Source organism: Aquarana catesbeiana, linkage group LG06, assembly GCF_042186555.1.
Source record: "Aquarana catesbeiana isolate 2022-GZ linkage group LG06, ASM4218655v1, whole genome shotgun sequence".
Classification (NCBI taxonomy): Eukaryota; Metazoa; Chordata; class Amphibia; order Anura; family Ranidae; genus Aquarana; species Aquarana catesbeiana.
The window spans coordinates 132619176-133105389 of record NC_133329.1 but is presented as its reverse complement, the minus strand read 5'-3'; the positions used below and the strand labels follow the sequence as shown (position 1 = coordinate 133105389).

At 42.6% G+C, this 486214-nt stretch overlaps 2 protein-coding genes across 2 annotated transcripts; one reads left to right on the top strand and one right to left on the bottom strand.

The window, feature by feature from the left end:
• The first annotated feature begins 24549 nt into the window (after nt 1-24549).
• On the top strand, nt 24550-55662 carry GET4 (guided entry of tail-anchored proteins factor 4). The gene is made up of 9 exons (XM_073636837.1): nt 24550-24779; nt 35213-35291; nt 35478-35559; nt 40208-40357; nt 41002-41140; nt 43629-43769; nt 49843-49918; nt 51073-51145; nt 54803-55662. The coding sequence occupies exons 1-9, from the start codon at nt 24628-24630 to the stop codon at nt 54892-54894; spliced, it is 984 nt and encodes a 327-aa protein (XP_073492938.1). The 5' UTR covers nt 24550-24627; the 3' UTR covers nt 54895-55662.
• A 20074-nt stretch (nt 55663-75736) lies between these two features.
• On the bottom strand, nt 75737-463471 carry ADAP1 (ArfGAP with dual PH domains 1). Its single transcript, XM_073636836.1, has 11 exons — nt 463144-463471; nt 310876-311006; nt 289325-289416; nt 276049-276131; nt 123075-123187; nt 111055-111201; nt 97362-97445; nt 95180-95242; nt 90145-90216; nt 88068-88296; nt 75737-75819 (listed from the first exon to the last, which is right to left on the bottom strand). The coding sequence occupies exons 1-11, from the start codon at nt 463226-463228 to the stop codon at nt 75791-75793; spliced, it is 1128 nt and encodes a 375-aa protein (XP_073492937.1). The 5' UTR covers nt 463229-463471; the 3' UTR covers nt 75737-75790.
• Between the last annotated feature and the right edge of the window lie 22743 nt (nt 463472-486214).

Genomic DNA, 486214 nt, shown 5'->3' with positions numbered 1-486214 from the left:
GTAAATAATTACCACTCCCGCTGCCGCTCTAATGAAGCGGGATGCTTTACTAAATTATCTGAAACGTTTGCAGTAGTGTTGATCTCCAGGTGCGATCAGTTGTCTCTCCCGCTGACCCCCTACATTACTTCTTGATACAGCGGGGAAGACACAGGAGATCAGCACAACTTTTGCTACTTACTATTATCTTTACAGGTAATGTGCATTTCCACTTATATTTATCTCAACCCTGTTGTTAAAATTACGTACTGGAGTAAGGACCATTTCACACAGGCGTTCAATCTAGATCTGCTTGCCAGTTAGATTGGATAGATCCAGACTGAACCACAATGTACTTTTAGACAAATATATTGATCTTAATCATTTACACGACACGGGCATAGTATTCAAAGATCCTGGGTTAAATGCAAATACCTTCAAAAAATGATTGGACACACCTCCCATGGGGCTCCTCCCTTATAACCTTGCCTCACTCCAGGAATCCTCAGTTTTGTGTTTTGTTTTTTTTTTTTTTTTTTTTTTTTTTGCTAATGTCCTAAGGCGATGGAACTCTTCTCTCTTGCATGGAAATTGCTCTTAGCTTTATTATTTTATTTTCCATCAACTCCTCACTGTCTTCTATATATTACAAAAGAAACAGTCCCAAAAGATCAAAGCAACCTCAGTAAATCCTTGGGAAACATATCCATACCCCAGCCTGTAATTGTGCTTCTGGCACTGGATCCTGTACTCACCTTGGCACTTAGTGCAACATGTTTTAGTCAGCCGCAGGTTGGTAATACAGGTTCAGGACCAGGGTCCATCTCTATGGAACCCAGACCCTAAGACCCCTTTGATGATATGCCCACCATAATGGACGAAGCCTGGACCCTTTACAGGGACTAGTGGCATGGACAGGTCAGACAGGGTTGCCCTATATTTCTGACCATTACTTCCAAAACTGCTTGCAAAATATGCCTTATATACTTACCCTTTAAATAAGGTTGTCTGTTTAGTGACACTCTGGACAATCTTATGAAAGATGTCTCTGGAAAAAGCGTTATTCTTATGAGGATGCTTTCAGGTTTTCCTCTTCAGAAACCTCTACCCCCTCAAAGTGTAAAACTTTTTTCTTTAATCTAGATTACTCAAAACTTAAGGTTCACATGTGTACTTCCACACCCTCTCCTCCCAGAGTCCATATCTGAATTCCCTCTCCCTTCTCTCCTGGTCTACAACCTGCCATTGCAACCATATCCATATGCTGGACCTTGACTGTCTGGTCCAAGGTCATGTCCCAGTATCCCGGATCTATCCTGATCCTTCTGTTCTCCAGAAACTGGAGCTTATGCCTGTGGCCTTATTCTCGTGTTGACGAGCTAGCTTTTAAAACAAGAGGGGTACATTGTAAATTATAGAACAAGCTGGGTGCAATCTATTTATAGCGCATGCAGGTGCAAACTATTTTTCCACTTTAGCTCTGGAAGATTTTAACCCCTTCATGACCAGGCCATTTTTTGCTTTTCTGCACTGTGCTACTTTAACTGGTAATTAAAGCAATGCTGTACCCAAATGAAATGTTATAATTTTTTTTTCATGCAAAAATAGAGCTTTCTTTTGGTGGTATTTGATCACCACTGGAGGGACTGAACTAACTGCCACTGACATCACCAGTGACATGATTCCAGTGAACCGTGATAACTATACACAGTCACTGTACTAATGACACTGGTTGGGAAGGGATTAACGTTTAGGCCAATCAAGGGGGTTAAATTTATGCCAAACTGTGTAAAGTGTGCTGCATTTACTACTAGATCTGTTCCTCTTCCCTGCTTTGCAGGGATGAAAAACTGACAGATCGCTCCCTCTGTACAGAGCTCTGTGTTTTACCAATACAAAGCCCTTAGCTGTGAGTGCATACAGCCAATCATGCACAATCACAGCGGGTGCCCTAAACCCAGAAGTAGGCAGTGACATACGGGTACCTTGCTTTACCTACCGTGGCCACACCTGCTTGTTCTATAGACTGCATCTGTGTTCTACAAATAGATTTCACCCATTTTGTTCTATATCTATTTGGCCAAGTGGATATAGAACAAACTGGGTGAAATCCATTTGTAGAACACACAGGTGCAGTCTGTTCAAAGAACAAGCTGCTGCTATTTATAGAACTGCGCAGGTGTAAACTATTATGGAAACAAGCCGGGTGCAACCTATAGACTATGCAGGTGCAGTCCTGTTATAGAACAAGTTGGGTGCTATCTATTAGACCCCTTTCACACTGGGGTGCTTTGCAGGCGTTACAGCGCTAAAAATAGCGCCTGCAAAGCGCCCTGAAAGAGCCGCTCCTGTCCCTTCAGTGTGAAAGCCCAAGGGCTTTCACACTGGAGCGGAGCGCTGGCAGGATGGTAAAAAAAAGTCCTTCTAGCAGCATCTTTGGAGCGGTGTGTATACCGCTCCTGCCCATTAAAATCAATGGGGCAGCGCGGCTATACTGCCGGCTAAGCCGCTTTGTGAGTGGTTTTAAGCCTTTTTCGGCCGCTAGCAGGGGTTAAAAGCACCCCGCTAGCGGCCGAATACCCCCGCAAATACGATGGTAAAGTGCCGCTAAAAATAGCGGCGCTTTACCGCTGACGCCCAAGTGTGAAAGGGGCCTTATAGAACAAGTTGGGTGCTATCTCTTATAGAACAAACTTTTAATATCTTTGTAAATGACATGGGGTCTGGGATTAAAAGTAACATTTCTGTCTTTGCAGTTGACGTTAAGCTATGCAGTGGAATAACGTTCTTACAGGATGTCTCCAATTTACAAGCCGACCTCAATGCACTGTCTAATTGGGCAACTAAGTGGCAAATGAGGTTTAATGTTGGGGGCTAAGAATATGCATGCATCTTACGTACTAGGGGAAGTACAACTAGCGGAGTCCATAATGGAGAAGGATCTGGGGGTTTTGGTAGATCATGAGCTCAATAATAGCATGCAATGCCAAGCTGCGGTTTCCAAAGTGAGCAAAGTTCTTTCTTGTATTGAGAGGTATGGACTCCAAATCGATATCATTTTGCCCCTGTACAAATCATTAGTAAGACCTCATCTGGAATATGCAGTTCAGTTTTAGGCACCAGTTCTCAAAAAGGATATCGGGGGACTGGAGAAAGTGCAGACAAGGGCAACCAAACTGATAAGAGGCATGGAGGAGCGCCGTACGAGGAAAGATTAGAGGAACTGAATCTGATCCCTCTTGAGAAGGAGATTGGGGGGGGGAGGAGGAGATGTGATCAGCATGAACAAATACATAAGTGGTCCATATATTGGACAACTAGAAATAAATGTGGCCTGTCGCAACCATAATAAAACACGGACGTGCCTCCATCCCTAAATGTTGCATAAAGGTAAAGAAATGAAGTGGGACTTTGCATGAGGTATGTCAATGTGTATAATACTGTGTATAATATACATCTATCTGTATTTATTTAACATCTCAATCCCATAAGGTAATCCATGATTGCAGAAAAGCTAATGTACCAATCATATTCAAAAACAGTACAATATAATCATAAAAGATTTACATACCAAAAATATGATAACATCTTTAATACAACTAATCAATGGACATAATTGATGCAATCAATAGAAGATAAAAATTCATACAAAATACAGAGCATATAAGTAAAATTCACATGATACATGTACAGATAAGACTGATATGCTTGCCCAAATTGTGAATTTTTAACACGGCACTCTTATTTTGAAACAATGCATTTCATGGCGTTACATTGAACATAATCCTATTCATTCAAATACATTTAAATATATATAATATATTTTTTATATTATACACACGGTTGTGCTCAAGTCTGCATAACCTGACAAATTGTGGCATTGATGTTGAAACTATGACTAATCGTGCCAAAAAATGATCTCTTCTTTAAGGATAGGAATGTTTGGCCTTGGTACAGCTACACCCAGGTTAAAACGGCAATTAAAGGTTAATTTTCCATACATGTGGCTTTTTACATTGCAACTAGTGTCTGTGTATAAATAGTCAATGAGTTTGTTAGTATCAGTATCTAGCCTGGTCAGTAGATGCATTGACCAGGTTAGATACTAAGCCATGGGGAGCAGAAAAAAAAGTCCTGCGTGACAAGGTAATGGACCTATATAAAGATGGAAAAGGATATAAAAACCCTTGAATATGCCAGTCAGTACTGTTCAATCATTTATTAGGAAGTGAAAAATTCAGGAAACTCTTGAAAGCTATGGCCAGGTAGACCAAGAAAGATTAGCCACAACTGCCAGAGGAATTGTTCAGGATACAAACAAACTCATTGGTAACCTCAGGAGAAATTCAGAAAAAGCAAAAACAGAAAAGCGCCTCTGAGTAAAGTGTTTTAATCGGTAATTCAAAAAAAGTAATAGACACTTACATTTCAGTAAGTACAAGAATACTCTTGACGAGTTGGCAATATCATGGGGATGTGGCCGGTGTCAGAGGCATGTTTCCAGGAGATTACAAATCCAGGCTACGTGAGCCATCAGGAGCCAGGGAGGAAGCCGGCTGTGTCCTATAGAGGAGAAGTATTGAGCGGCTCGTGGAAACAGCTGTCAAATTTGGCTGTAGTGGGAGGATGTTTGTTTGCTGACGGGCTAAAGAGTGGTACACAATGAGTGTCTGCAGGCAACAATGAAGCATGGTGGAGGTTCCCTACAAGTTTGGGTATGCATTTCTGCAAACTGAGTTGGAGATTTGTCCAGGCTCAATGGTGTCCTCAATGCTAACCCTATGTACCTACATTACTCATCCTGTGTCCCTAATGTACTCCAAGTAAAGGATTATATGGTAGGTGGTGGTAACTTGGAGTATTGACAATTTCACAAAAATAGTTTTCCTCAATGGGCATATACAGGGGTATGTATATTTTATAAGACTTCAAGTGTCACTAAACACACATTAAAAACTATCAATAAATGCTGCATTACATTCTGTTCATACACATTCAGTCATTGAATTTGTATCCTGCAAAAAAACTGGTTGATCCTGCTGTTGTCTATCTCCCCCTTCTGTCTATGACCCATCCTTGGTCTGGTGTGGATTTTGGGGGGAATCCCCATGCCAAAATTAAGAAAAAAAAAATTGATGCCAGATCCGATCATCATGCAGCCCGGCAGGTTAGGACTGAACTATACCAGGCCACATGCCCTGAGCATGGTACCCCTACTCATTCACAAAAAAAAAGCATAGTGTCAAAAAACACAGGAGACATATTTTTTGGCAAGTCCTTTATTATAAAAATAATGTCCACTGTGTAGATCCATCCTCAATCATGATGCCTGCCAACCCGGAAAAAAAAAAGCTCCACTTCCAATGAAGGCTCCCACCGTCTGACAGCTCTGCTGCCTCCTGCCGCTAAGTAAATGGGTGATGCCATCTGATAACGTCACTGGGCGGCCATGCCCCTGTTCAGTAATGTCAGCGTGATGTAATCAGGTAGCAACGCCCCTTCAGTTTTTTTTTTTTTTTTTGTAGCAGTGGAGCTGTCAGATGGGAAGATCTTCATCAGGAGAAGAGCTTTTTTTTTTTTTTTTTTTTTTTTTTTTTTTTTTTTTTTTTTCGGGTCAGTGGTGGTTGCTATCGCGATTGAGGATGTATCTACACCAGGGGGATTTTTTGTTTTTGTTGTTTACCTCAAACCTATTCACATGGAGTGACTGGGATCTGGGGCCCCCTTGTTAAAGGGGACTTCCAGATTTCGATAAGCCCCCTTGCCCACAGACCCCCCACAATCACTGGCTGGGGTTGCGGGAAAGAGGCCCTTGTCCCTATCTACATGCCCCCCCCCCCCCCATGTTGAGGGCACAGGGCCTGGTATGGTATGCACTCGCACCCCCCCACCTTTTTTGACATGCCGGGCTGCATGCTTGGATAAGGGTATGGATTGGGGGGGAACCCACACAGGTTTTTTCTTTATTTTGTATTGCCAGCAATTCTTTTATTTACATTCAGCTGTCAGCAGGGAACCCTGCTGACAGCTGATGATTCATCAGTTGTGAAGGACATGACAGCTGCCCGCTCCTTAAATTTTCGCATGCCAGGACCACTACATATTACCATATACATTTTTTTTTTTTTTTAATTGACTTTAAAGAGGAGTTCCACCCAGGGGGTCCATTAAAAAAAAAAAAAAATTAAAAGTCAGCAGCTTCAAATACTGCAGCTGCTGACTTTTAATTGGACACTTACCTGTCCCAGGGTCCAGCGATCACCATGTTTCACTGTAGGCACCATGCATTTTTCTTTGTACTCCTCACCTTTGCGATGCCATACAGTTTAGAAGCCATCAGTTCCAAAAACATTTATCTTGGTCTCATCACTCCCTGGTACAGAGTACTTTCATGGCGATTTTCCTCAACCCTTCTCATCAGAAGCCGCTCCTGTCGAGGCGTTAACTTCCGTGGACGTCTCTGTGAGATATTGCAGATCCATCTTTGTATCACTTTTTCTACAGTATTCTGACTCATAAGTAAAGCTTTGCTGATCTTCTTGTAGCCTTCACCTTTCTTGTGTAAATAAATTATTTTCTTTCTCGGGCCTTGTGACATTTCCCTTTCATGTGGTGCCATTGCTGACAGCATAAAATGGGAAGGGGTTTTCTTTGTCAAGTAACGCTCTTTTATAATCAACTGTCTGCTGGACACCTGTTTAACCACTTCCCACCCGGCCACTACACATAAACGGCTGGGTGGGCGCTCTCTCCCTCTGAGTGGACGTTTTTTTCCCAATCACAGCCGTCATGTGATGTAAATACAGAGCCGGTTGCTAGGCAATCGGCTCTCCTCTCCTCAAACAGAAGTTGTCAGTGAGGAGAGGAGAGCGGATCGCTGCAGCAGTCTAGTGTCCCCACAATGTAAAAAACACAAAGTAAACACACATGTCCCCAAAACACGTCCCCACATGTGGTTAATGAATAATTAGTTGAATTCTTGTTAATTAGGATTTTGTTGTCTAAGGCCGGGTTCACACTAGTGCGGCAAACGCTCCAACATTGGGAGCTCATGTCGCATGACATGTGAAAATCAATGTTTTCCTATGGGAGCCGTTTTAACTGGTCCGACTTTGAAAATGCTCCCTGTACTACTTTGGTCTGACTTTGATCCTACTTCAGACCATTGACTATCATCGAAGTCAGATCAAAGTCAGATCGCCGTCTTGCATGATCCGACTTTGGAATGCGACTTGTGCTCTGATGATCTTGAGGGAGAACTCTGCGCCAAATTTTAAATTAAAAAACGGCATGGGTTCCCCCTCCAAGAGCATACCAGGCCCTTCGGTCTGATATGGATTTTAAGGGGAACCCCCTACGCCGAAAAAAACGGTGTGGGGGTCCCACCAAAAATCCATACCAGACCCTTATCCGAGCATGCAGCCCGGCCGGTCAGGAAAAGGGGTGGGAAGGGCGCCCCCCCTCCTGAACCATACCAGGCCGCATGCCCTCAACATGGGGAGGGTAGGTGCTTTGGGGCAGGGGGGCGCCCTGTGGCCCCCACCCCAAAGCACCTTGTCCCCATGTTGATGAGGACAAGGGCCTCTTCCCGACAACCCTGGCTGTTGGTTGTCAGGGTCTGCGGGCGGGGTTCTTATCGAAATCCGGGGGCCCCCAGATCCCGGCCCCCCACCCTATGTGAATGAGTATGGGGTACAACGTACCCCTACCCATTCACCTAGGGAAAAAAGTGTCAATAAAAAAAAAACACTAGACAGGATTTTAAAGTAATTTATGCCCCGGGGCATGATGGGGTGGTGACATCATAAGGGGTGGGGTCAGTGGATAATATTACCCGGTGACCACGCCCCATGCCTTTATAAGTCGTTGCACACCGCCCACACGGCATTACAGCGGGAGAGAGCGTCGTGTCAACATTGGAAGAAGATGACACAGAAGACCGGGCCAACGCTAGCAGAAGGAGCCCGGCAGAAGGACACCGGGAGAAGAGGCCGGAGAGCACGGAGAAGTCGGAAGAGACCCCCGAAGTCAGAAGAAGACTCCCGGAGTTGCCTAATAAATTATTTTAAAAACCTGTCTAGTGTGTTTTTTTTTTATTGACGCTTTTTTCCCCAGGTGAATGGGTAGGGGTACGATGTACCCCATACTAATTCACATAGGGTGGGGGGCTGGGATCTGGGGGCCCCTTTATTAAAGGGGGCTCCCGGATTCTGATAAGCCCCCCGCCCGCAGACCCCGAAACCAATGGCCAGGGTTGTCTGGAAGAGGCCCTTGTCCTCATCAACATGGGGACAAGGTGCTTTGGGGTGGGGGGGCCGCAGGGCGCCCCCCCGCCCCAAAGAACCCACCCCCCCATGTTGAGGGCATGCGGCCTGGTACGGTTCAGAAGTGGGGGTGCTCTCTCGTCCCCACCCCTTTTCTTGACCGGCCGGGCTGCGTGCTCGGATAAGGGTCTAGTATGGATTTTGGGGGGACCCCCACGGCATTTTTTTGGCCGGTTTTTCCCCTTAAAAGCCATACCAGACCAAAGGGCATGGTATGCTCTTGGAGGGGGAACCCATGCCGGTTTTTTATTTAAAATTTGGCGTGGAGTTCCCCCTGAAGATTCATACCAAACACAGTACCTGATATTGGCGGGGATCCAAGTCGGATCCCTGTTCATTGAAAGTCAGACGTATGTCGGCTCCAAGTCGCAGGGCAAAGTCTGATCCAAAGTAGGATTGCTGTCGTATTGCACCAGTGTGAACCCGGCCTAAAATGTAGCTCTGCTCCTAAGACTTTCATTGGGGTGTATTCATTTTTGCAAAATGGTCTTGAATGAATTTTTTTAGGAAAAATACTTTTTTGTGTGTGCAAATTAACAAATCTTGGTTGCAATCAATTGCCCGCATTTGTGGGAGCATTTTGTAGTATAGAGTCCTATAGAAAATGTTGATTCTGAAAGGAAAGTAAAGGTTTTCTGACAAATCTGTTGGGGTTTACTTATTTATGCTGAGCACTGTACATGCTTTTAGCTGCAGCCTCCAGAATGCTAATGGGTGTGGCATTACATTTATTTATTTATTTGCTAGACAATGCCTTTTTAATAGGTTGTTGTAAAATATTACAGCTATTACCCATTGTCATCACAAAAGGGAAGTAAAGAGTCTAATGGATGACACACCTTAACCACGTCATTACAAACATCCAGGGAGTGTAAATGTCAAATTAGATAAACTATTTGGTATGATCAGCTTTATCATTGTGGAACTGACCTGCTAAAGACTTTTCCTGATCATCCAGTAAAATTGTTCGGGGAAATTACAGAAAATTAGCAGTTTAGCTAAGCTCTGTGTGCAGACACCACTCAATGCCTGTACATACTGCTAGCATCTCAAAATAATGCTGCATTGTAAGCAAATACTGATATCACAAAAGGCATTCAGGGGCTCCCAGAGTGCCAAAGAGCAGTATTTCAAGATGTTAGAGTTCCAAACAGCTAAATACATAAACGTTTTTTTTCTGCCATAGTTTATATAATTTTTTTAAAGCCACTCTTGTAATTTACACACATCTGGTACAGCAAGGCAGGTGAAATTCAGCAATATCACCTTTCTGACTACACCATGTTCCGTGGACAATGAGTTGGCATCACCACTGTCCAAATAACAGGGAGGTGGTTCAGGTGTGTGATTTTCAAGACTGGCTGAACAAGTTTCTTTGGCATGTAAAGCAAAAAGGGCCCAAACGCACATCTGTGCATATTAACATGCATTAAAACCTGCCTTTAGTTCATGTTGATGTAACACATGGTGTACATGCACCATTTATTTTTAATGGCACTCCAAAGTAGATATACAGTAAAAAAAAAAAAAAAGATACACCCACACTATAGTGCGCAACTCATGGAAGGTTATACCTTGTTCATTGAGTTAAGTTACCATTTTTCTGATTGTTACCTAAAAATTATACAAACCCTTTACAAGAATGAACTAAGCCCAGTTAATTAGGAAGGTTTAGAGAAGTTCAGGCATAATTATTATTAAATATTAATAAGTGTATTTAATGGCTTGTCTTGTATTAGGCCTTAGCATAAAATTGCTCCTATAAATCATTCCTGTATATATTTGCCATTGGAATACAATTTCTGATTGACCTCTCTCAATGGTCAACCTGTCCTTCACTCAACTGGCTTTACCAAGCATTTTCATGATTTTTACTGTGGTCTTTATTGCCTATCCACCGATAAATTGGCATGTTCCTCTTTGGAGCACAGGCCCAGGATTAAGAATTACCTAGCAGAGATAAAATACTCAAAATTATCTCTGGAATCAATTGCTCTCTTAGAAAAACCAATCACCCAGGATGAATTGGAGGGCATTATCAAGAACCTTCCTAAAGGTAAGAAGCCCATATAGCCTATATAAAAGTCATCCCTAAGGAAGGTCAAGATCCCACCGCATGTGTGAGTTATCGACCAACATCACTTTTAAATCTTGACGTAAAGATCCTGGCAAAGTTACTAGCTTCTAGGTTACGGCATCTCTTACCATCTGTAATCCACCCTGACCAGATAGGGTTAATTATGGGTAGGGAAGTCAGAGACAATTCAATAAGCACTCTTCATCTGGCAGACTGGGTCATTGATCAACCATAATGTCCTTCCAGTCTACTTCTGTCTATAGCCAATGAAAAAGCATTTGACAGGATAGACTGGGTATTTCAAGAAGAGCCTTTGATTGCCTTAGGCCTGGGCCCTAAAATTTTAGGTTGGATTATGACCTTACACGGGAAGCCCATGGCTAAGGTCAAGGTAAATGGCACCCTTCTTCCCCTTACATGAAAAAGAACGGCACTCGGCAGGGATGCCCTCTGCTGTTTGACTTGGTCATAGAAGTGCTGTTGTGCAAGGTTGAAGGCAATGTAAATATTCTCGGGTTCACTGTGGGTTCACTAGAGCATAAGTTATCCATGTACGCGGATGACATCTTATTCTATATCCTTGAATCAGTGATATCCTTCCTTCTTTCCCAACCAAATGGCAGATTTAAAGGAGTTTGGTGCCTTTATTTCAAAATACTTTTTATTAAATCCGAAATCTTTACGCTATATTTACCCCGAGGTTATGGACGATTCTCTTAACCAATTGTTTTCCTTTTTTATGGAATAAAAAATCTATTAAAAACCTGGGCATTTACTTGACATCAGATCTTTCTAGGCTATATGAGAAAAATGGTGCCCCACTGCTTATAATAATAAAGGGTGATTTATAAAATTGGGACAAAGCTACCTTTACCTGGGTAGAATTAATACTATTAAAATTAGTGTATTGTCTTATTTGTACTGCAGATTGTACCTATTCCACTCCCTAAGATATTTTTTACCAACGTTTTTTTGATTTTTTACAAATTTTGTCTAGCGAAAGGCAAAACCTTGCCTGGCCCTTAATATCCTGACGAGGACAAAATCTTAACACGGGAGGTAGGCCACAGGATGGATCACAGTCATGGATCACAGGAGTGCAGTTCATTCTGCAGTCCTGTGATCAGTTTTCAGCCAATAGCAGACTGAAGCCCACTGTTGGCTGATCTCACAGAGCCTAGAAGCATAGACTGACAGGTGGCTTGGCCTCTCAGCGATCTGCTGAAAGCTTGAGCTGGCCCCTCCCACCTCCTCCACAGGCCAGCACTCCAGTGAGCATCGGGGAGGCAGAGAAGTGAACTGGAGATCACCGGCTCTCTGCTAACAGAAAGCTGAGAACTCAGCAGTCAGTTCTCAGTGCAGGACTGGTGGGGGATAAATGCGGCATCGGATTGATGCTGAATCCACCCAGATCAGTATAAATGTTTTTTTTTCTAAATCCCATACTTCTCTTTTAATTTGAGACATCAGGCCTCGGAAAAAGTTTGGATGTCGTTGGGTGGAACTTTGATGGGCCATAATTTGGTTTATGCCCCTTGGGTTCTGTGACCATACAGAGGTCTGTCTGACTCTACCTCCTTTCTTGTCATCCATACTCTGAAATTTTGGGATTTTGTCAGGAAGCAAGCCCTATCTCCATCCCCTCTACTCCCATTAGGTGGTTTCTGTTGGTTACCCCCAGGTGAATCCCTGTCATTTTTTAGGTCTTGGACAATGGATGGAGATACTAGCTGCCTTAATTTTTTTTCGAGACAGGAGAATGCACTATTTTTGGGGAACATAGAGAAGCATATGGTAGGTTCCCATTGGATGCCTGGAGATACCAGCAATTACTTCACTTTAGTACTACCCACCTGAGAGATATTAAAGCAGGGGACTCTCTTACCAGCTTTGAATCCTTATGTCTTAAACAGTTCACAGACAGAGGATTGCTATCTATTTCTTATAAACTTTTGAATCAACATGACACTTTCACAGGTCTTAGATATTTTAGGGAATGGAAGACAGAGCTGAAGTGGTTTTGTTCTTTGTATTTCTACCCCACCCCCCTTTTTTTAAATTTTCTTTTCAGGGAAAAGCTGACAGGTTTTAACTCTTCCCTACTCTAAAGTAATATTAAAGGCAAATTTTTTGTTTTTTTTTAAATAACAAACATGTCATATTTACCTACTTTGTGTATTGGTTTTTCACAGCGCAGCTCCGATTCTCCTCTTCTTGGGTCCTCAACAGGCACTCCTAGCCCCTCCCTCATGCCGAGTGATCCCAGGCAAACAGCTTGCATGTCCATTCACACACAGAGCCACGTTTTGGCCCCGTCCCCTCTCTCACTTCATTGCTCACTGGCTATGATTGACAGCAGTGGGAACCAATGATTCCCACTGCTGTCTCAGCCAATGAGGAGGGAGAGTCCCCAGACAGACGAGGCTCTCATGCACATGGCTGGATCGAGATGGAGCTCTGGTAAGTTTTAAGGCAGGCTGCTTTACACACAGAAGGTTTTTTACCTTCATGAATAGAATACATGGAGGTAAAAAGCCTTGAGCTCTTAGTAACGATACAAATGCTTTCATATCACTCTAAGATCTTGTTCTTTTTTTACTAGTCACAGTATTCTTCCTGACAATGCCTTCATGTTTTTTTTTTCTGTCCAAAATACTTGTGCAATCTGTGTTCAGGCATCATTCATGTCATCATTTACTATGTAGATTAAAATCTTTCCTCTATACCATATAGTTAGTGTACATCCTAGTGTCTTTATGTTCTAGGCGAGCTATTCTCAACTAGGGTTCCTGCAGTGGTGGCTAGGGGTTCTGTGAGCTGTGACCTCCTATAGCTCCAGGTCCAACACCACTTGGCAGAGCCAAGACTGCATGGTGTCATTTTGGCACCCTGTAAAGGAACATTCTTACAAATTACCCCAAATGGACTAAACTTACCAAGGGTTCCTTGAGGCCTGAACATTATTTCTGGGGTTCCTCAGGGGTAAAAAGTTTGAGAAAGGCTGTTCTAGACTGTGGGACATATATGCCACACAGATCAGCTCCTTGCTGCTGCCTCTCACTTGCTACAAAGTTGCAACATACAGTAAGAGGAGGAATATTAATAATAGGAGGAGAGATAGAGGAGGGACATTTTCTGCCTTATAACAAGTTGATGACCCTTCTCCCAAACTGCACCCCTCACTTGCCTAGAGCTTGAATCCTGAATTTTAATGCTAAATGGTAGAGCTTATTTTCAAAAAAATACATACTACTGCTGTAATTTGTCCAATGTCATGAAATGCTTGTGTGCAGTTAGGCTGCTTTCACACTGGGGCGGGCGTTGACGGTAAAACGCTGCTAGTTTTAGCGGCACTTTACCGTTATGTTAGAGGCGCTTTTAACCCCCGCTAGTGGCCGAATAAAGGGTTAAATTGCCCATGTAGCGCAGCTGCCGAAGCGCTTTGCAGGCACTTCGGCAGCGGTGCCCTGTCAAGTTCTTATTGCTGTCTGTTTGCCGATGTTGCCAACTGTTCCTTAATTTATGGACAGTATGTAAAAATCATTGACTTTTGCTCCCATCCGTGAGTAGGAGCAAGCGCCAGCAAAAATGTGGCAGCTCAGTCATTATGTGGATTGTGCAGTGACATCATGACGTTTATATATATTCCAAGCCACCACCTGCTTCACTGGCAAGAAGAAGGAGATGGGTGACCTGTGCTGCTGCTCTACCTGTTCCTGCCACCTTTCATGCTGATTTAGTGATGGCATGAGTCGAGTCTACCTTCTGTTATCTGGGCCAAGTCAGAGGGAGGTGAGCCTCACATGTTTAAAGTGAAATTAAAGTCAGTTTTAAATTAAAATAAAAAAGAGGTTTATACTTTGGTATTGCACAGAGCAGCCCCAACAGACTTGCTGGCTGGATCATCAGATGACAATAGAAGTAGGGAAGGCTAAAAAAGAAAACTAATGCAGCCATCACATCTAAGAATTGGTAAGCTGCAATATAATAAATGTTTGCTTTTGGGTTTAACTACAGGGAGGGAAAAAAGTATTTGATCCCCTGCTGATTTTGTACGTTTGGTATCTCCAAACCTTAATGACTTTAAGAGGATCTGCAAAGAGGAGTGGGATAAAATCTCTCCTGAGATGTGTGCAAAACTGGTGGCCAACAACTATAAACATCTGACCTCTGTAAGTTGCCAACAAGGGTTTTGCCATAAAGTACTAAGTCATGTTTTGCGAAGGGGTCAAATACTTTTTCACTCATTAAAATGCAAATCAACTTATACAGTGCCTACAAGTATTTATACCCCTTGAAATTTTCCACATTTTGTCATGTTACAACCAAAACCATAAATGTATTTTATTGGGATTTTATGTGATAGACCAACACAAAGTGGCACATGATTGTAAAGTGGAAGGAAAATGATAAATGCTTTTCAAAGTTTTTTACAAATAAAAATGTGAAAAGTGTGGCGTGGATTTGTATTCAGCCCCCCAGGTCAATACTTAGAACCACCTTTCACTGCAATTACAGCTGCAAGTCTTTTTGGATATGTCTCTTCCAGCTTTGCCATACTTGCCCACTGTCCCGAATTTCCCGGGACATTCCCAGGATTTAGACCCTTTTCCCGATTTAATCGTTTCCCGGGAAATGTCCCGGGAAATTAGTTTTTTCCCGATTTTCGCCGCCGAGGTTCGCACTGCCGGCTGCTAGAGGTCCGCGGCTTGTGGAGACGATATCTCCGCCGGACGTCATTTTCAAGAAGACCGTAGAAGTAGGCTGGCCAGATGGCTACAATAGAAATTAAGCTGCGGCGCCGCCCATCCCCTGGCCCGCCCGCCCCGCTGCCAGTTTCTGTGACCTGTTATGGAAAGGGGCGGGGGATGGGCGGCGCTGCAGCTCAATCTCTATTGTAACCACGCAGCTCCAGTTGACCAACTTTGGGGCCGTATAGTCTGGATGTCACAGGGGGGGCCGTATAGTCTGGATGTCACAGGGGAGGGACCAGTCTGGATGTCAGGGGGGGGCCAGTCTGGATGTCACGGGGGGGCCGTATAGTATGGATGTCACAGGGGGGGCCAGTCTGGATGTTACAACCAAACCATAAATGTATTTTATTGGGTTTTTTGTGATAGACCAACACAAAGTGGCACATAATTGTAAAGTGGAAGGAAAATGATAAATGATTTTCAAAGTTTTTTACAAATACAAATGTGAAAAGTGTGGTGTGGATTTGTATTCAGCCCCCCTGAGTCAATACATAGAATCACCTTTCACTGCAATTACAGCTGCAAGTCTTTTTGGGTATGTCTCTTCCAGCTTTGCCATACTTGCCAACTGTCCTGAATTTCCTGGGACATTCCCAGGATTTAGACCCTTGTCCCGATTTAATCGTTTCGCAGGAAATTTGTTTTTTCCCGGTTTTCACCACAGAGGTTTGCACCGCCAGCTGCTAGAGGTCGGCCGGCAGAGACGAGATTTTCAAGAAGACCGTAGAAGTAGGCTGGCCAGATGGCTACAATAGAAATTGAGCTGCGGTGCCGCCCACCCCCTGGCCCGCCCTGCCCCGCTGCCAGTCTCTGTGACCTGTTATTGAAAGGGGCGGGGGATGGGCGGCGCCGCAGCTCAATCTCTATTGTAACCACGCAGCTCCTGTTGACCAACTTTGGGGCCGTATAGTCTGGATGTCACGGGGGGGCCGTGTAGTCTGGATATCACAGGTGGGGGGGGCGTATAGTCTGGATGTCACAAGGGGCCCAGTCTAGATGTCTCGGGGGGGCTGTATAGTATGGATGTCACGAGGGGGCCAGTCTGGATGTTACAACTAAACCATAAATGTATTTTATTGGGATTTTATGTGATAGACCAACACAAAGTGGCACACAATTGTAAAGTGGAAGGAAAATGATAAATGCTTTTCAAAGTTTTTTACAAAAAAATTTGTGAAAAGTGTGGCGTGGATTTGTATTCAGCCCCCCTGAGTCAATACTTAGAACCACCTTTCACTGCAATTAAAGCTGCAAATCTTTTTGGGTATGTCTCTTCCAGCTTTGCCATACTTGCCAACTGTTCCGAATTTCCCGGGACATTCCCGGGATTTAGACCCTTTTCCCAATGTAATCGTTACTCGGGAAATTCGGTTATCCCGATTTTCGCCGCTGAGGTTCGCACCGGCTGCTAGAGGTCCGTGGCCGGCGGAAGCGATATCTCCGCCGGCCGTCATTTTTAAGACCGTAGAAGTAGGCTGGCCAGATGGCTACAATAGAAATTGAGCTGCGGCGCCGCCCACCCCTTGGCCTGCTCCGCCCCGCTGCCAGTCTCTGTGACCTGTTATGGAAAGGGGCGGGGGATGGGCGGCGCCGCAGCTCAATCTCTATTGTAACCACGCAGCTCCAGTTGACCAACTTTGGGGCCGTATAGTCTGGATGTCACAGGAGGGCCGTATAGTCTGGATGACATGGGGGGGGCCAGCCTGGATATCACAGGGGGTAGGGGCGTATAGTCTGGATGTCACAGGGGGGGGCCAGTCTGGATGTCACGGGGGGGCCGTATAGTCTGGATGTCACGGGGGGGCAGTATAGTCTGGATGTCACGGGGGGGCGTATAGTCTGGATGTCACGGGGGGAGGGCAGTCTGAATGTCATAGGGGCGCATATAGTTTGGATGTCACGGGGGGCCGTATAGTCTGGATGTCACGGGGGGGGCCGTATAGTCTGGATGTCACGGGGGGGCCACTGTGGATGTCATAGGGAGGCCGTATAGTCTGGATGTCACGGGGGGGCCAGTTTGGATATCACGGGGGGGCCATATAGTCTGAATGTAACGGGGGGGCAGTCTGGATGTCAGGGGGGGCCGTATAGTCTGGATGTCACAGGGGGGCCAGTCTGGATGTCACGGGGGGGCCGTATAGTCTGGCTGTCACGGGGGGGCAGTCTGGATGTCACAGGGGGGCCATATAGTCTGGATGTCACTGGGGGGGCCAGTCTGGATGTCACAGGGGGGGCCGTATAGTCTGGATGTCATGGGGGGGCCAGTCTGGATGTCACAGGGGGGCCGTATAGTCTGGATGTCACGGGGGGCCGTATAGTCTGGATGTCACAGGGTGGGGCCGTATAGTCTGGATGTCACAGGGGGGCTTATAGTCTGGATGTCACGGGGGGGCACTCTGGATGTCACAGGGAGGCCGTATAGCCTGGATGTCACGGGGAGGCCAGTCTGTATATCACAGGGGGGGGCCGTATAGTCTGGATGTCACGGGGGGCCGTATAGTCTGGATGTCACGGGGGGCCAGTCTGGATGTCACAGGGGGGGCCGTATAGTCTGGATGTCACGGGGGGCAGTCTGGATGTCACAAGGCGGGGCCGTATAGTCTGAATGTCACGGGGGAGGGCAGTCTGAATGTCACAGGGGGCGTATAGTTTGGATGTCACGGGGGGGCCGTATAGTCTGGATGTCACGGGGGGCCACTCTGGATGTCACAGGGGGGCTGTATAGTCTGGATGTCACGGGGGGGCAGTCTGGATGACACGGGGGGGCCACGGGGGGCCGTATAGTCTGGATGTCACAGGGGGGCCGTATAGTCTGGATGTCACAGGGGGGCTGTATAGTCTGGATGTCACGGGGGGGCAGTCTGGATGACATGGGGGGGCCACGGGGGGCCGTATAGTCTGGCTGTCATGGGGGGCCATATAGTCTGGATGTCACGGGGGGCCGTATAGTCTGGATGTCATGGGGGGGGCGTATAGTCTGGATGTCACGGGGGGGCCAGTCTGGATGTCACAGGGGGGGCAGTCTGGATGTCACGGGGGGGCGTATAGTCTGGATGTCATGGGGGGGCCAGTCTGGATTTCACAGAGGGGGCCGTATAGTCTGGATGTCACGGGGGGGCATATAGTCAGGATGTCACGGGGGGGCATATAGTCAGGATGTCACGGGGGGGGCCAGTCTGGATGTCACAGGGGGGCCAGTCTGAATGTCACAGTGGGGGCCGTATAGTCTGGATGTCACAGGGGGGACGTATAGTCTGGATGTCATGGGGGGCGTATAGTCTGGATGTCACAGGGGGGGTATAGTCTGGATGTTACAGGGGGGCCGTATAGTCTGGATGTTACGGGGGGCAGCTTGAATGTCACAGGGGGGGCCCTATAATCTGGATGTTACGGGGGGGCGTATAGTCTGGATGTCACAGGGGGGCCGTATAGTCTGGATTTCACAGGGGGGGCCGTATAGTCTGGATGTCACAGGGGGGCCAGTCTGGATGTCACGGGGGGGGCCAGTCTGGATGTCACAGGGGGGGCCGTATAGTCTGGATGTCACAGGGGGGCCAGTCTGGATGTCACAGGGGGGGGCCAGTCTAAATGTCACAGGGGGGGCCTTATAGTCTGGATGTCACGGGGGGGCAGTCTGGATGTCACAGGGCGAGGCTGTATAGTCTGGATGTGACAAGGGGAGGGCAGTCTGAATGTCCCAGGGGGCGTATAGTTTGGATGTCACAGGGGGGAGCCCGTATAGTCTGGATGTCACAGGGGGGACACTCTGGATGTCACAGGGAGGCTGTATAGTCTGGATGTCACGGGGGGGGCCAGTCTGGATATCACAGGGGGGGCCGTATAGACTGGATGTCACGGGGGGGGCCAGTCTGGATGTCACAGGGGGGGGGCACCAGATGTAAGAAGGACTGATGGAGACACCACGACATGTAAGGAGGACTAATGGGGGCACAGATGTAAGGAGGACTGATAGGGACACAGATGTAAGGAGTACTGATGGGGACACAGATGTAAGGAGGACTGATGGGGACACAGATGTAAGGAGGACTGATGGGGACACAGATGTAAGGAGGACTGATGGGGACACAGATGTAAGGAGGACTGATGGGGACACAGATGTAAGGAGGATTAATGGGGACACAGATGTAAGGAGGACTGATGGGGACACAGATGTAAGGAGGACTGATGGGGACACAGATGTAAGGAGGACTGATGGGGACACAGATGTAAGGAGGATTAATGGGGACACAGATGTAAGGAGGACTAATGGGGACACAGATGTAAGGAGGACTGATGGGGCACCTGATGTAAGGACGGACTCTGCTGGGGGCACCTGATGGCATCTGGTGGCAGGCAACGTGGCAAGTGACACACTCAGAGCTTCCACTGATTCTGCATTATGGTGAGTTGAATTATTTCATTTTATATTACAATGTAATAATAGAAATAATGCACTTCAATTATCCTGACACCATAACAACCATGGCGCCGGGATAATTGAAGCGCTAACGCCAGGTGTTTGGAGTATCTTTATCTGCTGATTGTTAAACTCTAGAATACACATATTGCTATTGTGGTGTAGGATCTGGGGCTGCTGCCCCTCTATCCCTCTCCCCCCCTTTCCCCCTTTTCCACTCCATCCCTCATTCATCTCAGACTCTAACCACACCCCCTTTGAGCCACGCCCATTTAAACCATGCCCACTTTTACACATAAACCACGCCCATTTTTTGGCACTGTGCGCTTTACGTGCCGTATTTTTTATTACAACTATGTCACGTCTACAATTGCATGCCCCGCCCCCTTATTATAATGCAACTCCACCTACAGCCAAAAAAGTGTCCCTAAAAATATTTTTACAATGTTGGCAACTATGCTTTGCACATCTAGAGAGTGACATTATTGCCCATTCTTCTTTGCAAAATAGCTCAAGCTCTGTCAGATTGGATGGAGAGCGTCTGTGAACAGCAATTTTCAAGTCTTGACACAGATTCTCAATTTGATTTAGGTCTGGACTTTGACTGGGCCATTTTAACACATGAATATACTTTGATCTAAAATATTCCATTGTATCTCTGGCTGTATGTTTAGGTCCGTTGTCCTGCTGGAAGGTGAACCTCCACCCCAGTCTCAAGTCTTTTGCAGACTAACAGGTTTTCTTCAAAGATTGCCCTGTATTTGGCTCCATCCATCTTCTTATCATCTCTTTCCTGTCCCTGCTGAAGAAAAGCATCCCCACAACATGATGCTGCCACCACCATGTTTCATGGTGGGGATAGTGTGTTCAGGGTGATGTGCAGTGTTAGTTTTCCTCTACACATAGTTTTTCTTTTAGGCCAAAAAGGTCAATTTTGGTCTCATCTGACCAGAGCACCTTCTTCCACATGTTTGCTGTGTCCCCCACATGGCTTCTCGCAAACTTCAGGCTTGTTATGGCTTTCTTTCAACAATGGCTTTCTTCTTGCCACTCTTTTATAAAGGTCAGATTTGTGAAGTGCACGACTAATAGTTGTCCTGTGGACAGATTCTTCCACCTGAGATGTAGATCTCTGCAGCTCCTCCAGAGTTACCATGGACCTCTTGGGTGCTTCTCTGATTAATACTCTCCTTGCCCGGCCTGTCAGTTTAGGTGGACGGCCATGTCTTGGTAGGTTTGCAGTTGTGCCATACTCTTTTCGGATGATGGATTGAACAGCGCTTTGTGAAATGTTCAAAGCTTAGGATATTGTTTTATAACCTAACCCTGCTTTAAACCTCTCCACAACTTTATCCCTGACCTGTCTGGTGTGTTCCTTGGCCTTCGTGATGCTGTTTGTTCACTAAGGTCCTCTAACAAACCTCTGAAGGCTTCACAGCTTAACAGCTGTATTTTTACTGGGATTAAAATACACACAGATGGACTCTATTTACTAATTAGGTGACTTCTGAAGGCAGCTGGTTCCACTAGATTTTAATTAGGGGTATCAGAGTAAAGGGGGCTTAATACAAATGCACGCCACACTTTTCACATATTTATTTGTTAAAAAATTTGAAAACCATTTATCATTTTCCTTCCACTTCACAATTATGTGCCACTTTGTGTTGGTCTAGCACATAAAATACCAATCAAATACAGTCGTATTTTTGGTTGTAACATGACAAAATGTGGAAAATGTCAAGGGGTGTGAATACTTTTTCAAGGCACTGTACCTTTTTTGAAATGCACTTATCTGGATATTTTTTGTTATTCTGTCTCTCACTGTTAAAATAAACCAACCATTAAAATTATAGACTGATCATTTCCTTGTCAGTGGGTAAATGTACAAAATCAGCAGGAGATCAAATACCTTTTCCCCTCACTGTACTTGCGGACCGCCCGTCCAGCCACCCACAATCTCCTGTGGACAGGCGGTCCGTATAGGCAAAGTGACGTACTGGTATGCCATTGCCTGTTTCTGGGGTTTAGGCCGCGCACATGCGATTAGTTGTGGCGTAAAACACTAGGTTGATCAATGGTGTTTTTTTCTTCATGCACCTTGTATGGCCACCATCAGATATCCTCTTACTTCCTGCTGTGTCTCTGGGACAGGAAGTGAAGGGAAATTTCCCAGATGGGACACAGACAGAAGAACAATGACCTTTTCCTACTTTATCCAAGGCTATGTTTGACTTTACGCACACTTTAAGGGCTTGCTCGCACCAGGTGCAGTGCAGGAACGTGCGCTAAAACGTGCTGACTTCTGCAGATGCACACAGTTACATTTATTCCTAATGGCACCCCCACGTATCTGGAAAACGCATAAAGAAGCCCTAAAGTGTAACTAAAGACAACTTTTGTTTTGTATAGAGTGGAGAAGAATGAGGACACCTGTCAGGTTATTAACCACTTCAGCCCCAGAAGAATTTGCTCCCTTCCCGACCAGGCCATTTTTTGCAATACAGCACTGCATCGCTTTAACTGACAATTGCGCGGTCATGTGAAATTTATGTCCTTTTTTCCCCACAAATAGAGCTTTCTTTTGGTGGTATTTGATAACCTCTGCGTTTTTTTTTTTTTGCGCTATAAACAAAAAAAGAGCGACGATTTTGAAAAAAAACACTATTTTTTTACTTTTTGCTATAGTATATATTCAATTTTTTTTTTTTTTTTTCCTCAGTTTAGGGCGATATATATTGTTCTACATATTTTTGTTAAAAAAAAAATCACAATAAGTGTATATATATTGGTTTGTGCAAAAGTTATAGCGTCTACAAAATAGGGGATAGATTTATGTCATTTTTATTATTTCTTTTTTTTTTTTTTTACTAGTAATGGCGGCGATCTGCGATTTTTATCAGGACTGCGATATTGCGGCGGACAGATCGGACACTTTTTTGGGACCATTGACATATATACATCGATCCGAGTAATAGCCACTAATTACTGTATAAATGTCACTGGCAGGGAAGGGGTTAACACTAGGGGGCGATCAAGGGGTTAACTGTGTTCCCTAGATGTGTTCTAACTGTGGGGGAGATGGGAGTGACTAGGGGAGGAGACCGATCGGTGTTCATACTTAGTAGAAGCACACAATCTGTCTCCTTTCCCCTGAGAGAACCGGAATCACGTCCCAGTTCTCGCTCTGTCACGAGTGATTGCGGGTGCCGGAGGTCATCGCGCCCACTGGCACACGCATCGGCTCCGGGTACACGCGGCGGGCGCGTGCGCCTGCTGTGACGTCTTAAAAAAGCAACCTACACCTACGCCGATTTGCGGAGCCGTGCCAACCTGCCGCAGTATAACTACGGCGGCTGGTCGGCAAGCAGTTAAAGTTGTTGTAAACCCTTACACACCACTTTTACCTACAGGTGAGCCTATAACAAGGTTTACCTGTAGGTACTGGAAATACTTCCTGTTGTAAATACCTCCTAAACCTGCGCGGTTTAAATATCTCCTCCAATCACGGTTGTAAATACCTCCTAAACCTTTAGAAGATACTGGTTGTCACCAGAACAGGAATGTGGGGGAAATCTTGAAATGGGGACACTAGTTCTGGTGACAACTAGAGGTTCCCTCACTTTGGAGGGATTTCCTCTCACTTCCTGTCTTGCTATGGGACAGGAAGCGAAGGGAAATCTTCCCAAGGAAACAAGGTTTTTTTATTTCTTTAACCACTTCCCTACCCGCGTATATACATATGACGTCCACAGATGGGATCTCCCATCCTGGGTGGACGTCATATGACAGCCTCGGGTTCCCGGCCGTCTAGGGGGCGCGCGCATTGCCCGTTAACCGGGCCGGACCATGGATCTGTATGTGTAAACACACAGATCCACGTCCTGTCAGGTGAGAGGAGAGCGATCTGTGTTCCCAGTACAGCAGAACACTGATCGGTCTCCTCCCCTTGTACGTCCCCGCCCCCTACAGTTAGCGCCGGTTCACATTAGAAGCGGCACGACTTGCAGGTCGCCTCACCGAGGCGACCTGCACACGACTGCCGCGGCGACTTGCAAGACGACTTCTGTATAGAAGTCTATGCAAGTCACCCCCAAAGTAGTACAGGAACCTTTCTTCTAAGTCGGTTCCATTGTACAGAACGGGAGGCGACTTGTCAGGCGGCTAGGTCGCCCCCGTGTGAACCGGCACTTAGCAGCATTCCCTAGGAAACACATTTAACCCCTTGTGTCCCCCTAGTGGTTAACCCCTTCACTGCCTGTCACATTTACACAGTAATCAATGCAATTTTATAGCATTGATCGCTGTATAAATGTGAATGGTCCCAAAAATGTGTCAAAAGTGTCCGATGTGTCCGCCATTATGTCGCAGTCACGAAAAAAAATCGCGACCGCCGCTATTACTAGTAAAAAAAATAAATACATAATTTTTTTGAAAAAATGCTATAAATCTATCCCGTATTTTGTAGACGCTATAACTTTTGCGCAAACCAATCAATATACGCTTATTGCGATTTTTTTTACCAAAAATATGTAGAAGAATAGGTATCGGCCGAAACTGAGGAAAAAATTTGTTTTTTTTTTTTTAAATTAGGATATTTATTATAGCAAAAAGTAAAAAATATTGTGTTTTTTTCAAAATTGTCGCTCTTCTTTTGTTTATAGCGCAAAAAAAAAAAAAAACGCAGAGGTGATCAAATACCACCTAAAGAAAGCTCTATTTGTGGGGAAAAAAGGACATCAATTTTGTTTGGGTACAACGTCGCACGACCGCGCAATTATCGTTTAAAGTGCGATAGCGCTGAAAACTAAAAATTGGTCTGGGAAGGAAGGGGGTGAAAATGCCCGGTATTGAACCGGTTAATTGCCAAACTCCATAGCCACGTCTAGCTGTACACAAAATGATCCTCTCCAAGGGACTTCACAGCACAGACTATAACAGCAGCAGCCAATCAGCTGCCGGAACTCCCGGTCACGTGGCCATGTCAGTGCGCGGCCGCTCATGTGACCGCGCTCGGCTTCCGTACGCAGAAGTGGGAGGGGGGGAGCGTGTGTTGATCTGCCCGGGTGACGTCTCCCCATGATGGCTGCTGCAATGGCGGAGCAGGAGGGCTCCAAAGGCAGCGCCCGGAACCGGGGAGGAGTGCAGCGTGTGGAGGGGAAGCTGCGGGCCAGTGTGGAGAAGGGAGACTACTACGAGGCCCACCAGATGTACCGAACACTCTTCTTCAGGTATGGATCGGAATATCCAAAAACCTTCCAGAGCTTTCTAGGGCCCTTGCCTCCAGCGAACCGCTGATTGGCCGCCGGCGTTCTGGTTGCTAGGGGAAGGCGGGGCTTCATTCAGCGTTGTCATTTGACTGGCTGGGATTCGTGTCACTCTGCGAAAAGTCCTCCGTTAACTCTTCAGCTGCCACAACCTGGTGGCTCTTCCTGCTCGCTGATTGGCTTGTGTCTTCTAGTTGCTATGGGGGGGGGCTGCACCTGGGCCTTGGGAGGATTCCTGGGCAGGTTAAGGGGGCTTTTCATTGCCAGACTGTCAGTGTGTGACTGGTGACAGCAGGTCCATGGCAGGCCATATGTGAGTGACATCTGCTGTGTAATGTGGATGGAACCATCACATTCACACATATGGCTTCCCATAGGAGTCTCTGGTGTCATCACTTCCATATCCAACACAGGCCACACACTTCTCATGATGATCATCATCTGACCATAGGGATGGCTGGACTGATACATGTACAGCCTCAGTTCTGTGCCTGGCTCTCTAATAAGGGAGGCTGGGGTGTCACCTCCGTAATGCACAGCCTGACCACACAGGTTACAGATTGATCCGTGTACATAATTTGGCCCATGTAATAGAAGTAAATGCGCCTCATAGTGCAGTAAGCTTTATAAAAAGACGCTATATTGCACTCACATGCTCTAGATGAAAAACAGGCACTGAATAGTGTCTTAAACCGCCAGCAAGATTGCTGCCGTGTCCCGGCATACACTCTGGTCACGTTGTGTCACAAGCTCCCCCTACGCGTTTCGTCATACCGTTAATGTCGTCAGGGGCGTGGCTTAGTGTTCATAGAGATGTATTATATAAGCGGGACGTCAAGATCAGGGCGGAAATTGAATGCGATCCACAAATCGGAGGCGGCCAGCAGAAGCGAAACCCCTCAGACCAACCCCCGACTGGAACATCACTTCAGCCTCAATACTCAAATTGCCCGAGTGAGCAAACTTAAGTTAGATTACCAACCTATTATCAATCATCCTTTGGGCATCTTGATGGCAACCAGTTTGGGAACAATGGTGATTAAAACTGAATTAGAGACAATATGCAGACAGCGCCATCTTGTGGACCAAAGCCGAATTACAAGTAAAGAACAATAAATGACTTTACAATTAGTTCATGTATGACAAATACACAAATTCTATAAGTGTCATTCAAGAGTACACTAACTTAGAAATAATTCTAGGGGAAAAAACAGCAAGAAAAATACCACCACCAAAAATTAATGTAAACTCTACTCTACCTTCAACTCTCGACTTCGTCCTCCACCCACTAACTCACTCATTGCCCAGGAGATCGCTAATCCCTTCAAAAACAAGATTGATATAATCCCTGATGAAATCTCCACTCAACAGGTATCTCCCCCAGTTAAGACCCCGTGTCAACAAGTACAATTGACACTCCTCTTATTCAAATCTGCTACTACAGACTAAGACGCTAAACTCCTTTCTAACGCCCACCTAACCACCTGTCCCCTGGACCCTATTCCCTCTCAAATACTACAGTTGCCCTCTGACTATATCCTACACTCTCCAACCCACATCTTCAATCTCTCCCTCACCTCTGGCATCTTCCCCAATGCTCTAAAACATGCACTGGTCACCCCCATACTTAAAAAGCCGTCCTTGGACCCTACCAATCTTAACAACCTACGCCCTATCTCCTTGCTCCCCTTTTCCTCTAAACTCCTTGAACGCCTGGTTTACAACCGAGTGACCACCTCATTAAAAACAACCTTCTTGATCCCCTTCAATCTGGTTTTCGCCCTCGACACTCCACAGAAACTGCTCTTTTAACACTCACAAATGACCTACTAACTGCAAAAACCAGCGGACACTATTCTGTACTCCTACTTCTGGACCTTTCAGCTGCCTTTGACACGGTTGACCACCTCCTCCTCAAAAAAAACCTTTACTCCCTCGGTCTCCGTGACTGTGCTCTTCAGTGGCTCTCATCCTACCTATCCCAACGCACCTTCAGTGTCACTTACAATTCTACTTCCTCCATTCCTCTTCCCTTCTCTGTCGGGGTCCCCCAAGGTTCTGTTCTTGGACCTCTTTTATTTTCAGTCTACACCTCTTCCCTGGGTCAGCTGATGGCCTCTCACGGCTTTCAATATCATTTCTAGGCTGACGAGACACAAATCTATCTCTCCACCCTTCATCTAACTCCATCAGTCTGCTCACGCATCACTAACTTACTAACCGACATATCTGTATGGATGTCACACCACTTCCTCAAACTCAACTTGTCCAAAACCGAGCTTATAATAATTCCTCCCCCACGTGCCTCTTCCCCTGACTTCTCTGTCAAGAGCAATGGCACAACCATCCACCCATCCCCACATGTCAGGGTGCTAGGTGTTATCCTGAATTCTGAACTCTCCTTTTGGCCCCACATCCAATCACTTTCCAAAGCTTGCCGCCTCAACTTCTGCAACATCTCTAAACTACGTCCCTTTCTCACCAATGAAACCACAAAGCTCCTGATTCACTCCCTGGTTATCTCTCACCTCGGCTACTGCAACTCCCTCCTCATTGGCTTACCTTTTTAAATGGCCTATCCCCCCTTCAGTCCATCATGAATGCTGCTGCCAAACTCATCCACCTTACAAACCACTCAGTGTTTGCTACCCCTCTCTGCCAATCCCTCCATTGGCTGCCACTTGCCCAACAAATTAAATTCAAAATACTAACAAGTTACAAAGCCATCCACAACTCTGCCCCCAGCTACATCACTAGCCTAGTCTCAAAATACCAACCTAATCGCCCTCTTCGTTCCTCCCAAGACCTCCTGCTCTCTAGCTCCCTCATCACCTCCTCCCATATCCACCTACAGGACTTCTCCCAAGCCTCACCTATCCTCTGGAATTCCCTACCACAATCTGTCAGACTGTCTCCAAATTTATCCACTTTTAGGCGATCCCTGAAAACGTTCCTCTTCAGAGAAGACTCCGCCTCCATCTAACAACTGCACTATTTTCTCCATTAGCTCATCCCCCACAGCTATTAACCTTTTGTATAACTTGACCCTCCCTCCTAGATTGTAAGCTCTAACAAGCAGGGCTCTCTGATTCCTCCTGTATTGTAATTGTACTGTCTCCCCTTATGTTGTAAAGCGCTGCGTAAACTGTCGGCGCTATATAAATCCAGTATAATAATAATAAACAAAGTTTAAAATTTTTGAAAACATGATGAGGAAACCCTATGCATTACTAATGCATTCCCATCCCACTCAACACTCAAACCAAATGGACTATAGGTTTCAAGCCTGGATAATTTTTTATCATAGGTGTATTTTAAATGAGAGAGACAGAATATCAACCAAAAATCTGGGAAAAAAACGCAAACAAATTTGTATAAATTGAGTTGCAGTTCAGTGAGTAAAATACATATTTGATCCCCAAGCAAAACATGAGTTTGTACTTGGTGGAGAAACCCTTGTTGGCAAGCGCAGAGGTAAGATGTTTTCTTGTAGCTGGTGACCAGGTTGTCGCACATCTCAGGAGGTATTTTGGTCCACTCTTCTTTACAGATCTCTAAATCCTTAAGGTTTCTTGGCTGTCTCTTGGCAACTCAAACTTTCAGCTCCCTTCATACATTTTCTATAGGATTAAGGTCTGGAGACTGGCTAGGCCACTCCATGACCTTAATGTGCTTCTTCTTGAGCCACTCCTTTGTTGCCTTGGCGGTATGCTTTGGGTCATTGTCATGCTGGAAGACCCATTCACAACCCATCTTTAGTGTTCTGGCTGAGGGAAGAAGGTTCTCATCCAAGATTTTACAATATTTGCCCTGTCTAGCGGCCCCTCAATATGGCAGTCGGCCTGTACCTTTAGCAGAGAAACAGACCCAAAGCATCATGTTTCCGCTCGCTTGAATAGATAAGAGTCTGGTATGGATTTGGGGGGCCCCCTTGTGCCGATGTTTCTTTTTTTTTGTAAATTTGGCATGGAAATCTATACCAGACCCAAGTCGCACTCATCTCAAGACTGATCCTGTTCATTAAAGTGTGATTTATGTCAGACCGAAGTCGCAGGGCAAAGCCGTTTTGAAGGTCACGCGACTTTTGTGTCGGATCTGTGTGAGTGTGGCCTAAATCATAAATATACTGTATGTAAAGGGTGGGGGCCACCTTCAGGTCCCACACTAAATTATTAAAGCATTTTATAAACTGATGGATTCAAATCCTGAATATGTGGTGAGGAATTGCCCATAATGATTGTTTTGGGCAGGTTGGCATTTCTTCCAGTCATGGTTTCCCCAAACAAATGTTGGCTAAGAAAAGTTGCCCAGATGTGGAAGATTAAAAAAATTAAACGTACTAATTGTGTAATAGGGAGCACATGTTTAAAACGACCTGTCCCATCCCTAAGAGGTTACACAAATCTGTAGGTCATCTCTTCTGTCTTAAAGCAGTATCAAACCCAAAACCAAAAAATGGAATATATTGCAGCATTGGATGTGGTGGCTGCGCCCCCCCCCCCGTTTTCATCTGGTGATCTGGCCAGTAACGCACCACCTGTATTAGTGTCTACACTCTGAATCTGGTAAGGGAGCGTTAGCAGATTTAAATACAACAACAAACTGAAACCAAGCTCCAACTTGTACTGCAGTTACAGCAATGTTTATCCTTTTTGAGAATAAAAGCTGATTACTGTAAGCACCCCTGCCAGTGGTAAATGGTTTTTTCTCAACCATCTGTTACATCTGCAGGACAGCTTTTTCTGTTGAAAAACGGACTCCATGTCTGGATCACCAGGTGAAAATGAAAGAGTGCCTAAACAAGAATACAAATGCAGCCATCACATGTAAGAACTGATAAGCTTAAACAAAATACATGTTTGCTTTTGGCGTGCTTACAAGCCCAATCCACTCTTCAATACTTTCCAAATGATGTCATTTATTTGGTTCTCAAAGTTAAAATTTCAATACGACTCATGTAATTGGGCATGTAATTGCCATCATCCCTTAGAACTTGAAAAAGTATGAAAAAGCTTCTATTTGTGTGATTTTTTTTTTTTTTTTTTTAAGGCAATAAACAAAATTTGTGAAAAAATTGATTTATTTTGTAAATGGAAAAAATTCCCATAAAAATCCTCAAACATATTACAAATATTTTAAAGCATTGTATATTGAAGAGAGATACAGTGATGCTTTAATCCAACGCTTTTCAATGGGTCAGGATAATTAGAATCTTCATCAGGGATATTGTATCACTATCTACAGGAGATCAAAAATACAATATTTTAGAATAACATGTAGGGATCACATTCAATACATTACATATAATCCATAGGCAAGGCTTTTTTTTCAGGGGGAACTTGGTGGAACTCAGTTCCACCACCTCTGGCTCAGACCCTTTGGTGCCGGCTCACCACAATCACTTGTAAACACAGAAGTCTGGTTTCTGTGTTTACAAGTGAAATCCCTGCACTCTGTATGTAATGCAATCCTGGTATTTAATGCTCCTTTAAGACCCTCCTACTGTTTTCATGAAATTTGACTGAACACACCCACTATTTGATGTGATTTGGAGGGTGTGTGCAGAGGGAGGGGTTTTGTGGGGCCGTGGTTAAGTTCCAGCACCTATTTGTTTGAGAAAAAAAACCCTGTCCATAGGTATACAAAAAATAACAACTTACTTTAAAAAGACATGATAGATCAAATAGCAGATGCATTCCCCATGATATCAGCCACAGGAGGAGGTCCCCAGATCACATCATGAACCCCAGTTCTCTACAGGACGACCGGATATAATATCTAAAAATTGTTTGGCGCTTAAAAAGCACTACAGGTGCTGTGCAAATACAAAGAAAAAAAATCAGGGCAAAGCAGAAGTTGTCCTTAATGACCATGGGCAAAAAACTGTAGAGGGACCTATCAGAATGGCTGACTGAGTCACTTGTCCAGCCCTGGAGGCCAGCTTCATGCTCCAGGACAGAGCACATCTCTGCAGTATCCCATACACCCGGACACCAACTATCCAGTCCACTGATCACTGCTTTTTACAACCAAACAGGAGATAATGGATTATATTTAGCATGAAGTCAATATTACACTTGGCTTTCTGTGATCAGCTGATCCAACACTTTGGTCTTAGAAGGATTTCTGCTTTCAGAGAATACAGTGAGGGAGAAAGTATTTGGTCCCCTTCTGATTTTGTACATTTGCCCATTGACAAAGTAATGATGAGTCTATAATTTTAATGATAGGTTTATTTTAACAGTGAGAGACAGAATAACAAAAATATCCAGAAAAACGCATTTTAATGAGTGAAATAAGTATTTGATCCCCTATCAATCAGCAAGATTTGTGTGTCTATACAGGTAATGAGCTGGAATTAGGAGCACTTATAAAGGGAGCTTGTTACCTGTATAAGACACCTGTCCACAGAAGCGATCGGATTCCAATCTCTCTACCATGAAGAGCTGTCCAAGAATGTCAGGGACAAGATTGTAGACCTACACAAGACTGGAATGGGCTACAAGACAATCGTCAAGCAGCTTGGTGAGAGTGTGACAACAGTTGGTGTGATTATTCGCAAATGGAAGAAACACAAAATAACTGTCAATCTCCCTCGGTCTCGGTCTCCGTGCATGATCTCACCTCCTGGAGTTTAAATGATCATGGGAACGGTGAGGAATCAGCACAGAACTACACAGGAGAATCTTGTCAATGATCTCAAGGCAGCTGGGACCATAGTCACTAAGAAAACAATTGGTACCACACAACGCCTTGAAGGACTGAAATCTTGCAGCACCCGCAAGGCCCCCCTGCTCAAGAAAGCACATAGAGAGGCCCGTCTGAAGTTTGCTAATGAACATCTGAATGATTCAGAGGAGAACTGGGTGAAAGTGTTGTGGTCAGATGAGACCAAAATCAAGCTCTTTGCCATCAACTCCCATGTTTGGAGGAGGAGGAACGCTGCCTATGACCCCCCAAGAACACCATCCCCACTGTCAAACATGGAGGTGGAAACATTATGCTTTGAGGGTGTTTTTCTGCTAAGGGTACAGGACAACTTCCCCGCATCAAAGCGACGATGGATGGGGCCATGTACTGTCAAATCTTGGGTGAGAACATCCTTCCCTCAGCAAGGGCATTGAAAATGGGCAAATGGATGGGTATTCCAGCATGACGACCCAAAACACACGGCCAAGGCAACAAAGGAGGGGCTCAAGAAGAGGCATATTAAGGTCCTGCAGTGGCCTAGCCATTCTTGAGACCTTTAACCCATAGAAAATATGTGGAGGGAGCTGAAAGTTTGCGTTGCCAAATGTCAGCCTCAAAACCTTAATAACTTGGAGAGGATCTGCAAAGAGGAGTGGGTCAAAATCTCTCCTGAGATGTGTGCAAACCTGGTGGCCATTTACAAGAAATGTCTGACCTTTGTGATTGCCAACAAGGGATTTGCCACCAAGTACTAAGTCATGTTTTGCAAAGGGGTTAAATACTTATTTCACTCATTTTAAAATGCAAATCAATTTATAACTTTCGAGAAACTTTATTTATTTATTTTTTGTTCTGTCTCTCATCGTTTAAAATAAACCTACCATTAAAATTATAGACTGATTTTTTTTTTTTTTTTTTTTTTTCAGTGGGCAAACGTTCAAAATCAGCAGGGGATCAAATACTTTTTTCCCTCACTGTATATTGCTGCAGTTTGTTGGCTCATTTTGTTTGTGTTTTTATATCTGTATTAAAGGAGAAGTACAGCCAAACAAGCTATGACTGTACTTCTCCTGTGGATCTCAGGAGTACAGTTGGTTTTGCACTCCTGTGATCCATTTTCAGCAGACAGTTGGGCTGAAGTCACGGAGTTGATCCAGGCTCGGGCAAGAGCGCGACAATGAAGTCTGGATACACCCACATGCCTGGACCAGCACCCGACTCAGCGAGCCGCCCCTCCACTGCCCGGGGGGGGCGCAGAGCAGACAGTGGTGACTGACGATCGCCAGCTCTCTGAGAACTGAGTGATCAGCAGTGTTTGGTCACTCTGTTCTCAGTGTTAGAGCCAGGAGGGGACAGATGCAGAATCAGACCGATGCTACATCCATCTAGGTAAGTATTAATCTGCGGGAAAAAAAAAAAAATCCCCATACATCTTTTAATGTAAACTTCTGCTTGTCTCTAAAGCAACATTGTTCACCTAACTGCTTTCCACACACCAACTCACCTTCCCTTTTACTGCACCTTCATGATGGTCATGGAATTATTGTCATCATAAACTACATGAATAGAGGAACTATTGTCATTATCAATACATGTTAATGTTTTAAAAAAAAAAAAAAAAAAAAAGCTTTTAAATGTATAGTTTTGTCATTTTATTATATTTGTACACCTGGAGAGATGTATCTGTGCATTACATATGCCGTTCTGTGGTATACCTGCCACAAAGGATATGTCTGATTTAAAAGCAACAGATTCTCTGTAATCTCTAATAACATGAAACCCCCACAATGCTCCGTTAGCCAGGCTAAGGGAGTGTAGGAGCAGCTATTTTATTAAGAGAGGCTTCTTATGGTGACAATATTTTGATAATGCTAGAGTGTGGCTTATATTTATATAAGGTATGACATTTTAATTGTTTCTGCTTAAAGTGGAGGTTCACACAAAAATTGAACCTCTGCTTTTTGGAACCCTCTCCCCCTCCGGTGTCACATTTGGCACCTTTTCAGGGTAGGGGGGGGGGGTGCAGATACCTGTCTAATACAGGTATTTGCACCCACTCACTTCCTGTCCCCCCGCGCTGTCTGCTGGGACACACACGGGTCCCAAAGACAGCAGGGACTGTTCTGATTGCGCTGCGCGACTTGCGCGGAAGGGAACCGGGAAGTGAAGCCACAAGGCTTCATTTCCTGATACCCTTACAGAAGATGGCGGCTGCAGCACCCAAGAGCCGAGCGACTGTTCGGCCTCGGGTGCCGACATCGCTAAACCCTGAGACAGGTAAGTGTCCTTATTTTAAAAGTCAGCAGCTGCAGTATTTGTAGCTGCTGACATTTTAACTTTTTTTTTTTTACGCGGGACTCCCTCTTTAACCCCTTCCCGCCGACCATACGCAGATATGCGTACTCGGCTTTCTGGGGTTATACCGGGATGATGCCCGCAGCTGCAGGCATCATCCCGGTACCATTGTTTACAGCGGGCGATCGGCTACCCGAGTATACCCGCCGCTGTTACCGGGCCTCCCGTGCGATCAGGAGGCCCAGTGTCTGATCCTGTGCCTTCGGCGGCTGGGGGCGGGCTGGAACGAAGCTGTGGGCGGCTTCGTTCCAGCCTTCTCGTTGTAAACGCGGAAGCGACGTCATGACGTCACTTCCCGTTTACTCGGCTGCCAATGGCGCCGGATTTAAAAAAAAGTACACACTATTCAGAATCGCAGTTTTCGGCGATCTGAATACTTTGAAGTGTAAAGTGTCCCCGCGAGCTCGCGCAGCGAAGAAAACGCATACTGAAGTCGCGCCCGCATATGTAAACGGTGTTCAAATCACACGTGAGGTATCGCCGCGATCGTCAGAGCGAGATCAATAATTCTAGCCCTAGACCTCCTCTGTAACTCAAACCTGGTAACCGTAAAAAAATTTTAAAGCGTCGCCTATGGAAATTCATAGGTACCGTAGTTTGTCGCCATTCCACGAGTGCGTACAATTATAAAGGGTGACATGTTTGGTATCTATTTACTCGGCGTAACATCTTTCACATTATACAAAAAAATTGGGGTAACTTTACTGTTTGGATTTTTTAAAGTTCATGAAAAATTTCCAAAAATTTGCGTTTAAAACACCGCTGCACAAATACCATGTGATAAAAAATATTGCAACAATCGCCATTTTATTCTCTAGATTCTCTGCTAAAAAAATATATAATGTTTGGGAACTCTAATTTTCTAGCAAAAAATACGGATTTTAACTTGTAAACACCAAATTTCAAAAATAGGCTTAGTCATGAAAGGGTTAAAGGAGTAGTAAACGCGTTTTTAAAAAAAACAATGGCCAGGATGATGTCTCTCATAGTGGGATCCTGGGAAGTGGAGTAATGTGCATCTGCACTGTGCTGGAAAGCATTATTACAAAAGGCATCACCCTCATCTGGGTACTAAACCCTCTTATCCTTTTCAGCCATAGAAGCTGACATCTTAGCTTCTGTTTGATCTGCAACTGCCATGATGCTGCACATGTGATCAGTTATGACTCCAACCATTTGATGAATAAATACCTGACAGTTTCCAACACTGTGCTCATAAGTTTTTGGCTTTTTGGGTTTACCCGGATGTTGGTAAAATCTGATTTTGGTTACAGTGTCATTTGATTTGCATGAGTTATCTTTTTTTATAAATGTAACTTCTCTGCTAAAGTTACCCTTGTTTGTTTTTCCAGGTATATGCCACAGAACAAACACACGGAAGCCAGAGAATTAATGTATTCTGGAGCTCTGCTGTTTTTCAGCCATGGTCAAGTAAGAACATATTCACGCTCTATCAATGTCACATTGGCTGCAGCTATTAAAGTGTAACTTTGTTGCCTTATTTGGCAGTAACATGTTTAATCAGCGTTTTCTCCCTGTAAGCACTAAAGTCGTGTTTGTTTACTTTTCATGAACATTTGTAAACCTTCATTTTGAATACTTTTGTTTGCCTTGCAGCAAAACAGTGCTGCTGATTTGTCCATGCTTGTTCTGGAGTCACTAGAAAAATCTGAAGCTAAAGTGACAGAAGACTTATTAGGTGAGTTTGGGCTAATATATAAAACTTCTGCTTCCTTCCATTAAAGCTAATCTCCACACAAACTACTAAATACATCACTGCATTGCATATATATGGGATGTGCTTTACCTGCTAAAGCATTTGTATTTTTGCCCATCCAGTCCACAAATTCAGACAGCCCTGCTAGGCAGCACAACCAGGCTGTTGACTTGACTTTATTTAACCTCAGAAAAGCAACCCAACTGGGTCACTTTCTTGCCCCCAGCCTGTGACTAGACAGTGAAGGATCAGAAGCTGAACAATGAGGTTATCTCTCTGCCCTCTTTTTGTCAGCACAGCACACCTGATAGCCCCCCAACTGCCTCCTCTTGCTCTCCCAGAGGATACATAATATTGTATTCATGAATGTGTTTTTTTTTTTTTTTTTTTTTTTTTTATATCTATATATATCTCTATCTCTGTCTGTCTGGAGTTCAACGTTATAATCCCTACCTGCTTTACTAGGGGGTGGATGGACGTACCTGTACAACCTTTCCCTTTGTAAAGTAGTTTAGTACTGTTTACAATGAAGCACCCATCCCTTCCCCCTACAGTAGAGGAAAGCTAACCAAGTCATGGGTGGGGGGCGGGGGATAATGGGCCACCAATGCCTATGTTGACTCAGTGTAAGTATACAATTTAAGTTCATACCTGGAGTTTGGCTTTAACCTCTTGCTGACACTTGTACACATATATGCCCCCTCACTGAAATGGGTCGTCTTCTTTGACGCTGCATATATGCATTGCATGTCTTTGTGCTGGAAGTGTGCTACACAGCGCTTTGCCAGCACAGGGATTGGGCTAACACGACCACTAACAATCTGGAACCAGAATCCCTGATTACCTAATCGCTGTGATAGCCTCTGTTTAGCTATCTCAGTGATCAATCACTGTAAAGCCTAACCCTGTGTATGCTTTCTCCTCTGAATGAGGAGAAAGGTGATGTATCCTTCTCTCTTTGCTAGGGGAGAAAAATGTTAAAAGTGTGTGTACTTAAAAAAAAAAAAAAAAAAAAAAAATCTAGATTAAGGTTTGATCTAGGCCATTGTTGGGGTCGGGGTCAAAATTCAGTCAATATATTTTGGGTAGAATTGAAAAAAAAAAAAAAAAAAAAAAACAGAAGCATTTTAAATCGTCAGGAGTAGGAGAATTTTTATTTTTTTTTTTTTTTTTTTTTGTGGTAGGTCAATAAGGCTGCTGACAGTTACTTTAAACAACTTGCCAGTAGACTTTCACCACACCTCAAATGGTTGTGAAGCCTTCTTAAAGTGACAGTCCGCATTCCTTATAAGAAATGTGTTTAAAATTTCACAAACTGTATTGTTCCTTAAAAGATTTAGTTCACCTTTGCAAAAAAAATAATAAATGCACCTTTTTTGCAGGTAATAAAGGAATGTGGGTGTTTTTTTTTTTTTTTTTTTTTTTTTTTTAGTTTTTTTTGTTTTTGGGAGTCTGTAAAACCTTGCACCCATGATCAGCAGATCACGGGTGTAATGCCAGCTTCTGCATACTGTCTGTGTAGCTGTTTACCTGATATGGGGAGGCAGTTACACTGACAGGAAGCTATATGAATGATCTAGAGTGCTCACTGGTGCCTTGGTAGTCCATTGAGGATTACAAGTCGTCGGCCACAAAGGCTGTCAGTACTTGTAGTTCATTGATTCACAGGGATCTGTGAATCAACGACGCAACCATGTGGGCAAAGCCCTGCATGGCCACACTCTGAATTGTTGCAGTGAGTTTGGAGAGGAGATCCCTGGATCGCTGCCACAATAAGTTTGGGGGGGTCATGGATATGGGTCAGATGCTAAACATGTTACACCCTAAATATGGGTGTAACATGTTTAGAAAGGTGGACTTCTCCTTTAAATGCTTTAGCAAAAGTGTTGGGGGGGGGGGGGGGGTGCGAGAAAGTAGACAAGTAGCTACTGTTTCACAGCATTGTATGTACTGCAAAAAGATGTATGTTATAACAGACAGTGGAGTTAAAAATAGACTGTGCAAGTACAGTTTCCCCAGAACCTAGTGAATGGGGTGCAGCTCTGCTTATTTCCACCATCCAATCATGTGCAAGCAAAAATACTGGTTTATTTTCATTGCGCCTGATTGGGTATTCTTTACAATGTGAAGCTTCGCCACATTCACTAAGCTCTGGGGGGAAATGAGTGCAACTGCATTTGCAAAGTGCACAGTCTGCCTTTTTAATAGATAAACCCCAGTGGCATGTCTGCCCTACAAACAATGCTTTGAGGACTTTGGTCATGTCAACTTCCTGTCTAGATGGGGGGCCTCAGCTATGGTAGGTAGCCACTATAGTGCCAGGTTTCAGTCTGTACAGTTTCCCATTTAAAAAAACAATAAAAAATAAAAATCTATTCCAGTGTGTCACTTGTATTGACACAGCATTGGAATTTATAATAATTACCAACAAAACTTATTTAACAAGGAAGGCATAGCATGCTTTACATATCCTATTACTGTGCTTGATCCAACAGCGCCTATTTTTGAAATCATCCCAATTATTTAAATAAGACTCGCATTTAACCTCTCCTCATTTTACTTTGGTAAATATGACCTACAGAAAAGCTGCTTTCTTTTGCCTTTGCTTTAGGATCTTGGAGCTTTTTATTGCTTGACCTGTGTGCAAGTGGTTATAACTTCTGCCTAGCAGCATTAGGGTCGTCTGTTCGAATCCCAACCTCGACACTACCTGCCTGGAGTTTGCATGTTCTCCACGTGCCTGTGTGGGTTTCCTCCCACACTCCAAAGACATGCTGGTAGGTTAATTGGCTCCTCTCTGAATTGGCCCTAGTGTATGTATGAATGTGAGTTGGGGACCTTAGATTGTAAGAAGCTTGAGGGCATGGACTTGTATGAATATACAATATAAAAATGAAGTAAAGCACTGTGTAACTTGATGGCACTATAGAAGTATCTGTAATAAAATAATATAAACAAATTGGTTGAGATATGAAAGGCTTTGTTCATTTTACTTAATAACTTTAGACATGCTACACACACCCAAATAAGGGTTGTATACAGGGCATGTGTAGCACTGAGATGGAGGTGGAGGGAAGTAAAAATAACTACAATAATATGGTTACCTAAGTGTGCACATCCTTAAACTAATACTTTGTTGTAGCACCTTTTTGATTTTATTATAGCACTCAGTCTTTTTGGGTATAAGACTATCAGCATAGCACATCTTGACTTGGCAATATTTGCCCACTCTTCTTTGCAAAAACACTTCAAATCTGTCAGTTTGCGAGGGCATCTCCTGTGCACAGCCCTCTTCAGAACACCCCACAGATTTTCAATCTGATTCAGGTCTGGACTCTGGCTGGGCCATTCCAAAACTTTAATCTTCTTCTGGTAAAGCCATTCCTTTGTTGATTTGGATGTATGCTTTGGGTCGTTATGCTGAAAGATGATGTTCCTCTTCATGCTCAGTTTTCTAGCAGAAGCCTTAAGGTTTTGTACCAGTATTGACTGCTATTTGGAACTGTTCTTAATTCCCTCTACCTTGACTAAGGCCCCTTTTCCAGCTCAAAAAAACCCCGCCCCAAAGCATGATGCTGCCACCACCATGCTTCACTGTGGGTATGGTGTTCTTTTGGTGATGTGCAGTGTTTTTGCGCCAAACATATCTTTTGGAATTATGGTCTGATGAAACCAAGGTTGAACTTTTTGGCCATAACAGATTTTCCCACATGCTTTTGGGAGACTTCCGATGTGTTTTTGCAAAATTTAGCCAGGCTTGGATGTTTTTCTTCGTAAGAGAAAAGGCTTCCATCTTGCCACTTTACCCCATAGACCAGATATATGAAGAATACGGGAGATTGTTGTCACATGTACCACACAGCCAGTACTTGCCCGATTTTCCTGCAGCTCCTTTGATGTTGCTGTAGGCCTCTTGGCAGCCCTGACCAGTTTTCTTCTAGTCTTTTCAACATTTGGAGGGAAGTCACTGTTCGTTCTTTCTCCACTTGATGACTGTCTTCACTGTGTTCCATTGTATACCTAATGCCTTGGAAATTCTTTTGTACCCTTCTCTTGACTGATAACTTTTAACAATGAGATTCCTCTGATGCTTTGGAAGCTCTCTGCGGACCATGGCTTTTGCTGTAGGCTGTGACTAAGAAAATGTCAGGAAAGACCTACTAGAACAGCTGAACTGTATTTGGGGTTAATCAGAGACACTTTTGCAGGTGTGTACTGACTCCTATTTAACATGAGTTTGGATGTGATTGCCTAATTCTGAACACAGCTACATCCCCAGTTATAAGAGGGTGTACACACTTATGCAACCACATTATTTTAGTTTTTTTATTTTTAGGTAGCATGACAATTCGTTCCCCATGATTTTCAATGACAATCATTCATATTAGTACGACTTAGTCGTTCCGACTTCAAAGTAGCCCCTGCACTACTTTGGTCCAACTTTGATGCCACTTACACAGGGATTCCCTGAAATCGCAGCCCCAAAATCACGGTAAAATCGTGCGACTTTGAAGTCGCAGTAGTGTGAAAGGGGCCTAAAGGAATTAACCATCACCTGTTTTGTTTAGGATGTTATTTTGTTATTATTAAAATGTATATGTTGTATTAAAATTTTGTGAAATTTCTTTAGAAAACTTGGCCAAATTGTTTAGTTTGATGGATCAAAACTCTCCAGAGCGAGTGGCATTTGTATCCCGGGCTCTCAAGTGGTCGTCTGGAGGGTCTGGAAAACTAGGTCACCCAAAGCTGCACCAATTGCTAGCTATTACGTTATGGAAAGGTAGGATATATTGCCACCTGAAATGGTACAATTCTTGTCTCAGGCGATCCCATTTGATTGATCATAATAAGTAGATGTACTTTTATAGACCATTTATTACCAACATTATTATAAGGGCATATTCCTTACTAGACATAGGTTCTGCCTATGATGTGTTTCATAGGAACCTCTGCGACAAAGCCCTCCTCTAGGGTGAAACACATCAGGAGTGGAGCCTTTAGCTGGCAGAATATGTTCTCCTTTATTTTATTTGTTTTTAATTTTTTTTCCAAATGTAGCAGTGGTGCTTCTTGCCTTATGTCTGACACATAGTTATGTTTGGGAGATCATCGTTCTGTGTGACATTTGATTTAACTTTGTCTTCTGGAAATTGAAAGCTAACATCTGGTTACTGTGGTGCAAGTCATGTTTAAATGTATTTTATTTTTGTAAATGGGCTCCATGAAGTTGCCTTGCATTAAGGCTGAACTGTAGCCAAACTGCTAAATTCACAGTTGAAATACATGTACTGTATAAGACCTGTTTAACCTGCCAAAAATGTGCATTTCTGTTGATCTAGTCCTTAGATTTATATAGTCTACCAGACAACAAAGTAGTTTAGTGATCTGTTACTATTTTTCATTAATGATCTTTTCTTTTTTCAGAGCAAAATTATTATGAGTCCCGATATCACTTCCTGCACTCCTCAGATGGAGAGGGGTGCGCCAATATGTTAGTAGAATACTCATCCACCCGTGGCTACCGTAGTGAGGTGGACATGTTCGTGGCACAAGCCGTCCTGCAGTAAGTACAGCAAATATTTTGCCTGTTTTCAGGGTCGGAATGGCTGATTTGTTCATATCCCACCACTGTAAACGAGTGGTACAGTTGTGCTCATAAGTTTACATACCCTGGCAGAATTTGCTTTCTTGGCCATTTTTCAGAGAATATGAATGATAACACAAACATTTCTTTCATTCATGGTTCGTGTTTGGCTGAAGCCATTTTATTATCAACCTTGTTTACTTGTTGTTTTTTTTTTTTTTATAAATCATAATGGCATCAAACTACCCAAATGACCCTCATCAAAAGTTTACATACCCTGGTGATTTTGGCCTGATAACATGCACACAAGTTGACACAAAGGGGTTTGAATAGCTATTAAAGGTAACCGTCCTCACCTGTGATCTGTTTGCTCGTAATTAGTGTGTGTGTATATAAAAGGTCAATGAGTTTCTGGACTCCTGACAGACCCTTGCATCTTTCATCCAGTGCTGCACTGCTGTTTCTGGATTCTGAGTCATGGGGAAAGCAAAAGAATTGTCAAAGGATCTGCGGCAAAAGGTAGTTGAACTGTATGAAACAGGAAAGAGATATAAAAAGATATCCAAGGAATTGAGAATGCCAATCAGCAGTGTTCAAACTCTAATCAAGAAGTGGAAAATGGGGTATGTAAACCTTTGATCAGGGTCATTTGGCTAGTTTCTGTTTTTCATTATGATTTTAAAAAGAGTTAACACAGTTGATAGTAAATGGCTTCAGCCAAACACTAACCATGAGTGAAAAGTTTTTGTGTTATCATTCATATTCTCTGAAAAATGGCTAAGAAATCCTAAATTCTGCCAGGGTATGTAAACTTATGAGCACAACTGTATGCATTTTATTCTAAACTTCAGGTGAAGACCCCATAGCTCCTTGCCCTCTTGAGGTCACTAGGTTTTTTTTTTTTCTTTAAGATTTCACCTTGATGGCCCCTTGGTAGGGTATGTAGCAGTGCACTATTTTTTGTCCCATGCACAAGTCTTTAGCCATGTTTTGACAGGAAAAAGGCACAGGAAGATGTAAACTAGTCAGGAACTGAGTTGCTTTAACTTGGCGGTTTTGCTATGGACTTGCTGTACAAAGCTCTCCTTCACTGAGCTTTTTCTTTGCTGCCTTGCTAAATCTTAAATGGATGACAGCATGTATTGCAATGTGCCGTCATGCATTAATTATGCACGTCTGACTCTTCACTGACAGTCTGCAGGCTGAAAAATGAATAAATGCACATCCAAAGTGTTCCACTTGTGATCAGTGGATATGAGTGCAATGTCTGCTTCCTGCAAACTCTTCCTCCAGCTCTCTGCCCATTTCTCTCTACAGGCTTTCAGTTGGAAGAGCTGGAGGAGAAGTCAATGGACTTCAAGTACCATCTGCCATTTCGTTCACAGGCATGTAACATGTTACAAAGAAGCCCCTCTCCCACACCAGCCATGCCAATTTTAAAAGTAACAAAGGTTGCTGGGGATGCTGCCATGGCTGAGGTGTGGGTATGCCTACCTACATGTTACACCCTGATACATGTTGCTAAAGGTGGAGTTAGCCTTTAATCAAACCAGCCAGTTTTCAGTAGGGCAAGATGAACTTTATAGACGCATCTAAATAATCCTAGCATCCTTGTCGCTGCTGCCAAATTTTGTTGGCAACAGGATTGCTAAGAGATCTTTCCCTGCTTATGTGGTGTCTCTTCTTTGATTGCAGAAACATGGCAGGTAGCAACAACAAAGTACCTTGCTGGTTGTCCTTAACCACATGAGGATTTTAAAGTGCTTGTAAACCCTCACATGTACCCAGTGAGGGCAGCAGAGAGAAATGACGCTCAGAGCTTTGGACACAGACAAGTACACAGTATAGAAGGATGTGCTTTTTATTTCATTATTTTCTATCTGAGATTTACAACCACTGTAAATGTATGGGCTCTCCCTTGAGTTGTCGTAAATTGTCCAAACATCTATGGAATTGGTTCTGTTCTCCTTTTCATGATATGTAATGGCTTTCTACAATGACGGGATACTTCAGTACTGTATTTACTGACTTCTTGTATGACTTTATTTTTTTTCCTTGTTTTGTTCAATAAAACCTCTCTGATTTAAAAAAAATAAAATAAATAAAAAAAACATGCCTTTTTTTTTTTGTCCAGCCCTGCCACTTCCGCTTCAATTATCAGATGACATAGTCTGCAAGTGACCTTGAATAAATACAATGTAGCAGCATATTGTTTAATTGTATTTACTAGGTAAATCATATGTACATTAGATCATAGGTGTGAGCTTTTGATCTGCATATAACCTTACAAGTGAAAAAAAATTCTTTAAAAAAAAAAATGTTTTCCTATTTAACTTCGTCCCTATCGGCCCCAATTAACTTGCTTATCTTCTCCTTTTTTTAGCTTTTTGTATGTGGTAAACTAAAAGTTTAATTTAGTTTTTTTGTTTCTGTATAATTACATTTGATTTTTTTGTTTTCCTTTCAGATTCCTCTGTTTAAAAAACAAAACGGGCGCATCGGTGGTTTTCACAACGTATACAGAGAAGCATCCTTCAATAGAGAGGGGGCCTCCTTTTGTACAGCCCCTTTTAAACTTTATTTGGTTTCTACTACTGGCTGTGGACGGGTATGTTGATTTTTTTTTTTTTTTTTTTTTTTTTATGTATTGGGTATATGTTAGAACTAGGAAAACATTTGAGTGGAATTCAGGCCTAACACTATTGTTAAAAATGTTTCCCCCTCTTTCTCCTGCCTACCCTGTGTGTGTAAAAAAAAAAAAAAAAAAAAAAAAAAAAAAAGGGGGGGGGGGGTTGGATTTTTTTTTTTTTTTTTTTATTCCAATTTTAGAAAGTGTAATGGCTTATTACAGACTGCTCTGCATATCTCATATAGCATGATGGTGTATTGACTGTTACCTAGATTATTATTATTTTTTTTTTTTTTTTTTTTGTGCATTGATGGGCTGAATTCTACTGATGGCACTGGTCACTAGTGCACCACAGCATACGTTTTCTCAAAACTCGGTGAACTTGCTTTTAGGCTGCATTCCCATCTGAGCGTTTTTCAGCTCGAAAAACGCCCAACAAGCAAAATCCCATTCGTTTCAATGGCACCTGTTCACATCTGAGCGTTTTGTCACCTAAAGCTCAAAGTACAGGTGCTTCTTTTTAGGCAGATTACAGGCGTTTTCTGCTTTTTACATTGACCTTTTGACCTGTTCAAAAACGTGCGACTTTCTGCCTGAAAGCGAAACAACATCTTAGACTGTTGGCTCTTAATAGAGATACTTTACCATTCAAACATGCTTTTGTATTGTCCTCCTGACTTTTTAATTGGAAAAAAGTTGTATGTGAATTTTTTATTAGTGGTGTGGTCCTTCAACTTCCATTTCTGAAACATTTAAGCCAGTAACGCATGTTGTGGGTTTGTCAGTTATTCATATGCTGTAGGAAGCTTTGATCATGCTCACCAATCAATGTAGCACTCTATGAATGGTACATTTTCTTAAGCCTTAAGGAATCTGTGCCTGTCATAAAAGTCTAGTTGGTTGTGAGAAATCTTCAACAGAACTTCATGAACTATAATTTTATTGTTTAAAGTGGTTCTAAGGGTCGGTTCACACATGGGCAACACGACTTTAGCGCGACTTTGCACGGCGGCTTCGACGCGACCTCGACGCGACTTCGACGCAACTCCGACGCGACTTCGGCAAATTACGAGGCGACTTGAAGTCGCCTCCATGACAGGCGACTTCGCCTGTGGCCAATCAGCTCTCTGGGAGGGAGGGGGGGAGGGAGGGGTTTTCCCTGCAAAGTCGCTTGACTTTACAGAGAGATCCGACTTGGAGGCGACTTCCATTGATTTCTATGGTACAGGTCGCCTACCAAGTCGGATCAAAGTAATACAGGGAGTACGCTCTGAAGTCGGAGCGACTTCAGTAGTGTCTATTAAGACACTAGCGTTAACTCCCATCAAAACTATTTCTGGGGCGACTTGGGGCGACTTGAGGGCGTACAAGTCGGATCCCAAGTCGCCCCAGTGTGAACCGAGCCTAAAGGTGAAAGGATTGTGTGTGTGTGTGTGTGTGTGTGTGTGTGTGTGTGTGTGTGTGTGTGTGTGTGTGTGGTGGGTTTTTTTTTTTTTTTTATATCTTAAAGCGGTGTTCCGCCGAAAAATGTTTTTTTTAAGTCAGCAGCTACAAATACTGCAGCTGCTGACTTTTTTAAAATATGGACACTTACCTGTCCAGGGTGTCCGCAATGTCCTCAACCGAAGCTGATCTGGCTCTCGGTGGAGGCGCCGCCATCTTCGGTAAGGGAATCGGGAAGTGAAGCCTTGCTACACAGTCTGGTTCCCTACTGCGTATGCAGAAACGGAGGAGGGACCGGACATGGCGTAGACCACCGCAGAGCCTGCGATGATCTATGCCCGGAAGTGGGAGTAAATACCTGTATTACACAGGTAAATGCTCCCCTCCCCCCGAAAGGTGCCAAATGTGACACCAGAGGGGGGGGAGGAATCCAAAAAGCATGAGTTCCATTTTTGGGTGGAACTCTGCCTTAATGCATTCTGAATGGACACACACAGCCCGGCTGCTTGCTTTGGGGGCAGGAGGGAGGGGTCAGGAGTGCCAGCGAGGGACTAAGAAGAGGAGAATCAGGGCTGCTCTGTGCAAAACCAATACACAGAGCAGGTAAGTATACGTGTGTGTTTTGTTTGTTATTTAAAAAAAAAAAAAGACTTTAATATCACTTTAATGTGAGGTTGTATTAATCGCATCAGAAGAAACTACATCTTGGGGCACAAGGGACCCTTCGGTCAGAATGACTGTGTACAAAGAATACCAATTTGAATATGTACATAAATCCAACTTGTAACTTGGCCAATACTAAAAAAAAGTATATCACGCCTGTGATCCAGAACCACATACTCAAGCTATCTGGAGCTTTTTAGATATGCATGTGTAGTCAGATGAACAAAAGCTTCAAACAAGTCCAAGAGCTGCGGTGTGGCGGGTCCCACACAGCAAGGTTTTCCTCAATGGACACCCAGCAGTAGCTCAAACCATAGAAATGCAAAGAGCCAATCCAAAACAAAGAGGAAGAGTCCAAGATCATTTTAATTATCAGTTAAGCCAACCACAAAAAACGTTCTATAAAAACAGCCATTTCATTTGGGGGGGCTTTTTTATTAGCACAGGATAAAACTTGAATGGCATCTGAGAAAAGTGACTTCACAGATCTATATTGGAACCAGTATTGAACTCTCCCCATCGAGTAACAACTTGACAGCAGTTGCTGGGCAGCAATACAGTAAACCTGTGCCTTGCTTAATCTTTTCAAAGCAGCATGTCCGCTTTAACTCTTTACTGCCCACATCTCTATTTAAATATTCCAACATAATGCCCTGTGCAGTGGATACATTTTATAATCATTCTCCCCCTTTTTAGGCCCAATTCACACCAGTGGACAGATCGGGTCCGCCTGTCCCTTTTTAAGGCGGACGCGCCATTGTTCTCTATCACCTGCTGATGCCCACCGGCATCCCATCCAATCCTGTCCACTACAAACAGACAGATGGGAGATCCGTTCTCTATCTGTGCAGCGGATTGGATAACAGTTGGATGAAAACTGACAAGCAGTCAGTATCCATCCGACCACTCCATAGATGAGAGCGGGCTGTGTCCGGGCTCTGTCTGAAAGGCGCCTTAGTGCCACCACTTAATGTACCTTTCAGCTCTCAGTCCTAGCTGTTACAGGTCAGCACTAATGTTTGAAATCAACCAAAAGAGTTCTTATTCATATAATTACTGTTGGCCATGACATAGTGATCACATGAAAGCTGGAGGCTTCGCTGAAAAAGTCCTTAGCTTGCAGAGGAACACTGCCACCTTCAGGCTGCAGTTCTACACAGTAAAAAAATGAAAGATAAATTATTTAAAACCGCGGTCAAAACCGCCCAATCTTTTTGGCACCGGGGACCAGCTGCCTTTTGCAAAGGCCCGGGGGTGGCAGCGATGTGGTTTTTGGGGGGCAGTTTGTCGGGGCAGTGGCTGGTGTTGGCGCTTCACTCATCATGGCACCATGGCTGATATGGTGTCAGGATGATTGAAGTGCATTATTTCTATTACATTGTAATATAAAATGAAATCGAAAATGAAATTGACTCGCCATAATGCAGAATTAGTGGGAGCACTGAGTCACTTGCCACCGTTGTCTGCCACCTGATTCAGCTTGTCTGCCACACGCCACCAGGCAACATTGACAGCAGAAAAAGAGGCTTCTCTTCCCAGCTTTTTAGCACCTTTATGTGCATTGGTTGTGTCACAGAGCAAGGCAGGCAGTGAGAGATGATGCACTCTCTCTCTGCTGCCCGCTGATGGCGGTGAGCGATGTCATCTCTCTGCTCTCTCGCCCACCTGGCTCTCACCTGCCCGCCTAACTCTTCTCCCATGCCATGCCGCTTACCCGCGGCCCGGCTGCAGAGAGGCCCGGCAGTTGGGGACCCCTGATTTAAAACATTAGAGTGTGTGTGTGTGTGTGTGTGTGTGTGTGTGTGTGTAAAAGGTCAATGTGTTTCTGGACTCCCGACAGACCCTCGCATCTTTCATCCAGTGCTGCACTGATGTTTCTGGATTCTGAGTCGTGGGGAAAGCAAAAGAATTGTCAAAGGATCTGTGGGAAAAGGTAGTTGAACTGTATAAAACAGGAAAGAAATATAAACGGATATCCAAGGAATTGAGAATGCCAATCAGCAGTGTTCAAACTCTAATCAAGAAGTGGAAAATGAGGGGTTCTGTTTAAACCAAACCACGGTCAGGAAAAATTTCAGCCACAACTGCCAGGAAAATTGTTTGGGATGCAAAGAAAACCTCACAAATAACTTCAGGTGTAATACAGGACTCTCTGAAAACATGTGGTGTGGCTGTTTCAAGATGCACAATAAGGAGGTCCTTGAAGAAAGATGGGCTGCATGGTCGAGTCGCCAGAAGAAAGCCATTACTAAGCAAATGCCACAAAGTATGCCTCTTACAATGCGCCAAACAGCACAGAGACAAACCTCAAACCTTGTGGCACAAAGTAATTTGGAGTGATGAGACCAAAATTGAGCTTTTTGGCCACAACCATAAACGCTACATTTGGAGAGGCGTCATCAAGACCTATGATGAAAGATACAGAGGTGGATCACTGATGTTTTGGGATGTGTGAGCTGCAAAGGCACAGGAAATTTGTTCAAAACTGATGACAAGATGAATGCAGTATGTTATCAAAAAATACTGGACGAAAATTTGCATTCATCAGCCAGGAAGCTGTGCATGGGATGTACTTGGACATTCCAACATGACAATGATTCAAAACACAAGGCCGAGTCGACCTGTCACTGGCTACAGCAGAATAAAGTGAAGGTTCTGGAGTGGCCATCCCTGACCTCAATATCATTGAGCCACTCTGGGGAGATCTCAAACGTGCAGTCCATGCAAGACAGCCCAAGAATTTACAGGAACTGGAGGCTTTTTTTGCCAAGAGGAATGGGCAGCTTTACCACCTGAGAAGATAAAGAACCTCATCCACAAATACTACAAAAGACTTCAAGCTGTCATTGATGTTAAAGGGGTCAATACACGATATTTAAGAACTGGGGTATGTAAACTTTTGATCGGGAACATTTGGGTAGTTTCTGTTGTGATTTATGGTTTTAAAAAGGAGTAAACCTTTCATAATAAATGGCTTCAGCCAAACACTAACCATGAGTGGAAGAAAAGTTTGTGTTTATCAGTCATAGTCTTTGAAAAATGAAAAGAAACCATAAATTCTACCAGGGTATGTAAACTTATGAGCAGAACTATGTATGTTTTGTATGTTTGTTTGGTTTTTTTTTTTTTTTTGTTTTTTTTTTGCATTTGTCATGAAAAAGTATAAACAAAAAATGTATTTTGAATCAACCCATACATGCTAATAAATTTCACCTTTTGGGTACAAAAGGACAATTCTCCCCAGTCTTATATACTTGCATTTGCTTTGACCCCCCCCCCCCCTCCTCGTTTTGTTCAGCTGTCTGGAGAAAAGAGACCGGTCTGTTGGCTCTGAATTGCTCCAGTCGAAGCTTACACTCCTCGTCTCCATCCTTTACCAAGCCAAGTTCCTTATGTACTGCCTGAATGGGGGGGACATTGGAGTATCCTTAAACTTAATAAAAAGCGTGTACTAAATTTGACTTTTATTAAATAAAATCGATCATTTTTTTTCTAAAAATACCTGTTGATCCTTCCAGTGACCTCCTCATGGCTGTTAGTAGTGGAAACGGACTGCAAGGTCATCTATCTTATGCTTTAAAAGCCAAGGACAGCCTGGGTGGGTGGGACCAGGAAATCCATCCTTTCATAGCCTGCCCACCGCCTGGCCTGTTTGGCTGAAAATACCCCCCCCCCCCCCCCCCCCCAAACAATTAAAAGGTATTGTGGAGGTAACTTTTAATACTTTTTATTACTTGATTTGGGAGTCCATTGCTAACCTCCTGTGTGTAAAATGGATGGTTTAGGTTTAGAATCGCTTTTAAAGTGAACCTGTTTTCCTCTGCATGCACAAAGTACAGGTTTGTTTTAAAGTGTTCTGCTGGTTACGTGATTGATGTAGAGATCTGTGTTAAATGTGCATTACTGAAAACCTGTGGTAATTCAGATTTACATTTATTTTTTGCAGTGGGAAATTAACAGTATTTACAATATTGTGTGAACAGTATCAGCCGTCTTTAAAAAGAGATCCTATGTATAATGAGGTAGGTTGCGACAGTTAAGTTTTAGTAATGGTGTGCTGTAGTAATGGGTTCATACACTATAAAGCCAAACGTATGTGGCCAACCCTCTAAATTATTAGTTTTTTAGGTGTTTGCAGTAAATTATCCTGTTAATGCCGCAGCATACAAAGACATTTTAGACAATTGTGCGTTTCCATTCCTTGTGGAAACTGTTTGGGGCAGGTCCTTCTCTGTTCCACCATGACTGTACTTTTGTGTACAAAGCCAAGTCAATGAAAACCTGAATGCATTAAGTTTGGTGTGGAGGATTTGGAGTGGCCTTCAGAGCCCTGATCCTAACCATACTGAACACCTCGATGATACATTTAGAATGCTGATTGCAAGACACGTCATATTGTCTTATATTTTCTGACCTCACAAATGCGCTTTTGGCTGAATGGACATGAATTCCCACAGACACTCTAAAATCTTGTGCGTAGGCTGTTATAGCTACAAGAGGGGATCCAACTCCATGGTTTTGGAATAGTATGTCCAACAACCTCAAACAAATTTCCCCTTGGAATTGGACTTTAAAGGTACTTGGACTCATATATAACAATTGTAAAGTAAGATAGAAAAATAATTTATTAATACCACATAATTAAAAATGGTAACATGTAATGTACATGGCAATAAGCAACTGAAAATGCATTGACTGTAACATGATTGAAAATACAGAAGAGATCCTTCACCCGACGCGTTTCAGAGTCCGTTTTATCTCCTTCCTCAGGGGTAGGGAAGATATCAGTTCTCTCTAATGCAAATGCAGAAATCATTAATAGTTCATATAAATACATACTGTTCATATATACTTAATTCTGCATCTGCAACTTAGTCACTTCAGTCGTGAAATGATTTTATTATCTTACTTTATGATTCTTATGAGTCTCGGTGCCTTTAAAGTTCAATTCCAAGGGGAAATGTTTGTTTCAAGACTAGCACTATATGAACAACCTCAATGAGTGTGATGATCAGGTGTCAACTACATTTTGCCCCTAAAGTTTTTGTTGTGGTGGGGTTATTTGGTAATAGCTGTGACATAGTTCAGGAATACAATGTAATTTGCTTTTGGTTAATAAAGGACAAATGCTTGTACATTCTAGACTGATATATGGATCTGTCTTTCTCCTTTGCAGTATCTGGACAGGATAGGACAGCTTTTCTTTGGAGTACCTCCTAAACAGTCATCTTCATATGGGGGATTATTGGGTGAGTAAAATATTTCGGCATGCAGAGTTGGTCAAGACTCGAAGACTCAGCCTGAATTTTCTGCCGAGTCTTTGACATAGCCAATCAAAAGTCTGAACTTTTTTGTGGCTATTCCAGGGCAGTAGTTGACTAGGTACCAAAGCCAGAACTGTAATGAAAACTTTAAAAACTGTACTTTTTTTGGATCAAGTGTCCAGGGAATTATACTTTTTGTTTAAACTAGACAAAGGTTACTACTCTTGTCAGCTCTTTTTTTTTTTTTTTTTTTTTTTTTTGCTGCTAATTGAGGAGATTTCTCTTCACTTCCTGTCCCTGAAACCCAATAGGAAACGAGAAGAAATTTATACAAAGTGAAGGGAATTCCTTGGTTTGTATAGCTGTAACTGGAACAGGTGTCTCCTTCTGGAAGATCTACCCTGTGCACTTGTTCTGGTGTCTACTGTAACATTTTGGATTTTCCATTGCTTTCTGTTTCAGTGGCAGTGGTCACCGGGACAAATAGCAATAAAAGCTGCTGGAGATTTTAACCCTTCCTTTATAAAAGAAAAAAAAAAAAAATTGGCTATTATATACACTTTAGTCTGCAAAGGATGCTGCAGACCAATGTTTCTCAACTCCAGTCTTCAAGGCTCCAAAAGGGCGTGGTTTTTAGGATTACCCTCAGATGAATCAGCTGTGGTAATTACTAAGGCAGTGAAACTGATCAAATCACCTGTGCAAAGTAATGGAGAGTCTGAAAACCTGACCTGTTGGGGTGCCTTGAGGACTGGAGATGGAAAAACACTGCAGTAGAGTATTCCAGAAACGGACATATGGTTAGCTACCCTTGTAAACATTCATAGCGCACAGTTGATTCAGGGTTCTTCTGATCACCAGTGGAAGTCATGGTTGAATTTCCTCCCTGTGAGCAGAATGGACCATGTCCTATAAGGGCTCTTTATCCTGGATTAACCACTTGCTGACCGCCCTATAGCAGTTTTACCGCTACAGGGAGGCTGCGCAGGATCACGTGTGTGTGTGATCCTGCACTTCTGGGTAGCGGGTGTGAAAGTGCACCATCAGCATCTCACTCCCTCTGTGATTCTACACAGAGGGTTCCGTGGACTCAATGTTCGCTGGCACCTGTTGATCATTCGGTACACAGGCAGGACCAGCAGTCTGCGTATGTAAACAAGGCAGATTGCCGTTCTGTTAGTAAGGAAGGCATGCATCCTGTGTTCTTGCAAAGCAGGGACATGGATCCATGCCTTCCCCTAGGCACACAGTTAACCCTTTGATTACCCTTGATAACCCTTTCCCAGTGTCAGTACAGTGACAGTGCATATTTTTAGCACTGATCACTACATTAGTATCATTGGTTCCCAAAAGTGTAAGTTGGTGTCCAATTTTGTACCAATTAATATACGCTTATTTTGGATTTTTTTTTTACCAAAAATATGTAGCAGAATACATATTTGCCTAGATTGATGAAGAAATTGTGTTTGGTATTTATTTATTTAAAAAAAAAAAAAAAAATGTATTGGTGGGAGAAAGGACAAAATGTATTTGGGTACAATATCGCACGACTGCGCAATTGTCAGTAACAGTGCTGTATCGCAAAAAATGGCCTGGTCATGAAGGGGGGGGGGGGGTCAATCTTCCGGATCTGAAGTAGTTACCAGTGTTAAGGTGTTCTGAGAAGTGTGTGTGTGTGTGGCAGTGTGTAGGTGAACATGAGTGATGAAATCTCAGTTTCTCATCTGCAATGGGGAAATAAAAGAAGGAAGCAGACTGTTGTGGCTAACATGTCGCGTTTTCATAACTCAGCCCTAACATGACATTGCATCATGATGGCTTGATACCAGAAGTAGATTACAATATCTTCCCAGCACTCCACAAAAGGGAATCTAGTACATTTTACAGGTTTAATAGCTATGTGGCTATGAATCGGCTTTAAGTGATTTTTATTCATTTTTTATTTTTTTTTATTTTAAATGTGAATATTTTAATCATGTCTTTCCTGTGAATGCATTCTATTGAAGGCAAGCGCATGTGCGAATTGCTTATGCAGGTTCTGCCTCTTGCCTAGAAGAGCTGCACCTTTTGGGTGAGGTATGGTTTGAAAGCGGCAGACGCTCTCCAGTGATATCTGATCTTATCGCTGCTATTCTTTAACCACTTTAGCCCTGGAAGATTTGGCTGCTCAATGACCAGGCCATTTTTTTGCGCTTTTGGCACTGCGTCGCTTTAACTGACAATTGCGCAGTCATGCAATGTTGTACCCAAACAAAATTGACATCCATTTTTTTTTTTTCCCCCCACAAGTAAAGCTTTCTTTTGGTGGTATTTGATCATCTCTGCGTTTTTTTTTTTTTTTTTTTTTTTTTTTTTTTTTTGTGCTATAAACAAAAAAGAGTGACAATTTTGAAAAAACCCTATTTTGTACTTTTGCTATAATAAATATCCCCAATTTAAAAAAAAATAAATAAAAATTTTCCTCAATTTAGGCCGATATGTATTCTACATATTTTTGGTAATAAAAATCGCAATAGACGTATTGATTGGTTTGCGCAAAATTTTAGTTTGGGTACAGTGTTGTATGACCGCGCAGTTGTCATTCAAAGTGCGACAGCGCTGAAAGCTGAAAATTGTCCTGGGCAGGAAGGGGGGAAAAGTGCCTGGTATGGAAGTGGATAAAGGGGTTGTAAACCTCTGAAAAAAAATTCTCCCCCCCCAAAAAAAAACTGCAAGACAAAGGCATAATGAGCTAGTATGCATCGCATACTAGCTTATTATGAAACACTTACCTTAGATTGAAGTTGTTGCAGCCGTACACCGCTGTCATGGCCTAACTCTTTCCCAGAGCTTCTTCTGGGTTTCTGGGCTTCAGCGTTGTGATTGACTGGAGCTGCTATGACATCACTCCCATGCATTCATGCCTGTGGGATCCGTTCACGGCATGGGCTTGGAAGGAACAGTACACGTGGGCCAGTCCTTCAGAGCGTATGTGCCAGTGATGTCACTGGCTTCATGCACTGGAAATATCTCCTAAACTGTACAGGTTTAGGAGAGATTTTTAATACCTAATAGGTAAGCCTTTATTATAGGCTTACCTATAGGTGAAAGTTTGCAGAGGAAGTTTACTTCCTCTTTAACTGCATGAAAGAATACATAGGCTACCCTGACTTCCTCCTAAAATGATGGCTCTGTATAATGTGGATCTGGATTTAGCACATTGAGTTGCTTGTTTGGCATTAGTATACTTGCTTAGTTTTATGTGCTGCAAATTCACTTTAAGCAATAATTCGAGACATTAAAGCCAAAGAACTGGCATGGCATGGAGAGAAGCCGTGGCTGTACAAGTATTTTAAAGCTTTCCTTTAGTTCTGAATGTTTATCATGTTCCCCAATATGTAGATGATGACTACTAGAAAGGGCATTTAGAAATTGAAATATATTACACAAAATATAGAGCAGTCAAAGTGTAATGATGGGAAAGCATACTCAAAAAGTACATTTCTGTTAACTTGGGGGAGGGGGGTCTTTAAAGGGGGAAAACATGTGCCTGTATTGCAGAGATGTACTTATTAACTATAAATGGGGTTGGTTTTTAATTGCTGAAACTTTTGGGATCTAAACTGTTGTTTTTTTTTTTTTTTTTTTTCTCTCTCTACAAAGGTAACCTGTTGAACAGTCTAATGGGGGCTGGTGAAGATGAGGACGAAGTGGAGGATGGCCAGGATGACAGCAGCCCTATCGAATTAGATTGAGAATCTGACTGGGAGCTGCATGAAGAGAACAAAATATAAACTGGAGCTCAAAACAGACGACTTTCCATGATGAGTCTTTGAAGGGACATTAGTGAGCAGCTGCACTGGGCTGCCCTCTTATCCCAATGATGGAAGAGTTTAAGTGTTTTGCTCTAAATAAATTGTCATGGGGGTAGCTGATAAAGAATAGCTAGAGTGAATGTTGGCAATCTTACCCAGCCTGCTCTATATATTTTTTATTCTTTCTATGAATGCCAAGCAAGCACATGGTTTTCTTACAGCGTGACAGCCAAGCAGATCAACCTATCATACTCCCTGCACCTATATGTCTCTTTTCAACCTGTCACTCCCCTATATAGCGTAATGGCAAAGCCAAAAAATGTTACCATGGCAACAAGAACTCTGTTCATGTCACAGATCAACATGAGGATTTGGGGCTTTTTCTTCCCGCTACGAACCTCTTGAGTTTTTCCTTTTACCCCTTTGTATGTGATTTTCTTCTGGTTTGCTAAAGGCACAGCCAATATAAACACCTCTTTTGAATTATTTAAATACAGTGGACTTTCTTTTAATATGCAATATTTATTACAGATAGGATGATTTTGTACATTTCCTCCCGTCAGATCCACTACAATGATCAAGATGTCATATTGCCACTGAAATTATTTTATGTAATAATAAAAAAATTAAAAATAAAGGGGAGTAGTGCTGATACCAGTGGAAGATACAAAACACAGTGCTACAAAATAAATAATACATTGTATCTTATGAATTACTGATGTGGGCTCTTCCTCTGCTTTAAGGTGATTGGGTCGTCAGATCTCTCTTGTGGGTTAGAAAGCATTGTGGGAAAATGTCACATGTGCAGTGGTTTTTCTAATTTCTGTATGAGTTATTCACCTTTATTCATAAACTTCAAAACTGAACCATCTAAATGGGAAAATCTGTCAATCTGATATATTCTCTGTTCACAACATATCGTGTATTTTTTTTTTTCTGTGCAGGAAAAAAACTTGCATGATACCAACATTGTGGTGTAAACAGGGAACATAGAAAACATTGCTGTTCTTTGTGTCCTTGCGGAGACCTACATTGGAAAAATGTGTCTGCACATGTTGTGAACAAGCCCAAAATATTCCATGCAGATTAAATCTGTGTGTGTTTTGTCCCCGCGCCCCCCCCCCCCCCCCCCAGCAGTTTTTTCTGCATGTATGGTGTTAAGGCCTGAATGGCATCACATCCAAAAAATGCAGCTTGGATCCATTTGGACGCCCTTTTTAAAAAAAAAAAAAAAAAAAAAAAAAGGGGTTGGGGGCTTTTTCCTGTTTCACAGGTACAGCAGCCCATTCAATTAATGAGCTGCTGTGCCTGTGCAAATGCAAGCCGCACCACCTGCACAAGTGTGGATCTAGCCTTAGAGCCAAGACTTGGTGCAAAAAATGTTTCCTCTGAACCTTGTAAGGCAACAGGGCTGTAATAATCATAACAATTGTGGGCTGGGGTAGCGGTGGAAGGGGAGCAGCACCAAGCCTAAACATCTTAAAACTGATTTTATTCATTTTGTCTTGTCTGGACTCTTCAGCATAGGAGAGACAGACTGAACATGTTACACCCTAAATATGGGTGTAACATGTTCAGAAAGGTAACTTATCCTTTTAAAGCCTACGTATATTTAGTTCTAGTTTTATTCAACAGATGTGTCCTTAGTGCCAGCATCTGTTCTCTTCGTTGAAACCTTCAGTTCTCTGCCCCCCATACCCCTTCATTGGTAGTCTGAAGGTAATATGAACTGCTGAATCTATCATAGGCACTTGTCAAGAGTGCTGATAATACCTGCCCTTTCTGTCCCCCTCCTCCATTCATAAAAGCTGTACTATTTCCAGCAAAGTACTGTATGAATGGAAGAGAGAGATGGAAAGGGTGGGCATTGTTGGCACATTTAACAAGTGCCTATGACAGGTCCAGTGGCTCAAATTAGCAACTGCGGTGGACCATAGGACATTGTGATTCATATGCCTAGGCCTGCATACAGTAAAGTCTGGAAAGCAAGATGGATGACAAAAGGACCCATTTCTATTCTCTACTGCACAATTTCTGTAGAGTGTTTGTTTTTGTTTTGCAGCTTACATTCCTCTGGGGTTTCTATCAGACATCTCTAGTTCATTTTTCAGTTACATCCAGCCAGCTCACTGCTATATTTTTCTGGTAGTATAAGTATGTAAAAGTTCTCATGTCTGTACTCCAAATAAAAATCCACAAAAAAAAGATGTAATTTTGCTTTACAACCCATGGGTATAGTTATTTACAGGTATTTAACTTTACCTATTTTGTGTCCAGCTCTTGAAGCTTGAGTCAGAAGTTAGACTGTCACTGAGGTCAGCTGCTTTACTATGCTTATGACATGCTGTCTCCCAGCTCCTGATTGTGCATTTCAGTAGCAATTAAGATGACGGACTACCTCACAAGCGCTCCATCTAGTGGTGGCTGGGACCAACTGCAGCAAAGCCAGATACAAACAAAAAGAAAAATTCCCAGAACAGTGAAGGACACCTTGGAAGTTGTGTTTTGAAGCCTCTTTCAGTCCATATAGCCTAGCACTGTGTACTGTCACAAAGCAATACATTTGCTGACAGAAAAACAAAGTTCCTGTGTGGTGTATTACATTGATGAACTTGTGTGAAGAACACAATCTGTCCGAAGAACTTTATTTCACTGCAATGAAGTCCTAGCAGGAACGTTACCAGTCAGATCAGTAGTTAAACGTAATAATTTATTGATCAGAATTACATTTAGTATCACTAGTGGCGACAAACCAAAATATTCACAGCATAATGAATCAAAATTTACATACACCGAGCCCAAAACATATTTCATATGCAGGAGTGTTCTTTGTAGGGGTATCAAGATAAAAACATGCTATGTACAAGACAAGTATATCAGACAATAGGCTGTAAAACCCCTATGGAAAGCATAGATATGAACACCCCACCACCACAATGCTAGGAAATACCAAGGTCACAGACCCCCATGGCATAAGATCAGAGGGGACCTGTGGAAAGGAGGATTTACCTTTTTTGAGTCTTTCTTGAAACTTTTCAAGTCAGCATACCTTGGGTTAGCTCCACCCCCGCGTTTCCACAAAACAACCCCCACAGGTAGCATATAAACAACCAATCAGACTTGCCTTACATGCTGCATTAGAAACATGAACATTAATCTGATTGGTGCAGGGTTTTTTTTTTAATAACAAAGCTCAATCACATAATATGTGTGACTGTTATGAGTCTAAAATAGAATTATTGTGTTATTGTTTTCATGTTATTTTGAGCTTCTGATCTTTAATAAAAAAACATTTACGGAGAACTATGGGCTAAAGTCAGAACTGTCTTACCTATTGATCAATAGGAAAATGTTTCCCTTAAAATGTCAGGGGCTGAGTCAGAAAGTCATTGACCCCCTTCCCCAAACATATTCAGATAAAACGCCATTGTGATCTACATACCCTGTTTCCCTGAAAATAAGACCTAGCGTGATTGTCGGTGATGGTTGCAATATAAGCCCTACCCCCCAAATAAGCCCTAGTTAAAGTCCTTGTAGGTCTTATTTGCTGGGTAAGGCTTATATTGCAGCCATCACTGACAATCACGCTAGGTCTTATTTTTGGGGAAACGGGGTATGTGCCATGTCAGTAGCTTTGAAAACATTTAATGGGCCATTATAATAACCAGGATTTTCAGAAGGAGGTGTGCAGTGGAAGTCCTATCTTCCTTGTTATAGGTTTACTTTAATGTAATGTAGGATTTTGTAATGAGATTTATACAGCCAATCTGGTGACCGGACTATTTTCTACTGCAGTTAAGCAATACAGTTACTTTTGAGGCATACCAAATGCTCTTCATATATTATTATTATTCCCCATAGCTAACTAAAGCCGCAGCGTTGTATCATAAAGATATTGGACAATATATATCTTAAAGACAACGCTGTTGAGACATTATTGCGTTATGAGCATTGATGATCTGTTTACACTTTTTAGGAATTTCTTGAAGTTTATTTATTAAGAACAGCACTGTTTATATATGTGAGTGATTCGTGTACCAGCCTGAGACAGAACAGCGAGGAAGCGACAGGCGGCTTGTCACTGTGCTCTCTCCTCCCATGAGCATTTTCTAAGCAAGTACTGTACCTGCAGATGTATTGCATCTGATTAGGTCTTTATGCTGCTCTCTACTGAACATGGGAATCCAAGAGGCTGAGACCAAGTCAAAATCATGTACTTAGACTATGCCTTCGGAGGTTGGATTTAGGGAGGTGCTGGGACGGCTGCGTGCCCCCCCATCCTGGCTGTTTGGCACACAGTGGACGGGCAGCTTAAATGGTCCTCCTCCTGACCATTGTGCTGTGGGACTTCTGCACTGCACATAGAGGTTGGGGAAGCAGAACAGTCAGGAGGAGGTTGGCTTTACCCCACGCTCTACAGCAGGGGTAGGCAACCAGTAGCCCTCCAGCTGTTGTGGAACTACATTTCCCATGAGGCATTGCAAGGCTACCAGTTACAATTATTTCTAGAGGCATGATGGGACTTGAGCTGGAGGGCACCAGGTTGCCTATCCCTGTTCTACATGATGCAGCACCACCGATAAATCCCCCCTTCCCGCATCAGGACTTAACTCTGCAAATAGATTCCCCCCCAGCTGCTCTGAGATCCTTGTACTGCTCCTCCCCCTTCTCCCCCACACTGGCTATAGCTGCTGGTGGGGTGGAAGATAAGTGTCAGAATGGAGCGCGGTACCAATTGCTACTGTGTTTGTTCATCGCTGAAGCATAGTAAACTCAGTTAACTCTGCTTCAGTTCGTGAATGAATAGGAGCCTTCTTATAGAGCAGGGGTTTCAAACTGGTGGCCCTCCAGCTGTTGTGAAACTACAAGACCCATGAAGCATTGCAAGGCTGACAGTTACAAGCGTGATTCCCACAAGCAGAGGCATGATGGGACTTGTAGTTTCGCAACAGCTGGAGGGAGGGTTGCCAGTTTGGGACCCCTGTTATATTCATTCATCTGCAGAGAAAGGGATTGAGAACGCTCTCCTTGTCCCTCTCTCTGTTTTAAAAAAGAGACATCAGGAGTCTGTTTACACTCCTGATGTCTCACCAAAGCCTCCCCCTCCCCATAAAATAAAACATATTAGAAATAACTGTAAAAAAATATTAAATAAAACATAGTAAGATATTCTTTACATGGGGCATACTACAGTATACACCTGTGCAAGGCTGTGTTTACCTGCATGGGGATGCACAGGTGGTCTGTGCATCCCCATGCAGATAGTCCCATTAATGTCAATTGGGAAGCAGCTTCTGCACGGACACTACTAGCCCATCTGCTGCGGTCACAGGCAGTACTTGTAGTTTATTCATTCACAGGAATCTATGAATGAATGATGTGGCTGTGTGGGTGGAGCCCCGCACAGCCACGCTGTTTTTAAAAAGTGAGCGGTTTGGTGAAAGGAAACCCTTACCCTTTGTCACAGGGAGGGGAGCTTTAGGGGGAGAGGAGGCAGGAGCTGGAACATGTTACATGTTCCAAAGGTGAACTTATCCTTTAGGTGAGAACAGCTTCTGCTGTTGTGTCTAGACTAGGGACTTGGCTGAAGGCTGTTTCTGTAGTGCTGAATCCAGCCCTAATGTGCAGTATGCAACCCCACCCGCAACCTGACCTGAGTTTGTATGTGCAATCTTTTTTAAAACCTACTTTCTGGTACACCAAAAGTATTTTTCTGTGACATTTCTCTCACACGGGTAAAAATCTGCAGTATTTATTTATTTTTGCTAGAAGTGGATGTTGTTGAAATTGTTTATGTTGCAATATTTGCACAGCAATTTATCAAATGCACAACTTCAGGAAGAAATACACTTTTATTAATTTTAGTGCATGCAAACACAATATAATACCTAATTTTTTGGTAAACTATAAAGGATGATGTTATGCAGAGTAAACAGATACCATACATGTCACAATTGTGCACACCTGTAGAATGGTGATGAACTACGGTACATTAAAGTATGCATAGGCAACACTTTAAAAGCCTTTACCAGTTTAGAGTTAAACAGGAGGCCTAGTGCTAGAATTATTAATCGCACTGGCATTCGGGGCGATTCACTCACATGTGAGTGTTGGACCTACATGCGCGTTTGCATGGGGGGGGGGGGCTTTTAATCTATCTTGTGCATATGATGCAACAGGTAAAAGTGTTTGGGCGGCTGTATAGCAACTCAAATTGCTTACACTTTGTACAGAATCGCTGGCTGTGGAAGCTGATATCAGGATTATGGCTACAGCCAGGATCTTGATATCACTGCTCCCTCAGAGATGTATGAAATATATGAATGAAAATATATAATTTTGCCTTGACTTACGCTTACATTATAAGTGAGTGGTATTGCTTCCAAGTTACAGGATACTGTAGGGCAAACCATGTTTGTAAAGCACACTTTACATATAAGATGCCATGCCCCAGTGCTAAACCATTCTATAGCTGTACCAAGTCTTCCCATTTTTCCTGTCTGATACCTGCATTGGATTATTACACATTGTAGAAAAAAATTGTCTCGTATGACCTGCTGCAAGTTTAGGACAACATTTTTAGGCCTCTTGCACACGATATTGATGTTTGAGCATCTGCTTTTTTGGATGTAAAGTCAGGCATTTGTTTTGCACGTATTTGCGCAAAGTTATGCACGTATGAGTCTGTTTTTGCGCATTTGCATGCACAATATATTCCTAGGGAAGATTCATTAACATTTATGCTCATGTGCGTGCATTTGCACGTACTGGCACAAAATACTGACCGGGAACGCAGGTTTTTCACCAGAAGAATATGCAGCGCTTGTTTACGCACCTGTGTGTACAACAGGCACATTCTAAAAAATGTATTGCATCTTAGATCAGTAAAAAAAAAAAAAAAAAAAAACGCTGTACTGAGTTTTTTCAAGCTGCAGTGTGCAAGAGGCCGAAAATAAATCTTATAAATATTTCCTGAAACTTGCATACAGGAAAAAAAAAAAACACTTACAAAAATATATATATATATGCATTTCATGTTCTCTCCCCTATCACAGCACTTAGGCCTGTTTATAAAAACGTGAAAGAAGAAAAACAGTTATCCTTAGTGACCAATTAATTTTTATATACTTCAAATCAGACTAATCACTATAGGCAACAGCTCCAATTTCCTTTCCTCCTGTTTTTATAATTAGACTCTTTTGATACTATATTTTGGTACATTCAATTTCTGACACTAGTGCTGAAGTAATGAATAAGCAGACAAAATGTTAATAAATTAAACTGACTAAATCATCCTTCATATAAAAGCAACCTGGATAATAAGTCTTGATTTAGTCTACATTTTTTAAGGTTATATTATACTGTATGTATTTCTTGAATAATATATTCCAATTGCCTTACACATTTACTTTTAGCAATTTATAACCTGTCTTGATATTTAGCATTATTATAGCTTTATGTCTGGACTAGGCTCTGAATCTAGTTGATTTACAGTAATTAGCACTGTTATAGCCTAGTATAATATAGTTATATGGAGTGACTGAATTAACAATGTAGTCTTCTTAAATATTTTACAATAAGATCTTAACATTTGGAGATTCTTTTGACATTTTGTACACTGTATGTGTTTGTTTCAGTATAGATCCATAAAAATGTTTCCACAATAATTTCTTATATTCATCATCTGTGCAGTACTTTTACTTTGACATTTTCTCTGTTGTCCTTTGAGGAACATAGCTTGATGGTAATTAAGCAAAATAGGATTATACTGCTGCCTATAGGAGAAATGGAGACTAGACACCCTGGGGTTGATTTACTAAAACTGGAGAATGCAAGATCTGGTGCAACTCTGCATAGAAGCCAATCAGCTTCCGGGTTTCTTTGTGAAAGCTTAGTTGAACAAGCTGAAGACAAAAGCTGATTGGCTACCATGCACAGCTGCAAAAGAGTTTGCACTCTCTGGTTTTAGTAAATCCACCCCACGGAAACTGAAGGACAACCCCCTAGAGGCCATACCCTCTCACACCTTGCTAGTTATGGTGGATGTCTTGTTCCTCTTTGCTGTATTTTTTCACGCCCGATACTGAAATCCTGGAAGCCTCTCTGGTTAGTCATCGATTGTAGAATTTCCCAGTCAGTGAATTGCTGTTTTCGCTGCGACAGTCATGCAATCCCTGCTGTGTTCCTGTGGCACAGGACTCAGGTCAGGCCATTATATTTGGGGATTTCTTGTACAGTATCGGGACCAGAGCTTGCAGGACTTCACCTGACCCCATCTCTACAGACTTGCTTGTTGTGAATGACTAGCAGGGTTATGACTACTGTATGTGACAAAAACTTGCAAAAATTGCTGTATACCCAGCAGTAGGACTGGAGAGGTTAAACTCTTTCCTATTTATTCTAATATGATTACATGCCAATATTATACTTTGCAATTTCATACATTGCATCCCTTCTTTTCATTAAGATTTAGGGCTGTTTGCCGATTAGGTGACTGAACACTGTGTAAGTTCAACCGCCATTGTGAATCTTCTGCCGTTTCTCTGCCTTACAGGTTTCCGGTGTAGTACCATTTACTGGTATCTCTGTGCTAAGAATTGCTGAGGTGGCCAAGCTCTGTTTTGGCTCAACCACCATTTGAATTTCCTACTTGTTCCTCTGACAGTGGGTGTGTAGAAGAGAAATGCCAGAACATGTGAGACCCTGCTACTTCCCTTAATGAAGCTTCCTCTGTGTGGAGAGTTGGCTATGTTAGCTTTTGCCTTGTGCCTCTTGTATTTTTCATCAGCAAAGCGGTGTTTGGCACATCTCTGGTATTTTCAAAAATGCCTGCAGTGACCAGTGGTAAGTTAGCTGCTATTCTAACCACTGGTATACCTGGCACCAAGCAGAAAGCCACTGGGCCTGTGGCTGCGGTGAATATTCTAATCAGTCCTAATTTGCACTATGTGCAAGTGTGATTTAGGTACAGAAAATGTATGTATTTTTGTGCTTTCTCAACTCCCTGTGGGAACTGTCAGTAGCTATTTCTGACACCCCTCTTTTTTCACAGGTACTCATTACTCTGCCTGCTTCACTTTAGATGTATTTTGCTCTGGTATATGAGGATTTACGCTTCAGTTAGTGCAATTTGTTGCTCCCTCTAATGACAAGGACTTTCAATCTCCCTTCTCCACTTTCCCCAGCAGAATGTGATGCAGAGATGTCTACTATTTGTGTTGTCTGACTGGTATCCATTTGTTATTGGACTCTCTTTCTTTACAAGGAGGAGACCCCCACAAGCTGAATTTCAGTCAGCAGCTGTTTAATCTAATGAATAGAAAACGGTTTCTTTTTTAATAGAGACTGTGAATTCCATTTTAAGTTAGAGGATTCAATTGTTCTTTCCACTTCTCAGTGCCGATGCTTGGTTCTCACAGACCTAAGCTTTCCACCAAAATCATCTCTCTAAGACTGGACCCACCCAAATAGCCAATTCCTTTCCTTCTGGCACTCTATCCCTCTGTAGGATTTGTCTCGAAATGGTCTACTCCTCTTTTTATTCCTATAGAAGACACTCCAGCCTTTAAGGACTCTTCTGACATGAGGTTTGAAGCATTTTCTCAATGTATCTACTCCTTGTGGCAGTGGATTTTCCCTTCAAACCATACTTGCCTCTGCACTCATCTTCCAGGCTTTGTTTAACTTGGCCTAAAACCCTATGCAGGAACCTGGTGCCTAATGGGCACTCAACTTTGTGTTGACCTGAAGACCGTTGCGTTGATTCTTATGTGCAATGCTGCTCTGGATGCTAGCTGGGTGTTGTATCTCGGTAAACTTTCTTTTGTCTAGAGCTGTAGGGCAGTTTGGCCTACCTGCTTGTTGGGAGAGCAATATTGTATTACGGTCTTGGTATGAATACCTTACATGGAAGAATATCTTTTTTTGCTCTTTCTGGATGAAATAACTAACACCAGGCAACGATGCATAAATGTGGGAATTACTTTCTGTTTCTCAACATTGAACATACGTTCTTCAATCATTCAAGTATTGTTGAAACAGGGGGTTATCCTTCCCATTCTGGTTTGCAGTTCTGAAATCCTTAGAAAATGTTTGTCCTTTCTGGACTTCGTGGCTCCCTATCCCTTTTTTTGTCCTTAAGGCCCCTTTCACACACAGGTGCTTCTAAACTGCCAGTAAAACACTGAGCGCTTTTGAATAGCTTTTCATGCGCTTTTGAAAAGCTTTCCATTCATTTCAATGGAGAGGGGTGTTTTTTCACCGCCCTGCCAGCGCACTGCCCCAGTGTTAAAGCATTCATTGATTTTAATGGAAATAGGTTTTTGTGAGCTTTTCAGGTGCTTTTTTTAGCGTGAAAGCGCCTGAAACGCGCCTCAGTGTGAAAGGGGTCTTAAAGAGAATTCTACTTTCGTTTAAAAAAAAAAAAAAGGCGTACAAAATAACCACATTTTCTAATGCCTTTCCACTTCAAGCTGAAGCTGCTGTAATTTTTTAAAACTCTAAAAACGCAATGTAATATGGTAACCTAGAAGTGTTCTGTGTTCTTTACCCATTTATGTACAGAATGCCCAAGATATGAAAATCACCTGCTTTTGTGATTGCCACTGATTTTCCCAGCTGTCTGCCATAAAATACAAGTAAAATTTTATACATCTTCTACAATAGTAATTTTTATTTTTGGTGACATACTCCCTAAGGATTAATTACTTCTATAGGGATGCAACTTTTCTCATTAGAACACTGGGAGTGCACCAGGTGGTTAGATTCAGTACAGACCCTCCCAAACATCAGTCTTGCAAATACATAGTGGAACAAACAGCTTTTTCTTCAGAAATGAAAAAGGTAGGAAGGACTCTGCTACAAAGTTTAAAATATTTGAAATGCACCCAGAATTGATTGTATTTTCTCAACAAAAGTGGAGTCACACTTTCAATGTTTTGTATGGAAATTTTGCACTTAGTTATTGTCTTTTGTTTGCAGAAACCTCTTGGCATCCTTCAATATGTAACAATCATATTTTCATATTACCATCTTTCCAGGTTATATGAGTTTTTGTTTTGCCATTGGGCCAACCCTTTGGCTTTACCTTGGCTCAGACAGTATTGGAAAAGATTTTCATTCTAGTTCTGGATCGTCTTCTAGGTGATTTTCTATTCATCAATTTACTGAAGATCCACTGCCACCAGAGCCCTATGACTTTGGTCTCCAATGTGGACTTCAGATGGATTCTGAACCTCTAAGACAGTGGTTCTCATCCTGGGGGTCAAATGATGATTTGCCAGGGGTCACCAAATCCTTGGCTGTTCCTGAAGCCTGCACTGCTTTCCCTGCCTTTTTGCGGCCGCCCAGCAGGGCTATCCCTGGAGCCCGCAGCTGCCCACTCAGTCTCTTCGCAGCCGCCCATTGAGTTCACGGCATGACTGGGGGGCAGAGACTAGAGGGCAGCTGACTGGTGAGGAATGTGAAGTGGGAGGGGCTGGGGGAGACCCTATCTCCTGATTTCGGCATTGGTGTCACCGCTACGAGACACCACAAAGTCGGAGACACATTGAGTAACACTACCTGGAATTATAGTTGCCATTAAAGGTCCCCACTACAGTTCTCAGATCAGCAGATGACCTTGATCAAGAGCACCTAAGTTGGCTGATCAGAACTCCCCGCCAACACTGCCACTTATCCCATTCCACCCACCCCCCCACCATGGAGAAGAGAAGGAATAAAAATAGCGAATACATGGGAGGGAGAGGAAAAGAGGGGAAGGAACAAAGAAAAAGGGAGAGAAAGAATAAGAGAAAGAACAAGAAAGAGGGATGGGGGGGGGGACAAGAAATTAGGATAGTGAGAAATAAAAGGGAAAGAAAGGAGAACAAAGAGAAGGAGTGGTACATCCTAAAATGTACCATAAGGGGTTTTAATATTGTACGAGTGTAAGGGACTCAGGGAGTGCTAAATGTCCATGGGTTAGGGGCGCAAATTACTTGTCTTGCCTTGGGTGCTGACAACCCACGCTATGAAAATAATTTTATGGTTGGGGGTCTCCACAACTTGGGAAATTTTATCAAGGGGTCACGGCACTAGAGAGCTTGAGAACCACTGCTCTAAGAAGTCATCTCTGATTCAGCCGCATCAGTTAGAAGGCTTGGGTCTTCCCATGGAAACCTTTAAAGTCAATGTTTTCCTACCATAAGAGAGGTTGAAAAAATTGCAGTCAGGTTCAGCCCTATTGAGCTGTATGTGATAACTGGGATTGATGGTATCCACCTTCAAAACAGTTCCATTTCCTCAATTCCTTTCCTGTTTTCTTTTAGGTAGATGGATTTGATTTCCTCTGTTATTCCAGAAGGCCCTAAGAGGTTCACTGCCATCTTCTCTCACTATTTCTAGGTAGATTTGACAGGTAATGCAGAGCTGTGAGATAAAGCTTCTCCTTTCCCCTGTGAGATAAAGCCCACTCTATGAAGGCAGTGAGTATTATTGGGATTTTCATCATCAGGCTCACACCTGTAAGACTGCAACCTGGTCTTCTGTTTACATGTTCTTTAAGTTTTTTGAAGGAAATGTATCTGCCTCCCCTTTTTTCCCCTTTTGGTTTTTTTGTTTGGCTAGTTCACCTGTGTTATTTTGGTTTGTCCGCCTGTCTGTTTGGACTGCTTTTGGACATCCCTATGCTGCTTAATGACCATAAAGCTGTGTCCCTCAATGGACAATAGAGAACATAGGATTTCTGTACTCACTGTAAAATTATTTTCTCCAATTCCATTGATGGACATAGCTCCCTCCACTCATATACTACCGGTTCCTGCTTGCGAAAACTGGGAAGGTGTAAGGTAGGAAAGGTTATAGTGTCTAGGGGCTTGTTATTTATTTATTTTTAATTTGCGAAGTGTCCTTTTCTACTTTAGGTGGCAGTATAACTTTAGCTTGCTTATTTACCATCAAGTTGTGCCCGTCAATGGAGATTTAATTTGTTATTATTATTTATTATTCATTTTGTTGCTCTATAATGCACAATTTTAGACTCTGCTGTACCCTCCCAATGCCTGCTTTGCATGTGTATAACTAACAGGCACCTAAACCAGAAACCACCGAATTCAGCCCTTGGCAGTCTGAGGCAATCTAGTAGTATGGTGAGGAGCTGGCCCTGAACACCACTGGACATTGCATTGTTTTTACATCTTCAACTGCTGATAAAGGGAAGTAAACATGAAGAATTTATCTATAAACAAGGAATGTACATGGAGGAGTTAACCACATTCAAATCTGCAATACAAACAGTTGCACATTTTATTCTTATAGGTTGTTAAGGGTAAATCTTCCAAGTTCTTTATCCAAAGCCCTGCTAATGAACAAGGTCAATATGACTAATGGCATAAATACAAAGACTGATGCCGCGTACACACGGTCGGACTTTTCGTCTACAAAAGTCCGACAGCCTGTCCGACAGACTTCCTGCGGACGTTCGGCGGACTTGCAGCAGACTTTCTAACGAACGGACTTGCCTACACACGACCACACAAAAGTCCGACGGATTCGTACGTGATGACGTACACCGGACTAAAATAAGGAAGTTCATAGCCAGTAGCCAATAGCTGCCCTAGCATGGGTTTTTGTCCCTCGGACTAGCACACAGACGAGCGGATTTCGGGGTCCGTCGTAGTTACGACGTAAAGATTTGAAGCATGTTTCAAATCTAAAGTCCGTCGGATTTGAGGCTGAAAAAGTCTGCTGAAAGTCCGGAGAAGCCCACACACGATCGGATTACCAGCCAGCTTTAGTCCGTCGGCGTCCGTTGGACTTTTGTAGACGAAAAGTCCGACCGTGTGTACGCGGCATTAGTCTGGTAGGCGGTTGTAAGGGAGACAATTCCAAATGTTTAGGGCTGATTGGTGGCTGATGAGAAGTGCCTCCTGTCCTTTGAGAGAAAACATTTATACATAAGGCCCTGGAGGTCATGAACTTCCATCAGAGCATGAAAATACGACTTTGTAGCACCACAGAAATAAATGATAAGTCCATTCAGTTGAGTGGTAAAATCTATGTGAATGTAGTGACTCTATATTTCTCACTTTGAATCAGTGCAAGAATCACATAACACAGGGTATTATATGACTCACCCAAACCAACAAGGCATAAAGTCTTTACACATTAATGAGTGCTAATAAATATATAGTAAATAACCATCATATTATGTTTTCTCAAGAGACTGATACATTGTTTACAATTACAAATACTCTAAAGAGTATAATATATATATATATATATATATATATATATATATATATATATATACACACACACACACACACACACACACACACACACACACACACACACACACACACACATACATACATATACAATATCTCACAAAAGTGAGTACACCCCTCACAATTTTGTAAATATTTTATTATATCTTTTCATGTGAAAACGCTGAAGAAATGACACTTTGCTACAATGTAAAGCAGTGAGTGTACAGCTTGTATAACAGTGTAAATTTGCTATCCCCTCAAAATACCTCAACACACAGCTATTAATGTCTAAACCGCTGCCAACAAAAGTGAGTACACCCCTAAGTGTCCAAATTGGGCACACGGGCGTTGCCCCCTCTATCATGACGCCACCCCTATACGAGTAATGGATAGATTCATGCGTAGCATGAATCTATCCATGGCCACCGCGGCCTCCTCCTATTCATGCATCTGGCCCCTTTCAGGATGCCTGGCACATGAATTACAGCAGCGGGGGTGTTTTTTTGAAGCACCTGGTTGGAGCTATAGGCTCTAATAGGTTTTAAAATAGGGTGGACTCTGAGCACAGAGCATTGCACTCGGAGTCCACCCAGGTTTGTTAGAAAAGCAAATGAATATTTGCTTTTCTAACACTTAACTGCCTCTATGCCAATCAGGAAGCGCTGGTCTGGTACCTGTCACCTGATTGGCTGAAAGGACAGGCGATCCTATTGGAGCCGCCGCTTGACCCACAGCTCGCCGCTGCCGGACCCACTGCCCACCCTACAGCTCGCCGCCAATACCTGCTGCCTGACCCACCACCAAGATGGGGTAAGTGCCAGTCAGACAACACGTGGGGGGTGGGGTGCTGGTTAAATGCCACCAGGGGGTCACAGTGGCTGCATCTCATGGCACAGTGGCTGCAATTGATGGCACAGTGGCTGCATTTGATGTGTACAGTGGCTGCAATTGATGGGCACAGTGGCTGCAATTGATGGGCATAGTGGCTGCAATTGATAGGCACAATGGCTGCAAATGATGGCCACAGTGGCTGCATTTGATGGGCACAGTGGCTGCAATTGATGGGTTTTTCGGTTTGTTTGTGCCTCCCCCCCAAAAAAACTAATTTGAGCACCAGCTGCCACTGGTGGCCACCATTATTTTCCAGCACTGCCTTAACCCTCTTGGGCATGGAGTTCACCAGAGCTTCACAGGTTGCCACTGGAGTCCTCATCCACTCCTCCATTACGGCATCATGGAGCTGGTGGATGTTAGAGACCTTGCGCTCCTCCACCTTGCATTTGAGGATGCCCCACAGATGCTCAAGACGGTTTAGGTCTGGAGACATGCTTTCATGTCCATCACTTTTACCCTCAGCTTCTTTAGCAAGGCAGTTGTTGTCTTGGAGGTGTGTTTGGGGTCATTTTCATGTTGGAATACTGCCCTTCGGCCCAGTCTCCGAAAAGAGGGGACCATGCTCTGCTTCAGTATGTCACAGTACATGTTGACATTCATGGTTCCCTTAATGAACTGCAGCTCCCCAGTGCTGCACCACTCATGCAGCCCCAGACCATGACACTCCCACCACCATGCTTGACTGAGACACACTTGTCTTTGTACTCCTCACCTGGTTTCCACCACACACGCTTGACACCATCTGAACCAAATAGGTTTATCTTGGTCTCATGAGACCACAGGACATGGTTCCAGTAATCTATGTCCTTAGTCTGCTTGTCTTCAGCAAACTGTTTGCGGGCTTTCTTGTGCATCATCTTTAGAAGAGGCTTCCTTCTGGGGCGACAGTCATGCAGACCAATTTGATGCAGTGTGTGGCATATGGTCTGAGCACTGACATGCTGACCCCCCACACCTTCAACCGAGGGCAGCAATGCTGGCAGCACTCATATGTCTATTTCCCAAAGACAACCTCTGGATATGATGCTGAGCACATGTACTCTACTTCTTTGGTCAACCATGGGGAGGTCTGTTCTGAGTGCAACCTGTCCTGTTAAACTTCTGTATGTTCTTGGCCATCATGCTGCAGCTCAGTTTCAGGGTCTTGGCAATCTTGTTATAGCCTAGGCCATCTTAATGTAGAGCAACATTTCTTTTTTCAGATCCTCAGAGTTCTTTGCCATGAGGTGCCATATTGAACTTCCAGTGACCAGTATGAGAGAGTGAGAGCGATAACACCAAATTTAACACACCTGCTTGCCATTCACACCTGAGAGCTTGTAACACTAACAAGTCACAGGACACCAGGGAGGGAGAATGGCTAATTGGGCCCAATTACACTGTTATACAAGCTGTACACTCACTACTTAACATTGTAGCAAAGTTTCATTTCTTCAGTGTTGTCACATGAAAAGATATAATAAAATATTTACAAAAATGTGAGGGGTGTACTCACTTTTGTGAGATACTGTATATATGCAGTATATTGTCAAAAGTATTGGGATGCCTGGCTTTACATGCATATGAACTTCAATGGCATCCCACTCTAATGCCCCGTACACACGGTCGGACATTGATCGGACATTCCGACAACAAAATCCTAGGATTTTTTCAGACGGATGTTGGCTCAAACTTGTCTTGCATACACACGGTCGCACAAAGTTGTCGGAAAATCCGATCGTTCTAAACGCGGTGACGTAAAACACGTACGTCGGGACTATAAACAAGGCAGTGGCCAATAGCTTTCATCTCTTTATTTATTCTGAGCATGCGTGGCACTTTGTCCGTCGGATTTGTGTACACACGATCGGAATTTCCGACAACGGATTTTGTTGTCGGAAAATTTTATATCCTGCTCTCAAACTTTGTGTGTCGGAAAATCCGATGGAAAATGTGTGATGGAGCCTACACACGGTCGGAATTTCCGACAACAAGGTCCTATCACACATTTTCCGTCGAAAATCCGACCGTGTGTATGGGGCATTAGTCCGTAAGGTTCGATATTGAGTTGGCCCACCCTGTACAGCTATAACAGCTTCAACTCTCCTGGGAAGGCTGTCTAAAAGGTTTAGAAGTGCGTCTATGGGAATGTTTGACCATTCTTCCAGAAGCGCATTTGTGAGGTCAGGCACTGATGTGGACGAGAAGGCCTGGCTCGCAGTCTCTGGAATAATTCACCCCAAAGGTGTTCTATCGGGTTGAGGTCAGGACTCTGTACAGGCCAGTCAAATTCCTACAACCCAAACTCGCTCATCCATGTCTTTATGGACCTTGTTTGTGCACAATCATGTTGGAACAGGAAGGGGCCATCCCCAAACTGTTCCCACAAAGTTGGGAGCATGAAATTGCCCAAAATGTCTTGGTATACTGACGCCTTAAGAGTTCCCTTCACCGGAGCTAAGGGGCCAAGCCCAACCCCTGAAAAACAACCCCACACCATAATCCCCCTTCACCAAATGATTTGGACCAGTGCACAAATCAAGGTTAATAAACACATGGATAAGCGAGTTTGGGGTGGAGGAACTTGACTGGCCTGCACAGTCCTGACCTCAACCCGATAGAACACCTTTGGGATGAATTAGTGCAGAAACTGTGAAGCAAGGCATTCTTGTCCACATCAGTGCCTGATCTTACAAATGTGCTTCTGGAAGAATGGTCAAACATTCCCACAGACACACTCCTAAACCTTGTTGACAGCCTTCCTAGAAGAGTTGAAGCTGTTATAGCTGCAAAGGGTGGACCAACTCAACATTGAACCCTATGGACTAAGACTGGGATGTCATTATAGTTCAGTGCGTGTAAAGGCAGGCGTCCCAATACGTTTGGTAATATAGTGTGTGTGTGTGTGTATATATATATATAACATTTTATAAAGCCTTAGTTCTCTCTGATAATGAAATAAACTTCAGTGCAACCAGATTTCTTTATTATGTTCTGTTGAGTGGCCAAGGGCCAATATACTTTAAAGCGGATGTCCGCTGACGGTTTGTATTTATTTTTTTTTCAAACACTTAAAACATCACATAATGACAATGGCACACTCACGTTTTGCGTTAATTTCCTCCCCAGATGTCCGGTTTTGTTGCAAAAAATACGTTTTTAAAAATGTGGATGGCCGTTTTCATCATGCTTGTGGGCATTTAAAGCCCACAAGCATTCACTTCCTAGTTCCAGTGATTCTGACCTACCAGCATTCCTTGCTGGTTCCCGCGCATGCTCAGTTGTAACGGCGCGGGGCGTCGTAAACATCCTGGTTGCCTTCACAACGGGCAACATCTTAGGAAGTTCCCGCCCCGTTGCGATGTCTAAAAATAGTATACACAGCATGTAAAACACCCTACAAACGTGACTGACATAATCGCATCACTTCTTTTCAAATCCCGCGATATTTCGCGGCGGGCCTCCGCACTGATTCCTGGGAACAATGACACTAGCTCCCAGGAGACAGTGCGGCGTGGTGGAAATTACGACAATACCCGCAAAATACCCGCCCATAGCCGCAGGGAGAAAAAAGACCGAAGCACATATACACAGGTACACCCGGAAAAAAAAAGTTCCTTTTTGCATTCTATGCTGTTGTCTAATATGAATGAGCTAAACTTTGAAAATTGTGTGAACATCCGCTTTAAATCTTTAGCCAGGTCTGCCCTCCACCAATGACATACCAGGGTGTGCATGGCTCACCAATATATCAAGTCATAGATTCTCATCCTGCTATCAAATAATATTTTACATAAAACAGACATTTTACAGCATAAATACAATTAGCTTCCAACGAAAATCTTCACCCACAATGTTTTAAAGCCTAGTTGAAGCCTCTAAGCAAATGCTAACAATAAACTTGAATGCTGCAAAGTAGTGTTATATGTCTATATCACCCCTTAGCTCCTACAAAAAAAGTCCTTGCCTCACACTTTGTTATAGTGAAGGACCACAGACCTCTGTGTGAGACCAGTGGTCTCTCTGCAATTGTCTGCAACATCCTCCACTGAGTCACTGCTACAGACCTCCAGTGCTTGTTTGCATGCTATAGAAAAGTGTGAGACAAGGATCTTTCTGCTGAGGCAGAGGGATGATTTAACAAGACAAAAAGGGGAGACATATAACTATTTTATTGCACCCTGATAATTTGTCCCTAGACAATTTGGGCTTTAAAATCCATACTGTACCTTGCTTGCAATGCAAACAATGCAATAAGGTTTTTGTACAGTTGACTCTGGAGTTGAGTTATATGCAATGTAGGTGAAGGTGGTAAATGGTAATGTAAAACTTCTCAAATTTTTTTTTAACAGGCTAGCTGTGTGTGATAAACAATGCGTGAGAGCCAAAATAATAGTTATTTTTTTTCACCATAGTTTTTTTCTGAATGACATCGCCAGCATTCTTTTAGACTTCTTATGAATTGCACAATTTCAGTATATGGACCTTGTTCTGTTGCTGTCAACATACAGTATGCACCACAAGTGAACTTGTTCATGTCTATTGCAATGACAGACTTTCCTACCTTAAGGTGAACCTATGCCCATGTACACTAAAATATTTGCATATTCCGAATTAACAGTAAAGCATTTTAAAACAAAATACTCATTCTCCTCTACACCTATAGGGACTGTGAAGAAATGAATCTTCAAAATTCACAACAGAAGCAATGAAACATTTTTTTTCTCCTATTACTTTCTATTGCAATAGAATCTTTACAGCCTGCCAACCCCCTGATATAAACACACAGCAGGTGTATCTAAGCTGTTAGAAATGGGATCAAACCAGACTTAGAGTCTTTGTTTTGATCTTTGAGAATTAACTACTTCACAGTGCAAGCAGCTAGAGAGGTGAGTGATGACTTATTTTGACTGCTTGTTAAGAATGTGTAAATACCTTGATGTTCATTGGGCACAGAAGCACTTTAAATATTTGAGAGTACTCTAAATTCCATGTGTGCATGTGTAACAAGTGATACTGGTGATGCAAAAATCCCAAAACTCAGCTCTCTTCTGTGCTTGGCCAAAGTTGCCTATCTTCTTGACAAACGGACAGAATGGCACACACACATAATGTTAGGAGCCATCAGAGTCAGGAAAGTAAAAACAAGTGATTATATTTAGAGATCCCTTTTTCCAGTCTACAACTGAATTATCATTTAGAACACATCTTCTTAAATAGCCAGAGACCTTACGGTTTAGTGGTTTAATCAGAATTACAATTATGCCCATACTATGGAAGATGGGGCAATTTTTGAAGTGAAATATTCATTCACACGAGAAAAGGAAAAGTCACTCAGGGAATGTTGATTATAGACAAGTTTCTATACTTCATTAAAAAAGATTCAATCGAAATTTATCATGATCCTTGGTTAATGCACCACCTGGATGCTATGTAATAATGAATTTCCCCTCAGTAACTGGATAAACTTCATAAATCTCTTCCATTTAGGCCACTGCTGAGGATGGGTATGGCACGAAACACATAGACAGACATTACGCTGGCATGCTCAGTCCTTGGATGAACTGTAGTGGAAAGCAGAACTTGTTGGGCAGAGCTGCTCCCAGTATATCACAGTGGGGTTCCCATTCTTCCCTTTTAATAGTCTCTTCACCTTGTAGATATATTTTTGCTCTGCCATAAATCTTGTGCAACAGTTGTAGGAACCCTCTGTGCTATGGTTTATGCTTGAAGTGGGCTTCCACTGTAATGAAAGATTTGTAGTTAAAGGGAGACCAAAAATCACATCCCCTAAGTATACACAACTGCCTACAGCAGCAGAATCACTTTGCTTTCTGCTATCCCATTATAGGAAAAAAGCTCCCTAAAATGTCTGCTTTTGTATTTACCCTCTGTTCATACTTGCTGCTGTTCTGCTTAGCTCCTGAGAGAGAAGTTAAATCGATTAGATTTTGAGTATGAGGAAGCATGTCACTTACTCCCATTTCTCCTATGTGACAGTGCTTGTACTTAACAATTGGCCACTCATTCATTCAGCACTGTCACATGGGGTAGGAGACTACTTAGAGCTTAGAAAAGTCTTCTTCCCCTTTTCCCCTTGCTTCAGCTGCTGAGTGGAGTGGTCTAAGCTACTCCAGGGGCTGAAATTAAACATGTTGCTTTGCCTGCAAAAACAAAGCACAGATTCGATTTAAAATAGATCTGTAGCCAAACAAACAACTCACCCCCCACCCTACCAATTCTGACACTCCAACCACCACCTTGCTTTAAAAATGGTAGTTTTCTAGTTTAGTGTTATTAAAATGACCTTTTGATTTCATTCTGTAGACTGTAGAGAATGTGCCTCCACTATAACCATACCCCACTCTGTGAGTCCTCAGTTTTGTAGCAAGCAATGCAGAGCAAATAAAAGAAAATAAGGGAAGATGGCCCGTGTCCTATACTGTACCAAAGATATGGTATTTAAAAGTAAGTCAAAATTCCTCTTACCATAATTGTATAATATGGACACAGGCAGACTATTCATACACCATGGGACATCCCCAAGCAATGAATAGGAAGGGTAGACAATAATGAGCCAAACAGATCAGTGCCAGCAGGCCCAAAAAAACAAGGGCCAGAAGACCCAACTCAGAGTGTCTATGTAGCATGTTCTTCTGGGTCAGTTTGGTATAATTAGTATCACCATTTTCCTCTCTTGCCCTATTTTCTTCAGCACATAAGGTATGATATGCACTGGAGGGAAGGTGTAAATTGGCCTGAATTGAGACCAGAAGATTATCAAGGCATCTGAGGCTAAAGATAGAGGATCCTCGGTTCTGGTAACAAAAGGAGATAATTTGTTGTTTGAAACTGGAGGCTAGGATGTTCACGTCTTGAGCCTCCCATTTTATGGCATATCAGGTTGAAGGGCCCATTCCCCTTGATCCAGGAAGGGCCCATTCCCCTTGATCCAGGTGATGGCGGCTGAGAGAATTCTCTTTCCAATAGTCCACTTCTGTTACGTGGACCAGAGAGATCACTAGACAGTAGCTTCTGTCCATGATATTATCTGGTTTGCTTCATTCCAGACATCCAGACTCCTGGTGCCCCCTAATGGCTGATGTAGGCCACAGTCATGAAATTGTCTGACTACATCCTGATTGGGTGTCCCTTTAGAAGGGGGGTCCACTGCTACAGAGTCAGCTGAACTGCTCTGAGTTGCAAGTTGATGATGGGGAGCTTGATTTCCCTTAGTGACCATGCTCCTTGGACTGTCAGGAATTGGAATACTCCTCCCCAGCTTAAAAGACTTGCATCTGTTGTGATAAAAGTACAATTATAGGAAAAGAAGGACTTTTTCACTGTTAGGATTAGAGTGGGGATCCACCAAGACTGTGAATTCCTTGCTTGGCTGGACAGGAGAATGGGCAAATCAAGAAAAGGAGCATGCTTTTTCCAGGTCAACAAGTTGTTTAGCCAAAGAGTTCTTGAATGAAATTGGGCAAATAGTACTGCCTTGAAGGAAGCCACCATTAAACTCTCAGTGTGGGATGTCTATTCGATCTCAATTTTTGATCTTTTATGGGAGAAATAATTTTGCTTGGGATGTGTCCAAAACCAGATCCAAGTATTTCAGACAAAACAATTCCTGGAAAGCAGATTTGGTGAAACTGATAATCTGCCCAACGAACTTCAGAGAATCAGAATTGTCTATCTGAATCTAGATAGCCTGTGACTTGGATACCCTGAGTTCTTAAAAGAGCAAGGAGAGATGCTAAGACCTGTGAGCACTTTGGAAATGAAAGTGGTCAAAGGGCAATGTGACAAGCTGAAAGTGATTGTCTGCCAGTGCAAGGTGCAGAAAGCGTTGATGAGGTAGGTAAATGGAAACATGCAAGACAAAAAAAAAGGAAAATGCTGTTACTGACCACTGGGGGCATATGGAAACATTCCATGAAAACCATAAATTGCAGAAAAAAGTAACAATGTTGTACATGAATGAAATTTGTGTTTTGGCAGAAGTAATAATAAAAGACTCAATATTATATAAATGAGAGTAACCCTATATCATATTTAGAGCATAAAAGTAGTGAAAACAAAAATAAAAACAAGCCCTGGAGATGTAGCTAGTTGTTAAATACTGAATACAGTATTACCTCTAGCTAATGGCTCTGCTATCTCCTTGTGCTAGGCTTAGGAAATCTGCAAATAACAAAGGGAGAAAACAGCCTCATAGAATAGTATAACTATTCAGTGGAGCAAAATCAAAACAGTAACTGTTGCACTCACAAGTCTAGTAAAGAAACAGGCATGTCACAATGTGTAGAAAGTCCCTTCACTAATAGATCAAGCCAACCGGCTACAGCTGATTACCCAGCTGCGGCTGTAGTCGGTTCTGAGTGATTTTAAGTCCAGAATAAGACAAATACCCCTATTGGGCATTGGTACCCGTAAACAAGTTTGAGTAGAGTCCTTTGAACCTGTCTTATTGTGGTATTGGCACAACGACTCTCTGGGACAAAAGATGGTTCAGAGCATTCTGCAAATTCTAACTGTCCTTGAAGAAAACAGTGATGGTGTTTTGAACTCTATTTTGTACCCCTTTCAAACCACCAATTGATTGACATGCAAACTTTAACAGACGTCCCCCAGTCTTAGGAGTATGGGTGCTCTTTTATTTGTGAGGAATGCTTAAGGAAGGCTTGGTGGCCTTTGTGGACCAAAACCCGAGCTGAAAGGAAGGGCTAAACATAGATTTTGAATTTGAAGCCTGGTTAGAGCAAACAGGTGCTCTGTGTTTGGAGGAGATAGGGGCTCCCGAGGAGGGGGATTTCGGATTCTTCCACTGTAAAAGTAGAATCTTCCCAACAGTGATCCCTTTGATTGAATTGCCTCATGAAATAGATGGTTTCATTGGTAGGGAATATGTGTAGAACAACTTTTTCAGGCGGCTTCAGCTGTCCAATTTTTAAGCCATAAGATTCTGTACAAGTGAATAGAAATTAGAGCCATTATGGAGATTTGTCTCATGAAATGTACTAGGACATTCACAAAAAAGATGAAGGCAATTGCTGTAATTGCTCTTGCTTGGCAAGATCCTTAAATACAGGGTCATGTTGGTGGTTCATTGTCCTAGTCCAGTTAACTGGAGTTTGACAAACTGAAATTGCAGCAAGGTCTAGTTGCAAAGCTGGGCCTGCAAAAGAAACAAGATCTTTTAAAAGCATTTTCTTAATTATTTTAGGAAGAGTGAAAATACTTTATGGGTTTGTCTTCTACCGCAGATTCTATCTGTGCATGAACAGGGAATGTTTTGCAGGTCTGTTTGTACCCATAGGGGCATGGAGAGTCAGGATACACATTGCCAAGGCGTTTGTGCATAGAGGCAATGCGCTTTTTAACATTAGGAAGCATGTTGAGTGAAGCTTCATCTTCAATACAGTGACATTCTGAGGAAGAAAAAATGTCCGCAGCTTCCTCCAGTACTGCCTCAATAACCTTTTCATTCCCATCTATATCTGCACCCTTTAGGACCAGTATATCAGGATCCAACTCAAGTTCAGAAACAGTAGTAGGGGAAGAGGCATGATGTTTTTTTAAGTCCCTGGACGAAGATGGCTGTATTAAGGCCATAATCTGTCTGAGGAAATGTGACATAGATGCAGCGAATTCTGCTTTAGTCGGATAGGCCATTTTTTTCCTTTTTCAGATCATTTTGCCTGAAATAGAGCTAGAATCAGATGCTGAGGCTGGTGATAGAGCCGGCTCTTGCTCCAATGCACAGGATACATTGTCACTCTGGAGGTTGAGTGTTGTGTTGGCCTCAGCAGAGCAAATATTGGCCTGCAATAATGAATGGGAACGGTTTCCAAGGTTTTACCAAGGTTGTACAAATCCAGATACACTGCTTCTATATCGGTATGAGAAGACAGTTGTTTGAGGAAATTGAAAATACAATTATAAAGAAAAAATAATAAACTGCTTAAGGTAAGAGTAATATTCTCTGTGAAGGAGAAAAGGTCCACCATCTTGAGACACTACCACAAAACTGAGGACTCATGAAGTGTGATAGGGTTATAGGGAGACACCCTAGGGGTGTATCCTCAAAAGCTTTACCAGTGTCCAATCACCTGAAGGTAGACACGCATAATCCATGATGTATTAATAATCTGCCTGTGTCCTGTACTGTACAAGCAAGATATATAACGTATTGCTTGTGTGATTAGTTAACTGTTTTTGTTAAAAATTTGCAGTTAAATTGTAGGCATCTTCTAATGAAACCAAAGACAAGGCTTCCTCTACGACAGAAGTCTATTCAGAAATCAGTTTGACATCATGAAACAAACATTTCTTCAGAATAATGGTATACATTTGCAACAGTTTACTAAAATACTAACAATGCATAAACAGTACCTTAAAAAGTATTCATACACCTTGAAATTTTTCACATTTTGTCATGTTACAACCAAAAACGTAAATGTATTTTATTGGGTTTTTATGTGATAGACCAACACAAAGTGGCAATAATTGTGAAATGGAAGGAAAATGATAAATGGTTTTCACATTTTTTTTACAAATAAATATCTGAAAATTGTGGTGTGCATTTGTATTCAGCCCCCTTTACTCTGATACCCCTAACTAAAATCTAGTGGAACCAATTGCCTTCAGAAGTCACCTAATTAGTAAACAGAGTCCACCTGTGTGTTATTTAATCTCAGTATTGATGCAGCTGTTCTGTGAAGCCCTCAGAGGTTTGTTAGAGAAACTTGGTGAACAGCATTATGAAGACCAAGGAACACACCAGACAGGTCAGGGATAAAGTTGTGGAGATAGAGCAGGGTTAGGTAAAAAAAAAAAAAGGAATCCAAGCTTTGAACATCTCAAGGATCACTGTTCAATCCAACATCTGAAAATGGAAAGAGTATGGCACAACTGCAAACCTACCAAGACATGCCCGTCCACCTAAAGTAAACTGACAGGCCGGGCAAGGAGAGCATTAATCAGAGAAGCAGCCACGAGGACCATGGTAACTCTGGAGGAGCTGCAGAGATTCACAGCTCAGGTGGGAGAATCTGTCCACAGGACAACTATTAGTCATGCACTCCACAAATCTGCCCTTTATGGAAGATTGGCAAGAAGAAAGCCATTGTTGAAAGAAAGCCATAAGAAGTCCCGTTGCATTTTGTGAGAAGCCATGTGGGGGACACAGCAAACATGTGGAAGAAGGTGCTCTGGTCAGATGAGACCAAAATTGAACTATTTAGCCTTAAAGCAAAACGCTATGTGTGGTGGAAAACTAACACAGCACCGGTGTTAATTTTGACATCAAATTTCTTTAGAATTTCCAAACTCATTATATACTCCTGGAGTAGAAATTTAATAAGATGTTATTATTTATTGTATTAAGTAGGGTTGCACCGATACCAGTTTTTTAAGACCGAGTACAAGTACCGATACTTTTCCTCAAGTACTCGCTGTACACCAATTACTGATTTTTACTTTTTTTTTATTTACATTTTTATAACTTTAACTTTTTTGGTGGAGAGGTGGGGAGGGGTTATTTTTTAGGGTGAAGAGGTGGTTATTGTTTAGGGTGGAGAGGTGGGGGGCGGTGTTATTGTTTAGGGTGGGGAGGGGGTTATTGTTTAGGGTGGAGAGGTGGGGGGCGGTGTTATTGTTTAGGGTGGGGAGGGGGTTATTGTTTAGGGTGGAGAGGTGGGGGGGGTGTTATTGTTTAGGGTGGAGAGGTGGGGAGGGGTGTTATTGTTTAGGGTGGAGAGGTGGGGAGGGGTGTTATTGTTTAGGGTGGAGAGGGGGTTATTGTTTAGGGTGGAGAGGTGGGAGGGGTGTTATTGTTTAGGGTGGAGAGGTGGGGAGGGGGTTATTGTTATGGTTTGTATATGCAGGAAGGGAGGGGGGAGGGGAAGAGGGGTATTTAGGAACCCATACACTGCCATTCACTGCACTACAACACTCAGCAGACCTGCCCTCCCCCTACAAGAAGTTCTGCAGCAGCTAAGACACTTAGGGAAAGTCATCAGAGGTGGGGGGGGGAGCAAAGCCTGGCTCAGTGCAGGACACACTACTCACTAGGCAGATCTGTCACCCGGCAGCAACCCGCAGAGGAGCCCGTGGAGAAGCACATCGCCCAGAGACAGCTGAAACGCCATTGGTTGTTAAGGACGCGGCGGCCCCGCTGTATACATTTCCTCTGTCAGCAGGGGAATGCCGCTGACAGATGAAAGAGCCGAACCTGAAGGTATCGGTTTCAGGTATTGGTGCATTTGCACGAGTATCGATACTTGTGCAAATGCTTGGTATCGGTGCAACCCTAGTATTAAGGTTTGAGCATGCACTGCAGACACAGATTTAGCCATTATGATATATACCGTCTTTATAAATAAAACCAAGTTTCATAAACAAACAAAAATATTGCTTTTTGACAAGCAGAAGTACCGGTACAACTTGAAAATATAAAAAACCCCCAAAAAACTGTAAACTCTATTGACTGTAATGACATTGCACAAATTAGTTGAATATATTACCAACATTAAATATCAAGCAAAAAAAAAATAAGAAAAGCCTTTTTCTTATTTTTTTTTCTTTTAGCAGCTTAGTAGATGCCCCTACTCATAGTCTTTTGACTAAAATGCCATTTTAACCACTAAGCCACCGCCCACCGTCATATGACGGCTGGACGAGGCTTCTGTTATTCTGGGAGGACGTCATATGACGTCCTCGCCTTCCCGAGCCACTAGGGGGCGCGCGCGCGCCGCCGTGTCACTCGGGACTCGGTGCGCGTGCCCGGCGGCCGCAATGTCCGCCGGGCACCCGCGATTGCCGGGTAACACAGCAGGAGCGTGGATCTGTGCATGTAAACACAGATCCACGTCCTGTCAGAGAGGAGAGGAGACCGATGGTGTGTCCCTTGTACATAGGGACAGCGATCGGTCACCTCCCCCAGTCAGTCCCCTCCCCCCACAGTTAGAATCACCTCCTTAGGTAATACATTAACCCCTCGAGCGCCCCCTAGTGTTAACCCCTTCCCTGCCAGTCACATTTACACAGTAATCAATGCAATTTTATAGCATTGATCGCTGTATAAATGTGAATGGTCCCAAAAATGTGTCAAAAGTGTCCGATGTGTCCGCCGCAATATCGTAGTCACAATAAAAATTGCAGATCGCCGCCATTACTAGTAAAAAATAAATAAATAATAAAAATGCTATAAATCTATCCCGTATTTTGTAGACGCTATAACTTTTGCGCAAACCAATCAATATACGCTTATCGCAATTTTTTTTTACCAAAAATATGTAGAAGAATACGTATCGGCCTAAACTGAGGAAAAAATTTGTTAAAAAAAAAAAAAAAATTGGATATTTATTATAGCAAAAAGTAAAAAATATTGTGTTTTTTCAAAATTGTCCCTCTTCTTTTGTTTATAGCGCAAGAAATAAAAACCGCAGAGGTGATCAAATACCACCAAAAGAAATCTCTATTTGTGGGAAAAAAATGATAAAAATTTAATTAAGGTGCAGTGTAACACGACCGCGCAATTGTCATTCAAAGTGCGACAGCGCTGAAAACTGAAAAATGGCTTGGGCAGGAAGGGGGTGTACGTGCCCTGTATTGAGGTGGTTAACTTTAGTCCTATTTTAGTCTTTTGATTAAAATGCCATTTTAGTTCTAGTCCTATTTTAGTCATTTCATTTGTTTTTGTTTTTGTCGTATTTTAGTTGTAGTCAGAGTCTTCAGTTGGAAATGCGATAACCCTAACCACCAAGACCTGAGGTGTGCTTTGGCCTAGCTGGTCAGTACGCCTATAAGAGGGCATACCCTGAATGTATAAATATGAAAAATGTACAGTGTGTATATGTATATATGAAGGTTTGGGGGAACCGGGTGGGTGGGAACCACAAAAATGAGCCGACGCAGCCCTAGACAGAGGAGGAGGGATATATACCCCTCAGACTCCTCCTACAAATGCAGGCTAGCCTCCGGCCAGCCTTCTAGCTTGTAGTCAGAGTCTTCACTTGGAAATGCGATAACCCTAACCACCAAGACCTGAGATGTGCCTTGGCCTAGCTGGTCAGTACGCCTAAAAGAGGGCAAAAAAGACATGAAAGTAGGTGTGATATGAAAGCTTTGATGAAAGGGCACGTAACAGCAATCAGTCTAGTGAAGTGACAAATACCTGGATGACTTCAGTATAGGGTTCAGGTATGTATCAACTATAACAGGAGGAACTCCAGCACCCCATGTACTTGATGATATGAAAAGGGGCCCCCTGTTGGAACCAGTGAAAGCTGCCCCGATCCTAAACAAATGTGCAGAAAATAGTTTTGGATTAAGCCAAATTTTTGGCGAGTAAACTTGAACATGAGAACAAACTGCTTGTAGTGAGAAGATGCGTGGGAAAAGGGAGCAAGAGCTGTCCAGAGGAACTACTGCAAAATGATTGCAGTAATGCCCTGTACACACAATAGGATTTTCCGATGGAAAATGTGTAATAGGACCTTGTTGTCGGAAATTCCGACTGTGTGTAGGCTCCATCACACATTTTCCATAGGAATTTCCGACACACAAAGTTTGAGAGCTTGCTATAAAATTTCCCGACAACAAAATCCGTTGTCGGAAATTCCAATCGTGTGTACACAAATCCAACACACAAAGTGCCACGCATGCTCAGAATAAATTAAGAAACGAAAGCTATTGGCTACTGCCCCGTTTATAGTCCCGACGTATGTGTTTTACGTCACCGCATTCAGAACGATCGGATTTTCCGACAACTTTGTGTGACCGTGTGTATGCAAGACAAGTTTGAGCCAACATGCGTCGGAAAAAATCCATGGATTTTGTTGTCGGAATGTCCGATCAATGTCCAACCGTGTGTACAGGGCATTACTGTCGTTCTTGTAAATTATACCACTAACCCCTGGCCTGTCTGTCTATTCTTGTTCATGGGAAGTTGAGAGGGTGAGCCGCAAAAATGGACGGACTATCAGGAGTTTGCAGGGGCCTGAAGTGCTGGACCCAGATAGATACATTTGCTATTATTACATATTATTAAATATTGCTGTGGCAATATACATTGAAAGCCATGGTCATGAACCTGACAAAAATCTTCCCACCCTTGGTACAAGGGGAGATAAAGTTGAGATAATGCAATGGCACGCCATTGTGATTCGCATTGATAAACACTCCCAGGAAGTGAAACATGTACGTCAGGCCTAGCCATGTCAAACCTACGCATGAAGGACATGATGAGAAGGGATCCCAAACTACCTTAATAATGGCTGTGACAAAACCATCCGTAAGAAAAAACATTAAGCTCCCTGACCAACCAGTCCCCATGCAACTGTTACTGCCAGCATTGGGCAAATCACAGATCATGCCGAAGTATGCACAAACCAGGGCAAGTGGAAAAACTCCCGGGGGGCCAACTACACACATCCAAAGATAGCCGAAAACCAGTTAAGTCAGCGGCGTCTGAAACACTCGAAAGACTTGCTCGTTGTTTGTGGAATGAACATGGAGATGCCATTCCAGTCACACAGGAACTGGTTCCAAGTGATGACTTTGGCCCAGACCTTCCACTTTGTGGGCAGCCAAGGGGATGGTAGCTCAGAGCTGAGAGAGACTGCAGATCCCTGGGTACTGACCAGGGTCTTCTAATAGCAGAAAATCAACTAGAAAAAAAATGATCCCCTGACCCCATGCCCTTACCCAAGATCCAATGGAGTGGGCAAAGGTGTCAAATAAGCAAGGACTGCTTTGGACCCGAAGGCAACTTACACTGATAGCCCTGCTGACCTGCTGAACTCCCCCCACATGACTACCCCTGCATGCCCCCCCACCCGGCCGACTGCATGATAACCAAACACGACCATTGCCTGCAATGAACATGCACAGGCAGCCCAGAGAATTTGAAAACATTATGTCACGATGGGGGCACAAGCTGACAGCACTAGAAATGCTGGGACATGTGGTCCCAAGGAAGGTAATCAGGACACAAATGTTTACATTCAGAAATGACCAGAAATTTGGGGAAGGCGCATGGAGGAAGCTGAAGACTGCACCAGTAAAATGAATAAAACGTTAAAAGAGAAAGACAGCGATGAAACCGGAAGTGAACAATATTGCCCCTGCGACCACGGCCCAACTGACCGCTGCACCCCCCCGTTACCTGCCCCGAATAAACACCGGAATGGTGGCATGCTGGCTTCCGATGCGAGTGCCCCCCCCGCCCACATTAGAACCATGAGGAGGTAAATGCACACGCATCCCCAGCAGCCGACCGTGCTGCCACTCTGCTGAACGTGAAACCGGAAGTGACGCGGACGCACTGTAACCCAGAGATGACGCATGTTGGCTGTAACCCAGCAACCACGAAAACGAGGCGACACATCCCTAGACAGAGGAGGAGGGATATATACCCCTCAGACTCCTACAAATGCAGGCTAGCCTCCGTCCAACCTTCTAGCTTGTCTAAAATAGTATTAATTTAGTCTACACAAATATTTTAGTCTACGACATTAACACTGCACTCACTGTACATCACCCTGAACACAGCATCCCCACTGTGAAACATGGTGACGGCAGCATCAAGTTGTGGGGATGATTTTTTTCAGCAGGGACAGAGGACCTGGTCAGAGTTGATGGGAAGATGGATGGAGCCAAATTCAGGGCAATCCTAGAAGAAAACCTGTTAGAGTCTGCAAAAGACTTGAGACTGGGGCGGAGGTTCACCTTTCAGCAGGACAACAACCCTAAACATACAGCCAGAACTACAGTGTAATGGTTTAGATCAAAGGATATGTATGTGTTAGAATGGCCCAGTCAAAGTCCAGACCTAAATCCAATTGAGAATCTGTGGCAAGACCTGAAAATGGCTGTTCACAGACGCTCTCCATCCAATCTAACAGAGCTTGAGCTATTTTGCAAAGAAGAATGGGCAAAAAAATGTCACTCTCTAGATGTGGAAAGCTGTTAGAGACATCCCCAAAAAGACTTGCAGCTGTAATTGCAGTGAAAGGTGGTTCTACAAAATATTGACTCAGGGGGGCTGAATACAAATGCACCCCACGCTTTTCACATATTTATTTACAAAAAAAATTGAAAACCATTTATAATTTTCTTTCCACTTCACAATTATGTGCCACTTTGTGTTGGTCTATCACATACAATCCCAATAAAATAGATTTAAATTTTTGGTTGTAACATGACAACATGTGGAAATTTTCAAGGGGTATGAATACTTTTTCAAGGCACTGTAGTTCACTTAGAGGAGATTGTATTGTTTGGGTTTTCTTTCTCAACAAATATGGAGTTGCACTTCAAATGAACTGGTTCCACGTCATCAGTATTTTCCAGATGCTAGAAACACAATTAATTTAATATAAAATTCTCATGATAGAATGTTGGGGAAAAGCCATAAATACTTGTATGTATTTTATTCTAAGTCTCTGTCTAAAAACATAAGCCAAGAAGCTCAGTATGGCAACCAGGTTACTAGAATTTTTGAAAAGGAGAGGTAAGCAATTGCAGTGTATTTGTTTTATGACAGGTTTCCTATAAGCACATAGCTAGAACAGCCCTTGCTAAGGACTTGCGGCTATTGAGTCATTCAGCCAAATATAACCTGTGAGATCCAAAGTCACTCTTACTACACCACTTGGAGGAACGAGGAACCATTCAGATATAGCCATGGCACAGTTTCATGCCTTATGTGCTGAACTACCTTGTTCTCAAAATAAATGGCTAAACTTGGCACACTAGATGAATGAATCTTGGGCTGCAGCCTGGTTCAGCAATGTAGACAATATGGGAATTGGATTCTTCCAGTAACCTCCCAATGCAAGAATGGTTCATAAAATGTGTCCCCAAAAATAATTGTGAGGATCAGGATTATGACAATTTAATCATGATTACATAATCTCAACATCTGGGACCCACAGAGTTCATATGGCATTTCAATAAATTACTTCTGTAAGTGTTTATTCTTACCTGCATATTCCTGTGGAAGCATTGGCTTACTGAGAACTTTCTGAAAGGCTGCAATCCACTCAGAACGGTCAGTATCTGTTTCACAAGCAAAAAGGAACTTTCTGTCTGGAGTTGTTATTGTGATTCCGTACTGCCAGTGATTTCCTTGTATGGCGGCTGGTAGTCCCTCTTCTACTTTATAGCGGTTTTCTGTGCTCCCTATAAAAACTTCTCCTCTAGGGAAGGCATCCTACAACAGGAAGGTGGTAAGTTACTGCTTGCACTATTTGGGGGGGGGGGACCAGTAACACAAATATTATATCTAAACCTAATTATTATTAGGTCAGCAGAAGTACTATGGATATGAGATGGCAAGTTGCTATGTTGGCTTGTTGTACTAACTCCCCCCTCACCCATTACACCAGTGGTTCTCAACTCCTGTCCTCAGGACCTACTAACAGGCCAGGTTTGCAAGATAACTGAAATACATCACAGGTGATATCAGTGATTGCAGTCTTCTAGTCTGCATCTCCCCAAAGTAATACTTAAAATCTGGCCTGTCTGGCCCGCTCCATTAGGGGCGTCGCCCCCCCAATCCATGCCCCCTGCCCCTAATCTACATGCAGGGTGCCGGACGCATGGATTTCAATGGGGTTTTTTTTTTTTAGGCAAATGATTAGAGCCTGGGGCTCTAATTGGCTTAAAAAAAGTGTGGGTTTGGGGTGCAGAGCACTGCGCCCTGAGCCCACCAAGTTGTCTGACAATAGCAAATTCATATTCACTATGGTCTTCCTGCTTCTCCTTCCGGCCAATCAGGAAGCGGGTCTCAATTGGCCAAGAGGAGATGCGATCGTATTTGCTGCCAAGGAGAAGGAGATGCAGGAAGAAGCCGAAGCTGTCCGCGACCTAGATTGGGTAAGTGCGGGGCTGATGGGTGGACGAGCAAGTGACAAGGGGGTTTTGCCTGATCAACCGACTGAATGGGGGTGGGTGGGTGTTGGTTTGTTTACCCCCCAAAAATGAAGAACCAGCCACCACTGCCTATGCCAAAGGATTCTAAGAGCATTATAGGTTTAAGAGGCATTACCATAGATGCAGTTTGCCTCCATGCCCTCTGTCTCTAACTGAAATTCCTATGGAGCTCTCTGAATACAGAAGAGACGGAAGACAGGGATAATATGTAAATTGGGTTTTCATTTCAACTATTGTGGTTGCAAACCTGCATTTTTTCAGCAAAGCAGCTAAGACTAACCTGAAAAACATATAAAAAGGTGCGCAAACTTGCTGCAAATACAAAATGCCTTCTAAAAAAAAAAAAACTGAGATTGAGGATAATCTAGAGAATACAAAATATCTTTATTCATTCTCATTTATTTAAAAAAAAAAATAACATGTTTAATTTTTAGTCCTGATCACTTGCACTGCCAAAAACATAAGGCTTATGGTTGGCAGCAGTGGAAGGTTATATACACACTCATGGTGTCTTTCCAATGGAAGTAATCTGGCAGCTGCTGGATTGTTTCCACAGACGACCGGAATGTGCTCTCCCCCATTCCCCCATCATGTATCCCGGGCTCCACTATCCTACTCATGGGCCCAGGACCGGTTAGTTGCTTGGTAGAAGGGAGGGAGACCAATGAACATTTTGACTAATTGGCTTCAAAAAAGGGTGGGCTCACACCCAGTTGTGTGACAATAGCAAATTAATATTCGCTATTGTCATCCTGGTCCTCCTCCCGGCCAATCAGGAAGCAGTTCCGGTGACCCGATTGGCCAGGGATTAGGACTTCCTGGCCAATCGGGTCTCAGGACACATTTCTTCATTCCCCCTGACACCAAAGGTAATGATAGTTTACCTACCCCCCCCCCCCCATATATATTAAGCACAAGTCGCCACTGCCTGGAGGTAAAAATATACAAGAGTTTACTACCACTTTAAACAAAATGTCCAATCTTTAGAGTGGTTTTATTTTAGATCAGCATGAATTCAACTTTTGTAACAAGAACTTTCTGTACAAATCACAACAGGCAGTGCGAATGCAGCCCTCATCATCCCACTGTGCCAGATGCATTAAACACTAATAAAACACTCTCTTACCAAAGGATCTTTAAAGTACATTAATCTTCTGTCATCCAAGGTGAACCATCTCTTCTTAAAGCCCTCTGTATGCTAAACACAGAGAGAACACATCAGAAACAAGCAGCGAGTGATAGATTCTAATTAGCAGATAAGTATAAGGTGTACAGTGCTGAGTAGAAAGAGGCACCAAAGGGTGTTTGCTTGGCACAGATCACAGACAGAGAATTGCAAGCTGTGTCATATCTGGCAATCTGTCAATGTATTCCCCAGACACTGCTGTGACATTAAAATAAACCTGTCATTACAGAAATACAGGAACTGCCATTGCTGAGCTCCTCTAGGAAATGCTAGTTGCCTGGCTGTTGTGCTGACTCCAGAGATTTGGCTCACTGACCTGGAACAAGTTTTCACTTGATAAGGAAATTCAGAAGTCCGTTTGTGTGCTTGTTACAGGTCACCAACGCAAAGCAGCGAAGTCAAAGGTTTGGCCTATCTGTCAGGCATTTTCAGAAGGGAAGGACAATGGCAGCCTTCATGTTTCTAACATGGTGAAATTTGCTAAGCATTGTTATCACAATTGGTCACATAATGTAGTACCAGTTCAGTTTCAGCTGCAGAAAAGAAAACACATGCCCATGGCTCTGACAGGCGTATGTGTAGGAGACCATGTTCCTGATCAGCATGTCAGGTGTGAACGGTGATATTAAAATCTCAGTTCATATGATGTAATAGGAGCTCCTTCTATTCTTATTATTATTTCAGGTACTTATATAGCGCTGTCAATGTACGCAGCATATTACATATACATTGTACATTCACATCAGTCCCTACCCTCAAGGAGCTTACAATCAAAGGTCTCTAACTCACATTCATACATACACATACAAGACAGAAGCCAATTAACCAGCATGTCTTTGAAGTGTTGGAGGAAACCGGAGTACCCGGAGGAAACCCACGCAGGCACAGGGAGAACATGCAAACTCCAGGCAGGTAGTGTTGTGGTTGGGATTCGAACCAGTGACCCTTTTTACTGCTAGGCGAAAGTGCTATCCACTACACCACTGTGCTGCCCGACTTCTCTAAACATCAGCCAGTGTGCTGCAATTCAATCTCTTCAGGGAAGCCTATCCCGTCCTCAACTAACAACTGAACATTTAAAGCAGGCCATTGACAGATGGAAATTTGGCCAGTTCAGCAGGAAACATGTAAGTTTTGAGTTATGTATGGGCAGGCTGGTTGTACTGAAGTTGATGCATCAATTGACTTCAGTACAACCAGCCTGTCTGTTATTTTTTATGTGATTACTGCCGGTGGCTATACCATTGTATTCCGACAGCTGGGAAACCTTCGGATGTCAGAATACAATATCTCCACGGAAGGCATTCCTCCATCAGCGGTAAAGTACCTAAAGTGCCTACCTAACTCTTCAATCAGCTCATCCCCCACAGTTATTACCCTTTGTACCACTTGCCCAGCCCTATTAGATTGTAAGCTCTTATGAGCAGGGCCCTCTTAACTCTATAACCCTGTAAATTGCTGCACAAACTGTTGGGACTATATAAATCTTGAATAATAATAATAATAATAATAATAATAATAATAATAATAATAATAGTAATGTAGTAGAGGGGCGGTGGGAGCAGACACAAGATTGATCAGAGAGTTACATTTTGTACTGCTTGGTAACCAATCTATCATTGAAAAGAAAGGAGGTAAAACAACAGTTCCCAGCATGCATTTCTCTGTGCACCAGGCCATCAACTAAGTGGTGTCTTTATAAAAAAAAATGTGCATAGCTGCCCGTCAATTCATTCTGTGTAAATAGGGGAAAAATCAAATGTTCTCAGGCTACATTCTCTGCAAATTAAATGTTATTTGTTGAAAAAAACAAACAGGGCAAATCGGGAAAGTACCACATTATGGCTATTGGATGGAGCTGAGGAGCATATTTATTTCTTATGATACTGATCGCCATTTTGTAGCCATAATGCCAAATTTTCCCCATTCACCCTTTTTAATGAATAACACTTGATCTACAGAGAATATAGCCTGAGAACACTTGATTTTGACCCATTTGCACAGTATGAATTTACGTGCAGCTATCAACATGTTTTTTTTTATATAAATACACCCATAAGTGTTCCAGAGTGACTGAGTATACAGCATGAAGGAGGTATTTGTATTCATATGGCAAAATAGATTAGATTAGTAGTATAGTTAAAATCTTTAAGACCATCTAATTGACCACATCATAAAAGAAGTACTCATTTTTGGCAGCATTGCTGAATATGTGGTATGCTGCTTGGATGTGTTTAGTGATTTACACATTTTATTTTAAAACTTTCTTCTTCTTTCTTATTAGCCTAAAGCTATACTAAACACTGGACTGGAGGATCGAAGGGCATCTCTATATTCACAGAAATATAAAGGAACAAGGGGAGGTGGGCTCCAGATTGGCCAGTGTGGAAGTACAGTCTACTTCCAGAACCTGAAACCAGTTTATCCTCACTTACCCCTCTACCCCAATCTTCTCTTGAAGAGGAATTGTTTTGTCCTTTTACCTGGAAACCAGACTTAACATGACCATAGCACATCCGCAGTGCAGGGGCAGTGGGTGAGGCTGGGGATTTTGTACCAAGCATTAGCTGTCGTGTGGCCCCTTGGAAATCAACAACAGCATACTTTGATCATATGGCAATGGCCAAGTTATTCAGGCTGACAAAACTAACATGCCCACATATTTCTATACATCTTTTTATGTCATCATTGTGAAAAACGGTTTGTGATCAAGATTTCATTGCTTCCTGAATGCGATAAGAGGGGAGCAGATATCACATGCTTTCTTTGAAAAGAGCATATACCTCTAAAAACAGATATACAATGCTGTGAAAAAGTATTTGCCCCCTTTCTGATTTTTTTTTTGCATATTTGCCACACTTAAATGACTCAGATCATCAAACAAATTTTATTATTACACAAAGATAACCCAAGTAAATACAAAATGCAGTTTTTAAATTAAGGTTTCATTTATTAGGGCAAAAAAGCTGTCCAAACCTGCCTGGCTTTATGTGAAAAAGTAATTTCCCCCTAAACCTAATAACTGGCTGTGCCACCCTTGGCGGCAACAACTGCAATCAAGCATTTGCGATAACTGGCAATGAGTCTTTCACATTGCTGTGGAGCAAATTTGGCCCACTCTTCTTTGCAGAATTGTTTTAATTCAGCCTCATTGGAGGGTTTTCCAGCATGAATGGCCTGTGTAAGGTTGCGATACAGCATCCCAATTGGATTTAAGTCCGGGCTTTGACTAGGCCACTCCAAAACCTACATTTTGCTTTGTTTGAACTATTTGGAGATGGACTTGCTGTTGTATTTCGGATCATTGTCTTGCTGCATAACCCAAGTGCACTTGAGCTTGAGGTCACGAACTGATGGCCGGACATTCTCGTTTAGGATCTTCTGGCAGAGCTCAGAATTCATGGTTCCATCAATTATGATAAGTCATCCAGGCCCTGAAGCTGCAAAGCAGCCCCAGACCATCACGCTAACACCACCATGTCTGACTGTTGGTATGATGTTCTTGTTATGAAATGCTGTATTAGTTTTATGCCAGATGTAATGGGACGTACACCTTCCAAAAAGTTTAATTTTTATCTCATCAGTCCACAGAATATTTGCCTAAAAGTCTTGGGGATAATCAAGATGTTTTTTGGTAGAAGTGAGATGAGCCTTTGTGTTCTTTTTGGTCAGCAGTGGCCTTGGAACTCATCCATGGATGCCATTTTTGCCCAGTCTCTTTCTTATTGTTGAATCATGAACACTGATCTTACCTGAGGCAAGTGAGGCCTGCAGTTCTTTAGATATTGTTCTGGGTTCTTTTATGACCTCCTGGATGAGTCGTCGTCATGCTCTTGGAGTCATTTTTGCAAGCTGGCCACTCCTGGGAAGGTTCACCACTGTTCCAAGTTATCTCCATTTGTGGATGATGGCTCTCCCCGTGGTTCACTGGAGTTCCAAAGCCTTATAAATGGCTTTGAAACCCTTCCTAGACCAATACATGTTTATTTCTAATCTGTTCTTGATTTTTTTTAGAATGTGACAGGATGTGTGGCTTTTTGTAATCTGTTAGCATGCTTCACTTTGTCAGACAGCTTATATTTATGTGATTTGATTCAACAGGTCTGGCAGTAATCAGGCCTGGGTGTGGCAAGTGAAATTTAACTCAGCTTTCCAAAAAATTGTGGTTAATCACAGTACATTGATGATTCAGCATGGGAGGGGGCAATTACTTTTTTACATAGAGCCAGACAGGTTTGAACAGCTTTTTTCCCTGAATAAATCAAATAATAATTTAAAAACTGCATCTTGGATTTACTCCAGCTATCTTTGTGTATTATAAAAATTTGTTTGATGATCTGAATCATTTAAGTGTGAGAAATATGCAAAAAAAAAAAAAAAATCAGGAAGGGGGCAAATACTTTTTCACAGCACTGTACGTGGCCCAGCGTCTGACCGCTTGCAGGTGCAGATTGTGGGAAAATGGGAGCGTGGTCATAACCCAACCTTTTGAGAAAACCTTTATACAGGTACGCTTGATATATTGTGAAATGTGCACTTAATATTTAAAAGGTGAACTACTATTTAAAGCCAGCACAAATGATGCTAGCAGTAATGTTGAGCAGCCTGTTTGTAATCAAAAAGTTCTTGAGGTTAGTACACAGTCTGTAAATGCTTTACTAAACATTGATCCAATTTGGTCTGCTTCATTAATATATTGGATTGTCTTCCGCTGCCACTAAATATAATCAAACAGTAATTATTTTAGGACTTGTTCAGATATTTCAGGGCTGATAACAACCTTCATTGCATGCATTAAAAAATGGTAAGCTAAGTACGGAAGCCCATTTTCATGACTTTGATTCCAGTAAAATGAAATCCTATGATGTCTATGAGTCAATGGTCTTTACATCGCTTTATGGAATAGGTCCACACATACTGCAGTCTTGTTTCTTCTTATACCTGCACATAATTGTTTTTTTTCCCTATTTCTCACCTTTGGTCCTGTTTTTTCCATATAACCTTCTTTGATAAAGTTCCTTGTCAGCTTTGGCACCAACTGAATAAAGAAGAAAAATCATAAACGTGAATTACAGGCATACTGATAAGATGAATAAATGCTCCAAATATCAATGTTAGCTCACTGTCTGCAGTCTTATCTTAAATGGTTCAATATCTGCAAGTCATGTGATTGGTTCAATTGTTGTTCACCTACAACAATCGAAATGGTTCAATATCTGCAAGTCATGTGATTGGTTCAATTGTTGTTCACCTACAACAATCGAAATGGTTCAATATCTGCAAGTCATGTGATTGGTTCAATTGTTGTTCACCTACAACAATCTGGGCCTGTAGCAGTAAGCTCTTCAATAATAAACTTTTGTGTATGCCACAAATCCTTGGTAATAAACAGATATTTTTTGGACAGTCTCTGTTACTGTTTATGTATTATCCTTCTTCTCTGTTTTTGGAAGTGCATTTTTGTCTTTTAGTGTAGGTGATTAGACATAAAATATAAATATGTGCCCTATCCTATCTTTTCAGACTAAGAAAACTGAGACAACCTCAGGAAGTGTGGCCATATTTCTCTTCTAAGTCACAGGAATGCACTTGTGTTCACCAGTGACCCAGAATCAGCTTATAGTAGGCTAAAGCCTGCTGTTGGCTGATGTCACAGAGCCATTCCAGGCTCTGGAAGGATACCAATCATACTGTCGGGATCCACCCAGCTGTCTGACTGACAGCTGGCTCTGACTCTAAGTACTTGGCTGAAAGCTGAAGACAGCTGTGCCCACCCCTCTCTCCAGTTCGGCACTCCAAATGGGGGCAGAGCAGCAAGCAGTGACTGACAGTCACCGCTCTCTGCTCATAACTGATCGAGAACTGAGTGATCAGCGGTCATGTGATTGCACAGTTTTTTAAACATTCCCAAACTTCTCCTTTAAGCCTGGGGCATACACCCTAAAGCCCCATAGGTTGCAAACTGATGTCAACTATATCTTTTATAGCCTATAGTGCTTAAGAAAACAAGGTCCATAAAGACATATAGAGTCCTGACCTCAACCCGATAGAACACCTTTAGGATGAATTAGAGCGGAGACTGCGAGCCAGGCCTTCTTGTCCAACATCAGTACATGTCCTCACAAATGTGCTTCTGGAAGAATTGTCAAACATTCCCATAGACACACTGCTAAACCTTGTGGACAGCCTTCCTGAAGAGTTGAAGCGGTTATAGCTGCAATATTGAACCCTACGGACTTATGCCCCGTACACGGTCGGATTTTCCAACGGAAAATGTGTGATAGGACCTTGTTGTCGGAAATTTCGAACGTGTGTGGGCTCCATCACACATTTTCCATCGGATTTTCCGACACAAAGTTTGAGAGCAGGATATAAAACTTTCCGACATCAAAATCCGTTGTCGGAAATTCCGATCGTGCGTACACAAATCTGACGGACAAAGTGCCACGCATGCTCAGAATAAATAAAGAGATGAAAGCTATTGGCCACTGCCCTGTTTATAGTCCCTGAGTACGTGTTTTACGTCACCGCGTTCAGAACGATCGGATTTTCCGACAACTTTGTGTGACCGTGTGTATGCAAGACAAGTTTGAGCCAACATCCGTCGGAAAAAATCCTAGGATTTTGTTGTCGGAATGTCCGAACAAAGTCCGACCGTGTGTACGGGGCATAAGACTGGGATGCCATTAAAGTTCATGTGCGTGTAAAGGCAAGCGTCCCAATACTTTTGATAATATAGTGTATATTGAGGAGGATGTCTGACCATTCATTTTTCAATATAAACCCAATTTTTTAAAAGGAAAAATGAAGGAGCCAGGCTGAACACGATGCCAGATTGTACGATTTTCGTTTAATCAGTACAGTTTTCGTCTGAAAATACAATACAAATACATTACAGCACTTCCAAATTTTTTTTCTGTCGTATGAGAATTTTTGTACTTTAGTAACCTATTCGCATTCACTATATAGACCAGCACGCAAAAAAAATGGATGATCATTCTTCCGATAATCTCATCATGTGTACTAGGCTTGAGTATAAGCAAATGTAGTTTTCACAACACACGTACTGAGTAAATCACTGATGAAGCATAGCTGAGATAATCTGAGCACGGCAAGAAGGAAGATGAAATGGTTTTGGATTATAGAGGCACACTTACATCTAGGTCTCCAGCCCCTGGATAAGCCACCTGTAAGTAGTGAAACCGCGCTGCACGTATTGCGTTAAACCAATCTGCAATCTCCTGTTTAAAAGCAAATGAAACAATTATTGATCTTCTTAATATAACATCATTTTATTAAATTCTGCATTTAACTGGGAGATGCTGTGTACCCTACAGACTAGAAGCAATAGTAAGATTCACCCTTCATTAAACATAAAAACAAAAGGAAAATGGCACTCCTGGTTCTCCCTGCCAGAGGGTCACCCTCTCTGCTCAAACAGAGGATGGAATGACTGCACAGAAAGAGCCACTGATTTGCTTGTTCTGCCTAAATATCAGTCCCCCAAGACCCTTTAGCAGAGGCTTGTGACCAGTGCCAACTTCAGGGTTGCCAACCGGCATTTTTTACTGACAAAACATGGACAATTTACTGGCGGAAAACATTTTTTTACTGGCAACCTGAGAAATTACAGAACTCCTATTGAAAACGAACACAGTGAATATTTGAACAGTATAAACGTGATATGGAAACACTGACAATACCTATAACAAAGTAATTTGCTTGATTTACACTTAAAAAGTCAACACAACATGAAATTATCAGGCCCTGATATTTACTAGCATTTCCAAAAAAAAATCACTGATTTTTACAAACTGTCGGTAAATCTACTGGCGGTTGGCAACCCTCATGCCAAGGCATGCTTATGTGCATTCCTTATGGCTTTAAACACCATTTTTCATATAGCTTTTGTATTCTGCAAAATATAGGTCTGCTTCAATTAAATGTGTACAACAACAAATAAAAAAAAACAAAACACTAAAACGGTTGAATAAACACAAAACAAGAGTTGATGTTTATAGCAGTATATATATATATATATATATATATATATATATATATATATATATATATATATATATATATATATATATATATATATATATAAAACAAAACAGCTGTAGTATACATGGGGAGACGTACAATTATTCAGAGAAACCACACGGTGGCACTAGTGTGCCAGGCACCAGAGTCTTTATCCTTATTTGGGGAGTTGGTATAGCAACAAGCCAACTCCCGGTGGCTACACCCTAAACAGGTGCTTGGTGGATGCTGTCTTTGATTTGTGATGCCGATTAGAACTGATATGAAAGGGCAAAAAGCATCCAGATTCATTACTAATTTCTTGTGATTTCTCCTTTCTCTGACAGCTGCACAAACATGTCTGACATGGCAGCAGGAAATTAAAAGGCAGATTGTTGCAGAATATTAAGTCACAGCAGCATTCCTATATTGGTTTTATAAATAAATGATGTAGCACAACTCGGGCCTGGCTTACGTCACTGTAAAGGACTCCGCCCCAAACCTATTGGAAGATTTTACACATGAAATGCAGAAATTGTTTATTGGTTGTATAATATAGAATGATCTGGAAAGAAAGCAAGGATGTATCTAATAGGGAGGAAAAACTGTTGAAGAGTAATGGCACGTACACACAATCAGACTTTCCGACGGGAAATGTTGGATGTGACCTTGTTGTTGGAAAGTCTGACCGTGTGTATGCTCCATCGGACATTTGTTGTTGGAATTTACGACCACAAATGTTTGAGAGCAGGTTCTCAAATTTTCCGCCAACTTCACTTTGTTGTCGGAAAGTTTGATCGTGTGTACACAAGTCCTCGCATGCTCGGAATCGAGTATCGGTCTTGTAAAACTAGCTCGTAATGGAGATAGCACATTCGTCATGTGGCAAATTTTGAAATCTTTCAATGCAGCACATTCTCTTCTTCTTTATAATGCTAGAATAATGAAGTTGCTTTGCTGCTGATATTCACACAGAGTTATGACAATCCGATTTCTTTATTATTTCTCGTGATCTCATGAATAATCTTTGTTTTTGTTGTTTTTTTTTAATCAAGATCTCCAGAATAATCTTTTTTTTTTTTTTTTTTTGTAGTGATCTCTTTTTTTTTTCTCCAGATCTCCAGAATAATCCTTTTTTTATTTTTTTTCTAGTGATCTCCATATTTTGTGTGTCAGGTTACCACAACACCATTATTATCTTGTATTTTTTTACCTCAAAGAGGAAAAGCGCGAATGGTCTCTCACCAAACTTCTACTAACACGAGATAAACACGAGATTAGCAGAAGGAGCCCAAAGGGTGGCACACTGGCATTGAACTTCCTTTTTATAGTTCCGTCGTATGTGTTGTATGTCACCGCGTTCTCACGTTCAGAATTTTGGGCCAACATTTGTGTGACCAACATCCTTCGGAAAAAATCCATGGTTTTGTTGTTGGAAAATCCGATCGTGTGTACGCGGCATAAGAGTACTCATAAAAAACACCTTCAGGCAGAACTGCAGGAATCAACTTTTCTGCAAATTTACATTGGTCCAGCTTGACTCCATCCATATCTGATATCCTGGGGGGGGGGGGGGGAGCATTTCCTCAGCCTCCTCTCCCGAAGTAATCAGACTGTACATTGTAACTTTGTAGCAATAGCAAGTAGGGATGAGATGGTGTCATCAGTCTGCTCAGTGGCGGCTGGTGCTCAATATTTGGGGGGGTGGGGTGGAGGTAGCAAACCAACGCCAACCCCCCCCCTCGGGAGACAGTAGGGAATGCAGCGATTTCCCCACCCCCTCCTGGAGGCGGACGGTAGACATGTGCAGAATGAAAAAATTTGTTTCGATTCATTATTTACATAAATTAGTTTTGTTAAATTTGTTTCATTTGGTTTTGAAATTAGTTTTGTTTATTTGTTTTCAAATCAATTTCAAATAGTTTTCCAATTTACAAATAGAATAGAAAATAAAGGAATAGAATAGAAAGAAAAATATTGTTTTTACTATTCTTTTCCTTTATTTTCTATTCTATTTGGAAATTGGAAATCTATTTCAATTCAAAAAGTATTCAAAAACAATTTGAAAACAATTTGAAAACAATTTGAATTCGAATTTCAACCGATTTTTTTTTAGTTATTTCGGATTCGTTTAAATTCGGTACTATTCTAATCCAAAAATTTGTCCGAATTTTATTTCGGAATGAAAGGAACCACACATGTCTAGCGGACGGGAATGCGGCGGTGATCAGAGGCCTCCTTACCTTAGGAAGGAGGCAGATCAGGCAGAAATGGATCCGGGCTGCAGCTCCTCGCTCTGGGGCCATCGCTTCTCCTCCAGGCTGAACAGGAAGTGGGTCCTGGCTGAGACCTGATTGGTCAGGAGTCCCAAGACTCCCTGGCCAATTGGGTCTCAGGAACTGCTTCCTGATTGGCCGGGAGGAGAATCAGGAAGACAATAGTGAATACCCTTTTTTGAAGCCAATTAGAGCCTCAGGCTCTAATCTTGCACTTCAAAAAAAAAAAAAAAAACCTCATTGGAATCCATGCGTCCAGTGCCCCGGATTTAGATTAGGGGCCAGATGCATGGATGGGGGGGAGCATCACCGGAGATGCTGTTAATCACTGTAATGGTTTGAGCTACATCTTCTGGGTGCTACTCCAATGGTTCCCCTCTGCACATTGACCACAGTGATTTTCCTCACTCTGTACCACCATTCAGAGAGCACCTTGTATTTTCTTCAAATACAAGGTGTCCTAGTATTGGACAAGCATAAATTGTGATGTCATCTGCCCGTTCTCTTCTCCCCGTAAAATCAAAGAATATAGCACAGAATTTAGCAGTTTACCTGGATTTCGCTTTTAACCTATAACCTTTAGGCCCCATAAACATTTGAGAATGGGCCTGTGTGTGATCAGATGCAAGAGACCCCACTGGGGTTCCCTGTGATTAGCTGTGGGCAGAAGCCCAGTTGAAAACAATAGGAAGCAGACAGCCCCCACAGCTTTTTCGGCTGCTCACATGTAATCGCTCATGGAGCGATTACCTACAAATGATCGGCCCTGGATGCAGACTGCCACTCGGTCTTCCGCATCTAATCGCAAACCGCCCCATTCGCAAGTGTGAATGGGGCTTTACCCTATCACTTCATATTTAAAATCTTTATTACATTCCCCAGGTGACCAAGTGCATATGACACTTGATCCTCTTCTTTAGCCTCTTTGTTCATTAAAAGCACACCTTTACTTTTTACTGTTTTTGCTGTGCTGTGGCTTCAACCTGAGCTGAAACCCAATCTATGGCCGCTCCTGTGAAGAATCTACAGCCAGCCAGTAGTCACTGTAGCCCTGTAGTCACCCCTGTAGTCTCCTACTGTTAATAGGCTCACCAGCACTGACTGCTTATTCATAAATTCAACAGTAAACAATCAGTTAATGCTGTGATAGATCTGTGCCTGCAAGTAAACGTACACTGATCTTTAGCCTGTATTGTGAATGGAGCCGACTCCTCCCCATGCGGCGCTGAATAATGCTCGTGTCCAGCGTGCTCCTGTTGCCAGAGACCAGCACTGTCAATCAGCCCTCATTGTGTATCTGTCTCCTTGCAAGCAGAGTAATTGGACAGCAGCGGAGGGAGTGGGCTGAGCTGGTCAGCAACTGCAGGACAGACTGGAACAGGACCAAGTGTGATATGCACTTGGTCCCTTGGGAGGGTTTATTAAAGATTGAAAAAATCAAGGGGATACTCTTAACCTAATTGCTAAAATTAGTTCTTAACACTTGATGTAAAACTATGGCCTCCTGTAAAAAAATATGTACTGCAGCATTTAATAATAAGTGCATTTTCACTTACAGTTTTCTCTTTCTGAAAGGTTTGACAAATACTTGTTGATCCTGCCAGTGATGTCTACTTAATGCAGCTTCCAATGATGGTGTGACAACTATGCTGCAAAGCTCCTGAATTCAGAGCAGAGTTGCCACTCATGTAAACTGTGTCTCCATATACTACAGTGGGATGAGAAAATGTTAAAGAGGACGTGGCTAACAGTATTGTCACAGCTGATTCACAAACCTGTAGCTTGAATCAGCTTATAGCTACACCCAGTGCTGCCCACTGCTTTCTGAATTAACAGCACTGCCTCTGTTGCAGAAACCCTCCTACTGTGAGTATGTGAGACATAAATAAAGGTGGATTTGGTTCAGAGAAGGTAAAATGTTGTTGTTTTGTTTTATTTAAAGTGAAACTACACTGTATATGAGAACCATAAACCAAAAATGCTATATAATACATTTTTAATATTCAAAGCAAACTTCCCCATCTATCCATATCTCCATGCTTTATTTTGCTGAGAAATTGCTTAAAAAAACACCCCTAGCATTTCTGGCTGTGGCCATCTTGAGCAGGGCTGCCGATGGGAGGGTTGAGTTGAGTTGCATCTTGATATAGTGTGGTCCTTTACCCCGTAGGGTCCCGACACGCTTGCAAACACATACACGTATACATACTAGGGCCAATTTAGAGACAGGATCTGATTAACCTACCAGCATGTCTTTGGAGTGTGGGAGGAAACCAGAGTACCCGGAGGAAACCCACGGAGGCACAGGGAGAACATGCAAACTCCAGGCAGATGGTGTCGTGGTCGGGAATTGAACCAGCGACCACTATTGCTGCTAGGTGAGAGTGCTAGTAAATAAATAAATGTAGCGCTATGTGTAAAATTATAAATATAAATGCAAATCTCTAAAATAAATAAATTCTACATATGAATGAATAGTCCATAAAATGAAAAAATGAAGAAATAAAACATGAAAAACTCTTCTTGTGATCAGTGTATCCACACAATTCCACCAGAGTGATTGTTCGTCCTCAAAAGGAGTGCACACCACCAGCAGTAAAAATGCGCGATCACCTCCCAGATGAGTCAAAACTCATATGCGGATCTCCCCATGAGCTCTTTGCTCTCACTTCCTCTTCCCAATCAATGGTGGGTAATCCAGATGGCTCTTTTCTTAATGGTAACTAGGCTCATTAATATCCAAAGAAACAGGTCATCTCCCAGCTTGGCTCAAGATTACATGAGTTCAGGACATGTAAATAATAAGTATAGAGACCATAGTGTTCTCTGTATACAAATGTATTCAACGCCCCCAAACAGACAAGTTGCACTTACAAGATAAAAACTTTTAAAATCACATAAAAACAGTAGATCTACTGAGGAAGACCTGTGATTGGCCGATACGCGTCTAGAAGGGAGGAGCTGATAGTCACGTTCATTTTAAAAGTTTTTATCTTGTAAGTGCAACTTGTCTGTTTGGGGGCTTTGAATACATTTGTATACGGAGAACACTATGGTCTCTATACTTGTTATTTACATGTCCTGAACTCATGGAATCTTGAGCCAAGCTGGGAGATGATCCGTTTCTTTGGATATAAATGAGCTGAGTTACCAGCTCATTAACCAAACATAAAAAGAGCCATCTGGATTACCCACCATTGATTGTAAAGAGGAAGTGAGAACAAAGAGCTCGTGGGGAGATCCGTATATGAGTTTTGACTCATCTGGGAGGTAAGCGCGCATTTTTACTGGTGGTGGTGTGCACTCCTTTTGAGGACGAACAATCACTCTGGTGGAGTTGTGTGGATACACTGATCACAAGAAGAGTTTTTCATGTTTTATTTCTTCATGTTTTCATTTTATGGACTATTCATTTTTATGTAGGATTTAATTATTTTAGAGATTTGCACTTTATATTTATAATTTTACACATAGCGCTGCATTTATTTATTTACTATCCATTTTGAAATTAGTGTGGTGTACCACTTGGAATGTTTAGCAGCTGTGTACGTTTTATTATTAGGTTATCTTTATTTAAACATCACAATTTTTTACCTGTGGCGCTGATTGTTTCATCTTATAAGGTGAGAGTGCTAACCACCACACCACTGTGCTGCCCACAGTGGTGTACAAATGTGCTGATACAACCACCCCTCCTTTAGGGGGCCCAGGCCCTTCTCTTTGACAGGGGGGCCCAGCCAGCCACCAGCTTCAAGTTTAATACACTACGGGCTTTCTTTTTCAGCCGGGACCTTCGGCGCTGGCTCCTTGCATCGCCACTCACTAGTCAACTACAAACATAAAAGCCCAGCTTCTGGGTTTTATAAGTGACAGCGATCCTGGCAGCACACTCAAAGCCCTCCCTGCTCTACCTGTATATACACAACAGAGGAAGGGGTGGGACGAGGAGGGGGCGGGGCACACAGCTAGCCCGCAGCATAACAAGAAGCCTGCGCCGGCAGCCTGACCTCCTGTAAGTTTCAGTCCATTCTTTTCTTTGGGGCAGAGGAGGGCTGTGTACTAGACAGGGAGGAGATGTCTGTACTGGTAAAGGAGGAGAAAGAAGCTCTGCACTAGGCATACAGGAGAGAAGAGCTCTGTACAGGGGGAGGGGTGTAAACTGGCCTATGAGATATGCACACCTACACTCTATACATAGCACAATCCTCAACCCTGCACTCTGAGTCTAATGCACTCCTCCTGAATGCTGCACCCTGAACCCTGCCCTCTTTATGCAGTGCATCCACTCCTCAACCCCGCAATCTGTACATAGCACACCGCTGCATTCTGCACTTTGTACTTAGCACACTCCTCAACTTTGCACTCTGTTTGCAGTGCACTGCTCAAACCTGGCACTTCATGTGTAATGCATTGCTCAACTCTGCACTCTCTACATAGCGCCCCCCCCTGAACTCTGCAATAAACTGCTGAACCCTGTACTCTGTAGGTAGCACACTGAAGGGGGGGGGGGTGTTGTCTATGTTGATGGCTAGTGGTGGAGTCTATTTTCTGAGTAAAAAAAGCCCTGTAGCCTTAGGCCTCATTTACACTTGTATTTGTAACTGCTAAACCTTCTAATGCATGCACATGAAGACAAAGCTGCATTTTGTTTTAAAGCAGGGTTAGGGGTGGGGCCCCATGATATCTAACAGTGGCCATGATCTTGAGAAAGAGCAGATGATTCATGTAGCATTTACTTCCTGGAATCTATCTGCCCTTAGCTCAAGCATGTAGGCAGGTGGGTGTGCTTAGCTGAGAAGACCCCTCCTGAATAATCCTGGGATGTATGACATAATTTACCTAGGCATGGAAAGCAGGAAATAGTTGAAGAAATGTAAAAAAAAGTTTAAAACAAGTAAATTTGATATACCATCCTATCTATTTACTAATGCTAGCAGCACAAGGATTAAAAATAGACAATGTTTATTGCGAGAGTAAAGTTCCGCTATAATGTATGAGGTTCAGGCATCATATAGTGACTGGTCCTGGAACTTGTTTAGACTTCATAAAGGAGCTTTTAGTTTTATTTTAATATCCCAGCAATCCTCAACTTTTTTTTTTTCTTTATAAATTTGGGTACACATGTGGTAGAATACTTGTCTTGCCCTGTGCTTGAAGCAGGCTATCATTTCTGTGCTTTAAAGTGCTGCCCTAGTAAATGAATGGCCTGATCCCCTACATCCCTTCAGTGAATGCTTGCTGGGCTAGCTTATGATTACTTGGCAGGCTCAACCAGTAAGAATATACATAGGAGACGTATCCTGCTTTTCTCTGTTCCCCTACCATCAGCAAATGTTCTTCTGTAAATGTTTCCAGATGTGATATATTACAATTATTTTTGCATTACTGGTACTGAAATATCCAGGTATGACGTACAGCAAAAAGTTTTGATTTAATTACAAAGGTGCACTTATTGTTGAAACTCACCTACCCAGCAACTTTTCTGTGACTATGATTTTAGAAAAGGGCTCACATACACTTTGCTTTCCTACGAACTGTAAAGTTGAACTGTTGCTCATTACAGACAGTCTAGGTGGAAAGTGTTAAACTCTTCCCGGGAAAAACGGGTATATTAAGAAAACTGATATTGCTAGCTGCTTGGCTGTCTTGCTCACCTACTTTAATACTTTGAGTGTCTGACCCAGAGCAAGTATACAGATCAGGAGTTCTGAGGTCACTCTGAAGAATTTAATTCCTTATTTCAGGTCAATGACTTAGAGAGTACTGACGTCAGACACTGCCAGGCAGCTAGCATTCTTTGAAGAGGGAAGCCCATCTGTGTTCCTTTAAACCTAAAATGATGGCAGGAAGCAGGCAAATGCCCAAACCGGTGTGGCCTTCTATGACCAAGTATATTTAGTTCTGTTATTAAAAATGGGAATTCTGTATCTACATACTCATATGTACAGTATGTGCATGCATATTCCCCAGTATGTGCATGCATATTCCTGTGCATTTTTATCAGGCTATTTCAAACAGCCAAGGTCAAAATAAAAGGGTTTGAAATGAAACACGTTAGCATCCTACTGGTGGTGATCACTGTCATGTTGCAATGACCTGACATCTCAAATTTTGCCTAGGCAAGGCTGTGTAGTAAAAATCTCTCCTCTGCCCCTTATTCATCATTTCCTGACTGCTCACAGTACTAATTATCTATATCATAAAAAAACCTACATCTCTTACAGAACATCGACCAATGTGGCTGTTTTTTGGATGTAGTTTTCCAGATGTGCATGAAGGTTTGTGATCTGATGAAGTCAGTGTACAGCTATCCTACACTAATGGTAAAGAGACCATGTACTATCTGGTCATGTGATCACTGACAACGCTGTAGAGCAGCACACTTTTTTCCATACCCAGACCTACTTCCCCTCCTCTCAGATCAGATTAATCTGTGAAAAAAATGCTTGCTTTCATTTGGTTATCTAGAAACAAAAATAAGCAGCGGGGCACTTGTTATGTAATATACATAACCAATGAAGAAAAACTATTTTGCGCTTAATGCAGCAATATGTGTACAGAGCTGCACCTATAAAACATCGAAACACTGGATGTTAGATCTAAATACATACACATATAACATCAACCCAAATAAAGTCCAAAGAAACATTATGTAAAAAGACATGTATATGTCTTTTTTTAATAATAAATTATTTGGCGGTTTTACTCTATGTGCGGCCTCTGTTTCACTCTGGGTATGGAAGCTGTCTGGTCCAATCTTGGAGTCTGAGGCTGGCAAGGTCCTTTCACCATTGATGGATGCCTGGATGGTCATTGATGAACATGCATGTTTGATCTCTGTTATTGGGATCCAGTTCATTTGGTAAGAGGCCATTGTTGCCTGTGGCGGACGGCATGATATGTTTGGTCGGCTTTTCAAGATACCTATACTGGATTGGTGGATAGCTGATTGTTTCACTGACTCCTTGAATGTTATTTTTTTAACTCTTTGCTGTCCCATGAACTGTGCTGAAGAGTAGTATCACATCACAGAAATCAAAAAAAATTTCACATAATCTGTTTCTTTGGATTTTATTTGGGTTGATGCGCACCTGTTATATGTGTATGAATATACATAACCAAAATGTAATGTTTTAACATTTTGCTCATACTTTTCTAATACAAGGTTGCTATAGACATTCCTATAGACATTTTCTGATTCAGGTGTTTTTGCCCAAAATGGATAACAAATCTAACATCTGTGGGGCACCCGTAGACAATGCCGGCAGAGGTTCAGCAGGGGAACAGCAGTTGGACAGGACAGAAAACATTGCCAAATTATTGCTGTTTTCCCCCTAATAAGCTGGTGTTGAAGGTGAAACATGCCTTCCTGGACTATTTTTATTAGGCCCAAATACAAAACAACCAATTGAATTCCAGTTTTTTTTTTTCTTTTTCCACAGATTCATTGGTATAGCTTGGACCTATGTAAGTATGCATATGCTTAACCTGTGGAGACTGTGAATCACTTTAGTAGTCACCGTTATTATAGTGATCCTTGCTGTCTTCTGGATCCTGTACCGAACACCTGCCTTGCTGCATAGTAAACACAGGGGGTCACTTGCTCAGCACTGGTGCCATTTAGAGAGCACTTTGCATTTTCTCAATGAGTTCAAAGCATTCTTGGATTGGATAAGGTGGAAGTCATGCTGTCACCACCCCGTCTCTCCACCTTGTCCAATCAGAGAAAGGCTTATATTTCTGAGCAAAATATAAGGCATTCTCCTGAATGGTGCTCTTGCCCTGTGGGTACTGTGCAGCAGGGCAGTTGATCAGCCCAGAAAAGTACACACCTCACATTTTTGTAAATATTTTATTATATCTTTTCATGTAACAACACTGAAGAAATTACACTTTGCTACAATGTAAAGTAGTGAGTGTACAGCTTGTATACCAGTGTAAATTTGCTGTCCCCTCAAAATAACTCAACAGCCATAAATGTCTAAACCGCTGGCAACAAAAGTGAGTACACCCCTACGTGAAAATGTCCAAATTGGCCTAATTAGCCATTTTTCTTCCCTGGTGTCATGTGACTTGTTATTGTTACAAGCATAGGCGTGCGCACAGGTGTGCCAGGTGTGTCCAGGCACACCCTAATCACACTGTGCAGCACAGATCCCCCCTACTGCCCTGGCTCCCCCCCTTCTTCCCTTCGCAGTGCTGCCAGCTTCCCAACTCTCCTCTCCCTCCGGCTGTTGCTGTGGAGATGTTTTAGGATGAGTAGGGGAAGGGGCCGGTAAATATGACACTTACCGGCCCCTTCCCTTTCATCGTGAGTGATCGGTATTACGTGTTTGAGCTTTGGGGTGCACACCCTAATGCGATAGGCTGCGCACACCTATGGTTACAAGGTCTCAGGTGTGAATGGAGAGCAGGTGTGTTAAATTTGGCATTATCCCTCCCACTCTCTCAGACTGGTCACTGGAAGTTCAACATGGCACCTCATGGCAAAGAACTCTCTCAGGGTCTGAAAAAAAGAATTGTTGCTCTACATAAAGATGGCCTAGGCTATAAGAAGATTGCCAAGACCTTGAAACTGAGCTGCACCACAGTTGCTAAGCCCATACAGTGGTTTAACAGGACAGGTTCCACTCAGAACAGGCCTCGCCATGGTCGACCAAACAAGTTAATGCACGTGCTCAGCATCAAATCCAAAGGTTGTCTTTGGGAAATAGATGTATCAATGCTGCCAGCATTGCTGCAGAGGTTGAAGGGGTGGGGGGTCAGCTTGTCAGTGCTCAGGTCATACGTCGCACACTGCATCAAATTGGTTTGCATGCCTGTCATCCCAGAAGGAAGCCTCTTCTAAAGATGATGCACAAGAAAGCCCGCAAACAGTTTGCTGAAGACAAGCAGACTAAGGACATGGATTACTGGAACCATGTCCTGTGGTCTGATGTGACCAAGATAAACTTATTGTGTTTAGATGTTGTCAAGCGTGTGTGGCAGCAACCAGGTGAGGAGTACAAAGACAAGTGTGTCTTGCCTACAGTCAAGCATGGTGGTGGGAGTGTCATGGTCTGGGGCTGCATTAGTGCTGCTGGCACTGGGGAGCTACAGTTGATTGAGGGAACCATGAATGCCAACATGTACTGTGACATACTGAAGCAGAGCATGATCCCCTCCCTTCGGAGAATGGGCCGCAGAGCAGAATTCCAACATGATAACGACCCCAAACACACCTCTAAGAAGCTGAGGGTAAAGGTGATGGACTGGCCAAGCATGTCTCCAGACCTAAACCCTATTGAGCATCTGTGGGGCATCCTCAAATGGAAGGTGGAGGAGCGCAACATCTCTAACATCCACCAGCTCCGTGATGTCGTCATGGAGGAGTGGAAGAGGACTCCAGTGGCAACCTGGGAAGCTCTGGTGAACTCCATGCCAAAGAGGGTTAAGGCAGTGCTGGAAAATAATGGTGGCCACAAAAATATTGACACTTTGGGCCAAATTTGGACATTTTCACTTAGGGGCATACTCACTTTTGTTGCCAGCAGTTTAGACATTATTGGCTGTGTGTTGAGTTATTTTGAGCGGACAGCAAATTTACACTATTATACAAGCTGTACACTCACTACTTTACATTGTAGCATGAAAAGATATAATAAAATATTTACAAAAATGTGAGGGGCATAATCACTTTTGTGAGATACTGTAGCAATTAGTCACATTGAATTGGTCTTGTTCTGTAATGCTGAATATGTTTCACCACTCACCCAAGTGGCAGCTTCAGTTCCTACACAGGAAGGATGAGTGATGAAACATCTTCAACTTTACATAACTAGTCCATAGACATAAGACAACTGACAACTAATGAGTTGCTTTTCAGACAGGCTGGGTGAAATTCTCATTTCTATAGCAGAAACAGGCACATCCTAACTGACCACATTCAGGAGAAAAGATTATTCAGACAAGCTTGAAAACATCTGACCACTTTTCTGCTGAGATAAGGCAGCCTTTGCTGTGTCTCCTTCCCGCTCCCTCCTGCACTATTCACATAAGCATGTCTACTCCAGCAAGCAGAATGTATATGTTTATGTTACAGACATAACTCTGGCCAGCCTCGCTGTGCCCAACCTCCTCCAATATTAGAAAAACTGTCAGAAACATGAATCCTGCTCTGGTCATGAAGAGTGGTAAACTTGATGAACAGGAAGCGGTTAAAAAAGAGAGAGCAATGGACTGCAACCTTGTACCTAAGCACTCTACAGCTAAAAATAGCTATGAGTCCTCTTCCGAGAATGACATTCATAAAGGCATAAAACCTCCTGGTCATCAATTCTACTAGATGAAGGTTAATAAATATCTAAAGGAACATACAAAATATTATCATTATTACTAAGCCACTTTGCTAAGATTTTTTAGCTATAGCACGGTGAAGTTCTATGATCAACTGGATGTTCTGCTGAAGCTGCAGTCTCCTGCATCGGGAGTATGAGGGAAACATTGACGTCAGGTCATTATAAAGTGATTTGCACAGTTAGAATTTAGCAGCAGTTCAAAGATGACCTCTTACCTTGCCATCCTCATGATATACAAAAATATTTCTTGTGCTGTTATCCCTTAAGTAAGTGATTTGCAGTCCATTCGGGTTTCCTATTTTGGCTGGCTGGAAAGTGGCGTTTAAATGCTCAATCCTTATAATTGCTTTGGGCTCTCTTGCCTGGAAGCATATTCAGATAAACAATTCAGAGAGAAATAGTAATGCAGCAATCAAACTCTCATTTAAAGACGTGAAGACATAATATGACATGTTCTTGTAATAAGAGTACAAAATGCCTGGGAGTGCCAGTAATTCATAACTAGGATATTTTTATTCAGTGGTGTGAATATCGCAAGGTCCACATTGCTAATATCAGGTCCAGAAGCAAGGTAAGCTTAGTACAGAATATGCCTCTCATCCGAGAGGGAAATCCTGACCCCGAGCTGCACATAGGGATTGCTGATATGCACAAGCAAAGTGCAACAGCACAGCTTCTGCAATGTCCTGCTCCTATCCCTAAATTCTAAAGTTTAAAGACTAACAATGGCAAAAAATATTATATTTTGGTATATGCAAAGGGGACAATTACAGGGGTTAAGATAAACCATAAAACACTGCTGGGAGAGTGAGGGCACTTACAGTGCTTCCAGAAAGTATTCACAGCACTTCACTTTTTCCACATTTTGTTACAGTGCCTTGCAAAAGTATTCACCCCCTTGGCATTTTTTGCATTTTGTTGCCTCACAATCTGGAATTAACATGGATTGTTTGAGGATTTGCATCATTTAATTTACAGAAAATGCCCACAACTTTGAATATGTTTTTTTTTTTTATTATTGTGAAGCAAACAACAAATAAGACAAAATAACAGAAAAAGTCAATGTGCAACTATTGTGCAACTATTCACCCTCCTAAAGTCAATTATTTGTAGAGCCACCTATTTCGGCTATCACAGTTCCAAACCGCTTTGGATAAGTCCCTATGAGCTTGCCACATCTTACCGCTGGGATTTTTGCCCATTCCTCCGCAAAACTGCTCCAGCTCCTTCATGTTGGATGGTTTGCGCTTGTGCACAGCAATCTTAAAGTCTGACCACAGATTTTCTATTGGATTGAGGTCTAGGCTTTGATTAGGCCATTCCAACACATTTACATGTTTCCCCTTAACCACTTAAGGACCAGCCTCGTTTTGGATTTTAGGTGTTTACATGTTTAAAACAGGTTTTTCTGCTAGAAAATTACTTAGAACCCCCAAACATTATATATGTTTTTTCTTCTAACACCCTAGACAATACTTTTTTTTGCACCGTATTTGCGCAGCGGTCTTATAAGCGCACTTTTTTTGGAAAAAATTCACTTTTTTGAATAAAAAAATAAAACAACAGTAAAGTTATCCCAATTTTTTTTTATATTGTGAAATATAATGTTACGCCAAGTAAATTGATACCCAACATGTCATGCTTGAAAATTGCGCCCGCTCGTGGAATGGCGTCAAACTTTTACCCTCAAAAATCTCCATAGGCGACGTTTAAAAAATTCTACAGGTTGCTAGAATTATTGCTCTCGCTCTACCGGTCGCGGCGATACCTCACATGTGTGGTTTGACCACCGTTTTCATATGCGGGCGCTACTCGCGTATGCGTTCGCTTCTGCTCGCGAGCTCGTCGGGACAGGGGGGTTTAAAAAATTTTTTTTTTAATTTTTATTATTTATTTTACAATATTTTATTTATTTTTACACTGTTTAAAAAAAAAATAAAAAATTGTGTCACTTTTATTCCTATTACAAGGAATGTAAACATCCCTTGTAATAGAAAAAAGCATGGCAGGACCTCTTAAATATGAGATCTGGGGTCAAAAAGACCTCAGATCTCATATTTACACTAAAATGCAATAAAAAAAAAAAAAAAAAGTCATTTAGAAAAATTACATTTGAAAAAATATGCCTTTAAGAGGCGTGGACGGAAGTGACGTTTTGACGTCGCTTCCGCCCAGCAGTGTCATGGAGACGAGTGAGCGTCATGGAGACGAGCGCCATCTTGGCCTCACTCGTCTCCAGACACACCACGGCACAGGACGCGATCGCCTCCGCCGCTACCGACGGCTCCGGTAAGCGGCGGAGGGCACCGGATTGCGGCGGGAGGGGGGGGCCCTCTCCCGCCACCGATAAAAATGATCTCGCGGCGAATCCGCCACAGGGACCACTTTAATCTGAAAGCCGGCCGCCGCACGAAAACGGGGATACCGGGGTTATGGCAGCTAGCTGCTGCCATAACAACGATATCCCCGTTCAAACTTAGGACGTACATCGTCGTGCGGCAGTCGGGAAGTGGTTAAACCACTCAAGTGTTGCTTTAGCAGTGTGTTTGGGGTCATTGTCCTGCTGGAAGGTGAACCTCCATCCTAGCCTCAAATCACACACAGAGTGGTACAGGTTTTGCTCAAGAATATCCCTGTATTTAGCACCATCCATCTTTCCCTTAACTCTGACCAGTTTCCCAGTCCCGACTGCTGAAAAACTTCCCCACAGCATGATGCTGCCACCACCATGTTTCACTGTGGGGATGGTGTTCTTTGGGTGATGTGATGTGTTGGGTTTGCGCCAGACATAGCGTTTTCTTTGATGACCAAAAAGTTAAATTTTAGTCTCATCAGACCAGAGCACCTTCCTCCATACATTTTGGGAGTCTCCCACATGCCTTTTCGCAAACTCAAAATGTGCCATTTTGTTTTTTGCTGAAAGTAATGGCTTTCTTCTGGCCACTCTGCCATTAAGCCCAACTCTATGGAGCGTACAGCTTATTGTCGTCCTATGTACAGATACTCCAGTCTCTGTTGTGGAACTCTGCAGCTCTTCCAGGGTTACCTTAGGTCTCTGTGCTGCCTCTCTGATTAATGCCCTCCTTGCCAGGTCTGAGTTTTGGTGTGCAGCTGTCTTTTGGCAGGTTTGCTGTTGTGCCATTGTTCTTTCAATTTGATGATAGATTTGATGGTGCTCCTAGGAATCATCAAAGATTTGGATTTTTTTTTTATAACCTAACCCGGACTTGTACTTTTCAACAACATTGTCCCTTACTTGTTTGGAGAGTTCCTTGGTCTTCATGGCAGTGTTTGGTTAGTGGTGCGTCTTGTTTAGGTGCTGCAGCCTCTGGGGCCTTTCAAAAAGGTATGTATATGTAATGACGGATTATTTGACACTTAGATTGCACACAGGTGGACATCATTTCACTAATTATGTGACTTCTGAAGGTAATTGGTTGCACCAGAACTGTTTATAGGCTTCATAACAAAGGGGTGAATACATACGTGCATGCCAATTATCAGTTTTTTATTCCTGACAAAATAGTTTTATGCATATATTTTTCTAATTTTACTTCACCAACTTAGACTATTGTGTTCTGATCCATCACATATAATTCAGATTAAAAAAACATTGAACTAAAGGCTGTAATGTAACAAAATAGGAAAAAAGTCAAGGGGAGGGGGGGGGGGGTGGATACTTTTGCAAGGCACTGTATGTTACAGCCCTATTCCAAAATGGATTATATTAATTATTTTCCTCAAAGTTCTACAAACAATACCCCATAATGACAGCATGAAAGAAGTTTGCCATTTGTTTTAAAAATAAAAATCGAAAAAAAATACTTTGTTAAAGAACCTTTTGGCACCAATTACAGCCTCAAGGCTTTTTGAGTATGACGTTACAAGCTTGGCACACTTATTTTTGGGCAGTTTCTCCCATTCTTCTTTGCAGGAACTCTCAAGCTCCATCAGGTTGAATGGGGAGCATTGGTGCACAGCCATTTTCAGATCTCTCCAGAGATGTTCAATCGGGTTCAAGTCTGGGCCCCTCAAGGACATTCACAGAGTTGTCCACTCATTGGTTATGTTGGCTGTGTGCTTAGGGTCATTGTCCTATTGGAAGACGAGCCTTTGCCCCAGTCTGGGGTCCAGAGCATTCTGAAGCAGGTTGTCATCAAGGATGTACATTGCTGCTTTCCCTCGATCCTGACTAGTCTCCCAGTTTCTGCTGTTGAAAAACATCCCCTCAGCATGATGCTGCCACCACCATGCTTCACCGTAGGGATGGTATTGTTCAGGTGATGAGCAGTGCCTGGTTTCCTCCAAACATGACACGTGCCATTCAGGCCAAAGAGTTCAGTCTTTGTTTAATCAAACCAGAGAATTTTGTATCTCATGATCTGAGAGTACTTCAGGTACCTTTTGGCAAACTCCAGGAGGGCTGTCATGTGCCTTTTACTGAGGAGTGGCTTCCGTCTGGCCACTTTACCATACAGGCCCGATTGGTAGAGTGCTGCGGAGATAGATGTTCTTCTGGAAGGTTCTCCTATCTCCACAGGAAAACGCTGGAGCTCTGTCAAAGTGACTATAGGGTTCTTGGTCACCTCCCTGACTAAGTCTCTTCTCCCCTAATCGCTCAGTTTGGCCAGGCGGCCCGCTCTAGGAAGAGTCCTGGTTGTTCCAAATTTCTTCCACTTACAGATGGAGGCCACTGTGGCCACTCATTGGGACCTTCAATGCTGCAGAAATGTTTCTGTATCCTTCCCCAGATCTGTGCCTCGAGTCTCGGAGGTCTACAAACAATTCCTTGGACTTCATGGGTTAGTTTGTGCTCTGACATGCACTGTTAAATGTGAGGCCTTATATAGACAGGTGGTGTGTGCCTTTCTAAATCATGTCCAAACAACTGAATTTACCACAAGTGGAATCCAATCAAGTTGTAGAAACATCTCAAGGATTATCAGTGGAAACAGGATGCAACTGAGCTCAATTTTGAGTGTCATGGCAAAGGCTGTGAATACTTATGTACATGTGATTTTCTTTTTTTATTTTTAATAACTTTGCAAAGATTTCGAACAAACTTTGTTCATGTTGTCATTATGGGGTATTGTTTGTAGCATTTTAAGGAAAATAATGAATTTAATCAATTTTGGGATAAGGCTGTAACATAACAAAATGTGGAAAAAGTGAAGCGCTGTGAATACTTTCCAGAAGCACTGTACAACAGTCTGCTTATTTTTCATATGGTTCAAATAATTTACCAAAAAGCAACTGTTGGTGTAATTGCTTAAAAACATGTTAACTGGGGTTTAATTTGTTTGTTCCTTAAAGCTCATCTAAAATTACTATGTCCACAGAATGGGAATGCAGCAAAGATTTCACTACAGAACAAACAGCATTGTCTCCTGGTTATAGAATTGATTATAGAATCTACAGTACTGACTGGATCAATAGGACGTTGTGTTATAAAATGACAGACTACACTACAGCATATACAATATCTCACAAAAGTGAGTACACCCCTCACATTTTTGTAAATATTTTATTATATCTTTTCATGTGATAACACTAAAGAAATGACACTTTGCTACAATGTAAAGTAGTGAGTGTACAGCTTGTATAACAGTGTAAATTTGCTGTTCCCTCAAAATAACTCAACACACAGCAATTAAAGTGGAGGTCCGCTGAAAAAAAAATATTAAAAGCCAGTAGCTACAAATACTGCAGCTGCTGACTTTTAATAAATGGACACTTACCTGTCCAGGGAGCCCGCGATGTCGGCAGCCGAAGCCGATCCGCCCTTTGGCTCTCGGCTGCTGCCGCCGCCATCCTCGATAAGGGAATAAGGAAGTGAAGCCGTGCGGCTTCACTTCCTGGTTCCCTACTGTGCATGCGCGAGTCGCGCTGCGCATCCTCTCAGGTCCCTGCTGTGTTCTGTGTCTCACAGAATACAGCGGGGGAGGACGGGGTAGGCGCCGGAAGTGGCATAGGTCACCGCAAGAGCCACGGTGAGCTATGCCAGGAAGTGGGAGCAAATACCTGTATTAGACAGGTATCTGCTCCCTCCTCCCCCCCTGAAAGGTGCCAAATGTGACATCGGAGGTGGGGAGAAATCCAAAAAGTGGAAGTTCCATTTTTGGGTGGAACTCCACTTTAATGTCTAAACCGCTGGCAACAAAAGTGAGTACACCCCTAGGTGAAAATGTCCAAATTGGGCCCAATTAGCCATTTTCCCTCCCCGGTGTCGTGTGACTCGTTAGGGTTACAAGGTCTCAGGTGTGAATGGGGAGCAGGTGTGTTAAATTTGATACTGATCACTGGAAGTTCAACATGGCACCTCATGCTAAAGAACTCTGAGGATCTGAAAAAAAAGAATTGTTGCTCTACATAAAGATGGCCTAGGCTATAAGAAGATTGCCAAGACCCTGAAACAGAGGTGCAGCACGGTGGCTGACTGCAATTCATTGAGGAAATCATGAATGCCAACATGTACTGTGACATACTAAGGCAGAGCATGATCTCCTCCCTTCGGATACTGGGCAGCAGGGCAGTATTCCAACATGATAACGACCCTAAACACACCTCTAAGACGACCACTGTCTTGCTAAAGAAGCTGAGGGTAAAGGTGATGGACTGGCCAAGCATGTCTCCAGACCTAAACCCTATTGAACATCTGTGGGGCATCCTCAAACGAAAGGTGGAGGAGCGCAAGGTCTCTAACATCCACCAGCTCCGTGATGTCATCATGGAGGAGTGGAAGAGGACTCCAGTGGCAACCTGTGAAGCTCTGGTGAACTCCATTCCCAAGAGGGTTAAGACAGTGCTGGAAAATAATGGTGGCAACACAAAATATTGACACTTTGGACATTTTCACTCAGGGGTGTACTCACTTTTGTTGCCAGCGGTTTGAACATTAATGGCTGTATGCTGAGTTATTTTGATGGGACAGCAAATTTACACTGTTATACAAGCTGTACACTCACTACTTTACATTGTAGCAAAGTGTCATTTCTTCAGTGTTGGTGTAGCGCTGTGTAAATGCTGATATGTTAAAGATATGTGCAGTAGAGAACAATGTAAGTGTTATAGTATTAAGTGAGAAATGCCGCAAATAAACAGTGGCATGGCTAGTGTGGCAGGACTTTTCATGGCCCAATGGGAGGAAGAAAGTATTTTCATTGACCCACGTGAAGAACTCATTTTTTACAGATGATATATTGATGCCGTTTTTGTTATATGGAAAGGGGATTGTGAATATCTTCAGAATTTCTTCAACCTGCTTAATAGTAACGATAGGAATATTAAACTATCATGGTAAATTGAAGAGGATACCATTCCTTTCCTAGATTTGGAAATATCTTGAGTAAATGACAAATTTGTCACCAAAAACCCATTTCAAGAATGTTGATCGTAACAGCTATTTACCAATCAAAAGTTGCCATCATAAAAACTGGCTGTTCAATATTCCAAATAGACAGATTATGTAACTTAGACGTAATTGCACCAATGTAGCGGATTTTCTCACACAGGCTAATATGATTGGTGATAGATTTGTACACAAAGGGTATGGCAAGGAATTTATTAAAGGGAAAATCCTGGAAGTAATACACATGAACAGGGGAGATTTAATTAAAGACAAGAAACCAGATTGCCAACAAGATCTAGTACCCATAGTTTTGGATTATAATATCCAACACAAAAAAATTGAAAAAATAATACAGCTTAATTGGCATATTTTAAAATCGGATAGACTTCTCCAAGATTTATTACCTAAGAAACCTAGGATTATATAAAGGAGAGCACCCACTGTTTGTGACCAATTAGTGGAAAGTGTGATAGATCCTCCAAAAAAGTGTTCCACATTCTTTACCGGTAAAGGCTTTTATCCATGCAAAAGGTGTTTTGCATGCACTCGAATGACACGTCCTAATTAAAAGAAACTCCATTTTAAATCTACCAGTAATGACACCATCTATGATATAAAGTTATTTATTGGGTGCAATACTAAAGGAGCAGTCTATGCCTTATGCCCCGTACACACGGTCGGATTTTCCGACGGAAAATGTGTGATAGGACCTTGTTGTCGGAAATTCCGATCGTGTGTAGGCTCCATCACACATTTTCCATCAGATTTTCCGACACACAAAGTTTGAGAGCTTGCTATAAAATTTTCCGACAACAAAATCCGTTGTCAGAATTTCCGATCGTGTGTACACAAATCCGACGCACAAAGTGCCACGCATGCTCAGAATAAATAAAGAGATGAAAGCTATTGGCTACTGCCCCGTTTATAGTCCCGACGTACATGTTTTACGTCACTGCGTTCAGAACGATCTGAGTTTCCGACAACTTTGTGTGACCGTGTGTATGCAAGACAAGTTTGAGCCAACATCCGTCGGAAAAAATCCATGGAATTTGTTGTCGGAATGTCCGATCAATGTCCGACCGTGTGTACGGGGCATGAGAATGTAGCTGTGGTTTACAGTATATTGGCCGTACTAAAAGACTGTTAAGAATCCGTTCAAAAGAACATGTACAGAATATACTAAACAGTTATGACAAACACAGTGTGTCTAGACACTTTGCTAAATGTTACAATAAAAATCCCACGCATTTAAAATTTTGGGGGATTGTACCCTATACACGACCTTGGCGAGGGGGTCACAAGATGAGAACCCTTAGCCAAGTAGAATCTAAATGGATCTTTTGTAATGGATACTTTCTCACCCAATGGACTTAATATTGAATTTGATTTAAACTGTTTATTAATGATTTGTAGCCATTTTATATATTTTTTACATCTCAAAGCAATATCCTTCTCCTACTACTTTACATATCCCTGCATTACCTACTTATAGATTTTTTACAATTTTTACTATTTGTCTCTCTTGTCTTTTGCGATAGTAATGTCACATTGTATTTATTCTTTTTTGCTATTGGCATTCATGTATGCTATCTCAATATTGTCCCTTGCGTCATTCCTGGTATTCCTGGGGCTGCTATCTTCTTATGCCCCGCTTTAGGTTAAGTGCGTTTTTGTTCCATGTCCATCCTAGATATCTATATGCACATTTTTTCCCAGTCTTGGGGTGTTTTTTGATTGATTTTTTAACTATTACCTACGTGCCCAGACCACTTTTAGCCTCCATATCGCCTTGCCATTGTTTGTTTGGTGTTAGTTTACATGGAGACCAGCTGAGCACGGCCCCCACAATGCTAATATATGCAGAAACCAACAGAAAATGGCCACCTAATGTTATCCTACGGGAGACTAAGGTAAAATGTCTGACACCATACATTTCAATGGCGGACCACATGAAAATGGCCGCCGTCAATTTAATTTAACACACTATTTAAGGACAGTAATTACAGCCTATTGTCATCCCCTGATGAAGTCACGTGATGTGATGATACGCGTCGGGATTGGAGCAATAGGTATTACCAGGATTGGACAGAAGTAAATGAGCTTGGCGCTCATGGATTGCTGCCGGTTTTTTATACTTTAAAAATGAGTGTATCTCTTTTTTGTTTGCTGCAATAAATACATTTTTAACTGGATTACGCTATGGGCACATTGCTTTCCTATTTTTAACTCCTGCATATCGAGCATATTAGTGAAGGAAGCCTCATTCATAACCAAGAGGGATCCTCTGAAGACCGCTGCCGATGATTTATTCATGTTGTAACCTTACGGAAGTAAAGTGAGGGGCTTGCCCACACATATGTGCTATCACAGAGGATTAGCCAGGCACCACCTTTTGTTGTTTCACGGTGGAGGGATCTGCTTTGCATTTTGAAAGAATCTCTAGACTGTCACAATATTTTTTTTGAATCACATCTTCTAACAGTTGGATTGTTTCAAATTTGTTTGGATTGCACTTACATATCCTATACTTAGTTGTGCACGTTGGACTTTTGATACTTTGTTTCACTTGTTTACCATTTAACTGTTTGATGTTCATTATATGTTTTGGATTCAGCCTCCACTTTCAATTACCACTCTTTATTTGTGGCATTTCTCACTTAATAATATAACACTTACGTTGTTCTCTACTGCACATATCTTTAGCATATCAGCATTTACACAGCGCTACACCATCATATATTCATTTCACCCCATTTTTTCTGTTTAGGATCAGTTTATCAGGTGCTTGCTGCAGTGTACCCCTAGTTCAAAATTTGACAGCGCGGGAGTCACTCCCCTATTTTATTTCTTCAGTGTTGTCACATGAAAACATATAATAAACTATTTACAAAAATGTGAGAGGTGTACTCACTTTTGTGAGATACTGTTAGTATGATTTACTTTTATCCATAGTTCTAATTTAACTGATAGTCTGGTCAGGTAGTTCCTGTAATAATTTACGTTGATGGTACTGGCAGTCACCACTATAACCTGTTGCAAATGCTTATTTCCTAACTTTACCTTAAGGCCCCTTTCACTTGGGGAGGACTCCGTTCAAATGAGCAGGGGATCTGCCCATAGATCCCCTGCTGATCAGAAGGGGCAGGTGACAGGTCCATGTACACTCAGTTTATGTGGAATGGACATGGACAGAGCCCCTTCTACTCTATGTGCAGCCAGATGTCAACAAACCTCTGTCCGTTTATACCCGACTACCTCCAATTCACCTACATGGAAGAGAACGTATTCCCTTCTGTTTGTTTACTAAAGGATTGGATCAGGGGCATATGGGTGTAAACGGACAGAAGTCCATATGGATGAATAGACTGTCTGATCAGGTCTGCCTAAAAAACTGACAGGCAGACCTGATCTGAACAGTCATGTGAAAGGGGCCTAAAAATTACCAAATCCCTAAATAAACTCTAAACCATAGCTGGACCCTAACTTTGAACACTTATTTTAACTATTAAAACTGACCTTTAATATAAACCCTAACACGTATCCATTTACTCTAAAGAAATAACCTAAACACTAATTATAATCCCCTAGCCAGCCCTTAACCCTAACCCAACCATAGCCCCAGCCCTAAAGCTGGCCATACATGGCTCAAAATTTGTTCGGTTCAGCAGGGACTAACTGAGTTTCGATCCATGCATGGGCACTAAGGTTGAACAGAAGTTGATCTACCAATCGACTTTGGTACAACCACACTGTCTGATTTTAGCAGCTCAATAAGCGCTGCAGGCTATAGTCTGCCGTGCTGATTGGTTTATTCTCATAGCGGGGAAGTCTCAGTTTCAACAGATCATCAGGGAGAGCCCACTGGTTGAATGAAAAACGCTGACTAATGTATGGCAGCTTTATACCAATAACAGACCATAACTATTCTATCAGACAGCAAAAATATTGGCACATTTGTATACAGACCTATGCCAAAATGTAACAGGGCTGTAAGGAGCAATTCGCCTGCCACTGATCTATCTATACTGTATATATATGTGCTGGCCCTGTACATGGCTGTTACAATTTCCTTTGATACAGTACTTGCATTTCTTTTATGCAGGGGACTCAAAAAAGTACTCTCTGGTAGGAAACCAGGGGCTTAACCGACAGTCTCATTACACAGCTTCATTGCATCCTGGGCAGATCTGTCTGTGCCCATGAGGCTAGGGGCTTAAAAAGAGCTCATCCCCTTTACTTACTTTTTGTCAGTTTACATTACACATGGGAAAACAACTGTTCTTCCTCGGTATTGCTGGAGCCCTTGTAGCAGTAAATTTATGACCAGTCTCTAAATAGTACAAGCCTTTCCTGAGCACTGCTCATGTATTGGGCCCATTTATGGGTGCTCGTATTTCTCTGGTTTTTCATATCCCTTCTAAAGTGAAGAACCCAAGAACATGAAGTTATGGCTGAATACTATTTTTAAGGCCCAGTGGTGCACAGCCTTTCCATAGAAAGGAATGGAGGGACTTATTGGGAGAAACCTGTGTATTTCCTAATGGGCTGCACGGTAAAGGTCTACAAAGGAGCAAGGACAGGTAAGTATAGGATAACGATGTGTTGGGGGGGGGGGTTATGTAACTGCACTGAGAATAAAAACAACAAAATAACTGGAATCCCGTGGATTGTTGGGGTTCAGGAAAGGGAGTCAATCCAAAAGTATATATATATATATATATATATATATATATATATATATATATATATATATATATATATATATATATATATATATATATGAAGACACCATAAGCATTTAACAAATATAACTTGATTTTTATCTTTATTTTCTGCACACACATTATTGGACATACAGTATTTAGCATGCATAATGAATATACTCACATCATTTTTGTTAAAGTATTTTAAGGCTCCTTCCCGTTCTGACAGCACAAATTTCCTGCAGAGGAACTGTCCATTGTCACGTCCCCTCTTCCAGAGCAATCCTTCTCTGTAACCTACATGGGAAAAGTGAGACGTCAGCTCCTCCATTATGTAATCAATCATTGCTTTTAGTATGCCACACATCGCAATGCATCTGCCAAAGATGCCTTTACCGAGGAAAGCACCATTACTGTATTTGTGTACTCTAAAGAGAACTTGTCAAGTAAGACATATAGGATCTCTCAGGTTGCTTTGAAAAAGTAGGTATAGAAGTATATTTTAGATCGATAAAAAAAAAAAAAAAAAGCACACTAAAAAGGTGCAAGCACTGTGTGATATAGTTTGTACATTTGTGTGTGTTTTGTTCACATGCACATGTATGCTACTATTTCTAGGGGAAGCAGAGGTTGCAGTAGCTTGTGGGCTCCTAAGGACAGGGGGCCCCCAATAGCATAGTTACTTTTTATTTTTCACTGTGCGCTCACATTACTTTCTGTGCAGAATAAAGCCCATTAAGATAAAAGAAAAAACTATCACCCGTTTAAAGCCCAACTCTAGGAAAAAAGTAGACAGGCCAGCACTATATAAAATAAAAATTGAGCTCCTGCTGCAATATTCACCTTCTTCCCACTGCTGTTGCCTGCAGACTCACCTCTTTTTTCAGGCCAAAAGAAACCCAGCATCATTCAACATATTTCTTGTGATCCCAGTGTATCATGACCTCATCCCCTGGGAATGCATCATCAAAACACAATGCACCATCACAGTATAATGCTGTAAATAAAGGCACTGATGTCATTATGTAACAGAGCAGTTTTAAAGCCTTTACGTCATTGATGCTCTGTATCATTGACATTACATGTCTATTCTGCAATAATATTTTAGATAAAGTGATTGTAAAGTCTCGTTTTTTCAATAAAAATAACAAACATGTTATACTTACCTTCACCGTGCAGTTGTTTTTGCACAGAGCAGCCCCGCTCCTCCTCTTCTTGGGTCCCTCTTCTATGCTCCTGGCGCCTCCCTCCTCTCGAGTGCCCCCACAGCAAGCAGGTTGCTATGGGGGAACCCGAGCCGAGGCACAGCTCCCTGTGTCCGTTCAGACATGGCGCTGTGGCCCGGCCCTGCCCCTGACAACAGTGGGAGCCAATGGCGCCACTGTTGTGTCTCAGCATCTGCATTTTTTAAGTTGGTGACAGGGTCTCTTTAATATGTGCAAAGAGGAATGTACCATGAACAATTAGAAATTGAAGGTTTCACTAGTCTGAATGAGCGCTTATTGCATACTTTAAAAAAAAGAATCTGTATAAGAAATCAAATATTAGGCACTTCAGAGGACCACTATTAAAGACGCAAAAAACATTTGCAGATAACAGTATGTATTTAAAGTGATATTAAATCCCAAAACAGGAATAAATTATATTGCAGCTTACTAATTCTTAGATGTGGAAAAAAGCGGGGTTGGAAGAATTTCCCAAAGCCATTCTTCAGAAAGGAACAGGCAAATTTATCAAAAAATATAAAGTATTTATTACAAAAATTCACGTAACACTAATCACTTTTAAATGGTACGACATACCTCCACCAAAATATAATAAAATAAACAACATTGCCTTAAAGTGGTTGTAAACCCTTTACAACTACTTTATACTACAGGCAAGCCTATAATTAGGCTTACCTGTAGCTACACTGGATATCTCCTAAACCTGTATGGTTTAGGAGATATCCCTGTATTTGCATGTGCCGACGTCATCGGCACATGCGCACTTAAGCAAACTGAAGCACGTTACTGTGCGTACTGTGCCATTACCGGCGGCTCCCACGCACATGCGCGGGAGTGACGTCATTGCGGCTCCGGCCAATCACAGCGTCGGAGCCACGATAACCCGGAAGTAACCCCCTTCGATCTCAGGTAAGTAACTCATAATGAGCTAGTATGCTATTCATACTAGCTCATTATGCCTTTGTCTTGCAGGTTTTTTTTTTTTAGGATTTTTTTTACAACCACTTTAAGACACAGATGGCCATCTGTGTCTTAAGGCAACGTTGTCTAATTTTATTATATTTTGGTGGAGGTATGTCATACCATTTAAAAGTGATTAGTGTTAAGTGAATTTTTGTAATAAATACTTTATATTTTTAATACATTTGCCTGTTCCTTTCTCCCTTTTTATATGCTTACCCTAATTTAGAGGAACACACCTCAGACTTCTTAGGAAGACACTTAATGAGGTGACGGCATGTGATGGCTTATATGAGGAATTATCATCACGATTTTTCCTCCTGAGTCCAATTATTATATATAGGTGTAGCCGTTGTGTCATTTTTACCCTCCACTCAGTTTTTACTTAGATGTGATGGCTGAATTAGTTTTCTTTATTTAGATGTTTATTACTTTATCTTCATCTGTTAATTCAGGCCAGTAAGTGTTATTTTTCAACTTCCTTTAACCACTTCAGCCCCGGAACGATTTACCCCCTTAATGACCAGGCCATTTTTTGCGATATGGCACTGCGTCGTTTTAACTGAAAATTGTGCGGGTGTGCGATGTTGTAACAAAACAACATTGATGTCCTTTTTTTCCCATAAATTGAGCTTTCTTTTGGTGGTATTTGATCACCTCTGCAGTTTTTATTTTTTGCGCTATGAACAAAAAAGACAATTTTGAAAAAAAAAAAAAAAAACAATTTTTTTTACTTTTTGCTATAATACATATCCAAAAAAATATAAGGAAAACAAATTCATTCATCCGTTTAGGCCAATACGTATTCTGCTACATATTTTAGGTTAAAAAAAAAAAAAAAATCGCAATAAGTGTATATGGATTGGTTTGCGCAAAAGTCAAAAGACAAGCTTTATTGTCATTCTACTACACATGAGGACATACGGTAGAACAAAATGTCATATCTCACAGGACCATGGTGCTACATACTAATGAAACATAATTATAAATATACAAAGAATAAAACACAGCGAAGAACTTAAAATAAAAAATTATAAAGCTATACAAATCTGGGAATTACGTAGCTGTACATATACTGTGTATTTTTAAGAGTCTTTGTAGCAGCCAGTGTTTATAAAAGTGTCTAGTGCATATTCAAGAGAAAAAGGGAGGAGAAGTGAATCCAAAAGTTATAGCATCTACAAAATAGGGAAAAGATTTAGGGACTTTTTATTTATTTTTTATTGTTTTTACTAGTAATGGTGGGGATCAGCGATTTTTAGCGGGACTGCGATATTGCGGCAGACAAATTTGACCCTAAGTGACACTTTTTAGTGACCAGTGACAACAATACAGTGATCAGTGCTATAAAAATGCACTGATCACTGTATAAATGGCACTGGCAGGGAAAGGGTTAACACTAGGGGGCGATCAAAGGGTTAAAGCGGAGTTCCACCCAAAAATGGAACTTCCGCTTTAAGGGAAGGTGACCCCCTGACATGCCACATTTAGCATGTAATTTTTTTTTGGGGGGGGGGGGAACGGATAGCGGGTTTCAGCTCCCACTTCCTCCTGGCGCTCCGCGGCGCCAGAAGGGAGTTCACCTCTCCCCCCTCCCACTTGGCAATCATCTGGGACACGTCACAGGTCCCAGATGATTGCCCGACCAGTCACAGCGCACACGCAGTGTGTGCCCAGCTGTGAAGCCACAGCCGGGCGCCCACAGTGACAATGCTGGCGCCGCAGAGAGGAGGGGGAGACAAGCGGGGTTTCGTCCCCCCGCATTGCTGGACAGGTGAGTGTCCGATTATTAAAAATCAGCAGCTGCAGTATTTGTAGCTGCTGACTTTTAATTTTTTTTTATTGGAACTCCGCTTTAAGTGTTCCCTAGGGATGTGTTTCTAACTGTCAGGGGGATGGGCTCACTGGGAGTAGAGAGAGATCGCTGTTTCTGATCACTGGGAACAGCTGATCTCTCTCTCCTCCCCTGTCAGAACAGGGATCCGCCTTGTTTAGATAGGCAGATCCCCATTCTGTCTCTCTTCACCGTGATCGTGGGTGGCCGGCAGGACACATGCACAGACCGACGCACGGGTATGTCGGTTTGCACAGCCGAGCCATCTTGCCGCAGTATATATGCGAAAGGCAGTCGGCAAGTGGTTAAAGAAGAAGTAAACATCCATCTTTAAGTTTTACCTATAGGTAAGCCTATAATAAGGCTTACCTATAGGTAGTGTAAATATCTCCTAAACGTGCTCTGTTTAGGAGATATTTACTGTATATGGAGTCAGTGAATTTACTGGTGCATGCGCTCTGATGGAACGATTGCGCTTGCCGTTTCTTCAGAGCCATGTGCCGTGACCAGTGACGTCATCGCGGCACAGGTAAGAAAAAAGTGCAGTGGTCTACAACAGCTTTAACAGAGCAAGCTGTCAAGCAAAAGTGGCAGTTAGAGGGTTGAGACATTTAACACTTGCAGGGGTGCTTACAAAGATCCGCTTTTATTCATTTATGTAAAACCTTTATCCCAAAGGAAAAAAAAACTGTTGTTGTAACTGCTGAAGTTTTGGGCACCAGTTATCAAAAAGGATATTAGGGAATAGGAGAAAGTGCAGAGAAGGGCAACCAAACTGATAAGAGGCATGGCGGAACTCGGCTATGAGGAAAGATTAGAGGAACTGAATGTATTCACTCTTGCGAAGAGGAGATTAAGGGGGGATATGATCAACATGTACAAATATATAAGGGGTCCATATAGTGAACTTGGTGTTGAGTTATTCACTTTAACGACTTCAGCCCCTTCATGACCAGGCCATATGGCACTGTGTTACTTTAACTGACAATTGCACGGTCGTGCAACGCTGTACCCAAACAGAATTGATGTCCTTTTTTTCCCACGAATAGAGCTTTCTTTTGGTGGCATTTGATCACCTCTGTGGTATTTATTTTTTGCGCTATAAACAAAAAAAGCCCAACAATTTTGAAAAAAAAAAAACACAATATATTTAACTTTCTGTTATAAAACATACCCAATAAAATATGTAAAAAAATCGAATTTCTTCATCAATTTAGGTCAATATGTATTCTGCTACGTATTTTTGGTAAAAAAATTCCAATTAGCATATATAGATTGGTTTGCGCAAAAGTTATCGCGTCTACAAACTATGGGATATTTTTATGGCATTTTTATTTTTACTACTGTAGTAATGGCAGGGATCAGCGATTTTTAGTGGGACTGCGACATTACGGCGGAGAAACTGGACACTTTTTGTTGACCAGTGACACTAATACAGTGATCGGTGCTAAAAAAAAAGTACTGTCACTGTATAAAGGACACTGGCTGAAAAGGGGTTAACATCAAGGGCAATCAGAGGGTTAAGTGTGCTCCTAAGGAGTGCTTTCTAACAATGTGGGGGATCGACTGATTCCAGGAAGAAAGACATCTTTGTTTCTGATTAGCAGGAACACAAGATTTCTCTCTTCCTGTCTGACAGAACAACGGTCTGCCTTGTTTACCGCCATTCTGTCTCTCCAGCGAATGATTGGCGGGTCCTGGTGGCCATCGCGGTTGCCGGACCTGCTGATTGGCTCCTGCTGTGTCCATTCACAGTGGGAGTGGACCTCCGGCAGTGCACGACCCACGCACAGAGAAGGAAACAACATACAGGTACGTTGTTTCGCGCAGCCAGGCCGCCCTGTCGCAGTATGTGTGCGGTGGACGGTCCGGAAGCGGTTAAGGTCATCACAGAGGACAAGGGGGCACTCTTTACATCTAGAGGAAAAGAGGTTTCATCTCCAAATACGGAAAGGTGTCTTCACAGTAAGAGCTGTGAAAATGAATAGACTCCCTCCAGAGGTAGTACTGGCCAGCTCAGTAGATTGCTTCTTTAAAAAAGGCCTGGATTCTTTCCTAAATGTACATAATTTAAATGGGTACTAACATTTGAAGGTTAAAAGGTTTAAAGTTGATCCAGGGAAAATCTAATTGCCTCTTGGGGGGATCAGGAAGCATTTTTTTCCCCCTACTATAGCAAATTCAGTCATGCTTTGCTGGGGTTTTTCGCCTTCTTTTGGATCAACTGTGGGTATAGGACTATGTTTATGAGATTGTAGGTTTTTTTTGTTTTTTTTATATTGGTTGAACTAGATGGACTTGTTTCTTTTTTCAGCACTGACCATGGCTACTGTCAAAAGAAGTTTCCTCCACCTAGAGTGGAAACACCCTAAGTTTGGAACTTTGTTGCCAGCAAAACTAAGGCAAGGTTCACATTTATGCAGGTTGTGGTTAATTTTTTCTTCCAGGACATTTTGCGTTTTTGAACACTCCTTTTTGAGGCGTTTTTGATGCGTTTTGCTTTTTTTTTTTTTTTGGGCTAATAGGAAAGTATGACAACTCTGTTCATGTAGCGCGACTTTGATGTAACTTTGATGCAACTTTATACTCTCTGGCACTCAAGTAGCATCAAAGTAGTGCAGGAAGCTTTATGTGTCCAAAGTCTCATGTTAGGGTTAGGATTAAGGGCTACGGTTAAAGGCCAGGGTTACGGTTAAACGTTAGGGTTAGTGTTAAGAGCTAGGGTAAAATGTTAAGGTTGGGGGTTAGAGTTAAGTGGGGTACACACTATACGAAAATCGGACGAACAATTGTCCGAATTTTCTCATTGATTCACAGTATATCGGAACCGATAAACAACAATTCGTACGAAAATTCTCGTACGACAAAGGCTTTTTTTTGTTGTTTATTGTTTCTGATCATGCGCAGTCTTTCTTTTCTGATTTTTCTTGTACGAAAATCGTATGAAAACGGTACACATTAAACAAAAATTGTTTGTTCCGTTTCCATATAAGAAAAATTTTGGAATTTGTCCCTTCGGAAATTTTCGCACAAAAATTCGGAATCAGCCGTCCAAAGTTGTATATACACAATATACGAAAATCGTTCGAAAATTCTTTGGACGAAAATGTTTGCCCCAAATTTCTTATAGTGTGTACAAGCCTTTATGCTAAGGGTTAGAGATAGGGATAGAATTAGGGTTAGCGTTGTAACCCTAACAATTACTGCTAAACCTACCTAATTCTAACTCTGATCTCTAACCCTGGAGCTAACATTTAATCCTTACCCTAACATTTAACTCTAACCCTAGCCCTTAACCCTAACATCTAACCCTAACCCTTACGCTAACATCTAACCCTAGCCCTTAACCCTAACATTTAGCTTTAGCCCTTAACCCTAATCCAAACATTTAGCTTTAGCCCTTAACCCTAACATGCAACTTTGGACACAATCCTTCCTGCACTACTTTGATGCAACTTTGATGCTACTTGAGTGCCAGAGTGTAAAGTCGCACAAAAGTCGCGATACATGAACATGACTGTTATACTTTCCCATTAGCAAAAAAAACCCAAAAAACGCAACACTTGCATTTTTGGTGCGGATCCATTGAAGTCTATTAAACGCAATCTGCTGCAGGAAAAAAGTCCCTGACCCTTTCCAAAAAAACGCACTGGCTCAAAACGCACAAATGTGAACTAGATCCATAGAAAATCATGTTAAATGGACTGTAGTGTGTTTCTACCAAAAGCAAAATGCATTAAAAAAATGCATTGGTGAAAACCAAGGAAAATGCAGTCACTACATTTAAGTATTGATAAACTGCAACATATTAAATGTTAGTTTTTAACTTTAATACTGCTTTAAATTGTTTTATTTGAAGGTAAAGTGTCGTAATTCATAGACATCAATTCTATAAAAGATGATATGTGAAAGGCGGCATTGGGTTATTGCCCATTGTCATGGCTCTGTCTCCATTGCTGTACTGAACTAACCTGACAGTGAAAATGCTAACACAGAAATCCTAGGCAGCCCCTGAGCCCTGGCACTGAGCACAGCAGGCAATCTGCACAAGTCTGTGATTTATTGCTGCAGGTTGGCGACAGTGCCAAGACAAGCGGCACATCTATTTCTCGCTTTCTGTTTGGAATATGGAGCCTCTTCTTCACCTGAATGCATACGAGTCAGTAACATGGATGGTAGCAGTATAAAGTGGATGTGGGATTATAGCGACTTGCTGAATTCACATAAAATAATTGCTTACAAAACTGTAATATTCAACTGTATTCATGTGGGATTTATCTTCTGAATGAAAACCAACTGAAACTGTCTGTATATCCTCAGGAAATTGTTCAGAAATGTATCAAATAATTATAAGGCTGCTGGTCAATCACTTTTTTAAAGTGTACCTGTCAACCTTAAAAGATCAGTAAATCCAAAACTATTTTTTAGTGATCTTTGGTAACTTGAGAATCACCCAACATCTTCTTGTAAGGCTCAAGGACTCTGATGGTATGATCAGAGGTCATAGGTTTGCCCCATCATATGCAAGACTTTAACTCTGCATGCTGCAAAAGCGGAAACTCGGTTTGTGATGTTTTTGTTGAACCTCAAAAATGTGAACTCTGGATCCTAGCTTTACTAATAGATAAATCCCTGCACTGGAACACATACAGGAGTATAGATTACATAGAGTAGTTGTTTTTAGAGTCAGTGATTCACTAGGCGGTAAAGGAAAGCAAAAAGGATGACAACCAGGAGCTGGAAATACATTATACAATTTTCCTTTTAGATTTACCAAAACCATATAATATGAGGTCAAACCTAAACAAATTCAATTTGTATGCAATCAGTCAGGCCCTTGCACTACATAGTTGAAGATAAATCTAAAGGAAATTGAATAGGAAAATTGTATAATGTATGGCCAGCCTTATACCTTTCAAAAGCTAACAATGGCAGCTATCATATTTTTATCTTCACAGGTTTTTTTTAGGGCTTCTAACATACAAAAGAAGGTGGTCAGTGATCAAAGGAAATACAGGGCAGAATTGGATTATTCACAAAGCAGTGTAGGTAGGAACCTAGGGCTCAGTAGATGTCCAAGGGACCCAGCTACAACCCATGTTCTTGCAGTAAACTAGCAATGAAATGGTGAAGGCTGTGCACTTGTAGGCAATTGGTGTCTGAGGGGTGGGCCATGCCAATACAGACAATGCTTATCAATGTCAATCGTAAGGCTTGAAAGGGCTAAAGCTGCTACGTTGCCTAGGGGGCCATTCTATCTTAAGTCAGTAATGGCAGCCAACGTAGTTTTTCAGTATAGGTTATTTATTACATTTATTTCATTTAACCAAAGTATGGATGTTCTGGGTAGACCTACACTTAACAGAACCACAATTTTTTTTTAACAAGAAGTACAGAACCACAATTTAATGTTTTATATAGAGGTGTTGGGGGGCATTAGTTAGTGAAATGTTTTACTACCTGTTCACCTGAGTGGTGTGTGCATTCCTTTCGTGGTGCATACACCTGCAGTCACTACACTGTGTCAATAAATGAGCCAACTATTCCATTGTCTTGTTTGGAAGGCAGAACAGTCCATTTAATGCAGAGATTAAAGTCAAATATTCCTTCAATGTACGTGCTGTCATACTGTCCTGACCTTTATTCTGCTGGTATACCCTCTGGGTCTTGGATACATTCAGGACATAGCTCAAAAACCTTCAAGCAGCACTGGAAATAGAACTTCACACACATTGGCTGCCTTGCCTTATAAACATTGGGCAACCAAATTGTTTGCGCATATGGACGGCAGTTTCCATTCAGCTATGATGCTGAGAACCTAGCCTCTCTAATCTGCAAATACCTCTGGTGGCCAAAAAAACAACCTACTGGGACTTTTAGTTCCCAAGCCTGTACTCCAGTGCCCCCAAATTCTCATGTGCTAAAATTTTAAGGAAAGCATATATTTTTATTGCATTGTCCTACAAATTATATTGGCCATCCTAATCATATATGCAGCCCAATCTAATTATGTTTTCCTCTGAAATTTAGAATAAAAATATTTTACCTTCTCTGGTCTCATCACTATTTCTAATAAGATGAGTATGGAGTGTATAGCATGGTGAGTACATTGGAGTAGAGGGGTGCTCAAAACATACAGCATGTAGATAGGAGCAGTGGGGGTAGAGAACATACAGCACAGTGTTCAGATATGAGCAAAGGAGAGTACAGGGCATGTTAGTGTTGTGTGGATATTGGAGCAGTTGGGACTATAGAACGCGCAGCACAGTGTGAAGATTGAAACAGTTGAAAGTATTAACGTACAGCGCAGTGTGAAGACAAGGGCAGCGGGGAGTATAGAACATACAGAAAAGTATGGAAATGAGGGTAGTAGGGAGTAGAGATTTACAGCATATTATGCATACTGGAGCAATAGGGAGTATAAAAAGTGCAGCACAATGTGGAGACTGGTGCAGAGGGAAGTTTAGAACAATGGTCTCCAAACTGCAGCCCGGGGCCAGATGCGGCCCTTTGCTTGCTTTTATCCAGTTCTTGGGGCACTATTTCATCCACTGATACCAATGAAAGAGGGACAATTCCTCCCAATAACGCCAACACTGGGGCACAATATATCCCAATGACACCAGTGATAAAGCACAATTCCTTCCAATGACACCAACATTGGGGCACAAATCCTCCCACTGACACCAAAGATTAGGCATTGGTTTTTTCAACTGACTTCTGGACCTTTTCTTCTGCTGGTCACAGTCCGGCCCCCCTAAAGTCTGAAGGACAGTAAACTGGCCCTTTGTTTAGTAAGTTTGGAGACCCCTGATTTAGAACATACAACACATTGTGCATATAGAATGAATAGTGCATGGTATAGATCAGATAAGTGGTAAGTATAAAATGTATTGCACAGTGTGCAGGCTGCCATTATCCATATCTCTGTGGTCCTGTGTTGCAGCCTACATGACCTTCCAAAGCTATGTGCACAGATGGTGCTGCACAGAGGAGTCACACTACATTTCATTGTTCTGTAACCTGTCCAAAGCCTGTCATTTGCACAAGTAGATAAAGCTGCCTGACCTTTAAATGCAGCTGGAGATAAGATGTAATAGTTAGCATCTGACCAATCGCTACTATTTTATAAAATATAGCTCTCATTTTTACCTATATGAACCTCTGAACTATTAAAAATGCCATCACTCAGAAGACAGGACAGAGGAAATCACAACATCAAAATCACTCACCATGATACAGGTTTGAAGGGAACACAATTAAAATAATTAATGTTAATTAAAGCATGAAGTACAAGATGTATACTGCAACGTGAACAGCACAAGGAGGCACTAGACTAGGAAAGCTTTAAAATCCCTGTGGATCAGAGCAAACAACAGGAGTATATGTAGTAGAGTATGTGCACTGAAGCAGTGTAATTAGAACTGGGGGAACAATCTGATTGCTGTAACATAATAAGATGCAAATTAGTATTGAATATGTGAAGAGAAGAGAAGATGGGTAACCAGGAGTGGACCCCCTATCATGTTTAAAGTGCTTTATTAAAAAGATAAATAGCAATTTAAAAATGCTTTACCCAACAGAGACCAACCAGCAATCACCTTTCCTTGCTCTAATTGCACTAAATGTATTAAAGTCAAAAGCGGATTGGTTGACATGGCTTCCACTGCCCCAGAAAATAAAAAAATAACAGTCACTTGTTTGGTCTTCTCTATGGCTGGGAATTATGGAATAAGTAGTGGTGAAATAGTGCTCAAACAATAGTGATGCCTTGCTTTCACAATACCTAAAATATTTTGGAGTCCCTGCCACACTAGCATGCTATGGGAGCCAAAGATTGCTTGGTTCTGTCACTTTGATCTGCATAACAATGGCAGTTTCTAAATTAGATATGATAATGGAGTCATTTAGAGCAGTGGCTTCAAATTTAGTCTTCATGAGCCATAAGCATCCCAAAGATTAAAGCCTCTTGGTATAAACTGGCATTGGTCCATTAAGAAAAATTAATGTGTCATTCGTGATCAAATACTCTCTGCAGACATTAGGAACTGGAGTAGGGCAGCCATAATTTGGGCCAACGGGTTTAGAATGCAACATGAAACCAGCAGCAAGCACGCCAGAGACCCTACACGTTACATCACATCACGTGTTTTCCCCTGATGAAGTGACATGATGTAATGCGTAGGGCGTGGACGGAGTATACCGCGGACCGGAAGTGACGTGCGAGGTGGCGTGAAACGCCGAATGTTTGTCTCTGTTTGGCGCGCTTGCTGCTGCTTTCATGTAAGCAGGTATTTTATTTAATAAATTATTTTTATTATGGTAATACACTATTGGAGGCTTATTTACCTTACATGTGGATCGTAATATTGGTTACGAGGGGTGGAACCTTTTCATCTAAAATATCTTGCTGTTGTTCCTGGATCCTGGAAGTGAGACTCACTGTTCCCAATGGATTTATAAAGGCATTTAACCTATGCTCATGAGGTGAGAGTTCTGTGAGCACATTGGTGTGGTGTCAGCGGTTTCACTCACTGGATAAATTGTCAAGTTTTTTGAAATTTCATCTACACTATCTTGAACCACTGGATTACTTCTACTTATGGACTTTTTTGCACTTATTTAATTATATTGTGTCACTATTTTTATGAACATTTATTGAACGTTATTTCACATTATTGCAATAATTCAACAATTCTTGATTGATGATGGATTGCTAGGTTATGCGCAAGATCACTGTAATTTTAATAGATGGTATTTTAGGCTTAATTTGTGGTAAGTTGAGCTGAGTTTTTAATAGCACTCCCCCTCCTCCCCCAAAACTGCAAAGGCAGCCATATGGCGGTATACATATGACGCATCCATGAAGCTTTGCATCGTGGTGTGGAAAAAATGATCCCTTCGGTCAAGTGAATGTGGCTGCGCCACAACTTCCCCGCAACCATGTGCAAGGTTTCCTCACTACTGTCAAATGCGATCTGATAAGAGATCCAGCACAGACTTTTTTTTAAAGGGCAACCCTTGTGTAAACGAGCCCTTAAATATAATAGTTGAATGAAGTGGCCCTGTGGTGCAATAAACACTGCAATGCAAGTTTGCTAGTGTCTTACATGCATTCCAATAAAGTTTTATAGATGAAGATGGCAGGAAGCTGAATTATGTTCCTGCTCTGGGTCAGTGATCACCATGGATAAGGATGACATTGCCTTCAAAAAGCAGCGTTAGCTCCTATATTTTGTCCTGCCAGGTCATTTTTATTTGATTAGTAGCATGAGATTGCCTTGTGTTGAAAATAGTTTCATTACAACACATTGATTTCAAGATGTTTATAATGAGACATTTGTCAACAGGTTAATCTCGTGTTACCAATGCAATTAAAAATCTCAAGTGTGGCTTAGCCCTCGGTGTGACTCAGAATCACCTGTTTTACATAACAAAGACTGTGAATTTTATCTTTCATGCTAAAACAATCCTTATCGTAAATTCAAAAATAGATTGTAAACGCTAAGATCCAGTCACACTGTATTGATTAAAGCTGATATAGAATTGGTTTATATGGACATTCTCCTCTGAGCAGGCAACAATGATATTGACACAGTGAATTCCATTACATTTTCTAGTGTTCTATGGGCCTGTGTACAGACGGATAGGGCCTCTTACATCAAACGCCTCATTTACCTGAGCCTCTGACTGTGAATCAATGTGAAACGAGCAGTTTACTTTCTGACACAGCATGGCGTAACGGCAAACAAAGTGCTATGATTAACAAGACCATTAATTTTATTGCCAGTGCTCTCATTTTATGGGTCTTCGCATCTGCGGCAGGAGTGCCTATGCAGGGAAGTGACTACATTTAGGGAGGACAGATACACTCACAGCATAATGTGCACTTCTTATGCCATTCGGTGACTCCAGCAGTGAAATCACTACACCAGAGTTCCCTTATGGATTTTTTTGCTGTAGAATGATCAAGACCCTGGTAAATGGAGGACCAGCTAGAAATGCCAGAAAATCTTATGTGATATGTGTAGTTAGTGATTTAGCTTAGCAGTCTACACCAATAAAAGATTACTAAGACCCTAGCCAGCATTGCAGCTCCAGTGCTCAAAGCCTGCATACAAGATGATTTTGTTTTTGTTGTAATAGTACTTTTACTTAAAAGCCTTACTTATACAAAATTTTCTATTAAATACAGAAATCTCATGCATTACACTTTTAGAGACTGAGTCGGCACAGCAGATTAAGGCTACATTCGCACGGACAATTTGCCACAGTGCGAATGGCAGCAGCAGGAAGTTATGTTTGATAGGTGTGAGCAGCTAGCTGTGGCCTCCAAGCCCATACACTTCAATGACAGGTTGTCAGTAGCCAAAGCTATTCACACAGTGAACAGCCAGGAAAAGTTGTGCCTACAGACAACCTGTCATTGATGTTGTACAGTCTCGGTGGCTGCAGCTAGCCACTCATACCTGTCAAAAACAGCAGTAGGAATCATTAGACTCCCAATACAAGTGCTCCGGTAAAGGCTGATTATTTCTGTACAGGGGGTTCCCGGGTTACGAACAAGATAGGGACTGTAGGTTTGTTCTTAAGTCGAATTTGTTTGTAAGTCGGGACAGTACCTTTTTTAAGTGCAAATCCAGAGACAGGAAGTGAACCCAAATCAACAGAGAATGGCAACCGGATGGCAGGGGCGGCACGGTTAGTTCAAATATTTTTTGTTTCTTTTATTTTTTTACTTTACCACTTTTTTTTAATTTTTATTTATTTGTAGCTTGCCGTTTACTTTTTTATTTTTGTATAATTTTCTTATTTTTAATATTATTTTTCTTATTCTTTATTTTTTTTAATTAATTTTTTATTTTATTATTTTAATTATTACTGTATGTCTTCTTATCAATTTTTTTCACTTAACTTTATTGCTATCACACAGGAGAAAACAATTCCCTGTGTGATAGCAATTGGAGGTGACAGGTTCTCTTGACCCTGTCACCTCCAAAACAGGAGTCCTAGCACTGTGCTAGATTTCCTGTCACAACTGAGAGGGGAGGAGCACAGCTCTCCCCTCTCACTGTTTACATGGCGGGGAAAGGAGACAGCAGAGAGAGGTACACTGTATGGCACAGCAGGGAGATGGATGGATGGTGAAAGCAGCAGTCCGAGTCCAGGCAGGCCGGCCACGGTGCACCTCCGCAGGGCAGCGGCGCAGGAAAGACCGGGGATCCTGGAGGCTTCACTAGGCCGCACTAACCCGGACAAGGCTGTGGCCACGACAGGCAGTTTTAGCAGCCTGGCAGGCCACTGGACCGTACCAGGCCTGTGGATGGGCAGGCAGGATGACAAGGGGGGCCTGCAGCCAGGCCAGGAAAGGAGGAACGGCTCACTCCAGCAAGGAGCAGAAGATTCAGCCGGTAGTGACGTCATTCGGGCCCCGTTCGTAAGTAGGAGTCATTCGCAACTCGGATGTTCGTAAGTCAGGGACCCCATGTTTAGGCATATACCCACACATACAGCGTCTCTCCCGAAACCCAAAGGTGGCCGAGTGCTTGTTTGTGAAATGCTGTGGCCACACATCTACGTCTGTCCAATCTGCCACCCAGGAAAGAAGGAAAAGAAGGGGGACACAGTAGAAACAGCTTCAAGATCAAAGGATCTTATCCCCGCACTTGCTATCACTTTTTAAAAACAGGGCGGCAGTGTGGGGCTCCATCCACACAGCCTTATCATTTATTCACAGATTCCTGTGAATGAATCAACTACAATTACTGTCTCCCACAGCACCAGATGGACTTGTAGTTTTAATGGGCTGCAAGGGCGCTGATGATCGCTCTCATAGTTTACCATAGAATGTGTAAAAAACAAAATGCACACTAACTATCTAAGCAACTTAAGTGGATGAAAATCAATATGTGCTGATAGTTAAAGCGGGGTTCCACTCAAATTTTTAACTTAATCTTACCCCCTTCAGTTAATTGCATAGATGTTCAAATGCCGCACGAAAAAATGTTTTATCGTTGTAATTACCTTTATATTGTACTTTTATTGTGGCACTTCCTGTCTCTCCACCCATGGGAGTAGGCGTGTTTATTGCCTTTCCCTAGCGCCGCACTGTCTCCTGGGAGCTTAGTATCAGGCTTCCCAAGATTCAGTGCGGGAACAATGATCATGCTTGTGAACAAGCTGTGAATGAACAGCATTCACCGCATCCAGGAAATCAATGCTTGTGGGCTTCACATGCCCACAAGCAAGATGGAAACAGCCAGCATCACATTTTTAAAGTTATTCTTCAGTACGAAAACAGACAGAGGCGGAAATATTACACCCAAACTGTGAGTATTATTTTGGGATTAGCAAAGGGTCTCAATGACCTAAAAAAAAAAAAAAAAAAGATTGGTCGCCGTACTCCCACTTTAAAGTAGAAGTTTACCCAACACCTAACTCTATTCCTCCTCGCAGCCACATTCTAAAACAAATCTATCTAGCCCCGTAAATAAGCCGATCCGGCCTGTTCTCCAGCGGCGGATGCTATCTGCAGGAGATAACTGACAACGGCTGGGAAATGACGTCACCCAGAGAATTACTATGGGGCTTCCGTTGTCGGCTGCCTCTCCTGCACACGCCTTACTCACTGAAGCGGCAGCAGGTAAGTACAGAGATTTTTTCTTTACAGGACTAGATATATTAGTTTTAGAATGTGGCTGTGAGTAGGTTTAGAGTAAGGCCCCTTTCACACGGGACGGATCCGTGTTGATCCGCCCCGTGAACATCCGCTGCTCAGCGGGGATTGCTCCGTTTTCCCCAGCTGAGCCGGCGGATGACAGGGCGGGATCCGCACACTGTGCAGGGACCGCCCCGTCAGATCTCCGCTCTCCCCTATGGGGGATCGGAGGAACACGGACCGTCTGTCCGTGTTCCTCCGATCTGCTCTGCAGACGGATAGAAAAATAGGATTTTCTTCCGTCCGCAGAATCGGACGAGAGTGGAGCCGGATGACATTGGGTGTTTGCGGATGTTCACCCGCTGACACCCGCTATCCCATAGGGATGCCTGTATGTCCGTATTTCATCCGAAAACGGATGGATGAAACACGGAGATACGGTCCGCATGTGTGAAAGGGACCTTAGTTAGGTGTTGGCTGAACTTTAATATACATACATTTAAATGATATAAAGGTCAGTGATGAGCTCAGGTGTATTCAGACCGGGATCTGAACCCATATGAGCTCAGCCCTCCAGGAAACTATCCCCTGTATAGGTCAATCATCTGCAGCCAAGGCTTTCCCAAGCTCATCATTAATGAAGATGCATGTACTTATACATGCAAAGTGCTGTGTGCTAATTGATTATTAGCACACTAACAATATTAAAACCCAACAACACATACATATATATACATATACAGTGGGGCAAAAAAGTATTTAGCCAGCCACCAATTGTGCAAGTTCTCCCACTTAAAAAGATGAGAGAGGCCTGTAATTGTCATCATAGGTATACCTCAACTATGAGAGACAAAATGTGGAAACAAATCCAGACAATCACATTGTCTGATTTTTGAAAGAATTTCTTTGCAAATTATGGTAGAAAATAAGTATTTGGACACCTACAAACAAGCAAGATTAGTGACTCACAGACCTGTACCTTCTTCTTTAAGAGGCTCCTCTGTCCTCCACTCATTACCTGTATTAATGGCTCCTGTTTGAACGTGTTATCAGCATAAAAGACACCTGTCCACAACCTCAAACAGTCACACTCCAAACTCCACTATGGTGAAGACCAAAGAGCTGTCAAAGGACACCAGAAACAAAATTGTAGACCTGCACCAGGCTGGGAAGACTGAATCTGCAATAAGCAAGCAGCTTGGTGTGAAGAAATCAACTGTGGGAGCAATAATTAGAAAATGGAGGACATACAAGACCACTGATAATCTCCCTCGATCTGCGGCTCCACCCAAGATCTCACCCCGTGGGGTCAAAATGATCACAAGAATGGTGAGCAAAAATCCCAGAACCACACGGGGGAACCTAGTGAATGACCTGCAGAGAGCTGGGACCAACGTAACAAAGGCTACCATCAGTAACACACTACGCCGCCAGGGACTCAGATCCTGCAGTGCCAGACGTGTTCCCCTGCTTAACCACTTAAGGATTTGCCTCGTTTTGGATTTTAGGTGTTTACATGTTTAAAACAGGGTTTTTTTGCTAGAAAATAACTTAGAACCCCCAAACATTATATATTGTTTTTTTCTAACACCCTAGAGAATAAAATGGCGGTCATTGCAATACTTTTTTTCGCACCGTATTTGCGCAGCCGTCTTCTAATCGCACTTTTTTTGGAAAAAAATCACTTTTTTGAATAGAAAAATAAGACAACAGTAAAGTTAGCCCAATTTTTTTTTATATTGTGAAATATAATGTTACGCCAAGTAAATTGATACCCAACATGTCACGCTTCAAAATTGCGCCCGCTCATGGAATGGCGTCAAACTTTTACCCTTAAAAATGTCCATAGGCGATGTTTAAAAAATTCTACAGGTTGCATGTTTTGCGTTACAGAGGAGGTCTAGGGCTAGATATATTGCTCTCGCTCTACCGGTCGTGGCGATACCTCACATGTGTGGTTTGACCACCGTTTTCCTATGCGGGCGCTACTCACGTATGCGTTCGCTTCTGCACGCGAGCTCGTCGGGACAGGGCACTTTAAAAATGTTTTTTTTTTCTTATTTATTTTATTTTATTTTCATTATTTTTTCACAGTTTTTTTTTTTTTTTTTTTTAAATTTGGATCACTTTTTTTCCTATTCCTAGAAAAAAGTATTACAGGTCCTCTTAAATATGAGATCTGGGGTCAAAAAGTCCTCAGATCTCATATTTACACTAAAATGCAAAAGAAAAAAAAAAAAAAAAAAAAAAAAAAAAAGTCGTTTAAAAAAATGACAATATGCCTTTAAGACATGTGGGCGGAGCTGACATAATGACGTTGCTTCCGCCGTCCTATAGTATGGAGACGGGTGGGCGCCATCTTAGCCTCACTCGTCTCCATACCGAAGAACTGACAGGTCCCGATCGCCTCCGCCGCTACCGGCGGCTCCGGTAAGCAGGGGAGGGCGCGGGAGAGTGGCGGGAGGGGAGTGGCACCTCTCCCGCCGCCAATAACGGTGATCTCGCAGCAAACCCGCCGCGGAGACCACCATTATCGCTAACACGACCGGCTCCTGTAAAGATGGATACCTCGGTTGTGGCAGCTGCTGCTGCCGTTACCGAGATATTCCTCTTCAAAGTGCCGACGTATATGTACAGGAGCCGGTCAGTAAGTGGTTAAGCCAGTACATGTCCGGGCCCGTCTGAGGTTTGCTGGAGAGCATTTGGATGATCCAGAAGAGGATTGGGAGAATGTCATATGGTCAGATGAAACCAAAGTAGAACTGTTTGGTAGAAACACAACTCGTCGTGTTTGGAGGAGAGAGAATGCAGAGCTGCAACCAAAGAACACCATACCTACTGTGAAGCATGGGGGTGGCAACATGCTTTGGGGCTGTTTCTCTGCAAAGGGAACAGGATGACTGATCCGTGTACATGAAAGAATCAATGGGGCCATGTATCGTGAGATTTTAAGTGCAAAACCTCCTCCCATCAGCAAGGGCATTGAAGATGACATGTGGCTGGGTCTTTTAGCATGACAATGATCCCAAACACACCGCCGGGCAACAAAGGAGTGGCTTCGTAAGAAGCATTTCAAGGTCCTGGAGTGGCCGAGCCAGTCTCCAGATCCCAACCCCATAGAAGACCTTTGGAGGGAGTTGAAAGTCCGTGTTGCCCAGCGACAGCCCCAACACATCATTGCTCTAGAGGAGATCTGCATGGAGGAATGGGCCAACATACCAGCAACATTGTGTGAAGACTTACAGAAAACGTGCCGGCACTGGGAAGCTACAGTTCATTGAGGGAACCATGAATTTACTGTGACATACTAAAGCAGAGCATGATCCCATCCCTTCGGAGACTGGGCCACAGGGCAGTATTCCAACATGATAATGACCACTAACACAATTCCAAGAGGACCACTGACTTGCTTAAGAAGCTGAGGGTAAAGGTAATGGACTGGACAAGCATATCTCCAGACCTAAACCCTATTGAGCATCTGTGGGGCATCCTCAAACAAAAGGTGGAGGCGCGCAATGTCTCTAACATCCATCAGCTCCGTGATGTCATCATGGAGGATTGGAGGACGACTCCAGTGGCAACCTGTGAAGCTCTGGTGAACTCCATGCCCAAGAGGGTTAAGGCAGTGCTGAAAAATAATGGAGGCCACACAAAATATTGAGACTTTGGGCCAAATTTGGACACTTTCACTTTTGTTGCCAGCGGTTTAGACATTAATGGCTGTGTGTTGAGTTATTTTGATGGGGCAGCAAATTTACACCGGTATATCAAACTGTACCCTCACTACTTTACATTGTAGCAAAGTGTAATTTCTTCAGTGTTGTCACATGAAAAGATATAATAAAATATTTACAAAAATGTGAGGGGTGTACTCACTTTTGTGAGATACTGTATACATATATTATAAAATTATATATATATATATATATATATATATATATATATATATATATATATATATATATATATATATATATATATATAAACACACAGATCAGCCATAACTTTATGACCACTGACAAGTTAAGTGAATAAGAATGGCATCTGAAAGTCGGTGGAATATATTAGACAGCAAATAAACATGTTGCCCCTGAAGTTGACGCGTTGAAAGCAGAAAAAATGGACATCACAGTTTGTTGTGTATGGGGCTACGTAACCGCGCTGACCCGTGTCCACAGCCAAAAGCACCTACAATGGGCATGTGATTGTCAGAACTGAACCATGGAGTAATAGAAAAAGGTGGCCTGATCTGATGAATCACATTTTCTTTGACATCATGTGGATAGCTGGGTGCGTGTGCATTGCTTACCTGGGAAAGAGATGTCACCAGGATGCACTATGGGAAGAAGGGAAGCCAGTAGAGGCAGTGTGATGCTTTGGGCAATGTTCTGTTGGGAAATCTTGGGTCCTGCCATTCATGTGGATGTTACTTGACATGTACCACCTACCTAAACATTGTTGCTGACCAAGTACCCCCCTTCATGGAAACGGTATTCTCTGATGATAGTGGCCATGTTCAGCAGGATAATGAACCGTGCCACAGTGCAATAATAGTTCAAGAATGGTTTGAGAAACACAAGGGGGGAGATGGAGGGCCGGATAAAACCACAGAAGTGACATACCTTGCCGCGGTGACATGGGACAGAAGTCCTGAAGAACACATGCCAAAAGGTACCAAAAAGAAGAAAAAAAAAAAAAAAAATATATATATATATATATATATATATATATATATATATATATATATATATATATATATATATATATATATATATATGGGGGGGCATGGTTTTTAATTACTTGAGACTGAGTTCTCATTTTGCCTGGAACTCCGCTTTAAGTTTGGCAGCTCTTGCTCCTCTGTCCAATGCTGTGATCCGCTGTAAGTCTTTCTGCATCCTAAATCAGTGAAAGTGTCATTCATTGGTTTTAAATTTTTTTGAATGCTATATTTAATATAGCATTTAAATATTTGCTAACAAGGCAGTAATTATGTGTACAGTGCCTATAGTATCCAATCATATTTCATCCGTATTATATTTACCACAGTCAGATCAAAGAAATATGCTTTATGTTAATATTGTTAAAGTTGTTCACAGTCAAAAATCTCTCAGACTGTGATTCCATAACATATTTTAATAGCCTGGGAAAAAATGGATCCACATAGTGTAATTCAGATTTATTACCAAAAAAACGTAAAACCAGCTTACATTAAAAAGTGTGCTACAATCCTTACACATTGAAAGGCAGCTTAATATAAGACTACCTCTGGCCGCTCGGACCGCTTTACTTGCATCACAATAGGATCTGCCCTACATGTTCCAGCCTCTGGACTTCATCTGGAACATAGAGCTAGTGGCAAGCATGCAGTTCTGTATAACAAACATACATTATCACCATTATGGAGACACTTGAACTTCCCTATTTTAACCAACAGATAAGCTAGTGGTTAGAACATGCATATACAAACGAATCCTAAACAGAGTCTAGGTCAGTGTTGCCAACCTACCAGATTGAAATTTACTGGCACGACACCCAAAATTTCCTGGCAATTCACAAAAGTTCCACAATTAAATTTTTTCAGTATTTAGGCTAAAAACAAGTACTCTAGGCAAATAGCAATGTGATTTAAGGTAGATATTAAGGTAGAAAAACATATTTTTGTTATTTTCGACATATTAAGGGCAAATTATCTAGTCCAATCACCTCCTGTCTCCATCACCTGTCACCATCGCTCCCTTCCTCCAACACCCCCTGCCACCAACGTCCCCTGCCTCCAATCGTCCCCTGCCTCCAATCGCCCCCTGCCACCAACACCCCCTGCCACCATCGCCCCCTGCCTCCAATCGCCCCCTGCCACCAACACCCCCTGCCACCCTCGCCCCCTGCCTCCAACACCCCCTACCACCATCCCCCTCTGCCACCATCACACCCTGCCTCCACCCCCCTCTGCCACCATCACACCCTGCTTCCATCCCCCTCTGCCACAAACACCACCTGCCTCCATCCCCCTCTGCCACCAACACCACCTGCCTCCATCCATCCCCCTCTGCCACCAACACCACCTGCCACCATCCCCCTCTGCCACCAACACCACCTGCCTCCACATCCCCCTCTGCCACCAACACCACCTGCCTCCACATCCCCCTCTGCCACCATCCCACTATGCCACCAACACCACCTGCCACCATCCCCCTCTGCCACCAACACCACCGGCCTCCACATCCCCCTCTGCCACCAACACCACCTGCCACCATCCCCCTCTGCCACCAACACCACCCCCCTCTGTCACCATCCCCCTCTGCCACAACACCACCTGCCTCCACATCCCCCTCTGCCACCAACACCACCTGCCACCATCCCCCTCTGCCACAAACACCACCTGCCACCATCCCCCTCTGCCACCAACACCACCTGCCTCCATCCCCCTCTGCCACCAACACCACCTGCCTCCATCCATCCCCCTCTGCCACCAACACCACCTGCCACCATCCCCCTCTGCCACCAACACCACCTGCCTCCACATCCCCCTCTGCCACCAACACCACCTGCCTCCACATCCCCCTCTGCCACCATCCCCCTATGCCACCAACACCACCTGCCACCATCCCCCTCTGCCACCAACACCACCGGCCTCCACATCCCCCTCTGCCACCAACACCACCTGCCACCATCCCCCTCTGCCACCAACACCACCCCCCTCTGGCACCATCCCCCTCTGCCACAACACCACCTGCCTCCACATCCCCCTCTGCCACCAACACCACCTGCCACCATCCCCCTCTGCCACCAACACCACATGCCTCCACATCCCCCTCTGCCACCAACACCACCTGCCACCATCCCCCTCTGCCACCAACACCACCTGCCACCATCCCCCTCTGCCACCAACACCACCTGCCACCATCCCCCTCTGCCACCAACACCACCTGCCTCAATCCCCCTCTACCACCATCCCCCTCTGCTAGACTGCCTCCATCACACCCTGCCTCCATCCCCCTCTGCCACCATCACCTGCTGTCACCGTTGGCTGGGCTGTCAGTAACTCCATGCCCGACTCCCCCCAGTCCCCATGGACTCTCCAATATGGATTGCCTGGCTCTGGATTCAGGGCTCCTCCATTCCACTGCCGCCTGCCGCGTGCTGCTCAGCCTCCGAGTCCTGCTGCTCCACTGCTCCTAGTACCTAGTTAGTGTTACAAATATTAAATGCTGGCGCGCCTGGCTGCATGTGCTAATACATCACTCGCCTCGCCAGTAAAGAACACCAGCGCTGCACAGCCTCTGTCACTCTGAGATCTGCCCCCCCACCAGTCAAATACAGGATCTGCTCGGCAAGCTCTGGAACTGCGCATGCACAGTTCCAAGCCAGACCGGTCATGGCTATTTTTTACTGGCACATTCCGGGCATTTACGGGCGGGGTAAAAATTGCACATTTTTACGGGCTGCCCGTAAAAAAAACGGGTGGTTGGCAACACTGGTCCAGGTTCTAGACAAAGTACAAACTGACGTCAGCAGGGGTTACAGCCCCATGATCAGGATGAGCACAGACAAGCTCAGTAAAAATGCAATCCAAACAATCAGGAATAAACTATGGAAAGAACAGACAGAAATAAGGCCTCATGCACACTGGGCTTTTTTACAGCTGCTGTATTTTGGCTTCAGGTGCTTTTTTTTGCAGCCTGTAAACTCCCCAGCATGTTATATTATGTGTCCATGCACACATAGGCTTTTATCAGCGTTTTTGGAAGGGGTGTTTTTTGTCTGGAAAACAAACCCAGAACTAGTGGGCTTTAAGAGGAGTTTTTCAGCTGTAAAAAATAGGATTTTTATAACAGCTTACCTGTAAAATCCTTTTCTTGGAGCACATCATGGGACACAGAGCCTAAGTAATAACTTAATGGGTATATAGGCACTTTCAGGTGATGGACAGTGGTATACCCAATACAGGAAGTTCACTCCCCTATACAACCCCTCCTCCTTCCAGAAATACCTCAGTTTGTGTAGCAAAGCAATATACTTAAACCCCAAAAAGAGGGGAGAGACCTCTGTGTCCCATGATGTACTCCAAGAAAAGGATTTTACAGGTAAGCTATTATAAAAATCCTATTTTCTTTATCGTACATCATGGGACACAGAGTAATAACTTTATGGGACGTCCCATAGCAATGCTATTTGAGGGGAGGGAGAGACAACCCGTAGGGCACCCTCAGACTTGAGGACTTATACTGCTGCCTGCAGCACACTGCGCCCGAAGGGTATATCCTCATACTTCCTTACATCCACCTGATAAAACTTTGTGAATGTATGTACTGAAGACCAAGTTGTGGCCTTGCACATCTGAGCCATGGAGGCCTGGTGACGCACTGCCCAAGAAGCACTAACCGACCTGGTAAAGTGCGCTTTGACTTGAAAAGGAGGAATCTTTCCCCTTAAATCATAAGTCTGAATTATAACTTGCTGAATGCAGTTAGTGACAGTGGATTTCAACGCTGCCTGTCCTTTCTTAGGACCCTCTGGCAGAATAAATAAGACATCAGTCTTTCTAATCTGAGCAGTTGTCTTTAAATAGATTTTCACTGCTCTCACCACATCAAGACAATGTAGTGACTGCTCTTCCCTAGAACATGGTTTTGGAAAAAATGATGGCAGGACAATATCTTGGTTCAGGTGAAAACCTGAGACCACTTTTGGCAAAAAGTCTGGACGAGGGCGTAACACCACCCTGTCCTCAGGAATAATCAAGTATGGCTCTTTACATGAAAGAGTAGCCAATTCTGAAACGCTCCTTGCTGAGGATATAACAACCAAGAACACCAGCTTCCTTGTCAGGACTAAGGGAATATGCTGTATTGGTTCAAATGGCTGTTTTTGTGACACTAACAAAACTAAGTTCAAGTCCAAAGGGCTCAAAGGTGATTTAACTGGCAGATTAATCCGCATCACCCCTTGCATAAAACCCCGAACTAACGAATGCGTAGCAAGTGGTCTTTGAAATAAGATCGATAAGGCTGAGACTTTGCCCTTAAAGGCTGGAGTCCGACGACCAATCTTTTTTTTTTTTTTTTTTTTTTTAGGTCATTGAGACATTTTGCTAATCCCAAAATAATACTCACAGTTTGGGTGTAATATTTCCGCCTCTGTCTGTTTTTGTACTGAAGAATAACTTAAAAAATGTGATGCTGGCTGATTCCATCTTGCTTTTGGGCATGTGAAGCCCACAAGCATTGATTTCAGGGATGCGGTGAATGCTGTTCATTCACAGCTTGTCCACGTGTATGATCATTGTTTCCGCACTGAATCTTGGGAAGCCTGACACTAAGCTCCCAGGAGACAGTGCGGCGCCGGGGAAAGGCAATAAACACACCTACTCCCATGGGAGGAGAGACAGGAAGTGCCACAATAAAGTACAATATAAAGGTAATTTCGTGCGACATTTGAACATCTGTGCAATTAACTGAAGGGGGTAAGATTAAGTTAAAAATTTGAGTGGAACCGGGCTTTAATAGTACACAAGGCCAACTTCATCTCTACCCCTAATTGTAGAAAGGCAAGAATACTGCCTATGATATATTTCCGAGGGTGCAAACCCTTGGATTCACACCAGGAAACATAAGCCCTCCAGACTCTGTAATATATAGTTCTGGAAGCTGGCTTCCTTGCATTAAGGTGGAGATAACTGATCCAGAAAGCCCACGTTTCTTTAGAATGTGGGTTTCAATAGCCAAGCCGTTAAATTTAGCATTCATAAAGTAGGATGGAATATCGGTCCCTGTGAGAGCAGGTCTGGCCTTAGTGGAAGGGACCATGGATCCTCCACTGCCATCTTTACGATTTCATTTCTGCATACCATGACCTTCTGGGCCATGCTGGTGCTACCAGAATTACTGGCTTTCTTTCCAGCTTGATCCTGCAAAGAAGTCGTTTCAGCAACTGAATAGGGGGGAATGCATAGATCAGGGAGAACTGATTCCACGGGGTCACCAACGCATCTGTTCCGCATGCGAGTGGATCCCTTGTCCTTGACACAAAGTTGACTAACTTCATTTTGAATCTGGACGCTAGAAGATCTATGTCCGGAGTCCCCCATTTTTGGCAAACAGCCCAAAAAATGACGGGGTGAAGAGACCAGTCCCCCGGGAATAACTGCTGGCGACTCAAGTAGTCCGCCTGCCAATTCTCTACTCCCGGAATGAAGACTACCGATAGGCACGGAACATTCCTTTCTGCCCAAGTTAGAATATGGTTGACCTCTCTCTGCACTGAGAGACTCTTGGTGCCCCCTTGGTGATTGATATAGGTCACAGCTGTGGCATCGTCAGACTGGATCCTGACAGGACAATCCCTTAACCTGAAAGTCCAGGCCTTCAGAGCCACACGCACTGCCCGAACTCTAGGATGTTGATGGGCAAGGCTCTTTCGGTTTTTCCTTTCAGCAGATTCTGCCAACTGAGGCTTTGGGACACCCTTGGGGACACCCGCATTGGTAAGTCCAAAGCTTGGATCGTTTTGTTCCAAGCAGACAGGATACTGTTTTGCAACAGTCTCGAATGGAACTGGGCATAGGGAACTGCTTCGAACGAAGCCCCCATCTTTCCTAACAACCTCATGCAAAGGCGAATGGAGGGATCTCCTTTCGATCTGACCATCCGCACTAGCTTTCGGATGGATTTGATTTTTGCCGGAGGCAAGAACACCTTTTTCTGGGCTGTATCTATGATCAGGCCCAAATACTCCAGCTTTTTTAGCGGTTTTAAGGAAGACTTCTCTAGGTTGAGAATCCAACCCAGACTTTCCAGGTAACTGGTTGTAATGCGTACACTTTGCTCCAAGCGAGCCACCAACTGGTCTTTTAGCAATAGATTGTCTAGGTATGCCAAGACTGTTATGCCCTGTGCCCTTAACCTGGCTAGAGGTGGGGCCAGCACTTTTGTGAACACCTGGGGTGCTGTAGCTAACCCAAAGGGCAAGGCTACAAACTGAAAGTGCTGCTGTTCTACTTTGAATCGCAGAAACCTTTGGTGAGCGGGAAATATAGGGACATGCAGATATGCATCCCTGATGTCGATGGATGCCAGAAGTTCTCTTCCTTGTAGGATAGAAACTACTGACCTGACCGACTCAATGCGAAAGGATCGGATTTTCAGGAACAGATTTAGATTCTTTAGATCTAGAATGGGTCTGACATCACCATTTGGTTTTGTTACCGTAAAAAGGTTTGAATAAAACCCCAAACCTTGCTCTTCTGTGGGGATCTGTATGATCACCCCCTGAGCCAGTAATCGGTCTAATGCTTGAAACAAAGATTGCCTTTTCCCTGGATCTTTGGGAACGTTTGATCTCAGAAAACGAGACGGTGGATGCTCCCGAAATTCTAGTTTGTATCCTAGAGACACCGTGGAGATGACCCATCTGTCCTGAATTTCCTCTAGCCAGACTCCTGAGTATTGCAGAAGTCTTCCCCCCACTCTGGCAAGGGGGGGTGCCTCTTCATCCCAATGTAAATCGTTTGGATGTATTTATCCAAATCATCCCCAAATAGTTGATCGCCATGAAAAGGGAAACTAGTTAGAAGCTTTATGCAAGGTACTTCAGCTGACCAATTTTTTAACCAAAGGATCCTACACATGTGTACTAGCACAAGCGCAAGGCGGGACCACCTGTTGAATAGAGTCTTTCATAGCGTCTATGGCAAAACATAATGCCTTTGGTAGTTCGGCCAACTCACAGGCCTGTTGTGCAGGGACCTCCTTAAGGGCCTCTCTGAACTGGTCCTTTAGGGACTGACAGATGCCTATTGCAGCGACTGCAGGCTGAGTAATGGCCCCTGCCAAGGAAAAAGAGGATTTTAACAGAAATTCCAACTTTTTATCTGTTGGATCCTTAAGCATTTGCGCGTTGTCTACTGGACAAGTTAAACTTTTATTCACACTGGAAATCACAGCACCAACTGCTGGTACATTCCATCTTTTAGTGAATTTCTCCTCCATGGGATAGAGCAATGAGAATCTCTTTGGAGGGAGAAAATGCTTATCCGGGTGATCCCATTCAGCATAAATAAGCTTTTTTAGTAATGCATGGACCGGAAACGCATGAAAAGTCTGTAAAGGTTTTGAAGAACCCAAGGAAGAAACCGAACTTTCAGCTGACTCTGTTCGGGGTAGCATGAAAGTTGAACGAACCATCTCCATAAGAGTTTGTACCAGCAATCTCTCAGATTGCGAGGCTGAAAAAGGTTCATCAACTGTTGTTTCCTCCGCAGAGGAAGAATTGGCTTGTTTTTCCTCGTGATCGCCTGAGGGTAATACCTCATCCTGTACCCACTGTTCCCTTGGTAAAGGGTTTGAGGTGGGGGAGGGGGATCTAGCATGCTTCCTATCCATTTGGATGGAGGATGCGATTAAAGCCGCTAATCTTCCTTCTAGGCCCTGCAGGGCAGAGGAAAATGCATCTTCAGGTACGTATACAGGGGCTGAAGTGTGAGAAGCAGTTGCACCACCAATTGGTTCCAATGACTCACCCTGGCTTGCCATATCTGGTATCTGCGGAGAGGATGACAGTGTGGAGGCATGACTGGAGTTCCCAGTGCCTGGGGGTGGAATTTTTGGTACCTTTGTGGTAACTCTGGAAGTCATAGTGCTAAGCACAAAAGCAGAGGCACTTTAAGAAAATGTACTACTTGCTGAGCAATAGTTTAGCAAAAATAATGCCACCATAAAAATCAGCTTGGTGCTGAGTAACAATGTATTTCATGTACTGGAAATGCCTGTATACATCCCTTACGTGCCCCAGCGCTCCTGTGTCCTGTGTGTCAGACTTCCTCTCTTCAGTTGCTCTGATAGAGATCTTCTGATAATGAGAGCGTCTGTTTTTAAAAGCCTCAGGTGTGAGCCTGATTGGCATCGATAGCATCTTCCGCCCCTCAGCGTGTGCGCCATGTGCTCCATGTGGACGCAACGTCCCGCACACGGCACCGCCTGCTTTAAGCCATGCCCCTTTCCAACAACCCGCCCCCCTCCTTGTTTCAAAAAAATGAACACTAGTCTGCGCGCGGACAGCATTCGGGTCTGCAAAGGCAGACCCGATGAAGAGGAGGCTGCGATCGCCGGCTGGCACTCTTGCCAGACTTCTATAAGGTCTGGGGCGCAACATGACTTATATAAAAAGGCAGGTTTGACATGGCTAATGTAACACCCATAGGGAAACCGCCACCGCACCTCGGGGAGGGAGTGGGGGAGGGGGGTGTTTTATCAGCAGTAGTAAGTTCAGCTGAGTTTGCAAGACAATGTAGTTTTTTTTGCAGGAGCCGTTATACATGCCCATATGTTGTTTACAAACTGCTGCTATACCCCCAACCCCTTAGTTCGCTCAGGGGGGAGAGGAACACGCCATTTGTTCAATAAAGAACCCCCCCGGCTGCTGGAACACACACACTGTTTATAGCTGGACACAGAGCTGCTGAGAAGCAATGTACTAAGGTATGTGTATTTTACTCCCTCTAGTGGAGACTTTAAGGCATACAATGTTTTTCATATGGAAAAAAAGCATAGGTGGACTTTTTACAGTTCCTAGGCTTCTTCCCTTATCTTTTCCTCGCTGCAGGATACTGCTGTAACAGACAAATCCAAACTTCACCCATCACGGCGGGTTGTGTTAGTAAACATTCAAAGACCGGGTCCCTATTATAGGGGTTCCAATCCTTAGAACCTGTATAGCACCCCTCAGGAGCAACTTTAGGTAATGTAACAAGACCAAAAAGAGTCCTGGGTCCTGGGGTCCAGCCCTCAAAGAGAGGCGTTAGAGGCAAAACCTTGTTCTTCTTTGCAAGGCCCGGGTACCATCCTGTTGCCTCAGTGGCTTGGATGGATCCAGTCTGTGGAGGTTATTTAAATCCAGCATGGATCCCTCCAGTGGAGCTCCTCAGAGCGCATCTTCACTTCATTCATCAAATTCAGCATTTATCAGCCTTTATGGGAGTATAGTTTTGCTAAAAAAAAAAAAAAGCTAAAAAACGCAACAGCTAACAAACGCTTAAAAATGCTGCAAAAACGGTGGGAAAAACTAATTTTACAGCTTTCTACAGTTAATGCTACTGGCGTTTTTATAACGTCCATTGTGCATGAGGCCCAAGAGTTAGACAAAACCAAACAACCTGTTGATCAGGCACAGGTTGAACGTCCAGCAGTCTACTTAAGCTTTTCTGATTAAAGAAGGTGTGTGGTGCAGAGAACTGAAATTGTAAGTTTTGTAAAAACTGACCTTTTCTGTTTCTATATATTTTTATTGAGGTTTGTTAATACATGCAAGTATTGCAATGTTATCATGCTGTAAGGTGGGTATCATTAAATGTAGAATGTTTTAAAAATTAAAGAAGGGGAAAATAGAACCAATCAAAGAAGGTTGATGACTTTTTAGTTTTTTCACACCTGGGCACACCAACACTAAATTTTTAAATAAAGGTTTTCAAGTTCAACAATGAACTTAATAGCACTGCAGTGTCTAACTGGCCTTTTAGTTCACACGTGAAATTATTTCACAGTCTGTTACAGGCCAAAAACTGGGAGGAACAGAGTTTCTTTGGCCAAGCAGTAATTGGTGTTTTTTTTTTATATCATTCGACCTTTAAATGGCACACAACATGCTTGTAATGTATGATTAAAGGCATGTTGGTGACTGTGCCTGTGTACTTTCTAAAAATGATTTACAATAGCAAGGGAATAAACAATGAATAATTCAAAATAGGTGATCTCACCAATCAATATTCTCAGACAGGATATTAATCAAATGATCAATTCCTTTCCCTGACAGGAACTTATTCCGCTTCCTACCTTGCTACACACAGTGCAGTCACAGCAGATTGGACTCTGGTCCTGCAAAACCACTAACAAAATGCTGACAACTCTCTTTTTCAAAAAACTTCAGCAACAAAATTGATTGATGCTATCAAAATCCATTTTGATTACCATTTGATTAAGTGAAGAACAACAGCTTTCCCCTTTCCCGTGGGAATTGTGTCATATTCATTTCCATCATGACTATTTTTTGCAGGACACTCCTTAATTTTGGAGACAGATAAGGCAGGCTTATTGAGAAATGGTTTGTTTCCATTAAATTATAGGTGTGGTTGGGCAGGTGAAGCTTAAACATGTCCCAATTTAAAATGTTTTTAGGTTGTAAAATAAAGTGCATGCTATTACTTAACACACTTCAATACTGAAAACAGAGCTCAATGTGGAAATAAAGGGAATAAAAAGCTCAGTTATAGAAGTTTTCTCATAAATTTTTACTTTAGATATTTACAGTGGAGAAACATAAATTTTGAAGATCTGACCACTATGGACCCGCTTTTAGAAATGTTTAACTATTTTTAAACCTACTTCATTATCTGTATTATCCCCGAATAAAATAAATATTGACAATCTCTGGTTACTCTTTTCACACTCCAGGGCTGTCTCTGACTTCCTCCTCAGTCCAGCGCCATCAGATCTATTCGGGCGGCCATTCAACCCATTTCCTCTGAGGCTCACAGTACTCATTATCACCCGAAATATGGGTGAAACATGTTACTGAAGGTGAACCTGGCCTTTAAAAAGAAAATAACTAGTGTCACATTGGATATTTCTCTTAGAAAGATAATTTATAAAAAATCAGAAGAAAAAAATATAAAAAAAGAAAATGGATGGAACACGCAGAAAAAGATAGCATGAAAAAAGTCATTCAAAGCAGAAGTAAAGCTCAAAAACAAACATTTGGCAGCAGATACAGTCTTTTGATAGAAGAGAATATTTAAGTCTCTTCTGCCACAAAAACTCAATTTATTTGACTGTGGCAAGTGCGCAGTAAAGATGCTGGTAGTTGAGTCGGGTGCTTTTAACTCTTGCTCAAAGTAAGAAGACAGCAAAAACCAGAAGAGAAAGAAAATGGCATTTTCAATGACAATGTCCTACTGACACCATCCACTGCTCTACTGACACCGTCAGTATATATACACATGCACACACAAGCATATGTGTTTAAGCTTTGGGTTTCATACCCTAATGAAATAGGCTATGCACACCTATGCATAATGTACAAGTATGCTGTGCATACTTGTACATTATGGTGACTGCTGCATGCCCCCACCACAATTTTTTTCTACTAAAATCCAGTGTAAAGGGTATTTTTTTTCCACTGGCTTAAGTAAGCACTTCAGTAAGGACAAGGCTACTGTCTGCAGGGGCCCTGTGGGCCATACAATAAGCTCCAAGTGGCTGCATGTGTCCCCTTGGTGGCACGTTGGGCACCAGTGGGGTTAGAAACTCTTAATTGGCGTTCTGTTCCTGTAACCCCTCCTCCCACGCCTTTACTGTATGTGTTTCATAGGGCCAGGAAGTGAGGGATTAAAGTGGCTGTCCAGTCACAGTCATCTGTTCAAAAATGAAAACTCAGCATCTACAAAAACTGTAGCTACTGACTATTTATTAATAGGACACTAACCTGTGTGATGTCCTCACCCAGACGGTTTCTTCCCCAGGCTTTGGTCCTCAATGCCAGCATACTAAATGTGGGCAGCCGGCTGTGACTGCTTGTGGCTTCACAGCCAGCTGCCTACTGCACATGCGCAAGCCATGTTGCACCATTTGATTGGCCCCACAGCTTTCTTGGCCATGTGACATGGAAGGAAGGAAGGAAGGGGAAGGAGGAGGCCGAACTGTCAAAACCAGGTACCCGCTACCCCCCTCCCCAAACAATGGTGTCTCAAATGTACCTGCTACCCCCCTCCCCAAACAATGGTGTCTCAAATGGTTTCGCTTTAAGGGAAGTTTCTCCAATGGAGAGAAACAAACACCTCACAGAAATCTTAACCCTTCCCTACTCTATCCAAAACAAAACAATTAGCTGGTGTTAGGCCTCATCATGCGGGCATTCTGTGCATCCACGTGCAGGTAGTCCCATTGTCTTTTGGGATGCAGAGGCTGTATGGACACAGCCCCTGATCCCAAGTTAACAGCTATGTGGGTGTGCAGCCCCCAACACAGACTGACAGTGTGCTTTTTAGGGCCATGCACCCACACGGCTATCAAATTGGGACCAATACAGCCACTGCATCCCAATAGACATTATTGGGACTGTCTGCATGCGGATCACAGAACACCTGTGCATATCATGCGGTAAAAACGGCTCTTTGCATGGGTGTACAGATTGGTATGCCCATGTGAATGAGGCCTTAGGCTTTAATTAACAGATTTCATTAAATGAGGCTAATCATTTTAACACTAATTTCAGCTGCTCATGCTTAAAATCTTTCCTCTTTATTCATTGACACATTTCAATTTGATTAGGTTTTTAAAACTAATACAGAACTAAATTGCGGGAAAGGAGAAACATTAGAAGTAAGGGAGGCAGGTTCAATATGATAAAAATACAATTGGTAATATGAGCAACAAAGAAACAACACATTTTGACTCCTAAGAAAGCTGTGATATTTCCTCCCAAGCAAATTTAAAATGATAGATATTCTTGCAGGATGTAACTTGTCTGAAATGTAAAGAGGTATCCAATGCCTGCCGGAATGATCTGCTGCTGTGGTCCTCTCATGTATTTAAATGGTACTAGTTACATACTCCTGGAGTACAGCCATGATGATGATTACCCTATAAGCATCGTGAGAAGATTAAATCTACGTTCCACACTGGATGACAAACACCACAATGGCAATACCTGCTGAGCAGCTCCCTTTCCTGTTGAGTTTATTTACAGACGAAAATAGTGTGATTCATAAATCACTGTGTCAGGATGCTGGAATGGATAATTATCATGCTCAGTATTTGCTGGAGAATGTCCACTGCCATTACTTACTTTACACCAGGCCTATTCATTAATCTTGTTTTATGCTGACCAGCCCATAATGAATTTTTGAACATTTTCATTACACATTTTTAAACTGCTGTCAAAGTCCTCATACACATCATGAATGTATTCCTCTGATTAGATCTTTGATGAGATTACATGCAAAATTGTATCTTTTCATTACTGTCCTTCGAAAGATTATCTGATATTTTATTAAACTAAACATGGAAGTGCATAAGCAATTCTGATGAAAATAAAGATCCAACACATAAAAAAATCCATTCACTCACATAGAGAATATTCTATGCCACAGATGGCCTTCCCTCACAAAGTCAAATTTCTGTTTTATAATTGTGTACTGAACAGGTGCTACTAACTATTAGACATGCTTTCTTTTTTTTTAGCTGGTTTAGTGATGACCACATGACAGAAGATATGTAACCAAACTGTGCTTTTTTTGAAGTAGGCATCATCATCAAGACCTGTCCCAATTTTTTCCCTGACTACAACAGGGTGTGAATGTGTATCATTACCTTTCCCAGGAAGAACTTTCACAGCTTTTCCTTGTGAGAGGACTGGACGGAGGCTCAGAGTCAGTTTTAAGGCCAGACTTTGAGTGTTCCAGCACTCTTCATTTTTTCTGCAGACCTTGCCTGTAAGGACTCGAGGTGTCACCAGTAACGAGCACCTGGACCATTAAAATATAACAAAAGGCAAAACTTTTTCTTTTAGTTTTGGAAAGACTGGAGAGGTATTAGAACACCTGACAAATTTTGTATTGATGTCAGTTTCCCCGTTAGGGGGATTCACTCTCTCTATTTGTCCTGATAACCGTTATCACGAATAGCGAAAGAAAATCCTAAATTTTGAGTTGTCCCCACAGTTATTGAGGGGAATGCTGAGGGCATTAGTTCTGGTGACCCTGTTTACAAGGGATTTCCTTTCACTTGCTGTTTTGGCTATATGAAAGGAAGTGAAAGGAAATCTCCAAAACTGACAGGGTTATAACCCTCCCTTATGAAAAAAAAAAAAAAAAAAGGTTTTGCCTTTAGTTCTACTTGAAGAAAATCAACCAGTTTTATTTTTTATTCATCTTTCTAGAACTAAAAACCACCATAATTGATGAGGAAAGAAGGGTCTAAGTTCATGTTTTATAAAAATAAACACATCTCCATCAAACATACTGTATATCTTTTGTGTCAATTACCAGCCCAGAATAGTGAATGAATAGTTAATAAAATTGCCACCCTCAAAGTCTGACAATTTTGCAGATGTGTAGAATAATTTAATTCTTTTTTAAGACCAGCTTTTTAGATTTAACATGCTTTTCAATTATAATTCAATTATAGCACCCCCTTTCTCCTAAAGCTGGTAGATAAAAAAACATTAATCCAGTAATATATCTAATAAAAACATATTTCATATACAATTAGCACAAGTACCCTGCGTGGTAGGACTGAAGTTAGGTAAAGAAAGGTCAACACTAGAAGACCTTTTTTCAGTTACTTCAGACTAACACAGTGAACATGATTACAAGACAGGAGAGCATTGGAATGACACAATTTTTATGCTACTACTACTATGCTGCATCTTCATTGTCCAGTGACATGCTGGTATGGGTCCTGGACCAAATTGCATTGTTTGGCTTCAGTGTAGACTGCATGAAGGTCAAGGACCTGGCTATACTGAACAGAATTACAAAACCGTTGGCAGATAAAAGAGTTTGCATATATTGTATGAAGTATTCATTTCAGCTTTATTTAAGTTATAAAGCCTCCAGTTCACAGTTTCTCCCCAGAATAACATACCTAGCTATGATTTTCTTTCACATGAATTGCGTATGCCCTAATAATGAACGGTCAATCTTTTAACAGTGGGATTAGGTTTATTTTTTATTTTTGGAAGAGTCCATTTAAGCAACCCCCCTAATATAAGAAATCGAGACTCAACAATTGTTGGTATGCTGGATGTTTAGGTCTTACTAGCCACATGAGTGTGACCTAGCCCCTGTCAAGGGAGAGGTGGGGTTGTCTTTGTTAAAATGCTTATTCATTCTAATACCTTCCCCTCTGACGCCACACTAAATGATGCAGCCGATGGATAGAGGAAACGTATGTATTTTTAATACATGTTATTCTGGAGGTCATAAAAATTAAAATAGAAAAGATATACCAAGTGTACATTACCTTTTTTCCTTTTATTGGTGATTTTTGTCCTAAGCAGAGGACAAATGATTTGGGTACCTTTGTATTTATATGCAAGTTAAGTTTCCAGATATTTACAGGATTTTAAATATAAAAAATAAACTTTCAGCACATATGTAATATTAATCTAATACACCACAGTTATTAATACTGTACCATACAGGATATTGTGAACTTTGGACACAGCGGTCTCTTTGTTGGCAAATGAGCAATACAGAGGTTTGACTGATGGATAAATGAAATGGGGCAGGCATGGAGACTATGAGAAAAGTGAAAGGGATAAATGACAGCTTCATAGCTTTCTCCAGAAACAGAATCTCAATCATTTCTTTCAGACCTACAGAAAAGAGGAAGCATATTGCCTGGACGTGTAATCTATGGACCATTCGAATCAACAGTCCCACCTCACTCTTTCCATGGTCTTTGCATTCTCTCCTTCTCTTTTGGTGTTGTCCAATATTTATCTTTGCTCTCTTCCATAAATGTATTTATTTAACTTTTTATTTTACGGTTTGAAGAAATTTATACTTATCATAGAGCTGTTGTCAATTAAAACACACTTGCACCACTGATTTTTAGCTGAACGTAGTTGTGACTTACATAAGTCTGGTGTGACTCTCGCTGAGCATGCTGTATGTGCAAAAACCTATGCAACTATATTTGTAATTTTTTTAAGCCAGGAATTGACTTTTTACAAATATTCATACAGTAAATATACCCTCCAATCATTCTAATGAACGATGGGAATCCTGATTACTGCAGTGGCTACTAGGTGAAGGGATAATAAATATGTGATGGGAAAGCTGGCCCTAGACTTTGAAAAACAGTCATAGTGTAGTCATTAATCGAACATCCTCGAGTCTTCAGAGCTCTGCAGAGAGCTCAGTTAACCTGCATGTGTTGATGGCACCTGAGAGAGGAAAGGGGAGGAACACAGAGGAGAGACTATGCTCTAAGCCAGCCTTGGTCAACAAGGGTGCATTGAGGTTACTTCAGGGGTGCCCTGGCAAAATGCCTAAAAATTTCCCCAAAATTGTATACAAGGCAGTAGTTGATAAAACCTGCCTTTTAGTTAAACAAAGCCACAGGTTTGTATTGTACACCATTACAACCTTCTAGCTTCATCAGTTACATAGTTACATTACAGTAGGTGAGGTTGAAAAAAGACACAAGTCCAACCTATGTGTGTGATTATATGTCAGTATTACATTGTATATCCCTGTATGTTGCGGCAGTTCAGGTGCTTATCTAATAGTATCTTGAAACTATCAATGCCCACCACTGAGACCACCGCCTGTGGAAGGTTATTCCACATCCTTGTAGCTCTTACATTAAAGAACCCTCTACGTAGTTTAAGGTTAAACCTCTTTTCTTCTAATTTTAATGAGTGGCCACGGGTCTTATTCAACTCCCTTCTGCGAAAAAGTTTTATCCCTATTGTGGGGTCACCAGTTTGGTATTTGTACAATGAAATCTTATCCCCTCTCAAGCGTCTCTTCTCCAGAGCGAATGAGTTCAGTGCTCGCAACCCTTCTTCATAACTAATATCCTCCAGACCCTTTATTAGCTTTGTTGCCCTTCTTTGTACTCGCTCCATTTCCAGTACATCCTTCCTGAGGACTGGTGCCCAGAACTGGACAGCATACTCTAGGTGCGTAGGGCGTGGCCTTTGACTGAACGCCTTGCTGACATCTCCCTGCAAAGCTGACGCTTAGGAACATCTTTGTAAGCATTGTACACCGCTCATTTTTTCCACTACAATGTGAGTACCCTTTTTATCTGACCTAATAAACAGTGGTTTTAAACGGTTTCACACTATGGAATCCTTTCTTCTTATGTCCTTATGATATCATCCTGGTCCTGGTCTTGCCAAGTACTGCTGCACAGTGGCACATACTGTGACTACTCGTTACCCCCTGCAGGGGATATACAGCTGGTGAGTCTCTGCACAATCACAACGCGAGACACCAGCACTGGATTAACACCTGTTGTGTGCTTTGAGGAATCCCACAACGAACGCCTTTTTTCACTTATAGTGCACCGGGCACATACCCATATGAACTGTTTATTATCATAGAACTATTTGCATGGCACGCGTGTTTAGTACTTTTCAGAGTGACCTCTTTATAGGGCACTTGTCATTTTGTTATTTGCAACGTTTGTAGAGTAATATTTTAATATTTATTTATTTAGCACCAGACACTTTGGAATTTTTTGCATGTCACGTGTGATGTATTTATTGCAACTTTTTATTGCAACTTTGTGTTTTCTAGTGTTTAGACATAGACCACTTCATGCCCTTAGCAGTGGTTAATACTGTTTTTTCCCTTTGAGGGAATATAGCACTAAGCACCTTGGATGCGATCTATTGCACTCATTATGCTTCTTATGTTTAAATCCCCAGTCACTTTAACCCACAGGAGTGGTAATAACTGCCATACATATTTCACTTAAGGGAATACACACGTGACACTTTGGATAAAATTGTATATATGCAGACATTTCTTTTATAACTTTGGGACACCGCCACACTCACACACTTTTCTTTTTTCACTTTTTCCGCTCATTCCACCCCCTGTGGAGTCAGCGTATGTGAGGGCAGCAGTCTATCAATTTAGGAATATACTTCCCACCTAGGCTTCTAATTACACCCATTAGCGCGGACTCCCTATTTCTTCTGTTATACTCTAGGTGCGGCCGGACCAGAGTCATGTAGAGCAGGAGAATTATCGTTTTATCTCTGGAGTTGATCCCCTTTTTAATGCATGCTAATACTCTGTTTGCTTTGTTAGCAGCAGCTTGGCATTGCATGCCATTGCTGAGCCTATCATCTACTAGGACTCCCAGGTCCTTTTCCATCCTAGATTCCCCCAGAGGTTCTCCCACCAGTGTATAGATTGCATTCATATTTTTGCCACCCAAATGGATTATTTTAAGTTTTTCTACATTGAACCTCATTTGCCATGTAGTTGCCCACACCATTAATTTGTTCAGATCTTTTTGCAAGGTTTCCACATCCTGTGGAGAAGTTATTGCCCTGCTTAGCATCGTCTGCAAATACAGAGATTAAACGGTTTACCCCATCCTCCAGGTCGTTTATGAACAAATTAAATAGGATTGGCACCAACACAGAACCCTGGGGGCCCCCACTACCCACCCCTGACCATTCTGAGTACTCCCCATTTATCACCACCCTCTGAACTCGCCCTTGTAGCCAGTTTTCAATCCATGTACTCACCCTATGGTCCATGCCAACAGACCTTATTTTGGTTTGACAAGAACGATTCTTCATGAATCCATGCTGATTATTGCTAATGATACTGTTCTCATTACTAAAATCTTGTATATAGTCCCTTATCATCCCCTCCAAGAGTTTACACACTATTGGTGTTAGGCTAACTGGTCTGTAATTCCCAGGGATGTGTTTTGGACCCTTTTTAAATATTGGGGCTACACTGGCTTTTCTCCAATCAGCTGGTACCATTCCAGTCAGTAGACTGTCAGTAAAAATTGGGAACAATGGTCTGGCAAATACTTGACCGAGTTCCCTAAGTACCCTCGGGTGCAAGCCATCTGGTCCCGGTGATTTACTAATGTTAAGTTTCTCAAGTCTAATTTTGTCCTCTGTTAACCACGGAGGTGCTTCCTGTGATGTGTCATGAGGATAAACACTGCAGTTTTGGTTACTGAAGACCCCCGATTCCCTCGTGAAGACTGAGGAGAATAATAAATTCAATACCTTCGCCATCTCCCCATCCTTTGTAACCAGATGTTGATAAGGAGGATGTCGGTTGCCTGCATATCATCCTTGTTTGACCCTCCTTTGCCTCTCTCCATCAGCTTTGGAGTCTCATTAGCTAAGTGATGGAGAAAAATTGAGGGAGAAGAGAAACATTGGTCTAGTCAGTACCATTTTGCAAAAGTGTATTTGCTTTGGAAGAATAAATCACCTCTAACGTATTGATGTTGCTGCATTATGTAAAACTATTAGAATAGTTTTTACATTTTAGAATGGGGCGCCTCAAGACTGTCCATAATTTTGGAGGTTGCCTCAAGATTGTCGATAATTTTAAAGGGTGCCTTGACTGAAAAAAGGTTGAGAAACAATGCTCTAAACACCTGCTTATTAGTGAGGAATTATATCAATAGAAGCTCCCAGTACCTTTCTAAGCTTTTGCTTGTTTTTCATCCCAAGCTCACAACTGTGCAGAACCTACTAAAGCCATCACATACATTCTGTAGCATCATCCTAAGCCACCAGGCAAAGCTGAATAAAGAGGATAAAAAATAATTGAATTGTATTACAAACGATCTGTATAATAATCTACAAAATGGCTCATGCTGCAATACATTTATTGTCTCTATCCAAGTTGCCATAAAAAAAATCAGTTTTCTATTTCGCTAATCACTTATACTTCTAACCGAATCTGACAGTATATGGACAGATTGTTGCTCAATCCAGCTGTTTTCTGGCCATCTCATGTCTAATGAGGCGTACACACGAGCGGAATTTCAGTCAGAAAAAACTTGGATGGTTTTTCCGACGGAATTCCGCTCAAGCTTGCCTTGCATACACACGGTCACACAAAAGTTCTCTGAACTTTCGACTGTCAAGAACGCGGTGACGTACAACACTACGACAAGCCAAGAAAATGAAGTTCAATGCTTCCGAGCATGCGTAAAATTGTTTCCGAGCATGTGTGATTTTTTGCGAACTGAACTGCATACAGACGAACGCATTTTCGGATAGGAACTTTTTCCAACCGAAAAACAGAACCCGCTCTAAATCTTTTGCTGGCTGGAATTCTGCCAGAAAAAGTCAGAGGGAGCATACACACGGTCGGAATTTCTGACCAAAAGCTCACATCTGACTTTTGCTGGCGGAATTTCTGATCGTATGTAGGGGGCATAAGGTTATCCTAAACAATCAGGTGTTTCAAATATAAACTGCGTGTATTTGCTCCTTAACCAATTGCTCCATTTGATTTCCTAATGTGATCAAGGAACATGGTTATGTGTTATAACAATGTTTTATACATGAAACCCAAAGTGTGACACTTAGGCATCATGCACACTGGACACTTTAACAGCTGTTTCTAGGGGCACCTTGGGTTTTTTTTTCCTGCCTCAAAACACTTTTAGAGGCAAGAAAAAACCCACTGCCAGTGCATCCAGGAGCAGCAAAGTTTGGGCAGAAAAAACGTTTGACGCTGCTAGAAGCTGCTAAAAGCTACTAAATGCGCCTAAATGCTGGTGCTTAAGCATTAATTCATTTCAATGGCCAATAAATTATTTACTCTGGCCAATGAAATGCATTATTGCCCAAGAGCTCGGCTCGATGCCTGTAAAAGCTCCTAAAAGCTTGTAAAAGCTTTAGACACTTTTACAAGCGCCAGGCGTTTTTTCTGCAAAAACGCTGATGGCTTCTAGGAGAGTTAAAAAAACAATCTGTGTGCATGAGGCCTCACAGCGGAAGCTTAGGAACCAGGTACAGAGAAAGAGAATAAAGAGACTAAAGGGAGACATATCTGTCTTTTTAAAGGCTTAGATCCTTTCACACCGGAGGCATTTTTTAGGTGCTTTAGCGCTAAAAAATAGCACCTGAAAAATGCCTCATCTGCAGTCCCAGTGTGAAAGCCCGAGTGCTTGCACACTGGGGCGCTGTGCTGGCAGGACATTAAGACCTCTTTCACACTGGCAGCGCGGGCGCGTTAGCGGTAAAGCGCCTCTAGTTTTAGCAGCGCTTTACCGTTGTTTTAGAGGTGCTTTTTGTCTGCTAGCAGGGCACTTTTAACCCCTGCTAGCGGCCGAATAAAGGGTTAAAAGCGCCCGCAAAACTCCACTGCGGAGGAGCTTCGCAGGCACTTCAGCGGCTCTGCCCAATGATTTCAATTGGCAGGGACTTTAGCTAAAGCGCCCTAAAGATGCTTGCGGGATTTTTTTTTAAAAAGCATTGAGAGACATTTTTCAGGCGCTTTACAGGCGCTATTTTTATCCCTTTAGCGCCTGAAAAATGCCCCAGTGTGAAAGGGGTCTAAAAAAAGTCCTCCAAGCAGCATCTTTTGGGGTGCTTTAGCAGCGGTGTATACACCGCTCTTAACCAGTTGCCGACCGCCGCACGACGATGTACGTCGGCAGAATGGCACGGGCAGGCAAAAGGACTTACAGGTACGTCCTTGCCTACCCACGGGTGGGGGGGTCCGATCGGACCCCCCACCCGGTGCCTGCGGCGGTCGGCAAATCTTCCCCGGCAATCGGAGGTGAGGGGGAGGCCATCCATTCGTGGCCCCCCCCTCGCGATCGCTCCCAGCCAATGGGATCATTTCCCTGCCTCTGTATTGTACACAGAGGCAAAGGAAATTATGTCATCTCTCCTCGGCTTGGCATTTTCCGTTCCGGCACCGAGGAGAGAAGACTGTAATGTGAGTGCACCAACACACACACACTCAGTAGAACATGCCAGGCACACATTACACCCCCGATCCCCCCCCCGATTACCCCCCAATCACCCCTCCCCCCCCCCCTGTCACACTGACACCAAGCAGTTTTTTTTTTTTTCTGATTACTGCATGGTGTCAGTTTGTGACAGTTAGTGTGGTAGGGCAGTTAGGGTTAGCCCCCTTTAGGTCTAGGGTACCCCCCTAACCCCCCCAATAAAGTTTTAACCCCTTGATCACCCCCCGTCACCAGTGTCGCTAAGCGATCATTTTTCTGATCGCTGTATTAGTGTCACTGGTGACGCTAGTTAGGGAGGTAAATATTTAGGTTCACCGTCAGTGTTTTATAGCGACAGGGACCCCCATATACTACCTAATAAATGTTTTAACCCCTTGATTGCCCCCTAGTTAACCCTTTCACCACTAATCACCGTATAACAGTTATGGGTGACGCTGGTTAGTTCGTTTATTTTTTTATAGTGTCAGGGCACCCGCCGTTTATTACCGAATAAAGGTTTAGCCCCCTGATCGCCCGGCAGTGATATGCGTCGCCCCAGGCAGCGTCAGATTAGCGCCAGTACCTCTAACACCCACGCACACAGCATACACCTCCCTTAGTGGTATAGTATCTGATCGGATCAATATCTGATCCGATCAGATCTATACTAGCGTCCCCAGCAGTTTAGGGTTCCCAAAAACGCAGTGTTAGCGGGATCAGCCCAGATACCTGCTAGCACCTGCGTTTTGCCCCTCCGCCCGGCCCAGCCCAGCCCACCCAAGTGCAGTATCGATCGATCACTGTCACTTACAAAACACTAAATGCATAACTACAGCGTTCGCAGAGTCAGGCCTGATCCCTGCGATCGCTACCAGTTTTTTTGGTAGCGTTTTGGTGAACTGGCAAGCACCAGCCCCAGGCAGCGTCAGGTTAGTGCCAGTACCGCTAAGACCCACGCACGCACCGTACACCTCCCTTAGTGGTGTAGTATCTGAACGGATCAATATCTGATCCGATCAGATCTATACTAGCATCCCCAGCAGTATAGGGTTCCCAAAAACGCAGTGTTAGCGGGATCAGCCCAGATACCTGCTAGCACATGCGTTTTGCCCCTCCGCCTGGCCCAGCCCAGCCCACCCAAGTGCAGTATCGATCGATCACTGTCACTTACAAAACACTAAACGCATAACTGCAGCGTTCACAGAGTCAGGCCTGATCCCTGTGATCGCTAACAGTTTTTTTTGTAGCGTTTTGGTGAACTGGCAAGCACCAGCAGCATAGTACACCCCGGTCGTAGTCAAACCAGCACTGCCGTAACACTTGGTGACGTGGCGAGTCCCATAAGTGCAGTTCAAGCTGGTGAGGTGGCAAGCACAAGTAGTGTCCCGCTGCCACCAAGAAGAAGACAAACAGGCCCGTCTTGCCCATAATGCCCTTCCTGCTGCATTCGCCAATCCTAATTGGGAACCTACCACTTCTGCAGCACCCGTACTTCCCCCATTCACATCCCCAACCAAATGCAGTCGGCTGCATGAGAGGCATTTTCTTTATGTCCTCCCGAGTACCCTTACCCAACTAACCCCCCCAAAAAAGATGTCGTGTCTGCAGCAAGCACGGATATAGGCGTGACACCCGCTATTATTGTCCCTCCTGTCCTGACAATCCTGGTTTTTGCATTGGTGAATGTTTTGAACACTACCATTCACTAGTTGAGTATTAGCGTAGGGTACAGCATTGCACAGACTAGGCACACTTTCACAGGGTCTCCCAAGATGCCATCGCATTTTGAGAGACCCGAACCTGGAACCGGTTACAGTTATAAAAGTTACAGTTACACAACAAAGTGTAAAAAAAAAAAAAACACAAAAAAAAATATAAAAAAAAAAAAAAATAGTTGTCGTTTTATTGTTCTCTCTCTCTCTATTCTCTCTCTATTGTTCTGCTCTTTTTTACTGTATTCTATTCTGCAATGTTTTATTGTTATTATGTTTTATCATGTTTGCTTTTCAGGTATGCAATTTTTTATACTTTACCGTTTACTGTGTTTTATTGTTAACCATTTTTTTGTCTTCAGGTACGCCATTCACGACTTTGAGTGGTTATACCAGAATGATGCCTGCAGGTTTAGGTATAATCTTGGTATCATTCTTTTCAGCCAGCGGTCGGCTTTCATGTTAAAGCAATCCTAGTGGCTAATTAACCTCTAGACTGCTTTTACAAGCAGTGGGAGGGAATGCCCCCCCACCGTCTTCCGTGTTTTTCTCTGGCTCTCCTGTCTCAACAGGGAACCTGAGAATGCAGCCGGTGATTCAGCCAGCTGACCATAGAGCTGATCAGAGACCAGAGTGGCTCCAAACATCTCTATGGCCTAAGAAACCAGAAGCTACCAGCATTTCATGACTTAGATTTCGCCGGATGTAAACAGAGCCATTGGGAAATTGGGAAAGCATTTTATCACACCGATCTTGGTGTGGTCAGATGCTTTGAGGGCAGAGGAGAGATCTAAGGTCTAATAGACCCCAATTTTTTCAAAAAAGAGTACCTGTCACTACCTATTGCTATCATAGGGGATATTTACATTCCCTGAGATAACAATAAAAATAATTTAAAAAAAAAATGAAAGGAACAGTTTAAAAATAAGATAAAAAAGCAAAAAAATAATAAGGAAAAAAAAAAAGCACCCCTGTCCCCCCCTGCTCTCGCGCTAAGGCGAACGCAAGCATGGGTTTGGCGGCAAATGTAAACAGTAATTGCACCATGCATGTGAGGTATCACCACGAAGGTCAGATCGAGGGCAGTAATTTTAGCAGTAGACCTCCTCTGTAAATCTAAAGTGGTAACCTGTAAAGGCTTTTAAAGGCTTTTAAAAATGTATTTATTTTGTTGCCACTGCACGTTTGTGCGCAATTTTAAAGCATGTCATGTTTGGTATCCATGTACTCGGCCTAAGATCATCTTTTTTATTTCATCAAACATTTGGGCAATATAGTGTGTTTTAGTGCATTAAAATTTAAAAAAGTGTGTTTTTTCCCCAAAAAATGCGTTTGAAAAATCGCTGCGCAAATACTGTGTGAAAAAAAAAAATGAAACATCCACCATTTTAATCTGTAGGGCATTTGCTTTAAAAAATATATAATGTTTGGGGTTCAAAGTAATTTTCTTGCAAAAAAAAATAATTTTTTCATGTAAACAAAAAATGTCAGAAAGGGCTTTGTCTTCAAGTGGTTAGAAGAGTGGGTGATGTGTGACATAAGCTTCTAAATGTTGTGCATAAAATGCCAGGACAGTTCAAACCCCCCCCCCCCAAATGACGCCATTTTGGAAAGTAGACACCCCAAGTTATTTGCTGAGAGGCATGTCGATTCCATGGAATATTTTATATTGTGACACAAGTTGCGGGAAAGAGACACATTTTTTTTTTTTTTTTTTGCACAAAGTTGTCACTAAATAATATATTGCTCAAACATGTCATGGGAATATGTGAAATTACACCCCAAAATAAATTCTGTTGCTTCTCCTGAGTACGGGGATACCACATGTGTGAGACTTTTTGGGAGCCTAGCCGTGTACGGGACCCCGAAAACCAAGCACCGCCTTCAGGCTTTCTAAGGGCGTAAATTTTTGATTTCACTCTTCACTGCCTATCAAAGTTTCGGAGGCAATGGAATGCCCAGGTGGCACAACCCCCCCCAAATGACCCTATTTTGGAAAGTAGACACCCCAAGCTATTTGCTGAGAGGTATAGTGAGTATTTTGCAAACCTCACTTTTTGTCACAAAGTTTTGAAAATTGAAAAAAGAAAAAAAAAAAGTTTTTTCTTGTCTTTCTTCATTTTCAAAAACAAATGAGAGCTGCAAAATACTCACCATGCCTCTCAGCAAATAGCTTGGGGTGTCTACTTTCCAAAATGGGGTCATTTGGGGGGGTTTGTGCCACCTGGGCATTCCATGGCCTCCGAAACTGTGATAGGCAGTGAAGAGTGAAATCAAAAATTTACACCCTTAGAATGAAGGCGGTGATTGGTTTTCGGGGCCCCGTACGCGGCTAGGCTCCCAAAAAGTCCCACACATGTGGTATCCCCGTACTCAGGAGAAGCAGCTAAATGTATTTTGGCATGCAATTCCACATATGCCCATGGCCTGTGTGAGCAATATATCATTTAGTGACAACTTTGTGCAAAAAAAAAAAAAAATTGTCACTTTCCCGCAACTTGTCAAAATATAAAATATTCCATGGACTCAACATGCCTCTCAGCAAATAGCTTGGGGTGTCTACTTTCCAAAATGGGGTCATGGGGGGGGGGGGAGGGTTGTTCCACCTGGGCATTTTATGGCCTTCAAAACTGTGATAGATAGTGAGGAGTGAAATCAAAAATTTACGCCCTTAGAAATCCTGAAGGCGGTGATTGGTTTTCGGGGCCCCGTACGCGGCTAGGCTCCAAAAAAGTCCCACATATGTGGTATCCCCGTACTCAGGAGAAGCAGCTGAATGTATTTTGGGGTGCAATTCCACATATGCCCATGGCCTGTGTGAGCAATATATCATTTAGTGACAACTTTTTGTAATTTTTTTTTTTTTTTGTCATTATTCAATCACTTGGGACAAAAAAAATTAATATTCAATGAGCTGAACATGCCTCTGAGCAATTTCCTTGGGGTGTCTAATTTCCAAAATGGGGTCATTTGGGGGGTTTTGTACTGCCCTGCCATTTTAGCACCTCAAGAAATGACATAGGCAGTCATAAACTAAAAGCTGTGTAAATTCCAGAAAATGTACCCTAGCTTGTAGACGCTATAACTTTTGCACAAACCAATAAATATACTCTTATTGGCATTCTTTTTACCAAAGACATGTGGCCGAATACATTTTGGCCTAAATGTATGACTAAAATTGAGTTTATTGGATTTTTTTTATAACAAAAAGTAGAAAATATCATTTTTTTTCAAAATTTTCGGTCTTTTTCCATTTATAGCGCAAAAAATAAAAACGGCAGAGGTGATCAAATACCATCAAAAGAAAGCTCTATTTGTGGGAAGAAAAGGACACAAATTTCGTTTGGGTACAGCATTGCATGACCGCGCAATTAGCAGTTAAAGCGACGCAGTGCCAAATTGTAAAAAGTGCTCTGGTCAGGAAGGGGGTAAATCCTTCCGGGGCTGAAGTGGTTAAAGTGCCTCTGCCCAGTGAAATCAATGGGCAGCGGCGCTGAAGTGCCTGCAAAGCGCCTTGGCAGCGGTGCTTTGCGGGTGCTTTTAACCCTGTATTCAGCTGCTAGCGGCCGAAAAGTGCCTCTGAAACGACGGTGAGGCACAGCTAAAACTAGAGGCACGTTACCCCCGACGCCCCCGCACTGTCAGTGTGAAAGTGCCCTTAGTCCACCTTTCCAGCCATGTGTCATGTTACACTCTTATTTAGTGTGTAACATGAAATATTTCCCAACTCCCCACCCTCAAACTGCCCCCACATTTACCTAAATCCTAGAGTGCTACTCCCTGCAGGATCCTGTTGTCTTTCTGAGGTAGCATGACTGAGCACTTCCTCCAGCAGTCACATAATTTGTTCACAATTGTTCTGTAATTGGGAAGACTACAAGTTCCATCTTTTACAATCCCAAAGGGATTCACAGACCATGCTATCACAAGTGTAATGATGTTACCATGCTTGTAGTCCATTGTTTACTTCTTCCAGCCCCGTAACAGAAGGTCTGTACCTTCTTACAGACCTGGGGCTGGGGTAGACAATACAGAAGCCTATTCATTACACTAATGACTCTCTTGGGGTTGCAGAGCTCTGCAGGCTTCAGTGGAAAAATGTAACACGTGCACATTTATTTATGAATGTGGTTCAATTTATTACATTTGTTTTAAAAGGTGAATTATACTTTTAAAATGTATGTCAAAGCAAAAATTTAAAAAATACACATGCAGTATATCTGCAATATTAAATATTTATTTTGTTAATGCTCATACAAGTACAGAAAATGCCATAAATAAACTCATCTTTTAGTTTCCCATTTGTGGACTGAGTGGTAACAGCCTTGCCCAGTTTTGTATTTATATTTGGGGGGGGGGGCTAATTTACTCATTCCGTCCCACTGTCATCTCAAAAGCCTAGGCACTAATTGACTTGCAGTCCCAACATAAGGACTCGGAGACCAAAACAGATTCTTGAGATAACACAGGAAGTATACAGAGGACATAGGACAGCTCTGAATTTTGAACAAGATCAACAGGTATTTTTTGAATTTATAAAATACCTCAATTGTATACTTAAGAGACCAAAATTAATAAGATAGGAACATTTTATTAGTGTAAACATATACTTAAATCTGGACCATACACTGTATAACTGACTTTACAACTATTTTTAAATATACTATACACAACGTAGTACAAGGGCCTGCTTGAAAGAATACACATTTAATTGACTCTTTAGGAAGATCCTACATTTTTGCTAAATTGAAATAAGACTGGAGAGAGATTGTACAATCAGATTGTAACATGTAAGGTCAACTAATGCCGTGTACACACGAGCGGACTAAAGTCCGTTCGAAAGTCCATTGGACTGAACATGATAACATACGAAGGGACTAGAATAAGGAAGTTCTTAGCCAGTAGCCAATAGCTGCCCTTGCGTCCTTTTTTGTCCGTCAGACTAGCATACAGACGAACTGATTTTTCGACCGGACTCGAGTCCTTTGGAAAGATTTGAAACATGTTCCAAATCTAAAGTCCGTCTGATTTTCGACAGAAAAAGTCCGCTGAAGGTCCGATGAAGCCCACACACGGTCGGATTGTCCGACGGATTCGTTCCGTTGGACCAGTCCGGTCGAAAAGTCTGCCCGTGTGTACGCGGCTTAAGCTGTCTTGTCTTGAAATCTAGGCTGTTGATATGAGCATCGGTATATTACACACCTCCATTTGTCCTCCTTCTGCCTTACTGAATAAGTCCTAAATTTCCTGATACTATGTTTTAAAGAACGTTAGTTACACAAGGGATAAAACATCATTAATAGGGCACTGCATCTTTTAGGGTACTATGAGGTTCTCTAGGTGAAGGTTGGTAACCACGCAATAATCAGCATTTACAGAACAGAATTTCTAGCTGAGCCCCATTCATACTTTTCATATTTACAAAGAACAGTGTATTATTTCATTTTGAACATACAGCACATAGCATAGGTTCAAGTTGTATCATATGATAAGGTGGTTTTGTCTGCATACACAAAATCAAATCAACAAAATATGAATCTAATTAAGAAAGAAATATGATATCATGTGCAACATTTTGTGGCACCAATATTTCAAGGCATGCTGTTGCTGAAATAAAAATAACTCACATCTTAAAACATAGTTTGCTCTTTCACAAAATACCCAAATAAAGAAAAAAAAAAAGAAGTGCAAATCTCAATATACATAAATGAACTACATTAAATTAATTTCATGTTTGATTACAAGTAAAGCTACACAAAGGTATTGTTCCCTTCCTCTTTATAAATCACATATTACAAACCACTTTTACAGTATGTTTCAGAAGAGTCATTTAACGCTACAGGATTATAATATCACTATTCACAACTTCGTACCTAATTGAATTTGTCCGGCTGATGCCAAAATGTAAAGGATTATCTTTACATACATTTGACAGAGAGAGGAAAACACACGCTGTTTGTTGAGTTATAAACCTACCTGTGGTTTCCAGAAGGTAAAACTAGACCGCTTTCCCCAATGAGTGGACCTCTTTTGTCTCTGAATCTCCTGGAGGAGTGAGACCTTCGAAGCTTGTTCTGTTCAGCTCATGTGCTATCAGTGCTGTTTCAGCAACTCTGATTGGAAATGTCTTCTCTACTTGCAAAGCACTGTGCCCAAGACTATATACATCCCTCATAAAACTAAGCTGCAAAAATGGATGGAGTGTCTGTTTGAGCTGGTCCTCACCTTTAGGTTATAGGAAGACAATAACCTAATGTGGCATATTCACTTTTTTTACCAGGCAACAAAAAAGCTGATAAGAGTAATTAGGATTTCTTACTGTTGAATTGTTTATTTCCCCTCTAAATAAATTAGGTAATTTAAACTGGCCTGGGTTGCGCAAGGATAGGCTCAGATCCAAGTGAGCCCTGGAGCATGCCGTGTTTCCCATAGCTGTTAACATTCTTTGTCTCTACTCTGTGTACCCTAAGCAGAGCAGTAGAGTTTTGTTACTTGTGTATCTGTCAGATTAAAAAATAGATCAGAGGTGATTTTGTGTGCCGCAAACTGCAAACATTGTGGTGTTGCAAGGTTCAGGTTTCCCCCAATACTGAGCTCATCCTTGCCTATAGCAGAGCCAGGATGACAAAAGGGTGACATAAGGAACATTTGGGCAGAGTGTTCCTTTAAATTTTGCTCTGCTACCTTCTGACGCTCATATTAAAGGATACTTTTCATGGCATTAGCAAGCTGATACTGCTGACCTCTATATGAAAACACTAGCTATCTGGCTGTCAAGTTAATCACTGACCTACATCAGGAGTTAGGACTTTGCTTTCAGCTTAAGCCCCGTACACACGGGCCGAATGTCGGGTGACATCAGCTGGTTCAATAGAAACTGGCTGACATTCGGCCTGCGTGTAAGGCAGCCGGTCCGACAGAAGCTGGCCGTTTGGCCGGCTTTGGTCAGAGGAGCATGCTGGAAAACCAGAAGCCAACCTGCTCCCGATCAGCGCTCTTAGCCATCGTTCTGGCGGGGGGTGGGGGGGTCTTCCTGTCAGAACACAAAAGAACAGCAGGGGAGATCGCTGTACTAACGTTGGATCGTTAGTACAGTGGCTCCGACAGGAACTGTCAGTTAAAACTAGTGGTGTGTAGCAGGCTTTACTCGTTTGGGTTCAGAGACTCAGTAAGTATTGCTGCGATAACATGACAAACTGGAAGCCGGCATTTTCTGGATGCTGGAAAATGTCAAATTCCATTAAAGCCCTCCACACTGAAAAAGTTAAAAAGACCTCAGATACAGACCTGACCCATATTACCGTGATCTGGCCTACACAGCAGCCGGCAGTGTTTAAAGCAAATGGTAACTATGAGCAGGATTACAGACCCTTCAATCCCTGAGCAATTTTGTATCAGCCATTTGTAGATGGTAGATTCTCCTTAGAGTTTTATTTGCTAGAAAAAAAATGAATTGCTGTCAACGAAAGGTCTGTGTACTGAAATTCCAAGTGATTTGTAGCTCAGTCGCTGAGCAGTTAACTTTTTGCAGTGTTTGAACAGAATCACAACTGCTAAAATACAGCAATTTGTTGCTACATAGACCAGGATTATAGTTAACACCACACATCATGGCTATAAAGTTGCTAGTTTGACATGGTCCTCTCTAAAAGCAGGTAACAGCGCATGCACACAGCCCAGAACACTCCGTTCTGATTAAACACTACCTGTTATTGCTGACCAAGTCAGGCAGTGCAACACTGATCAGTATGACTTATGGATTTAGGGGAATACGTAACATATGCTGTATCTACAGTATACACATGCTCTGAACATCTCTTTTTCTATCTGGGGTTACCCTGATTATTAAAGTGGAATTCTAGGCTTTTCCTAACTAAGCTTAAACCTATTCCCACCCCCTTCTAACTCCAACTCTAACTACCCTGTGAAAGGAAGATGCTCATACACCTAGTCTGAGGGTGTTCTGGCCTGGTCATGTGATCAGCAGCTTCAGGGAAAAGAAGGGACCGCCGTCAATGGATGCCCTATAGCAAGCCTATGGGTCACGTCACAGCACAGGCATTTTAGCTCTTGTCAGCAATCTCTCCTCTTTCCTGAAGCCCACTGCTGGATATATGATGTGACTGGACCAGAGAGCCCTCAGGATAGGTAAGTATAAGCATCTTCCTTTCACAGGGTACTTAGAATAGGAGTTAGAAGGGGGGTGGGAGCAGGTTTAAGCATAGTTAGGAAAAGCCTGGAATTCCATTTTAAACTGTATGTGTAACATAAACTTTTTGTTTATACTTGGCTAGAGTAAGGAAGGGTTAAAACCCCTGCCAGGCTGTCTTTTTACAATATGTGTGCCATTGTGGGAATTTCCCTTCACTTACTGTCTCAGAGACTCAACAGGAAGTTAGAAGAAATGTCCCAAAGTGAGGGGAATTCCCATTGCATTATTTCCCTGTACCTCTTGCTTTGTGGAGTAATTTTGGATTAGGATTTTCCCTTACTTTTTTTCTTGCTGACAAAGGTCACTAGTACAAACAAAGGAATAAAACCACCCAATGGGAACACTAATAGCAATACAAATTGTCAGAGGGTCTATGCTATCCAAAACTTAAAAAAGGTTTTACCTAGACATATACTTTTTGATGTATGTCAGAGCAAAATAATAAAAAATATGCAGCACATCTCTGCAATTAATGCACATTTTCCCATGTTCTAGCACTTTAGCATCCATGCAAGTGCAACAAATATCTGTTGATCTTCCAGAAATGCACTTGATTTGGTATTGTAGGTTGACAACACACATACATTTTTATGGACTGAGTGGTGTCGATCCAAATGTCTTTTACTAAACTACTCAAATCTTCACCCCATCCTATTTCCCCAAAAATACAGACACCAACTATTCTGTAGTTCAAGATGACAACCAGCAGGCTAACTATGATAGTGCATTTTTTGCACTTAATAAACAGCTATAACAAAGTACTTTCAATGGTTTATTAATTTAACAGCACAAAATGTAGATATTAGGAGTTTATTGTTGGGATAGATAGATATATATATATATATATATATATATATATATATATATATATACACATTATGTTGGTGTTATATTACACATATAGTAAGTACTAGATGAATGACATTAAAGTGGTTCCAAAGGCAGAAGTTTTTTTTTTTTAATCTTAATGCATTAAGGTAAAAAACCTTATATGTGCAGCCCCTCCACTCACCCGATTCTTACCTGAGCTCTATCCTGATCCAGTGCTGTGCCTGAGAGCAGCATCGCAGTTCTTTCTCCTCACTGGCTCAGGGGCTGTCAATCACAGCTAGTGAGAAGGGAGTGGGGGGTGTGGCCGAGTGTCAATAGGCACACACACAGCATGGCTTGGAACTGAGCCCTCACAAGCACCCCAATAGCAAGTGGATTGCTCTGGGGGCACTTAGCTGGGAGGAGGAGCCAGGAGCACTGGCAGGGGACCGAAGAGGAGGATTGGGGCTGCTCTGTGCAAAACCACTGCACAGAGCAGGTAAGCATGACATGTTTATTTTAAAGCACATTTTGTCCCCCCTTACAATCACTTTAATTCTGGTTATGCTTTGCAGCTTTTACCATTGAATGATAGAACTGTGCTGATTGCCAGATTCCTGTATATACAGCGGCTTCAATTCCCTGGAGTATGACAGAGGAGTGGAGGCAGGGGGTGATGTACCATTTTTTCAGGTGTCATGGCTTTAGTTGCCATTTTAGGAATCTCTGTTACATAGCAACAGTATAATATTTTGGCAGGTTTACGTTTCAAGTCGACCACAGTGAATGCAAGAAACTTGTTCAGCTATAATTTTAATATTAAAAGATGGATATTACAGTATAAGCCAGTGAAGAAGTCATTGTATATGCTGACAAAGGTAACCTGATGTATGGAAAGAAAATACAGGAAAATGTTTCTGTTCAACATATCTGAAATATCACTGGCTTCTCCTTTCTTACTGCTTACTACTTAATTTTCAAGGATTTCCTTGAAAACTAAATCTCCCCAATGGGAAACAGATGGCGAAAAAAAATCTGACAGGGGTTATAACCCTTCCTTGCTTTAACCAAAATGAAAAAAAAAAGTTTTGAACATAGTTCTACTTTAAGGACTGAAGGGCCAAATGGATCTCGGAAACTTCTGTTTACACACCAAATAGGTTTACGTTTCTATTAGTTATGTTTCATTATGAAGAGTGCTTCTTTGGGTTATTCTTTAATGCTTAACTCCTGGTAAATAGCTAAATACACAGATAAAACACATATGAAGGACATAACCGCCTTTAGCGCAGGGCAAATAGGGCAGCTGCCCAGGGCCCAATCACTGTTGGGGGCCCAAAGCAGCTGCCAATTGAGCCCACGCTGCTGCCCGCAGGAGTTCCGCCGCTTGTTAGCTGCTCACTAGTCACTACTGTCAGTTGTAGATACAGCTTCTGTATTTACAAGTGACAGCGCTCCTCTGTCTGTCGGCGGCCGCTCCGATCCCTCTCCGCTCTACACATTTCTATATGAGAGCAGAGGAGGGAGAGCGAGGAGAGCGAGGAGGGAGAGGAGTGAGGGGGCAGGGAATGTACACAGGCAGATGCTCCTCATGAAGCAGCCAGCAGCCTGCACGGACGGACGTCCTGTAAGTTTAGTTGATCTTCTGTAGCTAGCTGGGGGGACGGTGGGGGGGGGGGACAGGGGAGTGAGCTCTGAACTGGAATCTGGGGAGAGAGCTTTGTACTTAGGGGGATGGAGAACTTGGATGTACACAGCCCTCAGCCCTGCACTCCATACAAAGTTTACCCCTCAAACCCGCATTCCATACGTAGTGCACCCCTTAACCCCGCATTCCATATGTAGCGCACCCCTCAAGCACGCATTCCATACGTAGCGCACCCCTCAACTGCGCATTCCATATGTAGCGCACCCCTCAACCTCGCATTCCATATGTAGCGCACCCCTTAACCCCGCATTCCATATGTAGCGCACCCCTCAACCTCGCATTCCATACGATACATAGCACACCCCTCAAACCCGCATTCCATACGTAGCGCACCCCTTAACCCTGCATTCCATACGTAGCACACCCCCTCAAACCCCCATTCCTTACGTAGCGCACCCCTCAAACCCGCATTCCATACATAGCGCACCCCTCAAACCTGCATTCCATACGTAGCGCACCCCTCAACCCCGCATTCTATATGTAGAGCACCCCTCAACCTCGCATTCCATATGTATCGCACTCCTTAACCTGGCATTCCATACGTAGCGCACCCCTTAAGCCCGCATTCCATACGTAGCGCACCCCTCAACTGCGCATTCCATATGTAGCGCACCCCTCAACCTCGCACTCCATATGTAGCGCACCCCTTAACCCCGCATTCCATATGTAGCGCACCCCTCAACCTCGCATTCCATGCGATACATAGCACACCCCTCAAACCCGCATTCCATACGTAGCGCACCCCTTAACCCTGCATTCCATACGTAGCACACCCCCTCAAACCTGCATTCCATACGTAGCGCACCCCTCAAACCCGCATTCCATACGTAGCGCACCCCTCAAACCTGCATTCCATACGTAGTGCACCCCTCAACCCCGCATTTTATATGTAGAGCACCCCTCAACCTCGCATTCCATATGTATCGCACTCCTTAACCTGGCATTCCATACGTAGCGCACCCCTTAACCCCGCATTCCATATGTAGCACACCCCTCAACCCCGCATTCCATACGTAGCGCACCCCTCAACCCTGCATTCCATACGTAGCGCACCCCTCAAACCTGCATTGCATATGTAGTGCACCCCTCAAACCCGCATTCCATATGTAGCACACCCCTTAACCCTGCATTCCATGCATAGCACACCCCTCAACCCCACATTCCATACATAGCGCACCCCTCAAACCCGCATTCCATATGTAGCGCACCCCTCAAACCCGCATTCCATATGTAGCGCACCCCTCAACCCTGCATTCCATACGTAGCGCACCCCTCAACCCTGCATTCCATATGTAGCACACCCCTTAACCACTTCCCGACCGCCGCATGACTATATACGTCCTAAGTTTGAACGGGGATATCATTGTTATGGCAGCAGCTAGCTGCCATAACCCCGGTATCCCCGTTTTCGTGCGGCGGCCGGCTTTCAGATAAAAGTGGTCCCTGCGGCGGATTCGCCGCGAGATCACTTTTATCGGTGGCGGGAGAGGGCCCCCCCCCCTCCCGCCGCGATCCGGTGCCCTCCGCCGCTTACCGGAGCCGTCGGTAGCGGCGGAGGCGATCGCGTCCTCTTCCGTTGTGTGTCAGGAGACAAGTGAGGCCAAGATGGCGCTCACTCGTCTCCAAGATACTGCTGGGCGGAAGCAACGTCAAAACGTCACTTCCGTCCACGCCTCTTAAAGGCATATTTTTTCAAATGTCATTTTTCTAAATGACTTTTTTTTTTTTTTTTTATTGCATTTTAGTGTAAATATGAGATCTGAGGTCTTTTTGACCCCAGATCTCATATTTAAGAGGTCCTGCCATGCTTTTTTCTATTACAAGGGATGTTTACATTCCTTGTAATAGGAATAAAAGTGAAACAATTTTTTTTTTTTTTTAAACAGTGTAAAAATAAATAAAATATTTTAAAATAAATAATAAAAATAAAAAAAAAATTTTTAAAACCCCCCTGTCCCGACGAGCTCGCGCGCAGAAGCGAACGCATACGCGAGTAGCGCCCACATATGAAAACGGTGGTCAAACCACACATGTGAGGTATCACAGCGACCGGTAGAGCGAGAGCAATAATTCTAGCCCTAGACCTCCTCTGTAGCGTAAAATATGCAACCTGTAGAATTTTTTAAACGTCGCCTATGGAGATTTTTGAGGGTAAAAGTTTGACGCCATTCCACGAGCGGGCGCAATTTTCAAGCATGACATGTTGGGTATCAATTTACTTGGCGTAACATTATATTTCACAATATTAAAAAAAATTGGGCTAACTTTACTGTTGTTTTATTTTTTTATTCAAAAAAGTGAATTTTTTCCAAAAAAAGTGCGCTTATAAGACCGCTGCGCAAATACGGTGCAAAAAAAAGTATTGCAATGACCGCCATTGTATTCTCTAGGGTGTTAGAAGAAAAACCATATATAATGTTTGGGGGTTCTAAGTAATTTTCTAGCAGAAAAACCTGTTTTAAACATGTAAACACCTAAAATCCAAAACGAGGCTGGTCCTTAAGTGGTTAACCCCGCATCACATACGTAGCGCACCCCTCAAACCCGCATTCCATATGTAGCGCACCCCTTAATCCCGCATTCCATATGTAGCGCACCCCTCAACCCCGCTTTCTATACGTAGCGCACCCATCAACCCCGCATTCAAAATGTAGCGCACCCATCTACCCTGCACTCTATATAAAGTTTACCCCTCAACCGTGCACCCTGTACGTAGCTCAACCCGGAACTCTGTATGTAGCTCACTCCTCAACCATGCACTCTGTACATAGCGCAATCTTCAACCCTGTACTCTATGGAGTGCACTCCAGAACCCTGTAGTCTGTATATGGTGCACTCCTGAAATCCTGGTTTATAACAATGCTTCACTGTTAGTGCAGTTTAGCCACACTCACAATTTGATGCAGAGGTAATGATGTGCAGTAACCTCTAGCAACCAGTTAGCAGTAATGATGTGCAGTAACCTATAGCAGTCAATCAGTGAGTGGTAAGGATTTCCAGTAACCTCTAGCAACCAATCAGCAAGCAGAAATAAGGTGTTTTAGCTTCTAGCAACCAGTCAGTGAGTGGCAAATATATGCTACAAGCTCTGGCAAGCAATCGCATTTGCTGCCTGATCTGCTGCAGAAAATTGATTTTGAGTCTAGCTGCTATTTAATGAATATCTCAGAATTAGGGGGGGGGTAGGCCGAAGAAAATGTTTGCCCAGGGTCCAATCAATATTAAAGATGGCTCTGATGAAGGAAATGTTTTACCTGCCAAATGATTTCTGTCCATCTACTTTTGAGATTTACACAGCTCTGCCATACAGCACAGCCTTGCCTGGCAGGGCAAGAGACCTGATTTTTCTCTGCTGCGTTTTAATAACAACCACAGGTCTTGTCCTTCCTCTTCCCTATGACTGGGCAGTGAGAACAGAAGTAGCAGAATGTTTATCTTATCAATCTGACTCTGCATTCTACTCCTATCAGTATGCTCACACTGCAATAAAACTGGTTGGCTCCTTTTGCTCTACCCCAGTCTGAGCTCTGTGGTACAGGGATTGCTGGTACCCAGTCAAATTCATGTACTTACACTGCTTGCATAAATACATATGTTTATGGATGTATTCATGACACAGAAATGCAATAATTTTAGTTTTTTTTTATATATTACACTCAGTCTAATCAGAGCTTGTGGCAATCATCATGCTACACTGAATAAGTAATATCCTGATCGGCAGTGCAACCAGCATTACTATACCTAAATGATACCATGTATAGTGGAGCATTTTATTCTGTAATTATAATTTAAACGCCTTCTTAAAGCACCCTTTCTAGCTTTTACCCTTCCTTTATGTAAACTTTGAAGAAATGGGGAAAAAGAGGCCTGTCTAATCCCTTTGATGTGTTGTAAGCATTTGTTCTTGTTTCAGTCACTGGGATGATCGATAAAGTTGTCCAGTGCTCAAATGTATAATAATACTTAACGCAGCTGTTTCTTTGAATCCCTATCTGCCTCCATTTGCTGACCTGGGATTATGTAGGAGAAAGAGAACAGTGTTTAATAAGTTACTGAACATTTCCAAATGCATCTGTTCAGTCGTATCTCAGATTTATGTTGATTTGATTGCTGGCGCACTTTAAAAAAACTTAAAGCTCAAGTTACAGCACCAAGCACATTCGTTAAATGTAATGGTGTGTATTCTATGTTCTGCAGGCTGCTGCTTCTTGTAAAAATACTACCCTTTATGCCACCTTCATAGCCACAAGATATTACTGTGGGAGGCTGTCTACTGTTGATGTATGGGTTAAAGAGTGAAGAGTTGTGCCAGGTGTGCTCTCACCTCAGCTGTTTGACCTCACATGCTTTTTGTCCCTTATTCTGGAAAGTGGGAGATGCTTGGATGTGCCCTCTTAAACTTCCATATACTGGTCTTCTCTTTATGCTCCACTCAGCACCATGCAGGCAAAGAAACTACATATAGTGCTTATCCTTTTTAAATTTGTTATTGCGATGCCACAAAACAACAATTCAACACTCACATGTAATGGTGCTAAATCACACTAGATAAATCCAGCATTGTGTATTAGGTTCGGAGACCCTGTTCAATATCGTGTATCGGTTTCCCCCTGAGGAAGTCATGTGGTGTGTGACGAAACGCATAGAGGGGTGGGACTTGGATGATGTCACGATGCTCAAGTGGAACGAGAAAGTGCGGTAACCAATACACGGAGACATGCACCAGTATATAGCAGATTAAAAAAGAGGGTACATTCAAGCATCAGCCACAGTCCAGAATAAGGGAGAAAAAGTGTATTTTGAACGAACATAGCATGTGAAGAAGAACTATAAAAGGACTTTTATTTTATTTAACTTTGAATGTTGGGGCACATAGTGGATTGACTGGATTTTGTTTTAGCATTGCACAGGATATTCATGCCAGCAGTCGGATTTTGATTTAAATAACACTGCATAGATTGCATTTTTATATATATATATATATATATATATATACACACACACATACATACAAGTGCTGCTCAGTGTATTCTGACAGTGGTGTCCCCGCTGTGAAAATACAATAGCACAGTGGAGAGGGTGCCTCTATCCACCTTGATTCTGTGGATGGGGAATCGCTTCGCTTTTCTAAAAAGAAACATGTATACCTAGCTTTAGACTCCAGGTGACTTCTGAAACGGATCACATCAGCCATGACATCTGCCTTTTTAATCCTGGAAACTGCACCAGTGTCCCATAGTCATACATTTTATTTAGATGTAAATCTTATTTTTACTTTACCTATAACCTTTATCATTTTAATTCTTTATATAACTCTGTGTCTGTGAGTTTCTTCAGTTCTGCAGATAGAGCTTAATAGATACTGCTGAGATTATCACACAGTACAATCTAAACTCTAAGAAATCTACTAAAAGTGGTTTCCATAGTTTACCTATGCAAATCCTTTAATGAAAAAGATGAAATGACTCCCTAGTGAGTATTGAGTCGTTTGTTAATATACATTTTTATTTCGGAATCTGCAATGCAACGGCAGGTCAGATCTGATTGTGCTGCCACCAACACATGACTATAGCATTCTCAGTATCCTAATTATATCCATATTTCCAGATTTTACATTCAGGCAAATACCTTATCACACAGGATTAATTCCCAAGTTCATAAGAGAATAATCATTAGGTCTCTCTTATGTGTAGATACCTCAAAAACAGTAATGTGTCCAACCTGCCTCTTGCACCTCATAACATATGCATGTTTAATTGTAAGATGATTGTTACCTTCTCATACAGCCACCTGTACGTGTTTTATAAAGAGAACTCAATTATATACAGAGTTATGAAAATGGTATGAAGCTTACCTGAAAATCTCGACTGCAGACCTGGATGTAGGGGCATCCTGTTAATTCAATTTATGGCCCCCAATTAGTCATTACGATTACACCCCTTGATAGGTTTCAGGTTATCATGGTCCTCCTTATGATGGCCATCGACAGTTTACAATGGTCAATTAATGTTTATTCCACTTGAGCTGTTTAATACCTTGCTTACTAGGGCTCTAGCTTAAAAATAACATCAGTTTATTAACCCCTTAACAGCTGTAGAAATGCATTTATGGGGTTATATGTTTTGGAAAGGGGTCACTGGCTGGCTATGTAGATGTAAAAGCCATCAAAAAGCCATCCACAACTCTGCCCCCAGCTACATCACTAGCCTAGTCTCAAAATACCAACCTAATCGCCCTCTTCGTTCCTCCCAAGACCTCCTGCTCTCTAGCTCCCTCATCACTTCCTTCCATAACCTCTTCCCATATCCGCCTCCAGGACTTCTCCCGAGCCTCGCCCATCCTCTGGAATTCATTACTTCAATCTGTCAGACTGTCTCCAAATTTATCCACTTTTAGGTGATCCCTGAAAACTTTCCTCTTCAGAGAAGCCTATCCTGCCTCCATCTAACAACTGCACTATTTTCTCCATTGGCTCATCCCCCATAGCTATTACCCTTTTGTATAACGACCCTCCCTCCTAGATTGTAAGCTCTAACAAGCAGGGTTCTCTGATTCCCCCTGTATTGAATTGTATTGTACTTGTATTGTCTGCCCTAATGTTGTAAAGTGCTGCATAAACTGTCGCCACTATATACATCCTGTATAATAATAATAATAATAATAATAATAATAATAATGTAAGCCTGTTCTGTGTCTTTTTTCTAAAAACTGCCACTGCTTGCTTGTGAATTTTAAATCAACAAGGCTGCCCTATGTTTGGCACTCAGACCTCATTATCATCACAGTGTCTCAATAAAAAGGAGAGATTATATTCCTTCTATGGTATATTTTGTGCATTGTCTTCAAGTAACACCGAAAATGCATCAATCCCATTAAATACTATCTGTTATTTTAAAAAGGACAATCCTACTTTCAAGGAGCACATATTTTAGGTTATTGTTGCACTATTTACTGCACATATACTCAGTAAAGGGACTATCATCAGGTGATGCACAGAGATGAAACAAATCTTTCTACATAAGTTGTACCTGTCTATCTGCTGTCTTCTCTTCTCTACTTCCATTCAAACTCCAGAATTTATAAACTTGCCTGAGGTTTCCCAAAAAAGGAAGCAGGAAGCTGAAGTTACACTCTGCAGAGCTCAGTGAGGACAGGTATGAGAGTTGATTGGAGGGAAGAAATTACCCCCCCCCCACACACACACACACACACACACACACACACTTTACACAGCACACAGGAACAGAGCTGAGGCCATCAATCAGCTGGCGATCCCTGCCCTTTTACCTTTTTTCTCTTGGTGCCAGGAAAATTTGTCAGAAGTGATGCATGCTGATAGCAGAGGAACAAAGCAACAGACAGAAATAACATAGTGCTCTGGATTGAGACCAGTACACTCTATAGAGGGATATGCTTTGTTCATATTTCATGTCTGAGGTTTACAACCACTTTAGATGTATTTTGTTACTTTTTAAAGCGTTACTAAACTTGCATTCACTATATCTGGTTTCCCACAGTACACAGAACACGGAAATGCAATTATTTTAGTAAATATAAACTACTAAATACCTTTTCTCATCAGCAGTATATAGCAGTCATATGACTTCTATCAATGCCTGGCTAAAGCTTGTAGGAGGAGTTTTCATTCTACTCTTACTGTCCTATGAGGCTGCAGGGCCCCTGATCTTCTTTCTGGACAGTGCTGATTGGGCCTGTGCTGAGCACATGCATCCTCCCAGGAAAAAAAACAAACTCACTAGCCATACACACAACTGAGCATGTGCAGAGTGCCCCCAAGGCTCTGTACTATCAGGTGATAGATTGGCGACAGGGGAAGAAGGGGAGGATCAGAGAAGACAGGATCAAACAGCCTTTTAATACAGTACATAAGATTAATCCCTTAGTTTCCACAGGAGGAGGAGGAGGAGGAGGAGGAGGAGGAAGGAGGAGGAAGGAGGGAGAAGGAGGAAGGAGGGAGAAGGAGGAAGGAAGGAGGAAGAAGAGGAAGGAGGGAGAAGGAGGAAGGAGGAAGGAAGGAGAAGGAGGAAGCGGGAGAAGGAGGAAGAAGAAGAAGAAGAAGGAGGAAGAAGGAGAAAGAAGGAAGAAGAAAGAAGAAGATGTATTTGTTTTGATGTATTTCTTTATTAAGCCCCTCTATCAGATCTGCTGTATACATAAATAAATAAATAAATTAATAAATACATTTGCTACCTAGATAATATTAAGCATATTCAGTTTTGTGTAGGAGCTCTTACCACACAGGGAATTATTGGAAGGATCTTACACCTGGAACTACTAACATGAGGTAGGTTTTTAAATCAATGTGCCATGAATAAGCTTTTACTCAGGCTCTAAGGGTAATGAAAGATTTTTGCATAATAATTATTACACAAAAATAGGGGCAAGTGGTGTGTTTTAGAGATCAGTATTTGTGGTGAAGGGGTTAAATTGTACATGTAAACATTTACTCTTTGGTTGTCTGGTGTAGGTTTAGATGTCCCCCTAAGCTGCACTCATTACCACCAGCATCGCTAAGACAGCAGCTGCTTCATCCTGCCAGCATGTGCATAGAACAAGCCATCAATATTTAAAGTTCTGAAGCTGAGCTCTCCTCCTCATCTCCTACAGCCTACATCATTTCTATTTAGCAATGTCGGGCTGACCTACTTTGTGTAAAGTTCTATTAACCCATCAAAGTGGTCTAGAGTTCACTTAGCTAAACAGTACAGAAACACTTATGCCCTGTACACGCGGTCGGACTTTGTTCGGACATTCCGACAACAAAATCCTAGGATTTTTTCTGACGGATGTTGGCTCAAACTTGTCTTGCATACACACGGTCATACAAAGTTATTGGAAAATCCGATCGTTCTAAACGCGGTGACGTAAAACACGTACGTCGGGACTATAAACGGGGCAGTGGCCAATAGCTTTCATCTCTTTATTTATTCTGAGCATGCGTGGCACTTTGTCCGTCGGATTTGTGTACACACGGTCGGAATTTCCAAAAACAAGGTCCTATCACACATTTTCCATTGGAAAATCCGACCGTGTGTACGGGGCATTAGTCTTATCGCCTAGACCAGGGATATGCAATTAGCGGACCTCCAGCTGTTGCAGAACTACAAGTCCCATCAGGCATAGCAAAATTCTAACAGCCACAAGCATGACACCCAGAGGCAGAGGCATGATGGGAATTGTAGTTTTGCAACAGCTGGAGGTCCGCTAATTGCATATCCCTGGCCTAGACTTTCTAAGATTGGAAATAGATCACTAGTCTGGATCTTAGCACTATACGATCTTGGTACAAGAGTGGGATTTTACAAAAGTAAGATAAAAGTAAAAAATAAGATAAGTATGGTTATTTAGAAGTTAGGTTGTTAATATGGATTGTGTGGCAAACTTTTTCTTTTCTGTAATTTAAGGAACTGCAAAAAAATACATGTTTCTGTATTAGATATTGGTATCATAATCAAAACTGTTATAGAGATACATCCAAGAATAAAGACATAGGTTTAAAGTAAAGTGTAAAACATTTGAGTTCAATGCCTGATCAGTTGCATGAGTGACAAGAGGACCATACTTTTTCTGGGTCAAGGCATACCCCCCTTTACGTACCCCTAACTTTACATACACTCGCGAATATGGACACATTGGAGTCTACGGGAAATTTTGGTCAGCTTGACATGGCACTGCTCTTGGTTTTTAACAATGCCGTCTAAGGGAAATTTTGGTCAGCTTGACATGGCACTGCTCCTGAACAATAAATGACAGGGACACCAAACTTGGGGAGCACCGAGAGGGGACCCAGGACTACAACATATCCGATTTTGAGGTAGGCCAGCTTGCCTCGGTAATCTACCATGTCGTAAACCTGGGTCACCTTAACATGCTCCCCAAGTTTGATGTCCCTGTCACTTATGGTTCGGGAGCAGTGCCATGTCAAGCTGACCAAGTTTTGCCATAGACACCAATGTTAAATGTTAAAATCTGGGAGCAGTGTCTTATCAAGCTGACCAAGATTTCCCATAGAGCTAGTGTATTTACATGCATTGAGAAGTGAAAAAGGGTATTGTTTCACTTTAAGTAAATTTTTTGTTTTACATACATGCTCTGGTCCCATTGTGTACTTTAAAGTGGTGTATGTCTGTACTTCAGAACTCTGTAATGGGGTGTGCAGCGAACATTTTGATGTTAAAGTACACTAGTTTTGGCAGAAATAAAGGGGCGTTATATATCCAAAGTGGGTGAGTAGGCTGGTGCAGAAGTCAATCAGTGGGCTGCTTTCCCATGTATACAGGCCAAATTTTGGGTGAGAAATTGAAAAACTAAAATTTAAAAGCCAACGCATTTCAAGGGTTCTCAGTCCCCCCTTTATTGGTGATTGGTCTTAAGCAACCCAGAGGTGAAGAAAATCTGGACAAATAAAATGAAGTCATTTCTGAGAGATTTTCTTATATTGACAGATTGGAGCAGTCCTTCCGCCTGTATGGCGCCATTGTATATAGTTGATAACAAAATCCCTCAGGAATCTCTGATTTTTATCTGTCCAGATTTTCCTCTCTTCACCATTACTCAAGCCCTGATAAAGGAGATCAAACAATGCCCAAAGTGATGGTGTCGCTAAAGCTTAGGACACAGTAGTGATCTAGAGGTTGTCGGTAGGGAAACACTGATCCCTGAGGGGGACACAGAAGATCAACACTCCTGGAAGGGTTGATTTCTGCGCAGCTCAAACAATGATTTCTCTTTTGGTTCACTTGTTGGTGCAGGTAGCAGGATAGGTAGATATTTCAATTCTTCTTCTAAGTAGAGCCTTAATCCGAAAAATCAGTCTTTAACCCATTAATGCCTCTCGTTCCAATATTGGAACAGTAGTGATGTGGGAGTTATTTATATCCTATTTGTCTATGTAACATATGAATTTTATGCGCCAATTTTTTTTTTAACCTTAGGCATAAATAGGTTAAATTGCATAAGATGACAAACAACAATGAAATGAACCTGACCTAACAAATGAACTGGCTTTGGCTAATAATCCCAGACACACTAAAAAAATCCAATGGAAAGCCTTTTAAGAAGAGTGAAGGCTGTTATTGCCACAAGGGAGAAAGGGGTGTCAAGTCTACATTAAATGCCAAGTTCGTCTTTAATGAAAAAATGTGGATTTATTATTTTTTCCTAGAGGAGCCTGCAAAACACTGCACCCGTATCATCAGTGGTGGCAGATGAGACTTGTAGTTTATTCATTTACAGCCACTGAATTCAAATGAGACAGTGGCTGCAAGGGAGAGAAACCCTGGGAGGGAGGGGGACAAAGGGGGTGAGAGTGGATGTGCTGAAACATGTTACATGTTATACCCCTGTCTGGACCGAAGCTTCCATACTATTCAACTGCCTGTGTGTCCTCTCCCAGATGCACCCCCCTTTCCCTCCCCCTGCTGCTGCCATGTTCACTGCAGGGCAGAGGGCAGGAGGTTCAACAGGTCTGGATGGAGGGTGGAAGTTGCCCAAGGTTTCAAGTTAACAAGCGGGTGATTGATTGCTATGATGTGGGTTGGTCCTAGCAACTAATCACCCACTTGTCGCACCTCCTACCCTCTGGTCTTCTATGTAAGGTAGGACTGAGATGGGGGGGTGTGATGGGGGGGGGGCTGAGGACACTGATTTAAAGGGGGGCTGTAATGTAAATGTATGCTGCAATGTAAAAGGGGGCTGTGATGTAAAGAGGGGTACTGTGATGTAAAGGAAGGACTGCAATGAAAAGGGGGAGTTGTGATGTTAAGGGGGAGATTTTGATATAAAGACGGGAATGTGATGTAAAGGGGTGCTGTGAAATAAAGAGGAGGACTGCAATGTAAAAGGGGCACTGTGATGTGAAGAGGGGACTCCAATGTAAAATGACGGATGTGATGTAAAAGGGGCGCTGTGATGTAAAGGAGGGGGCTGTGGTGTAAATAGGGGGAGGAAGCTGTGATGTAAATTAGGGAATGTGATGTGATTGGGGGAAGTGAGGACACTCTTGTTATAAGGGGGGGCTGTTATGTGAAAGGAAGGAACAGTGATGTGGAGGGGGGAAATTGAGGACACTAAAGTAATGGGGGGATGTGATGTCAAAGTGGGTACTGTGGTCTGACGGATCTGAGTCATAATACAAACATGAACTTCGGACTTCTGCTGGAACAAGAGTTTAATAACCTGACCTCCATGAATTTTATTCAATATCCTTTTCTATATTGACTACCTACATTCCTCATTTTCATAACAGGTACAATTTCCAGCAGACAGAGGCTTAAAGCTGGTTCAAACAGTATACCCCTGACAATAGCAAAAAAGTACCGCCCTATGGACTGAAGAAATTGTGAATAAATGCGTTTATGGCAAAATCAAAGTAACTGGGTTCTAACCCTGTTCAGAAGATCCTGAAACATATGTTTGTCTATGTTTAGCTCATGACAGGCAGTCATTTACATTTATTAGGTTATTACAGTTGTAGGAGCCATCAATTTAGCCTCAGGATGCAATAGGATGACTGGCAAATAAATACCAACACAACTCCACAGCACTAAAGCATACAAGAGCACACCAGAGGATGACTTCTAGAGATTACAAAGTGTAGGTAAACTGTATCAGATATTGTAGTGTTCCAGCTGGTTACTGCATTTGAAACTTGAGAGCAAAATGTAGACAAAAAAGGTCTTATAAAGTCTTTTTAAAATGAGAACTAAAATAAATGGGCCTTACACCAACTCATATTGAGTCATGGATTCTGTAGTAGGTAGGGATCTATGTTTACACCCTTCTTTTTACCTTAGGGCCCATGTTTTGTTAGGCCTTTCTTGACAAGGTTATTTTATTAGGAACCAAAATATATAATAACCAAGCTAGTTGTGCAACGGAAACAGCAATAAAACTGCATGTTGTTCAGATAACCACATACTTACCAAAGACACTTGTAACATGTCCCTGTGTTAACTATCATGTGTGGCTTGTGTAGTGGTCTAGTAGCGTCCTGTCTCAAATGTCTTACATTATTATTTGTTGATTTCATTGTTATACTCACGTTATTCAATATTGGCATTAAAAGCAAAGCTAAACAAATAATACACACATACATAAGTATTTCTTGAAGCCTAATACTACCAAAAACAAAAAAAAATCAGTTCAAGTGACATCACTTGCTTTTGGTGAGATGTGTCCCTTGTGCTGCTGGATCCTCCTTTAGCTGAAATCTGACTTTCCCCTGACCCCAATGGTGTAATCTTCTGGTGCAGAGGGAGTTAGGGGAACTTTGTGACAGGCACACTCAATAATGCTGAATGTCCGCCCGATATCAGCGAAAGTAGGACACAGCAGCACAAGGGACATCTCACTGAAGGTAATTAATTCCTTTAGGACAATATTTTTTAAAGAGGTTGTAAATCTCGAAAAAAAAAAAAAAACCTGTAAGACCTGTATCACATACTAGATCATTATGAAATACTTACCTTAGAACGAAGCCCTCGCACACCGCTGACATCTTCCCTGGTGTTTCTTCTGGGTCCACGGGCTCTGGCGCTGTGAGTGGCCAGAGCCGTGATGACGTCTACAGGATGTGCTTTGAAGGTCTGGTACGGTAAGCCGGACCTTCAGAGCGAATGCGCCGATGACTTCATCGGCTACATGCACTCTGAATACCTCCTAAACTGCGGGAGTTTAAGAGATATTCACAGTACCCATAGGTAAGCCTTATTAGTTATTTTATTTATTTCAGTTACTTATATAGCGCCGTCAATTTACACAGCGCTTTACATATATATTGTACATTCACATTAGTCCCTAGCCTCAAGGAGCTTACAATCTAAGGTCCCTAACTCACATTTATACATACTAAGGACAATTTAGACAGGATCCAATTAACCTACCAGCATGTCTTTGGAGTGTGGGAGGAAACCGGAGTACCCGGAGGAAACCCAAGCAGGCACAGGGAGAACATGCAAACTCCAGGCAGGTAGTGTTGTGGTTGGGATTCGAACCAGCGACTCTTCTTACTGCTAGGTGAAAGTGCTATCCACTACACCACTGTGCCACCCATGATAGGCCTATCTGTAGGTGCAAGTAAAAAAAAGGACTTTACTTCCTCTTTAACCGCTTGCCGACCGCCGGCCGTCAATTGACGGCCAGGCGGCGCGGCTCTCGTTGCGGGAGGGCGTCAAATGACGTCCTCCCATTTAAACAGGGAATGCGCGCGATCGTGCGCGCGCATCCCTGTTCCTTCGGTGGCGGCGTGTCACGGAGATACCGCTCGCCACCGAGGGGGGTGAACAGCCATTGGACATGGCTGTTTATCACGTGATCGGCCGTGATGAGGTCCACCCCATTGTGCACGGCGCATGCGCGAGATCGCGCTGCGCGTGCACGTCGGTGACGGAGTGTTCCCGGGAAAACTACTCGTCACCGACGCCGGTAAACAGCCATTGGCTGGCTGTTTACCCACGTGATCGGCTGTGATCCATTCACAGCCGATCATAAATGTAAACACAGAGCGGTAACTAGCTGTTACCAGCTCTTCTCTCCTCACACACCGTTTCCAGTGTGAGGAGAGAAGAGCCAGAAGTAGTGAGTTACCGATCTGTGTTCTGTAGTGTCTGCACCAACACCACACCTGTCCCATCGCCCCCCCCAATTGTCATCTGTCACCCAACAGTCACCAGTGTCACCCAATAAAGTGCACCTGTCACATAAGGGACTGCCATCAGTGACCGTCAGCGGTGCACCTGTCACCCGTCACAAATCAGTGACCATCAGCGGTGCACCTGTCACCCGTCACAAATCAGTGACCATCAGCGGTGCACCTGTCACCCCTCAGCCATCACCCATCAGTGACCGCCAGCCGTCACCCGTCACCCATCAGTGACCGCCAGCTGTCACCTGTCACCCATCAGTGACCGCCAGCCGTCACCCGTCACCCATCAGTGACTGCCAGCCGTCACCCGTCACCCATCAGTGACTGCCAGCCGTCACCCATCAGTGACCGCCAGCCATCACCCGTCACCCATCAGTGACCGCCAGCGGTGCTCCTGTCACCCGTCACAAATCAGTGACCATCAGCGGTGCACCTGTCACCCGTCACAAATCAGTGACCATCAGCGGTGCACCTGTCACCTGTCAGCCATCACCCGTCACCCATCAGTGACCGCCAGCCATCACCCATCAGTGACCGCCAGCCGTCACCCGTCACCCATCAGTGACCGCCAGCCGTCACCCGTCACCCATCAGTGACCGCCAGCCGTCACCCGTCACCCATCAGTGACCGCCAGCCGTCACCCATCAGTGACCGCCAGCCGTCACCCATCAGTGACTGCCAGCCGTCACCCATCAGTGACCGCCAGCCATCACCCGTCACCCATCAGTGACCGCCAGTGGTGCTCCTGTCACCCGTCACAAATCAGTGACCATCAGTGGTGCACCTGTGACCCGTCACAAATCAGTGACCATCAGCGGTGCACCTGTCACCCGTCAGCCATCACCCATCAGTGACCGCCAGCCATCACCCGTCACACATCAGTGACCGCCACCCGTCACCCATCAGTGACCGCCAGCCATCACCCGTCACCCATCAGTGACCGCCAGCCATCACCCGTTACCCATCACCTGTCACCCATCAGTGACCGTCAGCCATCACCGATCACCTGTCACCTTTTAGTGACCGTCACCCATCACCAGTAACTGTCCGTGGCCTGTCACCCATCAGTGACCATCGCCTGTCACACCGTCATCACCGATCAGTGAACGTCAGCTGCCACCTATCGCACAGCTCATCAGTGACCGTCACCTGCCACCTGTCACACCGCGTCATGTCCAAAAGAGTATTCAGCAGTGAGGAGGCGTTCCAGATCCTCTCCATGACCGATGAGAGCAACGGGGAGTTCTCATCAGATTCCAATTTGGATTCTGATTCAAGTTCGGCATTTGAACCAAATAGTGAATCGACAAATGATTCGGAGGAAGAATGGGTCCCTCCCAAAAGGGCACGGCACTCTGGAAACCAGGATTATATTCCCAGGCCCAGTACCAGCGCTGCCACCACCAATAGGCCCCAGGAACAAATTCCCAGGCCCAGTACCAGCGCTGCCGCCAGCGTTAGGCCCCGGGAACAAATGCCCAGTACCAGCGCTGCCACCACCAATAGGCCCCAGGAACAAATTCCCAGGCCCAGTACCAGCGCTGGCGCCAGCGTTAGGCCCCGGGAACAATTGCCCAGTACCAGCGCTGCCGCTGGCGATAGGCCCCAGGAACAAATGCCCAGACCCAGTACCAGTCCTGCCACATCACGCCTGAGTATCAGCACAGGAAATTCCAATCCAACTACTGGAGTGTCACACCCCCCAAGAGCCAGGGCCTCTACATACATGCCAGATGGTCTTGCCAACCCAATATGGCTGCCTTCCAACTCGGCATCGCCAATTATTCACAGCACTGCCAGGTGTGCAGACCAACACCCAAAATTTCTCAGAGATTGATTTCTTTCATATGTTTTTGCCCGACACTATGCTGCAATTTATTGTGGACCAGACAAATTTGTTTGCCCAGCAATATATTGCCAACAACCCCCAATCATCCTATGCCCGTCCTTTTGAGTGGAGAGATCTGAATTTGGAGGAGTTCAAAATGTTTATGGGCCTCACCCTAAACATGGGGATTACAAAAAAAAATGAAGGACATGCCTATTGGTCCACCCACCCCATCCACAATATGCCCATTTATTCTGCCCTAATGTCCAGGTCCCGATACAAGATGATAATGCGCTTTCTTCACTTCAGCGACAACACCCAGTGCCCTCCCCACAATCATCCAAATTACGACAAGTTATACAAGATTCGCCCACTGATAAATTTCTTTTCTCAACAATTTGCAGAACTCTATGTCCCCGATCAGAAAATTTGCATCGATGAGTCCCTGGTACCCTTTTCAGGCCGGCTAGGAATAAAGCAGTATATTCCTAGCAAAAGGGCCAGATACGGAGTAAAGTTATACAAGCTATGTGAGAGAGCCACGGGATATTTGTATGCATTCCGCATATATGAAGGAAAAGATTCCCAGCTCCAGCCCCCTGAGTGCCCGGCCTACATGGGCACAACTGGAAAGATTGTATGGGACCTGGCATACCCACTTCTAAACAAAGGATATCACATTTACGTTGACAACTTTTACACCAGCCTGCCCCTTTTCAAACACTTATACATCGCAAAAACCCTGGCCTGTGGAGCCTCCAGAAAAAATAGAAAGGGCTTCCCACAATCTTTAGTGAACAAAAAGCTGCGAAGGGGGGAAAGAGCATCACTGAGATGCAACGAAGTGCTGGCCTTGAGGTGGAAGGATAAGAGGGACGTACACATGATGTTCACCATCCATGAAGACACTGCAATTGTGGTACAAAGAAGACAAGGTCCCATTGAAAAGCCAACATATGTCCAAGATTATAATCTCTACATGGGGGGGGGGGGGGGTAGATTTTAACGATCAAATGATTCAGCCCTATTTGTCAATAAGGAGGTCCCGATTCTGGTATAAGAAGGTAGCAATTTATCTCATCCATTTGGCCATTTACAATTCCTATGCAGTCTACACCAAATCCATTGAAAGCCCCGCCCCCTTCCTAAAATTCATAGAAGAAGTTGTCACGTCCCTCATCTATCACCAAAGACCCCCCAAGAAGACCTTCGCTCTGAGGCTGTTTGCCGACTCCATGAGCGCCACTTCCTCTTCAGCATTCCACCATCTGAAGCAGGCCGAAGACGGCAAAAAAAATGTCGCGTGTGCACCAAAAGAGGATTTAGAAGAGATACCAGCTACCATTGTCCCCAGTGTCCCTCCCAACCTGGCCTTTGCATTGGTGAATGCTTCCAAATTTATCACACATCCATAAAATATTAGCCCATATTTTTAACCATTTCCCCATTTTCATCATCTGTGCTGACCATTTTCCATTCTTTCCCAAATAACCATGCCACTGCCTTCCATGTGAACTGACCCTGGCCTGTTTTTTGACTATGCCTCTGCCTACCGTTTGGACTGCTTTCATGTGAACTGACCCTGGCCTGTTTTGTGACTATGCCTCTGCCTACCGTTTGGACTGCCTCCACGTGAACTGACCCTGGCCTGTTTTATCAAATACTCTACTGCCTACCGCTTGGACTGCTTACATGTGAACCGACCCTGGCCTGTTTTATGGACTATGCTTTTGCCTACCGCTTGGACTGATCTGTTGCCCTGCTACTGTAGTACACAAGGGTCTCACATATGTGAGGGGCTCCAGAATTGTTTTTCCGGTTGGAGAAAACAATTATTTTTGTTTTCTCCGGGTTTCGGAATTAGGGTCTGGAGTCCGGAGGCTTCATAGAGATTTGGGTGGGTCAAAGCCTCTACCCCTGTGCACAGGTCTTACCTGATTGTGGCCCTCAGCCTGCTGCTGACTTACTGCCACCATGCCCATGCCTGTCGCGGTACAATAATGAGTGTCTGCAGTTAACAGTGTACCAGGACCAATATTATGGCTGTGCTGGCTGTCTCTGCCTGGATAATTTCTATGGACTGTGCTGTGCTGACTATAGACAATATTCCTGCCTGCTGCCTGGATAGTTAATATTGCTGTCGCTAAGCACCTCCCTGCCTGCTGCCTGGACCAGTGCTCTCCTCTGTGGATACTACTAAAAGCACAGGTAATGCTTTTTTTTTACCCTTTCTGCAATAGAATTTATTTTGGATTGTAATTCTTGGTATGTGCATGCTATGTGTTAGAAATATGAAGGGTTTTCAAAAATGATAGGTTGCCAGGAAATTATATATGTCATTTATGCTCCTAGAACGCCTGATGGTGCTACTTTGATGTTGGGCCTCTGTATGTGGCCAGGCTGTGTAAAAGTCTCACACATGTGGTATCGCCATACTCAGGAGGAGTAGCAGAATGTATTTTGGGGTGTCATCTTTGCTACGTACATGCTATGTGTTGGAAATATCTGATAAATAGACAACTTTGTGTAATAAAAAATGCGTTTTCATTTTTTTCCACATTTTCCAAAAACTTTTGGAAAAAAATGAACCGTTCAAAAGACTCATTATGCCTCATAGATTATACGTTGGGGTGTTTGCTTTCCAAAATGGGGTCATTTTGGGGGCAATTCCATTGTCCTGGTGCTCCAGGGCCTTCAAAAATGCAATAGGTGGTTGAGAAATGAGATGTCATTTATGCTCGTAGATCACCTGATGGTGCTACTTCAATGTTGGGCCTTTGTATGTGGCCACGCTGTGTAAAAGTCTCACATATGTGGTATCGCTATACTCAGGAGGAGTAGCAGAATGTATTTTGGGGTGTTATCTTTGCTACGTACATGCTATGTGTTGGAAATATCTGATAAATAGACAACTTTGTGTAAAAAAAAATGTGTTTTCATTTTTTTCCATTTTCCAAAAACTTCTGGAAAAAAAAGAACCGTTCAAAAGACTCATTATGCCTCATAGATTATACGTTGGGGTGTTTGCTTTCCAAAATGGGGTCATTTTGGGGGCAATTCCATTGTCCTGGTGCTCCAGGGCCTTCAAAAGTGTAATAGGTGGTTGAGAACTGAGATGTGTCATTTATGCTCGTAGAACGCATGGAGATGCTACTTCAATGTTGGGCCTTTGTATGTGGCCAGGCTGTGTAAAAGTCTCACACATGTGGTATCGCCATACTCAGGAGGAGTAGCAGAATGTATTTTGGGGTGTCATCTTTGCTACGTACATGCTATGTGTTGGAAACATATGATAAATGGACAACTTTGTGTAAAAAAAAATGCGTTTTAATTTTTTTCCACATTTTCCAAAAACTTCTGGAAAAAAATGAACCGTTCAAAAGACTCATTATGCCTCATAAATTATACGTTGGGGTGTTTGCTTTCCAAAATGGGGTCAGTTTGGTGGCAATTCTATTGTCCTGGTGCTCCAGGGCCTTCAAAAGTGTAAATGGTGGTTGAGAAATGAGATGTGTCATTTAGGCTCGTAGAACGCATGAAGATGCTACTTCAATGTTCGGCCTTTGTATGTGGCCAGGCTGTGTAAAAGTCTCACACATGTGGTATCGCCATACTCAGGAAGAGTAGAAGAATGTATTTTGGGGTGTAATTTGTTGTATGCATATGCTCTGCGAGAGAAATAACCTTTTAATATGACAATTTTGTAAAAAAAAAAAAAAAATATCTTCATTTTGCAAAGAATTGTGGGAAAAAATTACAACTTAAAAAAATTCACCATGCTACTTACTTAATACCTTGGAATGTCTACTTTCTAAAAAGGGGTCATTTAGGGGGTATTTGTACTTTTCTGACTTGTTAGTGTACCAAGAAATGAGATAGACCATCAGTACATCTGTGTGATCAGATGTGATCAATTTTCAGTGATTGGCACCATAGTTTGTAGACTCTATAACTTTCACAAAGATCAAATAATTTACACTAATTTGGGTTATTTTTACCAAAGATATGTAGCAGTATAAATTTTGGCCAAAATTTATGAAGAAAAATTACTAATTTGCAAAATTTTATGACAGAAACAAAGAAAAAGGCATTTTTTTCACAAAATTTACGGTCTTTTTTATTTATAGCACAAAAAATAAAAAACCCACTAGTGATTAAATACCACCAAAAGAAAGCTCTATTTGTGTGAAAAAAAGGACGCAAATTTCATATGGGTACAGTGTTGCACGACTGAGTAATTGTCATTCAAAGTGTGAGAGCGCTGAAAGCTGAAAATTGGTCTGGGCAGGAAGGGGGGGCAAGTGCACTGTATTGAGGTGGTTAAGGTAAACTTAGGCTTTAACTGAGGTATGTGATTTTTTTTTTTTTTATATTCATGCAATTATGCCACTTAAGCAGATGGTATAGTTGAATATAAATAACAAGAATAAATGCAGCTCTGTATTCATTAATTAATCATTAAATACGTTTGTTTAATTATTTAAAGTGACTCTGTCGCTATTATCCAAGTGCCAATAAATATTTCCACGTGCCGGAAATGAAACTTTTTTATGGATGGGTTTACTTTAAGTATCTTTAGAAAGTGGGGATTAAGCATAAAGGTGGGCAGCAGGGGAAGTAAGTATTCATTGTCATCTTTGCAGGAAACAGGTTTAATTGTACTTTGATTTTAGTAACAATGCTGCTTTTATGCAAGCTGGATTTGACCCGGCATCAACTTGTTGCAATCCCCTATGCATCAACACACAGACTGGGGGAAGGAAGGGCCACTGGTAATATACTGTATGCTGCATGCAAATGTGCTGATAGGTAACATGCTAACAGTAGAAGGGAGCAGAGTGAGCAGAAAGATGATCTTTTTAGGCTGTTACCCTATTCAACATATACCAGCCTTTCTCAACTTTTTTAAACAGTGAAGACCCCTCAAAATAGAACCCGTGCTAATAATTATTATATCTACAGCTCATGGGACATTAGTATGAACATTGGGTTGAGGATGCCCTATAATACCAAAAGCATTGAGTCGCCTGCCTTTACATGCACATGAATTTTAATGGCATCCCAGTCTTAGTCTGTAGGATTCAATATTGAGTTGGCCCACACTTTGCAGCTATAAAAGCTTCAACTATTCTGGGAAGGCTGTCCACAAGGTTTAGGAGTGTGTCTATGGGAGCAACTCACAATTCTTTCAGAAGCGCATTTGTGAGGTCAGGCACTGATGTGTATAAGAAAGCCTGGCTTGCAGTCTCCGCTCTAATTCATCCCAAAGGTGTTCTGTCATGTTGAGGTCAGGACTCTGTGCAGGCCAGTCAAATTTCTCCACCTTAAACTCGCTCATCCATGTCTTTATGGACCTTGATTTGTGCACTGGTCCAAATCATTTGGTGGAGGGCGGATTATGGTGTGGGGTTGTTTTTCAGAGGTTGGGCTTGGTCCCTTAGTTCCAGTGAAGGGAACTCTTAAGGCGTCAGCATACCAAGACATTTTGGACAATTTCATGCTCCCAACTTTGTGGGAACAGTTTGGAGATGGCCCCTTCATGTTCCAACATGACTGCAAACCAGTGCACAAAGCAAGGTCCATAAAGACATGGATGAGTGAGTTTGGGGTGGAGGAACTTGACTGGCCTGCACAGAGTCCTGACCTCAACCCAATAGAACATCTTTGGGATGAATTAGAGCGGAGACTGCGAGCCAGGTCTTTTCATCCACATCAGTGCCTGACCTCACAAATGCACTTCTGGAAGAATGGCCAAACATTCCCATAGACACACTCCTAAACCTTGTGGACAGCCTTCTTAGAAAAGTTAAAGCTGTTATAGCTGCAAAGGGTGGACCAACTCAAAATTGAACCCTACGGACGAAAACTGGTATGCCATTAAAGATACCATGCGTGTAAAGGCAGGTGTCCCAATACTTTTGTAATATATTGTAGCTTAAAAAATAATTGGTTTGAATATGTTACTTATCTGAAAGGCATACATTGCTCATTGTTCATGGTCCCTAGCAACCTCTGGAGGAACCTCAGGATTCCAAAAACCCTAACCCTGGTTTTTCTCTATAAAAGTGTGGAATTTCTCTTTAAAGTGGTTGCAAACCCTTACATATACCCAGTGAAGTGACTGGCCTCAGGTGATACACAGAGATGAAACAAATCCCCTGACATTAATTGTACCAGTTTATCTACAGTCGTCTTTCCCCTACATCCATTCAAAGTGCAGAATTTATATAGGACCTCTCAGTTCTGGAAAGCAGGGGGTGGAGAGCTGAAGTTACATCAGTGAGGAGAGCTCAGAGAGCTGATTGGAGGGAATTGACACCCCCCCCTTCATGGAGCACACATAAACAGAGTTCAGGCTGTCAATCAGCTGGAGGTCCCTCCCCTGTCACCATTTTTCTCTTGGTGTCAGGAAAACTTGTCAGAAGTGTCTCGTGCTTATAGTAGAGGAACAAAGCCATGGACAGAAATGACAGTGCTCTGGATAGAGACAAGTACACACAATAGAGGGATATGCTTTGTTCATATTTCATGTCTGAAATTTACAACCACTGTAAACCCTGAAAGTGGTTCTAAAGGCAGAAGCTTTTTTATCTTAATGCATTCTATGCATTAAGTTAAAAAAACCTTTGGTGTACAAATTTTCTTCAGATACGGGTATATAACTTCTCTCACTTCCTTTTATACTCCCTGTAGAATCCATTCTGTTGGTTAGTCACTCTACCACAGGCCGGTGAGACCAAGTTCACATAAGCTCTTCTAACTGCAATATCATTTTTGATGACTTAAATGGGCGGATAACACACATGGTGTAGACTCACACCTTATGGAAAGGATCAGTTTTTGATATATATTTAAATTCTCCTTTTTGTGAATGTAATTTGAACCAAGTACAGTATATAATTTTGTTTTCAGAGATGATTCCTTGCTAATGTAGGAGATAGGAGGTCCTGAGGAAGCGGTAATCCCGCGAAACGCATCAACCCCAACTTTTTCCTATCTTAACTTAACCACATTGGTCTCTATCCATGTGGTAGATTTTAATTGAGGGTATCAATGTACAAATGCATATAGGAAACACATGTTTTTATTGGACAAAATAAAGTTTTGTATATTTTTTACATGAACTATGTGATATGTGCTTACTGGAGAAATATCTAAATTCCTATGACACAATTGTACCACTTCTGTGTGCAGCAGCCCCCCCCCCCCATACTTACCTGAGCCCCATCTCGATCCAGCGATGTCACACGAGAGCCTGGGCTGTCCGGGACTCTCCCTCCTGATTGGCTGAGACACAGTATTAGACGCCATTGGGTCATGCTGCTGTCAAAGTCAGTGAGCCACTGAGAAGACAGAGGGGGCGGGGCCGAGTCACACTTCTGGGTCTCAATGGACACACAGAGCAGCGATTCAGCTTGGGTGCCCCTATAGGAAGCTGCTTGCTGTGGGGGAACTCGGCAGGAGGGAGGGGCCAGGAGCGCCAGCGAGGGACCCGAGAAGAGGAGGATCGGGGGTGCTCTGTGCAAAACCACTGCACAGGGCAGGTAAGTATAACATGTTTGTTATTTTTAAACAAAAAAAAAAAAAAGACTTTAATATCACTTGAATGTCTTTGCATATTTAAAACATTTATGTTACCATTTACTTCAAACTTTAAATATTACTTTCCTGGTTTTCTTCATCAAAGAAGCAACGGATGAAATGTAGCTGATGGAGATAGGTGGCAATTCTACTAGACATGTCAGCTGGCTGAAATGTTCTACGGATCTTGGCAAACAAATAAAGACCAACAATCCATGGAGGCTGGTATGTCGGGAACAAGAATATCAGAGATAGTCTGAATGCTTAATTGCTTCAGCTAGGTCCATTCATTATCTCCCTCATATACACTTCACTTTGATTCATGATTGACAGACTAACTTTTAATAGTCTGTTTTCCAACTTCCATTGGCGGTAATTAGCGCTGACTCAAGAGGGTCAGATGTCTATTAAGTAAGTAGGGACATCTGTCCACTGTGGACGTGCAGTACAAAAAATGGCACATCACAACTGCAAGATACATTTTTATATAAACAGGTGTCAGAGAGGGAGAGAGATCAGAAGAGGACTTATTAGCATTACTATTCATCTGCTGTTAGAAAGAGTCAAGGTCTATTAAGACTACATCAGTGATAATCTATAAGCATGAACTGAATATACAATCCCATGCTTTCTGTCTTCTGCCATGATATTGTAATACATAGACATTGTTATTGCCTGTCAACATCATTAGAATCAATAAAAACTATTTTTCTATCCAAGTGTTTCTCATTTTATCTAGTATGCATTACAAAGAAGAGCAAAAAGCATTTGCAGTCTTCTTTTTTGTTTTCTAGCTGATATTCTCCTTAAGGTACGGTGGTCATACGCTCTCACCTTTAGAAATACTGTATGGTCAAGCCATGTCTCCATTACGTAATACTTACTACCAAATATCTCATAGCCTGGCTGAACAGGACATTTTAAATGCAAAATTCTACTAAATACACCACCATGTACTCACCGCCAGGATGGTCTCAATTTACATGGTTTATTGATTATTGCTTGACTGCCATACTGTACAGCTTTTTAATTTTTTTGCAGAAATTTGGTTATCTGTACTTTGCGCTCTAACAGGAGTTTGAAAAGCTATAATGAAATATTTTTAATGAAGGTTCTGTAGTCCTGAAAATTATAGCTACTACACAAAATGATTTAAAGCAGGTGTGTCCAACCTTTTGACCTTCCTGGGTCACATTGGAAGCAGAGGAATTGTCTTGGGCCACACATAAAAGACACTAACAAAAAGGATAGCTGATGAGCATTAAAAGTCAGGCAGATAACATGTTAACGATCACTGATATAGATAATGTACCTAACTGAGTAATAAAACTTCATTTTTTTGTAATATTTCTTTATTATAAAATTAAAAGTGGGCAACATAAAACTAGTGTGATATTTGACACTGTTTTTTATAAACTAACGCATCAATAATCGCGTTCGGTGGATGGATGAGCAATTCTCAATGAATATTTTGGTTCTAATTTTGCCCTTTGTGAGCATCCTTGAAAATAGTTGCTCACAAATATAGGTTGTGCCAAAACCGATGACATAAGGTGTGATTGTGAAGAGTGGGATATTGTTCTTTGGGAAGATAAAATTTATAAAATTCCAGGAAAGAGACAGCAAAGAGACATTTTTAAGTACCGGTACGTTTCTGATTTAGTGTTGGGCCGCATTCATACCCATCTTGGTCTGCATGAGGCCCGAGGGCCCCCTGATTTAAAGCATTTTATTCAGTAAAGTTTCCCTTGACTTTTCCCATGTAAATATGCTGTCTTGTAGACAGAAACTCAATACTTACTTTTAGATTATTAGTTAACAGAGCATATTGGTGGAAAGAACACTTCAGAACACCTGCTGATGGCGATTGCAGGGAAATATTCTGGTAGCTAATTATTAATAATAATAATAAAAAAAAAAAATATTATATATATATATATATATATATATATATATATATATATATATATATATATATATATATATATGTGTGAATAGGGAATAAGTAGCAAAAGTAGATATTGGGGAATTAATTGTCCAAATAAAGTAAGGTTGGGAAATACGGCTATATGGTGAATATGACATAGATATAAAATAAATAAGTAGGGGGTTATCTAGCCAAGTAGATAGTGCCAAGGACTTAGTCTCATCACTTAAATATAAAGAAAAATAGAGCGGAGAAGATGATTGAAAATGAATCCAAACAGCTTTACTTTTGAAAGTTAAAAAAACAATTTCTTAAGAGATAGAGGGGAATGGCTGAGAGTAGTAAAACTAGGGGAGTAGTGCAGTGTGTGGTAAAGCTTACCAGCCACGGACACTGCAGACGTTGAGTTCCACCCTCTGGCTCTGGCAGCTATACTGACAGATAAACCAGCTTTTAACTGTCCCCCATCGTGTTGGCGTGTGACGTCGCCAACACAATGTGGACGTGAGGACGCCTGAGCGCATGCCCAGAGAGGCAAGGACCCGATCGACTACAAGCCCCAGGGTGCAGTGCGGCCACAGCGAAAATGTGGCCGACATGCAGACTGGGGCTGGGTGAGCAGGAACGCCCACACAGTCCGCAGTGGAGGCCAGGGCTGTAGGGGATGATAGAGGAACGCTAATGGCGTAACCACGATCGGACACCGGTCCCCTTGGTGGCGAGGCGTAAATAGGGCACATCATTGAGATGTGCCCTGGGCGTCCATGTGACTGCCATGGACCTAGCCAGGGGACGTGAAAGAGGGGAGAAGCAGGGATACACCTGGACGGGGGAGAAACTGACGGGGCAGACGATGGGATTGGTGAAGGACCACCCACGATCCGATCCCATCGATATGTTGAAAGGACACTGCGCTTATGACATTTTAAACAGAGTACAGGCAACTTGCTGCAGTATAGCTGCCAGAGCCGGAGGGTGGAACTCAACGTCTGCAGTGTCCGTGGCTGGTAAGCTTTACCACACATCTTCTCCGCTCTATTTTTCTTTATACTTAATTGATGAGACTAAGTCCTTGGCACTATCTACTTAGCTAGATAACCCCCTACTTATTTATTTTATATCTATGTCATATTCACCATACAGCCGTATTTCCCAACCTTACTTTATTTGGACAATTAATTCCCCTATATCTTCTTTTGCTACTTATTCCCTATTTTATATATATATATATATATATATATATATATATATATATATATATATATATTTTTTTTTTTTTATTCATTAGCTACCAGAATATTTCCCTGCAATCACCATCAGCAGGTGTTCTGAAGTGTTCTTTCCACCAATATGCTCTGTTAACTAATAATCTAAAAGTAAGTATTAATTGAGTCCCTGGGCTACTGTTTCTTTTTTAATGGAGTCAGTATCTAATCCTTTGCAGTTTCCTCGTAGAAACAGCTACACATATAAATTTCACATATAGGTGTAGTCCCTGATATACATATACATATATATATATTCAGGGCTGGACTGGGATAAAAATTTGGCCCTGGACTTCATCCAGACCGGCCCACTTTATTTGTACAAACAAGCACAAAAACAGTATATAAACTATACGCAATTGTGCAAAAAAAACATAAGTAGCATAACATAAGGAGTCCTCACTAACCTCTTTTACTATTTCACTTATTCTCCTCTGTATTTTTCTCATCTTTCTCACATCACTGTGTGAAGTTGAGGGTGAACCAAGAAAGCCATTACTTTGACAGGCTGTCACTGAAACCAGCCCACTGATCCATCGGCCCACCGGGAAACTCCCTGTAGTCCCAATGGCCAGTACAGGCCTGTATATATTCTGTTTTATCTACAGTTTTACCTTTCTGTCCCCTGTGACTGCACCGATATGGCCAAGTCAGGTTACCAGTGCTAGTTGCTGGTTGGGCGGTGACTGACCTGGTCTGGGGTCACTTCCGGGTAAGCACGTTTTGTGCTATGTCCAGTGGACACTGTGCTTATTCTGTATAATTTTGTTCCTTTGTTCATTGGAAAATATGATTATCACATATCTCTAGCTTTGTCGCTTATATTTCCCCTTTTCGTATTTTAGAATTGTAAAGTGTTGGATGATATTTATCTTCAGCCTGCATATCCCTTGAGAAAGCAATTCAGCGAAACATGTCGGGCTAGTATGCGGCCATATCATCTCAAAACACATTTGTGTCCAGTTTGAGCACCGTAACTGTACAAGCACCGCAATACATGTAAAATATGTACTATCTATATTTTTTTTAACTTTGAATGTAATTAAAAATTATATTTTTTATTTATTTTTCTTCTCTGTTTATTACCTTGCACCGTTAAAATCCCTTACTCCCCCCTATTGTTACTTTTTTTTAAATGTTTTCCTGGGATGTGGTGCCAACCTAGTAGGGTGTTTCACCATAAATCGGAACCAAATCTTTGTTACGTCGATGCTGTCTTGTACTATTTGCTTCTAAAAAATTTGACATAAAAAAGTCACTTTTGAAAAATGTCAATACAACCATCACCACACCAAATGATACAACGTGTGCCTAGGAAAGCCTACCAAATTATCAGCACATTCATAGGAATACAGTAGTTTAATTATTGGGGGCAGATCATAGAGCAGTGTCTGACAGTCACCACCTCTCTGCTAACAGAGCTCCGAGATCCGAGCGATAAGCGGTGTTTGATCAGTCGCTTCTCAGTCTTAGGGCACTTTCACACTGGGGCCAGGGGGGAGTCAGCGGTAAAGTGCCGCTATTTTTAGCGCTTTTCGTCCGCTGGGGGGGGTGCAAAGCGCTTCAGCAGTGCTGCCCATGATTTCAATGGGCAGGGACGCTTTAGGTGTGGTGTATACACCACTCCTAAAGCGCCCCGAAGATGCTGCTTGCAGGACTTTTTTTTAACTACTCGCAAGCACAGCGTTCCAGTGTGAAATCGCTGTTTTCTACACAGGAGTGACAGGAGATGCGCTTTACAGGCGCTATTTTTAGCGCTAAAACGCCTGTAAAGCACCTCAGTGTGAAAGTAGCCTTAGAGCTGGCAGGGGATAGATGCAGCATCAGGCCAATGCTGCATCCACCTAGGTAAGTATGATTCTTAAAAAAAAAAACAAAAAAAAAAAAACCTATACTTCTTATTTAATTGGAACACTTACTGTGATTTAGATCTTCCCATCTAGTACCTGAGCTAAAAAATGCTCTTTTGGATGAATGGGCAGAAATTTCCACAGACATGCTCCCAAATCTTCCCAGAAGAATAGAGGCTGTTCTAGCTACTGTACAAAAAAATTCTATATAAGACCCCTTTTACACTGGGGCAGTTTTCAGGCGCTTTAGTGCTGGAAATAGCCTGTGCTAAGCGCCTGAAAACCGCCTCCCATTCATTCAAGTGTGACTTTTCACACTGGGGCAGTGCGCTTGCAGGACGTTCTGAAAAGTCCCGCAAGTAGCATCTTTGGGCGGTTTGGGAGCGCTGTATTTAGCGCTCCCAAAACGCCCTGCCCATTGGGATGAATCGAAGTGCCAGAAAAGCGATTTGAAAAGCAAGAGTTTTTAACCCCTTCTTTGGGGTTAAAACGGCACCGCTAGAGGCCAAAAAGCACCGCTTAAACAAAGCTAAAGGGCTTAAGCGCTAATGCAGCTGCAGTGTAAAAGGGGTCTTAAAGTGGGAAATTATATACAAATAGTTATGAAACAGAATGTCCAACAAGTTCATACACTGTAGGTTCAATGGTCAGCTGTCAACAAACTCTACAGTGTATATGACCTGTGCAAAATTCTAATAAAAAATTATTTAATATAATAATTGAAATATATTTGTGGCATTACTGTATTTTTATTTTGTTATTTCACAAATGTATACAATTAAACAATTCAACAACAAAATATTACAACCAACAAAGCAGTGAAAACAGAAGGGAAAGGAAACCAATAATTGCAAATTTTAAAAAAACTAAAATTACTAGTGATCACATACACGTTAAATCACTTACAGTGCCTTGAAAAGGTATTCATACTCCTTGAAATTTTTCAAACTACAAACTACAACCAAATGCTTAAATGTATTTTATTGGGATTTTATGTGATAGACCAACACAACGTGGCACATAATTGTGAAGTGGAAGGAAAATGAGAAATGTTTTTCAACATTTATTACAAATAAATATGTGAAAAGAGCGGCGTGCATTTGTATTCAGCCCCCCTGAGTCAATACTTTGTAGAACCACCTTTCGCTGCAATTACAGCTGCAAGTCTTTTTGGGGATGTCTCTACCAGCTTTGTACATCTAGAGAGTGACATTTTTGCCCATTCTTCTTTGCAAAATAGCTCAAGCTCTGTCAGATTGTATAGAGAGTGGCTGAACAGCAATTTTCAAGTCTTGCCACATATTCTCAATTGGATTTAGGTCTGGACTTTGACTGGGCCATTCTAACACATGAATATGCTTTGATCTAAACCATCCCATTGTAGCTCTGGCTGTATGTTTAGGGTTGTTGTCCTGCTGGAAGGTGAACCTCCACCCCAGTCTTAAGTCTATTGCAGACTCTAAAAGGCTTTCATCTAAGATTGCCCTGTATTTGGCTCCATCCATCTTCCCATCACCTCTGACCAGCTTCCCTGTCCCTGCTGAAGAAAAGCATCCCCACAACATGATGTTGCCACCACCATGTTTCCCGGTGGGGATGGTGTGTTCAGGGCGGTGTGCAGTTAGTTTTCCACCACACATAGCGTTTTGCTTTTAAGCCAAAAATTAAAATTTTGGTCTCATCTGATCAGAGCACCTTCTTCCACATGTTTGCTGTGTCCCCTGTATGGCTTCTCGCAAACTGCAAACGGGACTTCTTATGGCTTTCTTTCAACAATGGTTTTCTTCTTGCCACTCTCTCATAAAGGCCAGATTTGTGAAGTGCACGACTAATAGTTGTCCTGTGGACAGATTCTCCCACCTGAGCTGTGGATCTCTGCAGCTCCTCCAGAGTTACCATGGACCTCTTGGCTGCTTCTCTGATTAATGCTCTCCTTGTCCGGCCTGTCAGTTTAGGTGGATGGCCATGTCTTGGTAGGTTTGCAGTTGTGCCATACTCTTTCCATTTTCAGATGATGGATTGAACAGTGCTCCGTGAGATGTTCAAAGCTTGGGATATTTTTTATAACCTAACCCTGCTTTAAACTTCTCCACAACTTTATCCCAGACCTGTCTGGTGTGTTCCTTGGTCTTCATGATGCTGTTTGTTCACTAAAGCCCCATACACACAATCAGATTTTCTGCTGATTTCTGTCTTCAGATTTACCAAAACCATATAATATGAGATCAAACCTTAGGAGTTTCAATTTGTATGCAATCAGGCAGGCCCTTGCACTACATGGTTTTGGTAAATCTGAAGACAAAAATCAGTAGAAAATCTGATAGTGTGTATGGGGCTTTAGGTTCTCTAACACACCTCTGAGGGCTTCACATTTATACTCATTATACTGTATTTATACTGAGATTAAATTACACACATGTGGACTCTATTTATTAATTAGGTGACTTCTGAAGGCAATTGGTTCCACTAGATTTTAGTTAGGGGTATCAGATTAAAGGGGGCTGAATACAAATGAACGCTGCACTTTTCAGATATTTATTTGTAAAAAACAAACAAACATTGAAAACCATTTATAATTTTCCTTCCACTTTACAATTATGTACCACTTTGTGTTGGTCTATCACATAACGTCCCAATAAAATACATTTACGTTTTGGTTGTAACATGACTAAAATTTCAAGAGGTGTGAATACTTTTTTAAGGCACTGTATCGGATAATACAGCACAAAGGGCAAGTTAGTTTTTGGATGCTGCCGATTACTACACTTTGTTCCCGCCTTCTGCTCTTATTATTGTTATTATATAAAGTTATATTTTTACTCCGGTATGACCATAGCTTTGAACCTAATAGTAGAAGAAATAAACATAAGCATATTAAAATTTAGCTTTTCAATACATATCTTTTTTTATGCCTTCTGTATAACGTTGTTAAAAAATCAGAAAAACTAAAATGTGATTACATTCTGGAGCAGATTGCGGTATCAGCAGACAAACTGGGAATGGATACTACCATCCTCATTCATATGCACTCACATGGGGATTTGGAATGAAAGAGCCGTATGAAATATGAAGAGACCATTACGGTTAATGCTTTCCATAAATATCTCTTTTTGAGACTATTTTATTCCAGTTAATTTTCCTATCCTGTGTGTCTGGATCTCCTGGGGATACTGGATCTTCCTTCAAATATGACACTTAATAGTTATGGCTTGCTATATAGAAATGTAACAATAAAAAAATCTGCACCCAGCAAATTAATGTTTATTTATTTTTTGGAATGGCTGTCATATCTATCTATAGTACAGGAGTTTTGTTGCAAGGTACTATCGGTTTCACAAAATGCCTTAGTAGTTTAAAGAGATCATGTCACCAACTTAAAAACTGCAGGTTAAAGAGGAGTTCCGCCTGAAAAAAAAAAAATAAAGTCAGCAGCTACAAATATTGTAGCTGCTGACTTTTAATATAAGGGCACTTACATGTCCAGGGACCCTGCAAAGTCGGCTCCCCAGCCGATTTTCGGATCGACTCCTGGGTGCTGCCGCCTCCATTCCTAGTAAGGGAAACCTGTAGTGAAGGCAGTCAGTAACAATACTTGGCACTTCCAGGTATGGGATGCATGGGAACTGCTCTTCTATGACAGTACTCAGGTTAAGCAGCTAATTGCTAGGCCCGAGCACTGCCAAAAGACTAAGAGAGTGATCCCACTAAACCTGGGTTGTTGCTGCTGATTTTAGTACCAGCTGCAATGGTAGAAGGAGCAATTGCAGAGCATTGGCAAGTGAGTGTAAAGGGCTGGGGCAACCCTTCTGCTGAAACACTGTAAATTTGCCCTATATGTCTCTTTAAGGCACTAAGAAATAAGAAAAATGGCCTATCCATTACAGCTATTTGGCAATCGAGCAGTCAATCAACAATCATCCTTCACTAAATATAATTATTCTTTGTACTCCCTTTTAATATGGTTGTAAACTTCTGGAATGAAAAACGAACAAAGCATATCCTTCTATAGTGTGTAGTTGCCTCAATTCAAAGCACCACATGTGATTTCTAGCTTTTCTCCCTTCCTGTGCTATCTGCATGAGTCACTTCTGATCATTTATTCCGACACCAAGCAAATAGCCCCACCCCCCAACACACAGCAGGTGATTGACAGCCTCAGATGTGCAGGTTTCTCTGTGTAGGGTGGGGGGGTGTCCATTCCCTCCATTTAGGTCTCAGATTACACTCAGCTCTCTTCTCTGTGCATGAGCATGTGATGTCAGATCCCTGCCCCTGCCTCTTGAAGCTCAGAATTACTATGTATACTGTGCACTTTGAACAGATGTAGCGGAGAAAGAGCTGCAGATAAACAGGTACAACTTATGTAGGAGGTTTTGCTTCATCTCTGTGTATCACTTGAGGCCAGTCGCTTGAGTAGGTATATGAAAGGGGTTACAACCACTTTAAAATAAGCTGGTAAGAATTATGTGACTCCCGGACCATGGGAAGATGGGTGTCCATAAGGGAACTCACAAACCCTGCGTACCTTTTCCGCTTAGATTTTCTGAGAGCGTTCCAGCTAGGCCATTTCTTAAAATCCTTTCCACACCCTAGAGACCATAGCCAACCGCTCACGAACTTTGAGGATCGCTGCTCAGAGACAGGACCTCTACCACATAAACTCTCACTCGCCTACAAGCTGTTGATCACACCCCCAGATGATTTCCAACCCCTAAGCCCGACCGGGTGGGAACGGGAGTTAGATCGCCACTTTAACCCAAACCAGTGTCTCCACATCCTCCGCTTCGTACACAAATCTTCCATCTGCACAAAAGCACAGGAGACCAACTTTAAAATTTTGTTGCGACGGTACAGAACCCCGGCACAGCTACATAAATACTTCCCCTTGACTTCCGACCTCTGCTGGCGATGCCAGAGTGAGCGAGGAACTCTCATACACAACTTCTGGTCATGCCCCAAACTGGCAGACTTCTGGAGGAAAATAAGTCAAATTACGCAAAAGTTTACAGAACGCCCTATCCCAGATGACCCGGCTTTCTTCCTCCTACGTGCTTCAGAGACCCCAGCGAAAGTCTATAAAAAAATCCGTGATTCGGCACCTCCTTGATGCTGCCAAGGCATGCATCCCCCTCCTCTGGAAATCACCCCAACCACCGAACATTGACATATGGCTTAGAAAAGTCATAGACATAAACAAAATGGAAGATCTTATCCTCACTGCCAGACATCAGAGAGACCAATACTCCAAAACCTGGACCCTATGGAACCTGTTCATGTTCTCGGACGAGGGCCAATACCCCCTGGGAAATGATACAGAAGCCTGATTTTCAAGGCTTTTCTCCTTATGAATCTCTGCAGTGCGCTGACCGCACCGAGCCAGGCTATAGCCGGGACACTCTGTGGGCTCATGTTCAAGTCCCCCCCTTCTATCCCTGACTCTTATCCTCTCTAATTCCTCTTACCTATGCCTTTATTCTTCTATTATCACTCTCTCCCCATTTAGACCACTGTAAATAAGGAAAATCGTAGGAGCGAGACCGATGGGACAACTCACTGTTCTATATTTTATGTTTCAGAATTGCTCCGATGGGGTAGTGGAATGTACGCCGTACCGGGTCTGGTGAATTTAGAAGCCAGGACAGTACGGGGAGATATGATCTCAGGTGATACACCTGTTCGGTGTTATTTTTAAACCCCACCCCTCCCATGGAGATATGTATACTGTTATGACATGTTATACCGTTTATATTCATACATTATGTTGATGTATTACTCTTTCTTACACTGGCCCTGAGGGTTTTGTCATTTATTTTAGACCAAATAAAAAATTTGTAAAAAAGAATTATGTGACTCTGTAGGCTTTCTAAGGTTGATGACATAAGATACATTTTTGTAAATATTTTATTCTATCTTTTCATGTGACAACACTGAAGAAATGACACTTTGATCGATTGAGCGATTGCGGGCACGAGAGGCAGAACAGGGATGTACGCGTGTGTGTAAACACACAAATCCCTGTTCTATTCTGTGAGGAGTGACAGATCGTGAGTTTCTAATAGCTAGGAACCACGATCTGTCATTTCCTCTAGGTCAGTCCCCTCCTCTACAGTTAGAAACACACAAAGGGAACCCCCTTGGTCGCTCCCTAGTGTTTTTTTTCCTTTTTTTGTAACAACACACCCCTTCCCTGCTAGTGACATTTTTTTACAATGTAAAGTAGTGAGTGTACAGCTTGTATAACAGTGTAAATTTGTTGTCCCCTCAAAATAACTCAACACACATCCATTAATATCTAAAACGCTGGCAACAAAAGTGAGTACACCCCTAAGTGAAAATGTCCAAATGTGAGGGGGTGTACTCACTTTTGTGAGATACTGCATATAGTAGGTGAACAGAGGTGATCAGAGAGTTCCCACACACACCCCTCCTCATGTGACAGCATTCAGCGCCTAAGCAACCTATTGCTAACCGCAAGAGGCTTATATGTAAACCCTAATAATGAACTTCAGTACTTTGCTTGCTTGCAATCTGCAATATATTGTATTTCTGCTTTTGGATTTGGATGCACTTTAAATCACATCTGCCACGTTATTGTGTCTATTATCTGGAAGGTTTAGCGGTTGTAGACAGACCACAGGGCCACTTTAAAGCCCAACTCCTGGCTGCTTTTAAATGTAGCCATGCAGTGGGGTAATCCTACACAACATGGGTTAAATGTTTGTTTGGCTGGGGGGGTGGAATACGTACAAGCACTTACCTTACTCCTCACTGTTCATATGACTGGCCTTCACTTCACTCATTCAAAGTTCTCTCACGCCATCACATACAATGCAGGACCAGCAATCCTGCACTATATTGGAGGATGACGAGAATTAGAGCCCATTCACACAGGGGCAACACGACTTCCAGCGCGACTTTGAGAGGCAACTTAGACACGACTTGAGTATGAATCACAGCACGACTTGGGGCAACTTACAACACGAACTTGAAGTCGCCTCCAGGACAGGGAACTTTACAAGTAGCCAATCAGAGTTTATCAGCTGTGTGTGGGAAGGAGGGGGCTGGCTGTTTAGTGCAGTAAATTACTTTCTGTTTCCTTTCTGCTTCCTGTAAAGTTGCCTCAGTATGAACAGTGATCCGACTTGGAGGCAACTTCCATTGAAATCAATGGGTACAAGTAACCTTCTAGTCGGATTTAAGTAGTACAGGAACCTTTTCTAAAGTCGGAGCGACTGCAGTAGTGTGCATGAAGATGGATCCATTCACTTACATTGATTTTTTCATGTAGCGCGACTTGGGGCGACTTGGGGCGACTTGGGGCGACTTGAAGTCGGATCCAAAGTTGCCCCTGTGTGAATGGGCTCTTATGCCGCGTACACACGGTCGGACTTTTCATCTACAAAAGTCCAACGGACGCCGACGGACTAAAGCTGGCTGGTAATCCGATCGTGTGTGGGCTTCTCCGGACTTTCAGCAGACTTTTTCAGCCTCAAATCCGACGGACTTTAGATTTGAAACATGCTTCAAATCTTTACGTCGTAACTACGACGGACCCCGAAATCCGCTCGTCTGTGTGCTAGTCCGACGGACAAAAACCCATGCTAGGGCAGCTATTGGCTACTGGCTATGAACTTCCTTATTTTAGTCCGGTGTACGTCATCACGTACGAATCCGTCGGACTTTTGTGTGGTCGTGTGTAGGCAAGTCCGTTCGTTAGAAAGTCTGCTGCAAGTCCGCCGGAAGTCCGCCGGAAGTCTGTCGGACAGGCTGTCGGACTTTTGTAGACGAAAAGTCCGACCGTGTGTACGCGGCATTAGATTAGTTTTTTGTACTTAGCCCCCCTCCCCAGTCAAGCCACCATTTAACGACTACATAGGTCATATTAAACGTGGTCCACAACAGGGCTTTTATGCTAAGCTCAGCGTGTGCCATTTTTTAGATGTAAAATAAATTTTAAATGATTGTGAACCATCAAAAGTTGTACTCAGCTAATAAAAGGTAAATACCAAGATAACCTCCAGTTTTACCATGCATACTATTGACATTCTTTAACACATTTTCAGTCCTAATGAGCTACCAAACTTTTATTAATAGGTATGAATAAATGTTAACTGCTCTTTTATTTTTATGACCGAGCAATTCAAATTTACTGTCTCTTCCCATTAATATTTCTGAATGCATGCACTTAAGAGTTTCTTATATATAGACTTTCATGCATGCAGCAGTTTAAAAAGATCTTTGTGATCTGTGTATCTGGAGGTCATCGTGTACGGAATCAAATGTCTGCTCTAATAGAGAGTAGCTGATCTAATTCAAGGCCTGGATACTGTATTGCAGTCATTAACCTCATCTAGTGAGCTCTCATGTCCAGGACCTGCTTGATATTGCGGTAATCCTATAACTGGAAACACAGATGGATGTGGCTTGTAAATTGCTCTTCAGAGATGTCTCAGAAAACAATGCAAAAATAAACAATATAAAAAAAAAAAAAAAGAAAAGAAATACTGTGGAATGAGTCATCCCCTCTGCTGATCACAAGATGATATCATCTGCTGAACGGCACATGCTAGTTGTCCAGCCACAGCTTGGGGTCTATTAACCTCATCTACAATTACTCTGAGATCATTCTTCATATAAATTACACGGCTCCTGCACACAGGACTGTGAGGTTGGATCTCTGATGCAGGGTAAATTCTTAAAGGGAAAGTGTAGTATTACTCTAGCATATTTTGGGTTATTTCATTTTTAAAGGTGACATTCATATATTTACAGTACATGTTTTTTTTTTTAACCTAATTTTTTTTTTTTTTTTGTAAACATAAGATTCAAAGATTAGCCACTTACAGACCTGCAATGTTAGTGGAACAGTAACGCACAACCACTGTGCAGAAAACAGAACCCGTGATTGTAATGAGCAAATATGGCTGCCACCATGTGTATATACACTATGTTTGCCAATTAAACATAAAATAACAATTTGTAAATTGTTACAGTAAAGGAAAACTCTGGGCAATTTTTTTTTTTATACATGTGCAGTGAGGCTGTAAAGAACAGCAGAGATATACTTACCTGACCCGCTTATCCTCCCTGCACAAGTCCCTGCAGCTCCTGCTCCCCCCACATGCTCCAACGGTCTTGAAAATGGACTGTTCCTGATGTCAGCATGCTCCATAGACAGGAATAGTCCACCACTGGACTGTGGGGGAGCACGGTTCTCCAGGGGATCAGCACATCAAGCGAGTATAACAACCTGCTCACCCCTAGAGAAAAAGAGCAGTTGCCCGCACTACATGGGAAAAGAAAATTGCCTTGAGTTGGGCTTTAAAATGAATTCCAGGTATGGATATTTTATACATAGTTACATAGGTCCAGCTTGGGCCAATGTAAATATCATAAATAAATAGTGATCAATCGGCGCAAACAAATATCCTAACCTAAAAAGCTGCTATAACACTCAAGGTCAAAATACAAATCCTCAGTAAACTTTTAAAAACATAAATAGTGCAGCGCTAAGTAAAACTAAACTAAAACATTAAGGATTAATAAATGTATGAATTTAAAAACTTCAGAGAGAGAGAGTCCATGCAAAAAATAAGGAGTAAGGCAGACAGAGTCCTCAGCTGTGAACACTTGTGCTGGTAAAGAAGCTTTTCAATCTGGTGCAGATTCGTGTAAATACCACCACCGACAGAAATACAGGCCGCTTACCTTGCACAGTGGACCTACTGAACTAACAGATCTACAAAGGGGAAGGCTTATGAAGACCTATCTGTTAATTAGCGCTGCACTATTTATGTTCTTAAATGTAAATATCATATCTGGCTGAAGCCCTTGGAAGCTGGAATTCCAGTTCCCAGGGGTAGTTTCATCACAACTCACTTCCAGTTTTGTCACCATTCTGCCTCCCCACCTCACATTCTGGCACCCATTCCAAGTGGCCAACCTCCTGTGTTCACAATGCATCAGGCCAGCTGCTCATCACAGGACTTAGAAGCAAGTGGAGATCATTGGAGTAGCGGTGTCTACTTCAGTGATTGACATTTACAGGGGGATTGGCCAGGTATGGTATATACTTTATATAGTTACATTGGTCCAAACTGGACCAATGTTACCATGTATAAAATATCCATACCTCATATTCTTCTTTAACATATATTGATGAATACATAAATCAAGAAGATCTATTTTACATATAACGGCATATGAGACATATATGACATGCACTCAGGGTAAACCCCTATAAAGGGCTGTGTAGGAACAAGTCCAAGTACTTATCACAAAGTTCTGTATAAGGTGATGTGATATCCAACAAGGTCCATAAGGAGTTCAATAAAAGGTGATGCAGGACCAATGGAAAAGGACTGAGCCACAGATGGAAGTCTGTAACACTTGTATACTCAGGGCTAAGGCTTTTCTCAGGAGCCAACTCTGTAGTAGATGCATAAAAAGACAGAACAAAAAACGCCTCTAAGTGTAGAATTTATTGGACATGGCAAAGTTAATAATAAAAAATGTGCATGCTCTGAAACGCGTTGTGTTTCCAAGCCTCCCGGTGACGTCATACGCCATCTTCAATGCTGCGCTTCACGCTGCTATCCACGCTGCTATCCACGCTGCTATCCACGTGATCATACCCGGAACCACACAGACTTTGCCGGCTTCCTTCCCTTTGACCCCGTGGTCTTGGCTCCCCTGGAGCAGCGCACAGAACCCCTGTCATCGGGACGCTTTCATCATACAGATGAGCCGATACCACATCTTCCTCCTGTGAGTTTTTATTATTATCTTTGCCATGTCCAATAAATGCTACACTTAACGGCGCTTTTCATTCTGTCTTTTTATTTTACATATAACAGCACAGGTAGAAAAAATGGATAAGACTAAACATTACCGTTAAAGGGAACCAAACTTCAAATTTTTAGCTTTTAAAATACAGCTGTACTATTAGTAAAGATATCCTTTGAGAGAACCCCACCCAGCATATTTTTTCTAATGGTGCTGCAGGAGATTTAAAAAAAAAAAAAAAAGCTCTGGCTGCAATGCCTGCTTCTATTAGGCAGCAAGTGAACATGTTGTCCCTGAAGTTGATGATTTGAAAGCAGCAAAAATGGGCATCGCAGTTTGTTGTGTATGGGGCCAGGATAGTTGCAGAAGGGTCAAGGTGCCCATGCTGACCTGTGTCCACAGCCAAAAGTGCTTACAATGGGCACATAAGCATCAGAACTGGACAATGGACCAGTGGAAGACGGTGGCCTTGTCTGATGAATCACTTTTTCTTTTACATCATGTGGATGGCCGGGAGCATATGCATCGCTTAATTGTGGAAGATATGGTACCAGGATGCACAATGGGAAAAAGCCAAGATGGCAGAGGCAGTCTGATGCTTTGGGCAATGTTCTGCTTGGAAACCTGGTGTCCAGCCATGGATGTTACTTTGACATGTACCATCTACCTAAACATTCTTGCTGACCAAGTACACCTTTTCATGGAAACAATATTCTGATGGCAGTGGTCTCTTCCATCAGGATAATGCGCCCTACCACACTGCAAAAATTGTTAAAAAATGGTTTGAGGAATACAATGAGTTCAAGATGCTGACTTTGCCTCCAAGTTCTGCAAATCTTGATCTAACTGAGCATCTGTGGGATGTGCTCAAAAAACAAGTCCGATCCATGAAAACCCCACCTTGCAACTTACAGGTCGTAAACGATCTGCTACTGACGGCTTAGTGCCAGATAACACACCATATTTCAGAGGTCTAGTGCCATCCAAGCTTTGATGGGACAGGGCTGTAGACTAGAGGTGCTGTTTTGGTGGGAAAAGAGGACCTAATCAATATTAGGTGGGTGGTCATAAAGCTATGGCTGGTCAGTGTAGGGGTGAATCTAGAGACCATAAATATGAGTTCAAGCACAGTAAATATTCCTTGAAAATTTACTAAATATTACATTATGTCTGCTTAGAAATTTTCTTTTCCGTTCTGAATTTCAGTAGGTTATCTATCAGTTTCCAGCAGATAAATGTGTTTGACATTAGGGCACTGAGGACGTGGCCTATGATATTGTAAACAATAAGTAATCTTTTGGCAAAGAACCCTTCTACAACTAGACAAATGCAAGAATCTGGATATCTAGTATTAAAGCTGATATAAAAAAATACATATAATGCAGCTCTGCATTCATTAATACAACCTTAAATATATTTTTTAAAGGACAATGTCATCTTGTGTTTGGGCAATAAAAGGAGAAGCAACAGACTGAGAGGGTCCTCTCTCTGTCATTCTGCTCTCTTCTCTAAGCATTTTCTCTGCACTGTAGCTCAACTGATTGGCTCCCTGTGCTGCTTTCTCCGCCCCCAGTCTGAGTTCTGCTCTATAAGGACTGCAAAAAAGCTGATACCAATTCAAATTTTGGTACTTACACTGCTTGCTTTTAAACAACTACTTTACCTTTTGTGAAGTTGTCATTTTACAAATCCCCCAATCTGAGTGTAGCCTACCTGAGATAATATTTACTTTCCTCACTGATATAGTGATCTTTCCTTGGATACATGCCTATGCACACTGCAGCCCTATTTATTCCCATGAGTAGCTGTACTCAGGTGGCCTCCAGCATTTGCTTGAAGTATGGCTAATGCCGTGTACACACGGGTGGACTTTTCGGCATCAAAGGTCTGACGGTCTTTCCGACGGACTTTTGACGGACTTCCAACAAACTTTCGAACGAACGGACTTGGCTACACACAATCACACCAAAGTCCGACGGATTCATACGTGATGACGTACGACCGGACTAAAATAAGGAAGTTCATAGCCAGTAGCCGCCCTAGCGTCGGTTTTCGTCCGTCGGACTCATATACAGACGAGCGGATTTCTCGATAGGAACTGGGTCCGGCAGAGTTCCGGTGGAAAGATTTCAAACATGTTCCAAATCTAAAGTCTGTCTGATTTTTGACTGAAAAAAGTCCGCTGCAGGTCCGATGAAGCCCACACACGGTCGGATTGTCCGACGGATTTGTTCCGTCGGACCAGTCTGGTCGAAAAGTCCGCCCGTGTGTACACAGCATTAGGTTTCATGTACACAGGGCGTTTGAAAACCTCTTCTGAATGCTGGAACTTGACAACTAGTAACTGATGGTTAAAACCGTTTTGCCACCTTTACAAGCCGCGTTTAGAGGCGTTCATGAGAGTTTGCGTTTAGAGCGTTTTTGACAGATAACAGATTTTACAGATCAGTAGACCCTTCCAAATATCTCTCCCTCTCTCCAGGTTCTGGAAGTCTGTTTTTTAACATTGCCAATGGTCAGAAATGATTCCCCGTTGAAACGCCTATAAACGCGAGTTACCGCATTTAGAGGCGTTTACACACTGTTACAAGCATTTGGCGTTTCAAATGCGTCCTGAAATCAAATTTTTGCTTTAAAAAATGTGCTTCTAACCTCAACTGTTTCTAAACTACTATAAACGCCTGCGTGTACATGTACCCATAAGATAACAGAGCAGGGCTCAAAATTTCAAGTCTTGAGCTACTAGCCAGGCCTTAAGGGTTACTCGCCACCAGTTGCCCCACCCAGCCCCTACCATGTCCCACCCCTAATCCTGCCCCTAAACATGCCCTCATAAATTATCTCACAAAATGACACTTAAAGGGGTTGTAAAGGTAAATTTTTTTTTTCTTAAAAATAACAAACATGTTATACTTACCTTCACTGTGCAGTTCGTTCTGCACAGAGTGGCCCCGAACCTGGTCTTCTGGGGTCCCTCGGCGGCTGTTTCAGCTCCTCCCCGCAAGCATTAACCACCTTAATGCGAGCTCCCTCGCATGGTGGTCAGTGCTTGCGGGCGCGCTCCCGTGATACAGCCGGCGGCTATAGCCGCTCACTGTATCACTCGGCCCCGCCCCCCAGCGCGCCGCGTCATTGGATGTGATTGACAGCAGCGCGAGCCAATGGCTGCGCTGCTTCCAATCCATCCACTGTAGCCAATCAGCGGCCAGGGTGAGCGGAGGAATAGATGTCGGGAACGCGAAGCTGACTTTCGAGGCGTCAGGTAAGTAAAACGGGGGGGCTGGGGGCGGCGGTATTGTCAGAAGTTTTTTCACCTTAATGCATAGAAATTTTTACCTTTACAACCCTTTTAAGTGTTTTACGCAGATTAAGTTACAAAAATGAATACAAAAAATAATAAATAAACAACAACTTTATCAGTGCCCATCAATGTAGTCTCACCTGTGCCCATCAATGCAGCCTATCCGTACCCATCAGTGCAGCCCATCAATGCAGCCTATCAGTGCCCATCAGTGTAGCCTCACCAGTGCCCATCAATGCAGCCTGACCTGTGTCCATCTGTGCCCATCAATGCAGCCTGACCTGTGCCCTTCAGCGCAGCATAATCAATACCCATCAGTGCAGCGTAATCAGTGCCCATCAATGCAGCATAACCAGTGCCCATCAATGCAGCGTGACCTGTGCCCATCAATGCAGCATAACCAGTGCCCATCAATGCAGCGTGACCTGTGCCAATCAATGCAGCATGACCTGTGCCAATCAATGCAGCCTCTCATCTGTGCAGAGGAAGAGGCGAGCCAGCAGGATCATCAGAGAGCGGGGATGGCCCGCTGTCATTTGAACTGCATGGTGTTCCTGGAGCTCACCGTCACACAGTCCCGCCTCCTGGCCCAGCGCCTTTGATGACATCACGCATCCTGGCATTGGACCGGTGTTCTGTCTATCAAAGGCACCGGACCAGAAGGCAGGACAGTGCGACGGTGAGCTCCAGGAACACCAGGCAATTCAAATGAAAGCGGTTACAGCGGGCAATTCCCCCCTCTCTGATGATTCGGCTGGCTCGCCTTTTCCTCTCCTCCCTCTTCCCCTGGCTGGGAGAATGGCTCAGGACAAGGAGAGTTCAGGGACTGCTGAAAAAAACGCCCAAATGTTCCTAAACGTCCGTTTACCAGCTGAAGTGTACATGAGGCCTTCCCTAAAGGAATTATTTCTTTCAACTTCACCCTGTATTTTTAGGATCGAAAGTGTGGTCAAAGCTACTAAACAGGACACAGATAGCAACAAAACAGAAGTTCTAACCATTTCTCACTTTATCTCCTTTTTAAATTATAGAAAATTTCTGTTTAGTCTGAAGTTCTTCTTTCAGTACTCTTTGCTGAAACAATTGCTCATAACAAAAATCTTTTTACAAAGCTAAACATTGACAGCTGAGATTGGCAAACAATGTATTTTACAATGATTATATCTCTAGTCTGGAACTAAAACCGTTTATAGAAGGTATCCAAATTGCTTTATAGTATTGGAACATTTACCACAAAGCATTTGTCAATCAAAATCTTGTTCCCAGGGCTTGTAAATTTCTTTTTAAGTGATAAAAGGCAATTCAGTTTCAGACAGGAAGCCATAAGGGCAGATAGATGGGAAGATACAAAACATAAACTAACAGAGGCTTTTATAACCAATCTGTCTGATATCAATGGCACCAGTTCATTTTTGGCTTGATAAAATCTGTGTGATTGTGCTGGTCACTTCAGTTTTGGTGCTAAATATTTTATCATATTTAAAAAAAGTATAATTTCCCAAAAAAATCACATAGAAGTTATTCTAAGTGGTCAACCTAATCCCTAAACTCTTTGGCTGGTCACATGAAGAGTATATTGCAGTGATGGCGAACCTTGGCACCCCAGTTTTGGAACTACATTTCCCATGATGCTCAACTACACTGCAGATTGCATGAGAATCATGGGAAATGTAGTTCCAAAACATCTGGGGTGCCAAGGTTCACCATCACTGGTATAGTGCTTCCTCCTTTCAAGCATTGGTGGTGAGCAATCCTTAAAGTAGAAGTCCACCCTAACACTAAAATCCCTGCATCTAAAGGCATCCACGATCTAACACTAACCTATCTAGCCCTGTAAAGAAGATATCAGTACACATACCTTTTTTGAAGCCGATCCGACCCGATCCCAAGCTGAGCTGTCAGCCATGGCTTCATTGTGTAGGTGGGTGCAGAGGACACAGCCGACAACGGAAGCCCCATAGTAATTCTCTGGGTGACGTCACTTCCTATTCATTTCACAGCCGTTGACAGCTGTGTCCTCTGCAAAGCTTCTGCTGCTGGAGACAAGATCAGATTGGCTTCAAAAATATATGTATACTGACTTCTTCTTTACAGGGCTAGATAGGTTACTGTTAGGCTACTTTCATACTGAGGTGCTTTACAGGCGCTATAGCGTTAAAAATAGCGCCTGTAAAACGCCTCTCCTGTCACTTTAGTGTGAAAGCCGAGTGCCTTCACACTGGAGAGGAGCGCTGGCAGGACGCTTAAAAAAGTCCTGCAAGCAGCATCTTTGAGGCTCTTTAGGAGCGGTGCATACACCGCTCCTAAAGCGCCCCTGCCCCACCGAAGCGCTTTTAACCTTTTTTTCGGCTACTAGCGGGGGTTAGAAGCGCCCCGCTAGCGGCCGAAAAGCGCAGCTAAAACAACAGTAAAGTACCGCTAAAAATAGCGGCGCTTTACCGCCGACAGCCCCAGCGCCTCAGTGTGAAAGTGCCCTTAGATAGTGGATGTCTGTAGATGTAGGGATTTTAGTGTTAGGGTGGACTTCCACTGCTGCAGAAAACAGTACACCTGTTGTGACATACGAGTGCAGTTCTATGCCACATTACCCCATGAGTTCAGACTGCATGATGACAACCCCTGGTGGGTGTGTCTATGACAGCCTAGGTTTATGGGACATGGATTAAATGATACTAGGCCTTATTAAACCCCGAAAAGCACCACTGGCAAGCAGTATTTTAATTTTTTTTTAAGCTTAAAGAACACTTTTAAGCAGAAATGGATTTGTTGCACGATGGACCCCAGGCTGTTTATGCCCTCCCCCCAACCAGCCTAATTTGGTCATACTTAAGGGCTCATTCACATCATTAGAGTACATACATACGTTATCCTGCCCAGTAGCGTGAATGTTGTGAGCTCCCTAATGTGCCAAAAAGGTGCATGTAGCATCTCTGGCTTAGCATTGGCAGTATGAGGAGGGGTCATTCTTTCTGGCACTGCAGATGCCAGAATAAACGGCACCGCGTCGCACCAATTCACATAATAAAGCAGTGTAATCGTGTGAATGGTTTCTAAAGCCTCGTACATACGCTTAGATTTTCGGATGACCGAACGTCTGTTTTTGTGGCATGCTAGTCTTATGTCAAAAGTGAAGAGGTTACTTACAATGAGAAAATTTTCGTACGACAGAATACAACGTCAGGAGTGACGTAATGTGTTGAATAGTTTTGTATGTATTCTTTGGTTTCTGAGCATGCGTAGTCTTGCTCTTATGATTTTTTTCGTACGAAAACAGTATTAATGAAACGAAAATCGGACGTTGAGTTCACTTACGACAAAAAATTTATAGTCTGCACATCCAGCTTTTGTCAGACAAAAAAGCGAAATCGGCTGTCGAAAGCACCATACTAACGATCCGAAAATTGGCAGACAGCTCGTCGTACAAATTTTTCCATCCAATTTTCATATCATGTGTATGGGCCTTAAAGCCTCGTACACACGATGCGAAATTCTGAAGGTGATTGTCGTTTGACAGGCTGTTGTCCGAAATTCTTACCGTTAGTACACTCCTTTCGACAACTGTTTTCCAATTTTCGGACAACAAATGTTGGATGACAGGCTAATAAATTGTTGGTGAACGACGGCTCCACATCTGATTTTCGGATGGTCAGCACACAAATCAGTCACACAAAAGTCGAAAGTACAAACACGCATGCTTGGAATCAAGGAACGACTGGGAAGAGTTCGGTCTTGTAAACTACCGCTCGTAATCTAGAATTAACATTCGTGACGCAGTAAATGATGAAACGTCAAAATTCTCATCTTCTTTAATGGCATAATAATGAAGCTGCTTTGCATATAGTTATGACAAACTTATTTTAAAAGGCATTTGTTTTGTACAATCTGAAAATCGCGAATCAACACTCACCAAACTTCTACGAACACGAAATTAGCAGAAGGGGCCCAAAGGATGGCGCTTGATAAATGAACTTCCTCTTTTTACTCTCAAAAAATAAAAAAAATCAGACGCTCGGTCGTCCAACAATCAGACCGTGTGTACGAGGCTTTAGGGTCAGGATACACAGATATTTGTATTTTTCTTTTGACATGGGTTTGTGTACCATTTCTGAAGGACTTGGAGGGCAGTGTTTGAGTTAGACCTTATGCAGTGACATATTCTATAAATTACTCATATGATGTTGACAGATAATATGGAAATACTGCAAGTACATGGAGCATGCATAAGTATTGTGTGTGATTGTTTATCACAAAGGAAATCTTTACTATGCAGAATTCAAAGGCCGCGACTAATGACCTCCTTCTAGAAAAAGACTAAAGACTAAAATTTACCAACTATAGACAGCACTGAAAATGTAGAACCTTTTTTACCATCACTATGGGACTAAGAGACAGCTGCTGATTATAATCCACCACTGAAAACCTTACTTACCCTAAAGCATATCTAAACCCCAAAACAAAAAATGTATGTATTGCAGCTTACCAGTCCCAAGTTACTGCTTTGTACCTATAGAGAAGCAGCATTTTAACCCTAGGCTCCTCTCCTAATTTGGGCTACAAACACCTCACCCTGTTCTCATCTTCATTACACAGAGGGCTTTTGCTTTATAGTTCAGGGAAGATAACGAGGAAGCTGATAACACTTTAAGATATCAGGTCAGTGCACAGGAAGTTACAAGGGCTTTGGATTTCTAGTAAACGAAGTTCAGAAACAACTCAAAGCAGTCTTTCTAACAATTGTTTTCTGAAAACTCCAGAAAGAAAGTGGTGGGTTTGTAGGTACAATTTTTTCAGGTTCCATGTACACTGGATTTGTGATAGGATCAACAGTTATTTCACTTGTAAATGGCCCTGTAATCTTGTTTTAATTAAATTGTTTCCAATTGTCTTTTCCTGCCCCCTTGTAACGTCCTCTGTAAGCTCCAAAACTTTACCTTTTCTCTCCTCACTTCTGTGTGTTTGAAATGAGCAGTACATGTTGTCATGTGCACTGCTCAATGCACACTACATATCCATAGTCCATCTAGGGCAGGGGTAGGCAATCTTAAAGAGCTGGAGATCTACCTGAACAACATGGGAGAAGTCAAAGATCACTGGGCACAGTGTCGCCTTCTTACACCATGTCGCAACCACGTGCATTGCATGGCAATCATTGGTTTAAATCAGGTGATGAGAAGGCAACATATCGCCTCCTCATTACCTGTCAAACAAACTAAGATCACTTTTCAGAGGAGAAGCAGTGCCTGCTGCACTTGTTAATGAGCCCTTAGTTACTTTTGGCAGCGGCACCCTTAGGGCTTGTTCACACGTAAACTTCGGAGGGTTGAGTTGCGGTTTTACTGCCTCCAATCCCTACCCCCTTTAGCTGCTGAGGCAGCAGCTAAAGGTGTACACATGTCGCAGCAGGAATTAAAACCCTTATTGCTTTTGGTGGATGTTGCCGCCTGCCAATCGCAACCCATTCAAGTAAATGGGGCCACTCTGCAAGTGCCCCGCAACTGCATGCTTCTGCAGGGTCCAAGGGGTTAAAGCAGGTGGTGAGAAATAAATGGCTTTACCCCTTGTTTGATGTGTTGCACAAGGTTACATGGCACTTGCAGAGCGGCCTCATTCTCTTGAACGGGTCATGCTTGACTGCTGCTACACCCACCAACTATTACTCCTGCTGCGGCATGTGTACACCCCTGGCCACTACAGCTAAAAAGGGGTGCGGTTGGGGCAGGGGTGATAAAAACATGTCCTAACTATGGGGTTTTACAACCCCCCCAAACTGCAAATGTAAATGAATCCTTACTGTTCTGAGCCCCCTATAAGGCTGCTTTCATACTGATGTGCAGCGGTTTACTTGCACGGCATGTGCAGCGCAGTGCATCTGCAACTTTCCTGGGTTAGCTGTGCTTTGCCTTAAACTTCTATTATATCATGTAGGTGTGGTGCACTTTCTGAAAGCACACCAAATCTCCTGCATTTAGAAATTGCACCACACAATATAATAGAAGTCTATGGCTAAGCGCAGCAAACCCACAGGAAAGCTGCAGGTACACTGCACTGCACTTGCAGTGTGGGTAAACCGCAGCGTGTCAAGTGTGAAAGCAGCCCTATATTATTATGCCCAGTGTATTGCTTTACGCTGACCTGAAGATCTCTTCTTTCATGCTGCTGGCACCACTTTGGAGACTGCTAGCCAGGATAAGAGATGGAGTGCAGTTGGTATCACTCCGCATGGAACAGGAGCTGGCACTACAGAGGAGGCATCGGCCTATGCGGTTCTTGCTCCCTACTACAGCTCCAACTTTACATGTAGTCCCTCTGCATTGCACTCTGTATGATGCTCTGAGATGGTGGGTCAGCAAGCCCAGACCAAGATTTACTGGTTTCTGACCCCAGATCTAGGGAGTGAGCAAGAGTCGATGGCTACGTTTTACATAGAGTGGGACCATGGAGAATGAACGCGTAGCCATCGTCTAACAGGAAGCCAAATTACGGCAGCAAAAAAAAAAAAGGAATTTTGAGATTTGGAGGAGGCTGCGAGCAATAAAATGTTAAAGGGTGACTCCACTTTCGTGGGGGGAAAAATTGCAAATGACGAAAAAATAATATAGCGTATACATTTGTGTCACAAATCATATTGTAATTGAATGTTATTAAAAATGTTCTTTTCAATCTGAAGCTGCTGTAATTTTCTAAAAATGTAATGCAATATGGCTACCTGGAGTTGTTCTGTACACAGAGTGTGTACAGAACGGCCCCCAGAAACATCATTTCCTGTTTGTGTGATTGGCTCTGATTTTTCCAGAAGTTTACACTAAGATGCAAGTCAGATTTCAGGCATCCCCTGGAACAAAAATTTAATTTTTGGTGAGATACTACCAATAGGAACACATCTAAAGGGATGCAGACCCAGCAGCTTTCCTCATTAGAGCCATGCAGGTGCGCAGCTGATTGATGATTATGGAACCACTCGGCGGACCTGAACAGGCGCTCCATGTTAACCTATGGAGCGACGGATGTCAGTGGAGACATGTCCGCTGACATCCGACCCCGTCCGATCCGCTAAAAGCAGACGGATGGCCCTACGTCCAGGTCCGTCGCTGGCGGATCGGATCGAGTGAGATCTGATGAAAACGGACATGCTGTCCGTTTTCATCCGATCCCTCCATAGGCGGCAGCGGCGCCTGACAAGCCCCTCCCCGCTCAGTGAGCAGAGAGGGACCTGTCATCCGCCGGCTCAGCGGAGATCAACAGAGAGATCTCCCGCTGAGCCGGCAGACCGAGGCGGAATCCGAGTCCGCCTCGTGTGAAAGGGGCCTTAGACTCACTTTCCCACATGGGCACAGAGGAACAAACAGGGATTTCTTCAGAAAAACAAAGGGTAGGAATCTGCAACAAAAAAACCCTTGCAATGTACATAGATCACTGAGAGGGGAATGTTTTTTTCTCAACAAAAGTGAAGTTACGCTTTAAGAATACATATCTGAATATATACATTTTTAAATCAGAGTGTAATGTCACTTTAAAACGAATGCAGCCACCACATCTAACTATAAGAGCCCTTTCACACTGGGGCGGCGTCGGCGGTAAAACACCGCTATTATTAGCGACGTTTTACCGTCGGTATGCGGCCGCTAGCGGGGCGGTTTTACCCCCCGCTAGCGGCCGAGAAAGGGTTAAATACCACCGTAAAGCGCCTCTGCAGAGGTGCTTTGCCGGAGGTATAGCCGCGCCGTCCCACTGATTTCAATGGGCAGGAGCGGTAAAGGAGCGGTATACACACCGCTCCTTCACCGCTCCGAAGATGCTGCTGGCAGGACTTTTTTTACCGTCCTGCCAGCGCATCGCTCCAGTGTGAAAGCCCTCGGGGCTTTCACACTGAAATGCAAGCAGCGGCACTTTCGGGTAGGTTTGCAGGCGCTATTATTAGCGCAATAGCGCCTGCAAACCGCCCCAGTGTTAAAGGGCTCTAAGTAAGCTGCAATCTATTACATTTTTGTTCCTGGCCACAGATATAGTTTAATAATACCTTCCAAAAAAGCCTCAAACAATTTAACAATGTCATGAGCACTAATATCTTTTTTCTGCACCCAAAACACACTGTGATGGCAATATCATAGATCTTAGATCATAAAAAGCCAACAATACCCCACTGTACATTGTTCCTATTTATGACAGTTGTTTTATTAAAGATGATCTCAATGCAAACAATTGATTATACAGATAAACCCATATGGACCCTGTGTTAACTGACAAAGGATTTTTATTTCTGCCCACTCAGTACTATAATTTACACAGCCCTTCCACACATCAAAGCAGATGACACCATTGTTACAGACCTAGACTGGAGAAGGAATATAGCAGTATGTTCTCTGCATCCCCGGCCTGCTGATAAAACAGTGCAAGGACACCAGGAGATGAATAAAGTCTTCTCTCTGCTCACTCTTCCTATCCTAACACCTGATTGCCTACCAGTCCTGCCTTTCCCTTTTCCAGTCTGTATTTATGTGATTTTTGCTAAATATTCAATAAAAGGTCATACACACAGAGGTTCTTGTGATCTTTTCTCAACAGGATTCAGCACATGTATTAAGAATCTAAATGTATGTGTTGGAGTGAAAGGAAAGACCATCAGATATATCTGGATTCTGGAAGGCTGGGCCTGAGCCTTAAAGTGGTTGTAAATCCCATTCATGAAATTTGAACTAAGCACATATATCTGTAGTGTTTACTTGTCTCTCTCCAAAGCTCTAAGTGTCATTTCTCTCTGGTGCTTCATTCTATCTATATCAACATGAGTCACTTCTGACAGGTTCTCAGACACATGAGATAACATGAGCTTAAAATTTGTTTCGGGGAGGGTGCTTAGAGGGAGATGAGCACAAAGCTTGTCTACTCAGAATACAGCTCTGCATGTTCCTTTGTTCCTCTGCCTGGGTGGAGGTGGGATGTCCCTTTCTTCCAATCAGCTCTCACATGTACTGATGAAAGATGAAGAAAGATTTTCAACACATTCTGATCTTTTCAATGGGTGTAGAAAGGGGAAGGCAGCATATATACAAGCAAAACTATGTAGGAGGATTTGTTTTATCTCTGTGTTATCATCTGAGGCTATTCATGTCACTGGGTATATGAGGGTTTACAACCACTTTAAGCAAACATGCAAGTTATAAGTGAAGAATAATCAAATTTAAATGAATAAACTCAAATTAAATGAATACATTCAATTTTCCAGAACTTGCTGTAGTAATAGTAGTGGTGGCAATGTAGACTCAGAGTACATTATGCAGCCCATAGATCATTTTATTTTTTTTCCTTAACCAACAGGTTGAAAGAAAAAAAATGACTCAATTCCCCCATCCACACATTTGAGGTGGATAGGGGGTTCCTACCGCTGGGCCTTTGTATTCTGACAGTGGGAAGACTTCCCTGCCATCAGAATAAACTGGCAGCTATTAAACCATGTATGGCTGGATTTAAACACAAGATTTAGATCCTAGGTTAAACCTTTATAAAATATGGGAAGGATCATCAGCTTCCAAGGTGACAGTAAGGAAGAAATGAGGAAAAGAGATGATGATAGAAAGAAAGAGAAAGTGCACTTCTGCTCCTGGACCCAGTGCTGCCTGTTAAACTCTGCAGCCCAAGTTAGGGCTCCATGCACACTAGCTAAAAAAATTTTGGGAGCGATTTGCTGGCAGAAAAAAAAATACTGACAGCTCCTACAAGCTCCTAAATGCTGCTAACCACTGCTAAGCACCAGTTTCCATTTTTTTTTTTCAGGACCTGGGAGACCCCTTGTTAAAGGGGGCTTTCATAGTCTGATAATCCCCCTGCGTGCAGTCCCCCACAATCACCAGCCAGGGTTGTGGGGTAGAGGCCCTTGTCCACATTGACATGGGGACAAGGTGCTTTGGAGGAGGGGGGAGTGCTCATTCATCCCCCCTTTCCTGGCCCGCCAGGCTGCATGCTTGGAGAAGGGTCTGGTATGGATTTGGGGGGTCCCTATGTTGTTTTTTTTTAATTTTGCCATGGGGTTCCCCTTAAATCCATACCAAACCTGAAGGGCCTGGTATAGATGGGGGGGGGACGCCCCACTCAGTTTAAAAAAAAAAAAATTGTTAATGCCGACATTCTTTTGTGTACATTCAGCTGTCAGCCTGGAATCCCACTTACACCTGATGAATCATCGGATGTTGAGGACGCGGTGGCCGCCCATTCCTTAACAACCTGCTAGTCACTGCTAAACACCAGCACAAAAAGTGCTAAACGCCAAAACAAAAATGCTAAATATGAGCATTTTTGATCCGTTTATAAAAGCTCCTAGTGTGTATGAAGCCTCAAAATGCCATGGCTTCAGCAGCATGTGTACAGCCCTGTCAGACTGTAATATTAGTATTCCGGTGGAAAGCGGTAAAACCACAGCTCAGCTGCCCTTGTGAAAGAGCCTGTAGAATAAATTTGTAACAAATGTGTAATTTGGGCTGCCCTGAAGTATTTCAGGAGGTTAGAGACCCCCAGTACTCCTTGTGGTTTGGGGGCACATAGGGGTTGATTTACTAAAGGGAAAAAGACTGTGCACTTTGCAAAGTGCAGTTGCCCTCTGCAAGAGCAGTTGCTCCAGAGCTTAGTAAGTGAGCAGAAACTATGCTGACTTCCATCATCCAATCATGTGCAAGCAAATATGCTGTTTTTTTAAATTTCCTTGCACAGGATTGGGTACTCTTTGCAAAGTCAAGCCTTACCTCATTTACTAAGCTGTGGAGCAATTGCACTTGCAGAGGGCAACTGCACTTTGCAAAGTGCACAGTCTAATTGCCTTTAGTAAATCAATCCCATAGTGTCTTTTGGGAGAACCTACATCTCCTAGAGCCCCATGTAAATTTTAATTTGCAAGATAAAAAGGTATTCAGATCAGAGGCGGAGACACTGATAGGTAGAGTTCTAAAATAGTATACGATTTCTGGCAATATAGTCATTGAATGAAGCAATTTTTGCCATCCATGAAAAGGAAAAGACCGACTATAAATCTATGTTCAATAAGTTTAGGGAAGAGAGGAGTGTAGCTTGAGTTATAAAGTGTAGCTATATTTGAGGTATGACAGGGCACAAGGTTTAAAAAAAAAAAAGGTGAACCGTGAACTTCAGTCAAAAAAATTAGATCATGCTAGATCACTACAGGCTGGCCACTTTTGCAGGTATAGCTATGTAAAACATTAAAAATAAGTGCCTATACTACTCCTTTAAAATCCAGTAATACACGGTCTCACCATGCTCTGCACATGCTCAGTTGCTCTCTTTTTTGGCATTGTGCTGAAAATCAGAGCCAATAGAGGCCGATCTGCTGACAGCCTAAAGATTTACTGCTGCTCAGGGTCTCTGGGCTTCAGCAAAATGAGTTTCCAGCAAAAAAAAATTGGAACAATGCTGGTGGCAATTTACAGCACACACTAATATTTTGGTAGCATAATTATAAACGTGGAATGTATGTTCCTTGCTAAAGAACATTATTTTTTATTATGGGTAATGTTCCGCTTTAAGTTAAAATTTAACGCTTCCGATTTGATAGGATTAAGTCCTGATATAACACCAAATTCTCTTAAGGTTTTTAATCATATTGGGCAACGTTCTGACTGAAGAGGTAATTAAGAGTAGTAAATTATCTGCGAAAAGAGCGTGCTTGTGGTGTCTCTCCATTAATGATGTCCTGTACATTAGGATCTGCCCAATTAGCCACAGCTAAAGTTTTGATAGCTATGATAAATATGAGGGGAGATAAAGGGCATCCCTGTCTAGTGTAACTATGAATATGAATAGGATTGGATTTATAGCTTTATAGTCGGGATGGAGTATAGTAATACATTTGGGTCCGAAATCCCATTTGGTCAGTGAATGGAATAGATATGGCCATGATAAACTAGTGATAGCAGCATACCCTTCCTAGATCTTTCGCAATCCCAGTATGATTTCAGTAAAGCAAATTAGATAAATCGGCCTTATATCCTTTTCCCAGTCTGAGTGCTTCTACAGGGGGGATTGTAGGACGCTAATAAAGGTCAAATACAGGTCCTTATAGTAGTGGAATTAAAAAAAATACATGTAATGATATATCATTTATACCTAGCTGTATTAATTTGTATATTTATATCTGCCTTGAGTTCAGCTTCAAATTTCAAACTAGGAAACACCCAGAAGCATATCAGGGTAGCGGTGGTTACATTTGGTGTAGTTTAAATTGCAGATCAAAGTATGAATTTATTCATGATTTCCATCAGCCACATAGAAATGAAAGTTAAAGTCCTGATGGCTGACTCAGAGCTGTCTTATTTTCATCCTTGCCTAACATTTAGCTCCTCTGCCTTGTTTAACTTGTCTCTGTATATTTTTCCACTTGACTTCACTTATTTCTCCCTCCCCTGCTATCAAGTCAGCTATTATTTTTTCATGCTGTGTGGTAATGCTGTAATTTTACTGCCTCTTATGGAGAAACCCTTGTTGTATTCAAAGTCGGGTAAAATCAGTGTTTTGATAGGCAAGCCGAGTAACATGATCTACTACAACCAAATTAGAGATATTCGACCAGGTATAACAAATCTTATAGATTATTTCAGGGCTGTGATCTCCACTGTAAAAGAAAAACTCCAGCCAAAAATCTGATAAATAGTGAATAGCCCATTATAAGGAAAAATAACGAACTGTATTCGCACTACAGCAGCGCATGAAAGTGCAATTTCGTGCATGCCTTGCAAACCCCACAAAAACATGGCTTCAGACACGCTTTGTTAAAGCTCTCTGGACGCCAGTCAAAGCTCCTGTCACTAAATAAAATGGTTAGCTTAAGTCCTGTTTACACCTTGCTTTTGCTTGGTGCTTCGATGAGGCTTCGGTGGGGCTCCGATGAGGCTTCAAGCAAGCCTTGCCATAGACTTCTATGGAGGTTTTGAGGAAGCTTTGAAGCACCACTAAAGCTACATAGGGTATCATTTTTTAAGCCAAGCTGAAGTAAAGCAAAGCAAAGCAAAGCAAAAGCAAGGTGTAAACAGGACTGTAAGCTAACCATTTTATTTAGTGACAGGAGCTTTGACTAGTATTCAGAGAGCTTTAGGAAAGCCTGTAAAAAGCCTTGTTTTGAAGCAAGTGTAAACTAGTGTTCAATGTGTGTTGAAGCCGAAGCAAGTGTAAATGAGCCCTTACTGCTTCTTCCTCTTATGCCCCGTACACACGGTCGGACTTTGTTCGGACATTCCGACAACAAAATCCTAGGATTTTTTCCGACGGATGTTGGCTCAAACTTGTATTGCATACACACGGTCACACAAAGTTGTCGGAAAATCCGATCAAATCTGAACGCGGTGACGTAAAACACGTACGTCAGGACTATAAACGGGGCAGTAGCCAATAGCTTTCATCTCTTTATTTATTCTGAGCATGCGTGGCACTTTGTGCGTCGGATTTGTGTACACACGATCAGAATTTCCGACAACGGATTTTGTTGTCGGAAAATTTTATAGCCTGCTCTCAAACTTTGTGTGTCGGAAAATCCGATGGAAAATGTGTGATGGAGCCTACACACGGTCGGAATTTCCGACAACAAGGTCCTATCACACATTTTCCGTTGGAAAATCCGACCGTGTGTACGGGGCATAACACTTAAGCTCTGCTATACAGAAACTGCAAAAAGGGGAAACCTGGTCTTATTCAGGTTTAGATTGCTTGTATTTAAAAATACATTTAATGAGGTTTTAGTGATTACAGACCTGCAATAATTTGACTTTTATATATACCTAGAGTTTTGCTTTAAGGGGATGCAGCAGGGTGGTGAACTCTTTAATGCAGCTACTGCACCTTATAGTTCTCCAGATAACACTACAGGGGTGGATACAAAAATAGGATTTTTTCATCATACTTACCTATAAAATCCTTTTCTTTGAGTACATCACGGGACACGGAGTTAGGCTAATATTCATTACCTACTGGGTTATACTTCGTCTCCAGGTGAATGTACACTGGTAGATCAAAGGTCTTTGGACAGGAAGTGATCCCCTATATAACCCCTCCCATACAGGAAGTACTTCAGTTTTGGAGCAAGCACTGAATTCTCAAAAAAGAGGGGAGAGACCTCTGTGTCCCATGATGTACTCAAAGAAAAGGATTTTACAGGTAAGTATGATGAAAAAATCCTATTTTCTTTTTCATACATCATGAGACACAGAGCTGGGCTAAAATTCATTACCTACTGGGACATCCCAGAGCAATAGCCTTGAGGGGAGGGAGACACCCTGCCAAACAATCAGACCTTATACGGCAGTACACTGCGGCCGAAAGCGGAATCCTCGGCTCCTCGAACATCCACTTGATAACATTTTGTGAACGTATGCACTGAAGACCAGGTAGCAGCCTTACAAATCTGAGCCACAGATACCTGATGGCGAAAAGCCCAGGTGGTTCCTACACCCCTGGTAGAATGAGCTCTCACCTAAAGGGAGAAGCTTTACGTTTCAGACCATAGGACTGAATGACCAATTGACAGACCCAATTGGCAATGGAAGCTTTGGTCAATCCCTTGATTCATTTAAGAACCGTCTGTGGGACTAGAGACCTGGAGCTTAGAGAGCTCAAACAACCGTGTCATCCATCTTGCAGACACTGGTAAAAAAACGGAAGTACTTCCTGCATGGGAGGGGTTATATAGGGGATCACTTCCTGTCTAAAGACCTTTGGTCTACCAATGTCCATTCACCTGGAGATGAAGTATAACCCAGAAGGTAATGAATATTAGCCTAACTCTGTGTCCCATGATGTAGGAAAAAGAAATCAACCACCCAGCACAGAGAGGGAGCAGCAGTGACTGGTCCTTATTACAGGAAGCTCCTGCATAGAGGCAAATTACAGCTGGATTACCGCAGAGCTAGAAGAAATACATAAAGGACACTAAGATTTAGGTAAAAATACACATGGCACACTGTAAGTATTCGGGCCACTTACCCCACATGACTGTTAAAATTGCGGCTGTGTCCCCATACACTTACATGGGTTGCTTGCACACAGCACCTGGCAGCTGAAGCCACATAAACAAATGGCACATTCACTATGTATGGAGCTAAGTACCTTTGTGAATAAGGCCATTGAAAGTGTGAAAGACATGGGGGTTGATTTACTAAAGGCAAACAGGCTGTTGACTTTGCAAGTGCAGTCGTACTCTGCAAGGAAATTTGCTTCAGAGCTTAGTAAATGAAGTGAAGCTTCACTTTGCAATGAATACCATATCACATTAAGGAAAATATTTTAAAAAAATGCATTTTTGCTTGCACATAATTAGATAATGGAAGTCAGCAGAGCTTCCCTCATTTAATAAGCTTCAGAGCAAAATCCCTTGCAGAGAGCAACTGCACTTACAAAATGAACAGTCCTTTTGCCCTTAGTATATAAAACCCATGGCTTCCAACCTTGTAAAAAAATGTTTAACTGTTGTCTCTATGCTTCCAAACATGAAGGATTTGTAGAAATGCAAGCTATAGCTGAGAATGGAAGCTTTAGCTTAAAACGTAAACGTAAACGTAAGCTATAGCTGAAAAACTATCTCGGCTGAAAGAGTTTTCTCACTAGGGACCTTTTAAGTACTATGAAGGACATAATCAAGACCATAGGGGGTTCCAGAGGTAAATAAGTATACATACTCAATGCCTAGATGTCGTTGAGTTCAACCTGACGCTTTGGTCAATCACTCTTGAAGGGAAAACATTTGACTAAAATCAGTCCTGGAATCCATTTCTGATCTTTCTGACTGGTATAAAGTTGGCATTTTTTTGTGGAAACTGGCAAACATAGACCCATAAGAATTAGACTTACTTGCCTATGAAAATATGCACAATCCTTCAACCCCTAGAAAATATGTTTTTCTTAAACTGCTCCAATTATGACAATTATGGGAATCTTATAAAGCCACAACCATGTGCTGAAACCCTCACAGCTTTTAAAAGTAACAAACTGCAGAAAAGTAACAGCCAGCTAAAGAAGACTCCCGGAATTCACTCTAGGTCATTAGTCTTTCCAACATCATCTAAGGGGCTTTTTGATTTGCAGCCGAACGATACTTTTTAACACACATAAAGATTTTACAGATAAGTGGATAAATATTGTTATTCAATTGAGTATCACAGTATTTTCTCAGGTTTCACTAATTAGTCATGCAATATGTAAAGACACTCAATATTTTACCAATGGGTTTTACTCTATTTCAGAGATACTGGATGTGGCATACACTAAAGCCTCGTACACACGTTCGGATTTTCCGCAGACAAAACCTCAGAATCTTGTCCGAAGGTGTGTGCCTGGATTTTGTCTTGCATACAAACGACAAGGAATTTTCGGCCAACAAACACGAACGTACTGACGTACTACGTAGCTTTTCAGATCTTTAGCGCTACCCTTTGGGCTCCTTCTGCTAATTTCGTGTTAGTAGAAGTTTGGTGAGTGTTGATTCACGCTTTTCAGCTCGTTTCTGAATGGCCATTCGTCAACCAGACATGTTGCGGAATCGGAGGCGATAACGTGTTATTTATTATTGGCCTTGGAGTCATTGCTTTGACCCAAGTCCAGTCCAGGAACAGGAGGAGGAGGAGTTCTTGGACCAAAAAGTGGTTGCTTTATTAATCGTGACCAATTAAGTCATATATGCCTCAGGAGCTCCAGGAGAATAATCCAGATGTTTTTCAGAATTTTCTCTGGATGACGGACTCCTGCTTTCAACAACTCTTGGCATTGTTGACCCCCTATATTAAGAAGCAGGACACATTCATGAGGCTTTTATTTTATTTTTTGGTTGAATAATAATGATTTGATTTGTTATATTTTCTATATTTTTGGATGCATAGAATGCACTTTTTGGTTAAGTTCTATTGGCAGATAGCATGTCTAACCTTATTTGTTTTCTTTTTTTAATGCACAATAAAAAAAATTGTGGAGAATAATACTTGGCTATGTGTTTTACTTCAAATGACAGTTTGGGAGTAGGCAGTTACATTTAAAAAAATACAATGTAAAATTGACAAGGGACACCAACATAGTTGTATCTTTGATCTTTAAAACTACAGGATAATGGTGTTGTGGTAACTTGCCCAAAAAAAAAAAAAAAAAAGCATAAATAATATTATTCTTGATATCACTAGAAAAAAAAGCCTTTAAAATTCATTTGCAAAAACTCCATCAGTATCACCAGCAAAGCATCTTCATTATTATCCCATTAAACGAGAAGAGAAATGTGCGCTGCATTTCGAGATTTCATAATTTGCCACGCCATGAATGTTAATTCTCCATTACGAACGCTAGTTTACAAGACCAACCTGGCTCGTCCTTGCTTCCGTTCATGCGAGTTTGTACTTTGGACTTTTGTCCGACGGACTTGTGTACACACGCTTGGAAAATCCAACAACAGACATTTGTCCACGGAAAATTTTAAAACCTGCCATCCAACGTTTGTCTGTGGAAAATCTGACAACAACTGTCCGATGGAACGTACAAACGGTCGGATTTTCCGCCAATGGTTTGTCATCACACATTTCCCGTCGGAAAATCCGATCGTGTGTACGCGGCTTTAGAGTTCATCAACTGACACATTGAGGTTGGTTTAATTCCCGTCGGAAAATCCGATCGTGTGTACGCGGCTTTAGAGTTCATCAACTGACACATTGAGGTTGGTTTACTAAAGACAAATATGCTGTTTGCTTTACAATGTGGTGCAATTTAACTTTGCAAAGGATACCCAATCACGTTCAAAGAAAATAAAAAAACACCTTTTTTTTCTTGGACATGTATGGATGATGGAAGCCAGAAGGCTCATACACTATGCTCTGGTCTCTTGCAAAGTTTAAACTCCCTTGTAAAGTGAACAGTTTGTAGTAAATCAACCCCATTGAGACATATATGGTTGGGTTGGGGAGAAAGGGATGATGCGTATGCTGGCCATACACTATGCAAAATTCTAAGGAACTGTCAGACATTCGCTATGTGGGTAGCCCTGTTGTCCTTCTCCCACCCAACATGATGAGATTGAAAGATTGAAATGGGCAGATGGAAAATTTTCGGCCAAACAGTTTACTACAGGCAGCTGTCGGAACACCCAAATATTTTTGGCCAAAAATTTACACAGTATCTGTTTGATTTTTTTTTATTTTTTATTCAGGTTGTGTATGGCCAACCTTAGTATTAGCTTCAGATAAACAGAGAATGGTGGTCGTGGGACAGTAAATACTACTACGCAGCAATACGTACTACCTTACATTGGGGCTCATGTAAGTGTATTACGATTACTTAATCTACTGTAGCAGTTATGGGTTCTTTTGGAAAATGACTTACTGTATATACTCGCGTATAAGTCGACCCGAATATAAGCCGAGGCACCTAATTTCACCACAAAAAACTGGGGAAACTTATTGACTTGAGTATAAGCCTAGGGTGAGAAATGCGCAGCTACAGTAAGGGAAAAGAGGGTCAGCAATGCCCATTTGCAGCCCCACTGTGCCCATTTGCAGCCATAGGTCCCCCGAACTTCAAACTTGGTAGTTAAGGGTTCCTAGATGCCCCCTAGCTGCAGCCAAAATTTGGGGTCTCTGGACCCAAAGGGTCCCGAAATGACATTGCTGCAGATGGACACAGTTGACCGACTTTGGGGCCCCATATCTTGGGGCCACTTAGTGCTAGGAACCCCAAATTTGGTATGCAAACCCAGTGGAACTGGCCACTACACAACTAGCACCACAATATATCCAAAGCTGGGGTTCCTAGCACCAAGTGGCCCCGAGATACGGGGCCCCAAAGATGGTTCAGAAAATGTCAAGCACTTTTCTGCAGCAGAATGACATTTTCCGAACCAAATTTGGGGCCCCGAGATGTGCTAGGAACCCCAGCTTTGAATATATTGTGGTGCTAGTTGTGTAGTGGCCAGTTCCACTGGGTTTGCATACCAAATTTGGGGTTCCTAGCACTAAGTGGCCCCAAGATATGGGGCCCCAAAGTCGGTCAACTGTGTCCATCTGCAGCAATGTCATTTCGGGACCCTTTGGGTCCAGAGACCCCAAATTTTGGCTGCAGCTAGGGGGCATCTAGGAACCCTTAACTACCGAGTTTGAAGTACGGGGGATATGTTATAGTGCTAGTTTCACTGGGTCTGCACACCAAATTTGGGGTTCCTAGCACCAAGTGACCCCGAGATATGGGGCCCCAAAGTCGGTTGAGAAAATGACATTTTTTGCTGCAGAAAAGTGCTTGACTCGAGTATAAGCCGAGGGGGGGCACTTTCAGCACAAGAAAATGTGCTGAAAAACTCGGCTTATACTCGAGTATATGCGGTAAATTATTATTGGCATATAGCAGGGATAACTTTAAGAATGTACAGTATCTCACAAAAGTGAGTATACCCCTCACATTTTTTGTAAATATTTTATGATATCTTTTCATGTGACAACACTGAAGAAATTACACTTTGCTACAATGTAAAGTAGTGTACAGCTTGTATAACAGTGTAAATTTGCTGTCCCCTCAAAATAACTCAACACACAGCCATTAATGTCTAAACCGCTGGCAACAAAAGAGAGTACACCCCTAAGTGAAAATGTCCAAATTGGGCCCAATTAGCCATCTTCCCTCCCCGGTGTCGTGTGACTCGTTAGTGTTACATGGTTTCAGGTGTGAATGAGGAGCAGGCATGTTAAATTTTGTGTTATCACTCTCACTCACTCATACTGGTCACTGGAAGTTCAACATGGCACCTCATGGCAAAGACCTCTGAGGATCTGAAAAAAAGAATTGTTACTCTACATAAAGATGGCCTAGGCTATAAGAAGATTGCCAAGATCCGGAAACTGAGTTGCAGCACGGTGGCCAAAACCATACAGTGGTTTAACAGGACAGGTTCCACTCAGAACAGGCCTCGCCATGGTCGACCAAAGAAGTTGACTGCACGTGCTCAGCGTCATATCCAGAGGTTGTCTTTGGGAAATAGACATATGAGTGCTGCCAGCATTGCTGCAGAGGTTGAAGGGGTGGGGGTCAGCCTGTCAGTGCACAGACCATACGCCGCACACTGCATCAAATTGGTCTGCATGGCTGTGGTCCCAGAAGGAAGCGTCTTCTAAAGATGATGCACAAGAAAGCCCGCAAACAGTTTGCTGAAGACAAGCAGACTAAGGACATGGACTACTGGAATCATGTCCTGTGGTCTGATGAGACCAAGATAAACTTAATTGGTTCAGATGGTGTCAAGCGTGTGTGGCGGCAACCAGGTGAGGAGTACAAAGACAAGTGTGTCTTGCCTACAGTCAAGTATGGTGGTGGTAGTGTCATGGTCTGGGGCTGCATGAGTGCTGCCGCCACTGGGAAGCTACAGTTCATTGAGGGAACCATGAATGCCAACATGTACTGTGACATACTGAAGCAGAGCATGATCCCTTTCCCTCGGAGACACACCTCTAAGACGAACACTGCCTTGCTAAAGAAGCTGAGGGTAAAAGTGATGGACTGGCCAAGCATGCCTCCAGACCTAAACCCTATTGAGCATCTGTGGGGCATCCTCAAACTAAAGGTGGAGGAGCACAAGGTCTCTAACATCAACCAGCTCCGTGATGTCGCCATGAATGAGTGGAAGAGGACTCCAGTGGCAACCTGTGAAGCTCTGGTGAACTCCATACCCAAGAGGGTCTAGGCAGTGCTGGAAAAAAATGGTGAGGGGTGTACTCACTTTTGTGAGATACTGTATATCCCAAAAACTGACATTTCTTACCTGTTTCCTTTAGGTCTGTTACATATATCACTAACAGTGCTTTTTTTTATAACTGTCCAACAGGTGCAAAAAAATACTGTTCATCCTGCCAGAAATACAGTGAGCTTCCTGTAATCCCTGCTTGTTGTGCACTTATCCCCATCAGTTTTCAGTTCATTCCTGTGAACTTCAGACCCCCCCCCACCTTCATGTTATAAACATAAGGGCGGGGGGGTGTACTGTAGTGCTAACACCTTTCTACTCCCCCATAGATACAATTCAAAAATTAAGCATTGTTACCCTAATGCCGCGTACACACGAGCAGACTTTACAGCAGACTTTGTCCTGCGGACTTATCAACGGACTTTACGATGGACTGAATGAACGGACTTGCCTACACACGATCAACCAAAGTCCGACGGATTCGTACGTGATGACGTACGACCGGACTAAAACAAGGAAGTTCATAGCCAACAGCTGCCCTATGGTCGGTTTTTGTCCGTCGGACTAGCATACAGACGAGCGGACTTTTTGACCGGACTCGAGTCCGTCTGAAAGATTTGAAACATGTTTCATTTCTAGGTCCGTCAAACTTTTGAGAAAAAAAAAAAAAAGCTGGAGCCCACACACGATCAAATTGTCCGACGGACTCAGGTTCGCCAGACCAAGTATGCCGTAAAGTCTGGTCGTGTGTACGCGGCATAAGACAGAAACTGTGCTCCACAGTCAAGGAAAGGAAATACGCAATATGCTACATATTTTCCTAGGGTTTAGATATACTTCAAACGTTAGATCATACTTCTGAATAAAACTTCTAGACAATTAAAGTAGAATAATATTGTATTTTCCATGTTAGAATTCTGTAATTGTTTACAATAAAAATAATTAAATGACTGCTGTATAGATTTAACTTCATTGGTCTTTTGCAAATACTATGAACCAAACACCGACTGAAACAGACTGGTCATGGTTATATAACAATAACAAGTGCCTTGCCCAAACACTGGGCCTATTCTTGCCTCATCTATCGATAGCCCTTATTCTGTGTCTGCACAGCATTGCCTTTGTTACTTAGGGCCTTATGTTCATCTATGGAACAACGTGCTACTGTGTTACGAGACAATGCACTGTTCTTTTTTTTTTTTGTTTTTTTTTTTTACGCAAAGAGACAAGAAAAATCCACTTTATCCATAATGGTAGTTTGTACCTTGTAACTAAACTGTTCACTTTGCAAGGGAATTTTTCCTTAATTTAATTAATGAAGTTAAAGTGGTTGTTAACCCACTTCTTTCAAATCCTCCCATCCCCTCTGTACCATAATAATAAGTATCCCTGTGTAATGTAAAAAATCTACGACTAAGACTATTGCTGAAACGCGTCAGCTTTATTGTTTTAAAGTGAATTTGCACCACATTCACTGAACTAAGGGAAAATGCCCTTGCACAGTAAACAACCAGTGAAACTCATGTATTATTCCATTGCAATTGGTTACATAAGAAAAATTCCATGTAAAGGAAAATGGAGAGCATACTGTATATCACTATTTGCTGGACACTGCAGAGTTTACACCAAAATGCGCCTGCATTTTACCGGTAATTTATTAAGTACAGGCTGTGGTGTGCAGTCTACGGTATCCTACAGTGTGTGCATAACACTGCAGAAAACACTCTGTGAAGTCTAAGTCTACACTTTTTTTTTTCTCTTCTGGTCATGAAAATACATTTATTACTAAGGAGCCATTCACACTTTTGTGTTTTGCTGCTCATGTTTACATATGTGCAGATGTTTGACATTTTGTTCTGTTGCTAGTTCACATTAAGGCCTCTTGTACACTGCTGCTGGTAAACGGACGTAGGAGCAGTTGGGCATTTATTTCAGCTGGCCCTGAACTCTCCTCTATGTTATTTTATCAGTACATGTACACAGGGTTGTTTATAGTAGTTTCTAGGCAGCTGAGTTTAGAAGCTTTTTTTGGAACGCAAAAAAAATGGGTTCAGACAGATGTTCAGAGGCATTTGAAACGCCAAATGCCTGTAACAGCCTGTAAACGCTGCTAAACGCGTTTCGTTTACAGACGTTTTTCATTTTAACAAAAAAAAATTTTTTTTTTCTACAAATGCTTCTAGACGCAAACGTGGTTAAACGCGGCTAAACCAACGATTTTAGACCCGGGTTCTAGCTGTCAAGTTAAATCGTTCAGGAGAGGATAAACAACGTCCCGTGTACACGAAGCCTTACAGTATGCAATACGTTGACAGACACTGGTAAAAAATAAAGGCCATGTCTGTTTTTTCATTTGTTGATGTGCCTTGTAAGAGCTTTGGATAGAAATGTCAACACATTAAGAAGTGCATCCAAACGGCACCTTAAAAACATGCTGCAGTGAAAGTGCATAAGTGTAAATCCAGCCAGAGAATGTACTTAAAGTGGAACTTCAGTCATTTTTTCATCTTTCCCTCTATTAAATCCTCTGCTCTAGTTTTATCTCTGGATAGTAAAACATTGTAAATACCTTATACAGCCCACTTCCTGTTTCTCATCTGGTCATTGGCCTAGGCTCATGACATCATGCACAGCTATCTCTCTCTCACTCTCCTGAGAGTTTGCCAGGAAGGGAGGGGGGGATGAGTCATAAGAGGGCCAATGAGAGCTGCAGAGCTGGAGGTGTGCTTCTATGTGTCTGTGAAAATCCAGGAAGTGAACAGGCAGCAGCTTCAGCTGTCCACAGTTAAAATGGATGTAGCCAGACACAATGGAGGGAGATTTCTACAGCATATTTGGCAAGTACAGAATCACAGTATATATAAAATAATATGGAAAGTGGTTGGAGGGAAACTTCAGAATGGCAAAGATGTCTTTATTACAAATTATGTGAGCAGACTGGTCCTCTTTATAGTTACACGGCTTCATGCCAAAAACAAGGAAGTTGCAGTGAATGAACTTCTAGAGCAGTGATGGAGAACCTTGGCACCCCAGGTGTTTTGGAACTACATTTCCCATGATGCTCAAATACACTGCAGAGTGCAGGAGCATCATAGGAAATGTAGTTCTAAAACATCTGGGGTGCCAAGGTTCGCCATCACTGTTCCAGAGTCCTAAAGATATTATCACTTCTCCTGTTCTCTTTTTAAAGTGTACCTCCTTTCATCCATACTGATTGCAGGTAGCCACATTATAAGCGGATTGTAAACGATCACCTTGTAAAACAACCCATTCCATTTAAAATAGAAAATGAAAGGCAAAACATTTTCATATAGATATAAAAAAAAAAATTAAATACATTTTTTCCTTTTTTTTTTATAAGTGATCACATTCCCTCTGTTCTCAGCTGCATAAGAGCTGGGGGAAGGAGAAGCAGCAGCACACTGAGCCTCCCAGTGAATGGCTGTGCAGTGGGGGGGTGTCAGGACAAGTCTGATTATTGGAGGAGAGTACATTGAGTTCCCAGCATAGCTAGAGAGCTGACCACAGTGTGCTCCCCTGCTAAGTGGTCAGTTTTTAATAGGAAAGCAGAGAGACTGGCAGGAACACCGGGGATTTCAAACAAAGGAAGCAATACAAAGAGAACAGGATACTTTCTCATACAAGTACATGGTACAGCAGCTATATATCAGGAATATGAAGTGCTGGGGTAACAAACGCTTTAGGTGTTTCACAAAATACGGACAAAAGGCTCCTAAAAATGACCTGAAGTACAGTGAGGGAAAAAAGTATTTGATCCCCCGCTGATTTTGTACGTTTGCCCACTGACAAAGAAATGATCAGTTCTATGATTTTAATGATTGGTTTATTTTAACAGTGAGAGACAGAATAATAACAAAAATATCCAGAAAAACACATTTTAAAAAAAGTTATAAATTGATTTTCATTTTAACGAGTGCAATAAGTATTTGACCCCTTCGCAAAACATCACTTAGTACTTAGTGCCAAAACTCTTGTTGGCAATCACAGAGGTCAGATGTTTCTTGTAGTTGGCGACCAGGTTTGCACACATCTCAGGAGGGATCTTGTCCCACTCCTCTTTGCAGATCCTCTCCAGGTCATTAAGGTTTCGAGGCTGATGTTTGGTAACTTGAACCTTCAGCTCCCTCCACATATTTTCTATGGGATTAAGATCTGGAGACTGGCTAGGCCACTCCAGGACCTTAACGTGCTTCTTCTTGAACCACTCCTTTGTTGCCTTGCCAGTGTGTTATAGGTCATTGTCATGCTGGAATACCCATCCATAACCCATTTTCAATGCCCTGGCTGAGGGATGGAGGTTCTGACCCAAGATTTGATGGTACATGGCCCAATCCATCGTCCCTTTGATGCAGTGAAGTTTTCCTGTCCCCTTAGCAGAAAAACATTCTCAAAGCATAATGTTTCCACCTTCGTGTTTGACGTGGGGATGGTGTTCTTGGGGTCATGGGTAGCATTCCTCCTCCTCCAAACAGTTGAGTTGATACCAAAAAGCTAAATTGTGGTGTCATCTGACCACAACACTTTCACCAGTTCTCCTCTGAATCATTCAGATGTTCATTAGCAAACTTCAGACGGGCCTCTATATGTGCTTTCTTGAGCAGGGGGACCTTGCGGGCACTGCAAGATTTCAGTCTGTGTGTTACCAATTGTTTTCTTGGTGACTATGGTCCCTGCTGCCTTGAGATCATTGACCAGAGTCTCCCGTGTAGTTCTGGGCTGATTCCTCACCATTCTCATGATCATTGAAACTCCACGAGGTGAGATCTTGCATGGAGCCCGAGACAGAGGGAGATTGACAGTTATTTTGTATTTTTTCCCATTTGCGAATAATCGCACCAACTGTTGTCACCCTCTCACCAAGCTGATTGGCGATGGTGTTGTAGCCCATTCTAGCTTTGAGTAGGTCTATAATCTTGTCCCTGACATCCTTAGACAGCTCTTTAGTCTGGGCCATGGTGGATAGATTGGAATCTGATTGAATGCTTCTGTGGACGGGTGTCTTTTATACAGGTAACAAGCTGAGATTAGGAGCACTCTCTTTGAGAGTGCTCCTAATCTCAACTCCTTAACTGTATAGAAGACACCTGGGGGCCAGAAATCTTGCTGATTGATAGAGGATCAAATACTTATTTCACTCATTAAAATGCAAATCAATTTATAACTTTTTTGAAATGCATTTTTCTGGATATTTTTTACTGTTATTTTGTCTCTCACTGTAAAAATAAACCTACCATTACAATTATAGACTATTCCCAATATCATGTCGCGCTATAACAGTTATAGACTGGTCATTTCTTTGTCAGTGGGCAAACGTACAAAATCAGCAGGGGATCAAATACTTTTTTCCCCTCACTGTACATGTAACATATAGATACTGATGGGCTAAATTACCTTTTTTATATCTGTTGTGGATTGCAGAGATGACGTTTTTATTGATTAGGTCCACCCTACATGGAAAGCACACTCTTTCTGCGATACCTTTAAAATCCATACCTCACTTAAGGGTTAGAGAGGAAAGAGAACATTAGCATTAATCTCACGTACCTGAATGAGAAAAGACGTTCGCAGATGGTTCATCCTGCCACTGTCTACCCAAAATTGATTTTGAGTGGACTGTAAAATGATATGTGTGAAAGTTTCAAAAGATCCACTAGATCCCAGGACACTACATTCCATAAAGTAGATACTAAACACATATTTGCCATATGTGGGACTTCTGGGGTGTCAAACCATTATATTTATTATAATCATAATCAATGACATAAAATCACATATCTTTTACAGTGCCTTGAAAAAGTATTCACACCCCTTAAAATTTTTCACATTTTGTAATGTTACAACTAAAAACCTAAATGTATTTTATTGGGATTTTATGTAACGGAAATTGGTGGTATGCTTGGGTGTCACTGGCCAGCCGAGAGCACCCCTAACCGGGAGCTGTGGTGGACAATTCGGCGGAGACGACCCACACGGGCAGCAACCAGGGCAGGCACAGAAAACAAGAGGCAATCCTGTGGAAGAAGTTTAAAATGGGGGGTGAACCTGAGAGGATGCGTGAACTGAAGAGGTGGGAAAGGGGCCTGTGCTGGTGAAAGGAAAAAATATGTGCAGGGTTGAAGACCAGGGAACTTGGAGCTGGTAAACCTAAGTGAATGTAAATGAGGAGAAAGAATGCCCATGGGTGGGATCTATGAATTGGGGTGGAAGGCCTCTTTTGCTACCATGTGCTTCATGTAAAGTCCCACCCCCTTGCTCTCCTCCTTTTGAACACTTTTACAGTACACTGAACATAGCGCCACCCCCAAAACAAAATCCTACCCTGCTGTCCATGGCGGTTCCCAGGCATTTCCACCCCCCTTCCTTTCAGGGATCTTGAGAAAATGGTTTCAAGATGGAGAGCAGGAGAAGCTGTAGAAACATGCCCTGCACTGATCTCCTCTTTAAGTAATGAGCCTAGAAGCCAGAAGCATTAAAGTGGGAGTCCGGCGATCAATCTTTTTTTTTTTTTTTTAGGTCATTGAGACACTTTGCTAATCCCAAAATAATACTCACAGTTTGGGTGTAATATTTCCGCCTCTGTCTGTTTTCGTACTGAAGAATAACTTTAAAAATGTGATGCTGGCTGTTTCCATCTTGCTTGTGGGCATGTGAAGCCCACAAGCATTGATTTCCTGGATGCGGTGAATGCTGTTCATTCACAGCTTGTTCACAAGCATGATCATTGTTCCCCCACTGAATCTTGGGAAGCCTGACACTAAGCTCCCAGGAGACAGTGCGGCGCCGGGGAAAGGCAATAAACACGCCTACCCCCATGGGAGGAGAGACAGGAAGTGCCACAATAAAGTACAATATAAAGGTAATTACAGCGATAAAAAAAATTTGTGCGGCATTTGAACATCTATGCAGTTAACTGAAGGGGGTAAGATTAAGTTAAACATTTGAGTGGAACCCCTCTTTAAGTCACTTCTGGGTTTTTTAGACTCAGTTCACACTACCGCAACCTGAAAATTGCAGTCCGACTTTGCCCAGCGACTTCAGCATGACTTCAAAGCAACTTCAGGGAATGCCTGTGTAATCTTCCTGTAATGTCGGATCCAAATCACATCAATTAAAATTTTCCATTAAAGTCTATGGGCACAAGTCTGACAGAAGTAGCCTTGAAGTATTACAGGAACCTTTTCTAAAGATGGAGTGACTTTAGTAGTGCTAATCAAGACAGCTCTCATTGACTAAAATGGGATTTCACATGTCACATGACTTGGGGTTTCACAAGTCGGATGCCAAATCAAGGCAGTGTGAACTGAGCCTTAGGGTTGGTTCACACTACGACTTGGGATCCGACTTGTCAGCCCTCAAGTCGCCCCAAGTCGCTTGACATAGGGAATTGCATTATAGTCAATGAGAGCCATCTTAATGTACACTACTGAAGTCGCTCCGACTTCAGAAAAGGTTCCTGTACGACTTCTAGGCGACCTGTACCCATAGAATTCAATGGAAGTCGCCTCCAAGTCGGATCTCCATCTTTATTGAAGCGACTTTACAGGAAAAGAAATTAGTTTACCCAGGCAAACCCCTCCTTCCCAGAGAGCTGATTATTCTGTGATTGGCCACAGCCAAAGTCCCACAGCCCCCCTTTCTCTATGTAAACCCCTTAGCATGGCCAGTAAACTTGTCTGTTGAAAAAAGGGGTGCGGCTTGCTAACCATCCAAGCGCGCATGCCCAGGAAACGCGTCCACTGCTGATGACGTCATCACCCTGCAGCCAGCAGTCTCGTGTGCTCCAAGCCTCGTTCTGAGGCCGCTCCTCTGTGTATGAAGCCAGCCTATTATACCCGGAAGAACTGTCTATACCACCACGGCAGAGACTGTCTACAGGCACAGGACCGGAAGCGCCATCCTTGACATTTACTACCATGCTTGTTTTTACTACTAAAATGTGAGTTTACGTTTGTTTTTTTAAAGCATTTTTATTCATAAAAACGACTGCACCCAGAGGCGCCTCTCCACTTGTTGTCACAGCCAAAGTCGCCTGTCCTGGAGGCGACTTGAAGTCACGTTGTAAGTTGCCTAAAGTCGCGCTGAAGTCGCCTTGCAAAGTCGCGCTGAAGTCGTGTTGCCCCTGTGTGAATCGGCACTAACTGTGTAATAAATTCAATTTAAAGAAGCATTAATGTTGTTCTGTCAAGCATCTCAGCCAACCCTCCCCCTGCACTGTGCTTTTACATTAGATATTAGAAGATTGGAAGGTTCTGAGTCAACCTTAAAACATTTGTAAAGGCAGAAGGTGCAGCAGCCCCAACCCCCCAATAATTACCTGAGCTCCCTCTCTATCCAACGATGTGCATGAGTGCCTCGGCCGTCCAGGACTCTCCCTCCTGATCAGCTGAGACACAGTCATGGTGCCATTGGCTCTTGAATGGGCAGTGCTTCCAAAGCGCCTTAAAAGCGCCACAAAATGGGACTTTTTACCCTTTTTTGGGGTAAAAAGCAGCCCGCTAGCAGCTGCTAAAACAGCTCTGCAAAAATGAGCAGAGCTTTAGCTCTGAACGCCAGGCATCCAAGTGTGAAAGTAGTCTTATGCCGCGTACACACAGTCGGATTTTCCGACGGGAAATGTTGGATGTGAACTTGTTGTCGGAAAGTCCGACCATGTGTATGCTCCATCGAACATTTGCTGTCGGACTTTCCGGCAACAAATGTTTGCTAGCAGGTTCTCAAATTTTCCACCAACAAAACTTTGTTGTCAGAAAGTCTGATCGTGTGTACACAAGTCCGAAGCACAAAAGTTCATGCATGCTCGGAATCAAGCAGAAGGAGCCACACTGGCTATTGGTCTTCCTTTTTCTCGGCTCGTTGTTCGTCTTGTATGTCACCACGTTCATAATTGTTGAACAACATTTGTGTGACCGTGTGTATGCAAGACAAGTTGGAGCCAACATCCTTCAAACAAAAATCCACGTTTTTGTTGGTGGAAAGTCCGATCATATGTACGGAGCATAACAGTTCACAAATACAGTATACTGCCTTGTTCTAGGGTTTACCTGTCCTTTGTTCACAAATACCTTAAGAACACTACAGTCAGCCTTTCTACTCAATTAATAAGCAACTGTACCTACAAAATTACGACATACTTCATAACACTTCAAAAGAAAGTAACACTTGCGTGGTCAATATCCACAGTAATGCTGTTGCTATTCCCTAATATACTTTCTTTTCTATGAACAGCAAAATGAAACTATGGAGGCATGATAATTATTTTTCATGGTTCAAAATAAAGGTTATATTTGGCCTTATTCTTCAAATGTGAAGTGCTGACAGTAAATAATTACAATCTAACATCACACACTTGCTCTAAGAGCCTCAGTATAGAAAATGTCCTAGATCCCATAATTATCTGCAGAATGACTTTCTTCTCTAGGTGTGTGAACTTTGATCAGCCCACACCTGATAGCGTTTGGTATAATGTTACTTCCAATGTACATGGGCTGATAATAATAAAGGTGCATTCCAGTGTAACAAGGAAATTTGCATTTAACTGGACACAGCCTGACAATCTCCTGGGTAGCTATATTCATCTCTTACACCTGGTGGTCCCAGTGGCCAAATCCTCATAGTTGTCGGAGCCATGTCTATCAATCTACATTGACACAGGTCAATGTGTTGAATCACAGTCAATCAGCTAATGCTATCTGAAGCTACAGTAGTCAATTTACTAGGCTTATTGAGACATGCACCTAAACTAAACAGCTGGCTGGCAGTTTCCCCCTACCAAGCGCCCCCCGTGCACATGGTCTGATGCAGAGTATACAACCATATGACCTAATACATATGTATGTGTGCATTAAGCAAGCGTGGAGCTGCAATGCAGTATTCCAAATGTTTAATACAAGGGAGCATTGTTAATGATGTCATGGGAGTGGGGCCACATAGTGACTCCATTAACCATATGGTCAATGGCGTCACCAGGTGGTCCTGCCCCTCATGATGTCATTGACCCACCCCCTAGTTTACCTAAATGAAGGAGGGAAGTGTTGGGTCCTGCCCCTCATGGTGTGTATTGGCCCACCCCCTTGTTTACCTAAGTGAAGGGGGGGGGGGGGTGTCGTGTCAGTTGGCAGGAGCCTAGCTTCAGGAGCATGTCAACTGGCTTTTTTTGTGTGTGGGCGGCGTTCATTGTGATTGACAATGGACCTACAATGGGGGACATTATTTTTATTATTTTTTAATAAAGGACTTTTCAAAAACTGTGTGCTGTTTTTATTTACACTTGCAATTATATTATTTTTGGCTCTTTTGTTTACATTCTGTGGTCAGCAGTTAATCCTGGCTGACAGCAGATGAGTCACTGTTTAAGGATACTGTAGGTGCCAGCTTAAGAATCAGCTATATATTGGTTGTTAAGGACGCCGGGGGGTGCCAGCTCCTTAACCACTTCCCGCCGGGAGGACATCCATGGATGTTCCCTGGATTCAGTGGTTATACCGGAATGATTCCAGCACCTACAGGCATCATTCCGGTATGTATATATTCAGCCGACGATTCTCTTTCATGGAGAAGTGATCCGAGTGGCTAATTAGCCACTCGATCACTTTTGTGGGTGGTGGAAGAGGATCCTGACACCGCCTCTCCCGGGCTCTACTGTACTATTGCGGTGCCAGACAGGGTTGCGGCAGGTGGAGATGGCTGCCCTGAACAAAGAGGAACCGACATCTTTTCCCTCGCTCTGTAACACAGGAAACAAGGAGTGACGAGTTATGTCGTCACTTCCGATTCCGCCTCTTTGTTTACCTGGCCACCAGCAGCCAGGAAAGCAGACGATTAGACCGATTTCTGTCTGATCGGCTGCATGGGAGGTTAGAGGAGAGATTTGGGGACCCCAGATCTTTCCATAAACAGGACCTGTCATTGCCCAAGCTGTCACAAGGGATGTTGTTCATCCCTTGTAATAACAATAGATTTAAGTAAAAAAAAAAACAAAAGTGTAGAAAAAAAAAAAACATTCAAAGGATGGGGAGATGGCGAAGGTATTGAATTTATTCTTCTCCTCAGTCCTTATGAGGGAATCGGATGGCTTTAGTAACCAAAACTGCAGTGCTTATCCTCATGACACGTCACAGGAAGCACCCTCATAGCTAACAGAGGACAGAATTAGAGTTAGACTATGGAAACTTAACATTGATAAATCACCGGGACCGGATGGCTTTCACCCGAGGGTACTTGGGGAACTCAGTCAAGTAATTGTCAGACCAATGTTCCTAATTTTTACTGACAGTCTACTGACTGGAATGGTACCAGCGGATTGGAGACAAGCCAATGTAGCACCAATATTTAAAAAGGGCCCAAAATACATCCCTGGGAATTACAGACCAGTTAGCCCAACATCAATAGTATGCAAGCTCTTGGAGAAGATAAGGGACTATATACAAGATTTTAGTAATGAAAACAGTATCATTAGCAGTAATCAGCAAGGATTCATGAAGAATCATTCTTGCCAAACCAATCTATTAACCTTCTATGAGGAAGTGAGTTGCCCTCTAGGTAAAGGAAGGCCCGTAGACGTGGTGTATCTGGATTTTGCAAAAGCATTTCACACAGTTCCCCATAAACGTTTACTGTACAAATCAAGGGCCGTTGACATGCACTATAGGGTGATTACATGGATTGAAACCTGGCTACAAGGGCGAGTTGAGAGGGTGGTGATAAATGGAGAATACTCAGAATGGTGAGGGGTGGGTAGTGGGGTCCCAAAGTGTTCTGTGCTGAGACAATCCTATTTAATGTATTCATAAACAACCCGGAGGATGGGGCAAACAGTTCAAATCTCTGTTTTTGCGAACGATACTAAGCTAAGTAGGGCAATAACTTCTCCGCAGGATGTGGAAACCTTGCAAGAAGATCTGAACAAATTAATGGCGTGGCCAACTACATTGCATTACTACCAACATTACCACATTACCAACAAATGTGTGTTGTTGGATTTTCCGATCGTGTGTACACAAGTCCGTCGGACAAAAGTCCAAAGTACAAATACGCATGCTCCGGAGCAGAACCGGTCGGTCTTGTAAACTAGCGTTTGTAATGGAGAATTAACATTTGTGACGTGGCAAATTATGAAATCTTCAAATGCAGTGCACAATTCTCTTCTTCTTTAATGGGATAATAATGGAGCTGCTTTGCTGGTGATACTGATGGAGTTATTGCAAACAAATTTTCAAAGGCATTTTTTCTAGTGATATCATGAATAATATTATTATATTTTTTTTGTGCAAGTTACCACAACACCATGATCCCCTAGTTTTTAAGATCAAAGATACAACTATGTTGGTGTCCCTTGTCAATTTTACATTGTATTTTTTAAAATGTAACTGCCTACTCTTAAACTGTCATTTGAAGTAAAACACTTAGCCAAGTATTATTCTCCAAACATTTTTTTTATTGTGCATTAAAAAAAAAAAAAAAAAAAAAAAAGAAAAAGAAAAATTAGACATGCTATCTGCCAATAGAACTTAACAAAAAGTGCATTCTATGCATCCAAAAATATAGAAAATATACCAAATCAAATCATTATTCAACCAAAAAAATAATGTCAAAGCAATAACCCCAAAAATAAATAACACATTATCTCCTCCGATTCCGCAACATGTCTGGTTGACGAACGGCCGTTCAGAAATGAACTGAAAAGCGTGAAAAGAAAAGCGTGAATCAACGCTCACCAAACTTCTACTAAAACGAAATTAGCAAAAGGAGCCCAAAGGGTGGCACTAAAGAACTGAAAAAACACGTAGTACATCTAGTATGTGTACTACGTTTGTAATTGTTGGCCAACATTTGTGTGACCGTGTGTATGCAAGACAAGATTGAGCCAACACCCTTCGGACAAAATTCCATGGTTTTGTTGTTGGAAAGTCCGATCGTGTGTACGGGGCTTAAGAGCAGCCAGGATGTGGAATTCCCTTCCACAGGTGGTGGTCTCAGCGGGGGGCATCGATAGTTTCAAAAAACTATTAGATAAGCACCTGAACGACCATAACATACAGGGATATACAATGTAATACTGACATATAATCACACACATAGGTTGGACTTGATGGACTTGTGTCTTTTTTCAACCTCACCTACTATGTAACTATGTATAAAATAAATAATAAAATATATATATATAAAAAAAAAAAAAAAAGTAAAGCGCCCCAGTCCCACCATGCTTACGCGCTAATGTGAACGCATACTTCCCACACACATATGACGTATTGTAATGAATGTCAGAGCAAGAGCAATGATTCTAGCACCAGACCAACTGTGCAACTCTAAATTGGTAACCTGTAAAGGAGTTTAAAGCGTCACCTATGGAGAATTTTAGGCACTGTAGTTTGCTGCCATACCACAGGCAGACACAATTTTAAAGCATGACATATTAGGTACTTATTAGCGTAATATCTTTCACATTATACAAAAAATTGGGATAACTTTAGTGTTTTCTTTTTTTTAATTCATGAGTGTTTTTTTTTCCCAAAAAATTGCATTTGAAAAACTGCTGTGTGAATACCGTGTGACATAAAAAATTGCAACAAGCACCATTTTATTCTATAGGGCCACTTCTAAAAAATATATATAATGTTTGGGGGTTCTGAGTAATTTTCTAGCCAAAAAAAGTAGATTTTATCATGTAGAAGCGAAGTGTTAGAATTGGCCCAGATGGCAAGTAGTTAACAACCAGCTAGTATTCATTAAACAGTGTGTGGCTAGACCAGAACTTACTTAAAAATGTTTTTGTTCACATCTTTTTTAATTAATTGATATTTAGACAGATTTATGCAATATTTACTGACCGTTTCTTATTTTTGCAGTAAATACCACAAATCTGTAGTGAATTATCATTTTCATTATTGCATGGGATATCACATGACCCAAATATCGCATGTGATATCCTTTTGTGAATTGACCCCACAGTCCTTATTCATACATATTTAACGAGAAAAAGCATTTGTTAAGCATTCCATTTACTACATGTTACTCATATTTTTTCAGTTCTGTTTAAATGCATTTTATATGATTTTCTCCCACGGCATTTTCACCAATACAATCCATTGTGGTGTTTGCGTGCAGCCACGTATGAGCAATAGAGCATTCCAGATTTAGAATGCAGTGGAGTGAACAGCAGCATTGTCTCCTATTGTATATTTGAAATCCCTTCATTAATACATGCAAAAAAAGAGAGGTGTAAATGAGTGCGCTATATGCAAACTTCATTTATAAAACAATGCCAGGCTGTTGACTGTGGAAACACAGACGTCACTTTTCTGACAAGCACTTCCCCATTTTAAAGGAATTCTCAAAGGACTTGCTTGTAAAATTCAGCCTGAATAGCGCTAGCATGTTATTATACTGTACATAATGTCATCGTAGTTTGCTGCAAGCAAGAAGAGAAACTGCACATATTTAAATAGATTAAAGTGATTGTAAAGCTTTGTTTATAAAAAAAAAAAAAAAATAACAAACATGTCATACCTCCACTGTGCAGTTCGTTTTGCACAGAGTGGCCCCGAACCTCATCTTCTGGGGTCCCTCGGCGGCTCTCGTGGCTCCTCCCCACATCAGATACCCTCTAGGAGAAGCGCTCTCCCAAGGAGTTACCTTGCAGGTGCGCTCCCAAGTCCATCATTCGGCGTCCATAGCCGCCGAATGAATGACTTGGCCCCGCTTGTGCTGCTATCAATCTATCCAATCAAGAGCTGAGAACCCCGGGCAGAGGAAAAGCGCGTCCCCACCGGATAAAGTTCCAGGGTTTAGGTAAGTAAAACGGGGGGGCTGGTCACTGCCAGGTGTTTTTTCACCTTAATGCATAGAATGCATTAAGGTGAAAAAAGAATGTATTAAGGTGGAAAAACACGAAGGTTTACAACCCCTTTAAGCAAAGATAGATTTAGGCAGCATGTCTTTACTATGCACTGGTTGGAATGTGAACTGTGCCCTGACTCTTCCTACGACCTTTAAACGAAAATAATTTTTTTTTATATATATAGAGAGAATTAAAGTTTTATTTTGAACTCTGAAAAATAACTCAGCACTTAGTTTTAGTCACTGTAGGTGTTGGAGTTAAAAATCATATTCACTTTAAGTTCAAAGAGGACCTGTGCTAAAAGCGTGTTGATGCAGAAACACAGAGGGATCCCAGCCTCTTTCACATGGTATTCCTATGGTACCCATGAGCCCAGTGATATATAACAAGATAATAATGTATAATAAAAATGGTTTGGTGGTGACTTGAAGTGTCAGCTTCTATGGATACTGTTGTCCCCACACCTAGATGTACCTCTATCATTTTCACTTCTTAGGCATCTAAAGTCATTTTACACATACTAGCTGCACACGTTGCAATCTCCTTCCCACAATTTCACTTTGTTTTGCTATAAATCTAAAATGTAACACAAACACACACAACATCCATATAAATAGTCCAATAGTGAAACAAGTCTAGGACAAAGTTTATTTACTAAAGGCAAATCCACTTTGTACTACAAGTGCACTTGGAAGTGCAGTCGCTGTAGATCTGAGGGGGACATGCAAGGAAAATAAAAAACAGCATTTTAGCTTGCACATGATTGGATGATAAAATCAACAGAGCTTCCCCTCATTTTAGATCTTCATCACTGCGACTGCACTTCCGACTGCACTTCCAAGTGCACTTGTAGAGCAGAGTGGATTTGCCTTTATTAAATCAACCCCAGTGAATAATTATTAAATGCACATTAAATTCTGATTGTGACACCATAATATCTTTTACGGGGAACATTATATAGAATTATATGACCACACCAGATTCACCAACATCAGACATGATGGAATAAATTGACACGGAATTAATGTAGCATAACTGTTGTGAACTGTACAATCTAATTATACTGGGCACAGCCATGGATTCAATATACTAAAAACACTGGACCAACATGAGAGTCAGAGAAAAGCCTGACAGTCAGTACAAGTTTCCCTTTAAGTCCAGGTTCACACTGACTGCGCGTTAGAAATCGTGCGAGTTCAGCTGAACTCACACAATTTCAAACCGGCAATGCAGCCCGACTTCAGGGGCAATATGACAGACATCTGTACGGGTTGCTGCACAAATGTCTATTCAAATTGTTTCCAAAGTCGCCAAAAGTAGTACAGGACCTACCTTTGGGAATCGGTGCAGTGCCGCAAAGTCGGTGGCCCACCAATTTGGACAGTGCTATTGCTGGCAATAGCTGCTGATTTTTCAAATTGCATGCCAAATTAGCCTGATGTGAACATGGGCTTAGTCTAGGTTCAAACTATGTTGGTTTCCTGGTGGCTGCCCTTCTGCTGGCATAGCATGTTTGAATGGGCTGCTGTACCTAAGGAAAATGTAAGAAAAAAGTCCCTGCATCCTTTCCAAAAATACTTTCCCTCCCCAAAACTCCCCTTCTGTATATATATATATATATATATATATATATATATATATATATATACACACATATCCAAAGCAGGTGGGGTGAACAGCACGTCAGTATCAGTAGCTTCAATGTGCAATGCAATTAGACCATCCCACAGGTCATCAGGTCATATTTAGAAAGAAGGTTCGAGGGATTGCTGCACAATCATTTATTCAAATTAAAAAAAATAATAAACATACAAAAACTAGTTATTGGTATTCCATTGTTACAGTTTTGGGCTATTGAGGTAGCGCTCTTCCTCAGACAGGAACACATCAACATATGACAAACATGAAGCAGTATTTTATATATACATAGCAAGAACACGTGGAATCAGGGTGGATAAAAATCTATGATTTAAAAAAAAATATATATATATATCAGATTTTTTTTTTTTATTTAAAAATCGGATTTTAATTGGAATTTATTTTCATAAAATGCTTTTGGAGTAAAAATCTATCATTTTTCATGTGACAACACTGAAGAAATGACACTTTGCTACAATGAAAAATAGTGAGTGTACAGCTTGTATATCAGTGTAAATTGGCTGGCCTCTCAAAATAACTCAACACACAGCCATTAATGTCTAAACCGCTGGCAACAAAAGTGAGTACACCCCTAAGTGAAATGTCCAAATTGGGCCCAAAGTGTCAATATTTTGTGTGGCCACCATTATTTTCCAGCACTACCTAAACCCACTTGGGCATGGAATTCACCAGAGCTTCACTGGTTGCCACTGGAGTCCTCTTCCACTCCTCCATGACGACTTCATGGAGCTGGTGGATGTTAGAGACCTTGCGTTCCTCCACCTTCCATTTAAGGGTACCCCACAGATGCTTAATAGGGTTTAGGTCTGGAGACATGCTTGGCCAGTCCATCACCTTTACCCTCAGCTTCTTTAGCAAGGCAGTGGTCATCTTGGATATGTGTTTGGGGTCGTTATGTTGGAATAGCCCAGTCTCTGGAGGGAGGGGATCATGCTCGGCTTGCTGAAGACAAGCAGACTAAGGACATGGATTATTTGAACCATGTCCTGTGGCCTAATGAGACCAAGATAAACGTATTTGGTTCAGATGGTGCCAAGCGTGTGTGGCAGCAACCAGGTGAGGAGTACAAAGACAAGTGTGTTTTGCCTACAGTCAAGCATGGTGGTGGGAGTGTCATGGTCTGGGGCTGCATGAGAGCTGCCGGCACCGGGGAGCTACAGTTCATTGAGGGAACCATGGATACTAACATGTACTGTTACATACTGAAGCAGAGCATGATCCCTCCCCTTCGGAGACTGGGCCACAGGGCAGTATTCCAACATAACGACCCAAAACACACCACCAAGACGACCACTGACTTGATAAAATGGAAGGTGGAGGAATGCAAGGTCTCTAACATCCACCAGCTCCGTGATGTCATCATGGAGGAGTGGAAGAGGACTCCAGTGGCAACCTGTGAAGCTCTGGTGAACGCCATGCCCAAGAGTGTTACGGCAGTGCTGGAAAATAATGGTGGTCACACAAAATATTGACACTTTGGGCCAAATTTGGACATTTTCACTTAGGGGTGTACTCACTTTTGTTGCCAGCGGTTTAGACATTAATGGCTGTGTGTTGAGGTTTTTTTTGAGGGGACAGCAAATTTACACTGTTATACAAGCTCTACACTAACTACTTTACATTGTAGCAAAGTATCATTTCTTCAGTGTTGTCACATGAAAAGATATAACAAAAAATTTTTAAAAATGTGAGGGGTGTCCTATGTTGTAACATCGGGGGTTGGTTTAGCTTAAAGGTAGAGCTGAGTCCACGCCAGATATGCAGTTTTAAGGGCTTGTAGGCCCACTTTTATTAAAGAAAGAAAATGTCCGATAACAGAAGAGTTGCCCACACAGGGTTTCAGCTTTCCACAGCAACAATGTAAGTTCAATCAAAAATACCAAGCCACCTGGCTCTCTTTAGCAGCACTGCTGCTTAAACTTATGCTTCAGCCCTCTCGGCTCTATAACAGAGTTCCTGTAAACCCAGTACCTCAGCACTCTTTTCCAGCTTCCTTTTCCAGCCCACAGGCTTGGACCCTCTGTCTGCTCTGACAGACAGACCTGTACAGACATGCACACTTCTCCCTTGCTTGCCTGGACTCCTCGGGAGGGTGGAGCAGTCTCCAACTGGGAGCCTTGAGGTCTTCCCATATCCTCATTATAAGTGCTGTGCTCACCTGAGCACACACCCTGCTGGTAATCTCCAAAGTCTGGACACAGGGTTGGAGATCCCGTCCCACCCAAGACACTATGGAATCTCCAAACTACAGAGCCCCATGACCGAATACCAAAACCTGGAGAAAGCTGCGAAAGCAGTTTTCTCCAATCCACATTTATACTCTGTAGCCTTGCACCAAGCAAATGTGCATACTCTGTGTCCCCCAAACTATCAATTTTACCTTGACAGCATCTCCTACTGTCACAATGTATACACTGTATATAGATATATAATGTATATGGAGTTTTTTTTTATTCCAAGGATGATCATCTAGTGGTGCAAAGGGCTTTCTGAAAATGGCAGCCCCAGACTGAAAGTGAGTATTGCAGCAAAAACTTTACATCTTAAGCTTTTTTTTAAGCTGTAGTTCTGCTTGGACAAATATAAATATTTAAAAACATTTGATATAGCATATGTAATAAAAGTCTGTCCTATAACCATCTTGTAAGGTTATAAAGTAAATATAACAATTTCAGTAGAGATTAAACTTGGTAAATCAGTATGCTCAAAATGCTGCTCCTTCTGTTACTTGCTGTTCCCAACAGATGCAAAACCACCCGTTTGCCATCTCTTGCCATCTCAAACCAGCTTGTTTATTTTCTTGTTTTCCTAGCAAATGTGAAGCGCAAATAGCTTCCTGTGAGGTTCTGCATGTGCCATCCAGCCTAGTGAAGGTGAGATAAAGATCATTTGCATGTAACCCTGACAGGATAATTGGGCTGCTCTACAACACTACATCTATTCCCAGCAAAATGGAATTTTAAAATGTTTTCAATGATGTGTTTGTGAAGCGCCAGATCAGCGGATTTTTATATTTCTTTCTCTTTATCCTTTTTTTCCCCTAACCTTCAAGCTTGTAATAGAATAAAAGTGCGTGCTTGACTGATTTCATAAGCCAAGGTGAACGGCTCTAAGGGAAAAAGGTTACTGTGCCTGTGACTAAAGATTACTCTGTCAAATTAATGTTATTATACTGCTGCCGTCTCTCGCTTTTACCACTTAGTGTAGTTTTAGGTCACCCTCTGTCTTAGTTACTATGAACCTGAAAATTATGACAGTTTTACGGGGAACATGGTGACTAAGTAATTTTTAATCTCGTCTCGCAGCTCTAAGGTCTTGGGTTCAAATCCCACCTGGAACCCAATTCATGCGTTTACATACTGGCGAGTTTTTTTTAGTTTCCACTCAAATTGTTTCTAGCATGTGTACATGAAGCTGTGGTAGGAGTATTAGACTGCAGGGTCCTTTTTGGGCAGAAATAAATGTTAAATGTCCATGCCAGCCTTTCCCAACCTTTTCAACACAGAGGAACCCTTGAAATAGTTCTCCGGTCTTGAGGAACCCCTGCTAAAAAGTAGAAATCTACAACTCACGATACATTAGTGTGATGGTCAGTAAGAGGAATGGTCCTTACAATTGTGGTTATTGGGAAGAATTACCTCCTTATAGATAGCTAAAAAGATCAATGGTGTCAGTGGGAACTTATCTGAGAGGCAGAAATCAGCCCAATGCTGAAGGAACCCCTAGCAACCTCTGGAGGAACCCTAGGGTTCAACAGAACCCTGGTTGAGAATCACTGGTCCACACACTATATTAATGAGCAATGATTTGCTTTGTGTGTCAAATCTAGTACATTTTAAGTAAAAAAGAAAATAGTAACTGCTTGGTTCCTTCTTGACAGGTATGCAAGCACATTATATACAGTATATACAGTACACACAACCATGTACTTAAAGCAGATCTTTATTAAATGATAACCTAAGGCTATGTAAGGGGTCTACCTTACTTGCTAGCTGCCTAAGTATTGCACTTGTCTGATTTTGGAAACTAAGCTGGGTCGCGTCTGGTCAGGTCAGTACTCGGATGGGTGACCACCTTACCATACTCGCTAGCTGAATAAATATATAATTCTCATTTTCCCTAGTGCTGAGTGTTTCTTTTGAGAAATCAATAGGACCAATTGTTTATTGGATTACATGAAATGCCTTGTGAAAACTTAAGTTAAAAGCATTAAAATGTGTGAAGCTAAAAAACTCATAATATCTTTTTACATACACACTCCTCATCTCTGCTGATTTGGCAGGATGGTTGCAATTGTTGGACTTTATGAAATTGGATGAGCTTGTAAGAAACTGGCCTGGGTTACATCAAGTTCTAGCAAATTAGATTGAGGTGGATGTTTAGGTAGACCATGGGTATGGACTAACCAATTGTCTACTGGGGTGTTTTTTTTTGTCATTTTTCACACCCATGTTAAAATGTAATTTTTTGCTAGAAAATTACTTTGAACACCCAATCAATTATGTATTTTCTAAAATCAGAAATGCTAGCAGTTGCAGTTTTTCATGTTTAACGATATTTGTGCAACTGTTTATTAAACCCATATTTTCAGTGGAAAAAAAAAAGAATCTTAGTACACACAAACACAATAAAATACCCAATTTTGGTAAAATATAAAGGATGGGGTTATGTTGCGTATATATATATATATATATATATATATATATATATAGTGAACATATCAAGCTTTAAAATTGTGCGTGGCCATAAAATGGTGAAAAACGATGAAAACACAAAATTGTCCATAGATGATGCTTTACAAACCTTCAAAGGTTATTAGTTTAGAGTTAACTGTGAATTATGGCCCATGCACACGTTTGCATTTGTGTGTATGTAATAATTTTTTATTAAAATTTATAATTTTTAAGACTTTTTTAACTTTATTGTGATCACAAGGGGACTCCTATGTGATAGCATGGGCAAGTGACAGGTCCTTTTTTGGAGACCTCAGCAGTCTAATAACCCTAAAGAAAAGAAAGTAACCCGTGCTATGGGAATAATAATTAAAAAATAAGAAATATGTTGTAATATAATAGGGCTGCTGTTAAGTGAAAGGTGAAAGATCCCAGTAAATGCAGAAAATGAAAATTAAACGCAGCGCTGCTCCTTTAACTCAAACCAATACAGTATTAAGCAAACCTATACCAACATATACAGTATCATGATATAGCTTAACGACATAATATAAGGTGCTCAGTGCAAAAAAAGTGCAGAAATATAAAATATATAAAGTGCATCCAATGTGTTGTGCTGAGCTTGTAAACAGTTGTGATGGTTTTCAGGTGACTGAACGTGGTCCCCACTCACCAGAAAGAGGCAAAAAATATGTCTATAAGTATCTCCAGACCAGCGTCTCCCGTCAGCAATAACTGGGTTGTATGGACACTACATAGGGACCATACAACCCAGTTATTACTGACTGGAGACGCTGATCTGAAGATACTTGTAGGCGTATTTTTTCCCTCTTTCTGGTGAGTGGGGACCTAAGAGGGGAGCACGATTAGTCACCTGAAAACCATCACCACAACTGTTTACAAGTTCAGCACAACACAATGGATGGACTTTATATGATTGCATGCTATATATTTTATATTTCTGCACTTTATATTATGTCATTAAGCTACAGTGGGGACGGAAAGTATTCAGACCCCCTTAAATTTTTCACTCTTTGTTATATTGCAGCCATTTGCTAAGATCAATTAAGTTCATTTTTTTCCTCATTAATGTGCACACAGCACCCCATGTTGACAGAAAAACACAGACTTGTTGACATTTTTGCAGATTTATTAAAAAAGAAAAACTGAAATATCACATGGTCCTAAGTATTCAGACACTTTGCTGTGACACTCATATATTTAACTCAGGTGCTGTCCATTTCTTCTGATCATCCTTGAGATGGTTCTACACCTTCATTTGAGTTCAGCTGTGTTTGATTATACTGATTGGACTTGATTAGGAAAGCCACACACCTGTCTATATAAGACCTTACAGCTCACAGTGCATGTCAGAGCAAATGAGAATCATGAGGTCAAAGGAACTGCCTGAAGAGCTCAGAGACAGAATTGTGGCAAGGCACAGATCTGGCCAAGTTTACAAAAAAATTTCTGCTGCACTTAAGGTTCCTAAGAGCACAGTGGCCTCCATAATCCTTAAATGGAAGATGTTTGTGACGACCAGAACCCTTCCTAGAGCCGGCCGTCCGGCCAAACTGAGCTATCGGGGGGAGAAGAGCTTTGGTGAGAGAGGTAAAGAAGAACCCAAAGATCACTGTGGCTGAGGTCCAGAGATGCAGTCGGGAGATGGGAGAAAGTTGTAGAAAGTCATCCATCACTGCAGCCCTCCACCAAACGGGGCTTTTTGGCAGAGTGGCCCAACGGAAGCCTCTCTTCAGTGCAAGACACATGAAAGCCAGCATGGTTTTGCTAAAAAACATCTGAAGGACTCCAAGATGGTGAGAAATAGAATCCTCTGGTCTGATGAGACCAAGATAGAACTTTTTGGCCTTAATTCTAAGAGGTATGTGTGGAGAAAACCAGGCACTGCTCATCATCTGTCCAATACAGTCCCAACAGTGAAGCATGGTGGTGGTAGCATCATGCTGTGGGGGTGTTTTTCAGCTGCAGGGACAGGATGACTGGTTGCAATCAAGGGAAAGATGAATGCGGCCAAGTACAGGGATATCCTGGACGAAAACCTTCAGAGTACTCAGGACCTCAGACTGGGCTGAAGGTTTACCTTCCAACAAGACAATGACCCTAAGCACACAGCTAAAATAACAAAGGAGTGGCTTCACAACAACTCTGTGACTGCTCTTGAATGGCCCAGCCAGAGCCCTGACTTAAACCCAATTGAGCATCTCTGGAGAGACCTAAAAATGGCTGTCCACCAACGTTTACCATCCAACCTGACAGAACTGGAGAGGATCTGCAAGGAGGAATGGCAGAGGATCCCCAAATCCATGTGTGAAAAACGTGTTGCATCTTTCCCAAAAAGACTCATGGCTGTATTAGATCAAAAGGGTGCTTCTACTAAATACTGAGCAAAGGGTCTGAATACTTAGGACCATGTGATATTTCAGTTTTTCTTTATTAATAAATCTGCAAAAATGTCAAAAATTCTGTTTTTCTGTCAATATGGGGTGCTGTGTGTACATTAATGAGGAAAAAAATTCACTTAAATGACTTTAGCAAATGGCTGCAATATAACAAAGAGTGAAAAATTTAAGGGCGTCTGAATACTTTCCGTCCCCACTGTATATCATGATACTGTATATGGTGGTATAGGTTTGCTTAATACTGTATTGGTTTGAGTTAAAGGAGCAGCGCTGAGTTTAATTATCATTTTCTGCAGTCTAATAACCCTATTACTGCCACCACCGTAAGTTTCCTATACTCCACAAGCTTAACGTCAGCTTTCTAATAAAAGTGATCCAGCGGTTGTACCCAATTGGGTCTACCCAATTCCTTTCTATGACGCCTGGTGTGCCTCTCCCAACATATCCCCAATGCTTCCTGGACTTCGCCATCCCACCTGCTGTGGGACTGGGCATCACTGCGTGGAGGGGAGGGAGAACCACAACAAATCACGAGTCAGCAACTAGGCCTATGTGGAATTGAGTTTCAAATCCAATCCAAGAAAGGAAGCTTTGGTTTATTGTCTGCATACATAGTACACTGTGTGTGGGCTTTTTGGAAAAGCAGTAGGTCCCCTTTAAAATAACATCCTGGGTCTTTCAGAAATACTGTGCATTTATTTATTATTTCACACTTTGAATCACTTCTATTGGCAAGAAGGACGTACTGTATTTAGGAGCCAAAGGATCAGTTTGTTCGAATAGATCTATGCAGTGGACTGGTCAGAAGTAGAGTTTGAAAGGAAAGCAGAACAAAGGGATTTGCCTTCTTAAGTGGATGACTGCTTCTGCATACATAAGACTTATCAAGTTCTGCAAAGCTACTAATTCTTCGAAAAGATGCTTCTGGACTCCAGCGGAGGTATTTGATGGCCAGACACAATTAACTAAACAGAAAGATTTTCAATGTCACGTCCTTACCATTAAAATTACTTTTTGTATTAGATGAATAATTATTTTAGCACATTTAGTCCTGGCCACTCCTGGCAATTCTGCCAATACACTTAAAAACAAAGTTCTCACATACAAAGAGAAAATGTTTTGATGGAGATGGGGGCTACTACTAAAATATACACATAAATTATTAATCCTGCAAATTCCGCCAGCTCAGTCTTTTCTTATCCCCATCTAGTACAAAGAAATGCTATTGTACAGGAAATATGAATAATGTAAGTGGAGGATGGGAGGTTACAGAGAACAGCAGAGGGAAATTACATACATTCACTTATTCTGTGCTGTACACAGCAGTACAGCTGGCTTACCCCACAGCATATGGCTGAAGGCTTAAAGAGAGACTCTGGGCCACTGGATATTCCTTTAAAGCTGAACTCCAGCCTTACCTTCACTACACCAATGTCCCTCCCCTGTACTCGGACTTCACTGCACACTGAGTTTCTCAGTTTGCATTAGAAGCTCCAGCAAGCGAAACCACCTCATTTCCACACTGGAGGACATCCAGCAACATCTAGTCCTTCCATCCCCACCCTTACTGTCCCTGACCCACTTCTTTAAATTTTTGGCTTTCTCTCAGTCATGGAGGCTCAGCATCATATGTGGGTGTTCCCTAGTGTGGATACATGTAAATTCAGCCCACTTATCTAGACTCACTCCCACCCATCAATGCATTTCATATCTGCATAACTCCTTCAAAGGGCTCTTTGGAGGATTACTGAGGCAGGTTGTTATGCACTGCATAGAGAAGCACAGAGATCTATTGATGACATCCCCGAGTCTAAATAAGGTAAGTACTGAAGACAGAAAGGTTTGACGTTTAAACATGTAATTAGCATATTGATGAGGAGAGAGAGGAGGAACAAGAGAAGCCAAAATATAAGCAGATTACACATTTGCTTTAAAGCTTAGTTACATTTTTTTTTTTGCTAAAGCTGCAGTCACATAACATACCTGAATGCGGTATGTCCTACATCCTGTAGATTGATGGTTCTTGTAAAAAATCTTCTCTCCAGTGATGCCTGGACCTCTTCAAGGCACTGAACTTCCTGCACTGTAGGGGTTATTATTAGCTGTGGGTCTAACACTGAAATACACTGAAGAAGGTCCTGATGGGCACCGGATGCTCCCTCCCCCCTCCTCCATTGACAAAAGTCCTTGCATTGTTTTCATAGAACGCAGTGCCTTTTATAAATTGGGGAGAGGATACAGTCTTTCATCTGTCTCTCCCCCATTCACAGAATTTAGCACACTTGTTCCAGGGCAGTGACTAGATCAGAAAGAAAGCCCTTGAACTCTTAAACATGTCAGCAATGGCAATTTCCATATGTGAGTTCCCTATAGAGCCCAACTGAAGTCACACAAATAGATATTCTGTCAGATAGTCATTGTACTAACAGCGTCTTTTTTTTTACAAGTGCAACAGGTACCAGCTTTTGACTGCACTGTCTAATACACGCAATATAACTGACCTGGTCAGGCACCCCCCCTCTTCCTTGGAAGACAAGTGAAGATACTTGTGCCTACAGATTAGTCATCTTTGCACTGGAGTGAAAGAGAAAGTAACTGGGATGTGTTGAGGCGGAGGATTGGCCAGACACAGGAACACATTTCTAATGATGGGTCATGGATTAATAATAGTTAGTCTTGGTCACAGAACAAAAGGGCTATAATTACCCAAAAATGATAAGGGAATAATATGGCCATTTCATACAAACAGAGCACTGGGAAGCTTCTCTTCACAACCAATTTACTCCTTTATGAAGACTACCAGATCTCAGAGGCAACCATTTGACACAACAATGACTTACTGGTACAACCTTCTTTACGGCATAAATCCACCCAAAAGTGGTACTTTGGTTACAACTGGAATCTAGTTAACAGAATCACCCATCGACTTTGCAAACCTTATGTTTTCTTTCAAGACACAGTGAATGGAACTTGTGTATTAAATGCTTCTTAAAATGATCCAGAAACGATAAATGATATTGTAACATGCTTTACAAGCTAACACACATTCAATAGACAAAACAGACTGTAAAAAAAAGTTAAAAAAATGGACACAGAGGTAAAAAAACACAACTAGTCTGTCATTAGTGCATGTATGTGTATATATATTACACACACACAGTGCCTTGAAAAAGTATTCATACCCCTTGAAATTTTCCACATTTTGTCATGTTACAACCAAAATCATAACTGTATTTTATTAGGCTTTTATGCGATAGACCAACACAAAGTGGCACCTAAATGTGAAGTGGAAAGTAAATGATAAATGGTTTTCAATTTTTTTTTTATGAATAAATATCTGAAAAGTGTGGTGTGCATTTCTATTCAGCCTCCTTTACCCTGATACCCCTAAGTAAAATTTAGTGGAACCAATTGCCTTCAGAAGTCACCTAATTAGTAAATAGAGTCCACCTGTGTGTAATTTAATCTCAGTATAAAAACAGCTGTTCTGTGAACCCCTTAGAGGTGTTTTAGAGAACCTTAGTGAACAAACAGCATCATGAAGACCAAGGAACACACCAGACAGGTCAGGGATAAAGTTGTGGAGAAGTTAAAAGCAGGGCTGGGTTTCAAAAAAAATATTCCAAGCTTTGAACATCTCACAGAGCACTGTTTAATCCACCATCTGAATCCATCATCCAAGTATGGCACAACTGCAAACCTACCAAGACATGTCTATCCACCTAAACTGACAGGCCGGGCAAGGAGAGCATTAATCAGAGAAGCAGCCAACAGGCCTATGGTAACTCTGGAGGAGCTTCTGAAATCCACAGCTCAGGTGGGAGAATCTGTCCACAGGACAACTATTAGTCATGCATTCCACAAATCTGGCCTTTATGGAAGAAGAAAGCCATTACTGAAAGAAAGTCATAAGAAGTTCCATTTGCAGTTTGTGAGAAGCCATGTGGGGGACACAGCAAACATGTGGAAGAAGGTGCTCTGGTCAGATGAGACCAAAATGGAACTTTTTGGCCTAAAAACAAAACGCTATGTGTGGCGGAAAACTAACACTGCACGCCAACCTGAACACACCATCACCATCGTGAAACATGGTGGTGGCAGCATCATGTTGTGGGGATGCCTTTCTTCAGCAGGGACAGGGAAGCTGGTCAGAGTTGATGGGAAGATGAATAGAGCCAAATACAGGGCAATTTTAGAAGAAAACCTGTTAGAGTCTGCAAAAGACTGGGGCTGTGGTTTACCTTCCAGCAGGACAACAACCCTAAACATACAGCCAGAGCTACAATGGAATGGTTTAAATCAAAGCCTATTCATGTGTTAGAATGGCTCAGTCAAAGTCCAGACCTAAATCCAATTGAAAATCTGTGGCAAGACTTGAAAATTGCTGTTCACAGACGCCCTCCATCCAATCTGACTGAGCTTGAGCTATTCTGCAAAGAATGGGCAAAAATGTCACTCTCTAGATGTGCAAAGCTGGTAGAGATATCTCTAGAAAGACTTGCAGCTGTAATTGCAGCAAAAGGTGGTTCTACAAAGTATTGACTGGGGGGGGCTGAATACAAATGCACGCCACACTCACATATTTATTTGTAAGAAAAATTGAAAACCATTTATCATTTTCCTTCCACTTCACAATTATTCGCCACTTTGTGTTGGTCTATGACATAAAATTTCAATAAAATACATTTACATTTTCCTTGTAACATGACAAAATGTTGAAAATTTCAAAGGTGTGTGAATACTTTTTCAAGGCACTGTATATATACACAAACACAGTATCTCACAAACACGAGTACACCCCTCACATTTTTGTAAATATTTTATTATTTCTTTTCATGTGACAACACTGAAGAAATGACACTTTGATCGATTGAGCGATTGCGGGCACGAGAGGCAGAACAGGGATCTACGCGTGTGTGTAAACACACAAATCCCTGTTCTATTCTGTGAGGAGTGACAGATCGTGAGTTCCTAATAGCTAGGAACCACGATCTGTCATGTCCTCTAGTTCAGTCCCCTCCCCCTACAGTTAGAAACACACAAAGGGAACCCCCTTGGTCGCCCCCTAGTGTTTTTTTTCCTTTTTTTGTAACAACACACCCCTTTTCCCTGCTAGTGACATTTTTACAGTAATCAGCGCATTTTTTTAGCACTGATCGCTGTATAAATGCCAATGGTCTAAAAAATGTGTCAAAAGTGTCCGATGTGTCCACCATAATGTCGCAGAATCGCAGATCGCCGCCATTACTAGTAAAAAAAAAAAATAATAATAAAAATGCTATAAATCTATCCCCTATTTTGTAAACGTATAACTTTTGAGCAAACCAATCAATGTACGCTTTTTGCGATTTTTGTTACCAAAAATATGTAGAAGAATACATATCGGCCTAAACTGAGGAAAAAAATTAGCTTTTTTTTTTAAAAAAAAAGGGCATATTTATTATAGCAAAAAGTACAAAATATTGTGTATTTTTCAAAATTGTCGCTCTTTTTTTGTTTATAGCGCAAAAATTAAAAACCGCAGAGGCTATCAAATACCACCAAAAGAAAGCTCTATTTATGGGGAAGAAAAGGACGTCAATTTTGTTTGGGTGCAGCATTGCACGCCCACGCAATTGTCAGTTAAAGCAACGCAGTGTGCGAATCGCAAAAAATGGCCCGGTCATTCAGCAGCCAAATCTTCCGGGGCTGATGTGGTTAATATCTAAACCGCTGGTAACAAAAGTGAGTACACCCCTAAGTGAAAATGTACAAATTGGGCCCAATTAGCCATTTTCCCTCCGCGGTGTCATGTGATTTGTTAGTGTTACAAGTTCTCAGGTGTAAATGGGGAGCAGGTGTGTTAAATTTGGTGTAATCGCTCTCACTCGCTCATACTGGTCACTGGAAGTTCAACGTAGCACCTCATGGCAAAGAACTCTCTGAGGATCTAAAAAAAAGGATTGTTGCTCTATATAAAGATGGCCTAGGCTATTAGAGGATTGCCAAAAACCTTGAAACTGAGCTGCAGCACTGTGGCCAGGACCATACAGCGGTTTAACAGGACAGGTTCCACTCAGAACAGGCCTCGTCATGGTCGACCAAATAGGTTGAGTGCACATGTTCAGCGTCATATCCAGAGGTTGTCTTTGGGAAATAGACATATGAGTGCTGCCAGCATTGCTGCAGAGGTTGAAGGAGTGGGGGTCAGCCTGTCAGTGCTCAGACCATATGCCACACACTGCATCAAATTGATTTGCATGGCTGTCGTTCCAGAAGGAAGACTCTTCTAAAGATGATGCACAAGAAAGCCTGAAACAGTTTGCCGAAGACAAGCAGACTAAGGACATGGATTACTGGAACCATGTCCTGTGGTCTGATGAGACCAAGATAAACTTATTTAGCTTAGATGCCTACAGTCAAGCATGGTGGTGGGAGTGTCATGGTCTGGGGCTGCATGAGTGCTGCCGGCACTGGGGAGCTACAGTTCATTGAGGGAACCATGAATGCCAACATGTACTGTGACATACTGAAGCAGAGCATGATCACCTCACATCGGAGACTGGGCTGCAGAGCAGTATTCCAACATAACGACCCCAAACACACCTCCAAGATGACCACTGCCTTGCTAAAGAAGCTGAGGGTAAAGGTGATGGACTGGCCAAGCATGTCTCCAGATCTAAACCCTATTGAACATCTGTGGGGCATCCTCAAACGGAAGGTGGAGGAGCGCAAGGTCTCTAACATCCACCAGCTCTGTGATGTCGTCATGGAGAAGTGGAAGAGGACTCCAGTGGCAACCTGTGAAGCTCTGGTGAACTCCATGCCCAAGAGGGTTAAGGCAGTGCAGGAAAATAATGTTGGCCACACAAAATATTGACACTTTGGGTCTGATTTGGACATTTTCACTTAGGGGTGTACTCACTTTTGTTGCCAGCGGTTTAGACATTAATGGCTGTGTGTTGAGTTATTTTGAGGGGACAGCAAATTTACACTGTTATACAAGCTGTACACTCACTACTTTACATTGTAGCAAAGTGTAATTTCTTCAGTGTTGTCACATGGAAAGATAGAATAAAATATTTACAAAAATGTGTGGGGTGTACTCACTTTGGTGAGATACTGTGTGTGTGTGTGTGTTTGTGTGTATATATATATATATATATATATATATATATTTATTAATAATCAGCCATAGTAATCACATGACACCAACTCAATGCATTCAGGCATCTAGATGTGGTGAAGATGACTTGCTGAGGTTCAAAACAAGAATCAGAATGGGGAAGAAAGGGGATTGAAGTGACTTTGAACGTGGCATGGTTGTTTGTGCCAGATGGGCCAGTCTGAGTATTTCAAAAACTGCTGCTCTACTGGGATTTTCAGGCACAACTATCTCTAGGGTTTACAGAGAATGATCCGAAAAAGAGAAATTATCCAGTGAGTGGCAGTTGTGTGGATGAAAATGCCCTGATGATGTCAGAGGTCAAAGGAGAATGGTAAAATGATAGAAAGGCAACAGTAACTCAAATAACCACTCGTTACAGCCAAGGTATGCAGAATACCTTCTATAAAATGCACAACACATCGAACCTTGAAGAAAATGGGCTACAGCAGCAGAAGACACCGGGTGCACTCCTGTCATCTAAGAACAGGAAACAGTGGCTACAATTCGCACAGGTTCACCAAAATTGGACAATAGAAGATTTGAAAAACGCTGCTTAGTCTGATGAGTCTCGATTTCAGCTGTGACATTCAGATGGTAGGGTCAGAATTTGGTGTAAACATGAAAGCATGGATCCATCCTGCCTTGTATCAATGGTTCAGGCTGGTGGTGGTGGTGGTGTAATGGTGTGGGGGATATTTTCTTAGCAAACTTTGCACCCCTTAGAACCAATTAAACATTTTTTAAAAGTCACGGCCTACCTTAGTATTGTTGCTGACCATATCCATCCCTTTATGACTACAGTGTCCCCATCTTCTTATGGCTACTTCCAGCAGGATAATGCACCATGTCACAAAGCCCAAATCATCTCACCACTGGTTTCTTGAACATGACAATGAGGTCACTGTATTCCAATGGCCTCCACAGTCACCAGATCTCAATCCAATAGAGCACCTTTGGGATGTGGTGAAACAAGAGATTTGCATCATGGATGTGCAGCCGACAAATCTGCAGCAACTGCGTGATGCCATCATGTCAATATGGACCAAAATCTCTGATGTTTCTCAAATGTTTCCAACACCTTGTTGAATCTATGCCACAAAGAATTAAGGCAGGTCTGAAGGCAAAAGGGGGTCCAACCCGGTACTAGCAACAAGGTGTACCTAATAAAGTGGTCGGTGAGTTTATATATAATAAAGAGTCTGGCTATGTGTCATGAGAAGCTTTTAAAGCTTCCTTATCTTGGTAATTGCAGCAAAGAAGTAATAATGACAAAAAAATTAAGTCCCTTTTGCCTATGAAGTAGGAACATTAAAAGCTATTTGATGGCTATTTGATGGTTGAATACCAAATATTTTCTCATAGCAATCACACCCATAGAAAGGTTTTGAGGCTAGGGAATGTTAGTCGTTATGTACTCACGAAGAAAAATGCCCCTTTTATTTTCACAAACAGGTTATCACATAACCAAATTATCACCATAACACCGACAGGCAGCACCAAAACAAATCACAGAATAATAACCAATAGAACCCAGAGCCTGATGTAAGAAACATGCTCTAAAGAAAACATTTCTTGTTGCTTATAACAAACAATTAACCTCCCTAATTTTTTAAAGCCTAGACTGTAAAGGTTATAGCTGTCAACTGATAGGATGCAATGGGAAAAAGAAAATCCAATAAATTCATAAATCAAGCACACGCGATTTGAGGTCCAGAGCTGCCTCCTTCTGGAACCAAAAAATAAAAGTCCAATACTGTAGTTGATGACTAAAGTGGAGTTCCACCCAAAATTGGAACTTTCGCTTTAAGTACTCCTCGCCCCCTGACATGCCACAATTGGCATGTCATTTTTTTTGGGGGGGGGGGGGGGCTGGGTACCTGGTTTGGAGTAGGACTGCCTGTCCCACTAACTCCTTCCGACCGCCTAGGAAGTTCCTAGGCGGTCCCTCCCTCCTGGCAATGTTCTGGGACACGTGACAGGTCCCAGAACATTGCCTGGCCATTGACAGAGCGCAGCGCAGTGTGGGCCTGGGTGTGAAGCCGTAAACTGTCACAGCTGGGCGCTCACAATGTCGGCGCCGCAAAGAGGAGGGGGAGAGAACAGAGGCTTCGGCTAACCGCATCGCTGGACCGTGGGACAGGCGAGTGGCTGTTTATTAAAAGTCAGCAGCTATACTTTTTGTAGCTGCTGACTTTTAATAAACTCAAAAACCAGTGGAACTCCGCTTTAATATTAGGATGCTTACCTGTCCACAAATCCAGTGGCATCTTCACCCAAGCTAGTTTTTCAGTTGGCTCTCGGGTGGTGCTGCCGCCATCTCGAGTAAGGGAAACCAGCAGGCTTCACAGCCGGCTCCCCACTGCGCATGCGGGGGGAATGAGGAAGGGAAACGAACTTCCAGATGAGTTTGCTGCGGTGAAGTCATCCAGGATTGAGAGCGAATACCTGTCAAAACCAGGTACACCCCCCCCCCCCCCCAAAATGGCAGTAAGACTTCACTGCACATCTCTGTGTATGAGTATGTGCACAGCTGTGTATGATGTCATAAGCCTAGGCTTTTTACCAGACAAGAAACAGGAAGTGGGCTGTATAAGGTATTTACTGGCAGAAAAGTTAAAAACAACAAGGGCAGAAGATTTAACAGATGGAAAAGATGAAAAAATGACTGAAGGTCTGCTTTAAAGGAGACTTAAAAAAAAAAAAAAAAAAAAAGAAAAACTAGGATAGGGCTGTAATTTTTTTTATACAATATATATGTAAAGCGCTGCATAAAATTGTCGGCACTATATACAGTAAGTACCTGCAACCATTTAAAAATGAAGCTCAACTCAAAAGATCAAATAAGACTCATGTGAAGCTCTGGTTCCTTCGTTTACAATCCGGAGAACTAAGGATTCATAAAATGTGCTTTCATTGATGTCCATACCTGCAGAATAAGGTTCCTGCTTCTCGATGTAGATAAACTCTTTTCTCTCATATTTGGCCCGGATCCACTGCTCCCGAAGCACTCTGCAATTGAGCACAGAAGACACATAATTCACAGTGAAGGTCCATGCATTAGACATATCATCAATGCTGTTCTATCTGCACACAGGCTTTTCTACAACAGCTATGGGTCATTGGGTTTGTGAAAATACAATAAGATGTTGTAATGCACCACATCTATGAACATGAAGTCTCTGCTACATAGGAAAGGTTGTTAAGGGTCATGCTGTGAAGAAAATCCGGCTCACTCTTGGGGATTGTAAAAGGCAAGAGCTATTAAAATTACTATTATTATTACAGTATTTAGGATTTTTTATAGCGCCAACAGTTTGCGCAGAGCTTTACAATATGGGGGCAGATAGTACAGTCAGAATACAATTCAATACAGGAGGAATCAGAGGGCCCTGCTCATTAGAGCTTATGATCACACATCAAATGTTTTGAAAGTAATTTATTTCATAATGACATTAGCTATGTATTAAGTGAATGAATATACAGGTGCATCTCATAAAATTATAATATCATCAAAAAGTTAATTTATTTCAATAATTTATTCAAAAAGTGAAAGTCATATATTTTATATAGATGTGTTACACACAGAGTGATATATTTCAAGCATTTCTTTCTTTTAATTTTGCTGATTATGGCTTACAGCTAGGGAAAACCCAAAATTCAGTATCTCAGAAAATTTGAATATTTATTACATAAGACCAATAAAAGAAAAAAAAGTATTTTTAATATTTTTTTTAAATACAAAAATGTTGGCTTACTGAAAAGTATGTCCGTGTATAATATAGTATGTACTCAATACTTGGTCGGGGCTTTTGCTTGAATAACTGCATCAATGCGGTGTGGCATGGAGTCGATCAGCCTGTGGCACTGCTGAGGTGTTATGGAAGCCCAGGTTGCTTTGATAGCAGCCTTCAGCTCGTCTGCATTGTTGGGTCTGGTGTCTCATCTTCCTCTTGACAATACCCCACAGATTCTCTATGGGGTTAAGGTCAGGGGAGTTTGCTGTCCAGTCAAGCACAGTGATACCATGATCATTAAACCAAGTATTGGCCCTTTTTTGCAGTGTGGGCAGGTGCCAAGTCCTGCTGGAAAATGAAATCAGCATCACCATAAAGCTGGTCAGCAGAGGGAAGCATGAAATGCTCTAGAATTTCTTGGTAGAGGGCTGCACTGACTTTGGACCACCAGCAGATGACATGGCTCCCTAAATCATCACCGACTGTGGAAAATTTTGCATTCCATTTGGGAATCAAGGTCCCAGAGTCTGGAGGAAGAGTGAAGACTCACAGAATCCAAGTTGCATGAGGTCCAGTGCGAAGTTTCCACAGTCAGTGATGATTTGGAGTGCCATGTCATCTGCTGGTCTGGGTCACTGTGTTTTATCAAGTCCAAAGTCAGCGCAGCCCTTTACCAGGAAATTCTAGAGCACTTCATGCTTCCCTCTGCTGACCAGCTTTATGGAGGGGCTTATTTCTTTTTCCAGAAGGACTTGGCACCTGCCTACACTGCCAAAAGAGCCAATACTTGGTTTAATGATCATGGTATCACTGTGCTTGATTGGCCAGCAAACTCGCTTTACCTAAACCCCATAGAGAATCTGTGGGGTATTGTCAAGAGGAAGATGAGAGACACTAGACCCAAAAATGCATATAAGCTGAAGGCTGCTATCAAAGAAACCTGAGCTTCCATAACACCTCACTTCAGTGTCTGATCGCCTCCATACCACACCACATTGATGCAGTAATTCATGCAAAAGGAGCACCGACCAAGTATTGGTATAGTGCATAGTGTACTGTACATGGACATTGTTAAATATATGAATATTCTCTCGATATTCTGTAAACTTATATTGATGAGAAAAGTCCCGAAATAGAGAGTCCATTCAGTTCTTGTGTAAAAACTCAAAAATTGATTTAATAATAAAATAGCATAAGATTACAAGAATGATATTAAAATACAAAATGTAAAAATAATATCAATAATGTAGTTATATTCTTGAGCTGAAGATTGAGTATATAATCAGATGTGTGTCTCTGTATATCTGAAGCTCAAACAGCTTCCTCGTGTGTAAAAGTCTGACTCTAAAACCCTATGTATCTACTTTTTACTCCATGAAAACAGCCCCCACCTCATCCTAAAATGGACTGGTTTAAAGTTCTTGTAGTTTCACAATCATCTCTAGGGAAACCTAGCTTTCTTTCCCCACACTGAGGCCTGGCTATTGAATTACAATATGACACAACTAAACTGGCATACCATAGGAATCCCTGGAAATTGGCATGAACCATATGTACAACCATATACCTTATACCATATAACTTTATCATCTAAATCAAATAATGTTACATATAACAATATATGTATATATTCATTGAAAAGCCCTTGTTCTTATTTATATCTTAATCAATAAATATTATAGTATAAAGAACTTATATTCTTAAATGTGAAACCTTATCCCACTTTGCGATGAGGGGACGAAAGGGAACCAGCTCAAGTCTAATTAGTGACATATGAATACTCTCCAAAGGAAAGCACAGACTGTAACATCTTATTTCTTACTTATCCAAATCTAGAAGAGATAAATATATACAACTCAATCATACTATAAACACCTAACCCATTCATACATATATGTTAGTAATGTTAATTGATAAATATTAGATATTAGATGAAGAAAGTCTTCTAACAGACATATTTTTCAGTAAGCCAACATTTCTGTATTAAAAATCCTTTTTTTATTGGTCTTATGTAATTTTCTAATTTTCTGAGATACTGAATTTTGGGTTTTCACTAGCTGTAAACCATAATCATCAAAATTAAAATAAAGAAAATGTGTAAAGTCATTGGATACCTAGAACTGGCACCCCATGAATGAAGAATATGCAAATGCAGCTGCCCCTCAAAGGCGAACAAGTCACAAAAAAGTTGCAAAAATATATAAAAGGTGGCGCTAAGCATATATAAGTGAATATACGGTATATATCATGAACCAAAATCATGAACATATATCACTGCAAAAAAACATATATTGTTGAACATATAGCAAGCTAAAAAGTCCATTAGTGATAGTGTTCCCAACACCAACAAAAAATGCTTTTAAATAAAGCTTCTAGTTCTCCCATAACAAGTGCTCAATGGGAAGGTGGCAACTCACTACAGGTGTTTGACCACTTTTTAAGGTAGGTCAAATTGCGCATTTGGAACAACAAATTTTATTCCCACTGCCAACACCACTCCGCTCCAATGGACCCTCCGGATGAAGCTAGGGCATAAAAATTGACTCCACGGGAGACGAGAGAAAAAGTCTCATAGTGTAGTATATTTAATAAAATTTATAAGCAATGACAAAGTAGTAGGTTGCACACACATGTAAAAGTGCCTGCCTGGCACTAGGGTAAACAGCGTATGTGGATCTGGCTGGTTCCTAACGCAGTAGCGTGCATTCCACGTCCCCCTCATAGGGGTAAAGCCTGGTGTGGGGTGACAAGCCAGGACCCAGAAGTCCGCTCCGACATACGTTTTCTCTCTTGTCTCCCGTGGAGTCAATTTCTATGCCCTAGCTTCATCCGGAGGGTCCATTGGAGCGGGGTGGTGTTGGCAGTGGGAATCAATTTATTCCACATGCGCAATTTGACCTACCTTAAAAAGTGGTCAAACATCTGTGGTGAGTTGCCACCTTTCCATTGAGCATCTGTGGTGGAAGATTTAAAAGCACTTTTTTGGTGTTGGGAACACTATCACTAATAGTCTTTTTAGCTTGCTATATGTTCAACAATATATGTTTTTTGGCAGTGATATATGTTCATGATTTTGGTTCAGGATATATACTGTATCTTCACTTGTATATGCTTAGCGCCACCTTTTATATATTTTTCCCTAAAAGAAATAAATGCTTGAAACATATCACTCTGCGTGTAACACATCTATATAAAATATATGAGTTTCACTTTTTGAATTGAAATACTGAAATAAACTTTTTGATGATATTGTAATTTTATGAGATGCACCTGTATTATCTATTAGATTAGGTATTTATTTTCAGAAAACCAACACATTGCAGGTATTTATATAAGACCCTGACCTAGTGTAGCTGACAAACTTTTGTTTCAAACTACGTTATACAAACACACACATAGTTACATAGTCAGGTTGAAAAAAGAAGCAAATACATCTAGTCCTGCCAATAAAAAAGCAAAAAAAAAAATTGTCCAATTTGCTCCACAGGGGGAAAAAAATTCCTTCCTGATAAGGCAATTGTATATTCCCTGGATCAATGATCTCTAAAGCCACTACCTATAAATGTTAGTAGTGATTTATATACAGCATTACTGCCACTTTAAATATATTGTTTTTGCCAAATTGTCCCAAACTATTACCTTTAATAAGAGATGAACTTTCTGTCAGCTCTGTACAAACTGGAGCATCAGCTACATACAGTATATAGAGCTGCGTTCTGTCAGCACCATTCACAGGAAGCCTTGTATTTTTATCAATGAATACAAGGCTTCCTCTGAACGAATGAGGAGGAGAGGCAGATGGCCAAGGAGGATGACATCACATTCTCTGCCTCAGCCAATCAGAGGAAACCTTGCATTCATTGATAAAATACAAGGCTTCCTGTGAATGTCTGAGAAACACTTAGTCCAATTAGATTTTTTCTGACAACAGGCAGGAAGTCTCCCGAGCCGCTGTCGGAACACAGTGCCACATACAATGCTGACAGCAGGCGTATCTCTTAGTAAAAGAAATAGTTTGTTTGGGCCAGCTTTAAAGTGGCAGTAAACATGGAGCTAGGCTTTAAAGTGACACTAGTCTATGGTTTTAAAAAAAATTGTATTCAAGTATGTTTTCTTAACTCAAAAAAGAACATGGGGGAAAAGGAAAGGTTGCAAAGGGAGCACACAGAAGGCTTTACAAGGAAGCAGATAAAACACCATACAAAACAATTACCTAGAAAATAGATTACAGGGCCCAAGTGGTTGACGTGCATGGATTATTTTTAACCACTTCAGCCCCAGAAGGATTTGCCCCCTTAATGACCAGACCATTTTTTGCGATATGGCACTGCGACGCTTTAACTGACAATTGCGCAGTTGTGCGACGTTGTACCCAAACAACATTTTTCCCATAATTAGAGTTTTCTTTTGGTGGTATTTGCTCATCTCTGCTGTTTTTATTTTTTTGCGCTATAAACAAAAAAAGAGCAACAATTTCGAAAAGAAAACAATATTTTTTACTTTTTGCTATAATATATAATAATATATTTATATATATTATATATTTATTTATTATATATTATAATATGCTATAATATATAATAATAATAATAATATTTGCTAAAATATCCAAAAAAAAAAAAAAAACACATTTCTTCCTCAGTTTAGGCCAATATGTATTCTTCTACATATTTTTGGTAAAAAAAAAAATCGCAATAATCGTATATTGATTGGTTTGCGCAAAAGTTATAGCATCTACAAAATAAAGATAGATTTATGGTATTTTTATTATTCTTTTTTTACTAGTAATGGTGGCAATCTGCCATGTTTAGTGGGACTGCAACATTGCAGCGGACAGATCGGACACCTGTGACACTTTTTTGGGACCACTGACATTTATATAGCAATCAGTGCTATAAAAATGCATTGATTACTGTATAAATGTCACTGGCAGGAAAGGGGTTAACACTAGGGGGCGATCAAGAAGTTAAGTGTGTTCCCTATGTGTGTTTCTAACTGTGAGGGGATGGGACTGACTAGAAGAGGAGCCAGATCACTGTTCCTACCTAGTAGGAACAGCGATCTGTCTCTCCTCCCCTGTCAGAACAGGGATTTGTGTTTTTACACACACAAATCCAATGTTGTGGTTCTCGTGCCCGCGATTGCGGGTTGCCAGCAGCCACGCGCATCGGCTCTTAAGGGAGTCGGCGTATGGGTACAGCGATTCGCACAGTGGTGCCACTCTGCCGCCGTATAGCAGCGTGAGCCAGTCAGCAAGTGGTTTAAGAATCGCGATATGGTTTAGCGTCATTTTAAACCTTTTTTCCCAAAATGAAACAACTTTGTTTCAAATTCACTATTTGAACCATTTATTTATACATTTTGATTATATCAGTGATCATTCCCTCCCCCTCCCCCCCTTCAACACCTGTTTTCAAGGGAGAATAAGTTAATTTCAGCTTAGAGCTGCACGATTCTGGATAAAATGAGAATTACAATTTTTTTTGCTTAGAATAAAGATCATGATTCTGAAGAACTTTTTTACTCGAAAGATTTACATCCCCTGAACAGTAGGTTATCAAACAAGATGGCAATAAAATAAGACATAATACTCTTTGCTTCAATCAAATTTAAAGAAATGTAATGAAAAATAATTTAATGTATAAAGAAATAAAAAAAAATGACCATTAAGTTATATTAGGGTTTTTTTTTTTTTTAGTACTCGCAGATACCAATTATCGATACCTACCAAAACTTTTTTGTTTACACTTCAGCTGTCAGCAATGGTACAAAGCATTGAAAAGTTATTTTACAAATTAAATAAATATTTTTTTAAAATTTTGCGCATTTTTCAAGGTGAAACGTGTAAATATATGTTAACTGCTTGCCAACCAGTCGTTATACGGCGGCAGTTTGGCAATTCTGCGCGAATCGCCGTAGCTGTACGGTGGCTGCTTTAAGAGCTATAGCGAGCGTGCGCACCCGCAGCGCGATGCTAGAGCCGATGCACGTGGCCGTCGGCCGCGATGTCCACCAGCGACCCGCGATCCTCAGAGAGGCAGAACGGGGATCTGCCAATGTAAACAGACAGAACCCCGTTTTGTCAGGGAAGTAGAGAGAGATCTCCTGTTCCTAGTAATCAGGAACAGCGATCTCTCTCTCTTCTCCCAGTCAGTCCACTCCCTCCACATTTAGAAACACCTCCCTAGACAACACTTAACCCCTTGATCGCCCCCTTGTGTTAATACCTTCCCTGCCAGTGACATTTATATAGTAATCAGTGGCTATTTTTAGCTCTAATCTCTGTATAAATGTCAATGGTCCCAAAAAAGTGTCAAAAGTGTCCGATCTGTCCGCTGCAATGTCGCAGTCCCACTAAAAATCGCTGATTACTAGTAAATACAAACTGTATAATAAAAATGCCATAAATATATCCCCTATTTTGTAGATGCTATAACTTTTGCGCAAACCAATCAATATACGCTTATTGCGATTTTTGTTTACCAAAAATTTGTAGCAGAATACATATTGGCCTAAACTGAAGACATTTTTATTTATTTATTTATATTTGGACATTTATTTTAGCAAAAAGTAAAAAATATTGGGTTTTTTTAAAATTGTTGTTTTTTTTTTTGTTTACAGCGCAAAAAATAAAAATCGAGGTGATCAAGTACCACCAAAATAAATCTCTATTTGTGGGAAAAAAAGGATGTCAATTTTGTTTGGGTACAGCGTCGCACAACCGCGCAATTGTCAGTTAATGTGACGCAGTGCCGTATCGCAAAAACTGGCCTGGTCAGGAAGTTGGTAAATCCTTCCGGGGCTGAAGTGGTTAAAGGTGTAAAAATATTAATGAACAAAGCAAACAAAAAAAAAGTTTTAATTATTAATATTTTATAAAAATAAAAGTAAATTTAAAAAATACTAAAACCCTCAGGAAAATAATAATTACATGGAGAAGGAGAATAAGGAGTTAATAAGGCTGATTAGAGTAAATAAGGCGTTAAACTGAGGAACAATTTCATAAAAACCAAAAAAAACAAAACATTTTTTACTTGACAAGGTTGCTTTTAACTGACTTCATTTGCAGACCGAAGTTCATCCCTTTGATCTGTAAATGAATAAACAAATTGACAGATAAGAAGATACAATGTTTCTTTTTATCCTGTCTCTTTCAGCACTGAGCAATGTTGTTGATAAACATTACCGGCTGTTTTTTTTTCCACAGCTGTGAGCCGGGGAACTGCTCTGCACTTACATGAATCGTGAAAATGCTGGATTAAGATTGTGTGGGGAGTCGAATCGAGGTCATGATCTTTTAACAAGTAATCGTGCAGCTCTATTTCAGCTAATCTTTCCTTATAGCCGAGGTCCTTCATTCCTTTCATCAGTTTGGTTGCCCTTCTCTGTACTCTCTCCAGTTCCCTAATTTCCTTTTTGGGAAACAATGCACAAAACTAACCTGCATATTCCAGATGAGGTTTTACTGTTGATTTGTACAGGGCCAAGATTACGCTTCTCCCTCTAGAGTCTATACCTTGTTTAATACAACTAAGTATTTTGCTTGGTGTAGAAACTGCAGCTTAGCACTGCATGCTGTTTTTATGTCTATGATCTACCAGAACACTCAGATCCTTCTCGATTATTGACTCCTCCAGTTGTATTCCCCCTAGAATGTACGATGCATGCATGTTTCTAGGCCGCAAGTGCATAACTTTACATATCAGTATTAAACCTTATTTGCAATCTAGTTGCCCAGGCAAACAATGCAAAAACATCTGCATATACTGTAAGTTGTAGACATCCTGTAAGGACCATATCGAACTACATACAGTGCATCCGGAAAGTATTCAAAGGACTTCACTTTTTCCACATTTTGTTATGTTACAGCCTTATTTCTAAATCGATTAGATTCATTATTTTCCTAAAAATTCTACAAACAATACCCCATAATGACAACATGAAAGAAGTTTGTTTGAAATCTTTACAAACTTATTAAAATAAAAAACGAAAAAAATCACATGTACATAAGTATTCACGGCCTTTGCCATGGCACTCAAAATTGAGCTCATCACTCAGATTGTGCATCCTGTTTCCACTGATCATCCTTGAAATGTTTCTACAACTTGATTGGAGTCCACCTGTGGTAAATTCATTTAATTGGACATGATTGGGAAAGTCACACATCTGTCTATATAAGGTCCCACAGTTAACTGTCCATGTCAAAACACAAACCAAGCCATGAAGTCCAAGGAATTGTCTGTAGACCTCAGAGACAGGATTATATGGAGGCACAGATCTGGGGAAGTATAAAGAAACATTTCTGCAGCACTGAAGCTCCCAATGAGCACAGTGGCCTACATTATCCATAAATGGAAGAGGTTTGGACCCACCAGGACTCTTCCTAGAGTGGGCCGCCCGGCCAAACTGAGTGATTGGGGGAGAAGGTCCCTAGTCAGTGAGGTGACCAAGAACCTGACAGCCACTCTGTGGAGAAAGGAGAATCTTCCAGAAGAACAACCATATCTTCAGCGCTTCACCAATCAGGCCTGTAAGGTAGAGTGGGCAGATGGCAGCTACTCCTCAGTAAAAGGCACATGAGAGCCCACCTGGAGTTTGTCAAAAGGCACTAGAAGTACTCTCAGATCATGAGAAACAAAAGCCTCTGGTCTGATGAAACAAAGATTTAACTCTTGGGCCTGAATGGAAAGCGTCATGTCTGGAGGAAACCAGGCACCGCTCATCCCCTGGCCAATACCATCCCTACAGTGAAGTATGGTGGTGGCAGCATCATGCTGTGGGGATGTTTTTCAGTGGCAGGAACTGGGAGACTAGTCAGGATCATGTGAAAGATGACTGCAGCAATGTACAGAGACATCCTTGATGAAAACCTGCTCCAGAGCGTTCTGGACCTCAGACTGGGGCGAAGGTTCATCTTCCAACAGGATAACGACCCTAAGCACACAGCCAAGACTGGCTACGGGAAAAAATCTGTGAATGTCCTTGAGTGGCCCAGCCAGAGCCCAGACTTGAACCTGATTGAACATCTCTGGAGAGATCTGAAAATGGCTGTGCGCTGACGCTCCCCATTCAACCAGATGGAGACTGAGAGGTTGTGCAAAGAAACATGGGAGAAACTGCAAAAAAATAGGGGTGCCAAACTTGTAGCATCATACTCAAAAAGACTTGAGGCTGTAATTGCTGCCAAAGGTGCTTCAACAAAGTATTGAGCAAAGGCTGTTAATACTTATTTACACATGATTTTTTTTCATTCTTTATTTTTAGTAAATTTGCAAAGAGTTCAAATAAACTTCTTTCACGTTGTCATTATGGGGTATTGTTTGTAGAATTTTGAGGAAAATAATGAATTGAATCCATTTTGGTATAAAGCTGTAACATAAAAAATGTGGAAAAAGTGAAGCGCTCTGAATACTTTCTGGATGCACTGTAGCTTGGTGTCATCTGTAAACACAGAAATAGTACTTTTAATCTCAAACTCTATATCATGAATAAATATATGTTTAAAAAGTAAGGATCCCATCACTGAACCTTGGGAGACACCACTATTACCTTTGGACCATTCAGAGCATAAATCATTGGTCACTACTCTCTAAATTTGGTCTAGATTTCTATCGATAACACACATATTCTGTGCCAGCTTTAGGTGGCCAAATACCTGTCAGGGTTTTAATTCAGGAACAAAACCATAGCACCTGGAGAACAGGGGATGAACAATGAGCAGAACTGGTATGTAGGGTGCTTCCACACACAAAAACAAAATACATATATCTCCCTCATGATCTCTGGACTGTGCTAAATGGATTGCAGACAATCCAATTTTCTGCACTGGTCACAGTAGCACTACGTACCCGCCTGCTACTATAACACAGTAAAGAATGCCCACTGAGGCCGGCTGCTTGTAGAATGTTGTAATTGACATTAGATATTTGTGGTTTGTTTTGTTCCATATTGAAGCTTAATCTAAATTTTCATTATTCGGAATTTCCGAATATGACAGTAACGAATTTCAACGAATCCGAAATAAACAGTAGCGAAATAAACAAAACTTGTTTATTTCATTTGGATGTTTGAGGCATCCGAATTAAACAAATTATTTGAATTTATTTGATAATAGCTGGTTGTTAGGGATCGGGCCCGGTAAGAATTAAGGGGGACCAAATTCTGTGTGAAGAATAACTGGTTGTTAAGGATGCGGCAGCCAGGAGGATGCCCCGCTCCTTAACAACCAACTATTCTTTACACAGAATTCGGATTGGATCAATATTTTCGATTCAAACCTGTTCGATAAGTCAAAATTTGTTCAAAAACTAAACGAAATCCAAAGCAAATCAACTTACAGTCAGGTCCATAAATATTGGGACATCGACACAATTCTAATCTTTTTGGCTCTATACACCACAATGGATTTGAAATGAAATGGACAAGATGTGCTTTAACTGCAGAATTTAATCTTTAATTTGAGGGTATTTACATCCAAATCAAGTGAACAGTGTAGGAATTACAACAGTTTGTATATGTGCTTCCCACTTTTTAAGGGACCAAAAGTAATGGGACAGATTAACAATTATCCATCAAACTTTTACTTTTTAATACTTGGTTGCAAATCCTTTGCAGTCAATTACAGCCTGAAGTTTGGAACACATACACATCACCAGACGCTGGGTTTTATCCCTGGTGATGCTCTGCCAGGCCTCTACTGCAACTGTCTTCAGTTCCTGCTTGTTCTTGGGGCATTTTCCCTTCAGTTTTGTCTTCAGCAAGTGAAATGCATGCTCAATCGGTTTCAGGTCAGGTGATTGACTTGGCCATTGCATAACATTCCACTTCTTTCCCTTAAAAAACTCTTTGGTTGGTTTTGCAGTATGCTTCGGGTCATTGTCCATCTGCACTGTGAAGCGCCGTCCAATGAGTTCTGAAGCATTTTGCTGAATATGAGCAGATAATATTGTCAAACACTTCAGAATTCATCCTGCTGCTTTCGTCAGCAGTCACATTATCAATAAATACAAGAGAACCAGTTCCATTGGCAGCCATACATGCCCACGCCATGACACTACCACCACCATGCTTCACTGATGAGGTGGTATGCGTTGGATCATGAGCAGTTCTTTTCCTTCTCCATATTCTTCTCTTCCCATCACTCTGGTACAAGTTGATCTTGGTCTCATCTGTCCATAGGATGTTGTTCCAGAACTGTGAATGCTTTTTTAGATGTTGTTTGGCAAACTCTAATCTGGCCTTCCTGTTTTTGAGGCTCGCCAATGGTTTACATCTTGTGGTGAACCCTCTGTATTCACTCTGGTGAAGTCTTCTCTTGATTGTTGACTTTGACCCACATACACCTACCTCCTGGAGAGTGTTCTTGATCTGGCCAACTGTTGTGAAGGGTGTTTTCTTCACCAGGGAAAGAATTCTTCGGTCATCCACCACAGTTGTTTTCCATGGTCTTCCGGGTCTTTTGGTGTTGCTGAGCTCACCAGTGCGTTCTTTCTTTTTAAGGATGTTCCAAACAGTTGATTTGGCCACACCTAATGTTTTTGCTATCTCTCTGATGGGTTTGTTTTGTTTTTCAGCCTAATGATGGCTTGCTTCAGTGATAGCGACAGCTCTTTGGATCTCATATTTAGAGTTGACAGCAACAGATTCCAAATGCAAATAGCACACTTAAAATTAACTCTGGACCTTTTATCTGCTCCTTCTAAATGGGATAATGAGGGAATAACACACACCTGGCCATGGAACAGCTGAGCAGCCAATTGTCCCATTACTTTTGGTCCCTTAAAAAGTGGGAGGCACATATACAAACTGTTGTAATTCCTACACCGTTCACCTGATTTGGATGTAAATACCCTCAAATTAAAGATGAAAGTCTGCAGTTAAAGCACATCTTGTTTGTTTCATTTCAAATCCATTGAGGTGGTGTATAGAGCCAAAAAGATTAGAATTGTGTCGAAGTCCCAATATTTATGGACCTGACAGTAAATTAGAGCTGCACGATTCTGGTTAAAATGAGAATCACGATTTTTTTGCTTAGAAGATAGATCACGATTCTCTCACGATTCTCGCGGCGTAACATCATCTTTCACATTAAAACAAAAAAAAAAAAAAAAACTGGGCTAACTTTACTGTTTCGTTTTTTTTTTTTTTTTTAGGGTAGGTGAATCGAGATCACGATTTTTTAACGATTAATTGTGCAGCTCTACTGTAACTAAAATTAGTAACCTAACAAATCTATCCGAACCTAAACTAAACACATTTTTCAGTTCTGCCCATCTAATTGACATCACTCAGATTTCAAATTCGTGGAAAGTATACAGGTCACTGTACTGTACACTCATGCCAGTGGCCACAACTTTGGTAGCTGCCGTTGATGGCACAAATCATCGTCCCCTGCGCTTTACTAAGTACAGAGACGTGTACACACATTTTACAAACAGGTGGAAAAGAAAAGGTCTTTGTGTTACTTACTGACTGTCAAAAGCTGCTGGCTTGTAGTAAAATGCTGGCACTTTAGACTCATATTTTGCTTGTGCTACTTTATTTCCCAGGCACGACATGTACTGAAAGAGAAGAAACATACAGGGTTTCATTCCAATCAAAACATCTCTATTTTATTTTACAGTATTGATTGCCAACCAGTGGTCTGGAAGAATCACCTAGCTCCAAGCTACCTTTCCTATTGCTTGTACACAGACTCTCAACAGGTTTCTCCACAGGGAAGTCTGCCTATCTCTGGTGTAGACTGAAGCAGGAGATATTATCACAGTTCATGATGACCAGTGGATTTTCAGTATTGTGGACCTTCTGAAGTTATTAAATGTAACTAGTCAATACTTTCCCATTTTGCTTGTAACAGCAAATTTGCTTTTCATGACCCAACACCCTTAAACATGATGTTCCTGTGCCCACACAATCCACAACATACAGTAATCCTGACTAACAACAGTGCTTAAAGGGTAACTAAACCCAAGGACAAAAAATTGCTACAGTGCCTTGAAAAAGTATCATACCCCTTGAAATTTTGTTACAACCAAAAACATAAATGTATTTTATTGGGATTTTTATGTGACAGACCAACACAAAGTGGCACATAATTGTGAAGTGGAAGGAAAATGATTAATGGTTTTCAATTTTTTTCCAAACAAATATCTGAGAAGTGTGGTGTGCATTTGTATTCAGTCCCCTTTACTTTGATACCCCTAACTAAAATTTAGTGGAACCAATTGCCTTCAGAAGTCACCTAATTAGTAAATAGAGTCCACCTGTGTGTAATTTAATCTTAGTATAAATACAGCTGTTCTGTGAAGCCCTCAGATGTTTGTTAGAGAACCTTAGTGAACAAACAGCATCATGAAGGCCAAGGAACACACAAGACAGGTCAGGGATAAAGTTGTGGAGAAGTTTAAAGCAGGGTTAGGTAATAAAAAAAAGTATACCAAGCTTTGAACATCTCACGGAGCACTGTTAAATTCATGATCCAAAAATGGAAAAAGTATGTCAAAACTGCAAACCTACCAAGACATTGCCATCCACCTAAACTGACAGGCCGGGGAAGGAGAGCATTTATCAGAGAAGCAGCCAAGAGGCCCATGGTAACTCTGGAGGAGTTGCAGAGATCCACAGCTCAGGTGGGAGAATCTGTCCACAGGACAACTATTAGTGCACTCCACAAATCTGGCCTGAGCTTATCCTCAGTCCTGAGCGGTGCTCGGGGATTAGTAGCAGTGTGCAGGCAAGTTTTTTTAAATTTTTCAATTAAGATGAATAGATGAATACATTGTAAAATCTCAGTTAATGTCAGTTGGTCTAAATCAGTTATAAATATATTTGTATACTTGTGTGTTATACATGTATACTTGGTGTTATGTTCCTGATCATATTTTTTTAACATAAACGCTGACAGACAACATTTATTACCAATAATATGTAATGTACTTTACAATGTTCCTGACATATATTTCAGCTTCCTGGATTTTTTTTCATCTGGCCTACAGATATGAAAGGCAGAGTGATTTAACACCTGTTTAGATTTGTCATCCATGTGTCGAAATGAAAAGCATGCAGTTTGCAATAAATTTTGCACAAAATAGTTAATTTATGAAAGAGTGGCAAGAAGAAAGCCATTGTTGATAGAAAGCCATAAGAAGTCCCATTTGCAGTTTGCGAGAAGCCATGTGGGGGAGACAGCAAACATGTGGAAGAAGGTGCTCTGTTCAGATGAGACCAAAATTGAATGTGTGGCGGAAAACTACCACTGCACATCACCCTAAAAACACCATCCCCATCGTGAAACATGGTGGTGGCAGCATCATGTGGTTGGGATGCTTTTTTTCAACAGGGACAGCTGGTGAGAGTTGATGGGAAGATGGATGGAGCCAAATACAGGGCAATCTTAAAAAAAAAACTGTTAGAGTCTGCAAAAAACTTGAGACTGGGGCGGAGGTTCACCTTCCAGCAGGACAATGACCCTAAACATACAGTCAGAGCTACAATGGAATGGTTTAGATCAAAGCATATTCATGTGTTAGAATGGCCTAGTCAAAGTCCAGACCTAAATCCAATTGAGAATCTGTGTCAAGACTTAAACATTGCTGTTCACAGATGCCTTACATGCAATCTGACAGAGCTTGAGCTATTTTGCAAAGAAGAATGGGCAAAAATGTCACTCCGTAGATGTTCAACGCTGGTAGAGACATACCCAAAAAGACTTGAGGCTGTAATTGCAGCAAAAGGTGGTTCTACAAAGTTGAATAGAAATACACGCCACACTTTTCAGATATTTACTTATAAAACATTTTGAAAACTATTTATCGTTTTCCTTCCACTTCACAATTATTTGCCACTTTGTGTTGGCCTAACACATAAAATCCCAATAAAATACATTTATGTTTTTGGTTGTAACATGATAAAATGTGGAACATTTCAAGGGGTATGAATACTTTTTTAAGGCACTGTATATTGCAGCTTAGTGCTTAGATATGGTGGCTGCATTGTTTTTAATTTTTCAGGCTAAGAACATTTTCAGCAATTACAGATAATACCTGTTGATCTTGCCAGAAATGCAGTACATATAAGTGCCATACTATAATTATGTTTAAGCCTAGATATAATATTATAATAAATCAAGTATAAAAAAAATAGGGAGATGCTGTGGGGCCTTGGTATGCAGTTTGCATTAGAGGCCCAAATGAGTTTAGCTATGACAGCTATCATGGCCCTCCAGTATCTCTAAGTACACAATAACCCCCATCCCCGTGGGGTGCTTTTTTTATTCAGTAACACAGCATAAAATTCAGAGAATAAAATGTATAATGACAATGACATTTAATGTACAGAACAACTGAGGTGTGATGTACAGATGGTTCATTTTGCTGAACAGATATTCACTGAGACACAAATGTCAGCAGCCATACCTTTAAAACCTGCAATTTCCTTTGAAATTTAGGACAGATGGCAGATTTATACACAAAGCCTATGCTATAAATGTAGAACTGATTTAAAAATAACCAGTAATAACCAGTAAAATATCAGGATCTGTGGACTTTGTTTTTCTTATTCTCACTGCTGTGTCAGCATCTACAAAATTATCTTACAAGTCCTTTCCTTGCACCTTGGAGCAAGTCAATACAAAGAGCCCATGCTATGCTAAACTGCATTGTATGTAATGACTTGTTGGTGCCAGAATTGGGAAAGACCAGCTTTATTTTTACCATGCATCAAAAAGTTTATAAAATATCTGCTTTAATTTGAACACTTGCAGGAGATCTGAATGTTGTATTTTGCCTTTAAAGAAAGTATATAAATAGAATAATTGTTCTGTGAGGTCAAGACATGAAAATAAGGACTAAAACTTTAGCATTGCTGCCTATAGTAATTGTTTACTTCTATTATCTGCTATAAAGAATGACAATTGGACCGATTCATAAAAGTCAGTGAGATATGCTATAAAAATTAAGCATGATATTGGTTGATGGATGAAAAACAGACATACATGTATCTCTATGGGATAGCGGACGTTAGGGGATGATCATCCGCTGAAATCCGTCTTCACTAAGCTCCGTTTTTTATGACGGAAGGAAACCCTATTTTTTCATCCGTAAAAAAAATGTAACGGATGAAAAACGGATGTTAGCGGACGATCTGCTCACATCCGCTGACATCCGTTTTTAAACCCCTCTTTTTTTTCCCTCATTAAACACACTGTATATAGCTGGTTGCTAAGGAGGGGGCCAGGAAGCCGGCCGCCGCGTCCTTAACAGCCGATGAGCCATCAGCTGTCAGTGGAAAAAAAACCAAACAAATCGCAAAAAAAAGCAAAAAACGGCGCGGCCCCCCCCCCGGCCCCCAGGTCCATACCAAGCCCTTCGGATCTAGTAATCTAGTATGGATTCGGATGGGACCCCCCCATGCCAAAATTGTTTTTTAAAATGGTGTGGGGTCACCCCCAAAATCCATACCAGACCCTTAACCGAGTATGCAGCCCGGCAGGTCAGGAAACGGAGGGGACGAGCGAGCGCCCCCTCCTGCCGCATGCCCTCAACATGGAGTGGGGGGTGCTAGAGAGCCGCCCCCTGTGATGTCACAAGGGCAGGCTCTCCGGGTGACATCATTAGATGGCTATATAAAAGATGCCAGACAACGGACGACAACACAACGGAGGAATACGGCAACAGAAAAACGGCAGCTTTTTAACTTTTATTAGCGAGTAAACAGTGGCGAGGAAGAAGGCGGAGGCGGGAGAGAAGGCATTGTGGACGACGGCAGTGGGAGGAGAAGACGGCGGTGGGAGAGAAGGCACCGGGAGAGACGTCAGGAGAAGACGGCGGTGGGAAGAGACAATGGCGGAGAAGACAGAGCTATTAATAAAGGAATTGTCAAAAACCGGCTCTTATTTTTTTTTATTTCACTGCCTTTTTGGTGAATGGGTAGGGGTAGTATGTACCCGATTATTCATTCACATGGGGGGCGGGATCTTGGGGCCCCCTTGTTAAAGGGGCCCTAAGATTCCAATAAGCCCCCCCGCGCAGACCCCGACAACCACCGGCCAGGGTTGTCTGGAAGAGGCCCTTGTCCCCATCAACAAGGGGGCAAGGTGCTTTGGGGGTGGGCATGTTGGGGGCATGCGGCCTGGTATGGTTCAGGAGGGGAGGGATGCTCGCTGGATTTTGGGGGGGCCCCACGCCATTTTTAAAGAAAAATAGGTGTGGGGGGGTCCCTTTCAAATCTATACTAGACCCAAAGGGCCTGGTATGGACCTGGGGGGGGCATACATCGTTTTTATTGCCTTTTTTTTAATTTGCCGGCAATTTTTTTTTTACATTCAGCTGTCAGTGAAGAATCCCGCTGAAAGCGGATGACTCAATGGTTGTTAAGGATGTAGCGCTCGGCTTCCCGGCCCCCTCCTTAGCAACCATATATATATATATATATATATATATATATATATATATATATATATATATATATATATATATATATTAAAGTTCAGTTCAGTAACTTTTTATTTTTTTTAAACTGTCAGCGGATATGAAAACGGATGTAAAAATTTACATCCCCGCTCTCGCTCTTCACATTATTAATGACCATTCAGGTCCCCTGAACTTAAAATCTAGAAACACAGATGCCACTGATGCTTTGTTTAAGGACCTACAAAGGGGACAGTTTGGATCACTGATCACTCCCCCCAGGAAAAAAAACGCAGAGCCACATTGCCAAAACTTGGCCCTGGAAATGTTTGAAGATTTCCCCCAACTATCCCATAGCAATCTATTCTGCTACCCCATTGACAACTACGTCCCCTTTATACCCTTGTTTTACGATTATGTTAAACTGTTTTACTTTGTACCTTTCACTGTTTGCAATTTCTGAAATTCAGAGCCTGGAATATAATCATTAGAATGTATATTGTATCCCCAAACAGTTCTAAAGGATATCACTTGCCAATTATTTTGTACTTGAGAATCCACGTTACATGTGCTTATACTTATTGTTTCACCACAAATGTTATTGGTATAACACTTTTATTGTAAAGTACAATACTCAATAAGATATTTGAAAAAGAAAAATTTACATCCGTCTCCGTTTTTGCTCCGTTTTTTTCTTTACAAAAAAAAAAAAAAACGTGACTGAACTGAACGTTCATGTGAAACCAGCCTGCTTTACTGAATACACTCTGAGTACTGGATATTGCTCTATTAAAGTGACTGGATTGGAAGACCTGGGAAGCACTTGCACATAAATAATTTCAGAAGTAGCACATACAATATACATTATAACATAACAACACTGAATTTCACCAGTCATCAGCTGCAATGCCTAGGGCAACTGGCTTTCCTTGGATAGGAGAAGTAGAACAGACTGATCTAGTAGCTATCTGAGAAGAGTCCCCTAAAGCAATATAAAATGCACAGGTTAAAAACCAAGCCTGTTATATGTAAATAGATATTAAACTCACCATGAACTGAAAACAGGCACTTCCAGTTGCTTACAGATATGAATAGGTATGCTGTAAATTTGATATATAGTATGGTGGATGTTTCTAATACTTCAGTTTAAACACTGCCTTTTGGTCAATACACACATAACCACATAACATACGGTAAAATATAAAAAATATTAATATTACTAAGTATCACAAGGACAGGAGATTTAATCTCCTTCTTGTCCACAGGTTAAACAATTACCCCAACTTGGACACACAGTGCTCAGTATAAATGAGTACACGCCTTTTGAAAAGTAAGATTTTAATCAATATCTCAATGACCACAAGAACAATTTCCAAAATTTTGACAAAACTGTGCTTTGTAGAACATTTGTTTGGCTCATTACATGAAAGTAAAGTTAATAATATAACTTACATTACAAAATCTTCAGTTTTACTCAAAATAGTTGATGCAAAAATGAATACACCCCACAGCAAAAACTACTACATCTAGTATTTTGTATGACCTCCATGATTTGTAATGACAACACCAAGTCTTCTAGGTATGGAATAAACAAGTTGGTGACATGTTGCAACATCTATCTTTTGCCATTCTTCAAGAATGACCTCTTTTAGAGCCTGGATGCTGGAGGGAGAGTGATGCTCAACTTGTCTCTCCCCCAATTAGGTTCAGATCAGGAGACATACTTGGTCGCTGAATCACTTTCACCCTGTTCTTCTTCAGAAATGCAACAGTGACCTTAGATGTGTGTTTTGGATCATTGTCACGTCGGAACAGTACCCAACGACCAAGGGCATGGAGTGATGGTAGTATCTTCTCTTTCAATATAGAGCAGTACATCTGTGAATTCATCAATGAAATGCAGATCCCCGACACAAGCAGCACTCATGCAGTCCCACAGAAGGACACTGCCATCACAATGTTTCACTGTAGGCACCATGCATTTTTCTTTGTACTTCCCACCTTTGCAGCGCCATACAGTTTTGAAGCCATTAGTTCCAAAAACATTTATCTTGATCTCATCACTCCAGAGTACAGAGTCACAGTAGTCCTCTTTTTCAGCATGGGCCTTGGCAAATTCTAGGCTAACTTTTTTGTGCATAGGCTTTAGGGGAGGCTTCCTTAGTGGAGGACACCCATGCATGCCATTCCTCTGCAGTGTATGCCATATTGTGTCACGGGAAACAATCACCCAAGTTTGGCTTTTTCTTTCTTTAGCTAACTGCAGTGAACTTGCATGGTGATCTTCTTCAATCCTTCTCATCAGAAGATGCACCTGAGGTGTTAAAGTAGTTGTTGTAAAGGCAGAAGGTTTTCTATCTTAATGCATTTTATGCATTAAGATAAAAAACCTTCTGTGTGCAGCAGCCCCCCTCAGCCCCCCTATTACTTACCTGAGCCCACTCTCTATCCAGCGATGTCCACGAGTGCCTCAGCTGCCTGGGACTCTCCCTCCTGATTGGCTGAGACACTGCAGCGGCGCCACTGGCTCCCGCTGCTGTCAATCAAAGTCAGTTAGCCAATACTGCGAGAGAGGGAATACACTGAGCCGCAGCTCAGCTTGGGTGCCCCCATAGCAAGCTGCTTGCTGTGGCGGCACTCAGCAGGAGGGAGGGGCCAGGAGCTCCAGCCAGAGACCAGAAAAGTGGAGGATCTGGACTGCTCTGTGCAAAACCACTTCACAGAGCAGGTAAGTATAACACGTTTGTTATTTTAATAGAAAAAAAAAACGAGACTTTACAAACACTTTAACTTCCGTGCACAGCCTGGACGTCTCTGTGAGATGGTTGCAGTTCCATCTTTGTTAAATGTTTGTATTACTTTTGCTACAGTGTTCTGACTGATAAGTAAAGCTTTGCTGATCTTCTTGTAGCCTTCAACTTTCTGGTCTTTCTCAGGCCTTGTGACATTTCCCTTTCATGTGGTGCCATTGCTGACAGCATGAAATAGGAAGGGGTTTTCTTTGTCAAGTAATGCCCTTTTATAATCAACTGTCTGCTGGACACCTGTTTAATGTATAATTAGACTCACCTGTAGATGAATTCTTGTTAACCACTCACCACATATATACTGCGGCAGGGCGGCCCTATTGCGCGCCCGCTGAACAGCGGGGGGAGCCGATGAGCGGGTTCGGCGGCCACGATGTCTGCCGGCCACCCGTAATTGTTCCTCAGAGACGCAGAACGGGGGTCTGCCAATGCAAACAAAGCAGATCCCCGTTCTGGCGGGAGTATAATGTGATCGTCTGTTCCTAGTGATCAGGAACAGCGATCTCTCGGTACTCCCAGTCAGTCTACTCCCCCCACAGTTAGGAACACCTTCCTAGAACACACTTAACTCCTTGATCGCCTCCTAGTGTCATTTATACATTAATCAGTGGATATTTTTAGCTCTGATCACTGTAATAATGTCACTGGTCCCAAAAGTGTCAAAAGTGTCCGATCTGTCCACCACAATGTCGCAGTCCCGCTAAAAATTGCTGATCCTCGCCATTACTAGTAAGGAAAAAATAATCTAAAAAATGCCATAAATCTATCCCCTATTGTGTAGACGCTATAACTTTTGCGCAAACCAATCAATATACGCTTATTGCAATTTTTTTTACCAAAAATATATAGGAGGAGAATATACATTGGCCTAAACTGATGAATAAAGTAGTATTTTTTAAAAAAATTGGGGTTATGTAATATAGCAAACAGTAAAAATATTTTGTTTTGGTTTTTTTTTCAAAATTGCCAGTCTTTTTGTTTATAGCACAAAAAATAAAAAACGTAGAGGCGATCAAATACCACCAAAAGAAAGCTCTATTTGTGGGAAGAAAGGACATCAATTTTATTTGGGTACAGCATCGCACCCCGCGCAATTGTCGGTTAATGTAACGCAGTGCCGTATTGCAAAAAACGCCTGGTCATGAAGGGGGTAGAACCTTCCGATCCTTAAGCGGTTAATTAGGATTTAGTTGTCTAAAGTTTGGCTTTGCTCCTAAGACTTTCATTGGGGTGTATTTATTTTTGCAACATGGTCTTGAATGAATTTGTTAGGAAAAAAACTTTTTTGTGTGAGAAAATGAACAAATCTTGGTTGCTATCAATGGTCCGCATTTGTATAAGTATTTTGTAGTATAGTGTCCCATGGAAAATGTTGATTCTGAAAGGTAAATAAAGGTTTGCTGACAAATCTGTTGGGGTGTAGAAATTTATGCTGAGCACTGTATATATATTTGTCTGTACATCCTTGAACAGCCTACGGATTCTCCCTCCTCTTCCTCAGGACATGGATGTTCCAACTTTTTTGAAGATATGTCTTTCTACAGTCAGGGTATACTTTAGCAAACAAAACTGAAAAATCTCTGTTCTTAGGGTTGTTTTTCTGTGTCTGTACACTTCAGACATTCTTGGGGCCCCATAAATCGCTCAGCTGAGTGATATTTTGGGAAGGCGGTATTATATGTGGCAACAAAGCGCTCCTAATAAGTCATGGGTCAACCATTTCGCCATCTCCATAACAAGACACCACTGCAAACCCTGCGCAGATTGAAGACTCAACATCCCATTGTCTGATATTTTATACAGTGTTATATTAATGTAAATGTATATATTACCATACAAATGTTAAGCTGTAGCTCATCCACTGCTGGTCCTACATCTCACTATTGGTTTCTTAGAGTGATGGGCAACCTAATCAATAGTCAGGTGTGGGAGGTGACGGCATAACTGTGTGCGCTAAGTTTCGGGATTCTTCGAGTTCTTAATAATCTAATATTATTATGTCCTGTTTTAATTCCCCACTTCACTCTCTTCACAACTGATAGCACAAACTTCCAGAAGCATCAATTGTATGTTCCCCTTCCATGGGCTGTGGTCCCTCTCACCACCACCTACAATCACTATTGAGAGATGGAACCACAGAATACAGCAGGAGATGCGTGCATCTGACACACCTGGAAGTGACAGATGCTGAAGATTTTCCTACAGGCTGTAGCCTTTAACCACTTGCTGACCACTGCACACAGATATACGGCAGAGTAGAGTGGCTCGTACAGGCAAATGGGCGTACCTGTACGTCCCTTTGAATTTGCCGCATTGCGGGTGCGCACGCACCCGCTGCACGAGCGTGCGCATGGGTTCCCGCGAACTTGATCTTCGCCGGCGGCCCGCGATCGTGCCATGACAGGGATCTACTGCTCCCTGTCATTGGGAGCAGTGATCGCTGTCATGTCCTAGGTAGCCCATCCCCCCCACAGTTAGAATCACTCCCTAGGACACAATTAACCCCTTGATCACCCCCTAGTGTTTAATCCCTTTCCTACCAGTGCAATTTACACAGTAAGCAGTGCATTTTTATAGCACTGATCGCTGTATAAATGACAATGGTCCCAAAATAGTGCCAAAAGTGTCTGATGTGGCCACCATAATGTCGCAGTCACGATAAAAATCGCAGATCGCCACCATTACTAATAGAAAAAGAATTTAATAATAAAAATGCCATTAAACTATACCCTATTTGGTAGACGCTATAACTTTTGTGCAAACCAATCAATATACACTTATTGTGATTTTTTTTTTACCAGAAATATGTAGAAGAATACATATTGGCCTAAACTGAGGAAAACATTTTTTTAATATATTTTTGGGGGGATATTTATTATAGCAAAAAGTAAAAAATATTGGTTTTTTTCACAATTGTCGCTCTTTTTTTGTTTGGCTGCTATGGGTTTCTCTAATCTGTAGTTAGGCAATAACCATTCAGTAACATCAACGAAGTATATCAACCCACTGAAATACACTTTAAAGTAAATATTTCCATGCTTCCAAAATACTATATATAAATTCCATCCATCCCTGCTATAGACAATATTATTACCTACTACTCCATGTAGCCATCAGCAAGACAATCCATTTCCAGATAACCTCTTCACGTACAAGTGCATAATTATCTCTACCAACAGGGAACAAGCAAGAATAAGTTGACATTGTCTTAACTGTCCATTCAGTGTTTCTAAGCTCAGTGTCATGGTTGAATCCACAATCGTACAACTAAATCAAAAATATATTGTCAGATTTTTACATAACTGGACTAAAGTTATTCTGTACAGTCAACAAAGCGGTGAGAGAGTGGGATGAGTTTGGCTGTGCCTAAATCTGATAAACTGAATTATGCTAAAGTGAACAGCTGAATACAGGTGATCCTTATATGCACTTTTTTTATAGGTGCAATGAGGAGGGAAACGACATATCCTATAAAGAAAACCTACTGACAACTAAGATCATTGGATGCATTCTACAAATAAAACCTATATGTAAAAAAACAAGCAACTTTTTAAAAGTAGAAAGCAAAGTTTCTAAAAATGTCACTACAAACTATTTTTCATGGAATACAAATCTACCTTCACTTAACATTATGTTATGAACATTCTTCATGTCTCAAAAACAGTTGCAGTGTCTAAATCCATCTTGTAGACATTTCTTGAAGAGTCATCATCTATCAATATTCCACAAAGACTTGACATTTGGTAACATAGAGAGCAAATGCTCACCAGAGCAACAGACAGGGCAAATAATATGTGTGGAAAAAAGGGAATTAAAAAAAAAAAAAAGATTTATAAAAGGGGCTCATGTACTGCAGTCATACAGCTGCTTAAAAAAAAAGGAAAAACGCTGCACGTTCATAAAGCAGTGGTGTACTTTATAAATATGCATTGCACAGTTCAAACAAGAGCAATAAAAGCGAGAGGCTCTGTGACTGGAGGGGAACCAGTCATATGACTTTGACAGATTACATAACTGGTTCTCCTCCAATTTCATTGTACATTACTTCCTAGATCCTGTAATCACATTTAGAAGCCCCTGTGGACCTTCTTACAGAAGCAGGTATATGATCTACAGTGAGGATACTAGCATAGAGTATGGCCATGTTCTTTCATCTTCTACTATTTGGTTGCTCTTATGAGTCAATACAGAGGAACCAACCAAACTAAGTAGAATGCTATCTATGGGTGTGTGAGCATGAGAACTAGTGGCCAAGACCGGAGGTTCTGATAATTATCAATGCTGATTGTTCTTAACCTGAATGTAAGTTACTACTGTTTAATAAACTTGCTTTTAAGAAATACTGCACTATGGAGATTTCCTTTGTTCTGATATGATGTCCTTCAGAAAGGCCGCTTGTGCACGCCTGAACGTCAGAACAATTAAACCACAGTCTGACCGTCACTTTGCTACAGGCCGGGCAGAAAGTGGTTAAAGTCGCAGCGTGAAAAGGTTCCTTCACTACTTTGATGTGACTTTCTTGCAATTTGAGTGCCAGAGAGTGTAAAGTCACACGAAAGTCGCACTCCAAAGTACTCAGAGTCGCACTAGTGTGAATGGAGCCTAATGCCGCGTACAGACGATCGGAGTTTCCGACAACCAAACTGTGGATTTTTTTCCGACGGATGTTGGCTGAAACTTGTCTTGCATACACACAATCGCACAAATGTTGTCGGAAATTCCGATCGGCAAAAACGCGCTGACGTACAACACGTACGACGGCATTATAAAAAGGAAGTTTAATAACCAGTGCGCCACCCTTTGGGCTCCTTCTGCTAATCTTGTGTTAGTAGAAGTTTGGTGAGAGGCGATTTGCGCTTTTCAGTTCATTACAGCTCTTCAGTTTGTGCTTGTGGGTTCGTATCTGTTTTTCAGTGCGTGTAGTCAGTTCGTATCTGTTTTTCAGTGCGTTCTTGTCGGCTCGTTTCTGATTTTCAGCTCACTCTTCTCAGGCCTTTCTGATTTTCAGTGTGTTTTGTTAGTTCGTTCTGACCAGCCGACCGTTTTGAAGCCATGTTGCGGTTACGTACTCATCATAGAGTTTGTGCTATGCAGGGGCTTGGTGTTGGGGTTCTTACTTTGACCCAAGCCCAGTCCATGAACAGGGCGAGGAGGAGTTCATGGACGAAGAATTGCTTTCAAGTGCACTGAAAGTGCACTTGTAGTGCAAAGTGGATTTGCCTTTAGTAAATAACCCCCATTGTCACTGTAAACATAAACTAACTCCAAAAAACTGGTATTGAGCATTGAAAGAAGAAGCCACACGTTGTTGAGTATAAAAACATTTTACTCTGTGCACATTCACATGTGCGTTAGAAAAGGGTTTTTGAAACATCTTTGGTGTATAACATTTTTATGTTTGACATTATAAATATCCTTTTTTTGGTTAAACAGGCATGTTTAAAACCATAACATACACAATTCAGGAACTTACAAAGTTCATCTTTGAAAAAGTGAAGGCAATATCAGACATTAGTATGTGAAAACTGTGTTGATCTTGCCTTCATCAGATGGGCTGATGTCACCCCTATAAAAGCCAAATTTTGAAAATGCACACAAATTGGGAGTCAAAATGTGGATTTCCCTCCTGATCCCATGCCTGTCAACGTGCTACCTCCCATCATGGGGGATCAATGGACGTGGGGAAATCTACTTGAGTTGTGAGGAAGGGGTTTTACCCCCAAAAAGCGTACCTTGATATCCCGTGATGGCAGATAGCACATGTTGACACACTGTGTGCAGCTTCAAAATTTGGCTTTTAAAATACTTTAAAATAAAAAAAAGTCCGACAAAACGGTACAATTTTTGTTTGTTTTAGATTCTGCCTAAAACATCAATGATGTTCTTCATATTTGTTGAACATCATTGATGTTTTCCTTTATCTTTTCTAAATCACGATTGCACAACATGATCTCCCCGATGAGGATCTGTGCACTTGCACTGGTGAAATGAGATTCTTCTTCCACAACATCCACATCTCCTAAAATAAAAAAAAAAACACACCATGTATAATAAATATGCAGGCATACATCTATTACCTGAAGCTGTGGTCTCAGACACTCACCTGTTGTGGTCACTATTTCAACCACATCATGAACCTCTCCTCCCTCCACATCCTCAGGTTGTGGTGTGGTGACTTACCCTTCTTTAGGAGGTTGGGGGTCCCTGGTGTCCTCAGATGTCCCAAGTCTTTTCTCCCCTATGTGAATACAAAAAGGGTATACTTAGCACACAGATATTTGAGGCAAGAAATATGAATATGAAACATTGCTTGGAAGTGTCGTACAATTGTCTGTTTTGGCAGAGTTCCAAGCTGAAGACATGATTTTTTCACTTTGTTAAAGCTGGAATACTTACCTTTTTTGGTAAAGTATCACACATGGAGACACCCCTAGTATCCACTGAAGCATCTGTGTGGGACACCCTAAAAAGGGTGTTCTGGTGTCCCACACTAGTGCTCCTGCGTCCAGATGTGTAAACAGCCTCTTCTTACACTGAATCAAGTTTGCATTGCATTCTAGTTACAAACCCATCAAAACAACAAACTTCTTTTAATACAAATAGGCCTGAACAAATGTAGTTAACCTGCATCTGCCAAAAACATTGTATTAGTGAGCGAACAATGTTTACTACGAACGATTACTGTGCCCACGAATCAGAAACTTGCCATTTTAAACTGTACAACAGTATAAAGAAAAGCACATGGAGCAGCATGCAAGTGATAATAATATGAACACACGACAAAATACTTACTTTTTTGCAGCACTGTCTTGATACTTCTGTACTGATCGTGCTCCCTCAATTTGAAATCTGACCATCGTTTCCTCAGTTGATCCTTGGATCGCCGTACCCCAAAATTCTTCTGCAGACTTTTCACAACTTTACTCATGATTTTGCCTTTCTCACATTTGGGTTTCTGTACGGTCCATATTTCCCTTCATAGTCGGCCCTCTTCAAGATGTCCACCATCTCTACAAAGGACATATCTGAGGCCTTAAATCTCCTGGATCGGGACGTTTGTGGCTCTGGGCTTTCCTCGTCGTTGTTGCTCTCCTCTGCATGCACCTGCAGAGGTCTCCGCCATATGCTTTCCCACTGCGCCGAAAGAGAAGGGGCGGGGAATATACCCCATTCTCTTTGTGTTGCGTCTTGCAGATAAAATGGATAGATTCAACAATCATGACTTCCTCCCTAGCTTCATTGATAAATACAGGGAGTTGCCCTGTCTGTGGCAGGTGAAACACCTTTTTTATAATAATAATAAAATAAAGAGGAAGGCAGCGCTGGATCAACTGTTGGAATTGGTGAAGCCGGTGATTCCCACGGCAACCACCCCCTATTTGAAGTGCAAAATTGGTGGCCTGAGGAGCATATATAATAGGTGGAGCAAAAAGATACAGGATTCCATGAGATCCGGAGCAGCAGCAGATGACGTATATGTCCCCAGGCTGTGGTACTACGACAGACTGCGTTTTTTGTCAGACCAGACTGAAATCAGGCCATCACTCTCAACCCTTCCTTTCACTCTTCCTTCCACCTCAGATGAGGCTTCAGAAGTCCAACCTGGGCCTTCCACCCAGGAAGAAGTGGAGGAGCCCAGCTTGAGCCAGGTATAGCATTGTTCAACATATTTCTTGACCAAAAATTAATGATGTTAATTTTTGATGTCACTAATTTCTGATTTAACAAAGTGGTTTACATATCAATAGACAGTAGTAGCCAAAAATGATTGGGACAAGAATGAAAAATGAAGGGGTCAGAATGATTTTTTTTTTCTATTTGTTAACATTCAATTTGCAACAGTCATGAGCTCTAAATTGTGTGTGACTGATGACCAAAAAAGTAAAACTATGTCCCATTTTCATACACAGGTCTCAGCCAGGAGGAGGCAGGTGAAAGTGGCAGCCAGGAGGTGGCCGTGGAAAGTGGCAGCCAGGAGGTGGCCGTGGAAAGTGGCAGCCAGGAGGTGACCGTGCCCAGTAGCCTAACCGAATCGCAGTTTCCTTCCCTCCGCCTTCCAACAAAAAGGCCCAGGAAGGGGAGTAACGTGGAGGAGTAGCGCTTTCTTTGATTCGGCAGGATACTGCGGCGCTCAGAACCACCTCCAATATTCAAGAGGCCTATGCCTGTATGGCAGCCAGCAAAATGCAGGAAATGGAGGTGGGCCAACGCCTCATTTGTGAGGAAGTCATCTATCAGGCCCTAAATAAGGGGGTGATGTGCGAACAACTCACGTATGTGAGTTGGACCATATGCCTCCTCCACCTCCTGCCACAACTCCAACACCACAGCCACGGTCTGGAAGGAAGCATGCAAGGAAGTCTTGAGAGTGATGGCCTGGGTTCGGTCTGGTCTGGCAAAAGACGCAGGCTGTGGTAAGACCACAGCCTGGGGACATATATGTCATCTGCTGCTGCTTCCGATCTCTCTGAGTCCTGGACCATATTGTGCTTCCTTTTAAATGGACTCCCCAGGCTACCAATTTGCCTGTCAAATAATTGATGTCTGCCCTGGGGTGCAAAGGCTTCGCCAATTTCAACCGTTTATCCAGCGTTGCCTTCCTCTTTATTTTGTTATTACCCCTAATAAATGTCTATTTTATTTTCACAAATACTTGGCTATGTGTTTTAGTACAAAAAGGACAGTTTGTTTGTGAGTAGGCAGGTACATTTCAAAAATACAATGTCAAATTAACAAAGCACAACAACACCAACCAATCTGCTTGAGGTTAAAAAATATAAGATAATAATGGTGTTGTGGTAACTTGACACACAAAACAAAAAATATTATGGAGATCACTAGAAAAAAAACATTAAAAAAAATAAATCAGGAGATCTTGATTAAAAAAAAAAAAAAAAAAGGAGATCACTATAAAAAAAAATAGAAACATTATTCTGGAGATCTGGCGAAAAAAAAAAAATAAAGATTATTCAGGAGATCACGAGAAATAATAAAGAAATAAGTTTGTCAGAACTCTGTGTGAATATCAGCAGCAAAACAACTTCATTGTTCTAGCATTATAAAGAAAAGAATGCACTGCGTTAAAAGATTACAAAATTTGCAGCGTGACGAATGTGCTATCTCCATTCCGGACGCTAGTTTCAAGCGCTTCCGTCTCGTACTTGATTCAGAGCATGCATGGAATTTTGTGCGTCGGAATTGTCTACACACGCCCGGTAGTTACGTCAACGGATTTTGTTGTCGGAAAAATTGAGATCTAGCTCTCAAACATCTGCTGTCGGAAATTCTGGCACGAAATGTCTGATGGAGCCTACACATGGTCGGAACTTCCGACAACAAGCTCACATCGAACATTTGTGGTTGGAAATTCCGATCGTGTGTACGCGGCATTAGTGTCACAGAACAACCTGCTCTTCACCCACCTGCTAAGACTGCCAGGCTTAGATCAAGTCAAATAAGTTTACATGATTGATTTTTTGTTATATATTATGTATAAATAGGGTTATTCAATAACTCCAATGTGCCATATCCAAAAGCAACTATTCAGCATTCCTCTCTCAATGATCTAAAAGGTATGGTTCCCCTCCCTCCCCATTCTTTTTCTTTTATTTTCCTGTATTAGCTCCTACAGGGGCATTGCAGGCCCCCCCTAGAAAACATAGGAAGGGGTTCCCAATAAGTACACGGTGTCACCTTTTATGAAGACAGGCCTCTGGACCCCCATCGCCCAAACTTACTGTTTTCATGCTGCATTGTATGAAACCTAGCTAGACCTATGTCTGGCCTTTTGTTTATCCTCACAGTGATCTTTAGGCCTTATTACTGTATAAGGCCTCCTGACCTTTCTTTGCAGTTTGTAATAGGTTATAATTCAATTGTAGCATATGGAAGGTTTTATTTGGTCTATATCAGGGGTAGGCAACCCCCGGCACTGGTGCCGCAAGCGGTACGCCAAGCCTCTTTTGCTGGCACTCGACTCCCTCCCCATCAGCAGAGCAGCGCAGGGAAATGTCAGTGAGACACTAATGCATTCCAATTTCAGAGTTCCCCATGCCACACCTGCACTGAGGGGGAGGCACTTTGCCCCCACACATTGTAAAAGATGGGAAACATTGTTTGGTTCTCTAACTTTGCTGTAGCTGCGATCGTCATCTTTTGTGATGGGGAAGAGATTGGGTGTAGTTCAGGTAGGTGGAGGGGGCAGTCCCTGTTTCCAGGAGGAGGAGGACTGTCTTGGCCACTGCTAAAGACAATCACAGTCCTGCTAGCCCCGTCCACCATCTGGAGGAAGATGACTCGCTTGGTTGCCACTACCAATTTTAGAAAGAAGGGATTTCAATGTGATTGAGAAAACCACAATCAGGTGACAATTTGTGGAATTGCTGTTGAGCTTCTGGGAACTTTGTTGAAATTATTCCTGAACCTTTGCATCACTTACTACTGAACCCCAGAACTCTGTGTCCCTTTGAGCCACAGTCAGTATTCGGCACAATGAAAATCACACCCAACCACTTTTTCTCAGCTGCGGGGGCCCAACTTATGATACTGCACACAGGCCCACTGCTTTCAGAAAATGCCCCTGACCTGAGCTCATCATTGTGTATCCATTCTAGATGCTTGTATGTGACATCACATACAAGCATGTGGGCTGGATGCAAGAGGTAGATCAGCAGGATGAGTGTGCCAGGACAGGTAGATGTGTCTCATCTCTGCTTCCGTTCACCACTCTGCATATCACGTATATCATAGATGAGAAGAGGGTACAGCGGTGGAGCAGATGAGCAGGAGGGTACAGCGGTGGGGAAAATGAGCAGGAGGGGTTCAGAAGTGGAACAGAAGAGCAGGAGGGTTCCCGGGTTGGGGCAGATGTGCAGGGAGGTACAGCGGTGGAACATATAAGAAGGGGGATTCAGAAGTGGGACAGAAGAGCAGGAGGGTTCCCGGGTTGGGGCAGATGTGCAGGGAGGTACAGCGGTGGAACAGATAAGAAGTGGGTTTCAGAAGTGGGACAGAAAAGCAGGGGGGTACAGTGATGGGGCCGATGAGCAGGGGGGTTTAGTGTTGGGGCAGAAAAGCAGGGGGGTAGAGCAGTGGGGCAGATGTGAAAGGAGGTGTATTGCTGGGGCAGATGAGCAGGGGGTTACAGTGATGTGGCAGGAGAGCAGGGGGAACAGTGGTGGGGCAGGAGAGAAGGGGGAACAGAGGTGGGGAAGAAGAGCAGGGGGAACAAAGGTGGGGCAGAAGAGCAGGGGGAACAGAGGTGGGGCAGAAGAGCAGGGGGAACAGAGGTGGGGCAGAAGAAGTGAGACAGCTGTGCAGGAGGTACAATGGTGGGGCAGATGAGAAAGCGGGTTACAGTGGTGTTGCAGATGAGCGGGCGATTCAGTAGTGAGACAGAAGAGCATGGCGATACGGCAGTGGAGCAGATGTGCAGGGAGGTACAGTGGTGGGGCAGATGAGAAAAGGGGTACATTGATGGGGCAGATGAGCAGGGGGGTTACAATGGTGGGACAGAAGAGCAAGGGAGTACAGTGGTGGGAGGGATGAGAAGGGGGTTCAGCAGTGGGACAGAAAAGCAGGGGGTTACAGTGATGGGACAGATGAGCAGGGGAGGGATTAAGTGTTGGGCCAGATGAGAAGGGGGTTACAGAGGTGGGAAAGAACAAACTGGATATTGTTCCCTGTGATTACACGACAGTTTGTCTGGTATATTGTTTATAGATATCCGGCTGATAAACGGAGAGCATGCACAGAAAAGAGATGTTTGGTATTAAAACAAATTTGATATACAAATTCTGATACAAGTTAGCTGGTAAGTGTTCTGCTGTGGTCTGGTTTCTTGCAAACAAGCTTTTCTATAGTAATGCTTGATAGTACTGGAGAGACTTTGACTTGTCTAAATTATGTTATCATTACTCCCAGATGTCTTTCCTCTTTAACATGGCTATATGGATGATTCCAGCATTTGAGACTAAGTACAATCATCGGCTGCTATTTTAATCATCATTTAGGTATATATTTGTCTTTGTGTACTTTATTAGAAATATGGTCCTAACTGCTGGTCTTTTTTGGACACTGTAGGTTATGCTAGATATTTGGAACTGATTATTATCCTTCTTTTCTGGGCCATTGGCCTCATCTTCTGGGATCACATTCTCAATTGTTACATCCTTTTGGCTGGTGTGTAGTCTGAATACTTACCTAGCTCCTGAATATAGCCAACCAATGCTCTGCTCACTTTCCTTTTTAATAGAACTATCAAGCTACTTTTCTATTATTTGTTGATTCCACAGCAACATATACCAAGTTGCTTCCTGATGACACTTAGCACACCATTTTGCACAAAGGCTCATATCACGTACATGTAAGTGGTCCTCTGTGCATGTGTATATATACAGTATATGGGGGGCACAGGATGCAGGCTGAGAGAGATGTATATGTTGCGCTCATGCTTTGATGAAATGTAATTAACAGCTATGTTTTTTCTTAAATAGGACATCTCTGTCTGTGGTCTAGAAATTGAGGTCCTGAAGAAGCACTGATTTGAAACGCATCAACCGCTTGACACAGCAGTAACAGAGATATACTATAGTAACCTATTGATCTGATATTTTGATATTAAGCCAGTGTTTCTTGGTTTTATTAACAGTGTGTTAAGCATTTTTTAACTTTTTGTAATAAAGATGATTAATTTTTAATTCGTTTTCTACTGTCCTTCACCGGTAAAGTCCATTCAACCTGACCATTCTATAAATTCTCGAGTAACAATAGGGATGAGGCCTATATAGCCCATCACATTATATATGTAGGATGTATATTGTGTTAGAAGTCATATTGGGTAAAAGCTGTTGTGTTCAAATGCCATTTACACCTCCAGCTGTGAAAATGGATATCTCGGCCTTTTTCCACAAAGCCACTGGAAGTGACAAGTTTATGTGAACAAGTATTTTGCATTTCAATCAAGATTTGGCTTTAAAGAAACTTTAGCTAGCTAGTGCCCATCCTTTTGTAAGACATATAAATTTGTATTAGCTATTCTAGACAGTTAGATCAATATTGAATCCAACACCATGTTGTGCCGCTCTCCCTACATGTAGTTAACTATATGTTTGTATCATAAATACATCTATTTTTCAATCTGGCTTCAACAGTCAAAATGTTACTGAAACCCATGAGTTTTGTGATTTTGTGACCAAAAGTTGTGCATTGCCATAGTGTCTGACCCTAGGACCATGCAGGGAGGTTCAAAAGGAACCACCCTCAGGAAGTTGTGAAAGGAAAATGTGATTCATTAGACTAGACCACCTTCTTCTATTGATCTATGGTCCAGTCTTGATATCAAGATGCCCATTGCAGGGACTTTTGGTTGTGAACACGGGTCAGCATGGGCCCCCTAAATAAGTCTGCAGCTCCACAACCCCATATACAACAAACTGTGATGCCCATTTTCTCTGCTTTTACCACATCAACTTCAATGAAAATATTTTTACTTGCTGCCTACTATATCCCACCTACTTTCAGATGCCACTGTAACAAGATAAGTGTTGGCCTCTTAACCTGCCAGTGGTCATAAAGTTATGGCTGATCAGTGTATATACCATAACATAAGCAGTACTACTAATGGAACAAGCAAATAGTTAATTTTCTATTCAAAAGCCGAGTGCTCCATTTTTTAATTTGTTCTGGGAACCATGTTGCTCCAAAATTTCATGGGAGGCAAACTTTTACAGTAAATAACTCTACCCAACATAGTAGCTGAAAATAGTACATCTATAAAAGGAACACTGCTCAGAAAATAAGTCTGTACCTCAATCTGTACATCATCCCATGGGTCTAAACGGACAGATTTCACTCGGCTGATCTGAGGAATGTTGCGGTGAATTCCAGAACAGTTCAAGCAAATGAACACCCCAAGAGTGTAGGATGCCCAGTCTGGATCTGTAAGAGAGATGTCAGACAGATGCTTCACATTAATTCACAGACAGATCTCAGCATGAGACAAAGCTACGATATAAGTACCTCTTTATAATATGTACTAAACTGACTGATAAACTCTGCCAAAATTCATTAAAGATTCTAGAGGAACAGAAGAGTCTAAAAGCAACAGCTTTCTTGATCATTTGCTCATTTGTTAATGTCTTTCCGCAGCTAAATATTGCTCAAACATTTGGTAGAAGGAAAAAAAAGTCCTGCAATCAATGTGAATAACAACCCAAAGATATTCAAATGCCAACAGACATTTATGAAGCATATGAATTACAATCCACCCACGTGCAATGGAACAGTAGGTAACACTAAATTTAAAATCGCACACTTCAAACTAAACATGAAAATGTGATTAACTGACATAGAGTAGCATAACTGCTAAAAGTCATCTCAACCCTGGCTTTTATTATCTGCCCCTTGCTGCCCTCCTGCCTTGTTTGCCATCAGTGGCGGCTGGTGCTCCATTTCTTGGGGGGGGGGAAACTTTTGGGGGTGGCAAACAAAACACCTGTCAAGCCCCCCCGGTCGGTCAGTCAAATCCCCCCCATTCAGTTGGTCGATCGGCAAACCCCACACTTACCCCATCTAGGTCACAAACCTCCTTGGTGTCTCCAGCTCGGCGTCTCCTCCTCGGTGGCTTCCCCCTGCATCTCCTCCTCAATGACCAATACGGCTGCTCTCCTCTCGGCCAATCGTGTCCCAGGACCCGCTTCCTGATTGACCAGGAGGAGAATCAAGCAGACAATAGCGAATATTAATCCGCTATTGTCACACAACTGAGTGGGCTCAGGGCGCACCCTTTTCTGAAGCTAATTAGAGCCTCAGGCAAAAAAAAAAAACCCACTGAAATCCATGCGTCCGGCACCCCGCATGTAGATCAGGGGCCTGGCACATGGATTAGGGGGGCAGCACCCCTAATGGAGCGAACGCCACTGTTTGCTATAGTTCCCAATCTCCTTATCTTCTAGATGACTCTGATTCCAAGATCACAGCAAAGGGAGGTGTGTTTATTGGTTCAAATAGTATTTATACAGTTACGAATGGGAACAGTCCGAGATGGATCAAAACTATTCTGGTCCCTGTTGAACTGACCAAATTTCAATCCATCTATGACAAGCATAAGCCTACTGCATTCTTCCCTACACATATGAATGTAAGGAAGGAAGGTTGTATAGAACCATGTAAAAAAATGTATTATTGTAATATAATTTTACTGTAGTTCCAACTGGGCCCTTAGAATATCTAGAAATAATGAATACATCTACCCTCATCAGAGCTTCCAATCTAATATCTCTACCACATGCAAACAGGCACATAAACACTTTAGAGGCAATTTGATGAAGTAGAAATTAGGGCTGAAATTTAGGAAAAAACAAAATACACTGAAATACATATGCATTTTCATACCAGCCAAAAGACTGGCAAAGCTGTTAAGCCACTGTGGTATATTATTCCCTTTGCCAGGCCTGAGCCGGGTCACCACTTCCCTTATCTCATCTGTAATCGAGTAATTTAGGTTGGTCACTGACCCACCCCTACCTTGTAACCGAACAATAAAGGAGCACAAGTACAGTGATGAGACCACTACTCATTGCGCTCTCCTTCAATAGGGAATTTCTTGGTGTTAGTTTGACAGTATGACGCAAACCCGATTAATTCACTGGGTGTGAATCATGTTAAAGTGGCAGTGAATTCTCATATTTTATTTTTACCTACAGCTAAGCTTATAATAAAGCTTACCTGTAAGTAAAATGATTATCTCCTAAATGTGCACCGTTTAGAAGATATTATAGCGCATCACCGGCGCATGCGCTCTAAAGGAACGGCATACCTGTGCCATTCCTTCAGAGCTATGTGCCACAGCCAAGACTCCCACGCACAAAACAGATTTTGGTATTTATACTACTTGCATTTAATTATTAATTTAATGATCTTTTTTTTTTTTTACCAAATTAAATCACTTTTCATATTTGCCTGGAGTTCAGCTTTAACCTAGAACAATGTTTTTCAGTAGAAGGAAACAGAGCACTCAGTGAAACATATGCAGACATAAGGAGTTCATACCTACTCCATGAAGATGTTTCCCCTGGATAAATTTAAAGATACCCTGTTGCTGAAAGAAAAGGAAATAATACTCCAGGTAAAAAAGACATTTCACACTTGTCCTGGCACCCATTTGTAGAATCTTCGCTGTTGCTGAGCAAAGCCACCTGAAAGATCTTCAGATTCGACACACTAAAGTCCTGCTGTAAAAAACTGCAAGCAGGCAGGCTTTTATTGCAGAATAGACATGCACTGTCTCTTCTACAGTATAATGCCCCTACCTGCCTGCCATATCCTCCAGGACTGTAAATTGAGCTGTGCATGTGCAGCTCAGCTTACAATGGCAGGATTCTGAGTGCTGAAATGACGGCCTCCTGTGCATGTGCAGGAATGAGGTCATCCCCCGCCGGCCAAAGAAAAGGCCTGAAAACTGGCACTCAGAAGATGATGCTGGCACAGGACCGTTAAAGGGGTTGTAAACCTTCGTGTTTTTTCACCTTAATGCATCCTATACATTAAAGTGAAAAAACACCTGGCAGTGACCGGTCCCCCAGCCCCCCATTTTACTTACCTGAGCCCTGGAACTTAACCCGGCGGGGACGCGCTGTCTTTGGCTCTTGATTGTATAGATTGATAGCAGTGCAGCCATTGGCTCCCACTGCTGTCAATCAAATCCAATGACGCGGGGGCGGGGCTAAGTAATACATTCAGCGGCTATGGATGCCGCTGGACTCGGGAGCTCGCCCGCAAGGTAACCCCCTTGGGAGAGCGCTACTTCTAGGGGGTTATCTGATGCAGGAAGGACCCCAGAAGAGCAGGTTCGGGGCCACTCTGTGCAAAACGAGCTGCACAGTGGAGGTAAGTATATGTTTGTTATTAAAAAAAAAAAAAAAAAAAACCCTTACAATCACTTTAAGTATGGAGATTTTAGTTTCGCTTTTACCCCTGCCACATTCTGTGGTTTCTCCTGCTGATCTCTACTTCTCTACAGGATATAGTACTGACACAAGGCTGGTGGGAGGAACCAGAGAACTTTAGGGGTGAAGCAGGTATTCAATACCATTAGAATGACTTCTGTCAGACAGACACACTGGAATTTTATTTATTTTATTTATTACAGGTACGTATATAGCACCGTCAATTTACGCAGTGCTTCACACATATTGCACATTCACAACAGTCTCTACCCTCAAGGAGCTTACAATCTAAGGTTCCTAAATCACATACTAGGGTCAATTTTGACAGGATCCAATTACCCTACCAGCATGTCTTTGGAGTGTGGGAAGTAACCGGAGCAAACCAATGCATGCACAGGGAGAACATGTAAACTCCAGGCAGGTAGTGCCGTGGCTGGGATTTAAACCGGCGACCCAAGTGCTGCTAGGCAGAAGTACTAACCACTTAGCCACAACTTTTGTCAATTAGCAGCAGCCACTGCTATACTCAATGTATTCCGACAGAAACAGGAGCAGCTGTCAGAATACAATGTCCTGATGGGGACAGGGTGGTAATTCCTCCATCCACCTTGCTTGTGTGGAAAGAGGAACTTGTTAGTTTTTTTTTATTCAGCCCGCTGGCTGAACAAAAAAAACTAATCGTCTACGGTATGCCCAGCTTAAGTCCTTGAAATATAGAAAGGGAACTACTTTAATCAATAAATAGTCACTTATCTGCTGTACTGTGTCATTACAAAAAGATGTCACTCAAAATTGGTACTTAATCATCAAAAGTTGAACTAGAAGCTTGGAGGCATCATAAAAACTACAAACAGAATTAATACCATCAAACAGGTCATTATAATTACCAATTAGCATCCCAAGTAGAACGTCACAGATTATTTTGTAGATGTCATTGTACTTTAATACTGTAGCCTACAGCTGATAAATTGAGTGTTTGATGTTTCTTGATAGAAACAGTTTTTAAGGAGTAAATCTTTACACATTAATTCTGGGAAATGATAATTCACTCCTGCTCTGCACTTACAAAAATGTACACACTGTACAAATCTGTTAAAAACCAAGAAGCTGTAAGCTTCCATTACTGGGAGATTGTGTAAAAGGCAGCATAGCTGGCATTAGAGTGAAATGCCTGAATCTCTGCTGCAGATGTTATAAGGTCTACCTTTTTACCAGCCTTTCTAGTTTGTACAGCAAATCTTTGGTTTTATTAACCACTTGAAGAACAAGCCTTTTCTAGAACTTTTTGTTTAAAAGTTTAAAATTAGTATTTTTTGCTAGAAAATTACTTAGAACCCCCAAACATTATATATTTATTTTTAGCAGAGACCCTAGAGAATAAAATGCTGATCTTTGCAATCCGCCCGCAAGACCCCTTTTATCTTACAGAGAACCGGCCATTGTGAAAAACGACACCAGGGCTATGGCAGGCAGCTGCTGCCATAACACCGGTATTTAACATTAAAGTAATGATGTATTTTTACTATGAGCCGGTCGTCTGATCAAGTAGTTATTTATTAAAGATATTTATATAGCACTGACCATTTATGCTACACTTTTATATATTGTACATTCACATCAGTTCCAGCCCTCAAAATAGCTTACAATCTAAGGTACCTATCTCATATGCGTACATACATATACTAAAGCCAATTTAGACTGGAGCCAGTTAACCACTTTAAGACCAGCGACTTTCACCCCCTTCCTGCCCAGGCCATTTTTCAGAATTCAGTGCTGTCACACCTTTAGTGCCGGTTCACACTAGACGCGGCACGACTTGCAGGTCGCCTCACCGAGGCGACCTGCACACGACTGCCGGGGCGACTTGCAAGACGACATTTGTATAGAAGTCTATGCAAGTCGCCCCCAAAGTAGTACAGGAACCTTTCTTCTAAGTCGGAGCGACTTGCGTCGCTCCGATTAGAACGGTTCCATTGTACAGAACGGGAGGCGACTTGTCAGGCGGCTAGGTCGCCTGACAAGTCGCCCCCGTGTGAACCTGCCCTTAATGACAATTACCTAGTTAAGTAACACTAATTACTTACAGTACCCAAATTAATTTTATATCATTTTTTGAGACAGATAGAGCTTTCAGTTGGTGGTATTTAATCACCACTCAATTTCTATTTTTTCTATATGAATGAAAAATAAAAAGACAGAAAATTAAAAAACATTTTTTCCTAGTTTCTGTTATATAATTTTGCAAATAAATAATCTTTCTTCATAAATTTCGATCAAAATGTATTCTGCTACATTTCTTTGGCAAAAATAACCCAAATCAGTGTATATTATTTAGTTTGTTTAAAAGCTATAGAGTGTAAAAGCTATAGTACATATATTTGAAAATTAACCAGTCCTAATTTTCTGGCTGCCTATCTCATTTCTTCAGGTTCTATAATGCAAGGACTGTACAATTACCCCCAAAATGACTTCTTTTTTGAAAGCAGACAGTCCAAAGTGTTTAGTAAGAGAAATTGTGAGTTTTTTAAATTGGAAAATTATTTTTTATTTTTACACACAGCATAAGCTTACAATACATACTCTTGAGTATGGAGATACCATATGTGTGAGACTTTTTCACAACCTAGCCACATAGAGAGGTCCAAAATTGAAGGAGCACTTTCAGGCTTTCTCGGAACCTGGAACACTAGGATAGCGAAAACACCCACAAAATGACCACATTTTGGAAAGCAAACACCCTAAGGTATTTTCTAGGAGGCATAATGAGTCTTTTGAAAATGTAATTTTTGCCACAAGTTTCTGGAAAATTAATTTTTACACAAAGTTGTCAATTAATAAGACATTTTTAACACACAGCCCGGGCATGCTTAGAATTACACCCCAAAACACATTCTACTACTTTTCCTGAGTATCGGGATACAATATGTGTGAGAAAGTTTCACAGCCTATCCACACAGAGGGGCACAAAATACAAGCAGCACCTTAAGGCTTTCTAGGGGTATAAATTACGCATCTAACTTCGTTTCACATTTTTTACATTTTTTTAAAGCACCAGGACAGCAGAAATTTGGAGAGTTACCACCCCAACATATTTTGTAAGAGGCATGGTGAGTCTTTTTACTACAAGTTTATGGAAAGTGTGGAATGAAATTTTTTTTTTTTTAAAAGAAGTTGTCAGTTTTAAAAGATATTTTTCACACACAACATGGGCATAGTAAAAATTACACCCAAAAACACATTCTGCTACTCCTTCCAAGTATGGGGATACCACGTGTGTGAGACTTTCTTACTGTTTGGACTGAAAAGTGATCTGAATGCAAACTTCTCTTTAGAGAGCTCCGCAAGTGTGAATGAGCTCTTAAGGCACGTTCTATCTTCTGACAGCTAATTGCTGTGAGAGGAAAGACATCACAGGCTACAGAAATGCAGCTTGTGTTTACATGTATGATCGCTGTGATTGCGATTGGCCATAGCAATCACATTGTACAGGACCAATCACAGCAGCCCTATACCCTGATCTGTGATCCACAGTTTGTGCCTCTGCGCAACCAGCATGGGAGGTCATACAGATATGTCCTCCCAGAAAAAGGAAGCTCTATACATACATGACCAGAAAGGAGCTTCCTTGCTCTGGGGGGACCTATATGTCCTCCTACTCTAGCTGAGCGAACTGTGGATCGCAGATTGGGGTAAAGGGCCGTTCTGATTGGTCCTGTACCATGTCCTATGGTTATCCTACTAGCACACCTTTGGAGTGTAGAAGTTAAACTAGGCAAGTGCAGAACACTCAAACTTCATGCAGGTAGAGTCCTGGTTAGACCCAGTGCTGGAAGGCAGGAGTGCTAACCACTAAGCAACTGTCACTTTTATCTTGATTGATTTTAAGCCTATGTTCACCTTTAAGAAAAAAATATAATTGCAGGAAAAAATATGTGCATTTAGTTTTTTCACAGGAGCCTGCAAAGCACCTGCAATCAGTGGATTCCAGCCAAACATTTTTTATTTAGCTTAGGATAGAGCGGGCAATCTTTGGCTCATTTGGGTAGATTTATCCTCACTTCCTGTCAGTGTGCTATCTGTACAAGGAAGAAGTGAAATGAGTGGTTGTTGCCTCTACAGGAAGGCACAGATAGCAATAAAAACACTGACAGAAGTTCTAATTCATCTCCATTATGTTCTTGTCTGTACTATTGGAAAGATTTTCCACCACTTCCAGTCAACACTGACTGCAATATAAACTTGACAGGCCCTTACCATTCACTGCTCTATCCATAGTTCAATAAAAAAGTTTTGCCTGGAGGGTACGCATCCAGTTGGCCTTCAAGATTCACTTGACTACAGTTGGAGCAGAAACATGGTGTGTGGGGATGAACGGTGTCAGGGACTCGCTGGCCAGAGCAGATGTGCAGAGACAGAGGCCATTGCGCATGCGTGGCCACAACTCCAATGATGTCCCTCCTGACAGGCAGATCTGCGGGCTTAGGCGAATGCGCCCATTACCCCAGGCGCCCATTTGTAGTATATAAGGATGGCAGATGTACTAGGGCAATTGCTGTCTGATCTGCAGTTTCCCCCTGTATCCTGTTTCCAGTGCCTATCCTTGATCTGATCGTTACCTGGCTTCTTGACTACTCTGATTCTCTCCATTCTTGACCTCGGCTTGCTTGACCTTTCTTCAGTATTACCTCTGGATTTCCCTGTTGCCAAACCTCTGCCTGAACTTGACCATTCTTAAGTGTTATTTCTGATGTACCTCGATTCCTCTGTATCTGACCTGGCTTGTCTCACTCTGCACCTTGCTTCAGCCTTCACGTACCTGCTTCCGCGGTACCCGGCAACAGCAACCTCCCTGCATCCGCAGCATCACTGCATCCACAAGTGCCTGCACCCACAGCCACCAACCGCAGCTTCACTACTGCTGCAGGCTGCTACAAGTGTCCTCCTGCTACGGAGATCATCACAGGCACTCCTACCCCACCGTGCTCTCGCAACCGATGTTGCAAACTCAGTGGCCCTTGAACCGGAGTTGTTCGAGAGGCTTTCCTCTGTTCGTCAGGCTCTACCTTAAGGTACGTTACAGTATCAGACAGCCATGACAGAGCCTGCAAGAGGACCCTCTCCGATGGAGGAGATTTGCCAACACCTCGATGCCCTTACACAGGCCATCAAATCCTTGCAAGAGGGTTAAACTCAGCTGGACATACGGGTACAATCAATGGCTACTCCACCCGACTCTCTAACCAGTCCGGCTCCAGCACAGGCAGGTCCTCCACCTACAGTGATGATGCTACCACCAGAACCGCAGGTTCCAACACCCGAGCGATTCTCCAGGGAATGGATGACACCAAGGGCCCCATTTCCGGCTTATCATGCCCAGTCTAACCCAGCCATGCTCGGCCTCTAATGAGTCTGAACCCATGAAAATTGTATTACTACGCACGGCATTATCTCTTGAAGAGCTTCTGCAGTGCAGACAGAGGGACCTATGCCTATACTGAGGGGAAGCCGGCCATTACATACGTGCATGCCCAGCGAAACTACGTAGGGGTTGTCGGTATACTTGGCCTATGGATCTGTATTAAGTCAGGACCAGTCACCCAGGAGACCTGGCCCCTCTCTGTGACTACACCAGCTCGGCATAAAGAACTCCTAAGCCTGGATGCGATCTCGTCTCCACTATTTCCCATCAGTCTGGGCCTTCCCTGGCTCCAAGCCCATAACCCTCAGCGATTGGAGCACTGGAGAGATCAAGTTTCAGTCCCATTACTGACAGGAACACTGCCTCCCTAGTGCCTCCAGCTTACTATGTATGGATTCAGACCCAGAGACAAGTTAGCCTGTACCCAAGGCCTATGAGGAATACCATGATTTTTTCAGTAAACAGGGTGCAGACACACTGCCTCCCCATAGACCATATGACTGCCCCATTGAGTTACTGGCTGGGGCTGAGATCCCCTTCGGGCGCATCTTCCCCCTGTCCGAAAAGGAACAAGGAGCACTAAGGGAGTACGTGGACAAGAATTTCAAGAAGGGATTCATCTGCCCAATCACATCCCCTGCAGGGGCTGGAATCTTTTTTGTGACCAAGAAGGACCAATCCTTATGGCCATGTGTCGATTACCGGGAACTGAATAAGATCACGGTCAAGAACCGCTGCCCTCTCCCCTTGATGCCCCAGCTATTCCAAAAACTGGGAACAGCAACCATCTTCACCAAACTGGGCCTCAGAGGAGCATACAACTTGGTCCGCACCAGAGAAGGGGATGAGTGGAAGACAGCTTTTCGCACCAGGTTTGGCCATTATGAATATTTGGTAATACCCTTTGGCCTATGCAATTCGCCAGACAACTTCCAACACTTCATCAACAATGTTTTATGGGACTTTCTAGATATCTTTGTCATAGTTTATCTGGATGATATCCTAATCTTTTCCTTATCCCTGAACGCCCACCGAGGTCATGTCAAGTGTCCTGCTTCGACTTTGTCAACACAGACTCTACGCCAAAATGGAGAAATGTGAGTTTGAGTGCCAGAGTATTCAGTTTCTGGGGTTGATGATCTCTCCAGCTGGAATTAAGAAGGACCTTGAGGAGATTGAGCTATCCTTATCCTCTGCATACCAGCCCCAAACTAACGGACAGACAGAGAGAACAAATCAGACCCTGGAGCAGTACATCCGGTGTTTTACGTCGTTTGTACAAAACAATTGGGTGTCATTGTTGCCCCTGGCCGAGTTTGCATACAATAATGCTAGCCATTCCGCCACAGGGCAGTCCCCATTTTTTGCGAACAATGGCTTCCACTAGGGATGCACCGAAATTTCGGCCACCGAAACATATCGGCCGAAAATGGCCCTTTCGGCAAAAAGCCGAAAGAGAATTTTTACCGATACCGAAAGGGGCGGGGTCTGGGGCTCCGCCCCCGCCCCTGGTGCCGCCTATCAGAGGGGCTTCCTATATTGTAGAAGAGAGGAGAGCCGCCGCCTGTTTGATTACAGCGCCGGGAACATCACAGCTTTCATTTCAATAGCTGTGTGTTCCCCGCTGTGCGCAGTCACATACAGCCCCTTCCCCTTGTCCATTGGACGGGTGATCGGTCTATCAAAGTGCCCGGACAAGGGGGAGGGGCTGTATGTGACAGTGCACAGCAGGGAACACACAGCTATTGAAATGAAAGCTGTGATGTTCCTGGCGCTGTAATCAAACAGGTGGCGGCAGCTCTCCTCTCCCTTCACTGGCTGCAATGGGGACACAGGCTGCACTACTGGGGACACAGGCTGCAATGGGGACACTGGCTGCACTACTGGGGACACAGGCTGCAATGGGGACACTGGCTGCACTACTGGGGACATTGGCTGCACTGGGGACACTGGCTGCACTACTGGGGAAACTGGCTGCAATGAGAACACAAGCTGCAATGGGGAAACAGGCTGCACTACTGGGGACATTGGCTGCAATGGGGACACAGGCTGCACTAATGGGGACACTGGCTGCAATATGAGGTGGAGGCCATTCTGAACTGCAGGACAAGGAGAAACCAGCTGCAATATCTCATAAAATGGAGGGGTTATGGTCCAGAGGACAACTCCTGGGAACCCGAGGGGAATATCCATGCAAAAGAGTTGATACAGGATTTTCTCCATAGGCACCCTCAGAGGGAGTGCCAAGTGGGCATCCGGAGGCTGCCCGTAAGGGGGGGGCAATGTCAGGGACTCACTGGCCATAGCAGGGCAGATGTACAGATACAGAGGCCATTGCGCATGCGTGGGCACAATTCCAATGATGTCCCTCCTGACAGGCAGATCCGCAGGCTCAGGGGAACGCCTATGCGCATTCGCACAAGTGCATGTCCCCCATTTGTAGTATATAAGGATGGCAGATGTACTAGGGCCTTTGCTGTCTGATCTGCAGTTTCCCCCTGTTTCCAGTGCCTATCCTTGATCTGATTGTTACCTGGCTCCCCGACTACTCTGATTCTCTCCATTCCGGACCTCGGCTTGCTTGACCCTTCTTCAGTATTACCTCTGGATTTCCCTGTTGCCAAACCTCTGCCTGAACTTGAGTGTTATCTCTGATGTACCTTGATTCCTCTGTATCTGACCCAGCTTGTCTCACTCTGCACCTTGCTTCAGCCTCCACGTACCTGCTTCCGCGGTACCCGGCACCAGCAACCTCCCTGCATCTGCAGCATCCCTGCATCCAAAAGTGCCTGCATCCACAGCCACCAACTGTAGCTCCACTACTGCTGCTGGCTGCTACAAGTGTCCTCCTGCTACGGAGAACATCACAAGCACTCCTACCCCACCATGCTCTCGTGGCCACTTGTTGCAAACTCAGTGGCCCTTGAACGGGAGTTGTACGGGAGGCTTTCCTCTGTTCGTCAGGCTCTACCTTAAAAGGTACATGACAGACGGCTTCTCTTCCCACCCTATCTAAGCCCCTCCTTTTTTGCCTTCTTACTTTCTTTCTTCCCACTTCTCCTTCTTATCCCCTTTTCTTTGATTTTACTTACCTTCTCTCGTATTTTGCAATAATTTCTTTAATATCAATTGAGCACAGATGCCCACTACCTCTACACCTTCAAAAGATCCTCATGCATACACCCTGACAAATATATCCTGCTTGTACTACCATTCTGTGCTTTCTTTATTCAGCATGGGATGAAAGCTGAAAGCTATGTGCCCCTGCACGCCCCATGTGAATGCAGCCTAGGACATCCACACAGTGAATGTTTTATACATAGACCCTTTAGTACTCCTGTACTTTTTAATGCATATTAGCAATGTGGAGAGAACAATATGTATGGCATCATAGGTGTGCGCACAGGGTCCACCCTAATCACTCTGTGCAGCACAGATTTCCTCTATTGCCCTGCTCCCCCCCTCATTTCTCCTGCAGCACTGCTGGCTTTCCTTCTTTCCTCTCCCACCGGCTGCTACTGTGGGCACACACAGGTGGATGTTTTAGGATGAGTGGGGAAAGGGGCCAGTAATTATGTAATTTACCGGCCCCTTCCTTTGCTAATTGAACACACAAAGTGATCAATAGCATGTGTTTAAGCTTTGCGGTGCACACAATAATGCAATAGGCTGCACACACATGTATGTCATCATGCTATTGTAATTATCGTAAAACAATACAAATCTTGTGAATGAAAAAAGTTTTGCCTGGATTAAAATAGTACTGATAATTATACAGCATTGATAACTTTTTAAACTTTTTTTTTTTTAAATTAATATATTTATGCAATAAATAGACATCAGTGAATTTGCCTAGAGATTCTTTAAACAACATATAAAAGGGGATTAATTTCCAACTCCTCGTTCAGTCCTCCTGGAGCCAAAGTGTCTAACCGATATATCCAGTATGACTCACAGGCACATAGACACTTTGTCTATGACGTTCTGCTACAGGAAGATTCTTGGGCATAACTTCAATTACCCAAACTTTCAGTTCTTGGGAGGATGGCTGATGGTGTGTGAGGAAATGTTTGGGGACACTATGTGTATCAGAACCTGCATCTACTAGGCACCTGTGTTCGCCAAATCTTTTACGAAGGGTCCAAATGGTGCGACCCACATAAAGGAGGCCACAGGGACAGGACATACAGTAGACCAAGAATTCTGAAGAGCAAGTGTAAAATTCAGAAATGACCTACGTTTTACCTTTGGAAGAAAACTATTTTTGTTTATGGCAAAAACATGTTGGCATGTGAGGCATAATGCCTTTTTGCACAGGTACATACATCTAATGTTAAAAAACTTCAAAGGCACACTGCCTTTGGTGGAAAGTGATTTCATTTTTCTGGGCGCAATCTGAGTTTTTATATTTCTGGCCCATCTGTATGAGATTAACGGTCAATCTGAAATGGTGGATGTAAGATGAGGGTCCTTTTGAAGGATGGACCAGTGTTTAAGGAATAAACGTTCCATGTTTCTGAATTGGGAGTGGAAGTTGGTAGGGAATCTAATGGGTTGTGCTCTTGGGCCTGTTTTGGCCTATCAACTGGAGCCTCATTGTGTCTATAAAATGTGAAGACCTCATCTACAATAGCCAAAAGGATAATCTTTTTCCATTAACTTTTACTTCAACAATGATCCATGGGTCTCATAGTCTGCATCCTTGGTGCTGTTGTGCTTAAGATGGCAATATTGGCTCTTTGGAATATTGTTGACCCATCAGGGATAGTGACAGCTATTGTAGTGGAGATACGAGTTACCTGCTGTAGGTTTATTATAATTTTGAGCATGGATGGAGCTATGGTCATGACTAAGCTGAAGGTCAAGGAATGCCAAAGTATTATTGTCCCAAACAGAAGTGAATGAAAGGCCCATATCATTATCGTTCCAATGTGTCAAAAAATTCATTAACACAAGAGATGGGGCCGTCCCAGATAATGACAATGACGTCTATATAACGCCTGTAAAATATCAAATTGGAGGCGAAAGGGTTATTATGCCATATGTAGTGGTTTTCCCACAAACCCATGGTCAGGTTGGCGTGACTGGGGGTGAAATTCACCCCCATAGCTCTACCATGGGTCTGTAGATAAAAGCGCCCATCAAATTCAAAGAAGTTGCTGGTTAAACAATACTCGGTGACTTCCAAGATGAAGGCTTCTTGATGGAGATTGATGGATTGATTCTTGCTGAGGAAATATTGGACAGTACAAAGGCCTACATCATGTGGTATGGAAGTGTATAAAGAGGCTACGTCTAGGGAGATCCACACATATGATGGCTCCCAAGAGTAGTCGCAGAGCATCTGTAACAGATGTATACTGTCTTTAATGTAAGATGGAAGATTTTGGGCCAAGGGTTGTAAGAAATAATCAATATAAAAGGAAAAATAGCTGGTAATACTTTCCATGGCTGTGACTATCAGTCTCCCAGGTGGATGTATAGGGTCTTTATACATTTTTGGGAGGGGAGTACGTCCTATGATAGAAGTTATGTTTGAGAAACTTAGCTTCAGATTTTTCAAGGAGACCCTCAGCAGAAGCCCCATCTATAATTTCATGTGCCTCAATGATAAATGTTGGGAGTGGATCTTGGGTCAGGATGGTATAGGTGTTGGAGTCTGAAAGTAAGCGAAGCGACCCTTTCATATAGTCTCATCGATTTTGGACTACGATACCACCACCCTTATCAGCTGACCTGATAATAAGGTTGTGATTCTCGGTAAAACCTTTGAGGACAGTACGTTCAAAATGAGCAAGATTTGATGCAGATGCAGAAACTCTGGGGGTATGTTGGCATAATTTAAGAATATCCTTATACACTATCTGATAAAAAGTTTGGATGAAGGGGCCTTTAGCAAGAGTGGGATTAAAAATAGACTTGGGCTGAAAAGAAGTACACTGAATGGGCGGAGAAGTGGGCAAATGTTAATGTCAAAAGTTCAAGATATAGGTCATCATCCTCTGTGTCCCCAGATGATGTCTCCTTTGACGAAACACGTCGGGACGAGCCTTGCCGATGTCATTGCATTATCCTTCAGTTACTCTTACAAGCGCTTTTGTAGCTACTTAAATGTGAGTGTTCCTGATTTTTAATAAATACTCTTTTTTACCGATACGATATCACACTATGTGGAATCTTATTTCATTTTCTGGTTACATCGTGTGAATACATGGGAATGATTCGGTCCATCCCTCTCTGAGAACATCTATCGGGTCACTGTTGCTGTGAACCATTTGAAGGAAGGAGTGACTGTCTTCCATTCGAACCAGAGGTTGCAGACGTGGAATTTCCAATCCATTGGTGTGTTTTAACCACAAGCCTTGAAGACTCAGGTGGCATATGCTCTTTTGAGACCATTAACTCTGGTAAACCTTCTCATTGCTGGTGGCGATTATTTGCCATATCTACTTTCCTCACCCGCCCTGCCGCTGATGTCCTAAGGATGTTATCCAACTGCCAGGATTAACTTAAACACCTAATCTTCACCTGTGGACTTGTATTTTTTACTTATTAATTTTGCATTTTTATACATATTTTACTATATATCCATCTTTTATTTAGCATGTTTGTGGACTTACTTCATTGTATATTCATATCCACACGTGTCATTATATGTGTATGTAATTAATTTGTCTATCACTTATACGGTCTCGTATTATATAGCGACTGTTCTTATTAGCGCTGCACAATTAATTTGTTACCACTTTTTTGCAATTGTCTAGTATCTAGAGCGACAGCGTGGTTTTTTCCACTTGCACTAAACGACTGAAATTGTTTTTAAAAAAAATGGAAAAATGGTAATATAAAACCAAATAAAACTTCTAACACAATCTTGCAATGGGAGAGCAACTAGTACCTGACACCCTCCCCATCTATGTGTCTACACCCACCTCCTCTATTACATAATTTCAGACAGCACAGCTCCTGAATCTGAGTAGATAAATCTCCTTCTGCATCCTGACAGTCAATATTTTCTTCTCTGGATCTGATCGGCTCAGCCAGGACATGCTGAGAAATATGCAAATATCTACACGCCTGCCAGAGATATACCAAGATTTTTATTTTATCAGAAAAATGTGTATAAAATAGTAGAGTTTGTTTATGTTGCTATTTCAGACACAAACAGTGCTTGGTCAAGATCCCTTTCAAATGCTTGGGAAGGTGTGAAATACATAAACAGCATCCTTTACAAGATCTCTGGAAAGATGGATGTGCAGGAATCTGCCATAATCAATGTATAATGCCAGGATCATGGCTCTATCGAGCAGAAAGGATGATGGATCCTTGAGCATTAGGATTATAAAATACGGCGATTCATCTCCAGCAAACACGTGAAATTGTCCTACGGACATAAAAGTCAATAGAGTCCAAGAAATAAAAGTGATACAGTGATATTCCGAGTCCGCAGGCAATTCACTTCTATAGCGGAGCACAGTATTCACCAGCAGTTTCCTGTGATAATGCATTTGGATAAGAAATTACTCTTGCTAAAAACCACTTGCTTGAAAAGAATAAATCAAATGGTCAAATAAGATAACATCACCGACACGCTAAACATCCCTCTGCGTTGTGAATAATTAGAGCCTTGAAATTACATGCTGGGCTGCTCGATAAAAGAAACAGTCCATTTACTACCCATGTAGAACGTTAAGTGGGATAATCTTGACCCTCTAAATGTGACTATATGATCTTCTACCTGCTCTGAGCAGTCAAGAGAGAAATACAGGAGCTTGCTGACCTTTTCATGAAAAGGCTAGTTGACTGTCAGTCTCTTTCTTAAAGTGATCTCACTTTTACTTTAAGGCTGCTTTCACACTGAGGCGCTTTACAGGCGCTATATCGCTAAAAATAGTGCCTGCAAAGTGCCTCTCCTCTCACTCCAGGGGCTTTCAGCGGTGCGATGGCAGGACGCTAACAAAAAAGTCCTGCAAGAAGCATCATTGAGGCACTGTAGAAGCAGTGTATACACCGCTCCTAAAACGCCCCTGCCCATTGAAATCAATAGGCAGCGCCGCCAAAGTGCTGCTGCAGTGGCACTTTGTGGGCACCTTTAACCCTTTTTCAGCCGTTAGCGAGAGTTAAAAAATAGCAGCGCTTTACCGCCGACGCCCAGGCGCTGCCAGTGTTAAAGTGCCCTAAAGGTAATCTGTCTTGAAAGAAGTAGATAGGCTGCATCACTACAAGACACATTCTGCCATTAGAATCATTGGATAGGAAATTCCTTTAATAGGATGACAATACTCTTCCTTATGCAATGTTAAGTTTTGGATAGAGTGGAGATAGATTAGAAACCTATTAGGATTTTATTGCTGTCTGTGCCCCTGCTAGGCAGAATAACTCTGTTTGTCCTATTTACCATTACCATTGAAAGTGAAAGTAAAAGGAAATCCCTGATTTTGGGTTAACCCAAAAAATCTTCCAATGGGAACACTAGTTCTGGTGACTGGATGGGCCCCAAGGGATTCCTATAAAGTGGGAGTAAACCCCCATGAATGATTTTTACCTATAGGTAAGCCTATAATAAGGCTTACCTATAGGTACAGTAAATATCTCCTAAACGTGCGCTGTTTAGTAGATATTTACTTTAGATGAAGCCGATGACATCACCGGCATATGCGCTCTGAAGGAACGGCATACCCATGGCATTCCTTTAGAGCCGTGCCATAAACGGCGAATCCCACACGCATGCATGTGACTTCATCGCTAGCTCAGACCGGGTGAAGATAGAAGCGCTTTCAGCGGTGACAGCGTGACACTGGAGGGCTTCATTTTCAGGTAAGTCTGTTATAATGTGCTAGTATGCGATGCATACCAGCACATTATGACTTAAATTGCCAGGGGCCTGAATGTTTTTTACTACTTATGTTCTGTTTTGGCCATGGAAAAGGAAGTGAAAGTAGATATCCCCAATGGGACACAAATGGTAAAAAAAAAAAAAAAAAAACCTTACAGGGGTTATAACCGCCTTTTATGCCCTGTACACACAGTAGGATTTTCCAACAACAAAACCGTGGATTTTTTTTGAAGGATGTTGGCTCATACTTGTTTTGCATACACACGGTCACACAAATGTTGGAAATTCCGAACGTGAAGAACGCGGTGACGTACAACACATACGACGAGCCGAAAAAAATGAATTTCAATAGCCAGTGCGGCTCTTCTGCTTGATTCCGAGCATGCATGGACTTTTGTGCGATGGACTTGTGTACACACGATCGGAATTTCCGACAACAAGTTTTGTTTTTGAAAAACTTGAGAACCTGCTCTCAAACATTTGTTGGCGGAAATTCCAACAACAAATGTTCTATGGAGCATACACACGGTCGGAGTTTCCGACAACAAGCTCACATCCAGCATTTGTTGTTGGAAGATCCTATCATGTGTACAGGGCATTAGTCTATCCAAAATGGAAAAAAAAAAAAAAAAAAAGGTTTGACCTATACTTCTACTTTAATATGGCACTTTTGAAATGTCTGTTTATCACATGAGAAGGAAAACTAGAGGCTTGTAGATGTAATTAGATGTAATTAAAGTTCATGTACGCGTTTAAATCAAGTCACTCAGCCCCCTTTCCTAGCCCTTACAATACATAGGTTTGGGTGATCAATATCTCATTCAAGTCTCTGGGCTGTGCACAGGGGGACTCAGATCTATGTTCTGAGGGGCTAGGGAGGGAAATCCGCTCTTTACACAAAACTTCAAGTGATCCTGGGTGCAGGCCCGCCACTTGCCTTATTCAAGGTTAATAAATCCACCAAATGCAACGACACGTGAGCCACACTTTACTGACTAGGAGTCAAAGAATAGCCCACTGAGGCTCATCCCTGTGTATCATCTGAGGCTATTCACTTCACTGGGTATAGGAGAGGGTTTATGTTTACTTTAAGAGCGTTAAGAGCTTCTAGGAGCTATCAGTTTTTTTTCAGCTGGCAAATCGCTCCCAAAAACGCGTTTTTTTTTCTGTTCCTAGAACCTAAAGCTGAAAAAATGCTTCTAGCTTACAATGGTGTGCATGGACACATAGAATACACTCAAACACTCAAACTAGCTACTAGGAGCTTAAAAATAGGCTAATGTGCATGGTGCCTAAATCAAACCTTTGGCTCACTGCCTGTATAAAACTAGACCAATGCCGGGATTTAAAGTGTTACTAAAAAGAAAAATGTTTTTTTAGCTTAATGCATTTGTTTGCATTAAGGTAAAAAAAGTTTTCAGTTTCCCTGTGACCCCCCCTTCCCTGTATGAAGAGTAAGAGAGGGGAGAACAGATCAGCGCTGTGCATGGCTGCATCTCTTCTCCCCTCTTTTCCTCTTTACACTGCATTCAAGCAATAGCAGGAGCCATTGGCTGTTGCTGCTGTCAATAATATGCAGTGAAGAGGAAGTGGGGGGCTGGCCTAAGTCCAGCTGTGTAAGTCTATGGAGCGTGGCTTTTTGAATTTAGTAACACTTTAAGGTTCTCACCTGCTTCCAGTTCCAGGAAAAGGAACCACAGGAACCCAGGCAGTGTCTCAGTAGTCCACGGCCCTCTCACAACTGTGTCCTTTTCCACTCAACACCTCACAGACACCTGATGACAGTTTCCAGCCCTTTTCAGCTCTCTTGCAGGTGGATTAACCCCTCCAGGGCCAAAACAACCATAGTCAGGGTTGGAGACTCTTTCCTACAAAAAAATCTCTCAGAACCTCCAAATGTAGGGTCCCATACCAGGACTTAACAATCCTGGAAAATTGCAAGTCAGCATTCTACTCTGTCACCCCATAACCCCGCACCCTGCATGGGTGAGTACTCCTTCTGTCTCCTGTCATCCCCCTTAAAGTTACCATAACCCAAATAATGGGGACATGTTGAGTTTACAGTGGATATACAAAGTCTACACACCCCTGTGTAGATCCTCCTCTTCTTGAGTTCCCAGCGGCGATCTTGGCTCCTCCTCTTCTTTAGAGGGATCAGCATAGTTAGCTGCTGGCTATGGGGAGAGCGTGGTCCCCGCGGTCCCAAGCTGTGTGTCTACGGAGCCGCGCTCCATAGACTTAAGCAGCTGGACTTAGGCCAGCCCCCCACTTCCTTTTCACTGCATATTATTGACAGCAGCAACAGCCAATGGCTCCTGCTGTTACTCGAATGCAGTGTAAAGAGGAAAAGAGGGGAGAAGAGATGCAGCCGTGCACAGCGCTGATCTGTTCTCCCCTCTCTTACTCTTCATACAGGGGGGGGGGGGGGTCACAGGGAAACTGAAAACGTTTTTTTACCTTAATGCAAACAATGCATTAAGGTAAAAAACATTTTTAGGTTTAGTAACACTTTAAATCCCCATGTTGGTCTCGTTTATACAGGTGGTGAGCCGAAGGTTTGATTTAGGCACCATGGACTTTAGCCTATTTTTAAGCTCCTAGTAGCTAGTTTGAGTGTTTTTTCTTTCTGGCCCTAGAGTGCCCATGCACACCATTGTAAGCTAGAAGTGTTTTTTCAGCTTTAGGTTCTAGGAACAGAAAAAAAAAAAAAAACGCGTTTTTGGGAGCTCTTAGAAGCTCTTAACGCTCTTAAAGTGAACATAAACCCTCTCCTATACCCAGTGAAGTGAATAGCCTCAGATGATACCAGGGATGAAACAAATCTCCCTACATAGGTTTTACATGCATATCTGCTGTCTTCAGCTGTATATATCCTTTTGAAAGTGCACATCGTGTTACGGATTTTCTCTTCCTGTTCAACACCAGGAGTGGATTATTGGCATACAGCCAAGGCAGCTGATTGGAGGAAAGGCACACACCCCCACTCCACATTGGCAAAAGGAAGGAAGTAATGTGCAGAGCTCTGCTGTGAGAAGGCAAGCTGTCTAGTAATCTATTTATAGCAACCTCCTATAACACAAATTTCAGGCTGCTTTCATCTCCTATGTCGGAGAACTTGTCAGAAGTTATCAGGCTGATAACAGAGCTATGGAGCAGGAGGAAGCCACTGGACTTAGTGCTTTGGAGAGAGATAAGAAAACACAGATAGATGTGTCCAACTCATGAATAGGGTTTACATCTACTTTAACCGCTGCTAATCACTGGTTTCCAGCATTTTTCTTTTCAAACCAGCAGCCCACTAGCACCCTTAACCACCAGTATATTGCTGGTTGTTAAGGAGCTGGCCAGCAAGCAACGGATGACTCATCAGCTGTGCCCCTATCTCTGCCCCCCCACCACCAAGCACCTTGTGCCCATGTTGAGGACAAGGCCCTCTTCTCCACAACCTAGGCTCAGTGGATGTGGGGGTGCGGGGTGACTTATCAGAATCTGGAAACCCCCTTTAAGCCCTCCTATGTAAATATGTACTGTTAAAAAGTGTTAAAAAGTAAATAAAAACACACACACAGTCCTCTATTAAAAAACAAAAACAATGTCCCCAATGTAGATCCATCGCCAATCATGATGAACACTGGCCGCCAACCTGAAATTAAAAAAAAAGGTCCACAACCAGCGAGGGCTCCCGCCGTTTGACAGCTCCGCTGCCTCTTGCCGCCAAATAAATTAAGGGACAGGGCCTCCCAGTGATGTCACCGGGGCGACCCCACCCCCCACATCATCTACCCAGAATGTCCTGGCTGATGACATCACCAGGAACGACCCCCACGCTGTTTTTTTCCCAATTTTTTATTGTTGGTAATTGTTTAGTTTACATTCAGCTGACAGCGGGAACCCCCCTGACAGCTGATGAGTCATCAGTTGTTAAGGGCGTGGTGGCTGGCTTTGCGACCCACTCCTTAACAACCATATTCACTGGTTGTTAAGGACGCCAGCAGCCACCTGATCCTTAACAAAAATACTACAGCTCCTAAACACTTTTGAAAATGCTCCTAAACACTGCAAAAAGTGCTGGCAAAAGATGCTAAATGTTAGCGTTTTTTATCCAGGGTTTTTGTAGTGTTTTTTGAGCATCTAGTGTGTATGGAGCCTTATACCAGAAGTTGATAGATTGTTGTATTTGTTTATGCTGAAGAAAGCCACTTTGTTTTGCCGGTTTTTGAAAATAAAAGGCTGTTTGCTTTTACCAACATGGCTGGCTGATGATACAGACCCCACAAATATCACATTGAATTTAAAGAAAATTGAGTACTGTCCGTGATACTTTTTTTATTTGCATTAACAAATAATTTGTCATGGACGAGCTTTCGGGGTGTGTCCCCTTCTTCAAGGTCCAAGCAGTACTGAAGAAGGGGACACACCCCGAAAGCTCATCCATGACAAATGATATGTTAGTGCAAATAAAAAAAGTATCATGGACAGTACTCAATTTTCTCTGTCACAATTGCACTAATATGGCTACAATCACCTTAAGTACATTGGATTTAGGAATTACATTTACTGTGTTTCTGCAATGCAAATATTTCCCATGATTCTTGTGTGTATCAATCTCTCCAACTCAATAACCTGGCTATTAGTAATGCATTTTGCCTGCTTCATGTGCGAGGCCTAGAGTTTATAAAATGCAGACATTAGCTCATATGAGCAACCATTGTCTATACTGCTACAAGCAGCTGTAAGACATGCTACCTTTTGGGAACATCGATCAAATGCAATGAACTCAATCACACACTATAAAGTGACACGTTATATCAAAATATGAAAGTAGATATGGCAACCTGGGTCAGGTAAATCGGTTTAAAGATTTGTACATGACATAAAAACTCAATAACGGCTCCGACTGATTAGCTTAGTGATTTGCTTGCACGCACAATGATTTTACACCGCGGTTTAAAGCAACTTGCAGTGTCATATTGTTCCTCTGCTGGATAGAAAAATCCATAAGCTGCTCAAAAATTGTTTTTATATTGATCCCAGAACACAGACTTCAGAACAAGAATTACCATTTATGCATTGGAAGGCAGCTATAATTAGAGGCAGTAAAGCCATAAAGCCATGATGCTTATAAATTAAATTACTTGTGGTCATGTCCTGTACTTCTTCGGCAATCCTTATACAGAACAGCACAGCTTGAACCTAGAACACAGTGTATCTACTGTGCTTTCCATTACTGTCTCGGCACAGAACAATACTGCATCTGTGACAGTCATAATGTAACCAGAGTGGGCAACAATAGCGGTGAATTATGTTCAGCTCTTATAACTCCCCATGATATGATTCTATATTCATTCACAACAGCTGCAGTCCTTACAAACTGCAAAACAGAAGTCTAGAACCAGAGGTGGATTATAACTGGTGCAAACTAGGTGACAGTTTAGATTTTAGAGCTTTATTAAAGTCGTTTTAAAGTGAACAATTCATACTGAGCATAAGCTAAAAAAAAAGTACATATACACGTTTTATTAAAACAGTCTGTCAAAAGAATCCGTAGGTTAGAAATCTAGAGATATTTTCCTATTAAAAACTGAGATTTACTCTTCCCTCTCTACTCACTTCCCTATTGGGAAGCTGTGCCTCACGTTAAAGATCCAATAGTAATCCAATAGTAATGCCGCATACACACGAGCGGACTTTTCGACCGGACTGGTCCGACGGTCTATCAGATGGACTTTCCGAATGAACGGACTTGCCTACACACGATCACACCAAAGTCCGACAGATTCGTATATGATGCCGTACGACCGGACTAAAATAAGTAAGTTGATACCCAGTAGCCAAAAGCTGCCCTAGCGTCAGTTTTAGTCCGTCGGACTAGCATACAGATCAGCGGATTTTTCAACCAGACTCAAGTCCGTCGGAAAGATTTGAAACATGTTTTATTTCTAGGTCTATCTGACTTTTGGAGGAAAAAAAGTCTGCTGGAGCCCATACACGATCAAATTGTCCGACGGAGTCCAGTCCGCCGGACCAAGTCTGCCGGAAAGTCCGCTTGTGTGTACGCGGCATAAGGCTGAGAAAGCAAGCTCTGCTTTGGAGAATTCACTATAACTTCAGCTTTTTGGTGTATTTCTGGATCCACTGCTTTTTTAGATTTCACAGAAGGTAACCTCTAGTTCTGATTTTTTGTGATAGGTAGACTTTAAAAGGTTTTCCACTAATATTAGGAAAGCCCATATGTACATACCTGGGAACTTTTAGAAAAACAGTATTCAGGTCACCGCAGCACATCTGACCAGAAGTGGGAGCATGTACCTGTCAAAACCAGGTACCCGCCCCCCCCAAAATAGTGCCAAATGTGGCAGTGAAGAGGGGTGTGGGGTGGGGAGGATGAAAACAAATGGAACTTGACCCTTTGGGTGAAGTTCTGCTTTAAAAGAATGAGAAGCTGGGCAGGGGCAGTTATGGAATATCAGGACAGTCGCTTGGCACATGTTTACTAACACTAACTTGTGCTAATTACTGACCTCCCTTCTCTTGTTTTTTTATCCACCCTTAACCAGAGCACAGCACCCTTATATGATAGGTCTCACCTCATGGAAGTCCTGCACCATCTCCATTAACACCCACTGCTTACTGGCCTGCCATCATACCAGAGGCCTGGAGTGCCAATGACAGACCATTGAGCACTTCCTGCTAGTGACAGCAGTCAGTGGGTTTTGGAAAGAGTGAGGAAAGCATAATCAATCTGCTGTCTTCTACCTGGGTCCCATGCTTTATTCCTGTTTATCTATGCAACCACTTTATCATTCCGTGGAAACATGCCCTAGGTCTTTTCCAGTCAGCATGTTTAGATGTTCTTGCACCCAAGCAGGTCCTTTGTGAGAAAGAACACTTCCTCTGAGGTCAGGTCTGGGAAAGCTAGAGGAGGAGCTTCCCTGGGGCTTACGATATAAATGAGCTGCAGGAGGATTTGCATATGAATGAGACAGCAATGTTCATTTATAAGCAAATTAAGTGGTAGGCTCATTCATACACCAGGTCATTTATACTGCGGTGATTTGCATATAAATGACCTGCAAACACAGTATACAGGGGCAGAGCCTTTTCAGGACTCATGGGACAGTGGAATAAGGTCTAAATGAGGAACAGTCCGACACAATCCAGACTGTTAGGAGGTATGTATATATTCCACAAAAATTATGTCACTGCTGCCCTTACTGTGTAGTACTTGGGTGTGCAAAAGCATCTGGTGCACACAAAGTGGATTTACTGTATATTCTTTTTTTCCAAATATTTTGGCCTAGAGTTCTGCTTTAACTCCAATTTGCCCAGCTATATAAACTAAAATGAAAGCTAACATCTTTAGGAGTCTTAGGACAGGTCTAGTAATTCTTTCAAAAATGTACAAAGTCAAATACCATCATAAGATGAAGTTATGTAGCAAAAGATGTATTGTATTCGCAGATCAGAAGGACCCAGTACAGTGGTATTTTTTCTGCCACTTATTGTTTTACATCTAAACACTGTCTGCTCAAGGCATGTCTCTATCCTACAATTACTAATTCCTCGTTTATCAAAATTTAAATCTCTATGTTAAACTGATTATATAGCTGATGGTAATCAGGAGAATAAACAGATTGTGATTCAGTCTGTTAAAATTACTCTTTTTTTTCTAAAACATACTGAGTACGCTATAAAAATGAATTACCATTGGCAACCATTTAGATTTCAGTTGTCATGGCAGTAGCACCAGAATGCCTTTCTCAATCGGGTATAAGCAATAAATCTATTTCCATCCTGCTGCAACTATATCTCTCCAGTTTACAGATGAATCAGCCTAAGGTGGGGAAGAGATTTGTACAGTAGGGAGGAGGTCTGTACTAGAGGGGGGAACTCTGCACCCATTTGCAGTTTGCGAGAAGCCATGTGGGGAACACAGCAAACATGTGGAAGAAGGTGCTCTGGTCAGATGAGACCAAAATTGAACTTTTTGGCCTAAAATCAAAACGCTATGTGTAGTGGAAAATTTAATACTGCACATCACCCCGAACACCCCATCCCCACCGTGAAACATGGTGGTGGCGGCATCATGTTGTGGAGGTGCTTTTCTTCAGCAGGGACAGTGAAGCTGGTCAGAGTTGATTGGAAAATGGATGGAGCCAAATACAGGGTAATCTTAGAAGAAAACCTGTTAGAGACTGCAAAAGACTTGAGACTGAGGTGGAGAATCACCTTCCAGCAGGACAACGGACCTAAACATACAGCCAGAGCTACAATGTAATGGTTTAGATCAAAGCATATTCATGTGTTAGAATGGCCCAGTCAAGTCCAGACCTGAATCCAATTGAGAATCTGTGGCAAGACTTGAACATTTCTGTTCCCAGACGCTCTCCATCCAACCTGACAGAGCTTGAGCTATTTTGCAAAGAAGAATGGGCAAAAATTTCACTCTCTAGATGTGCAAAGCTAATAGAGACATCCCCAAAAAGACTTGCAGCTGTAATTGCAGCGACAGGTGGTTCTACAAAGTATTGACTCAGGGAGGACTGAATACAAATGCACACCACACTTTTCAAATATTTATTTGTAAAAAAATGTTGAAAGCCATTTATTATTTTCCTTCCACGTCACAATTATTTGCCACTTTGTGTTGGTCTATCACATAAAATCCCAATAAAATACATTTATGTTTTTGGTTGTAACATGACAAAATGTGGAAAATTTCAAGGGGTATGAATATTTTTTCAAAGCAATGTATGCACATAGTCTTTACTGAAAGCAGAGCCGCGGGGACGCTCCAGTGACTGGAGGCTGCCTACAGACAATTACAGTAGGGGGCAGAGCCAAGACCAGTCACCCTGCACAAGTAAATAAAGCAGCAGTGACTGGTCTTTATTACTCCTTCACAGAGGTTTCACACTTGATTACTGCACTGGTCTGTAGGAAATACACAAAACACAACATGATTCAATTATGAATACACATGCTTCTTATATTTAGGAAATTTGTATTTTGTCATATTCACCAAAGTGTATAAATTTACATTACTAATAAAGTGCAGGCACCCTATGGAACCCGCTGCTGATCTACCCCTCTCACTGCACCCGCTCTGCTCAGTGTAATTGCAGGTCTCCACTGTCCGTAATTTGACAGTCAGGTCCTGCTCTATGAGCACCAGATGATAATAAATTAAAAAAAGCCTACAAAAATAACACTGAAAATAATGCAGCCACCACAACTAAGGGCTTGAAAGGTGTAATATATTACATTTTTGTTCTTTAGTTAAATACATTTTAATAAGGATGCACCGAAATTTCGGCTGTCGAAACATATCAGCCGAAAATGGTGTTTTCTGCACATTGCCGAAAGAAAAAAATTGGCGATAATGGTGGCGAAAATTGCGCATGTGCAGTAGCGGTGTGTGCACTGATGTGTGATGTCACGCATGTTCCTCATGGTTAAGACGCTGGACTCGTGAGCACGTTCCCCGCGGTGGAGACGGTGCTGTTGCTGGAGTTGGGAGCACTTTCCCCATGGACGTTTCTCGTGGTTGAGATGAGACTTGAGACGTAGTTGTGACTCTGGAGACAGCTGCATACAGGGCTGCATTGGAGAGTGGGCACTGTCCCTCCTGGATGGCTACTATTACTACTATTCGCCGGTGAGCATTCTCTTTAACTACTGACAGTGACAAACAATCCATCTAGTACTATATAATAATATGCAATACAAACTTTGCTATTGAAATAGAGATATTCAGCTGTATGTGTAGTATACTTGTAGTATTATAGTTAGTTCTACTTCTACTAGTTCTACTACTAAACTAACAGGCCAGGTAATAATAATTATATTTTATTATATTTAGGTACTACTTTACTACTTATATAGTGCCGTCAATTAATTTAGATAGCATTCAGTTGTTCGTATGTTATACTAATACTACACTGACAAGCGCATTAATTTTTTAAACATGACAGTATGCACTATATGCAGTAATATACTACTGAATATACTATATTTCACAAATAGCATGCAATCAAATCAAATTCAATATATTCTTTGGTACAAGTCAGATGTACTGCAGTGCATGGCAAGAAAGGTGCACTCACTGTTAAAAAAAATATGGGTGGTTAGGTTTAGTTTTATTTTATAGCTGCCTGGGGTTTAGTTTTTTAGATGGATTTTAGTCCTTTTTTTTCCCCTCAGATTTCACTCCCACTATAGATCATTCTATGCTATTCTTCTACACTACCAGCAAAGGTGGACCATTTCTGCAGTGTGGAAATATTTTAAAGTTTCTGATAAAGACCCCAACATTTGTAATCTGCAGTCTTTGCTCAGCAGAAATTTCAAGAGGGGCTACAGTGTCGAGGCATATTTCAACAACAGGTTTGATACACCACCTGAAAACACGTCATCCAGTTCAGCATACAGAATACAAGAAAACAGTACCACTTCCAAAAAGTGCCTCAGGGCCAGGCTCAACACCATCTGTGGCCACAGTCTTTGAAAAGGTTAAAAAATTGTGACAGTCCCAAAGCTTGAGGCATTACAGATAAAATTATGGAATTTATTGCATTAGACGACCAGCCATTCTCTGTTGTGGAGCCTGGAGGACATTGGATTCCGTAGCCTCATGCAACATACTGAGCCACGTTACACAATACCAAGCAGACGCTACTTTGCAGATACCTGTCTACCTGAATTGTTTTGCAGTGTTAGAAAACACGTTCATGAGCTCATGACTACCGACATCATAGCAATCAGTTTTACTACCGACATTCGTAGTTCAGACGTCAGTCCAACGAGCATGCTTAGCCTGACATCACAGTGGATAGATGGTATTATAAATTGGGGGCGCTACAATCCTCAAAAAAACTTAAGAATTCAAAAAACAAACACGAACACCAAGTGTCTAAACCGCAGTAGATTGCTATGCTATATGCAATATGCAAAAATTGTGTATACAATTGACATTCACAAATAGAAAGTAAAAAAACTTTAGTGCAAAGGTATTATATTGACAATAGTGATGATTAATTGTCCCAATCCTGTGAAAACTAATAAAAAACTCAACTACAAAAAACCAAAAACAAAAACAAATCTCTTCATAGATGTGTCAAATTCTTGCTGATGATATAAAGATTCCGTCACCAAAGAGGAAGAAATACACCTTGAAATAATAGATATCTGCTTACCAGATACCAATGACTCCTTTAACTAAAAAGAGAGTCATTAGCGCTTGTACAGGATTGTGCCTGTTCACATGGAAGGCTGGATGGCTGGGTGGTGCTTTTAGGCATAGATCCCTCCCGTCCCACTCATTCAGGATAGGAAATGTAGGAAACAAAACAAAGTCTCCATAGCGTAAAATCGTTTTAATAGATGTAAAAAAGACAATAAAAAATAGCCAAATGGCCGCTTACATTGGTAGGTGCCTACCCGGCACTGGGACTGCTCGTATGTCAGGGTAAATGGTGTCAGAGACCCATCGCATTACATCATGTTCGGCGTGCGTTCCACCCAGTACGCATAGTCAACCAGAGGAACCGGATGTTGGTAGGCAAGGAAGGAAAAGGACACGTGACCACGTACCGCTCCGACGTACGTTTCGTTGTGAACGTCTTCAGGGAAGCGTACATTGGTCACTATTGAATCCCTGGAGATGTATATAGGCAAAAATCTAACCCCCAGGAGTTTAAGATGGGACATCAGTCCGAATGATGGGGTTGAGGACTTGAGACTACTTGATGAGTGGTATCAATTCTTCAACGCCTGTGAACAAAAATTAATGCAAATGATGGTTAGAAGGCGTGAAGCCAAAAAAGTGGTCCTGGAATCTAAAATTAAAGAACTCAGGACAACTATGGAACCATTCATGTCTTCTAAAGAATATTCAGACAAGGCCAAAGAACTGAATACCCATCTAGCCAAATATGATGGGGAGATCAAGGACAAAAAACTTAAAAAATATTTTAGAGATATTAAGGACTACCAAGAAAATAGGGTTTATAAATGGCAAGATAATCTACAGTCAAACTTACCCCAGGAATCATCAGCAGAGAGGGTAGTACATAATACTGTAGCCAATTTGGTAACAAAAAAGAAAAGGGACCCCAGTACACCCCAGAGGGCCCAAAATAGAGCAGGTCACAGTCAAAACAACCAACCCAAGGCCTATTCTCATACCTATCCACCAACTCATTATTCCCCTTATCGGGGGCATAATTAAACAGACCCGCCCCTTTAGATTATAGACCTCCCGATTATGGTTACTATACTAACAACCGTAATCAATATCCATACAGACCCCCAAGGGGCCACCCAAGAGGCAATTTTAGGGTAGACTAGGGTATAACCCTCACCCACCGCAGGGAGGGGGGGAATGGAGAGACAGGAAAGAGCCATACAGAATCCCAACCAATCCCCAGCAGAGCTATATAGAACAAGCAGAAAGAGAGGAAGAAGAGCCAGAGGGAGAAAGAAAAAGGAAGAGAAACAACTAAAATCTGGGTTATTCAACTTAATTACTACAGAATTTTCTGAGTCGGAATTGGAAGTCCTGGCACAGGGACTGAAGTTTGCACCAAATAAAAATATAGACAAGTTCAACTTGTTTGTAGATATTGAAAAATATATAAGAAAATTAAATATCAAAAAACATTTTTCAGGCCAAATTAACAACCCCACTAATAAGGAGATAGGGGATCCATTTGTACACAGTACTTTGAAAAACAATTCTGTTTTCAACACTAAAAAAGGCTCCAACAATCATATCGAAGTATTTAGGAATATGGTTCAGGATGAGGTACGCAAAATAGAAATATCAAAACATCAAAATAGCCAAAAAATATGGGAGGGCATTAAAAAACTGGAAGAGAATAAACAGATAGTGGTAAGACCCGCAGACAAGGGGGGAGGATTGGTAATACTAACCAAAGAAAATTATAATAAAGAACTAAAGAGATTGTTGAACGATACTACAACATATAAAAAATGAAAATGCAACCCTACCACAAAATTAAAACAGGACTTATCAAAATGGATCACCAAAAGGAATTACTAAAAAAATATTAAACCAGAAAGAAGCAAAATATCTCAACCTCACCACACCCAGAATTCCGGTACTATATATAGTGCCAAAGATACATAAGAATAAGGATAACCCACCAGGCCGCCCAATAGTGAGTGGGATTGGCTCTCTGTACTCTAGGGTGGGGGAATACATTGACACTTTCCTCCAGCCTCTGGTCCCACAGAGCCAATCCTATCTCAAAGATAGTCGGGAACTAATTACATTGTTACAATCTGTTGTTGTCACTGAGCAAACTTTATTAGTAACAATAGACATCGAGTCGCTTTACACAAACCTACGCCAAGTAGACGTGTTAGAAGCAGTAAGGTGGGCCTTCAAAAGTAAATCCACCATAAAGCAATCACAAATAAAATTTTTGATAGAAGGACTATCTATGGCCATGGGGAACAACTACTTCTGGGCGCTTAATGAGTACTATAATCAAATTGGCGGAAGTAGCCATGGGAGCTCGCTATGCTCCGAGTGTGGCAAATATTACGCTAAACAAATGGGAATCAGAAACCATTTATAACAACAGACCCCAATCACTTCTGTTGTATAAAAGATACATCGATGATGTTATCATTTTGTGGGAGGGAACCAAAAGTTTTGTGGAATTCCTGGAATATATGAATTACAATAGATATAATTTAAAATTCACAGCAGATTATAACATGACAACAGTGAATTATTTAGATTTAACACTCTCTAAACAAGGTAACACCATCAGTACAAAAACTTTTTTTAAAGAAACAGATCGCAACGCCTATGTCCCTACACACAGCTGCCACCATCCGTAATGGATTGGGGCTGTACCCAAAGGGCAATACATGCACATACGGCGAAATTGCGAAAATGATACAGATTTTTTGTACAAGCAGAAACTCTTACCACTAGATTTTTAGAAAAAGGCTACCCTGCCCATGTATTGAACCAATTGGTTCATCAGGTGTCAAACATGGACAGGCAAGCTTTGTTGGCCCCCAAACCAAAAAAAGAATATAAAGATGAATGTGCGTTTATATCGGGTTTTCATCGACAATACAAAACAGTAGAAGGTATATTTAAGAAATTCTGGCCAATTCTGTTAAAAGATAAAGATTTACAGTCCTCCTTGCCAAATAAACCAAAGTTCATTTATCGTAGGGCCCCCACCCTTAGGTATCGACTAGCTCCCAATGTACCTGATCCACCTGGAAAACCGCCTACGTTTCTGGATGGATCGGGGTTTTATTATTGCACCAGGTGTAACGCGTGTAAAATAACAAGGAAACCGTGCTCTAAGAAAAAGAAGTCTCAATTTAATTCTATAGTAACTCAACAACAATTTAATATCAAACCCCTCATTAGGTGTGACTCTGACGTATGTTTTGGAATACGTATGATGTATGTTTTGGAATGCCCATGTTCCTTACAGTACGTGGGCAGAACCACACGCCAACTCAAAGTAAGAATCAATTAACATCTTGCAAATATAAAAAAATGGTTACCCCAACCATAGTGTCTCCAGACACTTCAAATTTTATCACAATAGTGATCCATCACTATGTACTTTCTATGGGATTGATAAAATCTCAAGGGATTGGAGGGGTACTCATATGAAAAGGGCAGTATCCAAAAATGAAACTTATTGGCTCTACAAGCTACAAAGCATACAACCTTATGGGATGAATATAGATATAGACCTTAACTGTTTTTTAACCAATGATTAGCCCGAGATTAATTAGTATGTATTTGAGAATGGAAGTAATCTTGGGGTCCATTTATTCTAACTTAATCCAACTATATAGATATTTGTCTCTTTGATGAGAATCGTATCATATGGGCCAGATTCCCAATGTCTTAATGTTGTTTTTCTAATTTGGTGGTTGTATTCTTACAATTACCTAAGTTTATTAACTATTATTTGTTGTTTGTTTATATTTGGGCCCATTGTTAACCGAGACTGTGGCTGCTCAGAGTGACAGGGCGAAACTGTATTTTTATCTCTCTCCACCAATTTTTAACCAGTATCTTTACTGTTTTGGAATAAAGAATTCCTAATTATATATATTTTTTCAACCCACGTGCAAATAAATATCCAATTATATTTGTCATTATGATACGCTCCCGCCTGTTTGTCAATCGACAGATAGGGGGAGCATTACAATTTACAATTTATTATGACTAAATGTCAGGCAAAACACTCTGCTATTTCTAGTCACTATCCGGACCATTATGACACGTGGCCACTAGAGGGAGTTACCACTTCCTGGTCATCTGTGTATAATGTTCAGCAACAAACTTTATTGACAAGAACGCAGGCTTTTCTTATCATGCTAATTTTAACCGCCCATATTCCCTATAAAACCTGTAACCTAGTGACCAATGTACGCTTCCCTGAAGACGTTCACAATGAAATGTACGTCGGAGCGGTACGTGGTCACGTGTCCTTTCCTTCCTTGCCTACCAACATCCGGTTCCTCTGGTTGACTATGCGTACTGGGTGGAACGCACGCCGAACATGATGTAATGCGATGGGTCTCTGACACCATTTACCCTGACATACAAGCAGTCCCAGTGCCGGGTAGGCACCTACCAATGTAAGCAGCCATTTGGCTATTTTTTATTGTCTTTTTTACATCTATTAAAACGATTTTACGCTATGGAGACTTTGTTTTGTTTCCTACATTTCCTATCCTGAATGAGTGGGACAGTGGGGATCTATGCCTAAAAGCACCACCCAGCCATCCAGCCTTCCATGTGAACAGGCACAATCCTGTACAAGCGCTAATGACTCTCTTTTTAGTTAAAGGAGTCATTGGTATATGGTAAGCAGATATCTATTATTTCAAGGTGTATTTCTTCCTCTTTGGTGTCGGAATCTTTATATCATCAGCAAAAATTTGACACATCTATGAAGAGATTTGTTTTTGTTTTTGTTTTTTGTATTTGAGTTTTTTATTAGTTTTCACAGGATTGGGACAATTAATCATCACTATTGTCAATATAATACCTTTGCACTAAAGTTTTTTTACTTTCTATTTGTGAATGTCAATTGTATACACAATTTTTGCATATTGCATATAGCATAGCAATCTACTGCGGTTTAGACACTTGGTGTTCGTGTTTGTTTTTTGAATTCTTAAGTTTTTTTGAGGATTGTAGCGCCCCCAATTTATAATATTATCCATATTTGGCCTTTTTGTTCAAATCAGGGGAGCAGCTTGGTACATATGTTTTTGGGGTTTTTTCTTGAAGTAATTGTAACCATTCACGGGTGGTTTACTCTGGTGTAGTCATTGCACGGAGAATTTTATTATTTTTATTTATAATTTTAATTCTTTCAACCGACACCACTGGCGCGGAGGTCATTGTTTCTTACAGTGGATAGATGCCAAATTTCAATTGCAAAACATCCTACTTAATACATGTGAGTTTGCTGGATCACATACTGCAGCAGCAATATCTGACGCTTTAAAAACCATGCTTGACACTTGGCACATTGAGAAGTCTAAAGTGCATTTGATTGTCTGAGATAATGCGCGGAACATGGCAAAGGCAATGGAAGACAGTGAACTTAAAAGCATACCGTGTATGGCACACATGCTGCAATTGGCTGTGAATGAGGGATTGCTGAGTCAGCGCACCATATCTGATATCGTATCAAAAGGAAGAAAAATTGTGGGTCACTTTAAGCATTCTCCGCCTGCTTATTCCAGATTACAAACTTTGCAGATACAGTTTGGAATGCCACCGAAACTACTGCAGCAAGAAGTAGCCACTCGTTGAAACAACACGTACTATATGCTGCAAAGTCTTTTTGAACAAAAGCTTGTTTTAGCGGCATACACTGCAGATTACGAGCTGCCGGCAACATTGAGCGCACATCAGTGGATGTTAGTTGAAAATAGTTTGTCTCTTCAATCACCATTTGAACAGTTAACAAAAGAAATAAGCTCAGCTAATGCTTCCATTGCTGAAGTTATTCCCTTGATTGCTGCACTGAAGCGTCTGCTAGGAAAAGAGGCAGAAACAGACCATGGCGTAAAAATGGCTAAAACCACTCTACTAGAGGCCGTTACCAACCGGTTTCAAGACACTGAGTCCAACCCTCTGTACTGCATTGCAACAGTTCTAGATACTTGATTTAAAGAGCATTATTTTTTTAATGTGGAGAAAAAGCAGCGTGCACAGGAAATGATACAGGCACAAATGGAGGTGATGGAAGCATCTGGTGAAGGAGTTTCGAGGTGTAGCAGAGATAACAGAGAAACGGGCACATACAAGTGAAGAGGAACACACTCCCTCAATATCTGATATGTTTGAAGAAATTTTACATGAACGCACCCCGGTCCATAGCAGTGCCACAACAACTGCAGCTACCCAACAGCTGGAGATTTATTTAGCTGAATAGCCTATCGCCAGAAGCGACAATCCCTTTGAGTAGTGGTGCATCAACAAACAACGTTTTCCTTTGCTTGCACATATTGCACACCAATATTTATCTGCCTCAAGCACCAGTACAGAGAGTGAGAGACTATTCAGTCTAGCATCTCATATTCTTGATTAGAAGAGAAACTGTCTCTCCTGTGAGAAAGCTGAACAACTTTTGTTCTTAAAGCGAAATCTGGAAATTTTACTCTGAAATAGATTTAGAAATCAGTAGCACAGTCCAATTCATTTACCATGTTGAACATAGTAAATGAGATGGTATGGAGTCAGACTGTGCTATTGGACACAATTGGAACATACTATGTTCTTCAATCAATTGTCTAGTTGTGCCATTGGTTGTTCAATGTTCATTGTAGTCCTTGTACAGTTTTTTGCACTTCTTCAATTCAAGAGAACTCCAGCTTTTGAACTACTGTACACATAGTTTGTTGTTGGGCCAAACTATGTCTCACTCTCTCCCTAAGCTGTCAGCCCGCTGCATGTGCAAAACTGTATGTATATCTATCTGTTCTGTATCTGTGGCTGGCTACATACATCATACAGTATACCGCACTGTGTTCGGGGTATGGGCAGACAATTCCAGAAACACATACTATTTTACTTTGCTTCTGTGATCGGCTGAGCGCCGCTGCTCTAGAGCAGACTGTAGACTAGTCTGTGTTCAGGGAAGTCTCCGGCAATACCCGGGGCCGGAACACAGTGCGGTATACTGTATGATTATGTATGTAACCCGCAGCTACATATTACATATACATACAGTTTTATCGTACATGCAGCCGCTGACACCTTAGGAAGAGAACTTAGGGAAATTAGTTCTCATTTAAGTTGAAAATAAAATAACAAAAAAAAAATATCATAAATGTTATATAATATTATTTACAGAAAAACTGTGAAACAGAACAGCCTTCTGCCATATTTCTGTTATGGTTAGTTGTTCTTTAATTTTATAACAGTTTGTTTTGCACAGTAACTTTGCCATTAAAGTAAAGGGATATGAAACTGAATAGGAAAACACACAGAGAATGATTGATTTACTATTACTAAAACTGGAGAGTGCAATATCTGGTGCAGCTATGCGTAGAAGGTTAGGTTAACCAATCGGCTTCCAGTGTTTTTGTCAAAGCTTTGAACAAGCTGAAGAACTTCAAAGCTCATTGGCTAACCTAATGTACTCAGCTGCGCTAAATTTTTCAATCTCTCCAATTTTAGTAAATCAACTCCACAATCTCTGGTGCTTGGAAGTGGGCCCCAGACCGTTGCCTACATTTTTCCCTGCTGGCTTCACTGGACATGCCTCGCCTTGATGCCCTGTCTTATGACTAGGGAAGTCAGTGGATATACTTACACTGTCTGAAATAACACAAGACAGAGGGCATCCCGGCCTAGTGCATTAAGGAAGACCTCTCTTTGTTAATATGGTAACTTAAGTAATATACAACAAACCAATGGGTGTAACTCTATCAACCTTGTTGTCAAAGTAAGCTTCCAGTCCACAATACATCACATCACATCACCTATAGCCTAGGACAACTGGAAAACCCAACAGACTAACATGTTTTGAGGACTTGCCTTGCCTCGTCTCCTCGGAGCTCTGGCTCTAGGGAAGAGGCAAGTCCTTGAAACACCTTAGCCTGTTGTTGGGTTTTCCAGTTGTCACACTCCCGTTATGTGATGTGAATGATGATGTATCGTGGAAGCTGATGTTTTACTTTGACAAAAAACTTTGATAAAGAACTGACGGCTTAGAAGTATGATGTGTAATAATATTTTATTTTTTTATTATTATTAATTATTGTGCAATGTGCAGCAGCAGCATATGTGTGTACTGTTACTGTAAGTTAAGTTACTTTCATTATTCAATTTTGTATTTTATTTTATTTTCTGTGTCCAATTTATGTGGGTTACTTTTATTAAATAAAGTACTTATTTTACTTTACTGGATTGCACTATTTTTTTTTTATTCATAAAATTCATGATAATTAAAAGTTGAATATGAATTATAATGAATATAACCCAATTTTTAATTTTATATATATAAAAAAATTATTATTTTTAAAAAACTGTCATTTTCAGTATCAGGTTCGGTTTTCGGCCTAGTGCATCTTCCATTTTCGGTTTCGGCACCAACATTTCCATTTGGTGCACCCCTACATTATAACATTCTCAAAAACGAAAATTCAGGAATGGCAGCCTAGATAGTTTTTTAAAATTCACCTGTCAGTAGAGAATTATGTGACAGTGGTCAGCAATATAAATATTCTTAGCAGCTTACAGTATGCTAACATTTGAAAAAGAACTGTATTTCTGTTTTACGTTTTTTAATATAAATGCCCACAGGGCTTCTGTCTTTGTAGACTGTGCCCCTTGTTTTGTATGACATCCCAGTGAATGAGCAATGGCAACAGACTTTCGGTGAAAACAATGAATGCTCTCTATGTGCTTTATCTTGCAACTGATTATCTCATAGAAGTTATCCTGCAAAGATGCCAATTATTCTGATGTATACATATCCGTGAGAGAACCAAAAATCTGTAAAAATTTTTATATTTTACATCATCCTGTAAAAAAGCTATACAATAAAAGTAAAAAAATGGAAACACATTAACTTGACCTCTGGAGGATTTACCCCCTCCTTCATGACCAGGCCACTTTTTGCGATACAGCACTGCGTTACTTTAACTGACAGTTGTGTGGTCATGCAACACTGTACACAAATAAAATTTATGTCATTTTTTCCCCACAAATAGAGCTTTCTTTTTGTGGTATTTGATCACCACATTTTTTATTTTGTGCACTATAAACAAAAAAAAAATACCAACAATTTTGAAAAAAAAAAACCTTTTTACGGCTATAAAACATATCCAATAAAATAATTGAAAAAAAAAAATCAGATTTCTTCATAAATTTAGGCCAATATGTATTTTGCTACATGTTTCTGGTAAAAAATCCCAATAAGCGTATATTGATTGGTTTGCACAAACGTTATAGCGTATACAAACTTTGGGATATATACTGGAATCTATTTTTTTTTTCTACTAGTAATGGAGGCGATCAGTGACATTTAGCAGGACTGCAATATTGCAGCGGACAGTCAGACTATAACAGACATGCTTGACACCTTAGGGGAACCAGTAATACAGTGCTAAAAATGTGCACTGTCACTGTACTAATGACACTGGTTGGGAAATCGGTTAAACATCTAGGGCGATCAAAGGGTTAACAGTTTGCCTAGCCAGTGTTTGTGTTTACTATGTGTGCTGCTTTTAGTAGGGAAAGAGATAGATTTGAGTCCCTGATTTGCAAGAACACAGAATTCATCCCTTCCTCCCTGTCAAATTTGGAACTCATATCAAAGACCTGCTAAGAGGTCTTTGATAACGCCATGTGGGTTGGCGAAACATGTCGACGTATTTCCGGTGGCACTGATGTCATTTCCTGCTCCCGGGAGTGCGGACACATGTGAGGGTGTTGTTTTTGCACCTGAAAAGGTTTGGAGCATCTGTGGTCCATCACACTTCTAACGTTTTTTCCATTGTGGAACAGAACATTCAGCACATTTATTTGGACTTTATTTATATTTATATTTTCTATATTTATTTGATTTGTATATTCACATCTGCACCCCTCTACACTTAGCCTTACATTTTTATCAACATTTGCGAGAGCCACATTTCTATAATTTTACATTTCTGGTGAGTAGCACTTTGTGTGTGGCAGCTGCTTTATTTTTCTTTCTTACTGTTTTTTTCACCATTCAGCGCGAGTTAAAATTTTTTAAAAATACTTATCCACCGATCCAAGCTCAGCCATCCATACTCAGCAATACTCATCCATCCATGCTCAGCCTTCCCATCCACGCCCAGCCATACCCGGCGATACCCAGCCATACCCAGCCGTGCTCAGCCATACCCAGCCATACTCGGCCTCTGCATGTGGCCAAGCTGTGGAAGTCTCCCATATGTAGTATCGCCATACTCAGGAGGAGAAGGAGAATCTATTTTGGGGTGTCATTTTTGGTATGTACATGCTATGTGTTAGAAATATTGTATAAATGGACAACTTTGTGTTATAAAAAAATGCGTTTTCATTTGCTTTCCACATTTTCCAAAAATTTGTAGAAAAAATGACATGTTCAAAAGACTCATTATGCCTCATAGATTATACATTAGGGTGGTTACTTTCCAAAATGGTGTAATTTTTGGGGCGTTTCCATTGTCCTGGTTCTCCAGGGCCTTCAAAAGTGTAAGAGGTAATCAGGAAATAAGATGTGTAATTTATGCTCCAAGAACGCCTGAAGGTGCTCCCTGCATGTTGGGCCTCTCTATGTGGCCATGCTGTGTAAAAGTCTCACACGTGGTATCGCCGTACTCAGGAGTAGCAGAATGTGTTTTGGGGTGTAATTTGTGGTTTGCATATGCTGTGTGTGAGAAATAACCTGCTAATATGACAATTTTGTGAAAAAAAAATCTTGATTTTGCAAAGAATTGTGGGAAAAAATGACAACTTCACAAAAACTCACCATGCCCCTTTCTAAATACCTTGGATTGTCTACTTTCCAAAAAGGGGTCATTTGGGGGGGGTATTTGGACTTTCCTGGCATGTTAGGGTCTCAAGAAATGAGATAGGCCTTCAGTTCATCAGGTGTGATCAATTTTCAGAGATTGACACCATAGCTTGTGGACTCTCACAAAGACCAAATAATATACACTGATTTGGGTTATTTTTACCAAAGATATGTAACAGTATAAATTTTGGCCAAAATTTATGAAGAAAAATTACTAATTTGCAAAATTTTATAACAGAAATGAAGAAAAATGCATTTTTTTTTACAGATTTTTCAGTCTTTTTTCTTTTATAGCACAAAAAATAAAAAACCCAATGGTGATTAAATACCACCAAAAGAAAGCTCTATTTGTGGGGAAAAAAAGGACAAACATTTCATATGTGTACAGTGTTGCATGACTGAGTAATTGTCATTCAAAATGTGAAAGCACCGAAAGCTGAAAATTGGTCTGGTTAGGAAGGGGGTTTAAGTGCCCAGTGGGTAAGTGGTTAATCTATTTTGGAATAAGGCTGTAACATGTGGAAAAAGTGAAGCACCGTGAATACTTTCTGGATGCATTGTATATGAGATCCGGCACACAGCTGCTGCCCTGTAGCAGTAAAACTGCTATAGGGCGGTCAGCAAGTGGTTAAAGTATAGCTAAAGGCAATTTTTTTTTTAATCATTTTATATAAGGGTAGGGGAAGGTAAAACCATTTAAGAAGGCCATTTGGCCAATAGAAGTTATTACTTCACTTCCTGTCCTTTATCACTCTATCCAAATCTAAAAAAAAATGACTTTAAGTTTACTTTAATGCTATTAAGTTTACTTTAATGCTATTGCCAACAGAAAAAAGGTGTTTGTTATTATTTATCATTGTTCAATATTATTAATTTAGAAAGAACCAGCAAATACACTTTACAGGAACGAATTAAAATATTTTGAAACCTTTACTGTTGCAAGCGTCAATACAGGAAACTCTGACAATATCTAATGGGGCAGAAGTGTTGGTGTCTATATTCACTGCAGTAATAGAAATCGAGTTTGTGTGACCCCCACTGGTGGGAGCCAGGGCCAGGACTGTGCAGAGCAGGAAGTGGTCCATTCTAGGGGAACGCTGAAAGAATTGTTAAATCCATACACTGGACAGGATACCAGAGCAAATCACAGGGGAAGAGAAAAAGCTTGATGCCTTTAGCTGGGAAAACGTTACATGGGGGGGGGGAATACAGTCCAGGAATAAACTCCAAAACAGAAAGATGTTTTAAGTGCCACTTGTCTACTGGGCAATTAAACTCCCCTCCTGCCCAGACCAATTTTCAGCTTTCAGCGCTCTCACACTTTGAATGACAATTAGTCATTTAACACTGTACCCAAATACATTTTTTGTCCTTTTTTTCATACAAATAGAGCTTTCTTTTCGTGGTATTTGATCACCTCTGGGTTTTTTTTTATTTTATACGCTATAAATGAAAAAAGAACGAAAATGTTTTTTAAAAATGCATTTTTCTTAGTTTCTGTAATAAAATTTTGCAAATTATTAATTTTTCTTCATAAATTTTGGCCACAATTTATACTACTACATATCTTTGGTAAAAAATAACCCAAATTAGTGGATATTATTTGGTCTGTGTGAAAGTTAAAGTCTACAAGCTGTGGTGCAAATCATAAAAAGATTGATCACACCTGATGTACTGGTGGCCTATCTCATTTCTTGTGACCCTAACAAGCCAGGAAAGTACAAATACCCCCCAAATGACCCCTTTTTTGAAAGCAGACATTCCAAGGTACTTAGTAAGATGCATGGTGAGGTTTTTGATGTTGTCCTTTTTTCCCACAATTCTTTGCAAAATGAAGATTTTTTTCCACAAAATTGTCATTGTAATAGGTTATTTGTCTCACATGGCATGTGTATACCACAAATGACACCCCAAAATCATTCTGCTACTCCTCCTAAGTATGGTGATACCACATGTGTGGGACTTTTTCACAGCCTGGCCACATAGAGAGGCCCAACATGCAGGGAGCACCATCAGGTGTTCCAGGAGCATAAATTACACATCTAACTTGTTGACAACCTATTACACTTTTGAAGGCCCTGGAGCACAAGGACACTGATACGTGACACTGATGTGGCACTGATGACAGATGGCATGGATACGTGGCACTGATGACAGATGGCACTAATACATGGCACTGATGACAGATGGCACTAATACATGGCACTGATGGCACGTGACACTGAGGTGGCACTGACAGATGGCACTAATACGTGGCACTGATGACATGTGACACTAATTCATGGCACTGATGGCATGCGACACTGATGTGGCACTGATGACAGATGGCACTGATGACACATGGCATGTGACACTGACAGATGGCACCAACAGGTGGCACCGACAGGTGGCACTGGGGACAGATGGCACCGACAGGTGGCACTGGGGACAGATGGCACCGACAGGTGGCAATGGGGACAGATGGCACCAACAGGTGGCAATGGGGACAGATGGCACTGGGGACAGATGGCACTGACACACTGACAGGTACTGTGGGCATGGTATTTACTGTGTTTTATTTAGTGTTCACTCACAATCTGCAGCACAGAAGCTCTCCCTCCTCACACGCTGTCTCTGTGTGAGGAGGGAGAGCCGGCAATGAGAGATGATCTCATATGTTTACATTTGAGATCATCTCTCATTGGACACACTGATCACAGCAGGCCATTTAGCACGATCTGTGATTGGCTGTGTCCAAGGGACATGGCCAACACAGATTTTCCCTGATGCGCACCCGAGGCGGCGCACGAGGAAAAAGTAAACAGGAGGACGTCCAGGGACGCCCTCCCAGCAATTAAGTGCCGCGCTGTAGCTGTCTTTCGGCTACAGCGCGGGTGCGGAGTGGTTAAAGTTGGACTCCAGGATGGGTAAATATTGTCTATATACAACAGGCATGTGTACCAACTCTCTCTCCTTGTGCAGGGTGACTGGTCTTGTCTCCACCCCCACCTGTAGTTTTCTACCGACAGTCTATTGCAGGTGGAGCCTGCTGGGTCCCTCCCACAGCTCTGCTCTGTGTAAAGGCTATGTGCAGCACAGTGATGATGTGACTGCTACTATTACAAGTTAAAGTAATTGTAAGGGTTTGTTTTTTTTTGTTTTTTTTTAAATTACAAACATGTCATACTTACCTCCACTGTGCAGCTCGTTTTGCACAGAGTGTCCCCAAACCTCATCTTCTTGGGTTCCCCGGTGGCTCTCGCGGCTCCTCCCCACATCAGATAACACTCTAGGAGAAGCGCTCTCCCGAGGGGGCTACCTTGCAGGCCCACTTCTCAGTCCAGCATTCAGTGTCCATAGCCGCCAAATGTATGACTCGGCCTCACTGCCCATGTCATTGGATTTGATTGACAGCAGTGGTAGCCAATGGCTGTGTTGCTATCAATCTATCCAATCAACAACCGAGAACCCCGGGCAGAGAGACAGCGCATCCCCACCAGGTCAATGTCCAAGGGCTCAGGTTAAGTAAAACGGGGGGCTGGGGGGTCGGTCACTGCCAGGTGTTTTTTCACCTTAATGCGTAAGATGCATTAAGGTGAAAAAACACAAAGGTTTACAACCCCTTTAATAATGGGGTTTGCAAAGGCATCTGGTGTACACAAAGTGGATTTACAGTATATCCTTTGGGGTTATTGAAGAATATATTTGCATAAAAGTTTTTGTGCCTGGAGTTTAGCCTTAAGGGCCAATTCACACCAGGAATTGCACAGGAATGCAATGCACGCTCCTGTGCTATTCACACGGGTCCGGTACGGTGCAATTTGAGCTCATTCATTTTGAATGGACTGGACTGCACCTAAAGTAGTGCATACACTACTTTAAAAACACACTGCAACAGATTTGCATGGTACCACGCGATCTGGTGCAGGCAAATGCACTGTGTTTGCAACCTGCATTTGGGGTGTCGTTAACATTAACACCTGCAGAAGATCACAACTGCAGTGCATTTTAAACACGTGCAGGAAATGCGCTTGACCACCTAATGACAGGTCCATAGCAATATGATGGACCCCCATGGGATAGCCCAAAGGGGTCTGCATGTCTCCTTTTCTCCCTGTTTCTTTCTCTGCAGGTTGCCATTGGCTACAGTGGCGGTATCCCTGTGCAGCAACAGCTAAGGGATTGGTCGGTGACACTATACAGCAGCGAGCAGTGGATTGGTCAGAATTGGCAGACGGCAAGCACGCGCTGCAGAAGTGGATAAAAAGGGGTTGCCGGCCGTTACTCACTGACTGTCAGGACTGGACCTTGCGGGACGCCCACCCACCTTCCCTTCTTCTTTATGAGTTATGGTGTTATTTAGTAGGGTAGTCGTCGAGCATTGTCTGGATGGACATCGTGTAATTTTGGTTTAATGTATTTTAGCCAGGATGGCTTTATATTTTTATTATTATATTTATTTTATCAGGTTACCTCTTAAATAACACCGTGGCCATTCTTTAAATTTGCCAAAACAAACAAATATTTGAAATTATCTGGTGGTCTATGGTCTTTATTACTTAACTATCCCTTTGTGCTAGCCCATGTGGTATTCTGCCTCCTAGACTGGAGCAGGCAACTGGAGACAGTGGTGCGTCCTGACACACCTGAATTCTGGTGCAAATTGTGAGATAACGCCCTTACGAGCCTCAGTCCCATATCTTTTACTCCAGACTTCCTCTACATTGCGGGGCCACTGACAGCTCATCCCCCAAGTGCAGCAGGGACCAGGGGGTGGGGAGGGTTACAGAATTAGTTCACCTTTTCATTTTTTTATTAAAAGGTGAACCAATCATTTAAAGCTCCCATGGCTGGGACAGTGCTATAATGTTGAATCTTCTATATTTTTTGGGGTTATATAGCAAATGGTTCAGAGCCACCGGTTACCAGTGCTTTATTGTAACTGTCCTGTGGACCTTGAGTTGATTTGTCCAACCGGTGTTATTTATTTATTGCGGTTTTTAACAGAATGGTACGGTACGGTACAGTAGGGTATTTAATTTAGCTTTTATTTTAAATTCATGGTTATTGTACTGTATATATTAATTACTGCTATTGCTGACCTATATTTTGTTTGTTATTGTGTCCTCATTATTAGTTTGGTGTGATTTTGTTTTGTCTTTGTTGAGTAGAACAGTATCCTAATAATTTTCCTTTGGGATTAATAAAGTATTTTGAATCTGAATTAATCTGAATACTGTCAAACTCAGTGCATACTCACGTACCTGTCTGCATTGATCTTTTTGTACCCGTTAAAACTTCAATAAAAATCATTGAACAAGAAATAAGCAAGATCTGTGAATCCTAAACACTGAATGGGTTAAACATGATGTAGCTGTAACATTTCCTCTCTTTGCTGGGTGCTCCACCCCAGGAAGGTTGGATGATTCCTCTGACCCTGTAGAGTGCAGACAAGGCCCAGGAGGCTTCAGAATAGGCAGCTGTGAAGCATTGAAGCATTCCCCATGCTGTCAGCAGCCTGAGAGCACAACTGCAGAAAGACGCAGAAGATTGAAGGCTAAAAGATGTGTTTTTGTCTGGTGTGCCTCTGTCCTGTCACAGAATTCTGTGACAGATGTAGACTACCAATAGGGTTAGATGAGTAGAGAAGATTAAACTCTGGTTTAAAGAATAAAAATTCTATTCAAGTATGTAGTCTTCACTCAAAAAAGTATCTTCTATTACTATTAGCCCCCTTCAAATATCCAAATTTCTTTTTTTTTTTGTTGCTGTGATCCCACTTCCTGTTAGAGGGTGGCAACATTTGTTCTCCATGGTCCCACTGTATATAGGAATGTAGCCACCCTTTCAGGAGTTTAAGGTATTTTGCATAGAGCTCTGCATATGACCACAACTAGCGAGCACTGCTGGTTCCACACAAACGGAAGCAAGGGGGGGGGGAGGAAATGTTTGAGAGGTCTGGGAGTAGGAAACAGATAGATTACAGAGCCATTAAAGGATAAGTTCACCTTTTGTAACATGCCACACCCATATTCAGGGTGTAACATGTACCATGTTACAAATACATAGTCGCCCCCCCCCCCCCCCCCCCCACCACCACCACCACCACCACCACCAAACCTCCCCAATGTGACAGGCGCACGGTGAGCTTCTTCCCCAGCCACATCACTCATTCACAGAGTTCTGGGAATAGAAAACTACAAGGTCTGGCAGCATCTCAATGAACTACCACGACCCTGTTGAGCGGTGTGGTAATTCATTGATGCTTCCTGATAGTGTATAACTGCTCGGCCAAACTGCTTACACACAGAGTCTGCAGGAGCTGCAAGAGTCTGCAGGTTTTTTTTTAACTTATCCTCAGAGTTGTGGGTTTTTGGAGAATAAGGATATCATTTTGTGTCACTTTAACTCTACAGAAAGGGTTTTTACCTCAAATGTTGCACAAATGTGTTAGTTCTTTCAAAGGTCTGCCTTTGCTTTATCATTAGCTACAAGACACATTCAGCAAACATATTTTACCCAAAATTAATATTATTTTTTTTGCACCAACCATGCTATAAACATTGCAGCAATCTTTGAGACTTGGGAAAAGGCAACAGTGCCTAGTGCCTTGGAGTGCAAAACATTAGGGATTAATTCATTATCATACCAAATATCTTTTCTTAAAGCAACCCTAAAAAGAAAAAAAAAATAGATCCTGTTCCTCAAAAGCATGTTATACAGCACAGTGCTTGCTTTCTATCAACGAAATACCTGGCTGATCCTGCCTGGTTCTGCCCTCCCCTCTGTAAACTGACCACAGTTTATCATGGCTGCTGAGCCCTGACACCATGGTCAGTTTATGTGCCTATGTCATCCATTTTTTTGCATGCAAATCTCAGATCTAGTCTGATGAGTTTACTGAAGTCACAAAAATTCCCATACGACAGAAAAAAAATTCGGAAGTGATGTCATGTGTTGTAATGCATTTGTACTGCATATTTGAACGATAGCTGTAATGATTAAACGAAAATCGTATGATCTGGCACTGTACGAGAGAAATTTTCGTGCACGTCTGGTAGAATAATATCGGATGAACTGTCATGATCGGCTCTCGAAAACTCTGTACTAACGATCCGATTATCGTACGATCACTTTGAAAGCGGTATTTTCTGATCGTGTGTACGAGGCATTACCCTCTTTTCTTGAAATGTATTAGAACTGTACTGTCTCCCTTTAGGTTGTAACGTGCTGCAAAGACTGTTGGTGCTATATAAATTCTGTAAAATAACAATACAAAAATGCAATCTATCACTTATGAGTATAAATGATCTATTAAAAGCAATCGAAACAAACAGAATAACAATTATTTTTTTAGACCCACACGCAGTTATTTATTTGATCGGTCAGGAGCGTGAAACAAAATTTTGTTACGGCTGATCAACTTGGTAGACATGAAATCAATCAAGGACAAACTATTTGCAATCAAGTCAATGAAAGCTTGATATGCTCCCTGTACACAGAAAATTATTTTTAAATTATAATTCACTAGTATTGCACCCATGAGAATATTCACTCATTTAACCCTAATAACCTTTGTTGGAGGTGTGACATTTTGGCACACAGTACAATCATGGATTTCCAAACACACAGTTAACCTTCTACCTCCTGCCCCTCCCTAATATAGGAGTATCTTTTCCAAACTTGTCACCTAAAATGAGTAAAACTAACACAGCATTTCATAAAAAGAACATCATACCAACAGTCAAATATGGTGGTGGTAGTGTGTTGATCTGGGGCGGTTTTGCAGCTTTAGGTCATGGACGACTTACCATAATTGATGGAACCATGAATTCTGCACTCTGCCAGAAAATCCTGAAGGAGAATGTCCAGCCATCAGTTCATGACCTCAAGCTCAAGTGCACTTGGGTTATGCAGCAGGACAAAGATCAGAAAGACCAGCAAGCCTAACTATGAATGGCTCAAAAAAATAAAATAAAATTAGGGTTTTAGAGTGACCTAGTCAAAGTCTGGACCTAAACCTGGATGAGATGCTGCATCATGACATTAAACAGGCCGTTAATGCTCGAAAACCCTCCAATGTGGCTGAATTAAAACAATTCTGCAAAGAAGAGTGAGCCAAAATTCCTCAATAGCGATGTGAAAACTCATTGCATTTGTAGCTGCCAAGGGTGGCAAAACCAGTTATTAGGTTTAGGAGGTTTGGACAGCTTTTTTACCTTAACCACTTGACCTGCAGAAGATTTACCCCCTTTCATGACCAGGCCCTTTTTTTGCGATACGGCAATGTGTTACTTTAACTGACAATTGTGCGGTTGTGACACGCTGTACCCAAATAAAATTGATGTCCTTTTTTTCCCACAAATAGAGCTTTCCTTTGGTGGTATTTGATCACCTCTGTGGTTTTTATTTTTTTGAGCTATAAATAAAAAATGACTGACAATTTTGAAAAAAAAAAAACAAATTTTTTTTTACTTTCTGCTATAAAACCTATCCAATAAAAAAGTTGAAAAATCTAATTTCTTCATAAAATTTAGGCCAATATGTAATCTGCTACATATTTAATGGTAAAAAAAAAAATCCCAATAAGTGTATATTAATTGGTTTGCGCAAAAGTTATAGCGTCTACAAACTATGGAATATCTTTGTTTAATTTTTACTAGTAATGGCGGCAATCAGCGACTTATAGCGGAACTGCGATATTGTGGTGGACATTCTGACACTGATGGTGTCGGGCAAAGCTAGTGGTGATGTCAGTGCACGAGCCGAACGAGTGGAGTTGCGCCCATGCATTGTGGATGTTTACACGCCTGAGATTTACTCTATTTTGTAAGTGCAATACCTTTTTATTTTCAATAAAGTGTTATGAGGTTTTGCACGATTATCTCTCCCCCTTTGCGGTTAACATACTTTATCCTAAATGGAGCTGAATGGTTACCTACCTGAGTCGATCGGGTGGGAGCTGTAGCTGCTCTTAGAAACATACCTTAGAGCGTGTTCCGATCCCTTGTGAATCAGTGGTTCTGGTAAGCAGCTTGTCTGTACATACGAGCTCCACATAAGAGCACCAAGGTGGAGCAGTGTTGAATCTCTCCTAGAGGACAACCATATTCAGCACAGAGCACTTTTTTCTTTCTCTTTGCATGAAATAGGACAGAGTTTGGAATTTGATCAAGTTTTTATTCACTCTTTCACAGTTTGATTTTTTTCTATTATCTCTATTAGAGAGAGTGTCACTTGCTGATTTTGCACTTGGCACTTTATATTATTGCCTTGTATAAAGGAGTATATGGCACTTTGCACTTTATTCATGTTTCATTGATTTATTTAACATAACAGAATTCATTTTTATTATTGTTTGATACTGTAGAAGATTAATGAGTATGGTTTTCCAGGTTTTGCACATATTTCATACAAGATTTTTATGTCATAAGGTGAATTGTTTGGCGACAGTGCACTCATTTCTTTTTTAGTAACTGTGTGCCTAACCAATGTTTTACTACATTGTGGGAGGTTATTTTACTACGGGAAGAGTTGAACTTTATTCCCTGCTTAGCAGGGACACAAACTCCATTACTTCCCTCACGTCAGAATGGTGATCTGCCTTGTTTACATAGGCAGACCGCCATTCTGCCTTGCCTTTTTCGATGATCAGCAAGTGCCAGCAGACACAGAGTCCACGGTACCTGCCATTTGGCTCCTGTTGTGTGTGATCACAGTGGGAGCAAGCCGGTGGCAACGGCGCATTCATGCTCCCTATTCAGAAGAGCCGGATCACGTATATACATGTGATCTGGAGCAGAGGTGCCCCCCTGTAGCTGTAAAACTGCTATAGAGGGGACCTTAATTGGTTAATAAATGAAATAATTGCATAAAAACTAAATTTTGTATTAACTTGGGTTATCTTTGTGTAATATAAAAATTTGTTTGTTGATCTGAATCATTTCAGTGTGTCAAATACGCAAAAAAAAATTAAGGAAGGGGACAAATACTTTTTCAGTGACAAACATGTACATGTCTGACAAAGGGCTAATCAGGATGCACAAGTGTATTCAACTACTTGTAGTTTTATTTCGGTGATGTAATAAAAATTTTATGGGACTTTTGGAAAGGAATAATGGATAACTGTAAACATTCTATTTTGAGGCAGTTTCAGTTCAACCATTTTACTGTGACAAAGGATGCAATTTTACTTAAGACAATGGGCCCAGGCTATCACGTTTGTGCTAAGGTAATAATGAGTTTTAACTGTCATGTTCCAGAATGTCATAAAGCTTTTTTAAACAAAGAAACGTGAACCTTCTATTGAGATTAACCTCTTCAGGACCGCGCTATAGCCGAATGATGGCTACAGCGCAGTCGCACATTGCCTGGGGGGCATCTATGGATGTCCTCCTGCGATCACGCTTCTCGTGCCTCCTGTGGTACACATCGGCAGGTATCTGTGAACACTGTGTCCTTTGGACCCAACTGATCACAGATCAGGGTAAAGAGCAAATCACAGTGGCTCTTTACCATGTGACCAGCTGTGTCCAATCACAGTGTAAACAGGATTTGCTGGTTATTATCATTCCTCTCCTCACGCTGACAATGCGTGAGGAGAGCCAGTAAGCGGCAATCCACAAAGGTGACATCTGCATTGACAATCAGGGGACTGATCATCAGTGTCCTGATGATCAGTGCAGCCCCAACATTTCCCACCAGTGCTGCCAATTAGTGCTCATCAGCCCTGTCTGTCGGGGGCCCAACAGTGATGCTTATCAGTGCCCATCATTGCTGCCTATTATTGCCCACTAATGCCGCCTATCACTACCCAGTAGTGCAGCCTATCAGTGCTGCCTATCAGCGACCATCAGTGCAACCTCATCAGCGCACATCAGTGAAGGTGAAAAATTACTTATTTACAAAATGTTATCACAAAAACTAAGAAAACTTTTTCTTTTTTTTCGTTTGTTTAGCAAAAAATTGAAAAAAAAACACAGTGGTGATTAAATACCACCAAAAGAAAGCGCTATCTGTCTCAAATCAATTATGCAAATGTTTTGTTTGGGTAGAGTGTTGCATGACCACGCAATTGTCATTCAAGATGTGACAGCACTAAAAGCTGAAAATTGGCCTCGGCAGGAAGGGGGTGGAAGTGCCCAGTAAACAAGTGGCAAAGTGAAGCAAACCCTTGGCCAATCTAGAGAAAGTCCATGCTTAACAACATAGAATAGAACTGTTACTCCTGACAGCCAAGAAATGAAAGGTAGGGCAGCAACTAGGCCTCTTCAGACAACCATATGCAACATGCAAAGGACGGCTTTCACTAGTAGGCCACAGCTCATAGTTTTACCTAAACAAACCTCTAATTACTCCTATGTTGGTAAATGCTTACCTCAATGCAATAAAAGCCACCTAAACATTGCTCCAGATTTCCATAATGCCCCAATAGCTTGGAAATCAAGGTCACTCTGTTATAGAAATGCTGTTGGACAGCAGAGGACAAATACTGAACAAAGGTTGGAAGAACTAGTATGAGCAGACAGGCAGGGAGGAAAGGGGGGAGGAGGACAGAGGAAACACAGACACAGGAGAGCAGGCTGTGGATGACTGCTGCACGTACACTGACTACGGTGTCAGGGCTTGGCGGCCCTGATTATCATGGTCAGTTTACAGGGGGGGGGGGGTATAGCCAGGCAGGATCAGCCAGGTATTTCAGGTGTTAGTTACAGGGGGCCATATGACACAGCACAAGCACTGTGCTGTAGAACATGCTTTAAGGCGACAGGATCTGGTTGTTTTTTTTGGGGGTTAACAAATGTTTTAAACTTTTGACTTGTTTGTATTTACGCTTTTCCCTTCTGAGAACACATCTGCACTGACAGCAGCAATGTGTAAAGCAGAAGAGGTCTGATTAGACATCACCGCTGCCCCTTTCAGTGTGAGTTCTGCTGGACAGAATCAGGGATTTTTGCAAGCTGTAAAAAATGCATTTAACGTTTTGCATAACTGAGTAAAATAGTGTTTGTTTTTTTGTTTTTTAATCTGCCTCGGATTCACCTTCAGGAAGCAATAACTAAAGTCCAAACTTTTTTTTTTTCTTTTTGGATAGAGTAGGGGAGGATTAAAACTGTTGTCAGTTTGTTTTTCCCGGCTATGTGTAACTAGGGAGATTTTCCTTAATGTCCGGTGTTGCAGACTCAACAGGAAGTGGGAAGATATGTTTCCAGTGTGAGGGAAATCTCCTCTTAGACAGTTGTCATGGGAAAAAAGTGTTCCTATTGGAAGATTTCCCCTCTATTCCTATACTGGAAACAACTCAAAATTCTGGATTTGCCCTCACTTTCAGTCTCTGTGGCATTGGTGATGAGGGCAATTAGAGAGAGCGAATCTCAATAACGAGGACAAAGTGTGTTACTACAACATGCATCAAAGCACATAACATTATGGTTTTATTAGCGTTATTGTAATACGGTGTCATTCATTCTGAATTGCACCCAACATACTAAGGCAACATGTCTGCATTGTAGTACACTGCATTGCATGTCAACGCATGGTTGTGCATTGCCTTACAAAAATGGGGTTAGGTACATTTTTTTAAGCACATTAGGGTGCATCGGTAGCCCTTTAATACCTTCATGCAACGCACTTTACCATGCAACATAAAGCAAGTTAATGCACCGCAAATAAGTAAATGGGCCTTTAGACTTTTTATCTTTGTAACAGCTCACCAAGTGACAAAACAGCAGCGGCAGACTGATCTGTGTGAGAAAACATATATACCATGGTTCTCCAAACTTTCTATACAAGGGGCCATTTTACTGTCCTTCAGACTTTAGGTGGGCCAGACTGTGACCAGTGGGAGTAGAAAATGTCCTGAAGTGGGAGCAAACATTACCTCATTGGTGTCAGCGGGAGAACTAGTGCCCCATTGTTGGTGTCAGTGGATGGAATAGTGAATGCAATAATGCCCCATCGTTGGTTTCAGTGGCAGTAAATACGGCCAATTGATGATAGCAGTGGAAAGAATAGTTCCCCATATAAGTGGGAGAAATAGTGCCCCAAGGTACAGATAAACGCAAGCAAAAAACCACATCCGGCCCCCGGGCCGCAGTGTGGGGAACACTGGATTAGACCATAAAACATGAACACATCTGCAGTAATTGTAGCCCATATAGTCCTTGTTAATGTCTAGAGTAGCACTACGCCTTTGGCAAAGAAACTGCTCAATTGTCTTACTACTCCTTAGCAACACCAGCTAGTGACAAGACTTGCAACAATTTATTAAAAGCTTACAATAAAAATAAAAAAATAAAAATAATGCAATCATGTGTATAAGGTAATCAGATCTGTGTGAAACATCCCTTAGAAGTACTAGCAGATTTACATAAATAAATAAAAGCTGATCATTGTAAGCACCCCTCTCAGTAGTAAATAGTTTTCCTCCACCCCCTAACTGCTACATCTGCAGGACAGCTTGTTCTGTTGAAAAACAACAGACTTATTGGCTGCATCACCAGGTGAAAATTAAACAAAGATAGCCTAAAAAAAGAAAACGAATGCAGCCATCATATCTAAGAATTAGTGAGCTACAACATAATACATGTTTGCTTTTGGATTTAATTCTGACTTGATAAAGTATTTTTCTGTGTTAGATCGATTTACTTCTTTCTCTTTGTCTTTGCAAGTCACCTATGGGTTAGCATCTTAGTCCAGGGAGTAGATACTGCCTGTGGATGATACCCCAACAATGGCACTTGTTTTCTCTGGGTATTACTGTGGCCTCCTTGAGAGATAAATACACATTAGTGCTACACTTACTGCACACATACATATTACTTAGCTTGCATGCATTTAACATGAAAAAATAGATCCATGAATTTTAAGCAAAGTCCCACACAAGAAAATGTGCTGTTTTCAGCTAAACGAATCCACAGCATATCAATGACAATCCTTTGACAGTCACAGTCTATAAAGACTCCTAGTTGCTGTCACACATCACACAGTGTCTGTTTATGTGACACCAATGCAAGAAAAAAAAAGCAATGTGGTCTTTTAAAGATAAAACATCTAAAAAGCAAAGGCAGGAATGGCTTGTTAAATGAATCAGAATCAGATCATCCATTCTACTGGCTGTGATGCCTTCCAGGAAGGACTATTACGTGCAACGAACGGTCTGGCTTTATCGATCAATGGTGACTCATCTATGAACTGGTTTCACATCATCCACGGAAAACTGCTGTCTGTAGGATTCTAGCTCTGTACATGGCTAGAAACTTGCCAAAATGACTTTTTAATGCAACAAAACTGTTTTACAATAAAGAAGTAGCAAATGCTGCAACCACTTGTTCTTTTTCTACATTATACTGAGATCGAATGGATGAATGTCTGTTGACGGCACAACATACATATATAAATATATAAATATATATATATATATATATATATATATATATATATATATATATATATATATACACACATAATACACATATATATACACACACACATATATATATATATATATATATATATGGTAAATCGCACATCTGTACTTCATATGTTGTTATATACACACACACACATACTGTATTCAGAATATCGCGGCATTTTGGAAATGTATCCAAACAACTTAATATAAAAGGTCTTCCTTTAAGCGTCATTCACATGGGCAAAAACTGCCCTCCTGATGATTTCTGCTGTTAAAGATGTTAAAGAGAGCCACGCCTCTCCGCTGCTGTAAACTTGTATCTGCACATCGAGTGGTTACCTATGGTTACGGGCAGATATCTACCGATGGAAGCAAACAGACTGAGCCCAGGTCTGAAGATCTGTCCCAAATAGCATGTACCGCTTGATGTATACAAGTCTAGAAAATCAGAGAGGCACAGCTCTTTACTTGTACACAATGCCTTAAAGTGGTTATAAAACCTTTACAACCACTTTTGCCTACAGGTAAGCCTATAATAGGGCTTACCTGTAGGTACCGTGAATTTCTCCTAAAATTGCACAGTTTAGGAGATATTCACTGTATACACATGTGTCGACATCATCGGCACATGCGCACTGAAGAAACGGGTCATACGTGACATTTCTTCAGCTGCTATGCTATTACCGGCGGCTCCCGCACGCAATCACAGCACCGGAGACTGCGAACCCGGAAGTAACATGTTGCCGTCACAGCGGTGTACGGGAACTGCTGCAACAGCTTCATTCTGAGGTAAGTATTTCATAATGAGCTAGTATGCGATGCATACTAGCTCATAGAGCCTTTGACTTGCAGGTTTTTGTTTTTTTTTCCTAGGGTTTACAACCGCTTTAAAGGGATTCTAAAGGCACAAGGTTTTTTACCTTCATGCCTTCTATGCATTAAGGTGAAAAACCTACTGCACGGAGCTCCCCCCCTAATACTTATCGCGATCCAGCAATGTGCACAAGAGCCGCTGCTCTCCTGGGTCTCTGCCTTTTCATTGGCTGAGACGCAGCAGCGGGAGGCAGGGCTGAGCCACGCTCTGTGTGTCCCATAGACATACAGAGGCAGCTTGGGAACAAGCACGCTTGAGTGTCCTTATTGCAAGCAGCTTGCTATGGGGGGCACTCGGCAGGAGGGAGGAGCCCAGAGGGCTGGGGAGGAACACAAGAAGAGGAGGATCGGTGCTGCTCTGTGCAAAACCATTACACAGAGCAGGTAAGTGAGACCTTTTGTTATTTAAAAAAAATACTAATTGTAAGTTCAAACTCTATACACACACTGTTTGCAGCAATAGGGCTCATGCACACTGCAGCTCAAAAAAAAGCTGCTTTTGAAGACATTTTAGCTTATATTTAAGCTTGATAAAGCTTGTGCTTTTTGTGTGCTCGTTTTTATTGAGCTACTTGAAGCTTCTTCAAGCTCCTTCAACCTCCTTAAAGCTTTTTTGAGCATACGCATTTTTTTTTCCTCAAACCCTCCTACATAGTATTTTCTTAACCACTGTATAAACAAAACAAAAAGCTGGAACAATTGTTTTTGCGCGTTTTCGAGCTTCTTTGAGCTCTTTGGAGCACAGGATCCTCTCAAAAAATGAGTTTGGTGGGGGGGTTTTTTTCTGCGTGTAGGATGTGCCTGAAAATACCTGAAAAAGCCATAGTGTGCATGGACACATTGGCTAACATGGAGGGAAGATTCCAGGCAGAAAAAAATAAGAGCTCAAAGGAGCTCAAAAGCCTGTAGGTTCTGCTTCTTTGAGCTGCAGTGTGCATGAGCCCTTAGGCGTTTATACTTTGAGAAAGGAGTAGGAGACAATGGGGGTTATTTACGAAAGGCGAATCCACTTTGCACTACAAGCGCAAACTACAAGTGCAAAGTGCACTTGAAATTGCAGTGAAAGTGCACTTGGAAGTGCCCTCACTATAAATCTGAGGGGTAGATCTGAAATGAGGGGAAGCTCTGCTGATTTTATCATCCAATCATGTGCAAGCTAAAATGCTGTTTTTTATTTTCCTTGCATGTCCCCCTCGGATCTACAGTGACTGCACTTCCAAGTGCACTTTTCGTGCAATTTCAAGTGCACTTTGCACTTGTAGTGCAAAGTGGATTTGTCTTTCATAAATAACCCCCAATGTTTCTTTGAATGATGTAAATTAGTTTTCAGACTGTTTTTCCTCCACTTTTCTCACTTGGCTTCAGCTCCACAGGACATAACTGTACCCAATGCCTATATGTATATAGAGGGGTATTGAAGGCAGGGCACCATTGCTACAAAACAAACGGTACATGTCATGTGCACAAAGTATACTTATGTCTTGGAAACCTCCCACAGCTTGGCTATATCTATTACTATTTATGCCTTATATGACCTTGATTATTGCTAGGCTAGGTATAAAATATAAATATAAAATGCTTTAAAATTACACGCCAACCAAGTCCCCAACTTTGATACGCAAAATCTTCACAAAACAGGACATATTGCAGGACTATGAAACCATATTATAATATGGAATTACAGTTTACATTGTACTGTGATTCTTATCTTCATGGCACTGAACACTGGTTCATTATTAACTACATTAATAAATAACCACAGCTAAAATAAAGACATTTAAAAGATTTAAATATGAACTCCAGGCAAATGGCTAGACAGATGAAATAAATTGTGCACAGTTTCATCTGCTAAAGGTGCTAAAAAAAAAAAAATGTGTAAATCTGTTAAACTAGTAATGTGACCCCCAAAAGCTCAGCCAAACTATATACTATTCCTGATTTATCTTTACAGTTCGCTGCGTCACCTGCTTGTCTATTGGCCAAAGTATCACCAGTGTAACGAGTGATTTACTATTCTTACTGCACAATTTGACCTTAGGTTTCTGTGAATTTCAGGACAGGCTGAACAGAATAACAAAACCATTAGCAGGCAAATCCGAAAACATTATACATTGGTAAGCCACATTTGATGTATTTGTATATTTGTTGAAAACATAAAATGTAATATATATTGCAGTTTATCCAGTCCTTAGATGTGGTAGATGCATTAGTTTTCATTTTTCAGGCTAAGACCATTTTCAGCACAGGCAGAAGACACCTATTGATCTTGACAGCAATGCAATATCCTTATCAATTCCTGCAAATTGAACTGAAAACACAAACAATGTCATCTTTCCTCTGTAGACTACTAATACATAAACTCTCATGTAACAAAGACACGTTGGAAGTCCAGACTGGGTGAAAACTGTAACAAAAGACACAAAGGCTCCGCACTTAGGCTCGGTTCACACTGGGACGACTTGGGATCCGACTTGTCGCCCCTCAAGTCGCCCCAAGTCGCCCCAGAAAGATATTCACATGACAGTGAATGGGAGCGTCTTAATAGACACTACTGAAGTCGCTCCGACTTCAGAGCGTACTCCCTGTACTACTTGGATCCGACTTGGTAGGCGACCTGTACCATAGAAATCAATGGAAGTCGCCTCCAAGTCGGATCTCTCTCTAAAGTCAAGCGACTTTGCAGGGAAAAAATTTAGTTTGCCCAGGCAAACCCCTCCCTCCCAGAGAGCTGTGATTGGCCACAGCCAAAGTCGCCTGTCCTGGAGGCGACTTGAAGTCGCGTTGTACTTTGCTAAAGTCGCGCTGAAGTCGTGCTGAGGTCGCGTTGAAGCCACGTTGAAGTCGCCGTACAAAGTCGCGCTGAAATCGTGTTGCCCCTGTGTGAACCGAGCCTTAGGACTGAAAGAAGAAAAAGGAGAGAAGAAGGGAAAAAACAAAGAAGAAGAAAAGAGAAAAAAGAGAGAAGGGGAGAAAAAGAAAAAAGGTATGCAGCCTCCCCTATTAGACCCGCAAGGGGCTAAAGTATATATTAAAGTAAAAAATGGGGTGAATGGCGCTTCCTTTAGGGGGGATATATGAATGTGAAACGTATAAAGTGAATAATCTCGGTGAGTGGGGCGCCAAAAGGGGGAGCACAGAAGTCACAGATTTTCCTTTTTTTGGGCACAACAGTCACCAGAATATTTAGAAGTTTTTCTGACATTAATAATTTTTTTGAATTATCTATTTTTGATACTGTTATGTATTTGATATTAATTTTTGGAGCACGTTGGACTTTTTATATATAGAGACTTATATATACAAAATATTGTTGGCACGTATTTGGTCAGCACTGTATATCAACCCAGTATATATGTGGATGGGATGTTTTTTATTTTTTGATGCTACCATTCACTGTGTGGTTTAATGGGATTTTTGCACGTCATTAATAGTGGTAACAGTATTCACACAGGTTTATGTATGTAGGGAGTTGGGTGTAAACTGTAGCTTCATCATAGGGAAGGGGATATCACCGCTCCAGGTAGGTCAGACAAAAGATGGAAAAACCTCTCCTCCAGTTTAGAAGCCCAGGTGCTGGCAATGCATATAGCAATCAACATCGGAAGAAGTTCTGGACAGCCGCACTCAAAAAAAGTTTTTGCCTTTTATTCAAAAAATATCATCAAAAATACATGCCACAGCAGAGTGGACAAAAGAGCTTACGCGTTTCACACTACAAACAGCTATGATTAAGCACTGTTTGTAGTGTGAAACGCGTAAGATCTTTTGTCCAATGTTGATTGCTATAGCTTCATCATAGCGTGAAATATGGAAAGGCTCTATGCTGCGGCCGCGGCTCACCACATGGGATCCGTTGCGTCCCTGTTCACCAATTCAGGTGTGAATCAGGTCCGAATTTTTGCCTGAATTCGCACCTGAATCTGGACCAGAAGATGCACAGGACCCTTCTTCAATGTGGACCGCAGCAGCCCCAGGGCTGTGTAAACCATCTCCTTTGAGAGCCGGTCACACTCTCCTGTCCTGCGAATTGAATGTGGGGAAACCCACATCCAATTTGCATATGCGTGAACAGAGCCTATATGAGCATAGCCAGACTAGTACACATGGTATACAGAATTGCCAAGTGAAAAGAAAAGGAAAAAAAAAAGCCTGAAACATAGAAAACTAATGCAGCCATCTCATCTAAGGACTAGTATGCTGCAACATATTCAGTTTTAGCATTTAGGTTTTATATACTCTAATAAAGAAAATATTCAGTCAGTGATGGGCTTTCCTGTAGAAGTGATCCTGGCGAGGAAGGATCCCTCAACTATCTACTTAGCTCCCATACCACAAGGCCTGTACATACCTGTACAATCATTAAATTATGGTCACCACCATCAAAACGTGGACCTAGGAATTGAGGTGTTTCCCCACCCAATACTCTACAAAGCCTACAGACTCCAGGGCAAATACCAGGATTTAAAGTGGTTGTAACCCGAAAAACAAAAATGATCCTGTTCCTTTAAAGTAGGATATACAGCATAGTGCTTCTGCTGTGTGATTTGTCCCATTCTATGTTGTAAAATACCTTGTTGATCCTGCCTGTTCCTGTGTCCCCCTTAGTGTGCTGACCACAGTAATCATGGCTGCTGATCCATAATACTGTTGTCAATTTACGTGCCTCCATCATCCCGCAGTCTCTCCCTCTCTCCCCCTCCCCCTCTGTCTGTCAGCTTGAGTGTCTCCTCCATGCCCCTCCTCTCCCACCGCTATTCTGCTGTAAAATCACTAATTACAAATCCTGGAATCCACTCTGAACCAGAAAGACTTATGCCCCGTACACACGGTCGGACTTTGTTCGGACATTCCGACAACAAAATCCTAGGATTTTTTCCGACGGATGTTGGCTCAAACTTGTCTTGCATACACACGGTCACACACAGTTGTCGGAAAATCCGATCGTTCTAAACGCGGTGACGTAAAACACGTACGTCGGGACTATAAACGGGGCAGTGGCCAATAGCTTTCATCTCTTTATTTATTCTGAGCATGCGTGGCACTTTGTCCGTCGGATTTGTGTACACACGATCGGAGTTTCCGACAACGGATTTTGTTGTCGGAAAATTTTATCTCCTGCTCTCCAACTTTGTGTGTCGGAAAATCCGATGGAAAATGTCCGATGGAGCCCACACACAGTCGGAATTTCCGACAACACGCTCCGATCGGACATTTTCCATCGGAAAATCCGACCGTGTGTACGGGGCATAACTGTGCAATGTCTGTTTTTTAAAAATTGGAAGTGCACTTGGAAGTGCAGTCGCTGTAGATCTGAGGGGAAGATCTGAAATGAGGGGAAGCTCTGCTGATTTTATCATCCAATCATGTGCAAGCTAAAATTCTGTTTTCTATTTTCCTTGCATGTCCCCCTCGGATCTACAGCGACTGAACTTCCAAGTGCACTTGCAGTGCAAAGTAGGTTTGTCTTTAGTAAATAAACCCCAATGCCAGTTGAATTTTTAGCAATCGCCAACCTGTAAAAAGCCACCATTAAATTTGTGCTCTCCTCAACCAGACTTGATCTTGTCTCAATGGTATGTTACATTACAATTTACGCAAACCATTTTTTTTCCCCCTGTATTTTTATCAGCAGACTTTGTTGATTATAGTTTGGTGTATACATAAGGGGATGTGCAAATTACATAAATGTTGCATTGGGAAAAATTTACAGAAAACTGCAATTTTTTTTTTTCTATTTATTCCCAATACAAACTAAGGAAACAAATATATGTGGATCCAAATTTATTATCAGATTAAAAAGGTAACTAAACCCAAGAAGAAAAATGTAACACTGTATATTGCAGCTAATAAAGTTCTTAGACATGGTGACTGCATTAATTTTCTTTTTTTCAAGATAAGAACATTTTCAGTAAATAGAAAAAATAATAGAAATGCAGTGTCCTATTTTCTCTGAACTAACAATTGCCCTGCACCCCATGGGAAAACAAGAATTTGTATACATATCAAGAGAACAGGCCCTTGGGTGACAACCATGGCTCCTCCATAGCTCAGTGGAGGAGTGACACAGTTGCCCAAGGATAGGTGTTGTGTTATTTGCCGGATTACCAGGTAAAAAAAAGCAAAATATGCTTGAAAAAAGGAAAGTAATGCAGCCACCACACCAAGGACTAGTAAGCTGCAATATATTACATATTTGGTTTTGGGTTTAGATACATATAGACAAAATGTCCCTCTGTAATTGTTATAGACACTTGATAGTAGATCATCTACAAACAATTTTTGAAGCAAAAAATAATTTTTCAGGTGTCAAAAATACATAAATACTTTATACACCTTAGGCCCCTTTCACACTGGGGCGGTGGGGGCGTCGGCGGTAAAACGGTGCTATTTTTAGCGCCGCTTTACCGTCATTTTAGCGGCAGTATTTGGCCGCTAGCGGTGCGGTTTTAACCCCCGCTGGCGGCCGAAAAAGGATTAAAACCGCTCGCATAGCGCCGCTACAGCGGCGGTATAGCCACGCTGCCCCATTGAATTCAATGGGCAGGAGCGGTTTAGGAGCGGTGGATACACCGCTCCAAAGATGCTGTTTGCAGGCATTTTTGTTTTTTTTTTTCTCTCCTGCCAGCACACCGCTTTAGTGTGAAAGCCCTCGGGCTTTCACACTGAAGAAACAGCAGCGGCAGTTTTAGGTCGGTTTGCAGGCGCTATTTTTAGCACAATAAAGCCTGCAAACCGCCCCAGTGTGAAAGGGGCCTAACTACATAAACCTATACAATTTAATATTTACAACTCCTCAACATTGTTCCCTAACAATTCCTAGAACAATAGATACTCTTAAAGCCCTATCTGTCCCCAAAAAAATGATATATAATATGTTAAAGTAGATTTACTAAAAACTCTCTGGTGCAGCTGTGCATAGTAACCAATCAGCTTCTAACTTCAGCTTGTCCAATTAACCACTTGCCAACCAGCTGCCATAGTTTTACACAGTTATGTAACATCGCTTCTCCATGTGGCCACTAGGGGAGCTTGCGCGCCTGCTGCTCGCCCCCCGGAGCCGATGCGAGTGCCCGGCGGTCGTGATGACCGCTGGGCTCCCGCGATCTCTCGTGACACACCAAGAACCAGGATCTGTGTGTGTAAACACACAGATCCCGGTTCTCTGAAGGGAGAAGAGACTGATTGTCTGTTCATACAAAGTATGAACAACGATTTGTCATCTCCCCTAGACAGTCCCATCCCCCCTTCAGTTAGAACACAGAGAGGGAACACCGTTAACCCCTTGATCGCCCCCTAGTGTTAACCCCTTCGCTGCCAGTGACATTTTTACAGTAATCAGTGCATTTTTATAGCATTGATCATTGTATAAATGCCAATGGTCCCAAAAATATGTCAAAAGTGTCCGATGTGTCCGCCATAATGTCGCAGTCCCGATAAAAAACGCAGATCGCCATTACTAGTAAAAAAAAATAATAATAAAAATGCTATAAATCTATCCCCTATTTTGTAGACGCTATAACTTTTGCGCAAACTAATCAATATACACTTATTGCAATTTTTATTACCAAAATATGTAGAAGAATACATATCGGCCTAAACTGAGAAATTTTTTTTTTTTTTAAATGGGGATATTTATTATAGCAAAAAGTACAAAATATTGTGTTTTTTTCAAAATTGTCGCTCTTTTTTTGTTTATAGCGCAAAAAGTAAAAACCGCAGAGGCGATCAAATACCACCAAAAAAAAAGCTTTATTTGTGGGAAAAAAATTTGTTTTGGTGCAGTGCCGCACGACTGCGCACTTGTCAGTTAAAGCGACGCAGTATCGAATCGCAAAAAATGGCCTGGTCATTCAACAGCCAAATCTTCCAGGGCTGAAGCGGTTAAAGGATACGTTCACCTAAAAAACAAAACAAAAACGGAAAAAAAAAAAAATGCACAATTTTTGGCATGTAAGAAAAATATGCATTTGCTATTTTTTTGTAGGAGCCTGGAAAGCATCGCGCCATCAATCAGCAGATCACAGGTGCCATGCAGGACTCCTACAGACTGTCAGGGTAAGCTGTCTGCCCGTATATATCATACAGGCAGGCAGTTTCAGAAAGACAGGGAGACTCAATGAACTACTTGAGCGCTCAACAGCGCCCTGGTAGTTCATTGAGAACTATAAGCCGGCAGTCATAAAGGCTGTCTGTACTTGTAGTTCATTGAATCAATGACGTGGCTGTGTGGGTGGAGCCCTGCACGGCCACGCTCTTCTCAAATAGTGTTAGCAGCCTGGTACGGAGAGAAGATGCCTGCTGTCACAGAGAATGCGGGGTTCGGGGAGCGGCTGCAAGATCGGGAACATGTTACAAAAACCAGTGGAACATGTAATATGTTTCCAAAGGTGAACTTATCCTTTACGCTTTGCCAATAAAACCTGGAAGCTGATTGGTCACTATGCACAGCTGCACCAGATTCCGTATGCACCAGTTTTAGTAAATCCCCCCCAATAATGTGCAGATACTTCAGAATTGCTGGTACTGCCTAATGAAAAAAATGCTCTTAGACTCAAGGGGATTTAGGGTGAAAAAAGCCTGGGGACTCACGAGAATCAAATGTGAAAGGGTGAGAGGGACTGAAAGAGGAATTGCATTGGCAGGGAGATATTCTTTAAAATGAGTAAAATAAAATTTACTCATTTGTAAAGATTTCAGCAAATGTACTTGAATGCCCTCCTTCCATTTCTAAAGAACAGAATCTGGTAAGGTTTTCAGGTGGCTTTTTAAGAATGTGTGTATTATAACACTGAGGAGACCTTAAAAAAACATTTCCGGTCTCAGGAAAACCCTGCTAATAAATTACTTTATCTATATCTCAGGGTACATTAGTGATAGTCACTGGAAAGAATGTTCCTTACCCTAGTGGGCGATGGGAAGAATCCCCCCTTACAGACATCTAAAAATATCATTATTGTGCATGGTTACTTATCGGAGAGGCAGAAATTGCAAACTGCTCATGGAACCCCGAGCAATCTCTGCAGGAACCCAAGGATTCCATGGAATCCTGCTTTGTAAAATGTGCCAATTAAGGTCACCATTACAGGGGCATAGATCACAAGAAACACATTCATCACCTCCTTAGTCACCAAACAGCAAAATCTTTGCGTTATAATCCAAAATTTCATCCGTCTGTACAGAGCTACTGACTTCCTAAGTAACTTCCTCTGAGTTCCTGGAAGGTTAAACAGCTAAATAGATAGAACTGAGAATCGAATTAACGGCTCATACGTGCCAAGACAGCACAACACGAGATTGAGGTCAGCACTTTCGCTAGAACTGCAATAAAAAGTAAAATCTCATCACATTATGAGGCAAAAATATGTAAATAGTTCATTCCATTGGCCCATTAATAAGAGTGAGATATCTTTACTGTTTCACAGTGATGTGGTTCCTGTAATTAAATTCAACCTCTTAATTGAATAAATGGCAGTAAATGAATCTATAGTCATCTGGTGATGAATCTTTGCTCTATCATTAATAACTGCAAGATCATGTTAATGTGTTGTAGTGTTGGTTACTATTTATTTTAAGTTTAGAGTATTAATTATGTGCAGCAAATTGTTTTGTTAACATAAGCTGTACATGTTAATTTGCTGTTTGCATATGAATCATAACAGTTGTACGCAATAACTACTCTTTGTTTTAAGTATATTGTTTAAGCTACTACATGTCACTCTTTTATGTTTCTATACATAGGACTAACCTAAACAATGCACTCAATCAGAATTAAGTCATGCATGCCCTTGATGGTAGATCTAAAGGAGATTATAGAATCGGATTTTATAGTTTATAGTTACACTAAAACACTAACAGAACTCCTAATCCCAACTATGTGGTGCTGGCTGCATACACACATGGGAAAATGTACAGGACTGGGGCAATTCCAAATTTTGTTCTTTGCCAGGCAAGATGAACGTGGATATATGCTGCAGAAATACATATCAGGGAAGTATATTACAAAAATACTGGAGCTATGGATGGCCTAAAAAGGATACCCCTATTATAAGCACATGCTGTTTTAGGCTTGGTTCAAACTGGAACCTGCTGTGGATCGCACAGGAGCGCTGTGCGTCCCTTTTCCCCGTTTCAGGGACAATTCAGGGCCAAATCTTTGCCTGAATTTGGCCCTGAAACGGAGCCAAAGTCGCACAGCACGTTTCTGTGCAGTGCGCTCCGCAGCCGCAATGGAGATATGTGAGCCGGCTCCATAGGGAGCCAGTCACATTCTCCTGCTATGCGAATTAGATGTGGGGAAACCAGCATCTAATTCGCATAAGTGTGAACCCGGTCTCAAAGTATCTATCATTATTATTTGGTCACAGTTTTGTCCCTATGGGCTAAAGTACATGTAGTACTTTGACCCATGTTTCTATGAGGTTTTAAACCCTAGCTATGATGTCTAATCTGCGCCCCTCCCCTCCTGCTATGGCCACAGCTGATCTGACAACAGCTAAGAAGGAGATAGCTGATTCATATCTGCAGCTTGTCTTGGGTGTGAGCACTTTTATGAGACATGTAATGGCAAGAGGAATGCAGAAGTAGGCAGGGGACAGCATATAGGCCTCTGCATTCCTCTTGCTGTTGCTTGTCTCAGGAAAGTGCTCACAGCCAAGACAAGCTCCAGCTATGAATCAGCTGTTGTTGAATTGTCTGCGGCAGGAGGGGATGGGAGGGGAGGGGGGCAGATTGGATCTCATACCTAGGTGTCCTCAAACACTGCTTTTAGTATGTTACTTTGAAGAGAAAGGCATCTTTGTAAGAACCTACCACGTGCTCACATGGATAGTTGCCATTCTTGCATGTCAGGTAATTTTCCATTAGCTTCCTATTGGTTCTTGCCAATTAACTATAAAAGTCCAGGATCTTTCCCTATACTTTCTGTCATGAAAGGAAGGCACTGATCTGCAAATTTAGATGAAGGGAAAATCACAGCCCGGCAGCCCATGCACCATTAGCTTATCAAAGTAACATTTTGGGTTGGTTGGGACACTATTTAATGCAATAGTCAGTGGAAGTGTCTGGCTGCTCCTTGGTGGGGAGAAGCATTCTGGCACAGTGAGGCATTCATAAATTTTGCGCTGGAGCCCCTGTCTGCAAGGAACTAGAGATATAACAGGACAATTTAATGTCTATGAAAGACCCTCAGTAACACCAGCCTTCCTCTGCCTGGGGTAACAATGGATTGGGCTGACTGGAAACAAAAACAAAAACTTTAATCACTAATATTCTCCTCTGAGACTTTTTCTTACTTTTTTCCAGTACTCTCACTCTTGGGTAAAACCTGTAATGAAGAATGTGTAGTCCTTGCCACATATCCTTTATGTTACTGCTTTTGAAGTAAGAAAAAATAACCAATGACAATAGGAGAAATTATATAATTTGATTATACTCTCCGCACTTGACTCTCTTTACTATGTCACTTGCCTGCATGGATTTTCTCTCTTTGCCCAACTTTCCTTCTCACTCTTGTAATATCACAGAAGCTAGCAGCTCAGTTTAGGGCCAACAAGACTAATGAAGCCTTGCTAGTTTATTCATTAATTTGCCCACCAGCATAGTGCTTACGGCGACAACTGCTTCAGGAATACTTTGTTAAAAACTCTCCTGCTGAGAAGATCAGCTGCTCATCAACCACAGCTATTTACATGCTACTGCTTGAATTTTTTTGTGCTTTGGCCTGCAGTTACTCAGTTAAGAATTCTGGCAGTCTTCAGTTCGAGCATACTGTACATAAAAAATTAATGATACAATCCTAAAAAAAAAAAAAAGAAATATGGTAGCCATCTATACATATAGCTTTACCCTTCTAAACCTATTTATAACCAGTCCCTTCATAACCAAAGGTCATTGAAACTTAGCGTTCTTGGTTGGTAGGACAGAGCACCTAGCATCCTAGGTTGCTAGGATGCAACCAGTGGTGGTCAATAGGGTTCAACCATGGTGCCTGCTTGTACGCATGTAAACACTGCAGAAACATTTACATGCGTGCAGCCTAAATAATACTAACATTTGCAACCCCAGATGCAGATGTGTCATTTTTTTATTAATGCTGCTGAACATAGAGCACTATTACAGCTTCATGCACACTTATTCGAATTATGGGCCCATAGACTTATATACTGCTCCATACAGATGCATATGAAACTTACTGCTGCATACAAAATATACGGTAAGGATTGTTTTTAACACCCATGTGAACAAGCCCTTGATTTAGCAGCAAACCTATAACTAATTGTCCTATAATTTTTAACTTACTTTTTTTTTTTTAGATACAATTTTGTGTTGATTTTTTTTTTTTTTTTTATAGTACAGGTAGTCTTTAAAAACATTTTTAAAAATGTATTTTACAATTAACAGTTTATCATTTTTTTTTCAAAAGTTTAAATGAATTACTTTTTTTATTCTACAGTCAGCCAACCGGCTGGTAAAGTCAATGCACCTCTCTGGCTGTAAAGACACAATAAACAGCAGGGCTGGCAGGTTTGTTTTGTAAACTATGACTGGCTATAAGATCCCTTTCACACCGAGCCGCCCCGGGCGTCAGCGGTAAAGCGGCGCTGTTTTTAGTGCCGTTTTACCGTCGTTTTAGCGGCGCTATTCGGCCACTAGCGGGACGGATTTAACCCCCCGCTAGCGGCCGAAAAGAGGTTAAAGCCGCCCGCAAAACTCTGCCGATTGCTTTCAATGGGGAGCAGCGGTGGAGGAGCAGTGGAGGAGCGGTGAGTTCACCAATCCAAAGAAGCCGCTGGCAGGACTGTTTCTGACGCCCTGCCAGCGCACCACTCCAGTGTGAAAGCCCTCGGGCTTTCACACTGGAGTGCATGGAGTAGCTGTTTTAGGGCGGTTTGCAGGCACTATTTTTAACGCTATAGTGCCTGCAAAACGCCCCCAGTGTGAAAGGGGTCTTATAGTGATCATAAGATCAGGAGGCAATTGGTAGTGTGAGACCGTGCCTTGCCTTTGTAGGCATTTCTTCTTCATGGTCTTGTGCAGCATCTTTATGCTGCCGTGTAATGCATTCTGAAAACTTGGAGAGATGCTAGGTGTAAGAAAATATTTCATTCCGGCTAATATGTGAATCATTAATCATTACAGACCACAGTTTATTTAGTGTTTTCTGGGAGTCCAAAAACCCAGTGGTGCTCAGTTATGCAATTCACGACCAGAACTTTTATGGTTATGCTGTAGCCCTGCGCCTCTATTCAACTAGATAACAGGTGGGTCAGAGTGTAATTGTGCAACCTGGGGCACATCTGAACATAAAATCAATATGCATGAAGACAGTTGAAAGTGCCTACTGTACACAAACATTTAAAGGCCCTATTGGGGCCTATGTTTTGCTCATTAACATTATGACAGGTTTACTTGATGAATGCCCCCTCTACTGCTAATATTACCTTCCTATGCTCCCCCAAACATCCTGTTCGTCTGGCAGAATACTTTGAAATATCTGGTATTTCTGGGTATGGTGCCACAGTCTCCCTTTCCCCCACGATGGAGTGCTGGGTGCTTGAGAGCCCAAATCCCAGGCCAGAGTGCTGCAAAATAGGTGTGGGTTGACGCTTCTGAGCCCAATGCAAGCTCCCACCAAGTATGTTACTTAAAGTGTTTGTAAACCCTTACATATACCCAGTAAAGTGACTGGCCACAGGTTATACACAGAGATTAAACAAATCCTCCTGCATAAGTTGTACATGTTTAACTGCAGTCTTCTCTATATCCGTTCAAAGTGCTGTGAATTTTAAAGTTTGTCTGAGAGTTCAGGAAAAAGAGGGCAGAAAGCTGCAGTTACACTATACAGAGCTCAGTGAGGAGAGCTTTGACAGCTGATTGGAGGAAAGGGATACCCACCCCCTTCACACAGCACACAAGAACAGAGCGGAGACTGTCGATCAGTTGGAGCTCCCTCCCCTGTCACCATTTTCTCTTGGTGTCAGGAAAACTTGTCAGAAGTGATTCATGCGGATAGCAGAGAAATGAAGCAGCAGACAAAAGTGACACATTGGGGGATATTTACGAAAGGCAAATCCACTTTGCACTACAAGTGCAAACTATAAGTGCAAAGTGCACTTGAAATTGCACTGAAAGTGCACTTGGAAGTGCAGTCGCTGTAAATCTGAGGGGTAGATCCGAAATGGGGGTAAGCTCTGCTGATTTTATCATCCAATCATTTGCAAGCTAAAATGCTGTTTTTTTATTGTCCTTGCATGTCCCCCTCGGATCTACAGGGACTGCACTTCCAAGTGCACTTTCAGTGCAATTTCAAGTGCACTTTGCACTTGCAGTTTGCACTTGTAGTGCGAAGTGGATTTGCCTTTCGTAAATCAACCCCCATAGGGGTTGATTTACGAAAGGCAAATAGACTGTGCACTTTTTCAATGTGCATTTGAAAGCTTCACTTTTTAAAGAGTGCCCAATCACGTGCAAGTAGAATTAAAAAAACAGCATTTTAGCTTGCACATGATTGGATGATGGAAGTCAGCAGAGCTTATGCTCATTTACTAAGCTCTGGAGCAGCTGCACTTGCAGAGTGCAATTGCACTTTGAAAAGTGCACAGCTTTTGTACCTTTAGTAAATCAACCCCTTAGGGCTCTTATTTGAGACAAGCACACAGGGATATGCTTTTCATGTCTGAGGTTTACAACCACTTTAAAAGCTTAGAACACACACTTATGTAGTGATATTGGCCCTTGTAGCCAAAAATCACTTACAAGTACAAAGATTATAAGCTGTAGGGCCCTGTCAAGACACACAGTGGAAAAGAAGCCAGTTTTGGCTCTGTTGGATAGTCAAACTGCAAGTTGCACAGTAACAGTATATTTTACAAAAAACGCAATGTGACACCATACAGAGTGTAGACCAGCAGCCTACCTACTATCTAAAAAACCACGAGAATATGTAAAAGGAAAACATAGGCAAACTACTTCGCTCTACTGATCTTACTACACTATGATTAGTGTCAAGAGGACAGAAAACTCGGCCAAACTGTTGGAAGATGTGAGGAGGAGCTCTTCAGCAAGCTGATGAAACTCATTTTTTTAAATCCACTGTGGGTGATGGTAATGGTCTTTTGATAATTCAATGTGGCTACTGCTATAATTTTTGTAAAAGTTCCTGCACACCAAAATTAAGAAACTATTTTACAAGACAGGATCAGACGAGATGTTGCACCAAATTTCTTTTATTTTAGCACCTATTCACACTTGAGCGTAGCTTATGTAGGCAATTTTGAAGCTTTTTTTCCTGCATTTTGGCACATTTTATCATGCCTTTTAGGAGTGAAGTGCCATACAGGCTGAAAAATATAAGTTTTCGCGTGGACTCCCATTGAAGTTAACAGGCTAAAAACACTCCGTTCTGCTTCAAAAGGAGCTCATGTACCGTTTGGACCTTCGGGTTTTGAGATACAGGTGCCTAAACACTCAAATGTAAGCAAGGACAACTTAACATGGGATTTGGCTTGTAGTGTTTTAGAACTTTGGCTCCAAAATTCTCAGGTTTGAATTGGGGCTTAAAGGGTTTATTTTTCTACAAGTTTTCAAATAATGCATCTAAAGCCTTGGTTCATTCTTTTTAAAGATATTGTGCTATGAATACATTTCCTTACTCCAAATCGTTCTTTACTGACTGGATTCATTTTCTGCACCAGCACTTCAAAGTGTCCATTACCAGTTTTACAGGACCTGTTTTAGGCAGCAGGCAACATCGATCAATTATAACATAATACACTATAGCCTGTTTTCAGTGCTCTGAGTTTTTATAATAATCATATGCAGAAATGTTTTAAAATGACTCTGCTGCTAGGACAGAATAACCATGAATAAAAGATTATTAATACCCTCATGTCCAATGAATGATATAAATCTTTGTTCTGTTCAAGAGCTATGTCTGACAAAACTAGAGTTGGGATTTAACTTAGATGTTCCAAAATACACCAAAACCCTTTTTTCACCCAATGAGGAACAATTGCAAACATTTTTTCTAAACTTCTTCTTTTAAATACATTTTACTCCAAATTAACTCCAAAAGAAGTCTCAATTTAAAGTGGTACTAAAGTCTCAGTTTTTTTTTTTCATCCAATAATAACAAACATGTTATACTTACCTGCTCTGTGTGGTGGTTTTGCACAGAGCAGCTCAGATCCTCCTCTTCAGCGCTCCTGGCCCTTTTCCTCCTGTTGAGTGCCCCCACAGCAAGCAGCTTGCTGTGGGGGCACCTGAGCCGAGCCACGGCTCCCTGTGTCCATTCAGACAAGGAGCCGCGGTTCAGCCCTGCCCCTCTCTCTCCTTATTGGCTCACTGACTTTGATTGACAGCAGCGGGAGCCAATGGTGCCACTCTGCGGTCTCAGCCAATGAGAAGGGGGAGTCCCTGGGGGCCAAGTCTCGCCTGCAACATCGCTGGATTGAGATGGGGCTTAAGTATTAGGGGGGCTGAGGGGGGCTGCTGCACACAGAAGGTTTTTTATCCTAATGCATAGAATGCATTAAGATAAAAAAAAGTCTTTACAACCACTTTAATCAAGGCCTGCATTACTTATTGAGCTACAACCCTGTACAGAAAAGCAGACTGTATTTTAGGTCTAAGAAAAACCTGATAATTTATGCAAAATGTGTACGTGATGTACTGTAATTATCATTTTTATGGCCCTGAGCATGTAAAAGCTAAGTTTGAAAAGCAATAACATAATATTTGATTATATTTGATAATATTATATTTGAACCCTAGCCTTTAAAGAATATCTAAACCCAAGAACAAAAATGTAATATATTGTTGGTCACCAGTCATTAGATTAGTGGTGACCGTATTGGCTTTCATTTTTTTTTCCATTTTCTTTAAGCTGTTCAACCTGCGAATAACAGTTCCTGTCCATGAGTGGCTACGCTCAGTCCTCTATATTGATGGAAGGAGCCATGGTTGTCACCAAGGTTGCTCTCCTGATTTGGACTACAAACACATCTTCCACTTTTCATATTAAACATGGGGAAAAGAATTAGTAGTTTACAGAAGATTTCTTGAAAAAAAGATGAGATTTCTGGCTAAATCAAAAGGTATTTTCTGTACTTGCTGAAAATGTACTTACCTGAAAAATGAAAACGAATGCAACCAGCACATCCAAAGACTGGTACACTGCAACATATTACATTTTTGTTTGATTTAGCCTTTTCACTTTTGTTGGGAAAAAACTGCAGGGTCTGCATCGTGGTTTCCCTTAGGGGGTATTTCACCAAAAATGCAATTTTTGTTGCAGGGGATGCTCAAAAATCGAATTTGTATCTTACTGCAGACTTCTGGTAAAATCAGTAAGCCAATCACACAAGCAGGAAATTATGTTTTTGGGGGGTGTTCTGTACATCATCTGTGTACAGAATGCCCCCAGGTTGCCATATTGCATTTTACATAAAATTACAGCACTGCAGATTGAAAAGGAAATGTAATTTTTACATTTAATTACAATATAACTTGTGTCACAATTGTATACGCTATATTTTTTATTTATTTTTTGTTAATTTTTTTTTCTCAGGAAAGTGGAGTTAACCTTTAAACTAACCTTTAATAGGCAGCCTGTCTTTGTTTTGTATAGACTTCCTGATCGCAGCTGTCCGCAACCACCTGTCAACCTATCTGCAGCAATATGCTCTCTCTGTCCCCTGTCCGTGACCGTGGGTCCCTGTGAATGATAACGAGCTCATCTGGATTCATTTACATTTTCAAAATACTTCTAGTCAGGAGGGAAGGCTCTTAACACATTAATCTCGTCATACAAGCTATCTCTCAGAAATCCAGTGGACACTCCTTGGAACTTTGCAACACCTTCCTAACTGTTAAGCCCACGTTCACACTGGTGTGGCTTTGAAATTGCGCTACCGCAGAGTGCATTTGCACTGCCGATTTCATTGCGGCTCCATACAACAGAAGTTACATAGTTAGTCAGGTTGAAAAAAGTCCATCTAGTTCAACCAAAAAAAATAAAATAAAATAATAATAATAATGCAGTCCCATATACACAATCCTTCACCCACAGTTGATACAGTGGATCAACTTTACCTATAAATGTCAGTACCCAGTTATATTATGTACATTTAGGAAATAATCCAGGCCTTTTTTAAAGCAATCTGTTGAACTTGCCAGAACCACCCCATGGAGGGAGTCTTTTCCACATTTTCACAGCTCTTACTGTAAAGAAACCTTTCCGTATTTAGAAATGAAATCTTTTTTCCTCTAGACGTAAAGAGTGCCCACATGTCCTCTGTGATGACCTTAAACTGAACAACTCAACACCAAGTTCACTATATGGACCACTTATGTATTTGTACATGTTGATCATATCCCCCCTTAATCTCCTCTTCTGAAGAGGTAATAGATTCAGTTCCTCTAATCTTTCCCCATAGCTGAGCTCCTCCATGCCTCTTATCAGTTTGGTTGCCCTTCTCCTCACTTTCTCCAGTTCCCTGATATCCTTTTTGAGAACTGGTGGTCAAAACTGAGCTGCATATTCCAGATGAGGTCTTTCTAATGATTTGTACAGAGGCAAAATGATATTGCTCTGGAGTTCATACCTCTCAATACAAGAAAGAACTTTGCTCACTTTGGAAACCGCAGCTTGGCATTGCATGCTGTTATTGAGCTTATGATCTACCAAAACCCCTAGATCCTTCTCCACCACTGATTCCCCCAGTTGTACTCCCCCTAGTATGTATGATGCATGCATATTCTTAGCCCCCAAGTGCATAACATTTCTCAACATTAAACCTCATTTGCCACTTAGTTGCCCAATTAGACAGTGCACTGAGGTCGGCTTGTAAGTTGGAGACATCCTGTAAGGACGTTATTCCACTGCATAGCTTGTCATCTGCAAAGACAGAAATGTCATGTTTAATCCCAGACCCAATATCATTTATAAAGATATTAAAAAGTAAGGGTCCCAGCACTGAACCTTGGGGTACACCACTGATAACCTTAGACCATTCAGAGTAAGAATCATTAACCACTACTCTCTGAATTCGTTTTTTTGGCCAGTTTTCTATCCATTTACAAACTGATATTTCCAAGCCTGTAGACTTTACCTTACACATTAGCCGTGTGTGGGGAACTGTGTCAAACACTTTGCAAAATCCAAGTAAAACACATCCACAGCCACCCCTCTGACCAAGGTTTTACTTACCTCCTCATAAAAAGAAATCAGGTTTGTTTGACAACTTCTGTCTTTCATGAATCCATACTGTGTGTTGCTTAAAATATTTATTTCCAGCAAGAACTTGTCTTTGTGGCCTTTTATTAAACTTTCCAGTATCTTCCCGACCATAGAAGTTAAACTAACAGGTCTATAGTTACTTGGTAAAGACTTTGATCCCTTTTTAAATATAGGCACCACATTGGCCCTGCACCAATCCAGTGGTACCATTCCAGTCATTAACGAGTCCCAAAACAAGTCTATGCAAGTCACAATGAAATCAGCAAAAAGTAGTGCAGGAACCTTTTTCAAAGTCGCCAAGACACGAGTCACAGCAATTTGAACGTTTCCATTGCCGACAATGGGGTGCAACTTGTCATGTGATTTGGAACTTTCAAATTGCATAACAGGTGGACGGATGCTTAAATTTAAAGCCATTTAAAAAACAAAGATAATAAACGTCAAACAGAATTATCAAGCGGCAACCACAATGATAATAGTTTTAATGCAAAAAAGTAACGTTTGCCTGGAGGGAACCTTTAAGTTGTAATAATGCAATTAGCAGAAACAGATGTAATATTATTCAGACTTTCCTATGTGCTTAGCACTAGAAGTTTGCAGCAGGCCACCAGTCTGACAGGGATCCGTTTTGTGTTTAATTAAATCTTTGTTTTGAAATTGCTTTGCTGCAACCTTTGCTACAGACCATCAGCCCGGTCTCACTTTAATTATACCTCTGGCGGCAGCACAATTCAGTCAGCAGCCCACACATAGGGCTCCATAACCAAGCAGCTATATGCCGCTATGAGGCTAGGCCTGAATGGATGTCTAGTATTCTTCTGGAAGCATCCTTTGTAAGAGTTCAGCACAAAAACCCATTGCTGGATATCCAGCGTTTTCAATTAGGTAACCTATAATGAGCAATCCATTGTTAACAAAGACAATAACTGCTGGAGAGGGTTGGAGGGTTTAAAGAAAACCTATCAATATCATAATACTGTTAAACAGCGCAGAGTACTGCACTGTAGGCACCTAGGATTGCCTGTACGTACATATATATGTCTTCTAGACATGGGGCTCCCAAATCTAATACACACATTTTGAACTTTGCGGTAGCTTCAAAACCAGACCCACCTCCTCCCGTAGCATCACAATACACTATTACTGTGATTGGTGGGATTTTTGGCTAATAGGAAGGTGCGAAAGGTAGCAGTGGTTCAACTTAAAAAAAAAAAGTGTCAAGATTTGCACATTAAAGAGATTTTTGTTTCAAAATCTAAAGGTGCTTGCACGGCCATGCTTTTATTATGTTGTTGGAACTGATAAAATTAGGCAGCTAGAATATACTATATAACATAACATATTCCTTCGGAAAAAGCAGACTGTGAACAGCCTTGTGTTAGGGTGGATTACAATCATAAACAGATATAACAGGTTGGCTGAAAAGTAATATTGATTGATCTTTCCATGAAGGAATGCCTGAGGGTCAAAAGAACACTGTCCACTAAAACCCCCTGGGGTATTAGTAGACTGTCCTTGTAGCCTGATATATCACCATTAGGAGATTAGAGGTCTTATGCTTGGGACAAGGAAAAAGATAAACTTTGCATGCCCTGTTGGATCAATCCTTATTTAATTCCACAAACATGAATGTGATTTACTGGGACCCACCTGACTGGCGAGTTTCAAGATTGGCCAGAAGCCCTTATGTGTGAAAGATACAGTGGGAATGATTGTGCAAGCTTGAAAAGAATACCCCCTCTCTTCCTCCATCTCCTTACCACCCCAACTTATCCATACTTTTTTTTTTAGCCCGTTGATAAGCAATGGTCATTGAGTTATTTTTCATAAAAGCAGTAGTAAAGACCGCTTGGTGAGCCTTTAAAGTTCAAATGAATATCTAATGATATTTACCCTAGATGCAGCCAGTTATGCCACTGGTCCATACTGGCACATTATGCAATTGCTTTATTTCCCTATATGTCAGTGATCTACAAACTGTGGCCCAGGGGCTGGATACAGCCCTTTGCTTGCCTTCATCTGGCCCTTGGGGCAATATTCCTCCCTACTATTGCCCCCACTGATACCAACAAGGGGGTACTATTCCTTCCCCTAAAACCAACAACGGAGCACTACTCCTTTTGCTAAAACCAATGATGGGGCACTATTCCTCCTACTAAAACCAATGATGGGGTAGTACTACTCCTACTAAAACCAATGCTGAGGCACTATTCCTTCCACTAAAATGGATGATGAGGCATTATTCCTCCTACTAAGACCAACAATGGGGCACTATTCCTTCCACTAAAACCAACGATGGGGCACTATTCCTACCACTAAAACCAGTAATAGGGCACTATTCCTTCCACTAAAACCAGTAATAGGGCACTATTCCTCCCACTAAAACCAGTAATAGGGCACTATTCCTCCCACTAAAACCAGTAATAGGGCACTATTCCTTCCACTAAAACCAGTAATAGGGCACTATTCCTCCCACTAAAACCAGTAATAGGGCACTATTCCTCCCACTGATACCAATGATCGAGCATTGTTTACTGCCATTGATGCCAGAGTATTTTCTACTCCCACTAGACACAGTCCAGCCCTCCTAAAGCCTGAAGGTCAGTAAACTGGTCCTTTGTTTGGAAGGTTTGGAGACTCCTGCAATATGTAATTAGAAGTAGAATGTATGTTCATCTCTATCTGTAAAAAAAACCCTTATATTACGATCCAGTTCCTTCATTAAAACCAAGGCATCCCAAACAGAGCACATTCTACACAAGTAGCATTTTGGGACTGACACATTTAATTTAAAGAAGAATTCCAAGTATGGATATTTTATACATAGCTACATTGGTCAAGCTTGGACAAATCTAAACTATGCATATACTATACCTAGCCGATGCTACTCCAGTGATCTCCAGGGAAGCAAGAGCATTAAGATAACTTAATAACTTGGCTTGCCTTCAGGCAATGGCAAAGTTCCCCAACTACAGTAGCATAAGCATTTTATTCTTTAACTGCTTAAAGTCCAACTGCTGCAGTTGTACTGAGGCAGGTTGGCTTTCCTGGGCAAATCGCAGTCATGGTACGTCGGCTGCTTTAAGACCACTAGGGGACGCCAGAGCCGATGTGCGTAACCGGTAGCCGCGTTGTCTGCCAGTCACCCGCGATCCCCCCTGAGAGAGACAGAACAGGGATCTGTCAATGTAAACAGCCTGAACCCCATTCTGTCAGAGGAGGATAGACAGATCGTCTGCTCCTAGTGATTAGGAACAGCGATCTGTCTCCTCCCCCAGTCTCTACATTGCCCCCACAGTTAGAAACACCTCCCTAGGGAACACTTAACCCCTTGATTGCCCCCTAGTGTTAACTCCTTCCTTGCCAGTGACATTTATACAGTAATCAGTGGCTGTTTTTTTAGCACCAATCGCTGTATAAAAGTCAATGGTCTCAAAAAAGTGTCAAAAGTCTTTGATCTGTCCGCCGCAATGTCGCAGTCTTGCTAAAAATCGCTGATCACTGCCATTACTAGTAAAAAATAAATAATAATAATAAAGAGGCCATTAAATCTATCCCCTATTTTGTAGATGCTATAACTTTTGCGTAAATCAATCAATATACGCTTATTGCGATTTTTTTTTACCAAAAATATGTAACATATCAGCCTAAACTGATGAAGAAATTCGTTTTTTTACATTTTTTGGGGATATTTATTATGGCAAAAAGTAAAAAATATAGTTTTTTTTTTTTTTTTTTTGCATTATAAACAAAAAAGAACGCATAGGTGATAAAATACCACCAAAATAAAGCTCTATTAGTGGGGAAAAAAGGAAATCAATTTTGTTTGGGTACAGCTTCACATGACCGCGCAATTGTCAGTTAAAGCGACGCAGTGCCCCGTCGCAAAAAATGGCCTGGTCATTAAGGGGGCAAATCCTTCCGGTCATTATGTGGTTAAAGACTCTGGTATATGTCTGCGTCCAGGGACGATCACTCGCAGGTAATCGCTGCACAGTGATTATATGCAAGTGGCTGCAATTACCTGCTAGAGCCGGCAGCCTCCCATTGCTTTCAATGGGGCTGCCTCCTGCAGTTAACCGTGAGGGCCCCTGCTGTGTTTATCGCAGGTACACACTGACGGGCCAAAATGCAGGCATGAAAGTAGCTGACTTTCACTGTCACTGCAGCAGAATTTAGAGATACAGGAACCAGAGGAGGCATATATCAGCTGGGTGCAATGTTACTGCATATTTCAGCATGTCCCCATGGCACAAAGATTAGAAATTTACATTCAACATGACGCTGCATTTACATCGACTTGTTTGGAGGGATAAAAGCAATAGAGAAACTGATCTCAAATTGTCCTTAATTGATCTTGAAAGCCCCCGTACACTACCCCTTTCTAAATCAACAACACACATAAAATGTTATGTAATGGAGAGCTAGATACGTCTCTTATCTTCTTCAACTATCCTTTTGTCAATACAAGGCTTTTATTCATGCACCACAAATGGGAGTTCTGGCTCGTTATTTGTTTGACATCTGCTCATCCATTTACACTACCTATTAAGATCTGCTCCACTTTAAACATCCAATATTTAACCAACATATCCCCTAGTGATGTAAACAAGTAAAGTGTGTCCCTCAGACCAAAGGCAAGACTTGAACTCAGCAATGGAAAGTCTTTTTATCCTGACCACAGACACCAATCTAACCTCAAACATGTCGTCATGCAGCAGGGCCTGAACACGCCACCATGGAACTTGGCTGGTGGATGTCAGCGGCACGTATGTAAACAAATCCACCTTCTCCTTTCACCACAGAAAAGAAAGGTATTGGCTGACTCGCGCAGATTTCCATACAAACTGAGCAATCTCTGTGTGTGTTCAAAGGTCAGAAGCCCATAGATATTCTTTTATGTCTTCAATTTTTATCAGGTGGACAAAAACTGGTTAGAACTAAAGGCTGTTAAAGCATTATTCGTTAAAGGAGTTGTAAAGGCAGGAGGTTTTTATTTATCTAAATGCATAGAATGCATTAAGATAATAAGCCTGTGTACAGCAGCCTTCCCAGCACCCCCTAATACTTACCTGAGTCCCATCTCTATCCAGCATCGCCCACAAGTCCCTCGGTCTTTCGAGACTCTCCCTCCTGGCTGAGACACAGCGGCGGTGCCATTGGCTCCCACGGCTGTCAATCAAAGTCAGTTAGCCAATCAGGGGAGAGAGGAGGCGAGACCGACTGGCAGCTCTGTGTCTGAATGGACACACGGAGCTGCAGCTCGGCTCGGGTGCCCCCATAGCAAGCTGCTTGCTGTGGGGGCACTTGACAGGAGGGAGGGGCCAGGAGCAACAAAGAGGGACCCGAGAAGAGGAGGATCCAGGTTGCTCTTTGCAAATCCATTACACAGAGCAGGTAAGTATAACATTTTTGATATCTTAAAAAAATAAAACAAGACTTTACAATCACTTTAAATAAAGTAGTATTAAACTCTCAGCGTTTAACCGATCCCAGGCCGCCACACGCCGATGTACGTCATGGCACGGGTGCGTAAAAGGGCGTACCTGTACGTCCCTTGGTAATATCGGGCTAGAGCGCGTGCCTGCTATGTGAGCGTGCCCGCGGCTCCCGCGCACTCGATGTCCGCCAGTGGCCCGCGATCGCAACGAGGAGAGGCAGAATGGGGAAATGCCTTTGTAAACAAGGCATTTCCCTGCTCTGCCTAGTGACATGACCAGAATCTACTGCTCTCTGTCATCAGGAACAGTGATCTCTGTCATGTCCTAGTGAGCCCATCCCCCCCACAGTTAGAACACACTGAGGGAACACATTTAACATTTAACCCCTTGATTGCCCCCTAGTGTTTAACCCCTTCCCTGCCAGTGACATTTACACAGTAATCAGTGGCTATTTTTAGCTCTGATCGCTGTATAAATGTCAATGGTCCCAAAAAGTGTCAAAAGTGTCCGATCTGTCGCAGTTCCGATAAAAGTCACAGATCACCGTCATTACTAATAAGAAAAAAAAATAAAAATGCCATAAATCTATCCCCTATTTTGTAGACACTATGGGGTTGATTTACTAAAGGCAAATAGACTGTGTACTTTTGAAAGTGCAGTTGCCCTCTGCAAGGGCAGTTGCTGCAGAGCTTAGTAAATAATGGAGAGCTCAGCTGACTTCCATCATCCAATCATGTGCAAAGAAAATGACAAAAACAGCATTTTTGCTTACATGTGATTGGATGATGGAAGTCAGCAGAGCTCTCCATTATTTACTAAGCTCTTGAGCATCTGCCCTTGCAGAGGGCAACTGCACTTTCAAAAGTGCACAGTTTATTTGCCTTTAGTAAATCAACCCCTATAACTTTTGCGCAAACCAATCGATATACACTTATCATGATTTTTTTTTACAAAAATATGTAGAAGAATACATATCGGCCTAAACTAAGACTAAAGGAAGACATATGTTTTTTTTTATATATTTTTGGGGGATATTTATTATAGCAAAAAATATTGCTTTATTTTCAAAATTGTCGCTCTTTTTTTGTTTAAAAATAAAAACAGCAGAGGTGATCAAATACCACCAAAAGAAAGTTCTATTTAAAAAAAGGACGTCAATTTTGTTTGGGTACAACGTCGCCTTACCGTGCAATTGTCAGTTAAAGCGACGCAGTGTCGAATCGCAAAAAATCCTCTGGTCAGGAAGGGGGTAGAATCTTCCGGGGCTGGAGTGGTTAAACATGTTTCAACATAAAATAAGTTCCTTCCCTGAACTTCCTTTCTTCACAAGAAAGAGTGGACTATGCAGTCTGTTTAAAGAAGGGGTGGGGTACAGGGAGACACAACTATCATTCCTGAATGCAAAGGTGAAAGGAGTCATCCTGAAACAGGAAACCTGGGGCAGCAGTCATAGCACCAGCTTGAACAGGAACATGAGCAAAGATTAAATGAAGCTGCATACTCAATAAGTGATTAGATCGAATGCTGAAAGTCAGAGGCGTAGCTTGGAGCTTGTGGGCCCGGATGCAAAAGTTGACATGGGCCCACCACTACCACCCACCACTTCCACCGTGCTTGCAGATACACCCACCGCATGCCAAGATACTCAAAGTGGCTTAAGAGTTTGGAGTTCCCAGAGTTCCTCCTTACATCAGAGGACAGGTATCACCGCTGGAGAACCAGAGGACAGGGACTCCTAGCAGGTCACTTGGCAGAGCTCCTTTCCCATCCCAGCACTGTATACAGCCCCCCCCCCACACTACACAGGGCTGAAATCACATTCCTTTACACACAGTCTATCAGCCTTCACAGGGTGTATCTGGCTTTTACGTTGCCATTCTGACCTGTGAAATTCTCTGGTCAGAACGGCAGTGTAGTTGCAGTAGGCAGATAGACCCTGTGAAGATCATGGCTGACTGGCTGTGTTATAAAGTAATGTGATTTCAGCCCTGCGGAGGAGGAGCAGTATAGAGTGCCGAAATGGGAAAGGAGCTCAGCAGTCGGGCATAGCATCCAATGCGGAGAGGGTGGTCAGGGGGATTTGGGGGGGGAGGGGCGCAACTTAGATCTAGAGGGGCAAAACCATGTGACACAAAATCTGGAGTCTGCAGCCTCTCAGGGCCCCCTTAGGAGGTGTTGAGGGATTTGTTTTAGCAATTTGTGAAGGTTTCTTTGTCAGTGTTGGCAGGTGTTGGGAGAAGGTCACCTCCCAGAGGTGTGTGTCTTTTTCCTTTTGTCCAGGAAGTGGGGTAAGCAGACATCTCCGGGTGAGGGGGGTACAAAGAATCACAGCTGGTGACTAGGAGACACTGAATGGTGTCTTACCTCACCAGTAACATCCGTCCCATCGTGGCTACAGGACGGCACTCTTCTCCTCTTAACTCACTGAGCTTGGTTACCATTCCATCTTGCCAGCACACAGCACAGACACTTCCCCATCCTGGGCTGTTCTCACCCCATGCTCCTCTCTATTCAGGAAAAGGCTGACAGCTTTTTCCCAGGCAATGAGAACAGAGGGGTGTGGACTGTGGAAGGCAAAGTGGAAGCCCAGTACTGGAGCGTGGCTGTGGGGCCCTAGGGCAGATTGGAGCTGGACTTTGTAGAGGATATGATAACATTAAGGGAGGCTACAGGGGTCCCCTGGAGCTAGGGGCAGGGTTGCGGTTGTGACCCCTGCAACCCCTTATGCTACGCCCATGCTGAAAGTGTTTAAAACAACTGAGGGTTTAACCACTTAAGGACCGAGCATCTTTCTGAGATTTGTTGTTTATAAGTTAAAAACTGTTTTTTTGCTAGAAAATTACTTAGAACCCCCAAACGTGAATGGCGACAAACTTTTACCCTTAAAAATCTCCATAGGCGACGTTTAAAAAATTCTACAGGTTGCATGTTTTAAGTTACAGAGGAGGTCTATGGCTAGAATTATTGCTCTCGCTCTACTGATCACAGCGATACCTCACATGTGTGGCTTGAACACCGTTTTCACATGCGGGCTATAGTCACGTATGCGTTCGCTTCTGGATACAAGGGACGGGGCGTGTTTAAAAATTTTTTTTTATTCATATTTATTTTACTTTTTTTTTTTTTACATTTTTACACTGTTTTAAAAAAAAAAATCGTGTTACTTTTATTCCTATTACAAGGAATGTAAACATCCCTTGTAATAGAAAAAAGCATGGCAGGACCCCTTAAATATGAGATCTGGGATCAAAAAGACCTCAGATCTCATATTTACATTAAAATGCAATAAAAAAATTGTCATTTAAAAAAATGAAAAAAAAAATGGCCCTTTAAGAGCTATGGGCGGAAGTGACATTTTGAAGTCGCCTCCGCCCTGCAATGATATGGAGACGGCTGAAGGCCATCTTCCCCTCACTCGTCTCCATGTCAGGCTAGAGAGAGGATCCGAAAGCCTCCGCCGATACCGATGGCTCCAGGAGGGCGCTGGATCGAGGCGGGAGGGGGGCCCTCTCCCGCTGCAGATAAAAGTGAGCTCGCGGGGAATCCGCCGCAGAGACCACTTTTATCTTAAACCGGACCGCCCGCTGAAAAGGAGGACACCGGGGTTATGGCAGCTAGCTGCTGCCATAACCCCGATATCCTCCTTCAAATTACCGATGTATAACGACGGTGGGCAGTCCGGAAGTGGTTAATATCATTTTAAAGCGGTGTAATGCCCCGTACACACGGTCGGATTTTCCGATGGAAAATGTCCGATTGGAGCGTGTTGTCGGAAATTCCGACCGTGTGTGGGCTCCATCGGACATTTTCCATCGGATTTTCCGACACACAAAGTTGGAGAGCAGGAGATAAAATTTTCCGACAACAAAATCCGTTGTCGGAAATTCCGATCGTGTGTACACAAATCCGACGGACAAAGTGCCACGCATGCTCAGAATAAATAAAGAGACGAAAGCTATTGGCCACTGCCCCGTTTATAGTTCCGACGTACGTGTTTTACGTCACCGCGTTTAGAACGTTCGGATTTTACGACAACTTTGTGCGACCGTGTGTATGCAAGACAAGTTTGAGCCAACATCCGTCGGAAAAAATCCTAGGATTTTGTTGGCGGAATGTCCGAACAAAGTCCGACCGTGTGTACGCCCTATTACAGTAATTTTTAAGTTTATTAAAAGTCAGCAGCTACAAAAAGTGTAACTGCTGACCATAGGTGTGCGCAGCCTATCGCATTAGGGTGTGCACCCCAAAGCTCAAACACGTAATACCGATCACTCACGATGAAAGGGAAGGGGCCGGTAAGTGTCATATTTACCGGCCCCTTCCCCTACTCATCCTAAAACATCCCCACAGCAACAGCCAGAGGGAGAGGAGAGTTGGGAAGCTGGCAGCACTGCGAGGGGAAGAAGGGGGGGAGCCAGGGCAGTAGGGGGGATCTGTGCTGCACAGTGTGATTAGGGTGTGCCTGGGCACACCTGGCACACCCTGTGCGCACGCCTATGCTGCTGACTTTTAATAAACAGACACTCGCCTGTCCCAGGATCCAGCGATGCGGACGCCCGAAGCCTCGCTCCTCTCCCTCTCCTCTCCACGGCACTGGAATCACTAGTGTGGGCACCCTGGTATGACAGCTTGCGGCTTAACAGCCGGGTGCGCACTGCGAATGCGTGAGTCGCACTGCACCTTCTCAGTGCCCAGCCAATCTTCTGGGACTTGTGAAGTGTCCCAGAAAATTGCAGGGAGGGAGGGGGAGAGGAGAAGTCACCTAGGCGGCAAGAGTGGAAGTGGGAGCTGGGTACCTGTCAAAACTAGGTTGTCGCCCCCCACCACCACCACCACCACCACCAAAAAAAAATGACAAGCCAAATGTGGCATGTAAGGGGGCGAGGAGTGCTTAAAGCATAAGTTCCACTTTGAAACTCCGCTTTAAGCTTTTAATTCTATAGATTGGTTGTTTGTATATATACACCAATTAGCAATATCTCAATGACCTTCCACCTAATATTGAGTAAGTTCCCCTTTTGCCATCAAAACAGCCCTGACCTGTCGTAGCATGGACTGCACTAGATCTCTGAAGGTATGCTGTGGTATCTGACACCACGCCGTCAGTAGCAGATCCTTTTAAAATAGAATTATAGGCAAAACTTTTTTTTTTTTTTAATTTTGGTAGAGCAAGGGAGGGTTATTTTTTCGCCATTTGTGTCCCATTGCAGAGCTTTACCTTTACTTCTTATCCCATAGCCAAACAGGAAGTGAGAGGAAACCCCTGCAAATTAGGACATTTCTTTGGGGACCCCCAGGTCACCAGAACTAGTGTCCCCATTGGAAGATTTCCCCTTTATTACTTTTCTGGGGACAACCCAAATTTTTATTATTTTTTATTTTTTTAATGATAATTGTAAACAAGACAAATAAGAAGGGCAAATCTCCTAAACTGGGACACAGACAGCACAAAAAACTGACAAGAATTCTAATCCCTCTCCAATCTAACATAAACTAAAAAAAAAAGTTTTTGCCTTTAGTTATGCTTCAAGTTGTGAGGTGGGGCCTCCATAGATCAAACCTGTTTTTCCAGTACATCATATAGATGTTCGATTGGATTGAGATCTGGAGAATTTGGAGGCCAAGTCAACACCTCAAACTCCTTTCTGTGCTCCTCAACCCATTCCTGAACCATTTTTACAGTGTCCAGGGTACATTATCCTGCTGAAAGAGGCCAATGTCATCAGGGAATACAGTTTCCACGAAGGGGTGTACTTGGTCAACAACAATTTTAGGTAGGTGGTACAGGTCAAGTAACAGCCACATGAATGGCAAGATGCAAGGGTTCCCAATGGAACATTGCCTAAAGCATCACACTGTCTCACTGCCAGCTTGCCTTCTTCCCATAGGGCATCCTGGTGCCACCCCTTCTCCAGGTAAGGCAAGCACACGCACTGGCCATCCACATGATGTAAAATAAAACGTGATTCATCAGACCAGGTCACCTTCTTCCATTGCTTCGTGGTCCAGTTCTGATGTTCATGTGAACATTGTAGATGCTTTTGGTTGTGGACACAGGTCAGAATGGCCACCTGACCGGTCTGCGGCTACACGGCCTCATACACAAGCATCTGCGTTGCCCATTTTTTCTGCTTTCCAAACATCAACTTCAAAGCCAATGTAACAAGATAGTGAGTGTTATTCACTTAATTTATCAGTGGTCATAAAGTTAAAGCTGATCAATAAATTATATATACACATTATTTAAATATATATATATATATATATATATATATATATATATATATATATATATTTTATTACAATTATTAAATTTCCATTGTACAGTAAAACTGTTTTAATGTGGGAAAATACGTTTCCCCAGTTTATGTAAATATATATTGTGCCATGCTTTTAATGAAGGAATTGGGTATGATTTTCAAAATTTTATAATGAGCAGTTTTGCAATAATTAATATGGAATTGAAATGATATACTGCAAAAGAGTAACACTATAAAGTGAAAGTATTGGGACACCTTCCTTTACACGCACATCAACTTTAATGGCATTCCAGTCTTAGTCCGTAGGGTTCCATATTGAGATGGCTCACCCTTTGCAGCTATAACAGCTTCAACTCTTCTGGGAAGGCTGTCCACAAGGTTTAGAAGTGTGTCAATGGGAATGTTTGACCTTTCTCCTAGAAGTGCATTTGTGAGCTCAGGCACTGATGTTGGATGAGAAGGCCTGTCTCCACTTTAATTCATTTCAAAGGTGTTCTATCGGGTTGAGGTCAGGCCAATCAAGTTCCTCCACCTCAAACTCACTCATCCATGTCTTTATGGACCTTGTTTATGCACTGATCCAAATCATTTGGTGGAGGGGGGATTTTGGTGCGGGTTTGTTTTTCAGGGGTTGGGCTTGGCCCCTTAGTTCCAGTAAAGGGAACTCTGAAGGCGTCAGCATACCAAGACATTTTGGACAATTTCATGCTCCCAACTTTGTGGGAACATGGGGATGGCCCCTTCCTGTTCCAACACGACTGCTCACCAGTGCACAAAGCAAGTTCCATAAAGATATGGATGAGTGAGTATGTATAAATATAGTGTATTTGCATTAGGTAATATGTGGAGTATGTGTCTTCAGGACTAAGCAGTACTCACATAATGATCACCTCTCAGTCCTGGAATACTGTCAGAGGTAATTGAAGATTCACACTATTTTTTTATACAGGGGGAAGGGGAAACTTAGACTATGTAACCATCTTCTGCAAAAAAAAGCTATTTTTTTTAAAGGTGTTTTATAGTCACAGCATGCACCTTCATTTTCTAACATCAGTATTGTAATAGCAATACAATCATTATCTTCACAATCCAATATAAGCTTACTTCAAAAATCTCCTTTCATGCTGTGAGTTCTCCTTCTCTGCTGGCCATCTCTTTTCACGACTTCCTGTATTCCCTGCATGCTTTGCAGCTTTTTGCTGCTTGTTCCTTTAGTTCACTTTTGATTCATAAGGACTACATTTCCCATGGTACCTTGCTGCCTGCAAACAGTGCATTTACTAGAATAACTCCGCCTCCTGAAACTCCACCTCTGTAGTTCAGAAGGCAGGCTCTGTAAAATGTGTGACACAGCAGTGCCTACTCACAGGCCACAGTGAATACGTGTCACAGAATTCAAGGAAGTAAATGTGTGGGGACCTGAACAAAGTAGGTTTACTAACATCTACACTGTTCATTTCTCACTGGAAAAAACTGAAATACAATGTGGAAATGAATATATGATATTACATTTTGACAATGGGTACACTTTAAGTAAAGTTCCACTAATACAGCATGGCTTGAGCAAACGCTTGAACAGTTAAGATTCCCTTCTGAGCCAAATGTATAACACTTTAAACAGTGCACGCATCTTCTTTAATTCTATACAGCAGGATATAATGTATAATCGGTGCAAAAAATAAATAAATTAAACAAGAAAGTAAAACACAATCTAATCCCAACAGGAAGCCTTTTATAAGTTGCTGACATGCACAAGAGGGCAAGAAAATAGAATATGAAAGAATAAATTCATAATTAAAAAACAAAAAACAAACAAAAAAAACAAGACTGGTGCTGTGAAATACTGTGTAATAAACTAACCCTTTCCATCTGATCTGCTGCAGTAAGGCTGCTCTGATCATAAAAATGCTGCTAATTTATGGAGTAATAAAGTGGAAAGCTTATATCTATGGCCATTAAAGCTCCAATTACAGCATCTGAAAATCCTTATAATGTGCTACACATTGAACCGATAGCTCTCTGCTTCCTTCCATGAGATAGCAGTGTGATCTGGGGGAATTTAAAGAAGACCTCTACCTATACCTATAACTGAATTAGGCCTGAAAGGAGACTCTTCAAAGTTAGAGTTAGGGTCTGCAGGATACAGGGTGTCTTGCCGTGGCCTGCAGCTTATGCATGTATTTGCAAATGTGTTCTACTAAACCCCCCGTTTTTAAACGCATACCTTTAGTCAGGTTAATTCAGTTGGTCGCAGGCTGGTTGGTAAGTTGAGCTTGGAAATTCTTTGGTTTTATTTGGTTAGCCAGGTGTGAATCTACCAAAATAAGCATCAGTGCCCATCAGAGTAGCCTAATCAGTGCCCTTCTGCAGCCTCACTATTGCCATGAATGCAGCCTCACAAGTGCCATGAATGCAGCCTCACCAGTGCCATCAGTGCAGCCTGATCCATGCTCATCTGCAGCCTCGGAGGGGACAGGGAGGGGGGTGGGACGAGTGCCAACAGATTACATACAGTAGAATCTCCTGTTTACTCGGTGGCCTCTTTAATACAAAGTCCCGCCTCTTATGATAGACAGAACAGTTGTCCAATGCCAGCCCAGGAGACGGGACTTCCTATTACAGAGGCCACCGAGTAAACAGGAGATTCTCCTGTATGTAATCTAACGGCACTCATCCCGCCCCCTCCCTGTCCCCTCCGAGGCTGCCAGAACTGAACAATAAATACGGTATCTATCTTTTGTGGCCCCCCAACAGGATTAGCTTGGGGCCACAAAAGATATATATATCCAAATTACAAGTGGGGCCGTATTAAACCGGAACACGGGCCGCAATTGGCCTGTGGATCGGACTTTGGACATGCCTGCTATACATGATGCTAAGGGCACCTCTTCCTGGGAGTTTTCCAGTTATGTCTGATGCTTGATTTTTCAGTTAGGTCCATATACAGTTACTGTAGGTCCATATACATTTGGACACAGGCACAATTTTCATACTTTTGGCTCTGTATGCCACCAGAATAAAATTAAAATTAAACAATCCAAATGAATTTGAAGTGTAGACTTTAAGCTTTAATTCAAGGGGTTGATCATAAATATCAAGTACAAATTTTAGGAACTGCAACCATTTTTATACACAGCACCCCCATTTTCAGGGGCTCAAATGTAATTGGACAAATGAATATAATCATACATAAAATGATTCATTTTTAATATTTTGTGGAGAATCCTTTACTGGCAATGACTGCCTGAAGTCTGGAACTCATGGACAATACCAAAGACTGGGTTTCCTCCTTTCTGATGCTTTGCCAGGCTCTAACCACAGCTGTCTTCAGTTGTTCTTTGATTGTGGGTCTTTCTGCCTTTAGTTTTGCCTTCAATAAGTGAAATGCATGCTCAATTGGGTTGAGATCAAGTGATTGACTTGGCCATTGCAGAATATTCCACTTCTTTTCCTTCAAAAGCTCCTGGGTTGCTTCTGCAGTGTGTTTTGGATCATTGTCCAGCTGTACTGTGAATATAATTCACTTTGGCTCCATGCTGCTCATAAGGGGGTTGGTCCTATAACACATTTTATCAAAGGACACCCTCATAGACTTTAAATGCCATTAGCCACATGTAGTGGGCCATTACACCGTCCACATGTGGGTTGGTTTCAGGCTTACCCTTAAAAAAATAAAAAATAAAATGAAAAATGAATCCTGTTCCTTTAAAGTATGAATAACAGCACAGTGCTTGTGGTGTGTAATTTGGCCCTTTGTATCACTTGAAATACTTGGCTGATCCTGCCTAGTTCTGCCCTCCCCAGTGTAAATTTACCACAGTTTATCTTAGCTGCTGGGCCCTGACACTGGTCAGTTTACATGCCTCCATCATCCGCAGCTCTACTCTGTCCTCTTCCCCCCCTCCCTGCCTGTCAGCTGTGTCAGTGCCCGCCCCTCCCCTCCTGCTGAAATAACTTGTTCATTTTCAGGCAATTCTCTGTCTTCCATAATGCTATGTCTCCAAAAATGGTATAGAACTGCATTTTTTTAATAAAGCTTATACAGTGGAGACATAGCAATGTGGAAAGCAGGGGATTGCCTGAAAATTAACAAGTGGGTATACAACCACTTTAAGTGGCACTAGACATATGAAGTGGCCCACCAACATCGCTTACATGTGGGTTGGTCCCCCTCGCAGTCCATGAGAAGATCCCTTAATCGACCTTGAATAATATTCAGCCATACATCAGTCCCGGAAAAAAGGATCCTTTTAGGAAATTTAACCACTTCCATACCGCCGAACGTCATATGACGTCCTTGGCTTTCAGTGGTGATATTTGAATGATGCCGGTACAGACGTCCCCCGCCCTCCTCCCGCCGGTGCTTCTCCAGGCTCTCCTATGCGATCAGGGACCCGGAGAAGGAATCCACCGGCAAGTGTAAAAACACAAAAATTTTAATAAAATAAACAATTAAAAACAATTAAAGCGCCCCAGTATCCGCGAGCTTGCACATAGAAGAAGACGCATACGCAAATCGCGCCTGCATATGTAAACGATGTTCAAACCACACATGTGAGGTATCACCGTGAACATTAGATCGAGAGCAATAATTCTAGCCCAAGACCTCCTCTGTAACTTTAAATATGTAATCTGTAAAAAAAATTTAAAGCATCGCCTATGGCGATTTTTAAGTACCGAAGTTTGGCGCCATACCTCGAGTCTGTGCAATTTCAAAGCGTGACATGTGAGGTATCTATTTACTCAGTGTAACATCATCTGTCACATTATACAATAAAATTTGGGCTGACTTTACTGAGTTTTTTTTTTGTATTCATGAAAATGTTTTTTTTCCCAAATTACTGCGCCAATACCGTGTGACATAAAAAGTTGACCGTCATGTTATTCCCTAGGGCAGTAATGGCGAACCTTGGCACCCCAGACGTTTTGGAACTACATTTCCCATGATGCTCATGCCCTCTGCAATGTAGTTGAGCTTCATGGGAAATGTAGTTCCAAAACATCTGGAGTGCCAAGGTTCGCCATCACTGCCCTAGGGTGTCTCCAAAAAAATAAAAAATGTATTTTATATATATATATATATATATATATATATATATATATATATATACACACACATACACATATTTATATATATATATATATATATATATATATATATATATAATATATGTTTGGGGTTCTGAGTAATTTTCTAGCGAAAAAAATTTGGAGTTTTACATGTGGGAGAAGAGTGCTGGAATTCACGCAGTATGGAAGTGGTTAAAGAACATTAGGTTATATGCAATATGAAGGAGAAGTTTTCGTTTTTTTGATCCGGTCTTTGCAGACTGTGCCCCCCACTGGGGTATACACACCTATGAACACTTGATATTACATAATTATTTTTTCTTTCCCCTTTGTTTGGGGAGGGGGGATATTTATACAATTTTTCTGCAGCTGCCATGGTTGTGTTTTTAATAATTGGCCAATTATGATTTGATTTTATTAGTTGGATAGTGGGTTTTGTACTTTCTAGATTATAAGGCCCCATGCCCAAGGGCAGTCTAAAAAACGAGCTGTAAAGCAAGTACCGACACCAGGAAAAAAGTGGCGTTAAAAAACGTGATTTTATCAGTGTTTTGCATTGGCGTCAAGGCACGTTTACCCGCGCTAGCTTTTAGCAGCATTTCTCTGCCTCTGTTCAAAAATCAATGGCTGGCTATGATTTGAATAGAAGTCGCACCAGAAGTCGGATCATGATGATCTGACTTGCGTGCTGAGGATCTTGAAGGGGAAGCACCGCCACAATGGACAAAAAAAAAAAAATTTGGCACGGGTTTCCCCCCCAGGACGATACCAGACCCTAATCCGAGCACGCAGTCTGGCAGGTCAGGAAAGGGGGAGACGAGCGAGTGCCAAGGTATGAAGGTATAAATAAATGACAAAAATTGTGCTGAACCACTTCCGGACTGCCCGTTATACGTCGATACTTTGAAGAGGGATATTGTTGTTATTGCAGCAGCTAGCTGCCATAACCCCAGCATCCTCTTCCTTGGCCGGTGGTCCGCTTCAAGATAAAAGTGGTCTCTGCGGTGGATTCGACGCAAGATCACTTTTATCGGCAGCGGGAGAGGGCCCCCCCTCCCGCCACGCTCCGGTGCCCTCTGCCTCTTACCGAAGCCGTCGGTAGTGGCGGAGGCGATCGTATCGTCTCTCTAGCCTGACATGGAGACGAGTGGGGAAGATGACCTCCAGCTGTCTCCATATCATTGCAGGGTGGAAGCGACGTCAAAACGTCACTTTCACCCATAGCTCTTAAAGGGCTATTTTTTTTAATATTTTTTTTTTTTACCCCAGATCTCATATTTAAGAGGTCCTGGCATGCCTTTTTTCTATTACAAGGGATGTTTACATTCCTTGTGTAGCTCTGGTAGATTTTCATCTACCGCTTATAGGTAAATGTAGTGGGTATCTGTTTTATACCTAGTCAGATTTAGCCTCTGTTCCAGTTTGGCTGTGTTGCATATAGTTTCACACTGTGCCTGTAGGTGTTGTTGTCGCCATGGGTCAGTGCTGGAAAGGCAAAGAGCTGAAGCGTATGGGTGCTCTTCTGTCCCGGAGATAACTCGGTGGAGGTGGTCCTCCGAGTTGCATTCTGGAAGAGGGTATTTATGGGACAGATGCCATGTTTTAGGGTTCATTTCGTTCCACCTGCTGGCCCTCCTGGCCGACAGGTATGTGTTAGGAGTACTACCGTGTGGTCCTCCGACCGGGAGGACCACGCTGCTGCAGCGTGTTGGTGGACCCAGGAGTCTGTCTGGGGCCTACCACAGCGGCTTGGGAATGGTCCTGTGCTGTCTGTCCTACGGGAAGAATCTGGACAACTGAGAAGATCCCAGGGGAGGACCCGTCATGGAAGGATCATGCAGAGTGCTGGTCTGGAGAGGGGCCTGGTGACTCAGTTGGAGGATGCATCCTAAAGTTAACCTACCGCATAGTACTGCCGGGTTGGCTTAAAGGTTCTAATGCTGTGTGTGCTGTCCATCGTAAACCATTACATCCTGTGGCAGAGGATCGTACGGGTTTCTATTCTATTCAAGTCTGTGGCAGAGACTTTTGTTCGTGCTGCGTACCAGTTGCTAGGTTAGTGAGAGAAACCTATCCGGGCGGGCAAAGATTCAACTCTAAAAGGAGAGTGCATTCATCTACAAGATTCCAATTAATAATACTACATCAAGAAAAGGTATTTGAACTCCCCTGCAACTCTTCTTCTACCTTTTTCCTGCTACTTCCTTCAGTTACCCTTTATTAAAGCATTGGAAAAGCTACTCAAGTGTCTGGTGTCTACACTGTCTGGGATTAAACTCAACGGGACCCTAGACCCCGTTCTGGTGAAATTGAGGTAACAAAAGTGACGGCAACAGCCCGCTTAAACCAGCAGCTCCACCGTGAGTTAGTGCTACACTTGTAATAAGAATAATAGGAATAAAAGTGACACAATTTTTTTCTTTAAAAGAACAGTCTAAAAATTAAAAAAGGTAAAATAAATAAGAAAATGCGTCCGCATATGAAAACGGTGTTCAAACCACGCGTGAGGTATCGCCGCGATCAGTAGAGAGAGAGCAATAATCCTAACCCTAGACCTCCTCTGTAACTCAAAACATGCAACCTGTAGAATTTTTTACCTGTCGCCTATGGTGATTTTTAAGGGTAAAAGTTTGTCGCCATTCCACGACCAGACGCAATTTTGAAGCATGGCATGTTGGGTATCAATATACTCGGCGTAACATCTTTCACAGTATAAAAAAAAATTGGGCTAACTTTACTCTTGTCTTATTTTTTAATTCAAAAAAGTGTATTTTTTTTTTTAAAGTGCTCTTGTAAGACCACTGTGCAAATACGGTGTGACAGAAAGTATTGCAACGACCGCTATTTTATTTTCTAGGGTGTAAGAAAAAATATATATAATGTTTGGGGGTTCTACATAATTTTCTAGCAAAAGAACTGTTTTTAACTTGTAAACAACAAATCTCAGAAAGAGGCCCGGTCCTTAAGTGGTTAAACAATAAAAGTAAGAGGCAGCTAGACAAAAGGCAGTATAAAGTGGCAATTAAATCACAGTGTTAATGATTTGAAAATAAAGTCCCACAATGTCCAAGATAAATCTGTACGTGAATAAGAAAAATCTGGTGTAGCCACTCCAATAAATACAGATGCAGTATTCAAAACCGTGTCCAAGAAACTGTCCACCACTTTCAGATAAAGAGTAAACTCACCAGAATTAATGGCTGCCGTGAAAGCAGCATGTGCGCCTTTAAACATACATAGAAATCCCTCTGCAAGCGTGGCAACGTTGCATCTCCACTGGTACTTTGAAGCGGACTCTCACCAAGGATAAAAAAAGCTCACCAGGAGCCAAAATGGATTTTCCATATTGTAGTATGTTTATTTCAAGTAATATCCAAATAAAAACAGTATAAAACACACATTAGGTGGCCGCTGGCAACCCGGAAATCGCTCATGTCAGCACCAAATAGGACATTATCAAGGGGTTGATTTTGTCTTGGCATCTCTTGTATATATAAAGTTTAATTGCTATCAGCTGCAGGTGCACAGAATTCGTTATTACATCGTAGCACTTTATCTGAAGATGGTGGACACAGTTTTGAATACTGCACCTGTATTTACTGGAGTGGCTACACCAGATTTTTCTTATTCACGTACAGATTTATCTTGGATATTGTGGGACTTTATTCTCAAATCATTAACGTGGTCATTTAATTGTCACTTTGCATTTGCTGGCGCTGCACTTGATACATATGCATAAAAGGTAAAAAACCTTCCGTGTGCTGCTCCCCCCACATCCCCCCCCAATATTTACCTGAGCCCCCTCTCAATCCAGCAATGTGCATGGGAGCCTCAGCTGTCCTGGGTCTCTCTCTCCTCATTGCCATTTGCTTGCGCTGCTGTCAATCACAACCTATTAGCCAATGGGGGGGGGGGCAGGGCCGAGCCACGGCTCTATGTGTCTTATGGACCTCAATAGCAAGCGACTTGCTATTGGGGGCACTGGTTAAGGGGAAGGAGCCAGGAGCGCTGCTGAGGGGGATCAGGGTTGTTCCGTGCAAAATCATTGCACAGAGCAGGTAACAACGTAACAACAACATGTTTGTTTGGTTTTTTTTTCACCCCAGGCATAAAATATTTTCAAGTTCTGTAATTGAAGTTCCCTAAAGCTGGCTTCCAGGAGCTCAACAGTGCGGAAATACAAGACTCAAGACCATTAGGTCCCACTAGACTGGGAGTGTCCAAGGAGCGACCCCCGTAAGACTGGCTATATCAGTGTATCAGGCCCTCCTGGGCTAATTCGGCTAACACTATTATCAGTGTTATCACCTCCTGAATTCTAAGCAAAAGATGTGGCATAAGTCGAAACAGAGGGAAAGCATCAAATAAGAGAGAACTGACCCTAAGGTGTTACGAGCGCACCTACTCCTATTGTCAGTGGAACCCTCGTCTCGGATACAACCTGTTTGAACTTGTAGAACTTGGAATCTAGTATATCCACCTACAGAGTTCCCCCTGCCAATATTCTATACCTGGAATATTCCCTGGCGATAGAGACAGCACTTGTACTGTCCCAGACAGAATGAGGTTCACCTCCCTGAGCCGCATGACTCTTGGTGCCGCGCTGGTGGTTGATATATACAGTATGCCCCTGCAGTGGCATATATATTTATTTCAAGAATAAAATGCACTCCAGAGGTCATGAGCTCAGCCTTACCAGTGTCCATCAATGCAGCTTGATCAGTGCTTATCTTTGCAGTTTCACCGGTGCCCATCAATGCAGCTTCACCAGTGCCCATCAATGCAGCCTCACCAGTGCCCATCAATGCAGCCTCACCAGTGTAGATCGATGCTACCTGATAAGTGCCCATCTATGCAGCCTGTTCCCTGCATGGTGATGGGAAAGCCGCCAGATTACAGTGGAGATCTCCCGCCTACCTGGCATTGCTCGCTGTCATTGAAAAGTCCCGCCTCCTGGATCGGCTCTTAAGATAGACGTCACCAGTGTGTAGTCTATCATAGGAGCCCATCCAGGAGCCACGACTTCGTATGACAGCAGCCACTGGGTAAGTGGGAGATCCCTGCTCTGTGTAATCCGGTGGCGCTAGCCCCCCCTACCCCTCTGAGCAAGCCCAATGGGCCCAGTGGGACTTATGGTAGGGGCCTGGGGGCCCCCCCTCTGCCCCAGCTTGCGAGGAAAAACTTGGACCAGGGACAGCGTCCTCAGTCCAGGGACTGTCCCTGGAAACCGGGGACTTCTGGTCACCCTAGGCTAGTGGCCAGCAGGCCCCACAGGTCATGGCCAGCAGGACCCACAGGCCATGGCCACCTCCCAACAGGAACCACAGGCCAGGGGCCAGCAGGACCCACAGGCCAGGGGCAAGCAGGACCCACAGGCCAGCGGCCAGCAGGACCCACAGGGCCGTAGCCAGTTCCTATGCAGCCCATGGGTCCTGCTGGGAGCTGGCTGCGGACCTGTGGGTTCTGCTGGGAGCTGGCTGCGGACCTGTGGGATCTGCTGGGAGCTGGCTGCGGACCTGTGGGTTTTGCTGACCACTGACCTGTGGGTCCATCTGGGAGCTGGTCGTGGCCTATGGGTCCTGCTGGCCTGTAGGGCCACTGCACTGCTGGGCACAGATGAGCTGGCACTCTTAAGCTACACTGATAAGGCAGCACTGATAGGCTGCACTGGTGGACCCTGATGAAGCCCGCACTGTTGGGCACAGATGAGGCAGCACTCTTAAGCTGCACTGATAGGGCTGCACTGATGACCACTGATGGGCACAGATGAGGCGGCACTGATAGGTTGCACTGGTGGCCCCTGATGAGGCTGTACTGATAAGCCAGCACTGATATGCTGCACTGGTGGCCACTGATGAGGCTGCACTGGTGGCCACTGACGAGGCTGCACTGATGGCCACTGACGAGGCTGCACTGATGGCCACTGATGAGGCTGCACTGGTGGCCACTGACGAGGCTCCACTGATGGCCACTGACGAGGCTGCACTGATGGCCACTGATATGCTTTATGTTGATATTGTTAATGTTGTTGTTAATATTTATTTTTGGAACTTCATTCTGCATAAAACATTTAACAGTGTCATTGTTTAGGGGCAGGGCAGGGCAGAAAAAGGGGTGTGGTTTACAGAGGATAGGGCACGTCTTAAACAGTAAAGGGTGTGACTGTGCCTCACAACCCACCACATACAGGATGTCAACTATTCCTGGCCCTAGAGGTTGTATATATTTATGTTGTGTATATTTAAAGGCAGAAAAAAAAGCCAAACGCCCTCAAAAGTGGCATTGGCGCAAAACATCTGCTTGTTTGAGCCACTAACTAAACTCTTGTGAATTCCTAACTAACAGGCCTCCCCAATATAAACAGGCAGAAGACCTGTGGTCAACGGAGACTGATAAGATCTGGCTACCAGGTAAGATGCGGCCCTATGAATTGAGGCTTTATTCCACTCAAAGATTTTTTTTCAGCTTGGTTGGAGAATGGAATGGTTTAAACCCCTGTCACTGCTAGGGAGATTTTCCTTCACCTCCAGTCTCGAGACACAAAGGGAAGTGAGAGAAGAAGATCTCGCTACAAAGGGTATCTTTTCTTAAGGCCCGTACATACAATTAGAAAATTGTATGAAAATTTCCACTTCTGAAGCGATTGTACGATAATCTGATCATTAGTAAGTGCTTTCGAGAGCAGATTACGACAGTTCATCTGATATTATTCAATCAGACAAGCACCAACATTTTTCTCATACAATACCAGATTGTACCATTTTCGTTTAACCCCTTCCCGACTGCTACACGACGATGTACGTCGGCAGAATGTCACGGGTGGGCAAATGGGCGTAGTCAGCAGTCGGGTTCGTTAGAGGAGCAATCAGTCTCCAGGGCGAGACCAATGATTTATGGTCTGACCCTGGCGATCGCTCCCAATGAATGAAAAGCTTCCCCTGCCTGTGTAAGTGTAAACACAGGCAGGAGGAAGTGATGTCATCTCTTATGGATTCCAGTGAGAGAGAGAGAGAGAGCATCTAACCATGAGTTACATCAACAGCACACTAACACTAGCACACATAGGTACACTTTCCACCCCCCTGATCACCCTCAGATCGCCCCCCAGTTAAACCTTTCACTCCCTGTCACTGTATCACCAATTGCAGTTTTTAGATTTTTCACTGATCACTGCATTGGTGTCATTTGTGACTTCAATAAGCGTTAGGGCAGTTAGTAGTAGCCCCTGTTAGGTCCAAGTTACCCCACTAACAAAAGTTTAACCCCTTGATCGCCCCCAGTTAACCCTTTCATCCCCTGTCGCCAGTGTCACTAATCGATCACCGTATTTGTGTCACTGGTGACGCTAGTTAGTCAGTTAGGTGATTAGTTTCACCGTCAGGTCTTTATAGCCTCGGGTACCCCCATATTATTATCTAATAAAGGTTTTAACTCCCTGATTGCCCCCTTTCAGCCCCTGTCAGCAGTGATCACCGTATTAGTGTTACGGGTGACGCTGGTTAGTTATTTTGCTTTTTATAGCATCAGGGCACCCGCCGTATATTACCCAATGAAGGTTTAACCCCCTGATCACCCGGCGGGTGATATCAGTATCGTTAAAACCCATGCACGCACCAATATCTGATCAGATCTATACTAGCGTCCCCAGCAGTTTAGGGTTCCCAAAAACGCAGTGTTAGCGGGATCAGCCCAGATACCTGCTAGCACCTGCGTTTAGCCCCTCCGCCCAGCCCAGCCCACCCAAGTGCAGTATCAATCGATCACTGTTACTTACAAAACTGCGAACGCTAACAGTTTTTTTGGTAGCATTTGAATCAGTCGCTAACAGTCAGGAGCTTTTTTACCTGCAAGTCTCACTAGTGTACCAGTATATTTAGAGACCAAAATGTCAAATCGAAGGTACACTAGTGAAGAGGCCTACACGTTTCTGGGCATGACAGATAGTGAAGAGGAAGTCACTCATCTGTCAGATTCAGGCTCAGAATACGAACCTGTAGACAGCAGCGGCACCTTGACAGATAGCTCTGACGACAGAGTTGTGGTCCCTGCCAGGGTCAGGCATACCAGACCCTGATCTTCCTCTACTGTCATTGAGGTGCAAGAACCGCAGTTCCCTCGTATGGTGCAGAGAGCCAGTACTAGCGCCGCTATTCCTTCTGGTGAACTGGCAAGCACCAGTGGCCTAGTACACCCTGGTCGTAGATCCAGCACTGCAGTATCACGTGGTGACGTGGCGAGTCCCATAAGTGCAGTTTAAGCTGGCGAGGTGGCAAGCATGAGTAGTGTCCCGCTGCCACCAAGAAGAAAACAAACACAGGCCCATCGAGCCCATAGTGCCCTTCCTGCTGCAATCCTAATTGGGAGCCCACCACTTCTGCAGCACCTGTACTTCCCCCATTCACTGACCAACCCACCATTCAGGTGGAAACAGTTGATTTTACGTCACTGGATTTTTATTCGCTGTTTTTCACCGAAGATCTCTATAGATCTATTGTGGACCAAAGCAATTTGTATGCTGGTCAATTTATTGCCGCTAATCCCCAGCTGAGCCTTGCCAGAGAATGGAAACCAATTATGGTTTCCAAATTTAAGACCTTTCTGGGCCTATCCCTCCTCATGGGCGTAACTAAAAAGATTGAGTTGCGGTCATATTGGTCCACTGACCCAATTCACCACATGCCCATGTTCTCTGCTTCCACGAGCAGATCTTGCGGTTCATGCACTTCAATGACAATGAACTCTGTCGTCCTTGGGGTGACCCTGGATACGATCGGCTCTACAAAATTCTGCCCCTCATAAACCACTTCAACCAATGTTTTGCAGCCTTGTTTACTCCCAATCAAGTTGTCTGCGTCGATGAGTCCCTGATTACGTTTTCTGGCTGCTTGTCTTCAAACAGTATCTTCCCAGCAAGCATGCCAGATACGAGGTCAAGATGTATAAGCTCTGTGACAGGGCCACAGGCTATACATAAAGTTTTATGATTTACGAGGGAAGAGATAGTCACATAGAGCAGCTGAACTGCCCACATTACATAGGAAGCGCTGGTAAGATTGTGTGGGACCTGGTGTCACCCTTATTCAGAAAGGGGTATCACTTGTATATATTTTATATTTTGCCACAAGTTTTGGGAAAATTACACTTTTTTTTGCACAAAGTTGTCACTACAGTGGGGCAAAAAAGTATTTAGTCAGCCACCAATTATGCAAGTTCTCCCACTTAAAAAGATGAGAGAGGCCTGTAATTGTCATCATAGGTAAACCTCAACTATGAGAGACAAAATGTGGAAACAAATCCAGACAATCACATTGTCTGATTTTTTAAATAATTTTTTTGCAAATTATGGTGGAAAATAAGTATTTGGTCACCTACAAACAAGCAAGATTTCTGGCTCTCACAGACCTGTATCTTCTTCTTTAAGAGGCTCCTCTGTCCTCCACTCATTACCTGTATTAATGGCACCTGTTTGAACTTGTTATCAGTATAAAAGACACCTGTCCACAACCTCAAACAGTCACACTCCAAACTCCACTATGGTGAAGACCAAAGAGCTGTCGAAGGACACCAGTAACAAAATTGTAGACCTGCACCAGGCTGGGAAGACTGAATCTGCAATAGGCAAGCAGCTTGGTGTGAAGAAATCAACTGTGGGAGCAATAATTAGAAAATGGAAGACATACAAGACCACTGATAATCTCCCTCGATCTGGGGCTTCACGCAAGATCTCACCCCGTGGGGTCAAAATGATCACAGGAACGGTGAGCAAAAATCCCAGAACCACACGGGGGGACCTAGTGAATGACCTGCAGAGAGCTGGGACCAATGTAACAAAGGCTACCATCAGTAACACACTACGCCGCCAGGGACTCAGATCCTGCAGTGCCAGACGTGTCCCCCTGCTTAAGCCAGTATATGTCTGGGCCTGTCTGAGGTTTGCTAGAGAGAATTTGGATGATCCAGAAGAGGATTGGGAGAATGTCATATGGTCAGATGAAACCAAAGTAGAACTGTTTGGTAGATACACAATTCGTCGTGTTTCGAGGAGAGAGAATGCTGAGTTGCAACCAAAGAACACCATACCTACTGTGAAGCATGGGGGTGGCAATGTCATGCTTTGGGACTATTTCTCTGCAAAGGGAACAGGACGACTGATCCGTGTACATGAAAGAATGAATGGGGCCATGTATCGTGAGATTCTGAGTGCAAACCTCCTCCCATCAGCAAGGGCATTGAAGATGAAACGTGGCTGGGTCTTTCAGCATGACAATGATCCCAAACACACTGCCTGGGCAACAAAGGAGTGGCTTTGTAAGAAGCATTTCAAGGTCCTGGAGTGGCCTAGCCAGTCTCCAGATCTCAACCCCACAGAAAACCTTTGGAGGGAGTTGAAAGTCTGTGTTGCCCAGCGACAGCCCCAAACCATCACTGCTCTAGAGGAGATCTGCATGGAGGAATGGGCCAACATACCAGCAGCAGTGTGTGACACCCTTGTGAAGACTTACAGAAAATGTTTGACCTCTGTCATTGCCAACAAAGGATATATAACAAAGTATTGAGATGAACTTTTGATATTGACCAAATACTTATTTTCCACCATAATTTGCAAATAAATTCTTTCAAAAATCAGACAATGTGATTGTCTGGATTTGTTTCCACATTTTGTCTCTCATAGTTGAGGTATACCTATGATGACAATTACAGGCCTCTCTCATCTTTTTAAGTGGGAGAACTTGCACAATTGGTGGCTGACTAAATATTTTTTTGCCCCACTGTAAATGATATATTGTTCAAACATGGCATGGTTACATGTGGAAATACACTCCAAAATACATTCTGCTGCTTCTCCCGAGTATGGGGATACCTCATGTGTGAGACTTTTTGGGAGCCTAGCCGTGTACAGGACCCCGAAAACCAATCACCGCCTTCAGGATTTCTAAGGGTGTAAATTTTTGATTTCACTCCTCACTACCTATCACAGTTTTGAAGGCCATTAAATGCCAAGATAGCATAACCCCCCCCAATGACCCCATTTTGGAAAGAAGACACTTCGAGCTTTCTGCTGAGAGGCATGTTGTTTCCATGGAATATTTGATATTTTGCCACAAGTTTCGGGAAAATTACAATTTGTTTTTTGTTTTTTTACACAAAGTTGTCACTAAATGATATATTGTTCAAACATGCCATGGTTATATGTGGAATTACACACCAAAATACATTCTACTGCTTTTCCTGAGTATGGGGATACCACATGTGTGAGACTTTTTGGGAGCCTAGCCATGTACAAGACCCCAAAAACCAAGCACCGCCTTCAGGCTTTCTAAAGGCGTAAAATTGTGATTTTACTCCTCACTACCTATCACAGTTACGGAGGCCCTGAAATGTCCAGATAGCATAAAAACCCCCCAAATGGAACCCATTTTGCAAAGTAGACACCCCAAGGTATTTGCTAGGAGGCATGGTGAGTATTTTGCAGATCTCAATTATTTTTGAAAATGAAGAAAGAAAAGAAAAATGTATTTTTTTTTTCTTCTTTCAATTTTCAAAACTTTGTGACAAAAAGCGAGATCTGCAAAATACTCAACATGCCTCTCAGCAGATAGCAGATAGCGTGGGGTGTCTACATTCCAAAATGTGGTGGGGGGATTTGTGCTATCTGGGCATTTCATGGCCTCCGAAACTGTGATAGGCAGCGAGGAGTGAAATCACCATTTTACACCCTTAGAAAGCCTGAAGGTGGTGATTGGTTTTCGGGGCCCTGTACACAGCTAGGCTCCCAAAAAGTCTCACACATGTGCTATCCCTGTACTCAGGAGAAGCAACAGAATGTATTTTGAGGTGTCATTCCACATACAACCATGGCACGTTTGAGCAATATATCATTTAGTGACAACTTTGTGCAAAAAAAAAAAAAATTTTCATTCTCCCGCAACTTGTGGCAAAATATAAAATATTCCATGGACTCAACATGCCTCTCAGCAAATAGCTTGGGGTGTCTACTTCCCAAAATGGGGTCATTTGGGGAGGGGGTTTGTGCTATCTTGGCATTTTATGGCCTTCAAAACTGTGATAGATAGTGAGGAGTGAAATCAAAAATTTACACCCTTAGAAATCCTGAAGGCGATGATTGGTTTTCGGGGCCCCGTACGCAGCTAGGCTCCCAAAACGTCACACATGTGGTATCCCCGTACTCAGAAGAAGCAGCAGAATGTATTTTGGGGTGTCATTCCACATATAACCATGGCATGTTTGAGCAATATATCATTTAGTGACAACTCTGTGTAATTTTTTTTTTTTGTCATTTTTCAATCACTTGTGACAAAAAAATAAAATATTCAATGGGCTCAACATGCCTCTCAGCAATTTCCTTGGGGTGACTACTTTCCAAAATGGGGTCATTTGGGGGGGTTGTACTGCCCCGCCATTTTAGCACCTCAAGAAATAGGTAGTCATAAACTAAAAACTGCGTAAATTCCAGAAAATGTACCCTAGTTTGTAGACGCTATAACTTTTGCGCAAACCAATAAATATACGCTTATTGACTTTTGGTCAGGGAAACCTGCCCATGCACAGGGGGTGTGAGACACAAACATTATTCATATCTAGGCAAGAAATACAGAACTGCTTATTTGCAGCAACTGTCATCAAAAAAATATATACTGTATATATTTATATCCAATAGTGAGAGAGGGAAGGGGCAGGAGGAAAGACAATGTGACATGTACAGTGGGTATAGAAAATAATCATCCCCATTTAAAATAATCACATTTTGTTGCTTTGCAGTCTGAAATGAAGACAGACACAGTTTTTGTTTTATCCAGCTGTATTTACTCTGCAACTTATAACATCCAAATGAAAGATAACACCAACAAGTCAAAAGAAAATTAAAAAAAAAAAAAAACAGACTGAGTTGGAAAAAATGATCACCCCCCTCCAAAAAAAGATTTGTAAACTCAATCAGGTGTAACTAATCACCTTCTCAATGGAATGGCACACAAAGCCATTTGACCCTAAACTGTATCAGCTGTGGTCATCATAAAAGGAGCTTTACTGGAGCATTTCAGTCCATAGTAGTGCAACTGAAGCGAACGATCAAAGTTGTTGACAGGCAAAAGTCAGGAGATGGATACAAAAAAAAATCTAAACGGCTTTATCAATGCCTAGAAGCACAGTGAAGTCTATTTTTAGGAAGTGGAAGGTATTTGGTACAACACAGACCCTTCCTGGATCAAGACTCCGCTCCAAACTGGATGAAAGAGCCAGGAGGAAACTGGTTAGAGAGGCTACCAAGAGGTCTACTGCAACTCTGAAGCAGTTGCAGGAATTTATGACACAGAGTGGTCATTGTGTGCAGGTGACAACAATATCACAAATTCTCCACAAATGTGGATTGTATGGGAGAGTTGCAAGAAAAAAGCTACTCCTCAAGAAAGGCCGTATGCAGTCACGACTGAAGTTTGCCAAAACTCACCTTGAAGATTCTGAGGCCACGTGGAAAAAGGTGTTATGGTCAGATGAGACTAAAATTAAATTATTTGGCCTTAACACCAAACAATATATGTCTGGGGGAAATCCAATACAGCTCACTATCCAAACAACACCATTCCTCAGTAAAGCACGGAGTTGGCAATATCCTGTTATGGGGGGGGGGTTTCTCTGCAGCAGGGACTGGAGTCAGGGTAGAAGGTAAAATGGATGGGACAAAATACCGTCAAATTTTTGAGGAAACTCTGCTACCCTCTGCTAGGAAGTTGTCAATGGGGAAGAAGGTTTACCTTCCAGCATGACAATGACCAAAAGCACACAGAAAAAAATGACCACACAGTGGTTGAAGGAGAAAAAGGTGAATGTCCTTGCATGGCTTAGTCAGAGCCCAGACTTAAACCCCATTGGAAATCAGTGGAATGACTTGAAGACTACAGTCCACAAATGGTCACCAGGAAATTTAACTGAACTTGAGCAGTTCTGCAAAGAAGAGTGGGCAAAGGTTGCAAAGTCTACATGTGCAAAGTTAGTAGAGACAAATCCCAACAGACTAAAGGCTGTAATTAAAAGCAAAAGGTGGTTCAACAAAATACTGACACAAAGGGGGGTCCTTTTTCAATCTCAGTGATTCTGTTTTTGAATTTGTTTTTATTTTATTCTGACATGTTGTTGTTACATCTTTCACTTGGATGTTATAGGTTGCACTTAGTAAATACAGCTGGATAAAAACAAAAAAACTGCGCCTGTCTTCATTTTAGGCTGCAAAACAACAAAATTATTTTTTAATTTTTTTAAAGGGGGGGTGATTCTTTTCTATACCCACTGTACATTAGAGTGAAGGTCAGCTTTAACCACTTACCAACCGGCCCATAGCCGAATGACGGCTGCAGGGCGGTTGGATAACTCTGGGAGGACGTACTATGACGTCCTCCCAGAATTCCCCTCTCGCGCGCCCCCTGGGGCGCGCACCCGAACACATCCGTGACCGGCGCATCACGGATCCCGGTAAATGGCCGCTGATCACGGCCGTTTACCATGTGATCGCGCCGTCAAATGACGGCGCGATCACATGTAAACAGACCGGCGTCATCTGATGACGCCGGTTCCTCTCCTCCCCTCCTGTGTACCAATCGGTACACTGTGAGCGGAGAGGGGGATGGATGGATGTCTGCAGCGCTGTGGGCTGGATATGTAGTGCCCACAACGCTGCACAGAGACATCCATCCATCCATCCATGCTCAGCCATCCCTCACTACTCTGCAATGCTGTGCAATACTCTGCAATACCCCCACAATACTCTGCAATGCTGTGCAATACTCTGCAATGCCCCCACAATACTCTGCAATGCTGTGCAATACTCTGCAATGCCCCCAGAATACTCTGCAATGCTGTGCAATACTCTGCAATGCCCCCACAATACTCTGCAATGCTGTGCAATACTCTGCAATGCTGTGCAATACTCTGCAATGCCCCCACAATACTCTGCAATGCCCCCACAATACTCTGCAATGCCCCCACAATACTCTGCAATGCCCCCACCATACTCTGCCATGCCCCCGCCATACTCTGCCATGCCCCCGCCATACTCTGCCATGCCCCCGCCATACTCTGCCATGCCCCGCCATACTCTGCCATACCCCGCCATACTCCGCCATACCCCGCCATACTCCGCCATACCCCGCCATACTCCGCCATACCCCGCCATACCCCGCAATACCCTGCCATACCCCGCCATACTCTGCAATACCCTGCCATACCCCGCCATACTCCGCAATACCCCGCCATACTCCGCCATACCCCGCCATACCCCGCCATGCTGAGCCATGCTCAGCTGTACTCGCCCTCTGTATGTGGCCAGGCTGTGGAAGTCTCACACATGTGGTATCGCCGTACTCAGGAGGAGCAGGAGAATCTATTTTGGGGTGTCATTTTTGGCATGTACATGTTATGTGGTAGAAATATTGTATAAATGGACAACTTTGTGTTAAAAAAAAAAAAAAAAAAAGCGTTTTAACCACTTCCCGCCCGCCGGCCGTCATACAACGTCCTTGACTTTGTGCGGAGATATCTGAATGATGGTTGCAGCTACAGGCATCATTCAGATATCAGCTTTTTCAGCCGGCGATTCCCTACACCATGAGAACAATCATAGCAGCTGTTCCACTGCTTGATCGTTCTTACGGGAGGCGAGAGGGGATGTCCCCCCCTCCCGCGCTTCTACCGACTCACCACTACGATCGAAGCCAGGATCGTTTTTTTTATTTTTTTTATTTCAGGCTTCCCAGCCTAGAGGTGAGATGTGGGGTCTTATTGACCCCATATCTCACTGTATAGAGGACCTGTCATGCCATATTCCTATTACAAGGATGTTTATATTCCTTGTAATAGGAATAAAAGTGGTCAAAATTTTTTTTTTTTTGGAAAAAAGCATCAAACTAAAATAAATAAAGTAAAATGAACAATAAAAAAAAAAAAATTTTTTAAAGCGCCCCTGTCCCTGTGTGCTCGCATGCAGAAGCGAACGCATACGTAAGTCCCGCCCACATATGAAAACGGTGTTCAAACCACACATGTGAGGTATCGCTGCGATCGGTAGAGCGAGAGCAATAATTTTGGCCCTAGACCTCCTCTGTAACTCAAAACATGTAACCAGTAAAACATTTTAAAGCATCGCCTATGGGGATTTTTGAGTAGCAAAGTTTGGCGCCATTCCACAAGCGCGTGCAATTTTGAAAGGTGACATGTTGGGTATCTATTTACTCGGCGTAACTTCATCTTTCACATTATGGAAAAACATTAGGCTAACTTTACTGTTTTGGTTTTTGTAAAGCACAAAACAGTTTTTTTTCCCAAAAAAACGCGTTAAAAAATTGCTGCGCAAATACCGTGCGAGATAAAAAGTTGCAACGACCGCCATTGTATTCTCTAGGGTCTTTGCTAAAAAAACATATATAATGTTTTGGGGTTCTATGTAATTTTCTAGCTAATAAATGATGATTTTTACATGTAGGAGAGAAATGTCAGAATTGGCCTGGGTGCTCCAGAACGCCTGAAGGTGCTCCCCTGCATGTTGGGCCTCTGTATGTGGCCACGCTGTGTAAAAGTCTCACACATGTGGTATCGCCGTACTCGGGAGTAATAGCAGAATGTGTTTTGGGGTGTAATTTGTGGTATGCATATGCGGTGTGTGAGAAATAACCTGCTAATATGACAATTTTGTGGGAAAAAAAAAAAAGTAAAAAAAAAATCTTGATTTTGCAAAGAATTGTGGGAAAAAATGACAACTTCAAAAAACTCACCATGCATCTTTCTAAATACCTTGGAATGTCTTCTTTCCAAAAAGGGGTCATTTGGGGGGTATTTGTACTTTTCTGGAATGTTAGGGTCTCAAGAAATTAGATAGGCCGTCAGTACTTCAGGTGTGATCAATTTTCAGATATTCGCACCATAGCTTTTGGACTCTATAACTTTCACAAAGACCAAATAATATCCACCGATTTGGGTTAATTTTACCAAAGATATGTAGCGGTATAAATTTTGGCCAAAATATATGAAGAAAAATTACTAATTTGCAAAATATTATAACAGAAATGAAGAAAAATGTATTTTTTTTACAGATTTTTTCTTTTACGGCGCAAAAAATAAAGAACCCAGCGGTGATTAAATACCACCAAAAGAAAGCTCCATTTGTGTGAAAAAAAGGACAAAAATTTCATATAGATACAGTGTTGCATGACTGAGTAATTGTCATTCAAAATGTGAGAGCACCAAAAGCTGAAAATTGGTCTGGTTAGGAAGGGGGTTTAAGTGCCCAGTTGTCAAGTGGTTAAACTATACTCAGGTGTGAATACAGGCTCAAATAAAGAAGTGAAAAGAACAGTTGAGCATGCCTTCTTCTGTCTACCAATGGTAAATATATAATATTCTTATGCAAAATTTCATTTTTACAAAATAAACATAAAAATATGTAAAAATCACAATCCATTACCTTTCAGTAATATTTGAGCATACACTGTTACTGGACTAAAGGGTGTTTTTTAATTCCAACTGAAGTACTACTTTATTGCAAATTTTTTCTAGAATGCCCAATTTTTCCTCTGTAAAAGGTAAATTGCATCCATATGTTTTACTGCCTGTGCAAAGGCAATGAACCATACCTAAAGAGAGTATATTTTCCATCAGTGCAGGAAGCTTATGAAAAATGCAAACACTAGCTGTAATTCCTACAGCAGACTGCAGAAGGAGATTTTCATAAGTGGCGTGCATTAAAGAAGGGATCAAGCCACAAGACTGACGGCTGATGTTTGTGCAGAATACTGAACATGAATGATTTTCCAAGTGTACCTGTCTTTTTTACAAAGCTGAAGCAGCCATACCGTGCTCTGAAACAGTATTTGTAAGGTTTAAATCCTTACATTTATTAGTTGTGTGTAACATTACCCAACTACAAAGTATTGCATGTATTTTTCCTCTATAAAATGACTAATCCTCCATAAACTGATGTGTGGAATACCTTATCCTGTCCACAACATAACAACAGCCTCAACTATGTGACAGGTACAGTTTATCAAAGAGCACAGTTTGTCAGGTGGTATATCAAAGAACCCTTATAAGCAATTTCAAAATTACCTCCTGTCTTCCAAGGGCCAATAGCCAGCAAGGATTGCTTTGACATACCGCCTGGAAGCAAGTTGGGGTAGGAGTTTGGCCTGTGCTCTTTTTTTGGTGGGCATCCCTCCTCGCCCACTGAAGCTCAGCTCAATACCTATATCTTGGAACAGTCCATTCAAGGTATTCTTAGAATCTGAAGCGCTTGGTATATTGATCCTGTGTACCACACATCCTCCAACAGGCCGGGTAGAGGGACCTAGTGAAAACTTTAATTACTACACCAATACTTGTGTTGGTTTCTTTATAAGTTCACCTTATTTTAGATGGATTAATGCTTGTTGATATTAGTTGATATAGGGGAGCGTGTCTAAATGCCCCGAGGAAGCGGAAATCCTATGAAACACGTTGACTATTTCAATTGTACTATGCTTATAAAATTTAGCAAAATTGTCAACATTTTAACACCTCCACAGGAGGGTCATGTGCAATGATTCTTTAACTTTATACGTACCGTATATACTCGAGTATAAGACCCACCTAATTTTACCACAAAAAACTGGGAAAACCTATTGACTCGAGTATAAGCCTAGGGTGAGAAATGCGCAGCTACTGTAAGTGGAAAAGAGGGTCAATAATGCCCATTTGCAGCCTCACTGTGCCCATTTGCAGCCATAGGTCCCCCGAACTTCAAACTCTGTATTTAAGGGTTCCTAGATGCTCCCTAGCTGCAGTCAAAATTTGGGGTCTCTGGACCCAAAGGTTCCTGAAATGACATTGCTGCAGATGGACACAGTTGACCGACTTTGGGGCCTCGTATCTTGGGGCCACTTGGTACTAGGAAACCCAAATTTGGTGTGCAAACCCAGTGGAAATAGCACCACAACATATCCAAAGCTGTGGTTCCTAGAACCAAGTGGCCCCAAGATACGGGGGCCCAAATTCAGTTCGGAAAATATCAAGCACTTTTCTGCAGCAGAGAATGGCATTTTCCAAACCAAATTTGGGGCCCAGACACGGCAGATGACAGATCACTGTATTAGCCTGCTGCCGGTACCATACCACAGCAGATCACAAGGATAGTTGTACACAATGGAAGGCTTTGTTACATGCCTTTCATTTAGTACTATTGTGATGAGCTCTGTCACAGTCACCACATGGTACAGACAGGGCCAATCACAGACCATTTGTACCATGTGATTAGCTTTGGCCATTCACAGCTAATCACAATAATAAACACTGAATGAGTAGTTTTCATTCCAAAAAATGGTTGCTTATAATTGTAAAATGCACAGTTATAAGTTTTTGAAGTGTGAAAAAAAAATCCTGATCGCCTCCCTAAAGAAGTACAGTGTTACTGGGGTAACTGAGCTGGATTGCTCTGGTCACTGTATGTAAAAAAATATTGTTAAAAGAGAAAAAAAAAAATTTAAAAAATATATTATTTAAAAAAAAATGTTTTTTTTTTTATTTACATGCTGTCACCAGTCAGTATCCCTGATTACAACTACACCAGCTGTTGATGCTGTACTTACTGCACTGGTGAGAGTATGTAAAAATCATTTCTTCATTTTACAAAAATTGTGACAAAAAACTAGAACTAAAACTGTTCATACCTCTTACAAAAATACCTTGGACTGTCTACTTTCCAAAAAGGGGTCATTTTTGGGGTATTTGTACTGTCCTGGCATTTTTGGGTCTCAAAGACTGTCAGTACATCATGATTGATCGATTTTCAGATATATACATATACCATAGTTTGTGGACTACCTTTCCTGCAGACTAAATATTATACACTGATTTTGGTTATTTTCACCAAAAAACATGTAGCAGTATACATTTTGGCCTAAATTTAAGAAGAAATATTATTTATTTGCAGAGTTTTATAAGAGAACTGAAGAAAAACTTTTTTTTTTTTTTTTTCAAACGGTCTTTTTTTGTCTATTTTGCAAAAAAAACAAAAAAAAAAACAGCGATGATTAAATACCATTGAAATAAAAGCTCTATTTGTGTGAAAAAATTGGTAAAAACTACATATGGGTACAGTGTTGCATGACCACGCAAAGTGTGACAGTACTGAAAGCTGAAAATTTGCCTAGGCAGGAATGGGGTAAAAGTCCCTGGTATTTAAAGAGGAAGTAAACCCCGATGGGTTTACTCCCTCTTTGTTTCCCTGCAAAGGTAAAGCATAATGGGCTACTATGCATCGCATAGTAGCCCATTATGTGTCACTTACCTGACACAGGATCCTGTGATGTCACCGCTGTCCCCTCTTCCACGAAGTGTCCATCTTCTTTACGGGTATCGCGGCTCTGGCGCTGTGATTGACCAGAGCCAAGATGACGTCACTCCCGCTCATGCGCGCTGGTGCCGCCACTAACGCCACATGATGGCCGCTAGAAATGGCACACTCAGTGCACCTGCGCGCCGTTGTCTACAGCGCATGCGCCGTAGACATCGGTGCCTGTCTTTTGGAAATATCTCCTAAACCGTGTAGGTTTAGGAGATATTTCTTGCACCTACAGGTAACCCTTAATCTAGGCTTACCTGTAGGTAAAAGTGGTCTGTAAGGATTTACAACCACTTTAAGCGGTTAAAGGCCCTTTATTTTTTCCATTTCTATTTTGTATAACAGAAAAAAAAAAAAAAAAAAAAAGGATTACATGCTGCATTTTTACAAAGCATACACAACCAGTATGGTATGAACAGGACACACAGAAAACAATAAAATTTTATGTGCCTTCGAGTTGCACCTGTGGTGATTCAATGCAGATCAACACATCTCTATCTATGGATTGGACATGGTGTTAACAAGCTCTTAATATTGAATACGTAGCATTAATTATCATTACTAGTGGATAGTATTAAATACATGGTTGAAATACATTTACATGTACTATTTTAGCTGCCAAGGGTTTTGTCATTTTGTAGAATCACTCCTATATTTTACACACCTCTACAATACCGCACAGCCCAAACAATCAATATGCTTTGTTCTGGTTCAGCTTTCCTGCTTCCTGAATCATCTCCCTGCTAAATGGAGTGGGAGATCCTGAGTCAACGTCCAATGTACAGACATGAGAATGAGGAAGCTGTATGGATGAACCGGGTAATGGGTGTCACCTGCCTACCTACACAGTGTGGCAGGGGTGTGAAAATTACAAGAAGGGATGAAAAGAGCTTCAAATGCTTTTGCAAGTAAAACATTTAAATTGTGACTGCAAGTTTAGCTGTTTATGTGGCACCCTGCTTTAATCAATGGTTGTTCAATTATCAGTATGCCTCAATAGCAAACAGCAGGAGGGGTAATAAATATATGTGTAAAACCTCGTACATACAATCAGATTGTTGGCAGGGGATTGTCTGTTGAAAGACTGTCCTAAAATCTAAACGTTAGTACGCTCCTTCTGACAATTGTTGTCCAACTTTTGGCCAACAAATGCTGGATATCAGGCTAGTAAATTTTCGGCGGACAACGGGCTGTTGTCTGATTTTCGTATCGTCAGTACACAAGTCTGTCACACAAAAGTCGAAAGTAAAAACACGCATGCTCGAAATCAATGCTCACCAAACACAACATTAGCAGAAAGGGACCAAAGGGTGGCACTCAAGAGCTGAAATTCCTCATAGTACGTCACTACGTTCATGTTTGTTGGCCGACAATTGTGTACCGTTAGTATGCAAGACAAGTTCCTGGCACACGCTCTTTGGACAAAAATCAGACGCTCGGTTGGCCAACAATCTGATCGTGTGTACGAGGCTTTACTAATCACTTAGCTTGCAGGCACACACAAAAATATATCTGTTCGGTCCTCAATTTAACCGCCTGCCGACCAGTGCATGACGATATACATCCGCACAATGGCACGGCTGCACAAATGGGCGTACAGGTATGTCCCCTTTAAAATGCGGCATTGTGGGCGGTGTCCCGCGATCGTGTCACGGAGCGGCAGAATGGTAAACAAGGCATTTCCCTGTTCTGCCTAGTGACATGACAGAGATCTATTGCTCCCTGTCATCGGGAGCAGTGATCGCTGTCATGTCAGTATTAGCCCATTCCCCCCCAGTTAGAATCACTCCCTAGGACACACTTAACCCCTTGATCGCCCCCTAGTGTTTAACCCCTTCCCTGCCAGTGTCATTTACACAGTAATCAGTGCATTTTTGTAGCGCTGATCGCTGTATAAATGACAATGGTCCCAAAATAGTGTGAAAAGTGTCCGATGTGTCTGCCATAATGTTGCAGTCATGATAAAAATCGCAGATTGCCGCCAAAAACTAATAAAAAAAAAAAATAATAAAAATGGCATAAATCTATCCCCTATTTTGTAGACGCTATAACTTTTGCGCAAAACAATCAATATACACTTATTGCGATTTTTTTTACCAAAAATATGTAGAAGAATACATATCGGCCTAAACTGAGAAAGACATTTTTTTTTAATATATTTTATGGGGATATTTATTATAGCAAAAAGTAAAAAATATTGCTTTATTTTCAAAATTGTCACTCTTTTTTTTGTTTATAGTGCAAAAAATAAAAACCGCAGAGGTGATCAAATACCAAAAGAAAGCTCTATTTGTGGGGGAAAAAAAGGATGTAAATTTTGTTTGGGTGCAACGTCGCACGACCGCGCAATTGTCAGTTAAAGTGACGCAGTGCCGTATCGCAAAAAGTGCTCTGGTAAGGAAAGGGGTAAATTCTTCCGGCGCTGAAGTGGTTAAAGCAATAGCCTATCCTAGCTTTTATGTGAAACAAAAAAATATGTTTTCCCTTTGTTTGGAATGAGCAGTGCAAGTTAGTTGAGATCATGCGCACTGCTTTATGTACACTACAAATTCCATAGTCCAAGGTCCATCTTGAGAGCAAGCAAGAAGAACATAGCACCATGGAGAACAAATGTAGCCATTTGGAGTTGGACCACAGTAGCTAAATAAAAAAAAAAAAAAAAAAAAAAGGAAGAAGAGGGGTGGTGGAATTTAGAGATTTGAAGGAGGCTGAAAGCAACAGAAGGTACTTTTCTGAGTTAGGAATATAAACTTAAATATATATATATTTTTTATATATAAAACAGGAGTTTAGTATCACTTTAACTGAGACCGGACTGTTTTTTTTTTTTTTTTTATGTGAGCTTGCGCAAGGTATATTTCTGAAGAGTATTGCATGGTCACACAGGAAGTTATTGGTCTGAAAGCAGAAGGGAGTAGAGCCCTTCCACAAGTAGTGTGACCAAAGGTCACGCACGGTATGTGCAGGAAGTTACACTGCAATCAAGAGTATCTCAGCTCTCGGGCCTCTTGCATGAACATAAAAACACTGACGACAAGCAGCAGGAATATCACATTAATTTACAGGTGTAACATAAATGTACAATTAGGGGGAAATTACCAAAAGCTGAGATGTGACATAACCTGTAACGTAAGGCCCCTTTCACATTGAGGCACTTCTAAATTGCCAGTAAAACACTGAGCGCTTTTGAAGAGCTTTCCATTCATTTCAATGGAGAGGGGTGATTTTTTTTCCGCCCTGCCAGCGTACTGCCCCAGTGTGAAAGCATTCATTGATTTTATTTGAAATCGTTTTTCGTGAGCTTTTCAGGTGCTTTTTTTAGCGTGAAAGTGCCTCAGTGTGAAAGGGGTCCAACTGTAGATATATTTTAAAAGGAAAAGTACAGCCAAAGCTCTCTGGCTGCACTCTTGTGACCCGTTTTGAGTTGACAGCGGGCTGAAGCCCCCTGTCAGCCGATGTCACAGAGCTGGTCCAGGCTCGGGAAAGATCGTGCCCACATGTCTGGACCGCCACCTGGCTCAGATCTTAGCAAGCTGCAAGCTGCTGAGAGCCAGAGCCGGCGGCTCCCGCCCCCTTCACAGCTCAGCACTCCAGTGAGTGCAGGAGGCAGAGCAGAGAGCTGATGACTGACAGTCACCAACTCTCTGCTCACGGAGCTCTTAGAACTGAGCGATTGGTTTTTGATCGATCAGTTCTCAGTCTTAGAGCCAACGGGGGACAGATGCAGCATCGGCTAGGTAATATAGGCAAGTATGATTCTAAGAAAAAAAAACAAAATAAACACATTCCCATATTGCTCTTTAATTTAGTATTATGAAAGATACAGTATTCTCTTAAATCTGTAATCAATCGTAGACAGATGATCCCAAATTACAATTTGAAGGGAAAGAGCAGGCCTGGTGACCAGAACTGATACCTAGATGCCAATGACATTTTCACATTTCTGTAGAGGGAGATTAACATAAACGAATGATCACCTCCCTGACAGGATAAAGCTTGTACAAGTTTATTTAGTTTTTTATCCCATTTTATTTTCATAGCTAATAGCCAAACTTTGTTTGTCCTTTTGTCTTTTTTAAATTCTTTGTACATATTTACATAATTGTATGCACTGTCCACTTTTGGGGATAGTCAATTATAAAATTAAAATGGAGTTCCACCCATTTAAAAGTCAGCAGCTACAAAAAGTGTAGCTGCTGACTTTTAATAATCAGACACTCACCTGTCCCACGTTCCAGCGATGTGGGTGCAGGAATCCCCGCTCCTCTCCCCCTCCTCTCCGAGGCGCCAGCATTCTAACTGTGGGTGCCAGGCTGTGAAGCCACAGCCAGGCACGCACTGTGCATGCGTGAGCCGCGCTGCGCACTGTGAATGGCCGGGCAATCTTCTGGGACCTGTGACGTGTCCCAGAAGGTTGCAGGGAGGGAGGGGGGAGAGGTGATCTTCCTTATGAACCCGCAGAGCCAGGGGAGGAAGTGGGAGCTAGGTGCCTGTAAAAACATGGTACCCGCTCCTCCCCCCAAAAAAACGACATGCCAAATGTGACATGTCAGGGGGGTCGTCTGCACTTAAAGCGGAAGTTTGATTTTTGGGTGGAACTCCACTTTAACAAGTGGCTTCTGTGTACTAAGCTAGAAATCACATCCCTAGAGAGATTGTTGTATTGTGTGTCTATATGCTCAGCTTAAGTTCCTTGCTAAGCTGTATGTACAGTGGGGCAAAAAAGTATTTAGTCAGCCACCAATTGTGCAAGTTCTCCCACTTAAAAAGATGAGAGAGGCCTGTAATTGTCATCATAGGTATACCTCAACTATGAGAGACAAAATGTGGAAACAAATCCAGACAATCACATTGTCTGATTTTTGAAAGAATTTATTTGCAAATTATGGTGGAAAATAAGTATTTGGTCCATATCAAAAGTTCATCTCAATACTTTGTTATATATCCTTTGTTGGCAATGACAGAGGTCAAACGTTTTCTGTAAGTCTTCACAAGGTTGTCACGCACTGTTGCTGATATGTTGGCCCATTCCTCCATGCAGATCTCCTCTAGAGCAGTGATGTTTTGGGGCTGTCACTGGGCAACACAGACTTTCAACTCCCTCCAAAGGTTTTCTGTGGGGTTGAGATCTGGAGACTGGCTAGGCCACTCTAGGACCTTGAAATGCTTCTTACAAAGCCACTCCTTTGTTGCCCAGGCGGTGTGTTTGGGATCATTGTCATGCTGAAAGACCCAGCCACGTTTCATCTTCAATGCCCTTGCTGATGGGAGGAGGTTTGCACTTAGAATCTCACGATACATGGCCCCATTCATTCTTTCATGTACACGGATCAGTCGTCCTGTTCCCTTTGCAGAGAAATAGTCCCAAAGCATGACGTTGCCACCCCCATGCTTCACAGTAGGTATGGTGTTCTTTGGTTGCAACTCAGCATTCTCTCTCCTCGAAACACGACGAATTGTGTATCTACCAAACAGTTCTACTTTGGTTTCATCTGACCATATGACATTCTCCCAATCCTCTTCTGGATCATCCAAATGCTCTCTAGCAAACCTCAGACAGGCCCAGACATGTACTGGCTTAAGCAGGGGGACACGTCTGGCACTGCAGGATCTGAGTCCCTGGTGGCGTAGTGTGTTACTGATGGTAGCCTTTGTTACGTTGGTCCCAGCTCTCTGCAGGTCATTCACTAGGTCCCCCCGTGTGGTTCTGGGATTTTTGCTCACCGTTCCTGTGATCATTTTGACCCCACGGGGTGAGATCTTGCGTGGAGCCCCAGATCGAGGGAGATTATCAGTGGTCTTTTATGTCTTCCATTTTCTAATTATTGCTCCCACAGTTGATTTCTTTACACCAAGCTGCTTGCCTATTGCAGATTCAGTCTTCCCAGCCTGGTACAGGTCTATAATTTTGTTTCTGGTGTCCTTCGACAGCTCTTTGGTCTTCACCATAGTGGAGTTTTTAAGTGGGAGAACTTGCATAATTGGTGGCTGACTAAATACTTTTTTGCCCCACTGTAACTGCACTGTGTTGGCAGATTGCATGCAAATTGTAAACTAGCAGTTTGCCAGATGAAGATGTGTGGCAAGCCACTGCAAGTCGTGTGTCTGGTGTGCAGGTGTGTGGGGACAGTGGGGAGAGTAACAAATACAAGGATTCTAGCTGATAGGGTAGCTTGATGAATCCCAGAGGTATGTGTGCCAATTGCTAGACTGGGAACTTGGGATTCTCACTACAATCTGTCAGTGTGCTGGTTGATTTCCAAGGACGTGCAACAATACCTTGCTTGTTGGTTGGCCTCCCTCATCCCTGTATACTCGGTGTCCCCTGTCCTTGACAACAGGTCTGACACTTGTCATTCACTAATGCTATAACATTCTTAACTGTTTATATAGAAACAAGTGTGGTTTCTTAAAGCAGTCCAATGCATGTTCCGTGAACAGGCCTTAAAGCGGGGTTCCACCCAAATTTTGAACAATATCTGTATGTATTCTCTTCCTTGCCTAGATGCTGACATGCCATTTAAAAAAATTTAAATCGCAGTAATTACCTTTTATTTTTCTATTCTTCTTTGCACTTCCTGGTTCTCCTCCCGTGGGAGTAGGCGTGTTTCTAGTCTCTCCCAGACTCCACACAGTCTTCTGGGAGCTAGTCTCAGGCTTCCCAGGATGCCACTGAGCATGTGCGGGAACGAGCGGTGAATGCTGGGAGCACAGCATTCACCACATCCAGGAAATACATGCTTGTGGGCTTCAAATGCCCACAATGAAGATGGAAACCGCCTGCAGTGAATAATATAAGTTATTCTTTCCGACGAAATCTGACACAGGCGGACATATTACACACAATATGTGAGTATGTAATGCTGAGAAGAAAAGTTTGTGAATGAACTCAAAAAAAAAAAAACGATAGATAGGTGGACCCCCGCTTTAACACACCCAACAATGATATATACAAAAGCAAAGCATGGATAAACACTACATTAACAGATAAGACAAGAATAACATGGTCATTGCCCAATATAAATAGGTGCACTTTGTTAGTGCTCTTCAGGCTACAAAACACCAGAGGACTGTTACCGCTGACAGGAGACTTGCTCTGCACAAAGATCCCCCACTACAGATCCTCCCTGCCATCATGGGGAAACAGAAAGACCACAGTGCTCAGAAATTGGGCAGATTTTTTCTTTTAGGCAAGGCCTCATGTTCCCAAGATGGCGTCTTGGGCCACTGCCTCCACACTCCTCTCCCCAGGACAGATCCCAGCATCTTCTCATGCGTACATCAGGGTGAAACCACTTTCTTCCACATCCTCAACAGCCTCCAGCCCTGTAAAAACAAGCGTGAGGACATCTGCATAAACCATTTAGGATCTAGTCTCATTGGCTGAATCTGAGGGGCTAATAGATCCCATTCATAGTTTTCCTACCTCAGGCCACCCTATACTACAAACAACTTTAACAGATATACTGGTAAGGGATTCAAAATAGGTTAATACGCTTCTGCCCACATTTACTTTCTGTAGTCTCATATTGGTTTATAAAAAGACCAACTGAAAAAAGCTGACTTAGAAGACCGTTTCCACCATAATAAACATTCAATTTCAAGCGATTGATAAATCTGTCTGGTGGGTGTAACTATCAGTATTTACAACAATAATAGTGGCTTTGTTACTGTTTGGAGCCCAGCGCGAAATTATTATCACCACAATTCAGAGATTGCTCAAGCCCTCACACTCCCCCACCCCACCCAGGGTGGGCTCCCCAGAGATATGATTGCTTGTTTGTCATTTAAATCACATAAAGAAACAAGCTTATAAAAACTATCAGATCTGTTAACCCTCCCACCGACCTATATGCGGCCATCAATTTATTCACTGACCTCTCCCAAGTCAATATAATGACAAGAGCACGATACTACCGCCCACTAGGTTCTCCAGAACAGTAAGGCTTCATGTACACGGGACGTTGTTCAACCTCTCCTGAAAGATTTAACTTGACAGCTAAAACCAGCGTCTAAAAACGGCCATTTAACCGAGTTTACATGCCGCATTTAGCTCTAGAAGCGTTTGAAAAAAAAAAAAAAATTATTTTTTTTCAAAATAGTCAAAAATGAAAAACGCCTGTAAACGAAATGCGGCCAAATGTGAGTTGCCGCGTTTGGCGTTTGAAATGCCTCTAAAACACAGCTTCTGAACGCATTTTTTTGGGTTCCAAAAAAAGCCTCTAAAACACAACTGCCTAGAGACGACTATAAACGAATCAGTGTACATGTACTGATAAGATAAGGGTTCAGGAGCAGTTGAAAAAAATGCCCAACTGCTCCTCAACGTCCGTTTACCAGCAGCAGTGTACATGAGGTCCAAGACCCCATACACGCTATTAGATTTTCTGCAGATTTTTGTCTTCAGATTTACCAAAATCATGTAGTGCAAGGGTCCGTCTGATAGCATACAATCTGAAACTCTTAAGGTTTGACCTCATATTATATGGTTTTGGTAAATCTAAAGACTAGAACCTGCAGAAAATCGAATAGTGTGTATGGGGTCTTATGCCGCGTACACATGAGCGGAATTTTCGTCAGAAAAAACTTGGATGGTTTTTCTGACGGAATTCCGCTCAAGCTTGCCTTGCATACACAAGGCCACACAAAAGTTCTCTGAACTTTGTCAAGAACGCAGTGACGTACAACACTACGACGAGCCGAGAAAATGAAGTTCAATGCTTCCGAGCATGCGTCGAATTGTTTCCGAGCATGCGTGATTTTTTGCTCGTCTGAATAGCATACAGACGAACGCATTTTCGGATAGGAACTTTTTCTGAGCGAAAGATAGAGAACCTGTTCTCAATCTTTTGCTGGCTAGAATTCTGCCAGCAAAAGTCTGATGGAGCATACACACGGTCGGAATTTCTGACCAAAAGCTCACGTCCGACTTTTGCTGGCAGAATTTCTGATCGTGTGTACGCGGCATAGGATTCCCCAAATCTAGAGAGGGTTCTACTCACACCATCTCCTGTTAAGGAAGGCTTCCTTCTCCCTTTTGAAAATATGGGGGCTACACCTATTCTCAGAAGAACCTCTAGATAGCAAACATACACCTGGCAGACTAGGAATGGCATACTTTAGCCCTGAGACTGCACGCTTCAGGATTACTACATCCACAAAAGCCACCTGATATGTATCCGATAGCCATATTGACTGCTGTTTGAATATTAGAGCCAACTCTGCAGTCCTAAGCTAAACTCTGGGCACAAAAACTTTCATTAAAATATTATTCCTCAATAAATTACAAAAGGTATAAATCCACTTTGTGTGCGCCAAATGCCTTTGCAAAGCCAGGTAAAAGTAGCAGTGACATCATCACTGTGCTGCACATAGTCTGTGCAGTGAGGAGAGATGTGGCAGGGACCGAGCAAGTCCCACCAGCTACAGGCTGCCTGCAGAAAACTACAAACGGAGGTGGATACAAGACCAACACAGGAAAAGAGAGCAGCAATGACTGGTCTTTATTACAGGACGCTGAGGCAAGGTTTCACATAGGATTATTGCACACCTAGATTTAAATGTTTTCCTGTGTTTAGACAATATTTGCTTATCCCAGAACTGGGTGAGTGACCACTGCTTCATGATTTACCCCCTGCAAGAGTAAAGTAGTGGTATGCTGCTCCCTGAATCCTTACAAGACTTGCCTTTTATAACTATGGTTTTGTTCAGCAGCTACGCTGCAGTTTCCCCACCTGACCACCTCAATGACTAGCACCAATGACTCACCAACCGGTCCCCACTCTACTCCTTTTACAGATCGCCAGCTTCAATGACCCTCAAGGTGACTCGGCATTTATTTTAGACACTCTTGAACATTCTGCTACCACCTGTCCATCTTGCCGTATGGTGTTTAAAATCTGAATACCAAAGTGCTTAAGTGCCCAAAAAACTTCCATGTCATCTTCTTAGCAAATGCACAAGCTAAAAAACATGGATGACTCATTGAGGTGAAGGACTCAGTCGCATTCACATTACAAGTTGGATCCAGGCCCAAATGTTAGGCCTATTCTGATCTGTAATATCAACATATACATTCATAAATATTCACTAGTGAATATTTATGTTACGAATGGAAAGCTATTTACTTTCTTTAACAAAATGCTGAACGCATTAAGTGGGATCATGTTCTAATCCGTGTAGACATTAATACTGTACCTGATGTCTCTATGGATGTTTCAGCACCATGTTCCACATCCAGGATATCACTCAAAGTTTTTCTCCACAGGGAAGACCTATTTAAAAAGAAAAAACGACTCTTGCGCACAAGTGGATCACCATATGACTGGTATGTCAACACAGGCCTTGCTGCCCTCAAGGATGGGGGATCCTAGTAGAAACCGAGAGAAAAGAGAAACAGGGGTGCACCAGCCTTGTGCATTATCTTTTAAAATATTTATTAAATAAAAATGGTAAAAAGAAACAACTCACAAGCAATTGGTAGAGGAGGCACAACGTGAAGGTGCACCGACAAACAGCATGCGACTTGGGATGAGCGATACCTTCCAAAGATCGTGGAGAAACGCACAGGCATCATAATTTGAATTGTGATGCCTGTGCATTCCTCCATGATCTTTGGAAGGTATCGCTCATCCCAAGTCGCATGCTGTTTGTCGGTGCACCTTCATGTTGTGCCTCTTCTACCAATTGCTTGTGAGTTGTTTCTTTTTACCATTTTTAGTCAATAAATATTTTAAAAGATAATACACAAGGCTGGTGCACCCCTGTTTCTCTTTTCTCAAGACCTATTTAAAGCATGGCATGGAGCTGCTTGCACCTCCATACGTTACCCTATTCTACCTTGCACCAATCCTATTTGAGGATTCCATGTAGACAAGTGGCTTTCGCAACAAAACTTATAATGGTTCAACCGTGTGTCTATATTCCTTTCCATTTCAGAGCATTATAACAACCAAACTGCCCCACTCTGCCACAACAAAACCTTTCTAGCACTGAGAAATCTCTCAGAAATTGTTGAGCATCTTCAGGTATGCTCCAACCAAATGCTTCTTCATACAGCAAGACCTCTACACTGGCGAGTGCACAGGGTATTCAGAAGAGGAATTCTGATAAATTTCTCTTGATAAACAGATAAATATGATTTGGTGCTATGGAAAAAAAGAAGGAATATGCAGCACAAGTCTACATTACAGGATACATTTATGTCCCTGGAAACCCAGAATAAGGCCTTCCCTAAACCTCAGTGTACTAGTGCCCTTCTCAAAGACAAGAAACGACCATAGGTTTCATGTACACATAGCCTACTTTGACCTCCAGCTGCAGGAAAATGCAAAACGATCTGAGGGGGGACAAGCAAGGAACATAAAAAACATCATTTTTGCTTGTACATGATTGGATGATAGAAATCAGCAAAGCCTTCCCTCATTTCAGATCTTCTCCTCAGATCTACAGCAACACTTCTAAGCGCACTTCCAAGTGCATTAGCAGTGCACTTGTAGTGCAAAGTGGATTTGCCTTTAGTAAATCAACCCCATAGGTTTTTATGAGTTGAGTTTAGGAGCTTTGGCAAAAAAAAAAAAAAAAAAAAAAAAACACCAAAAGCCCCTAAACTCAAGTTTAGGAGCTGTAGTTTACACAAAGCCTTAGGAGCAGGGGTCTCGAACTGGTGGCCCTCCAGCTGTTACGAAACTACAACTCCCATGAGGCATTGCAAGGCTGACAGTTACAAGCATGATTCCCACAGGCAGAGGCATGATGGGACTTGTAATCTCGCAACAGCTGGAGGTCCGCCGGTTTGAGACCCCTGCCTTAGAGAAATCCTGATTAAAAGATAAAAAAATGTCACTTAAACTCTCATATTATTACCAGGAAAATAGTGCAGGCATATTGTTCGCAATGCAACCTGCGCAGTAAACTCAAACTCCCTTTCTTAATTCACCAAAAAACAAAGTACTAAATCCACAGCATATTACAAGTGCATTCAGTGACTACTACAAATAATTTAAAAGATGATCCTTCAACTGCCAAACGTACTACCTTCTCTATTGTGGAGTTCGACAACTCCATTTCATTACCAAAAATAGACCAGTCCCTGCTGGCTCAACTAAATTTCCCTTTCACAGAAAAAGAAGTCAGGAAAGTAATCCATTCCCTACCTGCTCATAAATCACTAGTTCTCCAGTGAATATTTTAAAACTTTTCAAGATATCTTAACCCCTTATCTGGTCACAGTTTTCAATGAGGCTGCCTCATTCAGATTTTTCCACTGAGATGTTAAAAGCTATCATTTGTAACACTGTCAAAAGCAGAAAATGAGCCACCTCACCTGAAAAAGTTTAGACACATATCTCTGCTGATCTGGCACCTACTGTAAAAATGTGTAGCGCTGGTAGATTTGCGATCTACCATCTGATAGGTTAATTTAGTAAATTGCTCATTAGGGGAAGTTAGATTTGCCTCTGTTCCAGCTTGGCTGACGTTGCGTGTGTTTCCATACTGGGCCGGTGGGTGTCGTTGTTATTATCGGCTAGTGTTGGAAAGGCAACGTGTCAAAGCGTATGGATGCTCTTCTGTCCCGGAGACAACTCGGTGGAGGTGGTCCTCCGAGTTGCATTCTGGGAGAGGGTATTTATGGGACAGACGGCATGTTTTAGGGTCGTTTTACAGCCACCTGCTGGCCCTCCTGGCCGACAGGTATGCGGTAGAGTGCTACCTCGTGGTCCTCCGTTCCGGAGGCCCGCGTTGCTGCAGCGCATGCGTGGGCCCAGAAGCTTGTCTGGGGCCTACCACAGCAGCCGAGGAATGGTCCTGAGCTGTCTATCCAGAGTGAAGAAGCTGGACAACCGAGGAGATCCCAGGGGAGGACCCGTCATGGAAGGATCATGCAGTGCTGGTCTGGAGAGGGGCCTGGTGACTCGGTTGGAGGATGTATCCTAAAGTAACTTTACAGCATAGTGTTGCCGGGTTTGGCTTAAAGGTTCAAGCACTGTGACTGACATTCACAGCAAAACCAATACATCCTGTGGCAGAGGATCGTACGGGTTCATCCCAAGCAAGTCGGTGGCAGAGACTTTTGTTCGTGCTACGTACTGGCTGCTAGGCAGATGAGAGAGGCCTATCCAGGCGAGCAAAGAGTGTGTCCCACAAGGGGAGCGCATTCTACTGTAATATTCAACTCTAAAGGACATTTGTCAAGAATCCTACAGAAAGGTATTTGAGCTTCCCTGCAGTTTCCCTTCTGCCTCTTTCCTGCTACTTCCTTCGTTGATTGTTTAATAAAGCATTGAAAACGTACTCAAGTGTTGGTGCTTGTATCGTCCGGAGGTAAACTCAACGGAACCCTAGACCCAGTGCCGGTAAAAAAGAGGGAAGGAGAGTGAAGGTAACAAGCCCGCTTAAACCAGCAGCTCCGCCGAGAGTTATTGCTACAAACGTATGCTAAGCTATTGCAAAATTGGCTTTTGAACACTACTCCAATGCTGATTAAACCTGTGCAGGTTGGATTTGTGAAGGCACCAGGAGAAAACTTAGTAAAGTTTGCCGAGACTCAGAAAATTCCCTTACTCCTGTTAACTTTTGATGCTGAAAGGGTCTTAGATAAGATGCACTAGAAATACTTATCCCAGGTTCTCCAAAAAAAAAAAAAATCACCCTTTCAGAACAAATATTCTTGGCTATAGGAGTGTTTGTTGAGCATCAGAAATGTTGTCAAGTGTGAACAAGTATCGATTGTTTGTGACATTGCTTATGTCTGTCAGTCTTTACATATTCTTGTTTCCCCTGAGGAAGAAAGCAATCTCAAAACGAGTTGGATTAAAGAGATTTGTAGACAATATATTTTGATCATTTCTGCAGCCCTATGCATTGTTTCTATTGCCTTTCTTTTTAACGTACTGTATACAGCTTCAATAAACTATATTGTTATTTAAATGCATGTGGTATAGTTAAATAATTATATGTTATTTAAATACATTAAATGCCTAAGTAGTCCCATCCAAATGTGTTTTTTTTACCCTGTATATTCAGAGATATTGGCATTCATGTGATTGGTGGAAACACTTAGTTTATCTTTAAAGATCTTTAAAAGGCCTCATGCACACGAGACGCCGGTGCAAACTCTGCTCAACACATGTTTTTAAAAGCTGAAACCGGCGTTTAGAAACGCCCGTTTTGCTGCGTTTGCATGCCTCGTTTAGCCGCGTTTTACTGCGTTTGCGTCTAGAAGCATCTGCAGAGCAGAGAATGACATTTTGCAACCTAAATTTGGGGCCCTGTATCTCGGGTTCCTAGCACCAAGTGGTCCTGAGATACGGGGCCCTAAATTCGGGTCGCAAAATGTCAAGCACTTCTGCAGCAGAGAATGACATTTCCCAACCTGATTTTGGGGCCCCATATCTCGGGGCCACTTGGTGCTAGGAGCCCCAAATTTGGATATGTTATAGTGTTAGTCCAACTGTGTTGGCACACCAAATTTGGGGTTCCTAGCAAGCGGCCCCAAGATATGGGGCCCCAAAGTCGGGTCGTAAAATGTTCCTTTAAAAACACTTATAAACGCAAACGCGGCTAAACGCGGTACCGGCGTTTAGCCGCGTTTGGCGTCTGAAACATGGAAAACTTTCGTGTCTGAACCCATTTTTTTGCTTCTGGAAAAACAAGGTTAAACGCAACTGCCTAAAAACGCCAAAAAACGAGACTGTGTACATGGACACATAGGATAACATTGAATGGGTTCAGGGGCAGTTGAAAAAAGTGTCCAACTGCCTCTGAACGCGAGTTTAACAGCGTCTCGTGTGCATGAGGCCTAACACCCACTGATGAGAAAATAGTTATCTCCTTGTTTTATTGCCTTCTACAAGACGAATCAAGGTTTATAAAATTTGACCCTTTTAGACAATAGGAGGGGGAGCTGGAGATCTACTTTTCTACCTATCCTACTAAAGCCATGAGCAACAAACAGGTAACAAGTGGACAATTGAAAAAAAAGAGAAACAAACAGGCAAATGTGACAATACAGGTCACAAAAAAAAAACAAAAAAAACTGTTAATCTTGGCAATACAAAAGCAACCAGCAGCCCATGATGGAATGCACAGACAGCACAGAGCAATGGTGGCAAAACATGTTTAACAAGCAAGAAATGCAAAGGAAACAAATGGAAGCAGTAGAAAACTCCTGGCCATGTGTTCTCTCTGTGACCAAAAGAAGGTTGTACAGGTGTAAAGAGCATAGCCCAATCTCTCTCTTCCTCTGCAGCATCAGCTCTCTGCCCCAGCCTGCTATGTGACTGGATTAGTGATGGTATTCACCAAGCCAACCAGTAGACAGGGGAACATTACCAGGAATTCTCTAGATCTTGAAGAGACCAAGAGACTTCCAGAGTGAGACAGCGGGACCTATTCCACAGAATTGCCAGCAGCAGGAAAGTCTCTATTACGACACAGCAACCAATCACATTCAAGTATCTACATCTCTTTTTCATTTAAAATTTGAATTTGTAGAAATGTAAGTCCCCTTTCACACGGGCGGATAGAATTGTGCTTTTAGCTGCGGATTTTCTAGTTTTCTACCTCAGCTAAAAGCACACAATGCTTTCCTATGGCCCCATTCACACACTGCGTTTAGCTGCGATTTAGTTACATGCGGTTTGGTGCGGATAGAAAAAAATAGAATTGACTGTGTCCAGAAGAGATTTAGCGCAGCTATCTGCACATAACTGCAAGTAATTGCAACAAGGAAAGAAAAGCAACAGGAAGCACATCAGAAATGGCAAGAATGTTCCAAACGCAGCTAAACGCAGCCGCATGTAAACGCACGTAAACACAGGTAATCTCACTGTACAAATGCAGCTGATCGCAGCGCCTGGAGTCTTGAATTTCACAGAACATATTATATGCATTTAACTGCGGCAGAACAGCCGTCCGTGTGAAAGGCGCCTTATAAGTTTACATACCCTGGCAGAATTTATGATTTCTTGGCCATTTTTCAGAGAATATGAATGATAACACAAAAACTTTTTCCACTCATGGTTATTATTTGGCTGAAACTATTTTATTATCAGTAAACTGTTTACTCTTTTTAAATCATAATGAAAACAGAAACTACCCAAATGACCCTGATCAAAAGTTTACATACCCTGGTGATTTTGGCCTGATAACATGCACACGCGTTGATACAAAGGGGTTTGAATGGCTATTAAAAAGGTAACCATCCTCACCTGTGATCTGTTTGCTTGTAAATTAGTGTGTGCCTTTAAAAGGTCATTGAGTTTCTGGACTCCTGACAGACCCTTGCATCTTTCATCCAGTGCTGCACTAATGTTTCTGGATTCTGAGTCATGGGGAAAGCAAAAGAATTGTCAAAGGATCTGTGGGAAAAGATAGTTGAACTATATAAAACAGGAAAGGGATATAAAAAGATATCCAATGAATTGAGAATGCCAATCAGCAGTGTTCAAACTCTAATCAAGAAGTGGAAAATGAGGAGTTCTGTTGAAACCAAACCACGGTCAGGTAGACCAAATGGAATTTCAGCCACAACTGCCAGGAAAATTGTTCGGGTTGCAAAGAAAACCCCACAAGTAACTTCAGGTGAAATACAGGACTCTCTGAAAACATGTGGTGTGGCTGCTTCAAGATGCACAATAAGGAGGCACTTGAAGAAAGATGGGCTGCATGGTCGAGTCAGAAGAAAGCCATTACTACACAAATGCCACAAAGTATCCCGCTTACAATACACCAAACAGCACAGAGGCAAGCCTCAAGCCCTCTGGCACAAAGTCATTTGGGGTGATTAGACCAAAATGTAGCTTTTTGGCCACAACCATAAACGCTTCATTTGGAGAGGAGTCATCAAGACCTATGATGAAAGGTACGGAGGTGGATCGCTGATGTTTTGGGGATGTGTGAGCTACAAAGGCACAGGAAATTTGGTCAAAATTGTTCGCAAGATGAATGCAGTATATTATCAAAAAATACTGGAGGAACATTTGCATTCATCAGCCAGAAAGCTGCGCATGGGACGTACTTTGACATTCCAACATGACAATGATCCAAAACACAAGGCCGAGTCGACATGTCATTGGCTACAGCAGAATAAAGTGAAGGTTCTGAAGTGGCCACCTCAGTCTCCTGACCTCTATATCATTGAGCCACTCTGGGGAGATCTCAAATGTGCAGTTCATGCAAGACAGCCCAAGAATTTACAGAAACTGGAGGTTTTTTGCCAAGAGGAATGGGCAGCTTTACCATCTGAGAAGATAAAAAGTCTAATCCACAAATACCACAAAAGACTTCAAGCTATCATTGATGTTAAAGGGGGCAATACACGGTATTAAGAACTGGGGTATGTAAACTTTCTGTTTTCACTATGATTTAAAAAGAGTAAACATAGATGATTGATAATAAATGGCTTCAGCAAAACACTAACTATGAGTGAAAGAAAAGTTTTTGTGTTATCATTCATATTCTCTGAAAAATGGCCAAGAAATCATAAATTCTGCCACGGTATGTAAACTTATGAGCACAACTGTAGATGCAGATGGCAATACCACCTTACATAGGCCCTAACCCTCCACTGCTTTATCCAATAAAATAGGTTTGAATGAAGTTTGGGCACGTGCGTGTGTGTCCCCTTTTTTTTTTAGTGGTACTTGCTACCACTTCCCAATTCCTCTAGACAAGGATGATGTACCCTCAATCCCCCCACAACCTCCTTGGATACATATCCTACATTCTACTCGCTAGTCGCGAGTTTGTGATTCCATGCATGCTCAGTAGGAAGCTGGCTGTGAGTGATCGGGAAAAGCATAGGCCCTAAAAGGTGTGGATGCCCAATGAGAATATTAAGAACTCAAGTTGTAAAGCGCTGTGTAAACTGTTGACGCTATATAAATCCTGTATAATAATAATAATAATAATAACTCTGCCTCCTCAGCCACATTTCTCAATGCACAGCTCTACGCCTCTGTGACCAATACAGAGGCTTGCAATGCAGAGAAAAACCAAAGAATGCCGACTTTCTAAACTGAATGCCTATATTTGCATATTGTATCTCCTGGGTGCTCTGCAGTACAAGCTCCTGCTCCTCCTGCTCCCCGATGTTTGAGTCGTGGAACATAGCTAAAGGTTCACTGACAATACATACAGTATGTATAGGAAAAACAAGAGGAAGGTCTAGTATGCTCAAATGTCTATGTTAACAAAAATAAAATGTATTTTCTACCTGTTCTACAATAAGATTATTTGCCCACTATATGCACAGTGGGAAGCTTAGGAGAATTCATCCTTAGACTTTGTACACACAGGCGTTGGGTGCAGTAATAAATACAAATGAAAACAGAACTGCAGCATCAAATAAAGATACACACTGCAGTCTGCATTCATTTTTTATAAAGCAAATCGAAGAATGAAGTTTCTCAGAACACAATAGTGTATTTGGCTTTTTTTGCACTGGCTATCGGGGTATTCAGTTGGCAGCATGAAAGCGGGCAAAGAGCTTCCTCTTGACCCTTTTGCTCGCAGAAATAACCTATAAGTTAATTCAGAATCATGAAAGCAGATGAGCCGAGCAACTCAAATCATGTCTACTCATATCCTTCTAGGAACCAGTACACTGCCCTACAACTATTTAACACTGAGATTTCAAGCCAAACTACAGAACTGAAGAATTTTAGAGTTTAAAGCGGACCGTCTCCCAAAAATAAGACTCTGCATCATTCTCTTCCTGTTAAAAGATCTTTTCTTTGGGTAAGGAGAGGAGCGAGTACCTTTTTTTTTTTTTTAGTTGTACTCACTCCCACTTTCTCATTCCTCATCTATACAAGGATGATGTACCCTTATGTCCCGAACACACGAGCGGAATTCCGTCGGAAAAACCATCCAAGTTTTTTCCGACGGAATTCCACTCAAGCTTGCCTTGCATACACACGGTCACACAAAAGTTCTCTGAACGTTCAACCGTCAAGAACGCGGTGACGTACAACACTACGACGAGCAGAGAAAATGAAGTTCAATGCTTCAGAGCATGCGTCGAATTGTTTCTGAGCATGCGTAGGAATTTTGCGCATCGGAATTTGTACAGACGATCGGAATTTCCGATCGGAACTTTTTCCGACCAAAAAATTGAGAACCTGCTCTCAATCTTTTGCTGGCGGGTATTCCGGCATACACACGGCCGGAATTTCCGACCAAAAGCTCACATCGGACTTTTGCTGGCGGAATTTCCAATCGTGTGTACGGGGCATAAGCCTGCAGTCTCCTATCCTGCATCTCCCTGCATTCTGATCCCATGCAGGCTCAGTAGGGGGGGGTCGGCTGTGAGTGATCATGAAGTTACAGCTGGCTCCTGAATGTGAGATGATTGTGAAGAAGATCCGAATCCCTGCAAAGAATCAGGTGCGTGGAAGACAACGATGAACGTCATGTGCTGGCAAGTATTTGTTTCTTAAAAGTCACTAGCTACAGGACTTGCTGAATTTTAGTTTTCTCACAGACAAGTAAAGTCAGGACTGGATATATGTAAGCATCTGAATATCACAATTAACCCTCACTTTAGGAAAACTCTAATGTTTTTTTTTAATTTGTTTTTATAATATCTACTTTATATGAGGTAATGTTTGGACGTGTGTGCTCTTCCTCTTACTAGTTGTATTCTCTCCCTGTCAGAGCATAAACCAAAGCTCAGTGTCTCTTTGTAAGGCTACAGTGGTGACTGGGCCTTCTAACTGGTGCCCAAGGCTGATAACTAAACACGGAAGGGTGGGGATACTTTCAATCTATAGTAACCATTTCTGCACACCCCCTAATCTCACATAACCCACCAGACACAAGACAACGGGGAGACAATTGAATAAAGTTTATGGTGAACTACGGCGATGATGAGACATGTTGCAAAACCTGTTTGCCCCCAGACAAGGTGATGATTGCGTAGTCCACAGTGTGAACCCCCCTGTCCCTTTCCACAGGCTTATCACAAACAGTAGTGCAATGACAATATGGGAAGTATGGGGCAAAGCCCCAATGTTTCCAGGTAGTGCTATCCAGCCATCAGATTTATTTGATTTAAAGTGAGAGTCACTTTAGGTTAATCTGGATTAAGGATGATCTCCGGGGTATTCGCACAGCCCACGTGCAGAGCCCGCCAGGAAGTCGGCACTGCGCTAATCACAGGTAAGGATGAGCTCCGGCGTATTCGCACAGCCCACATGCAGAGCCCGCCAGGAAGTCGGCACTGCGCTAATCACAAGCAGCAAGACATTTCCTGATCTCTGCAGCCGCGCATCGGGAAAATGTCTCACTGCCTGTGATTAGCGCAGTGCCGACTTCCTGGCGGGCTCTGCACGTGGGCTGTGCGAACACGCCGGAGCTCATCCTTAATCTGGATAGAGTGAATTTCTCCTGCTTGCTATTGCTTTCCCCTGATAAACAGGTGATGGAGGTGGGACAGATGAGTATGTCAAGTCAACTACTGGTAAGCAAACTAAGGGCTAGTCCAGACATGCAGCAGCCATTGCCACCCCTCTTAAAGAGATTCCCGGTGGATCACTTTTCAAAAGGTGTTTGACAGGTGGCTAGGAGTCAATAGTTGATTGTTTTAACGTTGAAAAGGGCAAATCACGATGCCACAAGGGCAAGGTGGTTGATGAGTGGCCCCATTCGCTTGAATTGGTTGCAGTTGGCTCCAGGGGGAATGTGTACAGCCCTGATTGGCTTCACATCCTTGTTTACATGGGCAGCTGGTGGGCAGTAAAACTTCAGCTCACCCAACTACTTTTACCACACCCTGGCCATCCATGTGAATGCGTGCTAAACCTCTTCACTCAGTCAATAGTTGAAGTGAAGCTGCTTCTGTGCTTGTAGCCCATAATACTGAACACATTTGTATCACATGGACTGTTAAACAGGTTTGAATGTTCTTTAAACCGCTTCAGCCCCGGAAGATTTGGCTGCTGAATGACCAGGCCATTTTTTGCGATTCGGCACTGCGTCGCTTTAACTGACAAGTGCGCGGTCGTGTGGTATTTGATCATCTCTGCGGTTTTTATTTTTTGTGCTATAAACAAAAAAAGAGCAATAATTTTGAAAAAAAAACTTAATATTTTGTACTTTTTGCTATAATAAATATCCCCATTTAAAAAAATGCTATTTTTTTCTCAATTTAGGCCGATATGTATTCTTCTACATATTTTTGGTAATAAAAAAAAAAAAAAGAAAAATCGCAATAAGCGTATATTGATTGGTTTGCGCAAAAGTTATAGCGTCTACAAAATAGGGGATAGATTTATAGAATTTTTATTTATTTATTTATTTTTTTAACTAGTAATGACGGCAATCTGCGATTTTTATCGGGACTGCGACATTATGGGGAACACATTGGACACTTGACACATTTTTGGGACCACTGGCATTTATAAAGCGATCGGTGCTATAAAAATGCACTGATTACTGTAAAAATGTCACTGGGGAGAGGACTGTCTAGATGTCTACTTCGTATGAACAGACGATCTGTCTCTTCTCCCCTCAGCGAACCAGAAACTGTGTGTTTGCACACACAGATCTCGGTTCTCGGTGTGTCACATGCGATTGCAGGAGCCTGGCGGTGATCGCGACCACCGGGCACTCGCATCAGCTCCAGGGGCGAACAGCGAGTGCACGCGCCCCTAGTGGCTACAGGGCGAAGCAAAGTTACATAACGTCGGCTGGGCGGCTGGTTGGCAAGTGGTTAAAGTGTATTTCCAATTTTGTGGTTAAAATTTGATAACCCTGTTATATGTTTGTTATGTGTTCCCAGGCACACAGCATACCTAAAAGAAATGTGTTTTTTTAAATATTTCTTGTATTAAAGCTGTTTCTTGGGAGAGGCGTTATGGCTGACTAAAAGCATTTCTGAACAGCGTCAGAGTTATTGTGCCCAATGTGACAATCCTAGGCCCTGCCAATGTGTGAGTATAGGTAGAAGGCACCCAGGATTCTCAAAGTTAGACTTTAGAATACTGGCTTGTCAGTGTTCTCTGGGTTTGGTAATCCCATATCAGGGTCTGGAGTTTGGAGACCTCAAATAGATTTGGGTGGGAAGAAATCTCCAATCCTATGTCCAGGTTTTACTGGAGACCTGCAGGCTGTGTGAGTGTGAAGGTGTGCACACTCATTATAAGCAAGAACCTGACCATAATGCAGTGCTTCCATCAGGAGACAGACATACTCCCATAAGGAGAGGTGATCCACTCAAGAGACTGCACTCAAAGATGGAGAGATTCTCCAACCACAGGACTGAGAGAGTCAGGACAGCTGAGTGAGTCTGGACTCGAGGACTGGGAGAGCTGAGGTGACTAGGGAGGGAGTCTGTGCACCTCGGTGGAGTGAGAGAGCCTGGGGTACTAAGAGATCCCCTACTGATAGGCCAGGAAGTGAGCCTGTGCAGGTGGCTGTTGTAATGAAAGTGAAAATCCCCTGCATGGCAACTATTTTTTTTTTTTTTTTTTGTGAAATTTACATTCATTTTGTTTAATAAAAGTGGTCCGGCAAGCCCTTAACTACATTTCGGACTGAAAGGCATGTACCACAGCTAAGTAATCCCCATATCACATCCAACAGAAGGGCTAAGGCTGGCCATACACGGTTCAAATCTCAGCTGGTTCAGCACGAACTGGACGAGATTCGAACCGTTAATGGGCAGGCTGAATATACCAAGTTGGTCGATCAGTCAACTTGGGTACAATTAGCCTGCCAGATTCTCTTGCGATTATCGCTAGCTATCACTGTTTTCTCCCGGTGGGGACAGCTTCCCCTGCCTGCCTATTCCCCCCGCCCTTTGCCATGCATGGCCGGCCTTGGGACAGGCCAAGCTACCTTTCATTAACATACAATGCAAGAAACCTAGCTTAACCCTTTGTTCAATCTAGTTTACAGTTGATAATGAGTTCTGCCAGCACAGTACAGACAGGGTTAATTATGGTAAACACAGTTCCCAGTCCACTCATAAAACAAAGAGAACTAAGAAGGATTTTTTCAGCGCTGGAGTCTCCAGAAAAGAACATCTAAAAAGCAGCAATTTTTAATTATATATTTTTTAAAGGTATGCTATGGTAATGTTGACATGTAACAAGTATAAAATTCGTATTATTCCAATTTACCTGCAAAAGTGGAAATGCACTTTAAAGGGGATTTCTAACTTAAAGGGTTTGTAAACCCTTGTTTTAAAAAAAAAAAAAAAAAATATTTTATATATATATATATATATATATATATATATATATATATATATATATATATATATATATATATATATATATATATATATATATATATATATAATCTCTCAACAAACATGTCATACATGCCTCCACTGTGCAGTTTGTTTTGCACAGAGTAGCCCCAATCGTCCTCTTTTGGGGTCCCCCAGCGACGCTGGTAGCTCCTCACCGCAACAGGTGTCCACGTTGGAGAAGTGAAGTGCTCTCCTTGGTGGACACCTGCGCAGGCGTGTTCCCGAGTCCTGCTTCTGAGTGTATTCACACAGAAAGTGGGATTCGGTCCCGCCTCCCGCATCATTGAATTTGATTGACAGCAGAGGAAGCCAATGGCTGCGCTGCTTTCAATCTATCCAATCAAGAGCGGCGACAACGGGCAGAGAGGAAGAGCGCATCTCCGAAGGGAACGAAGGGCTCAGGTGAGTAAAATGGGGGGGGGCTAGGGGGCCGGTCAGTGTCCGAAGTTTTTTCTCCTTAATGCTTGGGATGCATTAAAGCGGTAGTAAACCCGCAGATTGTTATTTTTCCTTTTTTAAACCTGTAAGGCAAAAGGCATAATGAGCTAGTATGCACCGCATACTAGCTCATTATGAAATACTTACCTTAGAATGAGGCGTTGGCAGGTAATCTTGGTCCACGCCGAGGGAGCTGACATTTTCCCTTGGCGTGTCTTCCGGGTATCGCGGCTCCGGCGCTGTGAGTGGCCAGAGCCGCGATGTCGTCACTCCCGCGCATGCGTGCGGGAGACATCTTTCCGACAAGGTCCGGCAGCATCTGCCGGGCATGCGCCGCTGACGTCAGCGGCTGCATGCAAAGGGAATATCTCCTAAACCGTACAGGTTTAGGAGATATTCTTTTTACCTACAGGTAAGCCTTATTGTAGGCTTACCTGTAGGTCAAAGTGAAAAAAATGACTTTACTACTGCTTTAAGGTGAAAAAACACGGGGGTTTACAACCCCTTTAATCTAAAAAATTTGCTGATCTGCCAGCCCAGACACATATAATAATTAGTTGTCTCCATTTACTTTCAGTGAGAGGCTTAAGGTGTCTGTGGCCACCTCCACCACTGACAGGTATGACACACCATGTAGGAACAAGTGATGTCAGCACATTGTATGAAAGCATGTTGACACACTCACATGCTGCAATGTTACGCCTAACAAAAACAAACAAAATATGCTACATACAGCCTTCAGCAAAAAGCACCTGTCTGACGTAGTTCTCATGCTGGCCATACATGCGAGATAAACATGTGTATTTGCACTGGCCAAGTGTACATGTTGATCTGACACACATACCCCCAAGGCAGTCGGATGAAGCCTTCATGTCTGTCTATGGTAAACGTTATTATCAAGTGACAAGGGGCAAGCACAGATATATTATCTACTCCTCTTCCCTGGGTTAACATTCACCAACTTACATTGTCTAGGAAGTATGACGGCTCGGGCTTCTTGCACAGCATTTCCTCTTTCAATCATACCACATTTGTCTGTGCTGCCCAGTTTTGGAAATTACCATCCCAGGTCATCTAACCCTTTTTACACAATAACAGCCAACTAATACAACCATATCAGCCAGCAAATGCTCCCAATGCAATCTTCTCTACCCACAAGTCAATGGGTGGAGCTTGGGGTCAGGCACTGGGTTGTCATTAAAAAAACGGAAGTATGGACAAAATCAAAAATAACATATATGATGCTGTCCGTCAATAGTATTTCCACAACAGTCTCGCTGTTACATCCGTCAGATCCACTGATTCTGTCAGTAAGCCTGTTACTTCATTCAACTTGTCAAGCTGCCCAGCAAAGTGGAAGTTAGAGGGTGGAGACAAACTATTTAGTCTCAGTTCACATTGAACATCTGCGAACTGTCAATAGAAAGTTAACGATACCCCCAAATCGGTTAGAACACAGTGCAAACTGTAGAATTGGATCTCATGGACCTAAACACCTATGCGATCCGATTCCAGTGCGGAAAAAAATAAGTGTCCTGAACCATTTTGGCACAAATGCGATGCTATTTCAGTCATACAAACTGTATAGCTAAACTTGCATCGCACAGACATCGCATGTGATGTGCACTGCAATGTGGTGCAAATCACATGCGATGCCTGAGATCGCATAAGTGTGAACCCAGCCTTAACGCTGACAGGGATGCTCACAATGGTCAGTTTTTATTTATGTAAAACCTTTATCCCATATAACTAAAAAGTATCCCAAGAGGAAAAAAAAAAAAAAAAAAAACTCTTTAACCACAGAGTATTTTTTTGCAATACGGCACTGTGTCACTTTAACTGACAATTGCGCGGTCGTGCGATGCTGTACCAAAAAAAAAAAAAAAAAAAATCTACATCCCTTTTCCCCCACAAATAGAGCTTTCTTTTGGTGGTATTTGATCACCTCTGCGTTTTTTATTTATTGCGCTATTAACAAAAAAAGAGCAACCATTTTGAAAAAAAATAATTCTTTTTTTACTTTCTGCTATAAAACATATCCAAAAAAAAAAAATACATAAAAAAATAATTTATTCATTAGTTTAGGCCGATATTTATTCTTCTACATATTTTTGGTTAAAAAAAAATTGCAATAGGCGTATATTGTGAGAAGTCTGTCACCGGCGCAAAAATATATAAATCTATATAGAAAATCAGTGAATGTGCCTTTAAATCGAGGATCTGTTGCAGTCATATATTCCCCACCAGTAATGTGAAGTAAACAATATTGTAATAGAAAAGTGTAACTGCGCTGACTCTAAGGCTACTTTCACACTGAGGCGCTTTACAGGCGCTAAAAATGAGGCCTGCATAGTGCCTGTAAAGAGCCTCACCTGTCTCTCCAGTGTAAAAGCCCGAGTGCTTTCACACTGGAGCGGTGAATTTGCAGGACAGGAAAAAAAAGTCCTGCAAGCGGCGTCTTTGCAGCACTGTAGGAGCGGTGTATACGTATACATTTCCCGGGGACGGCGTGTGCTCCAAGCCTCGAAATGGTGCAGGTTGGGGCAGGAAGTGATGTCGGTGTAGGCATAAACCAAAGGCGTCTTTTTACTGTATTTCTGATTTCTCATGTCACTGGGGTTCACTAATAATGCACCTGATTGGATTTATGAATTATTGATAATCAATATTCACTGCTTTAGTTATGTGGTAAAATAAGTATATTATTTAGGGTCAGCGCAGTTACACTTTTCTATTGCAATAGGCGTATATTGATTGGTTTGCGCAAAAGTTATAAAAGTCTCTTGTAGACGCGTTTTTGTTTTTTTTTTTTTAATTATTTTTACTGGTGGCGATCTGCAATTCTTAGCGGGACTGCGACATTGCGGCGGACAAATCTGACCACAAATTACACTTTTTGGGGACCAGTGACCTTATTACATTGATCAGTGCTGTAAAAATGACAGTGGCAGGGAAGGGGTTAACACCAGGGGGCAATCAAGGGGTTAAGTGTGTTCCCTCAGCATGTTCTAACTGTAGGGGGGGGGAATGGGCTCACTAGAACATGACAGAGATCACTGTTCCCGATCACTGGGAGCAGTAGATCTCTGTCATGTCACTAGGCAGAACGAGGAAATGCCTTGTTTATATAGGCAGTGCCCCGTTTCAGCCTCTCTTAGCCGCGATCCTGCTTTTACGGACTGACATACAGGTACATCTTGTTTGCGCAGGAGAATCATTCTGCGTTAAGTAACGGCTTAAAAATAAGTGTCAGCTGGAGTTATTAGTTACCTACATGAAGTCCATCTAAATGTACTATAGTCCATCTACCAGAACCTTCTTTACCGATTGACAATGCTGTTGTCCAAGGTTGTGGCTACACTGCTCCTCCCTAGATACAGTGGAGGAGTGAGTATAGCCACCCCAAGACACTGGCCAGATCACCAGGTTAAAAAAGAGAAAAAAAAGCATAAAAAGGAAAACTAATGCAGCCTCCACATCTAAAGTCTGGTAAGCTGCATCATTTTACATTTTTGTTCCTGAATCTAGATACACAGTGATCTTAGGTCACCAGTCATATTTTATTCTAACTGCTGAGAAAAACACATCTTCTGATTAATAAAGTGAAACTTTATCTCGGAGGGGCAGGATGAAAGATCATTATCTTTCGGCTTACTCAGAAGAACAGTAAAGAATAACCTCACATTTACTGACATTAAATCAGCACCACTTCTCCATGTAAATAGAGCTGTTTATGTACTGTATGTATTTACACCGATCAGCCATAACATTAAGACTACTGACAGGTTAAAGTGGTTCGAAAGCCTAAACATTTTTTACTTTAATGCATTCTCTGCATCAGTGTACTGCTCTCCCTGTGCCTCCTGCGGACACACCCCCTGCCCAGCTTGGCGCAATGTACTTCTGTCTTTGCATCTTATACTGGATCGTGCCTGAGCTCCATTCAAGCTGGTGTTGCCACACCCCACCTCCAACTCTCCCTTATGCAGCTAAGAACAAAGGTCATGTGATCACTGATAAAAAAAATATTTAGAATGAGAATATATATTTTACACACACACACACACACACACACACAGTATCTCACAAAAGTGAGTACACCCCTCACATTTTTGTAAATATTTTATTATATATTTTCAGGTGACAACACTGAAGAAATGACACTTTTATACAATGTAAAGTAGTGGGTGTACAGCTTGTATAACAGTGTAAAGTTGCTGTCCCCTCAAAATAACTCAACACACAGCCATTAATGCCTAAACCACTGGCAACAAAAGTGAGTACACCCCTAAGTGAAAATGTCCAAATTGGGCCCAAAGTGTCAATATTTTCCAGCACTACCTTAACCCTCTTGGGCATGGAGTTCACCAGAGCTTCACAGGTTGCCACTGGAGTCCTCTTCCACTCCTTCATGACGACATCACTGAGCTGGTGGATGTTAGAGACCTTGTGCTCCTCCACCTTCCGTTTGAGGATGCCCCACAGATGCTCAATATGGTTTAGGTCTTGAGACATGCTTGGCCAGTCCATCACCTTTTACCTTCAGCTTCTTTAGCAAGGCAGTGGTTTTCTTGGAGGTGTGTTTGGGGTCATTATGTTGGAATACTGCCCTGCGGCCCAGTCTCCGAAGGGAGGGATCATGCTCTGCTTCAGTATATCGCAGTACATGTTGGCATTCATGGTTCCCTCAATGAACTGTAGCTCCCCAGTGTCAGCAGCACTCATGCAGCCCCAGCTATGACACTCCCACCTTCATGATTGACTGTAGGCAAGACACACTTGTCTTTGTACTCCTCACCTGGTTGCCGCCACACACGCTTGACACCATCTATACCAAATACATTTATCTTGGTCTCATCAGACCACAGGACATGGTTCCAGTAATCCATGTTTGTCTTCAGCAAACTGTTTGCAGGCTTCTTGTGCATCATCTTTAGATGAGGCTTCCTTCTGGGACAACAGCCATGCAGATCAATTGGATGCAGTGTGTGGCGTATGGTCTGAGTACTGACAGTCTGACCCCCCCACCCTTTCAACCTCTGCAGCAATGCTGACAGCACTCATATGTCTATTTCCCAAAAACAACCTCTGGATATGACGCTGAGCATGTGCACTCAACTTCTTTGATCAACCATGGCAAGGCCTGTTCTAAGTGGAACCTGTCCTCTTAAACCACTGTATGGTCTTGGCCACCGTGCTGCAGCAGTTTCAGGGTCTTGGTAATCTTCTTATAGCCTAGGTCATCTTCATGTAGAGCAACAATTCTTTTTTTCAGATCCTAAGAGAGTTCTTTGCCATGAGGTGCCATGTTGAACTTCCAGTGATCAGTATGACAGAGTGAGATGGCACCAAATTTAACACACCTGCTCCCCATTCACACCTGAGAACTTGTAACACGAACGAGTCACATGACACTGGGGAGGGAAAATGGCTAATTGGGCCCAAGTTGGACATTTTCACTAGGTGAAGTAGTAAAGCAGACACCTTTGGATAGCAGCATTGTCTGAGGGAGAGGGTAGCGTTAGACTAGCAGATTTAGATGGACTTGACTAATGCCGCGTACACTCGATCGGACTTTCTGGCATACTTGGTCCGCCACACTTTCCGACGGACTTTGTCCGCCAGGTGCGCCGGACTTTAAAACGGACGGACTTGCCCACACACGACCGGACTTTCCGGCGGGCTAAGTCCGCCCGTCTTTCCGACGGACTTTCGCCGGAGTTACGGCGGACTTTCAGAATGAACGGACTTGCCCACATATGGACAAGTCCGTTCATTTTGAACGTGACTCGGGTACGACGGGACTAGAAAAGGAAGTCAATCTTGCTGCTTTTATCGGCGAGATTGACACCTTGCGAGCCCCATCGAGGGGCATACCAGGCCCTTAGGTCTAGTATGGATTATAAAGGGAAGCCCCTACGCCGAAAAAACGGCGTGGGGTCCCCACTAAAGTCCATACCAGACCCTGATCCGAGCACGCTGCCCGGCCGGTCATGGAAAGGGGGTGGAGACGAGCGAGCGCCCCCCCCCTCCAGAACCATACCAGGCCGCATGCCCTCAACATGGGGGGTGGGTGCTTTGGGGGAGGGGGGGCCTGTGGGGCCCACCCACCCCAAAGCAGCTTGTCCCCATGTTGATGAGGACAAGGGCCTCTTCCCGTTGGTTGTCGGGGTCTGCGGGCGGGGGGCTTATCGGAATCCGGGAGTCCCCTATAATAAGAGGGCCCCCAGATCCCGGCCCCCCCACCCTATGTGAATGAGTATGGGGTACATGGGACCCCTACCCATTCACCTAGGGAAAAAGTGTCAATAATAAAACACACTACACAGGTTTTTTAAATAATTTATTAAACAGCTCCGGGGGGGGGGGGTCTTCCTCCGGCTTTGGGGGTCTTCCTCCGGTTCCTCTTCTCCCGGCGTCCGGTTGGTTCTTCTCCGCTCTCTCCGGCCTCTTCTCCCGGTGTTCCAGTTCTTCGGCCGGTTCCTCCGCTGTCTTCAGGCCGCTCTTTTGCCAGCGGAGGTCCGGACTTCTGGGCTTCTTGTCTTCTTCCCTCTTCTCCAGATGTTGACACGACGCTCTCTCCGGCTGGACTGCTCTCTGAGGGCTCCGTTGTGACTTATATAGGCGGAGACCCTGCCCCCTTATGATGTCACAGTCCCTGGGCATGCTGGGACTGTGACGTTTTAGGGGGCGTGGTCAACATCACCCGGTGACCACGCCCCCTAAACCATCACAGTCCCAGCATGCCCAGGGACTGTGACATCATAAGGGGGCAGGGTCTCCGCCTATATAAGTCACAACGGAGCCCTCAGAGAGCAGTCCAGCCGGAGAGAGCGTCGTGTCAACATCTGGAGAAAAGGGAAGAACACCAGAAGCCCAGAAGTCCGGACCTTCGCTGGCAAAAGAGCGGCCTGAAGACAGCGGAGGAGCCGGCCGAAGAACTGGAACACCGGGAGAAGAGGCCAGAGAGAGCGGAGAAGAACCAACCGGACGCCAGGAGAAGGGGAACCGGAAGAGGACCCCCGAAGCCGGAGAAAGACCCCCCCCCAGAGCTGTTTAGTTATTTTAAAAACCTGTGTAGTGTGTTTTATTATTGACACTTTTTCCCTAGGTGAATGGGTAGGGGTACCATGTACCCCATACTCATTCACATAGGGTGGGGGCCCTCTTATTATAGGGGGCTCCCGGATTCCGATAAGCCCCCCGCCGCAGACCCCGACAACCAACGGCCAGGGTTGTCGGGAAGAGGCCCTTATCCTCATCAACATGGGGACAAGGTGCTTTGGGGGGGGGGCCCCGCAAGGCCCCCCTCCCCCAAAGCACCCACCCCCCCATGTTGAGGGCATGCGGCCTGGTACGGTTCAGGAGGGGGGGGCGCTCGCTCGTCCCCACCCCCTTTCCTGACCGGCGGGGCTGCGTGCTTGGATCGGGGTCTGGTATGGATTTTAGGGGGGACCCCACGCCGTTTTTTCGGCGTAGGGGTTTCCCTTTATAATCCATACCAGACCTAAGGGCCTGGTATGCCCCGCGCTCGCCGCAATAGGAAAATTTGTTTTTCCTATTACAGCGAGCGCAAAATCCAATACCCTGACCTTGCGTCGTATCTGGTCCTTTGGACCAGCATACAGACGTGCGGGCTTTCCGTCGGACCAGCACACAGACGAGCGGACTTTCCGCCAGAAACTGAGTCCGACGGAAAGATTTAAAACATGTTTCAAATCTAGGTCCGGCGGGCTTTTGGGAACACACGGTCGGATTGTTCGGCGGACTCTGGTCCGCCGGACCAAGTATGCCGGAAAGTCCGCTCGTGTGTACGCGGCACAAGAAATCCAAGCTGAACTCCAGCTTACACTTTATAAGCAGTTAGGCTCCTTTCACATGGGTGAACTGTTTTGTCTGTTCTGTTGACGGATGAAAAACAGACAGCACTGCATTTCTGTGAGAAAATGGATGTAAACGGACGCTGCAGATAGAAGAGGAAACTTAATTTTTAATAACATTCAACTACAATATGACTTGTGTCACAATTGTATATGCTATATTATTTATTTATTTTATTTGCTAATTTACACTTTAAGCCTTGTATAATTGGTTTGCATATATATTTTTAGTTGGTAAGGCTGCGTTTACTTGAATAAACACCAGTAGCTGCTCATTTGACATTATTATTATTATTATTATTATTACGCACTTTTCCAGATAAAGAAAGCCAGTCTAGCATTTGGGATGCCACAGAACAGGTAGAGCGCCTTTTGCACAATTGTGATGGCATTTTGTAGTCTATGGATTACTTCCGCCAGCCCCATAACAGAAAGCCTGAGTTGGGGCTGGGGAAAGAGTCTGCAGGAGCCTGTGCATTTCACTCACGATGCACTGAACATGGCTGCAATGTTTGTAGGCTTCAATGCCAAAAACTGCACATTTTATTAGGTGGGTGCGTTTATTCTTTTTTTGCCAAAGGTGGACTATTCCTTTAAGCGGTAAGTTTACTGTAATGTGCAAGTATGCTGTGTATACTTGCACAGTATGGCACAGTTGCAGTCTACACACCAGCTGTGGCCAATAAGATGGCTCCCATTCTATCAGTTAGGTTTGTTACTATTTTACAGTGCCTTGAAAAAGTATTCACACCCCTTGAAATTTTCCACATTTTGTCATGTTACAACCAAAAACTTACATGTATTTTATTGGGATTTTATGTGATAGACCAACACAAAGTGGCACATAATTGTGAAGTGGGAGGAAAATGATAAATGGTTTTCAACATTTTTTACAAATAAATATCCGAAGAGTGTGGCATGCATTTGTATTCAGCCCCCTTTAGGGGCCTTTCACACTGCGTCGGCGGTAAAGCGCCGCTATTGTTAGCGACGCTTTACCGTCGGTATGCGGCCGCTAGCGGGGGTGGTTTTACCCCCCTGCTAGTGGCCGAGGAAGGGTTAAAACCACCGCAAAGCTTTGCCGGCGGTATAGCCGCGCCGTCCCATTGATTTCAATGTGAAGGAGCGGTATACACACCGCTCCTTCACCGCTCCGAAGATGCTGCTAGCAGGACTTTTTTTCCCGTCCTGCTAGCGCACCGCTCCAGTGTGAAAGCCCTCGGGGCTTTCACACTGGAATTAAAGCAGCGGCACTTTGGGTCGGTTTGCAGGCGCTATTAGCGCAATAGCGCCTGCAAACCGCCCCAGTGTGAAAGGACCCTTATGCTGATACCCCAAACTAAAATCTAGTGCAACCAATTGCCTTCAGAAGTAATTAGTAAATAGAGTCCACTTGTTTGTAATTTATTTAACCACTTCAGCCCCGGACCATTTGGCTGGCAAAAGACCAGAGCACTTTTTGCGATTTGGCACTGTGTTGCTTTAACTGACAATTGCGCGGTCGTGCGACGTGGCTTCCAAACAAAATTGACATCCTTTTTTCCCCACAAATACAGCTTTCTTTTGGTGGTATTTGATCACCTCTGCAGTTTTTATATTTTGGCTATAAACAAGAAAATAGCGACAATTTTGAAAAAAAAAAGCAGTATTTTTTACTATAATAATTATCCCCAAAAAATATATAAAAAAACATTTTCTTCCCTCAGTTTAGGCCAATATGTATTCTTCTACATATTTTTGGTTAAAAAAAAAAATTGCAATAAGCGTTTGGTTTCCGCAAAAGTTATAGCGTTTACAAAATAGGGGATAGTTTTATGGCATTTTTTAAAAATGTTATTTTTTTTACTATTAATGGCGGCGATCAGCTTTTTTTTTTTTTTTTTTTTTTTTTTTTTTATCGTGACTGCGACATGGTGGACAGATCAGATTTTGCCGATAGTTTGGGACCATTCACATTTATACAGCGATCAGTGCGATTAAAAATGTATTGATTACTGTGTAAATGTGACTGGCAGTGAAGGGGTTAACCACTAGGGGGCGCTGTAGGGGTTAAGTGTGTCCTAAGGAGTGATTCTAACTGTGGGGGGGCTGGGCTATGTGTGACATGACACTGATCACCGCTCCCGATTACAGGGAGCGGTGATCAGTGTCACTAGGCAGAACGGGGAAATGCTTGTTTACATCAGCATTTCCCTGTTCTTCCTCTCCGTGAGAAGATCGCGGGCCTCCCCGCGGACATAGAGTCCATGGGACCTGTGATCACACTCGCGGAGCTCGCAGTGCGCCCGCAAGCCGCTTCTTAAAGGGCAACGTACAGGTACGTTAATATGCCTGTAAGTGCTCTTCTGCCGACGTATATTGGCGTGAGCCGGTTGGCAAGCGGTTAAATATACATACAGTCATTCTGTAAAGCCCTCAGAGGTTTGTTAGAGAACCTTAGTGAACAAACAGCGTCATGAAGGCCAAGGAAGACACCAGACAGATCGGGGATAAAGATGTGGAGAAGTTTAAAGCAGGGTTAGGTTATAGAAAAATTTCCCAAACTTTGAACATCTCACGGAGCAATGTTCAATCCATCATCCAAAAATGGAAAGATTATGGCACAACTGCAAACCTACCAAGACATGGCCGTCCACCTAAACTGACAGGCCAGGCAAGGAGAGCATTAATTGGAGAAGCAGCCAAGAGGCCCATGGTAACTCTGGAGGAGCTGCAGAGATCCACAGCTCTGGTGGGAGAATCTGTCCACAGGACAACTATTAGTGCACTCCACAAAGCTGGCCTTTATAGAAGAGTGGCAAGAAGAAAGCCATAAGAAGTCCCGTTTTCAGTTTGCGAGAAGCCATGTGGGGGACACAGCAAACATGTGGAAGAAGATGCTCTGATCAGATGAGACCAAAATTGAACTTCATGGCCTAAAAGCAAAACGCTGTGTGTGGCAGAAAACTAACACTGCACATCACCCTGAACACACCATCCCCACCGTGAAACATGGTGGTGGCAGAATCATGTTGTAGTGATGCTTTTCTTCAGCAGGGACAGGGAAGCTGGTCAGAGTTGATGGGAAGGTGCATGGAGCCAAATACAGGGCAATATTAAAGAAAACCTGTTAAGAGTCTGCAAAAGACTTGAGACTGGGGCGGAGGTTCACCTTCCAGCAGGACAAAGACCCTAAACATACAGCCAGAGCTACAATAGAATGGTTTAGAATTAGATCAAAACCTATTCATGTGTTAGAATGGCCCAGTCAAAGTCCAGACCTGGATCCAACTGAGAATCTGTGGCAAGATTTGAAAATTGCTGTTCACAGATGCTCTCCATCCAATCTGACAGAGCTTGAGCAAAGAAGAATGGGCAAAAATGGCACTCTAGATGTTCGAAGCTGGTAGAGACATCCCAAAAAGACTTGCAGCTGTAATTGCAGTAAAAGGTGGTTCTACAAAGTATTGACTCAGGGGGGCTGAATATAAATGAATACATATTTATTTGTAAAACATTTTGAAAACCATTTATCATTTTCCTTCCACGTCACAATTATGTGCCACTTTGTATTGGTCTATCACATAAAATCCCAATAAAATACATTTACATTTATGGTTGGAACATGACAAAATGTGGAAAACTTCAAGGGGTAAGAATACTTTTTCAAGACACCTTATGTTATTCAATGAGGCTTCTTTGACTGGTATGTGATTATTTACATCTCCCTTAAGCTAGATTCACTATATAACACCTGTGCTAAATGAATCTGAAAGCTACATCAAGCATTGCTGATTACCTGCTATTTATCGATATACTAAGAGAAGAGTCCCAAAAGTAGTGAACAGCAGTACTTCTATGAATATTCCGGCAATGAAGAAGTTAGGACAGCCATCTCTAATTTTCAGGGACAAAGTAGTACATCTTCTAAAGATCTATTCCTGGATTATTTTTATCTCTGGAGCTGTCCATGGTTTTCCACACCGAGGGGTCAAACTCACTAAGAGATACTGCGTAAATCTTTGCCTTAAAATAACTCATGCGGTATTTATGTCAGAAGCAAGCAATTCACTAAAAAAACATGCGCCAATTCCCACGTACGTAATTATTTTTTTTTTTTTTTATTTTGACGTATTTAAAGGCATTTTTTATACCTTAATTTTACTGCAGACCGGATCTCCAGCTGCAGTGGGAAGTAAAACATGTGGCATTGGTATCCCTACCACTCCTAAATGTGACAGTTCCAGATCAAAGATGCTGGTTGTCGGGGAGCTGACACTCCTCTCAGAATTCCCATCTGACAGGTGGATGTAAACTTAGGGGTGGGGACAAGGTTTAAATGAGTTTTAAGGGCACCCAACTCCAAAAAAGACAAAAATAAAAGTGGGGTGAGGTCCCCCCTCCGTGTGCTGCAGAAATCTCCCTGCACTAAGTCTGGCTGCATCCATTTTAACTGTGGGCAGCTGAAGCTGCTGTCTGTTCACTTCCTGGATTTGCACGGACACACACCTCCAGCTCTGCATCTTTCATTGGCCCACTTATGACTCATCCCCCATCCCTTCCTGGCAAACTCTCAGGAGAGTGTGAGAGAGAGCTGTGAATGATGTCATAAGCCTAGGCTAATGAGGAAGAGGAAGTGGGCTCTATAAAAGGTATTTACTGGCAGAAAAAAAATGTTTTACTATCCAAAGTTAAAACAACAAGGGCAGAAGATTTAATAGATGGAAAGTTGAAAAAATGACTGAAGGTCCGCTTTAAGAAGGGACATGCCCATATTAGACCAATGACATCACACAGGTGACCCCATCCCTTTGTTTACCTTAACAGCAGGGACCCAGAGATGTCATTCGGTGTGAGGGAAAAGCCAGAATCATCTACATGTTCCCGCTGCTAAAGTAATCAAAGGGGTGGGGAATCGGAGATGTCATGATCGACAGTTCAGTAGGGGTGCTATGTACCCCTTACATATTCATATGGGGGCAGTATATCTGGGGGCCTCCTTATTGCTGAAGTGGGCTTCCAGAATTGATAAACTCCCACCGGGTAATGGTTGTGGGGGTGAGAGCCTTGTCCTCATTATCATGGGGACAATGTGCTGGGCCAGGGAGAATCCCATCCTGGCAAGGGGGGTGCACTCATTCTCCCACTTTTCTGGTCTGCTAGGCTACATGCTTGGATAAGGGTCTAATATGAAATTTAGGGGGGGTGGACCTCATGCCATTTTTTTTTTTTTTTTTTTTTGCCATTGGGTCCCCCTAAAATACATACCAGACCCAAAGGCTTAGTATGGATTGTGGAAGAGCCCCCATATCATTTTCTTTCTAAATATCCTTGCTCCTCTCCTTACATTCACCTGTAAGCCAGGAATCTCCGGCTGACAGGTGAAAGTGCTGGGAAGGGATGAGTCATCAGATGGTAAAATGCCAGCAGGTGCGGGCTCACCGACAACCAGCATGCCTGAGCTAGAACTGTCACATTTAGCAGTGGTAGGAATATCATTGATAAAAATTTCAACTCCTAATTATTAAAGTTGTAAAATAGTGAGTGGCTGGACCACAAGATAATTAACAAATGTATTTTTTTAATGCGTTAACTTTAAATGTAATATCACATTTTCTACTGCAGGTAATTACTGCATTTGCAAAATTTACCCTTATTGAATTGACACTTTACATACGGAATGATATATTTTATATAAAAACATGAATATCTGACCCGCCCACTATGTAGTTCATCAATTAGCGTAGTGGGAGGACGTGGGAGTCCCGAACTGACCCGCCCACTATGTAGTTCATCCATTAGCGTAGTGAGAGGACGCGGGAGTCCCGAACTGACCCGCCCACTATGTAGTTCATCCATTAGCGTAGTGGGAGGACGCAGGAGTCCCGAACTGACCCGCCCACTATGTAGTTCATCCATTAGCGTAGTGGGAGGACGCGGGAGTCCCGAACTGACCCGCCCACTATGTAGTTCATCCATTAGTGTAGTGGGAGGAGTTCAACATTAAAGCAGAACTGAAAGTGGTGTTCCACCCAAAAAAAAAAATAAAATAAAATGCAAGAATGTGCCTAAAAATAATAATAATAAAAAAAAAAAATTTGGACTTTTTTTTTTTTTTTTTTTTACTCGCCTCCTAAATGACTGTTGCTAGGGGGTCCCTCGTAATTTGCCTCCTTCAGTGCCTGGGCTGGTGACATCACTTCCCCTCGGCGCAGGAAGGGCTCAGCTCTGCCCCCTCCCTCTTGTCAATCATCTGGGACACATTACAGGTCCCAGATGACTGAGCGGTCAATCGCAGCGCCGCTCGCGCATGCGCAGTGAGTGCCCGGCTGTGAAGCCACAGGTGAGCGCCCACAGTTGCAATGCCGGCGCCGCCGAACAGAGGGGGAGACGAGTGGGGCTTCGATCCCCGCATCACTGGACCCTGGGACAGGTAAGTGTCCGATTATTAAAAGTCAGCAGCTGCAGTATTTGTAGCTGCTGACTTTTAATTTTTTTTTTTTTTTTTTTAAATGGGAACTCCTCTTGAAGTCTCCTCTCTAATGGTCCTGGTCCCTCACTGGTGCTGGTGTCTTCTCTATGTATGCCAGTTTTCAGGCATCTCAGCGGGCCGGCTCGGGATGATGATAACCCCTCTGCATGTGCAGGTGTTAGTCATTCGGGGCACACAGGGATGGGCCCAATGCTGTAAGCTGAGTTGTGCATGCGCAGCTCAGTTTACATGATATAGAAGACTGCAAGCAGGCAGGCAGCAGTATTTTATCCCATCCACAAAACTATCTGCCTGGAGTTTGCATATTCTCCTTGTGCCTGTATTGGTTTCCCTCAGGTACTCCGGTTTCCTTCCACACTCAAAAAGACATGGGGGTAGGTTAATTTTCTCCTGTCTAAATTGGCCCTACTAAGTGTATGTATGAATGTGAGTTAGGGACCTTAGATTGTAAGCTCCTTGAAGAAAGGGACAAACGTGAATGTACAATATATAAATGCTGCGTAAACTGGTGGTGTATACAAGTACCTGTAATAAATAAATACATACAAGACAGAGACATTGCATGTCTCTTCTGTGATAACCACCTACCTGCTCACAGTTTTTTGTATAAGAAGACTTCAGTTCTGTTTTAAAGCTGAACTCCGGAAACCAGACAAAATCAACCCTTTCAGTGCCCCCCTCCCCCCAGTCCTACAAGGGTTATGCTACCTACCCTCTCTCCAGTGATGTCCTTCTAACCAACCCTTCGGGTTAATGCATTCTCTGCATGGCATGGGAATAGGTGCAGCTACCCCCCCCCCCAACAACATATCTGAGCCTGATCTCCATCCAGTACTTGAGAGAAGCAACCCTCTTTGCTCTCTCTCCCTCCTCACTGGATTCAGTAAGCGTAGCAGGAGCCATTGGCTCCTGCTGCTGTCAATCAAATCCAGTGACAAGGGAACGAGGGGTGGGGCCAAGTTGCACTTTGTATGTCAGTAGATGCACACAGCGTGGCTCAGGGGCGAGCCTACATGAGCAAGTGGCTTGCTAGGGGGGTACTTGAAGGCAGGAGGAGCCAAGAGTACCGGTTGGGGACCCCAGAAGAGGAGATTCGGGCTGCTCTGTGCAAAACCATTATACAGAGCAGGTAAGTATACCATGTTTGTTATTAAAGAAAAGTCTTTAATATCACTTTAAAGAGTCCTTCCGCTTTTGTTGAGAAAAAAAAAACATTCCCCTCTCGGTGATCTATGTACATTGCAAGCATTTTACAAAACTCTGTTGCAGATTCCTACCTTTTGTTATTCTGAAGAAAAAGCTATTTGTTCGTCTTTGTCCATGTGTAGAGTGAATCTAATGGGAGTGATTTTATCATTAAAGTGGTTCTAAAGGCTCCAGATTTTTTCCCTTCGTGCATTCTATGCATGAAGGAAACACACCTCCTCTGTGCAGCAGTCCCCCTAATACTTACCTGAGCCCCATCTCGATCCAGCGATGTGCACAAAAGCCTCGGCTCTCCGTGGACTCTCTCTCCCTCTTCATTGGCTGACTCCGCTGTCAATCCCAGCTCTCTGCTGACATCACAGAAATCAGTCCAGGCATCGCGTCATCACGACAAAGTCTGGATCTGCCAGGTGCCTGGACTGATAGCCGTCTCAGCCTCTCACCGAGCCACTGACAGCCTGAGACACCCAATCTCCGCCCCTCCACAACTCAGCGCTCCAGTGAGTGCAGGGTGGCAGAGCAGAGAGCTGCTGATTGACGGTCAGCAGCTCTCTGCTTGGGGAGATGAGAAAACAGAGCCATTGGCAGTGTTTGAATGCTCGGTTCCCAGTGCAGAGGCGCCGGAGGACATCCACCTAGGTAAGTATGAAACTGGGTAAAAAAATAAAAAATACTTCTCTTTTAATATTCCTTTAACAATCAGAAGCTGCACTTGCAGAGCTCTAATGAAGAAAGTGGCAGGGTCTGCATTCCTTTAGACGTGATTTCCCTTTGGGACTATCTCACCATAAATTACATTTTTGTTGCAGGGGATGCCTGAAATCTGACTTGGTGCAGACTTCTGGGGAAATCAGTGAGCCAATCACACAAGCAGGAAATGACATATCTGAGGGGGGGAGGGGGGCATTCTATACACCATCTGTGTACAGAACACCTCCGTGTTGCCGTATTACATTTTAGAGTAAATTACAGAGCTGTAGATTGAAAAAGAAAAGGTCATTTTTTATTAACATTCAATTACAAGATGACTTGTGTCGCAATTGTATACAATATATTATTTTTATTCTATTTGCTTTTTCTCCCACAAAAGTGGAGTTACCCTTTAACCCTACACGGCACATGAGGAGGCAAGCTTGCAACCGCGGCGGAGAGCACCTTAGACTGGCCAAACATAACCTAATTGCCCAATATTTGTACAATCTTCTTTACAGATTTCCCAAAACTGTAATCTAAAGGCACATTCAATGTGGATGAAGTCAGGCTGGTCCTTCTAGTCATAGTTGATGGCAGATCTAAAGAATTCTGTATAGTGTATGGTCATGTTTTAGGTGAGTCGTTAGTGCTGGACCTCTCTCAGGGATGGATAAGGTAAGTATCGCTGCATCCCTAGACCAAGGATCATTATGCCATTACTGGACCTCCAGCTGTTGCAAAACTACAAGTCCCATCATGCCTCTGCCTCTGGGTGTCATGCTTGTGGCTGTCAGTCTTGCTATGCCTCATGGGACTTGTAGTTCTGCAACAGCTGGAGGTCCACTAATTGCATATCCCTTAACCCTTGCCGTATGAGTGTCTCATTCCCGGAGCCCAAGTTCTCATTTATATGATGTGACTGTGACACTGTATGATGATAATATTAGATTACAGGTATTGTCAGCTATGTTTTTATTTTGCAGCCTAATAAGAAGGTGCTGAGCCTCCACCCTCACCTGCAAAGTGTCTCTGGGAATTCAATGAACATGTCACCAACTATAGCACAGGGTCCCCTGATCAGCCAATCACACTCCAGCTAGCATTGTCCAAGTGCAGGTGTGGGAAGATGAATGAATGCTGTGATTGGCTGGTAGCAGAGGGGGGGCCGCCCAATCAGACAATGGAGAAGGTGAGGGTCTTACCTGGAGCTCCACAGTCAGCACACACAGTATTGCCAGGTTTCTGGGCCAGCTCCAGCAGGGCTCTCTTGTTCCTTTCTTCCGCCATAGTGTAGATCTGTGTCCTTTTATCTTCCTCTTATCTCCTCACCCTCCTCACACACACAGGGAGCCAGCAGGGGGGATTCACGTGCTTCTCATGGCTGCAGGTGCCTGCTCCGTCTATACAGCACTCTTCTGCTCCTCTCCACACTCCGCTCCTCCTTTCTCTCCCATTCAAACTGGACTCGGCTTCTTTTTTTTGTTGCAAACCAATGACTTATTCTGGTTCCGCATTCCTCCAAATATTAAGAAAGTAATGTGCTGATGTGCTGCTCACGGGCGCCTCCCGCTGTCCGCTTTGGGGTAGTGCAGGCGCCGGACTCCCGGTAACTGTCAGGAGCTCATTGACATCATTGTTATTCCCTTATAAGGAGCGGGGACTTCCCAGACACCCCCAGTGACAGGGTGTCCGATCACTGGGAGTTCCCTTCCTCCCCTGTCAAAAATATTTTGAGGTCAAGTTATTGAATGAGGATAAAGAACAAAAAAAGAAAAAAAAAAAACAGGTGCAGCAAGATTTTATTTTTTTTGTCCAAGAGAATGTAAACTAAAAAATAAATCCTAGAAAAACTTTAACCACTTCAATACAGGGTACTTTCTCCCCTTCCTGACCAGGCCAATTTTCAGCTTTCAGTGCTGTCACTTTTTAAATGACAATTGCGCGGTCATACTACGCTGTACCCAAACTAAATTTTTATCATTTTGTTCCCACAAATAGAGCTTTCTTTTGGTGGTATTTGATCACCTCGGCAGTTTTTATTTTTTGCTAAACAAATAAAAAAAGACCGAAAATTTTGAAAAAAAAGAGTTTTTCTTTGTTTTGTTATAAAATTTTGTAAATAAGTTTTTTTTCCCCTTCACTGATGTGCACTGATAAGGTGGCACTTATGAGGTGGCACTGATAGGTGGCACTGATAGGCGGCACTGATGGACACTGATAAGCGGCACTGAAAGGCTGCACTGATGGGTACTTATGGGTGGCACTGATAGAAAGCACCGCTGGGCACTGATAGGCGGCACTGATGGATTTAACTGATAGGCATCACTGGTGGCACTGGCAGGCATTTTTCTTTGGCACTGATTGGCAGCTGTCTGGGCACTGATTGGCATTTCCCTGGTGGTCTAAGGTGGCATACCTGGTGGTCCAGTGTGGTGGCCATCTCTGGTGGTCCTGGCGGCATCCAGGTGGTCCTGGGTAGGCATCCAAGGGGGGCTGTGCTGATAAACAATCAGCACAGACCCCCCCCCTGTCAGGAGAGCAGCCAATCGGCTCTCCTCTACTCACGTCTATCAGACACGAGCGAGGAAAAGCCGATCAACGGCTCTTCCTGTTTACATCGTGATCAGCTGTGATTGGACACAGCTGATCACATGGTAAAGAGTTTCCTTCAGAGACTCTTTATCTAGATCGGAGTTGCGGTGTGTAAGACTGACATGCTGCAACAACGATCGCCACAATGCGCGCCCCAGGGGCGCGTAGCGGCTTGATATCCTGAAAGACGCCATATGACGTCTGGTCAGGATATCACAACCACTTTGCCGACGTATTTTTCTTATATAGCGGGCGGCAAGTGGTTAAGGGCCGAGCCTCTTTCTGAGATTTTGTGTTTACAAGTTAAAAAGTTTTTTCCTGGTGCCTCCATGGCAGCATACCTGTGACAAGCTTCTCCCTCAGGACCAGTGAATATTATAAAAGGAAATGATTAGTGCACTCCCAGCATTCTCCTTTTTTTCCCCTCATAGTCAGTGAATGGTGGTCAAACATCCCTTACCTCTGCATTCCCTATTCTTGGGCAGCTAAATGTGCTAATAAGATAGGGAGTCCCTTCGATGGGTCTTTAGGGACAGCAGTTGTCTCTTAACTAAGAGCTCCTATCTGCACTTATATACTGGCATTTGTTCAAGCCTGCAGCAGACAGGGCAGATCCAAAGTTTAATCTCGGGAGGGGCACTGCCAAAATGTTTGCGGGCAATTTGTTGGGGCAATGGCTGGTGTTGACGCTTCAATCATCACGGCACCATGGTTAATATGGTGTCAGGATGGTTGAAGTGCATTATTTATACCATTCTGTAATATAAATTGAAATAGTTCAACTCACCATAATGCAGAATCAGTGGGAGCCCTGAGCGTGTCACTTGCCACCAGATGGGGATTGTCACTTGCTACGTCACCTGTTATCAGATGCAGATTGCCATTTGCCAGTGGCCAGTTCGCTTCTCGGCCTTTTGGCTAAGATCAAGTGTAGTATCGACTTTAGCCCTTAGGGGTGTCTCTGCTTCACAGCTAGGACGTTGAGAACCACTTACATCTATCCAAGCTAATTGGTCCTTGTGGGGTACCCTCTGCTCGGCCTGGTAGGATCGTTGATTAAATTCAGCTTCACCTACTTGCTGCTATTGGGTTAGAAGCTTAGCCCCCACAGGGAACGAGATTGCGGTCTTCCCTCCTCCCCCACTCCGCATTACTACCTCCGGGCAGTAGATGCTAGAGCCTTTGTAAAGGCTACAAAAAGAGCGAAGACGTCGAGGAACCAGAAGGAAGCCGCCTAAGAACACCTGAAGCGACATCCAACTCCTTGACGATGGGGAAGAGCGAAAAGAAGACCGGAAAAGAGAAGAAGAACCCCGTTCCAGCCACTTCTTCCGAGCCCGGGAATGCCGCTGCCTCAACCCCCGCCCCTACCCCTACCGGCACCAGCCGACCAGAACCAGCCAAGCCAGACCAGCCTGCAGACGGGCTCCCAGCTTTGGAGCCATGGATGAAGCAGACGGTAGTGCTGCAGCTGAAGGAGGTGGACGGAAGAGTCCCCGACATGACCCCGGAGATCTTCGGAAAGAAGATGATCCTGGAACAGGGGTTCAGCAAAGCGGAGACACTTTCTGTGCAGGCCTTCACAAGAGGTATATTCTTTATAACTTTTGTGTCGTTTCAGGTCTGCAGAAGATACTGGGAGATGGTGAAGACCAGTGGCCCTGAATCCCCTTTCCGGAAGTTCACTGCGAACTGCCCCATAACACGGGACGAAAAGCGGGTGACAGTGGCCATGAGGAACCCCCATACCAGTGGAAAGGACATAGCCACCTACCTCCAGAGGTTCTGCACCGTGGTGAAGGACCCGATCCAAATCTTCGATGCCAACGGCTTCTGGATAGGTAAGTGGTCTGTGCTCTGCAAACTAAGGAAAGACCCTTCGGGGGACATCCAGCACCTGCAGCCTTTCTTCTCCCTGGGATCCTCCGCAGGAATCCTTTTCTATCCCGGCATACCCTACAACTGTAACAAGTGCGGGCAGCCGGGACACATAGGTAAGGATTGTACAGAGCTTGCTTGCAAGTTCTGTAGGGTGACAGGCCACGAGACCAAGGACTGTCCGAGGTCCAAAGCCTGCAACCTTTGCGGATTGGCAGAGTCTTCAGACACTGCCCCCAGAGAACCCGGACCTACGCTGGAGCTGTAAGCCAGGGTAAGCCATCCGGGAGGAAGCTGCCAGAAAAACCGAAAGAACCTTGAAAGGCCAAAGGTAAGTCCACCCCCGCCCCTCCTGCCCCTACCCCTGCCCCTGCCCCATCCCCTACCTCCAGCACACCCCCACCCACCCCCTCTGTGCCGGAGGAACCCCTCCCCACCCCAACCTGTCCTCCCTGGAGGACTTCCCCACCCCCCCACCCCCCTCCACCCCCATCAGTGGCCCAAGAGGAAGCCGGAAACGTAAGCCAGAGAGCCCAACAGCTGAGGAACCCGCCACCTCCACCAAACGGCCCAACGGGGTCCAACGCGACAGCGATGGACCCGAGCAAGTAGTGGAGGACCTAGAGTCTGCAGGAGAGGAGGAGGAAGGGGAGGAGATCGTGGTCGACCCTGAGCATGACCCCCCCCCCCCCCCCAACGTCCACATCAGCCAGCAGATGATGGAGTCTGTCCTTGAGGAGCTGGGCCTGGCCCAGGACACAGGACAGGCAGAAGACGCAACGGAAGAGCCACCCCCCCCTCCGGGGAGGTAAGTTCGGACCCTTGTTAACTAGACCCTCATACCCTTCTTCATTATGGCTGAGATCTCAATCTTTTCCATTAATGTGAGGAGTATCAAGGATACATCTAGAAGGCAAGCGGTCCTGACCTTTCTTTCAAGTCAGCAGAGTGATGTCTACATGCTTCAGGAGTGCGCCCTTCCTCCCTTGAGGAGGTACACTCATCTGTCCTCCCAGTGGACCCTTGGTCCCTCCTACTGGTCCGGGGGTGGCGATTGCAAGTCTGCAGGAGTAGCCATTCTGGTCAGGGGTGGGCGCCTGAGCTAGTCTGTGGCCGTCTTTTGGTCATAGACGGCTCGTGGTGGAAGAGCCAGTTAGGCTCATCAACGTGTACGCCCCCCCAGACAAGAATGCGCGGCTGGAACTTTTCCAGACCCTGCGGACCCAACTCGTCACCACCAGAACAGTAGTGATCGGCGGTGATTTTAACTGTCCGATCGAGGAGGATGGGCGCAGCTCCAGCATATACGCAAAACTTGATGCTACTTCTAGGCTGCTCAGGGAGATGATCTCGGAGGCCTCCTTGCAGGACGCCGTGGGATCCATAGGGAAAGGGACCGTGAACTATTCGTGGTGCCGACCCGACGGATCTGTGCGTTCCAGGATTGACTTCGTGCTCACTTCAAGAACAGTCAAGCATCGTGAGTTCTCCATGGTCCCCTGCTTTTTCTCTGACCACAGGGCTATTCACTTTCGGGGTGACCTGGGCGAGGGCTTTGCCCGCGGACCGGGTTCCTGGAAGCTGAATAGCACCCTGCTGGAAAACGAGGAACTGATGGGGGAACTCCGGGAGGCCTATGCCACCTGGACGGGGGGAAAAGAGATTCTTCGGAAGGGTAAGTGACTGGTGGGAGTTTGTGAAGGTTAAGCTGCGTAGCTTCTTTCAGGCAAGGGGACGCCAGCGTGTGTGCGCCAGGAGGAGGGAACTCAGGAGACTGCAGCGTCAGTTGCAGTCCCTGCAGGACCTTCATCACTGCGGCTGGGACGTTAGGCAGGACCTGGAGGACACCAAGAAGAGCCTGAAAGGACACTTCGAGGAAGAATCCAGGCACATTGTCTTCCGTGCCAAGGTGGAGAATCTTGAGAAAGGTGAGAAGTGTAATTCTTTCTTTTTCAGGAAACTTCACTCAGGACACACACCCTTGTCAGAGCTGCGTGACGAGACCGGAACACTCCAGAAGGGGAAGAAGGCTGTGATGCAAGTGGTCAGCGACTACTACACCAACCTCTACTCCCCAAAAGAAACGCACACACAGGCGGCTGACAGGTTCCTGTCAGGTATCTCTAACCAAATTGATCCTGCAGGTTCATCAACCGTCAAAGCCCCCTTGGTGCTGGAGGAGCTGCACTCTGCCGCTAAATCCTTTAGGCGAGGCAGGACCCCGGGCTGCGATGGTCTCCCAGTTGAGGTCTATGTAGCACTGTGGGATCTCGTGGGCCCGGACCTGCTCGAGCTGTACGAGGAGATGGTGGTGGAGGGCAGAATGCCTCCGTCACTGAGGGAGGGGATGATCACGATTTTGTATAAGCGGAAGGGGGAGAGATCGGATCTTAAAAATTGGCGTCCAATCTCTCTTCTGAACGTGGACTACAAAATCCTCGCCAAGGTCCTGGCCAACAGGCTGAAGTCTTTCATCGGACAGATCATCCACCCGGATCAGACTTGCGGCATTCCTGGTCGCAGGATTGCGGACAGCCTTGCGCTTGTCCGGGACACGGTCCAGTACATTCATGGCCGCCGTGTGCACGCGGCCCTGGTCAGCCTTGACCAGGAGAAGGCCTTTGACTGTCTCCCATGAGTTCATGTGCAGAGCTCTGCGCAGGTTTGGTCTTGGGGAAATGTTTTGTTCATATGTAAATGTAATGTACACTGACATTTCTAGTTTGGTTCTGGTAAATGGCTGGAAAACTGACCCCTTTCCAATCTTGTCTGGGGTCAGACAAGGCTGCCCTCTCTCACCTCTGCTTTTTGTTTGTTGTATAGAGCTCTTCGCCCGAAGCATCAGACGGAACCCAGAGATCAGAGGGATCACCGCACCAGGACCAGACAGACGGGAGGTCAAGTGCTCACTCTACATGGACGACGTGACGGTGTTCTGTGCTGATCGGCGCTCCATCGACACACTCACCCAGACCTGTGAGGACTTCGGCCAAGCTTCAGGGGCAAAGGTCAACTGCGGGAAGTCAGAAGTCATGCTCTTCGGAAAGTGGTTCCTGCCTTCTTCTGCACCAATTCCTTTCAGCATCAAGACGGACTTCATCAAAATTCTTGGGGTCTGGTTTGGAGCTGAGGGCGCAGCCCTGAAGTCCTGGGAAGAAAGACTGTCAAAGATGCGACAGAAGTTTGGACTTTGGAGCCTCAGAGAACTCACCATCGAAGGAAAAACACTGGTACTCCGCAGCGAGATCCTCCCTGTGTTGCAGTACCTCGCCCAGACCTGGCCCCCTCGGGTTAACACCTGTAAGGCCATCACCAGGGCGGTGTTTCACTTCATCTGGAGCTCCAAAATGGACAGAGTGAAGTGGGCGGTTATGTTCAAGGAACCCCTCAAGGGCGGTAAGGGCGTGCCCGACATCGCTACACTATTGAGGGTGTGCTTTGCTTGTAACTGCATCTGCAGGACATTGGTGGACAGAACTGTGGACTCTGGTGGTAACTCTATGTCCCGTTTTTTCCTCCTGCCTCTATGGAGGACCCTTGGCTGGGACAAATGGGACAGCTCCATCCCCTACAACTGGGACACCCCTTGGTACTACTTGGACACCTTCAAGTTTATTAAGGAGCTGGGGCTACATGGAGTGAAGCCCGACTTGTGGAAGCCAAAAACTATCCACAAGTTGATCAGAGCATCGGACATTGTTGAGACTGTTCCAGGCCTCCCTTCAGCCACTTGTAAAGTGGTCTGGAGGAATGTTTCTTCAAAGAGACTCACCAACAGGCACAAAGATCTGGCATGGATGGCAATCCAAGGGGGGTTGCCACTCAGGACATTCATGCATGCCAGAAACCTGTGCAGATACAGGCACTGCCCCTTTTGCATCATCCAGGAGGAAACTGCTCTGCATGTTTTCTGGGAGTGCCCCTTTGCACAGGACCTGTTGAGGGCCCTGGAACCTGAACTCAAAGACTTTGTGCCACAGACTGCAATCACACACTTTGGTGTGTTGAACGGACTCTTCTGTGGAACTCATTCATAGGAGGACATAGACGGTGCCTGGCGGGTGCTGTGTTGCTTTAAGGACGCTTTATGGTGCGCCAGAAAGCGCCTCATCCACCAGCAGGAGAGGATGTCCATCGAGGACTGTCGCAGACTGGTTCACAGTCTGCTCAGAGACTATCACCTGATGGACTTCAAGGAGGAAGAGGAGGTCTGAAGATTTCCCCATCCCCCCCCCCCCTCTCCCCCGTGTATCCTTTGGCAGTTCAAATAAAGCTTCGGGCCTGTGAACTCTTTACTCCCTCCCCTGCCCCACCTTCTCCACCCCCCCCCCCCCCCATCACACCCGTTGCCCTTTTTGAATGTTATTTGACTGTATGACTGGACTTTTTGTGAAATGTTTTTTAAGTACTGCTTTCAGGGTAATGCGGCGTCATGCATGATGTGATGTTTCGGGGTATTACTACTCTGCACAACACATTGGGCATCATACCGCAGGATGAATGTAATTTATTTGTATGCTTGGCAATGTATTGTTATGTAGTGTATTTATGCGCTGCGTCGCAGTACAGATTGGAATGTACCCTGTTTAAGTATTTGTTTTTTGTATATTTTCTTGCAAAATAAAGTATACATTTTCAATCAAAAAATTTGCCAGTGGCCAGTGACAGTGTCCCTGTTGTTCCAGAGTGAGGGCGGGCAGTGAGATGATGTCATCTCTCTGCTGCCTGCGGCTGCACAGTAATGGCAGTCCTCTTTTAGATGCAGAAATGTGGTGATGCAGGGGGGTGGTGAGAGACAGTGGCGTCTCCAGCTTTCACATTTAGGGGGGGCATATATACACACATACACACACACACACACACACACACACACACACACACACAGTCTTGAAAAAGTATTTGTGGGCAGGACAGGGTGGATGCAGCCAGGTGGAGAGGAGAGGGTGAGAGCAGTCAGGTGGAAGGGAGGACAGGGTGGGAGCAGCCAGTGATAAGTTTCTGTCCCTCTATGGAAGTCTGCATCCCTGCACCCAATCACCCGGAGGTAAGTTCTTACCTTGGGGGATATATAGTAGAATTAGATCAGTGGCACTTTCTCTCTGGCTCCCTCGCCCGACAGCCTTGTGGTCCCTCTTCTCTCACGGTCCTCCTCTCCCCTCCTCCCACTCGGTATGTTGGTGGCTGCAGTGCACTCTCAGGGAATCGTCCGGAGCCTGCTGGTATCCGGGACTACATGTTCCATAATCCTCTTGGTGTTAGTTTCCCGGCCATTGGCCCTGAATGTAGCCAATAGGAGCGGGCATTGCCGGGTGAATGAGAGCTGCTTGGCTCAAGGAGGAGGAGGGGGGATGGAAATTGCCCGCAGCTGCGGCTCTGCCTGTGTCCCTTCACAGAGCCTGTCAGTTTTGGCACCGCTGCCCTGTGTCCTGATGAGGGGTCGGCATCAGCACAGCCTGCTCACTATTTTCTCAGGGGGGGCAATTGACCTCCCCCGGGATCCGTCCCTGGAAAGCAGCTATATCTATTTTTCACTTAGCCTTCCATTTCTCCCTTCTGTCATCCATTCTCTCTCGCTTTCCTTTCTTTGCGTTCCTCTCTCTCTTTTTCGCTTTCTTCCTCCCCCATCACCTTCCCCTCCTTGTGATGTCGTACCTTCATTGCTGGTTACTATAGTGAGCAGCGCACACCTCGCACCGGCTTTTCTGAGTCCCTCAGTATCTTCCTGCCTGCTCTGCGTATGCACAGACGTCAGGAGCAGGCTCATTTTTTAGAGGGTTGTATCTTCCACAAGATGTCCCTCCCCTCTCTATTGTTAATTACTGGGGGCTTTCAACATGGCATCCTGTTGTCATCTGTGGAGGTTGCCTATGCGGGGAGCCCCTGGAGGTGACCCTGTTTTTTGCCAACGGTAAATGTAATTTCTTTCTTTTTCTTTACTCGGGAAAACCGTTCCCTTGCTCCAGCTGAATATTTCTCTAGCTGCTTTTTCTCTCTAAAATAAGCATTACGCCAACTGAACAAGACACTCTCCAACATTTAAGGTAAGGACTGTCGTCCAGGTGAGTAAAAAAAAAAAAAGAGAGCACTTCTGCTGGTACGTTTTATGTATTTCAGCCTTGTATGCAAGAAGTCCAAGCAGACATCAAGGCAACATAAACAAACCTATGAAGGCCCCAACCAGATCAGGATACCATGCAAGCGGCAAGAGTTCATCTGTGAAAAGACATAGTTCTTCACATTCACCAACTCTCAAATCCCTAAATGCTGAGCATGCAGGGTCATCCCATTACCAGCCAATTGGTCGGCAAAAGCTGTTTTAGAGTCTATGCAGCAGACAGAGAGTCAGAGGGTTAACAGGTAAGCTGTCCTACTCAAAGATGGGCAGGGGATACATAGCGGAATGAGCAACAGTAGTTCCATTGCAGCAATTAGCTCAACCTCCTCCAGAGAAGGTAACTCTTCCTGGCCCATCCTTGAGAGAATCCTCTCACCATGCAGCAAGTATCCCTCCTAGACATGATCTGGATGATGGTGGGCCATCTGAGGATACCTCAGAAGAGCTCGGCCCTCGTACTTCAACCTTTTCCTAGTGCAGCCCTATGTCCAGCCTGTAAAGCCAACTATTGGCTGGGAGAAAGCCGACACTACATCTGAGAAGTCAAAAGATGTACTTCCCATTTTTAAAGAAGCAGGTTTCCTTCTTTCAGCTCGGTTTCCATTAGTGTGACTTGTCATGTGACTTGGGACTGCAAAGTCACATGACAGGTCGTACCCCATGATTTCCAATGAGTACCATTTTAGCTGTGAGATTTCAAGTTGCAGCGACTTCAGAGTAGTCCCTGCACTACTTTAGTCACACTTTGATGCGACCTGAGGTTCATAGACCTCAAGAATACACAGGTATTGTTTCTAGTCGCATCAAAATCGTGCGACTTTCAGGTCACAAGAGTGGAAATATAGGCTTTTTGGATGTTATCAGAGACATTGTTGAAGAGGAAAGGAAAAAAAATAATAATGTTTTTTCCTCTCAATTGCCTAGGAAAACTTTATCCACGGTTGGAACAAGATTCTGCAATGCCAGACGGTCCGCTGGAGGTAGACGCGGCAGTTGTTCGTATAACAAAGAATTTCATCTCACCAATCGATAATTCAGCCTCAATTGAGAGATGAATAGACCCCAACCTAAAGGAGCTTACCAAATGGCAGGTAAACGCCTGGAAGTCAGCAATTGCCTTATTTGTATTCAAAGCCCTGTGGGCATGGACCAAAAACATGGAAACAGTGATTCATCAAAATGTTCTTAGGAAAAATATAGTCAAGGCTTTGAACGAGTTATGGCTCTCAGCAGACTTCACTGGTGAGATGACGATGGATACAATTCGTTACTTCACAAGATCGATGTCACTACTTGTGATAGCCATATGGGTATTGTAGTCAGAACTACGGGCAGCTGACTATGTGTCAAAACAAAATTAGTATAAATGCCCTTTTTTGATGGTAAATCACTCTTTGCAGAAAGGTTACAGAAAGCCATTTCATGCGTCACAGGGGCAAAGTCAGACTTGATTCCCCAGAACTTCAGAATTAGATGTACCCGGGGTTTCAGGGATGCTTACTTGCACGCACCCATACTACAACTGTTACAGAAGTATCTGAGACCTTCAGTCGACTAGGTCCATCTACAATTCCAGAGTCTCCCCTTCGGACCCTGCACTTCCCTCAGAGCTCTCACAAGGGCTCGGATCAGGGCCGGCCCTACCATGGGACCCGATGGGACCATTTGTCCTGGGCGGCAGGTTCTGAGGCGCGGCACATTAACGCCCAAGAGGACAGTGGTCCTGCTCGATCTGGCTCCGCTCCGCTCCTCTCCTTATCTCAGTATGTGGATGGCCCGGCGCCGTTGCTATTACAGGTAATGGCAGTACAAAGAGGGAGATGCCTGTAAAGCCAGGTCCATTAAGGCATGTCTTCTGGACCACAGTTACCACAGACGCCAGTGCAATAGGCTAGGAGGCACATTGCAGCCAGATGTTGGTTCAAGAGAGATGGGCGTTCAATGCGGCAGACATCATCGCAAATATCCTGGAAATCTAGGCGGCTTATCTCGCATCGACGGCATTTGCTCTCTCCGATCAAGGACAAATCAGTTCTGATTCGGATAGACAATAGAGCTGCAATATCATACATACATCACCAAGGCGGAACCAACAACAGTTCCTTACTAAGGGAAGTAGAACCCATCTTCTTTTGGACAGAGGGGAATCTGAAGGACCTAAGAATAGTGTCAGGGCTGGCTCAGCCCTTCCTTCTCTGAGCTCGCCGCTCAGCTGTCGGCTAATTGCCAGCTCTTATCTCTCTCCACAGTTAACCAGCTGTTGTGGATCTGCTCGTCAGTCCCGCCTACTTAAAGATCTCCAGCTCACATTCCTGTCTTCGCCTTGGTCACATCACAAGAAACCATCTTCTGCGTTCCTGTTTAAAGACTGGCTTTGCTGACATCCCTTCTGGCTCCTTATCCTGCTTCCTGTTGCTCTACTTGGATCCCTGACTCCTGGCCTGGCTGATTACTCGATCCGGTTACTGGACTCTGGCTATGCTTTGACTACGCTTACTCTATTTACCTTTTTATTTTTATTAATAAACAAGTGTGATTTTACTGTACTTCTGTCTCAGTTTGGTTCATGGTTTCTGACAGTAGGCAAAGGCCATGAATTCAGAAGATACAGTCAATCCACTTGTTGGTAATATTTTTTCCAGATTGGATGAGCAAGATCACCGCATGGATCAGTTTGCCATGGCGTAATAAACGCTCCTGAGTTGCATGGCTCACCTGGAATCCCCCACTGTGGCAGGCCGTCTATGTCTTGTTCCGCCCTGCTTCCCCAGCTATTTGGGGGCGATCCAGTTCAATGCAGAGGGTTTCTCAACCAAGTTGAGATATACTTTGAGATGCTGCCCCAGGCGTTTTCCACAGACAGAAGCAAAGTAGGGTTCGTGATATCTTTGCTTTCTGAGAGAACCTTGGCCCGGGCTAACCCTCTATGGGAGTACGCAAAAACCTGTTGTCTTGAGTTACCCTGAGTTTGTGGCCTCCTTTAAAAGCGTATTTGACGTTCCCACACGCTCCGCTTCTGCTGCCAAGTGCCTCTTGTCCATCAAACAGAGTACGAGAACTGTTAGCAACTACACCATTGAGTTCCGTACTCTGGCAGCAGAGGTTGCTTGGAACAATGAGGTCCTCATGTCTGCTTTTTCTCATGGTGTCTCGGATTCCATCAAGGAAGAGATAGCAGCCTGAGATATACCCACTGAGCCGGAGAGCTTGATCTCATTTGCCATCCTCATTGACTCCAGACTCAGAGAAAGACTTTCTTTTAAGGAGCGCTTGCGGAAGCCTCCTGTACGTTTGCCTCCGAGCTTTGCAGTCCCACCCTTGTCTCCCTCACCTCCCATGCCTCCTGGTAGCGAGTCAGTCAGTGAAGATGAACCCATGCAGTTGGGCTTCACGCGTCTCTCTGCAGATGTGAGGGAGAAATTGTGCCTTTATTGTGGCCAGGCAGGTCACTTTTTGAAGTCTTGTCCTACCCGTCTTGGGAACACCCAAACCTTGAGGTCCTGTCATGGACAGACCTTAGGTGGTGTTGTGTCATCCCCAGTTATCCAGAAGGATAAGCCCCTGATTTTGGTCACCCTTTCTTGGGCTAAGTCGTCTATCAAGATACAGGCTCTAATCGACTCTGGGGCTGCAGGCCTGTTCATTGATGCTGCCTTTGTATCAAAGCACTCGATTCCACTGCAGTTGCGTGACACTCCATTTGCCATTGAGGCTCTTGACGGGAGACCTCTACAGTCTGCCCATGTGTCTCATGAGACGGTTCCATTGTCCATGGCCGTAGGGGCTCTTCACCATGAGATAATCCAATTCCAAGTGATTTCCTCTCTAATTTTCCGCTGGTTATTGGTTATCCTTGGTTACAGAGGCACAACCCCTCTTTTGATTGACTCCGTGCTGAGGTTCTCTCCTGGTCACCACAATGCAGTTAAACATGCTTCCGGAAGGTAGCCAAGGTCCTGTGTATGTCTTCACTCTCCTCTCTGCCAGAGGAGTACCGTGATTTTAGTGATGTCTTTGACAAAGGTCAAGCTAGTAGTTTGCCTCCACACCGGTCTTATGATTGCGCAATTGACCTTGAACCTGTTGCCACTCCCCCTCGTGGCCGGGTTTACCCTTTGTCGGTCTTGGAGGATAAAGCCAAAGAGAAGTATGTTGCAGACGCACTTTCTCGGGGTTTCATCTGCAAATCCTAGTCTCCTGTTGGTGCTGGTTTCTTCTTTGTGAAGAAGAGGAGCGGTGAACTGACCTTATATTGATTAAGGGGTCTCAATCGTTTCACGATTAAGAATGCCTATCGGATCCCATTGATTACAGAGTTATTTGACCACCTCAATGGAGTAACGCTTTTCACTAAGCTTGATCTGAGAGGGGCTTACAATCTCGTGAGGATTAAGGAGGGCGATGAGTGGAAAACTGCGTTTAATGCCAGAACAGGCCATTATGAGTACCCCGTAATGCCTTTTGGCCTTTGTAACGCCCTAGCAGTTTTCCAGGAATTTATTAACAATGTCCTCCGAGATTTGTTGCAGTTATGTGTGGTGGTTTATCTCGATGATATCCTCATATTTTCCAAGTCCCTGGAGAGCCACCACACAGATGTCTGTCGTGTGCTTCAGAAATTAAGTGAGAACAATCTCTATTGTAAACTGGAGAAGCGTGAGTTCCATTGGGAACAGGTTAAATTCCTGGGCTATGTCATTTCCACTGCTGGTTTTTCGTTAGACCCAGAGAAACTTTCAGCAGTCCTACAGTGGCCTCGACCCATGGGGTTACGTCCTCTGCAGCGTTTCCTGGGTGTCATGGTTATGCAATAGTGTTTTCTCTGTCAGCTTACCTGTCTCCATGTGTTCATCTCTAAAGACCAGCTGACTCTCACCTGACTGGTTTTATAACCTGTCCTCTAAGCATGGCCCCACCCCAGGCCCTATCAGGGAACCCTATATTAACCTGTGCACTGCAAGCCAGCAGTGCTGATCAGCCATTGTGTGTTAGCTGTCGTGTGTACTTGCTGTGTTTCCTACGTCTGATTCCTGTTACTGAATTTGGCCTTTTCTCGACTCTCCCTGTCTGCTTGTTATTCTGACCTTTTGGCGTGTTATGTTTATCCTTGTCTGCTAGTCGCCCTGACCTTTGGCTTACCCCTTACTTCCCTGTCGTTCCAGCCTGCTGCCTCCTTCCTCTTCTCCTATAGTCTACGGTGAGCGTGAGCTGTGAGACCCTGGGGGCCGCGACCTGGAGCCAGACTGCAGCGCAGTCCATCCTCACCACTAGAGGCTCTGGTGAACACCTGCTGGCTCTTAGACTCCGTGCCCTGGAAATCTATGCTCTAGCTCCCACTGGGATCCATGTTAGTTATCCCGTAGACCTGCTTCCTGAACCTTCCAGGGTTCAATCCACAGCAGTCAGTCCTAGGGTCCACTACCTTAGCGGTGCACTTCCGACTCCTACAGAGTGCATCTGTCACCTGGTCCCAGGTGACCTGACACTGGGTTTTGCCAACTATTATCAGAATTTTATTCGTAACTTCTTGTCTCTGGGCAAGCCCCTGACCGATATGACCAGAAAGAAAGGTAACCCACAGAGTTGGTCTCCGGAGTCCATTTAAGGCCTTTGAAAGTCTCAAGGCTGCCTTTGTTTCTGCTCCTGTGTTGGCACATCCTGATCCTACGTTACCTTTTATCCTTGAGGTTGATGCTTCTGAGACTGGTGTTGGTGCCCTTCTGTCTCAACGTCCTACCTCTGAGAGTGCTATGCATCCTTGTGGCTACTTTTCAATGAAATTGTCACCTGCCGAGTGCAGTTACGAGATTGGTGACAGAGAGCTGTTGGCAATCATTTTAGCCCTGAAAGAATGGAGACATCTCCTCAAAGGTACCACTGTGCCGGTTCTCATTCTTACTGACCATAAGAATCTCACATTGTTTTCTGAGGCTAAGCGCCTCTCTCCCAGAATGGCGCGATGGGCTCTTTTCTTGTCAAGTTTCAATTACATTGTCTCATTCTTACCCGGTACTAAGAATGTAAGGGCTGACGCCTTGTCACGACAATTTTCCTCCACTTCCCAGTTGGAGTCGGTTCCGGTTCCTATGATTCCTCCTGATCGTATTCTGGCTACAGTTCGCACCAGTCTTACTTCTCCTTTGGGTGACAAAATTCTTGCTGCTCAGGTCGATGCTCCTCCTGAGAAACCTTGTGACCGCTGCTTTGTGCCAGAGAGTCTCCGTACTGCCGTGCTCCAGACTTACCATTCTCCCAAGGCAGCTGGCCACCCTGGTAAGAATCAACTCATTTGGCCCACTTCCCAACAATTCTGGTGACCTAGTCTACGTGCTGATGTAACTGCCTTCATAGCTGCCTGTTCCGTGTGTGCTCAAAGTAAGACTCCACGACACCTTCCAGTGGGCATCCTACAACGCATACCCAATGGAGAGAGGCCCTGGACCCACCTGTCTATGGATTTCATAGTGGAGTTGTCCAACTCCCAAGGCAACACAGTTATCCTTATGGTGGTTGACCGATTCTCAAAGATGTGTCATTGTATTCCACTTAAGAAGTTGCCCACTTCTAAGGAACTGGCTTCCATTTTTGCTTGGGAGATCTTTCGCTTACATGGGCTAAGGTGATTGTCTCGGACAGGAGTAGTCAGTTTGTGTCCCGGTTCTGGCAAGCCTTTTGTGCACAGCTGGGAATTCAGCTTGCTTTCTCCTCTGTGTATCACCCGCAGTCTAATGGGGCCGCAGAACGAGCCAATCAGTCCTTGGAACAATTCCAACATTGCTATATTTCTGACCATCACAACAACTGGTCAGACCTATTACCATGGGCAGAGTTTGCTCACAACAGTGCCTTGAATTCTGCTTCCCGATTGTCTCCGTTTATGGCGAATTATGGTTTCCAACTTTCCATGTTGCCTGACTCGTTTGTTCCGCAGAGTATTCCTACGTTAGAGGAGCATCTCCATGGTCTTCATTCCATTTGGGCACAAGTCCAGCAGGCTTTGCGTTAGGTTGGGGAGAAGGTCTGGCTGTCATCTGGCAACCTCCGACTTTGTGTTCCCTCACTGAAGTTCGCACCTCGGTTTATTGGGCCTTTCCATATCCTTCGCAGGATTAACCTGTGGCTTACGCATTGGACCTTCCTCCTAGTATGTGCATCTCAAATGTGTTTCATGTCTCCTTATTGAAACCGTTGGTCTGCAACCGCTTTACCACCTCGGTGCCACGTCCTCACCATATACAGGTTGAGAACCATGAGGAATTATGAGGTACAATCCATTGTTGACTCCCATAGATTCCGTGGACGCATACAGTACCTGGTGCATTGAAAGGGGTGCGGTCCGGAGGCACGCTCCTGGGTCTCATCCTCGGACGTACATGCTCCTGCCCTCTTCCGTGATTTGCATAGAGGTTTTCCCCTCAAGCCCAGTGGTCCTCCAAGGGGGAGGGGTTGTTGAGGAGGGGGGTACTGTCAGGGCTGGCTCAGCCCTTCCATCTCTGAGCTGGCCGCTCAGCTGTCGGCTAATTGCCAGCTCTCATCTCTCTCCACAGTTAACCAGCTGCTGTGGATCTGCTCGTCTGTCCCGCCTACTTAAAGATCTCCAGCTCACTTCATTCCTGCCTTCGCCTTGGTTACATCACAAGAAACCATCTCCTGCATTCCTGTTTAAAGACTGGCTTGGCTGACATCCCTTCTGGCTCCTTATCCTGCTTGCTGTTCCTCTACTTGGATTCCTGACTTCTGGCCTGGCTGATTACCCAATCCAGTTACTGGACTCTGGCTATGCTTTGACTACGCTTACTCTATTTACCTTTTTATTTTTATTAATAAGTGTAATTTTACTATACTTCTGTCTCGGTCTGGTTCATGGTTTCTGACAAGTAGTCTATCTTTCAGCCCACTTAAAGCGGTGTTCCACCCCAAAAAAATTACACATACTGCAGCTGCTGGCTTTTAACAATAGGACACTTACCTGTCCTGGTGTCCAGCGATGTTGGCACCGCAGCTGATGTTTCCATCAGCTGTGGGGTGCTGCTGCCGCCATTGCGGGTAAGGGTACCCGGCAGTGTAGCCTTATGGCTTCACACCAGGAACCTTAATGCGCATGCGCGAGGCCATGCTCCTCTCTCCTACTGGGTCGGCGACAGGGAGAGGAGGAGGGAGCCCCGCGGTGATGCCACGGGCCGCAGCCCAGACTCCAGGAATTGGGAACAGGATACCTGTCAAAGACGAGTATCCTGTCATCCCCCACCCCCCCGAAAGGTGTGGCATCAGAGGGAGAGAGGAGACAAATGAGCGGAAGTGCCACTTTTGGGTGGAACTCCGTTTTAAACACAGATGCCGATCACCTATCCCAAGGATTCCTGGATCCCAACAAATGGTCCCTACAACCAAAGTTATTCAGTTGGGTTGTGGGCCAGTGGACCTTTCCTGAACTGCATCCTTTTGCTGCAGCAACCAATACCAAGCTGCAGAGGTTTATTTCACATCTACCTCACCCTTGGGCAGAAGCAATAGATGCCCTGTCAAGTTCTTGGGCATGCAATCTAATTTAGGCCTCCTCCAGCCTCCTACCTCAAATTCTCTTGAGACTTGCAATATCAACAATAAATGGTAATAACAGTCCTGTCATATTTGCAGGGAGACCCATGATTCCCTAGAGCAAAATTTCTTAGTGTCCAGCCTCCGGTAAATATTCCTCTGATACCCTTTCTTCTGGCTCGAGGCATCACACCCATTAGAATTAACATTAGAATGTTAAAACAGAGGCTTTAATCATTAGGATGTTCTTCCAGAGTTGTTTCAACTCTGCTCAAAGCACAGCAGCAGCCTTCAATGAGCAATACAGGTGACAAGGTTTGGAATAAATTTAGATCTTTCGCGAACTGCAAAACTTCAATCCTGATGTACCCTCTTCCTCCTAACTCCTTGACTTCCTGCAAGCAGACCTTGATTTAGAATTAGGATTTAGCAATTTAAAGGTACAGCTGGTGGCAATCTCTGCTGTGGCAACAAGAGATGGTCCGAAGATCCTTTAATAATCAAATTCTTCAGGACAGTCAAGAAGATAAGCCCATCCAATAAAACAAATCTTTCCCACTTGGGATCTCTATCACTCCGGAGCCCTTATCCAAACAGCCTTTTGCCCCATCTGATTCAGCATCCTTGTGGAATCTCACTTGGAATCTATTTTTCTTTTGTGGCGATGGCATCAGGCTGGGGAGTATCAGAACTTCAGGCTCTGGGATCAGAAGACAATAATATTATTTTTTGTACTCGGATAGAGTGGAACTTAAAATAGTACATGGATTCATCCCTAAGTTCTCCCCTTCCTCTACTATCTCTGAGCCTTGGGCCCTGCCAATCTTTTCAGATCCAATTTTGACCTTCTTCATGAAGACGATATTACTTTGGTACTAAGACACTATCTTCAAGCCACAACTCCCTTCAGACTTTCATCTAACCTATTTGTAATACTCCAAAAAAAAAAAAAAAGACAGGGGCAAAGAAGCATCATCTGGGGCCCTCTGTCTTTTCCGCAACTGCAGTATCCATCATGCCTAATCATGTCTATGAATATCAGAGCTTTACAATACCTCATGGGATATGTGGTTCCGCGGCAGCTGGGGAGCCATAGTTTGCAGATCCCTTCTCTAGTACAATAGTTTCATGGATAATCAAGTTGGTTAAGAAGATGTACAGGGATAGGGGACTGGAACCCCCTCTTCACTTGGGCTGTATGCCACCTGGTTGTTTTCTGCTTCTTGGACGGCCAGAGCAGACGTATCCATCAGAACGATCTAAGGGGTAGCATCGTGGTTATCCCAACATGCGTTTACAAGACTTTACAGAGTAGACCCGCAGCTTTCTCACCTGTAGAAATGGGCAGACAGGCTATCAGGCCGGCATTTGCCTATTTTAAATTCTTTTTTCAAATATATTTTGAAAGTAACCATTTTTTATTATGGATAGAGTAAGGAATGTTTTGTTGCCATTTGTGTCTCATTTACGAGATTTCCCTTCACTTCCTGTTCTATAGACACAACAGAAAGGAAATCTGTCCAAACAGAGGTAAATTCCCAACTGGTAATAATTCCCAGCTAAGTCACCACAGAACACAGTAGTGATGTAGGGACTGGCTAAGGGAAACCACAGTGGCATCTGAGCAGACGCTATCTGAAACATCTTGAATTGTGAGGTAGCACCAGAAGACCCTCATCATGCAGAGCTTTGACACGCCATGTGTGAGAATGGCGAACCGTTAGCTTTTACAGTGTGGCTGCTTGTAAGCATTAAAATGTTCTACAGTTGTTCAATAGATGTCTGTCTGTGGATAGCTTTTTGTGTTAGAATATTGTACTGTTTATTTGTGCTTGTCCTACTTAGGTGGTACTCCTTGGGAAGTAAGGGTTAACACTGCTGGTCAGGTTTTCCCTGGCTTTTTTTGGAAGTGCCACCCTGTGCTGGTATACAGATAAAAAGGGACAGATCCAACACTCTGGGGTGCTGTAGTTAGTAAGACAGGCAGAGGTTGGGTTCCAGGTCACCCCAGCCAAGGACATGATGCCCAGGCTGTGGTCTACTACTTTTTACTTTACCACCCCTTGTGAGAGCCCAGTCGGGGTTTCAGGGTTAGGGACTTATGCTTGACCAAAGGACTCAAAAGATTTTCTCACCTATTTGAAGGGTAACTCCACTTTCATGTGAAAAAAATTGTAAATAAAGAAAAAATAATATAGCATATCCAATGCGACCCAAGTCATACTGTAATTGAAAGTTATTAAAAAATACCTTTCCTTTTTAATCTGCAGCCGCTGTAATTTTCTGAAAATGCAATGTAATATGGCTACCTAGAGGTGTTCTGTACACAGAATGTGTACAGGAAGCCCCCAGAAACATAATTTCCTGCTTGTGTGATTGGCTCACTGATTTTTCCAGAAGTCTGTCTAAGATACAAGTCAGATTTTAGGCATCCCCTGAAAAAAAATGTCATTTTTGGTGAGATACTCCCAATAGGAACGTGTCTAAATGGATGAAAGCCCAGCAGCTTTCCTCATTAGTGCACTACACAGATCACCCAGAGGGGAATGTTTTCTTCACAAAAGTGGAGTTACGCTTTAAGGTATGACTACCTTAAGGGCCAATCAGGGGCATCAGTGGACTAACTAAGGGGCAAGATTCTGTATAGGAATGTGTATTAAAGACATCTTTGTTGAACTGTTCATTGGTGTTATTTCAACAACTTCAGTAAAGAATTTTTACCGTTATTTGACTTGGCCTGGTCTGAAGTTACTTGAGGACAAAGAGATGCATGCATGTATGGCATATCAAAAGAACAGGGCTTATTAGGTGACAAGACAATGGTGTCCCACCCCCATCAAAAATAAAAGCAAGACATTTTTGCACCACCTCTTGTGAAATACAGAACAGAAAGTGTTTGTCAGCTGTGTCTTCCTTTGAATTTCTATACATGGAAAGAGTACATTTATTGCACAAAATAATGATACAACAAAACAAGACAGAGAAGGAGTTTTATAAAGTCATGTTTTTTTATTTTAAATGAGTTTTATTTACTGGACATTGTGAATGACATTACGCTGATGGAGAACATCTTGGAGAACCTGGGACAAATGTAAAACTTTGTGATATATTTGGATGCATTACTCCACCTCAGATTTGCTGAAAACCCTAGTTTCCATCTAACTTCCCATGGGCTCACTCTCGCCAGGAGGTCCTCCTTTTGACCTTCTCTGCTGATATTGGTAGGACACCACTCACACAGAAGTTTTCTCGCTTCCCCTCTTGCCTATCCTACTTGGGATTTATTACCCTTGTTTTTACATATATCTTATCCACAGGGGGGCTAGCTCCAACCTCCAACCCCACTCCTCTCTTCCCTTTCTTTTGATGGTCTTGGTTTATGATGTTTTCAATTTATGGATTTCTCAACGAACCCCCTTTTCATTATTTGCTCATACTAAGGGACAACAACATATCCCCTTGTGGGAATTCATGGTGGCTCTTCTACTTTTCAGGATGTGCTCAAACACAGTTGTTAAATATTTTTTTACATGTACAAGAATGCCTTCTTACCCTTGTGATGTTGAGTTTATTGTTTTGAAGAAAACACAAGTAAAATTATATTCATGTAATGAGCATTATTTACCAATTACAAGAAATGTCCTATTGCCCTTGACCATGTTTCTCCTGTAGACACATAATTTACAATAGGAACTACTATAACCAGACTCAAGCTCCAACCAAAATGTTGTAATTTTTTAAATTTTGGATAGAGAACAGTGAAAACCCTCTTGGTCTATTCTCAAATCATTATTGTGCAATACTTGAAAAACACCTGACAATTTCTTATATCTCCTTGTACAGTTTGTGGTCCCTTTAACGGGCAGCTCCTGCCCATATGTTGCATTGTGTTGGTTGTCCATCCCACTTATTTTCTTCTTGGTATTTATGTTCCTTGGGAGGAATCTTGGTTAAGTAGTCATTGGAAGAAGAGAGATTAGAATCTTTCTTGGGGAAAGACTACTACAGCAACACCATGTGAGTGCAATTTTTTGCGTGCTCTCCTAAAGAGGAACAAGGAGCTACTCTCTTCCAAAGAAGTAGGTGAAGAACAGTTTAGTGGCAAAAAAGAACTTTTTAAAACTCCTAGTCAGTTGTGGGTACAGAGGCTCTCTGAAAGGGGTTCTGTTGTATTTACCTTCGAGAAAGCAATCTGTGAAAGAACAGACCCTGTTATTTCGGAAATTTTGTAAAAAAAAAAAAAAAAAAATTTCTAATAAAAAATAACTGAAGTCATAACCTACTGAATTGGACATCTTTAAATGCTCCTGAAAAAAGTACCTGCCTAAGGCAGAATGAGGTTGGCTCTGATTGTGGACTAGTTTGGCTCTGCCTTCTTTGTGCCCACTAATGTAAACCCTGAATGAGTGGGATTCAGGATCCTGTTTGGGAACATGAGTAGCTCCAGCAAGCCTTATTGGGAGACCACTGGGTGGTCCTGGGGTTTTAGTCCCCCATGACAAGAGGTTCTGTGTTTAGGAATGGAGTCGACACATCTGCTGTGGCAATTTTAATTGGCTCCCACTCTCCATGTGAGTTTTTATTTATTTTATATTGCAAAGAACTACAGAGAATGCAACAGGAGGGCTAAAATATATAAAGGTGGGCAGGAATACCCAATACTCTCAGGTGGACACAACTAACGTCAGGAATTATGACAGAAAGATCTTGCTGTTTTAGCCGAGACATACAAGCCCACTAAACTTAACTTTATAACTAAAATATCACCTTTGGGTGGACTCTCCCACCAAATGATGTCATACTTTAAAAAAACATACATAATAGTTTATCTCCTGTTGCAATTGTGAAGGTCCATGAGCAGGGCAGGAGGAGCCATTTGAGGTTAGGGAGATAGGCTGCAGATGTAAGAGATAAAATGCTGGTTCATTTGGCAAAATACTATATTATGAGAAATAGAAGCATTAATAGATTTTATGTAAAAAAAATACAAATTCCACTTGTAGACAATATTTATTTTTGCGAGTTGAGTTTATTTATGAAAAAATAACATGGTAAATAATGAATGCAGATGGAATAACTGAGGTGCCTAGCTTTTATTGTTGTCAAGAAGGTGCCATTTACAGTTCTCACAAAAGTGAGTACACCCCTCA

Coding starts and splice junctions, on each gene's coding strand:
- GET4 (XM_073636837.1), top strand. CDS start 24,628: ATGATGGCTGCTGCAATGGCGGAGCAGGAGGGCTCCAAAGGCAGCGCC. Junction 49,919..51,072: donor GAGATCCTATGTATAATGAG/GTAGGTTGCGAC, acceptor TCTCCTTTGCAG/TATCTGGACAGGATAGGACA. Junction 51,146..54,802: donor TTCATATGGGGGATTATTGG/GTGAGTAAAATA, acceptor CTCTCTACAAAG/GTAACCTGTTGAACAGTCTA.
- ADAP1 (XM_073636836.1), bottom strand. CDS start 463,228: ATGGCGGAAGAAAGGAACAAGAGAGCCCTGCTGGAGCTGGCCCAGAAA. Junction 289,417..310,875: donor GGGATGATGTACAGATTGAG/GTACAGACTTAT, acceptor CTTCTCTTTCAG/TACATGTCGTGCCTGGGAAA. Junction 97,446..111,054: donor TATATCATGAGGATGGCAAG/GTAAGAGGTCAT, acceptor GCTTTTAAACAG/GAGATTGCAGATTGGTTTAA.